The sequence below is a fragment of the Scyliorhinus torazame genome, chromosome 19 (genome assembly GCF_047496885.1).
Source record: "Scyliorhinus torazame isolate Kashiwa2021f chromosome 19, sScyTor2.1, whole genome shotgun sequence".
NCBI lineage: Eukaryota > Metazoa > Chordata > Chondrichthyes > Carcharhiniformes > Scyliorhinidae > Scyliorhinus > Scyliorhinus torazame.
In genome coordinates, this window is record NC_092725.1 from 132485259 (window position 1) to 132960387 (window position 475129).

The 475129-nt window shown below is 47.0% G+C and overlaps 3 protein-coding genes and 1 non-coding gene across 14 annotated transcripts; 2 read left to right on the plus strand and 2 right to left on the minus strand.

Moving 5' to 3' along the window:
* Nucleotides 1–2474: 2474 nt before the first annotated feature.
* On the plus strand, nt 2475–50879 carry wnt2 (wingless-type MMTV integration site family member 2). The gene is made up of 5 exons (XM_072485249.1): nt 2475–2753; nt 15142–15362; nt 21396–21673; nt 24698–24962; nt 50229–50879. Exons 1-5 carry the CDS (start codon nt 2671–2673, stop codon nt 50456–50458), a joined length of 1077 nt encoding a protein of 358 aa, XP_072341350.1. The 5' UTR covers nt 2475–2670; the 3' UTR covers nt 50459–50879.
* Nucleotides 50880–78233: 27354 nt separating this feature from the next.
* LOC140396535 (suppressor of tumorigenicity 7 protein homolog) lies at nt 78234–336541 on the minus strand. 11 transcript variants are annotated; one of them, XM_072485252.1, is made up of 16 exons: nt 336338–336527; nt 168858–168940; nt 154695–154854; nt 147860–147914; nt 147123–147250; nt 135000–135075; nt 134673–134750; nt 130611–130765; nt 125146–125243; nt 122430–122544; nt 115325–115397; nt 109513–109615; nt 108958–109108; nt 92744–92836; nt 88885–89012; nt 78234–78594 (listed from the first exon to the last, which is right to left on the minus strand). In XM_072485252.1, exons 1-16 carry the CDS (start codon nt 336486–336488, stop codon nt 78499–78501), a joined length of 1743 nt encoding a protein of 580 aa, XP_072341353.1. In that variant the 5' UTR covers nt 336489–336527; the 3' UTR covers nt 78234–78498. The 11 variants fall into 11 exon arrangements, with proteins under 11 accessions (XP_072341353.1, XP_072341355.1, XP_072341351.1 ...); XM_072485254.1 differs by having other exon boundaries at nt 88885–89024; nt 168858–168889; nt 336338–336524; XM_072485250.1 differs by having other exon boundaries at nt 88885–89024; nt 336338–336521.
* Nucleotides 336542–363698: 27157 nt separating this feature from the next.
* On the minus strand, nt 363699–411801 carry LOC140396536 (F-actin-capping protein subunit alpha-2). Its single transcript, XM_072485262.1, has 10 exons — nt 411696–411801; nt 389523–389586; nt 383181–383232; nt 382265–382328; nt 380867–381073; nt 376755–376834; nt 372165–372243; nt 370131–370202; nt 369435–369497; nt 363699–364701 (listed from the first exon to the last, which is right to left on the minus strand). The coding sequence occupies exons 1-10, from the start codon at nt 411732–411734 to the stop codon at nt 364561–364563; spliced, it is 861 nt and encodes a 286-aa protein (XP_072341363.1). The 5' UTR covers nt 411735–411801; the 3' UTR covers nt 363699–364560.
* Nucleotides 411802–415687: 3886 nt separating this feature from the next.
* trnag-gcc (transfer RNA glycine (anticodon GCC)) lies at nt 415688–415758 on the plus strand. The gene has a single exon. It is a non-coding gene; the product is annotated as a tRNA-Gly (tRNA).
* The last annotated feature ends 59371 nt before the right edge of the window (nt 415759–475129 follow it).

Below are 475129 nucleotides of genomic sequence, written 5' to 3' on the forward strand. Positions count from 1 at the left end.
CATATCAGCAAATAGGATTTGGAATGGATTCAAATTATTCATAGGCGTCGGAGTCACTGTATCCAAGACACACACACGTTACAGGTAAGGGTTAGTGAGAGGAGGCCAGATTACTCATATAACCGGACATTTCAAATTGGCCAGCGAGCCCCGAGTAAGTGACTGATCGGAGACTGAGGGTGTACATTCATTCTTAAATTTCAGTTCTGGGGCTGAAAATAAACTCCCCGGTAACTACATGCACTAATTTGGTTTATCTGGCTGAGTTTTAGTAAACGCGCCCAAACATATGCACACTCCAACAAAACATAACCCTGACCAAGAACCAATCAGGACTGGAAACATCCAGCCTCTCCTGGGCCTGCTGGGTTTTAACTAAATCGGGCAACTGGGCGAGGAAGGAACTTGTGCCTCGCGCTATTGTTTGTCTCCTTTAAAAGGAAACGGATGCCTGGAAATTGACTCCATTATTCCAGATAGGAAGCTATTGACCCATCTCTAGCGATGGTGTGGAGTTGCCGGCGTTGGACTGGGGTCGGCACAGTAAGAATTGGTGGATTGGCCATGATAAATTCCCCTTCGTGTCCAAAATTGCCCTTAGTGTTGGGTGGGGTTACTGGGTTATGGGGATAGGGTGGAGGTGTTGACCTTGGGTAGGGTGCTCTTTCCAAGGGCCGGTGCAGACTCGATGGGCCGAATGGACTCCTTCTGCACTGTAAATTCTACGATAATCTATGATAATCTTACAACACCAGGTTAAAGTCCAACAGGTTTGTTTGGAATCACTAGCTTTGGGAGCGTTGCTCCTTTCTCAGATGAATCCTCCTCACTCACCTGAGGAAGGAGCAGTGCTCCCAAAGCTAGTGATTCGAAACAAACCTGTTGGACTTTAACCTGGTGTTGTAAGACTTCTCGGGACACAGTGTTCCAGAATGTCTATATTCCTCATGCTAGATTCAGCTCCTCTATTCTTTCATGAGAGTGGACGTCGCAGGCACGGTCAGCATTTGTTCCCTTCCCCAATTGCCCTCCAATGGCATTTTAAGAGTTAATCACTTGGTCTGGAGTCACATGTAGGCCAGACCAGGTAAGGCCCGCAGATTTCCTCCCTTAAAGGGCATTAGTGAACCAGATGGGTTTTAACGACAATCGAGAATGGTTTCATGGTCGTCATTAGACTTTCAATGACAGATTTTTTTAAATTGAATTCAAATTTTACCATCTGCAGTGCTGGGATTGGAACCTGGGTTTCCAGAGCGTAACTCCAGGTCTCTGGGTCACTAGTCAAGTGACAATACCACTACAACACTGCCCCTCTCCATTGGGTAACATTAATACCCTTGAATGGGGAATTGATTGCACTGAAACTCCAGGACCCATATCAGTGCTAAATGGGCGAGAGGAAAATGACAGCTATTTGGTGGGCGAAATGGGAGGATTAATATCGGCACCAAAACACTAATCCAACACTGAAACAACTTGGGATTTTGCACAAGTGCTAGTAAAGAAACCTCTCTGCTGTTGCAGGGCTGGTTAACGTTATTGATCCACGATGACAAGGTTGGTGGGTGGCAATGGATTTACTCCAGCCACGCTGCAGATTACCGGGTCCACGCTGGAGGTTTGGTTTGATTGGAAATAAGTGGACGCTGATTAACCAGGTTGTTCATCGGGACTTGGCAACTGGCCTATCTCCCCTCCCCCCCCCCCCCCGCAACCACCACCAATTCTCTCTCCCCCCCCCCTCCCCCAGAGCTGCGTTCTCACAATCTCAATGTTGTCCATTCTCTCCAGAGCATAGATCAAAGGCTGACCTAATGAGTTGTGGCAAAAGCCCAGGATATTCTTCAAGCTCAAAGGAGCTGACACCACACGCACCGCCAGACTGCACCCCCCCCCCCCCCCCCCCTGTTTGTCTGGGGAAGATCAGTAATATTAATAACTGGCATTATGGATAGGCAGGAATTCAGTCGTTGTCACTCTGCTTCTAGATGTGTGTCGCTTAGTAATTCAATTATTGTACTCTCAATCCATGGAATGTAATTTAGGGATTTTGATGCTCCCATTAATTCCAAAGCCACATTTTAACGGCAGTTGATGGTGGAATATTATCCGAGTCTTTATTCAGATCAAAGGCACCCTATAAGCCTCGGCGGGGGTTTAACATTGTCTGGATTGCAGCTTATTCAATACAATATTGAAGACAAACTGCTGGGTTTAGTTGGAAGGGGTTAACACGCTGTCCTCGGACCATGTGCACCATTTGCTGCCTCCTATGAGAATGATGAACTGCTGACGCTTTGAATTAGAGTTTGTTTTTTCGCTGCTAAATAATTTCACCTCTAACCTGCATCCATCAGGACCTGCCTGTCCCACCCCTCCTGTGACCACAGCCGAGAACTGCCCCCCCCCCCAAAAAAAAAACATTGCTCTCTCCACAAGGACACAGGAGGACAGGACCGGGACTTGGAGCCAGTGCTGCTGTTGGAGAGGTGAACAGGGAATGTCCGCAGTCCCCTGCAGCAGGATCCGCTCCCAGTCCAATCTCGGGGAGCTGCTCCCCACACTCCGGGAAGCCTTGGAGAGACGCCCACCCGCCCACTGGCCCCGGCATCCCGCGAATCGCGATCATGTGCGGGCTGGCCCGGGGCCGGATTGCAGCTTTTTAACATGAGCCCCTGGCTCCGGGAGCTGTGGCTGACGCTGCTGGCCATCGGGGTGTGGCTCCCACCTCCAGCCCACTCGTCATGGTGGTAAGTGACTGAGAATATGGAGAAATGCCCTGGCGGTGCCCAGTACCCGGGTCTGCCAGCTTGAGTGGTGGGCAGTGGGCAGCCTGGCTCTTTACACCAGGTTGGGGGGGGGGGGGGTGACCTTCTTCTGGCCCCTAACCCCTAACCTCTCCCATCCGGACAGTGCTGAAAGATATCCAGAGTTCAGGAATAGCCCATGGCACCCACCTCGGGGCCCAGAGACACCCCGGGGCTCAGAGACACCCCGGGGCTCAGAGACACCCCGGGGCTCAGAGACACCCCGGGGCCCAGAGACACCCCGGGGCTCAGAGACACCCCGGGGCCCAGAGACACCCCGGGGCTCAGAGACACCCCGGGGCTCAGAGACACCCCGGGGCTCAGAGACACCTCGGGGCCCAGAGACACCCCGGGGCCCAGAGACACCCCGGGGCTCAGAGACACCCCGGGGCCCAGAGACACCCCGGGGCTCAGAGACACCCCGGGGCCCAGAGACACCCCGGGGCCCAGAGACACCCCGGGGACACCCCGGGGCTCAGAGACACCCCGGGGCCCAGAGATACCCCGGGGCCCAGAGACACCCCGGGGCCCAGAGACACCCCGGGGCCCAGAGACACCCCGGGGCCCAGAGACACCCCGGGGCCCAGAGACACCCCGGGGCTCAGAGACACCCCGGGGACACCCCGGGGCCCAGAGACACCCCGGGGCCCAGAGCCACCCCGGGGCCCAGAGACACCCCGGGGCCCAGAGACACCCCGGGGCCCAGAGACACCCCGGGGCCCAGAGACACCCCGGGGCTCAGAGACACCCCGGGGCCCAGAGACACCCCGGGGCCCAGAGACACCCCGGGGCCCAGAGACACCCCGGGGCTCACAGACACCCCGGGGCCCAGAGACGCACCGGGGCCCAGAGACACCCCGGGGCTCAGAGACACCCCGGTGACACCCCGGGGCGCAGAGACATCCTGGGGACACCCCGGGGCCCAGAGACATCCTGGGGTCCAGAGACACCCCGGGGACACCACGGGGCCCACAGACATCCCGGGGACACCCCGGGGTTCAGAGACACCCCGGGGCTCAGAGACACCCCGGGGCCCAGGGACACCCCGGGCACATCCCGGGGCTCAGAGACACCCCGGAGCTCAGAGACACCCCGGGGCTCAGAGACACCCCGGGGTTCAGAGACACCCCGGGGCTCAGAGACACCCCGGGGCCCAGAGACACCCCAGGGCTCAGAGACACCCCGGGGCCCAGAGATACCCCGGGGCCCAGAGACACCCCGGGGCCCAGAGACACCCCGGGCACACCCCGGGGCTCAGAGACACCCCGGAGCTCAGAGACACCCCGGGGCCCAGAGACACCCCGGGGCCCAGAGACACCCTGGGGCTCAGAGACACCCCGGGGCCCAGAGACACCCCGGGGCCCAGAGACACCCCGGGGCCCAGAGACATCCCGGGGCTCAGAGACACCCCGGGGCCCAGAGACACCCCGGGGCCGAGAGACACCCCGGGGCCCAGAGACACCCCGGGGCCCAGAGACACCCCGGGCACACCCCGGGGCTCAGAGACACCCTGGGGCCCAGAGACATCCCGGGGCCCAGAGACATCCCGGGGCCCACAGACACCCCGGGGACACCACGGCGCCCAGAGACACCCCGGGGCCCAGAGACACCCCGGGGCTCAGAGACACCCCGGGGCCCAGAGACACCCCGGGGACACCCCGGGGCCCAGAGACACCCCGGCGCTCAGAGACACCCCGGAGCTCAGAGACACCCCGGGGCCCAGAGACACCTCGGGGCCCAGAGACACCTCGGGGCCCAGAGACACCCCGGGGCTTAGAGTCACCCCGGGGCCCAGAGACACTCCGGGGCCCAGAGACACCTCGGGGCCCAGAGACACCCCGGGGCCCAGAGACACCCCGGGGCCCAGAGCCACCCCGGGGCCCAGAGACACCCCGGGGCCCAGAGACACCCCGGGGCCCAGAGACACCCCGGGGCTCAGGGACACCCCGGGGCCCAGAGACACCCCGGGGCTCAGAGACACCCCGGGGCTCAGAGCCACCCCGGGGCTCAGAGACACCCCGGGGCCCAGAGACACCCCGGGGCCCAGAGACACCCCGGGGCCCAGAGACACCCCGGGGCCCAGAGACACCCCGGGGCTCAGGGACACCCCGGGGCCCAGAGACACCCCGGGGCTCAGAGTCACCCCGGGGCCCAGAGCCACCCCGGGGCTCAGAGACACCCCGGGGCTCAGGGACACCCCGGGGCCCAGAGACACCCCGGGGCTCAGAGTCACCCCGGGGCCCAGAGACACCCCGGGGCTCAGAGACACCCCGGGGCTCAGGGACACCCCGGGGCCCAGAGACACCCCGGGGCTCAGGGACACCCCGGGGCTCAGAGACACCCCGGGGCCCAGAGACACCCCGGGGCTCAGAGACACCCCGGGGCTCAGAGACACCCCGGTGCTCAGAGACACCCAGTTTACTGTCTGCTGCAAAATGCACTGCTTTAAACAAATAACGGAGTCTGTAATCTCCCCAGACTTTATCTGAAAACTGTCCCAGTTTGTGAATAAGCGATTTTAAACGCTGCAGGTAGGTTTGAGCTAGCCTCCAGCCCAGCGGGAATATCAACTTGGGGGAATTCCGCTTCCAGACACACAATCCGAAAAGGGAGGGATGTCCAGGAACTCTCCCCCCGCCACCCCCCCCCCTCTCCCACACACACACCAGACAGAGGGGGACGACCCTGGGGGGGGGGGGGGGGGGGGGGGGGAATTGGGCGACACAATCCAGAGGCTGCAGCTTGACCCGGGGCAGGGTCCACTCCGCAAGCCCCTTCCACACAACAGGCTGGTGTCCGATTGTGGGCGGACCCTGGACCCCATTAAACACAATCCCGGGCTGAATTCCGGGCTGGAATGTGATGGATTTGGAATCTCAGTCACTCTGAAGATTGTGTGAAGTGGGAGACAAGAGGGAAACTCCAAGATTCGGGCAATTCCTGGTCCCGCTTCTCTCATCTGCCTTGTCTCCCCCGGCGCTGGATCAGCGTAGAGGGAGGTGTAACTATTAGACCCTCATCCAGGGACTGAGGTTTTCCCTTTAATCTGTCAAATTAAATATAAATCAACAAAATTCTGGATTAAAATAAAACTCAGCCAACGCCTGCAGGCAGACAGAGCGTGTATTTCACAAGAAATGTACAACGTGTGATCCGAATCCGCTGGAGCGCCAGGACTGAGACCTGAGGACAAGATCCACACTCCCCTTCAAACCGGTTAGAGAGAGGAGTCCCTGTGCAAACCCTCAACCCACACCCTCAACCCACACCCTCAACCCACACCCTCAATCCACACCCTCAACCCACACCCTCAATCCACACCCTCAACCCACACCCTCAATCCACACCCTCAATCCACACCCTCAACCCACACCCTCAATCCACACCCTCAACCCACACCCTCAATCCACACCCTCAACCCACACCCTCAACCCACACCCTCAATCCACACCCTCAACCCACACCCTCAATCCACACCCTCAACCCACACCCTCAATCCACACCCTCAATCCACAAACCCCCAATTCGTAAACCGTCAAATTCAGAAACCCTCAGCAGCTCCAACTCGCTCAGTACTAAATGTCAATTTAAACATAAACGTGTCAGGAAACAAATCTTCGATCAAATTCGTCAAATGATACAAATTCTTCCCCAAGTCCTTGAAATTGAGGCGACGCTGGAATCTCCTGAAATGTGTCACAAAATCCCTGGGTTGATCTGGAATGCTTTATCCCGCTGGAATTGCGTTTAACAACACTTGTGTTCAGCGATGTCGGGAATAACCGATAGCAAAACAGCCAACAGCAGGAGGAGCAAAACCTGGGTTAACACCGTTGGATAGGTCCCTCTATTAGGCACTTTCCATACGTGCACCTGAAATACTGAGATATTTAAAATACATTATTATAGGTATTACATAGGAAAATATTACATAGGATAGCACTGCATATGATAGCATTGCATATGATAGCACTATGTCGCATTACACGGATAACTACGTTATATGGCAACAACGATGCAGAAAAAGGCAGATATTTACAGATATTTATGACCCTCTCACCTTCCCTGATTTAAATCTCCCATCACAATCCTCGATTCCCATCACCCTCAAATATGTGTCTAACTTCTCCCTAAATGCATCCATGCTATTCACTTCCACTAGTCACCTTGGCAGCAAGTTCTGCAGGCTCACCACACGTTGGGTGGGTAAAGATGTTTCTTCTCAATTCCCATAATGGATTTCTTGGCGATTATCTTATAATGAGGACCTCCAGCTATGCTCTTCCCCACATGAGGAAACTTTCTCCCTGTACCCACTCCATCAAAACTATGAGTAATGTTAAATACCTCAATGCGACCCAGCCTGGCAATGCCTTCCCGATATGTAAACCCGCGCATTTCTGCCATCATCGTTGTAAACCCTCTCTGCACCCTCGCCAGTGCATCTTTCTGCTTTTTATAATAAGGCAACCATCCAGGACCACGGTTTGACACACGTTGGGTGTAATTTCTATACCTTTCCACTCGATCCCTCTGGAAATAAAGCCTAGCATTTGGTTCAATATTTTAAAGGACTTGCTAACCTCTAATCAACCTTTATTGATTGGTATATTTGTAATCCAAGATCGTTTTGTTCTATGCCCCACCTGGACTTGTACCATCCAAGTAATAAATTACCTCCCTCTTCCTCCGTCAAAACGTACAACATTATATTTCTCTTAATTTGTCAACTCTTTACTCATTAGTGTCCTCCTGCAATTTGGTAAAGTCCGCCTCAGTATTGACTATCCCACCATCCATCCCGCCCCCCCCCCCCCCCCCCCCCACACACACACACACACACACAATTTTGTGTCAGCTTTAAATTTAGAAATTGTATTTTTGATGTTAGAATCCAAATCATTAATGTAAATTGTAGGATAGCATGGTGACACAGTGGTTAGCACTGCTGCCTCACGGCACTGAGGACCCGGGTTCGATGCCGGCCCCGGGTCATAGTCCGTGTGGAGTTTTCACATTCTCCCCGTGTCTGGGTGGGTCTCAACCCCCCAAAAAGATGTACAGGCTAGGTGGATTGGCCATGCTAAATTGTCCCTTAATTGGAAGAAAAATAATTTATTTTTAAAAATGTAAGTTGTGAATGGCAGTGGTCCCAGCACTGACCCGAGAGAACATCTCTTCCCATCTTCTGCCCATATTCTGAATAACTACCCTTCCTTCCCACTCACGCTCTGCTTTCTGTCTTGAAGCCAGCTATCAATCCATTCTGCCACTTTCCCCCCGACTCCACATTCTCTGACCTTATTTATTAGTCTATTATGTGACATCTTATCAAAGGCCTTTGTGAAAATCCAGATAAGGATTCTCCAGTCCCCCAGCCACGTGTTTCTCGGCGGCGAACTGTTCACTGGCGGCAGGATTCTCTCTTCTCACCGCTTGGCAATGGGATTTCCCATTGAAGCCTTCCCACTCCGCCGGGAAACCATGGGCAGGACTGCCCTGCCAGCGGGAAAAGAGAATCCCAAATGGACAGTGAATTCCGACCAATATCTACAGCATTAGCAGTATCTGTTTTCTTTGTTACTTCCTCAAATAAACATTAAAATTGTTGAGCAAGACTTTCCCTTTTGGAACACTTGCTGACTATTCACTGTTATCTTTTTGATTTCTAGATGTTCTTCTATTCTTTTCTTTAGATTTGATTCCATTATTTTACCGAACGCCAATATTAAGCTGACTGTTTTCCAATTCCCTGGACATGTTCTGTCCTCTTCCGTAAACAAAGGAATGACATTAACTATCCGCCAGTCTTCTGGCACTGCAGCTTTTTTAACGAATGGCTAAATATGTGCAGTAATGCTTCTGCAATCTCTTCGATAGATTCTTTTAAAATGTGTAGTTGCAATGCAGGACCACGAGCTTTATACTCTTCAATCCTTACATCCCCTTTTTATCTTAACTGCGTTTATTTAATTGCTCATCTCATCATTCAATATCATGTCTGTTCTCTCGCCCTGAAATACACTGAAGTGAAATAATGAATTAATATTTCTGCCATCACTCTGTTGCTACCTGTGATATTATCCTGTCTATCCCCCTTAATGTTCCTATTCTCATCACAGTCTTCCTTTTTAAATGATATGCTTGCAAAGTATTTTAGGATTTTGGTTCATGTTCCTTGATAATTTAATTTCAAAGTTGTTCTTTGCTTTCCTAATTGAATTTTTTAAACTTGGCTCCAAATCTCTGTTATCATGTTCTCCTCGGCTGTCTACATACTTAACATACGCCACTTGCCTAACCCTCAATTATTCCCCCGTGTGTTCATTCATCCGCCGAGTCGCACTAGCTTAGCAACAATTTGCCGTTTCCTTTTAGTGGAATTTATTCTTTACCAATTATGAATAATGGCATTAAAATAGTCAAAAGGAAAAGAGCAAGTTTGAAAACTAGAACAGGAAGGATGGCAGAAACAGGGAAATAGAACTTCACGCTGTCGCAAATTGACATTCCGACATTGCTCATTCTCATTTTCTATCTTCTTTATGCCTTTAAGTTGCAACCAGTAACTTCAGGAATTTACTTGTAAATGTCCCTTTCCGGGCGAGAGGGCTCTTCCTTCCTCAGCCATACAAGAACACACTACTCATGTGGTAGTTTTGTTTGTCTTCTGGCCACCAGCATCAATCACTTGTACACTAACCTAACGGCTGCAAGAAGAAGCTTTTTTAATTGTGATATGTAGTGTTTGATTTCAATAATTCAATTTGTAACATGTTCATTTCTCTAATTTTCAGTCTTTCATTCCAAATACTCTTCATTTACTCCTGGTTAGGTATTATCTCCCATCTGATTCTTTTTAACAGCACGGTCATATGCCAGAATGAGCTAAGATTATTCACCTCCTGATTCTTTCTCTTCCTCTGGGAAGCAGTAACCTTATGATAATGTAATGGCCACATTCTCCACTTTGATTGGGACGGCACAGTGGTTAGCACTGCTGCCTCACAGCGCCAGGGACCTGGGTTCAATTCCGGCCTTGGGTCACTGTCTGTGCGGAGTCAGAACGTTCTCCCTGTGTCTGCGTGGGTTTGCTCCGGGTGCTCCAGTTTCCTCCCACAGTCCAAAGATGTGCAGGCTAGGTGAATTGGCCATGCTAAATTGCCCCTTGGTGTCCAGGGATGTACAGGTTAGGTGGGATTAAGGGGTAGGGCAGGAGAGTGGGCTTCTTTTTTCCAGAGGGTCTGTGCAGACCCGATGGGCCGAATGGCCTCCTTCTGCACTGTAGAGTTTCTATGATCAAGTCACAAACTCGCCCTACTATCTGGATAAATGTAACAGAGCAGATTGCTGTCTGTCAACACATTTTCACTTTCTGTTTTTAAAATAATCAGACATTGTATTTATAATTACTTTTCAACTTTGGAGGACAGAATGGAATGGTATATAGGAATGGCATTTTTACATTTTTACATTTTCTTTATTTGTCCAGGAGGTGAAAGTGAATATTAATGAATGGGTCAGTTTTCAGCATCACCATCACCAGTGGAATCCCAAACACTTCAGATGCATCATAGTTGGTTAGCTGTGGAGCACAGCTTGAGTTTGAAGTATTGTCAACTGTGTGGATTTCTTGATAAGGGCAAAAATCATTTGAACAGATTCTCCCAAAAATTCAAAACATTAATTTGCAGCTACCAAAACAAACTGGTAAACAAAAATACGAATTCCATTGACCTGATATCTTGAAGGAAAACTTATTTCTACTGAATTCTAGTCTCAATCAGAGAATGGCAGTAGCATCTCCATGTCCTCCAAGCAGGAAAATAGAACCTAATGCTCCTTCACCAATGATTGGTTCTATGTTTATTATCACCATGCCCCATAATATTACAAATATTTACAAATGAGAGGGGCGATATTGTTGGAGAGAACAGTGTGAAACAGATTGGTAAGCTCGAGGAAATACTTGTTAGGAAGGAAGATGTGTTGGGCATTTTGAAAAACTTGAGGATAGACAAGTCCCCCGGGCCTGACAGGATATATACAAGGATTCTATGGGAAGCAAGAGATGAAATTGCAGAGCCGTTGGCAATTATCTTTTCGTCCTCACTGTCAACAGGGGTGGTGCCAGGGGATTGGAGAGTGGCGAATGTCGTGTCCCTGTTCAAAAAAGGAACTAGGGATAACCCTGGGAATTACAGGCCAGTTAGTCTTACTTCGGTGGTAGGCAAAGTAATGGAAAGGGTACTGAAGGATAGGATTTCTGAGCATCTGGAAAGACACTGCTTGATTAGGGATAGTCAGCACGGATTTGTGAGGGGTAGGTCTTGCCTTACAAGTCTTATTGAATTCTTTGAGGAGGTGACCAAGCATGTGGATGAAAGTAAAGCAGTGGATGTAGTGTACATGGATTTTAGTAAGGCATTTGATAAAGTTCCCCATGGTAGGCTTATGCAGAAAGTAAGGAGGCATGGGATAGTGGGAAATTTGGCCAGTTGGATAACGAACTGGCTAACCGATAGAAGTCAGAGAGTGGTGGTGGATGGCAAATATTCAGCCTGGATCCCAGTTACCAGTGGCGTACCGCAGGGATCAGTTCTGGGTCCTCTGCTGTTTGTGATTTTCATTAATGACTTGGATGAGGGAGTTGAAGGGTGGGTCAGTAAATTTGCAGACGATACGAAGATTGGTGGAGTTGTGGATAGTAAGGAGGGCTGTTGTCGGCTGCAAAGAGACATAGATAGGATGCAGAGCTGGGCTGAGAAGTGGCAGATGGAGTTTAACCCTGAAAAGTGTGAGGTTTTCCATTTTGGAAGGACAAATATGAATGCGGAATACAGGGTTAACGGTAGAGTTCTTGGCAATGTGGAGGAGCAGAGTGATCTTGGGGTCTATGTTTATACATCTTTGAAAGTTGCCACTCAAGTGGATAGAGCTGTGAAGAAGGCCTATGGTGTGCTCGCATTCATTAATAGAGGGATTGAATTTAAGAGCCGTGAGGTGATGATGCAGCTGTACCAAACTTTGGTAAGGCCACATTTGGAGTACTGTGTACAGTTCTGGTCGCCTCATTTTAGGAAGGATGTGGAAGCTCTGGAAAAGGTGCAAAGAAGATTTACCAGGATGTTGCCTGGAACGGAGAGTAGGCCTTACGAGGAAAGTTTGAGGGTGCTAGGCCTTTTCTCATTAGAACGGAGAAGGATGAGGGGCGACTTGATAGAGGTTTATAAGATGATCAGGGGAATAGATAGAGTAGACAGTCAGAGACTTTTTCCCCGGGTGGAATAAACCATTACAAGGGGACATAAATTTAAGGTGAAAGGTGGAAGATATAGGAGGGATATCAGATGTCGGTTCTTTACCCAGAGAGTAGTGGGGGCATGGAATGCACTGCCTGTGGAAGTAGTTGAGTCGGAAACATTAGGGACCTTCAAGCAGCTATTGGATAGGTACATGGATTACGGTAAAATGATATAGTGTAGATTTATTTGTTCTTAAGGGCAGCACGGTAGCATTGTGGATAGCACAATGCTTCACAGCTCCAGGGTCCCAGGTTCGATTCCGGCTTGGGTCATTGTCTGTGCGGAGTCTGCACGTCCTCCCCGTGTCTGCGTGGGTTTCCTCCGGGTGCTCCGGTTTCCTCCCACAGTCCAAAGATGTGCGGGTTAGGTGAATTGGCCAATGATAAATTGCCCTTAATGTCCAAATTGCCCTTGGTGTTGGGTGGAGGTGTTGAGTTTGGGTAGGGTGCTCTTTCCAAGAGCCGGTGCAGACTCAAAGGGCTGAATGGCCTCCTTCTGCACTGTAAATTCAATGATAATCTATGATTAATCTAGGACAAAGGTTCGGGACAACATCGTGGGCCGAAGGGCCTGTTCTGTGCTGTATTTTTTATGTTCTATGTTCTATATCAGCAGAGCACCCATACGGCCATTTATTCTTAATCACTTTTATGTGTAACTAAAGGATATATTAATTTTACTTAGGACCATTGTACCTAATAGAACAAGAAATCTTTCAGCAATATTGTATATTTACATTTTTACATGGGGGAGATAAAATAACAATCTTTAGTGTCACAAGTAGGCATATATTAACACTGCAATGAAGTTACTGTGAAAATCCCCTAGTCGCCACATTCCGGCACCTGTTCGGGTACACGGAGGGAGAATTCAGAATGTCCAAATTACCGACCAGCATGTCTTTTGGGACTTGTGGGAGGAAACTGGAGCACCCGAAGGAAACCCGCGCAGACACAGGGAGAACGTGCAGACTTCGCACGGTAATGAACCAAGCCGGGAATTGAACTTGGGACCCTGGCGCTACCAAGTGGTGGTGCAATGGTTTTGCCACTGGACTAATAATCAGTAATCCCAGGGTAATGGTCTGAAGACGCAGGTTTGAATTCCACCAAGATTGATAGTGAAATTTGAATTAAATGCAAGTCTGGAATTAATAGTCTAATGATGACCATGAAACCATTGTCGATTGTTGTAAAAGCCCATCTCGTTCACTAGTGTCCTTTAGGGAAGGAAATCTCTCGCCCTTACCTGGTCTGGCCTACATGTGACTCCAGACCCACAGCAATGTGGTTGTCTCTTACCTGCCTTCTGAAATGACCTAACAAGCCACTCAGTTCAAGGGCAATATGGGATGGGCTACAAATGCTGGCCCAGCCCAGCGACACCCACATCCCATCAAATATTTTTTAAAATCCTGTAGCCCCTGGTGCGGCAGGTGTGGGAAAGCCGAAACCTGCCTCCGCACAAAGTCCCTCACCTGTAGATACCAGAACCCACCCCACCTGGCAACTCCTCCAACTCCTCCAAGCTCGGGAAGCCCTCATTAATAAAGAGATTTCCAAATCTCTCGATCGCCGACTGCTGCCACCTCCCAAACCCCCCATCCAGCCCCCTCGGAGCGAACCGATGGCTCCCACATATCGGTGCCCCCACCGACGCCCCCTCCAACCCGATGGGCTGCTGCCACAGTCCTCACACCCTCAGGGCTGTCACTGCTACTGGGCTTGTGGAGTGCCTGGCCTGCGAGAACAGACAAAGTGCCCTTAACAGTGCCTCCAAACTCGTGTCTTTACACGAGGCTGCCTCCACCCGCTCCCACACCAACCCCTCCCCCACTACCCACTTCCTGACCATTGCTATATTTGCCGCCCAATAATAATTTATAAAATTCAGACCTCACTCTTGCCCACATTCAATTTATACCCCGAAAACTGACCAAATTCCTCTAATATCCCCATAATCCCTCTGGTTTTGCGATATGTGTTAACGTTCTAGTGATCCACAACCACAGGTTAATATGTTTCCCTAGTGTATGATTTTGCCTGGTGGAGACAAAGAGAAAATGCTCGAAAATCTCAGCAGGTCTGGCATCATCTGTAGGGCGCGAAAAGAGCTAACATTTCGAGTCCAGGTGACCCTTTGTCAAAGCTATAAGACAGAGAAAGTGGGAAATATTTATACTGTGGAGTGAGAATGAAAGATGAGATATAGCCACAGAAACCCAGGGAAACTGGGTGCTAATAGCCACAGAAACCCAGGGAAACCCATCTTTCATTCTCGCTGCCAGAGTTCTATTTAGATAAGGCACCAACGATTGGTGAAGTACCATTAGGCCCAAACGTGCTTCATGGGATAGGACATTACCGTCAATCCTCAATCGAGGCCAGAAATTATTTGAAATTCATTCTCCTACACGGCAGCAGGTAAATGGAATTAATGTTTTAGTTTACCTGTAAGCTGTAACAACTGCAAAGTATTGTTAGGATTTTTTGGCTGATCGGTTCAAATTATGTTGCGCCCTTATCAAAAATGCCACACAGATGACAATACCTCAGCTTCAATCGACGCACTTTCCATATGATATCGACAAGAAGTTCTCCAGTAAGTGGATTTCTGAGTCTGAGCTGAATAAATCCCATTAGATGCTTTAGACTTGGTTATTGTTTATTGTTTATTTAGTGAATGCTGGAGGTTAGGGGAGGATGAGGAGTGGGAGGAGGAGGGGTGGGAGGGGGAGAAGGGGTTGGATGGGACAAGGGAGGGGTGGGATGGGACGGAGGAGGGAAAAGCAGGTAGGGCATGAGCGATAGAGGACAGGAGAGTTGTATGTGAGGTTTAAGGCAGTGGAAAGCAGTATCAGGCTCGAAGGACTGAATGGCCTCCTCCTGCTTCTAATTTCTATGTTTCTATGTTTCGCGGCTTAAGATGATAACTGGCTGTTCTGTGCAAAAAGATATAACTCTCCAGCAGTGTTTTGTTTGTACCTTGAATTTGAAGTCTTCGATTGTTTCTACTATTTCTGGCAGGTATATGGGTGCTCTTGGAACCCGGGTGATCTGTGACAACATCCCAGGCTTAGTGAGCAGACAGCGACAGCTTTGTCACAAACATCCCGATACAATGCAGTCAATTGGAGATGGTGCCAAAGAGTGGATTGCAGAATGTCAGCATCAATTTCGCCATCACCGCTGGAACTGTCGCACCCTGGACAGAGACCACACGCTTTTTGGTCGAGTCATGCTCAAAAGTAAGCAAAATATGGAATCTAAAGGCAAATTTATTTCTGAGATTATCTTCACGACTACTATAGTCTTTGCAGGCTGCACTTACATTTTGGGTGCTAGTTACAGGCAGTACAATGGTAGCTGAGAAGTGGGACAAAAAGCTAGCAGGCCAGAGTTATACTGCTGGCTGCGCATCTGCCCAGGTCACAGTAAGGTCAGCCACAAAGAAACTCATGTTCACACACTTGGACAGATAAATAGTATTGGGCTGGCAATCTCTAATGCCAGGGGAGTGTGCCAAGTTGTTTGCCCGCATTCTTAAAAATTAAATCGACAGTGCAAAGTCTTCTTTTGCTCACTTTACAAAATGCAGACTTGCATTACGTCCCAAATTATTTCTAAAGTTTTTGTAAAGTGTGGATGATGCAAAGGCGATAAAAACGGACACTAAACTTCTACCCTCTCCGGAGCAGTGAATTATGATTGCTTTCGATTGAGAAAGATGGATTCAAGTTATTTGAGAAACTCGAGAACTTCCTTAAATAATAATGAGACACCTGCAGACAGTACTAGTATTGGACGATCTTTAAAATCTTTAGCTCCCATTCCAAGATCCTTAGCGCGCAGGATCAATCTCAATTCCATTATGTATGGAGTCAAGATGGGAATGAGTTACAAATGAGGAAAATGAATGATGGTTCCAACAGTCAAAATAATGAGGGAAGTCCGAGTGGTTTACAATCTGATGGTATTAAATGTAGACTCCGCAATTTGCCGAAGAACCCCTACAGTGCAGAAGGAGGCCATTCAGCCCACTGGGTCTGCACGGACCTTCTGAAAGAGCATCCTACCTAGGCCCCCGCCCTATCCCGTAACCATACCAAACTTTCCATATGGGAGAGGGCAGCGCGGTAGCACAGTGGTTAGCACAGTTGCTTCACAGCTCCAGGGTCCCAGGTTCGATTCCCGGCTTGGGTCACTGTCTGTGCGAAGTCTCCACGTTCTCCCTGTGTCTGCGTGGGTTTCCTCCCTGTGCTCCGGTTTCCTCCCACAGTCCAAAGATGTGCAGGTTAGGTGAATTGGCCATAATAAATTGCCCTTAGTGTCCAAAAAAGGTTAGGTAGGGTTTATGGGTTACGGGGATAGGGTGGAGGTGTGGTCTTAAGTGGGGTGCTCTTTCCAAGGGCCGTTGCAGACCCGATGGGCTGAACGTCCTCCTTCTGCACTGTAAATTCTATGATAACCCCAGTTAACCTGCACATCTTTGGACATTAAGGGGCAATTCAGCACGGCCAAACCACCTAACCTGCCTAACCTTTGGACTGTGGGAGGAAACCGGAGCACCCGGAGGAAACCCACCCAGATACGCAGGGGGAGAACATGCAAACTCCACACAGTCACCGAAGGCTGGAATTAAACCCAGCTCCCTGGTGAGGCAGCAGTGCTAACCACTGTATCACCATAACTCAGATTCCCATTAACATTTAGAAATGATTTTTTTCTGTATCTTCATTTACAGAGTATTTCTAACACTGGTGTTCATTACAACATTAACTTATACCAAGACATCTGGCATCAATTGTTTTCAAATCTGTAGTTCCTTTTATCATTATTTTAAAAATATTTATTTCCATTTTTGAAATCAATGCTTAACCAACAAAACTACTCTTGATACTTACGTACCTTCAGTATTGTAATCTTGTTTGTTTCAGCGTCACACTGCTGAAACATATAAAACCGTTCAGCTCAGGGAGGGTTGAATTTTCTTGGTTCTGTTGGAGCTCCCACCATTGAAGTTAAAATTAGGCCATTGAAAAAATTAAACTTGAATGGATACTGGTAACAAGGGAGAAATGCGATGTCCACTGGCACCTTTGAAACCTTCCCTGCCCGTTGGGCTCTGCAGGGGGCTGGGATTCATGGCACCCTGGCTGGCTCTGCTGCGCAGAAGGGCAGGAAGACGAATGGCAGGGCTATAGTGATAGGGGACTCAATTGTAAGGGGAATCGACAGGCGGTTCTGCGGACGCAATCGAGACTCCAGGATGGTATGTTGCCTCCCTGGTGCAAGGGTCAAGGATGTCTCGGAGCGTCTGAAGGACATTCTGGGGGAGGAGGGTGAACAGCCAGCTGTCGTGGTGCACATAGGCACCAACGATATAGGTAACAAATGGGATGAGGTCCTACGAGCTGACTTCAGGGAGTTAGGAGTTAAAGTAAAAAGTACGACCTCAAAGGTAGTAACCTCAGGATTGCTACCAGTGCCACAAGCTCGTCAGAGTACGAATGTCAGGATAGATAGGATGAATGCGTGGCTCGAGAGATGGTGCAAGAGGGAGGGATTCAAATTCCTGGGGCATTGGAACCGGTTCTGGGGGCGGTGGGACCAATACAAACCGGATGGTCTGCACCTGGGCAGGACTGGAACCGGTGTCCTAGGGGGGGTGTTTGCTAGAGCTGTTGGGGAGGGTTTAAACCAATGTGGCAGGGGGATGGGAACCGATGTAGAAGTCGGAGGAAAGTAAAACGGGGCCAGAAACAAAAAGCAGTAAGGGGAAAAGTGTAAGGCAGAGAAGCCATAGTCAAAAATCAAAAAGGGGTACAGTGACTGAGGATAGAGTGAAAAGGGAGGTGGCCAATGCAAGGTTGAGGGTGTTGTACCTAAATGCGCGCAGTATACGGAACAAGGTAAATAAGCTTGTTGCGCACATTGAAATTGGCCGGTACGATGTTGTGGGCATCACAGAGACGTGGCTGCAAGGGGATCAGGGCTGGGATCTAAATATACAAGGATATATGTCCTATCGAAAGGACAGGCAGATGGGCAAAGGGGGCGGGGTTGCATTGTTAGGAAGGAATGAAGTTAAATCGATAGCAAGGAGCGATATAGGATCAGAAGGCATAGAATCTCTGTGGGTAGAGTTGAGGAATCGCAAAGGTAAAAAGACCCTGATGGGAGTTATGTACAGGCCCCCTAATAGTAGTCAGGATGTGGGGCAGAAAATATATCAGGACACAGAAAAGGCATGTAAAAAAGGCAATATTACAATAATCATGGGGGACTTCAATATGCAGGTGGACTGGGAAAATCAGGTTGGTAGTGGAAACCCAAGAAATGGAGTTTGTGGAATATCTATGAGATGGTTTTTTGGTGCAGCTTGTGACAGAGCCTACTAGGGAACAGGCAATTCTGGATTTGGTGATGTGTAATGAGGCAGACTTGATTAGGGAACTTAAGGTGAAGGGACCCTGAGGGAGCAGTGACCACAATCTGACAGAACTTACCCTGCAGTTTGAGAGGGAGAAGCTGCAATCAGATGTAACGGTATTACAATTAAATAAGGGTAACTACAAAGACATGAGGGAGGAGCCGGCCAGAGTTGATTGCAAAAGGAGCCTAGCAGGGAAGACAGTGGAACAGCAATGGCAGGAGTTTTGGGGGGTTATTCGGGAGGCACAACAGAAATTCATCCCAAGGAGGAGGAAACATGCTAAGGGCAGGACAAGGCATCCATGGCTGATGAGGGATGTCAATGACAGCATAAAGGATAAAGTAAAAGCATACAAAGTGGCAAGGATTAGTGGGAAACCGGAGGATTGGGAAGCCTTTAAAAGCGAGCAGAGGACAACTAAAAAAGCAATAAGGGACGAGAAGATGAAGTGCGAGTGGAAGTTAGCTAGTAATATAAAGGAAGATAGGAAGTTTTTTTTTCAATATATAAAAGGTATAGAGAGGCAAAAATAGACATTGGACCACTGAAAAATGTGGCTGGAGAAGTAATAATAGGAAACAAAGAAATGGCAGACGAACTGAATAGTTACTTTGGATCAGTCTTCACAGTGGAAGACACCAGTGGGATACCAGAGCTCCAGGAGAACCAGGGGGCAGAGGTGAGTGCATTGACCATTACTAAAAAGAAGGTTCTGGGGATACTGAAAGGCCTGAAGGCGGATAAGTCACCTGGACCGGATGGACTACACCCCAGGGTCCTAAAAGAGATAGCTGAGGAAATTGTGGAGGCATTAGTGATGATCCTTCAGGAATCACTGGAGGCAGGAAGGGTCCCAGAGGACTGGAAGGTAACGCCACTGTTTAAGAAGGGAGGGAGGCAGAAGACGGGAAATTATAGGCCGGTTAGCCTGACTTCAGTCATTGGTAAGATTTTAGAGACTGTTATTAAAGATGAGATCGCAAAGCACTTGGAAGTGCATGGTAAAATAGGACTGAGTCAGAACGGCTTTGTCAAAGTGAGGTCATGTCTGACAAATCTGTTAGAGTTCTTTGAGGAGGTAACAAGCAAGTTAGACAAAGGAGAACAAATGGTTTATTTAGATTTCCAGAAGGCCTTTGACAAGGTGCCGCACAGGAGACTGTTCAATAAGTTAAGAGCTCATAGTGTTCAGGGTAAGATCCTGGCATGGATAGAGGATTGGCTGACTGGCAGAAGGCAGAGAGTGGGGATAAAGGGGTCTTTTTCAGGAGGGCAGTCGGTGACTAGTGGTGTGCCTCAGGGGTCTGTGCTGGGACCACAACTTTTTACAATATACATTAATGATCTGGAAGAAGGTACTGAAGGCACTGTTGCTAAGTTTGCAGATGATACAAAGATCTGTAGAGGGACAGGTAGTATTGAGGAAGCAAGGGGGCTGCAGAAGGACTTGGACAAGCTAAGAGAGTGGGCAATGAATGGCAAATGAAATACAATGTGGAAAAGTGTGAAGTTATTCACTTTGGAAGGAGGAATTTAGGCATAGACTATTTTCTAAATGGGGAAATGCTTCGGAAAGCAGAAGCACAAAGGGACTTGGGAGTCCTTGTTCACGATTCTCTTAAGGTTAATGTGCAGGTTCAGTCGGCAGTTAAGAAGGCAAATGCAATGTTAGCATTCGTGTCAAGAGGGCTAGAATACAAGAGCAGGCATGTACTTCTGAGGATGTCTCAGGCTCTGGTCAGACCCCATTTGAAGTATTGTGAGCAGTTTAGGGCCCCATATCTAAGGAAGGATGTGCTGGCCTTGGAAAGGGTCCAGAGGAGGTTCACAAGAATGATCCCTGGAATGAAGAACTTGTCGTATGAGGAACGTTTGAGGACTCTGGGTCTGTACTCGTTGGAGTTTAGAAGGATGAGAGGGGATCTTATTGCAACATACAAGATACGGCGAGACCTGAATAGAGTGGACATGAAGAGGATTTTTCCACTTGTAGGAAAAACTAGATCCAGAGGACACCATCTCAGATTAAAAGGACGATCCTTTAAAACAAGATGAGGAGGAATTTCTTCAGCCAGAGGGTGATGAATCTGTGGAACTATATGCTGCAGAAGGTTGTGGAGGCCAATTCACTGAGTGCCTTTAAGACAGACATAGATAGGTTCTTGATTAATAAGGGGATCAGGGGTTATGGGGAGAATGCAGGAGACTGGGGATGAGAAAAATATCAGCCATGATTGAATGGCGGAGCAGACTCGATGGGCCGAGTGGCCTAATTCTGCTCCTATGTCTTTTGGTCTTATGGACTGGGTGGGGGGGGGGGGGGGGGGGGGGGGGGGTGTTAGAGGCGGGTTGCCTCACATCCTTTAAAAAGTACCTGGATGGTACTCGACAGGTCTTAACATCCGAGGCTATGGACCAAGTGCTGGCAGATGGGATTAGGTAGATAGGTCATGTGTTTTTCATGTGTCAGTGCAGACTCGATGAGTCATTGGGCCTCTTCTGCTCTGTAATTTCTGTAATTCTGTCTGATTCTGTGACACCCATTAATCACATTTTGGTTTGATGTTTCAAGTCTCATTTGCGATTCGCTTTTTGTTTAAGGCAGTTTAAGGCATGTCTGTGTTTGTGTGTGTCTGTTTGTGTGTACATGTGTTCGTCTGTGTGTGTGCGTCTGTTTGTGTGTGCGTGTGTGTGCGTCTGTGTTTGTGTGTGTGTGTGTGTGCGTGTCTGTTTGTGTGAGTGTTTATGTGTGTGTCTGTTTGTGTGTGTGCGTATCTGTTTGTGTGTGTGTGTGGACCTGCCATGTAGGCATTTTAACTAACCACCTTGTGCTATCCTGATCCAGGTAGCAGGGAAGCCTCCTTTGTTTACGCCATCTCCTCTGCTGGGGTTGTGTTCGCCATAACCAGAGCCTGTAGCCAGGGAGAACTCAGCTCCTGTTCCTGCGACCCCCGAAAAAAAGGCACCTCCAAGGACAGCAAGGGAACCTTTGACTGGGGAGGATGCAGTGACAACATTGACTATGGTATTAGCTTCGCTAAAGCTTTTGTTGATGCCAAGGAAAAGAAAGGAAAAGATGCCAGGGCACTGATGAACCTACATAATAACCGGGCTGGTAGAAAGGTGGGTTCAGTCTTACTCTGCAGCTCCTTTGAAAGATTGGATTGTGTGGTTGTTACATATGTTTTGACAATGGAAAGTTTTCTTCAGGTTGTTACTGTGATGTTACAGAGATGTGAAATGACAAGCATTTAAATGTTTTGGTGAGTTGTTGTGTTTAGTGATATTTTCCCATTTCAGGCAACTAGAGTCAACATCAAAGGAGCTACATGGCAGGTTTAATTGGTTGCATTCAAAGTAAAGCTCCCTCTATTTTATCCTAACGATGTATGTACTAACCTCTGCACCAGTCAGAGTGAGATGCCTAATGATCGTCCATGTCTATTGCTTCACGGCGCCAGGGTCCCAGGTTCAATTCCCGTTTGGATCACTGTCTGTGCGGAGTCTGCACGTTCTCCCCGTGTCTGCGTGGGTTTCCTCAGGGTGCTCCGGTTTCCTCCCACAAGTTCCGAAAGACGTGCTTGTTAGGTGAATTGGACATTCTGAATTCTCCCTCCGTGTACCCGAACAGGCGCCGGAATGTGTCGACTAGGGTCTTTTCACAGTAACTTCACTGCCATGTTAATGTAAGCCTACTTGTGGCAATAATAAATATTATTATTAGTATGCATCTCCTCAAGATGTACATTCGCTCACATTAGCCCCATTGACAGCAACATGTAAATTTTTGTGCTGGGCAAAAAGACACATTTGCTGCAGTAATCACCAAGTGTTCTGTGCCCGAAGGCAGGCCCTTGGCTTAACGCAGTCTTTCCATGCCTCTCTATCCTTGCCAATCTTTTCGTTTGCCAATAACATCCTTCAATTTTCCATCTATCCTGCATTAATTATAATTCACTTCCTTCCTCTTTTTGCTGGAAACCGTCCCATTTCCTCTTAAAACGTGCCCTGCCCAGCCTCTCTGCGTTTTTCTAATTGCCTTCAGCACATGGCTTTGTTCATCCAGCCTTCTCAGTCCTCCATCATTTCTTCCCGTTTTCTGGCCATCTGCTCCTTTCCATTTCTGTTCAAGTCCCACCTGTGGATTTTCAACGGTAAAAGACATCCAAATCACATAAACTCAGAAGGATTGAAATTGGGGCAGCACGGTGGCGCAGTGGTTAGCACTGCTGCCTCACGGCGCTGAGGACCCGGGTTTGAATCCCGGCCCTGGGTCACTGTCCATGTGGAGTTTGCACATTCTCCCCGTGTCTGCCCAGGTTTCACCCCCACAACCAAAAAATGTGCAGGCTAGGTGGATTGGCCATGCTAAAGTGTCCCTTAATTGGAAAAAATAATTGGGTACTCTAAATTTATTTTTAAAAGATTGAAATTTGCTCCTTAATTACTCCAGTTAGATTAGGGTCCAATTCATTTCCTTGCTGGAAGTGGGTTGGCATATCAACTGTGTGGGGTAAAGGGGGAGCGGGGGTGGGGGAGGAGGAACAGACGTAAAATGCTATAAATCTGAAATGAAAACATTAAACCAAACCAGCATCTGAAATGGGGGAAGCTCATCGTCAGTTTTGACGAAGGGTCCAATCATGAAAAGTTAACAGCTTTTCTCATGTTGATGGATCTACTTATGTGTTTCAGATATTATCAGGTTGTATCCAACATGTCAACTGTTCTGTTTCTCACAAACGCAGTGTTAAAATCACTCGGTGGTGCCCCAGCACAGAATTAGTGTGCTCTTGAGGATGAAGTGTGTGACCGAATTGTCAGGCCACTGGCCAAGTATAACAATCAATTAATTCTCCACCCATAGGTTAGCGAAGAGATCAGTCCCCTTGCAATAAATTACCTTTCAGTCCTGTGGCTAAAAATGTTGCTGACAACTCTGTGAACAGCAATACGGCAGCAGTCACGATTCTTGGTGGTAACCATCCTGTTTTTTTTCTGCTCATTATTCCCAGGATTCCAGTGAAAACACAGACAGAAAAAAACATATATTTTAAGTACTTTATAAAAAGTAAACAAAACTGTAATTCCAACACATGTGTTCACAAACAATAGGATTAGAATCCAGCGTTGTACCTATTTTTGGCATGAGTTACGACAGGGATTAAATAGCAAGTTTTCAACAATTAAGGTGTGTACTATTTAATTTGCAGTTGGGTTCGTGTAGTACTAGTTCCATTCCAATTCTCTTCACGCACCTAGTGGTGCATTAAGGCAGACCATCGCGTGTTTGCATAGCTAGTAATTCCCGGGACACGTTGCTAGTCTGCCGCCAGGGGGCTTATAGCTTGAGGGGCACCACTCCACATCAAGAGTGGCTGACCAGGTGTCTTTCCCTCTCTTGCCGGCAGCCATTGGTGTGTTTGTAAGATATTAGAGGTTGACGCTCAACCTCTTTGGCCGGGTTATATATGCCCCTTCCTTGGCCGTCAAACCCTGGGGTGGGACTTGAATCTGGAGATTCTGGCTCAGAGGCAGGGGCCGCTATCCACTGCTGCCACTAATGAAATGAAAATGAAAATCGCTTATTGTCACAAGTAGGCTTCAAATGAAGTTACTGTGAAAAGCCCCAAGTCGCCACATTCCGGCGCCTGTTCGGGGAGGCTGGTACGGCTGCCTCCTAGGGGGCAGCACGGTAGCATAGTGGTTAGCACAGTTGCTTCACAGCTCCAGGGTTCCAGGTTCGATTCCCTGCTTGGGTCACTGTCGGTGCGGAGTCTGCACGTTCTCCCCGTGTCTGCGTGGGTTTCCTCCGGGTGCTCCAGTTTCCTCCCACAGTCCAAAGATGTGCGGGTTAGGTGGATTGGCCATCCTAAATTGCCCTTAGTGTCCAAAAAAAAGGTTAAGTGGGGTTACTGGGTTGCGGGGATAGGGTGGAGACGTGGGCTTGAGTGGGGTGCTCTTTGTAAAGGCCGGTGCAGACTCGAAAGGCCAGATGGCCTCCTTCTGCGCTGTAAATTCTGTGATTCAAGTACCAGTTGGTTACTTATTAAACCATGAGTGTCGCTGCTAATGTCTCCCGTGAATTGATGCTTCCTTCGGTGATATTATCATTGAGAACTGAAGACCCTGTTCTTCTCCTGGCAGGCTGTAAAGCACTTCCTGAAGCTTGAATGCAAATGTCACGGAGTTAGCGGATCATGTACTTTGCGAACCTGCTGGCTTGCCATGGCAGACTTTCAAAAAACGGGTAATTACCTGCGGAGAAAATACAATGGTGCTATCCAGGTGATCATGAACCAAGATGGGACTGGTTTCACTGTGGCAAACAAAAACTTTAAAAAGCCAACGAAGAATGACCTGGTGTATTTTGAGAACTCTCCAGATTATTGTGTCATGGACAGAGAAGCAGGTAATCAATCATTCCATTATTTGTTATATTTCACTGAACATAAACCCAATTTGGTTGCTGCTATCACAATGTAAGCCCAGACTGAACCGTTATATTGTATTTGCCCTGAAATTCTAACACTCTTTTTTTTTACCTTACAGTACATGCCCTTCTTTAGATGTCTCCTATATAGTACTGGAATTTCTTTAAGTAAGAAGCACTATAACTGAATGGTGGGATAGTCGGACTCTTAAAATTCGATTTCAATTCAATTGACAATATGGCTTTTGCACCCTTCAATGTAACACTAATTCAGATTGTGTTGCAGTTTCCGTGCATCTATGGAGAAGTGGGTGCATTAGAAGGGTGTTCTCTGAGGTAGGAGCAATGAATACGAGTCTATTGTCACATAGCACAGGGAACTTCACACTGCATTCAAACCAGGGAACAGCAAAGCTATCAGAAAATACAAATAGTGAGAAACTGCTCTTCAGCACTAATATTCTTCCTGCCAGTGCAGCATTTACCAAAAAAATATGAAAATAGCTCCTCGTTCTCGACAGATTTCCTTTCTGGACTTAATTGACAAAACTTTATATTTGAGGTTGCAGACAGAAATAATTTGGTAGCAGTGCTGATGTGTTTTTGCTTCAGTAAATGCAGCTTTAGTCTTCCTCAACAATGAAAAGCTAGGACGTCAGTCTTCATGATATTCACATGAAAGAATTATGGCAGGAGACAGTCTTTATATATTATGCTTTCGATATAATTCTTGGACGTCGTTTAAGACGGGAAGTATTGAAATCTTCAAGTCTATTGGTATAAATGTTATTATGCCAATATGGGGCGTTTTAAGAACATTTGGGATAGACAGGAAAAAGTTACATTGAAAATGAAGATCAAATGATAACCCCAGCATTGTCCTTTTAATCTCAACATATTTTGTAAAATAATTGCCATGCCAGTTTGGATTCAGCAATCGCATTATGCAGTAATCAGTGTCAGTTGCAATTTTCATGTATTCACTGTTGTGTTATGTTACTTCGAGTAACATAAGCTGCTACTTGATGTAGGCTTTGCTGAAGGATGCTCGAGACTCTGAGAAAAGTTCAACGTATTTATTGAGCGATTAACAATGCTCCTAAATGAGTTCGACACTCTGCTAATCTGACTCCAGAAATTCAGTCTACTCTGCTAACTATACAAGCTTGCTCTAGACCATGTGCTAGGGTGTGATGTTGCTGTTAATCAACCCCAACTTGCTCTCTCGGTTTCTGCCGGTGGAAGAGGCTGAGCTTGTGTGCCTTGTCCTTTTTATAGTGGTCTTGTAGTGCCCCCTTGTGGTAATGCCACCTCTGGGTGTCCTGATTACCCATTGGTTGTGTCCTGTTCTGATGACCCATTGGTTGCGTGTCTGAATATCATGACATCACCCCTTTTAAAAAATATATACATGTGTATGTGCCTGTCTAATGTGGCAACGGGAGCTACGGCTGACAGTGTTGAGAATGACTGGTATATACAGTGGACATAAAAAAGACAAATGTTCATAAGTCCAGTCTCTGGGGTTTCCGTCTGATCGTTGATGACCACCGGAGAGGTGGCAGAGGGGATGCCGGTGTCTTGATAGGTGTGTGGGAGGCACGTCTGGTGGACTCGTGGTTTGTGGTGTCTGGAGGTGGCGCTTCAGCAGGTGGAAGGGGAGGGGGAATGGGTTGTGGGCGTATGATTTTCCGCAGTGCCCTTCGATTTCTGCGAACAATGGTGCCGTCAGACATTTTTAGCACATAGGATCTGGGCGCGGCCTGCTGGACGATGACAGCCAGGGCAGACCACCCACCATCAGGTGTCTTGATCCTGACAGTGTCTGCTGGGGGTAGCATGTCCAGATCAGTGGCATGTGCGTCATAGTTCTGTTTCTGACTGTTGCGCAGTTGTTGCATCTTTTGTAGTACCGGTAGGTGATCTGGGTTGGGCAGGTGTCGGGCTGGAAGTGTTGTTCGCAGGTCCCTGTTCATCAGCAGTTGGGCTGGTGACATGCCAGTTGACAAGGGAGTCGCCCAGTACGCTAGTAGTCCAAGGTATATGTCGGAGGAGGAGTCCGAGGCCTTGTGGATGAGTTGCTTGACGATGTGCACCCCCTTTTTGACTTTGCCGTTGGACTGCGGGTAGTGCGGACTGGAGGTGACGTGTCTGAAGTTGTAGCTCTTAGCAAACGTGGACCATTCTCGACTGTGGAAACACGGGCCATTGTCGCTCATGACGGTATCCGGGATGCCATGCCGCGAGAATGTCTCTTTGCACGCTTTGATGATGGTCCTTGAGGTGAGGTCGGACTGCTTCAGCACCTCCGGATTGTTTGAAAAGTAATCAATGAGAACGATGTAGTCACGACCATTCGCGTGGAATAGGTCAATGCCGACCTTGGACCATGGAGAGGTTTCCAGGTCGTGTTGTTTGAGCGTCTCCTTGCTCTGTGCTGGTTGGAACCTCTGACAGGTTTTGCAGTCCAGGACCATGTCTGTGATGTCCTGGTTGATGCCGGGCCAGTAGACGGCTTGTCGGGTCCTGCGTCTGCACTTTTCTATGCCCAGGTGTCCCTCATGAATCTTCCGCAGCACCATGCGCTGGAGACGCAGCGGGATCACTATTCTGTCCATCTTCAGCAGGATGCCGTTGATCAGCGTTAGGTCGTCCTTGACGTTGCAAAATTGAGGGCATTGCCCTTTCGGCCACCCATTGTTGAGGTTGTGGATGACGCGCTGCAACAGGAGTCTTTGGTCGTCTCTTCTCTGATGAGAACGAGCTTTTTGTCTGTTGCAAGGAGGTTGCTTGCACACATTTGTACCTGTAATTCAATGTGCTGGATGATCTCCAGTGGCTCACTCGGTGAGGTGACGGAGCGGGACAATGCATCGGCAATGATGAGCTCCTTGCCAGGCATGTACACCAGATTGAAATCGTACCTCCGGAGTTTGAGCAGAATCCTCTGCAATCGGGGCGTCATGTCGTTCAGGTCCTTTTGGATGATGTGGACCAGAGGTCTGTGATCTGTCTCAGCGGTAAATGTTGGCAAGTCGTAGACGTGGTCATGGAATTTGAGGATTCTGGTGAGAAGACCTAAACACTCCTTTTCAATCTGCACGTACCTGGTCTCAGTCGGTGTCATTGCCCGTGACGCGCATGCTACTGGGACCCGTGATGACGTGTCATTGTTTTGTAGCAGCACCGCCCCAATGCCATCCTGACTCGCATCGGTCGATATCTTAGTTTCCCGGTCTGGGTCAAAGACTGCACGGACGGTTGCAGTGGTGAGCTTGGCCTTCAGCTCCAACCACTCTGTCTGGTGTTCCATCTTCCACTCGAAGGCGGTTGAATTCTTGATCAGTTTTCTGAGGGCCGTTGTGCGTGTGGCCAAATTCGGGATGAATTTGCCTAGGAAGTTTACCACTCCAAGGAAGGGCAGTACTGCTTTCTTGTCCTCGGGGACTTTCATTGCCTCGATGGCTTTTATTTTCACCGTGTCCGAGCGTACACCGTGTTTCGATATCTGATCACCCAGGAACTTCAGCGTGGATGTCCCAAAACAGCACTTGGCTTTATTTAGTTTGAGGCCATGTCCATGTATGCGTCGGAATACCCTCTTTAGTCGCGAGTTGAAGACCAGATTATGATATCGTCAACATAGACACGAACCCCTTCTATTCCTTCCATCATCTGTTCCATGATGCGATCAAATATCTCTGATGCCGAGATGATGCCAAATGGCATTCGGTTGGAGCAGAATCTGCCAAAATGCATGTTGAAGGTGCAGAGCCTTCTGCTGGATTCTTCAAGTTGAATTTGTCAAAATCCTTGGGATGCATCCAGTTTTGTGAAGAGGCGCGCGTGTGCCATCTCGCTCGTGATTTCTTCCCTTTTTGGGATTGGGTAATGTTCCCGCATAATGTTTTTTTTAGATCCTTGGGTCGATGCAGATGCGTAGGACCCCCGAAGGCTTTTCTACGCATACCATCGAGCTGACCCAATCGGTTGGTTCAATGACCTTAGAGATGATGCCTTTTTTACAGTGCAGAAGGAGGCCATTCGGCCCATCGAGTCTGCACCGGCTCTTGGAAAGAGCACCCTACCCAAGGTCAACACCGCCACCCTATCCCCATAACTCAGTAGCCCCACCCAACACTAAGGGCAATTTTGGACACTAAGGGCAATTTATCATGGCCAATCCACCTAACCCGCACATCTTTGGACTGTGGGAGGAAACCGGAGCACCTGGAGGAAACCCACGCACACACGGGGAGGATGTGCAGACTCCGCACAGGCAGTGACCCAAGCCGGAATCGAACCTGGGACCCTGGAGCTGTGAAGCAATTGTGCTATCCACAAGGCTACCGTGTTGCCCTTTTTGTAGGCTTATGAGCTCTGCTTTCAGTCGCTCCCTCAGTGGAGCAGGGACTCGTCGTGTTGAGTGGACACTGGGTTGGCATCAGGCCGCAGTAGAATCTTGTACTCGTACGAAAGTGTGCCCATCCCGCTGAAGACATCTGGGTACTGGGTCAGGATGTCGTCGATGCTGGCCTGAAGATCCGGATGAGACGGCGTCATGGTGTAGACCCTTTGGACGAGGTTCAGTTGCTTGCAGGCGTGCGCACCTAGCAGGGACACCCTGTCTGGTTGAACAATCATGAAGCGTAGGCTTGTCTCCGTGTGTCGGTTGGACACTGTCAGATGGCAGGACCCCAGTGTGTTAATTGCGTTGCCATTGTAGTCCTGGAGTTTGCAGGCAGCTGGAAGGATTTTGGGAGCCTTCTTGATTCTCGTGAAGTCCAACTGCGAGATCAGGTTGGCGGAGGCACCTGTGTTCAGTTTGAACTGGATGGGGCATTGGTTGATATCCCTCACTGCGTTCCATTCATCCTCGGAATCCACGGCAAGGATTGACCGGATTTGCGATGTGCCCGGTGTGGCGTATTCGCACTTCGTGATGATGCCGACTCGGTATGTGTTATCCAGGTAGTCATCGTCTGGATCTGGAGCACTACCTTGATCAGAGTCATGCGTTCGGTGTTGCACACTTCTGATGCGATCCTGCCTGAATTGTGGTCGCTGACTCCTGACTTGTGGTGCAGATCTGCACAGGGCTGCATAGTGGTTAAGTTTCCCACAGTGTAAACAGCGTTTGCCTCTTGCAGGGCATTTTTTTCTAAAGTGGGCGGTGCCACAGTTTGCACACGTCATGATGTCGGCGTCATGACGCTCAGTGCGTCGTTGCGCATGCGTGGTGCGGTTCTCGGCTGCTTCGTATTCCCGGTCGTATTGCGCATGCGCCGGGCCCCGGGAGGAGTCCGCGAAATGGCTGCCGTCGGAGATGTGGAGGCGCTGCATCCGGGAGATGGCCTGAACACTCTCCACCTTGTGGGAGACTTGTTTTTCATTCTCAGCAGTTTTGTATTGTGAGTAGCGATTTTTTGAATGCCCATTCACAGTGCACGTTTCAATAGCGACTTTTAAGGTCAAGTGCTTGATTTTCAGCAATTGCTCTCGCAGAGGATCAGAGTGGACTCCAAAAACGATTTGGTCTCTGATCATGGAGTCAGTTATGTCACCGAAGTTGCAGGATTGCGCTAACAGTCTCAGGTTAGTTAGATAACTATTGAAGGATTCATCTTTACCTTGCATCCTCTGCTTAAAGATGTAGCGCTCAAATATTTTGTTTGTGTCCACCTCGCAGTGGCTGTCAAATTTTTCCAGGATGATTTGGTATTTCGTTCTGTCCTGCCCTTCTGTGTATTGAAATGAGTTGAAGATCTCTATTGCATGGTCACCCGCAGTGGTCAGTAGAAGAGCTATCTTCCGAGCATCGGTCGCGCCATTTAGGTCGGATGCTTCCACGCATAGTTGGAATTTTTGTTTGAACGAACGCCAGTTAGCACTAAGATTACCGGTGGTCCTGAGTTGATGAGGAGCCTGAATCTTGTCCATCGTGCCTGAATTTGGTAGCTGGTTGTCTCTGACCTTGCTGAGTTGAACTAGGGAGATTGAGCAGTCACTCCTGTACCATGTTGTGTTATGTTAAGCTGCTACTTGGTGTAGGCTTTGCTGAAGGATGCTCCAGACTCTGAGATAAGTTCAACGTATTTATTGAGCAATTAACAATGCTCCTAAATGAGTTCTGTGGTGATATGCATCACTGTAAATACACAAGGGGTTAATGTAGCTACACTAGGACTGAGTAAACACTAGAGGGAGCACAAGAGACATCATGACATGCAGACATACAGCTATTGAACACATAGAATAGGACACAACCAATGGGCAGTCAAGACACCCAGAGGTGACACTACCACAAGGGGGCAACCCATATAAAAGGACAGGGCACACATGCTCTTCCTCTTTCCACAGGCGACACCAAGACAGAAGGACAGGGGCGGATCGGAAGCATCACACCCACCGCATGGCTTAGAGCAGACTGGTTAGTTAGACTGAGTTACTATAGCAAGATTAGCAGGAGAGTCGAACTCAAGTAGGAGAATTGTTAACTGTTCAATAAATGTGTTAAACCTATCTCCAAGTCTGAACCTTCCTTTGTCAGAGTATACATCAAAGAAGCAGCTTATGCTACATGAAGAAGCATAACACAACAAGTTTGACACTCTGCTAATCTGACTCTAGTAACTCAGTCTACTCTGCTAACTATACTAGCTTGCTCTAGACCATGTGCTAGGGTGTGATGTTGCTGTTAATCAACCCTGTCTTGCTCTCTAGTTTTCTGCCAGTGGAAGAGGCAGAGCCTGTGTGCCTTGTCCTTTTTATAGTGGTCGTGTAGTGCCCCCTTGTGGTAATGCCACCCCTGTGTGTCCTGATTGCCCATTGGTTGTGTCCTGTTCTGATGACCCATTGGTTGCGTGTCTGCATATCATGACATTCACTAATGAATATTTACCAGTGGACAAAATACACAGTCGTTAAACTTTGCACCAGGTTTCCCCAAGTGCATTGTGTTACTCCATACAAAATCTCATCTTTTGAATATTTCTAATTGTGTTGACTGCTGGAAAGAAAGGAAATTTGTTTGTATTTAAATACTCTTTTGTCTTGAATAACTGTGGGTGGCAGTCTTCTGTCAGTGGGAGCAGTATTTCTGACACAAGGTTACGTCCACACAGCTCTTGGCAAAGATGCAATGCTCAATCATCTCTGTAAATTTTACAGTCCTAAAGCAAAGACTGGTGTGCCCTGGAAATGTTTGCATAACATCTTGCAAATTGGGGCCTTTGTTTTACTCAACACATTTTGTTGGCGCATGCATGCTTTCTTTAAAATCCATGTGGTAATCCATCAGAATATATCACAATCTCCTGTCGAGTGTGCCAGAATGGAACTGCAAGCTTATGAAAGGCAGGAAAGTATTACTTCATTTGAAAGTTTCTCACACAGCGTTTTTTTTCTACTTCGTTCTCTGCAATGTTCTGTTGCTAAGGATAGCTGATACACTAGAGCCATAGGAACTGTAGCTATTTAATGATACAGGTAACACTTTGTCAAAAAGGTTAGGAATTTATAAGCAGTACATCATTTAATTCGAATGTAGATACATCAAGATTAAAGGGGAAATTGATGACATTTATGAAGACTTCACATTCTCAGTTTTCATGTTGAGGCTTTCTTGTGACAGCTGTTGGCTTCATTCCGTATAAATAGCAGTAAATGTGTTGAGAGTGAAGAATGGTTGTGGAATATTTCCACCACAACATCTGCTGATGGATTTCCTTTATACCTTTCATTTGACCTAACAGAACTGTAAAGTTAAAGGCGTGTCAAAGGTGAATATCACAGTCTGATCGGCTAGGCACCAACCCACTGAAACATGAAGTGCAAAGAACTGTCAGGAATTGGCAACAATGTCTTAGCGATATAAAGGTTCTGCTCTCACACCCGAAACTGAACCTGTCTAGAAAACTGTAATTGTAAAACAGAACATCATCCTAACCCCCATTAGTATTTGTGAAACCTCATTAAAAATGATAGACTTAGAAATGCATGGGCGATACAATATGAAGCAACCATTACCATCTAGAAGGACAAGGGCAGTAGACACATGGGTACAGCACCAGCTGGAAGCTCCCCTCCAAGTCAGGTCCCTTTGGCCCAAGCAACCCATGTTGCCCTCCATCCAAGCAAATAGTTCTAATTAAATTTACCCACTCATGCCATACTCCATCCACCACCAATTCAATCTAAACCTGAATGTTGACGAGTTCTGTTTCAAATACGAATACCAGAAGTTAATTCTACAGCCTCACAATTGACTGTGTGACAAAGCTTCCTCTGTTTTCTGTTTTAAATCTCTTGCATTTAATCTTAAATATTTGCCCCCTCATTCAAGATCCCTCATTTGCTAGGACACAGTCCACTTCTATCTATTTTGTCCCATTCTTCCATTAATTTTAAGAGGTTCTATCCTATTACTCCAGAATCTGATAAACGTTCTGAGCAATACTTTGGCTGGCATAACCCAGTGAAGAATTTCAGTGCATACCTGAACTCCTGAAATCTAGGAAAAGTCTACCATTCAGTATTACATTAAGTTCACTTGGAGATTTTTATTAAAAATCCGGTTGAAAATCGTGCTCAGAGTAAGAAATATCAGTGTTGGGAAAGTCAATGATTTCACTTTTTGCAATATTAGCATTTTGCATTGCGAATCAAGTGTGGAACAGGTTGCATACAGTTCAAAGCTTTCTCCTAAGAGTGAGAATGATTTGAAAGCCAGTAATGTATTACCAACAATTATACAGCATTCTATTTGAAAATGGAAGCATCAGAAATCAACTGATTTATGATCATATCTGAGCACGAATGGAAGACTGAGAGAATGTCTAACTGGTGCAGAATGTGGTCAGTAGTGTTTACTTTAAGAATATGGTTACCCTCAGTGCTGAATATTCCAATGTTCCTGAAATATCTCCCCTGTTCCCCCGCGTCACATTGTCGTTAACCACCGCCAGATAATAGAGGATAGATAAGTTATCCTCCATTGGACAAATTACTCACTCCAATAAGCAATACATTATCTGACCATAGGAACGTTCATTATGCTGCTTGCAGCTGGAGACTGGGAAATATCACCGGCAGACACTTGGACTTCCCATGACTTGGATGGGTTAAAATGGGGCCCAAAGAAGCCATTCCAGGCAGTTTCAAGTTGGGAAACCTCCTGTGAAGATCCAGACCAGACTAGTTTATCAATGGTTCTTCATTACAAATATAATTGTGCGCAAACAACTTTTCCTGCTCACTGGCACTATGGTGGGATTCTCTAGTTCCCTTGTTGCGTGTTTCTTGGTGAAGCGCCGTTCGCTGGTGGCGGAATTCTCTACTCCTGCTGCTTGACAATGAGATTTCCCATTGAAACCACCCCACGCCACTGGGAAAACCCGTGGGCGAGGGTGCGCTGGCTGAAATACAGTGGCCACTTCCCTCCTGGCCACAATGTTTCAGCCAGCAGAAGGTGGTCGGGGAGGGTGAGGGGGAGGCCCGGCAGATAACCCAACCCTCCCCCCCCCCTCCCGGAAGGAAAAACCAGTTCAGACCGGTATTTTCATTTTCCTGTTTTACTGGTTTTTTTTCCTTCCGGCCCTTTTCAGATCAAATGCCCCCAGATCGTCTGCTCCCTGGGTGATTCCACCCCACATGGCTTTGCCAACACAACTTTCTCCCCCCTCTCTCCACCACACCTGGGCTTCCTCTTGCATCCCTGCCATGTGAACCTGGCCCAATGGACTCCAGCAGTTAGACAGGGAGTGCGAAATGGATGCAGGTTCCTGGGATCAGCAGGAATGTGTTTCCCGCTGACTCTCCGGGTGGCAGAGAGGAAACTCCATATGAAAAGTCCTGCCCTCAAAAGTACTTAATTAGCTGTAAAGCACTTGAGGCATTTGGTGGCTATGAAAGGTGATAGGGGAAGCAGCGGCATAGTGGTATTGTCGTTGGACTAGTAAACCAGGGACCCAGAATCATGCTTCTGGGTTTGAAACCCGCCAAGGGATTTTCAGTGAAAATCTGGAATTAAAAGTTTAAAGATGACCATGAATTGATTGTTGTAATAACCCATCAGATTCACGAATGTCTTTAGGGAAGGAAATCTGTTGTCCTTACCTGGTCTGGCCTACATGTGACTCCAGATCCTCAGCAATGTGGTTGACTCTTACATGGGCAATAAATGCTGGCCAGCCAGCGACGGCCACATCCCATGAACGAATTTTAAAAAAGTAAAGTCTTTCCTTTTCTTCCTCTTTTCCATTTTCTCATTTGTTGCAATCAGCAAATCATCGCCGTTTCAATACTGCTAACAGCTGGTAGGAACATGATTCCGGCTAGATCGGTCAGAAGATGTCAAGTTTCCGGTCTCCATTCCAACATTACGTATGGTTCTCTCTTAGATCCAACCAAAATATCACTGCCGTTTGCCCACGTGAGGAGCAGTCTCCTTGCAACTCAAACTTGCAATGTTTTTGCTGAATGTCAATCACTCAACTGCTGGTGCTATCATTAGCACCCTTTGCATCACCTGAGCACCCTTCATGCAATTTTGACTGGACATCCTATTCCATTGACTGAGCAACATTTACATTGTCCTTTGTACTAAAATCGAGAACTCATTCACTTGGCAGAACAAATTCCACATGGTTATAATTGCAAGCCTCTTGTAAGTGCGAGATTTAAGAAAAGTTGGTGTTGTGGAATGAAATGTTTGCAGTTAATACAGTGAGTTAACAGAATATTCCAACTCAGTCATAGCCCATTGTTTAGTATTCTGATTTCTGCCGAGCTGTCACTTGGAGTGATGGTGTCGTTAGTGGTAACGTTACTGGGCTCGTAATATAGACGAATGAGCCAATGGTCTGGGAGCATCGGCTCAAATCTCACCACACACAGCAGTGGAATGTGAAATTCCAAATTAATGCATTTTAAAATAATTTGGACTGGATTCTCCGCACCCGGATGACAAAATCGCGATCGGCGAAGGGGCGGAGAATCCGTTTTCCCGCACGAAATCGGGACTGGCGCCGGTTCTGCGATTGTCCGCCCCCCCCTCCGCGGGGAGTACGCCACGCCGAGTATCCACCGCCTCAAGCCTTTGCCTGAGGCCCACCCCGCTATTCTCCGTCCCTGAGCGCCTAATTCCCAACAGCGTGGACCACTCATGGTCCCACCGTCCGTGATACTCGCACGGTAGCTGCGGACTCAGTCTGAGGCGGCACAGTTGCGACACCATCCTCTTGTTGAGGCGCAGTCTCCTGCGGCACACGCTGCCCGACATCTCTTCAAACGACCAGCAACGCCGGTACACCCTGGGCCGCCATGGGCCTCCCCCTCTGGGTCTCTCTCTGGCCTGATGGGTGGACGGGTCCTCAGTGTGTGGGGTGGGCCCCTGCACATGGGCTGCCACCTTGAACCTCTGCCAATACTGCTGCCCGCACCTTCTCCGACGTTGGCCACCTGGACTGCCACTGCCACCACGAGGGTAGCTGCTGTGGGGTCCACAATATCATCCATACACTGCACGGTTGCGCAGTGGGTTAGCACTGCTGCCTCACGGCGCCGAGGTCCCAGGTTCGATCCCGGCTCTGGGTCACTGTCCGTGTGGAGTTTGCACATTCTCCCCGTGTTTGCGTGGGTTTCGCCCCCACAACTCAAAGATGTGCAGCGTAGTTGGATTGAACACGCTTAATTGCCCCTTAATTAGAAAAAATGAATTGGGTACTCTAAATTTATAAATTAAAAAATCCATACAGTGATATCTGTAAGGAATTGGACAATCAGTTTGGCGTCCACCGCGGTACCCCCAAACCTCCACCACGGGGGGGTGTTTGCTAGTGCAGTTGGGGAGGGTTTAAACTAATGTGCCAGGGGGATGGGAACCGATGTAGGAAGTCAGTGGGGACAGAAACAAAAGGCAGGAAGGGAGAGTGTGTAAAGCATGACCAGAGAAAGCAGGGCAGAGAGCAAGGAAGGTCTACATTAAACTGCATTTATTTCAATGCAAGGGGCCTGACGGGCAAAGCGGATGAACTCAGGGCATGGACGGGCAGATGGGACTGGGATATTATAGCTATGACTGAAACATGGCTAAGGGAGGGGCAGGACTGGCAGCTCAATGTTCCGGGGTACAGATGCCATAGAAAGGATAGAACAGGAGGTAAGAGAGGAGGGGGAGTGGCGTTTTTGATTAGGGAGAACATCACAGCAGTACTTAGAGGGGATATATCCGAGGGTTCGCCCACTGAGTCTATATGGGTGGAACTGAAAAATAAGAAGGGAGAGATCACCTTGGTAGGACTGTACTACAGGCCCCCAAATAGTCAGCGGGAAATTGAGGAGCAAATATGTAAGGAGATTACAGATAGCTGCAAGAATAATAGGGTGGTAGTAGTAGGGGACTTTAACTTTCCCAACATTGACTGGGACAGCCATAGCATTAGGGGCTTGGATGGAGGGAAATTTGTTGAGTGTATTCAGGAGGAATTTCTCATTCAGTATGTGGATGGACCGACTAGAGAGGGGGCAAAACTTGACCTCGTCTTGGGAAATAAGGAAGGGCAAGTGACAGAAGTGCTAGTGAGGGATCACTTTGGGACAAGTGACCATAATTCCATTAGTTTTAAGATAGCTATGGAGAATGATAGGTCTGGCCCAAGAGTTAAAATTCTTAATTGGGGCAAGGCCAATTTTGATGGTATCAGACAGGAACTTGCAGAGGTAGATTGGGGGAGACTATTGGCAGACAAAGGGACGGCTGGTAAATGGGAGGCTTTTAAAAATGTGTTAACCAGGGTGCAGGGTAAGCACATTCCCTTTAGAGTGAAGGGCAAGGCTTGTAGAAGTAGGGAACCCTGGATGACCCGAGATATTGAGACTCTGGTCAAAAAGAAGAAGGAGGCATATGACGTACATAAGCAACTGGGATCAAGTAGATCCCTTGAAGAGTATAGAGATTGTCGAAATAGAGTTAAGAGGGAAATCAGGAGGGCAAAAAGGGGACATGAAATTGCTTTGGCAAATAATGCAAGGGAGAATCCAAAGAGATTCTACAGATACATAAAGGGGAAAAGAGTAACTAGGGACAGAGTAGGGCCTCTTAAGGATCAACAAGGGCATCTATGTGCAGAGCCACAAGAGTTGGGTGAGATCCTGAATGAATATTTCTCATCGGTATTCACGGTGGAGAAAGGCATGGAAGTTAGGAAACTAAGGGAAATAAATAGTGATGTCTTGAGAAGTGTGCATATTACAGAGGAGGAGGTGCTGGAAGTCTTAAAGCGCATCAAGGTAGATAAATCCCCGGGACCTGATGAAATGTATCCCAGGATGTTGTGGGAGGCTAGGGAGGAAATTGCGGGTCCCCTAACCGAGATATTTGAATCATCGGCAGCCACAAGTGAGGTGCCTGAAGATTGGAGAGTGGCGAATGTTGTGCCCTTGTTTAAGAAGGGCAGCAGGGAAAAGCCTGGGAACTACAGACCGGTGAGCCTAACGTCTGTAGTAGGTACGTTGCTAGAAGGTATTCTGAGAGACAGGATCTACAAGCATTTAGAGAGGCAAGGACTGATTCGGGGCAGTCAGCATGGCTTTGTGCGTGGAAAATCATGTCTCACAAATTTGATTGAGTTATTTGAGGGAGTGACCAAGAAGGTAGATGAGGGCAGTGCAGTAGACGTTGTCTACATGGACTTTAGCAAAGCCTTTGACAAGGTACCGCATGGTAGGTTGTTGCAGAAGGTTAAAGCTCACGGGATCCAGGGTGAGGTTGCCAATTGGATTCAAAATTGGCTGGACGACAGAAGGCAGAGGGTGGTTGTAGAGGGTTGTTTTTCAAACTGGAGGCCTGTGACCAGTGGTGTGCCTCAGGGATCGGTGCTGGGTCCACTGTTATTTGTGATTTATATTAATGATTTGGATGAGAATTTAGGAGGCATGGTTAGTAAGTTTGCAGATGACACCAAGATTGGTGGCACAGTGGATAGTGAAGAAGGTTATCTAGGATTGCAACGGGATCTTGATCAATTAGGCCAGTGGGCCGACGAATGGCAGATGGAGTTTAATTTAGATAAATGTGAGGTGATGCATTTTGGCAGATAGAATCAGGCCAGGACCTACTCAGTTAATGGTATGGCGTTGGGGAGAGTTATAGAACAAAGAGATCTAGGAGTACAGGTTCATAGCTCCTTGAAGGTGGAGTCGCAGGTGGACAGGGTGGTGAAGAAGGCATTCGGCATGCTTGGTTTCATTGGTCAGAACATTGAATATAGGAGTTGGGACGTCTTGTTGAAGTTGTGCAAGACATTGGTACGGCCACACTTGGAATACTGTGTGCAGTTCTGGTCACCCTATTATAGAAAGGATATTATTAAACTAGAAAGAGTGCAGAAAAGATTTACTAGGATGTTGCCGGGACTTGATGGTTTGAGTTATAAGGAGAGGCTGGATAGACTGGGACTTTTTTCCCTGGAGCGTAGGAGGCTTAGGGGTGATCTTATAGAGGTCTATAAAATAATGAGGGGCATAGATAAGGTAGATAGTCAACATCTTTTCCCAAAGGTAGGGGAGTCTAAAACTAGAGGGCATAGGTTTAAGGTGAGAGGGGAGAGATTCAGAAGGGCCCAGAGGGGCAATTTCTTCACTCAGAGGGTAGTGAGTGTCTGGAATGGGCTGCCAGAGGTAGTAGTAGAGGCGGGTACAATTGTGTCTTTCAAAAAGCATTTAGATGGTTACATGGGTAAGATGGGTATAGAGGGTTATGGGCCAAGTGCGGGCAACTGGGACTAGCTTAATGGTAAAAACTGGGCGGCATGGACTGGTTGGGCCGAAGGGCCTGTTTCCATGCTGTAAACTTCTATGATTCTATGATTCACCCTTAGATTCCGTGCTACCTGGCAGGGTGCCATCCAACGAGCCAGTTGTGCTGGGGGCTCGGCCCTGCACACCCAGCCCTGGCCACTGCAGTGGGCCCTGAGCACTAATCCCCGGACCCAGACCCCCGCCGGGAATGGAACTGGGGCCGGGCCCAAATACCCCCTCTCCCGATACACCCACCCTCTAGTTGGGGGGGGTGTTCTCAGTGCCGTGGCCCAGCTCGCGGATAAATAAAAGCAAACTACAGCGAATGCTGGAACCTGAAACAAAACAGAAAATGCTAGACAATCTCTGCAGGTCTGACAGCATCTGTGGAGAGAGAGAAGGGGGCTAACGTTTCGAGTCTGGGTGACTCCTTGTCAAAGCTGGAGGAGAGAACTGGATACAGGGTCAGATTGGTTGTTGGCTGCTGCCCTGTGATTGTGCAGCCTCCAGTGTTCAGGCAACGTGTCCGGGTCGCAGCATCTGATCAGGGTGCCGGCAGTAACACCCGCCTGCGACATGGCACGTCTACCCCCTGGATGTCCACTTGGGGGCTGTGGAGTGCTCCCATTACTAACATTGCCAATTCCTGACTAGCAATAGTCTTCAGCTGCACGGCTACAGACAGCCACGGTCAGTGGGGGTTTAGTGACCTGCACCATATTACCCACCAGTGGTGTCTGACACGCCCAACCCCCCCCCCCCCCCCCCGGCACCCACGCCCCCCCCCCCCCCCCCACCCCGAGCACCAGGGCAGTAGCCATCTTTACGAAGAATGCTACTGACCTCCTCCGATCCCCACAGAAGCCATTTCGTTAGCTTCACATTTTTAATAGGTGTGCGAAATGGTACCCGTGTGACCGCTCGCTGGGGAGCCGGTTAGATCACGGGAGGCCATTAGATAGGGGTTCCGTCCCGTTATTGGGATGCAGATTGGCCGTACTTAGTGATTATTGATTTCTCGCCACGCTAATGGGAGCGGGCCGGTCAAATTGGAAACCGGTCGGTGCCGGGCTGCTTCCCGATTTCGGACTCTCCCACAATTGGGCAGCATGGTAGCACAGTGGTTAGCACAATTGCTTCACAGCTCCAGGGTCCCAGGTTCGATTCCGGCTTGGGTCACTGTCTGTGCGGAGTCTGCACATCCTCCCCGTGTGTGCGTGGGTTTCCTCCGGGTGCTCCGGTTTCCTCCCACAGTCCAAAGATGTGCAGGTTAGGTGGATTGGCCATGATAAATTGCCCGTAGTGTCCAAAATTGCCCTTAGTGTTGGGTGGGGTCACTGGGTTATGGGGATAGGGTGGAGGCGGTGACCTTGGGCAGGGTGCTCTGTCCAAGAGCCGGTGCAGACTCGATGGGCCGAATAGCCTCCTTCTGCACTGTAAATTCTATGATGAATTCTATGATGATCTAACCGGCACGCTGGGATTTGCGCCTGGCGTAGCGTGGCTGTTTGATCACATCCCTCGTCTTGGTAATGGTGCCATGAATCTGTCATTGATTTCCAGAAGACCCTCCTGATTCACTTATGCCCTTTCGAGGAGGGAATTTGCGCTGCTTAACTGTGACATGCGAGTCCAGACCCACAGCAATGTGGGTGACTCGTAACTGTCCTCTGAAATGGATCAGCAAGCTAGTCAAGTTGTACCATACCCTACATGGATGGCAGTGGTTCAAGATTAAAGATTGAGATCGGCATATGTGCCTAGCGTTTCAGCATTTGTTGTTTGCCAATAATTGTCATGGAAAAATAATCCAGTTATCATTTTTAATAGTGCTCTTCACAGAGTATCCACAGAGCCCTCTGACCAAATGATGAAACACCGTTTTAAATTCTTTTTCTAAAAGACTACGCATGTAAGCATTTAGCAGCCCTCAAAGACTACGACTGACTTTGACATTTAAGATTTAAGAATGTAATGGTAATATTATCTCGAGCGGATGGCCATTTCGAAACCGGTTCCATTGCAGCACCATCCCTGGTCGGTACCCTCAAATAGCAACTTTGTACAGCTGGTTCCCAAGTAAGTTGGACCCTGCCTAAAGACATCACTGTTCAGTCATTTTATTGTCCAGCAGAACAGGTGAGCCTCTTGACTCCCCATTAGCGGCAAAACTTAGAAAAAAAACATATCATGGGTTAAAGTTCTACCCCATCCAAATTCGTAAGATCTCCGGTTCCACAATAGGTCAGCGCTCAGGTAGCCAAGTTCAGGCAGGGGCACAGTTCGCCACCACCTCTACGATAAACTCACCAGGCTGATTCCCTAGGCACACAACAATTTTAACTTGACACTTGACGCACGTCTGAAAGTTGACAGTGTAACTGGCTTTTTAGACATTAATCATTTCTTGAAACACCCTTTTCCTGAACTCTTATTGCTCTGGATTCCAACGGAGTGTGTATCATTGGTCGGCTTTTCGCTACATTCCTGAAATCACTGTGGACAAGAAGATGACAGCCCTTTCCACCAATGCTCGAGCTCCCACCCCTGCATTTTCCATTGATTCTTTTATTCCGTAAATATCCCGAAAAGGCCCAGCAGTAAAGTTCATGCGTTCATTTTGGAATCTGAGAATATTGCTGCGGTCTGAAGGCACAAGCGATGATGATTCACCGTCCAGTGACGGTAGTGCAGTTGCTAATTCTGTGACATGTTATGGCAACACAAATACAGATACTGCAGCCACACAGGCACCTCGCTTTCTCAGCTATTGCCAACACACTCGTTGCTGGCAGATTTACGAAGGGATAACATTTTGTGGCTGCTTGTATCGAGGGCTTTAATCAAAATTGTAAGAGTTATAATCCATGTTTCCATTCTGTAATTGAATCAAAATATTCCAATTTTCAAAGCATGAGTTTAATCCTCCATTTCTAACTGCTTCAGAATTCAGTTCCCCGTGGATGCCCTTGGGACAGTTCCCTATCTTATCCGTAAAAGCTGAACCTCTGGCTTGACTTTGTGAGACCTCTATGGGCAGCCAGTACTCACGCAGGTCGCGGAGGTTCCACAGTCCACAGCTTCCTCAGTTTATTTACTCTAGTCTTGAGCATTTATAGATTTTTTGTTTTGTTTTGCTTGGTTGAATTATTGCATTTTGGCGGCGTGGCTATATTTCTTTAGTACCCTTCTGACTCCCAGTGCAGGAAAGCCACGACGAAGCTTGGTGCCACAATGATTGTTTTTGTTTGCTATCTGTTAAAACGATGCCGCATCTGTTCAGAACAGACCGGGCCCAACCAAGAATACCAAACATCACACTGGGACCTTTGCTAAAAGAACAGGAAATTAGAACTCCAATAATGCTTAGTTCAACCACCTAGAGTCATTTTGTACTATAACCAGCTTAAAACCTCCCCTGTCCAAGTTCAGCTGCACCATTTACCAATTTTAATAGATTGAATTTCCCTGGCCATACAGCCAAAATGTTTCCTCAAAAGGATACTTAACACCTGAACAGCTGTCCTGGAAATACCTTGCATTCCATAGACAACTTGCATCAAACCTCTCTAGTCGGAAGAATCATACAATCCTTACAGTGCAGACCGACCCCCCCCCCCCACCCACCTGAAAGAGCACACTATCCAGGCCCAATCCCCCACCCTATTCCCGTAACCCCACCTAACCTTTGTACACTAAGGGGTCATTTTAGCCTGGCCAATCCACCAAACCTGCACACCAATGGCAGCCGGAGGAAACGGGTGCAGACACGGGGAGAAAGTGCAAACTCCACACAGTCACCTGAGGTCGGAATCGAACCCAGGGGATTATTGCGTCTATATTAGACTGACTGACAATCGCGGTTGATCATTTCAGGGTACCCCACATGGGCGCCTTTACCAATGATACATGCCTTCATATACGAATACCAATTAGCATCTTGTTTTTTGGCGGTGTCAAGTCATTTTAGTGATGGAGGTGTGCAAGATAATTAAAATATGATTTGAAATATTGCATTTCTATAATAGAAAGTAAGTTTTTAAAAAAATGAGTAACATGGGCAATAAACTGGGACTGTGGCCAAAATAAACTGTGGAATCAGTAATGTAATTCTTTTCTAAGGTCAGTTTTCAATTTTATTGTTCTCTTACACATTCTATCTTCACTTGTTGACTTATTTTCAATTCTGACTAGTGTGCAGAGTTCTGACTAGTGTGCAGTGTAAGTCCCAAGTATCTGATTCTCTGTGCTGGGAGCTCCGTGCATTTAAAATTTTTTATTATTACATATCTTTCCAATTAAGGGGCAATTTAGCGTGGCCAATCCACCTACCTTGTACATCTTGGGGTTGTGGGGGTGAGACCCATGCAGACACGGGGAGAATGTGCAAACTCCACGCGGACAGGATGGAACCCGTGTCCTTGGCGGTGTGAGGCAGCAGTGCTAACCACTGTGCCACCGTGCCGCCCTAGCTCTGTGCATTTTAAGTTGTTTGTATCACTCATTGTCATTTGATTTTATGCCTCCTGTGTGGTCAGAAACAGCACAAAATGCCACCAGGACTAGATTACATTGAGCTGGTATGGATTAGAAACGCAATGCTTTTCAAAAGCTCCATTTTCATGGATCATTTCTCTGTTGACTGATGGCACATCACATTAGTTTAACGCACGCCAGCCTCCAGAAGTGCTGTAGATATGGACAAAGCTGGAGGTCGCTATCTGCTCCTACAGCGGATTTTGCAAAGTTTGAGATATTAGCAGGCTAATCGAAAAGGTTAGGCGATGAAAAGACACACATAGAGGTGCAACGTGAATATTTTCGGGAAGATTGCAGACATGTTTTAACGCGATCATTGGTAGCGGTCACATGACAATGGGTTAAGAAATCAGCCCCAAACAGAGGGGTTTACAATCTAGTTTTAATACGAAGATTCCAATGGAATGTTTTGAGCAGCTTTTTTCCAGCTCCCAGTGAACAGGAGTCAGTGAATCGATACTGCCTTTGTAATTAACAGCTGGCATCTAAAACAGTTGGCATCTGGGCAGCACGGTGGCACAGTGGTTAGCACTGCTGCCTCACAGCACCAGGGACCTGGGTTCAATTCCAGCCTCGGGTGACTGTGTGAAGTTTGCACGTTCTCCCCGTGTCTGCCTGGGTCTCCTCCGGGTGATCCGGTTTCCTCCCACAGTCCAAAGATGTGCAGGTTAGGTGGAGTGGCCATGATAAATTGCCACTTAGCATTCCAGAGTTTGGTGGAGGTTACGGAGATAGGTTGGCGTCTTGGGCCTAGGTAGCGTACTCTTTCAGCGGGTCGGTGCAGACACGGTGGGCCGAATGGCCTCCTTCTGCAATGTAGGGATTCTATGAAAACATTATTACAGAATTGTACAATGAACCAACCCCCTTTCAGAGATATGACATGATATGACCTTTATAAGATGATTTTCGCTACGTTATCAGATATCATAGTTGTGAATTATGGATTCATTGTGAAATGAATGTAGTAAATGTAAGCTTACCTGTTGTGTTGTAATGTTAGCACTAGGTTCCCCAGTGCCTGCCGTGAGGAAATGCAGACCTAAGAAGCAGGAGTGGCCATTCGGCCCCTCGAGCCTGTTCCACCATTCAACTAGACCATGGCTGAACTTATACCTGAATGCCATTTTCCTGCACTATCCCTTTATCCCTTGATTTTTTAACGTCTGGAAATCTAGCGATCTCTGTCTTAAATATACTCATGGCTGAGCCTTCACCGCCCTCTGGGATAGAGAATTGCAAAGATTCACCATTCTCCGAGTGAACAAATTCCTCCTTATCTTAATCCTAAATGCCTCTTCTTTTAAAACTGTGTAACCTGGTTCTAGACACCCCCTCCCACCCCCACACCCTCCCCCCCCCAAAACCCTATACCAGCTGGGGGATACGCCCCTCCTGTATCTACCCCTGTAAGAATTGTATGCGGTTCAGTGAGATTACATCTCATCCTTCTCAATTCTAGAGAAAATGCCCCGTCTCCTCAACCTCTCCTCACCGGACAATCCTGCCAGCCCGGGGTTCAGCCTGGTGAACCTTCTTTTCACTCTCTATGGCCAGTGTATCTTTCCTTGGGTAAGGAGACCAGAACTGTTTACAATACTCCAGGTGTGATCTCACCAAGGTTCTACACAATTGCAGCGAAACATCTTTACTCCTCTACCCAAATTCTCTTCAAGGCCAACCTATGACTCACCTTCTTAATTGCTACACCTGCAAATTTCAGTGACTTATAAACAAGGGCATTCAGGACCATTTGGACATCAACAGTTCTCAATCTCTCACCATTTAAGAAATACTCTACATTTCTGCTTTTCCTACTAAAAGTGGATCACTTCTCATTTTTCCAAGTTATATCCCATCTGCCATGTTCTCGCCCACTCCCTCTGTCTAAATCTTCTTGAGGCCTCTTTGCATCCCCTTCGCAACTCACATTCCCACGTAGGTTTGTGCACGAGCAAACCTGAGCCAGAATTGTAGCTTCACCTCCCCCCCACCCCCCGCAGTGGGGTCTGAAGTATTGGGAGCATAAAACTGCATGAATGGGATTCCCTCCGCGCTCCCGCCCACCCAAAGCCAGATGGGTGGGGAAGGGTTGGCAGGCCTCTGACGGGGAAACCTGCCATTGCCCCTATTTAAGGCCCTTAAGTTGGCACTTAATGTTCACTTCAGGGCCTTTTCCTACCGGCTTCAATTTTTACGCTGGTGGGCGCCAGTTGGACCAAACTGGAAAATGTTTTCACCCTCGATCTCGGGCAAAAGGTGCGGGGTGGTTGGGAGGGGGGGAGGGGGGGGGAGCTGCCTCAATCAGAAGGCCACCAGACTGGAGATTGCCCTCACCTCAGAGACCTGGGAGAAGATCTGGCCAACTTGATTGGATAGCAGCCCTCCGAGGAGGGAATTCCATCAGGGGGCACAGAGTCCTCACCATCCTGAAAATTGAAGCCTTGTAACTAGTACATTTGGCCCCCACATTAATATCATTGATATAGATTGTAAACAGCTGAGTCCCAATCACTGAGCTTGGCGGTTCCCCACTAGTCACATTCTGCCAACCGGACAATGATCTGCTGCATCACCTTTTGTGCTAGATTTTTGTGTCTAAAAGGAATGTATATTTGTTGTAAGCCATGTATGAATTGTTTAAATGCGTGACCATGGTCACACGTTTAAAAAAAAAAAATTTAGAGTATCCAATTTTTTTTCCACTTAAGGGGCAATTTAGCATGGCCAATTCACCTACCCTGCACATCTTTTGAGTTCATAGATTCATAGAATCTATAGTGAGAAGGAGGCCATTCAGCCCATCGAGTCTGCACCGGCTCCTGGAAAGTGCACCCACCCAAGCCCACACCTCTACCCCATCCCCACAACCCAGCAACCCCACCCAACACGAAGGGCAATTTCCGACGCTAAGGGCAATTTATCATGGCCAGTCCACCTAACCGGCACATCTTTGGACTTGTGGGAGGAAACTGGAGCACCCGGCGGAAACCCACGCACACACGGGGAGAACGTGCAGACTCTGCACAGACAGTGACCCAAGGCGGGAATCGAACCTGGGACCCTGGAGCTGCGAAGCAATTGTGCTAACCACTATGCTACTGTGCTGCTCACTATATATTTTTTTCTTTTTTTTTGTGGGAGTGAGACCGATGCAGAGACGGGGAGAATGTGAAAACTCCACACGGACAGTGTCAGAAGGCTGGGATCGAACCTTGTACCTTGGCGCTGTGAGGCAGCAGTGCTAACCACTGCACCACCATGCCGCCATTGTCACATGTTCGAATACAGTTTCCACAATTTAACAGTCAATTTTCCCCTCATACCCTCGTAGTTTCTTTGTGCAGGTTTAAGACCCATATTATGGTCACTCTTTCCTTGAGGCTCCTTTGTAATTAGATTATTAATTAGCCCATTCTCATTTCACAATCTAAAATACCCCCTTCCCTGGTTGGTTCCTCAACGTACTGTCCTAAAAATAATGTTGTTTATATTCCAGGAATTCGTTCTCTATAATATTAGGTTTACCCAGTCTTTATGTAGATTGAAGTACCCTATGATTCTCTATTACCTTTGTTACACGCACCTCTAATTTCTTGATTTATATCATGCCCTACTACTACTGTTTGGTGCCCTATAAACAATTCCTATCAATGTTTACTGCACCTTGCTGTTACTTAGTTCCACTGATATGTATTCTATACCATCCAAACTAAGATCCGCTCTCACTAATGTACTGATCTCATACTTTATTAACAGTGTTACCTTATCTCCTTTCCCTCAAAGAACCTTGAACATTCATTTCCCAGCTCTGGTCACCCTGCAGCCATGTCCCTATGTTGCCAATTAGATTATACCCATTTACTTCTATTTGTGTTGTCAGTTCATCGACCTTGTTACCAATGCTGTGTGTATTGAGAGAGAGTGCCTTTAATTCTGTCTTTTCATTATTTTTACAGCCTCAAGCCTTATCTTCTGGTGCACTCTTAAGTTTATATGATCTGTTCCTTCCCGGTAATAGGATTTTGGCAGTGAGATTGGTCTATACCAGCGCAAAATGGGCTCGCAGTCGACTTTTTGCCCTGTCTGATTTCTTTCCTCTGAAGTTCACAATAGTTCAACCTCTTATTGGCGACTCGATTCATAGTTTTATTTTAATTTTTACACGGCTAGGCATCAACAATATTCTCCAAGTTAATGAAAAATAAAAACTGTCAGTGTGGGAAAATTGGCTGGCAATTCACTCTGAGCCCATTTCACAGTGCAATTTCACACCCAACCCATTATCTTGAACAAGAAACGCAAGACTGTGATTGAACGGCAAAGCTACAGCTTTATGAGTGAAGTCACAAATATTTAATATTATTCTATGTGTTTAAATTTAAATGATGAATTAGGGTGAGCTTTCACCATAATGTGGCTGTAATTTTAGTCTAGTTACATAGAACATACAGTGCAGAAGGAGGCCATTCGGCCCAGCAAGTCTGCACCGACTCACTTAAGCCCTCACTTCCACCCTATCCCCGTAACCCAATAACCCCTCCTAACCTTTTTGCACATTAAGGGCAATTTAGCATGGCCAATCCACCTAACCTGCACGTCTTTGGACTGTGGGAGGAAACCTGATCACTCGGAGGAAACCCACGCAGACATGGGGAGAATGTGCAGACTCCGCACAGCCAGTGACCCAGCGGGAACTCGAACCTGGGAACCTAGCGCTGTGAAGCCACAGTGCTAGCCACGTGGGCTACCGCGCTGCCCCAGTAGATAAAGATTTCCCAGCTTGTGGTAAATTCAAGACCATGCAATCCAGGGATTGTGGCTCAACCTTCAGTTTGCCTTCCATTTGTAAATCCCAGCCTGAGGGTTCAGAGAAACTCCAAGCTGAGCAGGACTATCCAGTGACCATTGCTGGAAAGTGCATGTGATATGATCATCGGGTGAGGAAGAGCTGGGGCTTAGCCATGGTGTTTTTATTGGTTAATGAGCTTAATGTGACCCACTGTCTAGCTTCCTGGTTGAAGAATAACCAGATGAGGGAGATTACAGAAGACTCTGATGAACACAGATGTGCTGCCCAGCAATAAGCAATGACTTCAGGGCAAGAGGGAAACAATTAAGGGAGAAAAATATATACACATACTCAAGAAAATGTTGAAGCAGATTCAGCTAAGCTGTTCTCTCTGCTTTCCATGAACATTGTTTCAAACCAAGTCAAAGCTTTCCTGGTCACTGCCTGTGCGGAGCCTGCATCTTCTCCCCGTGTCTGCGTGGGTTTCCTCCGGGTGCTCCGGTTTCCTCCCACAGTCCAAAGATGTGCCGTTTAGGTGGATTGGCCATGCTAAATTGCCCTTAGTGTCCAAAATTGCCCTCAGTATTGGGTGGGGTTACTGGGTTATGAGGATAGGGTGGAGGTGTGGATTTGGGCAGGGTGCTCTTTCCAAGAGCCGGTGCAGACCCGATGGGCCGAATGGCCTCCTTCTGCACTGTAAATTCTCTGAAATTCTATGGACAATCAAATCATGTTCTGTTTTACTTTATAATAGGTCAGTAAATGTTCGGTTATTAAAATGGATCACCTGCCAACTTTAACGTGACAATGCAAAGTGGAGATAAATTGCCTCATTTATCATTCACAGTCAAGAGAACGACAGGCCACAGTTTGATATCTTTGTGCGCTATCATATATCAGACAGCTGCCTGCAGATACTGAAAACTGGACTCAGAAACAGTAGAAATATAATCTTTATCATGGTTCATATAACTCAGCATTCTTAAACACACTGCAGATTCTTCATGTGTTACAAATTATTCTTTGGTGTTCAAGGGAAATTTTTGTGTCAGCTATCAGTTACCTGCTCCCAGTGTTGTAAAGAGCTGTGATATTTTTTTCCCCTTACTTGCCAGGTTCTTTGGGCACCGCGGGCAGAGTATGCAACAGGACCTCTCGAGGAATGGACGGATGCGAAGTGATGTGTTGCGGACGGGGCTACGACACCTCCCGTGTCATGCGAGTAACAAAATGTGAATGTAAATTTCACTGGTGTTGTGTGGTCCGCTGTAAGGAATGCCATGAAATGACAGACGTGCACACCTGCAAAGCTCCTAAAAATGCTGATTGGCTAGATCAGACATGAACGCCAAGAGGAAGCTTGAATATTGGTCATGGGGCACACCTGTTTTCCTACCTGATCTCTCAACGTTGACCAAACAAAAACTGTCTCCAGTTTCCATGCCATCTTCTGAATTTACAGCAGTGTCTACTTTTATTGGCATCCTAAATTATTTATGTACTGAAGACTGACATTATTTTCAATACAAACGGGGTACGTGTTTTGGAGTAATTGGACCAGAGCTATTATGGAAAAAAAGATGTGGCTTTGTCCTTACTGGAAATGCAGAATATTGCTCTTGGTAACTTATGTACAGTCACCTATTACTGTTCAGTTTTGACAAATTGTTGTAAGGGTATTAAGTTAGGGTGAAGTCAAAAGATTTTGAAACCAGCAAACTGCTCCAGCTTTGGAAATTATAAATGGAGAATTTGTGGCATCAAAATGTGCTCAATTTTATTTTATTTTGACAGTATCTCAACGCAGGTAAATGTTCTGGGCGTCATCCACAAGATATTGGAGTCCTATTTTAGAATGATCAGTTTTCCTGCCATTATCTGCTTTCCACAAATCTGGCCGGAAATAAACATGTTTCCCAACCATTCACTCAGCTGACTAAATCACAGTTACATTTTTGTTACGTTTCTGCATCAGTTAAGGAAGATCTTGGGTAACAAATAAATTCCAAACCAAGTTCTACATATCCTGCCGCAGCCTCTTCACAGTCGCTTATATCCTTGAGCAGCCTCTTTGCAGTCACTTGTATCCTGCAGCAGCCTCTTCACAGTCCCTTATGATAGGCAACAACACCTCCTCCAGTGCCCCCACAAGGCTGTGTCCTCAGCCCCCTACTATACTCCTTATACATCTATGACTGTGTGGCCAAATTCCCCTCCAACTCGATTTTCAAATTTGCTGATGACACCACAGCAGTATGTCGGATTTCAAACAATGACGAGACACAGTACAGGAATGAGATAGAGAATCTGGTGAACTGGTGCGACAACAATAATCTCTCCCTCAATGCCAACAAAACGAAGGAGATTGTCATCGACTTTAGGAAGTGTAGTGGAGAACATTCCCCTGTCTACATCAATGGGAACGAAGTAGAAAGGGTCAAGAGCTTCAAGTTTTTAGGTGTCCAGATCACCAACAGCCTGTCCTGGTCCCCCCATGCCGCCACTGTAGTTAAGAAAGCCCACCAACGACTCTACTTTCTCAGAAGACTAAGGAAATTTGGCATGTTGCCTAAGACACTCACCAACTTCTACAGATGCTTCATAGAAAGCATTCTTTCTGGTTGTATCACAGCTTGGTATGGATCCTGCTCTGCCCAAGACCGCAGGAAACTACAAAAGGTTGTGAATGTAGCCCAATCCATCACGCAAACCAGCCTCCCATCCACCAACTCTGTCTACAATTCCCGCTGCCTCAGAAAGGCAGCCAGCATAATTAAGGACCCCACGCACCCCGGACATACTCTCTTCCACCTTCTTCCGTCAGGAAAAAGATACCAAAGTTTGAGGTCACGTACCAACCGACTCAAGAACAGCTTCTTCCCTACTGCCATCAGACTTTTGAATGGACCTACCTCGTATTAAGTTGATCTTTTCTCTACACCTTGCTATGACTGTAACATTATATTCTGCAGTCTCTCCTTCCTTCCCTATGTACGGTATGCGCTGTTAGTACAGCATGCAAGAAACAAAACTTTTCACTGTATACCAATACATGTGACAATAATAAATCAAATCAAATTATATCCTGCAGCAGGCTCTTCACAGTCCCTCAGCAGCATAGAGTCATAGATGTTTACAGCATGGAAACAGGCCCATCAGCCAATGACGCCGAGTTTCTATCACTATTTATTGACTACAGCTCCGCCTTCAACACCATAATCCCAGCCAAGCTCATATCAAAGCTCCAAAACCTAGGACTTGGCTCCCCACTCTGCAACTGGATCCTCGATTTTTTGACCAACAGACCACAATCAGTAAGAATGAACAGCAACACCTCCTCCACAATAGTTCTCAACAACGGGGCCCCGCAAGGCTGCGTGCTTAGCCCCCTACTCTACTCCCTGTACACACACGACTGTAGCAAAACTTGGTTCCAACTCCATCTACAAGTTTGCTGACGATACGACCATAGTGGGCCGGATCTCGAATAACGATGAGTCCGAATACAGGAGGGAGATAGAGAACCTAGTGGAGTGGTGTAGCGACAACAATCTCTCCCTCAATGCCAGCAAAACTAAAGAGCTGGTAATTGACTTCAGGAAGCAATGTACTGTACACACCCCTGTCAGCATCAACGGGGCCGAGGTGGAGATGGTTAGCAGTTTCAAATTCCTAGGGGTGCACATCTGCAAAAATCTGTCCTAGTCCACCCACGTCGACGCTACCACCAAGAAAGCACAACAGCTCCTATACTTCCTCAGGAAACTAAGGAAATTCGGCATGTCCACATTGACTCTTACCAACTTTTACAGATGCACCATAGAAAGCATCCTATCGGGCTGCATCACAGCCTGGTATGGCAACTGCTCGGCCCAGGACTGCAAGAAACTTCAGAGAGTCGTGAACACCGCCCAGTCCATCACACAAACCTGCCTCCCATCCATTGACTCCATCTACACCTCCCGCTGCCTGGGGAAAGCAGGCAGCATAATCAAAGTCCCCTCCCACCCGGCTTACTCACTCTTCCAACTTCTTCCATCGGGCAGGAGATACAGAAGTCTGAGAACACACACAAACAGACTCAAAAACAGCTTCTTCCCCACTGTCACCAGACTCCTAAATGACCCTCTTATGGACTGACTTCATTAACACTACACCCTGTATGCTTCATCCGATGCCAGTGCTTATGTAGTTACATTGTATATGTTGTGTTGCCCTATTATGTATTTTCTTTTATTCCCTTTTCTTCTCATGTACTTAATGATCTGTTGAGCTGCTCGCAGAAAAATACTTTTCACTGTACCTCGGTACACGTGACAATAAGCAAATCCAATCCAATCCAATCGTAAGCTAGTCCCACTTGCCTCTTTGCAGTACCAGGTATCCTGCAGCGGTCTTGTCACAGTCCTTTGTATCCTGCAGCAGTCTTTTCGTAGTCCTGCACTCCAACGAGACTCAAGAAGCTTGACACTGAGGGTGGCACAGTGGTTAGCACTGCTGCCTCACAGGCGGCATGGTGACACAGTGGTTAGCACTGCTGCCTCACGGCACCGAGGAGCTGGGTTTGACCCTGGCCCCGGGTCACTGTCCATGTAGAGTTTGAACATTCTCCACATGTCTGCGTGGGTCTCACCCCACAACCCAAAAGATGTGCAGGGTATGTAGATTGGCCACGCTTAATTGCCTCCTAATTGGAAAAAGTAAAATGGGTATTCTAAATTTTGAAAAAAAGCTTGGCGCCATTCATCAAAGCAGCCCACTTGATCAGCAACCCATCCACCACCTTCGACATTCCCTTCACCACTGATGTGGCCGCTTGTACTGCCTATGCTGTAGCACTCACTGAGACTCTTTCAGCAGCACCTTCCAAGCCAACGACCGCTGCCACCTAGAACAAGGGCAGCGGATAAATGGGATCACCACCACCTGCAGGTTCCCCTTGAAGCCACGCACCATTCTGACTTGGAAATATACCAGCCATTCATACACCACAGCTGGGTCAAAATCTTAGAACTCCCTCCCTAACAGCACTGTGGGTGTACCTGCACCACCGGGACTGCAGTGGTTCAAGGCACCGCAACACCGCCTTCTCAATGGCAATTCGGGTTGGACAACAAAGGCTGGCACATCCTGTAAAATCCTACAGCAGCCTCGTCACATTCCAGGAGCCCTGGTGACTAATTTATTTGAAATGTTTTATTGCCATGTCATCTTTTGTGAGATTCGAGTTACACCTTTCACATCTGGAGTAATCCACACCATCTGCATCGCTCATGGATTTCAGTCAGGTTTTTCCCCCCAATGAGCTCTCACCTTTGTGTCGTTCAACATTGTGTATCAGGTAGATACGGTTTTTATGTTAAAGCTCCAATCATTAAGTCTCCCAGTAACTCATGGGAAAAATATACCAATGGCGCTGAGAACAGGATACAGATTTAATCTGTTGAGGTCTGTCAGGGCAACGCTGGAGACACATTCATCATCCTCAATGCTCCTGGGCTCGGGAGAGGTAAAACCATCAAGGGTTCCTGTTCCTGATTGCTGCCCAGTGACTGATTGAGAAAGCCACGTCAGAGATTTTGTCAGGATGGCCGTGGCTGCGATAACAAGCCGGAAAGCTGGGGGACGACACTGCCCCAGCCGTATCTGGGAGCCCATGCAACCGATGAGCTGCCATCGGGGCTTCTGCCAGTCACTGTCTCAGCCTGAATCGGAAGAACGGCCATTTTTCACAAGCTGGGGACCTGCTACAGTCCACGGAACCATATTCCAGCTTTAATAATTGACAGCAGGAAAGGGAGGAGATATTTTCATTGTAAGCATTGCACAAACCTGAGACACAAGTAATGGAATTAATTTGGTTGACCATTGAAACAGTGCCTAAAGTTCTGCTCGTAATGGTGATATCCAGAATTTAGGAAATTTGAATCTGTTTATTTATCGACAAACACAGACAAGCAAATGGCAGGTCCAGCAATAAGACCACCTTGAACGAGGCAAAGGAAATTATCTGACGTTAACATAACCTAAATATTAATTCTGCAGGAGCAATTGCTCCCGATAAGACCACTCCAGTAGGTGACATATATTTTATATATGTGAATGTAATACCCACACACACACAGGAAATCACTAAATGATGCAAACTTAATACTTTAAATTAGGAGTTCTATTTGGAAGAATTATCTTCGAGGAAAACAAAGACTTCTGCACTTGAACTTTAACAAAGTAATTTCAGAAACTACTACAAATTAAAAAGTTCTTTATAATTTTGCTATCTTTACAATGCAGATTGAGTTAATTGAGTTAACAATGGTTAATAGGGAGTTTTCTCAGGTACCAGTTGATTTCCAACACAGTTAAGTCAATTGACGTGAGATACTCATAGCTTTATTTCCTCAGTTATCTGAGTTTGAAATCAAATGAATTGTTTGTAATTGTAGTGATAATTTTGCTTTATGTAGCATGTCATATTAATCCCTATGCTGAACAAGTAAACCTATAACACTTCAGAAATGTGTACTTTAAGTTGAAAAGAATTCATAAAAATAAAACACAAAATTACTTGGTTAAGTTTGTTTTGAAATCATTGGATTATTGGTATTGCAATGAGCCAACATTATATTTATCTGAAATTGCATTAACTATTGTTCTTGCTGTGGAAATACGAAGTCAAGTTTTCAACTATAGAAACAATATTACCATTAAAAATCCATTAAATAAAATTGTAATGGTAACTAAGAAAGATAGAAATTCTTGTGATAGGAAATCTGGTTTATGAAGTTTTGAGTTGTCTGTTGGATGATGGTTGACGTTGGTTCTGCAAAAAATGCCATAAATGACCATATTTGTTGTATTTTTGTGCATTATGCTACATTACGGTTATGAGGAAAAACATCAAATCACAACTTTTAACATTCCTGAGACTCCACCAAACAAATTCAATACCACATTTCATTTGATTCAGTGAAAATATTCGTTTGAAGGTGAATCAATTTTCAATGGGTGGACTGGACTGTCACAATGTGATTAATTCCTCTGCCACTGCACACATCATTTCCATTCATTTTTGAAGACTAATTTTTCAAATATAAACTTGGCTTGAAATTAGCCAAATGTCCATGTTGGGACTAGCCGCAGAGGGGGGGGGGGGGGGGGGCGGGGGGGATGGACGAGATCCTGTTCAGAGAGTGCCAGAAAGTAGCAGCTGAATTAATGAACTGGGCTCCAAGGGTTATAATCTCTGGATTACGACTCAAACCACATGCAAATTAGTGTAAGGGTAAGCAGGGTGGGGAAAAACGTGCTTCCGTTTCATGGGTTACTGGTGCCAGTTCTGAGGCCGAAGGAACTGAACTATTGAGATGGCCTCTACTTCACAGAAGGAATAAATAGGGTGGTCAAGAGGACTTTAAACTAGTAAACGGGGGCAGGGGAAGGAGAGGTGGTACAAGCAATAGTTTGAAAACAAATGAAAAGGAAGAGAGCAAACTATCAGTTATAATTTATGTTTTAGGTGTGATGGTAAAGGGGAAACTAAAAGGTGTAAAGTAATTAAACTGGGAGAGCATGAGTAAAATATTACCACAGGAGATGTTCGTGTGTGTAGCTCAAATAAGCCCTCTTTATATAAATAGTGAGAGTGCAAAGGAATAGACTGAATGATTTGCAGCACAGAGTCAACGTGAAGAGTATGACATGGCAACCATTACTGAGACATTCAGGCCGGAAAACTACTGACGCGATTCTCCAGCCTCCAAGCCGCTTGTTTCTCGGCAAGAGGGAGGTGATGCACCATTTACTGGTGGCAGGATTCTGTGTCAATGGGAATTCCCATTGAAGCCACCCCACGCCGCCGGGAAACCCACAGCGGGGATGCACTGCCAGCGGGACCAGAGAATCCCGTGAATAGCCGGAGAATTCCGGCCACTGTATGTTTAATCTATAAGGACAGCAGTCTTTATACGTGTCTGTCTCTGTGAGAATCTTTATTGAATTGGCTGGAAATGGCAGCGCTTGCCTCGTGGCACAGTGACATGATCCTGGCAAGCCAGTTAGTCAGATAGAATGAAATTGCATTTCCAAAACCTAAACCCTTCCATATAAAAGAATAGATGCAAAATTCCCATTATCCTTGTGACCAAAAGATACATGTGCATGCATGATCCTGTGTGACTGAGAGTTACTCAAGTTACCCACCAGATACCGACCGTTCTCGTGCATTAACGATTGCATTGTTCCATTATTCAGTACCTGCACATGCATTACAAATGTAGGGGACGATTTTACCCCCCCCCCCCCAACCCACTCCCCAGTTAGGTAGCGAACATTATGCCAGCCCAGGAACCTCATTTTAATTCATTAGGATGCCATTAAAACCATTCTCTCCTGACCTGCCCCCCCCCCCAACCCCCCCCCCCCCCCCCACCCACCCCTCACTGAATCTGGACCTGGCGTGACATCACACCGGTGTCATTTACACCAGGTTGAGAGGCAGTTGAGGGGTCCCTCCAGAGGCTCAGAGGCAGGGATAACCCCATAGCCCCCTGGGATGGGGGGGGGGGGAGTAGAGGGACATGCCTGGGCAGTGCCCTAGCACTGACCCCTGGCACATTGGCACTGCCAGGTATAGCAGTGCCAACCTGGAAGAGCCAACCTGTGCTGGGGGAGTGCCAGGGCAGGACCCTAGTAGGTGTCTCATGTTGGGGTGGAGGGGTGCATTTATGCGTGGAGGGCGGGGGCGGAGACCGGACATTGAAGGGCAGGATCTGCCGGCGATGACTGTGTGGGGTGGGAGAGGCCCAAGACCGCTGTGATGTGGCCTGGGTACCGTACAGCTGCAGCGCTGGTCAGGCACCCATTAAAGATGACATCCCGATCTGTTTGAAGCCGGGTCCCGGCTCTAAGTGTCCCCGCCTCGCAAAGACCTTTTGCTGCCAGTACAGAACCTGTGCACTTGACTTCAGTCATCTTCAGTTGCAGTTTTATCTTGGTCAGCTTTAGATTCATCGGTCAAGTTTTCTCCTATAGTCGTATTAAATTCTCATCATGGTCAGCTGTGGTTCTTCCATTGTGTCTCTATATCCATACATCAGTAGGTTATCCACAATGCGTTCCTCTCTGGGCAGATCACTGACTAGCCTATGCTGACTGTGCTAATATCCTTCTGGAGCCTTGATATTGCCAAACTGCACGCACAGCCACCTGTATCTCCCGATAGAATGTATTGGAAAGCTGCTGCTTTTATCTCGCTTCACGTGCTAGTGACAATCCTCCACATCCAGGGGAATGAATATCATTGCCTAGGAAAGTTGCGAAACAATTCCTTCAATAATTAGCATGGCGGAGTGAGATCTCTTCAGCTGTTTATTGAGATCCTTTGGGTCCTAGCAACTTTGCAGCTTTCCACGTTTCACTGCTACCATTCCTGTGTTCACAGGCAAATCTTTAACTCACTGTCTTGAGATCAGCTGCGTCTGGTCAGTGAGGTTCTGCACTTTGGAAGGAGGAATGGAGGCAGAGGCTATTTTCTAAATGGGAAAAGGATTCGGAATTCAGAAGCACATAGGGACTTAGGAGTCCGAGTTCACGATTCTCTTAAGGTCAACTTGCAGTTAGGAAGGAACTGCAATGTTAGCATTCATGTCGAGAGGGCTAGAATACAAGAGCAGGGATGTACTTCTGAGGCTGTATAAGGCTCTGGGCAGACCCCATTTGGAGTATTGTGAGCAGTTTTGGGCCCCGTATCTAAGGAAGGATGGGCTGACCTTGGAAAGGGTCCAGAGGAGGTTCACAAGAATGATCCCTGAAATGAAGAGCTTGTCGTATGAGGAACGGTTGGGGACTCTGGGTCTGTACTCGTTGGAGTTTGAGAGAATGAGGGGGGGGGGGGATCTTATTGAAACTTACAGGATACTGAGAGGCCTGGGTAGAGTGGATGGGGAGAGGATGTTTCCATGAGTAGGAAAAACTAGAACCCGCGACCACAGCCTCAGGCTGAAGGGACGATCCATTAAAACTGAGATGCGGAAGAATTTTTTCAGCCAGAGATTGGGGAATTTGTGGAACTCTTTGCCGCAGAAGAATGTGGAGGCCAAATCCATGAGTGTCTTTAAGACAGAGATAGATAGGTTCTTGATTAATAAAGGGATCAGGGGTTATGGGGATGAGAAAATATCAGCCACGGTTGAATGGCGGAGAAGACTGGGCCTAATGGCCTAATTCTGCTCCTATGTCTTATGGTCTTGTGGCCTGTCCCCAGTCAAATCTTTAACTGAACTGTATTGAGAGCAGCTGCGTGTCTTCTGTCCACATCCCAAACTAAAACTAAACTGAAATCTCAACATCTGCCGCCGTGCGCATGTGCGGCCATGGACCAGGCAATTCTCCGGGCCATATCGGCAGCTAGAGCCGGGTGCTCTATGCTGCCAGCATGCTAGCCCCCAGCAAAACGGGGAATCGGTGGCCATTTTACACCATTTTGTCTGGCGTAAAACGCCATCGTTCCCACACCGGCATGGGGACATAGCCCCAGAATAGGAGAACCCAGCCCATATGCCACTTATAAGGTCCACAGGAAAGATAGGGAAAATGTAAAGTTGGAAGAATAGCCCGACTAATTAAGGAGGAAATCACTTCAAAATGGGATAGAATGAGAGACAAGCAACCCAGTGGAGGCTTTATAGTTAAAAATAATAAATAAAATACGATTTTGGACTGTAGTAGGCATTGTGTATAGTGTTCCTGGTAGCAGATGTGAAGTGGTAGATTGTATAAATGCAGAGATTAGATGGAAATGCAGCAAGGATAGCATGGTTTCAACAGATTTTGACTTTCTTATTTTTTATGAAAATATACATTTTCGTGAAGCTTTTTGTCCTGCATTCATCAAGCCAATTGCAAGAATACCAATTTCAGGGAAAACAACAACTGTGTAAGAAGAGAGGGATGGTTTGTTGCCAAGGGGACTCTGAGTGTTAGAGGTGTTGCCATGGAGAATGAACCAGTCAATGGTGACTGGCAGTTAAATACCAAGCACTGCTTGAAAATTTAAACCAGGCAGCTTGACTCTGATTGGCCAAGGCATTGCCCTGAGGAATGAACCAGCAAATGGCTGTCACTTAATTTGTCCCAGCAAGGCTATCCTCTGCCCTAGTCCTGAATTTGTGGGTCTTTAATTTCTCCTACATTTCCCATCATGCCCTCTTTGAGTTCATCTCGTAAATGAAGACCCATCTGTTGCTCTCTTGAACCCATTTCCACTGCAGTTTTTACATTACAGGGTTTTGTGAACAGTTGTAGAACAAAATTGATTGGCTTTGTGATGTTTCTCACGCTGTTTTATTTGCCCACATTCCCTTCCTGGGTCTCATACATTGTGAACAGATACCAATCTCTTCAAGTACAGTCCATTTCTTCAATTCAATCATCATCACTGCTCCCCAAAAACAGCATTCTTCATCTCTCTGCCCTTGCAATCCATTGTACAAATGCTTTTCCTCTCCAAAATCACTAGGTTAATCCCTGAACTGAGGGGGTTGGATTACGAGGAGAGGTTGAGTAGACTGGGACTGTGCTCGTTTGAATTTAGAAGGATGAGGCGGGATCTTATAGAAACATGTAAAATTATGAAGGGAATAGATAGGATAGATGCGGGCAGTTTGTTTCCACTGGCGGGTGAAAGCAGAACTAGGGGGCATAGCCTCAAAATAAGGGGAAGTAGATTTAGGACTGAGATGAGGAGGAACTTCTTCACCCAAAGGGTTGTGAATCTATGGAATTCCTTGCCCAGTGAAGCAGTAGAGGCTCCTTCATTAAATGTTTTTAAGATAAAGATAGATAGTTTTTTGAAGAATAAAGGGATTAAGGGTTATGGTGTTTGGGTCGGAAAGTGGAGCTGAGTCCACAAAAGATCAGCCATGATCTCATTGAATGGTGGAGCAGGTTCGAGGGGCCAGATGGCCTATTCCTGCTCCTAGTTCTTATGTTATGTAAATCGTCAAATGCATTGTCGTCTCCCAAATCTGTACCCACCTTACCAGCAGCTCCAGTTTGACCCTTTCGATTCCTGCTTCCCCCTCACCAAACCATTGAAATGGCTTTGAACAAAATGACAAACATCTTGTGTGAATGCAACCATGGTCTGCTTCATCCTCCTCCTCTTCATTCTTCTTGATCTTTCTGCAGGTTTTGACATGGTCGACCATTCCAATGCCTGTCTGCCTTCACCCAGCAATGTGGAACTGCCCGCACTTGATTCCTACCTATTTAATCACAGCCAGAGAATCTCCTGTAATGACTTCACTTCACAGGAAAGCTTCCCTATTCTTCATCAAATAGTGGCGCAGGATCTTTTGTGTGCACCTGCACAGGCAGCAGAGCGGGGCCTCATTCTTACGACTCATCTCAAAGATGACACATATTGTTTAATGCTGCATATTTCTCAGACAGTATCGACTTAGCTTATATGCTCAAGAGCTGGGCTATCGTTTGAGTTCATGGCCTTTTGACTCATGCATGAATATCACTCCCGAGTCAAGCACAAAAATAACTTGAGATTATTTCATTTTATTTTATAAATTTAGAGAACCCAATTAATTTTTTCAAATTGAGGGGCAATTTCGCGTGGCCAATCCACCTACCCTGCACATCTTTGGGTCGTGGGGGCGAAACCCACGCAAACAGGGGGAGAATGTGCAAACTCCACATGGACAGTGACCCAGAGCCGGGATCGAAACTGGGACCTTGGCGCGTGAGGCAGCAATGCTAACCACTGTGCCACCGTGCTGCCCCTGAGATTATCTCATTTTTGCGGTATATGTAAAAAATGGATTAAAACTGAATTTACCAGAAGACTATGCAAAATACTTCCTTTAAACTACATTTTTCTCGCACTGCATTCGTCACGGTATGCTATCGATCCAAGGACCTTTGGTGCTGCCGATGCTCCTCACCATTTAACCTGCTAATGTTTTCTATTGCCTGTTGCTATCAAAGATGATTCAGTAGCTATCAAAAAGGATGAACTTCCTTGTCTTCATTCATGCTGAAAGCTCAAATATCTACTTCTTTCAAAATACAGAGTGCTCCGAATGATACAGTTCCAAAAGTTGAAGAAGATGAATGATTTGTGTCTTCCTGTGGAGAGATCAGATCACTATTGATAATAATACCCAGGGATATTTGTTTGAAATAAGAAACCTTGCCCTATGTGCCCTTCACTTCTGAATTCCACTCGTACACCTCTGAAATAGCCAAATCATTCCAGGCTGCTTGTGTGAACAAATAAACTGCACAATGAACTGAATGTAGCCAGATCAACGTCATTGGGTTATGACAAATAAGTGGCGGGAGAGAGGGGTTGGGGGGGGGGGGGGGGGATAGGGTGAGTTAAAAAGAGAACAGGCCTGAGATATGAGTGTACTGAGATATGCATTTCCATCCTATTATAGCAGCACTGACCAGCTTCTAAAGGAAATCGTCATTGTCTATGATTTATTTCCTCCCTCCTATTTTTGGTCTGTTTCTAAAATGGGCCTTCAAACAAGTCACCAGCAGTTTGAAGTCTGCCTGGTCAAGCAGTTTCGGACTTTCATCGTAGACTGTGCTCCATCAATAGATGCCTCCCTCTGCATGGCACTGGTTAGATCTGTGTTAGATTGTAACAAATAGGAGCGGGGTAGGCCATTCGGCCCGTCGAGCCTGCTCCATCATTCAGATGGTGGATCTATTTGTGGTCTTAACCCCACTTTCTTGCCTGCCCCCAATAACCCTCGACTCCCTCGTAGATCAGAAATATGTCTAACTCGGCTTTGAATATATTTAATGACTCAGTCGCCACTGCTTTCTGTGGAAGAGAATTCCAAAAGCTAACTATCCTGTGACGGAAGAAATTCCTCCCATATGTCTTAAATGGGAGAACCCATATTTTGAAACATTGCCCCCTAGTTCTAGATTCCAAACAAGAGGAAACATCCTCTCAGCATTCACCCAGTCAACCCCTCAGAATATTATATATCTTGGGTGGGATTCTTCATCCCCGGAATGCCCAGGATGCATTCCCCGATGGGATGGAGAATCGGGCATCAGGGCAACATCGGGATCGATGCCTGGCCGAACGCCAGTTCCTCGCTGGCGATGAGTTCCATGCCGCACGCCAGCGGGAGCATGGAAATAAATTCAAATTGATCATAATGACCCATTTGCATCTATTTAGTGGGCCTGGCTCCCTATGCTCCGCCCTCCCATCATTCTCCGGTCTCCATGGCCGGGAACCATGTGGGCGAGGTTCACTTGTTGTCTCTACAGTCCCACCGTGGCAGAGTCATGATGGTAGAGACCACCATGAGCACCCTCCCCCCTGCACCGCAAATCATTTGCAAATCACCCCTCCACACCGCACAGCAACCCCCTTCCCCGGTTTGCCTGGTTTCCCCCTACCCACATCCAAGTACGGGGGTAACCCGACCCTCTCCCCACCCGCCCCCCTGCCGACAGGAACCCTGTAATAGGGAGACCCTCCAGGGACACCTAAAATAGGGAACCCCCGACAGGGACCCCTATAATAAGGGGACCCCCTCACGGGAATCCCTCTTATTCAACGGCACACCATGCAAGGAGATCGTAAAACTGCGACTAGGGGCCTTTCACTGTAACTTCATACTTGTGACAATAAAAGGTTATTATTAGTGCAATTCAGCTCCAGCAGGGGAACATAGGACTGGATTCTCCGATTTATGGCGACCTACAGTGGTCGCGCGTACAACATGACGGTGGCCATGCACTGACCTGGAAGTGCAGGGCCCCATATCGGCAGCCGGAGCTGCGTGGAGCACTCCGGGGCCCCGCAAGCCCCCTTAAAAATGGAAAATCGAGAAAAAAGTCCGGAGTGATTTGCGCCCGTTTTGCCGCGGGCGTGGGGACATAGCCCCATTATAGGAGAATCCCGCCCCAGATTTCTTAAAGCACCCTTTCTAAAATACACACACTAAACTATAAGATCCGAAAATGAAAGTAACTTTAACCAACCTACTCTTGCAAACCTTTCATGGACTTCCGGTTGCGGCGATGCACTGCTAAGCCGCACGTTTCTAACGGACATTTGGGCACTTTTTGGGAGCCCCAACGGAATTTCTTTTGGACCAAACCCAGTGTGGGGTGACGAAGGAAGGAGTCCCCCCGGGTGTGTATGGAAAGGATCGGTGGTAGTGGCCAGAATGCGAAGGATCCTTTGGAGCAGCGGCAGAGAAGAGAAGGAAGAAGCAAGATGGCGGCGGATGGAGCCCAGACGACATGGGGCCCGGACCAGCAGGAATTTCTCCGACGGTGTGTGGAGGAATTAAAGAAGGAGGTGCGGGCGCCGATGTTATTGGCAATCGAAGGGCTAAAAGAAACGCAAAAGGTCCAGGCGATAGAGCTCCGTGGGGTGAAGGCGAAGACAGCTGAGAACGAGGATGAGATTCTGGGCCTAGCGATAAAAATGGAGACGCACGAGGCGCTACATAAGAGGTGTATCGAAAGGCTTGAAGTCCTGGAGAACAGCTCGAGGAGAAAGAACCTCCGGATTCTGGGTCTTCCCGAGGGAGTGAAGGGAGCTGACGTTGGGGCTTATGTGAGCACGATGCTCCATTCGCTAATGGGAGCTGAGGCCCCCTCGGACCCACTGGAGGTGGAAGGGGCTCACCGGGTCCTTGTGAGGAGGCCAAAGGCTGGAGAACCACCAAGGGCGATAGTGGTGAGATTTCATCGCTTCACCGACAGAGAGGCGGTTTTGAGCTGGGCCAAGAAGGTACGGAGTAGCAGGTGGGAGAATGCGGTGATACGAGTGTATCAGGACTGGAGCGCGGAGGTGGCGAGAAGGAGGGCGAGCTTTAATCGGGCCAAGGCGGTGCTTCACAAGAAGAAAATAAAGTTTGGGATGCTGAAGCCGGAGCGATTGTGGGCCACGCACCAAGGCAAACATTACTACTTTGAAACGTCGGATGAGGCATGGACCTTCATCCAAGAAGAGAAATTGGACCAGAACTGAGGGACTGATGCTGTGGGGGAGACGACGAGGTCGATGTATAGAAATGTAAATTGGGGAATGGGAAGTTCACAGTATCGGGACGATAGACGGGGTTTTTTCTCTTTTTGACGGGGGGGACACGGAGAAATGTGGGCGCCGGTGGAAAAAGGGACTGAGATGGGTGATGGGGAATGGGGGAGCTGCGCCATGGGGGGGCGTGGCCGATTCAGGAAAGCACACGTTTTTTCCCGCGTTAGGGAGATGATGGCGGGAAGATAGGCGCAAGAAGGATGAGAGTTCCACACACGGGGGGGTCAAGGAGAGAGCGGGGGAAGCCGGGGTCAGTTGGAGTCAGCTGACTTTCGGAAGCATCATGGGGGGAGTAACCATGCTAGATGGGGATCTGGCGGAGGGTGGGGGGTCAACTGGGTTGCTGCTGCTGGGAGCGAGAGGGAGCTGGCAAGGGAAGAGGTGGTCGGGACGGGAGTGCGCCGCCTGGGAGACTGGTGGGTGTGCAGGACCTGGACGGGGGACTGGCCTAGAATAGGGGATGGCTAGTCGGCGGGGGGGGGGGGGGCAGGCGGCCCCCCAATCCGGCTGATCACGTGGAATGTGAGAGGCCTAAATGGGCCGATTAAGAGGGCCCGAGTGTTCGCGCACTTAAAAGGACTGAAGGCAGACGTGGTCATGCTTCAGGAGACGCATCTGAAGGTGGCGGATCAGGTTAGGTTAAGGAAAGGATGGGTGGGACAGGTGTTCCACTCAGGGTTGGAAAAATAGAGGGGTGGCGATATTGGTGGGGAAACGGGTGTCGTTCAAGGCTAGGAATATAGTGGTGGACAACGGTGGTAGATATGTGATGGTGAGTGGTAGATTGCAGGGAAAGGAGGTCATGCTGGTAAATGTATATGCCCCGAACTGGGACGACGCGGGATTTATGAAGTGGATGCTGGGACGTATCCCGGACCTGGAGGCGGGAAGCCTGGTAATGGGGGGGGGGGGATTTCAATACTGTGCTGGATCCAAGGTTAGATCGGTCTAGATCCAGGACCGGAAGAAGGCCGGCAGCGGCCAAGGTGCTCAGGGGGTTTATGGAGCAAATGGGGGGAGTGGATCCGTGGAGATTTGCCAGGCCGTTGGCCAAAGAGTTCTCCTTTTTCTCCCATGTCCATAAGGTTTACTCCCGGATAGATTTCTTTGTTTTGAGTAGGGCACTGATTTTGAGGGTGGCAGGAATGGAGTATTCGGCCATAGCCGTTTCAGACCATGCCCCGCACTGGGTGGATCTGGAACTAGGAGAGGAGAGGGAACAGCGCCCACTCTGGCGACTGGATGTGGGACTATTGATGGATGAGGGAGTCTGTGGAAAGGTGCGGGGATGTATTGAAAGATACTTGGAGGCCAATGATGACGGTGAGGTCCAGGTGGGGGTAGTATGGGAAGCGCTGATGGCGGTGGTTAGGGGAGAGTTGGTCTCCATTACGGCTTACAAGGGGAAAAAAGAGGGCAAAGAAAGGGAGAGATTAGTGGGGGAGATTTTGAGTGTGGATTAAAGATATGCGGAGGCCCCGGACGAAGGACTATATAGCGAGAGGCGAAGACTCCAGATGGAGTTTGACCTGCTGACCACAGGGAAGGCAGAGGCACAGTGGAGGAAGGCACAGGGGATGAGATACAAATATGGGGAAAAGGCGAGCCGGCTGCTGGCCCACCAGCTTCGTAAGAGGATAGCGGCGAGGGAAATAGGGGGAGTTAGAGATGAAACGGGAACTACGGTGCGGAGAGCAGGGAAGGTAAATGAGGTGTTTAAGACCTTTTATGAGAGGCTATATAGGTCCCAACCCCCGGAGGGAAAAGAAGGGATGCAACAGTTTCTGGACCAACTAAGGTTCCCGAGGGTGGAGGAGCAGGAGGTGGCAGGTCTGGGGGCGGCAATTGGGGTGGATGAGGTGAGTAAAGGGCTGGGGAACATGCAGGCAGGGAAGGCCGCGGGACCAGATGGGTTCCAGGTGGAATTTTACAGGAAATATGTGGACTTGTTGGCCCCTCTGCTGGCGAGAACCTTTAATGAGGCCATAGAAGGGGGGACTCTACCCCCGACAATGTCGGAGGCGACGATATCACTAATCCTGAAGCGAGATAAAGATCCGCTGCAATGCGGGTCATGTAGGCCTATCTCGCTCCTGAATGTAGACGCCAAGTTGCTGGCAAAAGTGCTAGCGACGAGGATCGAGGATTGTGTCCCGGGGGTGGTGCATGAAGACCAGACAGGGTTTGTAAAGGGGAGACAATTGAATGTCAACGTGCGACGGCTATTGGGGGTGATAATGATGCCCCCAGCGGAGGGGGAGGCAGAGATAGTGGCAGCGATGGATGCAGAGAAGGCATTCGATAGGGTAGAGTGGGAGTATTTATGGGAGGTGTTGAGGAGGTTTGGGGAGGGGTTTGTCAGTTGGGTCAAACTCCTCTATGGGGCCCCAGTGGCAAGTGTAGTCACAAATCGGCAGAGATCGGAGTATTTTCGGTTACATAGGGGAACAAGGCAGGAGTGCCCCCTGTCCCCATTACTGTTCGCGCTGGCAATTGAACCACTGGCCATAGCGTTGAGAGACTCTAGGAAATGGAGGGGGGTAGTTAGAGGGGGAGAGGAATATCGAGTGTCACTCTACGCAGATGACCTACTGCTGTATGTGGCGGATCCTGTGGAGGGGATGACAGAGGTTATGCAGATATTGAGGGAGTTTGGAGATTTTTCGGGATATAGGCTTAATATGGGGAAGAGTGAGCTTTTCGTAGTACACCCCGGGGATCAGGGAAGAGGGATAGACGCCCTGCCGTTAAGGAGAGTGGAAAGGAGCTTCCGATATTTGGGGATTCGGGTAGCCAAGAGCTGGGGAACTCTACACAAACTCAATCTGACGCGGCTGGTGGAGCAGATGGAGGAGGATTTCAAGAGGTGGGATATGCTGCCGCTCTCACTGGCGGGCAGAGTGCAGGCGGTCAAGATGATGGTCCTCCCAAGGTTTCTTTTTGTGTTTCAATGTCTCCCATTTTGATCACTAAGGCTTTTTTAAGAAAATAGATAGGAGTGTGATGAGTTTCGTGTGGGCAGGGAAGACCCCGAGGGTAAGGAGGGGGTTCCTGCAGCGCAGCAGGGGCAGGGGGGGACTGGCGTTGCCGAATCTGGACGACTATTACTGGGCCGCCAATGTGGCGATGATTTGCAAGTGGATGAGGGAGGGAGAGGGGGCGGCGTGGCAGAGGCTGGAGATGGCGTCCTGTAAAGGAATGAGCCTAAAGGCGCTGGTGACGGCGCCGCTACCGCTCTCCCCGAAAAGGTATACCACAAACCCAGTGGTGGTGGCAACCTTAAAGATCTGGGGGCAATGGAGGCGACATAGGGCGGTGACAGGTGCCTCGGTGTGGTCCCCAATCAGGAATAACCATAGGTTTGCCCCAGGAAGGATGGACAGAAGGTTCCAGAGCTGGCATGGGCAGGAATTAGGAGATTGAGAGACTTGTTTATTGACAGGGAGTTTGCGAGCCTGGGAGCGCTGGAGGAAAAGTATGAGTTGCCCCCGGGGAATATCTTTAGATATATGCAAGTGAGGGCGTTTACGAGGCAACAGGTGAGGGAATTTCCGCTGCTCCTGACACAGGGGATCCAAGATAGAGTGATTTTGGGGGTGTGGGTCGGGGAGGGCAAAGTGTCCGAAATATATCAGGAGATGAGAGATGAGAGGGAGGCGCTGGTAGAGGAGCTGAAAGGAAAATGGGAAGAAGAGCTGGGGGAGGAGATTGAGGAGGGTCTGTGGGCTGATGCCCTAAGTAGGGTAAATTCCTCCTCCTCGTGTGCCTGATACAATTCAAGGTTCTACACAGAGCACACATGACGGGAGCAAGGCTGAGCAGGTACTTCGGAGTGGAGGACAGGTGCGGGAGGTGCTTGGGAAGCCCGGCGAACCACACACATATGTTCTGGTCATGTCCGGCACTGGATGAGTACTGGAGGGGTGTGGCAAGAGTGATTTCAAAGGTGGTGAAGGTCCGGGTCAAGCCAGGTTGGGGGTTAGCTATATTTGGGGCAGCGGAAGAGCCGGGAGTGCAGGAGGTGAAAGAGGCCGATATTCTGGCCTTTGCGTCCCTGGTAGCCCAGCGAAGGATCTTACTTATGTGGAAGGAAGCGAAACCCCCCGGCGTGGAGGCCTGGATAAACGATATGGCAGGGCTCATAAAACTGGAACGGATGAAGTTTGCGTTGAGAGGATCGGTTCAGGGGTTCTCCAGGCGGTGGCAACCGTTCCTTGACTATCTCGCGGAACGTTAAGGGAAAATAGATCGTCAGCAGCAGCAGCCCAGAGGGGGAAGGGGGGCGGGGAGCACAATTTTTTGTTACTTTGCCAGTTCACTATTTTATTTAAATAATGCTACTTATTAGTTATTGTGTTATCTCTTATGTTGATTTGTAAAGTGGAAAAATTGTGTTTGAAAACTTTAATAAAATATATATATTTTTTAAACCTTTCATGTCGCAGATGTCAATGCTGAGTTATTAACTATTTTCTTCCTAAGCCGATCATGGGTGGATCATTGCAGATAATATATATTTTCCTCTCGTCTTACAGAAGAGTGATGATTGATACGTTGTGGGTGGGCTGAAATGGAAATGGTCCATTTAAACTCAATTTTCCTAGGTGTAAGATGCACATTCTGTGTAAAGTGGAAGGATGGGGGAGCAGACGTGAGGAGGGGGAGGTAATGGAAGAGAGAAGCAAGGTGTAGGGAAGAGAAGTCTGCATTGCAGTAAGCAGAGAGAAGGACTTGATAAAGGACAACAACAAATAATTATGTTGTACACCACAGGATTGACAAGCAAACTTAGTTTGTTTGCTTTGTGCCATCACCTCCACTCTTCACGTTACATTCAAATTTTTACTTTGCCTTTCTGGAACATAAAAATATGGCACGTTCTGCACTTTCCAGCACTTTGTGCAAACACTCCAACATGATATCAACTATCCTGTACACATATTAAAGGGAAGGCAAGAATGGTGTATTTTCCAACAATGTACCTTCCGTGCCTCAGATTTATTGGTAGTTGGTTCACACTATCTTGATCAATTATTTATTGAGCTATGAAAATGCAACGATAATAACAATAATCTTTATTGTCACAAGTAGCCTTACATTAACACTGCAATGAAGTTACTGTGAAAAGCCCCTAGTCACCACATTCCGGCGCCTGTTCGGGTACACAGAGGGAGAATTCAGAATGTCCAATTCACCTAACAGCACATCTTTTGGGAGGAAACCGGAGCACCCGGAGCAAACCCATGCAAACACGGAGAAAACGTGCAGACTCCGCACGGACAGTGACCCAAGCTGGGAATCGAACCCGGGACCCTGGCATTGTGAAGCAACAGTGCTAACCACTGTGCTACCGTGCCGCCATACCTGCACTCCATTCACTCCTGCATAATTGCAAGGGAGGAAGCTAAGGTTACCGACCCTTTAATTACTCTGTCGCCCTGGTCCAGAATTCTCACATGGTTTATTCCTTTCACTGTAACTTATACACTAATCATCTGAACAATGACAATGAGTTGAGTTATATACAAATCTTTATCTGGACTGGAATCTAATTCTTACATATATAAATGCCACGTTTACCATGCTTTTAGCAATCTAGTTTAGTGTCAATCCATATGCTTTTATTTAAGACAAGATATCCTTCTGTTCTGATCTTTTCTGCAAATCCACGGCATGGTATCTTTGAGCTGTAACCCAAATGCTTATTCAACCATGTCATTCTCCATTTCCACAATGTCCTATAAATGTTGAATTTTGTATCATAAAATGCCATAGAATTTTTATCAACTTTAGAAATTAAAAATAGTTTGTCACACAAGATGCAAAAGTATTATCTTGTGAGATAACTTATGCTAAACCTGCTAACCTGTTTGGGGGCAGTTTCAGAGCCATCCAGTTTTTAAGTAGTGTGAAATAAATCAACCTGTTCCCAGAATTCTACCAACGTTGCTGTGTAATTGTCCAATTCTAATGATACTTTTATGACCTGCTGGGCTAGTGTGTGGTCAATTCCAGCCACACTTGACCCGGAGTCATAACACAATTGAAATTAATAATTAATTCTTAGAAAATACCCAAAGTCTTTGGCTGCCCAATAACTAGTCAGCAGGTTTGTAAATTTAAACACAATTAATTTTTATTAATAACTATAACTAAATATGCGGAAAATACAACTGGTTAACTATGATCTAATCCCTAATCCTCCTTCTTTAATTCACCCCACCCCCACCCCCCTGTGCAATATGCACTGATTTTCCTTCCCTCCCTCCTGAGAACCACCTAGTTTGCAGACAATACCTCCTGCTTTCATCGATTGCTGGTGGAGATCAAGTTTCTGTCTGGCAACATAATCACACGCACACACAGGACAGACAAACACAGAGGGGAAAGAGGGATGCAATTGGGGTATTGGCGGATAGGCTGAGGGGAAAGCGTGACCCCCACCTTTCCGCCCGAGATCGAGGATTCTAAATATTTGTATTTCTCCTGAGGGGCTGGTTTAGCACAAGGTTAAATCGCTGGCTTTGAAAGCAAACCAAGGCAGGCCAGCAGCATGGTTCAATTCCTGTACCAGCCTCCCCGAACAGGTGCCGGAATGTGGCGACTAGGGGCTTTTCACAGTAACTTCATTTGAAGCCTACTTGTGACAATAAGCAATTTTCTTTTTCTTTCTTTCATCTATTCTAAACATTGAGACTAGGCGGGAGGATGGCTGGCCAGGGGAGTTAAATTAAACACAGCTACTTAGATAAAAGCTCTCCGACAGGCATAGGCAGCACGCAATTCCAATTCCAAGCAGAAGACACAGCACCCGACCACCGACAACTCTCCACCTCCAGGTGCAGTCACAAGGTGCGAGACAAGAAGGGGTGAATGATAGGCTACACCGCCAGCGAGCGCTGAGCCCTCCCGGGAACCCAGGCCCCTATCATTTGGTGGGCCCCAAACTGGCAGCTGTCATTTTCCCGTGATTTTGGCTCACAGCCACTTCTGGGTTTTTCCTGAGAACCCCCTGAAACATTTCGGGAACCCCCCAGGGCTTCGCAAACCAGTTTGAGAAGTGATGGTTTTTGAGGTCTGCAGTTCAATGGTTGACTGAGCTGGGCTAAAAAAACACTTCAAGAAATGTTATTCAAAACGCTCTGGACGAGTGGACCTACTTTCAAGGCGAGTCCACTGCACATTGTGAAAGTTAGCGTGGTCACACTGCACGGAGGGTTTGGCAGGTACAATTTAAATGTGTCCACTTATAAAAACACTTACCCCAATTTCTTCCTCCCTTCTCCGGTACTCTGCTTTGGGAAATTTTATTTCAACTGAAACATTGCGAACTGGGGCAAGTTAACCTTTGCAAACTGTCCAGAGAGATTAAAAAAGGATGGTTATGTAATTACACAATTTACCACATTAACAGTTCATTTTTACCGCAGTGAGGACACACAGCAGAGCGAAAATGGATTACTGCACAGGCAGCGCACTGTAAACTGCAATCACACTTACGAAAGATATTCTTTAAAATTGTAGCTCTCTGGGCAGCACGGTGGCGCAGTGGGTTAGCCCTGCTGCCTCATGGCACCGAGGTCCCAGGTTTGATCCCGGCTCTGAGTCACTATCCGTGTAGAGTTTGCACATTCTCCCCGTGTTTGTGTGGGTTCCACCCCCACAACCCAAAAGATGTGCAGGGTAGGTGATTTGGCCACGCTAAATTGCCCCTTAATTGGAAAAAATGAATTGGCTAGTCTAAAATTTTTTTTTTTTAAATTGTAGCTCTTACTTGGCCTTTGCCTCCCTGGTAGCCTGGAGACGGATTTTGCTGGAGCAATTTAGCGTGGCCAACCCACCTAACCTGCACATCTTGGGTTGTGGGGGCGAAACCCACGAAAACACAGGGAGAATCATAGAATTTACAGTACAAAAGAAGACCATTCGGCCTGTCGAGTCTGCACCGGCTCTTGGAAAGAGCACCCCACCCAAGCCCACTCCTTCACCGTATCCCCATAACCCAGTAACCCCACCTAACCTGCACATCTTTGGACTGTGGGAGGAAACCGGAGCACCCGGAGGAAACCCATGTCCACACGGGGAGAATGTGCAAACGCCACACGGACTGTGACCCAGAGCCGGGATTCAACCTGGGACCTCGGAGCCACGAGACAGCAGTGCTAACCACTATACCACTGTGCAGCCCATGGGTGTTATTTATTTGTTATGAGACTTCCTGTTATCTTTTTTGGTTTTGATTGTGTTTCATGTGTGTGTATATATTATATATATATATATGAATATAAATTCCTTAATAAAAATATTTTAATAAAATTGTAGCCCTTACATGGGTATGCAATTTAATCATAAAATCAGGTTGGAAATAACTGGGTTGTATTTTGTTACGTCAGCAATGATACTAGAGCGTTGCATCCTGTTCAAATTAAGCCTAAGAATGGTGAAAGTGAAAATTAATCATAGGGGCTAGTTTAGCACAGTGGGCTAAACAGCTGGCTTGTAATGCAAAACAATGCCAGCAGCGTGGGTTCAATTCCACTACCAACCTCCCTGAACAGGTGCTGGAATGTGGTGACTAGGGGCTTTTCACAGTAACTTAATTGAAGCCTACTTCTGACAATAAATTATTATTAAGAGCAATTTAGTATATATTGCCAGCTCATTTCCTGAATCCCGTACACACGTTTCTATATAAACGTTGCAATATTTTAAAAAACGGAGTTTTAGTGGGTACACATACAGGATATAGTATGGGGAAATGCTAAGTGCTTGTTTCCCTTGGCAGGACAGTCCAGAACTAAGGGGGGGGGGGGGGGGGGGGGGCACAGTCTCTGGATAAAGGGACTATAATTATAGACTAACAGGAGGAGGAATTTCTTCATTGAAGTCAATCTTTGTGATTCTCTATCCCAGATGGCTATTGAGGTTGTGGTTGAGAATGTTCAAGGTGGAGAGCGATAGACATTTGGACCCTATGGGAATCCGGGGATTGGGCAGTAAAGTTGAGTTGACGTCAAAGGTCAGACAGCATCCTATTAAACTGGAGGATCAGGCTGGAGGAGTCCACTGCTGCTCTTTGTTAGTTTTGCCTTCGAATAGGGCGGCACGGTGGTGCAGTGGTTAGCACTGCGGCCTTACGGCGCCGAGGTCCCAGGTTCGATCCCGGCCCTGGGTTACTGTCCGTGTGGACATAGAACACAGAAAATACAGTGCAGGAGGCCATTCGGCCCATTGAGTCTGCACCGACCCACTTAAGCGCTCACTTCCACCCTATCCCCGTAACCCAATAACCCCTCCTAACCTTTTTTTTTTTGGTCACTATGGGCAATTTATCATGGCCAATCCACCTAACCTGCACGTCTTTGGACTGTAGGAGAAAAACGGAGCACCCGGAGGAAACCCACGCAGACACGGGGGACTGTGTAGACTCTGCACAGGGCCCAGCGGGGAATCGAACCTGGGACCCTGGCGCTGTGAAGCCACAGTGCTATCCACTTGTGCTACCGTGCTGCACATTCTCCCTGTGTCTGCGTGGGTCTCACCCCACAACCCAAAGATGTGCAGGATGGGTGGATTGGCCACACTAGATTGCCCCTTAATGTGGAAAAAAAATAATTGGACACTAAATTTAAAACATTTTTTGCCTTTGAATATATACTTCACGGCAATTTATGATTCTACAATTTGCCTGCACTGTGTTGACACACCTGGCAAAACCTCTTATACAACCGTCAAAATATGGTACATCACTTCAGGGTTTATGAAAGTGCGGCCCACGAGTGAATCATGAGAGGGTCGCAGAGCGATCAGCCACAGCTTTCCTGCTGTAGTCCCAGTCGCGGGTGAAGCACCCAACGGTCGCTTATCAGCATTTTTATTGATAATGATGGCCGCGGCCACCTTTTAAATGAGAAGAAATGAGGCTGTGTGTAGCCATCTGGCCAGAAGCGGCAACAGTGAGCAGATCACGTGCTCTGCATGTATACTCGATGTCAAACGCCCTGTGTACATGCTTTTGCTGCCAAATCACGGAGGAGAGCTCCTTCCATTTTAAAAAAATATATTTTTATTCAAGAAAAAAATTCCAATACTAAAATACAAAATATTCCAACAAATTTCTACATTTTAACAAAAATATCACCAACCCAACCAAACCCGACTTTAACAAAATCCTTCCCCATCCCCCTAAACCTCCCCAACTCTCCCAATTTGCTGATGACAACCAGCTCCTCAAAAAAGATGAACGGCCACCAGCTGGGGTAAAACTCCTCCTCCTCTCCCCTTATGGCGTACAGAATTCCAACAGATCCGCCAACCTAACGAAGCCTTCGGCGGCACCGGCGACCTCCACCCCAGCTAGACTCGCCTCCGGGCTATTAGAGAGGCGAAGACTAGGATATCTGCCTTTTCCCCCTCCTGCAGCACTGACGAGTCTGACACACCAAAGATAGTCACTGTCATGCACGGATTTCTTCCATTTTCTAGCTGCTGGCAAGCAAGGCAAGAGGGATGTGAAGATTAATAGTTTTCTTACAAGTAAGAGATGGCCAGAGACACAAATAGGCAGTGTAGCTACTGGCCAGGATCTCACAACTGAATCTGCCGGAGAGAGCTGATCAGGAGAGTCCAGGGCAGAGCTAGTATTAGTTCTGTACAGAGCACCAGGGCCTCTGGTTAACAGCCTAGAAATAAGAAACTTAACTCAGGAACAAAGCAGTATAAAGATGATTTCTTGAGGTATGGTTTTGTCAATTGTGCCAATGCAAATAAGGATGCAAAGCCTATGTGCATTATATGCAGGGAAGTACTGGCTATTGAGAGAGAAGTTTCAGGTTTGAAAGAGAAGTGGCGGGTGAAAAATTCCTTTTAAGGTTGAGACCCCAGGATCAGTTATTAACTTGCAGCTCATTCCAAACTTCGTGGGCAGCATGGTAGCATTGTGGATAGCACAATTGCTTCACAGCTCCAGGGTCTCAGGTTCGATTCCGGCTTGGGTCACTGTCTGTGCGGAGTCTGCACATCCTCCCAGTGTGTGCGTGGGTTTCCTCCGGGTGCTCCGGTTTCTTCCCACAGTCCAAAGATGTGCAGGTTAGGTGGATTGGCCATGATAAATTGCCCTTAGTGTCCAAAATTGCCGTTAGTGTTGGGTGGGGTTACTGGGATAGGGTGAAGGTGTTTACCTTGGATAGGGTGCTTTTTCCAAGAGCCGGCGCAGACTCGATGGGCCGAATGGCCTCCTTCTGCACTGTAAATTCTCTGATAAAACTCAAAAAATGAATAGACTAAGCTGCTGTACCTGACCTGTAATAGCATATTAAAAACACGCCACAAGTCCATGAGGCTGTCAGGATTCAGGAGTATCTAGTGCTGAGTAAAACAAGCATTTTGTTGCTATTGCCCTTCACAATGATCTCCATGTGAGAGGTTGGATTTTCCATTTTCACAAAGGTGAAGGTAGTACAAAGGAATTGGCTGAACTCTGCACCTGATATGTGCATTTCCATCTCCCCCTGGTTGGAGTGATGACCAGGTAGTCTCCCTACTTAAAGGTAAGCGAACCTGGCGTGGTTCGCGAAGGCTGGCTGGCATGGGTATCGAAGGTCGGCGTGTTGGCAAAAGTTTGAAAAACGCTGCATTACTTGACAGAGGCACCAGTTTGAAAATCCACACACCTCAGCAGATTCTGGACCCATACCACCAGCGTAAACCAATGGTTAGCTGAGCTTTCTTCAGGTGGAATTTGTTGACTTGGCAGCAACATTCAGGGTCTTAAGTGTCACAATGCCCATAACTGACATCTTCCCTTCTTCAGCACATAATGCATGACAAAAACCAGGTGCAATGAATCTTTGGGCTGGGTTAAACTGACAAACCTATCACAGCATTGATGTTAGGATATTGTAACTCCTCTGTGCCTGCATTCAACATCCTCTGTGAACTCCCGCAACAAACACAACTGAACTAAATATTCATACCTGGTTTGCTAGCTGCATGCATAGCAAGGACAGTCTACAGATTACTAATAATTCTCCAAAATTATGTAAGCAAATTTCATATTATAAAATATTATTATTTTATGGCTGGAGTTCTCCAGCCATTGGGATTCTCTTTTCCCACCGGCAACCCACCCCCACCCACAGGTTTCCGGGTGGCGTGGAGGGGGGGGTGGGGAGCTTCAATGGGAAATCCAATTGAAAATTGACAGGAGTAGAGAATCCCGCCACCAGCGAACGGCGCCCCGCCGGGAAACAAGCGGCTGGGAGGCCGGGGAATCACGCCCATAAATCTTCATTTCAGCTCTCAGCCACGAACAAAGTTTTATTGATAGCCAATAACAATGTCACCACACAATTGGGACCCCTGCGCTAGCTCATTCTTTTGGTACTCCACTGAAGTAGCAAGACAAATGTTTGTCATGAGGCTCACCATTGGGTGCCATTGATCTCAGCTGTGCTATTAGAAGAGGTTGGACTGCTTCCCATTAGAATTGAGAAAATAGTTGGGAGGCTTGAGCGATTCACGTCTTGCAGTAAGCTAATCAAGTGTCGCCTTGGGAGAGTAATTGGCATTAGGGGTTAGCGCACCTGGATTGCTTTCTACCAGCCGTTAAGAATTGGTGCTACGTTGGTATTTAACCTGCTTCTGGTGATCAAGGCTCCCGCCAACCAAATCTCTCCTTAATTTCGACAGTATGCAGTCGTACTCAGAGAGACCATTCTGAACACTGATGTGGTAAATGGAAATGTATTGTGAATAGAGGCGATGTGGTGAAGCTGGCACAGTGGAGAGTTCTATTTTGCACTTGGTCATGGAGACTGTTGGCACTAAAAGCCAAAAACGAAGCCCCCGCCACTTCCAAAATATAACTTCCCCCGATGGATTAATTCATTGCAAAAACTGGAGTTGGGAGAGCTCAGGAGTGAGTGTCCATTCCACTGGGAAGGAAACGATATGTTAGCTGTGGGCGGGGAGAAAGTACAATGAAAAGAGAAAAATACAACGTTAAAGAAACATCCCAATCCACTTGTATTACACAAAATTTAAACTTTATTTTTGGGGCCTTTTTTGTTTATTTTTGTAGAATTTTGCTAACGGCAAAATAATAAAATAAAACAACAACAACTTTGTCTGGTACAACAGAAAACATGTTCACGTAAGAACAAAACATAGCATATAGAGTCTTGAAGTCAGAGATTCTCATCTCTTTTTTTCATGCTGTTTTGCACTCTGCAAGAGGCGAGCTTGGCACAGGTGTCATGGTAAGTCAGTCTATCGCAGCTCCTTTCTTCTTAGATCCGTGTCAACTGGTGCCACAGGCTGGAAGGTAAAATGCTTTCAACCTTTTCCATCACAAAATTTAATGGAGCGAACAGTGTGCTGAGAAACTAGAGAAACAAAAAGTGGGGAGAAAAAGACACTCACTTAAGGAGAGAGTTTAGATTTACAGGCTGCGACAACACACACACAAAAACAATCTAGAGCTTTTGGAGACTTCTCTTTGGGCTACTTAGTGCGATTTGTGCCTATGTTTCATTCTTGAGAGGAAACTAAGGTTCTATGCCCCATGGCGGGTGCAATTGTTTTTCATGGGCAGCATGGTGGCACTGTGGTTAATTAACACTGTTGCTTCGCAGCGCCAGGGTTCGATTCCCGCTTGGGTCACTGGCTGTGCGGCATCTGCACGTTCTCCCTGTGTCTGTGTGGGTTTCCTCCGGGTGCTCCGGTTTCCTCCCACAAGTCCTGAAAGACGTGCTGTTAGGTGAATTGGTCATTCTGAATTCTCCCTGTCTACCTGAACTGGGGCCGGAGTGTGGCGACTTTGGGATTTTCACAGTAACTTCATTGTAGTGTTAATGTAAGCCTATTTATGACACTAGTAGAGATTATTATACTGTAAAATGTTTCAATGAACATCATATTCAATGATAGCCTGTCTTTGGTGCAGTGCCGACAGAGCTGTCAGCATTGAGGTACTAAATTTTGGCCGAGGTAGCACTAATCCATAGAATCCCTCCCGTGCAGAAGGAGTCCGTTCGGCCCTTTGAGCCTGCGCCGGCCCTCCGAAAGATCACCCCACCTAAGCCTAGGCCCACTCCCCCACCCTATGCCCGCAACCCCACCTAACCTGCACATCTCTGCACACTAAGGGGCAAGCAACTTAGCATGGCCATTCCACCTAACCCGCACATCTTTGGACTGCGGCAGGAAACCAGAGCACCCAGTGGGAACCGGCGCAGAGACCGGGAGAATGTGCAAACTCCACACAGTCACCGGGCCGGGAATCGAACCCGGGTCCCTGGCGATGTGAGGCAGCAGTGCTCAACTATTGTGCCAATGGGGTACAGAATTCTCCTGGCGCCCTGGCCAACTATTATCCCTGCAGAAACAATCAGCAAAATAAATGAACTGGTCACTCGTTTAATTTGCTGTTAAGTGACCGTCCTGTGTGCAAAGTGGCCTTAATTTACATTCAGAAGCAAGAACGATGGAACTTCAGGTAATCCACTGGCTGTGATGTGCTTCAGGATGTTCTTTATGTTCCTATTTGAATGCAAATTCCTTTATCTGATGCATTAATGGGTAATCTCCAAAAGATTTAGTCATGATTGGCAATTGCCGCGCCTCCTCAATGAAATGAGGCAGTAGCTCATACTATATATGGTCACAAAATCAAATTCATAAATTCACTGGTTAATCAAGAAAGACACTGGAGAAATATAAGGTGTAGAAATTAAGGAAAAATTGCAATGTGAGAACATGATTGGGTACATTCATCCAGCATTTGCAGATGTGCTCTTTTAAATACAACACAACCTCAAAAGTACAAATATTCCTCCTCCCACTGGACACCACATAGTTATCTGTCATTCCCATGCTTTGGCCTACGTAGGGAGCAGGAGTACCCTATACGGACATATCCCGGAATTTAGGGGTGTAAACACAGCCACTGCCGCAGGCCTGGGAGAGCTGTTAAAGAGGCAACAGCCACTTCCCGTCCATAATCAACCCTACCGGCACAGTAACACAGTGGTTAGCACTGTTGTTCACAGCGCCAGGGTCCCGGGTTCAGTTCCCGGCGTGGGTCACTGTCTGTGCGGAGTCTGCACGTTCTCCCCGTGTTTGTGATTGTTTCCGGTTTCCTCCGACAAGTACCGAAAGACATGTTTGTTAGGTGAATTGGACATTCTGAATTCTCCCTCTGTGTACCCGGAATGTGGCAACTAGGGGATTTTCACAGTAACTTCATTGTAGTGTTAATGTAAGCCTATCTGTGACACTAAGAACTGGCCTCCAGAACTGCTGGTCATCCCAACAGGTCCAGAAATATAAAAGCTTCCCAAGAGGACAGAACCGATCCTCCTGGGTCCTTTGGGCGGGATTCTTCGAAATGGAGGCAGTGTTCGCGCCATCGTGAACGCCGTCGAGGTTCACGACGGCGCGAAACAGCCCCTATCCCGACTGATTCAGGGCCCGATAATGGGCTAGGAGTGGCGCCGCGTCATTTACGCGCGCCAGGCCTTGGCGCGCGTAAAGGCGGCGGCGCATATATGACGCGGCCGGCGCCGCATAACTGGCGTCACACGCGCATGCGCAGGTTGGCCGGCGCCAACCCACACATGCGTGGCTGCCGTCCTCTCCGAGTCCGCCCCGCAAGAAGATGTCAGACGGATCTTGCGGGGCTGCGGAAGAAAGGAGGTCCTCCTTCAGAGAGGACGGCCCAACGATCGGTGGGCACCGATCGCGGGCCAGATCCCATTTGAGACCCCCCCCGGTGCAGGATTCCCCCCCCCCCCCCCAGCGTTCTGGCGCTGTTCCCGCCGGCAGCGACCAGGTGTGGACGGCGCCGGGGGGACCCGCCGTTTTGGGCTGGCTGCTCAGCCCATGCGGGCCTGAGAATAGCAGGGGTGCCGGAGAATCACCATTTTGGGTGTCTCGGGCGATTCTCCGGCCTGCGCCGCGCGGAACTCGATGGGGCCGTTCTCGCCGCTTGGGAGAATCGTGGGAGGGCGTTGGACCAGCGATGCGGGAAAATTTGGCGACCCAGGCGATTCTCTTTGTGTTTGGTCTTCTTCCAGACAGAAACCCAGGAAAAAAATCACGGGGCGTAATCTGCCGTCAATCTCACACGATCGACATTTGATTTAAATGTCCCATCTGTTTCTAATGGAAGTATTTCTCCCATAGCCGGGCGTACGACTGGAAAAGTGCATCAGTTGCAGAAGAGGGAGTGGAAGCAAACTTCACTTTCTGCTTCGCTTTGTGTGTGTGCTTAAAGCAGAGGAAAGTTATCTCCACATTTCTCCACTGAATTCTGTTCACAATACCAGAGTAGGGTGGATGGGAGCAAGCCAAGCAGGCAGATATCAGACTTGTGAGCTAATTCTAGCAAATTAAACACACACTGAGACACTAAGGCGGGAATAAGATCTTGTGGAGTAAAATGCTTGATCCTATCCAAAGCAACTGCCGTTACCTCGCACGACATGCAGGCTGGAGGGCTCCACATCTATCAGACACCGTAGAGAATGCAAGATGATCAGATAATTTCTGGACCAAGAGATTTTCTGCTTCAACTGGCCTCGGGCAATGTTGACAGTCGCTCCACCTCTACACTGTCCAACTAAACGTCCCCATTTTAAAAGCAGATGCTGAACGTCATTTTTTGTAATGCTCTTTACAGCAAACTTAGTGCCATTAAGTACAAAAGGTCAAGGGTTTACTTTTAAAATTAAGGATAGATGAAGGGCCCTTAACATCAAATCCACATGTTTACAGCAGTGACAAACCTTCAAAAATACCTCGTCTGTCAGGCACATTGAGGCATTCTGTGATTGTGAATGGTACCGTACAAACGTGAGTCTTTCCTCGGCACATAACATTACAGCAATAATTGGAAATATCTCAGTGCCCAAGAGATTGATCGAGTACACATTTCCAAAACACTGAGTTACCATAACTGCTAAGTCAAAAACAAGTCATTCTTAAGTTCCGTGATACCTCTTGTAAAATGTCAAAGAGGAAATGTTCTTTTCAATACAATGTCTTTGCAAATGTGGGTGGGCTAGGAAATCTGTTTTTGGATGAACAAAACTAATCAAAAAGAAAATGGGAAAGGCCAGGTCTAAAAGGGTTTGCATCTTAGAAGATACATGTTCATTCAGGTTTGCTTAATGGAGGACCTGAAGCGAGCAAGGCACGTATGGAAGGCAAGAATGACCCACGGCTTAGATGATGATTCAGGAGCCTGGTCTCAGCTTGTCACCGTTCAGGGCCTGTGATCGGAATGGGAGGAGGGGGGAGTTAAGATTGAAGGCAAGAGGCCCAAGGCATCGTGCTACTCTATGCCCACAAGGAAACTCATTTTTTCTTTCAAAGGAACGTAACTTGTTTGATCCCTTCCAGCCCTTAATCTAACTCCCAGTGACCATGTCTCCAAATGCATTTTAATTGCTCCAAAGCCCGTTTTCCACGGGGATGTAGAGGCAGTGAGTTAAAATACACTTCCATGTGCCAGACTGAAGAACACTTCGACTGACATTAAGAATTGGCTACAAGGGCCAGGATTTTCCGTGCCGCAATCGCGCTCAGCGCAGGGGCGGAGAATGGGGCGCCAGACCCGCGATCGGGTCCGACGCCGGGGACCGGAGAATCGCCGCAACGCGCTCAGCGCGGGGGCGGAGAATGGGGCGACAGACCTGCAATCGGGTCCGACGCCAGGGACCGGAGAATCGCCGCAACGCGCTCAGCGCGGGGGCGGAGAATGGGGCACCAGACCCGCGATCGGGTCCGACGCCGGGGAATCGCCGCAACGCGCTCAGTGCGGGGTCGGAGAATGGGGCGACAGACCTGCGATCGAGTCCGACGCCGGGGACTGGAGAATCGCTGCAACGCGCTCAGCGCGGGGGCGGAGAATGGGGCGTCAGACCCGCGATCGGGTCCGACGCCGGGGACTGGAGAATTGCCGCAACGCGCTCAGCGCGGGGGCGATGAATGGGGCGCCAGACCCGCGATAGGGTCCGACGCTGGGGACCGGAGTATCGCCGGCAATCGCGCGCGCGCGTGGTCGACGCGGCGCCGTTTTGGGACCATTGAAAGAGGCCCCACGGCGATTCTCCGCCGGCAACTGGCCGAGTTCCCGCTGGCGTAGTTCACTCATGGTTGCACCCGGCGGGCACTCAGCCCGCGGCCGCTATGGGGAGGAGGGGGCCCTATATTGTTGGGGCCGGCCTGTTGTGTGGGTCCACCATGTTGCGCGGGGCCGCGGCCGGAAGCCCAGGGCCCCGTATCAGCAGCCGGAGCTGCGTGGACTACTCCAGGGCCCTGCCAGCCCCCTTAAAAATGGAGAATCACTCTGGACTTTCTTGGAGAAAGTCCAGAGTGATTTGTGCCCGAATTCCCGCAGGCTTGGGGACATAGCCCCATTATCAGAGAATTCCGCCCAAGGTATCTGCACTTCACTACCTGAACTTGTATCTTTAGTCATATCCTGAATTTGGGTAGTTAAAAGCGATGCAAGAAACTAGCAAATAAACTGTCTCTCTCTCTGGCAACACCGCATACATATTATATACAGCACATGCCCCATGATTTTAAAGATAATTGGGGCCTGGCACCCACAGAGCCAGAATAACCAGCTTATACTATTGAGACTTTGAACAATATTCTGCTCAAAAATCAAAGCTCAGTCCACAGAGTAAGGATAACCATGGCTCACAGGTGAAAATCCTTTGATCTGAGTTTCCTTGATCTTTCCAACTGCCCCTTTTGCATCTGGATTTTATGTGAAAAAAACAAAAACAAAAAAATAGCAATTAAGTAGTCCTGGTTTGTTAAAAAAATCAGACGATTTTGCAGTATTTCCGTTCAACACCTTTTGCACATAAGGGTGACCTAACAAAACCTTGCTTCTTTCCGATCAGAAAGATAAGGGCAAGATCAAAAAGGACTCGCACCTTAAGGATACAAAAGTAATTCTGAGTTGTTTGCTCATTCTGCGTTCGAATACCATTGACCTGCAGAGGTGTTAGATCAACTTTAAGACCAGGGCAAAAGTTTCATTTTAAAATAAATTTGAGACAGCGAATGCAATAATGCACATTCGGTGGTTAATGGGCTCTGCATATCAGGGCAATCCCATTTCTCAAGCAGATGGTCACTTTATCACGTTGTGTACTACACAAGTGCTGGACAGATAGATAGATACATTCTTAACAGCGGTGGCGGTGAGTCAACAGCCATCTTTCAATACTTGTCAACGTAAACTACCACTTCAGTCACACTGCTGCCAAATCAGATCTTAACCGTCAGACTGGAAAGAGGCATTCGGGCCCGACAGTTTAGTTCTACTGGGACTCGTGCTATCAGCCAAGGTAAGGGTCAGGGAAAGATCAAAGAATCGTGATTTTGATATGTCTACAGTAGTCATGAGACTCCTTTAGGCACCCACACACAAACATCATCACTTTGGAGTCAAGGGAACTTCTATCATTAGACTTATTGAGTAACACAATGGACGAACACTTCTCCTGGACAAGAAAGTCAGAAACTATGCACCACGGGGAGGGCTCAGGTGGTTCAATGCGTTAAGGTCACAGACTTTCATGTCGTGACCTGGGTTCAGATTTTGACAAAACTTTGACATCAGAGCACAGCTGTTACCAAAAGCTGAGGACTTTGTAAAATAAGTTTCTCAGCTCAAGGTTTGCTGGCTCATATGATATGTCCATATTACTAAAATTAAAGGTCTGAAAGTTCCGGCAGTTCTTTGCAATGCCTCAAAAGTGAATAGTTTTTATTTCTTTTTAATTTCTCTCTGAAAAGACTATTTGTGAAAAGTGCGCAACTCCAGTCGGTAAAGCGTGTGCAAGACTGCTATTACTGCAACTGACCACCGCGCGTCTGCTCACCCATAATAATAATCTTTACTGTCACAAGTAGGCTTACATTAACACTGCAATGAAGTTACTGTGAAAAGCCCCTCGTTGCCACATTCCGCCGCCTGTTCGGGTTCACGGAGGGAGAATTCAGAATGCCCAAATTACCCTACAGCATATCTTTTGGGACTTGTGGGAAGAAACCTGAGCACCCAGAGGAAATCCACGCAGACACAGGGAGAACGTGCAGACGCCGCACAGGCAGTGACCCAAGCGGGGAATCGAACCCGGGACCCTGGCGCTGTGAAGCAACAGTGCTAACCACTGTGCTACCGTACCGCCCACCCGAGCACAAAAAGATGCAATAGTTAGCTTCTTCATTTACTGGGTCAGCTGTGAATCTCAGTGAGACACCCTCTTTAAGAAACACGGAATCTGCCATGCAATTTTGCAGCTTTTTCCTTAAGTCATGACTCAACTGATTGAGCTCCTCTGCCGGCAAATCAATGCTGGGTGGTTTGTTGCTTCCCTTGAACATTAATTACAAAAGCGTGTCTTTCTGTAGTATTGGGATTTCTAACCAGTCTGACATTGTTGGATGTTTGCATCATTGTTCCAAAAGAAAACCCTGGGTTATATTTAAATGGTAGCAAGGTTTCCCACCCTGCCACCAAAACAGTTGACGTTGTACTCACCCTCATTTCCGATGGCTGCCCGACAGCCATTTACCACTCCCAAGGAGCATTAAGCGGCTGGAGGCATTCCTTCCACCCCATCTGGGAAGGAAGTCCCACCTGAGAGCACTGCTGGCCATCTGATTGGATGACAGCTCTCTGGTCTCAGCAGCGCCGCTGGGAGCGGTGGTCACTGCTGGGAGTGCAACCAGCCCCAGTGAACGGGAGTAAGGAGCTGGATGGAAGGTGAGCGGGTCCAAAACAGGGGGATCCCAGGTGGAGTTGGCTTGGCTGATGAGGGGGTGCCGTGGACAAGGTACAAAGGTCAGGGAAGGAGTGGACACCGGGCACTCGGGTGGGGGGGGGGCCTTAAAGTTCTACGTCACAGAAAAAAAGGTTATAAATATTGAAAGACCTTCCCAGTTTCAAAACAGACACATATAATGGGCAATTAACAAGATTGCTCACTGATCCCCACTAAATATTAGAGAATCATGAGTTGTTGACCCACACTATTGTTTAAAATCTTCATGAAAGATTTTGATTTGGACAGAAGGCTGAATTGAAATGGGCACTGTTATCTTCAGCTTCTGCTATTGTTGTGATCCCAGATTCAAACATGACTCCATTCTTGACTTCTTTGAGATGGTAAAGAAATGTGTAGCAGTCTTATCCTATTTAACTCAATAAACTCTGATTGCTTGCTGGTTTTATTATAGAGTCAGATCAACCTGCATTTATATAATGCTTGTAGTGCAGCAAATCAGCCAAAGCTGCATCGCAGGTGCCTTATTTAGGACAGGTGACCAAAAGCTTGGTCAGAGAGATACATTTTTTGGAGTCTGGTAAAAAGAGATGAAAGGTAGAGGTTTAGGGGGGGGGGGGGGGGATTTCCAGAATTTAGGGTCCAGGTGGCTGACGTTTCAGCTGCCAGTGGTGGAGCCATTAATACTGGGGATGAGCAAATGGCCAGAATTGGAAGGGTAATGAGATCTCAGAGGGTGGTAGCCCTGGAGGAGGTTACAGAGATAGGAAAGGGCGAGGCTACGGAGGCAATTGAAAACAAGAAACCTGAATTTTAAAATTGAGGCATTGCCAGACTTGGAGGGGAATAGTGTGGCTATGTAAGATTTCAAGGTCAACACTGGTAGCGGACTTTGTACAAAGGCAGAGACTAAGGGAGGACAGGAAAGATGGAACTCAGAGGAGAGCATGCTCAGTTGAGATGGATTTTGAAATCATTGAGGATAAGAAGTCACTCGGTTTAGAGGCTGAGAAGCAAAGCAATGAAACTATTTCAATAAGAAACTTGGGATGGCACTAATCAGGTAGTAGCGAATGAGGATTTTAAATGACAGATGAGAGGGGTCGAAGAAGGTGATATGTTCAACGGGAAAGGGGGTGCCAGAGGACTATATCAAAGTATAATTGGAGAAAGGGAGGGGGGGGGGGGGGGGGGAGGGGGCACATGCCACCAACTTAAAGGCTGCCCCGATCTCTGAGGAGCCAGTCTTGCCGGCGTCTTTAGGTCCCCACTTCACTGGCGAGCGCAGCTCCTTGGTGCAGGAAATGAGACTAAGTGTGGCCTCGGTGGGGCTTTCCCCGCTGAAGCCGCCCCCCCCCCCCCCCACAAATAAAACTGAGTCCTGTTAGACAGCGGGGTCTTTCCTGGCTTTGCAAGCGCTGGGAAATACCCGGCTAAATGCGCTCAACATTTCCGTTAAATAGCACCCTAAGTGTGGGTGGATTGTGATGGAAATCATGGCGGGGGGGGGGGGGGAGAGAATATTCTCACCGGTTTTCCCACCTGAAATGACACTTAGGTTCCTCCGCAAGCCCGGCAACCGGAAATTCCCACCCGAGGTAATGGACCTTTGCATGGTCTGCATCCCGCCTGTGGCGATTTTGCAGTGGATGGGGCGGAAGAATTCTGGCCGTAGTCATTTTTTGGGAGAATTCCCCCCCCCCTTTAAATAAACCAGAGGCTGGATTCTCCACTGTCGGGATTCTCCGTTGCACCAGCAGCTCACCCACGCCCAGGGATTTCCCAACGGCGTGGAGCTGCCAACAATGGGAAATCTCATTGGCCGGCTGGTGGGACGGAGAATCCCGCTGCCGGCAGGGGCGTGCCAAAACACTGATGCGGCGGGACGGAGCAATCCCTCCCCACGTGTTGCTTTAATTGATCTGTACGAGGGGAAACCTTTATTTTCTAATATCTGTGGGGCTTGGGTTAAAATATGTTGGCAAGAGAATGTGACATTATTGATGGTTTCGCTGTGTCCTTAATGTGCCCAATTGTTGGGATGTAAACTAAGGAAGTAAGAAATAGAGCTGTGTTTCAGTTTACCACCCACGAAGCAGGGGAAAAGAGATGAATAGTTGGCTCTAGTTACAGAGGCGGGTTGACACACGATGATTTGCACCCGATAACCAATACAAGAGGTGAATCTGAACCATCTCCAAAAATAGGGGGAGGAATGAGAAACAGAGGAATTAAAGTTGAGAAATCAGTCTTTGTTGGCACAATGATACCATGGTTTCTGGGGCATGACTCTTCTGGACACCGTTTAACATCACTTCAAAGACAGAGGAGAGAGACACCATCTGTGCTGGCAAACACCAAGAACTCCTAGAATCCTGAGAGATGAGAAATTCCAATGTTGTTTTCACTGCTTTTTGTTCAGTAAATGTAAAATCTTACTTAATAAACTTCACTTGATTCATAAATACTAGTTATTCGTACCTTGAAGATCATGCATGACTGAGGACCCTAGTGTTAAAAAATTAAGAATTTGGGCCTTTTGAGCTTTTTTAAATTAGAAAGGTTTTATACCTCGAAAGATTAAACCTGGCACACTGTATTCTCCGAGAAATAGGCAAATTGATTTCCTCCATAGAATGAACAAGTTTGAGGGGCTGAATGGCCCACACCCCTTCCTAGTTTCAGAATAGGAAAAGAACAACTCTATAAATACAATTTCTCAATGCCTGGAACAGTTCTAACGAACGTCCAAACTTGTGCTGCCCATAACATACAAGGAAAACATTCTTTAAGTGTGTAGAGCTGGCAAAGTGTAGGAGGCTGGTGCGCAGTGTGCTATCATTGACCCGACGAGTTACTTACAGCTTTTGCGAAGACGCCCATGAGCTCTGGAAATTGATGTGTGAGGAGAGCCAACATGGCGGTGAAGGAGCACAGGCCGGCTGTGAAGAGGATGAAGAATGGCAGCTCCTTCTTGGGATACACTGAAACTTCATGAAACGCTGGATATGAACAGATAGCATCAGATGGGCAGAGAGAAAGAAACGGAGAGAAATCAAGTGAAACGGAACAAAAATACACAGATGGCCGGGAACAAAGTGAAACAGTAACGCAGAAAGATGAGAGAAGGAAACAGGGAGAAACGAAGACATAGCAAGACAGGAAAGAGACAGAAAGGTAGACAGTTATAAAAATATATATTTACTAAATATTTGCATGTAATCTATTGCTACGGAATATCCTCCCTGTCTTAAGTTAGTCTTTTGAAATGCAGAGATAAATATACAACCATCTTTGGATCTAGACCATGAATCAAATAGAATTCAGAAGGGAAAGGAAAGGTCAAGATAACTGTACTTAAGGGATTCAAAATGAATGCTTAGTGGCTTTGTTACTGGGCTATTAATCCAAAAGCCCAGAGATCCAAGTTCAAATCCCAGTTGGGAAGTTGGGGAATTTAAATTCAATTAATTAAATAAAACCCGGAACTAAAAGGCGATTATCAGTAACGCTGATCTAGAAACTACTGGTTTGTCGTTCAGGAGGGAAAGAAATCTGTCATCCTCACCATACCTGTCTTATACATGACTCCAGACCACAGGAATCTGGTTGACTCTTAACTGTCCTCTGAAATAGCCTAGCAAGTCACTCAAGCTTATTCAGAAGGAGAGGCGTCATCACTTTCTTAGGGGCAATTAGAAACGGGCAATAAATGTTGGCTTTAGTGATGATGCCCAAATTCTGTTAGTTAATAAAAAATAATGTGAGGAAGGGCTATGGGCCGACGCCCTGGGTAGGGTTAATACCTCCTCCTCGTGTGCCAGGCTCAGTCTGATACAATTTAAGGTGGTTCACAGAGCGCATCTGACGAGGGCGAGGCTGAGTAGGTTCTTTGGGGTAGAGGATAGATGTGAAAGATGCTCAGGGAGCCCGGCGTACCATGTCCATATGTTTTGGTCATGCCCAGCATTGGAGGGGTTCTGGAGAGGAGTGGCGGGAGTAATATCCCAGGTGGTGAAAGTCCGGGTCAAGCCAAGCTGGGGGCTAGCAATATTTGGAGTAGTGGATGAGCCGGGAGTGCAGGAGGCGAAAGAGGCCGGAATTCTGGCCTTTGCGTCCCTAGTAGGGTCTTGCTATTGTGGAAGGAGGCGAAGCCCCCTAGTCTGGAGGCCTGGATTAATGACATGGCGGGGTTCATAAAATTGGAGAGAATTAAGTTTGCTTTGAGAGGGTCTGCACAGGGGTTTTACAGGCGGTGGCAACCGTTCCTAGATTATCTCGCGGAGCGTTAGAAGAAGGTCGATCAGCAGCAGCAGCAACCCGGGGGGGGGGGGGGGGGGAACGAGAGACTGTCTGAGGGGATGGACGAGCGGGAGATAGCATGGAGGGTGGGGGGAAACGGTACGCGCGGCCAAGAGCCAGTGTATAAAGCTCTGTAAATATACCATCTTGCCTTGTATATATCTTGCTCAGGGAGAATTTGCGTTATTTTGTTACGGGGGGGGGGGGGGGGGGGGGGGGGGTTATTGTTTGTAAGGGGAAAAAATTGTGTTGTTAAAAAGCCTTAATAAAAATATTTTTTTAAAAAAATAAAAATAATGAGGAAATGACAGAAATGGAGTGTTAGAAGAAGGGGAACAGGGTGGTTCGGCCAAGATGGAAGTGATGGAGCTGATGCTGTTTCATGCAGCTGTTCAGTGATACAATGGGGATGGCAGCGGGGACGACGACAACAACCTTCAGCACCTTTAGTGTGAAGAATTTTTAAAAATTCATTCAAGGGTGCGAGGGTGACTGGCTAGGCCGATGTCTAAAGGCACTTTGTTTAGCTTTCTGAAAAAACAGATGCCAAGTTAATATCGGAGAGATTGGACAGGGTTGACGTAAGGCTATTGAGGAAGATGGCTTTGATTTGATTTTGAAGGAGAAGAGTCAGAGCAGATGGGGGGGGAATCGATTCCAAAGAGTGTGATGTGCGCATGTTTCTGAATTCTGCCGCTGGTGATGGGATGGAGGAAAAGGGAATGCATAAAAAGCCATTGGAACGTTCGTTAAGCGGGGGAGTAATGGAGTTGAAGTAGGATGCAAGATTGGTTCGAGCAAGATCATGGAGAGTTCAAAGAAGAGGGCAGGTACATTAATTTACCATGTTGGGAGATCATAGAATCATAGAATGCAGACCATTCAGCCCCTTGTGTTTGTGCTGGCTTTTTGAAAGAGCTATCAAATTAAGAACATAAGATGTTCATGTACAATATACAATTAGTCACAACTCCCTGCTCTTTCCGCATTGCCCTGCAATTTACCACTCAAGGGTTTATTATTCAATTACATTTTTGGAAATCACAAAACTAGGGGTGATGAATAAGAGGCACAGAATATAAGCAACAATGTTTTGAACAATGGTGGGGGAGGGGTATAGAATATTTGACAAAGATTTTGAAGGACTCTCGGCGGACATGGATAGTGGATGGGTAGACAGGTGACGAAAAAAAAAATGCAGAAGATGTAAGAGGCACTTATAAGCAAAATAGGGAAAGGAAATACAAAATGGTAAAATTTTACATGGATTTTAGAGCCTGAGTGGATTTGTCTGTAGGTACACATGACATTAAAGTTAACATATGCAAATAAAGACATAAGAGAGCAAAGCACATCCTTGGTCCTGGCTATGGAGGGCACAGAATGTAAATCCAAGGAGGTAATGCTCAACTTGTGCAAGATCTCAAGTCAGGCCATGGCCAGCAGTATCGTGTGAGCCTCCACTTACTGAACAAATATGAAAGCAATTGAACAAACACAATGTGGATTCATTCGAATGTAATCAGGGATGAGGTGCGTCGGTTACAAAGAAAATCTGGAGAATTAAGAGCTTTGTTCAGGAGGATCTTAAAGATTATGAATGAGTAAGATAAACTAAGTAGTGATAGAATATTGATAATGCTTGAAAAATGATAACCAGAGGTCATAATGTTTTAAGATTATCACAAAGTGGGTGAAAAGGGAGATTTTAAAAAGATGGTTATAATGTGCAATTCCATAAATCATTGTTGAAGTAGAATATGTACATTATTCAAAAAGGGAATTAGATAGTTGCTTTAAAAAAAAAATTAACTGTATTGGGAGTGTACAGAACAAGTGGGGTTAGGATAGATGGCATGGAATTACCCAAACAACCAACTGTAGATTGTTGGCCGTTGGCAGTCCTGTGGTGCAGTGGGTAGTATCCCTATCTTTGACCTAGAAACTCTGGGGCAAAGTCTCTCTCCAGGACTTGACAGCCATGGAAGGAGGGAGTTCATAATGTGGCCAAAATAGGTTGACCATCAACCTATATATAAATCCTTGCAATACCCCAACGGCAGGCGGTAAGAGTGGGAGGGTCTTACACCTGCCCACCGCCAGAACCACATGGTAGCTGTAGCGCAACTGCCTCCCCACACTAAACGACTCCTCATGCCTTGGGCTGCACTCTGTGACAAGCATCCCCTCACTTTGAGGAACTGGGAGATGATTGTGGGCACCCATTCCTTTCTCGGTCTATTCACAAAGCTAAAGTCTACCAAAAAAACAAACCTGATGTGATGAAGAACGGGTTAATCCTTGATCTAAACAAGAAAACGGGTTGGTTCGTGTAAATTCTAAACAGGAACTTAGAGATAATTAACAGAACTATGACAAAAAAAGGTCAATATAAGCAGGGTTTTCTTCATTAACTTACATGGCAGCAGTTCTCTGTCTGCAGTCTCTGTGCAGATTGGATATGGATAAAAAAGATGACCTTTTTCCAAAGGATAGGGAATCATTCGGAAAGCTGAGGGAAGAATGTTTTATTCCATTTTTGTTAATTCCAAGTTGTGAAAATTAACAAAATTATATACCGTCTTAAAAAAATCCACAGTGTAATGCATAAATGTCCCATGCTAAGTAAATATTTATAACTCCACACTACCCAGTAACTGATTACTTACTTGAAATACAAAAAAAAAATCTACAAAAGAAAGAAAGCATGAGGGATATTTAAAAGACACCTCATATTGTTTATACTTTAGGCCTGCTAACTTGAACTGCAAGCACTTAGTTTAAACTTTAACACGGGTCTAATTTTTCATAAATTAAAAAACAGTTACCCATTTTAATTTAATACTTTGAGGATAACGTCTTTTGCGTTCAGCTACCCAGTACTTCTGAGGTGCTCAATTTTTTACCTTTTTCTCCTGTATAAATTTTGCAAATAGAGTGCATTTGTTGTTTCAATCATAAATTACCTTGAAAACAATTCTAAAAGTAAAGCTAAAATGATTGTATTGATGAACGTGATTTCATGTTTACAATCTGCCTCACTGTAGAAGTGCATTTACTGTAAAGTCGCTGTACTTCCATGGTAGGTACAAATTAAGTTCATCACAGAAAGTTGCAGCTGGGCTGAAGTGGCAGAGGGAGCTTGTCTTGAAGTTATTTAAATTCTGTGCCATTGTTAATTATTATTTAATTAAACTGGGATTAACTGCTGGAGATTCTATTTAATGATGTGCTAATAGCTAATTATTAGCCACTGAGTCTCTCCCTTGTTTTGACTGTGCTGCAGGCCAATATTTGCAGAATAAACAAGAACCACATACAGAAAACCAACCAAGCAACTACTGGTTATGTGACTGGTTCAGGCTGAAGGCTGATTAAGTTGCTGGGCTGAATTTGGTAAAGTAAGGAATAACTAATAGTCTGCTCACAACACTGAGCAGAGCTTGATTTATGATCAGAAATATTACTCCACCATTAGGTCCAAGGAAAGCAAACTAACTACTCTGATCTTCTTGAGTCTAAAGTGTGTTTTTGTTAAAAATAAATGCTCTTCACTTGAGTTTTGTTAACAAACTGACCAAAGCTATCTGAAACTTTGAAGCACCATTTGCAATGCCACCAAGTGGCAAAATGAGGGAAAAGCCATTGCTGCAGCATCTTTCACCATGAGGCAAAGACTCTAAAGCCTATGTTTGAGATACTGGCAAAATCGGAATATTTAGCCACTGAACGGGTATACCAACATCAGCAGATACTGAGGGTTTGTTTCCTTGAATTTTGCAAGGCAAGACTTTTACTTTATCTGAACAATCCACTCGCTCATGGAAGTTAAGACCAGGGGAACTGAAATGAAAGGCAGACGGACACGAATTCCCGAACTGATTAAGTCTGTAGCTATCACAGAGCTGCTCTCGGTGTTTAAAAGGGCAGCAAACTTCAGTTCTTCTTCTGGAAGCTGATGGGAGTAGCAGGGAAAGCTACCAGGAAGTTCAAATATTGCCTAACGTTCAAGATGACAAACATTATGCCTATTGCTATGCAGTCCCTAATCTACCTTATTCTTAGATGAATATGAGCTTCAGGGTGCCTGATCATCTCCAATGACCGTTCAGATTCTGAAAGTTTGTAATTGTTTAAAATTGATGAATGGGCCTTAATAATTTGACTAAAGATAATGTTAAAGTCGCCATAGTCCCAGATGATCATAGGCTATCTTCCCCTTTTGAGGGGGAGAGCTTACTGGTGGTGATTTAACCTGAGGATCACCACACCTCAGACGAGGGGCAAGGTTGAGAGGGCGGTCCTTCATGAATAACCACATGGTAGTTTGACTACAATGTTGGCGAACCACTGTCTTACAATTGCACTCTTCTTACTCTTTATGACCCTCTCTTTTACAGTACACTAAATCCCCAGGATTAAAGTGGGGCAGCACGGTAGCATTGTGGATAGCACAATTGCTTCACAGCTCCAGGGTCCCAGGTTCGATTCCGGCTTGGGTCACTGTCTGTGCGGAGTCTGCACATCCTCCCCGTGTGTGCGTGGGTTTCCTCCGGGTGCTCCGGTTTCCTCCCACAGTCCAAAGATGTGCAGGTTAGGTGGATTGGCCATGATAAATTGCCCTTAGTGACCAAAATTGCCCTTAGTGTTGGGTGGGGTTACTGGGATAGGGTGGAGGTGTTGACCTTGGGTAGGGTGCTCTTTCCAAGGGCCGGTGCAGACTCGATGGGCTGAATGGCCTCCTTCTGCACTGTAAATTCTATGATAATCTATGATAATCTTGGACGTCTTAAACAATGCCCGAGAGCTCTCTGAATTTTTTTTCCAGGACTTCAGCTTCAATGAATGCCTTTCTCTCTGCAAGTATACAGAAAAAAATGAACTAATCGTAGTCCCTTCTAGTGCAGGGGGGATACCACACAACACTGAAGTTTCCTCACAGTTTCCTCAATTGATAAGAACTATAGTCCCAACCATCTGAAATGAATTGATTATATGGACTGCCCATATCAAAGTAGTTGTTAACCTGTAGTTTGGTTGATCAGCTATGGAGCATGATCATCTCATTGATTACCACATGATTTCTTTCACAGAGTTCATTGCTGAAAGGGCTTTCAGCTGTGGTGTTCACGATCACAATGTTCATATTTTCACGCAAGTCTCTAAACTCATCATAAGCAAACTCCCCATTGTCAGTCAGAAATTTACCCCGTGTGCCCAGTCTGGTGCCTATCCATTTCTCCATGACTTATCCACAATCACTCTTTTCTACTTGCCATGCGTTTAAGTAGAACAACTGAGGGTGGGGTTTACCGACCTACCCGCCGCGTGGATTTCGGCAGCGGAAGAGGCCCGCCAGCTGGATTTACCAATCCCGCCGTTGTTACTGGGATTTCCCGGTGACTGCACCCCTCGTCGCCGGGGAAACCCGTGCACCGGAGTGGGACCGGAATATCCCGCTGGTGTGAACAGCTGGTAGATTGCACCCTGAATCTGGTTGGCATGTCTATAAAGTGTCCCCTAAAATATTTCTGTCTTTGTTCCCTGCCTTTAAATGTAAGGTTACTACTTCATTAAAGTCTCGTGTAACCGCAAGATTTTCAATGGGACGTGACTTACATTTTTTGTATGTCACATTCTGCGCTAACCTCTTCGATGAGCATTGTGTATTCATCACCTACCACACCTGCATCCTTTAGTAGGATGTGGAAACTTTGGCAGGAAGGATGAACAAATTGTCAATATAACTTTAAGACAATTTATTTACTTTCTCTCTGATCCTTTTCCCCTGACACTTCTTTAGCATTCTGATTAGAAATGCCACGTTTTGGTAAGGGTTGGGTAAACTGCAGATCTACTGACTTTCCAAAAATAATTGTTTTATCATGTTCATGTCCAGTTTCAGTTGTGCTCTTTTCATGGAATGCTTGCTCAGCAGCAAGGTTATCTCATGAGAGACAACATCAGGACTAATATAAATGGCTTATCCCAGCTATTTTGCATGGAATCACCAGTATTTTTAGTGACCGCAATGTGTTGTCATCCCCAAATCTGAAACAAGTAGACGTTTTATTCTTCCTGGCCTTGATTTGATTTTTACTACTGAATGACTAAATAACACTTCAACAAATCTGTTCCACACATTGTTGAGGTGCAACCACAATTTAACAGGGGACAGTTAATTGAATGAGCAAGTAATACAGTCATTATTGTCCTAAAGTCTCTTGTGATTAGTACAATTCCCTCAGACGGATCATTATCATCACCTTCAACTTCAAAATTCTCCGTGTGAAGCACCACTTTGAAAACCCTGCTGTTCCACTTTGGAAAGTTCATCACAATGATATTTTTGCAACACATCTTAGGCACATGTTAACTGTTCCCCAGGCATTCCTGGAGTTCATTCATATATTATTGCTTCTCCAATCCTGTTGTCCGCTGTGATATCCAATTCTGCTAAAAATGCTTTTGTCCTCAGTCCTTCTTCTGCCTGTAACTCTTCTGTTGTACTGACACGCGTGATTCTTATCTGAACAATCCCGTAAGGTGTGGTGATATGCCCATGGGCTATATCATAGCTGGATGGTGTGCGACCTCCAATCAGCAGGTAGCGGCACAGACCCACCAAGCGGTTTCTAGACCAAGGTCATGTTGCCTGTGACTCGGATATAAAGGGAGACACATCTGGCCATATTCAGAACAAGACTGACGGGGTAATAAGACGTACATGTAAATGGTCAGTGCTAGATGCAAGTTCCAGAGGAGCAGTTGGCAGACTCCATGATAATGTGCTCTGTATCAGATTGCTATCTTACCACACAAGACTCAATAAAGGATTCTGGTTTGGACAAGTCGAGGCATTTGGTGAGTTCCTTCGTAAAGTACGAAGGACCAAACACAACTGATATCCAGTTCTGCAAAAAATGCCTCCGTCCTCAGTCCTTCTGCCTGTAAATCTTCTGTTGTACTGACACGCGTGATTCTTATCTGAACAATCCCATAAGGCTGCAATAAGTGAGTCCATCATCCTTTGTGATACTGCACAGTGTTCCATTTGTGCCATTAAGGTTGCTGGAGATGACTGCTCTCTCTGGAACTTTTGTTTAAAACAGCTGACATTTGATCCAAAAGAAAGAGCCAAGTGCCATTAAAGACCACATGCAACATCTTGGGCGAAATTCTCCGGTATCGGCGCGATGTCCGCCGACTGGCGCCCAAAATGGCGCAAATCAGTCGGGCATCGCGCCGCCCCAAAGGTGCGGAATGCTCCGCATCTTTGGGGGCTGAGCCCCAACCTTAAGGGGCTAGGCCCGCGCTGGACGAATTTCCACCCCGCCAGCTGGCGGAAAAGGCCTTTGGTGCCCCGCCAGATGGCGCGGAAATGACATCTCCGGGCGGCGCATGCGCGGGAGCGTTAGCGGCCGCTGACGGCATTCCCGCGCATGCGCAGTGGAGGGAGTCTCTTCCACCTCCGCCATGGTGGAGACCGTGGCGAAGGCGGAAGGAAAACAGTGCCCCCACGACACAGGCCCGCCCGTGGATCGGTGGGCCCCGATCGCGGGCCAGGCCACCGTGGGGGCACCCCATGGGGCCAGATCGCCCCGCGCCCCCCCCCCCAGGACCCCGGAGCCCGCCCGCGCCGCCTTGTCCCGCCGGTAAGGTAGGTGGTTTAATTTACGCCGGCGGGACAGGTATTTTAGCGGCGGGACTTCGGCCCATCTGGGCCGGAGAATCGCGCAGGGGGGGTCCGCCAACCGGCGCGATTCCCGCCCCCGCCGAATCTCCGGTGCCGGAGAATTCGGCAACCGGCGGGGGCGGGATTCACGCCAGCCCCCGGCGATTCTCCGACCCGCCGGGGGTCAGAGAATCTCGCCCCTGAGCACAATCCAGCAATTTAAATGTGAGCACTGAATTAGGAATCTCCAAATTGAATTTCTGCGATCTTATAGACAGTCTGTTAATGTCCATGATGTATTCTTTTACGCTAGGACCATCCGTTTTTTAAAAAATCTATTAAAGTCTGACCATGCCTCATAAACATCCAACAGATCATCTTACTTCTAAATTTCATCCATGAAGCTTAATAGATCCATCAGCTTTCAACTAATGGGCACCCAGCTCACAAAATACTTTGTTTCTGATTTCACTTTGGTTAGGGAGCAACAATGTCAAAGCGTACCTTGTTTTCTCTTTGGTAAAGATGTAACCCGGAAGTTCCCCACTGGTCAGAAGATTCAGATTCAGAGAACATCGGTGGGTACATATAACCCAGCAATTTATACTTGCTTTCAGCCATTCTGAGTTTTCAATCGTTACCTTTAGTCAACCATTCCCTGCTACCATATTTAACTTCCACTGCCAGAGGGTGAAGCAGGAAACCAGATGCCAATCTTTTACTTCATACTAAATTTATTTACAAGAATGCAACATTATAAATGTCCGCCTCCTCCCTTTAAAAAAAAAATATTTATTCAAATTTTTCAACAACCCCCCCACCCCACCCCCAACAAAAAGAAAGAAAGAAACAAGAACACAACAATCAAAATTTATACATTGGATTTCCCCTATACAATAACCCCCCATATGACATTTAAAAGCACCCATAGGGACACCCCCCCCAAAAGACCGCCCCCCGCCCCCTGGGCTGCTGCTGCTGACCTCCTCCGAACGCTCCGCGAGATAGTCTAGGAACGGTTGCCACCGCCTGTGGAACCCCTGCACAGACCCTCGCAAGGCAAACTTTATCCTCTCCAGCTTGATGAACCCTGCCATGTCATTGATCCAAGCTTCCACACTAAGGGGCTTCGCATCTTTCCATAGTAGCAAAATCCTCCGCCGGGCTACCAGGGACGCAAAGGCCAGAATACCGGCCTCTTTCGCCTCCTGCACTCCCGGCTCGTCCGTTACACAAAATAATGCCAACCCCCAGCTCGGCTTGACCCGGGGTTTCACCACCTTGGATAAAGTCCTCGCAAAACCCCTCCAAAACCCATCCAGTGCCGGGCACGACCAGAACATATGGACGTGATTTGCCGGGCTTCCCGAGCACCTCCCACACCTGTCCTCCACCCCAAAGAACCTACTCAACCTCGCCCCTGTCATATGCGCTCTGTGAGTAACTTTGAACTGTATTAGGCTGAGACTGGCGCAAGAGGAGGAAGAATTAACCCAACTGTGGCATCAGCCCACAGACCCTCATCTATCTCCTCCCCAAGCTCCTCCTCCCACTTGCCCTTTAACTCCTCCACTGAGGCCTCCTCCTCTTCCTTCAGCTCCTGGTAAATCGCCGAAACTTTGCCTTCTCCAACCCATACACCCGAAATCACCCTGTCCTGAATCCCCTGTGCCGGGAGCAGCGGGAATTCCCTCACCTGCCGCCTCACAAATGCCCTCACTTGCATGTACCTGAAAGCGTTTCCCGGGGGTAACGAAAACTTCTCCTCCAACGCCCCTAGGCTCGCAAACGTCCCATCGATGAACAGGTCCCCCATTCTTCTAATCCCTGCCCGATGCCAGCTCCGAAACCCCCCCATCCATCCTGCCCGGGACGAACCGATGATTCTCCCGAATCGGGGACCAAACCGAACTCCCACCTCGCCCCTGTGGCGCCTCCACTGCCCCCAGATCTTCAACGTCGCCGCCACCACCGGACTCGTGGTGTACCTTGTCGGCGAGAGCGGCAGCGGTGCCATCGCCAGCGCCCTCAGGCTCGTGCCTACACAGGACGCCATTTCTAACCTCTTTCACGCCGCCCATCTCCCTCCATTACCCACTTACGGATCATCGCCACATTGGCTGCCCAATAATAGCCACACAAATTCGGCATCGCCAGCTCTCCCCTGTCCCTGCTACGCTCCAGAAACGCTCTTTTCACCCTTGGGGTCTTATTTGCCCACACAAATCCCATGATGCTCCTACTTACCCGTTTGAAAAAGGCCTAGGAAAACCTCGGGAGGACCGTCATTTTGACCGACTGCACCCTACCCGCTAGTGAGAGTGGCAGCATATCCCATCTTTAAAAATCCTCCTCCATCTGCTCCACCAACCGCGTCAAATTGAGCTTGTGCAGGGCCCCCCAACTCCTAGCTACTTGGATCCCTAGGTACCGAAAGCTCCTTTCTGCCCTCCTCAGCGGTAGCTCGTCTATCCCCCTTCCCTGGTCCCCTGAATGCACCACAAAGAGCTCGCTCTTCCCCACGTTGAGTTTATACCCCGAAAAGTCCCCTAACTCCCTTAGGATCCGCATGACCTCCACCATCCCCTCCACTGGATCTGCCACATACAGCAACAGGTCGTCAGCATACAACGACACCTGGTGTTCCTCTACCCCCCGGACCAGTCTCCTCCATTTCTTGGACTCCCTCAGTGCCATGGCCAGAGACTCAATTGCCAGTGCAAACAACAAGGGGGCCTCGTCCCCCGGTACAGCCGAAAGTACTCCGACCTCCGCCGATTCGTAGCCACACTCGCCACCAGGGCTCTATATAGCAGCCGGACCCAGCTGATAAACCCTTCCCTGAACCCAAACCTCCACAACACTTCCCAAAGATACTCCCACTCCACCCGGTCAAAGGCCTTCTCCGCGTCCATAGCTGCCACTACCTCCGCTTCCCCCTCCACCGGGGGCATCATAATCACATTGAGGAGCCTCCGCACATTGTCCGCCTCCTCCCTAACAACACCGTGTCCCAGAATCTCTTTTTAAATATATTCAAGGTACTTAATTAATCCTTAACTGTAATCATATAATGTTGTCAAACATTGATCAGCATACATATTCAAAACGGGATTTGTGATATCACATGCTTTTACGGATTTTTTTTCCTGACCCGCCTGGAAAGTGCAAATGACAGACTGTCAGCAAGTCACACCCAGGTGAGGCCATGGAACAACCTGGAACATTGTTTACAGTTTTAGTCTCCTTATCCGAGGAAGAATGTTCTTGCTCTAGAGGCAGTGCAGCGAAGGCGTACCAGACTGACTCCTGGGATGGCGGGACTGACGTGTGAGATTGAATCAGTTAGGGTTGTGTTCACTGGAGTTCAAAAGAATGAGGGGGGAATCTCATAGAAACCTACAAAATTCTAACATGACTAGACAGGATAGATGCAGGAAGGCTGTTCCCGATGGTAGGTGTGTCCAGAACCAGGGGTCGCAGTCTGACGATACGGGGTAGACCATTTAGGACAGAGATGAGGAGATATTTCTTCACGTTTCTATGCAACTCTGCATTTGAACAAGTGAGCCTGAGTTCATGGTTGGGATTGGGCTTCAAGGCTCAAGTGGGTGGCGCGGTAGCACAGTGGATAGCACTATCGCTTCACAGCTCCAGGGTTCCAGGTTCAATTCCCGACTTGGGTCACTGTCTGTACGGAGTCTGCATGTTCTCCCCGTGTCTGCGCGAGTTTCCTCCGGGTGCTCCGGTTTCCTCCCACAAGTCCTGAAAGACGTGCTTGTTAGGTGAATTGGGCATTCTGAATTCTCCCTCAGTGTACCTGAACAGGCGTGGTGACTAGGGGATTTTCACAGTAACTTCATTGCGGTGTTAATGTAAGCCTATCTGTGACACTAATAAAAATTATTAGAATCCACAAAATATTGGAAGATTACAACCAAAACATCCACTATTTCCAAGGCCGCCTTCTTTAGTACTTTTGACTATTTCAGTTTTTGTAGATGGACAATTAATGTGCCTATGTCTTTAAGTTAGACTTCACCTTTAATTCGTTAGGCTGGTAAGCTGAGGATTGACCTATGACATAAGGACAGGCAGGTTGCAAGGATTTAGGTTTCAGATCAGCAGATCAGTGCTTGGACTTGGCTGTCGACCAATGGACTGTTTCAAATTGCTGGGCTTTGTCAATGGCCACTGCCAAATGGTGGGGGGTTTCTATGGAATGTTCCTTCCTCTGTGTGAATGTATTTTCTTTTTTACTTTTGTTTTGCGTTAAAAGCTGGAAGGTTCTGGCTCTGATCTTGCTCACATCTAATGGATTCTTTCTGAAGGACCGAGGCAGAAACCACTCTCTCCAGTCAAACTGAACTGAAAGAAAATCCATTCCAGCCACCTGCTGCAGGCAGGGTTCAGATGTTTAAAACCCTTTTAAAATCTTATGTGGGGTACTTGGTTCTTGCCTCAGTAAGACTGGAAGTCATTTTTGTGGAGTTGGAAACCAAATAAGAATTAAACAGGCCTGAGGCTGTTCCTTTGAGTTAAGGCCCAGGTTGATAATAGTTAAAATGCCGCTCCAGAGGAAATGTTATTGTCTGGGAGTACTGGCTGAATGATGCTGTCAGATGATCCTCACTAACAATACACCGGTAGCTTTGATCCCTAAGCATCCTGGGAGGATAGCCTTTCTACTCTCTGTTTCCTGCCTGTTCTCAATCCATGCAATATATTAACCCCAATCCCATGTGGCTTAATTTTTACAAACTAGCCTCTTAGGTGGGACTTTATCAAAAGCTTTCTAATTTATTCTACCAGTAATGTCCTCAAAAAACTCTAGTAGGTTTGTCAGTCGGCACGGTAGCACAGTGGGTAACACTGTTGCTTCACAGCACCAGGATCCCGGGTTCGATTCCCGTTTGGGCCACTGTCTGCGTGGAGTCTGCACGTTCTCCCTGTGTCTGCGTGCATTTCCTCTGGGCGCTCCGGTTTCCTCCCGAAAGACGTGCTTCTTTGGTGAATTGGACATTGTGAATTCTCCCTCTGTGTACTCAAACAAGCGCCGGAGTGAGGCGACTAGGGGATTTTCACAGTAACTTCATTGCAGTGTTAATGTAAGCCTACTTGTGACAATAATAATAAAGATTATAAATCCATGTTTTTTTTTGCCTAATATTGTCCTGTTTTCACATCCTTTATGAGAGATTCTAGCATTTTTCTCTTCTACTGTCTTCAACTGAAGCGAGGACACTCATCTCACTTTTCATTTTAATCCCAATTATTTTACCCCTCCCTCTGCACGTCTGTGTCTTGTGTGTGTTTGGGTAGAGGGGGGAACAGTAAAAGGGAGGGTGTGGGGTGTAGTAGATTAGCTGGCCATTATTCCATTATAACAACTGCATATTTCAACTTTGTTTCTGTTATAAATAAACAGTTAGTGTTCAACTTGTAAACCTGGTGGCTATGGCTTATTGAACAGTCAAGGGGGGGGGGGGGGGGGGGGGGGGGGGGGGGGGGGGGGGGGGAGGAGCAAAATTCTGTGAATTTTATACAAATTATTGGTTAATTCACTTGTGTTGGGACTCCAGGGTCTATGGGGCTAGAACGATCACGGACTAGCCCAGGATGTTGTAACAGGATTTATCGGTTTTCAGTCCTATTAATTTCCCCAGCACTATTATATCCATAGAATTCCAACAATGCAGAGGGGGGTCATTCGGCCCATTGAATCTGCCCCAACCCTCCAAAAGAGCACGCTACCCAAGTCCATGCCACCACCCTATCGCCATAACGCCACCTAAACGTTTGGACATTACTGGGCAATTTAGCATGGCCAATCCACCTCATGTGCACATCTTTGGACTGTGGGAGGAAACAGGAGCACCCGGAGAAAACCCATGCCGACAGGGGAAGAAACTCCATGCAGACAGTCACCCAAGGTCGGAATCGAACTCGGGTCCGTGGCGTTGTGAGGCAACAGTGCTAAGCACTGTGTCACTATGCTGCCCTTTTTAGCAATACTAATTTCCTTCAATTCCTCCTTCTCACTAGACCCTGGGTAACCTAGCTTTTCTGAGAAGTTGTTTGTGACTTCTGTGAAGGCAGAATTAAAGTAGTTGTTTAATTATTTTACCATTTCCTTGTTCTCTTTTAGGAATTCTTCCTATTTCAGGCTGTAAAGGACCAACATTTATCTTTAATCTTTTTACATACTTATAGAAACCTTTACAGTCCGCCTTTATGTCACTTGCAAGTTTACTCTCATACACTATTTTAACCCCCCTTAATCAATTTCTTGGTCCGACTTTGCTGAATTCTGAACTGCCCCCAATCCTTAGGTTTGCCACTTTTTGAAGCTACTTTATATGACTCCCCTTTGGATCTAATACAACCTTCATTTATTTTGTTAGCCATGTTTGGACCACTTTTCTTGAGTTTTTGTGCCAGAAAGGAATGTATAACTGTTGCAATGCATACATTAAACATTACCCACTGCCTTTTAATAACATTCCCCAACCTCTCTTCGCCAAATCCTTTGTTTAGATTCAGGACCCTAATTTCAAATCGGACTTCTTCACTTCCCATCTGAATGAAGAATTATATCATGTTATGGTCACTCTCCCAAAAGGATTTCACACAATAAAGTTATTATTGACCCTTTCTGATTGAATAACACCAAATCTAGGATAGCCTGTTCCCTAGCTGGTTCCTCGACATACGCTTCTAACAAAAAAAATCTCATACGCACTCCATGAATTCATCTGCCACAGTATTGTTGCTAATTTGGTTTGCCCAATCTATATGTAGATTTCAGTTCCCCATGACTACAGCAGCACCCTTGTTACATGCATCTGTAATTTCCTGTTTAATGCATTCCCGACTTTACCACTACTATTTGGAGGCCTGTAGACAACTCCCACTAATGATTTCGCCCAGACTGATTCTACATCCATGCTTTCTGAACCCATATCCTCACCCACTGTTGCACTGACTTCATTCTTAACTAACAGCACCATAAGGCGATAAGATATAGGAGCAGAATTAGGCCATTTGGCCCATCGAGTCTGCTCCACCATTCGATCATGTTCCTCATCCCCATTCTCATGCCTTCTCCCCAGAACCCCCGATCTCCTTATTCATCGAGAAATTGGCTTATTAATCAAGAACAGATTTGTGCTCGAGGTGCTGTTACCTAGAGGGCTAAAAAGCAAGAGCTGGAAGGTGGAATTGTACACAATAGTTAATTCTTAGAACATAAGAACTAGGAGCAGGAGTAGGCAATGTAGCCTCTCGAGCCCGCTCCACCATTCAATAGGATAATGGCTGATCTCATCATGGCCTCATCTCCACCGATCTCCGTAACCCTTCAACCCATTACGAATTAAAAACCTGTCTAACTCGTCCTTAAATTTATTCACTGTCCCAGCAACCGCCGCACTCTGGGGTAGCAAATTCCACAGATTCATGACCCTTTGGCAGATTGGGTAAGGATTGGGAGCAGTTCCTCATCTTGGTTTTAAATTTGCTACTCCTTATCCTAAGACTACGACCTCTAGTTGAAGAATGCCCCACAAGAGGAAGCATCCGCTTCACGTTTACTTTAGCCTTGCCTTTTTTCATCTTATATGCCTCAAGTTGATCTCCCCATAATCTTCTAAAGTTTAGGCCGAAACTGCTAAATTTCTCTTCACAAGACAAACCCCTCATCTCTGTAATCAATCTGGTGCACCTCCTCTGAACTGCCTCCATTGCCACTACTCAAATAAGGGGACCAAAACTGTGCACAATACTCCAGGTGCGGTCTCACCAATGCCTTGTATAGTTGCAACAACACTACCTTACCGTTATACTCTATTTCTTTAGCTATAAATGCCAACATTCGTTTTGCTTTCTTTATTACCTGCTGTACCTGCATGCTAGTTTTCTGCTCTTCATGCACGAGGACACGTAGATCCCTCTGCACCAGAGCACACCAAAGCCTCTCCCCATTTAGATAATAAGTTGCCGTTTCATTTTTCCGCCAATATATGACATCACACTTATCCACGTTAAACTCCCTCTGCCACATTTTGGCCAATTCACCTAACCTATCTATATCCATTTGTAAGGTTCTTATTTCCTCATTGCAACTTACTATCCCACCTATTTTGGTGACTGCTAGTGCCATCAGGCACCTTGGCACTGGCATTTTCCCCGCGGTGGGGATTGGGCCCGGGGGCACCCTGCACGTGTGAGGTGAAGTGGGGGAGGACTCCCTTATAGGTGAATTGGGGCTGGGGGGGGGGGGGGGGGGGCAGGGGGGGGGGACGAGAGAAAAGGATGCCATTTTAAAATGGGGTCCCGATCTCGTCCTGCACGGAGGAGTTCTGGCGAGCGGAATTCCTCAGTGCCGAAAACGGGACTAAGTGCAGCCTTGGCGGGTCGTTCCCCGCTCAGGTCTCGAATTGAAACAGAATTCCAAGAGATAGCGTGGTGTTTCTCGGTGCTGTGAGCGGAGGGAAACACTCGGCTAAACCTGCTCGACACGGTGCTCTGTTCCAATTTGGTTAGGTTGCACCTATTGTGTGCAAGGAGGCGAGAAACAGTTGCACACACTCAAGCTCGTGACTACTTTACAGCTATTCATCGAGATTGGAATCACAAAGAGTGGGCGGTGATGCTGTATCTCTACTCAGCCTCTCCTCCAACATGTGCAGAATCCATGCTGTGTACAGCATCTTGTAAATGATAGCGCTGTCAAAGGAGTTGAAACGCTTGACCTGACGAATCTGTGAGCCATTTGCGCTTCGCGTTTTATTTCTGTGTAGAGAAGATAGGTGGGCAATAAATTGTGGAAAATCCTGTTCTGTATCATTCAGACAGCAGCAGTTTTGTGGCCTGAAGTGTAGCCCATCTGAATGTAAAGTACCTTATCTACAATAGGTTTGTGTGAATATGAGTGCACTGGACAGTGATATGCACAAAACAAAATCAATCCCAACCTTTCTCTGCTGTGCGATCCCAGGTTATTTTTTAAAACATGTAAGGGCAGCACGGTGGCGCAGTGGGTTAGCCTTGCTGCCTCACGGCGGCGGGGTCCCAGATTCGATCCCGGCTCTGGGTCATGTCCATTTAGTCGGCGCAACATTGAGGGTCGAGGGCCGAAGGGCCTGTACTGCGCTGTAATGTTCTACGTTCTATGTGGAGTTTGCACATTCTCCCCGTGTTTGCGTGGGTTTCGCCCCCACAACCCAAAGGTGTGCAGGCTAGGTGGATTGGCCACGCTAAATTGCCTCTTAATTGGAAAAAAAAAATGAATTGGGTAATCTAAATTTTAAAAAAAAAATAAAAAATTTTTAGACCATGTTCAGTGCTTCCCTTTGCTCTGCGTTCACTGTTGGCTCATTTGTGTTTCACATATACTATGGCAGTGAAGTGAATTTGTGCCACATTGTAATGTCAGCAGCAACCAGTAGGCTGCGTTCATACACCTCATTGTAAATTCTCACCTTGGCACGTCTCTTCAAGTCTGACACCTTCCTCTGTACATCCTTCCAAACTTTTCTCAAAGTTGACGCCATCTGGTGTGAAGCATTCCCACCCTTGCTTTTTCCTCGGAGCACAGGTAGATATCTCCTCTACTCTGTAGAAAGCACTTCAATGCTTTCGAGGTTCTCTACTACAATCTGTAGATTCTGACCTATAAATCTTGGCTGTATGCCTTCTGTATTTTCCATCCTTTTCCTCGAGAAATTGTACACTTCACATCGGACAGGCCTGAAAATATATGACTTTTGAGCAGGTTCGACAGCATTTTTTCCCCCATGTTTTCCAACTAACCGCCCAGCTGTTTCTTTTTAGCCGCATAATGCGCCCAAGTTTCTAGAGGAATGAAAGACTGGAGGTCCCTGCGAGTGCTTTGAGAAAAATGGGCAAAAATATTAGCTCCCATTTAATGAACTCTTGTGGTTAAGAACAGTTTCACCTCTGCGGGAAACAAAACCATTGACAACTTGTGGCAAGTTCCACTCCAGAGACTGAAGTGCAGAGTCGCGCGCATGAGTCTCCAGTGAATACTAAGGGGAGCACTGCACTGTCGAAGGTGCAGTCATTCGTACGAAACATTGAATTGAGGCCCCCATCTGCCCTCTCAGGTGGACAGAAACGATCCTATGACAGTGTCTTTGAAGATAGGAAGAAGTCTTACAACACCAGGTTAAAGTCCAACAGGTTTGTTCGAATCACTAGCTTTCGGGGCGCAGCTCCTTCCTCGGGTGAAGGAGCGGTGCTCCGAAAGCTAATGATTCGAAACAAACCTGTTGGACTTTAACCTGGTGTTGTAAGACTTCTTACTGTGCTCACCCCAGTCCAACTCTGGCATCGCCACATCTTTGAAAATAAGCTGGGGAGATCACCCCCCCCCCCCCCCCCCCACCCCCAACCCCCAAGTGTCCTGGCCAATATTTACCCTTCCACCAACATCACTAAAAAAAGAGATTCTCAGTCATTATGTCATCTGTTCGTGGGATCCTGCTGTGTGCAGAGTAACTGCAGTTTTTCCCCACATCACAACGGTTAAATCAGTAGTACTTCATTAGCTGTAACACGCTTTGTTATGTCCGAAGCTTAAGGATTCCCTCATGCCATGTAATTTCATGGAAATGCTGGAGATATTTTCAAAGGCAATAATTGACCGATAACGTATTTCATTCAACAGCAGCAATTTGATAAATTGGAGAATTTCATTGCAATAGGTACGTGCCAATTAGTAGACATCAGACTCATGGTGGGTGATAATGACTGTGGCAATTTTTCTAAGAAAGTAATAGAAATATGGTGACTAGGGGCTTTTCACAGTAACTTCATTGAAGCCTACTTTTGTGACAATAAGCAATTATTAGTATTATTATATATCCAAGAACCAAAGAAGCACTGTGTAGTTGGACTGAATAACTCACAATAGCTAACTTCTAAAAGGCACTTACTTCCCTCCCAGGTACAATGTAATAGGTTGAGAGCTCCTTCTACCCGTTTCCAGTGTTGAAGATGGAAGAATGCATATGCTATTGCTTCACTGTCCCCTCGCTTCAAAATATGTTCTGGTGGCAGTATTAAACTTTTCATTTCTAATAAATACTAAAAAAAAAGAAAAATAGTAATTTTTTTAAAAAGACGCTGTTGGAAGACCAGGAATTGTAAATACAGTGATTAACTTTTCAAAACCTTAACGTGTTTCGCATGAAATCATTTTTTGTCTTGTAACTGCCTGAATTACCTATTTGGTATTCAACTTGTCAGGCATCAGGAGTTTAATAGCACTATTTACTAATTAATTTAACTGTCAGTATTAGATAGACGTGTCAGTCACAGAGATTTCCCTCCGTGCCTTCCACTTCTCCACATTCACCCATTTCACGCCTTCGCTACTGACGAATGGTCAGATATTGCAAGCGAATCACAGATCATAGAAACATTATAATTAGCATTTTGAAACAAAGCTGTTAGCTTGCGAACTGATGGAGGAAAGAGCAGCCACTCACTTTGGGTACATGTGGGTTAAATTCTACAGCCCTGTGTATTGCTTCTACAGCATTCATCTCTGCAGTGCTCAGCCCTCGCCTGGAGGCAGCCTCTGGTGAGAATCTACAACAACAGCAAAACCATTCGTCAAATTTACATCATGAGACCACACAACTCTGTACACTACTGAAGAACATAACAGAACGACACACAGGGCTCCCAGGTACCTGGCACCTGGCTCTGTACATCTCGGTATGATAGTGGTTAGCACTGTTGCTTCACAGCGCCAGGATCCCCGGGTTTGATTGGGTCACTGTGCGGAGTCTGCACGTTCTCTCCGTGTCTGCGTGGGTTTCCTCCGGGTGCTCCAGTTTCATAGAATCATAGAATTTACAGTGCAGAAGGAGGCCATTCGGCCCATCGAATCTGCACCGGCTCTTTGAAAGAGCACTCTACTCAAGCCCAAACTTCTACCCTATCCCAATAACGCAGTAACCCCACCCAACACGAAGAGCAATTTTGGACACTAAGGGACAATTTATCATGGCCAATCCACCTAACCTGCACATCTTTGGACTGCGGGAGGAAACTGGAGCACCCGGAGGAATCCCACGCAGACACGGGGAGAACGTGCAGACTCCGCACAGTGACTCAAGCCGGGAATCGAACCTGGGACCCTGGAGCTGTGAAGCAATTGTGCTAATCACTATGCTACCGTCCTCCCACAAGTCCCGAAAGATGTGCTTGTTAGGTGAATTAGACATTCTGAATTTTCCCTCCGTGTACCCGAACAGGCACCGGAGTGTGGCGACGAGGGGATTTTCACAGTAACTTCATTGCACTGTTAATGTAAGGCTACTTGTCACACCAATAAAGATTATTATATTACATTTCATTGCACAATCTGAGATTGCTCCACCCTCACAGTAAAGATCAAGGGACAATGTTTCCCCAAAATATTATATTATGGGTAAACCTTCAGTTTGAGCACTGTTGGCAAATTGACAGTAGATCAACCACCTGCTCCACAGCTCATTTCACCTTCCTTTCCATTAGACTGTGATTTTATTCCCTATTTTTCTCTCTCTCCCCTTGTTTTAACCCGCCCTATAAAGGACCCAAGTTCTGAGGTGAAGACTCCATTTGAACCGTCAATTTATCAGATGGTTCAGGCGCAGAATAAATAATAGCTATCTGAGCGACATGGATAGGTGTAATCTCAATTCTTAAATTCAAATGATGTCATAAACCACGCACACAACATTTAATGCATTAATGGGGGTTAAATTCAAAAGCCTGCAAAAACAGCTGCATAATTATGATGTAGGGTTAATCCGTGCCAGTTGCTTCTGCAGCTAGCAGCCTGCCACATGTTGCTTACTACTTAACGTGGCGGCAGTGTGCTGCCAGTGCTAAACTAGGAGCTATCATCAGTTAAGTCCAGCCTGCACCTCTTGAAGGTGAGGTGCACGGTGGCTGCAGCAGGTGCTGAAACTAATTCTAAGGCTGATTTTGACCTGAGAAAGACACAAGAATCGCACCAAATGCGAAAGAGTGGGCTGCAAGGTTTTCAGACGCTGCATTGGAGGCCTTAGACAGGAAGGGGCAGAGCAGGAGAGATGTGGCCTTCCAGCAAGGGGCAATCCAGACAAACTCTCACAAGGCAGTGTGGGCAGGTGGCTGCGGTGGGTAAATCCAGGAGTCAGACCCTGTGAAACTGGATGGAGGGCTGCAAAAATGTCAACGGCCTCACACAAATATATACTGTCACTGACTTCATCTTCAAGCACCACTAACTAGCCTTTGACACTGTTCAATGCTTCACACTCCCGTCACTCACCTACCGCCCATCTTCATCAACCAAGACTCTTACACCACATTAACAGTTTTCCCTCACCCCCCACGTGCTTAGAACTGCTCCAAGCCTCATACCCACGGCTCATGGTCTGCGCACATTGCCACATGACAGCCACGTCGGACAAACAGATTTCACATGCTGACACACTTCCCTATCGCTTGCAGGACAGGGTCGCTCACAACCGGGAGGGAGGCAGCAGGAGTGAACCAAAGGGCGGTTAGGCACGCCTACATATCATTATCCTCATGGAGGAGACTGGTGGCTATCATAGTAGCAATTATCGATGAGGCCATGGCCACTGACAGAGCTGAAACAACTGATGGTGACATTATACGTGTACATAATCTTCCTTCTCACATCCCAGTGTACAGTAATTGAGCGTTTAATTATGTTCAGGTGGTGGCCATTAATTGGGGGTTCACTTGAGCTCCTATATTGCTTATAAAGTGTGTAAAGGTTAGCCTCCAATTCTATCCTTCAACACGTGGCTATCTGGAGTACAATACCCACATTCCCCTCATTCCACACTTTCTTCCGACTTACAAGCTGCTGATGCCGTGAGTCTGTATCTCTTACTTTATCCCCATCCCCTCACCACAACCCTACCCTTGTGACTTTCTCTTTCCAGAAACCAAAGTGCAACAACCTGGTCAGGGAGTGGTGGAGCATTCGTAGGTGGAAGAGTTAGAAAGCTGCGAAGGTGAAGAAACACCATCTCTCATTGTCACACTTGCAGCCACCAGCTGAATTGGTACACACAGTGTGTGTGCTGTAGAGGATAGCACATAGGCTGGATATGAGACACCAAGCACAGGCGGCAAAGGGAAAGGAAAGCACAGATGCCAACTCGCCAGCAGTCCCCTTGCTTTTGCCTGTCAGCCAGCCAGCCCAGGCTGTTTCTACCTATGTCAAGTTGGTACAGTCTCATGCCATCTGCAGTCTCTGCCACAGAAAGTCGAAAGCCTTCAATCAGCCTTGTAGCACTGTGTAGGAGCACGAGGACAGGCACACAGGAAACACTAAGGGAATGCACAAGGACCATCAGCTGTCCTTTGTATGTGATATTCAATGTTATTGATTGATAAATTTGTTTGGAATATTTATTTGATATTGTTCAAAGTTACGTTAAGGTTTGATTTATTCCATTTGAGGTCCTTCATTGCCACATTTGATCGTTACGTGTTTCCATGTTCTTAACCCGATTGTGGCCTACAAATGAATTTTTATGCAAGTTACACTGCAGTTCGGCATTTGGGCTGCAAATGTGTTTCTTGAATAAAATACCATTGCTATTGTGGCTAAGTGGATGCAGTCATGGTTAACTACAGTGGGAAAGTGTGGGGTTATTACTGAATGGGGAATTACATTTCTTACTATTGCAGTCAGAAAGTTCTCCCCGGGCAGATCAGTAAGACAAGAGCTATCAGGGTTGTGTTCTCTCTTCCCCCTTTACTCCTCAACTGCTTGGGGTATAGCTGCGACCCTCAATATGGTGAGACTGTGTAGCAGACCACCAACTGTGCTGAGTACTGCAGGACTATCACTAGTATCCACCCTCAGGGTTGTCGCGTAACTCAAATGCTGATGATACAGCGGACTGTCACAGAACGAAGGGATCACAGCCGCTTCCAGGGTATTGGCTATTAACCTGTATTGACCAGTCACACACCAGCTGGTCACCGAGTGAGTGAACTCTCTTTCGATTCCGGTACACTCAGGGTAGACATTCTGTGACAGCAAGGTAATGTGTATGCAGCCTATGGCACCACAGGGAATCCTGCAATCTGTAGAGTTAGTGAGGTGAGAGTGACTGCTCCTGACATCAGGGCACCATTCAGCTGAGTATGGCATTAAGGAGCCGTAGCTAAACTGGAGTCAATGGGAATCAGGGGAAAAGCTTCTGCTGGTTGGAGTCGAAGGGAAATGGTTATGGTGGTTGGAGGTCAATTATCTCAGCTCCAGGCCATCACTGCAGGAATTCCTCTGTCCTAGGCCCAATGATCTTCAGCTGCTTCATCACTGACCTTCCTCCCAACATAAGGTCAGAAGTGGGGATGTTCGCTGATGACTGCACAATATCCAGTAACATTCGTGACTCCTCAGATACTGAAACAGTCCATGTCCAAATGCAACAAGACTAAGACAATATCCAGGCTTGGACTGACAAGTGACAAGTTACATTCACGCCGCACAAGTGCCAGACAATGACCATCTCCAACAAGAGAGGATCTAACCATCGCCCCTTGACATTCAATGGCATTACCATTGCTTAATCTCCCAATATCAGCATCTTGGGTGCTACCGTTGATCAGAAATTGAACTGGACTAGCCATATAAATACTGTGGCTACAAGAGCAGATCGAAGACTAGGAACCCTGCAGGAAGTAACTCACCTCCCGACTCCCCAAAGCCTGTCCACCACCACAAGTCAGGAGTGTAACGGAATATGCTTCACTTCCCGGATGAGGGCAGCTCCAACAACACTCAAGAGGCTCGACACCATCCAGGACAAAGCAGCTCACTTGATCGCTATTCGTTCCACTAACATTCACTCTCTCCACCACCCACGAACAGCGGCAGCCGTGTGTACCATCTACAAAATGCACTGCAGGAACTCACCAAGGCTTCTTAGGCAGCATCTCCCAAACCCACAACCACTATCATCTATAAAGACAAGGGCAGCAGATACACGGGAACATCACCACCGGAAAGTTCCCCTCCAAGTCACTCTCCAACCCGACTTGGAAATATATCGTCGCTCCTTCACTGTCGCTGGGTCAAAATCCTGGAACTTCCTCCCTAACGGCACTGTGGGTGTACCCACATCTCAGGGACTGCAGAGGATCAAAAAGACTGCTCACCACCACCTGCTCAAGGGCAACTAGGGATGGGTAATAAATATGCTGGTCCAGCCAGCGATGCCCACATCTCGTAAAATGAAAAGTAGCGTGCTCACTCTGTCTGTTCTATGGCAAGAGGGAATGCAATCCATTCAGCTCTGTTTGAATAGAGAGCATCAGTTGCTTCCCTTATGGGGCAGTGAATGGGAAACTGAAAGATACTTCAAATACCTAGCGCCAGCCCAGAAGGACTTGACGTATAAAAGCTCACAACCACGGTTATCTTCAAGGTCACTGGGAATGCAGTCCTTGTCATGGTCTGAGGTTGTAGTTGTGGCTACATCAGGTGATAAATTTCAGTGAAGGCATCCTTATTGAAGCACAGATGTCTTACATGTTGTTCCTAGCTGAGGTTCAATAGGAGATTTACTCCCTGAATACTTTGGCCTCCTGGTGCGAGTCCTACTTCCACTCCTCCCCCCTCTATCAGCTTGTCCTGCTCTGCGTGCCCCCGGCTGATGCTGTATTTCGAGTGGAATACCTATGTCTCTACCCATGTTCGGGAGCAAGTCGCTTATGCAGAAGCCTTGAGGTCAGGACCAAGTCCTTTACCAGGTGCCATTTCCTACTCGGTGTAGACTTCAGCATCTTCAAACAATTGGAAAAAGCACCAAAGATTTGTACAATCAGAGCAGCAGCCAATGGAAATCAATCGGTCAATAAGCTAAAAGTAGTTGACGATCCCTTTGAATATTACAATTCTCTCCTGTTGCTGAACATGTGTTCAACTGTGCATAATCAAGTTAAAGCTTTGAGAGCTCCAGAATGCCAGAACTGGCATCAAATCAGTGTTATGTGCTGACTGACGCAATGATCTGGCAACTCTACATACCTTTGGCAGACGTTTGCTGAGAGTGCACGAACACTTTGGCCAATATGGTGCCCAGTGTGATTCGCACCAGGCATGCCACGGATTTCACTTTGGACCTCGGAGGCTACTCTTAGTGCGCTTTTTATTTATTCTGCACCACATATTTGAATACTGTGCCATACATACTAATCTGTTTCAGTCTTTTTGATCAATAGCGTCATTCTTGGCATTATGCTAATATTAACAATGTTGAGAGTACCTACTTGTCAGAGACTGCTCTTGCTTTAAGTAGTGCCGCTGTGTAACATATTGTCGCTGACTTTGGTAAGCTAATATCTGTCACAAAAGAGAGGAGAAATAATGATTAAATGACCTCCGCACACCACAAAAATCAAGGTACTCCACACTTCCCGTAACAGTGGGATGAATTTTCCCATAAAACATTTACTCGTAGTTAAGACAAGTTCCTTTTCTATTTTTCCTTAACTGATCCAAATCAGCATACCACGGAGAAAGAATCCAATAACGAATCCATCATAGATAGAATTCTTCAAATTATCATCTAATCATGATGCTTAGATTACTTTACATGAGCTTGACTGTGTAAGCGTTTATATTGGCTCATTTTGCCCTGTCGGGTTTGGGAAATCTTAAATGTATAGAAGCATCCCTTATGCATTAAAATGAGATTGCAATCTCGGTTGATTGTAAACTGCAATTTTCATTTTTTCCCCCAAGGATTGCAGCATTTTTCATGAAAATAGAAATATTTTTGTATGAGAAAACATCTTTCTAGCCCTGCACAATGGCTACAGAACATTCACCAAATCTTTGGTGGATGCCTCGTGTCTGAACTTCTGAAATTAATGTTCTAATTTCCTTCAATGTGAGTCCACACAAAGAAACTGTCCAATTAAAAGATAATTTTCCATGACCCAAAAGATTTTCAGTTAGCTAGAATTTAAGGATGCCCTGATACTGATACCGAATGTTCACTTACGTACATAACCAGGACTCTTACAGATTCAGGCTTGATCTAGACTGCGATTGTTCAGTTAATTTGTTCTCAGAATGTGGATGGCACCGGCAAGACAGAATTTATTTAATGTCTTTTTTTTAAAAACTGTCCTAAGAAGGTGGTGTCCTTCTTGCTGTGTTGCAGCCCACGTTGAAGGCGCTCACAAGGTGGGTGAAAAGTAGGAATTTGAGGATTGTGACGCAGCACAATGAAGTAGCAGTGGCACACATCCAAGCACATTGGTGCGTGACTTGGAGGGAACCTGGAACAGATGGTGCTTTAGATGTTAAAGAGTCATGGAGTTGGCGGACACTGGGAGTTAGGCATACTGGAACAATGGGGCACATTTATTATAGCAAACATGAACGGCTTGCTGGTGGATCAACTCAAAACTATTTGAGGGTGAATTCAGGTAGAGGACATGAGTTATAGCTCCACAGTCCACATATTGCTAAACTTAACCACGAACAAGTGTAATGCAACTAACAGCCCGTTGCAAATATGAATTGCTTGAGACTAAATGCAAAAGTTGTTCAGTCTTGCTCTGGTGTAAACAAGGAGCAGAATCATCTGCTCTCACTGGTGGTGAGCTTTGAGGCGGGAGAAGGCCTTTAATTTAAAAGTGGTGGCAGCGTACCAGAAACCCGCCGCCGCTTTTTCACCTCCACCAGAATTAAATTGACGTTGTGCCCAGCCACCAATTGAGGGTGTGGGAGGCCCTTGAATCTCTTGATCAAAGGCAATAAGTGCCTGATTGAAAGTCGAGGAACAGGACATTGGAGGAGCAGGGGGGGTGGAGACATCTCTTCCCTTGCTTCTTCTCCCTTTGTGCGCCACACTCCCTGCAATCCCCAAGCCATGTAACCTCCACCATGGTCTTGCTTCCAGGGGAAGTTCTGCTGATGGCCTCGCCACTGCCTGATTGGTCTGTGTTAGCCGCCCACCCCCCCCACCACCTGACTCCACCCTGGACCTGACAACCCCTCCCAAACTGACCCACCCCTACCCACTCACCCACCTATCACCCTCCCAGCTGCCACCCTACACACCTTCCCACCCTAATCCCTTTCACACCTGTCTCTGTGGCTTTCCAAAGAAGCTTTGGGACATTTAAACTTATTACTCGCCAGAATAAGGCGGTTAGGGTTGTAAAAATGGGGCGTGGCTTGTCTTCCACTGACAATCCATTGCTACAATGTGGAACACACCACATTTCTGGAGAAGCCAGGATTGGATGTCCCGGCCAGGAGCACGGAGTTCTGGCATGGCATGTAAAAGTAGGAGCGGAGTTGCAATGCAACGGCGATTGCCCCACCCTCTGAAGATTTGGGCCGCCGAGGAAAACCTTAATGATTATATACTGAATGTTATGATGCAGCTTTTTTTTTTGATGGCATCGGCGGTCACAGTAATCTTCATGCATTAAAATGGGGTCACGTTAAAAACTAGTTTGGGAATCACTGGATTAAATACTAAAAAAAGAGTGGAGTTAGCTGCCCAAAAGCAAAATGACGCAAAGATTAACTTATCGCCTTGGCAACTGGCCCACATCAGCATGACAACAACTAATTGGCCGAGCAAATAGAAAAATAGTGCAGCATTTCGGTAAATACCAGTATCACACTGAATGAACTATATAGCAAAACACTGGAGATGTAATTGTTTACGAAATACAACAACGTTTCTGTGTTTTAAGTGAAAGCGGCAGCTCTTGTTCATATTTTGGTTTGATTCTTCTGCAGCATCAAAGGTTTAAAAAGTCCATCACTCTTCTCTCTAACGCAGGCATGACCTTCAAAAACCACAGCTATGGTGTTACAAATTAGTCAGTGCTCCGCTGAATGCGCCGCTGTTGCTTAGCACAGTGTACAGCAACAATGAATGTCAACAATGTCATCTTCAATGGAACATAAGATCAGAATATTTGTGACTGGAACAAACAAACTCTTGCTCGGTGATGGTTTCAGTCTACTGGTCCACAGAGTTCAGGCAAAATATAGCAAAACAAAGTTGACATCTAAAATTGCACAAGTTCTTCCTCAAATTGCACCCGAAACACGAATGACCAACCAACCACATCTCTGTGCAGAATTTACCTGAGAACTTTCACATATAAAACAGTATCAATAATACTTTAAACAGGACTGCAATCTACTGGTCACGTTTCTACAAATTGAAAATATATTTTTTCTGAATATTTGAATTCTAATAGAGATCAGGGGCGGGATTCTCCAGACGGCCACCCCCGAAATCGCTATCGGCAATCGGCCGGAGAATCAATGCTTCCGCCGAAATCGGGGGTGGCGCCGCTTTCGCGGTGCAATGCTCGTCTCCTCCTAGAGTACGCCGCGCGTCGTATCGATGGCCTCAGGACGGCTGCATTCCCAACGTCATCGGTCGCCTGTGTTATCATTTGTCGGGAACTCGGCGTGGCGGCTGCGGACTCAGTCCAGCGCCGCCACAGTCGGGGGAGGGCCGATCCGCGGACAGGGGGGATGGGGAGTGGGCCGGGGTCGCGAGCTGGCCAAAGGGTGGGGCACTATTTTGCAGGCTGGGTCCGCGCGCGGCCGGTGCCATGTTGCCCGGCGCAGCCGCTGTGCGCCTGCGCGGCCACGGTAATTCTCCGGGCCATATTGGCAGCGAGAGCCGGGTGCTCCACCCTGCCTTCCTGCTAGCCCCCAGCCAAACGGAGGATCGGTGGCCGTTTTGCGCCAAATTTTCAGTCTTAAAATGCCATCGTTCCCACGCTGGCGTCAGGACATAGCATGAGTATCGGAGAATCCAGTCCCAGAAGTTCACTGGAAAGCAATTCTCCCGAAATAATGCACATTTTTCATTCCTTACTTGAATCAAAGATTCTTGTCTTAACTCTTTGCTTGCCAACAACCAAAGTTCCAATCTTTTGTTTATTTATCCTCAGGATGTGGGTGTTGCTGGTGAGTCTGGATTTACTGCACATCTCCAGTTGCCCCAAGAAACTGGCAGAGAGGCTACTTCTTGAACCGGTGCAGTTACTCTTTTGCTGTGGTTTGTCACAGCTCAGTGGCTTGCTAGGCCATTCCACGGCACAATTAAGAATACATTAATGGGGGACTGGAGGCACACACTGGCCAGTCTGGATAAGGATGGCAGGCTTCTTTCCAGGAAGGACATTTGTGATCCAGCTGGGGTTTTAAGGCAATCGAACAGCTCCATTTGACGGAAACCGACTTTTTATTTCCTGACTTTAAAGGCGAAATTGAATTCAAATTCTCAAAGAGCATGGTAGGATTTGAATTCACATTCTTTGGGCGCTCTGCATTCCTCATCCTGGACCACAGCTAATAAGTGGAGCATGATAACAAAAAGGCTAATTGTGCTTTTTATCTGGTTGCATAGGAATGGCAGTTATGTCCACGGCCCCCTCATATGCAATGTGAATTTAATTCTTAAGATTGAAAGTAACTCCAGAACCATTCTTGCTGGCTGAGTTGGAGAAAGAGCCACATGATTCTACACTAAACCACTCAGATTAAAAGTCGCAAGCTTGATTGGCGGTCTGTGCTGAGTAAGCTTCTCTTGACCAAAAGCAATGTAAAATTGCAATTAGTCTCAACACGCCGAGATGAGGGAGGAGCGAATGTCGACAGGATTCGTAAATTTACCTTGGCTATCCAGGTATCCCTGCTGGAAGCTTTACATTTCAGGACAGTGGATGAGAGTGTGATTGGGTCCAGCTGCTGCACCCTCCACGACTGAATAGCTTTCAATTCTCGTTGAAGATGAAGGGTTAAACGGACTCAAAATGAGGGGGGGGGGGGGAGAGAATTTTCTCATTTTTCTGCAGAGTGGCGCTGCGGGGGCGGGAAAAATAGGGCGTAATCTGCCGGCGCCAAGGATGGACGGCTTCCTCCGCCGCCTTTTCAGCAACTTAAGCAAAGAAATGTTAAGGGGCGGCTCCCACGCTGTCACCTTGGCAGGGCGCCGGATTTTAAAATATAAAAATAGAACCCCCACCCCCACCCCCAGAGAGGGAATGCAGCAAAGGTTTACCAGACTGATTCCTGGGATGACGAGACTGAGACATGAGAGATTGTATTGATTGGGATTATATTCGCTGGAATTCAGAAGACTGAGGGGGAATCTCAAAGAAACCTGTACCAGGTCTAGACAGGGCAGGTGCAGGAAGGATGTTTCCAAGTCATTTATTTCTTCACCCAAAGAGCAGTGAGACTGTGGAATTCGCTACCACAGAAAGAAGTTGAGGCCAAAACATTGTGGGGGCGATTCTCCGCGGCGCGGACCAAGTGCCCGCGCCGTCGTGAGCGCCGTCGCGTTTCACAATGGCGCGAACAGTGCCCGGGCACGACCTATTCTGTTCACGCTGCTCCAGCGTCCTTACCGCCGCGCATGCACAGTTGCGGCAGCCCAATCCTGCACATGCGCAGTTGGGCCGCGCCATCCTGCGCATGCGCGGGGAACTTCTTCTCCGCGCCGGCCCTTTACCAACATGGCGCCGGTGTTCTGGGGCCGCACGCGGAAGAAGGTAGGCCCGGGGGTGGGGGAGAGGGCGGCCCGCCGCTCATGGCGATTGTCAGAGCGGTCCGGCACAAATCGCGCGCCGCTGGTTTCGGGGGGTTGGGAGAATCGCGTGCGGGGGTCGGGGCGGCGCGATTCGCGCGGCTCCCCGGCAATTTGCCCACCCAGCGTGTGTGTGTGTGTGGGGGGGGGGGGGGGGGGGGGGGGGGGGTGGTGGAGAATCGCACCCTGTATGTCTTCAAGAAGGAATTAAATATAGCTCCTGGGGCTAAAGGGATCAAGGATATGGGGGGGTAAAGTGGGAACAGGTTACTGAATTGAATGATCAACCGTGATCATACTGAATGGCCTCGTTCTGGTCCTATTTCCTGTGTAATATCTACCCACTCACCCCCCCAGCCGGCACTGCCCGACAATATAATATAATAATTTTTATTGGTGTCACAAGTATTCTTACATTAACAGTGCAATTAAGTTACTGTGAAAATCCCCTAGTCACCACACTCCGCACCTGTTCGGGTACACAGAGGGAGAATTCAGAACATTCAATTCACCTACAAGCACAACTTTCGGGACTTGGCGGTGGAAACTGGAGCATCCGGAGGAAACCCACACAGACAAGGGGAGAACAGGCAGACTCTGCACAGACAGTGACCCAAGCTGGGAATTAAATCCGGGTCCCTGGCGCTGTGAATCAACTGTGCTAACCACTGTGTTTCCATGCCGCCTATCAGGTACTGCCCGGGCATGACTCTCTCTCCTCCCCCCCCCCCCCAGGGGCTATACTCACCTGTGTGCCTCTGGTGGACTCTGCTTGTCAGGTGCACAGGGAACAGGAATAATCAAGCATAAAGGGCTGATTATGCTGTTTAAATCTGTTCAAATGGGAATTCCGACTTTGAAAGTCGGGATTCCCGTTATGGCATTGGCAGGGAGAATCAATCTGAGAAATCCTGCCTCCGTAAAACCCGTTTTGGGATTCCCGCAAGAACCGCCGGCCCTGCCGTCATTCCCATTCCCCCGAAAACAGGAGCGGAAAATCCAGCCCCTATAAACTCTGTTTCACAGACCTGCTGAAATTTTCCAGCATTTCCTGTTTTATTCTAATTTTCATCTGCCAGAATTTCACATATAATCTTCTGTTCCGTGCCCGACCCAGAATTGCGTACAACCGCCCGGGAAGACGCCAGGCGCATGGCCCGACGTCATCGTGCCCTCGCTCGATGTTTCGGCCGGAAGCGAGTCGGAAGCACGTCCACTGACAATCAAGAAGTCAATTTAAGTGAATTAAATGGGTCCTCTTCATGCCCTCCCCCGGAAGTGCTCAGCTTTTAACAGAGCGCGTTTTACGCTGGATGGCTGTTTATTGGCCAGTCAGCGTGAAATTGCTCTACGGAGCTGACCATGACTGGGAACTCATTTCACACCCGCTGCCGGGCCTGCCTAGTGCGCACATCCAATAGGCAAAAAAAATTCAGGCCATTGTTTGGTTTCACCTATCTAGAAAGGCTATGTTGATAAGATAGCTGTCAGTATTCGTGGGACAGTATCCCCAGCCAGGATCAGTACCTTGAGGAGAACATGTTAGGGAAAATCGTCTGGAAATAAAGGTAGTAACATGAACATGATGCGACATCAGACTCGGAAGAAGTATCTTTGCACATACTTTGTTTCAGACAAAATCATTAACACTTCGGTGAAGCGCCTTGGGATATGTTGCTACATTCACAGGCCCCCTCTCCATACAAGTTGAGGTCGTTGCTGTTGAACAAAGCTCTGCCAACTTTTTTCCCACCTTTCCTCCAGCGCATAAAAAGTCTTCCATGACTCACCGTCATATTTGGCTAAAACTGCTTGCACATCAGCATAAGCCTGTAGCTCTAAAAGTGCCTCCAGTAAATTTTCGTGGATGTTGAACATACTGAGAAGTGGGAACTCCTTCATCAACTGTAAAACAATCAAACTGACAGTTAGACTGAGAAATACAGTCAGTAATAAACATGGGATTTGTAAAGAAAAAGACATTAACGATACTGCAAAGTAAATTGACGCATTTGGATTAGGTATTTTCAACAGATGAGAACTTCTGTCCATTTGTGCTGATAGTTCAACTCAATACAAGCAAGTTTGAGTTGCCATTCTCTCCTGACCTTGCAATATTTTACTTTATAACTAGTACAGGCTGGATTAATTGGTTCAACTGGCTGGCTAAAGTTCCAGAATCTAACTTCACTAGATGAGAATGGTTAAATTAGTCCTTCTTTAAAATACTTAACTCATTGTGCACAATGTTGAGATAGCAAAGCAATGAAGGAGACTGATGAAATATTGTGGAAGGTAGGAGAGTAATATTTATTATTTGCAGATTTATATGTTCTCTGGCAAAGCATAACATGCTCTGAATATTATTCTCTGGGGATGGTTTTTAATTTGAATTCAATATTACGTCCATTTTGATATGTTTGTGTTTCTACATGATAAATAGTGCGGAAGGAGAGCATCAAGTGAGAACAATATGACACTGACTTCAACATGTTCACAGTCATTTCCGATGGCAACATTGTTATTATTGGGCACCATGCTGGGGTGTCCCCAGGGTGTACATCAGCCTCAAATGGCTGGTTGGACTGGTCGTGTCGGGCTGAATTTAATGACCTTGGGTAGGGTGCTCTTTCCAAGAGCCGGCGCAGACTTGATGGGCCGAATGGCCTCCTTCTGCACTGTAAATTCTATGATTCTATGAATTTTAGTTCCGTGGTTAGGACCCTGACATTGGGCCCATTTCTGGGTCCTGACCCACTCCCAGCCGGCACCTGCTTCACCCCAGTCAATTAGTGGCCAGGAAACGCGCTTGCAGTCCAAATGAGGACAGAGGGCTGGAGGGCCAAGAGGAGGCCATCCAGCTCTACTTTCCATATTGAAAGCTGTTGACGTTGGTGAGATAGAGAGAGGGTGTCTCATGTCGGCGGTACCCTCCTGATTAATTGTTTTTAAAAGCTGCAATTTAAACTGGACGTGGCTGCCTCACAACTATTGTCGAGGGGGAAAATGCTAATGGGTATTCACAGCGTGCTGCCAGAAGACCACCTCCGTCTCTAGGCAGTGCTTTGGCCTCGCTCCTGTACGCTAATTGGTAAAATTCCAGTTGCCACTATGGCGCCTAATTGGCTGCCTGCCGCTTGAGGGCAGATAGCTGTTTACACACTGAATCAGGATATTCCCAAAAAGCCCAGAGTCAGGAACATGCCAGGAAACCAAGGAGCCATCAGGTCCTTGGTTTGGTCCATTGGCCTGGAGTTTCACCAAGTCATGAGTCCTTTGAAAATGGCTGGCGGGTCCCGATTCTGGGATCTACAACCCCATTCTTGGACTGCGCGATTTTCAGGAGTGTCTTTTATGGGTGTGGGCCCTTTTCGGTCCCAAACCCTCACCTGAAATATGGCCTGGTGGGCTCCATTGTGGGGATATGCATGCCCTACTCCTCCACGATTTTCAGAAGTGTTGTGAACTAGTCTGTATTAGGGGACCTTTGAAAAGGTAAGTTCAAAAAATCCTCCTCATGCACCCTATGCCAAGCCATGTCCCCCACCACCCTCATGGCCCCTCATGCTTCCGCTGCCAAGCTATGTCCCTCCATCCTTTCCATGCCTCCTCATACTGTCATGCCAAAGTATACCCGTGTCCATCCCCCTATGGCCCCTCATGTCCTCTATGCCATGCTATGGCATTTCCATGCCCGTTCATCCCCAATACACTGTATCGAACCAATTAACCCTGTAAAGATAATAGGATATGCAAAGAAAACATTTTAAAAAGTAATTTATTTATGAATTTCCATTATGCTAAAAGTTCTTTAATTACTGCACAATAAAATGTCAATCATTCAGCCCTTTAAAGTATCAATAACAGAAATTGCAGGCATTTCAAGTCTCTTAAACTTCTGTAAATAAACATTGTGAAATTGCAGAGATCGGAGAGTCAGAGCTAACAATCAAGCAATGTTTTCCTTGGGGCTTAGGTGTTTTCTCAAAGTAATGGATGTCTGGGCTCTCAGCGAAAAGTACATCATCTGGAGGCATAAGGGACCATGGGAGGGCTGGGGAGGAAGGGGGAGGCGCAGCCTGGCTTGGGGGCATGGGAGTGCGTGTGATAGCAGTGGGTGTAAGGACTTTGGTGTTTTTTATGAGAACTTCGATGAAATCCCATAGCACTGAATCAGGCCTTTTAAACAGCCCATCCTGGCACCCGGCAGACCCTGTGGCTGCTTTGGACGCCTTTCCCTCAACAGCTGGCCCAACTGCAGCCCATGCCTACCTCTCAGCAATGACGATCCTGCATTTGCAGGCATTTTGTCCCAAGGCAGGCGGGCCGCTGGGAATTTCCCAACTCTTGCTACCCAATCGGTGATGAAACCCCAGACCAATGTCTCCAGACTGCTGACTGAATAGGAATAATCCAGCTTTCTAATAATCAGTTCGAGCATTTCAGCCATTTTAAACAGATTAGCACACACAACCAGCCACACTGACATTGTCTGTTTTTACTCACATCCCGCATCATTTTTACTGCTTCTCTTGTCCTTCCCAGTTTCCTTGAACACATTGCCAATCTTCTTTTAATGTAAACTAAGACGTTTGTGTCCCTCCCTGAAAGACAGAACATCCCGTATGTATATTTTTAGTGGTGAAGACAACAATTGCTTGTGAACCGAGTAGCAGAAGTTGACCATTCAGCCCCATAAGCCTGTTCCTTCATTCCATTAGATCATGGTTGATCTGCCTGCTTCATCCTTCAATTAACTTCCTGCACCAAAACTTAAATTCAAAAAAGCAATTTTTTTTAAACTTCAATTACAGAGGTCGCTATTTTGCCGAATTGCAACAGGGTCCAATGTCGAACGCGTTTAGTCGATGTTTCCCGGCGCTCGCAGCAAACGGGACACTGTTGCAATCCGGGGCCTCAGCGGGGAACGCTCCGCCAAGGCCGCACTTAGTCCCGCCAGGACTCCTCAGTGCAGGAGGAGGCAACGGGCGGGATTCAGATCACATCGCCTCATGAGATCCCATTAGATTTCGCAAGACGTGGCGAGCCGGGTAGATCCCGGAAGAGGCCTCTCCTGGTATCTACCTGCCGTGTTGTGCCCCGTTCGCCCAAAGTGGGGTGCAAAACGGCCGGTAGATCGCGCCCAGAATGTTGTAAATTAGACTTGAGGGTAGCCGGAAAATATTTCACACTTTCACAGGATAGTTTTCTTTGGAAATAGTGCAGCATAAAAAACATTCAAAATTTATAAAAGTATAAAGATTGTTATAATGTTAACTAAACTGATAGCTACTGAGAACTTCATTCAAACCATGTTCTAATATTTTTAAAACGTGATTCCAAGAGGGATAGTTGCATTCTGAACAAAAACCTATAAGGAAATGGATTACTATAACCCCGAGTGGATTCACAAAGTCTTCTCCAGGAGGCTGCAATGGATCCATTGCATAGACTCCAATGGATATATGGCTCACCTGCCTCTTAGTCCTTGATCTGAATCAACGGTGGTTTGTTCAGTAACCGGTCTGGCACTGCAGAAAAGCCAGGCTTTACAAAGTCTCCATTTAACAATCTTTCTCACTTGATTATACAGCAATTTACTCATTTGATGGATTAGAAAGAGTTCGAAGTGGAAAACAAAATAAATAAACGTAGGCATCGTCACGTTATCTGATATTTCAGCATTACCCCTCAGAGCAATCACGGCCACCTTCCCTTGTGGGCAGGTGGGATGAGAAAAATAGAGTGCATCTAAATGTAATAATGAAGAGATTATGGCCAGAGACATCTGTCAATGTCACAGAACTCTCTGTCCGCAAGAAACTTCAGTCGTGAACACCGCCCAGTCCATCACACGAACCTGCCTCCCATCCATTGACTCCATCTACACCTCCCGCTGCCTGGGGAAAGTGGGCAGCATAATCAAAGACCCCTCCCACCCGGCTTCTCACTCTTCCAACTTCTTCCATCGGGCAGGAGATACAAAAGTCTGAGAACACGCACAAACAAACTCAAAAACAGCTTCTTCCCCGTTGTTACCAGATTCCTAAACGACCCTCTTATGGACTGATCTCATTAACACTACACCCCTGTATGCTTCATCCGATGCCGGTGCTTATGTAGTTACATTGTATACCTTGTGTTGCCCTGTTATGTATTTTCTTTTATTTCCTTTTCATTTCATGTACTTGATGATCTGCTCGCAGAAAAATACTTTTCAATGTACCTCGGTACATGTGACAATAAACAAATCCAATCCTAAATTCTGTCACCATTTCTTTCTTTGTCATTAGTCCTTATTCTCTTTATTCTTTTCATTTCATGTCATTTCAAAGGTATGGTCGCCATCGTCCCAGATGACCAAAGACTGCTTTCCCCTTTGACAGAGAGAGCCGACTGAGCTAAACCGGCCCCCTCAGGTAATTTTATGCTACAAACCATTACCAGACAAAAGCAGCAGCAGACATCGTACTCCTCAGACCCCTGCCGCATGTTGCTTCTAATTTAACTGCTGGAGCAGTGCAAGACATGTATTTAAACAGTGTAAAATAAATACATGACGTATCACAGAGGGCATTAATTCCACAAGTGAGTTATGTCCTGACTTGAAAGTAGTGATAAAATACTTAATGCCATCTCCCTGCAGATTCAGTTTAGAACGCTCCAATGGTTTTAAATTAACACAAAGATTATTTAATTGGGTAGTTTTATTTATTTAGTTTTGATTGAGCTGGTACAAGCGCAGCAAGTGTTTTAATAATCCGCATTAGGTCAGGTTTCTCACCTTCCAAAAGGAATGACCAATAGAATCATAGAATCCCTACAGTACAGAAGGAGGCCATTCAGCCCATCGAGTCTGCACCGACCCTCCGAAAGAACATCCTAACTTAGTCCCACCCTATCCCGGTAACCCCACCTAACCTTTGGAGTGGCTTCCTTGCAAACCTCCTAAATGAAGATCAAATGAGCACAGCTACCTCAAAACAGTCCGCTGCAGAATTAACAGGGCTATGTAGCTGAGAGTCAATGGGCCGGATTCTCCATTGCCGGGATCCTCCGCTTCGCCGACAGCGTACTCGCGCCTGTGGATTTCCCGATGGCGTGGGGGTACCCACAATGGGAAACCCCATTGGCCGTCTGCCGGAATGGAGAATCCCGCTACTGGCGGGGCATGCCACGCCAGAAAACGGGTGCAGCGGGATGGAGAATCCCGCCCAATGTTTTTTTTAAATGAATGAATTCTTACACTTGTTTAGACTCAACCCATTAAAGATTCAACCGACCTTGTTTGGTATCCAGTCTGATACATTGATATTCTATGTCTCAAACCATGCCCCAGTAAAATTCCAATAAAAACACCATCCCATTCCATGAAAGGTTCAGTGTCCCCTTATAGAACTGCTACATGCTCTGATCCAAGAGGGATAATTGGTTTTTGAACAAATACGTACAAGGAAGTTATTTTTCAAAGTGAAGGATCTCCGCATTCCAAGCCTTTATTTCAGGAGACTCCCTCATTTCTTTCCCAGATGAAGCCACAGCACAGGACTACTTACATGCCAAACAGCAAAAGCAGTATGCAATGGAGAGAGCTAAGTGATCCCACAACCAAGGGATCAGATCAAAGCCCTGCAAGCCTGCCACATTGAGCCTTGAATGGTGGTGGTCAAATAAAGAAATAACCAGAGGAGACAGCTCCACAAATATCACCATAGAACATACAGTGCAGAAGGAGGACATTCGGCCCATCGAGTCTGCACTAAGCCACTTAAGCCCCCATTCTCAATGATGGGGGAGCCCAGCACATCTGTACAAAAGGCAAGGGTGAAGCATTTGCAACCAACTTCAACCAGAAATAATTGAGTTGGACTCCCAAGGATGCCAGCATCACAACAGGCCAGTCATCAGCTAATGTGATTCACTCCACCTGCTATCAAGAATCGGATGAATATATTGGATGCTGCAAAGGCTAAAGGCCCTGACAACATTCTGTCGCTAGTAGGGTATAAGCTGCACCCCTAACCAAGCTGTTCCCGTACGGTGACCTGACAATGTGGGAGTCATACCTGGCACAAAGGTTGTGGTTGTTGGAGGTCCCAGGATATCGCAACAGGAGTTTCTCAAGGTAACGGCCTAGGCTCAACAATCTTCAGCTGCTTCATCAATGACCTTCATCATTGTAAGGTCAGAAGTGGGGATATTCGCTGCTAATTATACAACATGTATTATTCATAACTCCTTAGATAAGGAAGCAGTCTCTCTCCATATGCAGCAACATTCAGGCTTGGGCTGGCAACTGGCAAGTAACATACGTGCCACGCAAGTGCCAGGCAATCACCATCTCCAACAAGAGAGCATCTAACCATCATTCTATGATGTTCAGTGGCCATTGCTGAATCCTCCAATATCAACATCTAAATTGACCAGCCATATAAATATTCTGGCTACATGAACAGGTCAGGGGCAAGGAATTCAGTGGTGACTGATCCACCTCCTGACTCCCCAAAGTCTGTCCACCATTTCCAAGACCTAAGTCGGGAGTGTGTTGGAACACTCTTCCCTGCCTGGATGCACCCAGTTCCAATAACACTGAAGAAGCTCAACACAATCCAGGACAAAGAAGTCTACTTGAATGGCACCCCATCCACCACCTGAAACATTCACTCCCTCGACCACCTGCACAGAGTGGCAGCAGTGTATACCATATACAAGTTGCACCGCAGCAACTCACCAGGACTCCTTTGACAATACCTTCCAAACCCTATCACCTAGAAGGACAAAGGCAGCAGGCACATAGGTACATCTCCTCCTGAAAATTCCCCTCCAAGCCACTCACCATCCTGACTTGGAAATATATCGCCATTCCTTCAATGTTGCTGGGTCAAAATCCTGGAACTCCCTTCCTAACAGCACTGGTGCACCTACACCACATAGACTACAGCGGTTTAAGAAGGTGGACCCCACCATCTCCTCAAGGATAATTAGGGATGGATACACATGCTGGCTTTGTCAGTGATGTCCATATCCCCTGAAAGAATAAAAAAAAGATTTGAAGGCTGAGTCCCGTTCTCTTCAAATTAGAAAATGTTAGTTTCTCTTGAAGCTCACATTTTCCTAGGCCTCCATTTAACCAAAGTAAGTGCAATATCTCCTTAAAGTTTTCTTTGGCTTGCATACACTCAGTCATCTTCAACTCTGTAAGAGTAATACTTGCAAGCTTCTGAACACAAATAACAAGCAGTGAGGCTGGCAAAGTATTTCCACATAAAACATTTTATGCAATTTCTGTTAGCACGTTGCCTGTGTCTCGCTGACACTCACACCTGTGAGACCAAGAGATTGGACAGTCTTCTCCACGACCACCAACAGTAATCCCCATGTCACCCTTGAGATGGGATTTATATTTCCTACTTCTCTCTTCCCTAAAATAGCGACATTCCGCAACTTCTACTGAGCACCTACAAGAAATGAAACATAGAAAATAGAAGCAGGAGGAGGCCATTCGGCCCTTTGAGCCTGCTCCGCCATTTATTATGATCATCCAACTCAATAGCCTGATCTTGTCTCCCCCCCCCCCCCCGTATCCTTTGATCCCCTTCGACCCAAGTGCTAGGTCTAACTGCTTCCTGAAAACACACTGTTTTGGCTTCAACTGCTTTCTGTGGTAGCGAATTCCACATGCCGATCACTCTCTGGTTGCAGAAATTTCTCATCTCAGTCCTAAATGGTTTACGCAGTATCCTTAAGACTGCGACCCCGGGTTCTGGGCACCCCCACCATCGGGAACATCTTTATTGCATCTATCCTGTCTAGTCCTGTTAGAATTTTATAGGTTTTTAATGAGATTCCCCCCCTCATTCTTCTGAACTCCAGCGAATACGATCCTAACTGATTCAATCTCTCCTCATACTTCATATGAAGCGAAGCAAACTAGAGGTCATCAAAATGAGTAGCTTTAACTCGCTACTTACTGTGCTGTGCTTCATACTGAGCTCCGTGGTGCTGCAGTTGTTGACTACGTCTGTAACAAACCTCCCCTGCTTTTAGTGCTTGCTTAAAGAGTCTTTCTGCTTCCACAATGGTGGTGGCTTCCTCTTCAGCCAAAAGAATGTAGGCAGTGGCACACCTGAAAAAGACACATCTCCGATTAATCCTGGCCTCACTTGGTGCTAATGCACTGGTAAAATAATAAAATAACATCCATAAGTAGATTTTCTTCCCTGAAGGTAGAAATGCAGACATCTTGGGCCACGATAAAAAAAACTGCATGCCCACTTCTCTGCATCTAACTAATGTGTTTTACTTCCCACGTGCATTCACCTTGGAAGATAACTCGGTGAAAGTCCAGAGGTGTGCTACTTAAAAGACTATATTCACCCCAGTGAAAAGATCATGTTATTTATTCGGGGCAGTAAATAAGAAGTTGTGCAAATTGGTGCCATAATGGCATGCTTGCAGCAACAACTGTATCAGCTCTTATATTTGTTTTTAACTGCATATGATCTAAAATCGTGTTAGGTTCCATTCCAAGTCTACGCCGAGTTAGCTGATAACAAAATACAGCAGTTGGCAAAACAGGGACAAATCCCATGCCCAATGGTTATCTAGCCCCAATGTTATAAAAGACAACAAAAAAAATCCATGCTGATAATTAGGTACTGGCAGGGTCTTCCATGCCTGCAATACCCCCTTGTAGTAGCACAGCTTGCTGACGTTCACCAATACACACCCACATAAAAATGGCTACTTGGGCAAAGTATTGAGAGCTACGCCAGCTCTCAAGGAACAGTAACCCGAGCACGGGCCAGCAGACTTAAGAAAGGACAAGGAACAAAAAATTAAGATACCCATAGCATTTAATAAGTTTTGCATTTTAGGCCAGACATTTTGAAAGACTGCAAACATCTGAAAGTTTACTTACTGAGTGGACGAAAAGCCAAATGAAGGCTTGTCCTCCCGTGTATTAACATGACACTTGTTAGGACCCCGTAAGGAATCCATTCAGATTCATCACATCCGTGACTGTTAATAGGCAAAGCCGTCAATTGCAATAATGGAAGGTTTCAAAAGCCAGATTGGTTTTGAACAAATCAATTTTCTCCATCTTTGATTACAGCCAGTACAGGATATTCACCAATGTTTGTTTTTAAATGTAGTTCTAGTTGTTACAAATTCACAAGAGATGGGAGCACGAATAGACCTTATGGCCCATCGAGCTAGCTAGCTAGCTCCACCACTTAACACGGTAATGGTTGCTCTTTGGCTTCATCTCCCCTTTCCCACCCACTCCCAAAAGAGGCCAAAAATCTTTTGATCTCAACCTTAAATATAGTTAACGATGGAGCATCCATAATCCTCTGGGGAAGAGAATTACAAAGATTCCCGACCCTTTGGAGTGAAGAAATCTTTTCTCATCTCAGTCCTAAATGATCAGCTCCTTATGCTGAGACTCTGCCCCAGGGTTTTTTTATTCCCTAGCCAGCAGAAACAATTTCTTAGGGTCCACCCTACAGATTCATGTATGTTTCAAAAAAGTCACCTCTCATTCTTCTAAGCTCCAGAGAACTTATTTACTCAGCCTTTCATCATAGGACAACCCTCTCATCCCAGCGTTCAATCTAGTGAACCTACGCTGTATTGCCTCCAATGCAAGTATATCCTTCCTTAAAAATGGAGACCATGAAAAAAATAGAGAACACAATTCATTATAAATTGGTTTATAATTTCAGTGCAGCCGACTGAACAAGGGAAATCTCATTCCACAGATCCAGTTTAAAAGTGCTCTTCTTGTATTACACATTAGGCATGAACTGGTGGATCAATCGACACACATCAATCTAAGCTTTAGGTTAAATACATTGCAATTTCAAATGTTTAACAGATCCTGTTTTAAGCAAAACTGAATCATAGGACAAGTGAAAAGTATATTCCATAAGGGTAAAAGAGGTGGCAGTGAGTTACAGAGCAGTGATTCAATTAAGACTTCTCAGAATTGTGGCTGAATCCCCAAGAATTACTTTATTAAGTACAATGAATTGTTCTCAGGCGGTGGGAAGTGCTGAAAAAGCTGGATTTATTACCCAACCGTGGTCACTCTGAATTGGTACGGTCACTTCAAAAGCACTGTATATTGTAGGGTTGGAGTCATGTGGAGGACAGACTGGGTAGTGATTTCAGGTCCCCTCTTTTTTCAGCTATTCATGATTTTTCTGTTTCATTCAACATGTGTTCTCTGCCCAAAAGCAGGTTCTCATCTCATTGCCCCCAGATGCTGCATCCTGGCAGATTTTTGTCAGTGGTGGTTTCGCTGTTACCTTCCGTTCCCAGGGGAAGGTCCCAAGTCTACGGAAGCCAGAACGGGAATCAAACCCACACTGGTGCCATTAATCTGAACCACACGCCACCCATCTAGACAACTGAGCTAACTGGCCCACATTTTCCTGGTATCAAGCCTAAGAACTACCAGATTTTACTGAATGCACTTCACACCCTGCTATAGTGGGATTCAAACTCATGACGTCGGAGTTGGTAACTCAGTGCCATGACCACTAGGCTTCAGTAGCCACAGCACTGTGCTGGCTAATAACTCACTGCCACTCTCTGCAATATTTTCTTCAATTTGAGACTGTAACTCTTATGAAGTGGATACCCTGAGTAATGCAGAGGCACTGTGACTTAGATAAAAGATAATAAAAATGGCAGTAAGCATATATTTATTGATATTATACAAAATTAGGTATGATATATATTGCAGCAAGAGGCTAATTTCATTTCCTGAAGAAGCCAAAAAAATTCAGATCAAGGACAATTCTTTTGTGTTGCTGCTCAAGGACATGTATACACTGACAACTAAGCTTGTTTACCAAGTCACAGGTCCAAGAGATAAGAAAAGAGTGAACTTAAGAGCTAAATTTCCTGAATGACTGGTGGGTGGCAAAAATGCTAGAAAATGTCAAACAGGCACTGCTGCCTCTCAGCGCCAGGGGCCGGGTTCAATTCCGACCTTGGGTGACTCTGCGGGTGCTCCGGTTTCCTCCCACAGTCCAGAGATGGGCAGGTTAGATGGATTAGCCATGCTACATTGCCCCTTAGCGTCGAAAAGGTTAGGTGGGGTTACTGGATAGAGTGGGGGCCTGGGCCCAGGTAGGGTGCCGTTTCAGTGGGTGGGTGCAGACCCGATGGGCCGAATGGCCTCCTTCTTGCACTGTAGGGATTCTATACTTCTGCACTGTAGGGAATCTCTGGAGTCTCAGGCTGCTGGGACTCAGGCTGACTCAGGGCTAGATTTTCCATTTGCTGCTACTTTGACTGCAATCTGAAAACCTTGGCTTTGCTGTCCAAGCTCGCACTTGAAGAATGGCAACTTTGTCATTTTAATGGAGAAAGGTATCTACTGAGCCAGTCGCCAGCCAGCGAAATGCTTGACCCTGGAATAGAACAGATTTCAGGGATACCTGCACTGCAAAGTTGAGAGTTTCCATCTTGAAATACAAAGTTGAATGGATTTTCAATATTGGGGCTGTATTAACTGCTGTGGTGAATGAATGTTTTTGTGATTACTGAAAGGATTAATCAAAGGTGGGGGGGAGGGGGGGGGGAGGGAAGGTTATAAAGATATTAATTCCTGTTACATGTGCACACAGGGGCATGCTCATGTCATGCCAAACAAGCTGTAGCTTGCTGTTAGTTCTTCATGTATACATGTTCATGAGCAGCTTAGAAGCCAAACACCAAAACCTTTCTGTTACTGCAACGATGTCAGAAGTCTTCTGTGGGACAGGATCTAAGTGAGTGAATTAAACACGAGTGCCAGATTGTACAACTCTCAGCCCTGGCTGACGTGATGCAAATAAAGTGAAATGGGGAATAATGGGCACCCAGGAGTGATTAAGAAACAATCATTTCTTTTGAGCAGTTCAGATAATGTCAGAAATTGCAAAAGCAGGGCTCGAGCAGTTTACAGCCACCATCCGACTTTTGAACTAAAAATCACAGCCTTGAAATCACTCCCAGGTGACTTTTTAAGAACATACATTGTGAAGTTTATTCCATTTTGGGTCCTTCTTTTGGCTTGCAGCGGCTGTAGCAGTGGACGCCAATGGTAAAATATCCTGGATGAAAAGCGGACACGGGTCTCATCAGAACACAGCGGAAATGTGAAAACTGCACAAAAGTTGATCATACTACATCAGCAGTAAAACAACCATCCATCCTTACGGCATCTGTAAAACATATTGCTTCAAAAAGTGTACAGAAACACCAGGTAGAAAGGACACGTTTTGGAATACAGACCAAATTTCTGGAAGAGCTGACGTAAAAATGAATTTGAGCCCACAATTCAAAAAAGAAAGGTCACTCACTCATTTAATTCTAAGGCTTCGTGTGCTGCTGAAATTCTTGCTTGCGGGTTCCTCTCTCTCCAAGCTTTCTGCATTACTGCTCGAACAAAACAAGAGCACTTTTTAAAACAAGATTAATGCCCTGGATGGAACATGTCACTGGGACTCGAAAGCTTTCCCAACCATTTCCCTGGCACTACACCACAAACAAATTCCAATCGGGATTCATCCGACATGACTTATTTTCACTGTGTGAAAATTGATGAAGGCTTTGGTCGCATTCCGCTAAATTATTAAATGAAGTGATGATGCAGGCTGCAGCAAAACTCTCAAAATAACAATCTCTCGTGAAAAATAAAGACTGCCCTGGTTATAGCATTTCACTGAATCCAGCCACCCACCTGCATCGCTTACAGAAGGTGAAAACACTGCCTTGTGGGACAGCAATCTGGAAGCTGAGCATGCTCACTTTTGAGACATGTTACGAATTGGATTTTGTTGGACAGAACTAGTGTTCAAATTTATTTTACACAATTTAGGGATGTGTTGTCCTCAAATTCAGGGCAAATTCAACCCAGCCAATTTCCACTCTATAAGCCTACACCCAATTGGCAGCAAAGGGAAAGAAGAGGACGTCAACAGTGCTATCAAGTAGCATAAAGTCAGCAATATCCTGCTTACCAACGCTCAGCTTGAGTTCTGCCAGGACCTCTTGGCTCTAGGCCTCCTTACAACTTCGGTCCAAATCCAAACATAAGATCTGAACTTGGCAACAGTCATTTGTTCTTGGTATCAGAGTAGCATTCGACTCAGCGTTGCTCCAAGGAGTCCCAGTCAATTCAAAGTCAAGGAGGAAAGGGAGAAATCTCTCCAGTGGCTCACCAGGCCTGGCACAAAGCAAAATGGTGTGGTTGTTACAGGTCAATCATGTCTCGGGGGGGAACGCCTCGGGCCAGTGTCGTAGGCCCAACCATCTTCAGCTGCTTATCAATTACCTTCCCTCCATCACAAGGTCAGAACTGTTTCACTGATAGTTGCACATTGTACAGCCCCATTTTCAGTGCCTCAGATAATGAAGCTGCCCATTCCAGGCTTGGGCTGCTGAGTGGCAAGCAACATTTTTATGCCGCATAAATGCCAGGCAATAACCATCTCTGGAATAAAAGGGATAGCAGCATGGATATAAAATTGGCTGAGCGATACGAAACAGAGAGATATGGTCAAAGGATTATTTTTGGGCCGGCAAAAAATTTGTGGTGGTGTTCCCCAGGGATCCTTATGTGTAGGGGACAATTTCAAAGTTTTCAGGTGACATGAAAATTGGAAGCATTGTGAGGAGGACAGTGTAGAACTTCAAAAAGACACAGATAAATTGGTGGAGAGGGCAGATGAAGTTAAATCAGAAAAGTGTGAGGTGATGCATTTTGGTAGGAAGAACATGGACAGGCAATATAATATAAGTGGTAAAAGTCTTAAGGGGATGCAAAGGCAGGGTCCTTGGTGTGCATGTGCATAGATCACTGAAGATAGGACAGGTGGAGAGAGCAGTTAATAAAGCGGCATGGTGGTACAGTGGCTAGCACTGCTGCCTCACAGTGCCAGGGACTCTGGTTCGATTCGAACGTTGGGTGACTGTGTGGAGTTTGCACGTTCTCCCGGTGTCTGCCTGGGTTTTCTTCAGGTGCAACAAGTTCTTCCCACAGTCCAAAGATGTGCAGGTTAGGTGGATTGGTCACGCTAAATTGCCCCTTAGTGTCCAAAAAAGTTAGATGGGGTTACTGGGTTTCGGTGATGAGGTGGGATCGGTGCAGACTCGATGGGCCGAATGGTCTCCTTCTGCACTGGCGTGATTCTATGATAAAGCACATAATATCCTGGACTCTATCAAAAGGGGCATAAAGTACAAGAGCAAGGAGGTTATGCTGAACGTATACAAGGCACTAGTTCGACTTCAGCTGGAATAGTGTGTACAGTTCCACACTGTAGGAAGGATGTGAACGCATTGGAGAGAGTGCAGAAGAGGTTTACAACAATGGTTCCAGGGATGAGAAACTTCAGTTATGAAGGTAGACTGGAGAGGCTGGGACTGTTCTCCTTGGAGAGAAGAAAGCTCAGGGGAGATTTGATAGAGATGTTCAAAATCATGAAGGGGCTCGACTGAGTGGGTAGGGAGAAACTGTTCCTGCTTGTAAAAGGATCGTGAATGAGAGGGCACAAGTTTAAAGTGATCTTCAAAAGAAGCAAATGTGATGAGAGAAAAAACTCTTTCACACAGCGAGTAATTTGGGTCTGGAATGCACTGCCTGGAGTTTGGTGGAGTGAGGTTCAAACGCAGCACTCAAGAAAGCATTAGATGGGGTTGCGGCGATGCACTGCTAAGCCGCACGTTTCGGCAGCTCCCGTTCTAACGGACTTTTGGGCTCTTTTTGGGAGCCCCAACGGAATTTTTTTTGGACAAAACCAGTGTGGGGTGACGAAGGAAGGAGTCCCCCCGGGTGTGTATGGAAAGGATCGGTGGTAGTGGCCAGATTGCGAAGGATCCTTTGGAGCAGCGGCAGAGAAGAGAAGGAAGAAGCAAGATGGCGACGGATGGAGCCCAGACGACATGGGACCCGGACCAGCAGGAATTCCTCCGACGGTGTGTGGAGGAATTAAAGAAGGAGGTGCGGGCGCCGATGTTATTGGCAATCGAAGGGCTAAAAGAAACGCAAAAGGCCCAGGCGATAGAGCTCTGTGGGGTGAAGCAGAAGGCATCTGAGAACGAGGATGAGATTCTGGGCCTAGCGGTAAAAATGGAGACGCACGAGGCGTTACATAAGAGGTGTATCGAAAGGCTCAAAGTCCTGGAGAACAGCTCGAGGAGAAAGAACCTCCGGATTCTGGGTCTCCCCGAGGGAGTGGAGGGAGCTGATGTTGGGGCTTATGTGAGCACGATACTCCATTCGCTAATGGGAGCTGAGGCCCCCTCGGGCCCCCTGGAGGTGGAAGGGGCTCACCGGGTCCTTGTGAGGAGACCAAAGGCTGGAGAACCACCAAGGGCGATAGTGGTGAGATTTCACCGCTTCACCGACAGAGAAGCGGTTTTGAGCTGGGCCAAGAAGGTACGGAGTAGCAGGTGGGAGAATGCGGTGATACGAGTGTATCAGGACTGGAGCGCGGAGGTGGCGAGAAGGAGGGCGAGCTTTAATCGGGCCAAGGCGGTGCTTCACAAGAAGAAAATAAAGTTTGGGATGCTGCAGCCGGCGCAATTGTGGGTCACGCACCAAGGCAAACATTACTACTTTGAAACGTCAGATGAGGCATGGACCTTCATCCAAGAAGAGAAATTGGACCAGAACTGAGGGACTGATGCTGTGGGGGAGACGACGATGTCGATGTATAGAAATGTAAATTGGGGAATGGGAGGTTCACCGTATCGGGACGATAGACCGGGTTTTTTCTCTTCTTGACGGGGGGACACTGAGAAATATGGGTGCAGGTGGAAAAAGGGACTGAGGGGGGGGGGGGGGGGAAATGGGGGAGCTGCGCCATGGGGGGGGGGGGGGGCGGGGCCAATCCAGGAAAGCGCGGGTTTTTTCCCGTGCTAGGGAAATGCTGGCGGGAAGATAGGCGCAAGAAGGATGAGAGTTCCACACACGGGGGGGTCAAGGAGAGAGCGGGGGAAGCCTGGGTCAGTTGGAGTTAGCTGGCTTTCGGAAGCATCATGGGGGGAGTAACCATGCTAGATGGGGATCTAGCGGGGGGTGGGGGGTCAACTGGGTTGCTGCTGCTGGGAGTGAGAGGGAGCTGGCAAGGGAAGAGGTGGTCGGGATGGGAGTGCGCCGCCTGGGGGACGGGTGGGTGCGCGGGACCTGGACGGGGGACTGGCCTAGAATAGGGGATGGCTAATCGGCGGGGCGGGGGTGGGGGGGCCCCCAAATCCGGCTGATCACGTGGAATGAGAGGGGCATAAATGGGCCGATTAAGAGGGCCCGAGTGTTCGCGCACTTAAATGGACTGAAGGCAGACGTGGTCATGCTTAAGGAGACGCATCTGAAGGTGGCGGATCAGGTTAGGTTAAGGAAAGGATGGGTGGGACAGGTGTTCCACTCAGGGTTGGACGCGAAAAATAGAGGGGTGGCGATATTGGTGGGTAAACGGGTGTCGTTCGAGGCTAGGAATATAGTGGTGGACAACGGTGGTAGATATGTGATGGTGAGTGGTAGATTGCAGGGAAAGGAGGTCGTGCTGGTAAATGTATATGCCCCGAACTGGGACGACACGGGATTTATGAAGCGGATGCTGGGACAGAGGGGGCTGACAGAGGTTATGCAGATATTGAGGGAGTTTGGTGATTTTTCAGGATATAGGCTTAATATGGGGAAGAGTGAGCTTTTCGTAGTACACCCCGGGGATCAGGGAAGAGGGATAGACGCCCTGCCGTTAAGGAGAGTGCAAAGGAACTTCCGACATTTGGGGATTCAGGTAGCCAAGAGCTAGGGAACTCTACACAAACTCAATCTGACACGGCTGGTGGAGCAGATGGAGGAGGATTTCAAGAGGTGGGATATGCTGCCGCTCTCACTGGCGGGCAGAGTGCAAGCGGTAAAGATGATGTTCCTCCCAAGGTTTCTTTTTGTGTTTCAATGTCTCCCCATTTTGATCACTAAGGCTTTTTTAAGAAAGTAGATAGGAGTGTTATGAGTTTCGTGTGGGCAGGGAAGACCCCGAGGGTAAGGAGGGGTTCCTGCAACGCAGCAGGGACAGAGGGGGCCTGGCGTTGCCGAATCTGGACGGCTATTACTGGGCCGCCAATGTGGCGATGATTTGCAAGTGGATGAGGGAGGGAGAGGGGGCGGCGTGGAAGAGGCTGGAGATGGCGTCTTGTAAAGGAACGAGCCTAAAGGCGCTGGTGACGGCGCCGCTACCACTTTCCCCGAAAAGGTATACCACAAACCCAGTGGTGGTGGCAACCTTAAGGATCTGGGGGCAATGGAGACGACATAGAGGGGTGACGGGTTCTACACAGAGCACACATGACGCAAGCAAGACTGAGCAGGTTCTTCAGAGTGGAGGACAGGTGCGGGAGGTGCTTGGGAAGCCTGGCGAACCACACACATATGTTCTAGTCGTGTCCGGCACTGGATGAGTACTAGAGGGGAGTGGCAAGAGTGATTTCAAAGGTGGTGAAGGTCCGGGTCAAGCCAGGCTGGGGGTTAGCTATATTTGGGGCAGCGGAAGAGCCGGGAGTGCAGGAGGCGAAAAAGGCCGATATTCTGGCCTTTGCGTCCCTGGTAGCCCAGCGAAGGATCTTACTTATGTGGAAGGAAGCAAAACCCCCCGGCGTGGAGGCCTGGATAAACAACATGGCAGGGTTCATAAAACTGGAACGGATGGAGTTTGCGTTGAGAGGATCAGTTCAGGGGTTCTCCAGGCGGTGGCAACCATTCCTTGACTATCTCGCGGAACGTTAAGGGAAAATAGATCGTCAGCAGCAGCAGCCCAGAGGAGGAAGGGTGGGGGGAGCACTATTTTTTGTTACTTTGCCAGTTCACTATTTTATTTAAATAATGTTACTCATTAGTTATTGTGTTATCTCTTATGTTGATTTGTAAAGTGGAAAAATTGTGTTTGAAAACTTTAATAAAATATGTATTTTAAAAAAAAGAATGCATTCGATGATTATTTGAATAGAAACAATAGAGGGTGGGTGTGTCCAGGAGACTGGCACTAAATCATAATGCTCACCTGGACAGCCAGTGCAGACACAATGTGCCAAAAAGCCTCCTTCTGTGTCATGACAATTCTCTCATTTTGTGAAGAGAGCGCTTAACCATCTCCCCAAAAACTTTCAACTGCATCGCCATCGAGATCCCCCATTACCAGCGGCTTCATCGCTGATCAGAATCTAAACTGCACCATCTGCACAATTGCTGAAGCTGTCAGTGCGCGAAAGGTTGGGTATTCTGCACCGAGTGACTAACCTCCCATTCCCCAAAGTCTCACCACCATTTACAAGGCGCAAACAAAGAATGCCTGGATTGATGCAGCTGTGACAGGAAACTCAACATCATCCAGGGCAAAGAAGTCCACTTGATTGGCTGGTTACCCACTCGCCTGGATTGCCATCTCCAACGTCCCATGCCTCTAGTGTTTTCTATCTGCAGGATGTCATTTGCAACACCTCGGAAACCTGCAATCTTCACCAGCTAAATGGCCATGGGTTAACAGGTGGATGAAAACACCATCGCCTCCAAGTAACACACCATCCTTACCTGGACATTCCATATCATCACTGGGTCAAAATCTCTGAGTTTCCTATTCAACAACATTTTGGGAGCACCATCACCGTCACAGACCGCAGAGGTTTAAGAAGAAAACCCACCATCAACTTCTCACTGGCATCTTAGGATGGGCAATAAAGGTCAGCCTTGCCATTTGACACCCATTACCCGAGAATGAACTAATAAAAAAAATCCTCACCCAGAGAATTCCATTGTACTACTAACAAATATTAGAAACAGGTAATGAACTCAAATATTTATTTGGCAATGCAGATGGTGCTGCATATTGCCGAATAAAACAGCAGCTTTAGTGCAGGGATACGTTCAATTTGGAGAAATGCGAGGTTATGAACTTTGGTAGCAAAAACGAGAAGGCAGACTATTATCTGAATGGCCATACATTAGGAGAGGGGAATGTGCAATGAGACCTGGGTGTCCTCATACACCAGTCACTGAAGGTAAGCATGAAGAGACAGCAGGTGGTAAAGAAGGCAAATGATATGTTGGCCTTCATAGCGAGAGGATTCAAGTACAGGAGCAGGGATGTCTTGCTGCAATTATACAGGGCCTTGGTGAGGCGACACCTGGAATATTGTGTGCAGTTTTAATCTCCTTATCTGAGGAAGGATGTTCTTGCTCTAGAGGGAGCGCAGAGAAGGTTTACCAGACTGATTCCTGGAACGGCAGGACTGACGTATGAGGAGAGATTGAATCGGTTAGGCTTGCATTCGTTGGAGTTGAAATGAAAATTGCTTATTGTCACAAGTAGGCTTCAAATGAAGTTACTGTGAAAAGCCCCTAGTCACCACATTCCGGTGCCTGTTCGGGGAGACTGGTACGGGAATTGAACCGTGCTGCTGGCCTGCCTTGGTCTGCTTTAAAAGCCAGCGATTTAGCCCTGTGCTAAACCAGCCCCTCGTTCAGAAGGGGCTGGTTTAGAAGAGTTCAGAAGAATGAGGGGAGATCTCATAGAGATCTGCAAAATTCTAACAGGACGTGACAGGGTAGATGTAAGAAGGATGTTCCCGATGGTGGGTGTGTCCAGAACCAGGGGTCACAGTCTGAGGATGCGGGGTAGACCATTTAGGACAGAGATGAGGAGAAATTTCTTCACCCAGAGAGTGGTCGGCCTGTCGAATTCGTTACCACAGGAAATAGTTGAGGCCAAAAAATTGTACCCATTCAAGAAGCAGTTAGATATAGCACTTAAGGGGATCAAAGGATATGGGGGGAAAAGCAGGATTAAGCTTTTGAGTTAGATGATCAGCCATGATCACAGTGAATGGCGGAAGAGGCTCGAAGGGCCTACCCCTGCTCCTATTTTTTAGGTTTCTAATAGAATCCATTCCTGTAGGCACAATTTGCAGGTTACTTCACATCTGGCAGGCGTCCCCATTTTCGTACCTCTGAGGCTCTTTCATTTTTTTGTCATAAATAGTTTATCTTAGGTACAAGTAGTATTAAAAATATCAATTGTTTCATATCCAGATGTCAGGGTTAGGAGATGACATTCCATATCGAATTTTTCCAGTCTGAATTTTGACCTACCCCAATGATGGCAAGACTGTCAGCATTTGCCACCATTTCACCCCTGAAATTGACAACATTTCCTGGAGCCCGCATATCACCGTTAAACACGGACATCCAGAAGTTGGTATCAATATTCTATGCTGCTCCAGAGCACTGTTGAGGTCCCCAAAATCCTTTATAGTCTGTAATCAAGTGAAAATCATTGAACTGATGAAAACTTACCCTTTTACAGCCTATCTGTAAAAATCCTTGAAAAAGCTACACCTCGTTAAATGCGGTGTATCTAAGTATTTAAGGATATACTAAGTTCACTTGGCCCTGAAAGACTAATTTTATGTTTGTAGGATGTTAAATTTCTCCATTATAATAAAAAAAATACACATTTTTAAAATAATACTTATTTTTTGAAATTGTTGATTATAATCCACCTTCCACCGTAATCATGGGCAATGTCCCAATCATTGACTTCACGCTCGACAAAATTTAATTGAAAGTCCAAGATAATCAGTGCATTTTACTTCCTGGTTTGCTGTCTGTGAGAAAGATTCAAAGTGAATGGCTGCTTACCTGTTTGGTGGTGTCACTATTGCCGGACACCTAACGTCAGGAAAGGGAAAATGCATGTCATGGAGATTGCTGGATTTTTGTGGGCCTCTTTGTAGGAAGTCAGCAGTGAGCACCATCACTTTGCTGCTGACCATGAAATCTGGGCCAATGCTACTGAATTTCAAAAGTTGACTGTGGCTTGTTGTATTTTTCTGTTTTTGTCAAATCTTGACTAAAGGTTTTGCTTCACTGTGTGAAATACTCATTTTTATAATGGGGAGGAGCAGTGTATTCACTTAACAGGAATTACTATTCTTCATGGATTAAGAACAGTAAGGGTAAGATAGATAAAGAGAAGTTCGGGATTTAAAACATCGAGTTAGTTGACAGAAATGCAACAGCTGACTTTTGTGAATTTGGAATCAAATCATCAGAATGCACAAGACAGATCAGCATTTCACTAAATACAATATTTTTTGAGATCATCGCACAGCAAAGCAAGATTACCATGAGTCACAAATAAAGAGTAAATATTTGTTGCAATTGTACAAGAATCAAAAGACATTCAGAGAATGTGTAATTTAGGAACAAGTAGTAGTAAAGGAATCATAAATTACATAAATTAGTACAATTCTCTTTGGCATTCAAGATTTTGGAGAGAGGCAGCAGTGGGGGGGATTATTTCCAGATACCTTAGGCACTATCGAGCCTGTGCGGTGGCGAAGATGTGGTCTTCAGCTGTTACGCTGGTTTAAGAACTTAAGAACTAGGAGCAGGAATAAGCGATTCAGCCCCTCTAGTCCACTCTGCCATTCAATATGATCATGGCTGATCTCCTCTCGGCCTCAACTCCACTTTCCTGCCCTTTCTCCTTAAACCTTCCAATCCGTTACTAATTAAAAATTTGTCTGTCTCCTCCTTAAATTCACTCAAAGTCACAGCAGCCATTGCAATCTGGGGTAGTGAATTCCACACACTCACGACCCTTTTGAGAGAAGTAGAGAGCGATTCAGCAGACTTGATTAAAGTCCGCTGAATGGCGCATTTACCAGGGTATTTCTCAGCGGCTACAGCACCAAGAAATACCCCGCTCTTCAACTGCACTTTACCGTATCTTTTGGCCTTGGGTGGTTCTCTCTGCCGAGACCCCACTTAGAGGAACTTCCTGCTGGTGAGCGGGTTCCTCACAGATTAGGATGCCCTTTTGGCCTGCAGCCCTGATCTTCTCCCCACCCCCTCTGTGAATCCCCCTGACCCCCTAATGTTAGGGATGTCCCAGAAATGCACCCCCCCCCCCCTCCCAACCCCTCACTGCCCTACCTCACAAGGCCCACTCCCACCCCGGGCCCGACCCCTGACAGTGCCAACCTGGCACCTTAGCAGTGCCAGGATAGTATTGTCAGACTGGTAGTGGAGGGGTGCCCAGGTGCAGAGGGAGTGCCAGGGTGCCAATGCCCCCCCCCCCCCCGCCGCTCCTCATCTCCATTTTAAATCTACTGCCCTTTATCTTAAAACTATGACCTCTCGTGCTAGATTGCCCCACAAGCATGCGCTCTACGTCTACTTTGTCAATACCTTTTATCATCTAATATCCCTCAATTAGGTCGCCTCTCATTCTTCTAAACTCAAGGGAGTACAGACCAAAAATCTCAATATCTCTTCAGAAGACAAACCCCTCATCTCTGAAATCAATCCAGAGAACCTCCTCTGAAACGCCTCTAATGCAACTCCGTCACTCCTCAAATAAGGGGACCAAAGCGGTACACAGTACTCCAGGTGCGGTCTCACCAAATGCCTTGTACAGATGCAGCAACACTCCCCTATTTTTATACTCTATCCCTTCAGCTATAAAGGCCAAAATTCCATTTGCCTCCCTTATTACATGTTGTACCTGCTCACTAGTTTTCTGAGGACATCTAGATCCCTCTGGACCAAAGCCACTAATGTTTCTCTCCATTTAGATAATAAGTCGCCGTTCCAATTTTCCGACCAAAATGGATGATCTCACACTGATCCACGTTAAGCTCCATCTGCCAAATTTCGGCCCACTCACCTAACCTATCCATACCTATATTTAGTCTGCACCTTCTTGGTTAAGGAATTGAAGCTTGCATCAGGAACCATTGTTATTAAGCAGTCGATTTCCATTCAAGTTCCCGCTCGTCCTCACTGACGACGCTGCATGTTAGTGCTTAACAACACCTCCTCTTAACACCGACCAGCAGATTAGGAATCTAGTCGCTGGAGAGGACTGAGCACAACCTAAAGGTGTATCATACTTTCCGATTAACATGCTGCAAGAGGTTTGAAGATGACTTTTAGAACACATCAGGAACCGTTGTGGAGTGTTTGTCAAGATTTTACCAACATTTCTATCAAGGTGTATTCTGAAAATTATGAAATTTCACCCAAAAAGAGAGTGCGGTATTACTCTATCTTACTGGCCTTCACCTGGAGAGAAAGGGAGTGATTGGACATCGACATATTGCCGAGGATCCCCAGGCATGCAGGAGGGATGGGAGGAGAACATGAGCAGGCAGGAGAGAGGACATAGAGGGACTAGGTAACCTCTCCCCCCTGTGGGTACAGGTCTTCTCCCCAACTAGGCTTCTAGTGCTCCTTCCAAGAACTGGTGCACCTTCTCAATCGGCCCCTGAGTAATTCTGAAACCTCACATCAGTGGAAGTGGATGCACGGAGTCCGCATACACTGTTCGATTAAAAATTGCATCCAATCAGCGCTTGAGGATTAACCCTGCAGCTTTCTAATGTAACACCTGCAGGCGAGCTCAAATTATGGTGAACATTAATTAGGGCCCAAAGATGCAAACTAAAACCAGACTTTCAAACAAGCGTGTCTTGTTAGCACAGAATCAATTTAGCATCTGTTTTTATTCTTTCATCAAAATAACCCCATATATCTTGAGATGATTGCCTCTGTGACGGCAGTATTCAATATCACACACACTCTATATTTTAGGTATATCCATTGCTCAGTGTTATTGCGCATCAAAGTTTTCTTTTATGAAAAGTAAACTCCTTATATGACCCATTGTAAATTTGACAAAAAAAAACTGCTGTAGAAAGAGGAATTCTCACTCCCCGAAACAAGAAAAACATCCCCACCCCATTTTTTTGCAGCGTTGATACGAGGAATTTGATTAATATTGAAAAGGAGCTTCACCAATGGCAACTTGTACAGACTATGGTACTGATCTAAACAGAACAATAACCTGCTGGGATTTCTCCCAGGTCCACACCGAGGGTGGCAATAAGGGCAATGACTGGCCTGAACCTCTCCCAACAAGGAAAAAGGAAGAACCAATTTGCCAAGGATTTCCATTCAAAGAGTAGGATCTAGCCTCTTTCAAAAAGAGTGCAGACTTGCAGATGTCGAGTGAGGGCAGAAATGAGCTTGGCTGAGGTCTGCTTCAGATCAGTAGCAAGTTTCCACTATTCACATATTAAGTACGAACTTCAGCCAGGTCCCAGATGCAGCTCACAGATTGTGGAAACCGTACACCAGCACAAATCAGCATGTCTCTTGGATGAAGGGGATCAATATTGAAAAGAAAAATCAATGGGAGAAAAATCAAAACTTTTAAAAATACAGGCAAGTACCTTCTTCTAAAATTGGAGGGTGCAGTACCTACTATGTTAACAGATTAATCCGCAATACCCCAAAAAGAAACAACATATATTTTTTTTCAGGAGGTACAAAAATGATGCGGATTTTTGAATTACAAGTCAGACAGGCAAACAGTAAATTATGCAATATTCATGAATGTCTGAATTCTAGATCTTACAGTCCTTCTTACTAGCGTCTGCAGGCCGTAAGTGGTCGGTCTCACAAGTGAAGAAGGTCTGATGATCTTGCGCAGAAAGATTCATGTCATAATATGTCAACGGTTCTCTTCCTGTTACCCACGTATACCTTCAAAAGAATAAAGCAGAGTAAAAGTGACCACTGAACAAACAACCTATATATAGGCTAGAGCCAAGATGAGCTGAATACTGGCAATCAATACGTCCTTTAACTCCCAATTCTAAAGAACAGATGCTGCCGCGATTAATAATGTAAAAAGGTGATTATTAGAAATTCTGTTGCATCCGAACCAAAGTTGCCAATTAACTACAGAATGTGAAGAATTTAAGCACTTGTCCCAAACATGAAAGCTCAGTTATTCTCCCTTCTCTTGAAGAAAAGAAGCCCGAGTTTCTATAATATTGCACCAACAGAGAAAAAAAAACCCAAGGAGGAGGCAAATCCTAATTGCACAATACTTTCCTAGACCAAAGAAGTCAGCATCGCACTTCTGGCGCATTTTTACAGGTACACATTTAGCAAATAGATTCCGCTGCAATATGAGATACGCTGACCAAAAAGTAAGGAACTCAGGAACATAGCTGAGCATTATAGCTGTCTCTTGTAATGCCGCATGTTACAAAGTTATTCGTGCAGCTTAAAGTTAACAATTAAATCATAAGATGAGAATCGTCCGCATATGCCATGGTACCAGGAACTGAATGCAAAATTACTCACCGATTATATTCGGCTCCTCTAAATAAATTTAGTGGGTTTCGCCATACCTTGCATTCTGTCAGGGCAAATAGAAAGCAATTACCAGTATGTGTTTATTGTCTATTGCTCTGGAGTGAATGAGCATAACACATGAAAATTAAATTAAATGAAAATCGCTTATTGTCACAAGTAGGCTTCAAATGAAGTTACTGTGAAAAGCCCCTAGTCGTCACATTCCGGCACCTGTTCGGGGAGGCTGGTACGGGAATTGTTACATTGTTGTTACACTGCATGCCAGAAAGCCCATTTAGAGTTTCTTAACTGCATAATTCCCAATGGTGGCAAATATAACAACAACTTATATTTGTATAGCATCTTTAGCAAAATGAAACATCCCCAGGTGCTTCACAAGAGCATTGTAGAGCAGGGCATGGCATTGAGCCAAATAAGGAGATATTATATCAGGCAATCAAAGCTTGGTCAAAGAGGTAGGTTTCAAGGAGTGCCTTAATCGAGGAAAGCCAGGTGGAGAAGCAGCAGGCACCCAGGGCTTGGGTCTTGGCAAAGTGAAGGCCCGGCTGCCATTAGAGGCATATTTAAATTTGGCGATGCGCAGGAGGCCAGAATGTGAGGAACGCAGATATCGCAGACGGTTTTGGGGCTTACAGAGATAGGAGGGGCAAGGCCACGGAGGAACTTGAAAACGAGGATAAGAATTTTGAAATTTAGATGTTGCTTTGTTGTTCTCTTTCACAGGATATGGGCATCACTGATTAGGCCAGAGTGTATTGCCCATCCCTAAAATGCAGGCTTTAGTGTTATAAAGGGCCATGGGGATGGGAGGGGAAGAGGTACAGTGAGTGTGCATGGAGGGTATGAGGGCAATGGACAGCAGGGATGGGCAAGGGTATTGTGTGGGTGGGGTGTGGACCATTTGTAATTTTATTCCTGTTTTGATATCTTTGATGAAGTGCCAGAGCACCAAAGAAAATATTCCCCCCACCCCTGCCTCACACTTGACAGCCTCTAAACTCTTTCCAGGGTTGTCAACCACAACTCCCGTTTTCACTCGCGCCCACCCACCTCGGACCGAAAATTGGAACTCCTTTTTCCTGAGTTGGGTTTGCGGAGCTGGGAATTGTCCTAATTCCGTGCTCCCAACACGGGAGTGAAAATTCAGGCCTGTGTGTTTAAACTTGATTGGTTGACAGCTCTTTGCTCAGAGGCCTCTGGGCAGTGATTTAGTGGAGACCTTTCTTTATATTTTCACTTTGGTCTCAATAGAATGTTAACTGGCAGACTCAATGCATTGGGCAGAATTGTCTCAACTCACACCACTTACGCCGACTGAAGATCGGTTCCTCTAAATGTCTTGCATACAAATCAGACAGTGAGATAATTACTATGACAAAGGCATTACGAGCGGGATTCTCCTGTCCCCCAGCTGCATGTTTCTAGCCGGCGTGTCACTAGCTGGTTCTCTCTTCCCGCCACTTGTCAATGGAGTTTCCTATTGAAGCCACCCCAAGCTGCCGGGAAACCCGCGGGCAGGGGTGCACTGCCAGTGGGAATTGAGAATCCTAATGGCCGGAGAATTTCGGCCTACGTTTTGGAATGGATTTTACCTTTGTTTCCCAAGACTTGCTGTGTTTTACTGAATCTCCACAATCATCCTGTAAAATGAATCTGACTATTGATTTAACCTGAATATAATGGTCTATCTGTGTCTGTACTGGCATTTGGAATAGACACCATTAAATATGGTGATCATCACACATAGGCTGGATTCTCTTATCGGCGATGCCGAAATCGCGTTCAGCGATCGGTCGGAGAATCCATTTCTACGCTGGAATCGGGGACAGCAGCGTTTTTCCAATGCTTCGTCCCCCTCATAAAACTGCGTACTTGACGGTGTGGGACACGTGTCCTCCCAACTTTCGGGGATCAGCCACAGTCGGGGGGGAAGAGCCGTTCCGCTGGTTGGGGGGGGGGGGGGCTTCGGCGGGGGCTAGGGTGACTGGTTGCGGGTGGTGAGGGGGTTACAGGGAGGCAGTTTTTGGCAGGCCGGGTCCACGCGTGGCCGGCGTCATGCTGTACGGCGTGGCTGCCGCAGGTTATTTGAGGGCGTTCCTGAAAGTGCCCTGTCCATTTCACTCTGCACAAAATGGAGATGGAACAATGGAATAATGGTTCACGCATGGGGAGAATGCACACGCATTTCCAACACCTCCCCATTTGAAAAGAGTGTGCAGATGGACAAAGAGTGAGAAGAAAGGAACATTCGATTCTGATTTGGGAGTTGCAGCTACTGACTCTTTCTATGCTGAGCTGAGCCACAGTTAGTTATTTGAGAAAACTGTCTTGTTACAATCTCAATCACCAGCCTGCTCATCAACACAAGCCGAACACCTTCAAGGATAATTATAGCACAGAAAAATTTATTTACTGTTAAGTACTTGCACATTCACTGTGTTTCAGATAACATGCATCCCTGAAACATCCAAAATAGTTCTGCAGCTAGTATCTTCAGTAACTGAGCCTCACAGTTCAGTTACTATTCAATACAAGCACACAAGGCACTGAAACAGCCATGTATAATCTTCATCTAAAGCACTTAAATGTTGTAACTTGTTTCCAAATCTTTCCTGCATTCCAGTTGCAAACAAATCGGGATTTAAAAGATTATAGCTGATCTATATAAGTAGCAGACAAAGCCCATCCCCAACACCCCCCCCCCCCCCAAAAAAACTCCTGGATCAGTCTAACAAAGCGCCCTGCATCAGGGAGTTCTCGCTGACCTCACTCCCGTCAGTGCTACGAAAACCAAATGACTGTAGAATTCATTCCGTAGAAAGCATGGAATCATAGAATCCCTTTGCAGTGGAACAATAAGCCTAGCTTTCATAATCCCAAATTAAACTGAAAGGGTCTGCTCTTATTGTGACTCAGCAGAGAGGTCCCAAAAGCTAAATGTTAGTGCATTGTTTGTGAAGCACATCAGGCAAAATTACATTTCCAAAGGAATCTGCAACAGCTGCAGAAACTGTCTAGAAATAGAAATATGAACTTTTCATTAAACAGTATTGGCCTGTGAAAGATAACTATATTTAAATCAATAAAGCAGGTTTATCCTGCAAAGTAAATAATATATCAGATACACCATTAACGTTGACAGGGCGTCTACATAACATTTCTCTTTCATAATCCTCTTGTGACAAAACAGCCATTTTGCAGATTTCTCAAAATAGTTTGGTAGGGAGTCTGCTGTGTTATCTTACTTGCTAAATGGAGCCAAAGTATAAACTTCCTGGTGCTAATTTCAAATATATTAAACATAGGAAGACATTGGTGCAGCAGTAATGTCACTGGACTGGTAATCCAGATATCCACATCAGTTATCGTGATGTGGGTTAAAAATCCCACCACGGCAGCTCGTAGATCATAGAATTTACATGATGTGGAGATGCTGGCATTGGACTGGGGTGAGCACAGTAAGAAATCTTACAACACCAGGTTAAAGTCCAACAGATTTGTTTCAAAACTAGCTTTTGGAACATTGCTCCTTCCTCAGGTGGGATGGAGCTGTACTCTGAAAGCTAGCGTTTGAAACAAACCTGTTGGACTTTAACCTGGTGTTGTAAGACTTCTTACTATAGAATTTACAGTGCAGAAGGAGGCCATTCAGCCCATCAAGTCTGCACCGGTCCTTGGAAAGAGCACCCAACTTAAACCCACACCTCCGCCTTATCCCCGTAACCCAGTAACCCCACCGAGCCTCTTTTTATTTTGGACACTAAGGGCAATTTAGCATGGCCAATCCACCTAACTTACACATCTTTGGATTGTGGGGTGAAACCGGGGCACCCGGAGGAAACACACGCAGACACGAGGAGAACGTGCAGACTCCGCACAGTCAGTGACCCAAGCCGAGAATCAAACCTGGGACCCTGAAGCTATGAGGTAACAGTGAGGTGGGCGACAAATGCTGGCCTTGCCAACAGCACCCAAATCCCATGAAAGAATGAAAACAAAAACAATATTCTGTAGATAATACTCCACAGGGCAAATTCTCCTCCAGTATTTGTTCACTCAATGACTTTCAGGTCAGAGAAACAGGACATAACCCAAAAGCTGTGATCTGTACACTCCTAAACTGTATACATATCTGCACAAGATTTAAAGGCAAATGCTTCCATTACTGGGGTCCACACTGCCATGCAGACAAATTCTTCCCTGCTGGCCAAGCTTATAAAAAGCAGTAAGGGCAGGGAGCTGAAGGATTTGTTCGTGTTCATGCTCTAAGGAAGACAAGTGCAGATTTACAGAATTTTAAACAATTGAGAGTTTGAAATTTCAATGTTTTACACAATAGAATTGTTAGAACTTAGATATTGACCATATTGCAGAAAAAAGGTTATTGATGAAATTGCAATTGTATTCTCCACCACTCCATAAAAGATATCACACCATGGCCCCTGTTCTCACTACTGAAAGTCGGTAAGTCTTTGGCCTAAAAATTATACCGAGATATTACGTTAAGCATTTAATGCATTCATAGTAAATTCTTTCATTATCTATTTTAACCGCGACACGACCCATTAAAATAATAAAATTATGGCCCGAACTTTTAGGATACAAAGAGTCGGCGGGAAACTCATCCCATCAATTTCAACAGCCCGCTGCCATTTTATGCTCCAATGGGCGTTAATTGGCATAAGGTGGGACATCCACCCCTCATTCAGGAAGCAGCCCTGTCGTGGAGTGATGCCAGCCAATCAATCATTTCATAGAATTTACAGTGCAGAAGGAGGCCATTCGGCCCATCGAGTCTGCACCGGCTCTTGGAAAGAGCTCCCCACCCAAGGTAAACACCTCCACCCTATCCCCGTAACCCAGTAACCCCACCCAACACGAAGGGCAATTTTGGACACTAAGGGCAATTTAGCATGGCCAATCCACCTAACCTGCACATCTTTGGACTGTGGGAGGAAACCGGAGCACCCGGAGGAAACCCATGCACATACGGGGAGGATGTGCAGACTCCGCACAGACAGTGACCCAAGCCGGAATCGAACCTGGGACCCTGGAGCTGTGAAGCAATTGTGCTAACCACAATGCTACCGTGCTGCACACAACAGCTGCTTGGCAGTAAGTCACGGGAACCGGAGAAAAAGCTAAGTGTCAGGGGTCGATCGGGGTCTCTGGTGATAGGCCATTCTGGGGTGGATGTTCCAGAGGTCATCAGGCCTTCAGGGGAGGGCATCCCCAGTCAGAAGGGAGCTTCTGTTGGAGGCCCCTTCCCCACCTTCCTGCTCGAGATCGAACTTTCTTTATTTCCAGGTACTCCTCCTGAGCTTTCGTCTGCCGGCCAGCCTACAAATTGAGCCTGAGAGGCAAATGGCCTTTCAGTGGCTGTTAATTGGCACATAAGCTTCTGGCCTATGTTTTTGTTAACATGACGGTGTGAGGAATTTGATGTGAATGTGTGCAGCTTCCACAAATGATATTCCACAGTAATTGCAAACTTTTACAGTACAGGAGTGAAGTAATGAGATTCCCATTCACTTCAGCACTATCCTACTCTGACCTCTTCCCATTACTCCTTGTCCATTCAGGAATCAATCCTTCAGTGAACCTTTCAGATTTTTACAATATGGATCTGCTGCATACATCCACAATTGGCCCTCATAGTTCAGCAATGTCAATTTGCCACCTTTAGCACTACGATTCAATGTCTTTCATAAATTCTACCACGCTAACTTTCTCAAACTCGGAGAACGGTGGCTCAGTGGTCAGCACTGCTGCCTCACTGTGGCATAGTGGGCAACACGGTCGCATAGTGGTTAGCACAGTTGCTTCACAGCTCCAGGGTCCCAGGTTCGATTCCCGGCTGGGTCACTGTCTGTGCAGAGTCTGCACGTTCTCCACGTGTCTGCGTGGGTTTCTTCCGGGTGCTCCGGTTTCCTCCCACAGTCCAAAGATATGCAGGTTAGGTGGATTGGCCATGATAAATTGCTCCTTAGTGTCCAAAGGTTGTGTGAGTTTATGGGGATAGGGCGGGAGATTGGGCCCAGGTGTTGTGCTCTTTCAAAGGGCCAGTGCACTCGATGGGCCGAATGGCCTCCTTCTGCACTGTAGGGATTCAATGAAATTGTGAGAAGGTGAGAATGTTCAAATGCTACAAAGGTTCGGACTAGGTATTCAAGGTTAAATGCCACTTACCATTTTCAGATGGTCAGCATCATTTCATTGAACTTACATTCTACCTACCTCCACAGAGCATATTATTTAACATATACACCCATAATTCTATGACTATTTACCACGTTTAATATCAGCTTAACACACTGAAGGATATTTATGATTCACTTGGTTGCCTATTAATTCTCTGTGAACATTACTTCTTCCCCAGCCCATCAGTCAGCAGCTTACAGTTCTATACTGTTTCCCCACCCATAGGGGGCTATCTGTTACAGGATGGTGGACAAATAGCGGTCCCTAAGCAAAAGGAAAAGATAGGGAAATTGTTTTGGAGGAGGAAGCAATGGTCAACGCAAAGAAAAGGATGTTAAGGAGACTTTTAAAAGCAGGGAGGAGGAGGGGGCGATGCTGAGGAAGGAAGCTCTGGGGAAGAAATGCCTGAAAAAGAAGCCTTGATTGGTGGAGTAGATGGAGATTCGCGTTCAAGCTTCACATCTGTTGTATGCTTTGGCCTCAAGTGTGGTACCCTGCATTAGGAATAGCCGACGGGTCTTTTACCGGGGAAAAAAAAACATCTTAGGGCACACAAAGTGCCCACAGCATTTTAAAATGAAACAAGGAACGATCTCAAAGAATGGTCATGCTGTGTGGTTACCTGATACACTTTGCCTGTTGGAATCGGTATCTCCATTGTTGGAGGTGGAGTTGCTGGGGGCAGTGCTGTCCACCCCACCAAGCAACGGCCTCAAGTGGCTGACTGAAACTTGTTCAATAAATGATGTTCCATACTTTCGAAAATACCACCATTCAAATATCTGTACAACAAAGAAAATTCAAATCGTCAATTAAACCTGGAAATCTGACACAACCTTTAAGACTGCTTCCGTAATGGACACCACCTGACCCAAGTGTAAAACAATTGTTCAGCACTGAAAAGTCAAGCACCAAGTAAATTCAGTGTGACATTTATTATCCATTTATTCAAAGATAAAGAGGGAACAGTTCCACTTATTCTCTGCTGACCGTTCATGAGGATGAGTTCACGTGCAGTCACAGGAGCTAGAGTAGGCCATTCAGCCCCTCAAGTCTGTCCCGTCGTTCGATGAGATCGTGGCTGATCTGTGACCTCACTCCATTTACCTGCCTTTGGCTCATATCCCTTAATGGCTTTGCTTAACAAAAATCTATCAATCACAGATTTAAAATTAACAGCTGATCTAGCTATTTGCGGGAGAGAGTTCCAGACCTCTATCACCCTTTGAGTGAAGAAGTTCTTCCTAACATCTCTCCTGATCGGACTAGCCCTGATTTTTAGACTATGCCCCCCACAACTCAAGTCAATTGAAAGTCGTTCAAAGTTTCTGGCACCAGAGAGAGAAGGGTCCATCAACGTGAAATATTAATATTTAAAAAATATTACACATTCTCATATCGTATTTACAGTGAATGTGACGTGGGTGTCACCGGCTGTGCCTGCTGGACCAGGTAAGGACCAGATTTCCACCGCCTCCCTATAAAGCCCCCACAGATCCACAAGCAGATCCTGAAATGCCGTATGCTATTTGTCCGTCACTGCCACTCCCCCCGACCTCCGTCACTGGCACTCCCCCCGACCTCCGTCATTGCCACTCCCCCCGACCTCCGTCACAGCCACTCCCCCCGACCTCCGTCACTGCCACTCCCCCCGACCTCCGTCACTGCCACTCCCCCCGACCTCCGTCACTGCCACTCCCCCCGACCTCCGTCACTGCCACTCCCCCGACCTCCGTCACTGCCACTCCCCCCAGCCTCCGACACTGCCACTCCCCCCGACCTCCGTCGCTGCCACTCCCCCCGGCCTCCGTCACTGCCACTCCCCCCGACCACAGTCACTGCCACTCCCCCCGACCTCCGTCACTGCCACTCCCCACTCCCCCCGGTCTCCGTTACTGCCACTCCCCCCTAACCTCCGTCACTGCCACTCCCCCCGGTCTCCGTCACTGTCACTCCCCCGACCTCCGTCACTGCCACTCCCCCCTGACCTCCGTCACTGCCACTCCCCCCTGACCTCCGTCACTGCCACTCCCCCTGACCTCCGTCATTGTCACTCCCCCCGGCCTCCGTCACTGCCACTCCCTCCGGCCTCTGTCACTGCCACTCCCCCCTGCCTCCGTCACTGCCACTCCCCCCGGCCTCCGACACTTCCACTCCCCCCCGACCTCCGTCACTGCCACTCCCCCCTGACCTCCGTCACTGCCACTCCCCCTGACCTCCGTCACTGCCACTCCCCCCGGTCTCCGTCACTGCCACTCCCCCCTGACCTCAGTCACTGCCACTCCCCCCTGACCTCCGTCACTGCCACTCCCCCTGACCTCAGTCACTGCCCTTCCCCGGGACTCCGACATTGCCACTCCCCCTGACCTCCATCACTGCCACTCCCCGGGACTCCGTCACTGCCACTTCGCTGGACTCTGTTACTGCTGCTCCCCCCGGCCTCCGTCACTGCCGCTCCCCCCGGCCTCCGTCACTGCCACTCCCCCCCGGCCTCCGTCACTGCCACTCCCCCCGGCCTCCGTCACTGCCACTCCCCCCGGCCTCCGTCACTGCCACTCCCCCGGCCTCCGTCACTGCCACGCCCCCCAGTCACTGCCACTCCCCGGGTCACCGTCACTGCCATTCCCCCGGCATCCGTCACTGCCACTCCCCCCCCCCGGCCTCCGACACTGTCACTGCCCCCAGCCTCCGACACTGCCACTCCCCCCAGCCTCCGACACTGCCACTCCCCCCAGCCTCCGACACTGCCACTCCCCCCAGCCTCCGACACTGCCACTCCCCCCAGCCTCCGACACTGAAACTCCCCCCAGCCTCCGACACTGCCACTCCCCCCAGCCTCCGTCACTGCCACTCCCCCCAGCCTCCGTCACTGCCACTCTTCTCCCCCCCCACCCCGGGCCTCCGACACTGCCACTCCCCCCCGGTCTCCGACACTGCCACTCCCCCCCGGCCTCCGACACTGCCATTCCCCCCGGCCTCTGACACTGCCACTCCCCCCCGGCCTCCGACACTGCCACTCCCCCCGGCCTCTGACAGTGCCACTCCTCTTCCCCCCTCCCCCCCCCCCACCCTGGCCTCCGACACTGCCACTCCCCCCGGCCTCTGACACTGCCACTCACCCCGGCCTCTATCAGTGCCACTCCCCCGGCCTCCGTCACTCTCACGTACTCTGCTCTGGATGATGGTGAGGAGGGGTTTGGAAGACAGCACGGGACAGGGGCTAGATGGGGAAAGAGAACATAATTTGACGGTGGATAGCATGGAAGGGTGGGGGGCATTGGTATGGGGAAGGAAATGACATGGGAGGGAGTTAGGGGCCAATAAAGGAGGTGGGATGGAATGGGAGAGAGGGAATGATGCGGCATGGAAGGCAAAAATCACAACAGCTTGGGAGGTGTGGAAGGGAGATGGGATAGAAAAGTGGATGGTATGGGGGATGGGGTGGAGATGTATTAGGAGGGATGAAAGAAATGGGATGGGTATGGCTCGAGAGGTATAGCATGGGAAGGATATTTAAAGATACTAATTTCACGCGAATGTTTTGCTGGTCTCTGCTGGTATATACTTAGTAAGAAGTTTTACAACACCAGGTTAAAGTCCAACAGGTTTGTTTCAAACACTAGCTTTCGGAGCACTGCTCCTTCCTCAGGTGAATGAAGAGGTATGTTCCGGAAACATAGACAAAGTCAAAGATGTAGGACAATGCTTTGAATGTGAGCATATGCAGGTAATTAAGTCTTTACAGATCCAGAGAGAGGGATAACTCCAGGTTTAAGAGGTGTGAATTGCCTCAAGCCAGGACAGTTGGTAGGATTTCGCAAGTCCAGGCCAGATGGTGGGGGATGAATGTAATGCGACATGAATCCCAGGTCCCGGTTGAGGCCGCACTCATGTGTGCGGAACTCGGCTATAAGTTTCTGCTTGGCGATTACCCGGAGATCGGAGGCTGAATGCCCTTGACTGCTGAAGTGTTCCCCGACTGGAAGGGAACGTTCCTGCCTGGTGATTGTCGCGCGATGTCTGTTCATTCGTTGTTGCAGCGTCTGCATGGTCTCGTCAATGTACCACGCTTCGGGACATCCTTTCCTGCAGCGTATGAGGTAGACAACGTTGGTCGAGTTGCACGAGTATGTACCGCGTAACTGGTGGGTGGTGTTCTCACGTGTAGTGGTGGTACCCATGTCGATGATCTGGCACATCTTGCAGAGATTGCCATGGCAGGGTTGTCTGGTGTCGTGGTCGCTATTCTGAAGGCTGGGTAGTTTGCTGCAAACAATAGTTTGTTTGAGGTTGCACGGTTGTTTGAAGGCAAGTAGTGTGGGTGTGGGGATGACATTGGCAAGATGTTCATCTTCATCGATGACGTGTTGAAGGCTGCAAAGAAGATGTCGTAGTTTCTCTGCTCCGGGTAAGTACTGGATGACGAAGGGTACTCTGTCGGTTGTGTCCTGTGTTTGTCTTCTGAGGAGATCGGTGCGGTTTTCTGCTGTGGCGCATTGGAACGGTCGATTGATGAGTCAAGTGCGATATCTCGTTCGTACGAGGGCATCTTTCAGCGTCTGTAGATGTCTATTAAGCTCCTCCTCGTCTGAGCAGATCTTGTGTATATGGAGGACTTGTCCATAAGGGATGGCTTCTTTAATGTGCTTAGGATGGAAGTTAGAGAAGTGGAACATCGTGAGGTTATTCGTGGGCTTGAGGTAAAGCCAAGTGCTGAGGTGACCGTCCTTGTTGGAGACGAGTGTGTCCAAGAATGCAACCGATTTGGAGAGTAGTCCATGGTGAGTCTGATGGTGGGATGGAACTTATTGATGTCATCGTGTAGTCGTTTCAGTGATTCTTCGCCCTGGGTCCAAAGGAAAAAAATGTCATCGATGTATCTGGTGTATGTCAGTTGAAGGTCCTGTGCAGTGAGGAGGTCTTGTTCAAACTTGTGCATGAAGATGTTGGCAGATTGAGGTGTGAATTTGGTCCCCATGGCTGTTCCGTGCGTCTGGATGAAGAACTTGTTGTCGAAGGTGAAGACGTTGTGATCCAGAATGAAGCGGTTGAGTTGCAGAATTACACCTGGAATTGGCAGTTGTCGGTGTTGAGTACTGAGGCTATTGCAGCAATGCCGTCATCATGGGGGATGCTGGTGTAGAGTGCCGAGACGTCCATTGTGATGAGGAATGTTCCTGGTTCAACTGGTCCATGGGTGCTAAGTTTCTGTAGGAAGTCCATCGTGGCGCGACAGAAGCTAAGCGTTCCTTGTACGAAGGGTTTCAAGATGCCCTCGATGTAGCCAGACAGGTTCTCACACAGGGTCCCATTGCTAGGTTGATAAGACGGCCTGGTGTGTTGGCCTAGTGTATTTTCGGGAGGCAGTAGAGATCTCCAACGCGGGGAGTACGTGGGATGAGAGCACGTAGGGTGCTCTGAAGGTCTGGATCCAAGGTCTTGATCAGTCTGTTGAGTTGGCGGATGTGTTCCTTGGTCAGATCCGCGGGTAACTGTCTGTAGTGTTCCTGGTTGTTGAGTTGTCGGTACACTTCTTTGCAGTAGTCTGTTCTGTTCAGTATGACGGTGGCCCTTCCTTTGTCTGCTGGTTTGATGACGATGTTGCGGTTGGTCTTGAGAGCGCGGATGGCGTTGCGTTGTGCTTCGGTGACGTTCGGGGCTGTCTTGTGAAACTGGCATTGACGCGATTCCTGACGGCTTGAGCATACATGTCGAGTCTAGGGCAGCGGCCCTCCGGAAGGGCCGCTGCATAATGAATGGGCTTCCAAGCACAGAATCTGTCGCGGGATCCTGCTACTCTGGTCGGCGGGACAGGCGCTGCTGCAGCCACCTGCTACTGCACAGTCTCAAAGTGGGAGAATTCCGCCCATTATTTTGGTTAAAGCAATGTCAATCACTGGGAAACCACCACCCTAGCCTGTCGAGGATCAGTCACATACAGCTACAAAATTCAAATCTGCTTCGCTCCAGGTCAGAGATATTGGCAATTTATTTGTTGCCTTTCTTCAGATGGTACTGTTTACAACGTACTTCTCTCAGCCCCCATCATTTTCCTTTAAGAATTATTAGGATATGGTCAGCCTTAATTTACCAGGAGTGAGCTCAGCCAATATATATTCCCCAGCAAACTCCACTACACCAGGTTATCTCGTCACTGATTTCATTGATGTCTGTGCATCCGCAAATTGACCTCTTTATTACAACAGACTAGGGGCTAGATTCTCCACTCCCCCCCCCCCCCCCCCCCCCCCCCCCCCCCGCCGTGTGTTTCTCGGCGACGGCGATGTTCGCTGGCGGCAGGATTCTATACCCCCACCGCTTGTCAATGGGATTTCCCATTGAACCCACCCCACACCGCCAAGAAACCCACGGGCAGGGGTGCACTGCCGGCGGGAAAAGTGAATCACAACAGCTAGAGAATTCCAGCCTCGATTTCAAACCAGCGTAATTAGCTACGGAGTGTTTTGGGAAATCAAATATGCCAGAAATGCAAATTTGCTCTGACCGACTGGTGGAAGAAACGATAATTGTAATACTCCATCAAATAAAAATTTAATTAAAAACCTTTTCCCCCCCCTTTCCATCTTTCACTAAATCAGCTTTCTTAACATCCTTGAAGCATGTGCGTTCTTATAGGGTACAGTAAGAAGTCTTACAATACCAGGTTAAAGGCCAACAGGTTTGATTCTTCCTGAAAATGAATGAAATGAAAGGTGAGCAGTGCTCCGAAAGCTAGTGTTTAAAACAAACCTGTTGGACTTTAACCTGGTGTTGTTAGACTTCTAACTGTGCTCACCCCAGTCCAACGCTGGCATCTCCATATCATGGCTTATAAGGGTAATCAACAGAGGGTTAGAACTTAATTAGGGGATCTCCAAATCTCTCAGTGCAACCTCAGCAGAAACCCTGGAGGGACAGTGTAAATGGTGGCTCATGCTGCTCCCCAGGGATTTCTACCCAAGCTGCAGCAGATAATTGGGAGAACGGCAGTACAAATCCTACCCCTGGATTTACCGTTGAGTTTTAAACACCTGATAAAACACGAAAGAATTGTTTAAAAACATTCAAGCTGTACCATCTTGGTGAAAATATGTTTAATAAATCTCTTTTCAGTTTGTGAAAGAGTACGCAGCCAGGTGAGTGGGATGAGAGGAGGAGAATTTTGCTGCCATGCCACTTGTTGAATATATCCAATAGTAAACCCCAAGCTTCTACCCCACATATACGATTCACGGTGTTAACGGAGAGATGGGGCTGTTTACATTGTGACCACTTTAATGGATTTCAGAACACAATGTGATGCTGTAATAGAACAGACATTTTAAAATCACTTGATAGGTATTTATATTGAAACGGTTTATGAGCAATTTCCTGACAGATCCTGCAATTATCAAAGGTCACCCAGCAGGGTGGTAAGTGTTGAATCACCTAAAGGAAAGAACTCACAGCATCACTGATGTGACATACAGAGCTGAGGAGAACACAAGTAATCAAGCCTGTCAGATGGCACTGTATTATCTTTGATCCATCACCTATGGGTATGACGTCTTATATCTCATTAGTGATGAACGTAACATACTCCATTTCCCGTGTATTACTGCCTTGCCAGCCCACCTTATCAGCCCAGGAATGTACAGTGAGCTTAACCAACCAGCTGTCCCAACAAATGTCTTTTAGTTCAAAAATATTAAACAAAACAAAAACAAACTCTTTGCACAAACTTGAGTCTTGCTCACCCCACACTCAGTGCAGTGAGATCCAAGCTTAGTGAAGAGGTGGCTGATCATAGATCATAGAATTCACAGTGCAGAAGGAGGCCATTCGGCCCATCAAATCCACATCGGCCCTTGAATGAGCACCCTACTTAAGCCCACACCTCCACCCTCTCCCTGTAATCCAGTAACCCCACCTAACCTTTGGACACTATGGGCAATTTAGCATGACCAATCCACCTAACCTGCACATCTTTGGGTTGTGGGAGGAAACCGGAGCACCCGGAGGAAACCCACGCAGACACAGGGAGAACGAGAAGACTCCGCAGATACAGTGACCGAAGCCGAAAATTGAACCCGGGTCCCTGGCGCTGTGAAGCAACAGTGCTAACCACTGTGCTGGCATGACGCCACCAAATCATTCTCCAAAATAACTGCAAAGTTCTTAAATCCAAAAGGCTGAAGTTATCTTTGCACAGGCCGATTCCAAATGAATAGATAAAACAAGCACAGGAATGCCACAGCTTCACATTCCAGCAGAAATCCTACAACAGATCCAAACAGGATTTCACAAGTGAGTCAGGCAGACCAATAAAACACCGTCAATGAGAACTCCAAAGGAAAAATGTGCAGATGCTGGAAATATGATAAAAACCAGAAAATGCCGCAAATATTCAACAAGTCTGGCAGCATCTGTGGAGGAGAAGGAGTTAATGTTTCGAGTCAAGTATGACTAGTTCAGAACTCTTTTCCTTCTGAATCGGAATCACATATGATTTGATTCGATTTATTATTGTCACATGTATTAAAGTATTGTTGAGACTTTGGGTGGAGTTTTGCCATTTTTTTGGCAAGTGTCATTATGGGCAGGAAGGCAGCATGGTGGTTAGTGCTGCTGTCTCACGGCGCCGAGTCCCAGGGTCGATCCCGGCTCTGGGTCACTGTCCTTGTGGAGTTTGCACATTCTCCCCGTGTTTGCGTGGGTTTCGCTCCCACAAGCCAAAGATGTGCAGGCTAGGTGAATTGGCCATACTAAAATCCATTGACTCCATCTACACCTCCCGCTGCCTGGGGAAAGCGGGCAGCATAATCAAAGATCCCTCCCACCCGGCTTACTCACTCTTCCAACTTCTTCCATCGGGCAGGAGATACAGAAGTCTGAGAACACGCACGAACAGACTCAAAAACAGCTTCTTCCCCACTGTCACCAGACTCCTAAATGACCCTCTTATGGACTGACTTCATTAACACTACACCCCGTATGCTTCATCCGATGCCAGTGCTTATGTAGTTACATTGTATATGTTGTGTTGACCTATTATGTATTTTCTTTTATTCCCTTTTCTTCTCATGTACTTAATGATCTGTTGAGCTGCTCGCAGAAAAATACTTTTCACTGTACCTCGGTACACGTGACAATAAGCAAATCTAATCCAATCCAATCCAATCCAATCCAATCCAAAATGCCCCTTAATTGGAGAAAATGAATTGGGTACTCTAAAAATTTTTTTAAATTTAAATTATGGGCAGGAAAGCGGAGCATAAGGGCATCAGAGGATTAGGGGGAGAAGGCAGGCGAATGGGGATGAGGAAAATACCAGCCATGATTGAATGGCTGAGCAGACTCGATGGGCTGAGTGGCCTAATTCCTATGGTCTTATAGCCCTCCGGCGGCACTGCCGGGTTTTCTCGCCATATTTTAAAATACTTAACCAAAAGAAAAGTGAAGTGAAGGGGTGAGTCCCACAACGTCTTGTTGGGTCTGTTCTTTGGCTCCATCTGCCAAGATGTAAAAAAAAAAAAAAAAAAATAGAAATGAAAACACCCATCCCACCACCGAAGCCAACCTCGGAACACCCCACCCGTCACCAGCATTGCCTCCCTGGCACTTCCCGAGCAGTGACCCTTTCCCGCGAGGGGTACTGTAATCACCTGTGCGCCTCCAGTGGGATCTGCTCACCGGGTGCTAGTGTGAATGGACAATTTAACGTGGGGGTAGCGGGTTGGGTGTCAGGCATGAAGGTCTGATAATGACAGGTAAATGTCCGCAAATGGGTATCCCATTGTGTCACAGACAGTGGGCGGGGTCAATCCAACAGGAAAATCATGCCGGCGTGAAATCCGTTTTGGGGCTCCTGTGCTATTCTCCCTTCAGTAAACGAACAGTAAAGGAATTAAGGGTTATGGTGAGCGGGCGAGCAAGTGGAGCTGAGTCCACAAAAAGATCAGCCATGATCTTATTGAATGGTGTAGCAGGCTCGAGGAGCCAGATGGCCTACTCCTGCTCCAAGAGTTTATGTTCCTCCGTATTTCTGTCCCCCGAGAATGGAAGCGAAAAATCCCCCCCCCCCTTAACTCTGCTTTCATCTCCAAGGACACCGCCAGACTTGCTGAGTATTTCCAGCTCTTACTGCTTCATTGAGAATTTCAATAAGAGTGGAGCAGCTAAATGCACCACAAACACAACATTTCTACCTCCTGACCATAAATACTGCTCTTTCATTGCAAGACTATGACAAGCTAGGGAATGGCCAGTACAAGCAAACCATCACACCAGCAGTGAACAATGGCGCAGCAGTGGAGAAGAAGACAATAAAGCCAATGCTAAACTCCAGAAATGTCAATAAGACAAGTGTTCAAACTGAGTGAGCAATTAGGACAAATGAATAATGAATAAGCAGGCAGGTACTATCTGCAAAATGGCATCAAGTATTGAGTATTGCTGATTACAGCAAGACTGGACTTGTGCAACGAAATAAGCATATATGCCAGGTAATCCTGCTCATAAACCCTTCAATTGGTAGATGTGAACAATAATGTTTAACATAATCTTCACTCGGCTCAGCCTCAGTCTGGATAAAAGGCTTCAAAACCCATTAAAGGCTGACCTCAATTTCTGTCGGAACAGACAATGTGATCTCAGATGAACTGCTGCACTGTTTGGACATGCATCAAAATATTACACCATGTTTCAATAAGCTCAGGGTGAAGTGCTTTGAAATGAGCAGCAGACATGTGGAGGAGTACAGAAAGTGTAATAGTGTGCTAGTAAATACAGTATGCTAACAATCCTTCTGTAAACTATACCAAACTAAACGAGTGCTGTCCACTGCTGTGCCTGCGCCCCTTCTAATGATTCAACATCCTAAAGATATTCAGTCGCTTGAAAATTGGAGAAGGGTCCAACCGGTGGCGCAAACAAAAAGCACAAAAAACTCGCAACTGTTCAGCTGCAGTTCAGCTTATAATAGCCTGCCCATCTGGGTCAGAAGGTTGTCAGTTCAAGTCCCACTCCAGAGACTTAAGTTCAGAAATACAGACAGTCCAGTGCAGTACTGAGGGATTGCTGCACTGTTGGAGGTACGGTCTTTCGAATGAAGTGCTAAAAACAAAACTCAGTCTGCTCTCTCGGGTAGAAGATCCCATGACGTTTTGAAGAAAGGCTGGGAAGCTATCCGTGTTCTGCTGGCCGATTTATATCCCTCAATCAAAGACACTGAAGTGGCTTATCCAATCATCAATACATTATTGTTTTATTGGGGCTTGCTGTGTGCAAATCTGCTGCAGCAATTTCTACATTGCAACGGTGTGATGTTTCCACCATTACTACACTTCAAAAGTACTTTCATTGGCTGCACGGCATTTTGAAATGTCACAAGGTCATGACTGGCGTTGTGTAATTGAAAAAGAAAGCAGACAGCTCCTGGACTTGAATCCAGAGACCTTGCAGGTCCAGTCAAGAAGCAGTTCCAATAATCCAATTTAGAAACGTTTCAGCAGTAGGTATTCCTTGGGTAGAATTTTCCATTCTGTCAGTGTGGTTCCGGCTGGGTGACACCTCATGGGGTCAAAGGTCCTGATGCCATTTTTAGAAGACACCCAGAAAGGCATTCACTCATTGCAGGCATTACTCCTCCAGAGTCCTTCTGGCCATGGCTCATACCGGAGAAGCTGGCAGACGTGAGCAATCAGATCCGGGAAATACAAGGGCACCTCCAGCGTTGCCTTCCGCTCATTTTTGGATAAGAGCACTGCCAGCGATACATCCACGATTGGACCAATGCTCGTCAGTGAAGTGGTCCATGCTTGTCAGCCTCTTAACCTAAAGAAACTCTGCTGCCTCTTGCTGCTCAGGCTCTCGATCCTCATGGCCTTGTGCCCTCCTTCTTTTCATCTGGATGAGAGCCATTAACAAGGTAGGGTTTCCTGCAACCTGTATCATCAACGCCTCCGTGGATGTATGAACGAATTGCAGCGATATATTTAGTGAGCATGCCCTTTACAGGTTTCACTTCATCTCAAAGACAGCAAGCCACAACCAATCCCTTCCCAGCTTTGGCTCTGTCAAGACATAGAACATAGAACAGTACACAGCACAGTACAGGCCCTTCGGCCCACAATGTTGTGCCGACCATTTATCCTTATCCAAGATCAACCTAACCTACACCCCTTCAATTTACTGCTTTCCATGTGCTTGTCCAAGAGTCGCTTAAATATCCCTAATGACTCTGACTCCACCACCTCTGCTGGCAGTGCATTCCACACACACACCACTCTCTGTGTAAAGAACCGGCCTCTGAAATCTCCCCTATACCTTCCTCCAATCACCTTAAAATTATGTCTCCTCGTGACAGCCATTTCCGCCTTGGGGAAAAGTCTCTGGCTATCCACCATATCCATGCCTCTCATCACCTTGTACACCTCTATTAGGTCACCTCTCTTCCTTCTTCGCTCCAGTGAGAAAAGCCCTAGCTCCCTCAACCTTTCTTCATAAGACATGCCCTCCAGTCCAGGCAGCATCCTGGTAAATCTCCTCTATACCCTCTCCAAAGCACCCTCATCCTTTCTATAATGAGGCGACCAGAACTGGACACAGTATTCAAAGTGTGGTCTAACCAGGGTGGCATTCCCATCCCATCCCTTCCAGGTAAAGGACATCCTGGAGGACCGGAGATGGGTGTTCCTCTGTTCATATATGTCTGCAAATAGAGACATTGCCCTTTGCCCAGGGTGGTGAGAGCCATGTACAAGAGGCCTCCCTCTGACACTATTCTGCTCGACTCCACTACCCTAGAGACTCTACAGAGAGACCACTGCCTTGGCAGGAAAGAAAGACTAACCGCTTGAGCCTTCATCAGCCAAAACCATTCAACCGGGAGGATGGAGATTGAGAGTCGCGAGATGGCTGTCATCCACCAGCTCCTTTTGGAGGTATCCTCCTCTCTCCCTCCCTTTATCCCTGCCTCTAACTCCAGCCAATGGCAAATGGCACAGAATGAACAGCGACCTTGTTGGGATCACAATGTTATTGAGTCCCATGAGTCAGGAATAAACCTGCTGCAATGCGGGCTTCACCACAGATAGCAGAACACAACTGAGCATGAGCGACACCCGGTTGCCTCATTATTATTAGGGAGTCATTTCAGCTGGCCAATTATGCTGACCTTCAATTCCACCCCCCCCTGAAAAGTTCCTCCTCCTACCTTGCGGGATCTCATTGACTGACTAACTGCATGGTCAAAGTCAGAATGGAAAAATGGTGCCTTTCACCTTTCAAACTCACTACACCACCTTCTAACCTCTCGCTGTCACAGCGCAACCTCTCCCCATCATTATAGGTCCACCCAATATCACCATTCCTGTCCCTTCTACCATGCTTGTACCTCCTTCCATTACCCTGGACCCTATCATGATCCACCTTCATTTGCCTTTGCTCCCCTCAGAGGTGACACCCGTTACCATCCTCTCGTCGTCCACCTTTCCCCCTCCCACTATCCAAGCTATCTGTCTAGTCCTCCTCCCGATGGCACCTTCACATACCAGACACCCACCCTGGACCTGCCACCCTACTGCATCCCCCCACTCCCCCTCTTCCTTTGACTATTCACTCTAATCATCAGTACCTTGAGTTAACCCCCAGCACCGCACTGAGCCCCTGCAACCCCCCCCCCACCCCCCCACCCCCCCGCTCACTTCTCAGAACACTCGCCCTCACTTCCCCAGTAAGATTGCCTCGTGTATCCAGCCATTTCTCCACAGTTCCACCCTCCCGTCGCACCCTCTCACCCTCCCAGCCTTTATGTGCCTCCTGTTTCCAGCCTTGGCATTGCGTTTGTTACCAAGTGAAGTTACGCGAGGTCCCCAAGAAGGTGAAAGTAATTATCTCAAAGCCATGGAAGCGGTAAAGCTCGCTACTTGTATACAGTCGTAAAACTGAACATTCTAAGTTCCCGCCGGTGGGGAACCTAATTTGGAGGACATTCTGGCGAGATTATCTTCTAATTAGCATGCATGAGATGGTAATGATTGCAAATAGGGTTCCCAACATTGCCATCCGGAAACATGATCTGCCTTTAACCCACCATCAAAATAGAGAACAGAATTCCAAACCAATTCTCCCCCAGCGGCAGACCAGAGTACACTCAGACAAGGTGGGGCGGGGTGGTCAGGTCAAACTGCGAAGGGGGTGTGCAGACCAATGTCCAGTCAGACGGTGGGGGGGGGGGGGGGTTCGGGTCACACCAGGGTCCAGTCAGAAAGGATGAGGTGGGGTGTTCGGGCAAGGGGGTCGGGTGGGGGAGGGGGTGTCAGACCAGACCGGAGGGGAGGATCACCTGGAGGGCCGTGTGTGCGCAGGGTGTTCCGTGCGAGGCTGCATCTGGGTTTTTAAATAGTTACTCTGGAGTTGGACGTGTTTTTTGCCTTCTAACTCTTTCAGGGTAAAACTGGTAGGACCATCTGCAGTTAGCAGTTTAAATTGCTTCTTTCAGATGGTCCCCAGCCCACCCAATTTTCCAGAGGGAGTTAGCACTTCTGGCCAATTGCCGGGTAAACCCTTACTTGAAAGCTTCCTCGGAACCAGGCCTCTGGTATGTTTTTCAGAAAATTCCGCTCAGAATCTATAGAAGCATTCGCATCAAAATCCTTACAGGCAACCAAAAATTTACAACAGGTGGAAGAACCGAATAGGTGCAGTATGTTAGACAGGATCGCCAGCAGGCTGGATAACCCTCCATCTGATTCTGTAACCACTATTTATGCCCATAATATTACTATTAATGATATTTACTCACCAGAATAAGCCCGGAGATCAAAGATGATGTGCCTGTCAGAGCAACGTAGAATTTTGGGGTTAATGTATTCAAAAACATACTCACTGCAAAAAGAAAAGAGAGAGATGCATTAACATTCATCTTCAAAGGCAAAAGCACAGTTCCACAGGAGTTAATGAAACTTATCATTCATCTTGATTTTCAATTTTATCCAATTGTACTATCCGATCATTGCATAGAACATGTACATTTGTGTTACAGATTTCCATGTATTATCTTGTCATTTACAATTATAGATAGTTTTCAGACAACAGTGCTTGTCTTAAGAGTTTAACTTCTGTGTAAAACAGAGGCCTGGACGTGTAAGCCAGAGTTCAAACATCATGTTCGAGAATTTGATTTAAGTTTTCTAAAGAATAAAGGCCTGGAAGTAAGATTATTGTAAAGCCCCAACTAATTCACTACTTCCTTCTCTGTGAGGAATAAAACCTGCTGTAAACTGACTCCAAACTGCCCCCTGACGTAGCCGAGCAAACAACAACCGAGATTCAAGAAGAAAATCCACTATCACCTTCTCAGGGCAATTAGGGTTGGGCAACAAAACACCCATGTCCAGAGAATAATTTTTCAAAAATATTCAGCCTTATTTTGATTTTCTTGATTCATCATGGGCATGAGGAGCAGGTACAGAGAGATACAGAAAGGTACAGATCGATACAGAAAGGTATGGTGGAGAATCTTCAAGCTGAGTAACAGAATTATTGATGCGCAAACGTGCAATAGAACAAAATCTGGATAACAGTCATTGCATTTATGGGTGAGAAGCATTTATCGTGAGCTTTATGATTTGTATATGTATTGAGCAGTGAAAGTTATTTTTGTAAATATTAAACACATTGCACAAACAGAATTTGACCAGATGGCCTGCGGTAGTCTCATCTGGTCCTATACCTTCCAACCTTGCTATCGTCAGTACACAGCCAGACACAAATATTATCCCACTCATGAGTTAACACATCTTCGCTGCTTGAGAAATAGACTCTATTGAGTACCCACCGCCGCGCTTCAGGCAATGACGTACTCGGAATGCTTATGCAGTACAAGAGCAAAGCTGAAGGCAACTCACTGACCACTTGCCATTTTGCTATAGATGTGCAGATAAACAACATTTGCCTTGTAAAATGCACCCAAGCGTAAACTCAGGTGAGAAGGTTGTAGCCATCTCAGGTGGCTGCCTGCAAAGCACCATGGGAATTATGGTCAACCCAGGACTCAGACAGACTCAGAGCTTGTGTGTGTATTTGCAACCCAGATAGCTAGATGCGATCGAAACCCCCTCTCTTTTGCATTCTAATGGCCCATTTCCCCAGAACAAAAGAACTGTACTCAGGTAACCGATACAGATACAGACTAATCGGCGCCACTCCCTTTACTCAGGGAGCCCAAACAGCCAAGGTTAATGACCGCTAAGGACACACCCAGCCATCAAGGCACCCGCCCCTTTATTGGCCAAAATCGAAGGCAGTGATCGAAGCCTGTCGAATTATTGGGTCCAAGTTAAGGACCGCCCCAAGGACCGCAAAATCCCAGAGGGATAAGAAGATACACAGCCATGTGCTCGGTCTCTCTTGGATCCGGCCTATGCCAACCCAAGTGCAGCATAACGACCAGACAGACAAGTTCAAGCCCGCTACCAGACGGATGAGCCCAGCAGGAACAGAGCCACTTTTTCCACCGAGCCATGCGAGATCCGGACAAAGGCCTTGTCCATCTGCATAGAGCCGGTTGCCCTGAAGTTAAGTATAGGTTATTGTAGCTGTTAGGTGTAGTTTAACTTGTAGTGTTTTGTGTTGCATGTCGAAGCAATCCTTGTGTGTAAATAAACCATCTTTGAACTTGAACTGACTAACTGGTTGTGTGGTCCTTTGATCGATATCCGGTAAAGCCTTGTGGTGGTATCATTTGATACCTGGCGACTCTAAGAGCATCATTATTAATTGGCAACAAGGTTACAAAGTTAAAAGGGCCATTTCATGTCAGGAACTCCTGGTATTATTGAATGCAAACGAGCGAACCAAGGAGAGCTAGATGACGGTGCAGTGGTAATGCCATTTAACTAGTAATCCAGAGGCCCAGTCAATGTTCTTGGGTCAGGGGCTCAAATTCCCCCAACGGCAGATGGTGGAATTTAATTCAATTAATAAAATCTGGAACTGAATGCTCGTCTCAGACCATGAAACTACCATGGATTGTTGTAAAAACCCATCTGGTTCACTAATGTCCTTTAGAGTCTGCCATCCTTACCCGGTCTGGCCTACATGTGACTCCAGACCCACAGCACGACTCTCAACTTCCGTCTGAAATGGTATTTTTTCATGCCCACATCGCATGAAAAAATACATTTGAAAAATTTGGACACCAAATAAATATCAGTCAGGATAGGACCCCCTCCCTCATAATACTTACAACATAATACTTTCAAAAAGTTTTAACCTTGATACACCTTTTAAATATTCCAAAGTGTAAACCACTCAGGCAATAACAAGAATCCAGCAAAGTTGACTCAAATGCATCAAATATAGTTTTGAAGAATGACCTTCAGGCAAAGATCTTTGGGTGATCTCGTAAATCAAATGCAAACTATAAACTATATTACTAGGCAGTTCACAAATGACACAAATCCTTCTGCTTGTCATTATTGACTGCTTCACAATCACAGCACCACATCAACAATCTAGATTTTGATTTGATTTATTGTCTTGTGTGAAGAGGGACAGTGAAAAGTATTGTTCTGCGTACAGTCCAGGCAGATCGTTCCATACATGGAAAAACATAGGACATACATAAATACACAATGTAAATACACAGGCATCGGGTGAAGCATGCGGAGTGTGGTACTACTCAGTAGAGAAGATGTGTGAAGAGATCAGTTCAGTCTATAAGAGGGTCAATTCAGGGAGTCTGGCGTGGGGAAGAAGCTGTTTTTGAATCCGTCAGTGCGCGTTCTGAGACTTAAATGGAGTACACAATAAATAGGAGTATATTAAGAGAGGTATGATGAAGTGAGAGATCTTGGCGTACAAGTACACAGGTTCCTAAAGACAGCAGTTCAAGTAGAAAAGGTTGTAAAAGAAAAAGGCATATGGAATGCTCTCCTTCATTTGAAGAGGTATAGAATTTAAAAGTAAAGATACAATGTTGAAATTGTATAAAACACGGGTGTGGCTATAGCTGGAGTATTGTGTCCAGTTCTGATCACCACATTACATCAGGGCAGCACGGTAGCACAAGTGATTAGCACTGTGGCTTTCCTGCTGGGTCACTGTCTGTGCGGAGTCTGCACGCTCTCCCCGTGTCTGCGTGGGTTTCCTCCGGGTACTCCGGTTTCCTCCCACAGTCGAAAGACGTGCAGGTTAGGTGGATTGGCTGTAATAAATTGCCCTTAGTGACCAAAAAAAAAGGTTAGGAGGGGTTATTGGGATAGGGTGGAAGTAAGGGCTGAAGTGGGTTGGGGCAGACTCGATGGGCCGAATGGCCTCCTTCTGCACTGTATTTCTATGTACAGGAAGAGTGTAACTGCTCTGGAGAGACTGCAGTGGAGGTTTACAAGAATGTTGCCAGGGCAAGAAAAGCCTAGCTACGAGGAGAGATTGGATAGGTTGGTCTTATTTCCCTTGGAACAAAGAAGGCTGAGCGTTACTTGATTGAGGTGTACAAAATTATGAGGGGAAGAATGAGCGGACAGAAGTGTAGAGGGGACATGAGGATAGAAGGTGTCTGGAATTCACTGCCTGAGTTGGTGGTGGAGGCAGGGACCCTAAACTCTTTTAAAAAGTACCTGGATCTACACCTTAAGTGTTGTAAGCTACAGGGGTATGGACCGGGTTCAGGAAGGTGGGATTAGAAAGGGCTTCTGGGTGTCCTTGGACAAGATGGTCCGAATGGCCTCCTTCTGTGCTGTAACTTTTCTATGGTTCAATGGTTCTACCTCACCCAAATGGTTATTCCTTTGTTTGAGCTTAGGTGCTGAGTGTCTGCAGGCTATTTGACCTCACGTTCAACATCAATACCCAATGCTATCCTCGCTTGATCCCAAGACAAGAGGTGCTGCATTGGTCACTGAAACTTATCAAAGGAGCAGGAAGCATAGATGAAATTTCCTCGTCCTTATACAGGGGTTGAGGCCACTTGTAACATTACAATGAATGTCAAATTATAGATCGGTCAACGTATCCGTAATTGTGAAAGCAGACTTGGGTCTTTCTGATTTGTATGGCTCAATAATAGTGACATATTCAACTTTTGGCTGCTGGAGTACAGTCACAAGCTGACTTCCACATTAAAGAACAGAAGCAGAATACAAAAATCTATCCAGGCTGCAAGTAGCTGTAAATCCAGGCAATATTCATCAACAGTAAGTACATTCTGCTCAATTTACAAAACTTGACATTGAAACTTTCTGCGCTAAATGCTCCGCAGATGGTGCACTGGCCCCGTAACCTGTCACAAATTCTGTCCATGTGTAAATCCGTAACATTGCCTTTATCTGCTTCATCCCCGCTAATCTCCTGCTGTAACCTGCACCCATGCTGCTGTTACCCCCAGATATGATTATTCGAAGGTTCCCTTGTATGTACTCCAAAATACCACCCTCCATAAACTTAAGGTAATCCAAAGCTGTGCTTCCTGTGTCCTAATAGGAACTTCTTGACTAGCAGCATTTTGAAGACCTGACGCAACTTGGCTATGGTTGAGTGACACAACGATAACATTTGTCCAGACAAACCAATTACCCTCTTAGGGCAAACTGACTGTGTTTGGCCTCTCTCTCTCTCATAGACGTGTTGCTGCAGCGGCTCATGGTTCAGTTTCTTCCTGCCAGATGCCGGCCACAGCTGCAGTTTTCTGCCTCTTCCCTGCTCTCTGGGACCCAGTAGATGATCGCTATCATCTTGTGAACCCTGAGCTATCAAGAAGGTAAAAGATATAAATTGAGCAAATTAATGAAGGAGCTTGCACGTGCTTAATATGATTTTTCAAACTTTAAGATTTGAAAAGGGAACTTTTAAAAACAAAATCTCAACATTCGTTTCAGAGTCAATTGTTCCCATTGCAGACCAACTTTACACAATGGATTTAAAACTGCCACCACCTCCTTGTCAACACAAGGGGGCACTAGTGATCCAAGCTGTGTGGGGCAAAATAATTCTCAGGCAAAATAATTCTTCCAGGCAGTTTACCAGAGTAAGACGTCGCTCAAAAATGTGATTGAAGCCAACAAACTTTCAGATCTGTTTAAACACGGACAACGCTTTACACTTTAATATACCAGCTGCATTACCAAAGTGCAGAACTAGCAGTTTCAATAAAAAAATAGACAACTTCCCACATTAATTGATACTGTAACCTGGTTATGCAACGTCCTGAACATTCGGAGTAACATCCAGTTTTATGTGTTCAGCTTCAGGCTGAAAGTTCATAATGCTAGTCCCACCTACAGATCAAGCAAGTGCCATTGTGTAAGTCCTTCGACAAGGCCTCGTTAGTCAACTGCTGTAAGTTCAGAACAACATTTTCTTAATTAATTTAAATATCGCAGCAGATCTTTCACCTTACATGCAAACTGTGCTGATTTATTCTCCATTACCAGATGTTTTTTTAAAACTTTAAACGAAGACCATGACATCCTTCCTCATGACTATATATTGAGCACTTAAATTGCCTTTGCAGCCTCATAATATTAGTTCTACCAGTTAATATTATCCCAGTACCTGCTGCACACTTGAGTCTGAATTTTCGCAACGATGGAAAGCCTCTCTGAAAATGGCAAACGAGCTGAACATCAGAGGTCCCGTCCCCAAAGGCGGCACCTAACACATTCGTGAGTCGGGAATGCGGTTGTGTCACGATTCGTGCACGTGCATTTCACAGTAGCAACCGGCCATTGAAATAAGCAGTTACCTCCACTCGTGTGACTTTAGTGTGACAGTTGTCTGAGTTCCGACGTGTGCAGGTTTGACCTGGTAGAAGTAGGTCAGAACTTTGTATATTCACTTGGATAGCCAGGGTACCCTTCAGGATCTGATCTCCGGACAATTTTGGGGAAGGTCGGGTGCCCTTTGGGGAGGTCAGGCACCCTTTGGGGAGGTCAGGCACCCTTTGAGATTAGGTATAAATGTGCATAGAAAGAGCACAAACAGTGAAGGTCATTGGAGCTGTCAAAAGCAACTGTTAATAATGTCAAGATGGACTGTCAAGGGAAGCTGTTGAAAGAAATTGTCAAAGGTATCACGGTGCATTGTCAAAGGGAGCTATCAAGACTTTTAAAACCCCTGCACTTTAACTTTGAAAAACAGTCTGGAATGTTAAAAAAAAAAAAATGACTGCTTGCAATTTCACTCTGTGCCTTTGGACTACCATTACTGATCAGTGCTGCATGACAGATTTCACAACTGTCCATTATTACAATAATTTCACAGTTGTTTGACAATACCTCAGTGATTATGAACTCTTTGTAGTGGGACTATGAATTTTAATGTTAGTTTTTAATAAAGGATTTTGCAATTGTGTTAAATATTTGTTGTTATAAAGGATAATGTAGCTGAAAGAATGCAAAAATAGTAAACGGGTTTTTACAAATGGGAGTATTTAAAAAAATTAAAGTCTGCAATAGATACTTGGAACTTAATTTTATTTAATCTCAACAAGGGTCCTGAGGTCTTCCCAAGATGAATGCTGGCTAAGTTAACATGGTAGGTGTGAGGGCAAAAAGTGATGGCTGGGAGGCATGGGTTGCCATGAGTTGCTACTAAGTTTGCATAGGGGCGATAAAGGGCCATGAGGGTGGGTGGGGGCAAAGGTTGTCATGGAGGGTATAAGGAGCAATGATAGTGGGAAGAAGGATGTGGGTTGGCATGGAGGGTGAGGGGGCATGGGGGTGGGTAAGGAACATGAGGTTGCATGTTGCATGGATGGGGCATGGTGGGTGCAAGGGGTGAGGGCAGGAGGGCTGTTTTATGTTTCTCTCTTTCTTTTCTGGCTTTGATACTCATCTCGGTATTTGACAGCCTTCGCACTTATTCAGGGGTCTTCCATGGAACCCCGTCATCCCTTCGAAAATCTGACATGTTGGGCCACTTTCTCCTGTGTTGGGTTTGCAGAGCGGGTAAAAGTCTTGATTCTGCGCTTCCCACCCGAGAGCGAAAATCCGGGCCTTGTATTTCATACCCAAAAGCTTCCAATTCAACTGGTTCAAGATTTCAGTATTTCTCTGTGATGGACTGAGCAAGTTAATAGAAGACAGCTAACGTAAAGTTTCATATCATGTGGACCAATCGATAAAAGATTGTTCATGCACTGCATCTTATCTTTGCTTTAATTAGCCTGAGAACGCTGGGTGACAATAGCGGCTAAAATATGAGGAAATGTTCTATTCCTCAGTGTTAATACTTTGATGAGCACCACCCACCCCTTTCCACTACCAAATCCCAATTTGAATGTCAGTGATGGTCTGGAGTAGAACTTTGGTCCTTTAAGTAGGAATTAGACAGTAACAAAGGCCCAGTTATTTTCTCCTCCCTTTCTCTTCCACCTGCTCACCAATCCAAGAACAACAATTATATTGGTCTACTTTGAAACACGAGCATGCAGCCAATAGGCTAGTTTAAAGTGTCCTCCCTGACGAGCTCAAATGTCACAAAGATAATCAATGTTGTACTGGTAAAGCTACTGTTCCAATTAAACACAGTTCCAATTGGTGGTCTTCATCTACAGAAGCCCCTTTTTGTCAGTGAATATTTATGTTGCAATACAGCAATCATCTGAATGATGACCCCCATTATGGGCAACCCGCGATTAACCATACTGTCATAAAATAAGAAAATAGGAAGAATTTACATTCATGGGGTGTCCTTCACGTTCTTCAGACATTCCAATATACTTTATATCTAATTAAATAAAATACTTTTGAAGTGTAGTCGCTATTGCATGACGTGAAAATCTACCAACCTACTTACTGCAAACAGTAAGGTCCTACAAACAGTAATGTGCTGAATACTGAATCAGTTTGTTTGATGCTTTTGTTTTCGGGGAATGTGTTGCCTGGAAGTCAAGAACGACCCTGCCCTTCTAACTGTACAATGGGATATTCTGCATCCACCTAAACAAGTAGATAGAATCGAGGTTTTAATATCTTATTGAAAAGGTTGCATTTTCAAGAAAGCCTGTGCACCAGCTACAAGGCACAAGTCAGGAGGGTTATGGAATACTTGCCTGGATGAGTGCAGTTCCACCAACGCTCAAGAAGTTCGACATCATCCAGGACAAGGCAGCCCGCTTGATAGCACCCCATCCATAAACATTCACTTCCTCCATCACCGGCACATAATGGCAGCAGTGTGTCCCAACTACAAGGTGGACTGCAGGAGCTCACCAAGGCTCCTATGACAGAACCTTTCAAACCCACGACCTCCATCATCTGGAAGGACAGGGGCAGTAAATACCTGGGAACACCACAACCTGAAAGTTCCTCTCCAAGCCACTCACCATCCTGACTTGGAACTAAGTCGCCATTCCTTCACGGTCCCTGGGTCAAAATTCTGGAACTCCCTCAGCACTGTGGATGTACCTACACCACATGGACTGCAGCGGTTCAAGAAGGCAGCTCACTACCTTCTCAAGGGCAATTTGGGTTGGGCCAGAAATGCTCGCCTAGCCAGCAACACACGTATTCCATAAATTAATGAAATAAAATTCAGCACTTCCTCAGTACTTTAATGAAGCATCAGCTGGAATATGTCACTAAATTATTGAAGTAGGGCTTGACCCATCAACCTGTTGATGACAAAACCTAGCTGACACTCAATAATGTGATGAATGTAAGAATTTGGTATATATATTGTATTTTAGATCTGTTGCAATAAGCCTGAGTTAGGGTATATATTTGTTGCAGTAATATTATTAAAGAACCTAGGTTAAGGTATCCAGACAGTGGACAGGATTCTCCGTTTTGCCGGCGCCCCGGGGGTTTCCCGACGGCGTGGGGCTGCCCCACAATGGGGAAACCCCATTGACCGGCTGATGTAACGGAGAATCCCACCGGCGGGTCGGGGCAGAAATGTGGCGCGGCGGGCGGAAGATCCAGCCCAGAGTGTCTGCTAAAGTTGCAATTAAGAGGTCATAAAGGGCGAGGTAATTACTCATTTTAACGGTTTACTTGTTTACAGAGCGATGCTGAATGGAACATTGTTACGATTGGTGGTGATTCACTGGAGTAGATAATTTATGAGATTGTTTGTAGTACTATCATCAAGGAAGAAATAGCGAGGCATCTGGATGGAAATTGTCCCATTGGACAGGCGCAGCATGGGTTCATAACGGGCAGGTCGTGCCTAACTAATTTAGTGGAATTTTTTGAGGACATTAACAGTGCGGTAGATAACGGGGAGCCAATGGATGTGGTATATCTGGATTTCCAGAAAGCCTTTGACAAGGTGCCACACAAAAGGTTGTTGCATAAGATAAAGATGCATGGCATTAAGGGGAAAGTAGGAGCATGGATAGAGGATTGGTTAATTAATAGAAAGCAAAGAGTGGGGATTAATGGGTGTTTCTCTGGTTGGCAATCAGTAGCTAGTGGTGTCCCTCAGGAATCAGTGTTGGGCCCACAACTGTTCACAATTTACATAGATGATTTGGAGTTGGGGACCAAGGGCAATGTGTCCAAGTTTGCAGACGACACTAAGATAAGTGGTAAAGCAAAAAGTGCAGAGGATACTGGAAGTCTGCAGAGGGATTTGGATAGGCTAAGTGAATGGGCTAGGGTCTGGCAGATGGAATACAATGTTGACAAATGTGAGGTTATCCATTTTGGTAGGAATAACAGCAAAAGGGATTATTATTTAAATGATAAAATATTAAAACATGCTGCTGTGCAGAGAGACCTGGGTGTGCTAGTGCATGAGTCGCAAAAAGCTGGTTTTCAGGTGCAACAGCTGATTAAGAAGGCAAATGGAATTGTGTCCTTCATTGCTAGAGGGATGGAGTTTAAGACTAGGGAGGTTTTGCTGCAATTGTGTAAGGTGTTAGTGAGGCCACACCTGGAGTATTGTGTTCAGTTTTGGTCTCCTTACTTGAGAAAGGACGTACTGGCACTGGAGTGTGTGCAGAGGAGATTCACTAGGTTAATCCCAGAGCTGAAGGGGTTGGATTACGAGGAGAGGTTGAGTAGACTGGGACTGTACTCGTTGGAATTTAGAAGGATGAGGCGGGATCTTACAGAAACATATAAGATTATGAAGGGAATAGATAGGATAGATGCGGGCAGGTTGTTTCCACCTGCTCTGTAAAAGATTGTGCCAAGCACATGTAGGAGAGCGTGTGGCATATCTCACACAGAAGTGGTGTAGCCCCAATTTAGTCAAATACTACTACAGATTCTTCAGTATTTTGCCATTATATTGGTATGATTTTACTTCACAATATCCCGGATTATATGCCAATGCATCTGGAATAGATTCATGGGGCATCCCTCACTTTAGAAGAATGCAAAAGAGGAATCCAACACACTGGTGCACGAAATCCCCCAGGGTCAGATGGTTTTATTGCCGATTACAACTAGTGAGCAGTTTCCCGCTCCTTTACAAAATGCTTTATGCAGCTTGACAAACAGAAACAGTACCCAATAAAGAAAGTCTTTAATTCAAGAATTTCACCAGGAGCATGCAGGTCAATGTTGAAAATCCCCCTCGTGGCCTTTGAGCGAGCATGATTAAAAATGATTCGTGAGATTTCCAACATAAACAAATGCAAGTTTTCCCTCGATAGCCTGCAGTATGGAGGAAGGGCAGAGCGCCGAGGAAGCTTCTTTGTAATAACTTGGACGTTAAAGATTTGATTCTGAAATCTTAGGCTGCTTTGGAATCATCACGTTAAAAAATAAGGAGCTGAATTCCCCGGTCCCCCCAGCCGCGTGCTTCATGGCGGAGCGCCTCTCTATTCCCGCTGCTCGTCAACGGGCTTTCCAATTCAAGCCATCCCGCGCCGCCGGGAAACCCATGTGCGGGGGTGCGTTGCCGGTGGGAAAAGAGAATCGCAGCAGCGGGAGAATTCCGGCCAAGGTAATGAGAAGACACACTGGTTGCTGAATTTACCTACTCGAGGAGAGTCCATGTACCTCAAATGCAGTTTACAGTATGTAAAGCTTTGTGAAGTTTTAACCATATGAAGCAACTACAGGAACACATTTTTTTTTAATGTCTCCCTCGACAAGAAAGATTATTCTATCCAGTTTTTCTCCTTGCATTCCAAACCCCTTCACCCACGGGAAATAAATCTCTTTGAGACAAAACTCTGGAAAAGCAGGTAAATTAGCGTTGCTACTTTTGGTCTGATTCATGTTGAAATCAATGACTGACGCTGTTTTACGCCGCACCGGTCTTGTGTTTTTAAAAATTGTTTGTATGGAATGCTGTGGAATTTATATTTGTCGATGGCTGCACGAGGAAAGGGAAGCGAGTTGATTGAAGGATGAATCTGTTGAGAAGCAGAAATATTTTACATTCCATCCTCTATTGAACTTCCTGTTCTTTGATTGCCAAATGAGGGGCGGGACCTTCCGGCTGTTCATGCCGGCGGGGTCCTCTGGTCACACCAATGGTGCACCCCCGCCACAGGTTTCCCGGCAGCATGGTTTTGCAGGGGGGGTGGGGGATTCAATGAGCAATCCCATTGACCTGCAGGACCAGGAGATCCAACCGCCGGCCAATGGCGGCCCAACCCCTGCCGGGGCGGCCACACCGCGCGGGACGGCCAAAGAATTCAAGATGTTTACCATCCACATGAAGAAACCTGCAAGATCTCATTCCTGTTTCATTCAAAAGATGGCACCCTCAACAATGCAGCACTCACTGAGTACTGTAGAATTGAGTGACATGTTGGTAAGACATGAAAGACATCATAAACTATGTAAATCAAACTTTTTTTCACTTATTTAAAAATGAACTTAGCTGACCACAATATGGCTGCCACAAGTCACCTGATGTTTGGAATTGTAAAATGACCACAAAGGCATTATATGGATCACACTAGATATATGTCCTGACATATTGTTCATGGAATCTTAACACCTGATAATGTCAAGGTACATTTCAAAATACTATTGAAAGGAAATGGACGTAATTTGCATCTTTATAAACTTACCCCTCTATCGGAGTCCTATGGTCTACCAAGACAATAACTACCTTGATAGGGTTCCAAATGAGAATAATTATTCTTTCAGAGGCTAATGAGTAGGACGCACTGAGTCACAAAACAAAAGCCAGACCCAGATAAACATCATTTTTATGAAATCACTGTGGATGGAGGCCACATGACTCAAGTGATCATTTTGAAATCTCTATATTGAGAACTTAGATACAGCGAGTCTGCTGATTTACCTCCATTCTGCAAGCATCTGCGAGTAGGACTCCAGGCTGACCAAGCAACAAACTTCTGATATAACCCTAAGAGAGTTTGCTCTGAGTAATTTTAAACTTTGAATGCACAATCAAAGGGTTGTTGGAATAAGCAACACAGACTATTTTTGAAGCAAAAAAAATTCTGATATGGTCAGATGGTGAAAGATGGGATAGCTTGATCTTGGTTTCGGACAAAGCTCGGCACAACATAGAGGGCCGAAGAGCCTGTTCTGTGCTGTACTGTTCTATGTTCTATGTTACGTTGTGCTCTCTCTCCTGTCTGTAACGCAAGTTCAAATAAGCATTTATCAACGACAGACTTCAGGAAATAATTTTAAAACGAAGGCTGGTTTGCGCTGCAAACTTGCATTCTTTTGTCCTATAATACCAGGTCCTCTAACCACTTATGAACTGCATTACAACACCCAGATCAATGCTACTTACCCTAGAAATCTGGCCAAAATTGAAGATGCATTAAGTCACACTAGATAGAGATGGCCTGTCCCTACTAAAATAAGTGTTGCTCAAAAATAAATGCTCTTCTACTCATGTTTCCTACTTTGTTTTTAAACCATAGATTACATTGGCTTCCAGTATCTCCTAATAGGCGCACGGTCAGGAATAACGAACACGACCAGATTCTGCACATCAGGCCAGGAGCATTCTCTTATGAAAGAAGGATAATCAGATTCAAAGCTTCCACTGTAAGATATGCCATTATCAATCCTAACATAAATATTGCTTGTTCCATTATGTCAATGTTGAATGCTCCTAAAAGGCAGAAATTCAAATCACATTCCTAATCATTTCAACAGAATGTCTCTCAATTGGAGAATTTCAATGGGCCGGAATTTATTGTCAAGGTAACAAGATAGGGGCTAATTATGCTCTCTGATATTTATGCATAAATGGTACAGCAACTTGGACAAGGAGCAGATAGAACATAGAACATAGAACATACAGTGCAGAAGGAAGCCATTCGGCCCATCGAGTCTGCACCGACCCACTTAAGCCCTCACTTCCCCCTATCCCCGTAACCCCTCCTACCCTTTTTGGTCACTAAGGGCAATTTATCATGGCCAATCCACCTAACCTGCACGTCTTTGGACTGTGGGAGGAAACCGGAGCACCCGGAGGAAACCCACGCAGACACGGGGAGAACGTGCAGACTCCACACAGACAGTGACCCAGCGGGGAATCGAACCTGGGACCCTGGCGCTGTGAAGCCACAGTGCTATCCACTTGTGCTACCGTGCTGCCCCTTTGTGCAGTTAAATGCTGATATCCAAAATGGTGACGTCCAAGTTGTGCTGCTCTGCCTTTAACTTCACAGAAACAGAAACTCACTGCCTGCGTCACCACTGACAGGCATTAAATGGTGTGAGTTGCTATATTTGCACGGTGGATACAACCGAACCCAGCCGCAGCTATTTAATTACAAGGGTAAATACCCTTTTAGCGATGTGATAAGTGTTAACTACTTCTGATCGACATCCATGGTACCGAAAATTAACAATCAGAAGAGCGATGTCTCATTCTTTCAAGTTTTCAATTTGCTGAGATTTTAAAAAGTCGAAAAGGTTTTCGGACTTCTCCGTTTCCTAATCACATTTTCCGCATTTTGTTTCTCTCCTGTACCCGAATGAACATGAATCCGCCCACTCTCTCCATATCAGTCTTTTCTCGGTTGATTTCCCAATCCTTAATTCTTACTGATTAATGAGACCCCCTGTTGGCTGCCCTGTCCATGCAGGTCTCAGATGCCCTGTCACCCTTGCGGTGCCATCATCAGTTCACACATTCAGCAGCTTTGTGGGGAAAGATCGTTTGAGCGGAAGGGTGCAGGGGAAGTCTATTTAATGGCAGGACGCCGTTAGATTCCCTGCTGCGACAAAATCAGGCTCATTAACTCCGATCCAAGCCTACCTCCTCCCTCACGGTCCTGTATTGCTTCATCCCAGAAGAAAAGATCATCAAGCCTCGGTCTACAGAAATATAAGGGCCGGGCGGCTCAGTGGTGAATTCCGGCCTTGGGTAACTATGTGTGTGCAGTTTGTACATCCTCCCCGTGTGTGCATGGGTTTCCTCCCACGGTCCAAAGATGTGCAGGTTAGGTGGATTGACCATGATAAATTGCCCCTAGGTGTCCAGGGGTGTGCAGGTTGGGTTACAGGGTTACGGGGTATAGGGTGGAGTGGATCAGTGCAGACTCGATGGACCAAATTGCCTCCTTCTGCATTGTAGGGATTCTATGACAAGAACCTTTTAGGATGTGCAAATGACTCAAAAGCTAAAAACACCAGTTGCTGTAATGATGTGCCAAATATATATTATTTGGGCGGCACGGTAGCACAGTGGTTAGCACTGTTGCTTCACAGTGCCAGGGTCCCAGGCTCGATTCCCGGCTTGGGTCCCTGTTTGTGCAGAGTTTGCATGTTCTCCCTGAGTCTACGTGGGTTTCCTCCGGGTGCTCCGGTTTCCTTCCACAAGTCCCGAAAGTCGTGCTGGTTAGGTAATTTGGACATTTTGAATTCTCCCCCGGTGTACCCGAACAGGCGCCGGAATGTGGCGACTAGGGGCGTTTCACAGTAACTTCATTGCAGTGCTAATGTAAGCCTACTTGTGACAATAAATGTTATTTGTTGTCCACCCCTAATTGCCCTTGAACTGAGTGGCTTGCTTAGAGACCAGTTAAGAGTCAACTGCAGTGCTGTGGGTCTGGAGTCACACGTAGGCCAGGCTGGGTAAAGGACACCGGATTTCCGCCCCTAAAGGATATTAGTGAACCAGATGGGTTTTTGCAACAATTGATGGCGGTTGTCATGGCCACCATTACTGAGACTCGCTTTCCCTTCCAGATTTATTAATTGAATTCAGATTCTAGCAGTTGATGTGGTGGGATTTGAACACATGTCTCCAGAGCATTAGCCCCGGTTTCTGTATTACTAGTCCGGTGATGTGACCGCACACCAATTTCTTCTCCCCTAACCGTCTTCTCTTCAAGCAATAGACACAATTGGCTAACAAACAGGACCATCATCCTCCTAAACACTCTTGCAGTAATCCGCTATCAAGCGAGCTAAATAGAAAACTCACCTGCTCCAGCTGAACGCACTGTAATTATCTGTGAATTGCCGAAGCAACACTGGTAGCAATAGCCAAACATGATGCATGACAATTTAGCAGATTAAAACTACAGAGGAAGCTGGCTCGAATGGAGTGATTTAATAAACTGGGTTCTGGACAAACAAATGCATCAGTTTTGTGCAATACATGAAACAGTTTAGCTGGCTGCTGACAACGAAGCCTTTTTTTTCCCTTTGGCCTGTTCTGATTTCGTCAACTTAAACGGCTTGACAATTTACCGCACTAGCATTTAGCATTTGCAGTAGGCGTCACTTCCACACACTCGCAGTATACCGAAGCTTCTGCGGATTTTGTTTTGGCTTTAGCTTCGTGGATAGACAACAATTCAGCTCATTATCTTATTTGAACTCACTCAGCATAACTAAACCCATAAGAGAATCAGTTACCAGCCAACAGATCCAGCCATCATCATTTATTTTCCCATGAAAAGCTGGCAAGTATTATTTACACATTTTATACACAGTTTTGAATTATTATGTTTGCAGACAGCAATATATACTCTGACTCCTGAAGCTACACCTAAAACTAACATACCTTTGCTCTAACCCTTTGTTCAACATCAAAAATCAAACAGGAGAATGCAGAACCAGATTATTTGGTCCAACCAGTTATTCTTCCCCGGGTAAAACAGTTAAATGCCTCCTTAGTCACGGTTATATTATATTTGTGCCGCCAGATTATTTTTGGTACAAGAAATTAGGAGACCATCAACATGTCTGTAGGCTTGTCCTTACAGTCTGCTAAACACACCAAAGATGGACTTGCCTGATCCACTAATGTAGAAACTGTGAAGGTTTTTTTTTAAAACCAATTCTATTGCGCTTGGTTAAGGCACAGACTGTAAAGGAAAAAGGGGGTCTCAAGTACACTGTGATTGCTGAAGAAATCGCAAAAGGTGAAAATGAAAGGAATTATTCACACTGGGTAAGTGAGAGGAGGAGGGCACGCAGGAAAACAGAATCCCAGATAAGTCATGTCACGAGCAAAGGTCTCAAGCTGCTTCTTGGTGTTAGGGGTCGGAGTTATAAGGAATAATGAGAGAAACATGGGCTTTTCAGCCTAGAATGTACAATATCTGTGAGGGAAGAGTTTAAAAGATTGTTTGGAGTATGGAATGTTAAGTAATGGGTTAAGAGACATTACAATTAGTTGTCTCATTTATGTTAAGTATCCATTAATTGACACTGATATGTAAAGGGGCTTCAGGTGGCTTCTGTCAGGTGGTGTGTTGTTAAGAGTTTTGTGCAGAGGCTGTGGAAGTGAAATAAATGGTGTTTGGCGAAAAGGAACATGACTCTTCATATCCCTGTAACTAAAACGGCTAACAATTGGTAGCAAAGGATGGTTGCTGTGTAAATGGGAAGGGTTGAAAGATACAACTTTTCCAGATCAAACCAAGGAGTGAGTGAGAAAAGAAAAAAAAAAGGGATATATGGCTGAACCCAGGATAAAGATGGCTGGATATGACTATCCTCCCTTATTTTCTGAAAGGGGATCGTACGACCAATGGAGAAGTTCAGTAGTTATGTGGACTAAATTAACTGCTTTGGGAAAGAGAAAACAAGGTCTGGAATTGGCTCTTTCTCTACCTTATGGCAGTAAAATCCAAAACAAAGTGCTTTCTGAGCTGGAATTGGAAGAGTTAGACTCAGAAGAAGGTCTGGAGACTCTATTACAATATATGGATAAGATTTATAAGAAAGATGACTTGTTAAGTGCGTATGAAGCATGGTCGGATTTTGATAAGTTCCGGAAAATGGAGGATATCTCCATGGAAAACTATATAATGGAATTTGGCAGACTATATAAAAGGCTGCAGAAACACAATCTGGAATTTCCCAGTCTGTGTTGGCCTTTAAATTACTTGATTGTGCTAGAGTGAGCAACATGGATAGGCTCCTGGTTTTGACAGGAGTTCAGTTTACTGATAAGGATACCTTATTCAAACAGATGACAAAAGCTTTACAAAAGTTTCTGGGGAAACATTCGATTCCGATGGCTCTGATGACCCAAATAGGTCAGCCTGCAATAAGGCAGAATATGGAAGATACACTAGTATCAGGATGGCGAAATCGTATGGCTATGAACAGGGCTCAAGACTATAGACGGAGACCGAGACAAGGAAATTATGAAGACAGAAACCCAGTTAGAACCTACAATAGGAAGATGAACCCCAGAAATGCACGGGGCATGATAAATCGATGTTTTTGATGTGACTCTCAATACCATTATGCTTTCAACTGTCCAACTCGTTATGATAGAGTGTTTGAAGCGACACATGACACGGAAGAGTCAGAAGGGGAAAAAGATAGTGACCAGAAAGAAGGCATTGTCCTATTGACAAGCAGTTTTACGCCGGTAATGAGGGTGTTGGTTGCAGAATCCTTCAACTGTGCTGTATTGGACAGTGGCTGCACATCTACTGTGTGTGGAATTGACTGGTTAAAATGCTACCTGGACTCTTTGAATGCTGAAAATCGTAACAAGGTTAAGGAATTTGAAAGTTCCACAAGTTTCAGGTTTGGGGATGATAATACTCTGAAGTCGCTGAAAAGAGTGGTAATCCCTTGCAATATTGCCGGAGTGAATCATTTCATTAGCACGGATGTTGTATCAAGTGCTTCTGAGCAGATGAAGAAAGCACACATGAAACTGGATATGGAACAGGATAAGGCAACAGTTTTTGGAAAGACGGTGGACTTACAATTTACACAGTCGGGACACTATTGTATTCCATTACTGACAAATAATTTTTCAAGTAGAGTGGTTAAGGATGTGTTAATGGCAGTTGAAAATGGGACTTTAGCTGATAAAAAGCTTGTGGTATTAAAACTGCATAGGCAATTTGCACATCCGTCTCCTCGGAGGCTGAAAAATGTATTAAAGGATGCAGGGGTAAGGGATGATGACTATACTAAACTGATAGAACAGGTTAGTGACCGCTGTGAAGTTTGTAGGAAGTACAGAAGGACACCAGCACGACCGATAGTAACCTTACCTTTGGCCAGGGATTTTAACGACATTGTGGCCATGGACCTTAAGATCTGGGATAAAGCAAATAATATATTTATTTTGCATTTTGTAGATTTAGCAACCAGATTTAGTCAATCAACGATTGTACGAAGTAAAGAGAGTAATTCTGGATCAAATCGTGGAAAAATGGATAGGGACAGGAATGGGTCCACCGGCAAAATTCCTTACGGACAATGGGGGAGAATTTGCTAATGATGAGTTTAGGGATGTGTGTGACAACATGAATATCAGAGTTATGAATACGGCTGCAGAAAGCCCATTTAGCAATGGTGTCTGTGAAAGAAATCATGCTGTCATCGATGACATGATTTGGAAAATTTTGGCAGATCGACCAAAGTGCAGGCTAAATTCAGCTTTAGCATGGGCAGTACATGCAAAGAATTAATTGCAGATGGTTGGGGGCTATAGTCCTTATCAATTAGTGTTTGGTAGAAATCCTAAAATTCCGTCCATTTTGGATGACCAGCCTCCAGCTTGGGGGGGGGGGGGGGGGGACTACAATTAGCTCTGGTTTTGCTGAACATTTAAATGCATTACATAGCAGTAGAAAAGCTTTTTTGGAAGCAGGTGGAATGGTGCATTGATTAAGATGGGTTGAATGGCCCTCCTCATCTGTTATTATCTCGTGAAAGAAATAGAATGGAGTATTATTTGAAGAGAGATTATGAAACGTATTGTTAATTTTCACCGCCTGGCTGATAAGTTAGCAGGGCATTTCGATGGGAATGAGAATCAGACAGGTCCTATGAATGGTGTGTGTGACTCATCTCGCTGGGCTGTGGCCCAGGTAGTGAAGACAAAAATCTTTCTTTGGGAAAAAAAACTGCTCACATGTTTTCGTTCAGGAAGTGAGAACGGCTAGACGAGTCAGGTGTCATTTTCACTGGAATGATGGGATCACCAAATGACATATTGCAATGGATTAAGACAGCATGTGAAAATGAAGGAAGGGTGCCAGATCATTTTCACCAAAGTCATGCTTTTGTTGGGGGGGGGGGGGGGGGGGGGGGGGGGAAGCTAGCAGTAATAATGCACGGAAAAGGCCATGTATGCTGAATCTGCTTTTATTTGTGTAGACCAAGAGAAGAAAATGTGATCTGTGGCCCCAGGGGTAGATATACTCAAATTGAGAAACTTTGTTCTTGAAATGTTGATCAACAAAGAAGCAAATTTCCTGATGCTCAATAGTTAAAAGCAGCATTGGTGCTATTAGGTCAACAGCCTATGAAGGTTCCAGATTAAATCAATAGCCTTTGTTTAATGAGTTGACGTCAGCTGGGGCAGCCTTGGGAGTATTACATCTGTATTTAGCAACTAAAGCCCTCAGTAGAGAAAACCAGTCAGGGTTTTTGCTACTGATCCATATCTAGTGGCCTGTGCTAATGTTCACGTGTGGACAGGAACCGTATTGACTCTGCTGCCTCCCATGATGAACTAACTTTCCAACAGAAATTCAGAATGGTGATTGTAGAAATAACTCCACTGGTAGGAACCTTTGCTCTGACCAGCTAATTAGCTCCTTATCAGCAACGTCCGTAATGCAGAAGGATAAAGTGAACCAAAGGAGCTTCAAAGAATTAAAGTAAAGGTGAAGAAAACTAAACAGAAATCAAATCTCTCCCCTTCCCTGCGCTGCAATTTAATCAAGTAATTTACGTCAGCTGCCATTAAAATTGTGAGTAATGCCTGCCCGTCTATTTGAACCCAAGAAATAGATGCACGGGGCTGGACTGCCATCATATTTTATAGACAAGTAACCTGAAGAATAAATGTATTTTTCAAATTATATTTAATCTTTTAGTGCTCCTGCCTTCTTTAATACCGTCCCTATAAAGTCTCCGTGCTTTTCGTTAGACTTAAACGTATTTGTCATGAAGAGTGGGAGGGAACAACTAGGCTTTAAAATTGTTTTAAAGCACTGCATCACATTGGTTTGAAACTGGGATTGTGGCCTGCAGTGAAAATGCCACATTACAAAATTCCACTGCTGTTGTAATTGGAAACAAGCAAATCTGTGGACATGGAAGGGCTGGATTTTCGAACAGGGTTGGAAACCTGAAACCCAGATGAATCCAAGGTCTTGACTTCATGCCTGAACCAAGTCACTGTAACAACACTATTTTTAAACATAAATAGGGTGAGCTCGGGTGTCCAATTTTAGGAACCAATCGCCCTTTGGAGGCAGGAGCTGCCTGTTTTGTGCCAGTGGCAAAGGCAGGAGGCAGCCAGGTTGGGGGCTGCTGCTGGCTTGCCGAGTCGAGCAGGCAAACCATGAAAAGGCTCAGGAGGATAAAGGTGGCACAAAGTGACAGGTCGAAATGCAGCACTCAACCTAGTGCTGGTTTGACCTCTCAAATTTCACAAAAAGTACAGACGGAAACCTACATCCTTTTGCCCCTTGGCAACCCTGTCAGCCAAGTAACTTCAGGCAGTGGAGAAATATATTCGACAATAACAGAGCAGAGGAGAAAGGCCCCAGTTGATACTGCTTGATATTAAAAGTATTAATTTAACTTAAAGGGGTTAAACATGGCAGCAGAGCTCCATGCCATGGTCTGCTCTTCTTGCTCCATGGGGAGACATGGAACATTTCCAGTTCCCAGAGCCAGCATGTGTGCAGGACGTGTCTCCAACTGCAGCTCCTGGAAGCCTAGGTTTCGGAGCTGGACCGGCGTCTGGGGACACCGTGGAGCATCCGCAAAGCAAAAGTGCTGTGGATAACACGTAGAGAAAGGTGGTCACACCGCAGGCTCAGACTCCACAAGCAGGAGGGGCTGGTTTAGCACACTGGGCTAAACCGCTGGCTTTGAAAGCAGACCAAGGCAGGCTAGCAGCACGGTTCAATTCCCGTACCAGCCTCCCTGAACAGGCGCCGGAATGTGGCGACTAGGGGCTTTTCACAGTAACTTCATTTGAAGCCTACTTGTGACAATAAGCGATTTTCATTGCATTTCATTCAGGTGGGAATGGGTGACCACCAGACGGAACAAGAGGACTAGGCAGGCAGTGCAGGAATACAGAGATACCGCTTGAATACTGCTGAGGGGATGACCTCTCAGGGGATAACAGCAGCAGCTAAATTCGTAGCACAATGGGTGGCTCTGCTGCACAGGGGAGGAGCAAAAGGCGGTAGAAATGAAATCATAGGGAATGCAATAGTGAGGGGAATAGATAGACATTTCTGTGGCCGCAAAAGAGACTCCAGGTTGCCTTCCTGGTGCTAGGGTCAATGATGTCCCAGAGTGGTGGCAGGACATTCTGAAGGAAGACAGCCAGTTGCCGTGGTACACATTAGTGCAAACGGCATAGGTTTAAAAAAAAAAGGGATACGGTCCTGAAAGCAGAATATAGGGAAATAGGAAGCACGTTGAAAAGTAGGACCTCAAAAGTAGTTATCTCAGGATTCCTACCAGTGCCACGTACTAGTCAGAGTAGAACAGCAGGATACATACGATGAATACGGAGCTGAAAGAAAACAAGGTGTGAGGGTGGAGGGTTTCAGATTCCTGGAGCATTTGGACTGGTTTTGGGGGAGGTGGGGCCTGTACAAACTGGACGGTTACACTTGGGAAGGACGCGGATTGATGTCCTTGGGGAGATACTTTCGAGAGTGGTTGGGGAGGGTTTAAACTAATATGGCAGGGTGGATGGAAACCTATGCAAGGATTCAGAGCTGGGGAATCAAAAACAAGAGAAAAAGACAGCAAGCAGAATAAGAAAAGTGATAGGCAGAGAAATCAAGGGCCAGAGTCAGATAAGGACACAGTAGAAAATATTAGGAACAGGACAAGAATGTCAAAAAGACCAGCCTTCAAGGTTTTGTACCTGAACACTCAAAGCACTCAAAAGTAAAGTGGATGAATTAGTTGTGCAGATAGCTGTAAAGGGGTACGATGTAGTTGGGATTACGGAGACATGGCTCCAAGGTGACCAAGGATGGGAACTAAACATTGAGGGCTACTCAGCGTTTAGGAAGGACAGACGGAAAGGAAAAGGTGGTGGGAGTTGCATTGTTGATTAAGAAGATATTGACACAATATTGAGGAAAGATATTAGCACAGACGATGTGGAATCTATATGCGTTGAGTTAAGAAATAACAAGGGGCAAAAAACATTTGTGGGGGTGGTGTATAGACCACTAAACTGTAGCGCTCATGTTGGGAAGAGCATTAGACAGGAAATCCGAGATGCATGTGACAAAAAAACATCTGTTATTATGGGCGACTTAAAACTGCATATAGGTTGGGGGAGTCAAATTAGTCACAGTACAATAGCGGAGGAATTTCTGGAGTGCATACAGGATGGTTTTCTGAAGTAATACATTGAGGAACCAACAAGGGAACAGGCCATCTTGGACTAGGTATTGTGCAATGAGAAAGGATTAGTTGACAATCTAGTTGAGAGAGAATCTTTGGGGATGAGTGATAATATGATAGAATGTTTTATCAAGGTGGACAGTGAGGTTGTTGATTCTGAGGCCAGAGTCCTAATCTCAATAAAGGTAACTATGATGGTATGAGGCATGAGTTGGCAATGATGGACTGGGAAACATTACTGAAAGGAAGGACAATGGACAGGCAATGACAGGCATTCAAGGAACGAATAAATGAACTCCAAAAGTTGTTTATTCCTATTTGGTGCAAAAGTAGAAAGGGAACCGTGGTCAAACCAGGGAAATTGGAGATAGTATTAGATTCAAAGACGAAGAATACAAATTAGCGAGAAAAAGCAATAGGCCTGAGGATTGGGAACAGTTTAAAATTCAGCAAATGCAGACCAAGAGATTGAATAAGAGAAAAATAGAGTATGAAAGTAAGCCAGCAGGGAACATAAAAATTTACTAAAAGTTTCTATAGGTATGTGAAGAGAAAAAGATTGACAAAAACAAATGTAGGCCCCTTACAGTCAGAAATGGGAGAATTCATAACGGGGAACAAAGAAATGGCTGAGGAACTAAATTCGTACTTTGCTTCTGTCTTCACAAAGGAAGACATGAATAATGTACCGGAAGTTCCGAGAAACACAAGTTTTAATGAGAAGCTGAAGGAAATCAGTAATAGTAGAGAAATGATTTGGGGGAAATTAATGGGATTGAAGTCGGATAAATCTCCAGGACCTGATAATCTTCATTAATGCAAGCTCTCTATTCAAAAGGGGGAGGGGGGGGAAGGAGAAAACAGGGAACTATAGACCAGTGAGCCTATTGTCGGTAATAGAGAAGTTGCTGGAGTCCATTATCAAGGATTTCATAGCACAGCATTTGGAAACAAGTGGTATAATCAGACAAAGGCAGCATGGATTTATGAAAGGTAAATCATGTTGCCAAATCTACTGGAATTCTTTGAAGGTGTAACTAGTAGAGTTGACCAGGGAGAACCGGTGGACGTGGTTTATTTAGAATTTCAAAAAGTTTCCGACAACATCTCACATAGCAGATTACTATGTAAAGTTTAAGCACATGGGATTGTGGGTAACGTCTTGAGATGGATAGAAAGCTGGTTAGCAGACAGGAGCAAAGAGTTGGAATAAATAATTTTTTTCTGATTGGCAAGCAGTGACAAGTGGGGTACCACAGGGATCTGTGCTAGGACTCCAAATGTTCACACTGCACATTAGTGATTTTGACACAGGAACTAAATGTATTGTTTCCATATCTGCAGACGAGATGAAGTTGGGTGAGAGGGTGAGCTGTGAGGAGGATGCAGAGATACTTCAGTGTGATTTGGACAGGCTGAGTGAATGGGCATATGCATGGCAGATGCAGTATAATGTGGATACATGTGAGGTTATCCACTTCGATAGCAAACTAGGAAGGTAGATGAGTGAAATGGATACTCAGTGAGACCTTGGTGTCCTCGTGCATTAGTCGCTGAAAGTAAGCACGCAGGTACAGTAGGCAGCAAAGGCAAATGGTATGTCGGCCTTCATAGCGAGAGGATTTAAGTATAGGAATAGAGATGATTTACTGCAATTATACAGTGCACTAATAAGGCCACACCTGGAGCATTGTGTGCAGTTTTGGTGTCCTTATCTGAGGAAGGATGTTCTTGCTTTGGAGGGAGTGCAGCGAAGATTTACCATGCTGTTTAACCAACTGTCATATGAGGAGAGATTAAGTCAGTTAGGATTATATTCATTGGAGTTTAGAAGGGTGAGGGAGGATCTCGGCCAGGCCACATCGGAGGCTCCCCCAGAGTCGGGGGGGGGGGGGGGGGGGGGGCCTCCCCCTCCCCCTCCCCCCCCCCCCCCTGCTGAGAGAGTCCCACCCCATATTCCCCAAAATCCATGGGGTAACTAATCGTCCCTACCCAATAGGATCTGTGCAGGTTACAACAGGAGATAAAGTGTTTCTTTTTATTGCTAAGCATCCTTTAACTGGTAATTGTCAGCTATTCTCTTTCATGAGATTAAAGTTAGCTTAAGTGTTGATAATAATTTGTTGTAATACACCATTTCCCTATTGGTGTGTGGAGTCACTCCTGGAGCGAAGTATCTTTCCTCACAGTCTTACAAATTAAATTAAATATTGGGGTTTCTGTCTGGTATCCGAGCAACTTGTTGGGGTCTGGTCCAGGATTGTAATACAGGTAAGTTCACGAATCAGGTGTAAATGCTTCAACAAATTCTGACAACATGTCTACATCTGTTCTCTCCAAATATTCTGCTCGCCTTGCTGAGTGTTTCCAGATCTCGTTTCAGGTGTAAACTAGTTCCTTATGTCTGGACTCCTAAACTATGATAGAAAAACATGAAATGTGTCAAGTTAACCCGTTGGTCAGGTTAGCGTGGATGACCATTGCAGCAAACGGTTAAAATCATCGGCAGTGAATTATTCTGTATTCCAAATAAGAACATTTGAACCATTACTTCCGGTAGCTATCATGCTGATTTTGACTACTGCAGCATTTGCACCAAAGTTCTCTGAGCGAGCATTCCTTGAATATTAATAGTTCAGTGCACTGTTTGATTTTGCACAAGGTTGACTGCACTTGGTAGCATATAGGGCAGCTATGAATATTAAAATTTGTGGATCAAATTGAAATCACTGAAGAACATCATCCATGAAACTGGTGTTTCTGTGAATTCTACTCTGTAGATGCACATCGTCTGGTTTTTGAATCTCAGTACAAGGACTGTAAACACTTTTGAACAGTGGGGGCCTTCTTTCCTACGTGCCGGCCCCTGTAGCCCTGCGCCATGTTGCGTCGAGGCCGGCACGTTGAAGGAGGCCACTGCGCATGCGCGTGTTGGCGCCGGTGCCACTGCGCGTGCATGGATCCCGCTGCGCCCAGTTCGCACTGGGATCAGCGGCTGGAGCAGCGTGAACCGCTCCAGTGCCGTGCTGGCCCCCTGTACGGGCCAGAATTAGTCCTCGGCTCGGCCCGTTCATGCCGTCGTAAAACGCGACGGCGTTTACGACAGCGTGAACACTCTGCCGCGGGATTAGAGAATACCGTCCATGAGCTCCCCCGATAAGGGAGTGGGGCAAATCATTAACCTTTTCTTTTCTGTTGTATAAATAGAGGTGGCCAGTTAGGTACTGGTTAGAGAGAGAGAGAGCCCCTAGCAAATGACTGGTGCTGTTTAAATATTCTTGTAAATGAAGTTAAGTTTCGTTTGACTCATGGACTCTTCTCGGCCCTGACAAAACTCCTAACTGCTATCTTTTCATCTCCAATCAAGCAAACCTATATCAGGTCAAAACCCTTAGGATACTCAGAGTTACCTGCTGTATACTTACGACTGATTGGAGAGAGAGAGAGAGAGAGAGAGAGAGAGAGAGAGAGATAGATAGATATAAATCCTTGTGTCAGGAACAGCCTGCAGATTCCAGTCTGTGCCATACTACTGCGTAACTTCTCAGCAATTGGCAGAAAGCTTGTGTTCTGTTCACAGTCAAATCTTTAACTCACTACTTTCAGAAGCTGCTAGTCTGTTCACAGACAAGTCTAAACACCTGACTGCTTCAGCCTCTGGCTCCCCCCATTAACCACATCATCTCTATCCCATTAACTGGGTTATGACCATCTGACTAACACAATGGGCAAGATACACACCTCGGTGGGTGACATTAGTGGACAGGTGTCTGGGGCACAATCTGGTGAGCACCACACAGTTGCTGATGCATATGAGATGGAGGCAGGAATATCCAAGGGAGACAGCAGTCAGAGATCTGCTGGATCCCAGGACTCTGCTAGATCCCAGCCAGATGTCAAGCCTCTGTTCTACCAGCGCTGATACAGATGCTGGGACACTCAGCAGGGGATGTCAGCGACATTCCTGCGACAGCAAGGCCAATTGGAGGAGTCCCAAACGCTACAGGCGCAGGAGAGGTTGCCGACAATCTGTGGCACTGAGGCCAAAACTACTAGGGAGGCGACCGCTTCTCGAGTGGTGGTGCCCAAGGTATGGCTCAGTCTGTGATGTCCATGGCTGAGGCCTGAACATCATGCCCCAGTCGCTGAGAGACATGTCCCAGGCGCAGGTGAACATTGCTGAGGCAGTGCACAGCATGACCCAGTCACTGAGGACCATTGCTGAGGGCATTGACACCATGGTGCAGACAAACTGGGGGCCACAAGGACTGGCAGAGTCAGATGACTTAAAGGCCTCTGGAGCTCACTCCAGCTGCCCCTCGTCCCATGGAGTCCCCCAGGGCACGGTCAGGGAAGAGGAAATGCTGGATTGCCAACCTGGAGCCTGCCACCAAGGATACGATGGCGGTCTCCAGTTCTTCCGAATCACCCCCTCCTGACATTGGTACATCTCAAGGGCAGTGGGTAGAATAGGATAACACAGCAACGCTAGTGACACCGGTAAGTTGGATGGGCTCCTCCCAGCTTCAGGACCTCCAGAGGACGTCTGCCAAGGGCATCAAAGGCCACAGGGCGCGGAAAGCAGCAGGCTGCCTCCACCTCTGATGTGCCTTGATGTAGCAGTAAACCACGGAAGATCAAGAAGAGTGAGGAGCACCAAGTGGGCATTGGGGGCGGTCGCTATCTGTAGCTAAGGAGAATGGAAATTTGTCACAGTAAAGTGTTCACTATTAAAACATGTAACACCTGATACATGTGAAGCCTCTGTCAGCGGGCCAGGCTGCACCCCCAACCCCTGTTGCCCTCCGCTACACACACACATGCACACGCTCCGGCACAATGGCCCAAGATCAAAAGCCCCCGATGCAGACCACGTTCAGAGGATGGGTGTAAGCGCACTATCGGCAAAGAGAGGGGTTAAACTTTTGCAGAAACGGAGGAGCACCAGAGCTTTCCTCACAGCGAGTTATCAGCACTCTCCTGCCTTGTGTATTGACCCGCCGACAGTGCCGACAAAGGCCCATCACCCTGGAGTGATGTTACACAGACCCTTGAAGGGGGGAACAGGGTGGTCGGGGAGGGGGCAGTGTGGGAAGGATGTGGGGGAAGAGGGAGGGATTGGGGTCAAGGGAGGAAAGGAAATTGGGGGAGTGGGGTGAGGGAGGGAAATAGGAGCCTCGTCCAAAGAGAATCTGAGGATGATGAGGGCCTCCATGGTCCTCTTCGCATGTCGGACCCTCTGGCCATCCTCTGGCCCCCTCCTTGGGCTCGACCTCCAGCCCCTCCTGGTTTCTTTTTATGATACCCTGGTCTGTCTCAATCCTGAATGATCTTGGCTGCGGGTTTTTCTTTTCAATGATTGCAACAACCATTTGTTGGTCTCGGACCCATACTCTCTCCTGGTTATCAGCACTAGTAACTCAAATGCTCTATGTCTGTGATTAAAGTTCCAAAGCTGCTTGCTTCTCTGTTCTTACTTACGCTGTTTTACCCTCTCGTGGTTGCTCACGGTAATACTGGGTTTGAGTTTTGGTGCTAGAGATGGGAACTGTGTCCTCAATCCCCTACCCACAAGTGACTCTGATGGTGAGAAGCCATTTTGTAGCAGTGAGGTTCAATAACTCAGAAGAGTACGATTACGGTCTTTGTTTTTCTTCAATAAATCTTTAATGGTTCGCGGACCTCTCTCAGCCTCTACATTTGCTTGAGCTTAGCAAGGCAAAATGGTTGCACGAATTAGGCCATATTCGTTTGTGAAAGAAATTGTGGAACAGCTCATGAGCAAATTTTGGCCCTTTGTTGGACACGATGATGTCCAGGATGCCATATGTTGTATGACTTTTCTTATAATTCCTGAAAAAAATAGTTCAATTGAGATGACACATGGAAATAGAAAAGTAAGGCTGCTTGTTCAGGAGTAATTCTTCACACCGAATTCTAGGTTTGTGTTTGTGAAAAACTGTTTAGATTTCAACTCCTCTTTCCCTCCAAGCATAGTCAAGGTTAAGCAGCAGAAATCTGATCCACAACAAGCCAATTACACTATTAGATTAGGTCCTTTAGGCACATTAGGGGATTTACAGAGAATTAGGTCCTTCAGTGACTGAATTAAAGTCTCTGAACTAAATCAAAAAATGCTGCCGTTTTGAAGAGAAACTTTACTCAAACACACTATTCAATAAGCAGTATTCTCCAGGCACCCTTCATTAACTAGTGGGTAAAGAGCTGTCTGGTATACGTCTATGCAATTCAAGTCAGAACAGTCCCAGATTTGATTTTCCATTTGTGCGGAGTTATGTCACCTCAGCCAAGATAACCACAAAGGTCAATACAGTTAACCACATGTCCATGAGTGGAGTGGGGGAAGAAATCATTGAGAGTTACTCCTCCTCCTGGTTGATATCTAGTGGTTCTCGCTGCAAAGGTCTCATAAAAGTCTCCAACTCGGTGAATTCTCGCATAATGCTAATGTTCAGTGAATTGAACTGCTGTTCTGGAAGGTGCTACAGCGTACGGATGTCCAGCTAAGTTCACAAACATAATTTGTCTCCGACATGACAATGTGAAAATAACAGTACGATGCAATGACTCCACGACAGAACCCTTCAAGACGGCATCAAAAGGGGTGAGTCACTGCACCGAAACTATTCTCAATCTCTCCTGCGGTTACTTACTGCTGACGAACTTCCCCAAAGCGTGGTAATGACTCTCCAACCTCAACCAGCTGACGGCCAAAACCAAGGCAACAACCATTTCTATAATAGAACTATTAGAACAATAAACTGACGACACACAAGGTGGCACTGATTCTGAAGATTAGCTGCAACAGATAGTGGATGGATTGGCCGAAATCTACGGGAGCATGGCACTCCTGCAATTATGTTGGCCCAGTCGACATGGTTCTCTCTCCCGCTCTCCCCTCTCCCCCCCCCCCCCCCCCCAAATTATGGGCTGCATTAAATCCAGCCGATTGTGTCTGTTTCTCTTTGTTATGTTCTTATACTTTTGGGCACTGAGGTAATTATGAGATTTAGAGACAGTGCAGGAACGTAGAGTTGCTGTCGAAGATCAGCCATGAACATGTTGATCAGCAGAGCAGGCTCAATGGGCCAAATGGACCACTCCAGGCCCTACTGCTTGCATTCTTTTCTTCTCTCAACAGACACTGCCTGACCTGCTGAGTATTTCCAGCATTGCATGTTGTGGTTTACAATGCAGTTTATCATGGGTGTAGAGTTCCCTCATGAATTGGAAGTTAGCTAATATATTTGTGGAAATGGTGTCCAAAACCTATTTGCCTCACTCATTTACAGCTCCCACAACTTGCCGCTAAGTAAATGAAGGATTCCAATGATTAAAGATACAGTTGAAACACAAATAGTTAGAATAATCTCATGGACAAATGAAAGTTATTCTTAGTTCACATCAATAAATACATCTTCAGAGCTTGGTCCTATCTAGGAAATGAATTGTTCTGCAAGTACTGCATTTTATATAATCTTTATTATTGTCACAAGTAGGCTTTCATGAACACTGCAATGAAGTTGCTGTGAAAATCCCATAATCGCCACATCTCCGGCGCCTGTTCAGGTAAACTGAGGGAGAATTCAGAATGTCCAATTCACCTCACAACACATCTTTCGGGACTTGTGGGAGGAAACCGGAGCACCCGGAGGAAACCCACGCAGACACGGGGAGAACGTGCAGATCCGCACAGACAGTACCCAAGTCGGGAATCGAACCTGGGATCCTGGTGCTGTGAAGCAATGGTACTAACTACCATGCCGCGGGGGCTCTAGAAATACTGTAGCTTCAGACACTACTCGATAACATTGCAACTGTGCCAACATGAAATGTACAACTTGTAAAATTTCAGGTTTTATTTCATTCTAAATAACAGAGAAGTCATTCACCAGTTGAAGGTGCGTTGACAAACATGAATTGTGTTAATACCCAATAGAAACAAAATTTTAGTTGGAGACAAGACAAGTCTTAGATGCAGGATTGAGAATTCACTGGCCCATAAATCAGGCATTGAATATCTTGCAACAACAAACTAAGCTACTTAAACTGGCATTCCCGAAAGGTCCCCTAGCGTCTCCATACCAAAAAGAATCAGCGAAATCCAAGGCCTATGCAGATTTTTTTCTCTGGCAAAATAAATTCTGGCGTGTTATTCCTCCATTACAGGACTGCAAACCGAACAGCAGCAACTTGGCTCTTGCCTTCCCAACACAAACACAGAGGATTACAATATACCTGAGCCTTAAAATTCTGTCAGCAGGGCTGGCACAGCTCTGAAATCCTGCAAATCAGGAGCAAAAAATGTCAGAAGGCTCTAATGACCTTTCATAGTCTCAAAGCATCCACAGGATATATGAGACTGCATTACCTGTGTGTCCTACCTGGAATATTATTTTATTTATAAATAAATCAAGGGCGCGATTCTCCGCTCCTGCGACTAAGTGCCCACGCCGTCGTGAACGCCGTTGAGGTTCACGACGGCGCGAAACGGCCCCGAATCCGACCGATTCAGGGCCCAAAAATGGGCTAGGATTGGGGCCGCAAGAAACACGGGGGGCGTGTCGCGAAAGCAGCGTCGTCAGCACGCGCCGGGCATTGGCGTAAATCGGTGTCTTGTATTTGGAATAACCATGTGTGGAAAGGCGTAACTGGCATCACCCGCGCATGCGTGGTTGCCGTCCTCCCCGAGGCCGCCCCGCAAGATGATGTCGGATGGATCTTGCGGGGCGCAGAGGAAAGGAGGTCCTCCTTCAAAGAGGCCGGCCCGCCGATCGGTGGACACCGATAGCGGACCAAACCGCTTTTGAGTCCTACCCCGGTGAAAGAACCCGCCTCGCCCCCCCACAGGCCGCCCCCCCCCAGCGTTCCCGCGCTGTTCCCGCCGGCAGCGACCAGGTGTGGATGGCGCCGGCGTAAAGCCGTTGTTTTGAGCAGGCCGCTCGGCCCGCCCGGGCCGGAGAATAGCGGGTGTAGCGGAGAATCGCCATTTTGGGTGTCCCGGGCAATTCTCTGGCCTGCGCCGCGCAGAACTCGACGGGGCCGTTCTCGCCGCTTGGATGAATCGCGGGAGGGCGTCGGACCGGCGTCGGGGGAAAATGGCGCGCCAGGGAATTCTCCCAACCAGCGCCGGAGTGGAGAATCACGCCCCAAATCTGTAATTTACAATTCCACACATGGTTATTCCAAATACAAGACACCGATTTGCATGTTATAGACAATGAACAAGATGTATTCTACATGGAACTAATCAAATGAAGTATTAAGTAATAAATATACTGTATTAAATAATACATATTAATAAATATACTGTAAGTATTAGTCGCAAACTCGAACCCTAGAGATGGAGTTTTTGATTAATACTTACAGTATATTTATTAGTAAAATTCCTTCAATCGCTTAGCAGCAAAATGGCTGTATTGCTGAGTTCGAGTTCTATTTGGCTACAGGAGATCAAATGCAAAATGACAGATTTCAAGGTTTCCTACTGTTTTTCCAAATTTGCTAAACTATACCATTAGTGTTGTACACATTAAGGGCGTAAAATTGCATAGCCCCCGAAAACAGGGTTGAGGATCGTGATGTGTAATTATCCTGCACTTGTTCGATAGAATAAAGACACAGTGGCATCTGCCTGCTGTTTGCTCATTATCATGATTTCTGTGAGCAGTTCCGAGGTAACGCGCTGTCGATTGCCTGCACGCATTGACAGGGGGCCCTAAAATGTAAACTGTTAGCTGCTTAAAAATGAGGTGCTCTGAGGCGGCAGCTGTTGCCTGGAGGTCTGCACGAGCTGCACTTGAGCTGAGAAAGGGAGAAGAATGGCCAAATAGGTGAAAATGGGCAGCCAGGTTTTCCGATGCCACACAGGACATCTTGGTGGAGGAAGTGGACAGGAAGAGAGATACCCTGCATTCACAGGAGGGCCTCCAGACACGGGTGAAAAAGGCAGTGGGAGCGGATAGCCACGGAGGTCAATGCCACAAGTGCAGCCCCAAGCACCTAGTTAAGCATCGCAAGAAATTTAATGTCCTCACACGAGTGGTCAGAGTGAGTGACTGCATCTGCAAATGCCACATCCTACCACCTGTGACACCAACAGTGTCAGCCAGTGCTCAAACCACGAGTCTCTCATCAATCATCTATCAAAATTCTCTGCCAGTGAGGACCATACTGACATTCATACACCTTGCCTCACCATGTATCACTGCTGAAGCTAATACCCACATATCACAACTTGTATAAACTGCCAGCTATTCAACCATGATATGTGCGCCACCCCAACAGGTGGCACGACACTCGCTGATGTCTTGTGGGACAAGGTGGCAAACAACCAAAGGTTGCAGGATCTAACTGAAAATGAGAAGCATGCCTGCGTGCTCTAACCCTTGTGAAGGAGACCCTGCTAGGCATTGTCACAAGGGCCACTGCTGAGTGGCGGGGCTGAATCTACTGAAGATGACAATATTGCTTGTTTCTCTTCCCGCACCTAGTGATGCATGAGGCAGACTTTCATCTCATTCCATAGCCAGTTTTTACCTGGAACAGGTCGCAAGCCTGTTGATGGGGACTTAAAGATTGAGAGGCGCCACTGCACTCCAGGTATGGCTGACAAGGAATCTCTCCCGCTCTTACCACCTGCCATTGGCATGTTTGAAGGATTTTGCAGGTCAACCTGTTTGGCCACGTTATGAATGCATCTTCCTTCACCATCAATAATTGGGGGAGGACTCGAACCTGGGCCTTCTGTCTCAGAGGTAGGGACGCCACCCACTGCACCACAAAACCTCCTCCAAGATGACACTATAGCTATACCCAATCCTCTTTCTCATATCCCATATCACCCTCATCCCGCAATCTCTTTAGATTCACCAGCGTCAGGTGATGTAACCATGCACCTTCTTCTACTTTCTCCCTCTCCTCACCGCCAAATTTCTCTTCCATTCAGGTACCCAAAACGTACAACCTTGCCAGGAAACTAAGAATGCAGTGACAATGAAGGCACATCCTCACTTGATTTCACATCCCCAACCATTAGCTCAGTTACAGGCACTGTGTACAGTTTAGATGCCAACTCCACAGAGGGCAAGGTCGTACACAGATTCTGTGGCAGTGGACTCCAATGGGGACCTCAACATGGAGCAGGCTTTAGAGAATGGTAGATGGGGCTACGCAACAAAATAGTTAAGTCCATTGGAAAACCCATCAAAAGCCTCTGGACAACGTTTAGGAGTAAGGAGGAACACACCACGTTGCAAATAACTTTGCGTAGTGTTTGGAGTCCGTCCATTGCCAGCATAGGAGTGGTGACCAAGTCTGTTTGCAACTTGCAGATCCTGCAGCACCTGATGGCCAATGTCTCAGCTTCCATTGCAGCAAAGTAACTTCCACCTTGGGTGTCTGGGGTGCTGCAGTGGAAGCCCATAGGGAAGCCACGTGAGTACAGAGTACAGCTACCATGGCTGTAGATTTCAGTTTCGAAGGGACTTGAAGGGTGTCACAGCAGTCCAGCAATCTGTCCTCCTACAGATTACTATGACTGCAGGGGAGTGTCAATGTCTCCATGGCGCATGACCTACTGACCTCTCTCAGGATGACAGCACTCAGAATGAGCTTTATAAAATTGTTGTGCTTCGGACATCTGGCCTTAATTTAAAATGAAATGAAGGGGGCCATGTGACCTGTTTTGATGTCTGTCTGACAGCAAGTCTGGTCGATTTGATTGTTGGAGATTAAGGGGGACTCAGACTGTTGTATTGGGAAGATGCTGCAAGGTGTTTACACTTGGAGGCAATGGCAGCAGCTTGAGGGCTCACAGTGGATAGACTGTGAATCGCCAAATTCCAAGGAAAGTGTTGAGAATGTTGGATTGTAAACAGTTGCACTTTAAAGTGTCCATTTATTTCCAAGATAAATGATAGTTGGAGTCTCAAGGATAGTGAATCAGAATTTCTACCAGGATACAAGGCCCATGTAATTCATGTTATCGTGGAGATGGGCTCAACATAATAAAAACAGGTTATTCTGTCGTTGTCACATTACAGTTTATGGGAGCTAGTTGTGAGTTTCTACATTTACTGTGGTGACAACTCAACAAAATTGTTGGAAAGCTCTTTAGTCCTAACGCCCTGAGGTCATGAAAGGTATCATATAAATGGAAGTAAGGTTCTTAGATAGCCCTGAACACTGTCAAATGGACAGTGTTATTATGGAGAGTAAGATTCTTAGATATCCCTGAATGCAGTTAGACAAGGTTACTTTGGCAGGATACAAGAAAGGGAGAGTGGCTTTTGGCAGCAAGATATTGCGGTTTGCCCCACAGGAATGCTGGTAGGAGGACATAGAAACATAGAACGTAGGAGTAGGCCAATTCGCCCTTCCCGAGCCTACTCTGCCATTCATTATACCCAGTAACCTGTTCCCGCTTCCCCACCCTACATATTATTTGATCCCTTTAGTCCCAAGTGTTGTATCTAACTCCTTCTTGAAAACATAACGATGTTTTGGTCTCAGCTGATTCCAGTGAATTCCACAGACTGACCACTCTCTGGGTGAAGACATTTCTCCTCATCTCAGTCCTAAAAGGTTTACCCCGTCGCCTTAGACTATGACCTCTGGTTCTGGACACCCTCACCATCGGGAACATCCTTCCTGCATCTACCCTGTCTAGTCCTGTTATAATTTTATAGGTTTCTATGAGATCCTCCTCATTCTTCTGAACTCCAGCGAATATAATCCCAACTGACTCGATCTCTCCTCATACATCAGTCCCGTCATCCCAGGAATCAGCCTGGCAAACCTTCTCTGCACTCCCTCTATAGCAAGAACATCCTTCCTCAGATAGAGACCAAAACTGCACACAATATTCCAAGTGAGGCTTCACCAAGGCCCTGAATAATTGCAGCAAGACATCCCTGCCTCTGTACTCGAATCACCTCGCTATAAAGGCCAACATTCCATTTGCCTTCTTTGTCGCTTGCTGTCCCTGCATGCTTACCTTCAGCGACTGGTGTACAAGGACACCCAGGTCTCATTGCACATTCCCCTCTCTTAATTTACAGACATATAGATAATAATCTGCCTTTCTGTTTTTGCTGCTTGTTCTGATTGAAAAGGCTGAATTCAAGAGGAGATTAAACAAAGCTGGAAGTTTTGCCGAGCTTGCACTAGAGGAAAACTCTCCAGGGGAAGAAAATCTCACAGTGAAATGCAGTTCTGAGATTAAGAGACCGAGAAAGAAAAAGAACATTGCCATAACTTTGTGAGCTAAGAATCACCTTGCAGTGGTTTTGGGAGATGTTGAATGTCTACTTAAAGGACAATCAATATAAGTATATCTGTGACGTATGTTCTTGATTGTGCTAGAAGGGGAATGTTCTGTTTTGTGATTAAAGTATACGTTTCCTACAAAGATATTGTTTCATCGAGTGCCTCTAGTTTCTTGTTACAGTAAAAGTCTTTAGACGTGAAATATTTTCATATCATCCTTTCTAGCTAATAACTGAAAATAATTTATTTCTAAAACTTATTGGGCCCAATGGAGATTGCATCAAAAGACATACACTTTCTCCTCACCCCGCTCTGTCCCTCCTACGTCCCTTTTTCTCTGACTCCAGACTCCTTTGTTTTATAAAGTTTAAAGAATGTGGAAATGAGAAAGAGAAATAACTGACAATATCTGACTTTGCTTCTGCGTGAGACGGAGTAACATGTTATATACCAGAAAACGACAAGGGACAATCATTTCATTTTGTTAAGAAAAGTTAAGATGAAACAGAATAAATTGGAATGTTGTAAAAAAAAAAAAAAAAATTTTGTTCATGGGACGTGCCGTCGCAATCTGGGCCAGCATTTATTGCCCATCGCTAATTGCCCTTGAGGGGGAAGTTAAGAGTCAACCACACTGCTGTGGGTCTGGAGTCAGGTGTCGGCCAGACTGGGTAAGGACGGCAGATTTCCTTCCCTAAAGGACATTAGTGAACCAGGTGGGTTTTTACGACAATCGACAATGGTCTCATGGTCATCATTAGACTTTTAATTCCAGATTTTTATTAAATTCAAATTTCACCATCTGCAGTGGCGGGATTCGACTTAGATCCCGAGAGCATTACTCTGGGTTTCTGGCTTACTAGTCCAGTGGCAATACCATTATGCCACCGCCTTCCCCTACGTGCACAATACATTTGTTACAAGCACCTGTTTTTTGAACACAGAAAAGCAAACTTGCATATATATGGCAACTTTCATGACCTCAGGACTCAGGACTAAAGACCTTTCCAACATTTTTGAAGCATTGTCACTACTGTAATGTAAAGATCCACTAACTCCCGCAAACAGTAATGTGATAACCACAGCATAATCTGTCTTCGTTATATTGATTAAGGGATAAATATTGGCCAGGACATCAGCGATAACTGCCCTGTTTTTCCTCAAAATAGCACCATAGGATCTTTGACATCTACCTTAAAGCACTGATGGGTCTTGGGTTTAAAATCTCACCTGAGAGCCCAGTTCTCCCTCAGTTAATGCACTACAGTGTCAGCCTTGATTATTGCACAAGTCTCTGTGGAGTGGTTCTTGAACCAACAATAAGACCATAAGACATAGGAGCGGAAGTAAGGCCATTCGGCCCATCGAGTCCACTCCACCATTCAATCATGGCTGATTTCAACTCCATTTACCCGCTCTCTCTCCATAGCCCTTAATTCCTCGAGAAATCAAGAATTTATCAACTTCTGTCTTAAAGACACTCAACGTCCCGGCCTCCACCGCCCTCTGTGGCAATGAATTCCACAGACCCACCACTCTCTGGCTGAAGAAATTTCTCCTCATCTCTGTTCTAAAGTGACTCCCTTTTATTCTAAGGCTGTGCCCCCGGGTCCTAGTCTCCCCTGCTAATGGAAACAACTTCCTTACGTCCACCCTATCTAAGCCATTCATTATCTTGTAAGTTTCTATTAGATCTCCCTTCAACCTCCTAAACTCCAATGAATATAATCCCAGGATCCTCAGACGTTCATCGTATGTTAGGCCCACCATTCCTGGGATCATCCGTGTGAATCTCCGCTGGATCCGCTCCAGTGCCAGTATGTCCTTCCTGAGGTGTGGGGCCCAAAATTGCTCACAGTATTCTAAATGGGGCCTAACTAGTGCTTTATAAAGCTTCAGAAGTACATCCCTGCTTTTATATTCCAAGCCTCTTGAGATAAATGACAACATTGCATTTGCTTTCTTAATTACGGACTCAACCTGCAAGTTTACCTTTAGAGAATCCTGGACTAGGACTCCCAAGTCCCTTTGCACTTCAGCATTATGAATTTTGTCACCGTTTAGAAAATAGTCCATGCCTCTATTCTTTTTTCCAAAGTGCAAGACCTCGCACTTGCCCACGTTGAATTTCATCAGCCATTTCTTGGGTCACTCTCCTGAACTGTCTAAATCTTTCTGCAGCCTCCCCACCTCCTCAATACTACCTGCCCCTCCACCTATCTTTGTATCATCGGCAAACTTAGCCAGAATGCCCCCAGTCCCGTCATCTAGATCGTTAATATATAAAGAGAACAGCTGTGGCCCCAACACTGAACCCTGCGGGACACCACTCGTCACCGGTTGCCATTCCGAAAAAGAACCTTTTATCCCAACTCTCTGCCTTCTGCCTGACAGCCAATCGTCAATCCATGTTAGTACCTTGCCTCGAATACCATGGGCCCTTATTTTACTCAGCAGTCTCCCGTGAGGCACCTTATCAAAGGCCTTTTGGAAGTCAAGATAGATAACATCCATTGGCTCTCCTTGGTCTGACCTATTTGTTATCTCTTCAAAGAACTCTAACAGGTTTGTCAGGCACGACCTCCCCTTACTAAATCCATGCTGACTTGTCCTAATCCGACCCTGCACTTCCAAGGATTTAGAAATCTCATCCTTAACAATGGATTCTAGAAACTTGCCAACAACCGAGGTTAGGCTAATTGGCCTAGAATTTTCCATCTTTTTCCTTGTTCCCTTCTTGACCAAGGGGGTTACAACAGCGATTTTCCAATCCTCTGGGACTTTCCCTGACTCCAGTGACTTTTGAAAGATCATAACTAACGCCTCCACTATTTCTTCAGCTATCTCCTTGAGAACTCTAGGATGTAGCCCATCTGGGCCCGGAGATTTATCAATTTTTAGACCTCTAGTTTCTCTAGCACTTTCTCCTTTGTGATGGCTACCATATTCAACTCTGCCCCCTGACTCTCCTGAATTGTTGGGATATTACTCATGTCTTCTACTGTGAAGACTGATGTAAAGTACTTATTTAGTTCCTCAGCTATTTCCTTGTCTCCCATCACTAGATTACCAGCGTCATTTTGGAGCGGCCCAATGTCTACTTTTGCCTCCCGTTTGTTTTTAATGTATTTAAAGACACTTTTACTATCATTCCTAATGTTACTGGCTAGCCTACCTTCATAATTCATCCTCTCTTTCCTTATTTCTCTCTTTGTTATCCTCTGTTTGTTTTTGTAGCCTTCCCAATCTTCTGACTTCCCACTACTCTTTGCCACATTATAGGCTTTCTCTTTTGCTTTGATGCATTCCCTAACTTCCTTTGTCAGCCATGGCTGCCTAATCCCCCCTCTGATAACCTTTCTTTTCTTTGGGATGAACCTTCTGACTTCCCACTACTCTTTGCCACATTATAGGCTTTCTCTTTTGCTTTGATGCATTCCCTAACTTCCTTTGTCAGCCATGGCTGCCTAATCCCCCCTCTGATAACCTTTCTTTTCTTTGGGATGAACCTCTGTACTGTGTCCTCAATTACTCCCAGAAACTCCTGCCATTGCTGTTCTACTGTCTTTCCCACTAGGCTCTTCTCCCAGTCAATTTTCGTCAGTTCCTCTCTCATGCCCCTGTAGTTACCTTTATTTAACTGTAACACCTTTACATCTGATTCTACCTTCTTTCTTTCAAATTGGGGATTGAATTCTACCATATTATGATCACTGCCTCCTAAGTGTTCCCTTACTTGAAGATCTTTTATCAAGTCTGGCTCATTACATAACACTAAGTCCAGAATGGCCTGTCCCCTCGTGGGCTCCATCACAAGCTGTTCCAAAAAGCCCTCCTGTAAACATTCAATGAATTCCCTTTCCTTGGGTCCACTGGCAGCATTTTTTACCCAGTCCACCTGCATATTGAAGTCCCCCATGATCACTGTGACCTTGCCTTTCTGACATGCACTTTGTATTTCGTGGTGGATTTTGTGCCCCTGGTCCTGACCACTGTTAGGAGGCTTGTACATAACCCCCATTATGGTTTTTTTGCCTTTGTGGTTCCTCAACTCTACAATCATCTGATCAGAGGCAAGAGTAGTACCAACTGAGCCTTAGCCGACACTTAATACTGAGTGGAATAAATATGTTGATCTCCACTAACAGATCAATGTCAAAGTTGTTGATTTTGCCAGGTACATTATGTCATTTATTATATTCGTGTAAACAACAAGGTATTTTGTCACAGAGAAGCCATTTGAGCTTTTCCTTTCCCTCTCTCACCCACCAACACACAAGCTAGAAATAAACGGTGGAGATGAATTTAGCTCAGTGGAGATTTTGAAATTTGTGTGTGCAATTTATGCTCATCAGTCGATATATTTCAAGATGTCCAATCACTCGATTTCTTATTATAGGCTCTAGTAATTCCCAAGCAGCAGCTGTTAAGCTAACAGGTCTATAATTGCCTAGTTTCCATACCTCATCTTTCTTAAACAGCGGAGGAAACACATGCAATTTTTTCAATCTAAACGAGCAGCTCCCGAATCTAGAGGAATTTTAAGATTATGGTTCCAGCATCTGCAATGTTTGCACCTGGTCCCTTTAAAATCCTGAGATAGAAAACATCTGGTCTGACGGTTCTATCACTCTGCAGTGCCTATATTTTTTTATTCATTGTTATTTTGCCAACATTGGCTTTGGTGAGTTCCTGTCCCACCAACCTCTTCCTCTACTGTAAATGGTGATGCAAAGTAATTATTCAACGTGTTTTATTTCCTTATTTCCATTGACAGTATCACTGTTATCAGTTTTCAAGAGGCCCATAAGACCATAAGACATAGGAGCAGAATTAGGCCACTCGGCCCATCGAGTCATGGCTGATATTTTCTTATCCCCATTCTCCCCTGATCCCCTTATTAATCAAGAACCTATCTATCTCTGTCTTAAAGACACTCAGTGACTTGGCCTCCACATTCTTCTGCGGCAAAGAGTTCCACAGATTCACCACCCTCTGGCTGAAGAAATTCCTCCTCATCTGTTTTAAAGGATCGTCCCTTTAGTCCGAGATGGTGTCCTCTGGATCTAGTTTTTCCTACAAGTGGAAACATCCTCTCCACATCCACTCTATCCAGGCCGCACAATATCTTGTAAGTTTCAATATGATCCCCTCTCATCCTTCTAAACTCCAATGAGTACAGACTCAGAGTCCTCAAACGTTCCTCATACGACAAGTTCTTCATTCCAGGGATCATTCTTGTGAACCTCCTCTGGACCCTTTCCAAGGCCAGCACATCCTTCCTTAGATATGGGGCCAGAACTACTCACAATACCCCAAATGGGGTCTGACAGAGCCTTTACAGCCTCCGAAGGACATCCCTGGTCTTGTATTCTAGCCCTCAAGACATGAATGCTAACATTGCATTTGCCTTCTTAACTGCTGACTGAACCTGCACATTAACCTTAAGAGAATCGTGAACAAGGACTCCCAAGTCCCTTTGTGCTTCTGCTTTCCGAAGCAGGGGCTGGTTTAGCACACTGGGCTAAATCGCTGGCTTTTAAAGCAGACCAAGGCAGGCCAGCAGCACGGTTTTGATTCCCGTACCAGCCTCCCCGAACAGGCGCCGGAATGTGGCGACTAGGCTCTTTTCATTGTAACTTCATTGAAGCCTACTCGTGACAATAAGCGATTTTCATTTCATTTCATTTCCCCATTTAGAAAATAGTCTGTGCCTAAATTCCTCCTTCCAAAGTGCATAACCTCACACTTTTCCACATTGTATTTCATTTGCCACTTCATTGCCCACTCTCCTAGCTTGTCCAAGTCCTTCTGCAGCCTCCTTGCTTTCTCAATACTACCTGTCCCTCTACAGATCTTTTTATCATCTGAAAACTTAGCAACTGTTTGCCTTCAGTGCCTTCTTCCAGATCATTGATGTATATTGTGAGAAGTTGTGGTCCCAGCACAGACCCCTGAGGCTCACCACTAGACACCGGCTGCCCCCCTGAAAAAGACCCCTTTCTCCCCACTCTCTGCCAGTCAGCCAATCCTCTATCCATGCCAGGGTCTTAACATGAACACCATGAGCTCTTAACTTATTTGTCTCCAAAGCGGCATCTTGTCAAAGGCCTTCTGGAAATCTAAATAAATCACGTCCACTGGTTCTCCTTTGTCTAACTTCCTTGTCACCTCCTCAAAGAACTCTAACAGATTTTTCAGACACAACCTCCCTTTGACAAAGCCGAGAGACAAGGCCCAGATTGCTCCAGACCAGCTTCCTTTTCCTTAATAGTTCGGTAAAGTAAAATTGTGACAATTTTTATATTCCTTCCAGGTTTCTTTTAATACTTTATTTCTATTGCTGTTAATATGTTTTGGATCTGTCCAATGTGTTCAGGTTTTGCACTTGTGTACGGTTTTTCTACTTAATTTCATGTTGTCTCTGTAGTCATCCACAATAATTTGTTTGACGCTGCTTGTTGGTTCTAGATCACATTCAGAGAATCCCTACAGTGCAGAAGGAGGCCATTCGGCCCATCGACCCTCCGAAAGAGTGCACCAACTAGGCCCACTCCCCTACCCTATTGTTGCGGAATACTATTCCATACAACATTCAATAAGTTCACCGCCTTTCTGACATGGGCTCGTCTGCTCATTCTAACCTATAGTAAAGATAAAATCCCATGTTGAACCAACTCTGCCTATGCCACGTGCTGTCTAATCTCTGCATTTATTCAAACGATCACTTTGCAGCATCTGCCGGGGTGTCAATACACAATCTCAATAAAAGCTTGAAACACTTTTTCATGATATCCATAAATGTTTCCACTGCCCGCACACCTCTTATTATACCCTCTCTTACCACTGAAGTGAATCACCAAGGCTACTCCTCTCCTTCTACCGTTTATCTCACCTTTTCTGTAATATATTTCCTTACAATGTGGTATGTTTATTTCCCGGTCCTGATCATCTTGCTGCCATGTCATACCCTCCACACAAAATTTGAACCTGCAATTTGTTTCATTTGTCCCCTATACTTTGTGTATTTGTACAAAGAATGCTTATTTGAACCACACACCCTAACCTGCCCATGTTCCAATATTTTACTCACTCGGCTCATATCAAAGAACAAAGAACAAAGAAATGTACAGCACAGGAACAGGCCCTTCGGCCCTCCAAGCCCGTGCCGACCATACTGCCCGACTAAACTACAATCTTCTACACTTCCTGGGTCCGTATCCTTCTATTCCCATCACTCTCTCCTGGTTTAATTACTTTACATCTTTTAGTTTTGCCTTTGCCTGTAGTACTTTCTGACTGTTACCACTTGCGTTTGCATTTTTTCCAAAGTGTTATTTATACCTCATCTGTTGTTATTGTCACTATTATTATCTATTATTTTACTACCTTACCCGCTTGGAAAATTACGCACATTGCAAAAACTAAATTCAGCTCACAGCATGACACGTGGGAACATAGGGTTTAGGAGCAGACCATTTGGCCCATCAAGCCTTTTCCACCATTCACTAAGATCATGGCTGACCTGGTTGTGTCTTAACTTCATTTTGCCGTCTGCCCTCCATTACCTCATTACGATCCCAGACCAGATCCAATAGTGGCTAGGATATCCCAATATTTTAGTTTATTTGTAAGACTGTGCAGAAAAAAATATTCACTCCAGGAGTGATTGCATGAAGAAATTGGGCATCAGTATTTTTAAAATGAAACTTTATTATGAATACAATATTAAACTTTTTAACGTCACACCCAAAAAGAACGGTTTACAATTACACCTTAAACACTACTACTCAATTTCCCATTAAACAAGAAAATAAACATACACCTCTCAGTCTATCTTACTGTGGGAGAATTGTGGACTCAGCATCAGGCAGATCAGAATTCAACTCCTCTCTCCAAAGTTCCTCTCTAAAGCTTTTCAAAATGTGTCTCTGCATTTCTTGGCTCCACCCAGCAATGATCTAATCTCCCCAAGCTGAAAAACAAATTATCTCTGCAGGCTGCAAAGCACATTAGCTCCCCAGGGACTTTCAACAAGTCAAACTACAATCGATTAGTCCAGACTGAAAAACACATTCCATTGTCAATTTCACCTTCTGGCTGTCAAAAGCACCCATGCCCTGCAAAACAGAATTTTCTTTTTCAAAAACATGACCACTGCAATCAAACACACTCTTGCCCCAGGAATTTAACCCTTAAATTGCCCAATGCTTCGAATCATATATTCCTAAAGTCTTCCAGTCTTCACACCTTTGCAAATCAAAAATCTCATTTTGCCTTGAATAAATTCATTGGCCCAGCCTCCCCAGCTCTCTGGGAAAGAGAATTCCACATACTAACGACCCACAGAGAGAAAGAATTTCTCCCCATCTCCCTCTTGAACGGCAGACCTCTTGCTCAAACTGGTGCAGTCTCTCACACAAGTGGAAACATCCTCCTGGTATCCACCCTATCAGTCCCCTCGTATCTTTATATGATTCGATAAGATCACTTCTCATTCTTTTAAAACTCCAATGGGCATAGGTTCAATCTGTCCAGGCTTTTTCATAAGATAAGCCCTCATCACAGGAATGTGTCAAGACATAACACCCCTTGACAAAATAAGAAACTAAAGGTCAGGCTGTTGGGAAAGGCGGAGGTCTTGAAGTGAATGCTTTAATAAAGGCTTAAAATATATAGAAACAATTCAATAGATGAATACAGTTCTTGTTGTGAATATTTTAGTTACGTTTTTACTTTTAACATTAAAAAAATTCAGTTTCAGCAAAAAACTAGGCAAGTGAAGAATTTTGAGAGAATTACAATCCCAGTAATCAGAGTCACAAGTTGCACAGGAATTTTTCATTATTGTGGACACAAGAATTTATTATAATAAAACAGATATGCCCACAGGCCCTTCCACTCTGTTCTAATCTATACTGTTGATCCTATTTCCGTAAGAAACCAAATCCACTTCTGGTTATTTCTTCATCCAAAATATTCTTAACTCCTCTCAGATGTTCCCCCCCCCCCCCAGAAAGAATCAACTCACAGCAAAAATGCCTAGTCCATTTGCCACACAGTGATTTAAAAGTCAGGATCAAGAGATGAGGATTTATTTCTTATTTTTATTCAACCGCGAGTATAAATCAATTTACACCTTGCATATATTGCAGTTTTAAAATTTAAAAGTTTGAAATTGGGAGGGAATTTCAAATCACCGAGCTATGGTTCGGTCTCTGCTTGGAAACCGAAACTCTGTCCTATGCCAGAGATCTCTAACCACTGAAACAGAAGAATATTCTGTTCTGTTCAAAGATATTTCTGAGATTCTGAAACAAATTTTAGAACGAAGAAAAGTACAGCACAGGAACAGGCCCTTCAGTCCTCCAAACCTTTGCCGACCATGCTGCCCGTCTAAACTAAAATCTTCTACACTTCCTGGGTCCATATCCCTCTATTCCCATCCGATTCATGTATTTGTCAAGATGCCCCTTAAACGTCACTATCGTCCCTGCTTCCGCCACCTCCTCCAGCAGCGAGTTCCAGGCGCCCACTACCTTCTGTGTAAAAAGACTTGCCTCGTACATCTCCTCGAAACCTTGCCTCTTGCACCTTAAACCTATGCCCCCAAGTAATCGACCCCTTTACCCTGGGAAAATGACTCTGACTATCCACTCTGCCTACGCCACTCATAATTTTGTAGACCTCTATCAGGTCGCCCCTCAACCTCCGTCGTTCCAGTGAGAACAAACAAAGTTTATTCAACCTCTCCTCATAGCTGATGCCCTCCATACCAGGCAACATCCTGGTAAATCTCTTCTGCACCCTCTCTAAAGCCTCTGGTAGTGTGGCGACCAGAATTAAACTCTATACTCCAAGTGTTGCCTAAGTTATTTTAAGTCATAAATTCTTTTTTTTAAAAGAAATATTTTTATGTTTACATATTTTCAACAACAGAAAAAAGGAAAACAAAGAACACATAAATTAACATCTTACAACTACATCACGAATTCCCCCAATATACAAACCCCCCATTAAGCAATAATAAACACAGTAGAAAACACAAAGTACACCCCCCTCCCCCCTCCCCCCCGCCACCACCACGCCCTGGGTTGCTGCTGCTGCTGGCCACTTCCTAACGCTCCTCTAGAAAGTCTAGGAACGGTTGCCACTGCCTGAAGAGCCCTGGCACAGACCCTCTCAAGGCAAATTTTACCCTCTCCAATTTAATGAACCCTGCCATGTCGCTGATCCAGGCTTCCACGCTCGGGGGCCTCGTATCCTTCCACTGTAGCAGAATCCTCTGCCGGGCTACCAGGGACGCAAAAGCCAGAATACCGGCCTCTTTCGCCTCCTGCACTCCCGGCTCGTCCGATACCCCAAATAGTGCGAGCCCCCAACTCGGCTTAACCTGGGTGTTCACCACCTCTCCAACCCACACCCCCGAGTGCACCTTATCCTGGATCCTGCGTGCTGGAAGCAGCGGGAACTCCCTCACCTGCCGTCTTACAAATGCCCTTACCTGCATGTACCTGAAGGCATTTCCGGGGGGGGGGGGGGGGGGGGGGGGGGGGGGAGAGCCCAAATTTTTCCTCCAGCGCCCCAAGGCTCACAAACGTCACATCTAAAAACAGGTCCCCCATCCTTGTGCCAGCTCAGGAACCCTCCATCCATTCTCCCGGGACGAACCGATGGTTCTCCCGGATCGGGGACCAAACCAAATCTCTACCTCACCCCTGTGCCGTCTCCATTGCCCCCAAATTTTCAAAGTCGCAGCCACCACCGGACTCGTGGTGTACCTAGTCGGCGGGAGCGGCAGCGGTGCTGTCACCAGCGCTCCCAGACTCGTGCCCACACAGGACGCCATCTCCAGCCTCTTCCACGCCACCCCCTCCTCCTCCATTACCCACTTGCGTATCATCGCCACATTGGCAGCCCAGTAATACCCACACAGATTAGGTAACGCTAACCCTCCTCTGTCCCTACTCCGCTCCAGAAACACCCTTCTCACCCTCGGGGTCTTTTTCGCCCACACAAATCCCATGATGCTCCTGCTGAGCCGCTTAAAAAAGGACTTAGGGATCAGGATGGGGAGGCACTGGAATACAAAAAGGAACCTCGGGAGCACCGTCATTTTCACCGACTGCACCCTACCCGCCAGGGAGAGTGGCAGCATATCCCACCTTTTAAAGTCCTCCTCCATCTGCTCCATCAGTCACGTCAAGTTGAGCTTGTGTAGGGCCTCCCAGCTCCTGGCCACCTGGATCCCCAGGTACCGAAAACTCCTTTCCGCCCTCTTAAATGGAAGCTCGTCTATCCCCCTTTCCTGGTCCCCTGGGTGTACCACGAAGAGCTCACTCTTCCCCACGTTGAGCTTATACCCGGAAAAGTCCCCAAACTCCCTGAGGATCCGCATCACCTCCGGCATCCCCCCCACTGGGTTCGCCACATACAGTAACAGGTCATCGACATACAACGATACCCGGTGTGTGTCCCCCGCCCCAGCCCCCTCCAGTTCCTGGACTCCCTTAGAGCCGTAGCCAAAGGCTCAATTGCTAATATAAATAGCAAGGGGGATAGGGGGCGCACCCCCCCCCCCGCCTCATCCCCCGGTACAGCCAAAAGTATTTCGACCTCCTCCAATTCGTGGCCACACTCGCCACCGGGGCTTCGTAAAGTAGCCTTGCCCAACTAATGAACCCCTCCCCGAACCCAAACCTTCTCAACACTTCCCAAAGGTACCCCCACTCCACCTTATCGAAGGCCTTCTTCGCGTCCATCCCGCCACTATCTCCGCTTCCCTCTCCACTGCAGGCATCATGATTACATTAAGGAGCCACCGCACATTGGTATTCAGCTGCCTTCCCTTAACAAAACCCGTCTGGTCCTCGTGAACCACCCCCGGGACACAGTCCTCAATTCTAGTAGCCAACACCTTCGCTAACAGCTTCGCGTCCACGTTGAGGAGAGTGATTGGGCTATACGACCCACACTGTAATGGGTCCTTGTCCCGCTTCAAGATCAGCGAGATCAGCACCCTGGACAGCCCCCTCCCTCGCCTCATTGAAAGTCGTCACTAATAGAGGGCCCAGCAGGTCCATGTACTTCCGGTAAAATTCCACCGGGAACCCATCAGGCCCCGGTGCCTTCCCCGCCTGCATACTCCCCAGCCCCTTAGTCAGCTCCTCCGGCCCTACCGGTGCCCCAAGCCCAGCCACCTGCTCCTCCTCCACCCTCGGGAACCTCAGCTGATCCAAAAATCGACGCATGCCCCCCCCCTCCTCCGTCGGGGGCTCAGACCTATACAGCCCCTCATAAAAGTCTCTAAATACCCCATTTATTCCCGCCGCACTCCGCACCGTGTTCCCCCCTTTATCCCTAACTCCCCCAATCTCCCTCGCTGCCTCCCGCTTCCGAAGCTGGTGTGCCAACATCCGGCTAGCCTTCTCCCCGTACTCATACACCGCCCCTTGAGCTTTCCTCCACTGCACCTCTGCCTTCTTGGTGGTCAACAGGTCGAACTCGGCCTGGAGGCTTCGTCGCTCCTTGAGTAGTCCCTCCTCGGTTTAAGTCATAAATTCAGCACATCTGCAGTTACAAAGGTGTGCAACACTTTCTAAGCCTTAAATGCAAACAGACACTGTATTTTGAAAATACTGCCAATATTCTTTCGAGGAATAGGTCTTAAAAAGGTGCAAAATGAGAACACGAGTTCCAGTTAATACGAATCAACTGCCTGTCATTTTAATGCCATAACTGAGTGAAAGGCATCAGCTGAGCCAGCCTGACAATGCTTTGACATCAATGATGCTTTGAGGTCACACTGGACCAAACCACATCCAAAGGGGGGAAAGGTGGTCTCAATTGCAAAGCATTTGCCTTTCATTTTCCTCCAAAGTTACAGATGTTGAATTGGTACTACAATGTCTTGAGAACAAAAATGAGAAAGTAATGGTTCACGGTGTCGACTAGGGTGATGAAGTTCAAAAGCTAATTTGACAAAACTGTTAAATGCTGCTATATTTTAACATTTTATATATATTGGGCCAATAAAAACATACCATTTGACCTAGTCAAAAGGGTTAAACTCATGACACTGACTGGTCTAGATGTCGGAGACAGCTGTCAAATTGCTTTTGGCACTGAAGCATGATGCGTGTGAGTTTTGTGTTGAAATAGGCTTTTCATTGAAGTAATTTTCCAACATCACACTGTCAATTTTTTAAAGCTAGTCTCCAGAATATTATTGCCATTTTTTTTCTGGAGGATATGTTTCCCCCTTTAGGTTTTGAAAACAATGCCAATATTTTTCTAATTTCACCAGTTTACATTTCAATTCCTGCATTAGCAATGCTTTTTTGACCTATTTTATGAGATCCAAACTTAACTTGTTGAGGGCAGAGATTGGAAACTACAAATTCCCACAAGCCCCAGGAGTTTGCACAGATCGGAAGTAGATGGCGCATGCACAGTCCGACATTTGGTGTTCCTCGGACTAGAAACAAGTTCTCAGAAGGTCTGCATGAAAAGGAAAATTATGCAAAACCCCCCACTCATGTAACCCAGGACCGGGGCATCATGCCCGGGGAGTCCCAGACATTGGACAAGGAGAGATCACGGAGAAAGAGAGAGAGAACCAGGGAAGGAGCCATTGGGAAGAAGAGACCACCAGGAAGAGGAGCACAGAAAGAGGCTCCAAGTAGTAAAAGTGTTGCGTTCAGCAGGATTCAAGTAATGAGGGGTTGGGGGAAGCCCGGATGATGGGAAGGCAGCAGAACGTTGGTAATTCTGTGCTGCGGGTCACCGGGGCAAAGGTATTCCTTTGTAGTGTTCTGCTCGGCCCGGCTGAAGAGCTGAAATTGTGTTTGGTAGTTGGTCCTGGAGTGCAGACACCAGAATCCAGGGGAACAGAGTCTCAGGAGACAAAATTTAAACCCTGCAAGGTGAACCGTCGTTGAAGCAATTTGAGGTGGAGCGATGTTTGGAAAAAATTCCAAGGCTAGATCTTTAGAAATGAAGAGTGAAGATTTGCAACTCTTCATAAGGGAGACATAGTTTTAACAAGATTGCAGAACTCAGTGAATACAGACATATGGGTGGGTCGCTGAGAGATCCATGGCATCTGTCTTGGTCGCAATTGCAACTTAAATGCGTAGTGAGGGTGTTTGTCTCTTAATTCATATGTACCACATGTTAATCCTGAATGTTAGTGCATCGGAATGATTGTAAATTGTTTTACTTTTCTGACTTTGTATAGTAACATTTATTTTGTTTGTTCAGAAACCACGGAATCTTGTGGCTTTATTCTCTTAGCAAATGTCTTAGATCTCAAACTTGGTCCACTTGAAACACAAAGTTACTGGTCTCTAACTGGATCGTACTAAAAACCTGGGGGGTCTGGTCCAGGATCATATTCAATCATTTGAAAACTCAAAAAATAAATATCTTATTTTTATAATAATCACACTAACTAACACTGGGAAAGCAAAGGAGGAATTAAACTTCCAAATTGTCAATCAAATAGAAGTCACAAAGAACTCACTCCTTCTGCACAGGTTTCCTGATAAGATTATTGAAAGAATTGAGATTCCTGGTTATAAAATTAATATATGACAACCGGAGTTCAAACCTTCAATGGCTGATTTATTCCCCGTGTGGACAATCATCTCATATTTAACTGGTGTGACTCCTACTTCATTCTCTATAGTGTGCAAGCAGATTGTGTTGTGTACTCATGAACCATTAGGACCTGGTTCAAAACAGCCTTTTCTATAGCAGGGAAAACTCAGCAGATCCGGCAGCAATCGTGGAGAAAGAAACACAGTTAGCGTTTCGAGTCCAAAGAGACTTCTTCAGAACAGTTCCGAAGAAGTCTCAGATTGGTCTTGAAACGCTAATTCTGTTTCTCTCTTCACGGAGGCTGCCGGGGCTGCTGAGTTTTTCCAGCACTTCCTGTTTTTATTCCCGATCTCCCCGCATCTGCACTATTTGGCATCTACTGCATACAAGCTTTCACGTACGGAGAGGGTAAAGAGTTCCATGTCATCAACAGGCTGGATTCAAAATGTAGTGTTAGAAATAACCAATGTCACCATTCAGTTGTCAATATCATAGAATTTACAGTGCAGAAGGAGGCCATTCAGCCCATCGGGTCTGTACCGGCTCTTTGAAAGAGCACCCTACCCAAGCCCACACCCTCACCCTCTCCCCATAACCCAGCAACCCAACCCAACACTAAGGGCAATTTTGGACACTAAGGGCAATTTACAATGGCCAATCCACCTAACCCGCACATCTTTGGACTGTGGGAGGAAACCGGAGCACGCGTAGGAAACCCACGCAGACACAGGGAGAACTTGTAGACTTCGCACAGACAGTGACCCAAGCCGGGAATCAAACCTGGGACCCTGGAGCTGTGAAGCAACTGTGCTAACCACCATACTACTGTGCGGCCCTGTCAAGGGCCATAAAAAAAAAAATCAGCTAGTGTAGAACTTCAGACTTTAGGGCAAGAGGCTGTAGAGAACACTTTAAAATTTGTACTAACAGAGTGTGGGCGGAAGACGTGAAACATCGGTAGGTTGGAGACCCAGTACAATGTAGGAAGCAACTAGTTAGCTGTTTGTCATGGACAAATAAGCAAAGAAGATGACACATGCCGTGATTGTATCTCAGTTTAAAACTAGCATGAAACTTTAGAAATGGCAATCCATGCAGTTACCTGATAACTGGGTGAAAGGGATGCGGGTCATGGACAGTGGTTACATGAGGTTCTGGGATGAACTGCCTACTGAAAATAGCTATTTAAAATCCAGTATCTTTGGTTGTCGCTTACCATTTGCCTCGGACACAATTCAGAAGACACAGGCAGATTCTTAGAATCTCACTGCTTCAGTTTGAAACGACCCACAAGATCAAGGAGCAACTTCTTACTGCAACTAATAAAAGATAAAAGTAAAGTCGCCATGGTCCCAGATGACCATAGGCTGCTTTTCCCCGTTGAAGGGGAAAATGTCTGGTGGTAGTTTAATCTGAGGATTACCACACCCCAGGCGAGGGGCAAGGTGGAGCCTTCATGAATAACCTCACTGCAACCAATAGCTGCTCACTCAAAGAAGAAAAAGAACAAATGGGTTCTCATTGGTACTAATTCAAGTTACTCCATACAAATTTGGCTTGTATTATTCAGAAGTACTGTTTATGAAGTCATGGGTTTATTAGACGTTATGGCATCTGAACTTGCCCCTCTGTTTGCAAATTCACTTCCCCCAAAAGCCCGACATTACAAGATGAGCTTCAGCACATATGCTAGTTATAGAATGGGTTAGAAACCTCCCTCTTTGTTCTTCATTGCTTTTGAAAAAAATCAAGATGGAACAGATTCCAATATTTGTACAAAGTTGCTTCACTCCCAAAGTCCCTTATAGAGATGCAAAATTAAATAATGCAATTGAATAACCCATGGAATCTTGGGACAGCGTATTTACCCAACTATGGGCCCATACTGATGAGGAGAATGTTCAGTAACTGGCAAGGGATGAGTGTATGAGGTACACCTCTTACCACTGTTGTCATCTTAGGATCGTATGGTGGTGATATCTGTTATAGCTTCATGCCTAAAATAATTATATCTAAATACATGAACATTACCAGTCTGAATTAGTGTTCATTCTCCATACTGTAGCCATGTAAAATGGCTGACTCCCGATTAGAATGGCCAAACCCTGATTTAAAATGGCGAACGGAAGAGGCTGAAGGGAAAATCAGCCAACAGGACTCAAACGGAGAGCTGCAGGTAAAACAGTGTATTCGCCTCTGGAGAAGCCAGACCAAACCGATACCTGCAGCCATCAACATCACAACAACCCAGCCATCTGCATATTAATCAGCCATCCCCGGGAACAATTGATACAAAATAGACACACAAAGCCGACCCAGACCTTTCGGCGCCAGCAGGGGCTGACACAAAGAGAGGCAAACGACCACCCCTCGATCAAGGAATCGCTCCAGTATTGGAGAATATCGAACCAAGTGATTGGGACCAAGTCCAATCACTTGGAACCAGGTACAAGGTCCGCCCCGAGAGGCGGGAAGCCCCTGGGGACTATAAGAATAGGGGCCAAGTTCAAATCGACCCTTCTTCTCCTCTCCGCACCCTTCGAGACCCTTCTGCAAGAGAACGCAAGTTTTACTCCAACGATCGCTACCGGATAGACACTCCTGACTATCGTACCAGCTTTTGAATCCCGCAGGCTCAGAACCCATTCAAAAGGCCATTCGTTTCCCTGACCTGGTGGGCCATTTCCAAAGTTAAGTATTGGCCTGTTAGTGGTAGGAAGTAGTTTAGAAGTAGAATTATTGTATAAGTATTAATTGCTGTATATAATAAATGAGCGTTGATTTAACTCTTACTAAGCAGTCTGTTGGATTATTAATCATTACTCGGACTTGAACCACATGGCGGTATCAGAAAGATACCTGGCGACTCAAGAGCAAAGGTGACAGAATTAGAGCAAATAAACTAAGGCTAAAAGGAGCAACAATATGAGCAATAGTCGTCATCCCATTTAGCTGCTCTGTACCCACTTAGTCTCCTTTCTCCCAATCAGCTTTGATGGAATTCCTTTAATTAGAAGAAAGCACCGCATGGTGAAGTGCCAAGCCATATCATTAAATTCTATGAAATTAAGGACCCAGATTCAAGTTGATATCAGTTAGGGCGATGGTATGGTGTCAACAACGAGTGGCAGTGTGCACAGGCTAGGAAGGAGTAAACGAAAAATAATATCACAAGCAATTGCTATCCAGTAATTGTTGTTAGAAAGTGGAATTGTGCGGATGCCTCAGTCAGGATAGGATCAGGCTTAGATATGATGTCCAATATGGTCTTATAGGCTGTGAACATTTACTGCCCCATCTCAAATAAATGAAAATGACCATATAGGTGAGAATAGAGACCAGCAGCTAGGCAGCCTTAGCTCAGTGGTGGTGCACTTGACTGTGTCAGAAGATCATGGGTTCACATTCCACACCAGAGATTTGAGCATATAACATACGTACTCGAGTAATAGTCAATCTTTTATAAAGATCAACCCCGACCTTTGGCTCAAATATCCGTAATTTTTTATATAACCCAAATCACGATTCATTAAAAGATTAGGCGGCACGGTGGTTGGCACTGCTGCCTCACAGCGTCAGAGACCAGGGTTCAATCCGGCCTTGGGTGACTGTGCTGAGTTTGCACTTTCTCCCAGTGTCTGCGTCGGTTTCCTCCGGGTGCTTCGCTTCCCTCCCACAGTCCAAAGATGTGCAACTTAGGTCTATTGGCCATGCTAAAATTACCCGTTGATGTCCAAAGATATCAGATTAGGTGGGATTACGGGGATAGGAACATAGGAATTAGAAGCAGAAGTGGGCAATTCAGCCGTTCGAGCCTACTCCGCCATTCAATCAGACCATTGCTGATCTCTTCCTGGTCTCAAATCCACCTCCCTCTCTGTTTCCCATATCCCTTTAACCCAAGGCAGGGGAGTAGACCCTAGGTAGGGTAGACCCTAACTCTAATTAGACCCAGAGGGTCGGTGCAGGCTTGATGGACCGAATGGTCTCCCTCTGCACTGTAGGGATTCTAAGATTCTGGGATTAGACCATAAACCAAAGGAGCGGAAGTAAGGCCATTCGGCCCATCGAGTCCACTCCACCATTCAATCATGGCTGATTTCAACTCCATTTACCCGCTCTCTCTCCATAGTCCTTAATTCCTCGAGAAATCAAGAATTGATCAACTTCTGTCTTAAAGACACTCAACGTCCTGGCCTCCACTGCCCTCTGTGGCAATGAATTCCACAGACCCACCACTCTCTGGCTGAAGATATTTCTCCTCATCTCTGTTCTAAAGTGACTCCCTTTTATTCTAAGGCTGTGCCCCCGGGTCCTAGTCTCCACTGCTAATGGAAACAACTTCCTTACATCCACCCTATCTAAGCCATTCATTATCTTGTAAGTTTCTATTAGATCTCCCTTCAACCTCCTAAACTCCAATGAATATAATCCCAGGATCCTCAGACATTCATCGTATGTTAGGCCTACCATTCCTGGGATCATCTGTATGAATCTCCGCTGGACCCGCTCCAGTGCCAGTATGTCCTTCCTGAGGTGTGGGGCCCAAAATTGCTCACAGTATTCTAAATGGGGCCTAACTAGTGCTTTATAAAGCTTCAGAAGTACATCCCTGCTTTTACATTCCAAGCCTCTTGAGATAAATGACAACATTGCATTTGCTTTCTTAATTACGGACTCAACCTGCAAGTTTACCTTTAGAGAATCCTGGACTAGGACTCCCAAGTCCCTTTGCACTTCAGCATTATGAATTTTGTCACCGTTTAGAAAATAGTGCATGCCTCTATTCTTTTTTCCAAAGTGCAAGACCTCGCACTTGCCCACGTTGAATTTCATCAGCCATTTCTTGGACCACTCTCCTAAACTGTCTAAATCTTTCTGCAGCCTCCCCACCTCCTCAATACTACCTGCCCCATCACCTATCTTTGTATCATCGGCAAACTTAGCCAGAATGCCCCCAGTCCCGTCATCTAGATCGTTAATATATAAAGAGAGCAGCTGTGGCCCCAACTCTGAACCCTGCGGGACACCACTCGTCACCGGTTGCCATTCCGAAAAAGAACCTTTTATCCCAACTCTCTGCCTTCTGCCTGACAGCCAATCATCAATCCATGTTAGTACCTTGCCTTGAATACCATGGGCCCTTATTTTACTCAGCAGTCTCCCGTGAAGCACCTTATCAAAGGCCTTTTGGAAGTCAAAATAGATAACATCCATTGGCTCTCCTTGGTCTAACCTATTTGTTATCTCTTCAAAGAACTCTAACAGGTTTGTCAGGCACGACCTCCCCTTACTAAATCCATGCTGACTTGTCCTAATCCGACCCTGCACTTCCAAGAATTTAGAAATCTCATCCTTAACGATGGATTCTAGAATCTTGCCAACAACCGAGGTTAGACTAATTGGCCTATAATTTTCCATCGTTTTTCTTGTTCCCTTCTTGAACAGAAGGATTACAACAACGATTTTCCAATCCTCTGGGACTTTCCCTGACTCCAGTGACTTTTGAAAGATCGTAATTAACACCTCCACTATTTCTTCAGCTATCTCCTTTAGAACTCTAGGTTGTAGCCCATCCGGAGATTTATCAATTTTTAGACCTCTTAGTTTCTCTAGCACTTTCTCCTTTGTGATGACTACCATATTCAACTCTGCCCCCTGACTCTCCTGAATTGTTGGGATATTACTCATGTCTTCTACTGTGAAGACTGATGTAAAGTACTTATTTAGTTCCTCAGCTATTTCCTTGTCTCCCATCACTAGATTACCAGCGTCATTTTGGAGCGGCCCAATGTCTACTTTTGCCTCCCGTTTGTTTTTAATGTATTTAAAGAAACTTTTACTATCATTCCTAATGTTACTGGCTAGCCTACCTTCATATTTGATCCTCTCTTTCCTTATTTCTCTCTTTGTTATCCTCTGTTTGTTTTTGTAGCCTTCCCAATCTTCTGACTTCCCACTACTCTTTGCCACATTATAGGCTTTCTTTTTTGCTTTGATGCATTCCCTAACTTCCTTTGTCAGCCATGGCTGCCTAATCCCCCCTCTGATAACCTTTCTTTTCTTTGGGATGAACCTCTGTACTTTGTCCTCAATTACTCCCAGAAACTCCTGCCATTGCTGTTCTACTGTCTTTCCCACTAGGCTCTGCTCCCGGTCGATTTTCGTCAGTTCCTCCCTCATGTCCCTGTAGCTACCTTTATTTAACTGTAACACCTTTACATCTGATTCTACCTTCTTTCTTTCAAATTGCAGACTGAATTCTACCATATTATGATCACTGCCTCCTAAGTGTTCCCTTACTTGAAGATCTTTTATCAAGTCTGGCTCATTACATAACACTAAGTCCAGAATGGCCTGTTCCCTCGTGGGCTCCATCACAAGCTGTTCCAAAAAGCCCTCCTGTAAACATTCAATGAATTCCCTTTCTTTGGGTCCACTGGCAACATTATTTACCCAGTCCACCTGCATATTGAAGTTCCCCATGATCACTGTGACCTTGCCTTTCTGACATGCCCTTTCTATTTCGTGGTGCATTTTATGCCGCTGGTCCTGACCACTGTTAGGAGGCCTGTACATAACTCCCATTATGGGTTTTTTTTGCCTTTGTGGTTCCTCAACTCCACCCACACAGACTCCACATCATCTGACCCTATGTTTTTTAGTGCTATTGATTTAATTTCATTCCTAATTAACAAGGCAACCCTGCCCCCTCTGCCCACGTCTCTGTCTTTTCGATAGGTTGTGAATCCCTGGATGTTTAAATGCCAGTCCTGAACCCCCTGCAACCACGTCTCTGTGATGCTACCACATCATACCTGCCAGTCACAATCTGGGCCACAAGCTCATCTACCTTGTTCCGTACACTGCACGCATTTAAATATAGCACCTTTAATTCTCTATTAACCGTCCCTTTTTGTTTTCTTAGTGTGGTGGACCTTGGTTTACTGAGCCTTACCATACACTGTGTCATATTTTGTGAGATGGGGACTATCGTAACCTCTCCTGAGTTCTGTCTTTTCGTGCTTTTTTGTATTCCTAAGCAGCTACGCTTCCCACTGATTACTTCACCTCTTGGTTCCATGAATTTCCCTTCCCCCCCTTAATCTCTAGTTTAAAATCCTATTGACCACCCTATTTACTCTTTTCGTCAGAACACTGGTCCCAGCTCGGTTCAGGTGGAGACCATCACAACGGTATAGGTCCCCCCTGACCCAAAACTGATGCCAGTGTCCCATGAAAAGGAACCCCTCTTTCCCACACCACTCTTTCAGCCACGTGTTAACTTCCCTTATTCTTGCCTCCCTATGCCAATTTGCAAGTGGCTCGGGCAGTAATCTGGAGATTATGACGCTTGAGGACCTGTTTTTTTAATTTGAATCCTAGCTCTTTATAATCTCTAAACAGGTCCTCTTTCCTAGACTTGCCTATGTTGTTGGTACCGACATGGACCACAACAACTGGATCCTCCCCCTCCCTCTCCAGTATCCTTTCAAGCCAGTCAGAGATGTCCCGCACCCTAGAACCGGGCAGGCAACATACCATGCGGATTCTATGATGTACTTCCAAATATCAATTCCGTGAAATCGCACTGTGTTAAGGCTTAGGTCTGGCCCTTCCCCTGACCCCCTAGCAACATTGAAACCATAGGCCCAGTCCTGCCGTTTCTTCTCCCGGGCTGTGGGAGTTTTGGAGGAGACTGTGGGAGTTTTGGAGGAGGCTCCCCGAGTTGAAAGCAAACCTCAAAAACATTAAGACTTCTAGAAGTCGACCACCTAACCTTTGCCTAAAAAATGGGTCTCAGAAATTTGACTTTTACATGATATTATAGGCTGATTATCACTACACGTCAGTGTAGTACTGAGGGAGTGCTGTACTGTTGGAATTGCCATCTTTCAGGTGTAAGACTGAAGATGGAATCTGAATGGGTGGAGCAGAATCTGTATGGCTCATCCTCCAGTACCCCCTGGACCGCCCCTCCTCATACTCCTCAAATAAGGCCGCATGTCCCTCTTCTTCCTCCAGCATGTCACGCCGCTGCTGAGCCAGGTTGTGGAGGGCACAGCACACCACCACAAAGCTGAAGATCCTCCGGAGGGGGGTTGCAGTGCACCACCAGAGCGGTCGAGGATTCGGAACCGCATTTTGAGCATTCTGATGCCAGCACAGGGGATCTCCCACTGACCCATGATGTAGCTGTTGTGCATGCTCTCGGGAAGCGTGCACACACGTGCATGATCCAGAGGTGGTGGTCGCCCACACGTTGAACATTCAGGGAGTGGAACCCCTTCCTGTTAATGAAGGGTGCTCCCTGATGCCCCGGTGTGTGCAAGGTGACATGCATGCCATCAATTACCCCCTGGACCTGGGGCGTCTGGCGATGGCGGAGAATCCTGTTGCCCGGGCACCTTGATGGGCTTAGTCCAGCTCAAAGTTTATATAGTCAGCTGCCTGGACATACAAGGCAGCAATGATTTCATGGACACACTTGTGGGCTGTAGTCTGTGATATGCCGCACAAGTCCCCGCTCAAGCCTTGAAATGAACTGGTGGCATAAAAGTTCTGGGCGGCTGCAGTGCCCTTCACGGCCACCAGAGCGGGTGTCCTCCTCCTCCATGGGTGCGAAGTCCGCAAGGGCATGGCACAGTTGGCGCGCTGTCTCCTTGTTGAGGTGGAGACTTCTGCGGCACATGATGTCCGTCATCTCGTCGGACAACCAACGACGCTGGCATCCTGCTCTGGGTCTTTCCACGGCATGATGGGCGGCCGGGTCTGCTGGGTGTCCCCCTGCACATGAGTGTCGCCTCGAAACAGCATTGACGCTGTTGCCACTTTCTCCGGCATCTGGCCGCCTGAGTTGCCAACAGCACTGTGAGGGCTGCCGCTGTAAGGTCAATAACACCAAAAGGTTACCGACCAACAATCAATTAGGGTCTCCATCTGAGGACCCTTGAATTCCCCCAATCCTCCCTCACCATCATGTTTCCCACCTACTATCAGAGTGCCATCCACTGAGCAGTTGTGCTGGGGGACCGCGCCCTGCACACTCACCCCCGGCCACAACAGGAGCACCTAGACCCAAGACCCCAGACCTTTGTAGGCAACATTAGGGGGACTGAGCTCAGGTACCCGTCCTGATCCACGCACACACCCTCTGGTTGTGGGGATAGTGCCAGTGCTGAGGCCCAGCGCTTGGGTGTGTGATTGTTGGCTGCTGCCTCTGAGGTGTTGATGCTCCCAGGGTTCAGGCAAAGTGTCCAGGCCTCATAGATTGTTTGGAATGCTATGCAATAAAACTTATCTGAGACACGGCACGTGTACCCATGGGAATGCACTTGCGTAAAATTCTATTGGCAAAAACTGTCAACATTAATAAAGAGTCGAAAATCAACCACGTAACATTCCACATATCACACGAACCATTGATCATTATGCGGCCCCCTGGATCTTAGAAACAACTGTCCTTCTTTCAGGCTACAGAAAAAGGAAACAGCAGCAGCAGCCTCCAAGCATTCGCAACTACAAGCAGGAGCAAGCAGCAAATTCAATCTGCAACACCACTGCATAATCTGTTTGTTAAACAGTCAACAGTAAAAAAAGATTTGAAAATCAACTACGTAACATTCCACATATTGCACTAACCAGTAAACAAGAAAACATCACCTTTCCATATTGGTACCAATACAATGATACGTCAGCTCATTTTCACAAAAAAAATAAACACATGGTATCACCCCTCGCTGGTTCCTCAACAGAAATGGAGGATAAGCCTGAGAATGTGTTAGTATATCCAGACCTCTGTCGTAGAAATGATCAGTCCATCAATATGTTATTCCACGCATCAGTGCCATTCTCCATCCAGGAGCCGCAGCTGTGCAGGCCCTCCCACACGGCCCAATCTCACCAGAATCAAATCCTGATATCCACATATTCCACTGGTGCCCAAGGTGCAGGTGAACATCCGTGACTTCCAGCGTGTTTAACCCGCGGCGACGTGCCAGTTACATGCAGCACTCATCGCACCAGCAACAAAAGCATCAGCAATCTGCGAAAGCAATCCTTCAATGGCGTCATCAGGTGATTGGACATAAGGTCACACAGCGTCTTCTTGCTTCAAACCGGATTGCCTTCTGGACTCATAGTATGAGTTCAGGACCCAAGCATCTTAGAAAAGTTTGTCCTTCTTTCTGGCTACAGAAAAAGTATGAAACAGCAACAGCAGCCTCCAGGCACCTGCAGCAGCAAGCAGCAAACACAAACTGCAGCTATGAAGTGCTCACATAAATAACAAGGCCACGTCCTTATTAGCAATAGCCTTGGGCTGTGCAGCCAGAGGCTGTTCCCAGTCAAAGGGAGTTGAAGTGACCTTCACCATATAACCACGAACAGGGCTCTGCCCTGGAAGTGTCTGCGCCGGTGGACAGATAGGCAGCAGCTGTAATTGCCCCTGTTATGGGTATACACAATTCGGGGGATAACCTGTGGGACCTGCAGATGCTGAGCCCCTCAACCATCCCCCCCTCCCTTCCCCAGGGGCGACCCCCGACAGGTGGTGCCCATCCGCCCCTCCATCCCCACCACCCATCCTAGCCTGGCCCATTCAGGGGGCTACCCCAACCACCACGAGCACTGGGGCAGCAGCTCAGTGCCCCTGAGCTGCATATCCAAAAATAGAGATGGCTACTGGCCTCCTCCGATCCCCTCAGCAGTCATCGTGCTAGGTTCCCGCTTTAAGCAGGAGTGCTAAACGGCGCCTGCATGACCTCTCGTTGGGGAGCCAGTTAGTTCCAGGGAGGCTGTTAGACAGAGGTTCCATCTCGTCAACGAGATGGAGATTACCCTTAATTGGCGACAATTAGTGTCTCCCACGTCTGGGTGGGATCCGGAACGCGAAAACGGAAGAGGGCCAGTTAGATCGCTGCCTGGTCGGATCCCGATTTCCGCCTCTCCCACGATTTAATTGGCGGGCACGGATCCGCGATGGGTGTGCAACGTGGCTGTTAAATCGCATCCAATATGTTCTCAAGAAAGGGTTAGACAAAGCTCTTGGGGTTCAAGGTATCAAAGGATATGGGGGGGGGAGAAAGAGTGGGAACAGGTTACCGAGTTGAATGTTCAGCCATGATTCACAATGAATGGTGAAGCAGGCTTGAAGGGCCGAATGGCCTACTCCTGCTCCTATTTTCTAAGACATTAAACCGTGCATTCGCTCCTAGGTGGGTGTAAAAGATTATATGCCGCTACTCGCAGAGTCGGCAGTTCTGCTGGTGTCCTGGATGATATTTATCCGTCAACTGATACCTAAACATAGATTGTATGCTCATATATCTCATTACTGTTTGTCGGGCCTCGCTGTGCTCAATTGGGCTGTCACATTCCCTACATTACCACAATGACTACACTTCAGAAGTATTTCATTAGCTGTAAAGCGCTTCGGGACATCCAGAGGTCATGGAAGGTGCTTTATAAATACAATTTCCTCTCGTCACCAACTTCAGAGGAGGAAAGAATGTCACAGATTTTTTTTAAAACTTTTCAAAGTACTTCAAACTCAATCTATAGAGCAAAACAGCGAAAGGGATATAACTTTACTAGTTTCATCATTATTTTAATTACAGCTTAAAGTCCCCAAACTAAGAGTGTAGAACAAAGCTTCGCAAAGCTGCTCCTGGTTTTTTTCTTCTCATTTCTGATTTAAAATGCACCAATGTCCCACCATTATTGAAAAGGACTTTCTCTTCTTCCCAGCACAAAGGTAGGCGCTGAGGAAGTCAGCTTATTAAAATAAAGATCTTTCTTGCACCTTACTTGTATTTTAACACTGAATATCAATTTTGAAACTGCACTTTTGGAAGTGACCTCTGTTCCTTGCCCCAGGCTTCCTCTCAGTTATGGAGACATAACCAAAAATCGTCGCAACGGTCAGCAGACGATACAAGCAAATTATAGTCAAATTGAAACATGTCCTCGACTTCTACCTGCACAGTTCAAAGAACAAAGAACAAAGAAATGTACAGCACAGGAACAGGCCCTTCGGCCCTCCAAGCCCGTGCCGACCATGCTGCCCGACTAAACTACAATCTTCTACACTTCCTGGGTCCGTATCCCTCTATTCCCATCCTATTCATGTATTTGTCAAGATGCCCCTTAAATGTCACTATCGTCCCTGCTTCCACCACCTCCTCCGGTAGCGCGTTCCAGGCACCCACTACCCTCTGCGTAAAAAACTTGCCTCGTACATCTACTCTAAACCTTGCCCCTCTCACCTTAAACCTATGCCCCCTAGTAATTGACCCCTCTACCCTGGGGAAAAGCCTCTGACTATCCACTCTGTCTATGCCCCTCATAATTTTGTAGACCTCTATCAGGTCTCCCCTCAACCTCCTTCGTTCCAGTGAGAACAAACCGAGTTTATTCAACCGCTCCTCATAGCTAATGCCCTCCATACCAGGCAACATTCTGGTAAATCTCTTCTGCACCCTCTCTAAAGCCTCCACATCCTTCTGGTAGTGTGGCGACCAGAATTGAACACTATACTCCACGTGTGGCCTAACTAAGGTTCTATACAGCTGCAACATGACTTGCCAATTCTTATACTCAATGCCCCGGCCAATGAAGGCAAGCATGCCGTATGCCTTCTTGACTACCTTCTCCACCTGTGTTGCCCCTTTCAATGATGGAAAGTTAGCAATGATTGCAAGGTGCTGCAACTTGAATTCTTTTCCAAGGATCTAAACAAATTATGGGGCAAGCAGACATTTTTCCATTTGAAATAATGAGACGAAGAGTACTTACTGATAAGACAATTAAAAATTAAACAAAATGATTGGGAATGTGATTTGAGCTCTTGCAGAAAATAATGTAAAGGTAATACAGCCAGCTATGTTGGTGTAGGTCCATGCGTTTTACCTTTAAAGTTATACTTTTCACATATTACTGATCTATAAATGCACTTATTACAAAGGCTCAAAATCAATCTTCAGAGATCCCCATTTAATATAGCAACAGGAGCAAAGAGTGCCTACTTATAAGTTTTATGAAAAATCTTCCACAGCGCAATCCATCATAGAGATTGTAATGACCCTCATGAGATCCACGGGGACACCCCAATAGATTTCCACATGGGACTCGTGGAATATGAGAACGGGTGGAGGCCCATCAGCTGGGGTTAGGAAAAATCGTCTCAGGAAAGCCGGCCCGAACTAGGACCGGGGTGATCGGTTGTCCTGGTTGGGACCATTGGACTATAAGCCGTGTTGCGACCCCGGCTTTTGTTGTTGGATGAAATTCTGTTTGAATTTACCTTCTCAGGCCTCCTGAGCTCTTATAGAGATATTCATATTTTTGCAGTAGTTGTCAATTTCAGGATTGTATAATTCATGTCACTAGTCCCCATATGCATAGTGAGGGGAAGGTTTTTTCTTTAAAACTTTCTTTGATCAACTCTTAGAATTCATACAAATAGTTCACCAACTGTTTAAAATGTTTCCCCTCCTAAGCTGATGATGTTGACTCTTGGCTCACATATTATTCTGCAGGTACCGCGTTGCGCTTCCTACCAGCTGAGCAGTGGCCGTCGCTGCTGTCCATTGAAAATATCCGGTGTCCAGACATACCCTTTCAAAATAATAATCGGACGCAGGATGGTTGGTCGATTTGTCCCTCCTTGGGCTCTGTGGCTGACTGTAGCATCCAGTCACCATGCTTGTTGAGAAATATCTCATCAAAGAACAGGGACTGAACCTAGGACTTGTCTGATTTATGAAAGCCAGCTACTGTATAAATTCTCTCTGCTGAGCTATCAGAGGGAACGCTTTTAAAATGCTCATTATGGGAAGAGCATAAAAATCACAACCTAAATGTCAAAGCTGAGCTGCCCCAGTGGCTCCTGAAATGTGGTGCTGAGCTATAAAACCGGCAAGATACAAATTTAAACTCCCAATCTCGTTGGTGGGAAATCGATAATTGTCTTCACCATTTCTATATTGAGCCTAAGTTGGAAATCTGAAAGGATACTACTCCTGATCATTCACCTATTAAAAAGTACATTGTCGATGGATTTTGGGGTGAGGAGAGAATGGTGTTCATCTGCATATCCACACAGTCAGAAAGCCTGCCAACTTTCGGGGACGGGTTTTCACAGAGTCTTTCCGACTCCACGGGCCTTTAGAAATCGTGAGCGGATCTCCGATGGAGAAGTCCCACCCACATTTCCAACAGATCCAACTTTTGCCTGTAGGGAAAAAGGGACAGGGTGTGATTTACACAGGAAGGAAAGTCAAATTCAGCAGGTCCATTTGCACTTTGCGCTGAGTTCAAAGAGATCCCACTTTGTCTGTTGCAAGGGCCTTAATCCACTGTGTGGGAATTGTGAATTAAACACTGTTGAAGGGTAGAAAAGGTCTGTACAACAGTAAGGACCAGAAGGTTTTTAAATCTTCTGCTCTTTAAACTTAAACAAAAGACTGAAGCCGTCACTGAGAGTTTTTTTTAAAAAATTCTGCTGGACTGCTTTGAGTGACAGGCCATCTGTTGAAGTTTACAGTAGCAGCTGGCCAGTTTCAAGCGTTCTTTGTTGAAACTTCCCCAAAGGCTATGGTTGAATTGGCTGAGTTTCAAACGCTACCATTATCTCAGCATGGTGTTTCAAGTTCATAGTTTGATCAACTGTTTAAAGAATTTGTTATCTTTGATGTGGTGTCTGAACAGAAGTTACTTTGTTTTTATAACAAATTAACCTCTTGAGGGGATTTAAAAGGATTCTATGAATGGGAGATAATTTTCACTATCAAGTGTGTCTGAGTGAGAAATGTATTAGATTGTTAGAAGTTTATCTTTTCTCATCTCTCATCTCCAGATGGCTCCTGCCCATGACATATATTGGGTGAGTGTCTATAGAGGTGAAAAGGAGGATCTGATGGGCCACAGAGGGTGATTTGGGGCCCTTCCTATCAGCTATAAGGGGGGGGGGGGGTGAGCTGGGGGCATACGTTGGCATGGTGTTGCCATGGAAGGCATTACAGGCCACAGAATATGTGTGTGAGGGGTGAAGGTTAGAGTACCGAGCAACTTCGAAAACAACTGGGACCTGCCCTCCCACAGCGAAAATGGCACCCTTCATGGTACTGAAGGTGGGTCAGGAAATGTCATGAAGCGAGGCGCCCCCTGAGGTCCCCTCCCCGCCCCCTCCCGCCAGAGAACATTCAGCCCTTACGTTCTAACATACTTGAGCTGAATTTTGAGCACGAGATGGGAGGATTGCTGACACACATGGCAAAGTACACCAACACGAATCACTGCCTTCAATAATGAAAAGAAGGGTGAAAATAATACTGCAAAGTGCTATGCCTTTCCATGACTTACTTATACTAAATTGCTCTGTATCAGGGGCAATGCAGAAATACCTCATTTAACCGCACCAATAAACTCAGACTCCCTGACAGCCAACTATATGCACATTCCACAAAGTCAACATAAGAAATATAATTTGACTGCATGTTTCTTAAACTAAGAGGGATTTTCTGTTATACCATTGATGGAGAACATAGTCTTAATGTGTTCACAATATTTATTTATTTTTTAAATCATAGTTCAAGTTAAAGCTCTTTCACAATCAAAATGCAGAAGCATCTATAACATTCTTTGGCAGATCTTGTTTCATGGCTGGTTATTTAAATCGGAATCATCCAGGTATGTACCTGCTCCGACGCTAAGATCAATATAAGACAGCAATCACATCTCACCAGGGAGAAAAACAGAAGTTGCATATCCTTCGTAACATCCTGCTTAATTTCCCGAGTGGCCCACATTACCTCTTTATTGTTTTACAAAGAGGGCTCCTGGAGATTTTTTTCAGCAACACATGTTTGTAAACAGGCCTGGCCAACGCGCTAAAATAATTTACTGTCACGTCAATGGGTAGCCATTCCTCACCTCTTGTCTCACAACCCCTCCTTTTCACTCCACCTACCTCAATCCCACCCTCATCCCTGGACTTGTTTTCAATAAAATGCTCCATGGGGAAAGCTCATTTCTCAGGGGCCTCTATTATGTAATGCCTTCTTACTGGAATTTATCCAGGAGGCAATGGCCATAGTAGTATTTTCGATAGCTGTCAGAAAAATATAGCTGGAAGAAGTTAATATCACATTTTGTATTTCCAATCAATTTTCCCATCATCGCTCGTCTCCTCTCATGAAGCTGTTGACTCTTTGTTTAGGTACAGTTCCATTAACACCGCTGATCCTCCAGAATCTCACCCAAGTGGCCATTATCATCTTTGAGCCTTGGCAGTGTGTCAGGCCGCTATTGACTGCAAGGAATATCACAGTTGACTGAGCCCATCCAATCCTCTCTTCACATCTAGACGCACGCACAGGTCACTAAATGGTAACCACGAGAGTAAATCCTGATTTATTTTTCTCCCTTACTCAAGTGGCTGAAACAATTGCAATGCCTATGCTTCAGTTGAAGCTCACTAAGTCACGGGGCATTCATGTTTTTAATCCTCATCACCATATTCTTAAGTTGATAAACAGAATCCATGTCATTTGTTATATGCACTCCTCCCGTTTAGCAGCAAGAGGCATAGGATGGATTTCTCACTATTGCATCCAATAATTCTGTATCTAATCTACAATGAATATTCTACACCACAAACATGGGCATTTACAGAAATTAAGCTGTACTGTGACGTCACCCACTTTACTGGTCCATGTTAACATCCACCCCACAAAATAATAACGTGGCCTCAGTTTAACTTAAATATTCTCAGCACTTATCGGGGTAATCTTTTTCACTAAGATCCTCATGAAAAAAAAATTGGAGAACACCTATCAATGGCTACTTGATCCCAATCTCAGCGCCAGTACTTGTATCATAGCCCATCGTGCCGTAAGTCACTTGAATAGCCTACGGTTAGAGTGACTGTTCAGTCCACCCGAGGTAAAGCAACTATTGGCTCAACTGCCTAAGTTCAATCTACTTAATTACACGAGATTCCACAAACAGATTAGCTTCCGACTATTTTAATAATTACCCTTGGGTCTGCTGCTCCGGGTTGGAGCAGATAAAAATCGCAAATCATAAACCTCAAAAATGCTGCCATCCAAATCAAAGATAATCTCCTCTTTGTTTCGCAAACTTGCACTATACTACCTTACATTCTTTCAGAAGCAACTCAAGTGCCAAAGTGGAAATACCATGCCACGCCATGGATATGTACGAGGCACCATTTTACATGAGGAAAAGGTAAATCCATCAGTTAAGAATGAAAGTAGGACAATTCGTTGATTTAGAGTCATTTTCATTCTATTTTTGTTACAAAACAGACCGAATGAAAAGCCTATAAACACCCAATAAACTAGGTACTGCTTCCTTCCATCCAGACATCAGGCAAGAATTATATACAGAATTATATGGAGAACCGACATTTTTATTGGCATTCGTGTTGTTTGAAAAGGGATATGGCAGATTCCTATTTGGGCAACAAAAGATTAAATCCGGAGCTATCAGTCCCCGAACCATACTGTCCAGAAACGGACACAATTTTAATGCTTTAACTAGGGTTCTCGTTACATGACATTAAATATGTGGGCTTCTCAGCCTTTTTCACAGAATAGCAGGAAGAACTCTTTTGTTTCCTGCAAGTCTGAAAAAATGGAAGTTAATGGTGGGATAACAGAATGCATTAAAAGCTCATTTGCAGGACCAGAAGTGAAAGTAACTAATTGAAAATTGCCATTTTGTCACATTGCTCCCACACTCCTTAAAGAGTGAAAGTGTGAAGCCAATGTAAACATTTCTGCCATCCTCCCAATTAATTTCGGCTGTCACAATTAAAAAGGTAAAAATAATTATTACCATGCCACAATAATATCCCACCTCACGGGAAGAGCACAATATTTTTGCCTTGAACAATATCTAAAACGCTATTTTGTGTGGCAACTAATCCCATTTTATTTTGAATGTGAGCCACATTGCCGATAAGCAGCTCTCCTCCTGCGTAGAAAAAGCTAGGGCCATTTAACACCCACGGACTTAATCAAAAACCCATACTTAGTATGCCAGCTTGCAGGAGATATCAATTTTCAGCCATCACAATCTGGTTACCACAGCAGCAAGCGACATCGGCAAACACAAGGGTGCACCAGGCAAGCTGTGGACAGCTTTATCAAATAAGGGAGCGCTGTAAATAACAGTTCACTTTGTGATAACAGGACCTTTCCAAGCTTCACGCAAACAACGTTGTTCTTTCAAGACAGGCAGCTCACAGTAGCACACACACACACATTCATTTGCCAGCTGCTCAATTGATTCCATGCAACTCAATGCTGTAGCATCTTGTCAAACAGACAACTATGGCACCAGAGCATTCAGGTCCTGTACATACAATGTCGCGATCTCCTGTCAATAACAACAACTACAGTAAAAATAATAGGGCAGGTGGAGGGGAGGGGGTGGTGCAGTCTTCCCATTTCTCGGCCACCCCTCAATTACTTTTCTGATGAAAATATTATTATTTATGGGCACAGTTATCCGATCTCACAAGGAGCCTTTAGGGTTTTTCAACTTCAAGAACTTGACTACTCAGCCCTGTCACTAGGCCTCGGATTTTACAACAAAACGTATTTTGATAAATTCACTGTATAATTTATGACTAACGAGTAGATTCAATGCAGTGCACCTCTGTAACAAAGTCAGCCATTCCACTCCCTGCCCTGTGATTTATTGATTTTTGCCAGAAAGGCCTTAATTTTATTATTTTGTGCATCTCAATCACATTTGCTGTCAATGCATTTTGTATAAAATCATCACAAAACCCAGAACGCTATTCTCTCAGATTTTGCAAAAAACAGGTAGAGTGACACAAATCTTCCCAGATCTGATTCACACTGCATGAATTCTGCTCTAAGAGAAGCTGTGGATTCATTGTTTGAAAGCGCCCAGTCTGCATTCTCTGCATTAAAACAAAGCTTTGGCACGGTGCTTAAAGATGCCTACTAATCATCGTCGGACTGATGCAGTACTGTACTTACATGAAGACTCTGTGCCGAACATGGCTGGTTCAGATGCTGCAAAAAAAAAGGATGAGGCAGCTACACAGCAGGGGTCATGAGAATAGACAATGCAGCCCAGGCTCTGCGGCTGCCGGCTGCCTTGTTCCAGCCTGAAAGCTGATACAGCACACAGCAGCCCTCAATAAAATGCTGTTTATACTTCTCCCACAAGCGAAAGCTTCGGCTGGAAATTCAACAGAAACGAAAGACCAAGTACTCTCCTTGTCTTGCTGCAGTGAGTCTGAATGAAGAAGAGCAGAGCACAGGCACTGAGATGCACAGAACAGCTCAGAGTAAGACAATAGCACAGGCTGCATACATTGAGTGACGTCAAAGGCACTTACTGCAAAGACTGATTCCTGCTAACTGGGACCAGCAGCAGAAAGAGAATGAATGGAAGACGGGATTCAGGAGAGAGATTGTTGTTGCAACATCCAAAGACTATATATTCTCCTCTGGGACCAAATACACCACCGGAAAACACTTCTGTTTTGCATCTCATCAAAGTCATAAAATAATTAACTTGCAAGAAAACTGTAGGTGTTGTGCAGGATCCACTACAATTGCATGGTGTAAGGGTGTCAGGATCTCAAAAAACTCCCTTGTTATTTTTAAAGCAGACCTTCTCATCAATTCTGCAAACTACAGGTAAAATGGATCAGCGTTTCTCTGTTAAGGCACCGAAAGAAATACTACGAATAATCAGAGATTTCTAACTAAATGCCATGAACAAAAAGAAAAATAATTTTGGACAAAATTATTGAGCAATTATTTACTTTTTAAATTTGGAGTACCCAATTATTTTTCTTTTCCAATTAAGGGGCAATCTAGCGTGGCCAATCCACCAAACCAGCACATCTTTGGGTTGTGGGGGTGAAACCCACACAGACATGGGGAGAATGTGCAAACTCCACATGGACAGTGACCCAGGGCCGAGATTCGAACCCGGGTCTTCAGCGCTGTAGTCCCCGTGCTAAACACTGCACCACCGTGCCGCCTCCCCAGTGAGCAATTATTGTGTGGCTGAAGAACATAATGGTGGGTAGCTGGCATTAAACTGCTTAAGGGAACATCATGTGACAAATATAGGCAGCTTTTTTGAAGAAGTGGCAAACGGAATACAGAAAGGATATTTGGTAAATGCAGCAAATATGGGCTGCATATTAGGGGGGTTGCGCGGATAGCTCGCTCCACCCGGAAGCAAAGTCAGCCGGAAGCCAATTTGCTGCATGCTAGCCTGTTCTGCAGCCAGGCTAGCTTGCCTGCCAGAGGGACTTGCACCCCTCATTGGGGAGGCCGCCCGGCCCTAGGGAGCTGCCAGCTAGCAGGCCCAATAGTCCCTGCAGTGCCACGAGCTATGTAGTGGCCACTGCCAGGGCTGCAATAAGTCCCAAAAGAATGGCCCAATGGATCCCAGAATAAGGTAAGTCCAGGGTATTGGATGGGATGGTTCAGACAGTTTGGGGAAGAGTTCAGGTGGTGGATTTTTGCAAGCAGGCAGGTAGGAAGAGAGGGGGTAATTCCCCTTGATACTCAAAGGATACCCCCCTCCCTCCCCCCAAAGATAGTAGCCCCTGCAGGCAGTGAGAAAGACCCCACTGTAAGCGCCCAAAACGAGACTCAGGGCACGATCCTCCGGAAAGCTGCGCCGAGAAAGCAGCTTGCCACGGCGCACCGTGGCCGGTGAAAGTCGGGAGATCGCGTTCCTGGGCTCGCAACGCCTCCCGAGATTCAACGTAATCTCGCAAAACATTGCAAGGGGAATCCCCACAATGGGCGGGGTCACCTTTTAGCAAATCTGCATATTAGAGCGAGGTAGTAAGCCTTACTACCTGAGGCTTTGGGATTCAATCCGCTGTGACACAGGAGGCACGGAAACGACATTCTCTCAGTACATCTTTTTGAGCACAATACCACTGCCAACTTCACACACTGCTCACGAACCTCAGCCCCATCACTCACCCATCAGCAATCTCTAGCAATCAGGGCTTAATACCTAACATTCAGATAATCCAGTTCACCCTCATATACTTAACCACTGCTGCATGCTTCAGTGCCAAATCGTGCAGCCTCCACATACTTTCAGCTATTCAGCCAAGACAGGCAGATCAATCACACACATTGCAACATGATCATTGGAACCTTCCCTAAAACTTGCAGGCCAAGGTGGCCCATGACAAGAAGGAACAATTGAGAACCATCAGTAGGCAGGCATCGCCTGACAGCCTTAGAGGTGATGGTGCTCTGAATTATTGGCATGGCAGTGATCGTGGCAAGGGGCGTCAGTGAAACCATCCAAATTGATGTTGTGCTCCTTTTTTAAAACAAATTCATTCATGGGGACCTGGGTGTCGCTGGCTAGGTCAGCATTTATTGCCCATCCCCAAGTGCACTTCGGAAGATGGTGCTGAGCTGCCTACTTTTACCGTAGCAGCCCATGCGTGTGGGTAGGTGCAACCACAGTGCTGTTAGGAAGAAGGTTCTAGGATTTTGATCCAATGACAGTAAAGGAATGCTGACATATTTCCAAGTCGGGATGGTGAGTGGCTTGGAGGGGAACTTACAGGTGTTGATGGTGTTCCCATGTGCCTGCTGGCCTTGTCCTTCTTCCTCGTATTGGAGTAGGCTATTCGGCCCTTTGCGCCTACTCTGCCATTCAATAGGATCATGGCTGACCCTCTATCTTAATGCCGCACTCCCCCCATACTCCTTGATGCTTATGAAGTCCAGAAATGTATCTATTTCCTTCTTAAATGCATTCAGTGAGTGGCCTTTTTGAGAGATTTTGTAGCCTCCCGCTCCCCTCCGTAGCCATGGCGCCCAGGTCCCGCTTGTAAATACTCATTTTCACCCTCGGGACTTCTGCTTAAATGGGGAGGGTTGCAGCTTGAGGAGCTGTCAATCATAGCATGAGAGTTTATAAACATTGTGGCACGTATCAAAGCAGGACATTTGAGATGCATTAAAGCGTGAAGGGAAAGATAGGTCAACAATCCACAATCCACCAAGCACATGTCACTGGAGTAATAAAACTCAATGACTGGTTGTGTAATGTATTGCTGTGTGAAATTGAATGGAAGATTTGCATTTCAAAGACAGTCAAGGGATTTGAAGCTCTTTGAAGTGCACTTGGCTTTTAAGGAAGCCGTTGATACTTGTAACAGCTGCTGCTTTAAACACTTTTGCCTGAGACAGCACATGTTAGGGAAGGATAAGTGAAAATGCAGTGATTTTTCACTCTACTGCCTGGCTTTCAGGCAGGGGTGGCTGATGAGGGTAGCCAGACACCCACTGGAGGGTAGGAGGCATTGGGTCACCCTCATGCATGTGTGCTGTGGGTGATTGGGTGACCCATTATTCTCATGGCGGTTTGGCGGGGGGGGGGGGGGGGATTCTCAGGGGGGGGGAGGGGGGGGATTCTTGAGTACTGTTGGAGCTACACTTTTCCGGGCAAGTGGAGAACAAAGAAAATCCTCTAAACCTTGCCCCTCGCACCTTAAACCTATGCCCCCTAGTAATTGACCCCTCTACCCTGGGAAAAAGCCTCTGACTATCCACTCTGTCTATGCCCCTCATAATTTTGTAGACATCTATCCGGTCACCCCTCAACCTCCGTCGTTGCAGTGAGAACAAACCGAGTTTATTCAACCGCTCCTCATAGCTAATGCCCTCCATACCAGGCAACATCCTGGTAAATCTCTTCTGCACCCTCTCTAAAGCCTCCACATCCTTCTGGTAGTGTGGCGGCCAGAATTGAACACTATACCCCAAGTGTGGCCTAACTAAAGTTCTATACAGCTGCAACATGACTTGCCAATTCTTATACTCAATGCCCCGGCCAATGAAGGCAAGCATGCCGTATGCCTTCTTCACTACCTTCTCCACCTGTGATGCCCCTTTCAGTGACCTGTGGACCTGTGCACCTAGATCTCTCTGACTTTCAATACTCTTGCGGGTTCAACCATTCACTGTATATTCCCTACCGGCATTAGACCTTCCAAAGTGCATTACCTCACATTTGTCCGGATTTAACTCCATCTGCCATCTCTCCGCCCAAGTCTCCAAATGATCTAAATCCTGCTGTATCCTCTGACAGTCCTCATCGCTATCCGTAATTCCACCAACCTTTGTGTTGTCTGCAAACTTACTAATCAGACCAGTTACATTTTCCTCCAAATCATTTATACATACTACGAACAGCAATGGACCCAGCATTGATCCCTGCGGAACATCACTAGTCACAGCCCTCCAATTAGAAAAGCACCCTTCCATTGCTACTCTCTGCCTATGACCTAGCACGTTCTGTATCCATCTTGCCAGCTCACCCCTGATCCCGTGTGACTTCACCTTTTGTACCAGTCTACCATGAAGGACCTTGCCAAAGGCCTTACTGAAGTCCATATAGACAACATCCACTGCCCTACCTGCATCAATCATCTTTGTGACCTCTTCGAAAAATTATCAAGTTAGTGAGACACGACCTCCCCTTCACAAAACTATGCTGCCTCTCACCAATACGTCCATTTGCTTCCAAATGGGAGTAGATCCCGTCTCGAACAATTCTCTCCAGTAATTTCTCTACCACTGACGTAAGGCTCACTGGCCTGTAGTTCCCTGTATTATCCTTGCTACCCTTCTTAAACAAAGGAATAACATTGGATATTCTCCAGTCATCCGGGACATCACGTGAAGACAGTGAGGATCCAAAGATTTCTGTCAAGGCCTCAGCAATTTCCTCTCTGGCCTCCTTCAGTATTCTGGGGTAGATCCCATCAGGCCCAGGGGACTTATCTACCGTAATATTTTTCAAGACGCCCAACACCTCGTTTTTTTGGATCTCAATGTGACCCAGGCTATCTACACACCCTTCTCCAGACTCAACATCCACCAATTCCTTCTCTTTGGTGAATACTGCTGCAAAGTATTCATTTAGTACCTCGCCCATTTCCTCTGGCTCCACACATAGATTCCCTTGCCTATCCTTCAGTGGGCCAACCCTTTTTGTGACCCCTTCTAGCCCTCCTGACTCCTTGTTTAAGTTCCTTCCTCCTTTCCTTATATTCCACACGGGCTTCGCCTGTTCCTAGCCTTCTAACCCTGACAAATGCCTCCTTTTTCTTTTTGACGAGGAGAGTATTCCATCACACTCCCGACTCATGCCTTCTAGGTGGTGGCCAGGCTTAGAGGAGTCAGGAGTTGAGTTAATCGCTGCAAGATTCTTAACCTCTTATCTGCTCTTGTAATCACAATATTTATATGGCTAGTCCAGCTGTTTCTGGTTAATGGTAACCCCCCGAATGTTGATATTGGAGGATTCAGCAATCGTAATGTCACTGAATGAATTGAAGGGGCGATGGTTAGATTCTCTCTTGTGGGAGATGGTCATTGCTTGGGAATTGTGTGATATGAATATTACTTGCCACTTATGAGCCCAAGCCTGGATGTGGTCTAGGTCTTGCTTAATTTGAACATTTCCTGCTTCAGTATCTGAGGAGTCATGAATAGTGCTGAAAATTCTGCAACCATCAGCGATCATCCCCACTTTTGACCTGATGATGGAGGGAAGAGGGCAGCACGGTCGCACAGTGGTTAGCATTGCTGCCTACGGCGCTGAGGACCCGGGTTCGAATCCCAGCCCTGGGTCACTGTTCGTGTGGAGTTTGCACATTCTCCCTGTGTCTGCATGGGTTTCACCTCCACAACCCAAAGATGTGCAGGATAGGTGGATTGGCCACGCTAAATTGACCCTCAATTGGGAAAAAAATAATAATTGGGTACTCTGAATTTATTTTAAAAACAAATGATTGAGGGAAGGTCTTTGATGAAGCAGCTGAAGAACTCTGAGGAACTCCTGCAGCCATGTCCTGGGATTGAGATGATTCGCCTCCAACAACCACATCTTCCTTTATGCTCAGTATGTCTCCAAACAGTGAATAACGTGTGGATGATCATTTTCGTGAAAATGCCATGAGCAGCAAATGATCATTCTCACCCATCTATTATTCGCTGGAAATTGTTTATGAGCTCCAATAATAATTGAATCAATAAACTTCAAAGGGCTGGATTTTGCAGTCAGTTGCAAAGCAATGGCATTCTCCGCTGAACTTGAAGAAAAGATACCCTTAAAGATCTAGTGATCTCTGTGGCCTTAATTTCCTCCTTCCCAGTGGCAGAGTAAATCTGGCATCAAGACAGGGAGATCTCCAGGCATTCCACAGCAGTGATGTCGGCAAGCATCTAATCACAATGAAGTATTCTCACCAACAGCAAACCAGGAAGTTAAAAGCACTTTATCCTTCAGATTTAATTGAAATTTTCACATAGAAAATTAAACGGTTATGACAGGATTTAGATAGAATCTAAAATATCGGCATGTGCAAGCCTTCCTTAAAATTGTTACTTTAAAAATACATTTATTATGATGGAGAAATATATTCTACAAATCTAAAGTCAGCTTTCTAGGGTCAGTGAGGGTGCTCAGCAGTAATTGTGAACTTAGTATATCATTAAAATCGCAGTTAACATCTCATTCAACAAAGCATGACATTTCATTGTTTTTTTTACAGTAGATGTTTACAACCGAGAAGTGGAAGTCCTCGCCACCTCACTGAATGCTTGGAACACAAGAGAGGGGTCAGCATATGGCCTGTCCAGTCAGCTCTGTCATTTAATATGATTATGGTTGATCTTGAGCTTCAACTCTAGGCTCCAGATCTTGGTTCCCTGAAAGAGCAAAAATCTGGCTTTCCACGTTTTAAATGGAGCAACGATGGAGCACCCACAACCCTCTGTTGGAACCATAATTCCAAAGATACACAACTCTTTGAATGAAGAAATGACAGGAACTTCTGAATTTCTATGTTATTCTGTGCGTGTGCAAACTACCAAAGTTGCTGTCAGTTTCAATGGAATACTGATGGCAAACTTTGACAGTTTCACCATCACCAACCACCACGATATATTGGTTTTCAGCTTTCAATGTTAAGAATCACCTGACTCAACTGGATTAAAAACTTAAATCATAAAATAACCATGTTTGTTAAGTGACTGAAAGTTAGCAGCAAAGCTTAACTAGTAGTCTGAAGAAAAATTGACAACTGGTCATTTTAATTTATAAAAGTGTAAATTTAATTTGCCCTTATTCCTCTTAAGAAAAACAGATTTAATTACTCAGTTCCCAGACCTTAGCCAGACTTACAACCCTCTGGGTCTGTTCGAGTCACAGTCGTGAAGTAAACCTATTGTGTCTGTGACTGTACCAGGAGCTGTCAGGGGAATGGGGTCAGGAAACTGTAGTGAAAAGCACTCAATCATCCGTCTGTTGTGTGACAATCCTTGGGAGACAGCTGCAGGGCTTTCATTGTGGAGATAGTTAGTTGTAGAAATATTAGCAGTTCGACTGACCACAAGGCCAAATATTCAGGAATATAGAATACGGCCCAAGGAATATAACCCAACTTTCCTAAACGGCTAAAGAATCTAGTGATATATACCCAAACAAAACAATTGTTAGATATTCTGAAATATGGGAGGGGTATTTAATCGGTGGTACTCTACACAAAATAAGAAGAGAAATATATGTGAAAGGAATCCAGTTTATAATTATACTGCCTCCATCCTGCCAACTGCAGCCTACCTCCTCTTCAACATATTCTGGAGGTTCTTGCCCTTGGGTTATATTGTATGTCTGCAGTTAACTGGACAAGTCATGGCTGCACTACAATTCTAACTTCGTAAACTAGTGATCGTAACGGACTGCGCTTTAGGAACCAAATTTCTATGAAGCGTCTTACAGCACATTTATTCATTTACAGGATGTCAACATTGCTGCAGCATTTATTGCCCATGTCTAATTGTCCTTGAGGTGATGATAATATGAGCCACTTTCCTGAAGCAACTGAGTGGCTTGAATCAACATGCAGGCCAGACAAGGTAAAGGCAGCAAACTTCCTTTGTGATGAATGTAAGGGATAGTCATATTCTGTAATTTTTGCAGTAATGCAGTTATTTTTTTAAAAAATTTAGAATCCCTAATTCATTTTTTCCAATTAAGGGGCAATTTAGTGTGGCCAATCCACCTACCCTGCACATCTTTGGGCTGTGGGGGCGAAAGCCATGCAAACACGGGGAGAATGTGCAAACTCCACACGGTCAGTGACCCAGTACCTGGATCAAACCTGAGACCTCGGCGCCGTGAGGCAACAGGGCTAACCCACTGCGCCACCGTGCTGCCCGATTTTTGCAGTTATTAAAACCGGGATTAGGGTGCTTACAGACAGTATGACTGCTAGAGCTATGATTAAGGTGTGGTAAAAGTGAGGTAATCACTTATTTGCAGCTGAAATGCTCTGCTAATAGCACTTGAGAACTATTTACTTGCTTACAGCTAGCTAGCTAATGGAATATTGTTTAGGTTCGAAGGACTCCTGAGGCGTAGATAATTTAAGAAAGGTCTTGGCCGGGATTCTCCAATCCGAACCGAGCCCCCCCCCCCGCCCCGCCCCCCCCCGCCCCCCCCCCCCCACCACCCCCCCCCCCCCGCCCCCCCACCCCCCCGCCGCGCCCCCCCCGCCCCCCCCCGAGATCGGCCCCCCCTGCCCCCCCACCAAGACGGTCCCCGCAGATAGAATGTCGAGGTCCATATGTAACCCACATTGGCGGGACTCGGCTGAACTGGTGGGCACTTGGCCCGTCGAGGCCCGGAGAATAGCCCGGGGGGGGGGGGGGGGGGGGGGGGTGGCCGCTTTCATCGGCCCCCGACCGGCGCGGCGGCGATCCCGCAGGCGCCCAAAAATTGGCGCCGGAGAATCGGCGAGCCGGCATCGGAGAATTCCGCCCATTGTTTGGTCCAAGCTAAACAAGTCAAGGCACATCTTGTAAGAAGAGACAATAGAATGCCTTATGCTTTGGGTCCAGATTATGTAGTTGATGGGAGAAGCCAGATCTGTCTGGAAAGTCAGTTGGTCCGAAAACTCTCATCTGAACAAAGGTGTTTCAGTTTGGTCCTGAAAGGTTATTTCTCCAAAGGTTCTGGCCAGTGTTATGGGCCAGGGCTTAGAAACCCCAAAGTGTATTATGAAGTTCATCTGATCTACAACCTTTATGTTGATTTGGCTAGGATGAGCACAAAAGTCTTTGCTTCAGGTGTGATTCATCAGACTTCCTAGACACTTTAATCACAACAAGAACGCAGTTAACATATATATATATATATATATATATATATATATATAACACAGCAAGAATTATCAATTACAAACATAAAGACACTACACAGCTACAGTAATCTATGTATAACACTTAATGAATTCCCCCTTAGCTGTTCCATTTCAAGAACAAAATCCAATAAACCAAAACCACTTTTCAAGGGCGTGGCCCAGGACACTGTATTCTCACTTGAATGGGACTGGTCCTTTTCCTGAACCTCTGATCCAGTCTCAAACAGCAGATTCAAGCTCTTTCCAGAGAAATAACTATATCTTTACAGTCAGCCACAACTAACGTGCTTTTTACTGGAACAGCTCTTAAAAATTAAAACATAGAAAGACATGTAAAACATTTCTTTTAACTTCTGAGCCCACAGCAGTCAAACTGAAACTGAAAGCCTCTCTCACCTCATAGCCACAGCCCAGCTCCACCCGGTAGCACGGTAGCATTGTGGATAGCACAATTGCTTCACAGCTCCAGGGTCCCAGGTTCGATTCCCGGCTTGGGTCATTGTCTGTGCGCAGTCTGCGCATCCTCCCCGTGTGTGCGTGGGTTTTCTCCGGGTGCTCCGGTTTCCTCCCACAGTCCAAAGATGTGCGGGTTAGGTGGATTGGCCATGATAAATTGCCCTTAGTGTCCAAAATTGCCCTTAGTGTTGGGTGGAGGTGTTGACTTTGGGTAGGGTGCTCTTTCCAAGAGCCGGTGCAGACTCAATGGGCCGAATGGCCTCCTTCTGCACTGTAAATTCTATGATAATCTATGAAAATGGCATCATTGAAACCATGTGAAGAGAACTTTCTTAAAGGGACACTCACATGAGAACAGGGAAAGGTAAGTAGAATCGTGGTTGTTAACTTTATTCAGGAATGATATTTTAAATATATTGGTTTGCTTAATTAGGACATAGTGGCATGTTTAGGAAGTAAGTTAAGGTTTTCTCTTCTATTTATGAATTGTTGTAACTATTAACTGTAAAGCTATTTCTTTGTTGCCAACGTGGTTAATTTTGTGTGTAAAGTTTGTTTTAACATAAAAGATACCCATGGATCAACTTATATAACTCCTGTGGGACAGTAGCATTTCCTCACAGAATTAACAAATTGACAATAATTGGGTTCTCGTCTAGAATCCTAACAACCTTCCTAAATGGCATTGGTGAACCAGATGGGTTTTTATGACAATCTAGTAGTTATTTGGCTGGGGTACGGTCAAAGAAATTGAACTGGGGACTTCCGGTTGCGGCTATGCCTAGGTAGGTCGCACGTTCAGCAGCTCCCGCCGAGAACAGACTTTTGGGCCCACTAGAGGGGCCCCAACGGCAATTGTTCGACGGCTTCCAGTGTGGGAAGGTGACAGCAGGGTATCCCTGACATTATGGATTGGACCAGGAGTGGAGCGGTGAAAAAAGTGATCTTGGAGCAGCGTAAAGTGAGAGGGAGAAAAAGCAAGATGGCGGCGGGTGGAGACCAAGCAGCATGGGCGCTGTGGTCGCAGGAGCAGCAGGGGTTTCTCAGACGCTGCTTTGAGGAGCCGAAAACCGAAATGCTAGCGCCAATGAAGGCTGCGATTGAGAAACTAGTGGAGACCCAGAAGGCCCAGGGGGTGGCGATCCGGGAGGTGTGGCAAAAAGCCTCGGAGAACGAGGATGAGATCTTGGGCCTGGCGGTGAAGGTGGAGGCACACGAGGCGCTGCACAAGAGGTGGGCGGAATGATTTGAGGACCTGGAGAATAGGTCGAGGAGGAAGAATCTTCGGATACTGGGTCTCCCTGAAGGAGTTGAGGGGTCCGATACTGGGACATATGTGAGCACGATGCTCAATTCGCTGATGGGTACGGGAGCCTTCCCGCGCCCCCTGGAGCTCGATGGGGCTCACCGGGTCCTGGCGAGGAGACCCAAGGCCAACGAGCCGCCAAGGGCTGTAGTGGTGAGGTTTCACCGCTTTATGGACAGAGAGTGTGTTTTGCGATGGGCCAAGAAAGAGCGGAGCAGCAGGTGGGAGAACACGGAGATCCGAATTTACCAGGACTGGAGCACGGAGGTGGCCAAGAAGAGAGCTGGCTTTAACCGGGCCAAGGCGGTGCTACATCGGACGGGGGTGAAGGTCGGTATGCTGCAGCCAGCGCGATTGTGGGTCACATTCCAAGATCGGCACCACTATTTCGAAACGCCCGAGGAGGCTTGGAGCTTTTTACAGGCAGAAAAGTTGGACTCAAATTGAGAGACTGGGGTTGTGGGGGGGGGATGTCTGCTGTATATTTCTATGGTTTTAACTGCGTGTGGGAATGTTCGGTTGGTTGGGTGCTGGATGGGGATGGGTGAAGGGATTCGATGGAGAGGCTGTGGGAGAGCGTGGGCGCCGGTGGTGGAGGGAGGGGAGGCCCGGGGAAGAGGGAATTGAGATAAGGCCGCAAAAAGAGCTGCGCCAGAGGGGGTGGGGCGGCTCAGGAAAGCGCAGGCTTTTTCCCGCGCTAGGGAGGGAAGGTGGTGGGGGTTGGTGGAGCGCACACTGACGGAGGTGGAGGGGGGATTCCCACACTGGGGGGTCGGTGGGAAGGCGGGAGAGGCCGGGGTGAGCAGGAGTCAGCTGACTTGCGGGAGTGTTATGGGGGGAGCAAAAGAGCTAGATACGGATCTAGCCCGGGGGGGGGGGGGGGGGGGGGGGGGGGGGTTCAGGTTTGCTGCTGCATTGGCCAATGGGGAACTGGAGATAGGAGAGGTGGTCAGGGCGGGGGTCCGCCGTCTGGGGGACTGGAGGGTGCGGGAGGCGCGGGCACATGACTGGCCTAAAAAAAGAGATGGCTAGTCGGCGGGGTGGGTGAGAAGCTCCCCACACCGGCTGATAATTTGGAATGTGAAGGGCCTGAATGGGCCGATCAAGAGGGCCTGGGTGTTCGCGCACTTAAAAGGATTGAAGGCAGATGTGGTCATGCTTCAGGAGACACATTTGAAGGTGGCAGACAAGGTCAGGTTGAGAAAGGGATGGGTAGGACAGGTATTCCACTCAGGGCTGGACGCGAAGAACAGAGGGGTTGCAATACTGGTGGGGAAGCGTGTCGTTTGAGGCCAAGAATATTGTAGTGGATAATGGAGGTCGATACGTGATGGTGAGCGGTAGGTTGCAGCGGGTGTGGGTGGTACTGGTAAACGTATATGCCCCGAACTGGGACGATGCCGGATTTATGAAGCGCATGCTGGGTTGGATTCCGGACCTGGAGGCAGGAAGCTTGATAATGGTGGGGGGGGGAGGATTTCAACACGGTGCTGGATCCAGGACGGGGAAGAGGCCGGCTGCGGCCAAGGTGGATCCATGGAGGTTTGCTAGACCCCTGGCCAGGGAATTCTCATTCTTTTCCCATGTACATAGAGCTTACTCCCGGATAGATTTTTTTTGTTTTGAGTAGGGCGCTAATCCCGAAAGTGGAAGGAACGGAGTATTCGGCCATAGCCATCTCGGATCACGCCCCGCACTGGGTGGAGCTAGAGTTAGGAGAGGAGAGGGACCAGCGCCCGCTGTGGCGTCTTGATGTGAGATTACTGGCGGATGAGGAGGTGTGCGGAAGTGCATTGAGAGATACTTGGAGGCCAATGACAACGGAGAGGTGCAAGTGGGGGTAGTCTGGGAGGCGTTGAAGGCGGTGGTCAAGGGAGAGTTGATCTCCATTCGGGCCCACAGGGAGAAGAGAGAGGACAGGGAGAGGGAGAGGCTGGTGGGGGAGATCTTAAGAGTGGACAGGGGATATGCAGAGGCCCCCGAGGAGGGACTACGTAGGGAGCGGCAAAGCCCCCAGACAGAGTTTGATCTGTTGACCACAGGGAAAGCAGAGGCACAGTGGAGGAAAGCACAGGGGGCGACGTACGAGTATGGAGCGAAGGCGAGCCGGATGCTGGCACACCAGCTTCGTAAGAGGGAGATAGGTGGAGTTAAGGATAGCAGGGGAAATACGGCGCGGAGTGCGGCGAGAGTGAATGAGGTATTTAAGGACTTCTATGAGGAGCTGTATAGATCTGAGCCCCCAGCGGGGGAAGAGGGGATGCGACGATCTTTGTATCAACTGAGGTTCCCGAAGGTGGAGGAGCAGGAGGTGGCTGGTTTAGGGGCACCAATTGGGCTGGAGGAGCTGATTAATGGATTGGGGAACGTGCAGGCGGGGAAGGCCCCGGGGCCTGATGGGTTCCCGGTTGAGTTTTATAGGAAGTATGTGGACCTGCTAGGCCCGTTGTTAGTAAGGACTCAATGAGGCAAGGGAGGGGGGGACCCTGCCCCCGACAATGTCCGGGGCGCTGATCTTGCTGATTCTGAAGAGGGAGAAGGACTCACTGCAATGTGGGTCGTATAGACCGATCTCGCTCCTCAATGTGGATGCCAAGTTGCTGGCAAAAGTGCTGGCCACGAGAATTGAGGACTGTGTCCCTGGGGTGATTCATGAGGACCAGACGGGATTTGTAAAGGGTAGGCAGCTAAACACCAATGTGTGGAGGTTCCTCAACATGATTATGATGACATCGGTGGAGGGAGAGGCGGAGGTAGTGGCAGCTATGGACGCGGAGAAGGCCTTTGACCGGGTGGAGTGGGAGTATCTGTGGGAAGTGTTGCGGAGGTTTGGGTTCGGGGAGGGGTTTATCAGGTGGGTCAGGCTCCTATATAGAGCCCCGGTGGCGAGTGTGGCTACGAATTGGCGGAGGTCGGAGTACTTTCGGCTGTACCTAGGACGAGGCAGGGGTGCCCCCTGTCCCCCTTGTTGTTCGCGTTGGCAATCGAGCCTTTGTCCATGGCACTAAGGGAGTCCAGGAAATGGAGGGGGTTGGTTCGAGAGGGTGAGGAACACCGGGTGTCGCTGTATGCGGACGACCTGTTGCTGTATGTGGCAGATCCAGTGGAGGGGATGGTGGAGGTCATGCGGATCCTAAGGGAGTTTGGGGACTTTTTGGGCTATAAGCTTAACGTAGGGAAAAGTGAACTCTTTGTGGTGCATCCAGGGGACCAGGGAAGGGGGATAGACGACCTACCATTGAAGAGGGCAGAAAGGAACTGTCGGTACTTAGGGATTCAGGTGGCGGGGAGCTGGGGGGCACTGCACAAGCTCAATTTGACGCGGTTGGTGGAGCAGATGGAGGAGGATTTCAAAAGATGGGATGTGCTGCCACTGTCGTTAGCGGGCAGGGTACAGTCGGTTAAAATGATGGTCCTCCCGAGGTTTCTTTTTGTGTTCTAGTGCCTTCCCATTATGATTACCAAGGTCTTTTTTAAACGGGTAGGTAGGAGCATCATGGGTTTCGTGTGGGCAAATAAGGCCCCGAGGGTAAAGAGGGTGTTTCTGGAGCGTAGCAGGGACAGGGGAGGGCTGGCGCTGCCGAATCTGTGTGGCTACTTCTGGGCAGCCAACGTGGCAATGATCCGTAAGCGGGTAATGGAGGGAGAGGGGCGGCGTGGAAGAGGTTGGAGATGGCGCCCTGCAGGGGCACGGGTCTGAGGGCGCTGGTGATGGCACCGCTGCCGCTCTCGCCGACAAGGTACACCACGAATCCGGTGGTGGCGGCAACGTTGAAGATCTGGGGGCAGTGGAGAAGGCATAGGGGCGAGGTGGGAGCCTCGGTTTGGTCCCCGATTTGGGAGAACCATCGGTTCGTCCCGGGAATGATGGATGGGGGGTTTTGGAGCTGGCATCGGGCAGGGATCAGAAGAATGGGGGACCTGTTTATAGATGGGAAGTTTGCGAGCCTAGGGGCGCTGGAGGAGAAGTTTGGGTTACCCCTGGGAAATGCGTTAAGGTATATGCAAGTGAGGGCGTTTGTGAGGCGGCAGGTGAGGGAATTCCCGTTGCTCCCGGCACAGGGGATTCAGGACAGGGTGATTTCAGGTGTATGGGTTGGAGAGGGCAGGGTCTCGGCGATCTACCAGGAGCTGAAAGAAGAGGAGGAGGCCGCGGTAGAGGAGCTAAAGGGCAAGTGGGAGGAGGAGCTTGGGGAGGAGATAGATGAGGGTCTGTGGGCTGATGCCCTGAGTTGGGTTAACTCTTCCTCCTCTTGCGCCAGGCTCAGCCTAATACAATTCAAGGTTGTTCACAGAGCGCATATGACAGGGGCGAGGATGAGTAAGTTCTTTGGGGCGGAGGACAGGTGTGGGAGGTGCTCAGGGAGTCCGGCAAATCACGTCCACATGTTCTGGTCGTGCCCGGCACTGGAGGGGATTTGGAGGGGTCTTGCGAGGACTATGTCCAAGGTGGTGAAAGTCCAGGTCAAGCCAAGTTGGGGGTTGGCATTATTTGGGGTAACGGACGAGCCGGGAGTGCAGGAGGCGAAAGAGGCCGGTATCCTGGCCTTTGCGTCCCTGGTAGCCCAGCGGAGGATCTTGTTATTATGGAGAGACGCGAAGCCCCCGAGCGTGGAAGCCTGGATAAATGACATGGCAGAGTTCATTAAATTGGAGAGGATAAAGTTTGCCTTACGAGGGTCTGTACAGGGGTTCTTCAGGCGGTGGCAACCGTTCCTAGACTATCTCGCGGAGCGTTAGGAGGAGGGCAGCAGCAGCAGCAACCCGGGGGGGGGGGGGGGGGGGGGGGGGGGGAGGCCTCTTTTGGGGGGGTATTTGGGCGGGGGGGGTTCCCCAAGGGTACTGTTGAATGTTATATGGAGGGGTTAATATATGTGGGAGGAACCCAATGTGTATGTAGTTTATTATTTCTGAATGGGGGGTTTGTGTTTTTTCTTCCTTTTGTTTGTTATTAAAAATTTGTTGGAAAAATTTGAATAAATATATTTTTTTTAAAAAAGAAATTGAACTGAAAACCCCTCAGCCACCCATCTGTTATATAGCTTTTTATTCCAAATTTTATGTAATTGACTGAATTTAAATCCCCAGTTGCAGTCTTGAATCCATAAAATCCATAGTTGCAGTCATACAATTTAACTGATACCTTCAAACCATTAGTTCAAGACTTTTGATTACTAGTCCAGTACCATACCAAGCAACATGTTACCATCCCTGTAGACATACCGGACAATATCCAGGCCAAGTCATACTATTCCTACTCGAGTGATGCCTCATCCTAGTGAGTAATATTACAAGCTGCACTTCTTCACAATGCTCACAAAATGGGGTTCACGATTCTTTTAAAATACTTTGTTGGTGATTATTCAGAAACATAGGGCAGAGTTGTTCAACAAAAATCAGCTCAATAGAACAGGGAAAGGTGGTTTACATCAGGCTGGCTCTCTATACTATGTCATTCACTTTTGTATTTTGATTTTTTAACTTTCTGGTTCAAGTTTCAATGATAATGGGTGTACGCATTTTACGCAGTTCACCTGTTTTTTCTTTGCAGACAACTAAAGCACGCGTGTATCTGAAATATGATTGAATATGAAGCAGAACGGGTTATGCCATTTAGACGGTGACAAGCTCTAGAATTTCCTTGTTATCTCCCAAGAATGGAACAGATTCCTCTCTATTTGTATCAGCTACCATCATTTAAAGGAAAATCAGATGTGGTTTGTGCTGTGTAACATGTAGTCCCCAGGTATACTTATCACTTACAAATATATTATTGCAGAATCCTGGACTGGAAACCTCTCTATCCCCTCAAATCCCTGAAATTTATATTTACTTTAAACTGGAATGGGTTAATCTTGTTAAAACAACTAATTAAGCTAAGCTCAAAATTCTCTCTGCCCACCCTCCAGTTTTGCCGTAACAGTTTCTTAACCACCACTTTCATTTATAATAGCATTCTGAACATAGAATATATCTCAAGTGTGTCAGTGGGATAATTACAAGATAAGGTAATGTTACGATCCCAGTTGATGTAATAACTGGATGGGAAGATCCCATAATGGAACCCTGACTCAAAAGACCTTCACTTGTTTTATAAAATCTGGAGGAATAGAGTCACAAGACAGCTAATTCATTTTAACAAGAAGAAAAAGGTTATTAAACATGAAAAAAATTGGAATATAATGCAATACTACTTTACTCCCCTTTTAACTTAACAATTACACACATATTTTAAGATTAACACTGATTAAAAAGTACATCTTACACTACAATGGTTTCATGAACACAAAGTCTTTTTTAAGCACACAATACGACTGTGGTCAAACATACACACTCTGTTCTGAACCCGAGTTAGTGTCTGTGGTTTTGTTCTTCCTGAGAATCACCCCAGATGATGATGATCGCATGAGAGTTCCCAAATTATACTCCCAAAAACATGTTTAAAATCTTCTCTCATAATACTGCTTTACCTTAGCGGTTTGCATTCAAAAATTCAGACCAGGTTTTTCAAATGACACTTTTAAACAAAGCTGCTGTTTCACCTTTAACAGTGAATCCAGTCCAGGGTTTACACCAATCCCTTTACGATTTCTTCTGTCTTAACTGCTTTTGCCCGAGATCCAGCCACTGATTTCCATTGTTATTTTAACTCACATTCCACAGGCTGTAGTAAAATCTCACAAACCTGAAAATTACTTCAGATATCTTTCTGATGTCTCAGCCTTATTCTCAGCTCGGTCCGGCTTTACTAAACAATGTTCTGTTCAAGTAAGTTTATTCTCAGATGTCTTGGAAACTTATCTTCATTTCTCTACTTTTCTTAATTAGCTGTTCTTCAGATCTCTGCATTCTCAACCATTATTCTATGGTATGGCTTTTCTTCGAGCAAAGCTGAGAGAGATGTTCTTTCTCTAGCTGTGGGAGTTGCCTTCTCTCTGACTATCTACCTCCAACTTCCTACAAATTCAGCAAAAAGGTAAATTTAAAAGCTTCTCGACTTCACAAAGCCCTAGTTGCTCAGCAACACCCATATGCTTATTTATTTTATTTATTCTTCACGCCGCTGCCCTCCCCGAACAGGTGCCGGAATGTGGCGACTAGGGGCTTTTCACAGTAACTTCATTTGAAGCCTACTTGTGACAATAAGCGATTTTCATTTTCATTATTTCATTTCTCTACGTAGAAACACAGTTTGAACGTAACCAAACCCGACACATCCAAACATCTTTGTCTATCATGAATCGAACAATTGGTTTTACCCTTCCAGATGTGGAAACATTAAATTAAACCCACCTAAAATTATGCCTTATTTTTATTGTTTACCAATAAAAGTATAAATTATTTACAACTACCTTTGTTTTCTTCACAATAATGTCAATATTCAGTTTATTTTAGGTTACAGGATTAAATATGGTTCTTTGAATTTAATGCCAGTTTAAGGTCTCTTCGAAATGTTAATCAAGACAGAAAGGTTAACTGTTAGAGATCTTTAAAATAATGAAGCAGTCCATTGGGGTAGACATAGAGAATATGGGTTTGATAATTATGGGAGGTAAGGAGGGTACAGGGGACCCACAAAAACAAGTGAAGAACTCCAGGGATGCGAAGGTCCTGCTGAACTCAACCTTGATGATTTTTTTGGTCCATTTCCTGCCCAGTTGCTAACCAAATTGTCAGTTTGACCAGCTGCCAGCAGGAAAAGCCAGCGACACTTTGGAGACAGTCCCGGGTAATTGGGGAGGGGGGGGTTTGGTGATTACAAATGGGTTGGGGACAAATTGGCCATTGGGCGGGGCTGGAGGGAGAAAGAGGCAACGATCTGCAGGGAGAGGCTAAAGGCTTCATGAGGGGCCAGGGGAGTATTCCCGTCTCACCTGGCCTAAAAGGATCGTGGAAAAGGCGCTCACTTTGTGGAGACAGTAGCTCCCGCCTGCCTTTCACTGCCAGTTTTCCCAACCCATGGGTAAAGGAGCACAGCCGGAGTGAATTTTAAATCAGGAACCCAATTCCACTGTGAAGACTGGAGTTAGATATATTGATAACTATTCTGGCCTGCCCACGGTGTGACACCACGACAGGGGTCAAATTTATTTTTCGAGGAGTCTTCTCATGGGCTACCTTTTGATTTTTGGGGGTTACTTTTTAATTCTTGGGGCTCCTTTTTCATCTCTACTAACTCCTTTATTAATCCCACTAACTCCACACGTGTTGTTCGGTGGCAGGAGGCAGCCCACCATTGGCCAGCGGTGTAATCTCCTGTCTCCGCCACTGCCAATGGGATTTCCCGCTGCCGGGAAGCCCGCGGCAGGGGGGTCACCGTCGGTGAAGGTCCCGCTGGTGAGAACGGCCGGATGCCTTTAACAGAATGCTACGAGGAGCATTATAAAATGAAATTACACCGAGCCACACAAGTAAATTTAAGAACATGGGAGAAATAGGCCACTTGATCCTTCAAGCCTATTTTGTCATTCAATACATGCATCGCTGGTGTCATTGTGGTCTGGACACCACTTTCTTGTCCTTCTCCCATAACCTCAGGCATCCTTGTTGATCAAAGTTCTGTTCAACTCAGCCTTGAATATATTCAATGACCAGCCTCCACTGCTCTCTGTGGAAGGGAAATCCAAAGGCTAAAGATCCTCAGATAGAAAATAGTTCCCATCATCCCAGTCTTCAATGGGAGACCCATTAGTTTTAAACCCTAGTTGCAGATCTCCCACCCCACCCTTCTCTGTGTGGCCTCACCAATGCCCTATACAGTTGTAGCAAGACTTCCAATGTGATGGAAAGAAAATTGGAGCCTCCACCACCACGACTCATAGCTCCGGACTACGAAAGTGCACAGAAACTCTTTGGGGAGCCAGCTGGCTGGATGGCCGGTGTGGATGAGATTGCTTCCAACAGCATGGGTACATTCAGGACCTGCCTCCTTGCCCTATTCATAGTGCAAATCGCAGCGCTCTGGCTTGGACCTGGCTTTGGGCTTAGAACAAAGACGAAGCGGTCTTGCTATATTATTTTTCTAGTAATTGTTTAAATGTGTTTTAAGGAACATTTGACCATGAGCAGTTTGGCAATAGAAAAGGACAATCCCCAGTCTATTGTCTCGTGGATCTCCTCAATCCGCTCTCCCGTAGCACTGGTAAAACAGAAAATAGCTTCAATTGTAGTGCTAACTGATTTTATCAAAGCACTGGGCCACGTAGATCATAACAAGGCAAATCAACAATCTCCTTCCATTAGAAGTGAGCCCATCATGGGTACACTGGTTCTTGCACTTTCTCAACAATAGACAACTTTGTGTTCGATACAAATTGAGTAATTCCAGTTGGCCATCATTACATTGCTGGGCTCCCATAAGGAACAAAATTAATCCCAACTATATTTCCAGCCATCGTCAACAATAGCTGTTTCGTTATCATCATGCCTATTCATCACTATAAATTTGTGGATGACATGATTCTCTTGGAGCGTTGTCATCAAGGCGCTGTGCCACCATGGTGCTGAGCACAAGCAAGGGGAAATCACTTCAGTGACTTTTAAAAAAAATATATATTTTATTCAAGTTTTTTGGCCAAACATAACAATACGTAGTGTTTCTTTTACACAACAATAAAGCAATATAAATAACCGTGGCCAGTTTTAAACAAATAAATAAGTAATATATAAACAAAAACAAAAAACAAAACTAAATGGCAACTGCCTTGTCCAAAATACTCTCCAAAAATACAATCCATATACCAAATACCTATACATATACAATAACATCCCTGAGAGTCTGTCCGATTCCTTCCCCCCGCCCTTCCCACCCCCCCGGCCCCCCTGGGTTGCTGCTGTTGTCTACTTCTTTTCCATTCCCTCTATCTTTCTGTGAGGTAGTCGACGAACGGTTGCCACCGCCTGGTGAACCCCTCAGCCGAACCCCTTAACACGAACTTAATCCGTTCTAACTTTATAAACCCTGCCATATCGTTTATCCAGGTCTCCACACCCGGGGGTTTGGCTTCCTTCCACATTAACAATATCCTGCGCCGGGCTACAAGGGACGCAAAGGCCAACACGTCAGCCTCTCTCGCCTCCTGCACTCCCGGCTCTTCTGCAAACCCAAATATAGCCAACCCCCAGCTTGGTTCGACCCGGACCCCCACCACCTTCGAAAGCACCTTTGCCACCCCACCCAGAACCCCTGTAGTGCCGGGCATGACCAGAACATGTGGGTGTGATTCGCTGGGCCTCTCGAGCATCTCGCACAACTATCCTCTACCCCAAAAAATTTACTAAGCCGTGCTCCAGTCATATGCGCCCTGTATAGCACCTTAAATTGTATCAGGCTTAGCCTGGCACATGAGGACGATGAGTTTACCCTACGTAGGGCATCAGCCCACAGCCCCTCCTCAATCTCCTCCCCCAGTTCTTCTTCACATTTCCCTTTCAGCTCATCTACCATGATCTCCTCCTTGTCCCTCATCTCCCTGTATATGTCCCCCACCTTACCGTCCCCCACCCATGTCTCTGAGATCACTCTATCCTGCACTTCCTGCGTCAGGAGCTGCGGGAATTCCCTCACCTGTTGCCTCGCAAAAGCCCTCAATTGCATATACCGAAATGCATTCCCTTGGGGCAACCCATATTTCTCCGTCAGCGCTCCCAGACTCGCAAACGTCCCATCTACAAATAGATCTCTTAGCTGTACTACCCCAGCTCTTTGCCATGCTCCAAATCCCCCATCCATTCTCCCCGGAACGAACCTATGATTGTTTCTTATCGGGGACCGCACCGAAGCTCCCGTCCCCCCCCTATGCCGTCTCCACTGCCCCCAAATTTTCAATGTAGCCACCACCACCGGGCTTGTGGTGTATTTCTTTGGTGAGAACGGCAACGGCGCCGTCACCATTGCTTGCAGGCTAGTCCCCCTGCAGGACGCCCTCTCCAATCTCTTCCACGCCGCTCCCTCCCCTTCTCCCATCCACTTACACACCATTGAAACATTGGCGGCCCAGTAGTACTCACTTAGGCTCGGTAGTGCCAGCCCCCCCCGTCCCTGTAGTGCCAGCCCCCCCCGTCCCTACTACGCTGCAAGAATCCCCGCCTCACTCTCGGGGTCTTCCCAGCCCACACAAAACTCAATGCTCTTCTCAATTCTTTTGAAAAAAGCCTTCGTGATCACCACCGGGAGGCACTGAAACACAAAAAGGAATCTCGGGAGGACCACCATTTTAACCGCCTGCACCCTACCTGCCAATGACAGGGACACCATGTCCCATCTCTTGAAATCCTCCTCCATCTGTTCCACCAACCGTGTTAAATTAAGCCTATGTAATGTACCCCAATTCTTGGCTATCTGGATCCCCAGGTACCGGAAGTCTCTTGTTACCTTCCTCAACGGTAAATCCTCTATCTCTCTGCTCTGCTCCCCTGGATGCACCACAAATAACTCACTTTTCCCCATGTTCAGTGTATACCCTGAAAAATCCCCAAACTCCCCAAGTATCCGCATTATCTCTGGCATCCCCTCCGCCAGGTCCGCCACATATACCAACAAATCATCCGCGAACAGATATACCCGGTGTTCTTCTCCCCCCCTAAGTACTCCCCTCCACTTCCTGGAACCCCTCAGTGCTATGGCCAGGGGTTCAGTCGCCAATGCAAACAATAACGGGGACAGAGGACATCCCTGCCTCGTCCCTCTATGGAGCCGAAAATAGTCAGACCCCCGTCCATTCGTGACCACGCTCGCCATCGGGGCCCTAGACAGCAACCGTACCCACCTGATATACCCGTCCCCAAAGCCAAATCTCCTCAACACCTCCCACAAATAATCCCACTCCACTCTATCAAATGCTTTCTCGGCATCCATCGCCACCACTATCTCCGCTTCCCCCTCTGGTGGGGGCATCATCATTACCCCTAGCAGTCTCCGTATATTTGTATTTAGCTGCCTCCCCTTCACAAACCCAGTTTGGTCCTCATGGACCACCCCCGGGACACAATCCTCTATCCTCATTGCCATTACCTTGGCCAGAATCTTAGCATCCACATTCAGGAGGGAAATGGGCCTGTATGACCCGCATTGCAGCGGGTCTTTTTCCTTCTTTAGGAGGAGCGATATCGTTGCCTCTGACATAGTCGGGGGCAGCTGCCCCCTTTCCCTCGCCTCATTAAAGGTTCTCGTCAGTAGCGGGGCCAGCAAGTCCAAATATTTCTGACAGAATTCAACTGGGAATCCGTCTGGTCCCGGGGTCTTCCCCGCCTGCATGCTCCCAATCCCTTTCACTACTTCCTCCGTCTCAATCTGTGCTCCCAGCCCCACTCTCTCCTGCTCCTCCACCTTAGGAAGTTCCAGCTGATCCAGAAAGCACATCATTCTCTCCTTCCCGTCCGGGGGCTGCGCTTCATATAATCTTTCATAAAATGCCTTGAATACTCCATTCACTCTCTCCGCTCCCCGCTCCATCTCTCCCTCCTCATCTCTCACCCCCCCTATCTCCCTCGCTGCTCCCCTTTTCCTCAGTTGGAGGGCCAACAACCTACTCGCCTTCTCCCCATATTCGTACTGTACACCCTGTGCCTTCCTCCATTGTGCCTCTGCATTACCCGTAGTCAACAAGTCAAATTCTACATGTAGCCTTTGCCTTTCCCTGTACAGTCCCTCCTCCGGTGCCTCTGCGTCTTGTCTGTCCACCCTCAGAAGTTCTTTCAACAATCGCTCCCTTTCCCTACCCTCCTGCTTTCCTTTATGTGCCCTAATAGATATCAGCTCCCCTCTAACCACTGCCTTCAATGCCTCCCAGACCACCCCCACCTGTACCTCCCCATTATCATTAAGTTCCAAGTACCTTTCAATACACCCCCTCACCCTTAAACACACCCCTTCATCTGCCAATAATCCCATGTTTATTCTCCAGGGTGGAAGCTGTTGTTTTTCTTCCCCTATCTCCAGGTCCACCCAGTGTGGAGCATGATTCGAGATGGCTATAGCCGTGTACTCCGTCCCCGTCACCTTTGGGATCAGTGCGCTTCCCAAAACAAAAAAATCTATTCGTGAAAATACTTTGTGTACATAGGAGAAAAACGAAAACTCCTTACTCCTAGGTCTACTAAATCTCCAGGGATCTACTCCTCCCATCTGCTCCATAAAATCCTTAAGCACCCTAGCTGCAGCCGGCCTCCTTCCGGTCCTGGACCTCGATCTGTCCAGCCCCGGGTCCAGCACCGTATTAAAGTCTCCACCCATTACCAACTTCCCCACTTCTAGGTCCGGGATTCGTCCTAACATACGCCTCATAAAATTGGCATCATCCCAGTTCGGGGCATGTTCACTAATACCACCGCCTCGCCTTGCAGTTTGCCACTCACCATCATGTATCTGCCCCCACTATCCGCCACTATAGTCTTTGCCTCAAACATTACCCGCTTCCCCACTAGTATGGCCACCCCCCTGTTTTTTGCATCTAGCCCCGAATGAAACACCTGCCCCACCCATCCTTTGCGAAGTCTAACCTGGTCTATCAGCTTCAGATGCTTCTCCTGAAGCATAACCACATTTGCCTTAAGTTTCTTTAGGTGTGCGAGTACCTGTGCCCTCTTAATCGGCCCGTTCAGCCCTCTCACATTCCACGTGATCAACCGGGTTGGGGGGCTCTTTACCACCCCCCCTTGACGACTAGCCATTTCCTTTTTCAATCCAGCTCCTCACCCGGTTCCCACGTAGCTGTATCCCCCCCAGGCGCCGCCCCCCCCCCCCCCCCGCCCCGATCCCCCCCTCCCATACTAGCTCCCCCTTCTCCCCAGCAGCAGCAACCCAGTTAACCCCCACCCCCCCACCCCCCCGCTAGATCCCAAGCTAGCGTAATTGCACCCCCCATGTTGCTCCCAGAAGTCAGCAAACTCTGGCCGACCTCAGCTTCCCCCCGTGACCTCGGCTTCCCCCCGTGTCCTCGGCTCACACTGTGCGAGGCCCCCTCCTTCCTGCTTCCCTGTTCCCGCCATGATTACCACAGCGCGGGAACAAAGCCCGCGCTACCCTTTTGGCCCCGCCCCCAATGGCCGGCGCCCTCAGCTCCTCATCCTCCCTCACCCCCTCCCCCACGACATGGGGAAGAGAGAGAAGTTACAGGGTCGCAGGTTTAACAACTTGGGAAGTCCTCTCTTCCCCCTTTTCCCCCTTCATCCCACAAATTCACCCCCCCACTTTTGTCCCAAACGTTCTTTTTCTGGCCCGCTCACTCCAGCTTCTCCTCGACAATAAATGTCCACGTCTCATCTGCCGTTTCGAAATAGTGGTGTTTCCCTAGATGTGTGACCCACAGTCTTGCCGGTTGCAGCATTCCGAATTTGACCTTCCTTTTATGCAACACCGCCTTGGCCCGATTAAAGCTTGCCCTCCTTCTCGCCACCTCCGCACTCCAATCTTGATGTACGCGGATCACCGCATTCTCCCACCTACTGCCCCGAGTTTTCTTTGCCCATCTGAGGACCATCTCTCTGTCCTTATATCGGAGAAATCTCACCAAATTGCTCGAGGAATTTCTCCAGCCCTCGGTCTTCGCGCCATAACCCAATAGGCTCCCTCCACCTCCAGCAGACCCGTCGGGGCCTCCGATCCCATTAACGAGTGCAGCATCGTGCTCACATATGCCCCGACGTCCGCCCCTTCTGGAAGACCAAGAATCCTTAGGTTCTTCCTCCTCGCATTATTCTCCAGCACCTCCAGCCTTGCCACACATCTTTTGTGTTGTGCCTCGTGGATCTCCGTTTTCACCACCAGGCCCTGTATGTCGTCCTCATTCTCAGCAGCCTTTGCCTTCACGACCCAAAGCTCCTGTTCCTGGGTCTTTTGCTCCTCCTTTAGCCCCTCAATCGCTTGTAATATCGGGGCCAACAGCTCCTTCTTCATCTCCTTTTTGAGTTCATCTCCGCAACGCCGCAGGAACTCTTGTTGGTCAGGGCCCCATATTAAACTGCCTCCTTCCGACGCCATCTTGCTTTGTGCCTGCCTTCCTGGCCGCTGCTCTAGAGGGTCCACCGCAATCCGGCTACTTTCCTCTCTTTTTTCCATCTGTGTCCAGGGGGGATTCCCTTCTGGATTACCGCACAGTGTTATTTGCCATTAAAATTGCCGATGGGGCTCCTCTTAAGAGCCCAAAAGTCCGTTCCACCGGGAGCTGCCGAAACGTGCGACTCAGCTGGTCATCGCCGCACCTGGAAGTCTTCAGTGACTTAATGGGCAATAATGAATTACATGAGACTGAATCCTCAAAAGTGTAATGCCATGGAAGTGTGCTTCACGCGCAATCCTCTTGATCCCACTCTCATCAACTCAAACAACGCCGCGATTATGCAACAAGTGTGCATTAAACTATTAGGAATCTAGTGATTATCCAAGTGCATGCGATGCTTAACAGAGCCAATGGAAGATTTCTCATGCTACATCTTCTCAAGCATTGCAACGTATCTCAAACTGACCAATTCATGTGTTCAATAGTAACATGAGACTCATTGAACAGTGGTCCAAATTTTCATGTCCTGCCTGCCACGATGCCCGCCAGTTTTGTGGCCAGAAAATCGTGGCTGCTGTTGAATATGCAGAAGGTCTTTGGAATGATGGACTTACCAAAGGGCATGTGAGCTGTAAAGCACTCAGGAACGAACACTGAAACTGGTCCATGGTAATGCGTACCAAAGCTACTCTAACACACTCAAATAACTGAATACGTGTTCCCTTATTGAAAGGAGTTTGTGGAAAAAATTTGAATCCCACCTCCCATTGGCATTATCAATTGTTAGAACCACGCAAAACTAAACGTGCGATGTAATTGAGAAAAGACACTTTCCTCAAATCAGAGATAGACCAAATAAGACTACAAAACGGCCCAATCCCCTACGAGAATTAAACTCATAAACAGTGTGTAAATGATTGAGAAGTTACTGAACTCAACCTGACAACATATGATCCATGGATTTTAATAAAAATGCAGAGTGCAGTGGTCCTTTCATTTTTATTCTGCAAATGAAGATGTGCATTTCACAATTCTAAAAAATTATTTGCATACTTAAATGTTCAGAATTGTGCAATTTTATTCTTTCACCATTATTTTTATTTTAATGATTGTCTATAATGATATTCTGAATTTTGATTACTTGTTTCTTTTTGTTTTAAATTTAGAGTACCCAATTAATTTTTTCCAATTAAGGGGCAATTTAGTGTGGCCAATCTGCCTAAGCTGCATATCGTTGGGTTGTGGGGGCGAAACCCACGCAAAAACGGGGAGAATGTGCAAACTCCACACGGACAGTGACCCAGAGCCGGGATCGAACCGGGGACCTCGGCGCCGTGAGGCAGCAGGGCTAACCCACTGCACCACCGTGCTGCCCAGATTACTTGTTTTGTTTGTACTATCACAATTTGACACCTGCCACCATGGCTTTTGTGAACCAACCAATTAGCTACCCATCAATCTAAGTTACTCCTTCATGTCTACCTCTTGACTTTCTAGTGTTCTTGGGATGCTTTTTGTGTCTCCCATTGTGAAATACCTGTTGAATGTCTCTGCCATTTCCGATTATTAATTTCCTAGTCTAATCCCTTAGGGCCCAATGCTTGCTACAGCTATCCTTTTCCCTCTTACTTTCTTGTAGAAGCTCTCACGGTTTTGTTTTCGTATTTCTTCTTCGCCCACCTGAAAAGCCAGAGGACCGACGTAATCTTCCTCCAAGAGACGCACTTGAGGGAGAAGGACTGACTGAGGGTAAGAAAACGCTGGATGGGACAGACGTTTCAAGCATGTTACGGGACGAGGGCATGGGGGGGGGGATACTGTTCAACAAGAGGTCGACCTTCACAGCGGCAAAGACGGTTACGGACCCAGGGGAATGGTATGTCATGGTTAGTGGTGCCATAGAAGGCGGTGCTTGTAAATGTGTACACCCCTAACTGGGACGATGCAGACTTTACAAAGAAAATCATGACAGAAATCCCCAACAGAGGTTTGGGGGAGAACTTCAGCTTCTTACAGGACCCAAATCCAGCCCCAAATCGGGGAAACAGTCGAACATGGCTAGAGAACTGAACACTTTGATGGAGCAGAAGGGGTCAGCAGACCCATGGAGATTCACAAACCCAAGGGAGAAGGAGTTCTTCTCCCAGATCCACAGGGTTTACACCAGGATCAATTTCTTTGTAGTGGGGTTGTAGGGGAGGAATGCTCTGCAATAGTAACCTCCGACCAGGCTCCGCACTACGTGGATGTGAGGTTGGAAACTGGCCAAGCCCAACGCAGACCCCCCTCCCCTCCCCCCCACACCACACCCCCACCCCATGGAGGCTGGACACAGCCCTCCTTGCCGGCAAGGCATTATGCGAGAAGATATCACAAACCATCGACGGATGTCTTACCCTCCACATTCTGGAAGGCACTGAAGACGGTGATGAGGGGGGAGATTATAGCATAAAGGGCTCTCAGAGAGGAAGGAGAGGGCAACACTTGGTCGACTCCATTTTGGAGGTGGATCAGCGGTACTCCATGGTCTTGACCGTAGAACTACCGGCAGAGAGGAAAAAACTACAAACGGAATTTAACCTGCTCTCCTGTGAGCAGTAAACCAGCTCCGCAAGACACAGGAGACCTTTTATGAGCATGGAGACAAGGCCAGCTGCATGTTGGCTCAGCAGCTGAGAGAGCAGACAGCCACAAGGAAAATAGCGCAGGTGAAGGACAGGAACGGCAAACTAGTCGCAACGCTAGATGAGATTAACAAGACTTTGCTACATTCTACCAGGAGCCATACACCTCCCGGAAGGGGACTCGAAGATGAAGCAGTTCCTCGATGGATTGGACATGCCAGTCGTGGGGGAGGAAAAGAGACGGGGCCTGGAAGCGCCGCTAGAACTGCGGGAAGTCATGGAGAGTACTAACTCCACATAGGCGGGGAAGACGTCGGGACTGGATGGAATCGCGGCGGACCTATACAAAATATTGGCTCCAGCACTGGCCCCGCACCTGCGGGAGATGTTCACTGATGTTCATTCAAGGGGAACCCTGCCACCAACGCTGGATCAGATCTCGATATCACTGCTCCCGAAAAACGACAAAGACCCAACCGATTGTGGGTCATACAGACCCATCTCACTCCTAAACACTGACGCTAAAATCCTGGTGAAGGCCCTGGTGAGGCGGCTGGAGAGCTGCGTACCAGGTGTAGTCGCGGAAGATCAGATGGGCTTTGTCAAGGGCAGACAGTTAACATCGAACATCAGGCGTCTGCTGAACCTCTTTTTCCTTTCTTCCTGCACTTCAGAAATGTCAAATATTTCTGAATATTCAGGTCCCAATCTTGGTCATCTTGGAACCACATCTCTACAATGGTTATCGCAGTTATTTACTTCTGTTATGCTATCAACTCATCCATCTGGCTATGAATACTGGGAGCCTTCAAAATAAAGAGTTTTTCATTTTACCCTTCTACCATTTTTCCCTACTCTGATCTTAGTTGCTGGTGCACTGTTACGTTTGTACGCAGGGAGAGAGGAGCAACAGTGGGACGAGGAGCGGTGCAAGCAGGGGCGAGAGGAGCAACAGCAGGGGAGACAAGAGTAGATGCATGGGCGAGATTGCAAGGCGAGAGAGAAGAGAGAGAAAAGGAAAATTACAAACATTTAGGGGCTGGTTTAGCACAGTGGGCTAAACAGCTGGCTTGTAATGCAGAACAAGGCCAGTTGATGTGGTGTATATGGATTTCAGTAAAGCGTTTGATAAGGTTCCCCACGGTAGGCTATTGCAGAAAATACGGAGGCTGGGGATTGAGGGAGATTTAGAGATGTGGATCAGAAATTGGCTAGCTGAAAGAAGACAGAGGGTGGTGGTTGATGGGAAATGTTCAGAATGGAGTTCAGTTACAAGTGGCGTACCACAAGGATCTGTTCTGGGGCCGTTGCTATTTGTCATTTTTATCAATGACCTAGAGGAGGGCGCAGAAGGATGGGTGAGTAAATTTGCAGACAACACTAAAGTCGGTGGTGTTGTCGACAGTGCGGAAGGATGTTGCAGGTTACAGAGGGACATAGATAAGCTGCAGAGCTGGGCTGAGAGGTGGCAAATGGAGTTTAATGTAGAGAAGTGTGAGGTGATTCACTTTGGAAGGAATAACAGGAATGCGGAATATTTGGCTAATGGTAAAGTTCTTGGAAGTGTGGATGAGCAGAGGGATCTCGGTGTCCATGTACATAGATCCCTGAAAGTTGCCACCCAGGTTGATAGGGTTGTGAAGAAGGCCTATGGAGTGTTGGCCTTTATTGGTAGAGGGATGAGTTCCGGAGTCATGAGGTCATGTTGCAGCTGTACAAAACTCTGGTACGGCCGCATTTGGAGTATTGCGTACAGTTCTGGTCACCTCATTATAGGAAGGACGTGGAAGCTTTGGAGCGGGTGCAGAGGAGATTTACCAGGATGTTGCCTGGTATGGAGGGAAAATCTTATGAGGAAAGGCTGATGGACTTGAGGTTGTTTTCGTTAGAGAGAAGAAGGTTAAGAGGAGACTTAATAGAGGCATACAAAATGATCAGGGGGTTAGATAGGGTGGACAGTGAGAGCCTTCTCCCGCGGATGGAAATGGCTAGCACGAGGGGACATAGCCTTAAACTGAGGGGTAATAGATATAGGACAGAGGTCAGAGGTAGGTTCTTTACGCAAAGAGTGGTGAGGCCGTGGAATGCCCTACCTGCAACAGTAGTGAACTCGCCAACATTGAGGGCATTTAAAAGTTTATTGGATAAGCGTATGGATGCTAATGGCATAGTGTAGGTTAGATGGCTTTTGTTTTTTGACTTCCCATGTCGGTGCAACATCGTGGGCCGAAGGGCCTGTACTGCGCTGTATCGTTCTATGTTCTAAGGCCAGCAGCCCAGGTTCAATTTCCGTTCCAGCCTCCCCGAACAGGCGCCGGAATATGGCGACTCGTGGCTTTTCACAGTAACTTCATTGAAGCCTACTTGTAGCCTACTTGTAAGCCTACTTGTAAGCACGGTAGCATTGTGGATAGCACAATTGCTTCACAGCTCCAGGGTCCCAGGTTCGATTCCGGCTTGGGTCACTGTCTGTGCGGAGTCTGCACATCCTCCCCGTGTGTGCGTGGGTTTCCTCCGGGTGCTCCGGTTTCCTCCCACAGTCCAAAGATGTGCAGGTTAGGTGGATTGGCCATGATAAATTGCCCTTAGTGTCCAAAATTGCCCTCAGCGTTGTGTGGGGTTACTGGGTTATAGGGATAGGGTGGAGGTGTTGATCTTGGGTAGGGTGCTCTTTTCAAGAGCCGGTGCAGACTCGATGGGCCGAATGGCCTCCTTCTGCACTGTAAATTCTATGATAATCTATGATAATAAGCGATTATTAAAGGGACCAGTTTAGCACAGTGGGCTAAACAGTTGTCTTGTAATGCAGAACAAGGCCAGCAGCACAGGTTCAATTCCTGTTCCAGCCTCCCCAAACAGGTGCTGGAATGTGGCAACTCGGGGCTTTTCATAGAAACTTCATTGAAGCCTACTTGTGACAATAAGCGATTATTATTATTTAAAAGTGACGACACTGACAGGCAGGCAGGTGATCAGTGGATGATGAGTGTTTCTTAGTCCCTGTCCCACAGCAAAGCCTGGTCTCCAGTCATTTCAGATTTCCGAACCACTGTGCCAAGACCTCACTCGGTTGGGACCGTGTGGTGGGTAGTGTGCAACGACCACCCCACTTAAAAGAATCCACGCGCAGGCAACTTCCAAATCATCCTCGACCCTAAAGGACTGCCCAAGATACTCTGTCCCTTCCTGTCACACTCTAATTATCATTACCCATATCGGTAAACTGAATTATTGCCTTGTCTTTTCCCTTTAAATTTCCAAATCTCCCCTCACATGAACCCCCACCCCCCGCCTCACTATTTAGTTTAAAGCCCTCTTTACAGCTCTAGTTGCACGATTCGCCAGAGCACTGGTCCCAACACAATTCAGATGAAGACTGTCCCAATCGTACAGCTCCCTCTTTCCCCAGTACTGGTGGCAGTGCCCCATCAATCAAAATCCACTTCTCTCACATCAATCTTTGAGCCACAAGGTTAACTCCCTGATCTTATCTACCCTGTGCCAATTTGGAGGGCCGCAGCATTCTGTGCTAAAAGACCCTCAGAAAGAGCAAAATTCCAAAAACATTTTTATTGGCCTGGACTGCATAAGGATGTAGTTGAATTTTGCCGTACATGTCACACGTCAGCTAATAAGAAAACCACAAGCAGTAATCAAAGCAGCACCCTTAATACTCATTCTGACATTTGAGGAACCTTTTATTAGCGTCCTAATTGATTGCGTGGGACCCCTGCCTAAAACAAAAAGTGGGGAACCAGCATTTGTTGACCAGAATGAATGTGTCTACTACATTTGTGGAGGCCATTTCGTCACAAAATATTACAGCTAGGAGGGTTGTAGAGGAGTTACCCATATGTTTTACCAGATACGACTATCAAAAGAAATCTAATCAGATCAGGGATCCAATTTTATGTTGAAGTTATTCAGGGAAGTTACGGTTAGCTTAGGAGTAAAGCAATTTAAATCAACTGCGTATCGTCCAGAATCACAGGGAGTGTTAGAAAGGTGGCACCAAACTTTAAAGACCCATGTTGAGGGACTGTAGTCAGGAGTATCCAGAGGATTGGGATAAAATTATTCCATTTGTATTATTTGTAATTAGGGATGCACCTAATGAATCAACTAAATTCAGTCCAATTGAATTGATTTCTGGTCATAGAATTTACAGAGCAGAAGGAGGCCATTCAGCCCATCGAGTCTGCACCGGTTCTTGGAAAGAGCACCCTACCCAAGGTCAACACCGCCACCCTATCCCCATAACCCAGTAGCCCCACGGGCAATTTTGGACACGAAGGGCAATTTATCATGGCCAATCCACCTAACCCGCACATCTTTGGACTGTGGGAGGAAACCGGAGCACCCGGAGGAAACCCACGCACACACGGGGAGGATGTGCAGACTCCGCACAGACAGTGACCCAAGCCGGAATCGAACCTGGGACCCTGGAGCTGTGAAGCAATTGTGCTATCCACAAGGCTACCGTGCTGCCCATGGTCATGAAGTAAGTGGACCACTTAAATTGATGAAGGAGAAGTTGGTGAGTCGCAGTCTGAAACTACATTGTTGGAATATGTGTGAAACTTCAGGGAGAGATTAAAAAAGGGCTGGTGAGTTGGCTGGAAAGTATTAAAAATTTTCAGAGCCTATGATGAAAGAACAGGCCAAAAGAAATCAAAACTCGTAGTTTTGTTAGTGGGGAGAAAGTATTACCATTATTACCAGTGGCCGGTGAACCATTAGAAGCAAGATTTAGTGAACCTTATCAAATCGAAAGTAAATTGAGTGAGATGAATTATTTGATAGGAACACCGGACAGAAGGAAAACTCAGTGTGTCATGTTAATATGCTCAAAGGGTATTTTGATAGGGAAGGAGGATGTGTACGTCATTATAACTCCGAGAGAAGAGCAAGCCAGATGCTTCTGGATTTGACATTCCTCAAATTAGATTGGACATTGAGGAAGTAATAAGAAATTTGCATAAATTACTGAGTTACCGTCCGGAGGAACATCAGTGACCTGAAGGGGTTATTGCAGTCACATAGAGCTATGGGAACAAACTAGGAAGTACAAAGATGATTATACATGATGTATATATAGGATATATTCTAATTAAGCAACATCCATATAAACTCAATCCACTGAAGTTGGCACAGGTACAAAAGGAGATTGAAAGCATGCTTAAGAATGATATTATTGAAGTGAGTTGCAGCGAATGGAGCTCACCGATTATGATGATACCAAAACCAGATGGAACTCAATGATTATCTGTGGACTATAGGAAAATCAATGCACTTACGTAGTCAGATTCATATACCATTCCTCGTTTGGAAGACTGTATTGAAAAGGCGGGACAAGCAAATTTTATTACTAAAATTGATTTACTTAAAGGATAGGGGCAGCACGGTAGCATTGTGGATAGCACAATTGCTTCACAGCTCCAGGGTCCCAGGTTCGATTCCGGCTTGGGTCACTGTCTGTGCGGAGTCTGCACATCCTCCCCGTGTGTGCGTGGGTTTCCTCCGGGTGCTCCGGTTTCCTCCCACAGTCCAAAGATGTGCAGGTTAGGTGGATTGGCCATGATAAATTGCCCTTGGTGTCAAAAATTACCCTTGTGTTGGGTGGGGTTACTGGGTTATGGGGATAGGGTGGAGGTGTTGACCTAGGGTAGGGTGCTCTTTCCAAGAGCCGGTGCAGACTCAATGGGCCGAATGGCCTCCTTCTGCACTGTAAATTCTATGATACTGGCAAATACCTTTATCGGAAAGGGCAAAGGAAGTTTCAGCTTTTGTAACGACAAATGGTCTGTATCAGTTTAAAGTTATGCCGTTTGGAATGAAGAATGCGGCAGCAACATTCCAAAGACTAACCAACAAGGTCATTTCTGGACTAAAAAATTGTGCAGTGTATATAGGCGATCTGGTAATGCTCAGTCAAACATGGAAGGAGCTTGTTGAGCATTTGATGGAATAGTTTGATCGACTACTGGAGGGTGGCTCAGTGGTAAACGTGACTGAAATTGAGTTTGCGAAAGCCCACGTCACATTCTTAGGCGATTCTGATGGACATGGTCAGATGGCCCCACGGAACGTGAAAACGAAATCTATTGGGGAGTTCCCAATACCATCAACAAGAAGAGAAGGGGCTGGTTTAGCACAGGGCTAAAGAGCTGGCTTTTAAAGCAGACCTAGGCAGGCCGGCAGCACGGTTCAATTCCCGTACCAGCCTCCCCGAACAGGCGCCGGAATGTGGCGACTAGGGGTTTTTCACAGTAATTTCATTTGAAGCCTACTTGTGACAATAAGCGATTTTCATTTCATTTCAAGTTCTGAGATTTCTGGGCATGAGTGGTTTCTACAGAAAATTCATGCCAAATTTTAGCAGTGTGATTGCCCCCACTGACTGAACTTTTATAAAAGCACAGTAAATTTCATTGGGCGTCAGAACATCAGTCGACATTACACAATCTGAAAACGGTGTTAACCACCCCACCAGTTTTGGCGATCCGAACTATGACAAGCAATTTGAGGTGGTTCTTGATGCGAGTGATGTAGGCGTGGTGCTGTACTGTTACAGGAGTCATAGAGTCGACAAGCCCATCGGCCCAACTGGTTCATGCCACTCAGTTTCTATCACCAAGCTAGTCCCACTTGCCTGCATTTGGCCCATATCCCTCTATACCCATCCTGCCCATGTAACTGCTTTTTAAAGGACAAAATTGTACCCACCTCTACTACTGCCTCTGGCAGCCCATTCCAGATGCTCACCACCCTCTGTGTACCCTCTGGTCTCTTTTGTATCTCTCTCCTCTCATCTTAAACCTATGCCCTCTAGTTCTAGACTCCTCTACCTTTGGGAAAAGATGGCGACTATCTAACTTATCGATGCTCCTCATTATTTTATAGATCTCTATAAGTTCACCCCTAAGCCTCCGATGCTCCAGAGAAAAAAGTCCCAGCCTATCCAGCCTCTCCTTATAACTCAGACCATCATGTCCCAGTAGCATCCTCGTAAATGTAGTAAAGAAGACTGCAAATGTAAAGAAACACCGCTTGGTTATTTTTTCAGAAAACTAAATATTCATCAAAAGACGAATTTGACAGGGCAGCACGGTGGCACAGTGGTTAGCACTGCTGCCTACGGCACTGAGGACCCGAGTTCGAATCCCGGCCCTGGGTCACTGTCTGTGTGGAGTTTGCACATTCTCCCAGTGTCTGTGTGGGTTTCACCCCCACAACCCAAAGATGTGCAGAGTAGGTGGATTGGCCATGTTAAATTGCCCTTTAATTGGAAAAAAATAATTGGGTACTCTAAATTTTTTTATTTTTAAAAGATGTATTTGACCATCGAGAAGGAGACATTGAGTTTGGTATTGGCATTGTATTTTTTTGACATTTATGTTGCTAATAATTCATCAGAGATAATCGTTTATACAGACAATCATCCATTAAAGTTTGTGGAGAGGTTTAAAGATCAAAATGTAAGACTGTTTAGGTGGAATTTAGTGCCAGAACTATTTAACTTGAAGCAGGAAAAGAAAATGTGATTGCAGATGCTTTTTCACCACTTTGAGATGTAAGAAGAATGGAATGTTCAAAGTCGGGAAAGAAAGACCGAAATGGACTATGCTGATGTTTAAACCTGCATGCATAGATTTACTAAGATATGTATCATATAGAGTAATAGTAATGTTTAGTATTGATTAATATTTAAAGTTGTAAAGGCTTTGGAAAATGAAGCCATCTTTTCATATTGCTCGTTCATTTCTTTAAGGGGGGAGGTGTGATCAATGTAAGAAATTATTTTATACATTGTGTATTTTATATCTGTTGCAGTAATGCCATTAAATGCCTGGGTTAAGGTATATTTTTGTTGCAGTAATATTAAAGAACCTAGCTTAGTTGTATTCAGACTTGTGTCTGCTAAAACTATAATTAAGGTGCCCTAAGAGTGAGCTTATCATTCATTCCAACCACTTACTTGGTGACAGATAAAGGGCTAATGGAATAGTGTTTATATTTTGCATGGTTCCCCGGGTATAGATAATTTGAGGATTGTGTTTAGTCCTAGATAAGAAGATAATGTGCTATCTTAGTGGGATATAGATGATGTCATAATGGGAGGAGCCAGGTCTGTTTGTTGTTTGTAATTTTGCCAAATGCTGTTAGGTTGAGGATTTGAGTCTGACAAGATTTTCAGGTTGTTCCTGAAAGGGCTCTCTCCAAAGGACTGCACAGATAAGCAAGTAAACTTGTTTTGTTAACTTTATTTGTAAGTGGCATTTGAACTGTATTGGGTTGCTTGGTTGGAATATTTATAGGGAAGGGGTAGGGCATAAGTTAAAATTTTTCCCCTTATTTAATATCTGTTTAACTGTTAACTGTAAATGTGCTTCGTTGATGTTAATGTGGTTAATGCTTTGTTGAATAAATATTGTTTTAATATAAAATATACCTATTAGTCAGAGTCCCCATTCCTGGGGTGAAGTATCCTTTCCTCACAGTTTTAAAAATTTGAAAATTGTTCGGGTTTCTCGTCCGGTATCCAAACATAAATTGAGGTCTGGTCCGGTATCCTAAAAGGCACAAGGAATTCCTTAAGAATACACCTGGTATAAAATACCCGGTGCACCCACAACACAATGTCTACTGTATAGAGACATTCATTTCAGGCTATAAAATGTTGGTGTTAACAGCTATCAATGCATTTACCGAATGGCTCATATATTTAACAGATCATAATTTCTTCCAATGGCATGTGCATTATCCTCCTTGCAAACTATTTCCTTGTAATCTATGTACTATGAAAGGTGGCACAGTAGAACAGTGGTTAGTACTGTTGCTTCACAGCGCCAGGGTCCCAGGTTTGATTCCCAGCTTGGGTCACTGTCTGTGTGGAGTCTGCACGTTCTCCCAGTGTCTGCGTGGGTTTCCTCCGGGTGCTCCGGTTTCCTCCCAAAAGCCCGAAAGACGTGCTGTTAGGTGAATTGGACATTCTGAATTCTCCCTCAGTGCACCCGAACAGGTGCCGGTATGTGGCGACTAGGGGATTTTCACAGTAACTTCATTGCCGTGTTAATGTAAGCCAACTTGTTACAATAATTTTTTTTTAAATATGAATATATATATATAAATTTAGAGTACCCAATTCATTTTTTCCCAATTAAGGGGCAATTTAGCATGGCCAATCCACCTACCCTGCACATCTTTGGGTTGTGGGGGCGAAACCCATGCAAACACAGGGAGAATGTGCAAACGCCACACGGACAGTGACCCAGGGCCGGGATTGAACCTGGGACCTCGGTGCCATGAGGCAGCAGTGCTAACCACTGCGCCACCCCTGCCCAACTTGTGACAATAATAAAGATTATTAAAAACGACAGTTCTTGATAGAAATTAACACATTTTCAATCAACTCCATTCAACGGCAAAAACAGGTTAATATGTATTAATACTCCAGCCTTTTAAAAAAGAGCAGTTTCGAGGTTGCAATTTCCAATCGGAACTGACTCTCCAATTCGTGATTAATCAACTGACAGAAACCCGACAACCTCCAATGCAGAGGGTACCAGTTAATACTCTAAATTCAAGCGTCCTTACAATATCAGAGTAAAACCCCTCACGCAACACCTGTAGCAGATATTTCTAGACCATTATGATTCTTAGCTTGATGACCACCAGCACGTCAATAATTTCGGCCATTGACTTCATGATTTATTAAGAACACAAGGGTATGGGCAGTCCTATTTTTCTAAGCTGGGTGCATGAACAGAGCTGTTCTACAGCACAATGAAAGAAAATGATGCCCCTTTTAAGGTTTCAAATTTAAATTTGGTGATTTATCAAGACTGGCCGGCTGCATGACATTTTAGATCTGCCCGCAAGGTGGGAGGGGGAGGGGGAAATGCAACTTGCTCAATACAAAATTACAAGTTCAGATGAAAAGCCTGAATAGGAGCTCCATTCACTGATACGAATGATTCAACAAATCAACTCAGGAAATTAGGTGTGATTCACAGCAACAATCAGGGTGCAAATAGTTCACAGATATACTCTTTAACGGCTCTCCTAATGGATCAGCTGATTAATGAAAGGAGTAGCTGAAACATACAGATGAGGAAAGATCCCTGAACCTTAATTCACCGGTCACCTTTAAATCACAGACCAAATGAAATACGAAGACATTCCAATCAGCTATTCAATTAACAAGCAGGCATATTTTACCACCCTTAGGCCTTTAGCTGTCAGTTCTCCAAAGAGTAATTCTTGCAATCCCTATTAAACCAGCATCGGTCCCCACCCACGTACTCTGAACCTTGCTAGATCATTTTTCGGATTTATTGCCTCTGGCAAATTTGTCTGTGAGCAAGCTTCAGTTAATTAGAAGTAAGAGGAGTTGACAGGTTTACCTCAGGAAGGGGAAGAAAAGAGACCCTAAGCAAGTTCAGACAAGAAAAGCTGAGAGTCAAGTGCCAGAGAGCATCAATCACGCCTGAATTAGGGTCAGGCCATCTCGAGGCCTTTCATCCATTACATTCCGAGAGAAATAAAACGAGCGTGAAATTGTCGCCATATTACCATTTTGTTTTGTAAAGGAGTGGTGTACCTCACCAAGGATTTCTTAGCGTCGCTACAGCTAATCGGGTGAATCCAGCACAAGTCGTGCAACCAAAGAGAAAATGCTTGAAAATCTCAGCAGGTCTGGCAGCATCTGTAGCGAGAGAAAAGAGCTAACGTTTCAAGTCCAGATGACCCTTTGTCAAAGTTATAATACAGAGAAAGTGGGAAATATTTATACTGTGGAGTGAGAATGAAAGCTGAGTCATAGCCACAGAAACCACAGGGAAAGAGTGCTAATGGCGGTCCCCAGAGAGAACAAAAGGTGTGAAAGGCCAAACAGCAGAGAAACTGACATCAGAGGGTAAACTGTAACAGATGTAAATGTGGGGGAGGGAAAGGGGGAAGCAAAGGGGAGATTTTGAAAGGAAAGGTGGATAAGATGGGGGGGGGGGGGGAGGGGGGGAGGTTAAATATATATATATATATATAAAGAAAGACAAGAGAGAAAGAAACGGTAAAAGACAGTTAAAATGAAATGCGATGAAAACAAATGGGTCGAGGTGGGGTAGAGCTTTTCGCTGCCACAAGTCGGGCAAGGTTCTACTGGTTTACCCATTTATGGGTTTGTCCAAATTTCCAGCAGCTACACAAAGTGAAAGTGAGATTATTCGTCTCCTTTATAAGTAATGTTTGAATAATTTCACAGATCGGATTATGAATAAAATTGAGTGTTTCTAGCTGCCGTTCATGTTTTCTTTTACCGTGCGCAGTTACAAAAGACATGCGCTCTTTAAGGAAAAATACTGCCCTCAAAATGGATTCAGCCATTCAATGCTGAAACATTGGCCATCTTCCATCATATCACAAAGCAATGAGATAAACTGTTAAGCAGAAAGCAAAGCATTAAACAAAAGCAGAGAATGCTGGAAAGACTCAGTGGGTCAGTCAGCATCCAGGAGAGTAGAGTCAAGTTAACGGGCTGAATGTTAAACCTCCAGTCGCCTCACAGTGGGCGAAAAAAGTAGTTTGTTGGGAGCTTGGAAGTTTCAGCCTCACGCTTGCCAGTGGCTTTTTAACTCAGTCACTGCAATTGCATCTGGCTTTCGGATTTCCCTTCCAGAGCGAGCGAGTATAGCAACGACCTGTAACTTTCTATTTCAGCTAAATATTTAAAGGGAATGCGCTGGGATCAGAGTTGATGCATGGTAGAGATCTTCAGGCAGAGCCAGAAGCCACAGGAATGGAGACACATAAGGGCTGGTTTAGCACACTGGGCTAAATGGCTGGATTTTAAAGCAGACCAAGGCAGGCCAGCAGCACGGTTCAATTCCCATACCAGCCTCCCCGAACAGGCGCCGGAACGTGGCGACTAGGGGCTTTTCACAGTAACTTCATTGAAGCCTACTTGTGACAATAAGCGATTTTCATTTCAAAGAAACAAGGCAGCACCATACTTCAGCAACACATCTCTGGGCATGATGCTGCGTTCTGCATGTTCCCGTGGGAGATTTTTCCCACTGCAGACAGGAGTGAGAAGCCTGCCTCTGAAAACAAGCAGGCATGATCAGGAGTGCCAGAGGGGGTAGGCAGCTTGTGGATGCAGCACAAAGGGTTCAATGATCCAATCAAGGCAGAAAGATCTGTGGTATGGTACACCCCACCACATCCTTGGGGCCTTCACTTAGCCTTCCCAAGCATTCTCCTGCACATTATTCCTCCGACCAATACATTTTGCTGATGCGCCTATTCGCTGTCTGGGCACCTTCTCATATCTCCATCTGACCAACCACTGACACAAATCACTCATCTTAATGCAATGTCTGCCATCCCTCACAGTGACCTTCTACAAATGTTGTCCTTTCGCCCTCTCAAAACATTCCACAGCTCAAACTACGCACAGATCTTCTTTCTCTCTTTGCAAGAGGAGAGCACAGAACACCAGAGAGAGGCCGAGATTAGGGGGTGACCTTCCAGACAATTGTTCCCAGCTGTGGAGGGGAGGTGGCGCTGGAGATAAGCTCGGTCTCAGCACGCCGGCCTATCGGCGATGGGAGATGGGCGTCTACCTGCTCTGTGATGACGCCGCCACATGGCACACAACACTCAATCCTGTTAGCTTGATGTCGGCAGCCAGTGAAATAAGTCATTTTGCGCAACGATAACTTACCCCTCTCGACTTGACTGCTCATGTCTTTCATCTCCCAAAGGCTTTTCACGTGCCCCTTAGGAGGAAGGAGGACAAAGACTCCACAGAGTAAGCACCGTCATGGGACTCAAGTGCATCGTCCATCGTCTCACATACGCAAATCACGGTGGGACCGCCAAGTCAAGTAGTTAGATAATCACGTGTGTCTCAAGTGAGGAGAAGCAGGTGGCAGTGGCAGGGTCACAGTGGAGAGCACTTGTTGGGAGGTATAAGACACTCCAAGCTCTGCTCTGCCATATGAAGATGCAGAGTCTTAGTTGTTGACAACTGAGGACAATTTTGGAGCAGCAGCAGAACCTGTATACGGTTCTGTCTGCCTTTCTAGCTGCACAGTGCGACTGGAGAGTGATTGGAGCAGTCCGACTTTCACATGAATGCCATGAAGTCTCAGACCTTCCTGCTGACGTACAGGTCATTAGAAATTGTTGCCGCCTACATGAGGAATCATACGGGTTAGACAACTAATTACAGTGGTCCCCAACAGTGGCCTGCACACTCAGTCTCAAAATGGAGGAAAGCCTCCCCAGTCATTCAATATCTCAGTCAAGTGCAACAAAAACATTCTTCCAGTGCTTGGCCAGTAGGGGTGTGGCACGAGAGGGAAGATAGAAAAATGGCACATGGAAGTGGAGATCGCCTCATAATCCTTCCACTTCTGACCCCCTTGCCTCTCACCTCAGTCAGAACCCCACCTGCTGCCCCCTCTCCTGATGGCCGAGGTTGCCTCTGCACATGTGTCGGTGGGGCAGTCTTTGACAGGACCCTCGCGGGGTTCAAAACTCAGAGGACATCAGCCAAGAGTATCTGAGCAGAGTCAGAGCAGAACAGCCTGTCTCTAGCTCGGCTGAAGTCATAGAGGGAGCATCATTAGAAAAAAATGAAGATAAATAATTGGCAGTTGCACGAGGGAGTTTACTTGTGCAGTTACTGCTGTCTTATAATGCTACATTTCTGTTACAAGTTTAGACACCATGACATTCACTCCACCCAGAATTGTTTCTATCTTTGCTCATTGCCTGCCAAGTGGCCGGCTGACCATGCAGAATGGTGGGACAAGAGTTAAAGACGGGCAATGGTTGTCTGTGAAAGGGATGAATTGTTGATCATGGGACTGTTTTGTGCTGGGGCTGGGGGAGGCATCCAATGGATGTACAATATGGTTAGCACTGTTGCTTCACAGCGCCAGGGTCCCAGGTTCAATTCCCGGCTTGGGTCACTGTCTGTGCGGAGTCTGCTCCACCATTCACGACAATCATGACCTCAGTTTAAGCAAAGCGTGCCTGAATGAGGCTGTCTTGGGCATCCCTGGCAACCAGCGCTAACGCAGCTCGGCCAGTCAAATGGCTTCTGTGGTACCATTCATTGGCTGGGTTCCTCAAAGGTTTCCTCAGAGAGTAGACCTGCTCTCCATGGAACCAGGCTTAACCGGTGCAGGTTGAAAGCATCATGGCAGCTCCCTGAGGAACGTGCACAGACATGAATGATGATCTTTCGGTGGTTGCAGGTGCTGAACATTAATGGAGTCCCTTTTGGTTGACGGTGATTCCAGAGCGATCTGGGGCAACTTGGTTGCCATATGTGTGCAGTCGATAGCTTGCCTGGACCTGCAGGAATCCAGTCAGAGTAACTCAAGAGCACCCAGGTCATCCTGACCGGCCTGATCAATTGCAAAGTGCATACATGGTATTGGTCACCTGTGAGGTGTAAATTTGTGGGCAGCAAATTGCGAGATTCCAAATATATCACCTGCAGATGATGTCTCAGGATTTAAAGTACTGCCTGCCAATAGTTCGACCCCCTGCCATCCTCTCTCCGCATTTTCCCTGATGGGTTACGTGAAACTCTGGAAACCTGTGCACACAAGGTTCACGCTGTAGCTCGGGCTGAGAAAACAGGTACTGAACAGTTTATATATTCAAATAACCGACCCTGTCCCCGTGGGGGTTTCCGGTGTACTGCGCATTGTCCTCAGGTTAAAGGTGGAAGTCGGCGTATTCCCGCCCGCTCTCTGACCCATCAGCAAATTCTGCTCTTTCAACTTGCTGCTCCCTCATAAACTCACCCACCCCGTGGGGTTAAAATTCCCACCCGAGGTTTGAGTGCGCAATTTGCAGGTGAAAAGAAATTTCCGCCGTTTTACAAAGCGTGACCACATTTCTTCAAAATGTATGTCGCTGGAAATGTGAAACGTTGTTGTGAAAAGTGGAGGGGGATCGGCAGTGATCACAAGACTGGAGTCCAGTGCAACCATTCTGAATGCTGCACCCAATTGCCATTCGATCCTTGAATGTTCATTCTGTATACAACACTGAATAAAACATGACAAGCACACTCTGTAAATGCAGTAGTCTAAAAGGGTTCTTAATTGGAATAGGAACAAGGCCAGTAGTTCTTCTGCCCCTTTCACACTTCATTCTTCGCTCCAACATCTCTACGCCAGACCCCTTAAATGAGGGTCAAGCATTTTCTCTAATTCATGTGATTCGGGAAGTGGCTGCTTATTTGCTAGCAAGCTCTGTCGGGTATTTTTGAGTCGATACATACTTTGAGGTGTAGTTGGAAATAAATTTAAACTGCAGATTCAATAATAAGGGAGACAGCTCGTAACATTCGGAGATGTCCCACCTATACTGCTTTCTAAATTGCCGTAGGGCTAAAAGTAAAATTAAAAACTGAAATTATTATATGCAATGCATCCCTCATGACCCTGCCCCCTGACTGTTCATATTGTCTACCTCAAAGTCCTCACCCTGTGCGTGCCTAGGTTCATCCTCCGACCCATCACTGGAGTCATGTTGCCTAGCCCGTGGTCTCGCCTCGCTCTCCTCAGCCGCCACAAGGGCCCCTCTTGTCAGCTAGTTTGTGTAGGGTGCAGCACATGTTAGCAATGAGGGAGACACACTCTGGAGGATATTGCAATGATCCTCTGGATCGGTAAAGGCATCTTCAACAGCCCAACGGTCCTCTCCACTACCACTCTAATGGACGCATGACTCCTGTTACACCTCTACTCTGCCTACGTTCTTGGGTGACAGAGTGGGGTCATCAATCAACTCTTCAAGGGTTTACCTTTTTCATCCAGGAACCATCCATCCAACTTTGCAGGAGCCACGAACACCCTTGGTACTTGGGAGTGCCGCAAGGCCGATGAATGGTGTGACGTCCTGCAGAGACTTGTAGAATCTGTGTCCACAGACAATCTGCACATTCATCGAGTGGTAGCCCTTCCTGTTGGTGAAAGCTCCCGGCTCGCCGGCTGGTGCCCTGATGGCCACATTCGAACTGAATGCAGGAGAACCCAACCATTGCCGTAAACCCTTGTCCTCCCTCTAGCTGGCTGTCCTCGTCTGTCTGGCAGATCGGAAGATGCCATTGGTTAGCTCTACAGAATGGCATGCGGCTGATTGCAAGATGCAGCACGGATCCTCCATTGAGTGCTGAAATGAACCGGGGATGTAGAGTGTTATAACCTGCCTACTTACCATTGGCTGGGGACTAATGACTATCCCACAATCCTGTGGGAGTATGAGCTTCCCCAGTGAGGGGGGCGGAGAAACCACTAGTAAACTCCTAGTATAAATAAAGCTGGCCAGTTCAGGAACCGGCAGGAAGGAGTATGTAGCAAGGGAAGTTACTGCTACTGTTATGTATATATGTTATAGTAAATAAATGTTATTACTTTGTATCCTTAAAACTCATGCTGGATTCTTCGTGGCCCTTACAAAACTGGCGACAAAGGTTAAAATGAATAGCTGTCTACACTGCTGAAGCCACCTCCCTGGCTTTTTGTTGGATACAGGTTGGAAGTTGGTTTCTATTATACCATGCCTCTGTACGGACGTTTGGATGTTTTTGATGCTGCGCTGGAAAGCTGGAACCAGTACACACAACGGATGCGTTACTATTTCCGGGCAAACAATATCACCGAAAACGAGAGCCAGGTGGTCATATTGCTCACTGCCTGCGGCCCGCATACGTTTGGGGTGATTAGGAGCCTTACGTACCCAGCTGCGCTGGACACCAAAACGTTTGATGAACTTGTGAATATAGTGGGGCAACATTTTAACCCAACCCTGTCCACGATAGTCCAGCGTTACCGGTTTAATACCGCTGAGAGGACCCCTGGAGAATCCCTTGCCGATTTTCTATCCAGGCTACGCAGGATTGCGGAGTACTGTGACTATGGTGAGACCTTGTCAGAAATGTTACGCGACCGTTTGGTTTGCGGTATTAACAATGCGGCCACCCAGAGAAAGTTGTTAGCGGAGCCAACATTGACTTTTCAACAGGCCATTCAAATAGTATTGTCCCGAGAGAGCGCAGAGTGAGGAGTACAGGAGCTACAGGGAATGGAAGTGCATGCCTTGGGGCGCAACCCCTTCCATCCGTAAAGGTCCCCCTGCACTCTTGCGGTACCTTGGGCGAGGCAACGTCCGGACCGACGCCAGTGGCCGTCGGACATTCCTCCCCGAAGGGAGCCTTCTCCAGAGCCAATGGATGAGGAGCCATGTCCGTGTCAGACTTGTAGGCGCCGGCCCCGTCGCGGACGGCAGTCCTGGGGGCGCTAGAGGCGCCGTCGTTCCGACCGAAACTGGGACCAGCCCAGGGGCCGTAACTGGGACCAGCCCAGAGGCCGTACCTTCCATGCGGATGAACCTGCGGCGACTACTCCTGAGGACGTGGAGACGGAGGACGACTGCCTGCAGCTGCATTGTGTGGCAGCTCCCCGTGTGGCCCCCATTAAGGTGACAGTACGGGTCAATGGCCACCCGCTTGAGATGGAGTTGGATACTGGCGCAGCGGTGATCGCCCAGAGGACATTCGACTGCATCAAGCAGGGTATACAGACCCTTACATTAACCGACTCACAGGCCAGGTTGGCCACCTACACGGGGGAACCACTGGACATTGCAGGAACTACAATGACCCCTGTTGTCTATGGACGCCAGGAGGGGCGTTTCCCACTTATCGTGGTGCGCGGCCATGGGCCCAGCCTGTTGGGTCGGGACTGGTTGCGCCATTTGCGGTTGCAATGGCAGCACATCCTCCAAACAGTTTCTGAAGGGTTGACTGAGGTGCTAGGACGATACCCAGATGTATTCCAGCCTGGTTTGGAGTAGCCGGTATCCAAGTTGAACCAGGAGCCGCGCCGCGCTATTTCCGGGCGCGCCCAGTGCCTTACGCCTTGCTTGAGAAGGTAGAAGGGGAGCTCACTCGTTTGGAGAGTTTGGGTATTATCAGGCCCGTCCGTTTTGCTGACTGGGCAGCACCAATTGTACCTGTAATGAAGCCAGATGCCACAGTTCGCTTGTGTGGCGACTATAAACTTACAGTGAATACGGTTTCCCGACTCGACCGATATTCAATGCCTCGCATAGAGGATCTCTACGCGAAACCTGCAGGTGGACTCTCGTCCACAAAATTAGATATGAGTCACGCCTACCTGCAGTTGGAGCTGGACCCTGCCTCCCGACTATATGTAACGATTAATACACACCGGGACCTGTATGAATATACATGGTTGCCCTTTGGAGTATCCTCTAGCTGCGCAATTTTTCAACGTGTTATGGAGGGCATTTTGAGAGGTTTACCACGTGTGGCTGTCTACCTAGATGACGTTTTGATTACAGGGACGTCGGAGCAGGAACATTTGGAAAATCTGGAGGCTGTCCTTAGACGTCTTTCGGAGGCTGGAGTCCATTTACGTCGCACAAAGTGCGTATTTCAGGCAAAGGAAGTAGTCTACCTAGGTTATCGGGTGGACCGCGAAGGTCTGCACCCCGTCGCAGAGAAGGTGCGTGCAATTCAACATGCCCCCGCCCCGACTGACACTTGGCATCTTCGTTCTTTTCTCGGTCTCGTAAACTATTACGGGAAGTTCCTCCCCTGGCAACTACGCTGGCTCCTTTGCACCTTCTGCCAAAGAAAAATCACACCTGGGTTTGGGGTCAGCCGCAAGAAACCGCTTTCTTTTTTAAAAAAAATATTTTATTGAAAATTTTTGGTCAACCATCACAGTATATTGTGTATCCTTCACACAATAATATAACAGTATAAATAACAATGACCTGTTTTATAAACAAAGAATAAATAATATATAACAAAAACAAAAACTAAAACTAAATGGCAACTGCCTTGTCTCAGATAAACACTCTCCAAAAATATGATTTAACAGTCCAATATACAATTATTTATAGCAACGACCTATACATATTATACATATATATTAATAACCCTGAGACTCCTTCTGGTTTCTCCCCCCCCCCCCCCCTCCCTGGGCTGCTGCTGCTGCCTTCTTCTTTTCCATTCCCTCTATCTTTCTGTGAGGTATTCGACGAACGGTTGCCACCGCCTGGTGAACCCTTGAGCCGATCCCCTTAGGACGAACTTAATCCGTTCCAGCTTTATAAACCCTGCCATGTCATTTATCCAGGTCTCCACCCCCGGGGGCTTGGCTTCCTTCCACATCAACAGTATCCTGCGCCGGGCTACTAGGGACGCAAAGGCCAAAACATCGGCCTCTCTCGCCTCCTGCACTCCCGGCTCTTGTGCAACCCCAAATATAGCCAGCCCCCAGCTTGGTTCGACCTGGACCCCCACTACTTTCGAAAGCACCTTTGTCACCCCCACCCAGAACCCCTGTAGTGCCGGACATGACCAGAACATGTGGGTGTGATTCGCTGGGCTTCTCGAGCATCTCGCACACCTATCCTCTACACCAAAAAATTTACTGAGCCGTGCTCCATTCATAGGCGCCCTGTGTAACACCTTAAATTGAATCAGGCTTAGCCTGGCACACGAGGACGATGAGTTTACCCTACTTAGGGCTTCCGCCCACAGCCCCTCCTCAATCTCCTCCCCCAGCTCTTCTTCCCATTTCCCTTTCAGCTCATCTACCATAATCTCCCCCTCGTCCCTCATTTCCCTATATATATCTGACACCTTACCGTCCCCCACCCATGTCTTTGAGATTACTCTGTCCTGCACCTCATGCGTCAGGAGCTGCGGGAATTCCCTCACCTGCTGCCTCGCAAAAGCCCTCAGTTGCATATATCGGAATGCATTCCCTTGGGGCAACCCATATTTCTCGGTCAGCGCTCCCAGACTTGCGAACTTCCCATCTACAAACAGATCTTGCAGTTGCTTTACTCCTGCTCTTTGCCATATTCCAAATCCCCCATCCATTCTCCCCGGGGCAAACCTGTGGTTATTTCTTATCGGGGACCCCACCAAGGCTCCCGTCTTTCCCCTATGCCGTCTCCACTGTCCCCAAATTTTCAAAGTCGCCACCACCACCGGGCTTGTGGTGTATTTCTTCGGTGAGAACGGCAATGGGGCCGTGTACCATAGCTTGTAGGCTAGTTCCCCTACAGGACGCCCTCTCCAATCTCTTCCACGCCGCTCCCTCCTCTTCTCCCATCCACTTACTCACCATTGAGATATTGGCGGCCCAATAGTACTCACTGAGGCTCGGTAGTGCCAGCCCCCCCCCTATCCCTACTACGCTGTAAGAATCCCTTCCTCACTCTCGGGATCTTCCCGGCCCACACAAAACTCATGATACTCTTTTCGATCCTTTTGAAAAAAGCCTTCGTGATCACCACCGGGAGGCACTGAAACACAAAGAGGAATCTCGGGAGGGCTACCATTTTAACCGCCTGCACCCTCCCTGCCAGTGACAGGGATACCATGTCCCATCTCTTGAAGTCCTCCTCCATTTGTTCCACCAATCGCGTTAAATTTAACCTATGCAATGTACCCCAATTCTTAGCTATCTGGATCCCCAAGTAACAAAAGTCCCTTGTCACCTTACTCAGCGGAAAGTCCTCTATTTCTCTGCTCTGCTCCCCTGGATGCACCACAAACAACTCACTTTTCCCCATGTTCAGTTTATATCCTGAGAATTCTCCAAACTCCCGAAGTGTCCGCATTATCTCTGGCATCCCCTCCACCGGGTCCGCTACATATAACAACAAATCATCCGCATACAGAGATACCCGGTGTTCTTCTCCTCCTCTAAGTATTCCCCTCCACTTCTTGGAACCCCTCAATGCTACTGCCAGGGGCTCAATCGCCAGTGCAAACAGTAATGGGGACAGAGGGCATCCCTGCCTTGTCCCTCTATGGAGCCGAAAGTATGCAGATCCCCGTCCATTCGTGACCATACTCGCCACTGGGGCCCTATACAACAGCTGCACCCATCCAACATACTCATCTCCAAAACCAAATCTCCTCAGCACCTCCCACAAATAATCCCACTCCACTCTATCAAATGCTTTCTCAGCATCCATCGCCACCACTATCTCCGCTTCCCCCTCTGGTGGGGGCATCATCATTACCCCTAGCAGCCTCCGTATATTCGTATTCAGCTGTCTCCCCTTCACAAACCCGGTTTGGTCCTCATGGACCACCCTCGGGACACAATCCTCTATCCTCATTGCCATTACCTTGGCCAGAATCTTAGCGTCTACATTTAGGAGGGAAATAGGTCTATAGGACCCGCATTGCAGTGGGTCCTTTTCCTTCTTTAGGAGAAGCGATATCGTTGCCTCAGACATAGTCGGGGCGCAGCTGTCTCCTTTCCTTTGCCTCATTAAAGGTCCTCATCAGTAGCGGGGCGAGCAAGTCCACATATTTCCTGTAAAATTCAACTGGGAATCCATCCGGTCCCGGAGCCTTCCCCGCCTGCATGCTCCTAATTCCTTTCACTACTTCCTCTATTTCAATCTGTGCTCCCAGTCCCACCCTTTCCTGCTCCTCCACCTTGGGAAATTCCAGCCGGTCCATAAAGCCCATCATTCTCTCCCTCCCATCCGGGGGTTGAGCTTCATATAATTTTTTATAAAATGTCTTGAACACTCCATTCACTCTCTCCGCTCCCCGCTCCATCTCTCCTTCCTCATCCCTCACTCCCCCTATTTCCCTCGCTGCTCCCCTCTTCCTCAATTGGTGGGCCAGCAACCTGCTCGCCTTCTCCCCATATTCGTACTGTACACCCTGTGCCTTCCTCCACTGTGCCTCTGCAGTACCCGTTGTCAGCAAGTCAAATTCTACGTGTAGCCTTTGCCTTTCCCTGTACAGTCCCTCCTCCGGTGCCTCCGCATATTGCCTGTCCACCCTCAGAAGTTCTTGCAGCAACCGCTCCCGTTCCCTACTCTCCTGCTTTCCTTTATGTGCCCTTATTGATATCAGCTCCCCTCTAACCACTGCCTTCAGCGCCTCCCAGACCACTCCCACCTGGACCTCCCCATTATCATTGAGTTCCAAGTACTTTTCAATGCACCCCCTCACCCTTAGACACACCCCCTCATCTGCCATTAGTCCCATGTCCATTCTCCAGGTTGGGCGCCCTTCTGTTTCCTCCCCTATCTCCAAGTCCACCCAATGTGGAGCGTGATCCGAAATGGCTATAGCCGTATACTCCGTTCCCCTCACCTTCGGGATCAACGCCCTTCCCAAAACAAAAAAGTCTATTCGCGAATAGACTTTGTGGACATAGGAGAAAAATGAAAACTCCTTACTCCTAGGTCTGCTAAATCTCCACGGGTCTACTCCTCCCATCTGCTCCATAAAATCTTTAAGCACCTTGGCTGCTGCCGGCCTCCTTCCAGTCCTGGACCTCGACCTGTCCAGCCCTGGTTCCAACACCGTATTGATATTTCCCCCCATTACCAACTTTCCCACCTCTAGGTCCAGGATGCGTCCTAGCATCCGGCTCATAAAATTGGCATCATCCCAGTTCGGGGCATATACGTTTACCAAAACCACCGTCTCCCCCTGTAGTTTGCCACTCACCATCACGTATCTGCCCCCACTATCCGCCACTATAGTCTTTGCCTCAAACATTACCCGCTTCCCCACTAATATAGCCACCCCCCTGTTTTTCGCATCTAGCCCCGAATGGAACACCTGCCCCACCCAACCTTAGCGTAGTCTCACCTGGTCTATCAGTTTCAAGTGCGTTTCCTGTAACATTACCACGTCTGCCTTAAGTTTCTTAAGGTGTGCGAGTACCCGTGCCCTCTTTATCGGCCCGTTCAGCCCTCTCACGTTCCACGTGATCAGCCGGGTTGGGGGGCTTTTTAGCCCCCCCTTGTCGATTAGCCATCCCCTTTTTCCAGCTCCTCACCCGGTTCCCACGCAGCTGTGTCCCCCCCAGGCGGTGCCCCCCCGCCCATCCCATCCCATACCAGCTCCCCCCTCTCCCCAGCAGCAGCAGCCCAATAATTCCCCCCTCCCACCCCCCCCCCCCCCCCCGCTAGATCCCCCACTAGCGTAGTTACACCCCCCATGTTGCTCCCAGAAGTCAGCAAACTCTGGCCGACCTCGGCTTCCCCCCGTGACCTCGGCTTGCACCGTGCGACGCCCCCTCCTTCCTGCTTCCCTATTCCCGCCATGATTATCATAGCGCGGGAGCCGAGCCCGCGCTTCCCCCTTGGCCCCGCCCCCAATGGCCAACGCCCCATCTCTTCCACCTCCTTTCCTCCCCCCACCACCTGTGGAAGAGAGAAAAGTTACCACATCGCAGGATTAATAACATAAAACTCCTCTTTCCCCCCTTTTTGCCCCCCTCTTCGCCCCCCCATACTCGCCCCGCCACTTTGTTTCAAACGTTCTTTTTTTTAATAACCCGCTCATTCCAATTTTTCTTCCACGATAAAAGTCCACGCCTCATCCGCCGTCTCAAAGTAGTGGTGCCTCCCTTGATATGTGACCCACAGTCTTGCCGGCTGCATCATTCCGAATGTTATCTTCTTTTTGTGAAGCACCGCCTTGGCCCGATTAAAGCTCGCCCTCCTTCTCGCCACCTCCGCACTCCAGTCTTGGTATACGCGGATCACCGCGTTCTCCCACTTACTGCTCCAAGTTTTCTTTGCCCATCTAAGGACCATCTCTCTGTCCTTAAAACGGAGGAATCTCACCACTATGGCTCTAGGAATTTCTCCTGCTCTCGGTCCTCGCGCCATCACTCGGTATGCTCCCTCCACCTCCAACGGACCCGCCGGGGCCTCCGCTCCCATTAACGAGTGCAGCATCGTGCTCACATATGCCCCGACGTCCGCTCCCTCCGCACCTTCAGGAAGACCAAGAATCCTTAGGTTGTTCCTCCTCGCGTTGTTCTCCAGCGCCTCCAGCCTTTCCACACATCGTTTATGGTGTGCATCGTGCATCTCCGTCTTCACCACCAGGCCCTGTATGTCGTCCTCATTCTCGGCAGCCTTTGCCTTCACGACCCGAAGCTCCCGCTCCTGGGTCTTTTGCTCCTCCTTTAGCCCTTCGATCGCCTGTAATATCGGGGCCAACAGCTCCTTCTTCAATTCCTTTTTGAGTTCTTCCACGCAGCGTTTCAAAAACTCATGTTGTTCAGGGCCCCTGAACTGCCACCTTCCGACGCCATCTTGGTTTTTGCTTGCCTTCCTTGCAGCTGCTCTAAAGGATCCACCGCAATCCGGCCACCTTCCTCTCCTTTTTTCATCCGTATCCAGGGGGGATTCCCTTCTGGTTCACCGCACAGTACTTTTAGCCGTTAAAATTGCCGTTGGGGCTCTTATTAAGAGCCCAAAAGTCCGTTCCACCGGGAGCTTCCGAAACGTGCGACTCAGCTGGTCATCGCCGCACCCGGAAGTCAAGAAACTGCTTTCTGACGGGTAAAGCAACAATTGTCGTCGTCTGGGTTACTAACCCACTATGATCCTGGAAAGCCTTTGCTCGTCACATGTGATGCATCCCCGTATGGTATTGGGGCCGTCCTGTCCCACAAGATGGAGAACGGGGCCGAGCGACCGATAGCTTTCGCCTCCCACACATTGACTGCAGCGGAGGAAAAGTACGCGCAGATCGAGAAGGAGGGCCTGGCAGTGGTTTTTGCGGTGAAACGCTTCCACCAGTACGTGTACGGCCGCCATTTCACTATCGTGACTGATCATAAGCCCCTGCTGGGACTTTTCAGGGAGGGCAAGCCAATACCGCCCATTGCTTGCGCATGGATCCAGCGCTGGGCTTTGTTGCTTGCTGCATACGAGTATTCTCTGGAGCACAAACCAGGTACGCAGATAGCAAATGCCGACGCACTGAGCCGATTGCCTTTATCGACCCGGCCCCATGTCGACCCCCACGACCGGTGAGGTGGTTGCAACCCTAAATTTTACGGACACCTTGCCTGTCACGGCATCACAGATCCGTGAGTGGACTCAGACGGAGCCAGTCCTGTCAAAGGTTCGGCACAAAGTCCTGTATGGTGGGCAGCATAGACAGCTCCCAGGCGAGTTGCGGGCATTTTCCTCCAAGCTGTCAGAATTCAGCGTGGAAGACGGCATCCTCTTGTGGGGGACGCGTGTGATTGTCCCGGAAAAAGGCCAGGAGCTGATACTAACAGACTTGCACAATGGGCATCCAGGCTATTCCAAAATGAAAATGTTGGCCCGGAGTTATGTCTGGTGGCCAGGCCTCGACACCGACATTGAGAAGGTGGCCCAAAACTGCTCAATTTGCCAGGAGCATCAGAAGCTTCCGCCGGCCGCGCCCCTACATCACTGGGAATTGCCAGGGCGCCCTTGGGCACGCTTGCATGCAGATTTTGCAGGCCCTTTTCAAGGATCCATGTTCCTTCTACTAATTGACGCCCAGTCCAAATGGCTAGAGGTGCATAAGATGCAGGGGACAACGTCCTGCGCAACAATTGAAAAGATGCGTTTATCGTTTAGTACGCATGGCCTCCCCGAGGTGCTGGTCACGGATAACGGCACTCCATTCACCAGTGAGGAGTTTGCGAGGTTCACGAAGATGAACGGCATCCGCCATATCCGCACTGCCCCTTACCACCCGGCTTCAAATGGGTTGGCAGAGCGCGCAGTGCAGACATTCAAAAGAGGCCTAAAGAAGCAGTCTTCCGGATCAATGGACACGAGACTGGCTCGCTTTTTGTTTACGTACAGGACCACCCCCCATGCAGTGACTGGGGTAGCTCCCGCAGAACTCCTAATGGGCCGGAGACTTCGCACCCGCCTTAGTATGGTTTTCCCGGACATTGGCGCAAAAGTACGCCGCACACAAGAACGGCAGGGACAGGGATTTTCTCGGCATCGGACGATTCGGCAGTTTGCGCCCGGTGACCCAGTGTTCAGTCGGAATTTTGCTGGTGGTGCCCAATGGGTTCCTGGTGTAATCTTTCGCCAAACGGGCCCTATATCTTACCAAGTGCAAGTCCAGGGTCGTATCCAGCACAAACATGTAGACCAAGTTCGGTCCAGAAGACTATCCCCTCAAAAGATTCCCCGCCCCCGGAGCTCATTTCTACAGCCGCAGAGACCAGAGACAAGGGAAGGTAGTCCTCACAATCTTCCACTGGTGCCTCACTCGAAGCCTGCGCAGGTCGTTACGGGACCGAATGGAGATAGAGACGCTGACATGACGGAGGCAGCAGACTCTGACTCTGAGATGGAGACACAGGATGCATCAGAGGGGGAATCCTCGGGTCCACGGGCCGTGGATGTACAACCGTTGCGCCATTCATCACGGAAGCGCCGGTCTCCGTCTCGTTACACGCCGCCTGATCCAGCGCCGCGTGCAAATGGTGTCCGGCCTGCGGCCAAACGAGTCCGACGCCCTCCTTCGCCAGGGTCTTCGGTGGATTCCTTGGACTTTGGGGGGAGGGATGTTATAACCTGCCTACTTACCATTGGCTGGGGACTAATGACTATCCCACAATCCTGTGGGAGTATGAGCTTCCACAATGAGGGGGGCGGAGAAACCACTAGTAAACGCCTAGCATAAATAAAGCTGGCCAGTTCAGGAACCGGCAGGAAGGAGTATGTAGCAAGGGAAGTTACTGCTACTGTTATGTATATATGTTATAGTAAATAAATGTTATTACTTTGTATCCTTAACTCGTGCTGGATTCTTCGTGGCCCTTACAAAATAGAGGTTGAGGGTCACTGTGACCTTTAATGCCACCAGCATGGGGCGACTGTCCACCCCACAGTTGGAGGTGATTTTGGGACCAAGCAGGTTGCAAAGGGATGTCACTGTGTCCTTGGAGAGGTGTAGCTTCCTGTGGCACTGGACCTCAGACATTTAGAGGTAGTTGGTGCGCTGCCTGTATACTCAAGCTGCTGGGTATTGGTGCCTCAGCATTCCCTCCTGCCTTGGCCTCCCTGCCGGCCCTGCACTAACTTAGCCAGTGCCTCTCCTCTTACAGGCCTCTGCCTGGGGTGCTGCCTGCACTCACTTGTCCTCCTGTCCCTCTCTTCCTCTTCAGAGGAGGTCCCACCAGCAGAATAGACTACCCCCATTGGATCAGATGCAGGGGACCAGTGCCTTGCAAATGATGGAACACTATCCTCCAATTCTCAGGAAAACCTTCCAGCAAGTTCTGAAATACGGAAAGTCACTCCTCGAATGCTAAATAACTGGGAAAACTCAAGGAAAGCTCTGGACTCACACAGCTACAAACTCTACCACAGAGCAACTGCCGATGCTCCGAGGACCTTTTACCCTACACTTGGATGAGGAAGTACAAAAAATGTAGAGTACCCACCTGCTTTGGCCATGCAACTGGCTAGAATTAGCATGGGCAGCATAATATTCCTGCTGATTGGAATTTTAATTGTCTTAATTGGCCCTTTAATTGTTGGTGGGCTCACGTACGATTCGCATACCTGCCCGCTGACTTCGAAATTGCACAAGTGCGCGATGACATTGGGAAATGCTCCCAACATTGTCTCACAAGATTTTACACACTTCAGGGTCGGGAGCGTGCCCCGTCCAGACACAAAATTCTGGCCCATTTATATTTTTACACTTCTTTTATTTTAAAAGCTATTTGTGATGAATGTAGAAATTGTTATATATTATATTTCATATTTGTGGCAGTAATGTTATTAAAAATCCTGGTTTCAAATGCATACAGGCAGTGTGGGCAGCACGGTAGCATAGTGGTTAGCATAGTTGCTTCACAACTCCAGGGTCCAAGTTCAATTCCCGGCTTGGGTCACTGTCTGTGCAGAATCTGCACTTCTCCCCGTGTCTGCGTGGGTTTCCTCCGGATGCTCCGGTTTCCTCCCACAGTCCAAAGATGTGCAGGTTAGATGGATCGGCCATGCTAAATTGCCCTTGGTGTCCAAAAAGGTTGGGTGGGGTTACTGGATTACGGGGATAGAATGATGGTGTGGGCTTGGGTAGGGTGCTCTTTCCAAGTACCGGTGCAGACTCGATATACCGAATGGCCTCCTTCTGCACTGTAAATTCTATGATTCTAATAAATCTGTAATTAAGAAGTTGTAAAAGGTGAAGGATATATTGATTTTAACTGTTTACTTGTTTACAGAGAAATGGCTAATGGAACATTATTTACATTTTTGATAGATCTCTGTGGTATAGATAATGAGACGGATTGTATTTAGTCCTAGCAGTTTGTAATTTTGCCAAATGCTGTTACATTGAGCAGAAGTGTACTGGATCTGCTCTTGAAAGGGTCTTTCTCCAAAGATCTGCACAGATAAGCAAGTAACCTGGTTGCTAACTTTATTTATGAATGGAATTTGTTTTTAAAATTCCAATAAAGGCAATTTAGCGTGGACAATCCAAGTACCCTGCACATCTTTGGGTTGTGGGGGTGAGACCCAAGCAGACAGGGGGAGAATATGCAAACTCCACACGGAGAGTGAAGCGGGGCCAGGAAAGAACCCGGGTCTTCGGCCCCATGAGGGAGCAGCGCTAAGCACTGTGCCACCGTGCCACCTGTGAGTGGATTTTGAACTGTTTTGGGTTGCTTTATTGGAATATATATTGTGGCAGGAGTAGATAGTGGGTGAAAGTTTTTTTCTTTTTGTTGAAGAACTTTTAAACTGTTAATTGAAAAGCTATTTCTTTGATGTCAATGTGGTTAATTCTGTGCTTAAATTATGGTTTGTTTAACATAAAAGATACCTATGGTCAGAGACATCACTCCTGGCTTAGCACAGTGGGCTAAATAGCTTGCTTGTAATGCAGACCAATGCCAACAGCACAGGTTCAATTCCTGTACCGGCCTCCCCGAACAGGCGCCAAAATGTGGCGACTAGGGGCTTTTCACAGTAACTTCATTGAAGCCTACCCGTGACAAGAAGCGATTATTATTATTATGTACCCTTTCCTCACAGTTTTACAAATTGTTTGGTGTTCTCACCGGTATCATAACAAACATTGGGGTCTGGTCCGGTATCCCAACATATTTCATTTACCAATACAGGAATTTAGCAATGTAAAGTATTTCAACTTACATGGCATTTTTTTTTCTGATGAGGAAGGTTCTACAGAATCTAACTACAGCTTTTACATTGGTTTTAATGGGAAAATGCGATTTCTGTTTTAAAGTCGTTTCACTTGAAATCGTGATTTTCAGGATGGCAATGACAACTTTTAAGTGAGAACTTACTCCGATCCCTTTATTAAAGGCCAACCGGGCATTTCTCTTCCTGGTTAATTCATGTACTTGCACACTAAACATCCTGGGCGCGATTCTCCGCTCCCGCGCCGGTTGGGAGATCGCCTGGGTCGTCAAATGTTCCCGTGACGCTGGTCCGACTCCCTCCCGCGATTCTCCCAAGCGGTGAGAACGGCCCCGTCGGGTTACGCGCGGCGCAGGCCAGAGAATCGCCTGAGACACCCAAAATGGCGATTCTCCGGCACCCCTGCTATTCTCAGGCCTGAATGGGCCGAGCGGCCAGCCCAAAACGGCGGGTTCCCCCCGGCACCGTCCATGCCTGGTTGCTGCCGGCGGGAACAGCGCGGGACGCTGGGGGCCGGCCTGCGGGGGGGCAAGGGGGGATCCTGCACCGGGGGGGGGGGGGCCTCAAATGGGGTGTGGCCTGCGATCGGTGCCCACCGATCGTCGGGCCATCCTCTCTGAAGGAGGACCTCCTTTCTTCCGCAGCCCCGCAAGATCCGTCTGACATCTTCTTGCGCGGCGAACTTGGAGAGGACGGCAACCATGCATGCGCGGGTGACGCCAGTTATGCGGCGCCGGCCGCGTCATGTATGTGGCGCCGCCTTGACGCGGCGCCAAGGCCTGGCGCGCGTAAATGATGCGGCACCGCTCCTAGCCCATTATCGGGCCCTGAATCAGTCGGGATAGGAGCCGTTTCGCGCCGTCGTGAACCACGACGACGTTCACGACGGCGCGAACACTCTGCCTCCATTTCGGAGAATCGCGCCCCGTGTTGCTTGTACGGGTACACCCCAGTCTCTCTGAACATCAACATTTAGAAGTTTCCTGCCTTTTTAAAAAGTAATTTGTTTCGTGATGTGATCCTTCAGAATAACGTACGGTCCTGTTAGTGCCTGCTGGTCCAACATGTACAAAACCCTATCATGTTCAGTACGATAATGCAAAGGATTTTGTCAAAATATTTGCGGAAGCTAGAGGCGAATGTTGCTACTTTGTCACTACTTGAGAGATAGTGTTTTTTGAGGAAGGAATGGGACAACACAAGAAACGCTATAATCAGAGCCCAAGGGTCCTAGCAATGCTCTTACGACTCAGAGTCAGAGGCCGACCCCATGGAGCCGGGAAATTGGTCAGCAGGCAGCACAAGGCCCCAACCAGTCGAAGGATAACACTGCAGCAGCTGGCACTATGGAGTAAGGCAGGAAAGCCAAAGTCAAAGCTACCATTCCCAATCAGTCTGAGAGACTGACTCCTGTACGGAACCGTTGGAAGCGATGTTTTGGGAGTCAAGACGGGAAAACAAGCAGCTGAAAACTAATGTTGAAAGCTCGCTGTACCAATAATAGGTACCAGCAGCGAGATAGATATTAGGCGCGACCCAACGGCCACGCTGCTCTCGAAAAGCGGCTGGCTGTGTCGCAGCGTGGCCGATAGATTCTGGGAGACCCCGCTCCCGGGATCTATCCAGCTCGCAACGCCTTGCCAGATCGCGATAGACCAGACGGAATGGCACTCGTGAGGGTGTCCCAGGGGATCGGAGGCCCCCTGTTGCATGCTCTTTGGGCAAGGTGGTACCCTGGCACTACGGGTGCCAGCCTGGTATCCTGGGAGTGCCACCTGGGTGCCAGTCTGGCACGGCTCATGTTGCCATGTGGCACTGCCAGCTGGCAGGGGCATTGCCAAGGTGCCAGATTTGCACTGCCAATGTACCAAGCTGCCATTTTTGTGCCGGCGATTGGGCCGGGGTGCCCTGTGAGGGTCTTGCAAGGGGCTGGCGGGGGGTCCAACCATAATGCATTAGGGCTTGGGGGGGGTCAGGGGTCGCATTGGGGGCCTCAGGCATCAGGCGCCATTTGAAAATGGCGTCCCGATCCCTTGCTACACTGATGTGTTCTGACGGGCGGTGCTCCTCGGTGTAGTAAACGGGGCTATGTGCGGCCTTGGCCGCACGTTCCCCACTGAGGACCCTTATTTAACATGAGTGTGTCATGTGTTTCTCACGTGGCGAAAGGCACTCGCGATGGGACTTTGTTCCCATTTAGTTGAATCACGCCCATTTAATCAGTCGGGGAATCCAGGTTATGGGGATAAGGTGGGAAAGTGGAGTAGATGATTATATCCGATTAGCCATGATCTCATTCAATGATCCAAGTGGCCGACTTGTGCTTCTACATCTTATGGTTTCATGGTCAGTGGGAGTACAAGTGGTGCTAATCGCTTACGTCAGGCGAGAAGACATCACGACAGTCAAGCCTACATGCAGACTGATCAGAGCAATACTCTGACTCAATCTCCTATGCTGAACATGGCAGCACTGATTATGTGCATGATGTATATGACTATATCAGACCCTCAAATGGAGCCGTCACTGGAGGAATAGTTCAAGATCCAGGTACCGATGAACCACCAGACACTGACAGATCTAGACCTAGTGCATCTCTGATCATGATGACCACCTATGAGAAACCAATCGGCTTTTGGTGACAAAACTACTAAACAGCATGAAAAACAATTGATTGGTTTTGCATCGAGATTTGCAACCCCTCTCTGAGAATGGTAACCTTCTGAGTGATACCATGCCGGGAATGGGAACTTACTTCTAAGAAGTCCCCTTGAGGAGAAGGACATGTTGGAAACATGCCTGAAGTACCTCAAGCAATTTGATAGTCTCAAAGGTGGATCTATTGGTTTGGGAAAACACGAATCGCTCGGTCTGCAGTTTGGACAAGAATCTTCAGAGGTGCCAAAGGTCCCTTGTGAAGGGGATCACAACTTTCCTGAAATTCACAAACGACAATAACCTGAGTGAAACCCCACAGGATGCTATTGCTCTGCTAAGCCAATGGCAACTTCAGGCTGAATCAGCCTAAGAAAGACTGGGTGAAGCCTGGTCTCAACTCGAGATACACACATCTGCAACGACAACACAGTGGCTATTCAGAGGTGACCTCCATAAGAGGGACAAAAGACAGCCGTTCTGATGAGAAGCTGCACTCAGTTTAGAGCACACTATAGTCTGTGCCGCAGTCCTATGGCATGCAGTGCAAGCAGGCTTTGTCTGTGTCAGAAGCATCAGGAAGCTGGGTTTGTGCCATCCAAGGGAAAAGTACATCAGCCTTTCTTAGGGGTAAAACGCTATTTAAACCACCCACAATATCTTTAAAACAGACTATATCGACTGGGACAAAAACTCCCAAGGCAGAAGCTTGGAAAGCCACCTGCCACCCACCAGCTGTCAAGACGCAAGCTGAGCCAGAATTTGCCTGCACTAATGCATCTCAAGTAAGTGAAAGTGTACGGCCTTATTTCCATGTCACAACTGAAAATGAGCATATATCAGAGGTCGACTGAGGATCCATACAGAAAGCTATTACATCAAATCAAACTGTTTCGAACATTATGTGATTGGAATTTGAAATTACTAACCCAGCCAAACAACATTTTATACCTCAACTAAAGAAGTTCAACAGGGAAGAAATTAAAGCTGTTGGAGTGGAAATTTGTAAACTTCAACGCAAAGGTGTCAATAAAAAGACTATGGGTGGGGGCAGCACGGGGGTGCAGTGAGTTAGTCCTGCTGCCTCACGGCGCCGAGGTCCCAGGTTCGATCCCGGCTCTGGGGGTCACTGTCCGTGTGGAGTTTGCACATTCTCCCCGTGTTTGCGTGGGTTTCGCCCCCACAACCCACAGATGTGCAGGCCAGGTGTATTGGCCACGTTAAATTGCCCCTTAATTGGAAAAATTGAATTGGATACTCTAAATTTATAAAGCAAAAGATTATGGATGACATTTTCCGGGCAGGTTCGCCACAGGCTCAAATCCCGTTAAGGCCGCTAACTCCTGCAAGAAGGCCTTAACAGGATTTGCAATGGCAAGATCTCAGTTTGAGATGTTCCCCAACTCCGCCAGTGACTTAATCAGGTTTACGCCCAGCGAGAGTGTGAACCCAATTACTAAAAGCTTACATGATGTTAAATATTCATAAGCGGCTTAACGCCATTGCCTCCAGAGTTGTCAAATGTTCTGCCCCGCTGGCGTGATGTAATGCCGATGGGAATCACTCCTGGTTTCCAAAAACGGAAACCAGTCGCGCTGGCCACACGGGGGCGCTCAGAGATGAGTATAGCCCCGGGTGATGAGGGTCATAGCCAGTGAGTACCCTGGCACAGCTCCCTGGCAGTGCCAATCTGTGGCGTGACCCCCAAGGCACATCATTGAGAGAGGGAGGAGGGTTCCCATTATGTGGAGTTGGCAGCGACTATGGGTGAGGCTGGGGAGATGCCCCGATGCCAGAGAGGATGAGGGCGGGGAAGTGCCCCAATGTCGGTGATGGTGGAGGGGGAAGGAGGAATGGACTGAAAATTAGAATGTGGGGGGGGCACCCTGATGCCGGAAGAGGTAGGAGTCACTCTGATGCCTATGTGGTGTGTGTGTGTGTGTGTGTGTTTGGAAGGGTGGATGGCATCTGTGTTGGAGGTTGGGTGCATTCCCCTTGTCTACCAGAGGTATCAATGTCCGGCAGGGATGCCTTTAACCGCACTTTGAGATCAGGGCACCCTTTAAAGATGGCACCCCAGTTTCTGTGGAGTCGAGCTTGTCAGCTCTATGAAGTCTCGCCCCATCAGAGTGACGGTGCTAAACACCCCCCTCCCCTTCCCTTTATGATAATGGTTGAGAAGATCTGGAGTGAAAACCTGCCTCTGTTTCTAGGGAGAAACACATCGGTTTTCAGTCAGAACGTGAAACTTTGCCATTTTTTAAGGAAAGTTCCGCCCGCGTCAGAACATGGAAACTTTGGGCGCGATTCTCCGCTCCCGCGCCGGTTGGGAGAATCACCTGGGTCGCCAAGTTTTCCCGCGACGCCGGTCCGACGCCCTCCCGCAATTCTCCCAAGCGGCGAGAACAGCCCCGTCGAGTTCCGCGCTGCGTAGTCCGGAGAATCGCCCGAGACAACCAAAATGGGGCTTCTCCGGCACCCCTGCTATTCTCAGGCCCGGGATGGGCCGAGCGTCCAGCCCAAAACGGCGGGTTCCCCCCGGCGTGGGGAGAGGGGGGAGGGGGGGATCCTGCACCGGGGGGGGGGGGGGGGGGCTCAAATGGGGTCTGGCCCGCGATCGGTGCCCACCGATCGTCGGGCCGTCCTTTCTGAAGGAGGACCTCCTTTCTTCCGCAGCCCCGCAAGATCCGTCTGACATCTTCTTGCGGGGCGGACTCGGAGAGGATGGCAACCACGCATGCGCGGGTGACGCCAGTTATGCGGCGCCGGCCGCGTCATGTATGCGGCGCCGCCTTGATGTGGCGCCAAGACCTGGCTCGCGTAAATGACGCGGCGCCACTCCTAGTCCATTATCGGGCTCTGCATCGGTCGGGATAGGGGCCGTTTCGCGCCGTCGTGAACCTCGACGGCGTTCACGACGGCGCGAACACTCTGCCTCCATTTCGGAGAATCCCGCCGTTTGTCTTTTTGATCTATCAAATCTGAACAAACATAGAAAATATTGCCATTTTAAAAAGGATGCTTCAGGCATTGCTGGACAATTCTTCACCGAGGGCCTACTTTATAGCTCCAACGGACCTCAGAGATGCATACTAGACTGTGCCAATGGCACGACAACATGGGAAATACCGAGAATTCACACAGAAAGGGGAACTATGGCAGTTAAGAGCATCATCAAAACGTCTGATTTCAGGATCTTGTGTTTTTCACAAAGTTGTTGAAACCACCATTTACAACTACGAAGAGCAACGGTCGCACTGAAGCAGCCTACTTAGAGGGTATCTTGCTGGTTAACAAAGTGAAACAGGGAGCAATGGATGCAGTCAGAGAAAATACCCAAATAATATCTAATCTTGGTTTCGTCATTCACCCACACAAATCAGTCCCTGACCCAGTGGGGTGAATGGTTATCAGGGGCAGGCAGGAAGGTGGGGGTTAAGGTTACAATCAGATCAGCCATGACCTTGTTGAATGGCAGAGCAGGCTTGAGGCTGAGTGAGCTACTGCTGCTCCTAATTAGTACGCTCGTACGTATGTACACAAAATAACTTTTCCAGGATTTGTACTCCACTCCTCCACATCGCAAGTCAGCCTCGCTGAAGCAAAATTAGAGGGAAAACGCTGTCTTATAAAAACATTTGCTGGTCTCGCATTCCCCATCATTTGTTTCCTCGGTGATTGGCAAATTAGTGGCTGCTTTCCCTGGTGTAAGGGCTTGAAATGGATAAAGCAAGGGCTTTGAACGAAAAGGGCATTTTGACAGAAACGTGATCCTTTCTCCTGCAGCTTGTCAAGCTAACTTTGTGGGTTAACAATGTGTCAACCGCAGTCCTTCACACTGATAAGGGGACATAAACAATACACATCAGAACTGATTCCTCAGGATCAGCATGAGGGGCATCCAATGGTACCGCACCCATTGGAGGAAGTTGGAATGCTGAAAAGAAAACATGGGCATAAAGAAATAAAATTAATTGCTTAAAATTGAAGGCTTTGCTTTACAAGATTTCTGCATGCTCGGAAATGGTCCATATCTGGCAATACTTGGGTCACTGCAAAACGATTGCCTGGTGCCTTGAACCAAGGATTTTCAAGGCCAGCTTGAACGGAAGCTCGAGGGGACGGTTTTCCTTCAGCTGTGTAAGTCGAATGAGAAACCAGGGGCGGGATTCTCCGATATCGGCGCGATGTCCGCCGACCGGAGCCAAAAACGGCGCGAATCAGTCCGGCATCACGCCGCCCCAAAGGTGCGGAAGTCTCCGCATCTTGAGAGGCCGAGACCTCACCTTGAGGGGCTAGGCCCGAGCCGGACTGATTTCCGCCCCGCCAGCTGGCGGGAAAGGCCTTTGGTGCCCCGCCAGCTGGCGCGGAAATGACTTTGCCGGTCGGCGTATGCGTGGGAGCGTCAGCGGCCGCTCACGGCATCCCTGCGCATGCGCAGTGGAGGGGGTCTCTTCCGCCTCCGCCATGGTGGAGACCATGGCGAAGGCGGAAGGAAAAGAGTGCCCCTACGGCACAGGCACGCCCGCGGATCGGTGGGCCCCGATCGCGGGCCAGGCCACCGTGGGGGCACCCCCCGGGGCCAGATCGCCCCGCACGCCCCCAGAGCCCGCCCACGCCGCCGTGTCCCGCCGTCCCAAAGGTGGTTCGATCCACGCCGGCTGGCGTGGGTTGACAGCAGCGGGACTTCGGCTCATCGCGAACCGGAGAATCGCCGGGGGATTCGCGCCGACCGGCGCGGCGCGATTCCCGCCCCCGCCGAATCTCCGGTGGCGCAGAATTCGCAACACGGCGGGGGCGGGATTCACGCCGGCTCCCGGCGATTCTCCGACCCGGTGGGGGGGTCGGAGAATCACGCCCCAGATGTTGATCTTTTTCCATCACGTTTAAACGCACAGGTAGAAAGCTAGGTTAGGTGAATTGGCCAATGATAAATTGCCCTTAATGTCCAAATTGCCCTTGGTGTTGGGTGAAGGTGTTGAGTTTGGGTAGGGTGCTCTTTCCAAGAGCCGGTGCAGACTCAAAGGGCCGAATGGCCTCCTTCTGCACTGTAAATTCAATGATAATCTATGATTAATCTAGGACAAAGGTTCGGCACAACATCGTGGGCCGAAGGGCCTGTTCTGTGCTGTATTTTCTATGTTATATGTTCTATGTTTCTTGGCTACTAGATCTGGGTGCCAGAGCAATAGATGCTTTTTTCAATCAGCTGTCAAATTTATTACTTTTCTGTGGGCATTTTCCCTCTTCAGCCTGATAAAATTGAAATGGAGGGAACTGATTGTACCGAGGTAGCCAACACAGCCATGGTTTGCAAAGTTGTTAAATTTACTCCTGCAGGAATCAGCAATGCACCCAACAACGAAGCATTTAAATTCTCAACCTACGCCAACAAAATGCCACCTTCTTTATGAGCGTCTTAACCTTGTATCTTGAAGGTTATCAGGAAAAACCCGCAAGACATGGGCCTGGCAGCAGCATCATTTCTGCCTGTCCGCCAACGGCCAGAGAGCAGTGCACTACTTCCATCAAACAATGGATGGGGTTTTACAGTAGACATCAAGTTAACCCACTGAAAACATCTGTTGGAATTTTTGACCCCGCTCATTATTTCACAGATTGGGCTACAGTACATGAACACAGTAAAGTAGGCTTTGTCTTCTTTGGTTGTGTTGACAAAGGGGCACACTTTGGCCTCACATCCACTGGTCACTGGTGTTATGAGAGGTGTGGATAACCCGAAACCACCAGTGTCAATATACCACGTGAGATATGAAGCCTTTGCTGGGCTACCTCCGGGAGCTTTCAGCCGTTTCATCGCTCACTCTTTGAGAATTGTCAATGAAAACATGTATGCTGATTGCGCTGGTGCTTGCACAGCATCAGCGGACTGTACAGCAGACTGTACTGGATCCAAGCCACACGTTAAAAAAAAACTCTTGCAGCCATTGTTTTTCTTTTGAAGCAAAGCAAACCTCGGAAAACTGGTTGACAACTTGTGCTGCAGAGCAAGGCCAGCAGCGAGGGTTCAATTCCCGTACCGGCTAAGGTTATTCATGACGGACCTGTCTTCTCAACCTTGCCCCTCGCCTGAGGTGTGGTGATCCTCAGGTTAAATCACCACCAGTCAGCTCTCTCCCTCAAAGGGGAAAGGTGCCTATGGTCATCTGGGACTATACCTTTTACTGTGATTTTTCTAAGCGAATTGTTAAGACTTTAAGGAGAGGCTTGAAAGTCAGAGCAGTCCTTGGAATTGAGAAGGTTGAGGGGCGATCTCATCAAGGATGTCAAGATGGTAAGAGATGTTGATTCGAGAGAAAATGCTCCCTCGCGAGGATTGGTCAGTTAGCAATGGTCATGTATTGAAAAACATTGGCAAAAGATCTAGGGGGACAATCAGGAGATACTTTATCACTCAGTATTGTTGGCATCTGAAATGGTTATGGAAGATAATTCCATTAATAATTTTAAAAGAGAGTTGGACAAGTCATCTGGGACACTGTCTGTGCGGAGTCTGCACGTTCTCCCCGTGTCTGAGTGGGTTTCCCCCGGGTGCTCCGGTTTCCTCCCACAGTCCAAAGACGTGCAGGTTAGATGTACTGGCCATGCTAAATTGCCCTTAGTGTCCAAAAAGATTAGGAGGGGTTATTGGGTTACGGGGTTAGGGTGGAAGTGAGGGCTTAAGTGGGTCGGTGCAGACAAGATGGGCCGAATTGCCTCCTTCTGCACTGTATGTTCTATGTAAGTACTCGACTTGAGGGTGAAAAACTTACAGGGTTACGGACAAACAAGCAGGGATGTGAGATCAAGTACACGACTATTTCGAAGAGCCGGCACGGCACAGTCGAAACGGTGCCCATCTATAGTTCTAGGATTCTATGAGAAGTGTTTGTCGGATGCATCTCTATCATCTTAAAAAAGGAGAAAAAAGTTTCGCTTTTCAAGCAAAACTGGTAACGGTCTGTTCAATCCTGTTGAAGGGGGCGACTTGAAACGTAAACCTAGCTTTTCTCCTACAAGGAGAAACTTTTGTACTGCCTCGTTGCTCCCCTCCCATCGAGAGACCTTCAGGTGTCACCCTCCTCGGTATCTGCGTGTGGGTCACACCGGGCTCCATTGTGAATTGTGAAGTTAGATTGCGACTAACAGAAATCAGCTCCCACAGCACTACTTTTATTTCTTCTTTTGTTTGCACATTGATACAAAACATTTTCATGGCTCTGCAATGGCCTAATTTTCCCAGTGTGGAGGGATGTCTGTATTCTGGAAATCTGCATGTTTTCTGTCAATCTCAAGAACATGTTATAGCATATTTTTTGAAATGATGACAGGTCTGCTCTGTATTTCCAGCATTCTTTATTTTTATTCCAAATACTGCACACCTTTGGTGATATAGAAATGATGTCCCAAATAAACATGTGCAGGAAATCAGTTTAGTTCATTTTAAGGGGCGCCGTAGTCCCAGATGATCATAGGCTGCTTTTCCCCTTTGAGGGGGAGAGCTGACTGGTGATGATTTAACCTGAGGGTCACCAGACCTCAGGCGAGGTTGAGAAGGTGGGGCCTTCATAAGTAACCTCAGCCACTACGGGTATTGAACCCGCGCCGTTGGTCTCACTCTGCATCACATACCATCTGTCCAACTAACTGAGCTAAACTGGCAAGGGGCAACGTAGACTAAAAGGACACTTTATTTTAAATTCAGGAAAGAGATAATGTTTTACTGTTGTCCCTCCTTCTCCTGGCAGACGGCTTTCTTTCTATTGAATGCAATTCCAGGTGATTGGTTGGCGCTGTCTGTTGGTGTATTAGTTTCTCGCACCAAGGTACAAGCGTTCCCTATCTTTTCACCCCACATGCACCCTTAGATGTATGGGGTAGGTTCAGAAGGGGAATGTTTTGCCCTTGTTGGAATAAATTGAATCAGGATGTTGCATCAGAACGTGCCATTGTTACCTATTGATTCAAACATCGCACCGGCCTGAGCAGTAGCACAGCTCATCGGTGCTCATGTTGAATGACAAGTGTGCGTTGCTAGGCTACCTAAAGAGAGTCGGCGGAAAACCAGCCAATTTTGCAGATAATGTGCCTCTGTGTGTGCTGATTCCAACCAATGTATAAAAACTGTGCCTCTGAACCGCAGGTTGCCATAAGATGCTCAGCCTAGCTATGTTGAGACAGAAAGCTAGAGGATCCCTCATGGCAGTGCTTTACATTTGCCTCCTGGCACACTTGTCCAGTCCCACGAATCCAACTTCACTTCCTGCTGGAGAGCCCCCTCAGTACGATACAACAGTGCTACTGGCAGTAGTGTCATTGCACAAGGGAGGTATTAAATCATTCTGAATCAGCTGTACTTTGTTCACGAGTGGAGAAAGCTTCTGGAGAAATGCAGTGTGCGATAAGTACAAGTTGACTGGAGCTTGCAGTGTTCCCTCTCGCTGCATCTTATTAATGCCCGAAAAAGCTATTCGTGTCTTGCAACACAGCTCTGCTGGTGGTTTAACAACATGAGAAACCGAAAAGGTCCATCCATTAGCGGAGTTATATCCCTTCAGCCCATGAAGGAGCTTGGATCCATTGTTCTTTTTAAAAAACGCACCAGCCATTCTTTTTTTCTCTCATCAGAGAGGGTTTCAATGTGGCACTCTTCTGCAGCTTAATTAAGCCAAACTGGAGCCCTTTTGGTGTAAATCTATTAGTGACTTCCCAACAGATGAGTTCTATCATAGGTGCGGTCATCTCGGGCAAATCAATGACAATCAAGGGCAGCACGGTGGTACAGTGGTTAGCGCTGCTGCCTCACAGGGTCAGGGACCCAGGTTCAATTCCAGCCTTGGGTGACTGTCTGTGAGGAGTTTGCACGTTCTCTCCATGCCTGCGTGGGTTTCTCTCCCCCCACCCCACCCCCCCCCCAGTCCAAAGATGTGCAGTTTAGGGAGATTGACCGTGCAAAATTGACCCTCAGTGTCCGTAGATGTGCGGGTTAGGTGGGGTTACTGAGATGCAGAGGATAGGGTGGGGTGCTCTTTCAGAGGTTCGATACATGGCCTCCCTCGGCACTGAAGGGATTCTATTCTATGATACTATAAAGAGAAACAGAACACAATTTCAGGGCAATTAACATAGTGGATATAGAATGGCCAATTAATTCAGTCCTATTTCCAAGTTTGCAAGATGTGGGAAGGGGCTTGGGGAGGTAAACAAAATGTCCAAACCAGCAGGAAAAGTTCCAGATAAGTCTCCAGACCACAAAACACAATTTGGTTACTAGAATTCAATGACACTAATTAGAAACACAGAATTGCAAAAGTTAAATTCCAAAAACCCAAAAGAAATCCCATTTTCGATACACAGAATTTTACTTCTCCAATCACAGGCAGACAATTGCCTGTGAAAGTTTAGCATTTTTTCAAAAAGAGCAGCACGCACGCAACCATATCAGTGCAGCTCACAAATGCTTGCAAATTCTTTTTTCAACTTTGTTCCTTTAGTTCAGGTAACTCCCTCGTGATTGAGAAAGGTCTATGATAATCTTTATTAGTGTCGCAAGTGGGCTTACACTAACACTGCAATGAAGTTACTGGGAAATTCCCCAGTCGCCACACTCCGGCTCCTGTTTGGGTACACCGAGGGAGAATTCAGAATTTCCAATTCACCTAACAAGCATGGGACTTTTGGGGGAGGAAACCGGAGCACCCGGAGGAAACCCAGGCAGACACGGGGAGGACGTGCAGACTCTGCACAGGCAGTGACCCGAGCCGGGAATCGAACCTGGGTCTGTAGTGCTAGCCAAAGATGCACAGGAGACAACTCTAACAGGACTGGGAGGTATTAGAGGTGACAATATCTTTGATGGAAAACATTTGCTAACTCAGGAGATCTAGTTTTAATACAGGTAACTCAGGTGCACACACCTTCGCTAAGAACACAAAAGCTGCTCCCGAACATCGAATACAAAAAGAAATCTGCACAGAATGTCAGTTCTTTTCAGTGAGATTTTATCACAACTAGTAAATCCCTTTGGCATTTCCTATGGTCAAATTCATTGGGCTAGATTCTCCGATTTGAAGACTAAGGGCTGACGCCAGCTTGGGAACAGTGGCGTTTTACGCCCGAAAAACGGCACAAAAGCTGCACCGATCCTCCGTCTGGTGGGGGGGCTAGCAAGCACGCAGCGTAAAGCCCCCAGCTTTACCTGCGGATACGGCCGGAGAATTGCCGAGCCTGTGGCTGTGTATGCGCACGGCGGTGGCCTGCAGCGGCCGCACCGTGCAACATGGCACCGGCCACACGTGGACCCGGCCTGCCAAAACCTACCCCCTGTAATCAGCCTCGCCACCCCTGGGACACCCCCCACTAGTGCCCCCAGTCCCCGCCAAAGGCCCCCTGCCCGCAGAACGGTTCCCCCCCTACCTCCCGACTGTGGCGGCGCTGGACTCAGTCCGCAGCCGCCACGCCGGGTTCACACCATCGGGAACTCGGCCCATTGGGGGCGGAGCATCGGGGGAGGGCCTCAGGTGATATCCTGAGACCGTCCTGACGGCCTGCGGCGTACGTTTGAGGGGGCGGAGCATTGCAAAAGCGGCACCGTCCCCGATTTCGATGCAAACGGGGATCCTCCGGCAGATCACCGAACATGATTCCGGCGTCGGTAGTCAGAGAATCCCGCCCAAAATGGCAATGTCTCAACGGTGATTTCAGAAATTCTCTCCACACCACCATCTGCTGATGAGGGCATGCAACTACAGCATTACAGGCAACAGCTTGAAACATGAGATTTCTGTTAAGATGCTTGCAAAGGCAGTTTGAATATTAAAAATTCCTTAAGTGAATGTCTGAAGTGATGTCAGCAGATAGCTGGACCGTAAGAGCACATAGCATTACACAGGATTTTATAGCCATCTGGATGATGCACATAAAAAATGGAAAGATTAATTTGTTGCCTCCTGGAGCCAGTGACTCACAGATCCCAGCTCAGGCAGCAAGTTCGAGTAGGCTATTTAACCGCAAAGTGCATCACATATGTCCACAAGTTCTTACCGACATTGAATCAGTTCCTTTTCCAGTAGGCCACTGGCAATGTTCCCTGTAAGCTGGGCGGCCACGTAGCAACCTGAAAATTTCCATGTAGGCCACACACACATCTATCTCTTGCATGCAGAAAAATGTAAAGGATCTACATGCCCATACAAGTCGGTCATGTGCTACAGAAATAAAAAGTGTACACTGGCCACTGGATAGCAATTAGAACAAGGGACCTTATTAATTCTTCTCCCACACCGCCCCCCCCCACCCCCCCCACACCTTCCCCACCTCCCAAGCAAGGGGAAACGGAAACCAGCAAAGCACCACTACCTCTGTCCCAGCTGAGATCAGCGAACTCAACAGACCTTGCTGCTACGTATGGCTCACCATTATACCACACAGCATCGGGTTATTAGGGGGGGATAATCCGCCAAAAAATTTAAATGGCTAAAAGAGAAAATTCATAATATTCATCAACTCTGTGGCTTTTCACAATTACAACTTAAAAGTGCGCTTTTTTTGTGGCAGCTACTGTAATCCTTGGGAAGCTAAGTGTGACCTCCTTGCGCAACAAGGCTGATTTTGCCTGATTCTGCTGTCGCTGTTAAGATGGGCTGCCCAGGACAAATTCTGAGACAGCCAGGATATCCATCAGCCTAAAGAGCCATGTTTTATACAGACCAGTATGTGATTTAAACAAAAAACAAGAATGCACAGGCCACTTGACCACAAATATCCCAGCTATGTCGGTGGTGGTATATTCAAATGTCGTGGCAGATTTCCAGCAATCTTGAGGGTTGAATCAATGTGAAGTATGAGGCAACCAATATGAACTAACAGGCACTTGCTACATATAATCGTCAGTCTCTTTCACTGGGGTAAAAGTGGCAGTCAAGACATTAGGTTGGATTTTACGCCCCCCCCCAACCCCAACAACAAGTGCTGAGACGTGTTGTTGGCACAGTCAAACTGCTGTCTTCTTTGGGAATACCTCCAAGAGGACAGGATGAGTCATTGTCAAACCGAAGAGGTAATTTTCTTAGCCTTCCTTGAATATCTCCGTGAATTTGATGAGCTTCTCAAAGAGCACTTGAAAAGTTAACATTGTGGCTCAGGGATGACCAACCTTTTAATGCACGTTTTAGTACAGAAGGAAGCCATTCGGCCCATCGAGTCTGCACTGGCCTTTGGAAAGAGCACCCTACTTAAGCTCACACCTCCACCCTATCCCCGTAACCCAGTAACACCACCTAATCTTTGGACAATAAGGGACAATTTAGCATGGCCAGTCTGCCTAACCTGCACATCTTTAGTCAGTGAGAGGAAACCGGGGCACCCGGAGGAAACCCATGCAGACACGGGGAGAAAGTGCAAACTCCGCACAGACAGTCACCCGAGGCCGGAATTGAACTTGGGACCCTGGAGCTTTGAGGCAGCAGTGCTAACCACTGTGCCACCATGCCATCCATTTCCTCCAGATGCTCCGGTTTCCTCCCACAGTCCACAGATGCGCTGGTTAGGTGGATTAGCCATGCCAAATTGCCAGATAGTGTTCAAAGATATGTAGGTTAGGTGGGGTTATGGTGATAGGACAGGGGAGTGGACCAAGGTAGGGTGCTCTTTCAGTGAGTCAAGGCAGACTCGATGGGCCGAATGGCATCCTTCTGCACTGTAGGGATTCTATGATTATACGGTGCACTGCAGCAACTCACCAAGGTTCTTTCAACAGCATATTCCAAACCCACTGGGCTCTACCACCTAGGGCAAGGACGGAAGATGCCTGGGAACACCATCGCCAATATGTTCCCTTCAAGTCACAAACCCACCATTCTGACTTAGAACTATATCGCAACTCTTTCATTGCGATTACGTCAAAATCCTGGAACGCCCTCCCTAACATCACTGTGGGTGTACTTATACCAAATGGACTGCAGTGGTTCAAAAGGTAGTTCACCTTCCCAAACAACACTGGCCTGGCCAGCAATGCTCACATTTCAAGATTGAATATAATAAGACCTGCACAGAACATAGAACATACAGTGCAGAAGGAGGCCATTCGGCCCATCGAGTCTGCACCGACCCATTTAAGCCCTCACTTCCACCCTATCCCTCCAACCCAATAACCCCCTCCTTACCTTTTTTCTGGTCACTAAGGGCAATTTATCATGGCCAATCCACTTAACCTGCACGTCTTTGGACTGTGGGAGGAAACCGGAGCACCCAGAGGAAACCCATGCAGACACGGGGAGAACGTGCAGACTCTGCATAGACAGTGACCCAGCAAGGAATCGAACCTGGGACCCTGGCGCTGTGAAGCCACAGTGCTAATAACTTATGCTACCATGCTGCCCTAGAAATGCTACTGGTTAGTAATTCACACGGAACAGAGCACATAATGAAAGCAGTGTGTGAAGGAGCCAGTTTCAAATCAGTAAGTTAAGAATAGGTTGCATTTATTAATAATCCTCATTCACTGCACACAGCATGTTCCGACTTACTGTGTGAACTTTGCTCTTGCTGTTACATTACTTCTGCAATGTTGTAAAATCACAGAATCATACAAAAAAACTGATGAAAACCTCTTAAATCTCGACTTAACCCATGTTGTTTCCAATGGAAACAAGTTCAGTATCTAAAGACTTTCCTTGGAACTTTCCTTATTCCTGGCATTACCCTTACGAATTGATGCTGTACACTCATCGCAGCTTTAGTGCCCTTTTATAATGGGTGCCTAAAATGGCACACAATAACCCAAATGTGGCCTAGCCAATGGTTTGTAAAACTGCAATTGCTTTTCGACTCTTACACTCCATGTTCATACTTGTGAACATCAATTTGCAATTATCTTACAAACGCAAATTATTGCGGATGCTGGAATATAAAACAAAAACAGAAAACACTGGACAATCTAGGTACAACCTCCGCAAGTCCATCAGGGACGCCAAGAGACAATATCGAACTAAGCTAGAGTCACAGACTAATGACACATAATCTCGTCGGTTGTGGCCAGGCTTAAACAACATATCGGGCTACAATGCAAAGCCGTGTAGAATCTCCAGCAACAGCACACCCCTCCCCAATGAACTCAATGCATTCTATGCTCGTTTCGAGCAGGAAACCAACAAACCGTTGTCAACAGCCTTGGACACACCCATACCTACCGACAAAGCTTCCAAAGTCAGCTCGGCTTTCTTGAAAGTGAACCTTCGGTAGCAACGGGTCCTGACGGAGTCCCTGGTCGTGCACTCAGATCCTGTGTGGACCAACTGGCGGGTGGGTTCGCGAACATCTTCAACCTCTCCCTACTCCATTCCAAGGTTCCCACCTGCTTCAAGAAGACCACCATCATATCGGTGCCAAAGAAGAACCAGGCAATGTGCCTCAACGACTACCGCCCGGTGGCCTTGACATCTATTATTATGAAGTGCTTCGAGAGGTTGGTCATGAGATACATCAACTCCATACTCCCAGAATGCCTTGATCCACTGCAATTCGCGTACCGCCACAACCGGTCCACAGCAGACACCATCTCCCTGACCCTACACTCATCCCTGGAGCATCTCGACAACAAGGACTCCTACGTCAGACTCCTATTCATTGACTACAACTCAGCCATCAACACCATAATCCCAGCCAAGCTCATATAAAAACTCCAAAACCTAGGACTTGACTCTGCAACTGGATCCTCGACTTCCTGACCCATAGACCACAATCAGCAAGGATAAACAACAAGTCCTTCAGGACAGTCCTCAATACGGGGCCCCACAAGGCTGCATACTTAGTCCCCTAGTATACTCCCTATACACACACGACTGTTTGGCAAATTTTGGCTCCAACTCGATCTACAAGTTTTCTGATGACATGACCGTAGTGCGTTGGATCTTAAACAGATGAGTCACAGCACAGGGTGGAGATAGCGAAACTAGTGGTGTGGTATAACAACGACAATCTCTCTTTCAATGGAGCGGCACAGTGGTTAGCACTGTGAAGTGAAGTTTACACTGTCTCCCAGTGTCTGTGTGGTTTCTTCCAGGTACTCCGGTTTCCTCCCACAATCCAAAGATGCCATGCCAAATTGCCCCGTAGTGTCCAAACGTTTAGGTGAGATTACTGGGTTAGGGGATAGGATGGAGGCGTGGGCTTAAGTAGAGTGCTCTTTCCAAGGGCCGGTGCAGACTTGATGGGCCAAATGGCCTCCTTCTGTGCTGTAAATTCTATGATTCTATGTCAGCAAAACTAAGGAGCTGGTCATTGACTTAAAGAAGCAAAGTATCGTACACAGCCCTGACTGCATCAATGGTGCCGAGGTGGAGATAGTTGTCAGCTTCAAATTCCTAGGTGTGCACATCACCGACAATCTGTCCTGGTCCACCCACATCGACGCTACGACCAAGACAGCACAACAGCGCCTAAATTTCCTCAGGAAACTAAGGAAATTCAGCATGTCCACTGTTATAACCTGCCTACTGATGATTGGCTGGGGACTAATGACTATCCCACAATCCTATGGGAGTATGAACTTCCCCAATGAGGGGGGCGGAGAAACTCCTACTATAAATAAGCTGGCCAGTCCAGGAACCAGGAGGAAGGAGAAGGTAGCAAGGGAAGTTACTGCTACTGTTATGTATATATTGTTATAGTAAATAAACGTTATTATTTTGTATCCTTAAACTCGTGTTGGATTCTTCGGGGCCCTTACAAAATCCACATTAACTCTAATTTTTAAAGATGCATCATAGAAAGCACCCTATCTGGCTGCATCACAGTCTGGTTTGGCAACTGCTCAGCCCAAAATGGTAAGAAACTACAGAGCGCTGTGAACACCACCCAGTCCATCACACGAACCCGCCTCCCATCCCTGTCTACACTACTCTGTCTACACCTCCCGCTGCTTTGAGAAAGCGGACATGCCCCCACCCGGATTATTCACTCTTCCAATGGGCAGGAGATACAAAAGTCTGAGAACACGCACAGATTGAAAATCAGCTTCTTCCCCGCTGTTACCAGACTGAATGGACTGAACTGATCTCTCCACATATCTTCTCCACTGAGTAGCACTACACTCAATGTCTATGTATTTACATTGTGTATTTATCGTATATTCTATGTTTTTCGTGTATGGAATGATCTGACTGGACTGTACGCAAAACAATACTTTTCACTGTACCTCGGTACACGTGACAATAAATCAGTCTCAGCAGGTCTGACAGCATCTGTGGAGAGAGAACGGAGCTGACGTTTTGAGTCTGGATGACAGCCAAAGAATCTTCCAGACTCAAAGTTAGCTCTGCTCTCTCCACACAGATGCTGTTAGAACTGGCGAGATTGTCCAGCATTTTCCGAGTTTGCAATCACACTTCACCTTTAACATAGAAATAGGTGCCAAGGAACTCCACAGAGTCATAAAAGAGATAGCTGAGGAAATTGTGGAGGCATTAGTGATCTTTCAGGAGTCACTGGAGGCAGGAAGGGCCCCAGAGGACTGGAAGGTGGCTAATGTAACACCACTGTTTAAGGGAGGGAGGCAGAAGATGGGAAATTGTAGGCCGGTTAGCCTGACTTCGGTCATTGGTAAGGTTTTAGAGGCTGTTATTAAAGATGAGATCGTGGAGCACTTGGAAGTGCATGGTAAAATAGGACTGAGTCAGCACAGCTTTGTCAAAGGGAGGTTGTGTCTGAAAAATCTGTTAAGAGTTCTTTGAGGAGGTAACAAGGAAGTTAGACAACGGAGAATCAGTGGCCGTGATTTATTTAGATTGACAAGGTGCCGCATAGGAGACTGTTAATAAGTTAAAAGCCCATGATGTTAAGGGTAAGATCCTGGCATGGATAGAAGATTGGCTGACTGGCAGAAGACAAAGAGTGGGGGATAAAGGGGTCTTTTTCAGGATGGCAGCCGGTGACTAATGGTTTGCCTCAGGGGCCTGTGCTGGGACCACAACATTTTACAATATACATTAATGATCTGGAAGAAGGTACTGAAGGCACTGTTGCTAAGTTTGCAGATGATACAAAGATCTGTAGAGGGACAGGTAGTATTGAGGAAGCAAGGGGGCTGCAGAAGGACTTGGACAAGCTAAGAGAGTGGGCAATGAAGTGGCAAATGAAATACAATGTGGAAAAGTGTGAGGTTGTGCATTTTGGAAGGAGGAATCTAGACATAGACTATTTTCTAAATGGGGAAATGCTTCGGAAAGCAGAAGCACAAAGGGACTTGGGAGTGCTTGTTCACGATTCTTTTAAGGTTAATATGCAGGTTCAATCGGCAGTTAAGACGACATATGCAACGTTTCAATAAGATCCCCACTCATCCTTCTAAACTCCAACGAGTACAGACCCAGATACCTCAAACATTCCTCATACGACAAGTTCTTCATTCCAGGGATCATTCTTGTGAACCTCCTCTGGACCCTATCCAAGGCCAGCACATCCTTCCTTAGATATGGGGCCCAAAACTGCTCACAATACTCCAAATGACTGAGATGAGGTGAATCTTTGGAACTCCCTACAACAGAGAGTTGCGGATGCTCCATCATTGAACACATTTAAGGCTGGGATAGACAGATTTTTAGTCACTCAGCGAATTAAGGGACATGGAGAACGGGCGGGAAATGGAGCTGAAGCCCAAGATCAACCATGCTCATATTGCCAATATTGTCGTCTATTTTATTTTTCCAACTTCTATTCACAGCCCCTCAAAATCAGTTTTTCTTAATCTATTAATCAGGTTTTCATTATACTTACCAGTATGTTCTTCTCTCTCATCATCTTAATGCATACTACATTATGGCCACTAATGCTCATATGTTCCTCTACTTTTACTTCTCTTATCTGCTCTGGTTCAGTTTCCATTTCTAAATCCAATGGACACTGTTGTTACATTTTAGGGTAAAAGAGAGTCCTGGGTATTGTGGGAACTCCATTCCCTTCTCCACTCGACCTATCTCTTCTGTCAAATGAATATCAAGGTGCTGTGTAGTTGAAATCCCTCATGATTATTATTCTACATTATGTATTCAATTCCCCAATTTGCCTGCGTAGTTCTTGCTCCACCTCCCTTCCACCATTCAAAACTAACATGATTTGCCACTCTCAGATCTGGCTGTTCGCTAAATTTACATTAAATTATGGATTCTGAGGGTGGGAGTTTCTGGCCCCATCGCAAAATTCCCACCCAAAGTCAACAGACCCATGGCTGGTCCATAAAGCTTTCCCTCCCACCCATGACCATTCCTGCCATAGGCGGGACCAGAAAATCCCAGCCTAAGACTTTTTCCACAATTGACTTTAGACTGCCTGGTTTGAATATGGATGTCATTTTTGACTCCTTTCTTTTTCTTTCTGAGCGTTGTTCTACCAATTCCGTCTCATCTTTCACCCTGGCACAGGTGAGCAAACGCGTGTGAAACTCCACAGTTTTGCTCAGGGCATCACTGCCCACCTCGCGCTGGTCCAGCACTTTTCATTTATTTTAACTCCAGCGCCCGAGAGCTCCTTCTACCAGGATGTTTAGACAACATGTAATGGAATTTCTGGATACCCGATTCCCAATTCTATACAAAATTCCCTGTTCCAGCGGCCACTTTCCAAGGGAAATAACATTAGTCACTGGAATGAATTAGTCACTTAAGTCAACAAAATTATTATTTTTTGTTTGAATTATGTGTGGGCAGGTTCCTGGCAATGAACATACTCCTGTTTGGCTTTCCTGCTTCTCTTTACTTATGGGCTGCTTAATCTGATCCTGTCCACAAATTAATTCCTGAAGGGGAGAAGCGGTATCCTTACAATTGTAAACCACACATCAGAAGTGAGTCATCATCTCCACGGATCTGAAAACTGTTCGTGAATGAGCAAACAGGGTCAGCATGTTCAAACAAGGCTGAATGTCCTTTATTAAATTCACCCATCCAGAGAAACGGCAATATGTAGACGTTCGATTTTATTCAAAACGCTCAGCCTGATTGAAGTAGGTAGGAGCGCAACGTTCTGTGATCCATTTGATTTCCAGGTGTACTAACTCACTCACTATGCCACAGGGTGCCAAGATAACGATCCATAAAAATGCCTCAAATCGCTCTGAAAGAAACAGGTATGGAATGGAAACAAATTGTTTTCCTCGTGGGGAGAAAATAGGAAGACAGTGAGCTGCTTTCAGATAACTAAAACAAGAGGTCAACTTCTCACAACCTTGCTGGGATTGGTTCAAGAACAGCACTGACAAAGGTATTCAAAGAGGGACTGAGGGGGCTATGGAAAATGGCTGTACCAGTTATACTGATATAGGGCTTAGTCAAGAATTTAATTGACGCCATATTTAAATTATTTTCTGCTTCTATTTCTTTTTTTAAAAATATATTTTATTCAAGATTTTTTGGCCAAACATAACAGTACGTAGTGTTTCTTTTAAACAACAATAAAGCAATATAAATAACAGTGGCCAGTTTTAAACAAATAAATAAATAAATATGAACAGAAACAAAAACCAAACTAAATGGCAACTGCCTTGTCAAAAATAAATACACTCCAAAGATACAATCTAACAGTCCAATATACATTACCTAAAACAAGTGCCTATACATATACAATAACATCCCTGAGAGTCCGTCCGATTCCTCTCCCCCCCCACTCCCCCCACTGGGTTGCTGCTGTTGTCTTCTTCTTTTCCATTCCCTCTATCTTTCTGTGAGGTAGTCGACGAACGGTTGCCACCGCCTGGTGAACCCTTGAGCCGAACCCCTTAGTACGAACTTAATCCGTTCTAACTTTATAAACCCTGCCATGTCGTTTAACCAGGTCTCCACACCCAGGGGTTTGGCTTCCTTCCACATTAACAATATCCTGCGCCGGGCTACTAGGGACGCAAAGGCCAAAACATCAGCCTCTCTCGCCTCCTGCACTCCCGGCTCCTCTGCAACCCCAAATATAGCCAACCCCCAGCTTGGTTCGACCTGGACCCCCACCACCTTCGAAAGCACCTTTGCCACCCCCACCTAAAACCCCTGTAGTGCCGGGCATGACCAGAACATGTGGGTGTGATTCGCTGGGCTTCTCGAGCATCTCGCACACCTATCCTCTATCCCAAAAAATTTACTGAGCCGTGCTCCAGTCATATACGCCCTGTGTAACACCTTAAATTGTATCAGGCTTAGCCTGGCACACAAGGACGATGAGTTTACCCTACGTAGGGCATCAGACCACAGCCCCTCCTCAATCTCCTCCCCCAGCTCTTCTTCCCATTTCCCTTTCAGCTCATCTACCATGATCTCCCCCTCGTCCCTCATTTCCCTATATATGTCCGACACCTTACAATCCCCCACCCGTGTCTCTGAGATCACTCTATCCTGCACCTCCTGCGTCGGGAGCTGCGGGAATTCCCTCACCTGTTGCCTCGCAAAAGCCCTCAGTTGCATATACCGAAATGCATTCCCTTGGGGCAACCCATATTTTTCAGTCAGCGCTCCCAGACTCGCAAACGTCCCATCTACGAACAGATCTCTCAATTGTGCTACCCCTGCTCTTTGCCATGCTCCAAATCCCCCATCCATTCTCCCCGGAACAAACCTATGGTTATTTCTTATCGGGGACCGCACCGAGGCTCCCGTCCTTCCCCTATGCCGTCTCCACTGCCCCCAAATTTTAAATGTAGCCACCACCACCGGGCTTGTGGTGTATTTCTTCAGTGAGAACGGCAACGGTGCCGTCACCATAGCTTGTAGGCTAGTCCCCCTGCAGGACGCCCTCTCCAATCTCTTCCACGCCGCTCCCTCCTCTTCTCCCATCCACTTACACACCATTGAAATATTGGCGGCCCAGTAGTACTCACTTAGGCTCGGTAGTGCCAGCCCCCCCCCTGTCCCTACTGCGCTGCAAAAATCCCCTCCTCACTCTCGGGGTCTTCCCGGCCCACACAAATACTCTTCTCGATTCTTTTGAAAAAAGCCTTCGTGACCACCACCGGGAGGCACTGAAACACAAAAAGGAATCTCGGGAGGACCACCATTTTAACCGCCTGCACCCTACCTGCCAATGACAGGGACACCATGTCCCATCTCTTAAAGTCCTCCTCCATCTGTTCCACCAACCGCGTTAAATTAAGCCTATGTAATGTACCCCAATACTTGGCTATCTGGATCCCCAAGTACCGAAAGTCCCTTGTTACCTTCCTCAATGGTAAATCCTCTATTTCTCTGCTCTGCTCCCCTGGATGCACCACAAACAACTCACTTTTCCTCATGTTCAATTTATACCCTGAAAAATCCCCAAACTCCCCAAGTATCCGCATTATCTCTGGCATCCCCTCCGCCGGTTCCGCCACATATAGCAACAAATCATCCGCATACAGAGATACCCGGTGTTCTTCTCCTCCCCTAAGTACTCCCCTCCACTTCCTGGAACCCCTCAATGCTATGGCCAGGGGCTCAATCGCCAGTGCAAACAGCAACGGGGACAGAGGACATCCCTGCCTCGTCCCTCTATGGACCGAAAATAATCAGACCCCCGTCCATTCTTGACCACGCTCGCCATCGGGGCCCTATACAGCAACTGTACCCATCTGATCTACCCATCTCCAAAGCCAAATCTCCTCAGCACCTCCCACAAATAATCCCACTCCACTCTTATCAAATGCTTTCTCGGCATCCATCGCCACCACTATCTCCGCTTCCCCCTCTGGTGGGGGCATCATCATTACCCCTAGCAGCCTCCGTATATTTGTATTCAGCTGTCTCCCCTTCACAAACCCAGTTTGGTCCTCATGAACCACCCCCGGGACATAATCCTCTATCCTCGTTGCCACTACCTTGGCCAGAATCTTAGCGTCCACATTCAGGAGGGAAATAGGCCTATAGGACCCGCATTGCAGCGGGTCTTTTTCCTTCTTTAGGAGGAGTGATATCGTTGCCTCTGACATAAGTCGGGGGCAGCTGCCCCCTTTCCCTTGCCTCATTAAAGGTTCTCATCAGTAGCGGGGCCAGCAAGTCCATATATTTCCTATAGAATTCAACTGGGAATCCGTCTGGTCCCGGGGCCTTCCCCGCCTGCATGCTCCCAATCCCTTTCACTACTTCCTCCGTCTCAATCTGTGCTCCCAGTCCCGCCCTCTCCTGCTCCTCCACCTTAGGGAATTCCAGCTGATCCAGAAAGCACATCATTCTCTCCTTCCCATCTGGGGGCTGAGCTTCATATAATCTTTCATAAAATGCCTTGAACACTCCATTCACCCTCTCCGCTCCCCGCTCCATCTCTCCCACCTCATCTCTCACCCCCCCTATCTCCCTCGCTGCTCCCCTTTTCCTCAGTTGGTGGGCCAGCAACCTGCTCGCCTTCTCCCCATATTCGTACTGTACACCCTGTGCCTTCCTCCATTGTGCCTCTGCATTACCCGTAGTCAACAAGTCAAATTCTACATGTAGCCTTTGCCTTTCCCTGTACAGTCCCTCCTCCGGTGCCTCCGCATATTGTCTGTCCACCCTCAGAAGTTCTTTCAACAACCGCTCCCTTCCCCTACCCTCCTGCTTTCCTTTATGTGCCCTAATAGATATCAGCTCCCCTCTAACCACTGCCTTCAGCGCCTCCCAGACCACTCCCACCCGGACCTCCCCATTATCACTGAGTTCCAAGTACCTTTCAATACACCCCCTCACCCTTAAACACACCCCCTCATCTGCCAATAATCCCATGTCCATTCTCCAGGGTGGACGCTGTTCTTTTTCCTCCCCTATCTCCAGGTCCACCCAATGTGGAGCGTGATCCGAAATAGCTATAGCCGTGTACTCCGTCCCCGTCACCTTCGGGATCAGTGCCCTTCCCAAAACAAAAAGGTCTATCCATGAATAAACTTTGTGGACATAGGAGAAAAACGAAAACTCCTTACTCCTAGGTCTACTAAATCTCCAGGGGTCTACTCCTCCCATCTGCTCCATAAAGTCCTTAAGCACCCTAGCTGCAGCCGGCCTCCTTCCGGTCCTGGACCTCCATCTGTCCAGCCCTGGGTCCAGCACCGGATTAAAATCTCCACCCATTACCAACTTCCCCACCTCTAGGTCCGGGATACGTCCTAACATACGCCTCATAAAGTTGGCATCATCCCAGTTCGGGGCATATACGTTCACTAAGACCACCGCCTCCCCTTGCAATTTGCCACTCGCCATCACGTATCTGCCCCCACTATCCGCCACTATGGTCTTTGCCTCAAACATTACCCGCTTCCCCACTAGTATAGCCATCCCCCTGTTTTTTGCGTCTAGCCCCGAATGAAACACCTGCCCCACCCATCCTTTGCGTAGTCTGACCTGGTCTATCAGTTTCAGATGCGTCTCCTGCAGCATAACCACATCTGCCTTAAGTTTCTTTAGGTGTGCGAGTACCCGTGCCCTCTTTATCGGCCCGTTCAGCCCCCTCACATGATCAGCCGGGTTGGGGGGCTCTTTACCCCCCCCCCCCTTGTCGACTAGCCATCTCCTTTTTCAATCCAGCTCCTCACCCGGTTCCCACGTAGCCGTATCTCCCCCCAACGGTGCCCTCCCGCCCCGACCACCCCACCCCATACCAGCTCCCCCTTCTCCCCAGCAGCAGCAACCCAGTTACCACCCGCCCCCCCCCCCCCCCCCCCCCGCTAGATCCCTCACTAGCGTAATTGCACCCCCCATGTTGCTCCCAGAAGTCAGCAAACTCTGGCCGACCTCGGCTTCCCCCCGTGACCTCGGCTCCCACTGTGCGAGGCCCCCTCCTTCCTGCTTCCCTGTTCCCGCCATGATTACCATAGCGCGGGAACAAAGCCCGTGCTTCCCATTTGGCCCCGCCCCCAATGGCCGGCGCCCCCAGCTCCTCATCCTCCCTCCCCCTCTCCCCCAGGGGATGGGGAAGAGAGAAGTTACAGGGTCACAGGATTAACAACTTGGGAAATCATCTCTTACCCCTTTTCCCCCCCCTCTTCACCCCATATATTCGCCCCACCACTTTGTCCCAAACGTTCTTTTTCTAGCCCGCTTATTCCAGTTTCTCCTCGACAATAAATGTCCACGCCTCTTCTGCCGTTTCAAAGTAGTGGTGTTTCCCTTGATGTGTGACCCACAGTCTTGCCGGCTGCAGCATTCCAAATTTAACCTTCCTTTTGTGCAGCACCGCCTTGGCCCGATTAAAGCTTGCCCTCCTTCTCGCCACCTCCGCACTCCAATCTTGATATACGCGGATCACCGCGTGCTCCCACCTACTGCTCAGAGTTTTCTTTGCCCATCTGAAGACCATCTCTCTGTCCTTATATCGGAGAAATCTCACCACTATGGCTCGAGGAATTTCTCCAGCCCTCGGTCTTCGCGCCATAACTCGATAGGCTCCCTCCACCTCCAACGGGCACGTCGGGGCCTCCGATCCCATTAACGAGTGCAGCATCGTGCTCACATATGCCCCGACGTCCGCCCCTTCTGCACCTTCGGGAAGACCAAGAATCCTTAAATTCTTCCTCCTCGCATTATTCTCCAGCACCTCCAGCCTTTCCGCACACCTTTTGTGTTGTGCCTCGTGCATCTCTGTCTTCACCACCAGGCCCTGTATGTCGTCCTCATTCTCAGCAGCCTTTGCCTTCACGGCCCTGAAGCTCCTGCTCCTGGGTCTTTTGCTACTCCTTTAGCCCTTCAATCGCCTGTAATATCGAGGCCAACAGCTTCTTCTTCATCTCCTTTTTAAGTTCTTCCACGCAACGCCGCAGGAACTCTTGTTGGTCAGGGCCCCATATTAAACTGTCTCCTTCCGACGCCATCTTGCTTTGTGCTTGCCTTCCTTGCCGCTGCTCTAGAGGATCCACCGCAATCCGGTCACTTTCCTCTCCTTTTTCCATCCGTGTCCAGGGGGGATTCCCTTCTGGTTTACCGCACAGTGTTTTTAGCCGTTAAAATTGCCGTTGGGGCTCCTATCAAGAGCCCAAAAGTCCTTTCCACCGGGAGCTGCCGAAACGTGCGACTTAGCTGGTCATCACCGCACCCGGAAACCCTCTGCTTCTATTTCAATATGACTGTGCAGCTTTGTTTAAAAAAGGGAGAGCAATCAGAATAAAGATGTGCAGTTAAATGGTCACAAAGAACGCGATGCTTCATCCGTGTTAGCTGTAAGCGCAAAGGGCAACGTGGGGGCAAAACTCACGAGAATCGGAAAAGCAGATTCGCGACGGGGAATTCACGTTTTCTGATTTTCTCCACCTTTCACCGGTGACGTAACGGTAATTTCAAAACATTTGAATAAACCTTTGTATAATTAGCGAGCTTCTACCCGCCCCCCGCTTTCCCCACATTTAGAATTCCACCCTCGATGACATCACATCGGCAAGGTTTACAACTGCTTTTTGAAAACATGCAGCAGTCGAGGAAAACCCGCCATGGGTGCATGCGTGCCAGGCCGGTACCGTCAGGGGGGAGGCCCTCTGTGGAGCTCCACTGGGGGGGGCCTTTTGTGTGTGAGCGGGGTTTGGGGGAGGGATCTCCCCTGGCACATATTGGGAGTGAACTGCCCCAAGTAATTGAGGTTTTTTTTAACGAAAGCGGAAAGTTATCAATGAATGACTTTTTAAAAAGTTTTTTTACACATCCCATTGTCACTATGGTGCTTGTTACTTTTATACGGTGAATGGGCATGGAAATGCTATAGCATGGCATAGGGGGCTGGAGGGTTTTGTTGGGGCATATTTTTGCATGGGATGCACTAGGGGCCATAGGGTTTGTTGGAGGTGGGGAGGCTTGGCATGAGGAGCATATGGGTTGAGGCATTAGGTGGCATGGTTGAGGCATAGGAAGTGTATGGACGATAGTGGTTTTGAGGGGTGAGGGTTGGAGGGCCTTTATTTTTTTATTATAACTGGGACTAAGTGTTTCAGGTCTGTGGCCTTAATAGAACATAGAACATACAGTGCAGAAGGAGGCCATTCGGCCCATCAAGCTTGCACCGACCCACTTAAGCCCTCACTTCTACCCTATCCCTGTAACCCAATAACCCCTCCTAACCTTTTTGGTCACTAAGGGCAATTTCTCATGGCCAATCCACCTAACCTGCACGTCTTGGGACTATATTGAGACTGTCTGCTGCATTTCATTTTTGATTCGATACAGATTAAGACTAATAGCAACATGTGAAAGTTTCATAGAAACAACCTGCCGATCAATCGAATGTACTGAACCTCAAAGTGTATTTCCAGATATTGTCTCTCTCTCCCCCCACGCCTATCAATTCCTAAGCCAGACTAACCAACCCAGTCCATGACACCTGCCATTTGACTCATTCTCCAATGTCCCTCCCATTCTGAAGTGTTTAGCATTCAGTCAGTAACTTCCACACAAAAGAACTCACTATCAGAGAAACAGCAGCAGCAAACCCACTCCCCATCAATCTATAGAATAGCTGGTTCATACTTATTTGTGCAATGCTCGATCAAGGAAAATACTCAGAAAGATCAGCAAGATAGCCATTGTTTTCTAGGTGCCCATTCAGCGCCTCTTCCCCAAATAACAGCATCTCAACTAATCCTTGAACACTTCAGGTTTCTGTCTCAGAATTCAGGAATGCCATTCCAGGATTAAAATCAGTCTTTGCTTGAAGAAGTGCTTCCCGATGTCAGGCCAGAGTCTGCCTTTTTCGAGCTTGTTCCTATGTCCCATTGTACTGCCGTTGTGCTGTGACCTAAAATAGTATATGGATTTAGTCTTCCATTTTCTATTATTTTATAGCCCTCTGCAAAAGGTCCCCTCTCATTCTAATGTTCTCTGCAGCACTTCACACAAGATGGACGTTTCTTTTGTGCCCCTGTGGCCAGAACTGAACGCAGAACTCAAGTCATACCCTGATCAGGGACTTCTACTCCATTGATTTGTCAGGATAATCCAGCCTGTATTTCCTCTATTGATAGGTGGCACCTTTTAAGTTTAGAAATTTTTCAACATCTCTCCTAGCTAACTCATATCTCCCATTTCTGCTTTCAATATGCAACTCCTTTCACCCTACCCGTGGTGATCCTTTTCACAGTAAACTCTGTCTCAGTCCTTTCACAGTTTGTTGGACTTGACCCACCACCCTTCCGTATTTTGTATCATTTGCAAATGTGGCTAATTGAGACATAGGGCGCGATCTACCCACCGTTCATGCCAGCGGGGTACTCCGGTCCCACGCCGTCACGGGAAATTCCGTTATCAACGGCGGGATCGGTAAAACTCCGCCGCCGAAAAACACGCAGCAGTTTGGTCGGTAAGTCTTGGCCGTAATCCTTTCCAGTTTTAACCTCCTCAAAGTTAATTTAAATAATCAGTAACAATGAGTTCCATTCAGAGTATGCTTTAAACACTGGAAGATAATAATAATCTTTATTATTGTCATAGGTAGACTTACATGAACGCTGCAATCACGTTACTGTGAAAATACCCTAGTTGCCACGCTCCGGCACCTGTTCGGGTACACGGACGGAGGATTCAGAATGTCCAATTCACCTAACAAGCACATCTTTCAGGACTTGTGGGATAAGCGGAGTACCTGGAAGAATCCCACGCAGACACGGGGAGAACGTGCAGACTCCGCACAGACAGTGACCCAAGCCGGGAACCGAACCTGGGACCCTGGCGCTGTGAAGCAACAGTGCTAGCCACTGCGCTACCGTGCCACCCACGAACAGGGTAAACTGCACTCTACAAGTTAAATTAGTCTGTTAAACAGTGAAATGATGCGGTTCAGTCCAAGAAAATGCACTGAACCGTGATGCGCTACATTGCTTTATCAGAATCACAAGGCAGTGAAGCATATTATTCAAAATTTCATACGTGCACATGTACAGGAGCAAGGATGTCTTACTACAGCTGTACAGGGCCTTGGTGAGAGCACACCTGGAGTACTATGTACAGTTTTGGTCTCCAATATATACTTGCCATAGAGGGAGTGCAGCGAATGTTCGTCTGAGTGCTGCCTGGGATGGCAGGATTCTCATATGAGGAGAGATTGGGTCAACTAGGCTGTATTCACTGGAGTTTAGAAGAATGAGAGGGGATCTCATTGAAACGTATAACATTCTGACAGGGCTGGACAGACTGGATGCAGGGATGATGTTGCGCTTGGCTAGGGCAACGGGTCATGGTCTCAGGATACAGATAGGCTATTTAGGACTGAGATGAGGAGAAATGTCTTCACTCAGAGGGTGGTGAACCTGTGGAATTCTCTCCCATGGGAGACCGTAGGGACCAGGTCACTGAACGTGCTTAGGAAAGAAATAGATTACTACCTGGACACTAAAGGGGAGAGCGCGGGAATATGGCATTAAGATAGAGGATCAGGCATGATAACACTGAATGATGGAACAGGCTCAAAGGGCCGAATGTCCGACTCCTGTTCCTATTTGCTCTATTTCATTGTTTCTAAGCGAGCTTAAAATTTTAAATATTTAAAACACTCATAATATTTAAAATATTAAAGAATTAAAAATGTATGTTCAACACTGACTAGACTAAGCCCTTCTCTGCATAAAATAGACTATTACTAGACCATTGGTAACTGTTTTTACAAACGGCATTCAGCACAGTCTGGAGATCACATTACAGCAGTGAATAACAGGCTTTACAATAATATAATAATAATTGCTTATTGTCACGAGTAGGCTTCAATGAAGTTAACTGTACAAATTCTTCCAAACAAAATCCTGATAACAACTGTACACGCAACAAGAGTTTGTTTAAGAAATAAACATGGGCGAGACCAACGATGGGAGATAAAAGTACAGACAAATACTTTAATTCAAACACGCTGGGATGTTCGCAATCCAATGCAGATTGGCAAAAATGGGGTGACGGGTAAACAGGGTTGGGATACAAGTGGGAAGGTTTGAATGAGCCAATGGCCATGGGAAATGCGAGAGAAATAGAGTTCCACGGTTACAAACGCATAGACGAGGGTTTCATGAGCATCTAGGCCAGGGCAGGCGATGTTACGGAGACGTAACGGAGATGGAGTTGGCAGCCTTTGTGATGTACAGGGAGCGCATGGCGATGGAATTCTATCTCAAGAGTTGAATACGACTCCAAAGTCTCTGGGCGTCACATTAAAAGGGTGCCCATCATCACTGACCCACCATTGGAGAACGAAGGTGCCCCTCCTGAAAATGAAGGCAGATCTCCACGAGCACTCGGAGACTGGAAAAAGGACCTTCTGAGAACGAAGGTGGATCTCCTGGAACATTCTGAAACTCTTCATATCCAGAACTCCTCAAAACACGCAATTGGCAATAATTACTGACAAGATCCATGGAAGCCAAAAATCAGGGAGAGTTCTTTGTTTTATGTAGATGCACTCTATGTATAATATAAATGTACACACCAAGTCGCGCGCACATTACAAATGCATACAGAGCAATATAGATCACATTAAGATAAGTGGACATTTGTATTTTACAATACAAAGTGGGAAATGATGCCATAAAAACAAAATGCAAAGCAAGGCACTGTTTCTCACCCTCCAGGAATAGGAATTAATGCCACTTTGAATCGTCAGGTATTTCTCACTTCAGAGTCAATATCCTCCAATAAATCCATGCAAAATTTTATATTTACATATTTGAAACAACCATTTAAAACTAAATGGACTAAAAGCCTGCCTCGAGTGTTGGTTAAAACAAAGTACTGCAGAAGAGAAAAGTAGGCACCAGCCCTACCATTATCGCCATGGAAAATCCCATGTCTACCCGGGCTACTTCTAACTCATGTTCTCGAATTCCACCCAAGTCACCTCACACACTCGGGGAAGCTTCAATGCAGGTTGCTAACCGGTGAATTTGTTAGCCAATTTAGGCATCTGTTTTTTAATTGATTGTTCTTCAACTTGCAAACTCTAAATTGATCCTTACATAGAAATGTAGGGACTGGCGTGGATCATTCAGCTCCTCACATCATCCTTTGAATATTGGAAAACCTGTACTTCAACTCTATTCACCCACGTTTGTTCCCATCCCATGGTCGCCATACCCAACAAAAATCTATCAGTTTAATTTGACCTAAAACACAATCCTTTGCGAGAGCGAGTTTCCAATTACTACTACACTTTATGAAAAAAGGTGCTTCCTGATTACACACACACAAACGGCTTCGCTCTAATTTTGAGGTTTCGCACACTCTTTCTAGATTTCCCCACCAAAGGAAATAGTTTTTTCTCTATTTGTACCCTAGCCAATATCTTGCTTACGTGACCCTGAACTTGAGGGAATACTGAACAGGTTTGTGGAAACATCCTCATAAGTTAACCAAAGTTTTAAGCCCTGGTATCATTCTGGTGAATCCGTTATCATTCTGGTGAATCCGCACAGTATCCGGAGGCCAATATATCTTCCCTGTGGTTCAATGGTGAAAACTGAAGGTACGGTACCGTACTCCAGCTGAGGCCAAACAAAGGCTCTGTGCAACTGAACCATCACTGCTTCACTGTTGTATTCTAACTCCTTTGAGATAAAGACCAATATTCATTGGGCTTTTAGATTCAATTTGTAGCTCTGCTCTAGCTTTTAAGGATTTATGTACATGGGCACCTAAACCCCTTTGCTTCTGCTACAGCTTCCAGTCACTCAACATTAAGAAGATATTCTGATTCATCTTTCTCAGATCCAAAGTAAAGACCTCACAGCTCCCCATATTAACCAGCATCTGCCATAGCTTTACCCATTCACCTATCTGTCTATGTTCCTTTCTACGTTCCTGTTCCCATCCACATAACTGGCACATATGGTGAAAAGCTGAGACTCCAGCACATATATGGGGAACACGACTTGTCGCATTCTGCCAGACAGAGAATGAGCCCTTTTAATCGCTCCTCTTTCCATCCCATTTGCGATCCAATATTCTTCCAGGATCACTTCTAAGGGGCTGCCTTTCCTGGTTGACAAATCCAGGTTTCACCAATATTCCCAGATACCTGTCACTAGGCTTTAGCCCCACAGCTGCTCCTTGTTCTTGCCCCAGTTACTGAGTGTCCATCCTTGTGGCTATGGGACAGAATTTGGTGCAGTGTTCAAGTTAGGTCTGATCAGAGCTTCTTTATTCGTTCATGGGATGTGGGCATCGCTGGCTGGGCCAGCATTTGTTGCTCATCCCTGAGGGCATTTAAGAGTCAACCACATTGCTGTGGTTCTGGAGTCACATGCAGGCCAGATCAGGTAAGGATGAGATTTCATTCCCTAAAGAACATTAGTGAACCAGATGGGTTTTCACGACAATAGTTTCATGGCCATCATTAGACTTTTAATTCCAGGTTTTTTGTCTTGAATTCAAGTTCCGCCATCTGCCCTGGTCGGATTCAAACCCATAGCATTACCCTGGGTCTCTGGATTACTAGTCTAGTGACAATAGCATTGGAAAGGGTGCAGAGGAGATTTACCAGAATGTTGCCTGGTATGGAGGGAAGATCTTATGAGGAAGGCTGAGGGACTTGAGGCTGTTTTCGTTAGAGAGAAGAAGGTTAAGAGGTGACTTAATTGAGGCATACAAGATGATCAGAGGATTAGATAGGGTGGACAGTGAGAGCCTTTTTCCTCGGATGGTGATGTCTAGCACGAGGGGACATAGCTTTAAATTGAGGGGAGATAGATATAGGACAGATGTCAGAGGTAGGTTCTTTACTCAGAGAGTAGTAAAGGCATGGAATGCCCTGCCTGCAACAGTCGTGGACTCGTCAACACTAAGGGAATTCAAATGGTCATTGGATAGACATATGGACGATAAGGGAATAGTGTAGATGGGCTTTAGAGTGGTTTCACAGGTCGGTGCAACATCGAGGGCCGAAGGGCCTGTACTGCGCTGTAATGTTCTATGTTCTAATACCACTGCGCCACTACCTCCCCTAGAACTGGACACAGTTCGCAAGATGGATCTGACTAGAACTGGAAGCAGTGTTCGAGGTAGGTCTCATCAGAAATGGACACCGTTCATTAAACTGTAACAATTGCCGAGTTTGTCATCTTTCAATGCTGTATTTATAAAAGGAGGCCCTTGTCATGCAGTGGGTTTGGATCTCTACCTCTGAGGCCGAAGATCTGGGTTCAAAGGGCAGCATGGTAGTGTAGTGGTTAGCACCGTTGCTTCACAGCATCAGGGTCCCAGGTTCGATTCCTGGCCTGGGTCACTGTCTGTGCGAGTCTGCAAGTTCTCCCCATGTCTGCGTGGGTTTCCTCCGGGTGCTCTGGTTTCCTCCCACAAGTCCTGAAAGACGTGCTTGTTAAGTGAATTGGACACTCTCAATTCGCCCTCTGTGTACCCGAACAGGCGCTGGAGTTTGGCGACTAAAGGATTTTCACAGTAACTTCATTGCAGTGTTAATGTAAGCTTACTTGTGACAATAAAGATTTTTTTTTTTTTTAAAGTCCCACTTGAGGACTTGATGGCCAAGAAAGGCCTGTTCATAAAGTGGCCAAACCGGTCGAGTAAATCCTTCCAACGTTCGTCAATAGCAGGCAGCAAGAGTGGGACAGATTTCTGATCCCGTGCGGAAAGAAATTGGAGCCCCTACTATTACGATCCATGATTTCAGGTTACATCATGCATGTAAAAATGCCACAGCAACTCGGACTCATTAGAGGGGTGGGGGCTGGTTTCTTTCAGTTAGCTGGACATCTGGTGTGGATCAGATTGGTGCCACTAGCACGGGGTTTGATCCCGGTTCTTGCTGGGGTGCATTCGAGAATTGCCTCCTTGCTCTACTCATGGCGGAGATTGTGGCACCGTGGCCCAGAGCTCCCTTCGGGAAGTTAACTCAAAAAGAGTGCAAATATAAAACAGGAATTTTATCTCTATATCACTTTTTAAATATATTATTACATTACCTGGGCAAGGTGGATATTTAGCAACGATGCACTGACCAGGCCTTTTGAATTTGTTGTCATGTCATTTCCTTCAAGCAACATTTATTTAAATACAACAAAAAGAAAAGTCTGTTTGCTCTTTGCCCCATTTTTCCCCTCACCATTTGCTCCTCTGGTTTTTCCCCATTTATATCATCAGTCAAAGGGACACCCAACCTCATCCGAAGTCTTTTCTATCTACCTCACCGTCCCTCCCAGCGGTTAGGAAGTACATGAGAGTAAAGCTGAGTGATTCTCTTGACTTTCTCTCCCTCAATCACAAAGTCATGCATCATAGTTAAATATCACTTCACAATGTACAAGCTGAGATCTAAAAGTCAGTATGTCAAAAATTGGAAACTTGAAGTACAGTACTATTTGGTAACATAGCACCCACCCTTACATCTTCTCAAGTAGAAGGGTCTAACTATTTACCACCTTTTCCCCTTCATCACTTCACATTACAAGTATAATTATACAAAGCAGTTGCTGTAATGTGCACAACATGCCTTTGATAGAGGACAGTCGGTGATGAGTCAATTATTACAGCTGTTACAAGTGAAAATACCACAAATGGTCCATTTAATATGCAGCACATGATACAATACCATAACATTTTCATTTCAGGCATTCCATGTAAGACAAATTAAGACACTCTCAAGTACTGAAAACACTTAGCAGATGGTACTTTTAATTTATTTTATTTATATACTGCAGTTTAGAGAATCACTACAGTGCAGAAGGCCATTCGGCCCATCGAGTCTGCACTGACCCTCTGAAAGAGCGCCCTACCTAGGCCCACGCTCCCATCCTATGCCCGGAACTCAATAACCCCACCTAACCTTTTGGACACTAAGTGGCAATTTAGCATGGCCAATCCACCTAACCTGCACATCTTTGGACTGCGGGAGAAATCAGAGCACCCGGAGGAAACCCATGCAGAGGTGGGGGAGAATATGCAATCTCCACACAGACAGTGACCCAAGGCTGGAATTGAACACCCCCCTCCCCCGGCGCTGTGCCACCTTGTCTTGCAATTTGCATGTCTGTCTCAATCCAGCTGTCGTATTTCAAAATGTCAAAATTTATATGAAAGAAATATTCCGCTTTATCTTCCGACCGAAACCCAGAAACTTACACGCAACGACCAGTGCAGAATTCCATCACAAACAATCAATCTCTAACTGACTGCGGAATTTATAGGAATTTGGAGCAGTGGTGGGCAACCTGCAGCCCAGGGCTCCAGGGCTCTGCCCACGCACAGAGTTGCTAGACTCCGCTAGTTTCTGTCCACGTAGGGATTTCCCCCACGCCATGGTATTACTAAAGTATTACGCATGTAAAGCAAGGGCACGTGAATAATTATAATCTTTATTGTCACAAGTAGGTTCACGTTAACACTGCAATGAAGTTACTGTGTAAATCCCCGAGTCGCCACATTCCAGCGCCTGTTTGGGTACACAGGAGAATTCAGAATGTCCAAATTACCTAATAGCACGTCTTTCGGGACTTGTGGGAGGAATCCGGAGCACCCGGAGGAAACCCACATAGACACGGGGAGAACGTGCAGACTCCGCACAAACAGTGAGCCAAGCTAGGAATCGAACCTGGGACCCTGGTGCTGTGAAGCCATAGTGCTAACCACTATGCTACCATGGTGAAGTGAGGGGCATACTGATTGCACACAATGACTGAGTGCTGTGCAATCCCTCTGCACCCAAACCAAGTGCTGCTACAGTTCCATTTGTTACTTTTGTACTTTAAGTAAGGCAAGCGTTAATATTTACTTTGTTTTTACCATTTGAAGTTGGTGACTTGGTTATATCAGTGTATGAATGATTAAGCATTTCCTGTAACTGGTTATGAAATATTCAGCAAGTGTTAAGCGTATTTATCGTTATCATGGGGTCACGGTTGGTGCAGATGCCCAATTTCAGTCTTGGGGCCCACTCACAAGCCTAGGTTTCCTATCGCTGTTTTGGAGCTTTTAAAAAGGACAGCTCAGTTTGAACACTGCTTCGTTTTAGCAGCAATAAGAATAGAAGTCAATGCTGAGGTGCGTCACAGAGGAGAAACAGATGTTGCATGAAACCTATTTGTATAAAGAGCAAAGATGACCTCAATGCACAGTCGAAAATATATGTTTCAGAATGGGAGAGAGAAGAAGGCGGAGGATCACCAAGGGAATTCCAGAGAGTAGAGCTCAGTTGGCTGGAGGTGTTCCAATGAATGGAGGAGCAGCAGCTCAAAAAGGGCCAGGGGTTGAGTGCTGCAGAAGATACTTAGGAAGCCGCATTATAGTCAGAAGGCATCCTTGAAAGAGATGAGGCCATGGAGGGATCTGTAAATGAGGACGAGTATTTTGAATTTAATGTATCGAGGACAGGAAGCCAAAGGCTTAAATGACAAGTGGATAGACTACTTCGGGACAACGCATAGGCAGCAGTTTCAGATGAATTGGGCTTTGTGTATGTTCAAAACCTGGGAGGAGAGCCCAGCATAATGCATTGCCTGTTACTATATAACATCCCTCTTCATAAAGTATATAATTTGACTTTCCATGTATAGCTCACAGGAAATCCACTAATCTACATAATTACATGTTTTGTGATTGGTGCGAGCCATGTGGCTACCTAACTGTGGGGCATGAGGTACATTTTCACTTTCTTGTAAATGTTAAATTGAGATCAGTCAAAGCTTTCACTCGCCCAGGCCCCTCTCTTCCTTCCTGCTGAATTCCCAGAGCAACATTATTCCTGCTGGGCTTTTGGCCCTGAAGTTCCACAATTCTAACTGTGTGAAATCTCAGCGGCCCACGGACCCAGCTGCTCGCACATAAACATGAACTCAACCATTGTCAGACCTCAAGCTTATATCTGAGAAAGTTAGGTTTAAGCAGAAAGAAAAATGTATCAAGAGAACAGAGAAAGTAACAATATGGCTGACAAAATAGAGAGGATAGAGCAAAAGAAATACGTTTAGGGCAAAGGGAATTAAGTTTGAGTGGGAGAATCGTGTGAAAACGTGACCGGGCACAGAAAGGGGAAACGAGGGGCACAGTGGCACAAAAGTGAGGGAAACAATAGACTATGAAAATCATAGAATTTACAGTGCAGAAGGAGGCCATTCGGCCCATCGAGCCTGCACCAGCCCTTGGAAAGAGCATCCTACTTAGGCCCAGTCTCCACCCTAGTTATGTAACCCAGCAAACCCACCTAACCTTTTGGGCACTAAAGGGCAATTTAGCTTGGACAATCCACCTAACCTGTACATCTTTGGTCTGTGGGAGGGAACCGGAGCACCCGGAGGAAACCCACGCAAGCACGGGGAGAAAGTACAAACTCCACACACAGTCACCCGAGGCCGGAATTGAACCCGTGTCCCTGGAGCTGCGCGGCAGGAGTGCCAACCACTGTGCCACCGTGCCGCCCAGCAAAAGGGGAGAGTGGAGAAATAACTGGCAGAGAGGGTTAAATAAAAAACAGATGCCAGTGAACAGGGCTAAAAGATCAAGCTAGGCGCTGGAGGGAAGAAGCCCGCCGCCACGTAAACGTCAGCTCAAGTAACAAGAACCGTAAGCAGACCACCCCACCACACAACTGACCAAAGAGAGATTGCCGCTCACTCACACCTGGAGAGCAAGTCAGTTTGCAGAGAGGGTCTGAACTGATGGGCAGCACGGTAGCATAGTGGATAGCACAATTGCTTGTGCTCCAGGGTCTCAGGTTCGATTCCGGCTTGGGTCACTGTCTGTGCGGAGTCTGCACATCCTCCCCGTGTGTGCGTGGGTTTCCTCCGGGTGCTCCGGTTTCCTCCCACAGTCCAAAGATGTGCAGGTTAGGTGGATTGGCCATGATAAATTGCCCTTCCGTGTCCAAAATTGCCCTTAGTGTTGGGTGGGGTTACTCGGTTATGGGGATAGGGTGGAGGTGTGGACCTTGGGTAGGGTGCTCTTTCCAAGAGCCGGTGCAGACTCGATGGGCTGAATGGCCTCCTTCTGCACTGTAAATTCTATCTATTCTATGAACTGGGCAGGTCTGGAGCAGAAATCTATCTGACTGGTGAAAAGAAAAGAAAATAAAATCCCCTCCCGACCTCCAGAAGAAGAATAAAAGGCGAATGGAGAGGTCATTCTGGCCCCTCAGGCTGACAGTGTGGTTTATGAAGGGGGGGGGGTGTTACTGGCGGCGGGCGCTAGGACCCTGCGGAAGAGATGCAGCCTGCGCTCTGTTTGGGGTCTTTACCAGTTTTATTTTTGTCAAACCCGATGGTTTTTATGGTGAGTGTCTTGTTATAAGGGGAGGGGAGGGGAGGGGGGATTTAGCGGGGTGAGCAGTTTCCAGGCTCCCCCCCCATCTCTCTCCAACAACAACAACAACAGAAAACTTGTTGAACTTCTCTCCCCCCCCCACCCCCCCCTGATTTTAATCCTTTTTTTTTTACCTGTGCTCAGATTGTCGTTGATCTTCAGAGGGACCCGCAGGATGTAGACGAGAAAGAGCATCAGGAAGAACCATAGCGTCCACAGGTAGGTCCACGACCAGACGATGCACGACTTGAGCTGCTCCAGCAGGCTGCCGCCGGCTTCAGCCATTTCCCGCCCCGGCTGCGGCTCTCAGCGCGCCCCCGGCGCGCGCGGCCCCGGGGCGCGCGGCCGCCCGCCCGCTCGCTCGCGCAAGCTGGGTCCTGGGCCCCCGTCCCCGGGCTCCAACCCTGCACACAGACCAGACAGGAGGCGGAATGCAGGGAGGCGGTGCAGCTGCACCCAGAGGCTGCAGGGAGAGAGGATTCAAGAACACCGTGCAGCTGCACCCTGAGGCTGCAAAGGTGCAGAGAGAGAGAGAGAGAGATGATTCAAGAACACTGTGCAGCTGCACCCTGAGGCTGCAAAGGTGCGGGGAGAGAGGATTCAAGAACACAGTGCAGCTGCACCCTCAGGCTCCAACGGTGCGGGCAGAGAGGATTCAAGAACATAGTGCAGCTGCGCCCAGAGGCTGCAACGTCGCAGAGAGGATTCAAGAACACAGTGCAGCTGCACCCTGAGGCCGCAAAGGTGCAGGAAGAGAGGATTCAAGAACGTAGTGCAGCTGCACCCAGAGGCTGCAACATTGCAGAGAGAGGGGATTCAAGAACACTGTGCAGCTGCACCCAGAGGCTGCAACGTTGCAGAGATGGATGGTACAAGAGTATAGTGCAACTGGACCCAGAGGCTGCAACGGTGCAGAGATGGATGGTTCAAGTGCATAGTGCAACTGGACCCAGAGGATGCAAAGGTGCAGAGAGAGAGGATTCAAGAACACAGTGCAACTGCACCCAGAGGCTGCAACGTTGCAGAGAGAGAGGATCCAAGAACACAGTGCAGCTGCACCCAGAGGCTGCAACGTTGCAGAGATGGATGGTTCAAGAGTATAATGCAACTGCACCCAGAGGCTGCAACGGTGCAGAGAGGATTAAAAAAACAGTGCAACTGCACCCAGAGGCTGCAAAGGTGCAGAGAGAGGATTTGAGAACGCCGTGCTGCTGCACCCAGAGGCTACAAAGGTGCAGAGAGAGGATTCAAGAGCATAGTGCAGCTACACCCAGAGGCTGCAAAGGTGCAGAGAGGATTCAAAAAACAGTGCAGCTGCACCCAGAAGCTGCAACGGTGCAGAAAGAGAGGATTCAAGATCTTAGTGCGGCTGCAAAGGTGCAGAGAGAGGATTCGAGAACACAGTGCTACTGCACCCAGAGGCTGCAAAGGGGCAAAGAGAGAGAGGATTCAAGAACATAGTGCAGCTACACCCAGAGGCTGCAAAGATGCAGAAAGAGAGAGTGTTGATTCAGGAAAATAGTTTGTAAGCTGAAATAAAAACCGGCAGATTTCAAGGATGTCCAGTGTTTATTCCTTGAATAAAATTGAGCCCATCAGATGTACACCTGCCTTTTCAAGTCAGGGGAAAACAATCCCCAGTTATACTTTCATATAATCTAAGATTATTAACGTCACAAGGCCAGACTCTTTGTATTTATATTCCTGGGCCTGTTTGTACACATGGACAGGTTTTTCAGGAGCAAAATGTTTTGTTCTGTTAAAGTCCATGATGAAAGAATAGTTAGAAATCCTGCACTTAAAGAAATACTGTTCCAATAAAATACTAATCTGACTGCAAATGTTTTTCAGATCTCTGCTGGTTAACCAGATTTTAATCATTCTTTCCCAGAGGTTCCTTTACTACAAGGTTACTAATTAACACTGTCTCATTCTAGATTTAAAACAGCGAGTTTCTTAGTTGGTTCCTCGACAAATTGATCCAGACACTTTTTCTCAAATCCATTTTTTGAACGCTTCCTCCAAGCCACATTTTAAAATATGGTTTGCCTGGCCTTTAAAGAAGGATTATAAATTACTCTTGTTACATTCCTCTCTAATTTCCTGATCTATACTGTGTCCAACATTATCCCATAGATTTCTGCCATTTGATATTTCTTACCTACAAGCATACTGATGCTACATCCTGATTTCCTGGACGAAGATCCTATCTCATTACTGCCTTTATGATCAGAAGTACCCTTTCTTTTCTATTCTTCCTATCCTTTCTGAGCACCACGAGCCTGAAATATATTGTTCCCAGCTCTGGTCTCTTGTAACCACATCTCGTTTCACGCACAATCTTTTTCCTCTTCAGTTCTCTGCCGAAGGCAGGTCTGACCCGCAATGTCCACCATGGGTTAGGCAAGGAGGCAACCCTGGATCTATCCCAGCCGGAACGGGGAAGTTGGCAGTGGCAACATACACTTTTACATGCTTGTTGTAGCCTGGAACTATGGACAGTGATCCTTGTTTTTCTGCGTTATGAACACAACTTCTTTGGTCCTCCATTCCTGATGTGCGACCTGATCCCGGGCCGTCAGGCTCCGAGACAGGGACGATACCCATTGCACCACGTGATCTCCTCTTCAGGCATGTTAGCATCTTTAATCTCATTTTATTTTAGTTTTCAGTTGTGCTGTGTTTTCCAAGTGTGGCCTTACTTACTCATGTCCTATTACCTCTCTGGAAGTACAATTCCCTTGCTGCAGTGACAGTGGTAGAGCCGCTATGGAGGGTGGGATCAGCTAATCCGGCTTGTGCAAAGTACGACTCAGGGATCGGATGCAGCCTGTGAAGCCCCTCTGTGCAGCCCCCAGCACCAGTTTTCAAAAGCCCCGTCAATCAGATTATTGGAAGATTATTCTTACACTTGCTCCTCCAATTATGGGCCATTTCTCTCCTGCTTTTGCTTCTTATGGGTGGAGTGAGTAAGTAAGTGGGGGGGGGGGGGGGGGGGAAGCCATGTGGCAGAGAATAATGGGGGAGAGAATGAGTGTGTGTATGTAAGGGGGCCTTGGCAGTGAGTATGTGTGTTTGTGTTGGGGGGGGGGGTGACGAGTGAATGAGTGTGGGGGGGGCAGGTGGGAGAGATTGAGTGTGTGTGTGTGTGTGTGTGTGTGTGGTGGGGGCTGTCAGGGGGTGGGGGCAGGTGGGAGAGATTGAGTGTGTGTGTGTGTGTGTGGTGGGGGCTGTCAGAGAGTGAGTGTGTGTGTGGGGGGTGGGAAAGAATGGGTTTCCTCCGGGTGCTCCGGTTTCCTCCCACAAAGATGTGCAGGTTACGTGGATTGGCCATGATCAACGCGTGGGGTTACGGCTACAGGGTGAGGGAGTGGGCCGAGGTAGAGTGATCATTTGGAGGGTCAGTCAGACTCGATGGTTCGAATGGCCTCCTTCTGCACCTTAGGGATTTTATGGAACCTTCTAAATTCCAGGCAATACAACCTTAGTTTGTGTAATATCTGCTCATAATTTAACACTGTGTCCAGGTATCATTCTGATAAATCTATCCAAGGTCAAAATATCCTCCCTAAGATGTGGTGCCCAGAACTGCCAGCAGTACTCTGAGTGTGATCTGAGTAGGGCTCGGTATAGCTGAAGCGACTTTCTACTCAAGATATTCTAAGTAATAAATGTATAAAGTATCACCATGATCCCAGAGGACAGTAGACTGCTCTCCCCTTTTGAGAGAGAGCTCACTGGGGGTGATTTAACCTGAGGGTCACTACACCTCGGGTGAGGGGCGAAGTTGAGAAGACGGGGCCTTCATGAATAACTTCAGCCAGTACGGGGATTGAACCCACGCTGTTGGCCTCGCTCTGCATCACGAAAGGGCCACCCAGCCAACTAAGTGGTGCAATGACTGAGTCAGTGCACCATAGAACGTCTAGTTTGTGACTAGTTAAATATTTATTAAATTACAATAACGTGGGAAGGAAAACAATAATAATACTAAACTATGAAGTGTTGATAACTGCAATATGAGCGCTAATACAAAGCACGACTATCCACGATGACTCCAAACCCCAGACTCCTCGAGGCTGCAGTATCACGCGGTACATCTCTACTGCCACCTGCTGGTTGGAGGTCTGACGTGTTAACATATAGAATTGCTTATGCGAATCATTACATCGCCTGCCAGCAGACAGGCACCCGTTGCCTCAATTGAATACTGACCAATGTTTCCAGGTCAATGACCTTTCAACATGTTGTTTTGAGCACCAATTAACTGTCTCGGTGGGGCAGAATAACTCCAATTTACCACAGTTCTCAACTACCATTATTGCGAGCAAGTCAATATTCAATATATTATCATATAGAACTTGTCAAAAAACACTGCGCTGCACATGTAATGGCAGTAAATGGACAGCAAAGCCTGGATAACATTAACTCGACTTTTGTCTCCATATATGCTGCCTAACTAGCTCTAAAAGGTTACATTTGCAGATCTTGTTGCAAAAGGTTCCCTTCATATGTGTAGAATCTTATGACTGGCAAAGTGAAGAAAATTGTGTTTTTTTTAACTTTAAGATTTTTTGAAACTTAGTCTGACAAAATTATTTGTGCCGTTGTCCAATTGCAAGGTATCATCAAATCCATTCTTGTACTTAAATTAATAACACCCTAGAGTAATGATTTTGACCAAACTAGTATGTAGCTTAGGAGCCTGGGGAAGAAGCCATGCGATCAAATGGATACTTTAAAATTAATTGCTTTGTGGACATCCAAAGCAAAAAAAAAAGTCAAAATGTGTTTGAATTTTATCTATGTGCTTGCTGGTTTGCAAATTGATGTCTAGACCCGAGTCAGATGTGACAAACTGCATGCTACACATTGAAAAGCTAAAGGAGCTTTGTCACTACACCGTCGGAACTGTGTCTTTGCTAGACCCTCTAGCAGTGTTGCCAACTGAGTATAAAGTGATATGATCAAGGGCATACCACAACCTTTTGTCTGTTCCATTCGATGATTCTAACAATAAAAAACAAAACAAACTTTGTTAAAGTTTCACATTGACCGATAGAGAGTTGTCATCAGCAACACAAAGTTACCTTTGTCAGGCAAAGTAACAAATTTCTACTAGTTTAAGGAACAAACTGTTCCAGTGTTTAACCTGCCTGAGAACTCCACAACATTGCTGATTTTAACAGAGCTCTTACATAAAAGATTGATGATCCTGGTAACTTTCTGCTGGCACCAGCAGAATCTATTGAACCTTCTGTAGGTAATGCAGTGCCCTCTCTCGTTGGAGCTCTTAAAAATACACGGAGAGGTTTTTTTAAAACAAAAATCATGTTTTGCAGCCGATCCTCATAGCAGAGATGATGATTAAGCCTTTAACTGCCCAGCTCTCTATTTGCAAGCCACACTATCTGGATCCAACTTTAATTACCATTGTGCAAAGCTGCAATGGTTCATTTTCAGATCCTACCTTCCAGAACGCTTTTATCATGTGAATTGTTCTTCCCGCCTCCAACAATTCCCATTGTGATTTTTTAAAATTTGACACACTTTCTTTATACCAATCAATTGTCTCAATGGCTTCATTATTTGTCCTTTGTTGTTTAATAGCGAGCTGCTCCCTCTTCTGGGCTAGCTGACCTTTTTAGTGCCATCACTCGTGCTGTTTTCTGTAAATTCGCTGTGATAATGGTGTTCTGAGTACAGAATTTCTTGTAATGACAGGAGTTGAGAACCATGGCAAATTGGGATCACCCCATCTCCATCGAGACAGTTTACTGATGGTCAGGAAAGCACTTGTGATCTTAATACTTGCAGTAATTACTGCAAATATTAAGATCACGGGTGCTTTGAATTCACAAATACCGGTAGAATTCCTGTGGAGAATATAATTAAATAGAGTGTTGTTTGTTGGAGTATTAATGGCATAAAGGAATTATGTTCCTGTTTGGACAAGCTCTGTTGTATCTCAAAGCATTTGCATACCTGTGTATCCGCAAGTAATCACTGCCTGACAATAATTGCCTATTTCTTCCGTGATTAAGCGTTAACCTGTAACAACATGAGCAAAGCATTTACAGTAGTTTCAGTTTCCAAGAAGATCATAGCAGCCATTTCATCTGTTGAATATTTTTCCAAATTCAGCCACTTCATAATATTTATGAAGCTTCATTGTGTCTGTTCCTTCTGACTGCAAAGAACTGGGCCCTGTGTGTCAATATATATAGCTTCTAGTACAGACAGAGGTGGCACACTGAGAGCCTGACTGACAATCTTAAATTGATTGTCGGCATAATTTTTAGTACACTGAGGATTATTTAGCAAATGTTGGCCAATCGCGGAATCACATCCAATGTTGGACATTGAATTTTTGCAAGCACCATCTGGTTTGGTATGGTCTGCACCTTGCCCATTGCAAACACGGTGTGGTAGTCACCACTGTTGTATTCTATTGTATATATGGGTATTACGGTAAGGCCCCTGTACTACAGGTATGGGGGTAGATCCCTGCCTGCTGGCTCCGTAAGCTGTTGTAGGAGGCCACGCATCTCTGTGTAATAAAGCCTCGATTACGTTCTACTCTCGTCTCGTAATTGATAGTGCATCAATTTATTACACAGAGATTTTTCAGAGATGGATTTCCGCATCAAGTCAGATCGCCTGCAGCTGCATCCTCAAGCAGACAACGCTAAAAAGGACTTCTAACATTGGCTAGCTTGCTTTGAAGCATACATTGGGTCTGGCGCAGACCCGATCTCAGAAGCACAGAAGCTCCAGATTCTGTACACGCGGCTGAGCTCCAACATTTTTCCCCTCGTCCAGGACGTGCCTACCTACTCCGAGGCCATGGCGCTATTGAAGGAGAATTACGCGCAGCAGACCAACAAGATCTACGCCAGGCACATCCTATCCATGCGGCACCAACTTCCCGGTGTGTCTGTGGAAGATTTCTGGCGTGTCCTGCTCGCCCTGGTGAGAGACTGTGACTGCCAGGCCGTTTCGGCCACTGAACATATGAACCTGTAATGAGAGACGCGTTCGTTACGGGCATAGGGTCTGACTACATCCGCCAGTGCCTTTAGAAGAGGCCACGCTTGACCTCGCGGCGACCAAGAAACTAGCGCTCTTGCTCACGGTTGCCTCACGCAACGTACAGGCTTATGCCCCCAACCGCACGGCCCACCACCCCCCCCTGTGCGTCGGCCACCTCATCGTGGACCCATCAGCGACCGCCCTCAGCCAAGCCCACGCCTGCGCCGCGCGGCAGCCAACCAACCCCGGGGGACCCAAGTGCTACTTCTGTGGACAGACAAAACACTCCCGGCAGCGCTGCCCGGCGCGGAGCACGCTCTGCAAGGCCTGGGGCAAGAAGGGACATTTCGCTGCAGTGTGCCAGGCCCGCTCAAACGCCGCTATTGTCCCGGCACCCCCCACGTGCGACCAGTGGGCGCTGCCATCTTCCTCTCCTCTCAGACCACATGCGGCCCATGGGCGCCACCATCTTGTTTGCCTCCGAACCAACGGGCACTGCCATCTTGCCTGCCCCAGGACACGTGCGGCCCGAGGGCGCTGCCATCTTGCCTGCCCCAGAACACGTGCAGCCCGTGGGCACCGGCATCTTACCCGCCTCAGGACTCATGCCCATCGGGCACCTCCATCGGGCCGCTCATCGCCTGCAACCGCCAACGACCAGCCGCTTCTCGCCTCGGTCACGATCGACCAGTCTCGACCGCACAACCTCGCGACTGCTTCAACAAAGGTGAAGGTCGACGGGCACGGGATATCCTGCCTTCTGGACTCCGGGAGCACAGAGTTTCATCCACCCCGATACGGTAAGGTGCTGCTCCCTCGCTAACCAAAGAATCTCCCCAGCCTCCGGATCCCAATCCGTGGCAATCCAGGAGTACTGCATCGCCACCCTCACCGTCCAGGGCGTAGAGTTCAGCGGCTTCCGGCTCTACGTCCTCCCCAACCTCTGCGCTGCTTTGCTACTCGGCCTGGACTTCCAGTGCAACCTCCAGAGCCTAACCCTGAAATTTGGTGGGCCCCTACCACCCCTTACTGTTTGCGGCCTCGTGACCCTTAAGGTCGACCCGCCTTCCCTGTTTGCAAACCTCACCCCGGATTGCAAACCCATCGCCACCAGGAGCAGACGGTACAGTGCCCAGGATAGGACCTTCATCAGGTCTGAGGTCCAGCGGCTGCTGCGGGAAGGTATCATCGAGGCCAGCAACAGCCCCTGGAGAGCCCAAGTGGTAGTGGTGAAAATCGGGGAGATCAACAGGATGGTCGTTGACTACAGTCAGACCATCAATCGGTACACGCAGCTCGACGCGTACCCCCTTCCACGCATATCTGATATGGTCAATCAGATTGCACAGTACCGGGTCTTCTCGACAATGGACCTGAAATCTGCCTACCACCAGCTCCCCATCCGTAAGGCGGACCGCCCATACACAGTGTTTGAAGCAGACGGCCGCCTTTACCATTTCCTTAGAGTTCCCTTCGGCGTCACCAACGGGGTCTCGGTCTTCCAACGGGAGATGGACCGAATGGTTGACTGGTACGGGCTGCGGGCCACTTTCCTGTACCTGGACAAGGTCACCATCTGCGGCCACGACCAGCAGGACCACGACGCTAACCTTTCCAAATTTCTCCACACCGCCCCACTCCTCAACCTAACTTACAACAAGGAGAAGTGTGTGTTCAGCACAAACCGATTAGCCATCCTCGGCTATGTGGTTCAGAACGGAGTTCTAGGGCCCGACCCCCGATCGCATGCACCCCCTCATGGAACTCCCCCTCCCCCACTGTCCCAAAGCCCTTAAACGATGCCTGGGGTTCTTTTCGTACTACGCCCAGTGGGTCCCAGACTAAGCGGACAAGGCCCGCCCACTCATTCAATCCACCGCTTTCCCACTGACGGCTGAGGCTCACCAGGTCTTCAAACGTATCAAGGCCGACATCGCCAAGGCCGCGATGCACGCAGTCGACGAGACGCTCCCCTTCCAAGTCAAGAGCGATGCATCAGACATCGCTCTGGCCGCCAACCTCAACCAGGCAGGCAGGCCTGTGGCATTCTATTCCCGCACCCTCCATGCCTCTGAAATTCGGCACTCCTCCGTCGAAAAGGAGGCCCAAGCGATCGTTGAAGCTGTGTGATACTGGAGGCATTACCTGGCTGGCAGGAGATTCACTCTCCTCACTGATCAACGGTCGGTTGCCTTCATGTTTTTTTTTTAAATTTAGTGTACCCAATTATTTTTTTCCAATTAAGGGGCAATTTAGCGTGGCCAATCTACCTAACCTGCACATCTTTGGGTTGTGGGGGGGAAACCCACGCAGACACGGGGAGAATGTGCAAACTCCACACGGACAGTGACCCAGGGCCGGGATTCGAACCCGGGTCCTCAGCGCCGTAGGCAGCAATGCTAACCACTGTGCGACCGTGCTGCCCTGGTTGCCTTCATGTTTAACAACACTCAGTGGGGGTAAGATCAAAAATGATAAAATCTTGAGGTGGAGAATCGAGCTCTCCACCTACAATTACGCGATTTTGTATCGCCCCAGTAAGCTCAACGAGCCCCCCCCCCTCCCTCCCCGATGCCCTGTCCCGAGGTACATGTGCCAGTGCACAAGTGGACCAACTCCGGAACCTGCACGACGATCTCTGTCACCCGGGAGTCACCCGCTTTTACCACTTCATTTAGGCCCGCAATCTGCCCGACTCCATCGAGGAAGTCAGGGCTATCACCAGAGACTGCCAGGTCTGCGCAGAGCGTAAACCGCACTTCTACCGGCCAGACCGTGCGCGCCTGGTGAAGGCCTCCCACCCTTTTGAACGCCTCAGTGTGGACTTCAAAGGGCCCCTACCCTCCACCGACTGCAACACGTACTTTCTTAATGTGGTCGACGAGTATTCCCGATTCCCCTTCGCCGTCCCATGCCCCGATATGACGTCTGCCACCGTCATCAAAGCCCTCAACACCATCTTCGCTCTGTTCGGTTTCCCCGGCTACGTCCACAGCGACCGGGGATCCTCATTTATGAGCGATGAGCTGCGCCAGTACCTGCTCAACAGGGGCATTGCCTCGATCAGGACGACCAGCTACAACCCCAGGGGAAACGGGCAGGTGGAGCGGGAGAATGGGACGGTATGAAGGGCCACCCTGCTGGCCCTACAGTCCAGAAATCTCCTGGCCTCCCGCTGGCAGGAGGTCCTCCCCGACACACTTCACTCCATTCGGTCGCTCCTGTGCACCGCGACCAACGAAACCCCCCATGAACGTCTCTTTGCCTTCCCCAGGAAGTCCACCTCCGGGGTTTCGCTCCCAACGTGGCTGGCGGCTCCAGGACCCGTTCTCGACCGCAAGCACGTGCGGCTCCACAAGGCGGACCCATTGGTTGAATGGGTACAGCTTCTCCACGCAAACCCGCAGTACGCCTACGTAGCGTACCCCGACGGCCGCCAAGACACAGTCTCCCTCAGGGATCTGGCACCAGCTGGGTCCCCACAACCCCTGCCCCGGCGCCACCCTCCCCTCCCCCGGCGCACCCCACCACAGCCCCTGCTCCAGGACAATCCGTCCTCTCCTTGCTCCCACCCGGGGATGAAGAAGATTTCTACAAGCTCCCGGAGTCACGGAAGACCAAGCCGACGCCTGAGTCGCCACCAGCACTGCGTAGCTCGCAACAACAGATCAAGGCGCCCGATCGTCTAAATTTGTAACCTTCTCTGCAATCTGTATGTATATAGTTTTCCACCACCCACGCTGGACTCATCTTTAACAGGGGGTGAATGTGGTAGTCACCACTGTTGTATTATATTGTATATATGGGTATTACAGTAAGGCCCCTGTACTACAGGTACGGGGGTAGATCCCTGCCTGCTGGCTCCGCCCAGTAGGCAGAGTATAAATGTGTGTGCTCTCCGAACAGCAGCCATTTCATAAGCTGCTGTAGGAGGCCACACATCTCTGTGTAATAAAGCCTCGATTACGTTCTCTCATCTCGTAATTGATAGTGCATCACACGGGAAGGGACGTGCTGTTTGACATGATCCGCCAGTGTTTGGAACGTACGGTCTACATAACGAGCATCACGCCGGCATTGAAATTCATATACCACATTAGTCATTTGTGTGGCAGGCAGGACATCTTTTTAGCTTGATTGGAGCATTCTGTTGGTCAAGAGGAACATGTACACATTGCGCCTGTTTCAGCTAAACAAAATAAGTGATAGCCATTCACCAATTAATTACTTTTTAAAAATAAATATAGAATACCCAATTCATTTTTCCCAATTAAGGGGCAATTTAGCATGGCCAATCCACCTAGCCTGCACATCTTTGGGCTGTGGGGGGCGAAACCCACGGAAGCACAGGGAGAACGTGCAAACTCCACACGGACAGTGACCCAGAGCCGGATCGAACCTGGGACAAGACCCTCCCAACTTTCTTCCGCAACCTCTAATTGAAATCGCTCTCCAAAGGCCAGCCACCAGTACTCCCAACCCGGGGTCATACCTGATATCAGCACATGAACTTGCGCAGGCTTCTACCGCTGTGCTTTCCATGTGGCAATGAGGCCCGAGGCCCAAATTCCCAAACTCCTCCGGCCTCCCCATTTCAGTGCAGGCTCTGTGGATGAGGTGCTCAAAAAACAGATGCTATTGAATATTTTTGTTCGGTAGGTTCCTGAGTGTCAATGCATCTTTCCTAGTGGGGACGTCAAAATCCCATCTACCTGCCACAGTAGCGCAGGCTAATCCGGAATCGAACATAGGAAAAGTGGAATGTACAGCACAAACAATCCATTCGTCCCAAAAGGTAAATGTTTAGGCTGCAGAGCCTCTTCCCATTCTTACACACTTTATTCTTATCAGCGAACCTTCACAATCTGAGCAAGCCTCCTCTTAAATGGTTCCAAACTGGACACGTCATCTATTCCCTCTGGTAACAGATTTCACATTTTCACCACTCTCAAGGTAAAAAGTCCTTTTTCTGAATCTGCTCTTTGGTTTCTTCATGACCGTCTTATTTTGATAACCTCTAGCTTTGCTCTTCCCTGGGAACATAAAGCCTGTGGATACAATTACGAAGCAGCTCATTGACTCCTTTGGTCCTTCTTGGTTTCTCTGCCCCACCTTGTGGTGGCATCGTCTGTAGGGACAGGGCCTCAATGTGTAGGCCTCAATGCTGACACCAGCCGGCATTACTTCTTTCACTGTGATCCAAAGCTCCCTTTGTGCTTTTCCCAACGTCATGTCCTGGATTTACCAAACTTTACTCCAGTCCAATACTGGGAAGACCAAAGACAAAACATTCCGCCCTTACTAAAAACAAGACCTCTGACCGCTGATTCCATCTCTTCCCGCTGAAGCCCCAGTAATTAGTCCGAAACCTTAGAATGCTGCATAACCCAGGAAGAGAATAGCAGATCCCAAACCTGGTTTGACTATCTGTAAAAATACTAACACTACCCACTCTAACCTCTATCTTGCTTGCACTGCTGCTCAAACTCTTCGCCATCGCTTTGTCAGCTTCTGGCTTAATTCTTTTAATGCCTTCTTTCCCAGCCGCCCAAGCTCTATTCTCCTCCAACTCATCCAAAATTCCACAAGATGCATCCTTCCTGCACAAGGTCCTACTTGCCAATCCCTTGCAAATCTGCGCCAGCGCCCTCTTCCCCAATGTACTGACTTCAAAATCCAAATCCGCATGTGTGAATCTGTCTCCAGCTTTACTTGTAGTGTTCAGTGTCCAGATTGAATCCTTTATTCACCTCACCCTTGTTGCTAGTTTCTTTTTCTACTTGGTCTTTTCTGCGGCTCTGTTCCAATTAGGGCAATCAGTGACTTTGCCTTTCTTTCTATGCTATCTATGTCCGAATGCTTAGAGTCGCCAGGTATCGAATGATACCACCACAAGTTTCAACCGGCTGTCGATCAAAGAGCCAAATACCAGTTAGTTAGTTCAAGGTCAAGGGTACTTTATTTACACCCAATTAATCATGCAACATAAACACTTCTAGTTAACTACACCTATCAGCTAAGACAACCTGTACTTAACTTCGGGTACACGGCTTAGGTCAGAAAACACTGGCCGCTGTTCAATTCTGGGTCTATTGGGTTCGAAGGAGTAACTGCTGCTCAGCTGGGCTCATCCGTCTGGTAGCGAGTGTTGAACTTGGACTTGCTTCTGGTGTTGCTGCACTTGGAGGTGGCCGTAACCGGGGTACCAAGGCCAAAAGAGAGCGAACATATGGCGAACTCTTCTTCTTATACTTAGGGGGTTTTTGCGCTCTTTTGGGAGGTCCTTCGATTTGGGCCTTACTAATTGGGTGATCCCTGATCACTCTGTTCAATTCCTTAGCCAATAAGTGGGCGGGGATCTGGATGGCTGGGCGTGTCCCAAGCGGTCACTGACCCCGTTGTTTGCGTTTCCCTTGAACAGGGAGTGGCGCCGAAATGTCTGGGACTGTCCCGGTTGCATGAGTACCAGTCCTTTGTTTTGGGGAAGATGGGCCATCAAATGCTAATCGGCCTGATTAACATGCTAAGGGGACGGAGTTTCGATACCGTCTGGACTTTGCTGACAAATATGCATTTCAGGCCCTGAGCCTGCCTGATTCTTGGCTTGTCCATTTTACCCGCCAGGCTTTGCGAGTTCCTCTGCACCCAGTTGGAAGTGGCCATCCCAAATGACTACACCCTGGCCTCTTAAATATCATCTATTGTGCACTCATTCAGCTCTCCATTCATCCCAAATGTCCCCTTTCCAGTTGAAACCACCTCTGCACCTACAAACCCAGCCATCTCTCAATTCCTCCGGATATCACCTGTGCCTGTTTCCTTCCGCATGCTTTCACGTTAAATATATAAATACAGTTTTGTCGTTGTGGCTGACCCTTGGCATCAAGCCCAGCAACGAATTAGGACAAGGCATAAACATAACCTTCGAGAAACGAGTGAAAAGATTATAGTCTCTGAATTCTCCACACAGCCATTTGATTGACAACTCCCCCACTTGAGTCATTTCAAACCCATTGGCCAAGACCAAGGTGCCCATGATGCAGCTTATGTTTGTTTTTTAACACAGTTTCGAAAGCAGTTCCAGCAAGTAAATCTAAACCGCCTGAGAAAATATAAGACAAGGAAACGCAAAATATCATGGCTGCATCAGGTCACGTGTTTCTGTTTTCTGGAAGAACTCGATGACAAACACTTAATTGATCGATCCCCGCACATTTCTTTGATCTCAACACATGACGAAACACCCTGGAAAGTATTATTAAAGCCAGTTTTGTGATTTTTGCAACGTCGATCACATCAGGGCAACTTCCTTGAAATGTGAAGGGAAACCGAGTAAATGTTTCAGTCCGATGACTGATTATGAGGGCGTCAGAGTTTTGACCGGGTTACGTTGGGCATGATTTAACAGCAAGTAAACAGTGTCCCACGTCGAGGACGTTTAGCCAGGTGTTTCCCGACGCTGGCAGCGCCGAGAACGACCCCGATTTTAAATGGGATACTGCTCATTTCGGGGCCTCAGCGAGCAACGCCCTGCCAAGGCCGCACTTGGTCCCATTTCCTGCACAAATTAGCTTAACACGCCAATGTCCCGATCTCTAGATCCCTCAACGCGGCCTCCGGACCCCCCCCCCCCCCCCAAACACCCCAATTCACCTCTAAGGGGGTCATCAAGCCCCCCCCCCCCACACCCCACCTCACAAGGGCAGGGCACCCCCAGGCCCGATCCCAGGTGTGGGCAAAATGCTGCCTTGGCACTGCCAACCTGGCACCCTGGCAGTGCCCCTGCTTGTCTGAGAGCGTGATCTGGGCACCCTGGTAGTGCCAGGCTGGTGGCTTAACTGTGCCACCTGGGTGCCAGCCTGGCACTGCCAAGTTTCTAGGTAGCATTGCCAGCTGGCATTGGGCACTGTCTGGGTTTCAGGTTGGCACTGCCAAGCTGGCATTTTTTTTGCGCGCGTGCAATCGGGCCAGGGCTGCCTGACATGGATGCTCGGAGGATATTCCTGCCCATGTTTCCGATCTACTTTCTTCATCCCTTCCCTCACTCTGGCAACTGTCAAAGCTGAACCCGACTGTTCACAACCTTAGGGTATGTGACCCCAGTTGAACAGCCAACCACATGCACCGCATCCTTAAACCGCCTATTTTCACTTGCGTAACATCACCTTCTGACTTAACTATTCCAATGCAGTTCCGACTCATCTCTCGCAGTTGACCCTTCATAGAAAATAGAAGCAGGAGGAGACCATTCGAGCCTGCTCCGCCATTCATTATGATCATGGCTGGTCAGCAAGTTCAATACCCTGATCCCGCCTTCCCTCCATATCCCTTTAGCCCTGAGAGCTGTATCTAATTCCTTCTTGAAATTACACGTTTTGCCTCAACTACTTTCTGTGGTAGCGAATTCCAAAGATTCACCACTCTCTGGGTGAAGACATTTCTCCTCACCTCAGTCCTAAAAGGTTTACCCCTCATCTCGAACTATGACCCCGGGTTCTGGATACCCCCATCGCCAGGAACATTCTTTCTGAATCTAACCTGTTTAATCCTGTCATATGCTTGAGGTGATCCAAAATTCTGCTTCCTGCATCTTAACTCTCACCAAATCCTGTTTTAAGGCGATCCAGATTAAAATCTAGAAATTAGAAGCAGGAGTCGGCCTCTCGGTCCTACTCCGCCATTCAATCTGATCATGGTTGACTCGCAATGTCAATGCCATACTCTCCCTTTGGCACCTTTAGCGTCCAGAAATCTATCCGCTTCCTTCTTAAATATATTCAGTGACTTGGCCTCCACGACCTTCTATGGTAGAGAGTTCCACAGGCTCACCACCCTCTGAGTGAAGACGTTTCTCCTCGCCTCAGTCCTAAATGGCCTACCCCATATCCTGAGACTGTGACCCCTTGTTCTAGAACCCCCCTGCAGCCAGAGGAAACAACATCCTTGCATCCAGTCTGTCCAGTCCTGTCAGAATTGTATATGTTTCAATTAGATCCCCTCTCATTCATATGACAATCCTACTATCCCAGGAATCAGTCAGGTGAACCTTCGCTGCACTCCTCTACGGCAAGAATATCCTTTCGCAAATAGGGAGCAAAACTATGCACTATATTCCAAATGTGGTCTTGCCAAGGCCCAGTCCAGCTGCAGTAAGACATCCTTGCTCCTGTACTCAAGTCCTCTTGCAATGAAGGCCAACATACCATTTGCCTCCCTACCTGCTTGCTGCATGCTACTCAGTGACTGTTTGCGTTCAGTGACTGGTGTACAAGGACACCCAGTTCCTTTTGTACATCAACATTTCCCAATCTATCACCATTTAAATAATACTCTGCCATTCTGTTTCTCCGTCAAAAGTGGATAACTTCACATTTATCCACATTGTACTGCATCTGTCATGTATTTGCCCACTCACTCAACTTATCGAAATCACCTTGAATCTCTTAACATCCTCCTCACTACTCTCATTCTCACCAAGTTTTGTGTCATCAGCAAACTTGGAAATATTACATTTGGTTCCCTCATCCAAATCTTTGATGTATATTATGAATAGCTGGACCCAAGCACTGATCCCTGCAGGACACTCAATAGTCACCACCTGATACTTCGAAAAATACCTATTTATACCCACTCTCCGTTTCCTGTCTGCTAAGCAATTCTCAATCAATGCCAATACATTGCCCCCGATCCCATCCACTTTTATTCCGCATACTAACCTTTTATGTGGGCCTTTATCAAAAGCGTTCTGAAAATCCTAATACACCACATCCACTGGGTCACCTTCATTTGTGCTACTAGTTGTGTGGGCTCCTGGTCAAGCAATGACTTGATTTAAAATTATTATCCTTGTTTTCAAATCTGGACATGATTTTCACCTCCCATCTTTCTCCTCTCTGTAATTTCCTCCGGCCTCCCAACCCTCAAGATGATATTTGCATTCCTCCAAAACTCCTCATTCACTCCTGTGTGAATTGTACCACATCAATGGCACTCAATCAATCTTGGTGGTTGTTGCTGCTATCGGTCAAGATTCCAAAGGAAATTCCTTGCTCTTCCTTGAATCATGCCATTGGATCTTTTATAGTCACCTGAGGGCAAATTAGACCTTTAACTTTTTGTCTGAAACGCTGTCCGATGACAGTGCAGCACTCTTGCAGTACTGCCTTGAATAGTCGAGATTATGTTCTCAAGTCTCTGGAGACTCACAGCGCCAGGGACCTGTGTTTGATTCCCGGCTTGGGTCACTGTCTGTGTGGAGTCTGCACCTTCTCCCCATATCTCCGTGTGTTTCCTCCAGGTTCTCCGGTTTCCTCCCACAAGTCCCGAGAGACATGTTTGTTAGATGAATTGGACATTCTAAATTCTTCCTCTACCCGAAAAGACGCCAGAGTGTGGCGACTAGGGTATTTTCACAGTAACTTCATTGCAGTGTTAATGTAAGCCTACTTGTGACACTAAGGAAGATTATTATTAAGTTGAAAAATCTGTTGACTCAGATGAAAGAGTGTTACCACTGAGCCTAATCTGACCCTGTAACATAAAATAAGTAATACATATTTCATGAACACATGTTGTCTTCAGCACTAAATAATCAAATTAAAGTGATAATCAGCTACCAAAACCCTATAAAAATATAGAAAAATATTGTCTTTCATGATCTGAAACAAAACAGATTTTGATCTAGTGTTGTAGAGGCAATCACATAGTGTCCAGGCATTGCTAATCAGCCCAATGGAAAATTAAACGTCGCAGATAATTTCAGCACATGTGCAAGTTTAACCTGGGCAACAATAATAAACCAGTACTAGAATCTTAGAAAGGAAAATAAAGGTTCCGGTTGCGGCTATGCTGAGCTAAGTCACACGTTCGGCAGCTCCCGTCAGAAACGGACTTTTGGGCTCTTTTGAGGGGCCCCAACGGCATTTGTTCGACGGTTTCCAGTGTGGGAAGTGACAGTACGGTTTCCCCGGCACTGTATGGATTGGACCAGGAGTGGAGCGGTTAAAAAAGTGATTTTGGTGCAGCGAAAAGTGCGAGGGAGGAGAAGCAAGATGGCAGCGGGTGGAAACCAAGCAGCGTGGGCACTATGGTCCCAGGAGCAGCAGGAGTTCCTCAAGCGCTGCTTTGTGGACCTGAAGGCAGTGCTGCTTGAGCCGATGAAGGCATCAATTGACAAGCTGGTCGAGACCCAGAAGGCCCAAGGGGCGGCGATCCGGGAGGTGCGGCAAAAGGCCTCGGAGAATGAGGATGAGATCTTGGGCCTGGCGGTGAAGGTGGAGGCGCACAAGGCGCTGCACAAGAAGTGGCAGGAAAAGTTTGAGGACATGGAGGATCGGTCAAGGAGGAAGAATCTTTGCATTCTGGGTCTCCCGGAGGGAGTGGAGGGGTCGGATGCTGGGGCATTCGTGGTCACGATGCTTAACACGCTGATGGGCGTGGGAGATTTCCCGAGGCCCCTGGAGCTGAATGGGGCTCACCGAGTCCTGGCGGGGAGGCCCAAGGCCAACGGCCCGCCATGGGAGGTACTGGTGCAGTTCCACCGCTTTGTGGACAGGGAGTGTGTCCTGAGATGGGCCAAAAAGGAATGGAGCAGCAGGTGGGAGAACAGAGATCCGAATATATCAGGGCTGGAGCGCGCAGGTGGCCAAGAAGAGCGCCGGCTACAACCGGGTTAAGGCGGTTCTGCATCGGGATGCTGCAGCCGGCGCGATTATGGGTCACGTTTCAGGATTGGCACCATTACCTCGAGACGCCGGAGGATGCGTGGACCTTTATCCAAATTGAAAAGTTGGACTCGAACTGAGGGTTTGTTGGGAGGGGGTGCCTAGGGGGGGGGTCACTGTGTTTTGGGGGATGTTCTGTTCTGTTTTCTTTGTTGCTGGGTGGGGTGGGGCATAATGGTTCGAAGTGGGGGCTGTGTGGGAGTGTGTGGGTCGGTTGTTGGAAGGATGGGGCCCCGACAATGTCCAGGGCGCTGATCCTGAAGTGGGACAAGGACCCATTACAGTGTGGGTCGTACAGGCCAATCTCGCTCCTCAATCTCAACGCGAAGTTGCTGGCGAAGGTGCTGGCTACAAGAATTGAGGACTGTGTCCCGGGGGTGATTCATGAGGACCAGACAGGATTTGTGAAGGGTAGGCAGTTGAACACCAATGTGCGGAGGCTCCTTAATGTAATTATGATGCCTTCAGTGGAGGGGGAAGCGGAGGTAGTGGCAGCTATGGACGCGGAGGCCTTCGATAGGATGGAGTGGGAGTATCTTTGGGAAGTGCTGCTTTGGGTTCCGAGACCTTGCCTTCTCTAACCCATACATCCAAAATCACCCTGTTTGGGTTCGGGGAAGGGTTCAACAGGTGGGTTAGGCTACTTTATAAAGCCCCGGTGGTGAGCGTGGCCACGAACCGGCGGAGGTCGGAGTACTTTCAGCTGTAACGGGGACGAGGCAGGGGTGTCCCCTGTCCCCCTTGTTGTTCGCATTGGCAATGAGGGAGTCCAGGAACTGGAGGGGATTGGTACGGGGGGGGTGGGGGGAACACCGGGTATCGTGGTATGCCGATGACCTGTTATTGTATGTGGCGGACCCAGTGGAGGGGATGCCGGAGGTAATGCGGATCTAATGCGGATCCTCAGGGAGTTTGGGGACTTTTCTGGATATAAGCTTAGCGTGGGGAAGAGTGAGCTCTTTGTGGTACACCCAGGGGACCAGGGAAGGGGGATAGAGCTTCCACTGAAGATGGCGGAAAGGAATTTTCAGTACCTGGAGATCCAGGTGACTAGGAGTTGGGGGGCCCTGCACAAGCTCAATTTGACACGGTTGGAGGAGCAGATGGAGGAGTTCAAAAGATGGGATATGTTGCCACTCTCGTTGGCAGGTGGGTGCAGTCCGTTAAAATGACTGTCCTTCCGAGGTTCCTCTTTGTATTCCAGTGCCTTCCCATTCTGATCCCCAAGGCCTTTTTTAAGCGGGTGAGCAGGAGTATAATGGGATTCGTGTGGGCGAATAAGACCCCGAGGGTGAAAAGGGTGTTTCTGGAGCGTCGCAGGGACAGAGGAGGGCTGGCTTTGCCAAATCTATGTGGGTACTACTGGGCTGCCAATGTGGCGATGATCTGAAAGTGGGTAATGGAAGGGGAGGGGGTGGCGTGGAAGAGGCTGGAGATGGCGTCCTGTGGGTACGAGTCTGAGGGCGCTGGTGACGGCACCATTGCCGCTCCCGCCTACAAGGTACACCATGAGTCCGGTGGTGGCGGCGACGACTCTGAAAATTTGGGGGCAGTGGAGGTGGTACAGGGGCAAGGTGGGGGCCTCGGTTTGGTCCCCGATTCGAGAGAACCATCGGTTCGTCCCGGGAAGAATGGATGGGGGGTTTCTGAGCTGGCACGGGCAGGAATTAAAAGAATGGGGGACCTGTTTATTGATAGGACATTCGCGAGCCTTGGGGCGCTGGAGGAGAAATTTGGGCTGCCCCCTGGAAATACCTTCAGGTACATGCAGGTGAGGGCGTTTGTGAGACGGCAGGTGAGGGAATTCCCGTTGCATCCAGCACGAAGGATTCCGGACAGGGTGATTTCGGGTGTATGGGTTGGAGAAGGCAAGGTCTCGGCGGTCTATCAGGAGATGCAGGAAGAGGAGGCGGCCTCAGTGGAGGAACTAAAAGGCAAGTGGGAGGAGGAGCTCGGGAAGGAGACAGATGTGGGTCTGTGGGCTGATGCCCTGGGTAGGGTTAATTCTTCCTCCTCCTGTCCCAGGCTCTGCCTGATACAGCTTAAAGTTGTTCACAGGGCGCATATGACAGGGATGAGGTTGAGTAGGTTTTTTGGGGTAGAGGACAGGTGTGTGAGGTGCTCGGGGAGCCCGGCAAATCACATCCATATGTTCTGGGTGTGCCCGGCGCTGGAGGGGATTTGCGAGGACTATGTCCAAGGTGGGGGTTAGCATTATTTGGGGCATCGGACGAGCAGGAGGCGAAAGAGGCCGGTCTTCTGGCCTGTGCGTCCCTGGTAGCCCGGCGGAGGATTCTGCTACTGCAGAAGGATGCAAAGTCCCCAAGCGTAGAAGCCTGGATCAGCGACATGGCAGGGTTCATTAAATTGGAGGGTAAAGTTTGCCTTGCAGGGATCTGTGCAAGGGTTCCTCAGGCGCTGGCAACTGTTCCTCGACTTTCTGGCGGAACGTTAGGAGATCATCATCAGCAGCAGCAACCTGGGGGGCGGGGGGGGAAAGAGAGAGGGGGAGGTTTCCAGGTATGTGTTTATTTTGGTTCATGGGTTTGTATATTGGTGGAATTCTCTGTATAATTTGGGCGTGCGGTGTCTTTGTGTGTGTTTTCTTTTTTCTTTCTTTAAGGTCGGGGGTTGTTGAAAATTTGTTAAAATTAAATAACAAGTATTTTTTTTAAAAAAGGAAAATAAACAGCTCTGATCAAATTTTTCCAAGTGCTGAATAGTTGCATTTTGTCAATGGAAGATTTGAGTTTCTAAATCACATTTGTCATTCTAAAAATGAGCGGTCAAGGTCACTAAAACGAGTGCTGAAGGTATTGTTTTGTGGAACGCTCATTTTAGAAATTAGTGTAATTAAAGGGAAAACAGCTATTTTCCATGTGAAACAATACTGTATTTAGCCGGGTTCAACTAACTTATAAATAATAACCAATTCAAACCATAGGGTGGAGCTGTGTCCTCAGGAGGAACATTGGAATAGCCCATCGAGCCTGTTCCATCACTCTTGTCAGACCATGGCCGAAATCTACCTTAACTCCATTTACCCACTCTTTTGTCAATATCAATCAACACTCAGCCATTTTTAAAATCAATCAGTCTTTCAATTTTAAAATTTCAATTGTCTCAGCCTTCAGTATTTTGTGGGAAATAGGTTCAGATTCCGATTTCCACTTACGCAATGATTTTAAAAAACAGTACAACCTCACTTGACTCCTAAATAGCTCTAATTTTAATATCATGTCCTTGGATTTCTCTCCTCACCGTATAAATTTAATTTCTTGTCATGGAGGAATTGGAAGGTCTAGATCGCGAGCCCAGTACCAGAGTTGTCAGGCATCCCAAGGTCAATAACCCAGACTCTTTCATAAAACAGTTTCAAAGAAAACCTAACACACAGGGCCACTGAATTTACTGACATACCTGCCCAAAATCAAAAGGAGTTGCTTTTTCCTGGTCGTCTTTCTGATATCCTACTTCAGAGTAGCATGACCTGTCAAGTTATCTGAGCAGGCTACTCAAATGTAAATACACTGATATTGTCAAGAGTTTGAAATACGAAAAACACTTTGAAACTATTTATCCACACAATCATAGAAATGATTCCACCTGCAGAGGAAACGGTTAACCCTTTATTCGGAACTCATCTACGCCAATCCAATTTCTACATATCCTTCTCTTCAAATACTTAAGATTCCAATTATTATCTGCTCCAGTGGCTATTTGCAATTAGCTGCATTTTTACTTAATAATAATCTTTATTAGTCTCACAAGTAGGCTTACATTAACACTGCAATAAAGTCAGTGGAATTCTCCTCAACACACTCCGGCACCTGTTCAGGTACAGCGAGAGAGAATTCAGAATGTCCTATTCACCTAACAAGCATGTCTTTTGGGACTTGTGGGAAGAAACCGGAGCACCCCGAAGAAACCCACAGACAAGGGGAGAACGTCAGATTCCACACATATAGTGACCCAAGCTGGGATTCAAACCCGGGTCCCTGGCACTGTGAAGCAACAGTGGAGTCTAGATGCAACCAATTTCAATTAAATTAACACTTGTTTAATCTGAAGCTGGGGAGCACACAGGAGGAAATAAAGAGGGGAGAAAGTACCGAGAAAGAGCAGCAAACGGTTGTCATCGGTGCTGAAATTTCTAAAGTTCTAGGTTTATTTTTGTAGTTTTCATTTGAATTTCTTTCTGGGCAGAGAACTATTTAAGAATCGTTTGCTTTTTAAATATTTTGCATCTCGTGCTAATCTGAGCCAAAATGGGAGGATCCCAACATATGGACAATATTTTTAATGCTACAAAAGGCAGCCTGGGTTTTTGATGCACATATTTTTGCCCTGTTTCATTGATTTGTTTTGTACATACACTAATTAACAAAATGCCCAGGGATTGGTAAGTGGCTAATATAACTCCTGTTATTGAAACAAAAATATAAAGAAATGTACTCAAAACTATGAAGCAAGTTTTAGCAACAGCTGTGTGGAATCTCTCCAAAAAGAGCTAGATCTAGTTGTTCATTCCCTTTTAGAGAATGCCCATGTGGAAACTTTTAGCTTATTAAAAGTCAACATGTATAGACATGGAAAATGAAATTAGTATGCAAATATCAATTCTTCAAGCATGTAGTTTGCTTAGTCCGGGAGTGGAATGGGGGGGGGGGGGGGAGGCAGTTTGCAAGGGGAGGGGAAACAATGGGTGAAGTAGAAGGGACAGGCGTATTTGAACCTAGCCTCGTGTCTGGATCTCTTGTAGACTAAGAGATAAATTGCCATCATTAATCAACACCATTTTTGTTGCAACTTGCTTTCAGGATGGTAGAATGTTACAGACAGAAAGCACTAGACAAAGGTGGCTAGGATCTATGTTCTCACTACTGTACAGAGATGTCCCTCAGTATAAGAATTAAATAAAAACATAGTTAAGGAAAGGATTAAAAAGCATTACAATATGTCCAGAAATGTCATTGCTGATTTTTTTTTTTGCAAAAATAAAAATTCACAAGAATTTGAGCAGCGGTTAAAGGAGAATGATCCTGGATGCTCAGTCGGGATATGGTTCATCTGAAGGAAAGAGTTGCTTGGCTTTTTTCTCCCCACGTAGTAATATCACAAATAAATCCAAAAATATGGCTGGAGTAATGACTTTTTCATTACTACACACTCATACACAGGGTAAACATCACATTTCAGTCAGTGATTCTAAGTTATTGTGCACTTCTATACATAATCTTTGGAGTGATCAAGCTGCCGCAACAGGACTGCAAATACAGTACAATACTCGGGAGATTCCAAATCCAGCATTCCAGGCAAGTCATTTTTTGGCTACATTCACTTTTTGTTTTTAAATGGTCACCACATAATGAACCATTAATTCAGTGTAGCACAGCTGGCAAGCCTCAGGAGACTGAATGGATTGCTCCTTTGTTGCACGCCTTTGTTCCAGATGGAACAATGCAATAATCCAAACTATCCTGGGGCGAGGTGACTCTTTCTTGGCCTCTGCTGATGGTCAGATGTGTTTCTTGAAGATACTATTAGTCAAACATATAATCCACTTCAATGGACTGCACAATGCAATCACAATCTTTAAGGTAGTTATTGTGTTGAACTTCCCATTAAATTTACAACATGGCAACCCAGGAAATAAAGTGAGAAATTAAGCCTTTATGATTTGGAGTGCCAAAGGAAACAGCACAATCCAAAATACAATAGTACATGGAATTAAAGGGCAGATTTATTTTGTTTGACAGACAAGACTTCACCATCAACCATTAATAACTAAGGAGGTACAGACAGGAGACAGAATGGAGTGCAGGTTAGAAAATTGATGAAGGGCAGCTGTGAATAGGAAGAGGTTGGAAAGAGGCTAAGATATCCAAGTTTTAGAGTCAGAACCCTTGATATTTTTACATATTTCAATAAGTAGTACACTCCTGTTGTAAGCAGAATTCTATAAAATTGGGAGAAATATCAAACTATGACAGCAGAGTAAACGGTGAGCAGGACAAATGATGAGATACATTGAAGGATTTGGATCCTTTCGATAACTGGTTCAATAAACTGGTAAATGTAATTTGATATGGGCAAGAAAATAAATTTGTAGTTATATAGTATCTTCCATGTTGCTGGAACTTCCCAAATGCTTCCAAGTCAATGAATTTCTTTGGTGTGTTATCACTTGCGTTTACAAATGCTTCTGGATTTTCACACAGCAAGGTCACACAAACATTGAGACATGTGACCAGTTAAATCTATTTTGCCTTGATGGAGAGATAAATCTTGTCCAGGTCTTCCCTCTTTCAACAGTGCCAGGACATCTTGGGTGGGATTTTCCATTTTGCTGACCCCCCAGGGGTTTCCCATGGCGTGCGGCTGCCCCATAATGGGAAGCCCCATTGACCAGCTGGCGTAACGGAGAATCCCGCCAGCGGGCCAAGGCAGAAAAGTGGCACGGCGGGGTGGAGAATCGAGCCCCTTTCATGCCAATGCTAACAGGCCACAGTTTGATGTTTCATCCAAATAAATCCAAGTGTCAGCCAAAATTGTGCGCTTAAATCCTGGAGTGAGTCGTTAATCCCATTTCTTGAAAAACAACAGAAGCCAAGCAAAACATCACCTAACATTTTTCAGATTACAGTAAACCTCCACTTGGAGCACTTTCTAAAACAGAGTTTTGTTTCCGAATAGTTTGGGAACTTTTTCGAAGAGCACTAGCCGCCATTATCTCGATCATCAGTTTAGCACAGTTGATAAACCTCGAGATGAAATGAACTGCTCCCGTTATTATTACAAGGCTAGTTCTGGTCCATCTAGGTGGAACAATGAAATATTCCAACTTGCCCCGGTGAGAGGGGACTCATCGCTCACCTCTGCCGTTAGGACAGAGATGGATTCTCAATCTCTCGGCTGCTGGAACAAAAATAATTCCCAAGCTCTTCTGATGAGGCAGAAGCCAATTTTCAGCCTCTTTGTGGGATGTTATCTGTGTCTGTCCCTCCTGCTCAGGTTGTTTGCCTGTAGCTGCTCCGGGTACTCTTTGTGCTAATTCTGGTCAAAGTCAAGAATGTGCCCTTCCAGAGGCCCAGCCCACCTGCAGCTGGTAAAGGTGCGAGGACTCTGGGCAGGGAGCTCATTCTTCACCATCTCTGAATCTGGGTTGCTGCTAGCCATCAACATTACTGAGACTGTGATACAGGCTAAAACCTGGTAACTTCTCCACCATTTCCCACTCTCCACCATCAAAGGAACAGACAGCAGATCCCCGTAACTGATAGGACACGCAATCAGTTCACACTCCAGTCAGACACTGTGCAACAATCTAAAAATTACAGGCCAAGATTATAATCTACCCGTATTAGCTTTACTTAGGGAATTATTTTAATTAGTGTGCCATTTTTCTTGTTAGTGATATCATATTTAAGAAGCTTGTTCCATGCATTTCCAAAATGGTCATTGCAAACCAGATGAACAACATACCCCAACATTGGCTGTAGCTCCTGCAGTGTTTCTTCTCCCTCATCATCCCCACATCTCTCCACATCCATCACTTGTGTGAATGCATTGCCTTGAGAAATTTGAATTGCTCATCTCCCAATATATCTGCCCAGTTTCCAATGAAAGTGCATGACGCGGTTCCTATTTTTTTGCATACTGGCACGTTCTTTACCCAGCATCCATAGTGGGATAGATAGACCCATGCAAACATTGGTCCAAAGATTGGGATCTCTTTGACACAGTGGATTCCATGTAAAGTAATCCCCATTCTACTAAACACATTTCATCTATCTTGCACTTAACTGTATGTCCAATGTTTTTAGAAATGGGCTTGGTGGGTTGTAAGCTGTTCATAGTTTGCAATTCCCAAGTGTTCACAATTTCAAAGTGCACAATGTGAATTATTTGGAACCTTTTTTTTTGGATGCATTAAAAAAAATGCAAATACTGGTGAGTTCAATAAATAAGCCACAGATAGCTAAAGTCCTTGTTATTTTCCTGTCATATTATTCAACACTGATGGCTATGGTTTACTCAAAAAGGAATTGCAACGATCACCAGATGTCCCAAGTACTTATCAGCCAATTAAATACTTTTGAAACCTAGTAGTCACTCCTGTAATGAAGTAGATATTAATAATTGTGCTCATTACGGCTTCATATACATAAAACAGTCAAAACCAGAATTATATTGTGAGCTGGACCAAAACATGTCTGGCAGGAAAAAAAAGGCAAGTGGGATCCATGTGCAAAGCTACACCTCAATAGCAGAGATCAGAAGATTCAATACTGAAGTACTTAATGACCCATTAAGCCAACATAACTCTTTTTCGGTACAGCTTCATTCTAGGCTACAACAATATCCCATCTGGTGTAAAAACCGAGCTCTATCATGCAACCTCTCCTGTAGGGGTTTCTTTTCCATTTGGCTTTAATTTATGCAAGTCAGATTGGGATCAAATATCCAAGTTTTACTAAAACCTGTCAAAATCCACCCAAACCTACTCTCACAGCAGTTTAACTGAAGCCTTACTTTCCAGAATGCTAAAATAATTCTAACATCAAATTATGGCAAACTTGGGAAGAGAGTGTTCGTCTGTGCAACAACCACTACGTCCATTCATTCCTTTGAGAAACCCGATCTCGATGACAACTTCAACTGTCATTTACAAATTGATCATAGGCAGAAATGGGATTTTGATGCTGAAAGTCACAAATAAGACAGGCCGACACACAAATTAATGAATACAGGTTTATATTACAATGTGTCTTGTTCTGGTACAGTTGTGTCTGCTTAATAAAAAATAACTCATGGGTAACTTTTAATACACAGCTCATTGAAGGAGGAGTTTATGTGGGCACAAAGCAGTAACTGCATTTTATGCATATTTTTGCAGGAAATATTAACTACATCTGAGACAGTGCCATGTCAGTAAAGCATAAACATTACTAACCACATTGAATTATTTACCCATTAACTCAATATTTTCTGTCCCATGCCATTTACCCCTGAACAGAATACTTCTTTTATAGAGAACAAAGGCAAGTTCAGAAATTAATGTGGAAGTGACTGAAGTCTATGAAGGGATATATTTCAGATATAAATGATTAGTAACCGTCAACCGTTTGTCGAAATAAAGGTACTGGGAAGAAACAGGCCCATTCTGTTAAGTTTAAAATTTGCTTGGATCCTCAGCAACGTAATTGTACTAAGCAGGAACCGGAAAAAAAACCCTAAAAAAGGCATGGTCTCACCATGGTTCTGTAAACATAAGTATGGCAACTAAACGTAATGGCTGCACTGACTGCTTCAGAAAGTGAACGTACATTAAAATGAAAACAATCACATTAATGAGTAAACCAAGGAGTCAAACTATTTTAACATGTCAGAAAGGGAAATGCTGCATTGAAAGCCATGTGCTTTGTGCACAGTAAATCTATCATGAGCACGAATGGTATTCAACTGAAAGTGTATTAAAAAAAAAGGTTATGAGGCAATTTCCCAAATTATTTATAAATGTAATTCAACAATTTCACACTTGTGAGACCAGACCTTTTTAAAACAGACACGAAAATTATCCAGTCATGCAAAACTTCCTCTTAAAGATTTTGCATTTCTTTGCCAATCTTGTAGCTCAAGATTTTGTTCCAATCGATCTTGGTGCGAGTGACTGGCAGCTGCCGACGCAAGGCTTTAAACGTAGTGTCCGACATGGTCTGATAGTTTTCATTGATAGCAGTCTGGAGAAAGTAAACATTTAGATTGTGAGGGAAACACAAGCGCGACAATAATTTGCTGCAAGGAAAAGTACAAATAACTAACGCCAGTCAGTGCTCACCTAAGAGCTCCTCTCGAGCTGACAAATCAACCCGAGATTTGCTAATTTTATTGAGCACTGGCTAATACTTTGAGGGTGGTGTAGTGGTAGGAAGAAGGCCTCAGTTTACTGGACCAAAAAAAAAAGAGACAAATTGCTCTTCTATAGAAGAAATTCACACCAACAACCAGCACCATGGGCTTAAGTATCAAATTATATCCAGAAATTAAAACTGGAAAAACAGCATCAATATATATATATTATATATATTATATCAATGGTGATAACTAACCCCAGATTTAATTTTACTGAATGTGTCAGAATTATCATGACACCATTCACAGTAATCTGGAAAATACTGTTTTGAAGGTCAGAAGCAATTCATGCACAATATATTGTTTGCTGGTGTGTGTGCTACTTAGTAATCTTCAGTTCAATGAGAGGTCATACTAGCTTCCTTTATATATTTTTAAGTGTGACTCTTGAAATCAGTACAGAGCTATATTCTGTTCCTGGGTGGACGTTTTCTGGATATATCTGGCTATTTGTTTTTTTTTTTTTAAACATGCTTTGCGAAAGTGTTGGCAATCTGCCAAACTGATTCATGTATGTGGCCCTCACCTGAATTCTCACTCACTACTCAATGAGGCAATTGTGACAACTGGGAGATATCATACTTACCACACAAAAATAAAATAATTTTAAAATACTGAGTGACATTTTGAGTAAAGAGTGCTCTTATAAGCCTTTCTCCCATGTAATTGTTTTACTGGGGCTTGTTGAGGGTTGAGTATGTGCGGGCTTTTCAGTCTGTAATGGGGTGACCTGTAAGCAAGATCTGTTTTACTCGTGCTCCTGTTTTCATAGTTACTACTGAGTTACTATTATTGGTAAACTTATTTATATAAAGAAGTTCCTCCACATTTGACCACCTGCTTTGTAGTCTCAAGTTACCACATCTTGAAACTTCCGGTGGCGCCCTCGAGGAAGCAGGTCGGATCGCTCCCGCCCGCGATGGGCAAACGGACCTGTTAAACAAACTCTTGCGGGACCTGGCTAGGTTGAGGGGACAATAGGGAAGAGGCTTCCGTTTCCGTCTCTTCCCCCCCCCCCCCCCCCCAGGGTATGAGCAGCTGGACCAGAAGTGGTCGAGTGGAGCGGCAGGGCTCGAAGCGGGAGCAGCAGGGACCCCAGGCCAGGCGACGAAACATGGCGGACGGCAGGGACCAGGGAGCGGAGGCTCACTGGCCAAGGGAGATGGAGTTTTTTTAAGAACTGCTTCGCCGAATTGAAGAGGGACACGTTGGACCCGATGAGGGCGGTAATTGACCGAATGGTCGAGGCACAGGCGGTCCAGGAGAAGGCGCTCAGGGATGTCGAGGTGAAGCTCTCCAGCCAGGCGGACACGGTGGCGGAGATGGAGCACGAGGTGGAAGAGCTGAACGCCCACCAGAGGAGGATGCATGAGCAGCTTGAAGAGCTGGGGAACAGAGCCAGGAGGCAGAATTTGAGGATCGTTGGCCTCCCCGAGGGCTGCGAGGAGTCAGATGTGGGTGCATACGTGAAAGGTATGCTCGAGGCGCTGATGGGCCGGAGGCCTTCCCCCGACCCCTGGAGTTGGATGGGGCGCATAGAGTCCCCGCAAGGAAGCCCAGGACGGGCGACCGACTGAGGGCTTTGGTGGTCTGCTTTCACCGGCTTGCTGACAGGGAACGTGTGCTGCAATGGGCCAAGGCGGAGAGGAGCAGCAGATGGGAGAATTGTGAGGTGCGCATCTACCAGGACCTGGGAACGGAGCTGGCCAAGAGGCTTGCAGGATTCATCAAGGTAAAGGCAGCCCTCTACAAAAAGGTGAGGTTTGGAATGCTGTATCCTGCGAAGCTTTGGGTTACGTTTGAGGAACTCCACTACTACTTTGAGACACCAGAACAGGTTTGGACTTTTATTAAAGAAAAGCTGGACTTGAACTAACGGGCACTTAATTTTCTCAGTGTTGTACAGTGGCAGCAGTCTGTTAACCTAATTTGCTCTGACTAGGTGTGGACTTTTATTAAAAGTTGGACTTGAACCAAAGGACTCTGGGCTCTCAGAGCTTTTGTGTGGCGGCGGTTTGTTAAATTATCCTGTACTGTAATGTTCTATCCAAGATTGTTTTCAGCCGGGTCAGAGCGGGGGCTGGAGGGCGCATTGTGTAGGGTATTTTGGGGGGATAGCATCGGGGGGGGGGCAGAGAGAGGGGCCCTGCAAGGGGGGCCCTGCTCTTGGTACATTTTGGTGGAAGATCGGGGCCTCAGAGGGGGATGGGCTAGGGGCTGGTTAAGGGACTTGAAAAGGCACGGGGAGATACAATCAGGTCAATGGGTCCTTGGTGTGTGGGGGGAGGGCCCGAGCGCTCGGGTGGGAGACAGCAGGCGCCAAGGGCAGGGGTCAGCGTAGCTAGCGTAAGTCAGGGGGCCCCAGGGAGAGTAGGAAGAGGGACGGCCTAGGGCCAAGCGCAGGGCTGGTCTGGCAGGTCAAGCCTCGGTGGGTAGGGGAGGTTTTTGGGGGGGGGGGCAGCCGAGAAGAAGAGTAGAGAAGACTTAAGTGGGCAGAGGGGGGGTCTAGGGATCCCGGGGGGGGGGTCGCTTGCAGACTCTCAGGGAACAGCGCAGGAAACCGACAACAGCGCCCGAGGGAGGGCCAAGGGGTTAGAGCCACGTTAGTTTAGTTGAACATGTGGGGCAGGGCAAACAGAGCTGACGGGAAGTGCTTTATTAACATGTTTATTCTTTCCCACTGTTTGTTTTCACTATGTTAAGGCTCTTTGCATAGGGCCTGTTTTCTCTGTGGAAATGTTACAAATTTGTTTTAAATTTAAAATTTAAAAAAAAAAGTTACATCTTTTTGGCGACGAGGAGAAAACAGCAAGAAAAGAAAACTTTTTTTTTGATGTTCAGTGTGGTAACTTGAGGTGGCTTTCAGTGAGTAGTTAGTTTTCATTGTGACCTGGGTTTAATCGAAGAATTTCAAGTGAGCAGCACCATGGTTGAATTTGGGGCAATTGGAGAGTTCGATGAGAGAAGCAAGGGCTGGGTTGAATACGTGGCGAGGTTGCAGTATTTCTTAAATGGAATAGAAGAGGAGGCAAAACAGAGCTCGATTTTGCCGAGTGTGTGTGGGGTGAAGACTTATAAGTTGATGAGGAATCTGGCCATGCCACGGAAAGCAGGCAGATTTTATTTGCAAATTTAGTTGCTCAGGTCCAGAATCACCATAACCTGAAATCCTCGCTGATTATTCACAGGTTCAAATTTCACAGCCATTTTCGAAAAGGTCAATCGATAGCTAACTTTGTGGCAAAATTACGCCAACTTTAAGAACACTGATTTCAGAGTAGTTTTAGAAGATATGCTCAGAAATAGTTTGGTCTGTGGCATTAATGAGGACAGCATTCAGAGTTGGTTGTTGGGTGAAGCCGCACAGACTTCCAAGGCGACCCTGGAAATTTTGCAGGGCATGGAAACGGCTGCCAGTAATGTTAAAGATATTCAGAAGGCTAATGTTGGTACTCAGGTGGGGTGCTGCATAAAATGAAAAAAGAAGTTGCAAGCAAAAAAGGTGAATGCAGTGGACTGGTGGGCTACACTATACAAATTATTGCAAATTTTATGGATGCTGTTTGTCAGCAGTGCATTTAGTGAAGAAATGCAGGGGTGTGAAGAGAAAGGCGAAAGCTGAGCAAGAAAATTTAAATTCAAAGCTTCAATCAGCTATGTATAATTTAGACAGCTCCGAGCAGGTAGAGAAGCAAGCTTATGGCATGTTTAATGTGAATGAGGTATGGGCAGAGCCTATTTTTACTACAGTGGCGGTTGATGGTAAGCAAATCAAGGTGAAGGTGGAAAAAGAAGCCTCCGCGTCCTTCATTAGTGAAGAGACCTACCAGTCGATGAGGACGTCGTCGAGAAGTAATTACGGGGAAGACCGAGGAGGCGCATGTCAGCATTTTGGATCAAGTTTTAGAAAGGTTTTCAGAGGCGGGACAGCATCTGAAGAGGAACAAGTGCAGTTTCCAGGCACAAAGTGTCTACAGAGAGTCTACAAAGGCCACAAAATCATTGCACAATGCTCATCTCCTGTGGAGACGAAAGTTCGAGCCATTAAGGAAGCTCTGGTGCCCAGCAATGTGTCAAGAGCTCAGGTCATTTTTGGGCTTGGTAACTATTATGTAACGCTTTTGTCATTTTGAGCACAAAGTGTTCTTATAAGCGTGTTCTTATAAGCCTTTCTTCTATGTAATTGTTTTACTGGCATCTGTTGAGGGTTCTGAGCAGGTGCAGGCTTTTCAGTCTACAGGAGGGTGACCTGTAAGCAAGATCTGTTTTACTGGTGTTCTTGTTTTCAGTTATTACTGTTACTACTGTTCTGCCGAGCTACCGCTATTGTTAAACTTCGTAACGACAAACCCATAAAAAGCCTCGATGTAAAAACAATGTAAAGGGACATTTTGGCCAAACTGCTGAACAGCTGCAAAGTTCATTTTTTGCTTCAGCGGACAGAATGGCACCTGACTTGAGTGCAGCTATGACTGTGTGCAAATCAGATGTATACAAGCTCACAAACGTGTCTCTTGGAATATTAGAAGTCAGTCCAAATATTTAATTGAGATAATCATACCTGGTATTCATTTTCTACTGCTTCTACAAGTTTTGTGAATTCTTTTGCCATCTGGGCTTCATTCTGTGAAAGAAAGCAGAACAATCGAAATGTTAAAAATATAAAGCAAGTGCATTTAGGTTACAGACTAGCTTGGGGCACATCATGTTCGCATGGATACAAGTGGAATACAAGTAGCTTGAGCTTCATTGAAGTTTCAATTCGAGTCATAAAGACTTCTGTGATAGCCAAAGTGTGTGTGTGTGTGTGGGGGGGGGGGGGGGGGGGAGAGAAAGAGGGCAGCTCCAATTTATGTTTGCTCATCAGAAATTAATGCTGGAAAATTGAATATGGATGAGAGGAGTGGGTGAGGCTTGATGCCTTTCTCAGTAATCAACCAATGTTCCATCCAGGTTGACAAGTGGCAATCAGCCACTTGGGTCCCAGAGCTATAAACACCTCTGAAACAGGACAACAACAACATTCAGTGTTTTCAAGTAAGATGTGGAGTGGAAGAGGGAAGACAGAAGTGAGGCTGGGGTGGGGGGCGAAGGAATAAAAATCATTCATTGATATATAAAGATGGTGCCAGAAAAATAACACTCAACACAAGATTTATATAAACAACTTGCAGTTACCTCAATGATTGCTATCATAAATAACAAAGAAACTATCATGGTCACTTTTCTTAGAATGTAGCTTAGTAGTTTTACTTACAGTGACAGACATAGTTTCCTGTACATCTTTATGGCTGACCAGTTGGACATTGCCATCTTCATAATAGTGAACCTAAAAAATAAACTTGTGAAAAGGTTTGGATTTGCATTTTCATTACATTTATTAAAACCTAATTTTACCTAAAAAGGATTTTAAAATTGCTCTCAAAAATTATAGCACTCGAGCAATCCAGACTCCAATTTACAATATTTAGATTTGTACTCTGTTCTTTTAAAAACTGTACACCACTTTCAAACAAAAAATTGTTACTACAGCCTGTGAGTAAAAAGAGTCTTATATTTGTTCCTTTGAAAAAAAGTCTACAAAATATTTATAGTCGACAATCACAAGAACACTAAGAACCCAAATTATGGAATATGCTCAACAATTTTGATTAATCTATGATTTCACCAAAATAGTATAAGGCAAGTGACAAGAAATTAAATACATCTTATGCATTTCTCAAACCTATGAGCCATTTGTTAAAAGGTCATTAATTTCTATAACTAGTATCGTAGGTTTAAAATTGTCGGTGAAAAATATCCATTTGATTTAGTAGTATTATTGAAGCATGAGACCCCTATTTAGTAGGACAGTATCTGAATTATAGTCTTAAACATTTACAAGTGTCTCAGTCATTTGCCATCCGAATGCCAACACTCTTCCCCGGGTGGAGCTCACTGTGACTTTGGAGTGAGCTGGAAATCAGAGGTCCTGTGTTCTCCCGAAACAACACATTTGCCAAATCAATGGTCCTCAAAAGGGGAATTGGAGACCATCAGAAAATATTTCAGGTGAAGTTTTTTTGTAAGGCCAGGATGAGCACTAATGCTCCTCTTAGCACCACGGAAAGCTACCCATCAAACATCCAGTCCTCACTGATCCCAGCCTGGCCTTCCCTTGAAAGGGGAACATAACATAAGAATTATGAGGAGGCTAGCTCCTCGAGCCTGCTCTGCCATTCAATAAGATCATGGCTAATCTTTTTGTGGACTCAGCGCCACTTACTCGCCCGCTCACCATAACTCTCCATTCCTTTACTGTTCAGAGATCTATCTTTTCCTTAAAAGGATTCAACTAGGTAGCCTCAACTGCTTCACTGGGCAGGGAATTCAGTTTCGCAACCCTTTGGCTGAAGACGTTCCTCCTCAACTCAGTCCTAACTCGGCTCCTCCTTATTTTGAGGCTCGGCCCCCTAGTTCTGGTTTCACCCACCAGTGGAAAACAACCTCCCTGCTTCTATCTTATCTATTCCATTCATAATTTTATAAGCTTCTATAAGATCCCCCCCTCCCTCCCTCCCCCATTCTTCTAAATTCCAATGAGTATAGTCCCAGTCTACTCAGTCTCTCTTCATAAGCCAAGCTGCTGCTTGGGTCTGTTAAAGAATTGTAAGATTTCTGCTCCAGATGTGTAGGTAGTGTATGGATAATATTTGACTAAAGGTTTAACGCTAACATCAGTCGAGCCTCCAACACAGCCCATCAGGTGGATGGTAGGCACATTTTGTCCACTAAGTTAGTCTTACAAGAAATCAACCCACAAGAACTTAATTGGACGACATGAAATACACACTCAAACAGTAAACTTGAAGTGATAAACAACTTTGCATGAGTATCCACTTAGAAACAACTGATATTTAAATGTAGTTACATCTATTGGAAAGAACAAAATAGTCTGGACCTCAAGGACCATGGACCATGGATATTTCACCACAGAATGAAAATTGATCAAGAGTGGAATGTACTAAAGCAAGATTCGAGATACGTACAAAAGTATCGTTTTAGCAGATACAGCTTAGACAGGAAGGAGTTTAGCATAACATTTTTTTCAAAAAACCTTTAGGAGAGCCTGTGATGGAGTAGAATGTGCATGGTCTGAGGAAGGGACAGGTTTATAGTCATGTAATTTTTGATTCCTGCTTTATTTCTGAACATTGAGATAATCGACAAGAATAAACAAGATCTTTAAAAACTGTTTGGATGGAATTGGTTATGGATTGAGAGACTCAGCCATCGTATAGTTATTACAAACCTGAATTTTCAAAATGCCTTCCACCTGAGTTGATGAAGAAGTGATAATAAACTTCCACTCTGATCGCCAACGTCCATTCCTTCATTCAATTAACAGAAAATGATGAAGATGGTCAAACAGAGTAGTATTATATACATGTGATTTATCACTACAATTGCTATCTCTCTTGCAAATAAACAAGGTAGTATGGATGCAATTTTGATACAGTCAATACGATAGTGACTTGTTGAAAAATACATACATTTGAATGTAACATTGACTACTTGGGTTCCATTTGATTAGTTTAGCGTACTGGATAACGAATGTTAAAATCCCTCAAGTTTTTGCAAAAAATTGTAGGTCTAATGTAGCTAGGTCTGGATGAAAACCTGACAGAAGGAATAAAATGTATAGATATGCATAAATGTATGGAGACTACATAAAAATAAAAATAGATGAATGTCTCAATTAGGCAAAAATTATAATTTAAGTACCTAAACAAACAGGCTCTCCTTTAAGAAATTAATCATGTGCCTGCTCATCTTTTAAATAGGAAATATTGCAAACTTGGTTAAATGAGACAAAAAGTTGTATTCAATTGAAAAAAGTTACCTTCTACTTCCCTCGACTTTGATTTGTCCTCAAATAGCTCATTTTTTCATTTTGTCTGACACAAAGCAAATTCTCAAAATATTTACTCGCACTTTTTTTAGGATTGAGCTTTTTGATCAAACTGATAGCTCAGCCTTAAAGGCAAGTTCAATTCCCAATCTGTGCCAAGTTAATTGATCTTGGTTTGGAAGAAGATAGTGTGCTATAATTGGCCCCAGAAATCCATGTGTTAAAATTAGAGCATCAGTCATGCCTGCCAAATGTAATGGCTATGCAGCAGGAAGAGAGTGTGTGGGGTGCAATGATGCATGCAGTCCATGAACCTTCCAATATCCACTGTCATAGACACAGATGAATAGTGTCCATTCAAAGAGTGGCCGACAACTGTAAAATCATATTGCAGCAAAAGTTATCCCTGCTTGAAAGGGAGGTGGGGGTAGGGGAGAGAATTGGCAGAAACAGAAAAATAAGTAGCGAGAATGCCAGAGATCTTAGTACAATAGCTGAGCTAGGGATGGTTTGGAATCAGAATAGTTTTCTACATAAAAATCAATTGATTGTTATATTTCACATAATCACAAGGCTTTCAAATAGTGTACGGCTATAGGATTCGTCTCAAATACCTGTCCCACTGTATAATTATGCATTTAAAAAAATGTTTATGTATAGGACATAGGGCATAACATTCCAACAAATGCTTCATTCCCAGTTTAAAGAATATTTTACCCAGTATAATTCAAACTAGTTTGAAAACATCGGATTTACTTTTGAATCACCTGTCAACATTAAGCATTCCAGGGGCACTACATAAATTACCAGATTAAAGATGCTGTACACAGCAAACAATATGTTTTTATCTAGCATCACGAGCTCTAGCTGGCCATTATACCATTTCAGCACAACAGCCAGTACTGCTGTCAAACGGGGCAGCGCAGTGGTTAGCACAGCTGCTTCACAGCACCGAGGTCCCAGGTTCGATTCCGGCTCTGGTTTGCTGTCCGTGATGTTTGCACATTCTCGCCGTGTTTGCGTGGGTTTCACCCCCACAACCCAGGGTGGGTGGATTGGCCACGCTAAATTGCCCATTAATTGGAAAAAATAAATTGGGTACTCCAAATTTATTTTAAAAAAGCTTTGCAGTCAAACTGACAAACAGTACCAAACTGACATGGGAGACTAGTTGCTGTGAATATTGCTTTATGGGAGGTGAATTAACTGCAGAGTGTTAATTTGGTTTCGGATTCATGCATCCATAAGCACATTTATATTTATGGTCCTGTCTCTGAACCCAGGAAATCAATAAATATCTCAACCGAATGTTAAATGTTTCTATCTTTCATTACAAAACCTTCTCAAAGAAAATGTTTACAAAAAGTTTTTTTGCATACACTCTTCCCACAATAATCTGAACTCGTATTGCCTTGAGCTATACTGAATAAAACCACAAAGATGCACAATTAATTTGAATTCCAAAACCTAAGACTTGGTTCCTCCCTCTGCAATGGATCCTTAGCTTCCTAACCCACAGACCACAATCAGCAAGGTTAAACAAGACCTCCTCCTCCACAATGGTCCTCAATACCGGGGCCCCACAAGGCTCTGTATTTAGTCCCCTACTATACTGCCTGCACACACGACTGTGGCAAAATTTGGCTCCAACTCCATCTACAAGTTTGCTGATGACACGACCGTTGTGTGTTGGATCTCAAACAACAATGAGTCAGAGCACAGGAGGGAGATAGGGAACCTGGTGGCATGGTCTAATGACAACAATCACTCCTTCAACGTCAGCAAAATTGACTTCAGGCAGCTAAGTATCGTACACACCCCTGTCTGCATCAATGGTGCAGAGGTGGAGATGGTTGATAGCTTCAAATTCCTAGATGTGCACATCACCAACAATGTGTCCTGGTCCACCCACGTCAAATCTAAGTTCAAGAAAGCACAACAGCACCTTTACTTCTTCAGGAAACTAAGGAAATTCGGCATGTCCACATTGACACTTAGTCATTTTTAAAGATGCACCATAGAAAGCATCCTATCTGGCTGCATCACAGCTCGCTAAGGCAACTTCTCGGACCAAGACTGTAAGGCTGCTTGGCCCAAGACCGCAAGAAATTACAGGGAGTCGTGAACACAGCACAGTCCATCACGCGAACCCACCTCCCATCTATTGACTGTCTACACCTTCTGCTGCCTTGGAAAAGCAGGCAGCATAATCAAAAACCCTCCCTCCCGGTTATTCTCTCTTCCATCGGGCAGGTGATACAAAAGTCTGAGAACACGCACTAACAGGTTCAAAAACAGCTTCTTCCTCGCTGTTACCAGACTCCTGAATGACCCTCTTATGGACTGAACTGATCTTTTCACACATCTTCTCAAATGAGTAATACTACACTCTGCATGCAAACCTGATGCTTGTGTCTATGTATTTACATTGTGTATTTATGTGTATCCTAAGTTTTTCATGTATGGAACAGTCTGGGCTGTACGCAGAACAATACTTTTCATTGTACCTTGGTACACGTGACAATAAATCAAATGCCTTGAAAAAATGAAATATAATTTATAGCACAATCCAAATTCAATTTACTCTTGGGTTATCAGATTAGAAGATAAATTCTTTGCTTTTTGGATCTTGAACAGATTATTCACCATCTAGTCTTTTCAAATGATCCTACTAATTCTACTTTACATGCGCCCACAAAGGTGGATACAGGAAACCTCATGGCACTCTGTTGGTAGCAGGAGTGTTGTCCCCAGTGTGCTGGTCCATATTTGTCCCTCAAACGGTCTTTTTAGGTGTTAATTATATCCTTGATCATATTGCTTTTTGTGGGAGCTTTAAGTGTAAATTGGCTACCACATTTATATTACAACTATGGTTATACATCAAAAAAGTAACTGGCTATAAAGTCGGAGATATCCTGATGTCAAGAAAGGAGATATTAATCGTTTTTTAAAATTATGAGATATGAGCATCACCATCAAGGCCAGCATTTATTGAACATCACTAAATGTCCTCGAGAAGGTCAATGGTGAGCTGCTTTCAGAGTCCATCTGTTGCAGATACAACCACAGCCCCCGTTGAGGAGTTTCAGGATTATGACCTGGTGAGTGAAGGGGCAGTAACTTGCAAGGGACTTGCAGTTGGTGGTGTATCCATGCTCCTGCTGTCCTTGCCCTTCCAGGTAGCAACAGTCACAGGTTCGGAGAGTGCCGTCAGAAGGTTTGACAAATTGCTGCAGTGCACCTTGTGGATAGTACACATTTCTGCCAGTGGTGGAGGGAGCAAATGTTTAAGGGGAGTTGATCAGGCTGCTTGATCCTGGATGGTGTTGAGCTCAAGGTGTTGATGGGAGTTGCACTCAGCCTGGAAAGTGGGAGAATTATTTCACGTTCTTTACTCGTGCCGTGTAGATGTTAAACAGACGTTGAGGGATCGAGTAGCAAGTTATTTGCTTCAGAATTCCCAACCTCTGATCGGCACTGCTCCTGTAGCCACAGCATTTAGATGGTTGGATCAGTTAAGTTTTGGATCAATGGTAACCCTCATGATGTTGACAGTGGGAGATTCTGGAATAGTAATGCCATTGAATGTCACAGGGACATGGTTAGATGTTCGCTTACTGGAGATGGTCATTCCCTGGCACTTGTACGGCATGAAATTTTTTTTCGCACCAAGCAGCTCGAGCCTGAAATGTCGTCCAATTCTTGTTGCACTCAGGCACAGACTGCTTCAGTATCGGAGTTTCAGGAGGCACTGAACACTACACAATCATGGAAGACGTTTATATTTTCCAACCATCGTCCTTTTGATTTGATTTCCACTTGATATGCCTCAAAACAGACAGAATAGTAGTTTTGTCAACCCCCTGTGTCATTTATGACAAATTGCCGCAAATATCAACTTTAACAATGCAGGTTACTTTTCTTCCTCAGGGGTTTCATTTGAAAAATACCTCCCAAAAAAACTATAATAAGAAGAATTCAACATACCAGAAATTTTTGGGTTGAAACTGATGGCTCTCAATGCATACTATGATGGTTTGATGTCCTTCAATGGTTTTTCCATATACCTGGAAAGAGATTATAAAGTTTTACTAAATATAGGATGTTCAAATTAGAATTTTAATGCTGGATGAAGCAAACGTTTTACTAACAAAACATTTTTAAAAAAAAAAAAAAAAAAAAGCAATTTTACAGGATGTGGACTTCACTGGCTCCGTCAGCATTCGTTCTCCTTCCCAAATTGCCCTTGAGAAGGCGGTGGTGAGCTGCCTTCTTAACCACTGCAGTCCTTGTGGTCAGGTACACCCACTATGCGGTTAGGGTGTTCCAGGCTTTGACCCAGCGACAGTGAAAGAACGGCGATATATCTTCAAGTCAGGACGGTGAGTGGCTTGGAGGGGAACTTCCAAGTGGTGGTATTTGATGCCCTTGTCCTTCTAGATGGTAGTGATCATGATTTGGAAGGTGCTGCCCAAGGAGCCTTGGTGAGTTCCTGCACAGCATTTTGTAGATGGTACACACTGCTGCTACTATGCGTCACGTTGATGGTGGAGTGGGTGAATGTTTGTGGAAGGGGCGCCAATCAAGTGGGCTGCTTTGTCCTGGGTGGTGTCGAGTTTCTTGTGTTCGGTCTGTGCGCATTCAGGACCCTGACCTTCCGTTGCTTGGCAATTTAACACAAGACCCTGCTCCCATGCCCACATGTCTGTCCTTGGCCTGGTACAATGTTCCAGTGAAGCTCAACGCAAACTGGAGGAACAACATCTCCTCTTCCGGTTAGGCACGCGACAGCTTTCCAGTCTCAACATCGAATTCAACAACTTCAGATGATTAGCTCTACCCCATCCGGACCCATTTGTTTTCACCCATTTCATTTTTACTGTTTTTTACCATTTCTTTCTCTCTTGTCATTCTTTATTTATATTCACCCTCCCCCATCTTATCCACCTTTCATTACCCTTTCTCCCCTTTGCTTCCCCCCCACCCCACCACCACATCTACATCTGTCACAGTTTACCCTCTGATGTTAATTTCTCTGCAGTTTGGCCTTTCACACCTTTTGTTCTCTCTGGGGACTGCCATTAGCACTCTTTCCCCATGGTTTCTGTGGCTATTAGCACCCCGTTTCCCTGGGTTTCTGTGGCTATGACTCATCTTTCATTCTCACTCCACAGTATAAATATTTCCCACTTTCTCTGCCTTTAGCTTTGACAAAGTGTCATCTGGACTCGAAAATTCAGATTCCTGACTTATGCCTTATAGATGGTGGACAGGCTTTTTGTTTTTGGGGGGGGGGGGGGGGTCAGGAGGTGGCTCCACAGGATTCCTAGCCTCTGACCTGCTCTGGTAGCCACAGTACATGTCTAGCCAGTTCAGTTTCTGGCAAATGGTAACGAGAGGACGTTGATAGTCGGGGATTCAGCGATGGTAATACGATTGAATGTCAAAGGGTGATGGTTTGATTCATTCTTACTGGAGATAGTCATTGCCTGGCACTTGTGTGGCACGAATGTTACTTGCCACTTGTCAGCCCAAGCCTGGATATTGTCCAGGTCTTGCTGCATTTTCACATGGACTGCTTCAGTGTCTGAGGAGTCGCGAATGGTGTTTATTGTGCAATCTTCAGCAAACATATCCACATCTGACCTTCTGTTGGAAGGGAGGTCATTGATGAAGCAGCTGAAGATGGTTGGGCCTAGAACACTACCCGGAGGAACTCCAGCAGTGATGCACTGGAGCTAAGATGATTGACTTCCAACTACCACAACCATATTCCTTTGTGCTAGGTATGACTCCAACCAGTGGAGAGTTTCCCCCAATTCCCATGGATTCCAGTTTTGCTGTGGCTCCCTGGTGCCGTTCTCAATCAAGTGCTGCCTTGATGTTAAGGGCAGTCACCCTCACCTCTGGAGTGCAGTTATTTTGTCCATGTTTGCACCAGCACTATAATGAGGTCAAATGATGCAGTCAGTTTCAGAATCATGTGTTAATCTAAATCAAGAATATCTAGAATAAATTTTCAAATTTCAGTGATTTAAAAAGAAAATAACTGGATGCTCTCCAAGCAAACTGTCCTTAGAGGACAGGGAAAACAGCAGCTGTCCTGAAGGAATGATGTTCGCTGCCAAAGTTGGCAACTTCAGATTAAAAGGACTTCAATATTCCAAAATTCAGTATCTGACAAGACAGTATTTTCATCTGGTGGCATATTCAATTGAGAATTGCACCACACACAGCAAAACCCCTCAAATACAAATCTCGTCTACTTCCAGCGCCAGGGTCCCAGGTTCGATTCCCTGCTGGATCACAGTCTGTGTGGAGTTGGCACGTTCTCCCAGTGTCTGCTTGGGTTTCCTCCGGATGCTCCGGTTTCCTCCCACAGTCCAAAGACGTGCAGGTTAGGTGGATTGGCCATGATAAATTGCCCTTAGTTACCAAAAAAGGTTAGGAGGGGTTATTGGGTTAGGGTGGAAGTGAGGGCTTAATTAGTTCGGTGCATCTCGATGGACCGAATGGCCTCCTTCTGCACTGTAAGTTCTATGTTCTATGTTAAATCCACCCAGTGTTGCTGCTCTTCGCAGTCTAACAGCTTCACAACCTTGCCATCAAATGGAAGATCCACTTCGGATTGTTTCATTTCCCACCGTTAGCTCCCAGGTCTTTGACCGACTCTCTTGCTATGGTTGCTATATATAAAAGACCTGGGAGAAAGAGCAACGGTGGGAAATTAAACAACCTGAAATGGGGATCTTCCAAGTACATTTTACCACACACTAATAGAGGGTCAGCCAGTACCAACTAGGACTGACATTAGTCATCTGATGCTGGTGGCAGGACCAACAAGTAGAATTTGATGTGACAAAATCTACCAAATGGTGAGGGGAAAAAAAAAAAGCAGAGGAATGTAGACTCCGTATCATGCCTCATGGGTACTAGTTCCTGTGTTTAGATCAGGCCATCAAAAAAGGCAGGCCTAGGGCCATCGTTTTAGCAGGTACACTATTCACACACCTTTGGAAGACAGCCGCCCATATTTGAAGCTAGTACTATTATGCAGCACAATATACGGGACTCTAGGAATTGTTAGCAATACGGTTCACCATCCTGCCACCCTCAAAGGACCAGCTGAATTTAATTTGGATTCTTGAATCCAGGCACCCAAATAAATAGAGGCTGACTAAATAGTAGTGAGAAGAAAATGTACTCGCACAATCACAAAAGTGTAATCAGAGCATTCATAAGGGGAGGCGGTGGTGTAGTGGCATTGTTACTGGACTATAAACAGTGACCCAGACTAATGCTCTGGTATCCAAGTTCAAATCCCACCACTGCAGATGGTGAAATTTGAATAAAATAAAAATTTGGAATGTAAAGCCTAATGATGACCGTGAAACCATTGTCTATTGTTGTAAAAATCCATCTGGTACACTAATGTCCTTTACGGAAAGAAATCGGACGTCCTTACCTGGCCTGGCCTACATGTAACTCCAGATCCACAGCAGTGTGGTTGACTCTTAACTGCCCGCTCAAGGGCAATTAGGGATGGGTAATAAATGCTGGCACAGCCAGCGATGCCCACGTCCCATTAAGGAATTAAAAAAAAAAGTTGTTAGACTTTTAAAAGGTCAGCCCAGAAGAAGGGCACTTTATTTGGCATGGACCAGAATAGTAATACAGGGATTACCTGATAATGAAAACAGTTTTAGATGAAACATATGTAAAGTAGACCATCTGAACAACAATCTTCACTGATCACAGCATGTGAGATGAACATTAGCAAATGAAATGAAAATGAAATGAATGAAAATTGCTTATTGTCGCAAGTAGGCTTCAATGAAGTTACTGTGAAAAGCCCCTAGTTGCCACATTCCGGCGCCTGTTCGGGGAGGCTGGTACAGGAATTGAACAGTGCTGCTGTCCTGCCTCGGTCTGCTTTAAAAGCCAGCTATTTAGCCCAGTGTGCTAAACCAGCTCCAGTAAATGGATATTCTCACTGTAGAAAACCATACTGAATGTTTCAGATGGATGAGAAAAAATAGAAAACTGTAATGCACATGAATCACTGTATTGGTTACTATTAATTAGAATGAGATACTTACAGTGCAGACACCATTTGCATAATGTTCTTTTACATATGCTCTCATAGCATTATCCACAGCACTTCTCCAAGATTCCAATGCATTCTCGACATCATGGGGCTTGGGATCACTTGCTTCTTTTCGTAAATGGTCAAATTTGAATGAAATCCTGTTCCTGGGATCCAAAAATCTACCATTGCCAAGGTCACCATGCTCTGTTATTAAGACCTGCAACATAGCAAAACCGAACAACATGACTTATTAAAGCATCTTACTTCTCAATTTTCATTTTGAAAATCATATCCAGGATCTTGCATTTTCAAAGTTCATTGAATGTTATTTGAATTAATTTCATTGCTAGTTATGACACTATCACTTTGAAACGATTTGCAAAATACTTGTACATTATCTGATACCCTGTGCAATAGTCAGCAGAATTAATTTACTTTTTAAATAATGTAAATTGGCCATTTTACCTGCTAGAAGACGGAGTTAAGAGTCAGTAATCAAAATAATTTAAGTGGAGGGAAGCACGGTGGTGCAGTGGGTTAGCCCTGCTGCCTCACGGCGCCGAGGTCCCAGGTTCAATCCCAGCTCTGGGTCACTGTCCATGTGGAGTTTGCACATTCTACCCGAGTTTGTGTGGGTTTCGCCCCCACAACCCAAAAATGTGCAGGGTAGGTGGATTGGCCACGCTAAATTGCCCCTTAATTGGAAAAAAATAATTGGGTACTCTAAATTTAAAGAAAAAAATACAAAAAAAAATAATTTAAGTGGGCGTCATTGTGATTTGAAAATAATTTAATTCATCATCAGATTTCACTATTCCACTTCTATTGAAAAATGGACAACGCAATAGGATACAATGTTTTAAATAGCTATGCCATTCACTTCCAGTTGAGCAATAGCAGGTGGCACCTAAGTTATCCTCTCTGTAGGAATAGAGAATCAGCAGGCTGCTACAGGAATGATCGTCATCACCACAAAAAATATGTTCAATTGCTTGGTCACTTAGCCAAGAAAGCCTACTGAGAGTATAAATGAAAAGATTTGAGCTAATTTTATGTTGATTCCCTGATTTCATTTTGGAAATTCACAAGAATCAAAATAAATATCCTGAAATATTTAGCTGGCTAACCAAATATTAGATCAGAAGCTCACCATCTGGGAACTAACGGGAGGCTCAAATATCGCAGATAGGTCATTAGTGACCATAGCTCGAAGTCTGTTGCCAACACAGACAGCTGAGCTTGCTCCAACACAGACCTCTCCTACCCTCCCAACAAGACAGGAATTAGAATACTGGCCTTGGAAAGCACAACACAGGCATGCAGTAAAATTACAGGACATATGACATTAAACATGCTCATGGAAATTTTATGCAATAGCAGTTTCAAGGTAACACAAATTACTCCATACCTGATCATCATACCCATCAATTTTTGCTGGAGTAAACTGGTCCACATTATACTGTGCAAAGGCACTAAAATTAAATAATGAACAAAAAAAATTAGATGACAAGGTATGGAAAGGTTATAAATCCAAAGTATGTGCAGTTAAAATAGTCCCCTAAATATGCAAATTTGAAAAAGCTCGACTGGTGGAAAACCTTTACACAATTAAAGCAATTTAAAACATTTAATATATTTTTGTAGTAAGGAGGATTGTTTTTTTTTTTCATTTTTAGAACCCAGAAATGGTTAACTGCATTGCAGTTTCATTATTTTCATTTTAGGTGATCAGGTGAGGGAGGGCAGGATCAGGCTGTGCGGTGATGCCCCTTATACGGAGCTTCCCGTCGACATTCAGAATTAGTCAATGCCCTCTAGGACACAGTGTCCAGCATAAAGGCAATGCCTTGATGGGGAGCAAAGTGCTGAGAAAGCTACATTATTCATTTCTGCTGGCTTTCATATACACTTCAAACAAACAGTAATCATGTAGCATGGCACTACACTTTGTTTGAAAAACTTTGCAGTATTTTGGACAGGACAGTGTATAATCTGGTTACCGAGACCTTGTTCTAGGCAGAGAATTTACTGCAATGTCATGGGGCCCCTAAGGTTTTTGTGGATCTTTACCTCCCAACGATTGGTCAAAAGCCTGTTAAGCAAGACACCTTGCTGACCTGTATCCTTGCAGGCAGAACTAAAGTACTGGTGCAGTGCAGAATACAACTAATGCTGAAAACAAAATATCCCCACATATGTAAGGCTGTGTCATATGTGGTTTGTTTTTGATTAATAGTATTATTGGCTAAATAATTGTAAGAAACATTTGTTTTGCAATTATAACAGATTTAATATTTGCATAATTAAGCCACAACTCTACTTACTGCGCTGTACCCTCCCTGAGCAGATTATCCTCATTGAGCAGCAACCGCACATCTGGAAGAAAGTTTAACAGAATAGTGCTGAGTTAGTCTTTGGCAACATGAAGCAAAATTCAAGCATGATAGAGTTATGCTGACACGAGTATATATATATATATATATAATGGCAGTAATAAACCATCAAATCAGTACTGTGCAACTTTATCTTTTATTCATATGTGATAAGCATTACTACCAAGGCTAGCATTTGTTACCCCTCCCGAATTGCCCTCAAGGTGGTGGGGTTTTAAAGCCCATTTTAAAGGAACATAGTATCAAGTCAAAATGACGCAATCGGAGGCAGGTTACACAGCACAGAAGCTTCAACCTCTGACCAACTTTTGTAGCTGTAATATTTGTGTGGCTGGTCCAGTTAAACCTCTGGTCAATGGTACCCCCCAGAATGTCAATGATGGGGGATTCATCAATGCGAATGCCATTGAACATCAGGGGGAGATGTTTAGATTCTTGGAGATTGAGATTGCCCATCACTTGCGTGGTGCTATTTCTTGTAATTTATCAGTCCATGCTTGAATGTTATCCAGGTCTTGCTGCATGTGGGAACAGACTGATTCAGTACCTGAGTTGTGGCAGTATGGAACACACTGCAATCAACAATGAACAGCCCCACTTCTGACCTTGTGATGGAGCGAAGGTTATTGATGAAGCAGCTGAAGATGTTTAGGCCTGGGACACTAATCTGAGGAACCCCTGTAAGTGATGCCCTGGGGCTGAGATGATTGGCCTCTAATGACCTCAAGCATAACTTTGAGAGTTTTGACCCCGATTCCCATAGACTTCAATTGTGTAGGGTCCATTGATGCTACATTTAAGTCAAATGCTACCCAGGTGTCAATGTCAGTTACTCATTTCACCTTGCTTAAATTATTTCATGGTGTGTGGGCATCACTGATGAGGCCAGCATTTATAGCCCATCCCTAATTGCCCCTGGGAAGGTGGTGTGAGGTGCTTACTTGAACCACTGCAGTTCGTGAGGTGAAAGTACACTCAAGAGTGCTGTTTAGGAAGGGATCCTGACCCCAGTGACAAGTGAAGGAACGGTGCAGGTTGGGGTGAGGGGACACTTCCTACTGGTGGTGTTCCCTTGTATCTGCCACCCTTGTCCTTCTAGATAGTAGGGATCGTGGGTTTGGAAGGTGCCAAGGGGTCTTGGTGAGTGCCTGCAATACATCTTGAAGATGATACATATTGCTGCCACTGTGCATTGATGGAGGAGGGAGTGAATGTTGGTGGATGGCATGCGAATCAAGCAAGCTGCTTTGCCCTGTGGGTAGAGCTTCTAAGTGTTCCTTGAGCTGCACTCATTGAGGTAAGTGGAGAGTATCCGATCACACTCCTGACCTGTGGCTTGTAGATGGTGGACACGCTTTGGGGAGTCAGCCGGCGAGTTACTCACACAGCATCCCTAGCCTTTGGCCTGCTATCATAACCACGGTACTTACATAGCTAGTCCATTTCAGTTACTAGTCAATGGTAAACCCCTCAGATGTTGATAGCAGGGGATTCAGCTTCAGTGATCGTAACACCATTAAATGTCAAGCTGTAATGGTTAGATTATCTTCTGTTGGAGATAAACATTGCCTGGCACTTTTGTAACATGAATGTAATTTGCCACTTGTCAGCCCAAGTCTGGATATTGTCCAGGTCTTGCTGCATTTGGAAACTAGCTGCTTCAGTATCTAAGGAGGCATGAATGGTGATAAACATTGTGCATTCATCAGCAAACATCCCCACTTCTGACTTTATCAAAGGAAGGTCGATAATGAAGCAGCTGAAGATGGTTGCGCCCGAGAACTCCTGCAGTGATGTCCTGAAACTGCGATATTTGACCTCCAACTATAACAAATACCTTCCTTTCTGGTAGATACGACTCCAACCTGCAGGGTATTGCTCCCCGCCCTCTCCACAATTCCTACTGACTCCGTTTTTCTAGGGCTCCCTGATGCCACACTTATGGCTGCTTTGATGTTAAGAGCATAGAAACATAGGAATTAGGAGCAAAAATAGGCAATTCAGCCCTTCGAGCCTGCTCCAGCCATTATCTGATTGAATGGCAATCTCTTCCTGGTCTCAAATTCACCTCGCTACATGTTCCCCATATCCCTTTAACCCATTTTTTAAAATCAGAAATATATCTATCTTCTGGAAACCATTTAGTGACTCTGATTCCACCGCACTATGGGGCAGCGAGGTCCACAAATGCAAGAAGTGGTGCCTCCTCATCCCAGTTCTAAATCTACCGCCTCTCAATCTATACCTGTGACTTCTCGTTCTAGATTGCCTTACAAGGGGGAACATTTTGTCCATGTTTACTTTATCAATCCCTTTTAGTATCTTATATATCTTGATCAAATCCCCTCGCATCCTTCTAAACTCCAGCAAGCACAGGCCCAAACGGTTTAATCTTTCCTCATATGTTAACCCTTTCATCCCTGGAATCAATCTGAACTGCCTGCAATGCCACCACATCCTTCCTCAAATAAGGAGATCAAAACTGGTCGCAATACTCCAGATGTGGTCTCACCCACACCCTATACAATTGCAACAACACTTTTCTACTTTTATACTCCAGTCCTTTTGCAATAAAGGCGAACATTCCATTTGCCTTTTTAATTACGAAAGAGAAAATGCTGGTAAATCTCAGCAAGTCTGGCAGCATCTGTAGGGAGAAAAGAGCTAATGTTTCGAGTCCGATGACATCCGCAGTAATTTGCTTTTATCCAGTGCCTTTTTAATTACATGCTGTGCCTGCATACTTATTTTCTGCAACTCATGAAGAAAGACACCCAGATTCCTCTGCTCAGAAGCATTTTGAATCTACTTTACATTTAGATCAGTGTTCTTCAAAGTCGGGGGCGCGACTCATGGGTGGGTGTCAGGAGGGTCACGGAGCCGTTGTCCGCGGCGCTCCCGATCGCGCAAATCCCCGCGCAGCAGCCGGCTTCTCATAACTCTGGCTGCAAGCGGCCGCGAACATGTTAAAAAAAAATTTGGCTGCATTGTGCATACGCGCACGATGATCGGCGCACATGTGTGCCAATAATCGGGCACGCATGCGCAGTGCGGCCGCTATTTTTTAAAACGGCTGCAGCTTTTTGTTTTAAAAGTTCTGTAGTGGTTTTTATTCATTTATTTTATTCATTTAATTTTTATTTTTTTTCATTTTTTTTTTTACAAGTTCAGGGGGGTTTTATTCAGTTTTTTTTTTACAAGATCGGGGGGGGGGGGGGGGGGGGGGGTTATTTGATAAAATTTTACAGGAAAAAAATTCAAGAATTTTGGACAGATGGAGACTCCATACTTTCTGACACCGGAAGGCTTCACCTTCATCCAGCAGGTTCCATTGGAGGAGCGTGTACGAGGGCCAAAGGGACCCAAAACCATTTCTTCCATTTTTGTCAGCAGCAAACAAGGTAAGAGAAAATGGTGGGTTACGGAGGTCGGCCGGGTTGGGTCCCGAAGGTGGGCCGGTTTGTAAAAATGTGTCCCCAGAAAAAAAGTTTGAAGAACACTGATTTAGGTAATAATTTGCCTTTCTATTTTTTTTTTTTCCAGCCAAAATGGATAACCTCAAACTTTTCTGCATTAAAATCCATCTGCCAAATTTTGGCCCAATCTCCGAGCCTATCTATATCCATCTTCAAAATCTTTATCTCCTGCTTCCCCAGCTATTTCAGTATAATCCGCAAATTTTGCTATGTTACACTTTGTCCCCACTTGCAGATCATTTATACAGATTGTGAACAGTTGAGGTCCAAGGACCGACTGCTGCTGCACCCCGCTAGTAACAGTTCGCCAGCTAGAGAAGGACTCATTCATCCCGACCCTCTGCTTTCTGTCAGTCAGCCAAACCTCAATCCAAATCAGTACTCTACCCCCAACCCCCTGCGATCTCGCCTTCTGGATCAGTCTTTTATGCGGTACCTTGTCAAATGCCTTCTGGATGTCTACAAGTTCCCAATTATCCACCTTGCTGGTTACACCCTCAAAGAACTCAAGCAAGTTTGTCCAGCTTGACTAACCCTTCATAAAACCAAGCTGACAATGGTGGATTGAGCTTTGTCTTTCCAAATGTTCGGTCATCTCTTCCTTATAACGTTGTCCAAACATTTAGTAGGCAAGTACACTAAACCACATAAAAAGTACTCCTCATTGACATCCAAAAACAAATTATAAGGTATTCCCCATTGACATCCAAAAATAAATCACACCAACATAGTTGATAGCAAGCCACATCAGTTGTGTCAAACCATTCCAAAGAACGAACATTGTGACAACACCTCTGGTCCTGAAAATGTATTACAAATCACAAGCTCCCATTTCAGCAGAAGTTAACTAGTATTGGAGATTTAGTAACTTTGCAAAATAATTTCTCATTTCTCTTTCTTAGCCCCATCTGCTTTTCATAATTTTTATTTCACTTTCTCTACATGATTCAAATCAAATTTAAACTTCCTGCCTTACAGAGTTGTAGACTGCATATCTGGGAAGCTTACAAAAAGAAATATTTTTATTGAAGGCTTTTCGCGTATCTACATAGAAATATCATATAGCCCAACAGTACACAGTAACAAAGCACAGGCCCATAATACCCCCGATACCACACCTTCAACTCTCCCCGTCTCATAGAACATAGAACAATACAGCGCAGTACAGGCCCTTCGGCCCACGATGTTACACCGAAACAAAAGCCATCTAACCTACACTATGCCATTATCATCCATATGTTTATCCAATAAACTTTTAAATGCCCTCAATGTTGGCGAGTTCACTACTGTAGCAGGTAGGGCATTCCACGGCCTCACTACTCTTTGCTTTTTCCTCCCTCATCTCCCCCCAATGAAAACAAAGCTCTAAACCTTCCCCACACTGACATCTTAACTCACCTTGAAGTCGATAAACGCCTTCCACCTCCGGGTGAATCCCACCCTCAGCTTGCGAACTTGATCTTCTCCAGGTGCAGGAATTCTGTCAGGTCGCTCACCCATACCCCCACCAGCTTAGCAAAACCCGTTCCCGTTTCCGGGCTATCAGGGAGACAAAGGCCAAGACATCAGCCTCTCTCCCCACCTGGACTCCTGGATCTTCTGACACTCCAAATACCGCCACCTCCAGACTCGGGGCCCTCCCTACTCCCAGAATTTGACATAACATCCAGGAGCCCCTGCCAGATTCCCCTCCACTTTGGACATGCCCAGAACATGTGGATGTGATTCGCTCCCTCCCGCACACCTCCCATCCTGCAAAGAACCAGCTCATCCTCTTCAGGGGCCCTATGCACCACCTTAAATTGGTTGAGGCTTAATCTCACACACAACGAGGACAAGTTCACCCTTCGTAGCGCTACCTTCCATGTCCCGCGCCTCACGTCCCCACCCCGAAAAATCAGTCTGATGTTTTAAAGGGCCTCACGTTTCGTGCCCTGTTGATAGGCCACAGGTGCCCTCTAGAGGGGGCTGGCTGGATTAAAAAACTTATCATTGGATATAATTCCACTCAAAAGCCTGCAAAGACATTATGAGCAGCCATCAACATAGAATGGCAAGTACCAGTTCTTTCCATCTGACAGCAACATCTGGACCAATGAGTAATAAGGGAAGCCATGCTGATGTTCCAACACTAGGAGCTTCTGCTGAAGCAAAGTCCATTTAAAATGGTGCAAAACAGACTGTTTCAGATACTCGTGTACTAATAAATCTAGTTGACCAGGTTGCATAAATAACTAGGCATGCGAACAACAAATAGACAGGATGAATGAAATGAAATGAAAATCGCTTATTGTCACAAGTAGGCTTCAAATGAAGTTACTGTGAAAAGCCCCTAGTCGCCACATTCCGGCACCTATTCGGGGAGGCTGGTACGGGAATTGAACCGTGCTGCTGGCCTGCCTTGGTCTGCTTTCAAAGCCAGCGATTTAGCCCTGTGCTAAACCAGCCCCAGTAAACAGGAGAGCAAAAAACGTATTCCCACACATGCAATATTAATGAACTACCACCCAGACAAGAATAGCACAGTTCACGTTCCAACCCTCTCTGAAAGGTTATACCTTCCTGCTTCACCCAAGCAGCTTGACGAGAGGTTTAAGCTCATTCTGACATGCAAATGCACACGGTAACGATGCTGTATTCCCACAATTTTATATAACTACAGAAATCATCCCGTAGCCTCTGGCAAACCTGTATCTGTTAATTCTCAACCATAATTAAGAGTTAACAATTTGAGTTGCAGCCGTACAAATAAAATGAAACGGCAGAGTCACTTTATAAGCAATTTAACTGAACTTACCATTAAAAACTTCATTGAATTCTCCTGGTGGAGCATGAATAATGAAGTTTGCTGCTATGCGCACCTGTAATTAAAAGAGATTTTATAATTAATTTTTATCCATAACTTACACTCAAGTTCAAAATAGCTCAAATTTTACATTGCTACAATATCTAATAGAGAACAATTTTGATAGGAAAATTAATAGCAATTTTATCAAAATTCTTTATTGAATGAAATGGTTCACCATTTTCTAACCTTCCCCATATGGTTGACTCTTGTAAAACATCAAAAAGAAGAGGAAAATGAATCAGTTTTCATTAACAGCAACTGTATTCTATTCCTTGCAATAATATTGAAAAGGTCTGATGCTCCACATTTATGATATTCTGCATAGAGAAGTCAAATTTTTGAAATCTATTTTTTTTTTTAAGGACAAAGGCCATGAAGTTGACTGTTACACAGATAATGTTTGAGGGCTTGGCTGGCATGTTTCATTTGGGTTCATGTTAAATTCAGAACAATGGAATAGAGTAAAATCTAAAAATTGAAATAATTCAGAATTTGATCACTTTAAAATTCAAATTGTAACAAATCACAAGAACATAAGGACTAGGAGGAGTTGGCCATCTGCCCTTTGAGCCTGCTCGGTCATTCAATAAGATCACAGCTGATCTTTTTGTGGACTCAGCTCCACTGATCCGCCTGCTCACCATAACCCTTAATTCCTTTACTGTTTGAAAATCCATCTATCTTTGCGTAAAAACATTCCACGAGGTAGCCTCAACTGCTTCACTGGGCAGGGAATTCCACAGATTTACAATCCTTTGGGTGAAGAAGTTCCTCCTCAACTGAGACCCAAGTCTGCACCCCGTTATTTTGAGGCTATGCTCCCTGGTTCTATCTTAGCTATTCCCTTCATAATTTTATGTTTCTATCCGGTCCCCCCTCATTCTTCTAAATTCCAATGAGTATAGTCTCAGTCTACTCAAGTCTTGCATCATATGCCTATCCTTTCAACTCCAGAATCAACCTAGTGAATTTCCTTTGCACCCCCTCCAGTGCCAGTGCATCCTTTCTCAAGTTAGGAGACCAAACCAAGACATAGTACTCCAGGTGTGGCCTCACCAGCATCCTATACAGCTGCAACATAACCTCCCTGCTTTTAAACTCCATCCCTCTAGCAGTGAAGGACACAATTCCATTTGCCCTCCTAATTACCTGCTGCACCTGCAACCCAACCTTTTGCGATTCATACACAAGGAGACCCGGGTCCCTCTGCACAACAGCATGCTGCAATTTTTTACCATTTAAATAATAGCCCATTTTGGATGACCTCACATTTACCAACATTGTACTCCACCGGCCAGACCCTTGCCCACTCACAAACTACCTATATCCCTCTGCAGACTCTACCACTCATCCTAGTGTCATCTGTGAACCTCGACACATTACACTTGGTCCAAATCATCTATGTAAGTTGTAAACAATTATGATCACAAACAGATCCGAGGCACACCAAGAGCCACTGATCACCAACCAAAAAAATAGCCATTTAACCCCACACTTTTCTTTGTCAGTTAACCAATCCTCTACCCATGCTAACACATTACCCGTAAGATAAGGGGTTCACCCTTACCTTGCGCAGCCTTTTCGAATGCCTTCTGGAAATCCAGATACACCACATCCACCGGTTCCCTTTATCCATCACACTTGTAATGTCCTCAAAGAATTCCAATAAACTAGTTAAACATCTCCACATCCTAGTTAAACATGACCTGCCTTTCATGAACCCGTGCTGAGTCTGCCCAATGGGATAATTTCTATCCAGATGTCTCGCTATTTCTTCCTTTTTAAAAAAAAATATTTTTTATTCTCCTTTTTCACATTTTCTCCCAAATTTACACCCACCACCAATAAACAATAATCAGTAACAAATATGTCAATCCCCATATCATTAACAACGATCCCATCCTCCCACCAAACCCCAAACATTAGCCCGCATGTTCACATAAACAAATGACAATAAAGAATCAGGAATCACCCATAGTCACCCTTTATACACACCACCCCCTTCCCCCCAACCCTCCCACTCACCCACCCCAACTAATGTTCGATGTTATCCAGTTCTTGAAAGTGCATGATGAATAATGCCCATGAATTGTAGAACCCCTCCATCCTTCCCCACAGTTCAAACTTGACCTTCTCAAGAGTCAAGAATTCCAACAGGTACCCCCGCCACGCCAGGGCACAGGGTGGGAAGGTTGCTCCCCAATCCATCAGGATCCGCCTTCGGGCGATCAACGAGGCGAAGGCTACAACATCTGCCTCCGCACCAGTTTCCAACCCTGGCTGGTCCGACATCCCGAATATGGCCTCCCGGGGGCCCGGGTCCAGTTTCATGTGCACCACTTTAGAAATTACCCTAAAAACCTCCTTCCAGTAATCCTCTAACTTTGGACAGGACCAAAGCATATGAATGTGATTAGCGGGGCACCCTCCCGCAACGCGTGCACACATCTTCTACTCCTTCTACGGAATGTCAGCCCCCCCCCTCCCGAGACACCACAAAATACTCACTCTTATCTAGATTTAGTTTGTACTCCGAAAAAGACCCAAACACTCGAAGCAGCTCCAATATTCCCCCTATCGACACACTTGGTTCCGACACGTATAACAGCAAGTCATCGGCATATAAGGACACCTTATGCTCTATCCCACCTCGCTATTTCTTCCTTGATGATAGATTCAATAAATTTTCCCCACTACTGAAGTGAAGCTAACCAGCCTATAATTACCAGTGTTTTATCAACCTCTTTTTTTTTTTTTTGTTAAAAACAGTGGCATCACATTGCTGTTTTCCAATCTGCCGGAACGGCCCCAGAGTCCAGTGAATTTTGGTAAACTACCACGAGCATTTTTTAGTTTTCCCCCCCAATCTCTTTTCATACCCTGGGATGCATTCCATCAGAGCCAGGAGACTGGTCTACCTTTAGGCCCATTAGCTTGCCCAACACTATCTCCTTAGTGATAATGACCGTTTTAGATCCTCACCTGCCATAGCCTCCTTGCCATCAATTATTGGCATGTTACTAGTGCCTTCCATTGTGAAGACCGACACAAAATACCTGTTCAATGCCTCAGCCATTTCCTCATTTCCCCTCATTAAAATCACCCTTCCCATGCCCTAAAAGACTAATGTTTACTGTAGCCACACTTTTTTTTATATATTTGTAGAAAGTATTGGTATGTGTTTTGATATTCTGAGCTAGTTTACTCATAATCGATCTTACTTTTTTGAGATTTTTTTCATGGCTTTCTGTTGTCCTTTAAAGATTTCTCAATCCTCGGGTTTCTCACTAATCTTTGTTACTTTGTATGCATTTTCTTTCAATTTGATACCCTCCTTCATTTCCTTAGACATCCATGGATGATTAGTCCTTTTCCTACCTTCCTTTTCACTGGTATATACTTTTGCTGAGCACTGAAAAATCGCTTTAAAAGTCCTCCACTGTTCCTCAATTGTCCCACCATAAAGTCTTTGCTCACAGTCTACCTTAGCCAACTCTTCCATTGTAGTTTCCTTTAAGCACAAGACACTGGCATTGGATATTACCTTCACACCCTCCAGCTGCATTTTAAATTCAACCACATTGTTATCGCTCTTTTAGAGAGGATCCCTAACTACAAGATCATTCATTATTCCGAGGACCAGATATTGGATAGCCTGCTCCCTCGTCGGTTCCAATACATACTGTTCAAGGAAACTGTCGCGGATACATTCTATGAACTCCTCTGCAAGGCTGGTTTGACCAATCGGCATGTCGATTAAAATCCCCCCATGACAACTGCCATACCAGTTTTACATGCATATAAGTTATTTTTTTGGTTATTGCCCCTCAACAGTGATGTTATTATTTGGTGGCCTATGGACTATGTTTGTCAATGACCGTTTCTCCTTTCTATGTCTAATTTCCACTCAGATGGATCTAGCCTTTTACTCCATAAAACCTATAATCATCTCTCACTACCGCCCTAATGTCATTCTTATATATCAGAGCCACACCACTTCCCCTACCACCCTTTCCCCTACCTCCCGGTCTGTCCTTCCAAATAGTCTGATACCCCGGGATATTTAACTCCCAGTCGTGACCACCCTGCAACTATATCTGTAATGGCCATTAAATCATACTCATTTGCGAAGATTTGTGCTGTCAACTCATTTACCTTGTTTCAAATGCTACAAGCATTCAAGTAAAGTGCCCTTATGCTGTTTTTTTAACCGTCTTTTTGAATCCTAACACCTCCAATAATAACATTTCCTGAGTTCTTCCCTTTAACTTTTTTCATAATTTTCCCTGTAGTTGAACCCCCCCCACCCCCAGCATGCTAACCTGCTGCTTTGCTTCTCATTAACCATTATTATTCCCGTAGTGTCACCCATTCTCTCTCTCCGCCCCCCTCCCCCCTACACACTTGTTAGTTTAAAGCCCGTGACCACACTATTTTCCTTTCCACTAGAATACTGGTCCCAGATCGGTTCAGGTGAAGACCATCCCAAAGGTACAGATCCCTCTTGTTCCAATACTGATGCCAATGCCCAATGAAAAGGAACCCCTCTTTCCCGCACCATTCCTTTAACCATGTGTTTACTTCCCTAATTTTCTCATCCCTACGCCACTTTGCATGTGGCTCGGGTAGTAATCCTGAGATTATAACCCTCGAGGCTCTTTAATTTAGTTCCCAGTGCCTGATAATCCCCTAACAGGCATGACAAGGAAAGAGGACCTATGTTGTTTGGCCCAAAATGGACCACAACTGGATCCTCCCCTCTCACCCTAATATCCTTTCAAGCCTGGAGGTAAATATTTTACCTACCAGTATCGACTTATATCAATATTTATAGTTTACAATGAAATCAATTATGAACATCTACAGGATTATACTTTGGTTCGGAAGTCTTTGTTTGGGCTTTAAATCCCTGAAAAGCTAGTGTCGCTTTTTGCATGAGGTAAATGAAAGATTATAGTTTCAAGCTGAAAATCATGGGGTTGACATTTATAACAGTATATACAGGGCAGCACGGTAGCAGAGTGGTTAGCACTGTCACTTCACAGCTCTAGGATCCCAGGTTGGATTCCCAGCTTGGGTCACTGTCTGTGCGGAGTCTGCACGTTCTCCCAGTGTCTATGTGAATTTCCTCCGGGTGCTCTGGTTTCCTCCCACAGTCCAAAAATGAGGTTAGGTGGATTGGCCATGCTAAATTATCCATAGTGGCCAAAAAAAGGATAGGTGGAGCTACTGGGTTATGGGGATAGGATGGTGGTGTGGGCTTAAATAGGGCGCTCTTTCCAAGGACAGGTGCAGACTCGATGGGCCGAATGGCCTCCTTCTGCACTGTAATTTCTATGATTACCACTACAATGCAATGTTACCTTAAATATACTTGTTTCCTTTGTTGTGTACTTTTCAGTCTGATTCATCAACTTAGTGCAGTTTATTGCCACTTTGTCACCATATATGCATACAGGCGGCATAACACAACCTCGCCACAATTCCATCTAAAAAACACTCAAGTGAGGGGTAAATATTGCTAATTAGCAGCTTGCTGTTGGTTATCATTCACAATTACATTTTCCCTTCTGCTTCTCATTTCAGACAACCCATTCATATATGTACATTGTTCCTTCCCTTACATTGCTGATTGCAACCTTTGTTTACACAGGTTTAAAATCAGCAGCTGAAGCTTGGACTGAAATCAGGAAACAAGTTGCAAATTAAATATCACAGTTCCGAGGACTGGAGTAAAGCAGCATCTGACCTCTAGCCAAGAAGAATGAAGTGCCATGCTGGCAATATCACTTGGAAGAGGAGGAAAAAAAGAATGTTCACTAATACAGCACCTTATAATCAGTCATTTACTTTAGCAGTTATGTTGTGAAGTAGGAAGTGCAGCAGCCAATTTACAAGATCAACATTTAAAAACAATGGTAATTCGACAATCCCATGTTAAGCAATGCTGATTGCAACATACATATTGGCCAGGACATAAAGAAGACTCCCTGCTCTTTAATCAGTGCCGTGGAACCTTTTACACCCATCTGAGTGGGCAGACTGGGTCTTGGTTTAATATCTCATCTGAAAGATGGCAATCCCTCAGTCCTGCACAGAAATGTCAGTCTAAATGATGTGCTCAATTAGCAGGATGCAAACTCTTAACCTTCGGACCACAACCGAGCCATGATTGAAAGCCATGTCGCTATAGGAGTACCTGAGCGAGGGAAGGAACCATGTCTAAGATGACCCATACAAACATAATGTGGAGTAGGCTATTCGGCCCCTCGAGCCTGTTCCACCGCTCTTTATGACCTTGACTGATCAGAGACTGATGACCCTCAAAAAATTATTATCCCAGTCTTATATGAGCGAAACCTTATTTTTAAACAGTGACTACTAGTCCTAGATTCTTCCAGTAGAAGAAACATCCTCTCCATATCCATCCTGTCAATACCCCTCGGGATCTAAAAAGGTTTCAATCAGGTTGCCTCCTACTCTTCAAAAGCCTAGTGATACAATCCAAACCTATCCAATCTTTCCTAAGATAACCTGCTCATTCCTGATATTAGTCAGCAAACCTTCTCTGAACTGTCTCCAATGCATTTACATCTTTCCTTAGATCAGGAGACCAATACTGCATACAATACTCCAGATATGGTCTTGCAATGCCCTGTACAATTGAAGCACAATCTCACTACTTTTTAATCAATTCCCCTCATTCCAACATTCTATTAGCCCTCCTAATCACTTGCTGTACCTTGGTACCAGTCTTTTGTGATTCATGCACTAGGGCATTCAGATCCCTCAGCACCTCAGAACTCTGCAATCTCTTACCATATAGATAATAAGCTTTTTTTATTTTTGCTGCCAAAATGGACAATTTTACATTTGTCCACATTATATTCAATTTCCAGAGTTTTGCCCACTTACTTAATCTACTTATGTTTCTTTGTAGCCTTCTTACACCCTCTTCACAATTTATTTGCCGACCTCTCTTTGTGTTGTCAGCAAATTTAGCAAACATACCTTCAGCCCTTCATCCAAGTCATTTATATAAATTGTATCAAGTTGAGATCCCAGCACAGATTTCTATGGCACATCACATCACTTCCTTTTCCACAATCAGAAAAGACCCATTTATGCCAACTGTTTCCGGTTAGCTAGCCAATCTTTAATCCATGCTAATGTTACCCATTATACTATGTGTTTTTATTTATCATAGTAACCTTTGATGTGACATCTTATCAAAAACTTTCTGGAAATCTAAGTACAGCACACTCACCAGTTCCCCTTTATCCACAGCACACATGACTCCTTCAAAGAACTCAATAAACTAGCAGTGGTTTAGCACTGCTGTCTCAGTGCCAGGAGCACAGGTGAAATTTCAACCTTGGGTGACTATGTGCCGTTTGCCTGTTCTCCCCTTGTCTGTGTCCTGGTTTGTATCCACATTCCAAAGATGTGGTTAGGTGGATTGGCCATGCTAAATTGCCCCTTACTTTGCAAAGCTCAGATGGGGTTACAGGGATAGTGTGGGGAAGTGGGTCTAGGTAGGGTGCTGTTTCGGAGGGTCAGTGCAACCCCAATAGGCCAAACTCCTTCATCACTATAGGGATTCTATGATTGGCTAAACACGATTTCCCCTTCATAAAAACTGAGGCAAACCTTTTTCTGCATTTTGCAGACTGAGACATCCTGCTGTTTTTAATCCTAATGCTGTCATTTTTCATGGCCTTAAATAAATTTAATTCCTTTGTAAGTTATTTGGCTATCCTCTTCAACCAGACAAGTGAGCCTTTAAGCTTGGTCCCTTTTCTTTGCATGAGTAATATTGCATTCAGAATCATTTTAAAAGGATGTTGATAGTTTCTCCACTGTCCTAGTTTCTCCACTGTCCTCGTCATACGTAAACCTGCCAAATTCACTCTGACAAGACTGCAAACACATTATAACCCCATCCACAATTTCAGATTCAAGGCTTCACTCTGGATATCCCGAGTAAGAAGCTTACCTCAGACACCATTAATTCTATTCAATCTAATTGTGTCTCTACCTGTCCTTTTCATATCCTCTTGATATTGGAATTCGTATACACTAACATACAACCTTTCTGCCAAATACAGTATCCTCTAAGCAATTTATATGCCGAGGGCAGCACAGTAGCACAGTGGCTAGCACTGTGGCTTCACAGCGCCAGGGTTCTACTGAGTTACTGTCTGTGTGGAGTATGCACGTTCTCCCTGTGTCTGCGTGGGTTTCCTCCGGGTGCTCCGGTTTCTTCCCAGTCCAAGGACGTGCAGGTTAGGTGGATTGGCCATGCTAAATTGCCCTTTATGTCCCAAAAAAGGTTAGATGGGGTTATTGAGTTATGGGGATAGGATGGAAGTTAGGGCTTAAGTGGACCGGTGCAGACTCGATGGGCTGAACGGCCTCCTTATGCACTGTATGTTCTATGTTCTATCCCCAGTAGGCCATTATACTCTACAAGCAAAACATTACACAAAGAAAGTAAAATTAAACAAATATTGTTTTATGGACAGTTTCACTTTAAATATAAAGAAAATTTGAAGTATTTTAATGCAGATCAGGGTTCTGTGCCTTTGAGTACATACAGCAGCAGTGCAAGGCCAAATACTTTTTCGAATATGCCCCGATTTTAAAGTCAGATGAATGGAACCAACACCCAGAGAAAAAAAATCTGGGGATATCTCTCTCACTGCTAAAGTAAAAAAAATGCACAAGAAAAGAAAATGTAAAACAAGAATGGAAGAAAATGTTCTGTGATCTGGCTTCCAAAATGTGTTAGGGTATATGTTCACTCATGCCCAATTTAAAGTTGTCAAAGGAAACTGTTCCAAAAAGGGGGGGGGGGGGGGGGGAAAGAGAGAAAGAGAAAAGAGTGAATCATTCATTTGAATTTCCTTTTCTGACCTAATTCAACTGCAGCACATTCATGACCAGTTGCAATGATGCAATAATCACTGAAGCTACAACCTTATCTTTACCACAAGCTAAAATTATATCAAGTTTCTTAAATAGCATGCATTTGTATCATGCATTTCATGACCTCAAATGTTTAAGTGTAGTTGGCTGTAAGTTCTTTAGAAGTGTAGTCATGTTGAGAAACAGGACACTCAATTTGCACATAGCAAGGTTCCACAAACAGCAATGAGATTACAAACAGATCATTTGAATTAGTGTGTTGTATGAGGGATAAATATTAGCCAGTACACAGGAAGAACCCCTCTATTCTTTGAATTGTGCCATGGGATCTGTTACATCAATGTGTGTTGCAAACACCATCTGTTTAACATTTAAAGTAAAATCCAAACACCAAAACACTTTCTGCAAATACTTCCCATTTTCATAATAGGTGCTAATTATGGATCATTTAGCCATCATAATCGGACCAAGGTCAAAAACTTAGTAGCATAGACTTCATATCCTGCACAGACTGCTAGCCAGGTTAGTCATGGATAAGTCCACAGATATCCTGCCATTAACTGAGCCATAATTATTGGCTAAATGGCAAATCTTTCTTTATCACGGAGGCCTCCACATCTCACTAACCCATTATTTGTTCCATCCAAATAACTATGGTGAAATCCAAATAGCTATGGTGAAACCTCAATCACCAAAACGTCCCTAATTCTTTTGGCACAACCTTGCCCTGTTCCATCTCTCCCAACTCAAAAATCCATTGATCACTCTTCCAAAGCCCATGATAAGATGTTCTCCTCCATATCTTCTTTTGCCTAAATACTGATTTAATTCCTGATCCTTGGTGACTTAAACCTTCACTTCATGAACGCCTCCCTCAATTTTGACTTGTCAGCATAAATCATAAATTTGTACATCAAGCATCGGAGTTCACCGAGACCAGGCACTTTTGTCAATAAGCTTCTTGATTTGAAGTACACACTTTTTCCTAACTTTATGTCTAGACCCAGAAATCAAGCAGAAAATCTTTACTCTGCACCTCAACTCCTGGATTCCCATTTGAGTTTGGATATATCAGTAAACAAAATAACTTAACACTTACGGTGTGTTTTGCAAATTTCAGAGGTCAGTGACTCACTGAAAATAAATACTTTCCAGCATCTAGCCAAATACTGGGGCTGGTTTAGCATACTGGGCTAAATCGTTGTCTTTTAAAGCAGACCCAGGCAGGCCAGCAGCACGGTTCAATTCCCGTACCAGCCTCCCCGAACAGGCGCCGGAATGTGGCGACTAGGGGCTTTGCACAGTAACTTCATTGAAGCCTACTTGTGACAATAAACTATTTTCATTTCAAATATATTTTCATATTTTATACCAAACCCCCTTCTAGTGCTTTCATTCAAATTGAGCCCAACCCCTTCAGCAAAACAACATCTACTCCCTATATCATTTAAAAAAACTTTAAATCATATCACCTTCAAGTCTACACATCCAATGTACAAATGCCGCTTTTCGGAGCCTGACAACAAACAAGAGCTGTAAACATAGTTATAAGTCTGGGTTGGGCTCCTTTGGACCTTCTCTCAAGCACTCAATTCAGCCAGGCGGCCTGCCCTCTAGAATTTCTTCTTAAAACTTCCATTCTTCTCTTATTTAAAATCCTTATCAAAATCCATCTTTACTCCCAAGTCTTCCTTTAGCTTAATTTATCTTCCTTGTCTCGAGGTTCCATTTGCTGTACTCCACTGTAAAGTGTCGTAGAGCAATTTGAATGCCAAAGGCACTATATAAAGACACACCACTGTTACATTATTCTGTTGTCTCACTACATGTGGTGGAAGAAGAAATAGTATAGAAGCAATTAAGGTGAAGTTAAATACATAAATGAGGGAGAAAGGAATCTCCCAGTCTCTGCGTGGGTTTCCCCCGATGCTCCGGTTTCCTACCGTGGCCCAGGGATGTACAGGTTAGGTGGATTGGCCATGCTAAATTGCCCCTGTTCAAAAGGTTACGTGGGGATTACTGGGTTACGGAGATGGGATGGAGGTGTGGGCTTAAGTAGGGTATTCTTTCCAAGGGCCAGTGCAGACCCGAGGGGCCGAATGGCATCTTTCTGCACTGTAAATTCTATGATCCTTTGATATGTTCACCTTTTTTTTTTCCTTTTTGAGATGGTTCAGGTGAAGCTTGAACCCAAAAATGGTCTAGTAATTCCAGCTAGCTGAACAATCACAGAAACAGGCCATTTGGCCCAACAATTATATGCTAGTGATTATGCTCCACACAATCCTCCCCTCATTCCAATTAAGCAAACTCCATCCTATCCTTCTATTTCATTCTGCCCCATGTGATTTTTTTTAGATTCGGCTATTTGCCTCAACTACTCATTTTAGCAGCGAGTTCTATATTCTAGCCAGTTTCCAGGTAAAATGTTTTTCCTTAATTCCCTACAGGTTTTGCTACTTATGGCCACAAAATATAGGAGCAGAATTAGGCCATTCGACCCATTGAGTCTGCTCCACCATGCATCCCCATTTTCCTGCCTGCTCCCCGTAATCCCTGATCCCCTTATTAATCAAGAACCTGCCTATCTTGGTCTTAAAGACACTCAAATGACTTCTGCAGCAAAGAGTTCACAGATTCACCACCCTCTGGCTGAAGAAATTCCTCCTCATGTTTTAAAAGGATCACCCCTACAGTCTGAGGCTATGCTCTCGGGTTCTAGTCTCTCCTACTAGTAGACATATTTTTCCCATGTCCACTCTATATAGGCCTCTCAGTATTCTGTTAAGTTTTAAAGAGATTCCCCTCCCCCATCCTTCTGAACTTCATAGAGTACAGACTCAGAGTCCCCAATCACTCCTCATATGACAAGCCCTTCATTCCCGGGATTGTGAACGTCCTCTGGACTCCCTCCAAGACCTGCACATCCTTCCTTCAATACAGGGCCCAAAATTGCTCAATATTCCAAATGGAGTCTGACCAAAGCCTAATACAGCCTCAGCAGTACATCTCTGCTCTTGTATTCTAGCTAGCCCTCTCAAAAATGCTAACATTGCATTTGCGTTCCTAACTGCCAACTAAACCTGCATGTTAATCTTAAGAGAATCCTGAACTAGGGCTCCCAAGTCCCTTTGGGTTTCAGATTTCCGAAGCCCTTCCCCATTTAGAAAATAGTCTATGCCTCTATTCTTCCTATCAAAGTGCATAACCTCACACTTATAAACATTATATTCCATGGCCACTTCTTTGCCCATTCTCATTCTAACAGACGAAGCTGTGCAGACTCAGCCCTGTTTTACATGCTCTTCCAAGTAATCTGCAATCTCAACCTTAATAATGGACTCGAAAACCTTACCAAGGACCAAAGTAGGCTAACCGGCCTATAATTTCCCATCTTCTGCCTCCCTCCCTTCTTAAACAGGGATATTACATTCGTCATTTTCCAGTGCTCTGGGACCCTACCCAATTCCAGTGATTCTTGAAAGATTGCCACCAATGCCTCCACAATCTCCTCCGCTATCTCTTTCAGAACCCTGGGGTGGAGTCCATCTGATTTATCCACCTTCAGAACTTTCAGCTTCCCCAGCACCTAGCTTTGGTCTCACCAGCAAGTGGAAACATCTTCCATATGACCATGGTCCCTACTCTGATTTCTAATATTGTGGCCAGCTTGCTATCCATTTTGCAACTGCTCCCCCATACCGCCACCTACCTCAGTCACGAGCCTTCCCTTAGAACGGATTTTTTAAAATCCATCTATGTCCACTATAGGAGCCCTATGTAACCCTCTGGTTAATTCTTCAAAGAATTCAATCAGGTTGGCAAGCATAACACCTCTCTTTTGGGATCTGTGCTGACAGTTATATTTGTCATTTCTAGAGATTTTCTAATACATCTGCGAGTAAGGGTTCCAATATCTTTCCTGTCACAACCTTAAACTGATTGGCTGAATGTTCACTAGATTAGCTATCCACAGGAATCACATTAGCTATCTGCCAGTCATTACTCCTTTTTCTAATTTTTAATATACATGGCATAGTGCCCCTACTTTCGCTTCCCTAACGTCTAATATGTTCAGATAGAGTCATCCTGACCATGCATTTTATTATCTAAGCTTTATTAGTTTATCAATTATCTACCTTCTACAAACAAATCAAACATCTCACCTAATCTCAAAATGGGTGTGGTCTGCATGCTACAATGTTTGAACTTTCTGGATGTTGGGGAAGGAAAGAGAAATTACTGATCAATTTAAAAAACTCAAAAGTGTACATATGTCAACATTAGACAAATGATGCTTGCCGCAGCAATCAAATCAACTTGCCACGGTTTATAACTGAAGAATACATATTTAAGTAAGATGCCTGCAAGAGAAGAACCATAACTATACACGAGTTACTACTTATTTGGTAACTTAATTTGTCACCTCAAAATCTTGACATATCACAGGCTAGAATATCATAGAATTTCATAGAATTTACAGTGCAGAAGGAGGCCATTCGGCCCATCGAGTCTGCACCGGCTCTTGGAAAGAGCACCCTACCCAAGGTCCACACCTCCACCCTATCCCCATAACCCAGGAACCCCACCTTACACTAAGGGCAATTTTGGACACTATGGGCAATTTAGCATGGCCAATCCACCTAACCCGCACATCTTTGGACTGTGGGAGGAAACCGGAGCACCCGGAGGAAACCCACGCACACACGGGGAGGATGTGCAGACTCCGCACAGACAGTGACCCAAGCCGGAATCGAACCTGGGACCCTGGAGCTGTGAAGCATTTGTGCTATCCACAAGGCTACCGTGCTGCCCTAATATCACCCCATCATTAAATATAGGCATACTCCAAGTCTGGAAAGACTACATCAAATACTGCTAGGTGGTTCAGCACATTTCATGTGAGCATATGAAATTTCACACATTCACTGAACTCCAATGCTTCAAACCCCATATCCAGTCCATCACTATGACAGCTTACTACCTTGTGCCTTTCTCACTGCTACTGAAACTGTCATCTACGCATTTGCCATCTCTATACTGGACTTTCCCCAATGCTCAGCTCTCACCTCAAGTTCTAACCTGCATGAACTCTGACTCATCTGAAACTCAGTTGTTTTATACTATTCCACTCATTGATTACCCCAAATCTTCCTGATCTCCACAGATTCCTCATTAAATCTGCAAATTCCCCATATAGCCACCCTAACTTTTCTAGCCTTGTTTTGTTTCTATTGGTAGCTGAGCCTTCAACTCCCTTACCGGCACATAATCGGTCGACATCACCTTTAAAAATCTGATCTAAAGGATACCTTCTCAACAGCACCAACCACATCCCCATACCCCTTCAGATTCCAAGCCACTGTCATTTTTAGTGAGAAATACAAAGTAGCACTGCCTCAACCTTTCAAAACGTTTGTACAGGTACTTTTATAATGCGCAAGAATGAGCCTTTCAAAAAAATGTATCAATCCCTACTCAGTTTACTCCTTTCTAACCCATTTTTACATCCAATTTGCTCTTATTCCCCTAACTTTATACCCTTTAAACTTCTCTGATGACCCGTTGTCAAACATTTTCCTATGGTCCATGCATAATACATCCACTCCTTTCCTCCCATCTACATACAGCATGTTAGCTCAGGAATTCTGTGGTTTGTCAAACACTACTATCCCCTCATGCTGGCCACTTCTATTTTCTCCAATCAAATATATGGTAATTTCGTCCTCAATTGAAAGACTCAAATTTTCTCTACCACAAAATATGAATTTATCTGGTCTGCAATTACCTGGATTATACCCATCTTCCTTTAAAATACTGATGCCACGTTGTCTGTCATAAGGCCAGAGAGTGGCCAATCACAGTCTTGAAATGATTGAGTACTGCAAATTTCCTCCCTCTGGGTCTGCAGATAAATCCCATGAGACCTTAGTGCTTTGTTTTCCTTTAGCTTATATTCCCTTTTCATAATACTGTTCATCTCACTCAACCACTTTAGAATTCACTTTTCTAATATCCTTCTCGAAAGACCAATGACATATACTCAGATACATTTGTAGTTTTTTCATCTACAGGTGTCAATCTTCTCCTCTTTGGGATCACACCTCACTGATATTTGTCAAATACTTGTTCCTTTAGATGTTTTCTGAAAATTCTTCCTACTTCTTCTTAGCTTTCCTTATTCATTTAATAACCAATCATTCTCTCATTCTACCTTACTGATTTTCATTATTCTCAAGAACCATCATAGGTCTTCTTCTTTAACCTTTGTAGGTTCCTAACCTTAGTTAACAAACTAACATTGCTTTTTTTTTTTAAAAACGCATTTTATTCAAACTTGTATCAAAGTAGGTTACAGCAAATAAACACCCCGGGAAGCATTCTTCCCAACAATCAACTATACAGTTTGTACAGATTTTTCTCCTTATTCACGCCCCCCCCTTCCTCCCCATTACCCACTCCCCCAACGACGAACAGCTCCTCAAAAACAGTCACAAACATTCCCCACCTTTTCTCAAACTCCCCTGCTGAGCCCCTTAACTCACACTTTAATCTTCTCTAACCGCAGGAAGTCATACAGGTCACCCAACCATGCTGCTAGCCCCGGTGGCAAAATTTGTCGCCGTGCAATCAGAGAGGCGAAGGACAAGACATTGGCCTTCGTCCTGTCCATGAGCTCCGGCTTCTCGGAAACCCCAAATATCGCCACCAAAGGATCCGGGTCCACTCCCTCCTCCACTATCCTGGCTAAGACCGCGAACACTCCTGCCCAGAATCTTCCCAATTTTTCACAACCCCAAAACATGTGCGCATGATTCACTGGCCCCCACCCACACCTCTCACACTCATCTGCTACCCCCTGAAAGAACCCACTCATTCTCGCCCGAATCATAGCACCCTGAGCACTAACTTAACTGTATCAGGCTCATCCTTGCACAAGAGGTGGTCCCGTTTACCCTTCGTCGTGCCTCACTCCATATTCCCCAATTGATCTCCATTCCCAACTCCGCTTCCCATTTCTCCTTGATCTTCAGCACCCGCTCACCTCCCTGCTCCCCCAGCCACTTGTATATATCCCCAATTCTTCCCTCCCCTTCCACATCCGGAAGCAGCAGTTGCTCCAGCAGGGTGTATCCCGTCAATCTAGGGAACCCCTTCCAGACTTTTCATGCAAAGTCCCTAACCTGTAGACACCTGAACTCTCTACCCCTCGACAGCTCTACCCTCTCCCTTAGCTCCACCAGACTGGCGAACCCTTCCTCCAAATACAAATCCCTCACCTTGACCAGCCCCACTTCCCTCCACCTCCTGTTTACACTATCCATCCCCTCCGGCTCAAACCCATGATTCTCACACAGCGGCGTTAGCACAGACATCCCTTCCACCCTAAAATGCCTCCTCAGCTGATTCCATATCTTCACCGTGGACTGCACCACTGGACTCCCTGAATCCCTACTCTGAGCCATTGGCAATGCTGCCGTCACCATAGCCCTCAAACTAGAACCCTTACAAGATTCCTCCTCCATCCTAACCCCCTCTACCCCTTCTCCTTCCCACCACCGCCACACCTTGTCCACATTCGCCGCCCAATAATAATGAAGCAAGTTTGGCAACGCCAACCCCCCCTGCTGCCTCTGCAGCAGGTTCCTCCCCACCCTCGGCACCTTCCCCGCCCATACAAAGTCAGAGATGATTGTGTCCAATAAACCAACATTGCTAATGGAATATACACTATTCAGGGCTGGTTTAGCGCAGTAGGCTAAATAGCTGGCTTGTAATGCAGAACAAGGCAGCAGCGCAGGTTCAATTCCCGTACCAGCCTCCCTGAACAGGCGCCAGAATGTAGCGACTCGGGGCTTTTCACAGTAACCTTATTGAAGCCTACTTGTGACAATAAGCAATTATTATTACTTAACATGAAACCTGGCAATCCCCATTTAAAAACATTCCACTGTTGCTCTAGAGTCCTGCTCACCAATTTCTCTTTCCATCTTACATCAGCCAATGTGATCAACTTTCTAAAATCTGCCCTGATTCAGCCCAGTGATCTAATCTTTGTTCTAACTTTTTCCCTTCCTAATTGGATCTTAAACCTCATCATATTATGGTCACTATTCCAGGATGCTCACCCTTACTTACATCATCTAACTGATCTATTTGTTACTCATAACCAGATCTAACAAAGTTTCTTTCCTTGTTGGCTGCTGATGCAATTCTCCCCACATGAGGAATTTCATTGCCGTTTCGCCATTTCCTCTCATTGTCTCAATTAAAATCTTTCAGACTAATTTCGCTGTACCTGCTCATCCCCCTAATCTGACTTCCCTCTTTCATTTTATTCTCACTATCTATATATCATACATCCCTAATAATGTAACAAGGCCTTTTTAGAATCCTTGAGCTCCATCCTTAACCATGATTTTTCTAGCGATGTTATAAAGACTAGATGTTTCATCAATAACTGCCTTTGGTTCGCCCAGTCCTTCCATCCTACTTTTTGCAAACATGTATCTGAAATAAAAGATTTTCCATGCTTTTTTTGCCCAAGATGGCAGATGGAATAAAATGCGGAAAAATGGGTAATCCAATTTAGAAGGAGCAAGTATGCAAAATGTTTCCTAAATGGTAAGAAATTAGAATGTCTAGATGTATGTACAAAGGAACCTGGGTGTCCTTGTCCATAAATCACTGAAGGCGAGCAAGCAGGTGCAGCAAGCTATTAGGAAGGTTAATGGAATGTTAGTCGAGTACAAGAGTACAGAGATCTTGCTTCAATTGTATACGAACTTGGTTAGACTGCACCTGGAGTAGTGTGCAGTTTTGGTCCCCTTACTTCAGAAAGATATTATGGCCATCGAGGGAGTGCAACGAAGATTTCCTGGAATGACGAGTCGTTCTTATGAAGAGATTTTGGGCAAACTGGGCCTGTATTCTCTAGAGTTTCGAAAAATGAGAGGTGGTCTCATTGAAACCTACAAAATACTTAAAAGAATAAACAAGGCCGATGCAGGCAAGATGTTTCTGTTCACGGGGCAGTTTCAAAATAAGGGGGCTGCCACTTGGGACTGAAATGAGGAGAAATTTCTTTATACAGAAGATTGTGAATTTTTGGAATTCTCTACCTCATGAGGACTGTGGAAGCTCAGTCATTTGTATATGTTTAAAGCAGAGACTAATATATTTCTGATTAACAATAATGTAAACGGTTATGGGGACTGTGGGTGTAAAACACATTGACATGTCCAATCAGCAATGATCGTATTAAATGCCAGAGCAAGCTCGATGGGCTGAATGGCCTACCCGTCCCCAACTCGTTCATTTGATTTTATTCCTCTACTCCACTTCCTTCTGGTAAATTGCATTCTATATTTCTTTCCTTGCCTCTGCCCTGTTAGCTGATCCCATTTGGTTTTAGTTTTCTAACCTAGTTTAAATACTTCATCAATTCCCTATTTAACCATAGTGCCTGTACGTTAGCACCGACTGTTTACAACAAAACTGACACATATTAGCCATATACAAACTTTTCTTGTTTCCTTGTCCTATTTTACCACATGGCTGAGACAATAAAATTAAGGCTACCACCCTTAAGATCCAGCTAAGCTTATTTTCTAACTAAATTTACCTTCAGACCTTTTCTTACCTACATGAGCCGTGATAACTAGTGTGTGTTGTCTCACGTCTTACAATCTTTTCCAGTCTATTTAATGTGTGTCTTACCCCAACATAAAGAAAATGATGAAGTATCTGGGACATATGGTCTCGACTGCAATAGCGTATCAAACTCCTCTTAACTGATGAATCCTCTTCACTACTGCATTTCTAGCCATGCTGCTAATCTTTCTCCTTTAAGACTCTTGTTTCTCGGTCTCAGAGATATCAGTTGAAAGCTCATGATGGATTCAAACATCTTACCATTAAAAACTGAACATCTATAATAAATAAATAAATACTGCTAAATATCACAAACCAAAAAAAACGGCAAGAATACATTTTTGGGGAAATTGGGTCATCAATGCTCAGAAGGATCATAAATGTCACATGATGCATACCAGACACTGAATATTGCTCCATTATTACAACCCCGATCACTGTAATTATTTCTGAGAATTGCCAAGTAGAAAGGTTCCTAATTAATTTTAATGAAGAGAACATAAGAGCCAGGATGGAGGAGAGAGAACAATTCAGCAGAGTTTGTGAATAAAAAGGGATGTGTTTACACAGAAAATAGGAGCAAGAGGAGGCCATTTGGCCCTCTGAGCCTGTTCCACCATTAGTTATGATCATGCCAGATCATCCAACTCTATAGCCAATCCCACCGTACCCCCATATCGAAGCACCGCAAGTTAAACTACCTGACTCCCTGCAATCTCCCTTAACTTGGTTAGGACACTTCAAGGAATAGAAAAACGTGCAGCTTAGATGCAGTTAACTTATTTATCCGCTTGTCATCATGCTCTACTCAAACACGTTTGATTACCTTTGAGAGAGTGTGGTTTAAAATTTTCCCCAAGTTGGCCAATAGCAATTTTTTTCTTATTGCTTCAAGTGTGTGTGTGTGTGTGTGTGTGTGTGTGTGTGTGTGTGTGTGTGTGTGTATGTATGCTCAGGGTGGGGAGAGAGCAGCACACAAGAGGGCTAATAGGAATGGTGTCTAGAGGTTGTACCATGTCAGGATGGGACAGGATCAATGAACCGGTTGATCTTGCTTTATCTGCTCTTTACTATATGTTTTGTAAAAATTGGTTCAGCATTTTGCTCCAAGCACATTTTTCAAGCATAAAGTACTTGCTAGAATTTTGAAAAATCTGTAGAGGTCTGGAAGTTTTTTTGCACCATTAGTACCAAGTCAATATAAAAACAGGGCAAAGTGTGTTTGCAGTAAATTTAAGACAGATTCTACAAGGAGCAGGATACATGATGCAATTTACAAAGCTATATTTTCTTCTCAAAAAGAATAGCAACCAATAGATCATAAATGAAGTCCATCAATCAATACAATTTATATAAATCCAAGACCTAAACCAGCAAAGGCAGCAGTCAGACAAGATGGCAATTTTAGATTTGGAGGAAGTCATTTTACGTACACAGATACTATGTAGTTCATGAAATATAAATATTACATTCCCAAAAATGTTTTTAAAATAAGCATGGCAAACATTGTTCTAACGCAAAAGATTTCTGTGACATGACTGCATTGACCATCATTGCATTAATTAAACTTATCAGCACACTAAAAATTACAAAATGGTCCGATGTGCTTTAAAAGTAGCAAGGTACATCATTGCCTTTCTCTGGCTAGATAGTTTATTGAATAGTAATGGAGACAGAAATGACCCATGTCACTGAGAAATGAAGTTTCTTTATAACTTTAAAAACTGATTAAAGCTCTTTTGTTCTTGCCAAGGAACATAGGTGAACTATCATGTCCCTCAAACTATATTTCAAAGACTGGAAAGAGAACAGAAAAGAAAATGTGTGATGTGTATTTGACATACCTGGTAGCAAACTGTCAATTTTAGTTTATCAAATTCTTTACTGACAACTTTGGACAGTCTTCCACTACTACACAAAATAATCTATTGCTCTCGAAATAACAAAATAAGTTCGCAACAGCTTATAACTGGACTTTGAAATTTCTATATTGGCATCAAAAATTGTTGAATGTTCACTTCAATTAAGACTTCAGATTTGTACACAACGTTAGTCTCAAATTTACAGGTGCAATGAACAAACGCTCCAATTTCATATTCCATCACATGAAAACAATCTAAAATCATATAGACATTTAATGCGTTAAACAATCGAGATTCAATATGGAAAACAGCCCTAATGCCAATCTTAGCTAACCAGCTGATCACAAAATGTTCCTTAGAACCATTTCAAACGATTATTGTGATTCTTATTCTGGACCAACCCATTGAGTGTGAAAAGTGATTTGGTACAATCCTGCTTTGAATAAGTTAATTAAAAACTCTATGTAGCTTATGAAACCACGAGAGGAAAATATCTCAAGTACAGTAAAACTACTTTTAACAAACTGGAACATCAAAGATCTACAGTTTTGTCCGTGTGAGAAATCCACCACTCTATATACATCATGTGACAGGAACAAAAATGTACCGGACTCCGGTGAAGACCAAGTGACAAGAACAAAGTGTTACTAGGTAAACTAAAATTAGCCACCTCGATATTCGCTCTTGTAAGTCTCAAAATAATTTATGACAGGTATCAAGTTGCAAATGTTGTTAGGCGCCCGAAGCAGCGAGATTAAAGCTCAAAGTATAATCCGAGGCGTTGGACATAGTTTAAGGTTAAGGCCTGCAGTACTAGCTTTGCGGCTTGTTCGGCATTGCAACCCGTCAGATGTTATCATAAATCCGACTGAAGATACTAGTTGGGGGCGGGGAGAAAGAAAAGAGGCAAGAGAACAACAGCTTTCAGTCAAGCTGCCAGCTCTGCTAACGGGAGACTATGGGCGTTGGAACCAGTGAAAATCCATCATAGTTTTGTGGTTTTAGCTAGTAGGAAATGTATAAAAAATGTGATGAAATGAAGGGGTGGGGGAGACTATGTGAAGCACACCCGAGTATTTCCTTCAGTGCTGGTTGAGTGTGTTGCCCCAGAGCCTGGGGTTGCTGTGGGGTTGGGGATGGACAGTCTGTGCGGAGATGACAGCTGGACACCCGCCTCTGCTCCGCGCCACGCCCCGGTCACTGGCCCCCACGGAAGGCAGCGAAAGCCCTGGATGGAGCTAAACTCCGGGGCCGGCTGTCGGCGTCCGGGAGCGGGCCCGCCCCACAGCCCGGAACCCGGGGGTGAGGGGGGAAAAGAACAGGTCGGGGACCCCGCCCTGAGTGCCAACCCCGCCCCCAGGCCCTAACCCGGCCGCACGGCCCTGCCCTGTAACCCGGGGGGCACTGAGCAGTCGGATCACCCATCAGACGACCGTACAAGGACTGCGGGCTAAAAATAAAGAGGCTGCGGCCCAGAGGGATAGCAGCCACCCCGGGCAAGGCAGGGCAGGGCCGTGCTGCCCCCACCAGCAGCCCAACAGCTAACAACAACAAGCGGCGGCGGCCCAGCGATCCTCACACCTTTCTGAGCGGGTGCGGGGAGAGAGGGGTAGTGGGGAGGGAGCAGGGCGGCTCACCCGCTGAGCCGGTCGCCGCAGCGAGCAGCCGCCGCTCTCACCTTCTCCTCCTCCGATACCTGCTCCTCATGATCCGCCATCTTGGCCCGGGCTGTAAATAACTGACGCGCAGCCCCGCGCTGGGCTCGCCCGCCGCATGCTGGGTAAGGCGCCGGCCTGCGTGCGCGCCACTGGCCTGCGTGGGCGCGTGTGGGCGGGGCCGGGCGTGAGGCGACGCCCCGCCCCTACCCGGCCCGCCACCACCTGGCGCGCGCGCGCCGGGTAGCCCCGCCCTCTCCACACCTGTATTGAAGCAGAGCAGAGTGCAGAGTCTGGAGCTGGAAAAGAATTGTACCCAATATACATGAACATATTTTTTAAAATTTAGAGTACCCAATTCATTTTTTTCCAATTAAGGGGCAATTTAGCGTGGCCAATCCACCTGCCCTGTACACCTTTGGATCATGGGGGCGCAACCCGCGCAGACACGGGGAGAATGTGCAAACTCCACACGGACAGTGACCCAGGGCCGGGATCGAACCTGCAACCTCGGCGCCGTGAGGCAGCAGGGCTAATCACTGCGCCACCGTGCTGCCCCGTAAATGAACATATTGAAATGTTTGTAATCATAGAATTTACAGTGCAGAAGGAGGCCATTCGGCCCATCGAGTCTGCACCGGCCTTTGGAAAGAGCACCCTACTTAAACCCACCCCTCCACCCTATCCCCGTAACCCAGTAACCCCACCTAACGTTTTAGGCACTAAGGTGCAATTTATCATGGCCAATCCACCTAACCTACACATCTTTGGACTGCGGGAGGAAACTCATGCAGACATGGGGAGAACGTGCAAACTCCACACGGACAGTCACTTAGGCCGGAATTGAGCTCAAGACCCTGGAGCTGTGAGGCAGCATTGCTAACCACTGTGCCACCATGCCATCCTCTTCTCATTACTGCACGGGGCAACGCACAGTGCAGCACCCACCGATGTATAGAGCTGGAAAAGAATTGTATTCAATGTAAATGAACATATTGAAACGTTTGTAATGTTCCCATTACTGAATTGAAGCACTTCCAGAGTGCACCTGGACCTTGAATAAAATGTGGACACCATTGTTCTTTACCGTTGCAACAATTTGAAATGTTTTTGTAATGTTTCTTTCAGAGACTTTGTGAATATTAAGTGTATCATTTTTGAGAACATTTTTTCTTTACGCGCAGTGGAGTAACCGCGCTGAAATCAAAGCAGAGAACCCTAGGTGCCGGAAACATGAAACTTTTGAAGACGGAAAGTGCTGGGAATACTCTTGGCAGCCTCGATCTGGGGGAGAAAAACATCGTTAGTGTTTGGATTCACAAATGACTCTTCTGAAGCGGAATTTCCCTGCTTGACCACTGTTCAACTTGTTGGAAATGAAATGAATGAAAATCACTTATTGTCACGAGTAGGCTTCAATGAAGTTACTGTGAAAAGCCCCTAGTCACCACATTCCGGTATCTGTTCAGGGAGGCTGGTACAGGAATCAAACCGTGCTGCTGGCCTGCCTTGGCCTGCTTTAAAAGCCAGTGATTTAGCCCAGTGAGCTAAACCAGACAATCTCTAAGATAGGGTATTGCAAGGAGCTGGGCACTTGGATAGTAGAACATGGTTTTATTTTTTGCTTGGTATTAAAAGAGAATAAATAACCTTGTGCAGTTTTATTAGTACAGCTGAAAATGGATTTATTGCACAAAGGTTTTCGGAGTCCTCCACCTGCAAGTAACGTGATTTTAGATACACTGAAAATGAATTTTAAAAAAACATTTTTACTTGTCTGATTGTTGTGCACTAGTCGATTTCTTAGTAAATTAAATGTTTTTCTGAGTAAAAAATTTTGTCATGCCCAATGAATAACTGGGCACCTAAGGGGCGGCATTGTGGCACAGTGGTTAGCACTGCTGCTTCACACGCCAGGGACCCGGGTTCAATTCCGACCTTGGGTGACTGTGTGGAGTTTGCATTTTCTCCCCATAGAACATAGAAGACATAGAACATAGAAAAATACAGCACAGATCAGGCCCTTCGGCCCACCATGTTGTGCCGAACCTTTGTCCTAGATTAATCATAGATTATCATTGAATTTACAGTGCAGAAGGAGGCCATTCGGCCCATTGAGTCTGCACCGGCTCTTGGAAAGAGCACCCTACCCAAAGTCAACACCTCCACCCAACACTAAGGGCAATTTTGGACACTAAGGGCAATTTATCATGGCCAATCCACCTAACCTGCACATCTTTGGACTGTGGGAGGAAACCGGAGTACCCGGAGGAAACCCTTGCAGACACGGGGAGGACGTGCAGACTCCGCACAGACAGTGACCCAAGCCGGAATCGAACCTGGGACCCTGGAGCTGTGAAGCAATTGTGTTATCCAAAATGCTACCATGCTGCCCTTAAGAACAAATAAATCTACACTATATCATTTTACTGTAATCCACGTCCCTATCCAATAGCTGCTTGAAGGTCCCTAATGTTTCCGATTCAACTACTTCCACAGGCAGTGCATTCCATGCCCCCACTACTCTCTGGGTAAAGAACCTACCTCTGACATCCCCCCTATATCTTCCACCATTCACCTTAAATTTATGTCCCCTTGTAATGGTTTGTTCCACCCGGGGAAAAAGTCTCTGACTGTCTACTATATCTATTCCCCTGATCATCTTATAAATCTCTATCAAGTCGCCCCTCATCCTTCTCCGTTCTAATGAGAAAAGGCCTAGCACCCTCAACCTTTCCTTGTAAGACCTACTCTCCATTCCAGGCAACATCCTGGTAAATCTCCTTTGCACCTTTTCCAAAGCTTCCACATCCTTCCTAAAATGAGGCGACCATGTCTGTGTGGGTTTCCTCCGGGTGCTCCGGTTTCCTCCCACAGTCCAAAGACAGACAGGTTAGGTGGATTGGCCATGATAAATTGCCCCTTAATGTCCAAAGGTTAGGTGGGGTTACTGGGTTACCGGGATAGGGTGGAGGCATGGACTTCGGTAGGATGCCCTTTCAAGGTCCAGTATAGACTCGATGGGCCAAATGGCCTTCTTCTGCAATGTAAATTCTATGATTCTATGAAGTGCCAGTTAGGTGGATTGGCCATGATCAATTGCCCCTTAGTGTTGAAAGATCCGCAGGTTAGGTGGGGTTATGGGGATAGGGCGGGGATGTGGGCCAAGGTAGGGTGTAGCCATCTGGGTTGGCCACTTCCAGAAGACAAAATGGACATTTGCAAAGATTGCAGGGAATAATGGACAATGTTAAGGAAGCAAGCAGGCACAGAGCCTGTCTGCATATTGGAGAAACAGCTCCCAGATGAGACTGAAACTGTAGGGCTATTAGCATATGGATGACCCATCTCCGGGAACAAAGGGAGATACTTAAGTAACCGATCTGGCCCCAGACCTCGTCGCGCCAGTTCCCCAAACCGAAAGCAGAAAACAAAGCAGGCCAATGGCCACCTAGGACACGCCCAGCCATCAGGGCACCCACCCCTTTATTGGTCAGGATCAATGCGGATGATCAAGCTGCGGTCCAATTAATTGGGGCCAAGTTCAAGACCCGCCCAAAAGCGAGCGAAGCCCCCTTCTGGTATCAGAAGAAGGCCCCAAAAGAGAATTGCTCTCTTGGACTTGGCTCTCACAGCGGAGAGACGCGTCCACCAGCTGCACCAGAAGCAAGTAAGTCCAAGTTCAACGCTCGCTACCAGACGGACAACCTCAGCTGTTTCCCCTCTACCACTTCGACCCCAGCAGCCTCAGATCCGAACAACAGCCATTGTTCCTCTGACTGAGTGGGCGCCCGAAGGTAAGTATAGGCTTTAGCAGTAGTGATAATTTAGTCTGTAGTATTTTGTGCATGAGTAGATATTACTGTGTGTGTAAATAAATAGTATTGACTTTGAACTAACTAACTGGTGTATTGGCTCTTTTGATCAGTATTCGGGTTTGAACCTTGTGGCGGTATCGAAAGATACCTGGCGACTCTAGAGCAAACATAATTAGGATTAAGGAAGGCGACCGTTTGCATTGGTGGTTCAGTGGTATAATTCTCACCTGCCATGCGGGAGACCTGGGTTCAATTCCCGGCCAATGCAAGACAACCCTTTTGGGGTAGCACGGTAGCATTGTGGATAGCACAATTGCTTCACAGCTTCAGGGTCCCAGGTTCGATTCTGGCTTGGGTCACTGTCTGTGCGGAGTCTGCACATCCTCCCCGTGTCTGCGTGGGTTTCCTCCGGGTGCTCCGGTTTCCTCCCACAGTCCAAAGATGTGCAGGTTAGGTGGATTGGCCATGATAAATTGCCCTTAGTATCCAACATTGCCCTTAGTGTTGGGTGGGGTTACTGGGTTAAGGGGATAGGGTGGAGGTGTTGACCTTGGGTAGGGTGCTCTTTCCAAGAGCCGGTGCAGACTTGATGGGCTGAATGGCCTCCTTCTGCACTGTAAATTCTATGATATAGATTCTATGACCATATTGACCGCCATATTCAGAGCCAACCAAAGAGAGCAACATTTACTGGCGACTCTGGTGGGATTCGACCTAGAAGTGGCCTAGTCACTCCGAGAGAACTCAAATTTGAATTGGAATCCGATTGGAAACAGAAAAACCACAAGTGTAAGAACGATACTGATCAAACCTCCAAGATTCAGAAGTGTGTTAATGCATGTGTACTAACAGGGATATAAAGTAAACCTGAGAGATTTTGTTGCGTAAAACTGTCGGGAGTTTTGTAGGCTGGAAATTAGCATAAGCCATACCCGTGTTTACATCACCACTTTATCAACCCCTGTTCCAAATTCAGTAGAGAACTCAGAGATAGAGAAAATGGCAATGGAGGCAATGGAACGCCTGATGAACCCCCAGGAATTCGAGGTCGCAGCGACCAGTAGAGTAGGACAGTGTCCCGTATGGGAAGAAGAGATCAGAAAATATCTCAAATGGAAAGGATGGCCCCTTTGGAGTGAATTCTGCACCAATGATGAAACAGGTTCCGGAAGTATAGGGCATACTTGGTGGGACAACCTGACAGAGATCCATAAAAAGAGCTTAGGGAAAGCTCGCAAGCCGATGACAATCATGTCCTGCTTGGCACAATTGTGAGGCACAGAGGAGGTCGTTAGGACGCTCCGTAGAGAGATTGAAGAGAGAGACAGGAATAGTGAGTGAATTTGAGAAGGAGAACAGGGAATTGAGAGAGCAGTTAGTGGCGAGGGACAAGGAGGTGGCTGATGCCAAGCTGGCACACTAGTCTTGTCTCACCCATTTGAGTAGATTCCAGACCCAATATGATAAGGCCTACCAAGACACGCAACGCGCGGTCTTGGTAAGACAGGAAACCGAACAACAGGTTGAGCAGTTGCAGAAACAGTTCAACGACTTAAAAGCAGCCCTACGGGACTTCCAGGTGCGGCGATGACCAGCTGAGTCGCACGTTTCGGCAGCTCCCTGTGAAACGGACTTTTGGGCTCTTGATAGGAGCCCCAACGGCAATTTTAACAGCTGAAAACACCGTGCGGTAAACCAGAAGGGTGTTCCCCCTGGACACGGATGGAAAAAGGAGAGGAAAGTGGCCGGATTGCAGCGGATCCTTTGGAACAACGGCAAGGAAGGCAAGCAGAAACCAAGATGGCGTCGGAAGGTGGCAGTTTCATATGGGGCCCTGAACAACAAGAGTTTTTGAAACGCTGCGTGGAGGAGATAAAAAAGGAAATGAAGAAAGAGTTGTTGGCCCCGATATTACAGGCAATTGAAGGGCTGAAAGAGGAACAAAAGACCCAGGAGCAGGAGCTTCGGGTCGTGAAGGCGAAAGCAGCAGAGAATGAAAACGACATACAGGGCCTGGTGGTGAAGTCGGAGATACAGGAGGCACACCAGAAACGATCTGTGGAGAGGTTGGAGGCAATGGAAAATAACGCAAGGAGGAACAACTTGAGGATTCTTGGCCTTCCTGAAGGTGTGGAGGGGGCGGACGTCGGGGCATATGTGAGCACGATGCTGCACTCGTTAATGGGAGTGGAGGCCCCGACGGGTCCGTTGGAGGTGGAGGGAGCATACCGAGTTATGGTGCGAGGACCGAGAGCAGGAGAAGCTCCCAGAGCCATAGTGGTGAGATTTCTCCGTTTTAAGGATAGAGAAATGGTCCTTAGATGGGCGAAGAAAACTCGGTGTAGTAAATGGGAGAACGCGGTGATCCGCGTCTATCAAGATTGGAGTGCGGAGGTGGCGAGAAGGAGGGCGAGCTTTAATCGGGCCAAAGCGGTACTTCACAAAAAAAGATAAAGTTTGGAATGCTGCAACCGGCAAGACTGTGGGTCACATATCAAGGGAGGCACCACTACTTTGAGACGGCGGATGAAGCGTGGACTTTTATTGTAGAAGAAAAATTGGAATGATTGGACGACGAAAATGAACGTTTGGACAAAGTGGTGGGACGAGTGGGGGGGGGGGGGGCGAAGAGGGATTGTATGATTAATCCTGCGGTATGGTAACTTTTCTTTCTCCCACAGGTGGTGATGGGGGGAGGTGGGGAGGGAGAGGAGATGGGGCGTTGGCCATGGGAGGCGGGACCGAGGGAGAGGCGCGGGCTTGGTTCCCGCGCTATGATAATTATGGCGGGAATAGAGAAGCAGGAAGGAGGGAGCGCCGCACGGGGCGAGCCGTGATCACGGGGGGAAGCCGAGGTCAGCCAGAGTTTGCTGACTTCTGGGAGCAACATGGGGGGAGTAATTACGCTAGCGGGGGGTCTAGCGGGGGGGGGGGGGGAGGGGGGAATTACTGGGTTGCTGCTGCTGGGGAAAGGGGGGAGTGGGTGCGGGAAAGGATGGGCGGGGGGGGCACCGTCTGGGAGAAATACAGCCGCGTGGGAACTGGGCGAGAAGCTGGAAAAAGATGATGGCTAACCGGCAAGGGGGGGGGGGTGGGAAGCCCCCCAACTCGGCTGATCACGTGGAACGTGAGGGGGCTTAACGGGCCGATAAAGAGGGCACGAGTACTCGCACACCTTAAGAAACTTAAAGCAGATGTGGTCATGTTACAGGAAACGCACCTGAAACTGATAGATCAGGTTAGGTTGCGCAAAGGATGGGTAGGGCAGGTGTTCCATTCGGGGCTGGATGCGAAAAACAGGGGGGTGGCTATATTAGTGGGGAAGCGGGTAATGTTCGAGGCAAAGACTATAGTGGCGGATAACGGGGGCAGATACGTGATGGTGAGTGGCAAATTACAGGGAGAGATGGTGGTGTTGGTAAACGTGTATGCCCCGAATTGGGACGATGCCAATTTTATGAGGCGAATGCTAGGACGCATCCCAGACCTAGAGACCGGAAAGCTGATAATGGGGGGAGACTTTAACACGGTGTTGGAACCAAGGCTGGATAGGTCGAAGTCCAGGACTGGTAGGAGGCCGGCAGCAGCCAAGGTGCTTAAGGATTTTATGGAGCAGATGGGAGGGGTGGACCCGTGGAGATTCAGTAGACCTAGGAGTAAGGAGTTCTCGTTTTTCTCCTATGTCCATAAAGTCTATTCACGCATAGACTTTTTTGTGTTGGGTAGGGCATTGATCCCGAGGGTGAGGGGAACGGAATATACGGCTATAGCCATTTCGGATCATGCCCCACACTGGGTAGACTTGGAGATAGGGGAGGAAACAAGAGGGCGTCCACCCTGGAGAATGGATATGGGACTAATGGCGGATGAGGGGGTGTGCTTAAGGGTGAGGGGATGCATTGAAAAGTACTTGGAACTCAATGACAATGGGGAGGTTCAGGTGGGAGTGGTCTGGGAGGCGTTGAAGGTGGTGGTTAGGGGGGAGCTGATATCAATAAGGACACATAAAGGGAAGCAGGAGAGTAAGGAACGGGAGCGGTTGTTGCAAGAACTTTTGAGGGTGGACAGACAGTATGCGGAAGCACCGGAGGAGGGACTGTATAGGGAAAGGCAAAGGCTGCATGTGGAATTTGACTTGCTGACCACAGGCACTGCAGAGGCACAATGGAGGAAGGCGCAGGGTGTACAGTATGAATATGGAGAGAAGGCGAGCAGATTGCTGGCACAACAATTGAGGAAAAGGGGAGCAGCGAGGGAAATAGGGGGGGTGAGAGACGAAGATGGAGAGACGGAGCGGGGAGCGGAGAGAGTGAATGAAGTGTTTAAGACATTTTACAAAAAATTGTATGAAGCTCAACCCCCGGATGGGAGGGAGAGAATGATGGAGTTTTTGGATCGGCTGGAAATTCCCAAGGTGGAAGAGCAGGAAAGGATGGGATTGGGAGCACAGATCACGGTAGAAGAAGTGGTGAAAGGAATTAGGAACATGCAGACGGGAAAGGCCCCGGGACCGGACGGATTCCCAGTTGAATTTTACAGAAAATATTTGGACTTGCTCGCCCCGCTACTGACGAGGACCTTCAACGAGGCAAAGGAAAGGGGACAACTGCCCCCGACTATGTCAGAAGCAACGATATCGCTTCTTTTAAAGAAGGAAAAGGATCCGCTACAATGCGGGTCCTACAGACCAATCTCCCTCCTCAATGTAGATGCCAAGGTCTTGGCCAAGGTAATGGCAATGAGAATAGAGGAATGTGTCCCGGGGGTGGTTCATGAGGACCAAACTGGGTTTGTGAAGGGGAGACAGCTGAATACGAACATACGGAGGTTGTTAGGGGTAATGATGATGGCCCCACCAGAGGGAGAAACGGAGATAGTAGTGGCGATGGATGCCGAGAAAGCATTTGATAGAGTGGAGTGGGATTATCTGTGGGAGGTGTTGAGGAGATTTGGGTTCGGAGAGGGATATGTTAGATGGGTGCAGCTGTTGTATAGGGCCCCAGTGGCGAGTGTGGTCACGAATGGACGGGGATCGGCATATTTTCGGCTCCATAGAGGGACAAGGCAGGGATGTCCTCTGTCCCCATTACTGTTTGCACTGGCGATTGAGCCCCTGGCGATAGCGCTGAGAGGTTCCAAGGGATGGAGGGGAATACTTAGGGGAGGAGAAGAACACCGGGTATCTTTATATGCGGATGATCTGCTACTATATGTGGCGGATCCAGCGGAGGGGATGCCAGAAATAATGCGGATACTTGGGGAGTTTGGGGATTTTTCAGGGTATAAATTGAATATGGGAAAGAGTGAGCTGTTTGTGGTGCATCCAGGGGAGCAGAGTAGAGAAATAGAAGACCTACCGTTGAGGAAGGTAACAAGAGACTTTCGTTACCTGGGGATCCAGATAGCTAAGAATTGGGGCACATTGCACAGGCTAAATTTGACGCGGTTGGTGGAACAGATGGAGGAAGATTTCAAGAGATGGGACATGGTAGCATTGTCAATGGCAGGGAGGGTGCAGGCAGTTAAGATGGTGGTCCTCCCGAGATTCCTTTTTGTGTTTCAGTGTCTCCCGGTGGTGATCACGAAGGCTTTTTTCAAAAGGATAGAAAAGAGTATTATGGGTTTTGTTTGGGCCGGGAAGACTCCGAGAGTGAGGAAGGGATTCTTACAGCGTAGTAGGGATAGGGGGGGGCTGGCACTACCGAGCCTAAGTGAGTATTATTGGGCCGCTAATATTTCAATGGTGAGTAAGTGGATGGGAGAGGAGGAAGGAGCGGCGTGGAAGAGATTAGAGAGGGCGTCCTGTAGGGGGACCAGCCTGCAGGCTATGGTGACAGCCCCATTGCCGTTCTCACCAAGGAACTATACCACAAGTCCGGTGGTGGTAGCTACACTGAAGATTTGGGGACAGTGGAGACGACATAGGGGAAAGACCGGAGCACTGGGGGGGTCCCCGATAAGAAACAACCATAGGTTTGCCCCGGGGGGAATGGATGGGGGATATGGAATGTGGCAAAGAGCAGGTATAACGCAATTGAAAGATCTATTTGTGGATGGGAAGTTTGCGAGTCTGGGAGCGCTGACCGAGAAATATGGGTTGCCCCAAGGGAATGCATTCAGGTACATGCAATTGAGGGCTTTTGCGAGGCAGCAGGTGAGGGAATTCCCGCAGCTCCCGACACAAGAGGTGCAGGACAGAGTCATCTCAAAGAAATGGGTGGGGGACGGTAAGGTGTCGGATATATATAGGGAAATGAGAGACGAAGGGGAGACTATGATGGACGAACTAAAAGGGAAATGGGAAGAAGAGCTAGGGGAGGAGATTGAGGAGGGGATGTGGGCAGATGCCCTAAACAGGGTAAACTCGTCGTCCTCGTGCGCCAGGCTAAGCCTGATTCAGTTTAAGGTATTACACAGGGCACATATGACTGGAACACGGCTCAGTAAATTTTTTGGGGTGGAGGATAGGTATGCGAGGTGCTCGAGAAGCCCGGCGAATCATACCCATATGTTTTGGTCATGCCCGGCACTACAGGGGTTTTGGATGGGGGTGACAAAGGTGCTTTCGAAAGTAGTAGGAGTCCGGGTCGAACCAAGCTGGGGGTTGGCTATATTTGGGGTTGCACAAGAGCCGGGAGTGCAGGAGGCGAAAGAGGCCGATGTTTTGGCCTTTGCGTCCCTAGTAGCCCGGCGCAGAATATTGCTAATGTGGAAAGAAGCCAAGCCCCCGGGGGTGGAGACCTGGATAAATGATATGGCGGGGTTCATAAAGTTAGAGCGGATTAAGTTCGTCCTAAGGGGGTCGGCTCAAGGGTTTACTAGGCGGTGGCAACCGTTCGTCGAATATCTTGCGGAAAGATAGATAGGGGAGAACAAAGAAGGCAGCAGCAGCGGCCCAGGACTTGGGGGGGGGGGAGGGATGGGGGGGGGATGGGGGGGGGGGGTGGCCTGAGACAAGGCAGTTGCCAATTAGGGCTAGTTTTTATTTTTTGTTATTTAATATTTATTTATTTGTTGTTGTTTTTGTTTAAATTTAAAAAAGGTCATTATTATCTGTATTGTTACAATGTTGTGTAAAGGATGCACAATGTACTGTGTTGGTTGACCAAAAATTTTCAATAAAATATTATTTAAAAAAAAAAGCAGCCCTACGGGCCCTCCACACTTCCACGACGAAACAAAGGCAGAGCTCGGTAGATCACGCAAAGTGCCGGAAGCAAATTGCAGAATTGCAATCTCTGCTTTCCGTTCAGAATGGGTTTCAGAGCACATTTGGACCCCAGTTAGACCAGGATAACGGCACCGATTGGCAGGAGTTAAATGAGACTGCCCACAGATATGAACATGGGACATGTACACAGGAAAAACCCCAGAAACGAAAAGCACCCCAACCCCCGACTGCACAGGCAGAACACACCCTATGAACCCTGTAACCACACAGCGCAGGGCCACAACAGAAGGAGACCCAGATTTCCTGTACATGACCCCTTAACTGTAACCCAATTACGGGACGCATGTGATAAAATTACACCGTTCCTACCCACATCGGACCCCCACCAGTTCTTTGCTAGAGTAAAACAGCAGGTGACCATGTACGGCCTGGATGAAAAGGAGCAAGTGAAGCTCACAGTTTTAAGCCTCGACCCTTCAATCGTGGCAGCCCTTCCCGACCCACAGAATGTAGGAGGAGGCACACTCCAAGAAATGCACACAGCGATCCTAGATGCGATCGGCTATAACAAAGGCCTAAACAAATGTAGGCAGAAAAAGACAGAGCACTCCACAGCGTTTGCTGGACGCTTGTGGATTCATTTTACAATGGTATTTGGAGAGTTAGCCCATGCCCATTTGACCCCAGATAATATGGCCAAATGGACTCGCATCCTACTCCCTCATGCGACAGAGGCAGGACAGAGAGCTTGCGCAAATTACGATCCCTCAGATGAGGCTCACAACGAGAAATGGGTTTTGAAATTATTGTCCCACTCTTGGGAACAGTCCATCCAAGGCAAAACAGCATTTGGTAGAGCAGAGGAAGAACAGGCAGACATGCATCCAGTTAGGACGCACCAGAACCCCGCATGGGTAAATGAGGGCAGGAACAGCCCACAGCAACCCAAATCCCAGGAGTGTTACAATTGTGGACAATTAGGACACTACGCACGAGAGTGCAATGCACCCCAGAAACAGCAGAGAAACCAAAAGACAGGCACCCTAAATAAGAATAGGGCAAAGCTAATTTACAGCATTAGCGCCCGTTCTGAGAACGCAGATATGAACGGCACCGACTGACGGTGTTTGGGCTCCCCACTTGGGTCTGCGACACCCTTTGGGACAAGTCCGGTAGACCGATAGTGGCAGGCACAGTCCGGGGACACCCCATAGAATTTCTTTGGGACACAGGAGGGTCCCGCACCACGCTCAATTCCTCCACGATGTTTCAGCGAGTCACGTGGCCCACGACAGACACCATTACACTCAGCGGTTTTACAGGTCATTTACAGCAGGGACACATCACAGCCCCTGTAGCAATCCAGATAGGGAACGTTAAAACTAAACACCCCGTAGTTCTGCTCGATCTACCCCAGACAGCCGAACACATCTTAGGAATTGACTTTATGAGCTCCCACAATCTATCATTTGATCCGATAAATAAATATGTGTGGGGAATGGCAAAGGCAGCACGAGCCCCCGCCACACTCACAGTTGGAGAGTATGAAAATAGAATCAGCGCAGTAGGAGACTTCTGGTTCGACCCTCGAGCCATTAGTCAGGACAAACAAGTTAGGGAAGTCCTGCAGCAACACAAAGCAGCATTTGCACAGCACAAGCCTGACTGTGGCAAGATCGCTGGCTTAGTGAATATTACAGGTCCTGACCCCAGACCCCAAAAGCAGTATGGTTTTCCCCAAGAAGCATAGGGAGAAATCTCAAAGGTATTACAGAGTTTGCTTGATCAAGGCGTACTCTAATCAGTAGCCTCCACGAATAACGCACCAATTTGGCCCGTCAGGAAACCCGATGGATCATGGCGACTGACCATTGATTACCGGGAACTGAACAAAGTAACCCCAGTAGCAGCCCCCACCATAGCCACGAGTCCCGAGACCATGCTCAAACAGGGACTACAGTCAAAATGTTTTTCAGTTTTGGACACTAGCAATTACTTTTGGTCCATTCCATTGGGTAAAGCGTGACAATATAAATTCGCATTTACATTCCAGGGACAACAATATACATGGACATGCCTTCCACAAGGCTTCCACAACTCCCCCTCCATTTTCCACCGACAGCTGGCAAATGGATTAGCAAAATTTTCCCGACCCGATTGTCTGGTCCAATATGTAGATGATCTGCTACTACAGACGGACACAAAGGGAGAGCACATTCTGCTTCTCGCTGAACTTTTAGGACTCCTACAACAAATTGGATGTAAAGTGACCCCGAAGAAGGCCCGGATTTTGCAGGAAAAAGTGATTTACTTGGGTACAGTAATCACACATGGTAAACGCGAGATAGAGCAAAAGAGAATTGACTCGATCATCAAATTGCCCCTTCCCCATAACGTAACAGCCCTCCGGTCATTTCTAGGGCTGGTTGGCTACTGTAGAAACCATATCGACAGTTTCACCACAAAAGCAGCGCCCCGATCCGAACTTCTCAAGAAACAGGCACCTTGGGAATGGCTTCCACAGCACACGGATGCCGTGGATGTATTAAAAAAGCCCTCAGCACAGCCCCCGCATTACAGGTCCCAGATCCACTTTCCCCGTATGCAATTGAAGTTGCAAGCACCGACCGAACCCTTTCGGCCGTGCTCCTCCAAGAACGCCATGACCGATTAGCACCTCGCGCGTGTTAGATCCTGTTGAGCAAGGATTTTCTGCCTGTGAAAGGCACCTGCTCGCAGTTTTTTGGGCAGTACATTACTTTGCCTACATTACAAGACTCAACCCCATCACCATTCTCACTGAACACACCCCAACACAGCTACGACTAGATGGTAGACTTAAGGATGGCACAGTCAGCCAAATCCACGCAGCCCATTGGACCCTTCTTTTACAGGGACGGGACATAACAGTTAAGAGAACCAAGACCCACACTTCTCTAGCCGATAATTTGCAATATGCAGGTACCCCACACGAGTGTGAGATCATCTCCACTAAATATAATACAGGATCTTTTATACCTAAGTCAGCTCCCAGGAAAGCAGATACGACACCCCAGAGACCCCAGCCCACAGACAGGTCCACACTTAGAATCTATGTGGATGGCTCCTCCACAGTTTTAAATGGGAAAAGAATTACCGGTTGCGGTATTTATGTAGAGGACGCGCAGGGACGCACCCTAGAAGAGATTTCGTTAAAATTGCAAGGACACTTAGGCTCGCAGGCAGCAGAACTGGCAGCAATAGCGTACATTGTAGATCACCCCGACTCGTTTCCGACCCCAGCCGGCATATATTCGGACAGTTTATATGTCTGCAACAGTTTAACCAAATTCCTACCCCTGTGGGAAACTAGATGATTTGTTTCCGCAGACGGAAAGCCCCTACCCTCAGCCCCATTACTCCGGCATATCCTAGAGACAGCTAAAGATAGGAGATATGGCATTATTAAAGTTCGCAGTCATCATCGTTCTTCCCCCCGGGTAATGTTAAAGCAGATGCCTTGGCGAAGGCAGGTTCCAGACATGGTCACTTTTGGACCCCCCGAAAGCGCCCCAGTCACAGACTGACATTCAAGATTTGGCAAAGGCTCAAAAAGAAGATGAGAAGCTCAGGGAAGTTTTAAAAGGCAACTTCCCAGCCCCTTATGATAAGTTTAAAAACGCGATAACCACACATGACGGTGTGATTTTAAAAGACGGCATTTATGTAGTCCCCAGCCAGGACAGGAACCAAATTATTTGTCAGTTCCATGACAGTCATGGACAACAGGGCATTGAACCCACCCTAGCCCACCTCAGACCTCTCTGCTGGTGGCCTGACTTAAAAGCCAATGTTACTCATTACATTGAGAATTGCTTAATCTGTGCCCAGAACAATCCGGACAGGTATGCAAGAAAAGCCCAGCTAAGTCACACCCGCCCCATTAATGGCCCCGGGACAAATTTGCAAATCATCTATATAGGACACCTACCCCCTGCAGAAATGGTTTTAAGTATGTGTTGGTGGTCATCAACACCTTCACAAAATGGGTGGAAGCATTTCCATCCAGAACAAACACGGCCAAAACGACAGCTAAAATCCTAAAACAGCACATCTATACAAGATGGGGCCTCCCACGCAATATAGAGTCCGATTAAGGCTCCCATTTTACAGGATGAGTGATGAAAAATGTCCTCACAATTTTTGGCATAAAACAAAAATTTCATATTGCATACCAATCAAGCGGCATTGCAGAAAGGATGAACAGAACTCTAAAAGCCACCCTCAGGAAAATGGTGCAACAGCACAATAGCACCTGGGACACCGTTCTCCCAATTGCATTAATGTTTATTCGAAACACGGTATCCACGTCCACAGGATACACCCCCCCACACCCTCATGACCGGACGCCCCATGAAAGGGACAGAATATTTATTAGGACTGGATTTGGCCAGCTCCGCAGTCACCGCCCTCATGCATGAAAAAGCAGTACAGCAGATTATTGATAATGTAAAGGCAGCCCAGCTCGCAGCAGCTGTCAGACTTGGGACACGGAAGAAGCAAAGTAAGGCTTGCTTTGATAAAACGGTACACGCCACTGAGTTTGCAGTAGGGCAGCAAGTGATGCTATCCCTATAGAACCCCAGTTCATTCCTTTCCCCAAAATTTTCCGGATCGTACTCCATCTCTGACAAAGTCAGCCCCTCGGTATACAAGATCACATATCCCAATGGCAAGTCTGCGTGGTTTCACATAAACCAGCTTAAGGCTTATGGCTTGCAGAACAACCATGCACACCACATCTCGCTTGCAGCAGCAGATGAGCACACGCCGCCCACGAATGATGTATTCCTACCCTCCCCCAACCTGTCCAGCCCGTCCTCAGACATGACTTTGACTCGACTCCCAGAGGCACGACTCCGCCTCTCCCTTCAACCAGCAGTGACAGCGATAGCGATAGCGACAGCCCCAGCACACCACGCTACGAATTCACCCCTGCACCAGGCCCCACTGATTCCGAACATGATTTCAGCGACCCCTTCGAGATAATGTACATTAAAGCCCCTGACCCAGACCCACCGCCCGACGATTATGGATTAAAACCTAGCAGCTCCAATCTCGACACAAGATTCTGGCACCGAGACAATTCGTTCAGGCTCATCCGGAATGATGAGATGGACCCCAATTCATCCCAAGCAGCTTTAGCAAACCTACTCCAGTCAAGAGTATGGCAGCCGGGAGAAGATGATGACATAGAGTCTGACTCCCACCAAACGAATCCCTTTGCGACTCTGTTCGCTACTGAGCAATGAGGTGTCCAGATGATGGTAAAAAGCAACCAATGGAGAGTTATGGTGTCCTTTCTGATGGAACCTGCACCATGTTTGTAATGAATGTGTGTTTGTTATTGTGAATGTTAAATGTTGTTTGTTCATTTAAAGTTTTCATGGCCACCCGCCACCACTCTTTTAACGCCCACTGGCAGTTAATGGACAAGCTTGTCGACAAACAACCATTCAGAGGAACTAGTTTGTTGGCAGACAACCAATCATAGCTACTCTTCTGATTCAAAGGTAATCATAAGAGGCAGCCCCCACGACGACCACAAATTCTTACCGTTCTTGCCGATCACTCAGGCAGTGGAGAAATGGCACTGGTCCCTGCCCTGCCCGAGGACCCCCCTCTGATCAGCTACACTCGGGTAGAGCACACACGGCACTGGTCACCGTCCTACCCGGGGATTCCACCCATTCTTACCCGCCGCGGCCCATATGCACCTATTTCGGCACTTTAGTTCAAAACTTTTTGTTTGTTTATGACAACCCTTAGGTTGCTCCCAAATGCTATTTACATCCTCGAACACTGGGATGATAGATCGCACAGGCTGCGAGATGGCTTGCACTGTGTCAGTTTTTTTCTCGGATGTCTTGTCCAAAATATTTGGTTTAAGAAAAAAATGAGGGAATCACAGATGGTGACCAATTATAATAGGTAATTGGCAATAAGAGGTCAGACAGACAGACATATGAGATCTTAAGCAAGATAATAACAGATATTATGCTTGTGTCCATAGAACTTCGGAACCTCAGGAACCTCAGAAGAAGAAAAGAAGACAGAAAGAAGGAAAGATGAAAACAACCATCATGCTCTACAGTAGGATCTTAGTGGGATCCCTCCAGTTGCGCGCGGACGCTACCCCCTGACCCCTACCACGCAGGCCCACCCCTGCCATACACTAAACCCCGAGATAGTTACCGATACACCAACCTGGTGTGACAAGTTCATCACCTGGTATTCCCTATCCTACATTGTGGAATCGCTATTAGTACTTGCGATACTCTGCAGTGTCGTTCAGACTCTAAGACTGAGGAAATGGCAGAGGAAGGCCTCCCGCACTCGCACTCCGATATACATCCTCAGATCCCCTATTTTCGGACTTCAACAGACTCCCCACCACCCTTTAAGTGAATTAAAGTGCATCCTTTTTTTTGTGTGTGTTTTGTTCGTTCCAGTAAAAAGAAATGTAAAACTCTGTGCTTGACTGCCAAGCCAGAGAGACCTGTGTTGCTGCTATGGTACAGTTTAAAATGTTGTAAATTCTTTTGATTTTTTGAGTAAGGATAGTTTAGTTAAGGATAGTTAGAGGTTCCAGTTTTTTATTTTGTAATGCATGCCTGAATGTCATAGCGTCCCGTAGAATTTTATAGTGATGTATGTACATAAACAATTTAGGTAAAAGTTGCAATTCATAGGACAGAGTAGTGTAGAGCCAATGAAGTGCTTACGGGTGCCCAACTTGGGATGAGAACAAAGACAACGCGGTTATTTGATCCTTCACGCTTCGCGTTGAGGATCACAAGGAGGGGTTGTAGCCATCTGGGATGGCCACTTCCCGAATACAAAATGGACATTTGCAAAGATTGCAGGCAAAATGGATAATGTTAAGATAGCAAGCAGGCACAGAACCTGTCTGCATATTGGAGCCGTAGCTCCCAGACAAGACTGAAACTGTAGGGCCATTAGCATATGGATGGCCCATTTCCGGAAACAAAGGGAGATACTTAAGTAACCGATCTGACTCCAGACCTCGCCGCGCCAGTTCCCCAAACCGAAAGCAGAAAACAAAGCAGGCCAACGGCCACCTAGGACACGCCCAGCCATCAAATTGATTTTCAAACAAGCATAAAAACATCACAGAGAAGCTTAGAATGAATGCTTTAAAATTCCTAACTGGTTCTAAAACTAGCAGAAGGACTCTATCCTGCCTTTTTTAATGAACTCATTTGGAGACACTGGGCTGCATCAGTATCATCAGAGAGCATATATTCATGTGGCATTTTTAATAAAGGATTTGAGAAACCAAATCACAGTTAGCTTCTCATTAACAATACAGCCACACTTCTTTGTTACTGTCCTATTTCACTCACCCAATTTCTTTAGTTGGGTTTCTAATCCACCATTAACATTCAACAATTTAGGTAAAAGTTGCAATTCATAGGACAGAGTAGTGTAGAGCCAATGAAGTGCTTACGGGTGCCCAACTTGGGATGAGAACAAAGACAACGCGGTTATTTGATCCTTCACGCTTCGCGTTGAGGATCACAAGGAGGGGTTGTAGCCATCTGGGATGGCCACTTCCCTTGGAAGTGCCCACATGACACAAGGTTTATATTTCACAATATCGTCCATTTTCCCATTCAAACAAATAGTTTTGATTTTAAATTGCCAACAGTGCAATAGTTACTTAGCCCAGTGTAACTGCTCTATAAAATTAGAAAACACTTTCACTTGTCATCTATTCAGTGATATGGTGAAGAGTTGTACTGTTTGATTTGTGTGACAATCTGTGCCTCACAGAGTTCAAATTTGAAGGCTTTCGAAATGAACTTGAAAACTGAACACTCGGCACTCTTAAATCGTGCTTTAAAAGTTGCTTTTTCACAAAGTTGTTTTGGAGGGCAATGCAGCCATAGTAAATACCATGATGTGGAGATGCTGGCTTTGGACTGGGGTGGGCACAGTAAGAAGTCTTACAACACCAGGTTAAAGCCCAACAGGATTGTTTGAAATCACTAGCTTTCGGAGCGCAGCTCCTTCCTCAGGTGAGTCACCTGATGAAGGAACTGCGCTCCGAAAGCCAGTGATTCCAACCAAACCTATTGGACTTTAACCTGGAGTTGGAAGACTTCTTATAGTAAATGCCAGCATCCCTTTAAAATAGCATTTTGCTGTTTTTTAAATAAAACAATGGTTTTGAAGTAAAGTAATATTCGGTCAGGTATTTTACAAACTGCCACTTGGTAATACAGAACTTGAATAATGCTGAAAAGAGAGACATGTTGCTGAAGCTTTTCATTTTGCACTCATCAGGACAAATGCAAAAATACCAAATTTCAAATAGTCACAGCAATATATATATATATATACTACAGGAGAAAAGGGTGTTGATTGATTGGCAAGTTGATTCTGATTTGCTGAGCCACTACCATGGAGAAAGTAACAGGGGCATGATAGGCTCCCGAACTCCTAGGTAATTAAAAATGGCTTGAACATATTCCTTTTGTTTGCAGAGGAAAGTCCCTGCATATGAATATGCGTTGCAAGCATAAATGAGCCAGTTACCAGTTTGACTGATTATCTTAAATTGATTGTTCATATAGCTATTAGAGAACTCAGGGTTGTTCAGCAAGTGCTGCTCGATCTCTGAATCACGTCTAACTATAGACATTTTGTTTTGAGTTTTCAAACCGGGAGCTGGTTGAGTATGGTCTGTGCTCTGCTTATTATGAGTAACAGGATATGAATTTGCAGCCAAGTGAAATAATTTCCTTTCTACACCTTAATACACTCCATCTCACATTCAAATTCACTTTTGAGATGAAGCGGTCTACACACTCTCTTTGCTGATTGATGGGTTCTCCATTTTTGTCTTCCTCAAGCCTACCACTGGTCAATATATATGATGGGATTTGTATAGATCCATATACAATAGGATTGGCTTTATCATCGAGCTTGTAACTAGGGCCCTAAATATTTGCTCAGCTTCAAGCTTGATATGGAAATAGAGTGCACCAAAATTATCCTGTAGAAGAGTGCCTTTGCTGATCAGAACATTGATCATCGTGTATCGTGCCAACTTGCAAATGCTCCACAGGTCACCAATTTTGGACCTGCAGTGTTCCACGTCTACCTTAAATTACCTTGGAAAGGCAAAATGTCTTAAAGCATTTTGAATTACAGGGCAAGCAAGCTGTTTTGAGCTGCTGCTATGTTGTGGTTATTGCAGTTGTATTTTCCACCAACAGAATGACGTTGTCCGTCCAAAAAATATGTTCTGCCTGCCACACAATTGAACAATGTTGTGTATAAATTTCAGTGCCAGTGTGATGTCAGGTATTTAGGGTGTAAATCCTAACAATTGCATGTTCCCTTGGTTATTCAGAATTGGCAAGGCACCTGCAACGTTTCCCTCTTTCCAGCAATATCTTACTACCGTTGAGGCACATGACACTGATTTGTAAGTTTTGTATTTCATTATTACTTTTGATCCTTGGTAACATTATCCTGAATACAGTACCACATGATCTTGGTCTAGAGACCGCATGGTGTGTCAGTTCCGCCACCTGCTGGTTGGAGGTCGCACACCATCCAACTATGATATTGCCCAGAGGCATATCACCACATACGACAGAGGAAATCCCATCACAGTATTCAGCGTAGTCCATGTGCTGAATCTCCCGGGTTGTTTATCTGTGCCATAGGCCAACACAACTGTTGTGGGAATATCAACCACTTCAGGAGTCAGACTTGTTGTGTCCAATTAGTGCAATTTATTGTTACACGAAGCTTCGGGAGAAAGCGTACGTATCCCGCTTTACGGTAGCCAGCCTTTCTCGTAGTTTGAATGGCAGTCATTCATTTTATACTTTGGGTTCACAATGGGCCCAGATACAAAACAATTATCACCTTGTTATCTTTAAACATGTTATAGATTGTACATCGCTATTTGTAAACGTTTTGCCATTTACACATGGTTATATTACCATTTACACAGGTTACAGGTAGCAGCAGGAAAGCAGTATCGATTGTCCCTTTGTTTTAGGAAATGGCCCAAGACATTTGTATTCGCATTGTGTACACCTTGGCTGAAGTCAGCTTTATTCAAGTGGTGTCCCGCATTTATGTATTTCTTAATCTTCCTGTCTGGCACCCTTTGTCCTGGATCTGTTCCTATCTGTCCCGCTGCCACCCCGCTGGGCTCCAGGCATCAGTTATGTCTGCTTTATTCTCTGAGTCTCCATCTTGTGTGTCAGGCAGCCATCTTCTGTGCCAAGTGCCCTTCTGAACCATTTCCCACTTCACAACTAAATTTTTGTCTGACCTACAAAATCTGGAACTTAAAAAGAATTTATTCAAGGGATGTGGGCATTGTTGACTCGGCCAACGTTCACTGCCCATCCCTAATTGACCTTGACAAGATGGTGGTAAGCTGCCTTCTTGAACAACTTCAGCACATTTGGTGTATGTCTATCCACAGTGCTGTTCATGAGAGAGTTACAGGATTTTGACCAAGCCACGGTGTAGGAACTGCGATATACCTCTAAGTCAGGATGGTGTGTGGCTTGGAGAGAAACTTCCAGGTGGTGGTGTTCCCATGCGTCTGCTGTCCTTGTCCTTCTAGATGACAATCGCTATGGGTTTGGAAGGTGCTGTCTAAGAAGTATTGGTGAGTTCCTGCAGTGCGTCTTGTAGATAGTACACACTACTGCTACTGTGTGTCGGTGGTGGAGGGAGTGTATGTTTGTGGAAGGGGTGACAATCACCGGGTTGCTTTGTTCTGGATGGGTGTAAGGCTCTTGAGTGTTGTTGGAGCTGCACTCATCTAGGCAAAGGGAGAGTATTGCATTACACTCCTGACTTGTGCCTTGTAGATAGTGGACAGGCTTTGGGGAGCCAGGAGGTGAGTTACTCTCCGCAGGATTCCCAGCCTCTGATCTACTCTTGTAGCCACAATATTTATATGGCTAGTCCAGTTCAATTTCTGGTGGTAACCTCCAGGATGTTGATATTGGGTGATTCAGTTATGATTATCCATTTGAATGTCAAAGGGCGATGATTAGATTCTCCTGTGGTCGATTTAGGACTCCCTAACCAGAATGATTAATCTTACAAGTCTATTTCTGTCTAGGCCATCAGAGGAGGGAAAACTATCTTCCTTCAAGACACAGAATCAGCTCTCACTTGGGGGAGATTACTGGTCCAGTTCTTAAACAGTTAAACAGATTTCAGTTACCCCCCCATGAAAGATATTTTGGATACGTTGCCCAGAATTAAACTGTCTTCGGTCATGAATCATTGTTATTTAAGACATCCTAAATGAGCGTCTAGGATCTAAGTAAAATCCACAGTTTTATTTTAGTGAAATGTTATTATAAAAACATTCTAGATTCTGAAACAAGTTACAGAGTGCTTTAAAATATAAGTCTGCTAACAGTCCTTTGTTATCCGCAACAGATTAACTTCTTGAAGAGAAAAATCTATTTAAACATGGAAATCCTAAAGTACCTCCTGTGTATACCTAATACATTTCTAAGAAGGTTAATCCTTACAAAGCCCCGTTTGATGAAACAGGCTGAAGAACAGCTTGACACTCCTCGCAGGAGGGTGAGAGGTGCTGATTCTGTGAATCTGTCTCTTTTTTACACATATTTCTTCCTATTCTGTGAATTGCCCGTTTTGAGTCTTATCTTCGTAAGGGAGCTTCCTTTATAATTTTTAGTTTCACCTGGTCCTATCTACCATTTGTCTTTCAAAGCTGATTAATATTGGTTTGAGTGTCAAACGTTTCAGCATATATTCAATCAATAGGTCATTCTAAAAGTGACTTTATTTTGTTATCTTTCTGGTGTCAAGAGTTCCAAATATATAGTTGAACAGAAAGTTACTTAATTGGGTCTTTTCGTTATCTGTTGTAAAGTCTTTCTTTCTCTCGTTACGGTTTGTGGACACAGGCTCAATGGAGTAATTAAAAGGGATTTATGTTCTGTCAAACCAAGGATCGTAGGTGCCTTGCTTGTTCGAGGTGACTTAATTGGTCTAAGGGCGATATACGTGTCGATTCTCCTGTGTCTAATGGCTTCTAAAAAGACATGTCTGCTGTAACGATTTTATTCTACTTGGGTTAAACACACTGTGCTAGATTCTCCGTCCCGCCGCGCCAGATTTCTGGTTCAGCACGTCGGCGGGATGCCCCGTTTCGCCAGCTGGTCAATGGGGTTTCCCACTGTGGGGCAGCCCACGCCGTCCGGAAACCCCCGGGCTGCCGGCATAACGGAGCATCCCGATGCCGGAGAATCCGGCCCACTGAGTATTAATTTTTGATTCTTAGAAGTATTGTTATTTTAATTCTGAATTCCATGGTCAATGTGATATTCATCATAACAATCTTTATTTTTGCCACAAGTAGGCTGACATTAACACTGCAATGAGGTTACTGTGAAAATCCTCTCGTCGCCACATTCACACTCCCTTGTTGGAGATGGTCATTGCCTGGCACCTGTTTGACGTGAATGTAACTTGCCACTTGTCAGCCCAAACCTGGATATTGTCCAGGTCTTGTTGCATTTGGACAGGGACTGCTTAATTATCTGAGGAGTCGCGAATGGTGCTGGACATTGTACAGTCATCCGCGAACATCCCCACTTCATACTTTATGAAGGAAGGAAGGTCACAATGAAGCAGCTGAAGATGGTTGGACCTAGTTCACTTCCCTGAGGAACTCCTGTAATGACGTTCTGAAGCTGAGATGACTGACTTCCAACAACCATAACCATCTTCCTTTATGTCAGAACATAGAACATAGAACATAGAAAATACAGCACAGAACAGGCCCTTCGGCCCACGATGTTGTGCCGAACATTTGTCCTAGATTAATCATAGATTATCATTGAATTTACAGTGCAGAAGGAGGCCATTCGGCCCCCTGAGTCTGCACCGGCTCTTGGAAAGAGCACCCTACCCAAACTCAACACCTCCACCCAACACCAAGGGCAATTTTGGAAACTAAGGGCAATTTATCATGTCCAATCCACCTACCCAGCACATCTTTGGACTGTGGGAGGAAACCGGAGCACCCGGAGGAAACCCACGCAGACACGGGGAGGACGTGCAGACTCCACACAGACAGTGACCCAAGCCGGAATCGAACCTGGGACCCTGGAGCTGTGAAGCAATTGTTTTATCCACAATGCTACCGTGCTGCCCTCAAGAACAAATAAATCTACACTATGTCATTTTACCGTAATCCATGTACCTATCCAATAGCTGCTTGAAGGTCCCTAATGTTTCCGACTCAACTACTTCCATAGGCAGTGCATTCCATGCCCCCACTACTCTCTGGGTAAAGAACCTACCTCTGATATCCCTCCTATATCTTCCACCTTTCACCTTGAATTTATGTCCCCTTGTAATGGTTTGTTCCACCCGGGGAAAAAGTCTCTGACGGTCTACTCTATCTATTCCCCTGATCAGCTTATAAACATCTATCACGTCGCCCCTCATCCTTCTCCGTTCTAATGAGAAAAGGCCTAGCACCCTCAACCTTTCCTCGTAAGACCTACTCTCCATTCCAGGTAACATCCTGGTAAATCTTCTTTGCACCTTTTCCAAAGCTTCCACATCCTTCCTAAAATGAGGTGACCAGAACTGTACACAGTACTCCAAATGAGGCCTTACCAAAGTTTTGTACAGCTGCATCATCACCTCACGGCTCTTAAATTCAACCCCTCTGTTAATGAACGCGAGCACACCATAGGCCTTCTTCACAGCTCTATCCACTTGAGTGGCAACTTTCAAGGATGTATGAACATAGACCCCAAGATCTCTCTGCTCCTCCACATTGCCAAGAACTCTACCGTTAACCCTGTATTCCGCATTCATATTTGTCCTTCCAAAATGGACAACCTCACACTTTTCAGGGTTAAACTCCATCTGCCACTTCTCAGCCCAGCTCTGCATCCTATCTATGTCTCTTTGCAGCCGACAACAGCCCTCCTTACTATCCACAACTCCACCAATCTTCGTATCGTCCGCAAATTTACTGACCCACCCTTCAACTCCCTCATCCAAATCATTAATGAAAATCACAAACAGCAGAGGACCCAGAACTGGTCCCTGCGGTACGCCACTGGTAACTGGGATCCAGGCTGAATATTTGCCATCCACTACCACTCCCTGACTTCTATCGGTTAGCCAGTTTGTTATCCAACTAGCCAAATTTCCCACTATCCCATGCCTCCTTTCTGCAGAAGCCTACCATGGGGAACCTTATCAAATGCCTTACTAAAATCCATGTACACTACATCCACTGCTTTACCTTCATCCACATGCTTGGTCACCTCCTCAAAGAATTCAATAAGATTTGTAAGGCAAGACCTACCCCTCACAAATCCGTGCGACTATCCCTAATCAAGCAGTATCTTTCCAGATGCTCAGAAATCCTATCCTTCAGTACCCTTTCCATGACTTTGCCTACCACCAAAGTAAGACTAACTGGCCTGTAATTCCCAGGGTTATCCCTAGTCCCTTTTTTGAACAGGGGCACGACATTCGCCACTCTCCAATCCCCTGGTACCACCCCTGTTGACAGTGAGGACGAAAAGATCATTGCCAACGGCTCTGCAATTTCATCTCTTGCTTCCCATAGAATCCTTGGATATATCCCGTCAGGCCCAGGGGACTTGTCTATCCTCAAGTTTTTCAAAATGCCCAACACATCTTCCTTCCTAACAAGTATTTCCTCGAGCTTACCAGTCTGTTTCACACTGTCCTCTCCAATAATATCGCCCCTCTCATTTGTAAATACAGAAGAAAAGTACTCGTTCAAGACCTCTCCTATCTCTTCAGACTCAATACACAATCTCCCGCTACTGTCCTTGATCGGACCTACCCTCGCTCTCGTCATTCTCATATTTCTCACATATGTGTAAAAGGCCTTGGGGCTTTCCTTGATCCTACCCGCCAAAGATTGTTCATGCCCTCTCTTAGCTCTCCTAATCCCTTTCTTCAGTTCCCTCCTGGCTATCTTGTATCCCTCCAATGCCCTGTCTGACCCTTGTTTCCTCAGCCTTACATAAGTCTCCTTTTTCCTCTTAACAAGACATTCAACCTCTCTTGTCAACCATGGTTCCCTCACTCGACCATCACTTCCCTGCCTGACAGGGACATACATATCAAGGACACGTAGTACCTGTTCCTTGAACAAGTTCCACATTTCACTTGTGTCCTTCCCTGACAGCCTATGTTCCCAACTTATGCACTTCAATTCTTGTCTGACAACATCGTATTTACCCTTCCCCCAATTGTAAACCTTTCACTGTTGCATGCACCTATCCCTCTCCATTACTAAAGTGAAAGTCACAGAATTGTGGTCACTATCTCCAAAATGCTCCCCCACTAACAAATCTACCACTTACCCTGGTTCATTACCAAGTACTAAATCCAATATTGCCCCTCCTCTGGTCGGATAATCTACATACTGTGTTAGAAAAGCTTCCTGGACACAGTGCACAAACACCACCCCATCCAAACTATTTGATCTAAAGAGTTTCCACTCAATATTTGGGAAGTTAAAGTCACCCATGACTACTACCCTGTGACTTCTGCACCTTTCCAAAATCTGTTTCCCAATCTGTTCCTCCACATCTCTGCTACTATTGGGGGGCCTATAGAAAACTCCTAACAAGGTGACTGCTCCTTTCCTATTTCTGACTTCAACCCATACTACCTCAGTAGGGTGATACTCCTTGAACTGCCTTTCTGCAGCTGTTATACTATCTCTAATTAACAATGCCACCCCCCCACCTCTTTTACCACCCTCCCTAATCTTATTGAAACATCTATAACCAGGGACCTCCAACAACCATTTCTGCCCCTCTTCTATCCAAGTTTCCGTGATGGCCACCACATCGTAGTCCCAAGTACCGATCCATGCCTTAAGTTCACCCACCTTATTCCTGATGCTTCTTGCGTTGAAGTATACACACTTCAACCCATTTCCGTGCCTGCAAGTACTCTTCTTTGTCAGTGTTCCCTTCGCCACTGCCTCATTACACGTTTTGGTGTCCTGAATATCGGCTACCTTAGTTGCTGGACTACAAATCCGGTTCCCATTCCCCAGCCAAATTAGTTTAAACCCTCCCGAAGAGTACTAGAAAACCTCCCTCCCAGGATATTGGTGCCCCTCTGGTTCAGATGCAACCCGTCCTGCTTGTACAGGTCCCACCTTCCCCAGAATGCGCTCCAATTATCCAAATACCTGAAGCCCTCCCTCCTACACCATTCCTGCAGCCACGTGTTCAACTGCACTCTCTCCCTATTCCTAGCCTCGCTATCACGTGGCACCGGCAACAAACCAGAGATGACAACTCTGTCTGTCCTGGCTTTTAACTTCCAGCCTAACTCCCTAAACTTGTTTATTACCTCCACACCCCTTTTCCTACCTATGTCGTTGGTACCAATGTGCACCACGACTTCTGGCTGCTCACCCTCCCCCTTAAGGATCCTGAAGACACGATCCGAGACATCCCTGACCCTGGCACCCGGGAGGTAACATACCTTCCGGGAGTCTCGCTCGCGAACACAGAATCTCCTATCTATTCCCCTAACCATTGAATCTCCTACAACTATTGCTTTTCTATTCTCCCCCCTTCCCTTCTGAGTCCCAGAGCCAGACTCAGTGCCAGAGACCTGGCCGCTAGGGCCTTCCCCCGGTAGGTCATCCCCCCCAACAGCATCCAAAACGGTATACTTGTTTTGAAGGGGAATGGCCACGAGGGATCCCTGCACTGTCTGCCTGTTTGTTTTTTTCCCCCTGACTGTAACCCAGCTATTCTTGTCCTGTACCTTGGGTGTGGTTACCTCCCTGTAACTCTTCTCAATCACCCCCTCTGTTAGGTATGAGCCCAACAAGTAGTTAGTTTTTCCCTGATTCCCATTGACACCAGTTTTGTTAGGATTCCTTGATGTCGCACACAGTCAGGTATGGCCTTTGTATCAAGGGCGGTCACACTTAAAAAGGAATTAAACCGGACAAACCCCCGTCACTGACTTAGGCACTGAAACACTGGCAAACCCAGCCCTGTCGACTCTGCAAAGTCCTCCTTACTAACATCTGGGGGCTGAGGTACCAAAATTGGGAGAATTGTCTCACAGACACATCAGGCAACGGCTTGCCATAGTCATACTCCGGAATGATATCTTGGAGACAATGGGCCAACTTTTCGCAAAAAATGACTGTGTCGTTTTGGGCTCACAAATCGGTGCAAATCACGCCGGCTGTTCGGGCACGATTCCGATCGCGATCTTGCCACACTTAGTCATTCTTTGGAGGGGGGCATCTTGCGCACTGGCAATGCCAGCAGGTCTGCTTCCTCAGAGATCGGGGCGCCGTTTTTAAAGGGCGCCCTGATCGTAAAGTTAAGTGACAGCCCCCCCCCCCCCCCCACCCACCTCCTGCCCTCCCCCCCACCATGGACATTGCAACCCCCCGCAGACACGGGGAACACCCCAGCCCTTGACCACAGAGGGGCAACCACTACATCCCCCCCCCCAACACTAAATGTTTGGGTCATCAGGGTTTAGACTCTCCGGCCTCAATGACCGGCATAAATCCGGCCCCCACCCCAATCACCTGCATCAGGCGTCCCCCACCCACCCCACCATTGGCGGCATCGGTCTCTCCCATCCCCCACAATCACCGGCATCAGAACCCCCCCCCAATCAATGGCATCAGTTTCCCCCACCTCAATCATCGGCTTAGGCCCCCCCCCAACCCTAATTGCTGACATTAGTCCCCTCCGACCCCAATTGCCAGTTTGCCCACCCCCCCCTACCCCAGTTACCGTCATCAATCCCCTCACCCCCCCAATTGCCGGCATCAGACCCCCCCCCCCCCCCCCCCACCACAATTGCCAGCGTCAGTCCACCCACAAAATTGCCGGCATCAGCCCCCCTCCCTCCGGAATCAATCACCCCCACAGTTCCTGGCATCAGCCCCCCCCCCCCCCCCCCCCCCCCCCAAGGATGCCAGGGCAGTGCCACGGCATTGCCTACAATGTCCTAAACCACCCAAAGGCTACTGGAGCCTCCACCCAACCCCCCCAACCCCCCCCGCCTTTCCGGCCCTGCCCGACATCCCCTCCCCTGCAGGGTAATCACATCTGGTCTCCATTTGGGGAGGTCAGTACTGATTTCCACCGGCACAACATCACGCCATGGGATAGGAACATTGCATTCAGTGTCAAGGCAACTTTGCATATTAAAATATACTCAAATGCATGATAATCGGGTGCACTTCCTTGCTGCTTGTGAATCTGATTACGTCTGCTGGGAAGACCTGGGAAGATCATGAACTGTTTAGCGCCTGTCGCAATCCAGCTTTAGGGTTCTCCCGGTATTTTCCCGGTATAGCAGGATTTGTACTGGGCACAACACAGCCAGAAAGCACCCTCCTCCAATGTCCTAGACACCACCATCACCATTCCTGGGCCTATCTTGCCCCACTGACAAGCCACACCCAGCTGAGGCGGTGGCAGTATGGTGGTAATTGGCCGGGTTGGATTTGTCCTGCTTTTTATGTACAGGACATATCTGGGCAATTTTCCACATTGCCGGGTAGATGCCAATGTTGTAGCTGTACTGGAACAGCTTGGTGAGAGGCCGGGCAAGTTCTGGAACTAAAATCTGCAGTACTATTGCCAAAATATTGTCAAGGCCCCATAGCCTTTGCAGTATCCATTGCCCTCTGCCGTTTCTTGGTTTCGCCTGGAGTAAATCAAATTGGCTGAACACTGGCATCTGTGATGCTGGGGCCTCCAGAGGAGGCCGAGATAGATAATTCACTTCTGGCCTTATCGTTTTCACTAATAGGCTGATCTCTCCCATTATTGAGTTTGCAGATTTATATAGCACCTCCTCCTCCAGTGAGTTATTTAGCTCTAATGTTTCACAGAATCATAGAATTTACAGTGCAAAAGGAGGCCATTCGTCCCATCGAGTCTGCTCCGGCCCTGGGAAAGAACATCATCCACCCATGCCTCCACCCCATCCCCGTAACCCAGAAACCCCACCTAACCTTTGGACACTAAGGGGCAATTTAGCATGGCCAATCCACCTAACCTGTACATCTTTTGTACTGTCGGAGGAAACCCACGCAGACACGGGGACAAAGTGCAAACAACACACAGGCAGTCACCCGAGGCCAGAATTGAACCTGGGACCCTGAAGCTGCAAGGCAGCAGTGCTAACCACTGTGCCACCATTCCGTTTGCAAGAATAGCCCCATTGAAAGGAAGCTAAAATAATCTGATTCTGCGCTCAATAATGTCCGAACATGAACATGTTATACCAAGATCACTGGAAAGCGATCATGAATGGGTGGTCTGGTTGCTTTTTTTCGATTACAGTTTATGCCTAAGAGTTACTGCGAGCAATTCTGGCTGTTTTAATGCAGACCAAAATTCAAAACTGAAACTCCTGTAATATAAATAGGTCTTGAACACCCTGGGGTAATTTTGCCTTTGAGTGACTTTAAGGGAAATGAAAATTGGGAGAAATGTTTTTCAATGTCACTTGTTTCACACAAGCACCAAGAGGCAGAAATACCCCCACTAACTTCAAAGCATTGAGTTGCAGGATTAGTTGCAGCTCAGAGGGAAGTATTCCAGTCTCCGTAATGGATCCACTCCTTTGAGACTCATTAACCAGCGAGGCTGGATTGACCATCAACAGCACTTTGGCATGCAGCAGTCCAGCCTGAGTCACACTGTGTCACAGTATAGATGATCGATTCTGGCATCGGTGGCAGCCTTGGTTCTGGACTATGAACACTAGGCAAATCGGCTTGGCACCCAAAGGAACCCAGCTAGTCTCTTCCGCCAAGATGCACAGTGACAAGCTGGTCAGGGTATTATACGATCCCCCACTCTGCTCATAGGAACACTGTAGCACTGTCGCTTCACAGCGCCAGGGTCCCAGATTCGAATCCTGGCTTGGGTCACTGTCTGCACGTTTCCAACCCCCCCCCCCCCCTCCGGTTTCCTCCCATAAGTCCTGGAAAATGTGCTTCTTAGGTACATTGGACATTCTGAATTCTCCCTCTGTGTACCCGAACAGGCGCCTGAGTGTGGCGACTAGGGGATTTTCACAGTAACTTCATTGCAGTGTTAATGTAAGCCCACTTGTGACAATAATAAAGATTATTATTATGTGCTGGTTCAACAAAGTGACAGAATCAACTAAAGAACGAAAATGGTAATATTTCAGGACGGTAATCATTAAAGAAAATCACAAAATCTGGAACTCATGGATTTGCCAGAATAGCTCCATCAAATGTAACTAAAGTGTGGCACCTTTTCTTGATATCATTCAGTTAAATACTATTAATGTTTTATCACATAGGACAGAAACGTAATGAGAATCCAAAACAAAGGTAGATATTTTTGTTAAGTTTTTTTGTGTGCATTGTCCTCCCAGGCGGGCTTCCTGTACCATGTGCCTTCCTCTCCAAAGGATGAGTCAAGCCTTGCTGATGTGTTGGGTGTTCTGGATCACAAACAGGTCACCAACACTGGAAGTGGTGCAACTCTATTTTATTATAAGGTTAACTATATTAACATACTTGAACTGTGGGTAAATGCAATACCAGCTTTAACTGTTGACCCAACCTTTGCCTAGTCCTAACCAGGTGATGCACTCAGCACATGGTGAATGTCTGTGTTGCAGGCTGTGAGCTCTGTGCTCCGAGCTGGCTGCTACTAGAATGAGCGGGAACTCTCCTATCCCCTGTCTTTATAGTGCGTGTGCTCTCACTGGTGATTGGCTGCGGTGTTGTGTATGCTGATTGGTCCCACTGCATGTCCATCAGTGTGTGTGTGTGTGTCTGCACCATAATATACTGGTGTATATTATGACACTTGCTGTCAGATCTCTGCAACGCAAAACAGTGGGCTTGATTCTCTAGTCCCCCAGCCGTCTATTAATCGGCAGCGCAACGCTTGCTGGCGGAGGGATCCTATCTATACTCCCGCCGCTTGTCAATTGGATTTCCCATTGAACCCACCCCACACCGCCAGGAATCCCACGGGCGGGGTTGCGCTGCAGGCGGGATCGGTGAATCCCAAGGGCCGGAGAATTCAGGCCAGTAACTCAATGAAATGAAATGAAAATGAAAATCGCTTATTGTCACAAGTAGGCTTCAAATGAAGTTACTGTGAAAAGCCCCTAGTCGCCACATTCCAGCGCCTGTTCGGGGAGGCTGTTACGGGAATCAAACCGTGCTGCTGGCCTGCCTTGGTCTGCTTTCAAAGCCAGCGATTTAGCCCTGTGCTAAACAGCCCCATAATGGTAAGTGCTTCCGGGATGATTGGGAATCTGCTCATCTTACTTCCTTCTTTGGGAGTCAGAGTAAAGTGCCTGGCCTCTGCTTGCCAACATCCCTTAACAGCATAAGAATTCAGAAAAGCATTGAAGCTCACCCGTGAAAGTAGTTACTCGGACAAGGCAGTGGGGGTGGGGGGTGGGGGACTCAGTAATCAGTGGCCACCAACTGTTAAAGGGTGAGGAGTCTCAAAAAAGGAGACAATTGGATTGGTGAGAACATTTTTTTTTAGAAACATTGAATAAGTTGTTTTTGCAGCATGTGCACATAATGGATTTAATCCAGTCCATTTCATATGGTTCTGCAAAGATTCTCCTTGCCCTGTAATGGCAAAGCAAGTGAAACTGCAGGATACATTACATTCAACATGATACCGTGTGTTTAAAACCAGCAGCATGACACTTGTGTATTTCTAATAATGTAAGTGTTGATATGCTCCACCAGTATTTCATGAAATCTCTCTCTGTGAATCTCATGTCTTAAATTTAGAAAGCAGTAGATTAAATAATTCATCACGCAGTGATTTTGACAATCTACTGTCAAACTGATTTTCAACCAGTAAACTGATAGTGGACAAAAGCAATGGCACTCTAAACTTACAGCATTTTCGTAACATTATTTTGTGCCCCATTTTCTCTTGACGTCTATAGACAATAAAATCATGGTTTACAATGGGCCGCCAATCCATTTGCTCCAGTTTAACAACCCGCTGAATTTGAAGGTACGCTGCAATGTTGCTGAATTTGGTGCTGACTATCCGTGGGATTTCTTTGTGATATCCAATTGTTGCTGTCGGGTGATTGACTCAATTTGAGGAAGAGAGTTTGAAAACATACGTTCCAAATTGACCACGTCAAACAAAATTTAAATACATGGCTCATAAACTCTGGAAGAACTGCCATCAAACACATCGACTGATAAAACCGATAAGATGCCTGTATTTGAATTTCATGTCTTGGTTCCACTTTCAGACACCTGCCCTGATACATGGAATATAATCCTAACTGTAATGGGAATCAAGGATGTTCAACTGCACCTTGAGCGACATGTGGACTATGTCGGGATTCGGTTCTGGTGAGATTGGGCCGTGTGGGCGGGGCCTGCACAGCTGAGGCTTCTGGATGGAGAATGGCATTGATATGTGGAAAAAAAATCACACATCGATTTCTCCAACAAAGTTTTGGACATGATTACACATTCTCAGGCTTATCCTCCATTTCTGTTGAGGAACCAGCGAGGGTCGATACTGTGTCTTCCCTTTTTTGTGAAAATGAGCTGATATTTGATTTGATTTGATTTATTATTGTCACATGTATTGGTATACAGTGAAAAGTATTGTTTCTTGCATGCTACATAAACAATGCATACCGTACATAGGGAAGGAAGGCGACACTGCAGGATATAATGTTACAGTTGTAGCAAGGTGTAGAGAAAACATCAACTTAATACAAGGTAGGTCCATTCAAAAGTCTGATGGCAGTAGGGAGAAGCTGTTCTTGAGTCGGTTGGTACGTGACCTCAAACTTTGGTATCTTTTCCTGACGGAAGGAGGTGGAAGAGAGTATGTCTGGGGTGAGTGGGGTCCTTAATTATGCTGGTTGCCTTTCTGAGGCAGCGGGAATTATAGATGTAGTCAATGGATGGGAGTCTGGTTTGCGTGATGGACTGGGCTACATTCACGACCTTTTGTAGTTTCCTGCGGTCTTGGGTAGAGCAGGCTATAGGTTTATATTGGTATAGCTTTGTATTGGTACCAATGTGGAATGGAGACATTTCCTTGTTTAACGGTTAGTGTGATATGTGGAATGCTACATAGTTGATTTTCAAATCTTTAGCTGTTTAATAAACAAAATGTTCCCAACTCTCAAGTGCCTCCTCAAGGGCACGTGCACCACGTCCCAGAGGATGATTAGTTCATAGCACGTCATGCAAACCTTGATGCCTGAACATTGTGCCTGAACTCTAGGAGCGTCAGCACCATAGGGGCATCTGCCAGCAATCAAACACTAAAGAGCAGAGCTTCAACTCTGTGTACCTTCTCGCGACCAAAGGGTAAGTGTGCGGATGAGTGGAGGGCAGCTGAGTACGGTCTCCCTAATGTTCCCGGCAGAGGTCTGGGGTCTAGGGGCTCCTGATGTAGCCAGGCGTGAGTGTGCGGAGCAAGGTTTGCCAGCACAACTGATCCGCTGGATGGCACTCTGAGAGAAGGCAGGTCCTGGAAGGGAGGGGGAGGATTGGAGGATTTGAGGGTACCGGGGAGGAAGCCTTAACCCTCCAATTTCTTCCAGCTCAAAAAATGTTTGCTGGCGTCGATCTCGCAGAGGCTGCCCTTGCCGTGCTTGCCACCCCATACAGCAGCAGTGACAATGCAGACTGGAGGTGGCAGCCCATGTGCAGGGACCGCCACACACCCTGAAGACCCGGCTGCCCGTCAGGCTGAGGAGGGCCCCAGAAGGGGAGGCCAGCGATGGCCCAGTGTGTACAGGCATCGTTGGTCATTCCATGAGTTGATGGACACAATGTGCTGTAGAAGTCTGCGACTCAAAGAGAGATAGAACAGCACCTGTGCCACGTCCTCGCGGACTTGGCACCCAGTGGAGGAATAGGACACCCGCTCCTGGTGTCTGTCAAGGTCGCTGCAGCCCTCAATGGCTATGCTGCCAGGTCATTCCTGGGCTCAAGCTGGGACCTGTGTGGCATTTCACAATGTACAACCCACAGGTATCTCCGGGAGGTGACAGATGCTCTGTATGCCCAGGCATCCGACTATATCACCTTCCAGTTGGACCAGGCACACCAAGATTCCGGGGCTGCAGGGTTTGCTACATTCAGGTCGCAGGTCCAGGGGGTGGGCGATCGCACGCATGTCACCCTGCGCACACCGGTGTATCAGGGACCTCCCTATATTAACAGGAACGGGTTCCACTCCTTGAATGTTCAGGTCCAGTGCGACCACCGCCTCCGTGTCATGCGCGTGTGCCCATTACCCTGTGAGGGCCACCCCAGGATGACAGGTTGGCTCTTGGGGGACAAGGGATACACACTGATTCGGTCACGGCTGATTACGCTGGCACCTGAGACCGAGGCAGAGACCTGATATACTGAGGCCCACGTTGCCACTTGTGCTGTCATTGAATGGTGCATCGTACTGATGAAAATATGGTTCCGATGCCTGGACCTCTCTGGTGGTGCACTGCAGTACACCCCCAGAAGGTCTCCCACTTCGTGGTAGTCTGCTGTGCCCTCCAGAATCTGGCACAGAAGAAGGGCAACATGTTGGAGGAGGAGTGGCCTGTGGCCTCATCTGAGGAGGAGGAAGAGGTGGACCAGGAGGGGCTGGAGGATGAGCTTGAGAAGAAGCCGGAGGATAGAAGACAGATGGTGACAGGGGTCTGACATGCCAGGATGATCAGGGAGGCCCTCGCCTCATACGACGAGGCTGCGTCTGTAAGCTCACCCCTCCACAATTCCCCCCTCCCCATTTCTCTCCCTCCTCTCAATCCATCCTCCCCCTCAATTCACTCCTTTCCCCAATCCCATCCTCCTCCACATTTCCCTCCTCCCCCCCCCCGATCCCCCCCATCTCCCCCATTTTTTCTCCTTATCCCTCCCCCAATCCCTCCACCCCCTCCCCATTTCCTTCCTTCCCCCAATCCCTCCATTCACATTTCCCTCCCTCCTCCCCCACTCCCCCTCCCCCAATTCCCCTCCCCATCCCCTCCCCCATTTCCCTCCTTCCCTCAATCCCCCCCACCCTGATTATCCCCATACCCCCCCCCCCCCCCCCCCATCACACGGTCCCCTCCCCGATCACCCTGTTCCCCCCTCCAAGGGTCTGTGTAACTTCACTCCAGGGTGATGGGCCTGTGTCAGCACTGTCGGCGGGTCAATACACAAGGCAGGCGAGTGATGATCTTTCGCTGTGAGGAAAGCTCTGGTGCTCCTCACTTTATGCTAAAGTCTGATTCCTGTCTTTCTGCTGACAGCGCCTCACACATCCTCTGAACGGGGTCTGCATCGGGGGCTTTTGAACTTGGACCACCGTGCTCGGGGTGGGGTTGCAGAGGGCAACAGGGGGTGAGGGTGCAGGCTGGCCCACTGTGAAGGTTAATGTGAGAGAAGCGTCACATCAATCAGATGTTACATGTTTTAATAGTGAACATTTTACATTCCCATTCCCCTAGCTACGGACACTGAACCCTCCAGTGCCCACTCAGTCCTCCTCAATCTGACGTGGTCCAGTACTATGTCGAGGTGTGTCCCCAGGAGGTGGAGGCAGAGGTGGAGGCAGCCTGCTGTTTCTGCATCCTGTGGCCTTTGTTGCCTTTGGCGGTCGTCCTCTGGAGGGTCTTGAGCCGGAGGGTCCTGGCGACTTACTGGTGTCACAAGCGTCGCCGTGCCACCCTGTTCTTCCCGTTGCCCCCTGATGTGTTGGGTGTTCTGGATCACATACAGGTCACCAACACTTGAAGTAGTGCAACACTATTTTATTAAAAGGTTAACTATTTAAACATACTTGAACTGTGGGTAAATACAATACCAGCTTTAACTAAAGACCTTTGCCTTGTCCTAACTAGTTGATGCACTCAGCACATGATGAATGTCTGTGTTGCAGGCTGTGAGCTCTGTGCTCCTAGCTAGCTGCTACTCGAATGAGCAGGAACTCTGATGCCCCCTGTCTTTATAGTGCGTGTGCTCTCACTGGTGATTGGCTGCGGTGTTGTGTATGTTGATTGGTCCCACTGTGTATCCATCAGTGTGTGTCTGCACCATGATATACTGGTGTATATTATGACATCCCCCCTTTTATATTAAAAAAATGTGCCTGCGTGACAATAAATAGTGTGTGGTGAATGTTCCTGACTACGTGTGTGTGAAATATTTACAGGACTATGTGCATAAAACTAAGCTATTTACATGGGAAGGTGCCTGGTGCAGAAAAACAGTGTGTCACACAAATAATGAGATGAACACTATTTACAAACCACTTGAACGATTAAACGGAAGAACAGAACAGACCAGAGAGTCCATTAGTGCACAAAGTTCACAAATTAAGTCTCTGAGCTGGGCGACGAATTCTGGTTGACCGCCTCAAGGGTGGGTCAGGAGCCGCCGGCTGAGGAGCGGGCTGGACTGCGTCAGAGTGAGGAGGATGCAGAGTAACCAGAATGCGCCCGTGTCAGGAGGGGTGGGGGGGGGGGGATTTTGAAGAATTGGAGACCACCGTTGTGTCCTTGGTGGCAGGCCCCGGGTTTTGCTCCAACGTCTCCTCCTTCCTGACGGTATCCGTGGAGCCCCGGGCTCACGATGGGATGGAGGAGCAGCTGGAGTGAGTTTGAGAAGCCCCTGAGTCATCTGTATCTGCCAGTCCTGGAGGCTCCCCATTTTCTGTCGGTGGGCTCAGCAATGCTCTTCAGCTACACTCCGGAGAGCCTCGGTAATGTCCACCTCAGCGATTGGGGCATGGTGCTGAGGCCCTCAGCCATGGTTATCACAGACTGAGCCATGCCTTGGGCACCACCACTCAAGACGCGAACGTCGTGCTCCAGTTTTTCCACTGCGGTCACCATCCCAGCAGTATTGGCCACACAGCCACACATTGTCGGCACCGTCTCCTGGGCCCGAAGGCTTTCGGGCTTCTCCAATCAGCTTTGCAGTTGCTGGAATGTCGATGACATGCCTTCCTGAATGTCACGGCTGTGTCCGATCATCTGCATCAGCTCTGGGAGAACCTTGTCCAGAGGCTCGGCATCTGACTGGGATCCAGCTGAGTCCCGGGATCCAGCAGACCTCCGACTGCCGCCTCCCCTGGATGTTCCCGTCTCCACCTGATGTGTCTCAGCAACGTTGTGGTGCTCACCAGATTCTGTCCACTAATGTCACCCACTGAGATGTGTGTCTCTGTGCTGGTGGAAGGTGGGGTTGATGGCTGTGACGTCTCGATGGTGGGCTCCTCAGAGCTCTCCTCCCAGGTGGTCTCTTGGGTGGCCGGGGGCCGGGGGGGGGGGGGGGGGGGGAGACAATGTGTAATCAATGGAAGGGAAGGTTCATTTTGTATGACACAAAATGTCATACAAGTGAGTGGCTCACTTGAGGCAGGCCACCTGGGTGAAGGGGCAGTGGATCTACACCTCTGCGGTCTAGGCCAACCTCACTGAGGTTCGGCTTAAGCAAATTAAGCCTTGTCCTTGGAGCATGTTTCAACATTAATGTGCAAGGTGAGCAACCTGCTGAAGACAGCAGGGTTATTTTGTATCACCGTTCCTTCACAGTCGCTGAGGCAACATCCTGGATCTCCCACCCTACCAGCAGAGTGGGTGTACCTACACCTCAAGGACTGCAGCGGTTCAAGAAGGCAATGCACCACCACCTTCTGAAGGGCAACGCGGGATGGGTAATAATTGCTGGGCGTAGCCAGCGATGCCCACATAGAATTTACAGTGGAGAAGTAGGCCATTCGGCCCATCGAGTCTGCACTGGCCCTTGGGAGGAGCATCCTACCTTAAGCCCACACCTCCACCCTATCCCCGTAACCCAGTAACCCCACGTAACCTAACCATTTTGGACACTAAGGGCAATTTATCAAGGCCAATCCACCTAACCTGCACATCTTTGGACCGTGGGAGGAAACCGGAGCACCCGGAGGAAACCCATGAACACACGGGGAGAACGTGCAGACTCCGCACAGACAGTGACCCAAGCCGGAAATCGAACATGGGACCCTGGAGCTGTGAAGCAACTGTGCTAACCACTGTGCTACTGTTTCCCCCCCATTTACATCGCGTAAATGTATTTTTAAAATGTTTTTAAATATATATATTCTGCTAATTATATTCATGTGTAGTGAGTGAGTGGTCATGTTAATGGGACTTGGTTGGCCTGCCAACAGCTTGCATTGGTATGCATCATAAGCGGCAATCATTTCCAAGTGAAGAGGAATTAGCGGCGTCTCATTTACTGGTTTGGGAAGGATATAGAGTTATGTCTGCGTTCGTAACATAGGAACGGCTTCTTCCCCACAGCTACCAGACTCCTCAATGACTCTCCCCCAGACTGATCCTTGTGAGGCACTATTCATGACGCTCTATGTTGCTCTTGCTCAAGTCGCATTTGCTTTCTTTGGCCCTTGCTCCGCACTGTAACCAATTACTTATTTGTCAATGTACTTTGTCAATCATTCTTTTTGTCTACTGTTTACGTACTGTGTACGTTCCCTTGGCCGCAGAAAAATACTTTTCACTGTATTTCAGTACATGTGACAATCAATCAATCAGTCAATTGTTGATTGGATGTACTTGTGCTTTTCGTACTTTGTTTTTCCATCGGATTTATATATTTTCCATCGGATTTGTTGAGCAAGGATATGTTCCCCTGAGTGTTACCCAAACCCTGGACCCACTGCGTTCCATCGGTACAGGTACAGGCACAGAGCTGAATGCAGTTCCAGGACCTTGAGGCTATGGCAGTGAAGCATCAGTAACTTGGCTCCACGTCAGGAGAGTGTGTGGCTTCGAGGGGACCCTGCGGACGGTGATATGGGTTCCAAAAGCCAACCACGCCTGCTCATCTAAGTGGTCGCTTTTATGGGAATGTAGGGTGTTCCGGAGGGAGGTTGGTTGAGTTCGTTGCAGATCTACCCCATCGATGTGGTGACCATCAGGGCATGTGGGACTTCACTCTAACTACAAACAAGTGTAAATGGGAGCATCATGAGCTTCCCTCACACACCTCTCCATCACCTGACACCTCCTAATGGGGCTGCAACATGCCGCCCATTGGAATCCTTCCGTTCCTGCTCATCAGAGGAAGAGTGTGGTTCCTCCATCTCCCCAGTGGCAACTGCTGCATAGACTACGAGTCCGCTGTCCTCTTTCAGATGACTGCATTCACCCTGCCACTCCACCACTGCCCCTCCGAGCCAGAGGCCCAGACTGCTGCAGCCCAAACTGCCAATATATTTAGATTTAGAATTATTGTCTCGTGTACCGAGGTACGGTGAAAAGTATTGTTCTGCGTACAGTCCAGGCAGATCGTGCTATACGTGAAAAACATAGGACATACATAAATACTCAGTGTAAATACAAAGACACAGGCATCAGGTGGCGCATACGGAGTGTAGAACTACTCAGTGGAGAGGATGCGTGGAGAGACTAGTTCAGTCCATGAGGGTCACTCAGGAGTCTGGTACCAGCAGGGAAGAAGCGGTTTTTGAACCTGTTAGTGCGTTTTTTCAGGCTTTTGTATCTTCTGCCTGTTGGAAGAGATTGGAAGAGAGAATAATCCAGGTGGGAGGGGTCTTTGATTATGCTGCCCGCTTTCCCCAGGCAGTGGGAGGTGTAGACAGAGTCAATGGATGGGAGGCAGGTTCGTGTGATGGAGTGGGCGGTGATCACGACTCTCTGAAGTTTCTTGCGGTCTTGGGCCGAGCAGTTGCCAGACCAGGCTGTGATGCAGCCCGATAGGATGCTTCCTGATGCACGATCAATTGCAAAAAGACAAAAGTTGGGTACAACTGTGGCTTTATTACAGTCAGATGTGTGGCCTCCTGCTGCAGCTGGCGAAATGGCAGGGCACTGGAGGTGATGCATATTTCTACAGTTCTCCGTGGGCGGAGCCAGCCGGCAGGAGCTACCAGCGAACCTTTAGTGCAGGTCCTACCTTACATCTCCTATTACAGTGGTTCACCACATTCACTGCCTGTTAAAAATGAGTCCGGTGGGGGTGACGTGAAACTATTTACAATTAATGCAATTATGTACAGTGGTAGGGAAAGAAAAGTTCATGTTGACAGTCCGGAGTCCGTCAAAGGTTCAGCCGGTCCGGTGCTTTGGTGCTTCGTTGGGAGCGGCGTAATGGTGGGGGCGAAGCCGGTGCTGGCGGTTGTGGAGGTGGCACCGATGGCGGTGGTGGCGGTGCTGATGCTGGCCAGTCATCGGGGAACTCCGGGAGCGTGCCGAAGTCCTCTTCGTCCTCTTGTGCGGAAAAGGGGAGGGGGGGGTGGTCTGGTGGGGTCAATATTGGCGCGGTGGGAGGTGGGGGGGTGGGGGGCGCATTGGTGGGGGTGTGTGTTGGGGTGGAACCTGATGGTGCCAGGTCCCTGAGTGAGACAGTATCTTGGCGGCCGTCGGGGAACTCAACGTAGGCATATTGAGGGTTGGCATGGAGCAGGTGAACCCTGTCCACCTAGGGGTCTGCCTTGTGGAGTCGGACGTGCCTATGGAGAAGGACCGGTCCTGGAGCAGCGAGCCAAGTCGGGAGCGACACCCCGGATGTGGACATCCTGGGGAAGGTAAAAACTCGTTCATGGGGTGTGTTATTAGTGGCGGTGCACAATACTGACCGGATGGAGTGTAGAGTGTCAGGGAGGACCTCCTGCCATCAAGAGGCTGAGAGGTTCCTGGACCGTAGGGCCAGCTGGACGGCCCTCCAGACTGTCTCATTCTCCCGTTCTTCTTGCCCGTTTCCCCGGGGGTTGTAGCTGGTCGTCCTGCTGGAGGCTATACCCCTGCTGAGCAGGAACTGACGCAGCTCATCGCTCATGAATGAGGATCCCCTGTCACTGTGGATGTAGGCGGGGAAACCGAACAGAGCGAAGATGGTGCTGAGGGCCTTGATGATGGTGCCAGACGTCATATCGGGGCAGGGGATGGCGAAGGGGAATCTGGAGTACTCATCGACCACACTGAGAATATACGTGTTACGGTCGGTGGAGGGGAGGGGCCCTTTGAAATCAACGCTGAGGCGCTCAAAGGGGCAGGAAGCCTTCACCAGGCGCGCACGGCCTGGCCGGTAGAAGTGCGGCTTGCACTCCGCACAGACCTGGCAGTCCCTGGTGACTGTCCTTACATCCTCGACGGAGTAGGGCAGATTGCGAGCTTTGACCAGATGGTACAATCTAGTGACTCCCGGGTGACAAAGGATATCGTGTCGGGCCCGGAGTTGGTCCACTTGTGCGCTGGCACATGTACCTCGGGAGAGGGCATCTGGGGGCTCGTTGAGTTTACCGGGGCGATACCAGGGGTGTCATTCTCCGACCCCCCGCCGGGTCGGAGAATGGCCGTTGGCCGCCGTGAATCCCGCCCCCGCCCCCGCCGAAGTCTCCGAAGGGAGAAAAGTCGGCGGGGCGTTAATGGCGCCGCTGCCGCGGAGAATGTCACGGGTCTGCGCAAGGCAGCCGATTTTCGGCCTGCCGATATTCTCCCTTCCGGATGGGCCGAAGTCCCGTCGACGTGATGACCGTTCACGTCGACGTAAATTAAACCTCCTTTTCATCGGCGTGACCCTGTGCTCCAGGTTCACGCCGACCAGCGTGGAGGTGAGTGACGGCCTGGGGGGTTGGCTCTGCGCAGGCGATGGCGTGGCCGCAGTCTGAATGCGTGAGGAGAGGTGTGTCTCGTGTTGTGTGTGTGTGTGTGCGGCGGGGGGGGCGGGGGCGGGGGGGGGGGGGGTGGGTGGGTGGGGGGGGGTGGTTAGAGTGGGCTGGGCTCCGGGGGAGTGCCGGGAGGGGGGTCCGTGCCGGGGTGGAGGTTGGGGGGGGGGGGTCCGTGCTGGGGAGGGGGATGGGGGGGTCCGTGCCGGGGAGGGGGATGGGGGGACCGTGCCAGGGAGGAGGTTGGGGTCCGTGCCGGGGAGGGGGATGCGAGGGCAAGTGAGTTGGTCCACCTCAGCCTCCAACAGTTGGACCCATGCGGTCCATGCCACCTGGCTGGGGGGAAGGAGGGGATATGGGCCCCCCCCCCAACCAGGCCGTCATGTTTTCCGATCATCCAGCGATGTTGGCCGCCGTGGCGGCAGCCGCTAATGTCTATGTTGCCCTGGATGTGGAGGAGGAGGAGGAGCGTGCCAGAGAGGCGGCGCAGGCTGCCGCAGAGGGACAGGCGGCGGCCGCCCAGGCTGGAGGGACACCTGACCGACAGGACGAGGAGGGGGAGAAGGACATCGCGGCCCCACGGCAACGGAGGCACCCGAGGGCGCCCCGTGTGTACCGGCCCCGGCAGTCATACCAGAACCTCACGGACCGGGAATGCAGGAGGAGACTCCGGATGAGGCGGGAAACCGTGGCACACATCTGCCACCTGCTGGCACACCTGTCACCGCATGGCACTGGCGGGGGACACCCTCTCCCCGTGTCCGTCAAGGTTACGGTGGCCCTGAACATTTATGCAACGGGGTCATTCCAGGCACCGAGTGGGGACCTGTCCGGCATATCGCAGACATCGGTGCATCGGTGCATCCGGGCAGTGACAGATGCCCTATATGCCATGGCGCACCGCTACATCCGCTTCCCCGTGGACCGGGCCAGCCAAGATGCCCGGGCCGTGGGCTTCTCTGCCGTGGCCGGGTTCCCCATGGTCCAGGGCGCGATCGATGGGATGCACGTCGCCGTGCGGCCACCTGCAGATAACAGGGCCGTGTTCACCAATAGGAAGGGGACCTATTCGATGAACATACAGGTGGTCTGCGACCACCGCATGATGATCCTGCACGTCTGCGCCCGTTACCCAGGCAGTGTACACGACTCATACGTGTTGTCGCGGTCATCCATCCCCGGCATGTACGAGGGACGCCATCCCCGGCTGAGGGGCTGGTTGCTGGGTGACAGGGGCTACCCATTGCGATCGTGGCTGATGACGCCTATACGGAGGCCACGCAATGAGGCGGAGAACCGCTACAATGATGCCCATGTAGCGACAAGGGGAGTGATAGAGAGGTGCTTTGGCGTGCTGAAGATGCGTTTCAGGTGCCTGGACCTCTCTGGGAGCGCCCTCCAGTATCGGTCAGATAGGGTCGGCCGCATCATTGTGGTGTGCTGCGTCCTGCACAACATAGCCCAGCAGAGGGGCGATGTGCCGCAGGCAGAGGAGGGCGGAGTGGAGGAGCAGCAGGAAGAGGCGCAGTCCTCCCCAGATGAGGGGGATGGGGGTAATGGTCAGGGCAGATGGGGTAGACACAGGCGGGTGGCTGTCCACCGTTACCGGCTGGTCCAGCGGGCACGGGACAGACTGATAGCCGCCCGCTTCACTGACTAGATGGGCGTGGGAATCAGGTAGTATGGCCACAGACCGCACACCATGGCAACAGCCGACCACCCACACCCCCCACCCATCCACCCACCCAGCACCCTCACCCCCCTCCCCAACCCCACCCACCCCACCCTCATGCACACCACCCCCCCCCCCCCCCATTGCCGATCCACCTGCGGCACAACGGGCCGGGCTCACACAGTTGCGGGTGGACGCGTGTCTATCGCAGGCCATGGAGAATGATGACAACCCGCCCTGCGGTGAGCTCCTGGCTCTACATCGTTGGACTATGTCTGACCCATGGCCACAGTACCACCATCCACCCGGACCATCCCTGCATGCGGCTGTGACACTGCAGCGCACGGTCCCATCCTCTGCCCGGGGGATGTTGATGGCGGCCCAGGGGGAAGGGGGCAGACTCACCTGGGGCTGAGGTAAGACCACCACTCACACACACACTTGCGCTCAACGTACATGACACCCCCGCACGCTTTGGACAGAGCACAAAGGCAGCTTCTGTAGGTGTAACATTGACTTTAATAACCAAACGAGTTCATGCACGTGCCCTAGCCCCTAAAACTCATCTGTGCCCTGCACCCGTGCCAACTTACTCAGTGTCTAATTGTTTGGCCTTACGGGCCCTTTGACTACGCCTAGGTGGTTCCCCAGACGGTACAGCAGAACTGGAGGTGGACTCCTGTGATTCCTGCCCTCTGACACTGGATCCCTTTGGCGGCCGTTTCCTGGGGCGTCCTGGCCTAGATGGGCCAGGTTGCGGCCCGGGCGACTGGGATGGCGAGCTGCCAGCCTGTCCATCCCGTTGCCCACCCGATGCACCTGGGACGGAAGGGGGGAGTCCGAGGTGTCGTGGTGTACCGGGACCTCCCCTACAGGGGGAGCCGGGACGGACCACACCACCTCCTCCTCCCTCGGGGTGCCCGATGGCCCCCAGGCCTCTACATGGGTGGGGGATGCGAACGGACTGGCCATCCGACGCCCCCCCGACATCTGGCGCTGCCAGTCCTGGAGGCCCGTGCTGGTATCGACAGGGGTCTGCAGGTTTGCAGCCATGGAGCCCAGGGGATTGGCAAACCCTGTCTGTGACTGTGCGACGCCGGCTCGCACATGGCCACTGGCGCCGATGCCCTCAGCGATGGCCTGCAGAGACTGGGCCATGGCCTGCAGAGACTGGGCCATGGCCTGCAGAGACTGGGCTATGGCCTGCTGAGACTGGGCTATGGTGTTGAGCGCCTCTGCCATCTGGCGCTGGCACTGGCTCATGACCTCCTGTGAGAGGGCAGCCATGTCCTGGGCCACAGACGCCGCCTGCACGGAAAGCCCCAGGCCTCGCAAACCGTTCCCCATGTCTGACACCGTCGCACCTATTGCCTCCACCGCGGACGCCACCCGTGCGGTGTCGGCCTGGGTGGCACGCAGGACCGGCACCACTCCCAGCTCCTGGACGCGGGTGGAGGGGGGATATGGGGAGGCTCACCCTGCCTGCACTGACGAGGTTGTTCACCTTCTTGTGGCACTGGGTGCCTGTCCGTGGTGTCAGGGCCACAGCGGTGACGGCCTCTGCCACCTCCCTCCACAGACGCCGGCTGTGGCGTGGGGCAACTCTGCGGCCGTGCCCGGGATACAGGGCATCCCTCCTCTGCTCCACCGCGTCCAGGAGCGCCTCCACATCGCGTGACTCGATCCTCGGGGCTGAGCGACGGCCAGCCATCCAGTCGGGTGTTGCGGTCGGGTGTTCCGGTCGGGTGGGGGGGAGCAGCGCGGCCTTATGAGCCGTCACGCCGTGCGGCGCGTATGACGCTGCACGGCGTGAACCACTGCGCAAGCGCGGATCCCGTTACGTCGCTGCTAGCCCATTTCGGGCTGGAGACTTTCGATCCATTTTTCCGACGTGATGCAAGTCGGATTTGCGCCGTTTTTTGCGCCGATCGGCGGACTTTCCGCCGATAATGGAGAATTTCGCCCAAGATCTCGTAATTATAGGTGGAGAGCTCGATTCTCCACCGCAAGATTTTATCATTTTTGATCTTGCCCCGCTGTGTGTTATTGAACATGAAGGCTACCGACCGTTGGTCCGTAAGGAGAGTGAATCTTTTACCGGCCAGGTAATGCTCCAATGCCGCACAGCTTCAACGATAGCTTGGGCCTCCTTTTCGACGGACGAGTGTCGAATTTCAGAGGCATGAAGGGTGCGGGAAAAGAATGCCACGGGTCTGCCTGCCTGGTTTAGAGTGGCGGCAAGGGCGACGTCTGAAGCGTCGCTTTCTACTTGGAAAGGCAGTGACTCGTCCACTGCGCGCAACCCGGCCTTGGCGATGTCTGCTCTGATGCGGGCGAAAGCGTGTTGTGCCTCGGCCGCGAGGGGGATTTGGGTGGACCGAATGAGTGGGCGGGCCTTGTCCGCATAGTTCAGGACCCACTGGGCGTAGTAGGAAAAGAACCCCAGGCAGCGTTTGAGGGCCTTCGGGCAGTGGGGGAGGGGAAGTTCCTTGAGGGGGCGCATGCGGTCGGGGTCGGGCCCGAGAAGTCCGTTTTGGACTATATAGCCGAGAATGGCTAACCGGGTCGTGCTGAACACACACTTGTCTTTGTTATAGGTCAGGTTGAGAAGAGTGGCAGAGCCAAGGAATTTATCGAGGTTGGCATCGTGGTCCTGCTGGTCATGGCCGCAGATGGTGACATTATCTAAGTACGGAAAGCTGGCCCGCAAACCGTACTGGTCGACCATCTGGTCCATCTCTCTTTGGAAGACTGAGACCCCCATTTGTGACGCCGAAAGGGACCCTAAGGAAGTGGTCGAGGCGACCGTCCGCCTCGAAGGCAGTGTATGGCCAGTCCAACTTCCGGATAGGGAGCTGGTGGTAGGCAGATTTCAGGTCAATTGTTGAGAAGACCTGGCACTGCGCAATCTGATTGACCATATCAGATATGTGTGGGAGTGGGTACGCATCGAGCTGCGTGTATCGATTGATGGTCTGGCTGTAGTCCACGACCATCCTGTGTTTCTCCCCAGTTTTAACCACTACCGCTTGGGCTCTCCAGGGGCTGTTGCTGGCCTCGATAATACCCTCCTTAAGCAGCCGCTGGACTTCGGACCTGATGAAGATCTTGTCCTGGGTGCTGTACCGTCTGCTCCTAGTGGCAACGGGCTTGCAATCCGCAGTTAGATTGGCATAAAGGGAGGGGGGGATCGAACTTGAGGGTCGTGAGGCCGCAAACGGTAAGGGGGCTAAGGGCCCTCTGAATTTGAGTGTGAGGCTCTGGAGGTTGCACTGGAAGTCCAGGCCCAACAGGAGTGCAGCGCAGAGATTAGGAAGGACAGAGAGGCGGAAGTTACTAAATTCTACGCCCTGGACCGTGAGGGTGACTGTACAAAAGCCTCGGATCGGGACGGAGTGGGATCCGGAGGCTAGGGAGATCCTTTGATTGGCAGCATGGACCGCGAGGGAGCAGCGCCTTATCGTATCTGGGTGAACAAAGCTTTCAGTGCTCCCGGAGTCCAGCAGGCATGAGGTTGCGTGGCCGTTGATTTTAACCGTCGTGGTGGCCAGGTTGTGTGGGCGAGATTGGTCCAGCGTCATCGAAGTGAGTTGCGGGTAGTCATTGGATGCTTCGGGTGGCGAGCGTGTGCGTTTCCGATGTCGGGATGGCCGGGGACCCTGTGGGGGACAAGATGGTGGCGCCCATGGTGCGCACATCGCGGGGTCGGGACAAGATGGTGGCGCCCATGGGGCGCACGTGGCCGAAGGGGGACAAGATGGCGGCTCCTATTGTGCGTCTGGCGTGGGGGAGGGGGCGATAGCGGGCGCGATTGCAGCGACTGCGCAGGCCTGGCACACAGCCGCGAAGTGGCCCTTTTTACTGCAGGCTTTACAAACGGGCCGGGCAGTGTTGGTGGGGGTGCTTCTGCTGACCGCATAAGTAGCAGCGGGGACCCCCGTGGTGCGCGGATCAGCTTGCGGTGCAGGCGTATTACGAAGGCAGGGCCCCAGCTGAGGAGGTCGTCGGCGGGGTCCAGGAGGGGTAGGAAGGAGTAGAAGGGTGGGCAGCGTGGCGGGAGGGGTACGAATGCACGTTACGGGATGCGACCGTCATGGAGAGCGCCAAGGTTTTCGTCTCCGCCAGTTCGAACGTGGCCCCTTCCAGTAATCGTTCTCTGATGCAGTCCGACGCAATCCCCGTCACGAAGGCATCGCGCATGAGGAGACTTGAATGTTCGGCGGCCATGACGGCCTGACAGTCACAGTCCCGGACGAGTGGAATTAGGGCCAGCCAGAAGTCTTCGATGGACTCACCAGGTATTTGCGAGCGGGTGGCGAGTACATGCCTGGCGAAGAGCGTGTTCGCCTTCTGCGCGTAGTGTTCCTTAAGGAGCTCCATTGCTTTTGTGTAATTCATGGCATCTTGGATCAACGGGAATACGCTGGAGCTCAGTCTGGAGTACAGGACGTTTATCTTCTGAGCCTCCGTTGGCTCGGGGTCCGCAGCCTTGATGTAGGCCTCAAAACATGCTAGCCAGTGAGCAAAGTCTTTCCTGGCGTCGGGCGAGTGCAGATCCAGCTGCAGGCGATCGGGCTTAATTCTGATATCCATTCTGTGGAAAATCTGTCTGTAATAAATTGATGCACGATCAATTGCACAAAGACTAAAGTTGGGTACAACTGTGGCTTTATTACAGTCAGAAGCGTGGCCTCCTGCAGCAGCTGGCGAAATGGCAGGGCACTGGAGGTCACGTATATTTATACAGTTCTCCGTGGGCGGAGCCAGCCGGCAGGAGCTACCGGCGAACCTGTAGTGCAGGTCCTACCTTACATCCCCTAATACAGTGGTTCACCACACTTCCTATGATGCATCTGTAAAAATTGGTAAGAGTCAATGTGGACATGCCGAATTCCCTTAGTTTCCTGAGGAAGTATAGGCCCTGCTGTGCTTTCTTGGTTGGAGCATCAACATGTGTTGACCAGGACAGATTGTTGGTGATGTGTACCCCTGGGAATTTGAAGTTGTCAACCATCTCTCATAGGGAGTGGTATAGCTTGATCTTGGTTTCGGACAAAGCTCGGCACAACATCGAGGGCCGATGGGCCTGTTCTGTGCTGTCCTGTTCTATGTTCTATGATCTCCACCTCGGCCCCGTTGATGCTGGCAGGGGTGTGTACAACATTTTGCTTCCTGAAGTCAATGACCCGCTCCTTAGTTTTGCTGACATTGAGGGAGAGATTGTTGTCGCTGCACCACTCCACTGAGTTCTCTCTCTCCCTCCTGTACTCTGACTCGTCGTTATTCGAGATCCGGCCCACTACGGTCGTCAGTGTGGGGAATTGCAGGCAAAATCTTCCCGATCCCGCTTCCAAGAACATTGACGGAACTCTGCCGCGGCCTCCTTTCCTTCGGATTTCCAGCATTGTATGATTGAACTAATTGTGTAATTACAAGGCTGCTGGTGAAAAGATACATCAGCTGGAAAGACTCCCGTGCAATTTTGTGGGAAAACATTGTGTTTAGGAACATGCGGGATCATTACACGCTCATCAGCAGCCTCCAATGGATTGGTGATCTTTAGGGAACGGTATTGAAATTACGACCGACTTCACAAGGAGGAAAAGTCAACAACGCATCTACATCAGACCCCTGGAAATGAAAATACCATGTGACCTGTTGCAAAGTATCAGTCACTGTAACCACTGGACGATGCAGTCACTAAGATGATTGATGCAGGTAGGGCAGTGGATGTTGTCTATATGGACTTCAGTAAGGCCTTTGACAAGGTTCCTCATTGCAGACTGGTACAAAAGGTGAAGTCACACGGGATCAGGGGTGAGCTGGCAAGGTGGATACAGAACTGGCTAGGTCATAGAAGGCAGAGAGTAGCAATGGAAGGATGCTTTTCTAATTGGAGGGCTGTGACCAGTGGTGTTCCACAGGGATCAGTGCTGGGACCTTTGCTGTTTGTAGTATATATAAATGATTTGGAGGAAAATGTAACTGGTCTGATTAGTAAGTTTGCAGACGACACAAAGGTTGGTGGAATTGCGGATAGCGATGAGGACTGTCAGAGGATACAGCAGGATTTAGATTGTTTGAAGACTTGGGCGGAGAGATGGCAGATGGAGTTTAATCCGGACAAATGTGAGGTAATGCATTTTGGAAGGTCTAATGCAGGTAGGGAATATACAGTGAATGGTAGAACCCTCAAGGGTATTGAAAGTCAAAGAGATCTAGGAGTACAGGTCCACAGGTCACTGAAAGGGGCGACACAGGTGGAGAAGGTAGTCAAGAAGGCATACGGCAGGCTTGCCTTCATTGGCCGGGGCATTGAGTATAAGAATTGGCAAGTCATCTTGCAGCTGTATAGAACCTTAGTTAGGCCACACTTGGAGTATAGTGTTCAATTCTGGTCGCCACACTACCAGAAGGATGTGGAGGCTTTAGAGAGGGTGCAGAAGAGATTTACCAGAATGTTGCCTGGTATGGAGGGCATTAGCTATGAGGAGCGGTTGAATAAACTCGGTTTGTTCTCACTGGAACGAAGGAGGTTGAGGGGCGACCTGATAGAGGTCTACAAAATTATGAGGGGCATAGACAGAGTGGATAGTCAGAGGCTTTTCCCCGGGGTAGAGGGGTCAATTACTAGGGGGCATAGGTTTACGGTGAGAGGGGCAAGGTTTAGAGTAGATGTACGAGGCAAGTTTTTTACACAGACGGTGGTGGGTGCCTGGAACTCGCTGCCGGAGGAGGTGGTGGAAGCAGGGACGATAGGGACATTTAAGGGGCATCTTGACAAATACATGAATAGGAAGGTAATAGAGGGATACGGACACCGGAAGTGTAGAAGATTGTAGTTTAGTCGGGCAGCATGGTCGGCACGGGCTTGGAGGGCCGAAGGGCCTGTTCCTGCGCTGTACATTTCTTTGTTCTTGTTTAGTGTTCCCACCGTTTAAAGAAGTCCAAATTTCGCTTTTCGTCTATTTTTATAATTCTTTGTGCCAGAAAATATTTGCGTTGCACTGGAACACAGCAGTGACAGGCCAGAAAATGTCAGCGTCGCTTCTTAATAAGCAGATAGATGAGACCAATGTTTCAGCAATGGAAATGGAAAATACTCCAAAGGTGCCTCATCATAAGTTTGAAAACATTTCAGAGATAATGACATGGGCTCCATCTAGTGGCTTCTGTGTGCAGGGCGGTTTCCATTTCCTGCACTCCAACTTCACAACGAAAGTTTAACGTGGCCCATCATTGGTGATTCAGCTTTGAAGTAGACTTGATAAAGGTGATGTGTTGTTCAGCAGCAGGAGTGTCATTGAGAATACTGCGTGTTTAACTTCATCACTTCATCATCATTTGACCCGGTAAATTGTTCTGTATGGCACGTGGGAAACACGGAAGAGGCCACCAAAGAAATATCTGCCAGGGAAATACAGTGAAAGAATTTGCGCAATTGGGCAACTTGATATGCCATCAATAAACACACGCCGAGCGATGAACGTAACTGAGGCTTTAATACACTAAACAGCAAGCCTCCTGGCCTCTGATCCCGAACAGGTTCGGAGGCGGAGACGAGCCACCTTTCTACATGAGCCTGAGGGGAGGAGCTACAGGCGGAGCCAGCCGGGACAAGCCCACGCATGTAACAACACAATACAATGCAATACAGTGGTTTACCACACAACTATGGGATAAATATCAGATCAAAAAGACGTTCAGAAACCGATAGACAAAAATATAAACACCTTCGCCGCGAACAAGCATGACTGCGGCAGAATGGAAGGAGAGGTTTTGATAGAAGGCGCAGATCCCAGACCACAGAAACAGTATGGTTTTCCGAAGCCAGCTGAAAAGGAAGTTGTAACAGTGATGCACGATCAATTGCACAAAGACTAAAGTTGGGTGCAACTGTGGCTTTATTACAGTCAGATGCGTGGCCTCCTGCTGCAGCTGGCGAAATGGCAGGGCACTGGAGGTCATGCATATTTATACAGTTCTCCATGGGCGGAGCCAGCCGGCAGGAGCTACCGGCGAACCTGCAGTGCAGGTCCTACCTTACATCTCCTAATACAGTGGTTCACCACTAAACAGTAATTGCAAGTTTGCTTCATCAAAGTGACTTATGAACGACAGCCTCCATGAATAACTCACCCGTTTAGCCTGTCAGGAAGCCAGATGGCTCTTGGTGTTTAACTATAGACTACAGAGAGCTCAATAAGGTAACCCCCTTAACCGGGCCAACGGTAGCAATTTAGGGTGTCCAATCCACCTACCCTGCACATCTTTGGGTTGTGGGGGAGAATGTGCAAACTCCACACTGACAGTGACCCAGAGCCGGGATCAAAGCTGGGACCTCGGCGCCATGAGGCAGCAGTGCTAACCCACTGCGCCACCGTGTTGCCTGCGAGTGCCAAATCAAAGGATCCCAAGGGCCCCTTTGAGCCAAAACAAAACGGGCGAGTTGGCAAGGCAAAGCCACCCACTAAACAATCACTAAAACAAACAACAAAACAGCCATGGAAGAGAAAGGTTTGGGACCGAAGAACACCATACACATGAATTAAACATTTTTGTAGATGGCCCCTCCGTGGTGGAGGATGGCGTCCGTAAAACAGCACTTAAAACTGCCCAGTGCTCAGTGCACAAGCAGCTGGACTGGCAGCTGTGGCTTATGTGTTAAATTTCCACCAAGATTTTCCAACCCACCAGACATCTATTCAGATAGTATGTATGTGTGCAACAGCCAAACGAATTTCAGTCGGGAGCTCAGTCTGGAGTACAGGACGTTTATCTTCTGAGCCTCCGTTGGCGCGGGGTCCGCCGCGTTGATGTAGGCCTCAAAGCATGCCAGCCAGTGAGCAAAGTCTTTCCTGGAGTCGGGCGAGTGCGGATCCAGCTGCAGGCGATCGGGCTTAATTCTGATATCCATTCTGTGGAAAATCTGACTGTAATAAATTGATGTACGATCAATTGCACAAAGACTAAAGTTGGGTACATATCCCTCCCCTGTGGGAAGTCAGAGGCTTCATATCTGCAGATGGTAAACCTTTGCCGTCTGCCCCACTCCTTAACTAAATCTTATCACAAGCCCAAGGCCGAGAATATGGCGCCATTTAGGTAAAGAGTCAGGGCAGCACAGTGGCGCAGAGGGTTAGCACTGCTGCCTCACGGCACCAAGGTCCCAGTTTCAATCCCGGCTCTGGGTCACTGTCCATGTGGAGTTTGCATATTCTCCCAGTGTTTGCGTGGGTTTCGCCCCCACAACCCAAAGATGTGCAGGGTAGGTGAATTGGCCACGCTAAATTGCCCCTTAATTGGAAAAAAATGAATTGGTACTAAAATTTTTTTTTTTTTAAATTAAGGTAAAGACCCATCACAGGTCTTCTCCTGCCGGCAACTTAAGCGCAGGTGAGTTGGCGAAGCAGGGTACCCATGACGGGATCCCATGGCAACCCCCTATTCTCGAACAAACAGAACAAATTGGTGCAGTAGCCACGAACCAAATCAAGACCTTGAAGCAGCGCAAAGGGAAGAATGAAGAGATTACTTCAATCAAAGAAGGCATATGCCTGACTCCTACAAGAATTGGAAAAATAAATTAGAAATTGAGAATGGCCTGGTACTAAAAGAAGGAAGGTAGGTGGTACCTACCCAAGATCGAAACCAGTGTCATGAAGGGCACGGGCATTAAGGAATTGACACAACCACTGACAGAATTGGAAACTTATGTTGGTGGTCAAATTACGCCAAAGATGTGAAACATTATATAGAAAATTGTATACTGTGTGCACAAAACAATCTAGACCACTATGCAGGGGAATTAAGGCATACCCGACCCGTGGAAGGACCATGGACAAATTTACAGGTCGATTGTCAGACCTTTGCCACCCTGCAAAGGAGGGTGTACACATACATCCTAGTGGTAATCGACACATTTAGCAAATGGGTTGAAACCTTCCCCACCAGAACAAACACAGCCAAGACCACAGCCGAGATCTTGGTCCAACAGGTATTTACTTGTTGAGGCTTGCCCCGTGGTATTGAATCTGACCAGGGTGCTTACTTTACAGCTCAAACAATGCGGAATGTAGTGGCACTATTAGGAATCAATCAGAAGTTCTGTCTAGCCTATCGCCCACAATCCAGCGGGATAGTGGAAAGAATGAACAGAACACGAAAACAATGATTCGGAAAAAAGCACAGCAAAGTAACTCCACATGGAATGTGGTGCTACCCTTTGTACTAACGATGTGGAGATGCCGGCGTTGGACTGGGGTGAGCACAGTACGAAGTCTTACAACACCAGGTTAAAGTCCAACAGGTTTGTTTCGATGTCACTAGCTTTCGGAGCGCTGCTCCTTCCTCAGGAATTCACCTGAGGAAGGAGCAGCGCTCCGAAAGCTAGTGACATCGAAACAAACCTGTTGGACTTTAACCTGGTGTTGTAAGACATCGTACTTTGTACTAATGTCAGTGCAAAATGCTGTATCCAGCTCCACCGGATTCACATTACATGCCCTAGTGAGTGGACGACCCGCGAGAGGGGATTGAAGCCCTCATGGGATTAGACCTAACAGAAACTGAACTGGCAGCTGTCAGTCATGAACAAACTGTATAACAACTAATGGACAATGTGCAAGCGGCCAACTTCACCGCAGCCACAAAAATGGGATGAAAGAAGAAAGGCAGCAAAGGATATTTTGATGGAAAGGTAAAACCTGTGGAAGACGACGTAGGTCAAAAATGTGATGCTATGGACTTCCGGGTGCGGCGATGACCAGCTGAGTGGCACGTTTCGGCAACTCCCGGTGAAACGGACTTTTGGGCTCTTGATAGGAGCCCCAACGGCAATTTTGACGGCTAAAAACACTGTGCGGTAAACCAGAAGGGAATCCCCCCTGGATACGGATGAAAAAAGGAGGAGAAAGTGGCCGGATTGCAGTGGATCCTTTAGAACAGCGGCAAGGAAGGCAAGCAAAAACCAAGATGGCGTCGGAAGGTGGCAGTTTAACATGGGGCCCTGAACAACAAGAGTTCTTGAAATGCTGTGTGGAAGAGCTCAAAAAGGAAATGAAGAAAGAGCTGTTGGCCCCGATACTACAGGCGATCGAAGGGCTAAAGGAGGAACAAAAGACCCAGGAGCGGGAGCTTCGGGTCGTGAAGGCAAAGGCAGCCGAGAATGAGGACGACATACAGGGCCTGGTGGTGAAGACGGAGACGCATGAGGCACATCAGAAACGATGTGTGGAAAGGTTGGAGGCACTGGAGAACAACGCAAGGAGGAACAACCTGAGGATTCTTGGTCTTCCTGAAGGTGCGGAGGGAGCGGACGTCGGGGCATATGTGAGCACGATGCTGCACTCGTTAATGGGAGCGGAGGCCCCGGCGGGTCCGTTGGAGGTGGAGGGAGCATACCGAGTGATGGCGCGAGGACCGAGAGCAGGAGAAATTCCCAGAGCCATAGTGGTGAGATTCCTCTGTTTTAAGGATAGAGAAATCGTCCTTAGATGGGCAAAGAAAACTCGGAGCAGTAAATGGGAGAACGCGGTGATCCGCGTTTATCAAGACTGGAGTGCGGAGGTGGCGAGAAGGAGGGCGAGCTTTAATCGGGCCAAGGCGGTGCTTCATAAAAAGAAGATAAAATTTGGAATGCTGCAACCGGCAAGACTGTGGGTCACATATCGAGGGAGGCACCACTATTTTGAGACGGCGGATGAAGCGTGGACTTTTATTGTGGAAGAAAAACTGGAATGAGCGGGTTATTAAAAAGAACGTTTGAACAAAGTGGTGGGGCGAATGTGGGGGGCGAAGAGGGGGGTTAAAAAGGGGGGAAAGAGGAGTTTTATGTACTAATCCTGCGATGTGGTAACTTTTCTCTCTTCCACAGGTGGTGATGGGGGAGGAGGGGAGGTGGAGGAGATGGGGCATTGGCCATTGGGGGCGGGGCCAGGGGAGAAGCGCGGGCTTGGTTCCCGCGCTATGATAATCATGGCGGGAATAGAGAAGCAGGAAGGAGGGGGCGTCGCACGGTGCGAGCCAAGGTCACGGGGGGAAGCCGAGGTCGGCCAGAGTTTGCTGACTTCTGGGAGCAACATGGGGGGAGTAATTACACTAGCGGGGGATCTAGCGGGGGGGGGGTGGGAGGGGGGAATTACTGGGTTGCTGCTGCTGGGGAGAGGGGGGAGCTGGTATGGGAGGGGATGGGCGGGGGGGCACCGCCTGGGGGAGATACAGCTGCGTGGGAACCGGGTGAGGAGCTGGAAAAAGGGGATGGCTAATCGACAAGGGGGGGGATAGGAAACCCCCCAACCCGGCTGATCACGTGGAACGTGAGAGGGCTGAACGGGCCAATAAAGAGGGAACGGGTACTCGCACACCTTAAGAAACTTAAGGCAGATGTGGTTATGTTACAGGAAACGCACCTGAAACTGATAGACCAGGTTAGGCTACGCAAAGGATGGGTGGGGCAGGTGTTCCATTCGGGGCTAGATGCGAAAAACAGGGGGGGTGGCTATATTAGTGGGGAAGCGGGTAATGTTCGAGGCAAAGACTATAGTGGCGGATAACGGGGGCAGATACGTGATGGTGAGTGGCAAACTACAGGGGGAGACGGTGGTTTTGGTAAACGTATATGCCCCGAACTGGGATGATGCCAATTTTATGAAGCGGATGCTAGGACGCATTCCGGACCTAGAGATGGGAAAGCTGATAATGGGGGGAGATTTTAATACGGTGTTGGAACCAGGGCTGGATAGGTCGAAGTCCAGGACTGGAAGGAGGCCGGCAGCAGCCAAGGTGCTTAAAGATTTTATGGAGCAGATGGGAGGTGTAGACCCGTGGAGATTTAGCAGACCTAGGAGTAAGGAGTTCTCGTTTTTCTCCTATGTCCATAAAGTCTACTCGCGAATAGACTTTTTTGTGCTGGATAGGGCATTGATCCCGAAGGTGAGGGGAACGGAGTATACGGCTATAGCCATTTCGGATCACGCTCCACACTGGGTAGACTTGGAGATAGGGGAGGAAACAGGAGGGCGCCCACCCTGGAGAATGGACATGGGACTAATGGCAGATGAGGGGGTGTGTCTAAGGGTGAGGGGGTGCATTGAAAAGTACTTGGAACTCAATGATAATGGGGAGGTCCAGTTGGGAGTGGTCTGGGAGGCGTTGAAGGCAGTGGTTAGAGGGGAGCTGATATCAATAAGGGCACATAAAGGGAAGCAGGAGAGTAAGGAACAGGAGCGGTTGCTGCAAGAACTTTTGAGGGTGGACAGACAATATGCGGAAGCACCGGAGGAGGGACTGTACAGGGAAAGGCAAAGGCTACATGTAGAATTTGACTTGCTGACTAAGGGCACTGCAGAGGCACAATGGAGGAAGGCACAGGGTGTACAGTACGAATATGGGGAGAAGGCGAGCAGGTTGCTGGCACACCAATTGAGGAAAAGGGGGGCAGCGAGGGAAATAGGGGGAGTGAGGGATGAGGAAGGAGAGATGGAGCGGGGAGCGGAGAGAGTGAATGGAGTGTTCAAGACATTTTATAAAAAATTATATGAAGCTCAACCCCCGGATGGGAGGGAGAGAATGATGGGCTTCTTGGATCGGCTGGAATTTCCCAAGGTGGAAGAGCAGGAAAGGGTGGGACTGGCCGCACAGATCGAGGTAGAAGAAGTGGTGAAAGGAATTAGGAGCATGCAGGCGGGAAAGGCCCCGGTACCGGATGGATTCCCAGTTGAATTCTATAGAAAATATGTGGACTTGCTCGCCCCGGTATTGACGAGGACCTTTAATGAGGCAAAGGAAAGGGGACAACTGCCCCCGACTATGTCTGAAGCAACGATATCGCTTCTCTTAAAGAAGGAAAAGGACCCGCTACAATGCGGGTCCTATAGACCTATTTCCCTCCTAAATGTAGATGCCAAGATCCTGGCCAAGGTAATGGCAATGAGAATAGAGGAATGTGTCCCGGGGGTGGTCCACGAGGACCAAACTGGGTTTGTGAAGGGGAGACAGCTGAACACGAATATACGGAGGCTGTTAGGGGTAATGATGATGGCCCCACCAGAGGGGGAAACGGAGATAGTAGTGGCGATGGATGCCGAGAAAGCATTTGATAGAGTGGAGTGGGATTATTTGTGGGAGGTGTTGAGGAGATTTGGTTTTGGAGAGGGGTATGTTAGATGGGTGCAGCTGTTGTATAGGGCCCCGATGGCGAGCGTGGTCACGAATGGACGGGGATCTGCATATTTTCGGCTCCATAGAGGGACAAGGCAGGGATGCCCTCTGTCCCCATTATTGTTTGCACTGGCGATTGAGCCCCTGGCGATAGCGTTGAGGGGTTCCAAGAATTGGAGGGGAGTACTTAGAGGAGGAGAAGAGCACCGGGTATCTTTGTATGCGGACGATTTGCTACTATACGTGGTAGACCCGGCGGAGGGGATGCCAGAAATAATGCGGATACTTGGGGAGTTTGGGGATTTTTCAGGGTATAAATTGAACATGGGGAAAAGTGAGTTGTTTGTGGTGCATCCAGGGGAGCAGAGTAGAGAAATAGAGGACCTACCGTTGAGGAAGGTAACAAGGGACTTTCGTTACCTGGGGATCCAGATAGCCAAGAATTGGGGCACATTGCATAGGTTAAATTTAACGCCGTTGGTGGAACAAATGGAGGAGGATTTCAAGAGATGGGATATGGTATCCCTGTCACTGGCAGGGAGGGTGCAGGCGGTTAAGATGGTGGTCCTCCCGAGATTCCTCTTTGTGTTTCAGTGCCTCCCGGTGGTGATCACGAAGGCTTTTTTTAAAAGGATTGAAAAGAGCATCATGGGTTTTGTGTGGGCCGGGAAGACCCCGAGAGTGAGGAAGGGATTCTTACAGCGTAGCAGGGATAGGGGGGGGCTGGCACTACCGAGCCTAAGTGAGTATTATTGGGCCGCTAATATTTCAATGGTGAGTAAGTGGATGGGAGAGGAGGAGGGAGCGGCGTGGAAGAGATTAGAGAGGGCGTCCTGTAGGGGGACTAGCCTACAGGCTATGGTGACAGCCCCATTGCCGTTCTCACCGAGGAACTACACCACAAGCCCGGTGGTGGTGGCTACACTGAAGATTTGGGGACAGTGGAGACGGCATAGGGGAAAGACTGGAGTCTTGGGGGGGTCCCCGATAAGAAACAACCATAGGTTTGCCCCGGGGGGAATGGATGGGGGATATGGAATGTGGCAAAGAGCAGGAATAACGCAACTGAAAGATCTGTTTGTGGATGGGAAGTTCGCGAGTCTGGGAGTGCTGACCGAGAAATATGGGTTGCCCCAAGGGAATGCATTCAGGTATATGCAACTGAGGGCTTTTGCGAGGCAACAGGTGAGGGAATTCCCGCAGCTCCCGACACAAGAGGTGCAGGACAGAGTGATCTCAAAGACATGGGTGGGGGATGGTAAGGTGTCAGATATATATCGGGAAATGAGGGACGAAGGGGAGACTATGGTAGATGAACTAAAAGGGAAATGGGAAGAAGAGCTGGGGGAGGAGATCGAGGAGGGGCTGTGGGCAGATGCCCTAAGCAGGGTAAACTCGTCGTCCTTGTGTGCCAGGCTAAGCCTGATTCAGTTTAAGGTATTACACAGGGCGCATATGACTGGAGCACGGCTCAGTAAATCTTTTGGGTGGAGGATAGGTGTGCGAGGTGCTCGAGAAGCCCAGCGAATCATACCCATATGTTTTGGTCATGCCCGGCACTACAGGGGTTTTGGATGGGGGTGACAAAGGTGCTTTCAAAAGTAGTGGGGGTCCGGGTCGAACCAAGCTGGGGGTTGGCTATATTTGGGGTTGCACAAGAGCCGGGAGTGCAGGAGGCGAGAGAGGCCGATGTTTTGGCCTTTGCGTCCCTAGTAGCCCGGCGCAGGATATTGTTAATGTGGAAAGAAGCCAAGCCCCCGGGGGTGGAGACCTGGATAAATGACATGGCAGGGTTTATAAAGCTAGAGCGGATTAAGTTCGTTCTAAGGGGGTCGGCTCAAGGGTTCACCAGGCGGTGGCAACCGTTCGTCGAATACCTCGCAGAAAGATAGGTGGAATGGAAAAAGAAGGCAGCAGCAGCAGCCCAGGATCGGGGGGGGGGGGGGGGGGGGGCGGGGGGGGGAGGAACCAGAAGGACTCTCAGGGTTGTTAATATATACTGTATAATATGTATAGGTCGTTGCGACAGATAATTATATATTGGCATGTTAAATTATATTTTTGGAGAGTGTTACCTGTGATAAGGCAGTTGCCAATTAGGGTTAGTTTTCATTTTTGTTATTTATTATTTATTCATTTTTTTGTTTATAAAATAGGTCATTGTTATTTGTGTTGTTATAATATTGTGTAAAGGATGCACAATGTACTGTGTTGGTTGACCAAAAATTTTCAATAAAATATTTATTAAAAGAAAAATGTGATGCTACAGGTGTACCAACTTCTTAACCCCAAGATATCCTTGCCCATGCTCCATAGTTGACAAAGTAGGCCTCTCAGTGTGTAATTGTGTAATGTACTGTTGGATTCCAGGAAGACCATGGGTGGAATTTTCCCCCCCCTCCCCCCCCCCCCCAAGCCGGGTGGGAGAATCGCCGGGGCGCCGCGCGAGTCCCGCCACACCACCCCGGCATCCGCACGCGATTCTCCCCCCCCCCCCAAACTGGCGCGGCGAGAATCACGGCTGGCTGCTCGGAGAATCGGCACTCGCTGTTTGTAACGGGCGAGCGGCGATTCTTCGGCTCGGATGGGCCGAGCAGCCTGCCCAACACGACGGCTTCCCACCGGCGCCGTCCACACCTGGTTGCTGCCGGCGGGAACAGCGTGAGAACGCTGGGGGGGCGGCCTGTGTGTGTGGGGGGTTCCTGCACCGGGGGTGGGGTGGGGTGGGGGGGAGACTCAAAAGGGGTCTGGCCCGCGATCGGCGGGCCGGCCTCTCTGAAGGAGGACCTCCTTACCTCCGCAAGATCCATCCGTCATCTTCTTGCGGGGTGGCCACGGGGAGGACGGCAAACGCGCATGGGCGCCGGCCAACCTGCGCATGCGCGGATGATGTCATTTACGCGGCGCCGGCCGTGTCATTTACGCGGCGCCGCTTTTACACGGCGGCAAGGCGCGTAAATGACATGGCGCCGCTCCTAGACCCCGGGGGCGGGAGAATAGGGGGCTGGGAACGGCCTCCATGTGAACCAAATTAAGGCATTTGGCAACCAAAGTAATCACGGCCACCATGTACTTACGGATGCCTCTGAAACTGGCCCTCAGCCTCCAGCAGCGGGAGGAGCAGCAAGCTTCGCAGCTGGTCCTCTACAACCTCCAACCAAGATAAAAGGCTGGCATCGAATCCGGGTCCTCAGCGCCGTAGGCAGCAGTGCTAACCACTGCACTACTGTGCCGCCCTGGAAATATATAATCTGACAGCCATTATCAGCACCAAGCCAACCCAACAATTCCTTCAGTCAAGAAGGGAGACTATGGTATACTCCGAAAGATGGAGGAAACTGTGACAAGGGACAACTGAACTTGACTATAGGAAAGCTGTTGACACTCGGATGGACAGTTGGACAGATAGGGGGCGTGAGAGGGAACATGACTCTGAGGTGGATCAATGCCAACAGAGTGCAAAGAATAATAAAGACTTCCAGTACAGTACCAATGGAAAGTGGCTGTGTGTGGAATCCAGTGTCTTGCTGGCTGGGTGCTAAGATGGCAGCATTAGCGGCAGGTATCCACAGGGAAATGTAGTGTTCTGCAGTGGACCTATTGAATATGACATTGATAGGAAGGACTACAATATGATAATACAAATAGGACCACGGATCACAGACCCACCTTCCAACCCATCCACAACTAATCTCAACTACCATAGCGGGTTCAAAGGTCATGCGATGCTAAACATATATGTGTTCGAGAATTGTCAAGCTTATGAGAAATGAATCGTTAAAAGTACCAAAATGTGTAACACAGCTTGGACAAAAAAGTATGATGTATGCCCATCTGCAAACATGAACTTGGCTGAAAAACATATGGATGTTTAATGGTGATCCAAAATACTATTGTTTAATGGACAAAGCGGGAAATAGAGCAACAAGGTCCAGAGCATGCTAAAATGATTGACTACAGGTCTGTTGGGAGATTTGGTCAACTTCAAATGACAATATTCGGGAACGCTGTGACCGGACCTACTTACGGAAAGTTTGCAACGTGCAAAAATAGGAGTTTGCAATGCACAAACCGAAAGTTTAAACAGGAACTTATAACTGGAGGAATTTGCACCTGCGACCACAATGCCTGAATACCTGAAGACCGGTGTCTGAATGACGGACCTGTGGTTAGACGAAAGTCACCATTCGGCATCTCGGAGCAGAACACAAGGGTCTGATCTTTCTACGGAATACTCATTACAGAAAAGTATAAAAATCAGAGATCGGAGTCCATTTCTTTCGTGACAACCCATGAGACCCACCTCACACATGATGCACCCTGAGTGAAAGTTAAGCGAACAGAACAGACCTATTTCTACTTATGTCTAAAGCTGTGAGTCTTGGGAGAAATTGTAATAATTTGTATAGCATAAGATTCAAATACATAGTATATTTGATTCAAGTTTAATGAATAAAATCGTATTGAATCATAAGTCACAGTGTAGAATTTCTTTTGGTACATAACTGTTTGACCTCTTGTACAGAGATTAAGAGGCTCAACAAGCTGGAAAAGACTGACATGGACTATACTCATGTTTACATTTGCATGCTCAAATGTAAATAATATGTATCTTATAGAATAGTAGTTGTGTTAGTAATGGAAAATATTTAGAGTTGAAAGGCTTTGGAAAATGATGCCATTTTTTTATATTGTTGGTACATTTCTGTTAAGGGGGAGGTGTGATGAATGTTGGAATTGTAGATATATTGTATTGTATGCATTTGGTGCAGTAAGGGTTAAAAGCTTGGGTTAGTGCACGTATGACTGCTGCAGTAGTGTTTTTAAAAACCCTGGTTTGAAAGGTTTTGGG

What these genes read in the sequence shown, in the direction of transcription:
- wnt2 (XM_072485249.1), top strand. Translation starts at nt 2,671, where the DNA reads ATGAGCCCCTGGCTCCGGGAGCTGTGGCTGACGCTGCTGGCCATCGGG. An exon ending in TGGTCGAGTCATGCTCAAAA is followed by an intron (nt 15,363 to 21,395) that starts GTAAGCAAAATA and finishes ATCCTGATCCAG; the next exon opens with GTAGCAGGGAAGCCTCCTTT. An exon ending in TGTCATGGACAGAGAAGCAG is followed by an intron (nt 24,963 to 50,228) that starts GTAATCAATCAT and finishes CTTACTTGCCAG; the next exon opens with GTTCTTTGGGCACCGCGGGC.
- LOC140396535 (XM_072485250.1), bottom strand. Translation starts at nt 336,488, where the DNA reads ATGGCTGAAGCCGGCGGCAGCCTGCTGGAGCAGCTCAAGTCGTGCATC. An exon ending in TCAGTATGAAGCACAGCACA is followed by an intron (nt 125,244 to 130,610) that starts GTAAGTAGCGAG and finishes TCTGTCTTTCAG; the next exon opens with GGAGGGACACAAACGTCTTA. An exon ending in TGGGCGTCTTCGCAAAAGCT is followed by an intron (nt 78,595 to 88,884) that starts GTAAGTAACTCG and finishes TTGTTTCTCTAG; the next exon opens with TTTCTCAGCACACTGTTCGC.
- LOC140396536 (XM_072485262.1), bottom strand. Translation starts at nt 411,734, where the DNA reads ATGGCGGATCATGAGGAGCAGGTATCGGAGGAGGAGAAG. An exon ending in TTTCAACCCAAAAATTTCTG is followed by an intron (nt 372,244 to 376,754) that starts GTATGTTGAATT and finishes AATTGAATGAAG; the next exon opens with GAATGGACGTTGGCGATCAG. An exon ending in CAGTAGAAAATGAATACCAG is followed by an intron (nt 364,702 to 369,434) that starts GTATGATTATCT and finishes TACTTTCTCCAG; the next exon opens with ACTGCTATCAATGAAAACTA.